Source organism: Pelobates fuscus, chromosome 5 (genome assembly GCF_036172605.1).
Source record: "Pelobates fuscus isolate aPelFus1 chromosome 5, aPelFus1.pri, whole genome shotgun sequence".
Classification (NCBI taxonomy): domain Eukaryota; kingdom Metazoa; phylum Chordata; class Amphibia; order Anura; family Pelobatidae; genus Pelobates; species Pelobates fuscus.
This window is the reverse complement of record NC_086321.1, coordinates 200166163-200742878: the sequence shown is the minus strand read 5'-3', so window position 1 is coordinate 200742878 and position 576716 is coordinate 200166163. Positions and strand designations below refer to the sequence as shown.

Here is a 576716-nt window from a genome sequence, read left to right as displayed (position 1 = left end):
CCACCAGAATGCCATCATTGCAGAGCTCAGCAGTGTGGCATTTTTTTTGTGTGTCTGCCTCTGACAACAACGATGCCATTTGCAACCTGTGCTAAAAGAAACTGAGTCGTGGGAAGTCCAACACCCACCAAGGTACAACTGCTTTGCGAAGGCACATGATCGTACATCACAAACAACTATGGGATCAACACATGAGTACAAGCAGCACACAAACTCAAAGCCGCCATCCTCCTCCTGGTCCAGCATCTTCAGCCACGTCAACCACTGCTGTCCTCCATGCCCCCTCTTAACCATCAGCCACTCCATCTCTCGCCTTGAGCAGTTCCTGCTCATCTGCCCACAAGGACATGTTTGAGCGTAAGAAGCCAATGTCACAAAGTCGCCCCCTTGCCCGGCATCTGACAGCTGGCTTGTCTGAACTCTTAGCCCGCCAGCTTTTACCATACAAGCTGGTGGAGTCTGAGGCGTTCCAAAAAATTGTTGCTATTGGGACACCGCAGTGGAAGGTACCCGGCCGAAATTTCTTTGCACAAATGCAATCCCCAACCTGTACTCGATTGTGCAAACGGAAGTAATGGCATGTCTGGCACACAGTGTTGGGGCAAGGGTCCATCTAACCACTGATACCTGATCTGTAAAGCATGGTCAGGGCAGGTATATCACCTACACTGCGCATTGGGTAAACCTGCTGACGGCTGCCAAGCATGGAATGCGTGGCTCTGCAGAGGAGTTGGTGACACCGCCACGACTTGCAGGCAGGCCTGCTGCCACCTCCTCTACTCCTCCTACTCCATCCTCTTTCATAACCTCCTCGGCTGAGTCCTCTTCTGCTGCTGCGTCTTGATCCAAATCAATGGCACCACCCCAGCTTCCCAAGTACTATTCCACATCCCATATACGGCAGTGTCACGCCGTCTTGGGGTTGACTTGCCTGAAAGCAGAGAGTCACACCGGACCAGCACTCCTGTCTGCCCTGAATGCACAGGTGGATCAGTGGCTGATTCTGCACCAACTGGAGATCGGCAAAGTGGTTTGTGACAACGGGAAAAAATTGTTGGCGGCATTGAATTTTGCCAAGTTGACACATGTGCCGTGCATGGCACATGTGTGTAATCTGATCATACAATGCTTTGTGCTTAAGTAAACAGGCTTACAGGACTTCCTGAAGCAGACCAGGAAGGTGTGTGGCCATTTCAGGCGTTCCTACGCGGCCATGGCACACTTTTCAGATATCCAGTGGCGAAACAAGATGCCAGTGAGGCGCTTGATTTGCAAAAGCCCGACACGGAATTCAACACTCCTAATGTTTGACCGCCTGCTCCAACAAGAAAAAGCCGTTAACGACTATTTGTATGACCGGGGTGCTAGGACAGCCTCTGCGGAGCTGGGAATTGTTTTGCCACATTACTGGACGCTCATGCGCAATGCCTGTAGGCTCATGCGTCCTTTTGAGGAGGCGGCAAACCTAGTTAGTCACACCGAAGGCACCATCAGCGACATCATACCATTTGTTTTCTTCCTGGAGCGTGCCCTGCGAAGAGTGCTGGATCAGGCCGTAGATGAGTGTGAAGAGGAAGAGGAAGAGTTGTGGTCACCATCACCACCAGAAACAGCCTTATCAGCATCGCTTGCCTGACCTGCGGCAACGCTGGAAGAGGATTGTGAGGAAGAGGAGGAATGTGGCTTTGAGGAGGATGAGGAGGACCAACCACAACAGGCATCCCAGGCTGCTCGTTGTCACCTATCTGGTACCCGTGGTGTTGTATGTGGCTGGGGGGAAGAACATACCTTCAGTGAGATCACTGAGGACGAGGAACGGGACATGAGTAGCTCGGCATCCAACCTTTTGCAAATGGGGTCATTCATGCTGTCGTGCCTGTTGAGGGACCCTCGTATAAAAAGGCTAAAGGGGAACGACCTTTACTGGGTGTCCACGCTACTAGACCCCGGGTATAAGCAGAAAGTGCCTGCAATGTTACCGAATTACCGCAAGTTGGAAAAGATGCAGCAGTTCCAAAATAAATTAAAAAGTATGTTTTACACAGTGTATAAGGGTGATGTCACAGCACAACGGGAATCTAACAGGGGAAGAGGTGAAAATAATCCTCCTCCTCCCACGAACACGCCGGCAAGGACAGGACGCTTTACAGACGTGTTGTTGATGGAGGACATGCGGAGCTTTCTAAGTCCTACGCATCGCCACAGCCCTACGGGGTCCACCCTCAGAGAACGACTCGACCGACAGGTAGCAGACTACCTCGCCTTAACTGCAGATATCGACACTCTGAGGAGCGATGAACCCCTTGACTACTGGGTGTGCAGGCTTGACCTGTGGCTTGAGCTATCCCAATTTGTGATAGAACTTCTGGCCTGCCCCGCTTCAAGTGTCCTGTCAGAAAGGACATTCAGTGCAGCAGGAGGTATTGTCAATGAGAAGAGTAGTCACCTAGGTCAAAAAAGTCTAGATTACCTCACCTTTATTCAGATGAATGAGGCATGGATCCTGAAGGGACTGACAGTGGGCTATACATTCGACTAAAAAAGGCCTGATGAGGGGGACGTAACAGGGATTAAACTGATAAGAATAGTACTACTTAACACACCACTCCTATCTGGTGGCACATTAGATTACATGCGCAGTACCCCAAATTTGAAGTAGGAGGACCAACCAAGCATCTTTTTCCATCTCCCGGTTCCTAAAATCGATGCCATATACACGTCCCCTGATAGGGGACGTAACAGGGATTAAACTGATAGGAATAGTACTACTTAACACACCTTATAATAATGCAGAGAGAGGCAATGGTGAGAGAGGAGTCTGAAGAAGAGGAGTCAGAGGAGGAAGGTGGCTTTGAGGAGGTGGAAGACCAAACACAGCAGGCATCCCAGGGGGCTTGTTGTCACCTTTCGAGGACCCTTGGTGTTGTACGTGGCTGGGTGGAGGAAGAGACATCAGTGAGGACAAGGAACGGGACATGGCTAGCTTGGTATCCAACCTTGTGCAAATGGGGAGTTTGCGGTTGTGCAAATGGACTGTTTGCGGTTGTTTGCGGTGCGTTAAACGGGGAGTTTGGTCTGTCACTGTGAAGCGGGCATAACCCTTACACTACCTGATCGATACAACATCATTCCTGATGTTTTAAAGCACCTTATTCCAAACAATATAGGAATGTTAGGTGATTTATGCCCTTTATGGATTCAAACCAGACTCTGCATCAACTATGTAATTTTCCATGGGAGTTTTGCCATGGATCCCCCTCCGGCATGCCACAGTCCAGGTGTTAGTCCCCTTGAAACAACTTTTCCATCACTATTGTGGCCAGAAAGAGTCCCTGTGGGTTTTAAAATTCGCCTGCCCATTGAAGTCTATGGCGGTTCGCCCGGTTTGCCCGTTCGAACATTTGCTGAAATTCGCGTTCGACGTTCGCGAACGGAAAATTTTCTGTTCGCGACATCTCTAGTGGAAACCTGTCATGGGGCAGGTGAGGGCATATCTTCTAAATGTTTAAAACTAGGCACTGGGGAACCATTACTGCCCAGTTGCTAAAAAAAAAAAAAAAGCCCATGAGGATGGGTCTGGTTAAATAAAGATCATCGAGTGGAGGATTTTAAAATAAATAATGGGGGGGTTAAAAGATGAATGTATAGCATCCTGTTGCCAGCCGTTGGAGGTTATTTAAAAAAAGAAAATGGGGGACTGTGACAATACATTCCTGATGTCTCTGATACTGAAGGCGCAACAGTTCATGCACACCATAGTCCACGGGTTTCTTTTATCTAACCTGCACCAATAAACTGCTCCTCTACATGCTATGACTCATCTTTGGTAGCACATGCACTGGCAATGCAGGATATATTGCACTGTTATCTGTAATAACCTTTCTAACCCTAGCATACTAACCTTGTATATATGCATACGAGCATATATATTTGGGAGGGAGGAGGGGGGGAAGGGAGGGGATCATGGGTGAGCTCCCACACTTTTTTCCCCAGGACTTGACCCCTGGGTAAAATCATATGAATGGAAAAAAGTTACCTCGGAGCTTTAAAGAGGATAGAAGGCATAAAGCCGTTCCTCTCAAAATCTCTCCAGAGGTATATCCACAGTGGTGATAGTAACTTGTGAGGCCCATAATTTGAGTATGATATGGGTAAAAAGCAATATGAATTAAATTATACTTGATAAAGTCTAGATGTAAAAGTAAATTTAAATTTTAAATTTTCTCAGTATTGACTGGTAGTTGTGGAACATAAGTTAGGGATCGGTGTCTAAGGGAACCACAACTAAATTAGCAGGAGGGATAGAAAGAAAACCACCTATTGTGTTATGGTCTGGTAGTAATCTTTAGTATCAAAGCGCATATAAAAGAAAAGAAACAACTTGCTGTTTCTAATATAATATTGTTTCTTTATTAAATTATACTTGATAAAGTCTATGGACTCGTTTCAACAAAACAATGTGCAAGTAGTTTAAAAAGGACAGAGGTTTGAAGCCTGTATAGATTCTTAAATGTACGTGAATAGTTCTAAATAAATTGTGTAGAGTAAATTGTATAAATGAAGTAATATTCACGTAACACCAATTTAGGAACTACAGGCAGAAAGGAAATAAATATATATAGTTGAAGACATAGTGGATGCGATTAGAATCTGGGGATATTACACACATATATATATATATATATATATATATATATATATATACATATACACAACGCTTCCAAAGTCTTGCATCTTATAGCATATAGATGTAAAAGTAAACGTATAGAATTTTCTCAGTATTGACTGTTAGTAGTGGACCATAAGTTAGGGGTCAGTGTCTAAATCAACCACAACTAAATTAGCAGGAGGGATAGAAAGAAAACCACCTATTGTGTTATGGTCTGGTAGTAATCTTTAGTATCAAAGCGTATATAAAAGAAAAGAAACAACTTGCTGTTTCTAATATATTTAAAGTCAGTTTGATAGCACTCCCTCGCATCAGAAGTATGCAGTGCCCCTAATAAGACATTAATATCCCAAATATACTAAGTCAACTGCATCTATATAGGTGTAAAAAACACAATCGAATGAAAGCATATGGGTAGGCAGAGCCAAATGAGACTCGGCGCTAACTAAATTGAATGGGCTTACTTAAGCTATAGGTGGAAGTTTTAGTTATTAAAACGAAGTGATGCTAGAAAATATAAATAGTTCCTAATCAGAGAACAGAATATCCGAAAATGCAGAAATAGTTGCAGATAGTATAGGTAGTATCAAATGAGCTGCCTAGAGAATTGTACAAAATTGAGTTGTAAAGTTCCCATGTAAATTCAAAGAGTACCCCTTGGAGCCCAATTGAACTAACTACTGCGAGATGAGCTTCCTAGAATTGTTCCAAAGTGGTATAAGGTAGATAAAGATTTCGAAGGCTACGTAGAACAACTGTCCTAGCTTTAAAAAACAGATAGCGTCTAAACTCGAAGCCCGTTTCAGGGCTCTATGGCGCCTGGTTGTATAACTCCAAAACTGACATGTAAAAAAAAAAAATTGTCCTAGGCTTTTACATTTCCTTCAATTCCCTTAAGTAATTGCTGTGTTCCCAGACTTCAAAAAACTCTGTATAAAATAAAGTGTGTGTTAATTTGTGTGTATGTGTGCGTGTTACCATATTTATAACAGGCATTATAAAGTGTATAATGAGACATAGGTTATATGATTTTAATAATAATAATAATAATAATAATAATAATAATAATAATAATAATCTCCTTTTTAGGCATATGAAATAAACCCATGATTGAAGTAATAGAAATATAAATTCTTTGTGCAATCAGAAGACATTGCAAAATGTTGAAAGATGACACTGTAGTTCATAATGTAAGAATTGTGGAAAGAAAATCAAATTATATTCTGAAGTACTGACACTTTAATAGTCATTCTTAGATCAATCAATCATTTCTAAGCCACTCACTTGTTTTCTTTGATCTTATAATTCCCTTTTATCTTTGTTTTTATGAATATGATTTTAAACTATTTGAAGTTTCCATTAATTGATTTCAGACAATCTTGAGGTGACATTTTTATTTTCTCTTTGACCTAATTATATATTTCATGCATTCCTAACTATTCAGCAGTTAACTTTTGAAAATACAAAGAAGAAGATTCCAAACAAAATAATTTTTTAAAACACATTTCAATTGTCCTAAATATGTTAACCAAGAGTTAGATTTTTAGCCCAGAGTCCTATAAGAGTAGTACTAGACAAGGTCCCAGACATTCAAGGTCAAGCAGAGCATGTTGAGCATGCTGAGGTTAAGAAGGAGAATAAACCATTATAGAATTTTTATATCAACCTAGAGGAATAGTGTGCTAAATTTTAAAATAAATAAATGAAGTATGAGAATCACATGAGCTGACACTGATAATTAGGAATGGAAAACATGCCTAATTTTGGACTAAAAATAACAATGTCATCCTTGGTTAAAAAAAAAAAAAAAAAAAAAAACAGTGGTCCATGAATTATATTTGACTGGATATAAAGTAGAGTAGCAGGTCACTACTTTGTAGATGTGTGAGCTAAGGGAAATGAAAATTCTGGTGAACACTGGAGTCAATACTATCATTCCCCTAGAATGGAAACATGAACAATGAGAAAAAATATTGTGATCTAAGAGTATGTGACCTTGTACTTTTACAGATTCAGATGAAAGTGAAATAGTCATAAATAGGGGGACGACAAAACACATAATGGCTAGGACAGGGGTAGACAACTTTCGACATTGTGGAGTAAATGTCCCATATTGCTTCTCTGGAAATGTAATCCACAACCAGGGCCAGAATTATATGTCAGGTGCATGTAGGCACAAAATTCTAAGGTGCCCCCTGCTCTCTAACCAAATAAATAAGGCAAATAAAGAATAACTAAAATGGATGTCGCAGGCCTTAAACATCTAAAAAAAACATATTCATGTTTGAAAACTGCATATGTATAAATGTATGTATGTACATATTTCTTCTCTGCTTGCAATACATTGTGCTTGAAATTTTGAGTACAGTGATAGTATGAAACTGTGTAAATGCATGCAGTGTTAGAAGTGGCAATGGTATGGGGGGTTAAGGTTAAAGAGTGGTTAATGTCAGAGTTATTTTAAATAGGGTGTTTAGTGTTACAAAGAATGATAGTAGTTGAAGTTGCAATACAAAGGCTGTTTGTTGAGTTTAGGACTAGAGTTGGGTTACATTTAATATTGGGGTACATGAGGTGTTAAACATAGGATAAAAGGTAAAGGGTATATTTTCATGTTTAGGCTTTGAGTGCTGGAATTTGAAGGGTTATTTGCAAAGTACTCATCCTCATGTGTTGCCTCTAGACCAGTCAGGAATGGTTATATGGGGTGCTGAGAGGCTGTTAGTTTCCTGAAATGAAGTAATCCCTACCTTTCTGCCACAGCACTGAGTTTTATACATCTATAACTCTTAATGCAGCTCTGCTATTAAATCTGACTAGACTAAAGACGACAGGGCCAAGGAACCCTAGTATGTATCTCTCCCTACAAACCTCTTTAAGGTCAAAAGCACATTATAGAAACAGGTACCCTCTAGTGGTCAGGTGCCTGTAAGCAGATGCCTACTTTGCCTAATAAGAAATCCATCTCTGTTCACAACATCTGTTGTGCCAAAGATTTCCTACCCCATACCTAGGGAATGCTATTCTTCCAAGAAGTAGAGTTCAAATAATATTTGATGAGGGTAGTTTTAGTTTTGAGGGAAACTGCATTGTCCTAAAGGGCTACCAAAATTGTACAAAAATTGGCAGCAAACCTCTAAAAACATAAATGAAACACCATACAGGATATGAGAACATAAAGTTCCTATTTGCCCAAGTAGAAGACAGGTCACCAGACGTAGGAACTCCAAACCCAGTAATAAACATAACGCCACTGCAATTGCTCAAAGTTCACAGGAGGTTTAATTGGCACAAAATAAAAAAATACAGGGGGAAAGATGTGTGTGTGTGTATGTTTATATATTTATAAATACTTATTACACTCATTGACATGCTAATCAATTTATAACTTTTTTGACATGCGTTTTTCTGCATTTTTCTTTTGTTATTCTGTCTCTCACTGTTAAAACACACCTACCATTAAAATTATAGACTGATCAGTTCGTTGTCAGTGGGCAAACGTTCAAAATCAGCATGGGATCAAATACTTTTCCCCCAAAGCCCTCCCCCCCCCCCTTCTCTGGGCTGAGACTTTATTAAGCACCGCTCCCTTTATTAAGCATTCACTTAGTGGGCCCTCTTTTACAGGCCTACCCGAACATCGGTTTTAGCACACCACAATTGACTTATACCACCACTAATATAACTCGGCTTACTTGTACTTATACACTACTTGTGTATGTATATATGTACATATGTACATATGTACATGTGTATTAGTGTGTGTGTCTGTGTATGCTGGATGAACATGCATATTCTGTAACTCTTGGATGGGAATTCATGCATTCTTAGTATACGTAATTATTTTGTTTTTACTCTCCCCTTCTAGCACCATCTTCTACACTGTTTGCTTGGTGAGGCCTAATAGAAAGCAATTGTTGTTGGGGGATTCTATCATAAGAGGTGTGGAGATGGACAATTGTGGTCTTGTGAGATGTCTTCCTGGAGCTACTGTTCACAGAGACAGGAGACGTATTTGTAATATTGTTAAGCGAGCAAACAAGGAAGGGGAATTGGATGTACTTGTCCATCTAGGGACAAATGACTTGGCTTGCAATGAGGTTTCAGAGGTAAAGGAAGTTTTTAGCAGTTTTGTCAAAGATATACGGCAGGTTGCTTCCACACTGTCATTCTCTGAAGTTCTGCCTGTGCATAACACTCAGAACGACAGGCGGATGAGTATTAGGGACTTTAATTTGTGGCTTGGTGAATGGTGTCAGGAGCAAGGATTTTGCTTTATTTCTCATGGTAGCTCTGTTTGGAATGGAAATAAACAGTACAAAAAAGATGCATCAAAAAAGATTTGCATCTTTCTCAAAATGGAACAAATGTTCTCAGTGAGCAGTTCAGAGGTTTTGCTAGGATGTATTTAAACTAGGAGGGGGGGGGGCAAAAGGGTGATAAAACATCAATCCAATTGCCCCCCAAAACAGAAGGTAGCAAGTGTGTTAATAAATGATAAGCTTAGAGTCATGTCTACAAATGCTTGCAGTTTAGGGAATAAGATCCATGAACTTGTGGCAATAATGGCAACTGATAATGTAGATTTAGTCGCTGTTACTGAGACATGGTATAATGAGAAAAATGACTGGGACATAGCAATACCAGGGTACTCTTTATATAGAAAAGACAGTGGAGGCAAGAAAGGGGGATGGGTGGCCCTGTATGTGAAGGATAGCATACAATCTAGACTAATAAAAGTTAGTGAGGCGAACATAGAGTCCGTTTGGGTTAAGTTGGAATTTGGTAATCACGCAGTAACTCGTGTCAGTGTGATTTATAGGCCCCCAGGACAAATAGAAGAGTTAGATAATCTACTAGTTGAAGAAATAGCTAAAATGACAATGAAGGGGGAAGTTATCATCATGGGTGACTTTAATCTTCCTGATGTGAATTGGAAAACAAAAATAACTGCTTGTGCCAGGAGCACACATATTCTAAACTCCCTACTGGGATTGTCTCTAAAACAACTCGTTGAGGAGCCAACTCGTAAGGAGGCCATACTAGATTTAGTGTTAACAAATAGAGATTTGGTATCAGATATCACTGTAGGGGAAAGTTTAGGATCCAGTGATCATCAGTCAGTGTGGTTTAATATAAGAACAGTGACTGAGTAAAACCACACAAAAACAAAAGTTTTAGACTTTAGTAAAACAGATTTTTCTAAAATTAGAATATGTGTAAAGGAGTCATTATCAGACTGGAGCAATTTAAATGAAGTCTAAGAGAAATGGGATTATTTCAAAGTTGCATTGCTAAAGGCAAAAGAAAATTGCATTCGGCTTGTCAGTAAAAGCAAAAAATTCAAGAAACCACTGTGGTACTCCACAGATGTGGCCAAAATAGTAAAAAAATAAATAAAAAATGTTAGCATTTAGTAATTATAAAAAAAACAGAGTGAGGAAGACAGAATGATCTAAAAGATTAGGCAGAAAGAGGCTAAGCAAGTTATAAGGGCTTCCAAATCACACACAGAAGAGAAAATAGCACAGTCAGTAAAAAGAAGGGGACAAAACATTTTTTAGATATCTAAATGATAAAAAGAAAGTAAAACAAGGATTAGTTAGATTAAAAACAAAAGGAAGGTATGTAGATGAGGATAAAGGTCTAGCTGACTGCCTCAATTAATATTTTTGTTCAGTATTTACAGATGAAAATGAAAGAAAGGGGCCTTAGTTAGGAAAAAGGACAAATGAGTCATTTGTTACATGTGAGTTTACAGAGGAAGAGGTTCTATTTCAACTGTCAAAAGTAAAGACAAATAAGTCAATGGGATCTGGTGTTAAAGGATAGGATTGTTGAACATCTAAAAACACATGCCAAACAACATAGGTTTACTTCAGCGAGATCATGCCAAACTAATCTTATTGATTTTTTTGATTGGGTAACTAAACTAATAGATCAGGGTGGTGCAGTAAACATTGCTTACCTTGATTTCAGTAAGGCTTTTAAAACTGTTGCACATTCTATGTGCAACAGTTTTAAAAGCCTTACTGAAATCAAGGTAAGCAATGTCTACTGCACCACCCTGATCTATTAGTTTAGTTACCCAATCAAAAAAATCAATAAGATTAGTTTGGCATGATCTCGCTGAAGTAAACCTATGTTGTTTGGCATGTGTTTTTAGATGTTATCAATAAACTGCAATCTTTAAGATTGGATTCCAATATTGTTGAATGGGTAAGGCAGTGGCTGAGTGACAGGCAACAGAGGGTTGTAGTCAATGGAGTATATTCGAAGCTTGGGCTTGTCCCCAGTGGGGTACCTCAGGGATCTGTACTTGGACCCATTCTCTTTAATGTTTTTATTAGTGATATTGCAGAAGGTCTTGATGGTAAGGTATATCTTTTTGCTGATGATACAAAGATATGTAACAGGGTTGATGTTCCAGGAGGGATAAGCCAAATGGCAAATGATTTAATTAAACTAGAAAAATGGTCAGAGTTGTGGATAAGTGCAAGATAATGCATCTTGGATGTAAAAACAAAAGGGCAGGGTACAGAATATTTGATAGAGTCCTAACCTCAACATCTGAGGAAAGGGATTTAGGGGTGATTTTTTTCTGATGACTTAAAGGTAGGCAGACAATGTAATAGAGCCGCAGGAAATGCTAGCAGAATGCTTGGTTGTATAGGGAGAGGTATTAGCAGTAGAAAGAGGGAAGTGTTCATGCCATTATACAGAACACTGGTGAGACCTCACTTGGAGTATTGTACGCAGTACTGCAGACCGTATCTCCAGAAGGATATTGATATTTTAGAGAGGGTTCAGAGAAGGGATACTAAACGGGTTCATGGATTGCAGGATAAAACTTAACAGGAAAGGTTAAAGGATCTTAACATGTATAGCTTGGAGTAAAGACGAGACAGGGGAGATATGACAGATACATTTAAATACATAAAGTGAATCACAGTAAAGGAGGAGACTATATTTAAAAGAAGAAAAACTACCACAACAAGAGAACATCGTCTTAAATTAGAGGAGCAGAGGTTTTAAAAATAATATCCAGAAGTATTACTTTACTGAGAGGGTAGTGGAGGCATGGAATAGCCTTCCAGCTGAAGTGGTAGAGGTTTACACCATAAAGGAGTTTAAGCATGCATGGGCTATCCTAACTATAAGATAAGGCCAGGGACTAATCAAAGTATTTTTTTAAAAATTGGGCAGACTAGATGGGCTGGTTCTTATCTGCCCTCACATTCTATGTTTATATGCTTGTTTGTTTGTTTTTCTTTGTCTTTCCCCCCCTAACTCTGTGATCTTCACACAAGATATGTATGACCCTTTGCGAGAATGGTGTCTATTTTCTTATCTGCACTCATGTCGCTTTAACTCCTGTATCACAACTCAACTTTGAATTCTATGTGTCGTCTTGCTCAGAAATGCTTTAGACGTGAGAAAGGGAGGTTCTTCTGAAAACTTGTCATTAAAATATTCTGTTAGTGGCTGAATGCTCAGGAAAGAAGAAAGATTTGGATGCACCTATCTACCTGTTAAGCACAATATGAAAACAACTAAATTTGTGGAAAAATACAAGCAGCCTTTCCAGAGGCCTTTAATTCTAACAGAAAAGATGTATTACCATCACAACAGATGCCTCTCAAACACCCATCTAGATTCACAGTTTATTAAAGGAAAATGGACTTTGAAAGAAGCAAAAGAGTCCTCAAACTTCAGAGAGCTGAAGGCAGTTATGAATGCTTTGGTAGCTTTCAGTCCTGTCATTGCAGACCAAACCATAAGGATTCAGTGCAACAATGCCACCACGGTTGCTTACTTGAACCATCAAGAAGGCACAAAAGTAAATTCTATGCAGGATCTGTGCTACCATATCATGTCTTGGGCACAGTCAAAAGTAACATCACTCTCAGCAACTCATATCAGAGGTACTCAGAATGTCATCGCAGATTACCTCAGTAGACAAAGTTGGTCTCAAGTGGATTAGTTTCAGCTTACCAGACATTGATCTTATGGCCAGAAGAAAAAACAGGAAAGTACCACGCTTTTCTTCTATCCAGGCACTGGATTTTCCAGACTTCCTAGATGGCTTTTCCCTCACCTGGAACTTCAACATGGGATATGTTTTCCCCCCGGTAGCCTTGATACCAAGGATAAGTCAAAAGAACAGATGGGAAAAATCAAGGGTTCTAGCCATTGTTCGCTTTTGGCCAAACCAAAGCAGTTTTTTTCTGAAATAGAGCATATGACAGTTTCAATCTGGGTTCTTCCAATTTCAAGCAACTTCATAGAGTATGTGGATGTTCCAGAAGAGACCCTGGAAATGTTCAAACTGATGGCATGGTTGTTGCAAGGATGATCCTCCGTGAGCAGGGACTGTCTGACAAATTGAGTGAGGTTATTTTGGCATCTGTCCGCTCATCACCGGCCAAAATGTATCTCAGGATTTGGATAAAGTTCCTGAACTGGTGTGTTCTGAAAGGCTTCTTTCCTGATAATCCCTTCATACCTGATATGCTGTCTTTCCTGCAGGAAGAGTTTCTAGCTGGTCTAGCTGTGTCAACACTTAAAGTCCAGATTTCAGCATTAAGTCACTTCCTTGCACGTGATGTAGCTTCCAACCTTCTTATCCACAGATATTTTAAGTCAGTCTTGCTGAAACGACCTTCTAAGCTTTCAACTCTTCTACATGGGATTTGAAATTGGTTCTTCAGGCTCTTTGTGAACCTCCATTTGAACCATTACAGGATGTCTCCTTGAAGATGCTTTCACTCAAGACAGTCTTCTTAGTTGCTATAACTTCCGCAAAGAGGATAGGAGAACTGCAGGCTCTTTCTTCAGCATCTAAGTTTACCATTTTCTACCAAGACAAAGTGATCTTGCATCCCTTCCTTTTTACATAAGTTATTTCAAGGATATCTATAGGCCAGCCCATGATTTTGCCTTCCTTTTGCCAGTCTCAATTGTCTGAGTTGGAAAGAAAGTGGCATCTTCTAGATGTTAAAAGATCTTTGGAAATCTATCTTCGGAGGTTACAGGACTTTATATTCTCGGATCACCTCTTTGTCACATTTCAAGGCTCTGGTAAAGGTAGAGAAGCCTCCAGACCTACAATCCCCAGGTGGCTAACAGAAGTTATGAAGCTAGCTTATGTAACACATGGTGTTGCCTTCAAATTTCCATTAAAGGCACACTCCATGAGGGTGTTGGTTACTTACTGGGCAGAAAGATCTGTAGCTTACCCTGAAGACATCTGTGCGGCTACTTGGTCATTCCCTACCTTCATAAAACATTATAGGCTGGACATATTCTCTTCCTCTGAAGCTGCTTTTGGGAGAAAGGTGATTCAGGCAGTAGCCTACTGAATTCCCAACCTATTTTGTTGCAGGGATCTTGCTATATCCCACTTGTTACAGTACTGCCACTATACGTGACGAAAAACAGTAATTTTACTTACCGTAAATTCATTTTACCTTAGTATAGTGGCAGTACTGCCTTGTCCCTCCTCTTTTTGTATGGATTAAATTATTTTGCAGTTTACGGTCTCCGTTTGGTTCTTTTTAATGACTGGGGAACCTTGGAGGTACAGGGGTTATAAGGGAAGCAGCAGGCAGGATCTCAATTGAATATTTAAATGTTGGGGGGAGTTTCTTGTCCACTGGAGAAGATACAACCCACTTGTTTAAGTACTGCCACTATACTAAGGAAAAGGGAATTTACGGGAAGTAAAATTATATATAATCAATTATATAGGATCAATTAAACTATTATTAAATAGAATATCAAGCAATCTAATTAATCTCAAAGTTTGTGTAAGTGACACTGCACCACAGGTAGGCACTGCAGTAATCTAACCTGTCTCAGGCACTAGGATCAATTACCAAGGCTATCTCTCTCCCACTTAGAGTTGCAGAATTAGTCTAAGGGGCACTGCCACTAGCTAGCCAAAAGGAGCTTTCTATATATCCCAAATAGTCTTGCGCAAATGTTCGCGAACCGGCGAACCGCGCGAACCGCCATTGACTTCAATGGGCAGGCGAATTTTAAAACCAACAGGGACTCTTTCTGGCCACAAAAGTGATGGAAAAGTTGTTTCAAGGGGACTAACACATGGACTGTGGCATGCCGGAGGGGGATCCATGGCAAAACTCCCATGGAAAATTACACAGTTGATGCAGAGTCTGCTTTTAATCCATAAAGGGTAGAAATCACCTAACATTGACACCTGTCCTCAAAGCCCCTGATACACACTGACACAGAGCAGAATAGAGACTGTTACCCCTACATAGGGTCACTTGGCAGATATGGCGGGGTCGTGGGAGGGGGAGGATGACTTTCACCTCTTCCCCTGTTAGATTCCCGTTGTGCTGTGACATCACCCTTATACGCTGTGTAAAGCATACTATTTAATTTGATCAGCATGGCCACTTGAGTTTTTATAGTTTTCACGCTGCTTGTAGTTTATATATGGTTCACAAAAATCAAACAAACGATAAAGTAAACATGTAAGGATTCAGAATATTCTTTCAAACCCTTACACATTGTGTGTACGTATTTTTTGTCTTAAGTTTGTGGCTTTAAAGAGGTTCACGTTGTTTCTATGATGTGCATAACATGTTCTTGTAAATGTTTGTTAATTTTTTCCTGGAATTGTAATTTTTGAATCTGAATAAAGATAGTCAAATCCCTGATACACACTGACACAGAGCAGAATAGGGACTGTTCCCCCTACATAGGGTCACTTGGCAGATATGGATTGACACGTATCCTAATGATCCCTGATACACACTGACACACAGCAGAATAGGGACTGTTCCCCCTACATAGGGTCACTTGGCAGATATGGATTGACACCTGTCCTCAAAGCCCCTGATACACACTGACACAGAGCAGAAGAGGGACTGTTCCTCCTACATAGGGTCACTTGGCAGATATGGATTGACACCTGTCCTCAAAACCCCTGATACACACTGACACAGAGCAGAATAGGGACTGTTCCCCCTACATAGGGTCACTTGGCAGATATGGATTGACACCTGTCCTCAAAGCCCCTGATACACACTGACACAGAGCAGAATAGAGACTGTTCCCTGTCCACAGAGACCATGATACACACTGACACAGAGCAGAATAGAGACTGTTCCCCGTCCACAGAGACCATGATACACACTGACACAGAGCAGAATAGAGACTGTTCCCCCTACATACGGTCACTTGGCAGGTATGGATTGACACCTGTCCTCAAAGCCCCTGATACACACTGACACAGAGCAGAATAGAGACTGTTCCCTGTCCACAGAGACCATGATACACACTGACACAGAGCAGAATAGAGACTGTTCCCCGTCCACAGAGACCATGATACACACTGACACAGAGCAGAATAGAGACTGCTCCCCCTACATAGGGTCACTTGGCAGATATGGATTGACACCTGTCCTCAAAGCCCCTGATACACACTGACACAGAGCAGAATAGAGACTGTTCCCTGTCCACAGAGACCATGATACACACTGACACATAGCAGAATAGAGACTGTTCCCTGTCCACAGAGACCATGATACACACTGACACAGAGCAGAATAGAGACTGTTCCCCGTCCACAGAGACCATGATACACACTGACACAGAGCAGAATAGAGACTGCTCCCCCTACATAGGGTCACTTGGCAGGTATGGATTGACACCTGTCCTCAAAGCCCCTGATACACACTGACACAGAGCAGAATAGAGACTGTTCCCTGTCCACAGAGACCATGATACACACTGACACAGAGCAGAATAGAGACTGTTCCCCGTCCACAGAGACCATGATACACACTGACACAGAGCAGAATAGAGACTGCTCCCCCTACATAGGGTCACTTGGCAGATATGGATTGACACCTGTCCTCAAAGCCCCTGATACACACTGACACAGAGCAGAATAGAGACTGTTCCCTGTCCACAGAGACCATGATACACACTGACACATAGCAGAATAGAGACTGTTCCCTGTCCACAGAGACCATGATACACACTGACACAGAGCAGAATAGAGACTGTTCCCCGTCCACAGAGACCATGATACACACTGACACAGAGCAGAATAGAGACTGTTCCCCCTACATAGGGTCACTTGGCAGGTATGGATTGACACCTGTCCTCAAAGCCCCTGCTACACACTGACACAGAGCAGAATAGAGACTGTTCCCTGTCCACAGAGACCATGATACACACTGACACAGAGCAGAATAGAGACTGTTCCCCGTCCACAGAGACCATGATACACTCTGACACAGAGCAGAATAGAGACTGTTCCCCCTACATATGGTCACTTGGCAGGTATGGATTGACACCTGTCCTCAAAGCCCCTGATACACACTGACACAGAGCAGAATAGAGACTGTTCCCTGTCCACAGAGACCATGATACACACTGACACAGAGCAGAATAGAGACTGTTCCCCCTACATAGTGTCACTTGGCAGATATGGATTGACACCTGTCCTCAAAACCCCTGATACACACTGACACAGAGCAGAATAGGGACTGTTCCTCCTACATAGGGTCACTTGGCAGATATGGATTGACACCTGTCCTCAAAACCCCTGATACACACTGACACAGAGCAGAATAGGGACTGTTCCCCCTACATAGGGTCACTTGGCAGATATGGATTGACACCTGTCCTCAAAGCCCCTGATACACACTGACACAGAGCAGAATAGAGACTGTTCCCTGTCCACAGAGACCATGATACACACTGACACAGAGCAGAATAGGGACTGTTCCCCCTACATAGGGTCACTTGGCAGGTATGGATTGACACCTGTCCTCAAAGCCCATGATACACACTGGGGGGAGCTACTGTCCTCCCCAACCCCTGCGCGGTGGGTGGTGGCCATAAATCACAATGGGGGGACCTACTGTCCTCCCCTCCTCGGCCCCCATCCATACGCGGTGGGTGGGGGGCATAAATCACAATGGGACGGACCTACTGATAGGAGTGGAGTATTGTTCATATCAGTTTAATACCTTCCGCGTCTCTTATCAGTGGACATGTATATGGCAGCCATTTTAGGAACCGCACACCTGGGACCCGAGCAAGGTCACCTCTTTCAACAGGCGACATGATTTGGCCCTGTAAAACTATCCTGGATATTCTCTACAATTTCTATGGATATGGCATTGATTTATGTAACAGGGAGATGGAAGAAGATGCTTGGTCGGTCCTCTTACTTGAAATTTGGGGCACTGCGCGGGCAAGCTAATGTGCCACCAGATAGGAGTGGTGAGTTAAGTATTGTTCATTTCAGTTTAATACCTTCCGCGTCTCCTATCAGTGGACGTGTATATGGCAGCGATTTTTAATTGTGGAATCACCTCCCCTTTTTAGGCCAGGGTGGGAAGATGCTTAGGCCACTGGTATATTGGTGCCATCTTGGAGGATTTCAGTCAATTGGTTGAAGCCGGGGGTGGGCTGAACTTCACTGGTGGTAAAGTGACCCATAGTAATTTTTTCCCTTTTTGAAAATGAGGGTGGTGAATTGTATGACTTAATTTACTTTTAAATATAGAGACGGCTACAGTTCTGCGTCTGTTTGTTCAGTGTTTTTTGAGTGGTGGTGCTAATGTAACTTGTGAGTTTGCATGTTTCCTCCATCTGCAGTTTTGCCTCATTGACTTGGGTCAGATTACCATACACACCAGGTTTCTAGAATCGAACAAGGTTTTTTTTTTTTTTTTTTGGTGGGATCTCCTTCTCTAAAACATGGTTAATCCTGAAATCCTTAGCTTTAATTAGCCATTTGTACCCTGCTTGTGATTTATTTTTTCACTAATTTTTACTAAAGGTATTACAACATTTTGTCAAATACATCTCTTCTGGAAGGATATCCTGCTGCAAAGCAATCTGACGTTATTATAACATTTAACAGGTTTTTAAATGCAAGCTATTGGGACACCGTTCAAGCTGCTCGTTAAAACTGCTCTGGTTCCTTGATGAGCCAGCTGCCCGCGAGTTAACATGTCCCGTGGAGAAGCACTCTGTCCTGTAAAGCCTCACCACAAAAAATTTAAATAAATAACAGCACTCGGAGTGGTGAGTTTAGTAAATGTTCATATCAGTTTAATACCTTCCGCGTCTCCTATCAGTGGACGTGTATATGGAGCCATTTTAGGAACTGCACACCTGGGACCCGAGCAAGGTCACCTCTTTCAACAGGCGACAAGATTTGGCCCTGTACAACTCTCCTGGATATTATGTACAATTTCTATGGATATGGCATTGATTTATGTAACAGGGAGATGGAAGAAGATGCTTGGTCGGTCCTCTTACTTGAAATTTGGGGCACTGCGCGGGCAAGCTAATGTGCCACCAGATAGGAGTGGTGAGTTTAGTATTGTTCATATCAGTTTAATACCTTCCGCGTCTCCTATCAGTGGACGTGTAAATGGCAGCGATTTTTAATTGTGGAAACCTCCCCTTTTTAGGCCAAGGTGGGAAGATGCTTAGACCACTGGTATATTGGTGCCATCTTGGAGGATTTTTTGGGGGGTTTGGTTTTTGAAGCCACAGTGCTGCACCAGTGGGCCTAAAAATTAGGCATGTACACATGCCTGAAAAATTGATGTTTGTTTCACAGGCAGAAAGTGCCCTAAAACATGGCGGCTTGAACCCTAGTTGGTGGCGGATAAGTCACACAAGTCAAACGTCATTCAGAGCTATATTAGGAAAAGGAAGATGGCTATAGAGCTAGAAAGGTCCAGCTCTGGAGCCAAGGCAAGGACTAAATGGGCAACAACTAAAGGGCTTAACCCAACGCAATAAGTATTAGAAAATAGAATAAATCCCAAGAATCGAGGTGTTCGGAGAGGAAAGCAAAATCCATCTACCAGAACACACTCGACTGAGGGTGTGCCCACAATAGGGTATTCACTCCCTTGGTGTGCAGAGTAATAGATGTACAGTGTAAGGAAAATAATACATCTTTAATAGAAATACGTTCAGAGACTAAAAAAAAATCATGGGGTATAGGAGTGGGGGTTGGTCCATATGGCTGTACTGACGATGGGAGGGGATACTGGACAGATCACTGTAGAGAGTACTGTACCACAACCCCTAGAGGCTATTTGCTCATACTAGCATACGGTAAAAGTGTATATTCTGGGGGGGATACCCCAGACCCCAGGGTGTCCTTCCCTGGAGTATATGGTAAACCGTGGGGATGCTGACTCCACTGGTGAGATAAATCGGGATCAAAGGCATACAGTGTGGGGGAAAAACAATGAAGTCATAATAGAATTGGAAAACTTCCCCCTGTATGTAAAGATACCCAAGTAGGTCGATTTAACTGAGTAGTAGTCAGCCCCAAATTACAAAGGTAGTGGATTGCTTATACAAAAATAATGTAGACAAAGTAGCTGGGACGTTCTGTTAGTGCTTATTGATAGAACGCTAAGGTCCCAGAGTCATGGGCGTAGGAACCGGGGGGGATGGGGGGGACGCATCCCCCCCAGAAAATCATGCGGGGGGGACAGGTAATGGGGAAATCCCCCCCAGCTCCGCCGGCCCCCCTTTTGCTGCAGCCGCCCGAGCGCTCTGCAGAGAGCCTCAGGCGGCTGCAGCTCTGCCTGGGCGCAGCCAGAGGAGAGGGGCTGACAGGAGGGAAGCGCTCAGCGCTCCCTCCTGTCTCTCCCTCAATGTAGCGTGGCCGAGCCCTGCATAGTCCGCCGGTACAGGGAGCATCTGTCTCCTGTACCCGGCCGGACTAAAAGGAAGTGAACACTGAGTGTGCACTTCCTGTTAGTCCGCCGGATACAGGAAACAAAAGCTCCCTGTACCCGCGGACAGTACACAGCTCGGCCACGCTACAACACAGGTAGGGGAGGGGGGAAGAAAGAAACAGTGTCATGCCTTAACTATGGTATCCTCTTACTTCCTGGTTCCACGGAGCCTAGCCACACCCCTTTATGACACGGTCTCCTTATTTAATCCGACCGCACCAGCTGATCGACGCTGGATTATTGAGCTACGTTCCGTACTCACGAACCGGCTACAACTTCGTTGTGAAAGCCTTCTGTTACCGGACCGGACTGGAAGACACTTCAAGTTCCCTTCACCTCTCCTCATCCACGACTAAAGCTGAACTCTCTTCACTTATGATAACCGCCTCTGAGGAGATCTCGGGAACCAGTGTTCTATGTGCCGGAAGCTAAGTAAAACCTCTGTGATAAGCGTTACATCTCAAAGCCGTTATTTCCTGTCACCAAAGTCCTTCTATAAAACAACCCAGTTACAGCTATCTTTAACTCATTCACTATACAAGTTAGCTGCATCTGTCTTGCTTCAGTTAAATGCTATGGAACAGCTATTGTAACTTCTTATCACCTAATTAGTTAATACTACTAAGAGACTCTTTCTGATTCAGTGTCTGCTAATTACTACCGTTTACTACTTAAAGCTACAGTGCCTGTAATTGTGGACTTCAGTTATCGTTTACTACTTAAAGCTACAGTGCCTGTAATTGTGGACTTCAGTTATCGTTTACTAATTAAAGCTACAATACCTGTAAATTGGACTTAACGTCACAATATCTTCTACTTTTTATAATAAATATTCAAACTATAAGAAATCTGCAGTTGTGTTCCTTCATAACAAATGTTTAAACGTGACAAACAGGGAGGGAGGGGGGAAGAAAGAAACAGGGAGGGAGGGGGGAAGAAAGAAACAGGGAGGGAGGGGGGAAGAAAGAAACAGGGAGGGAGGGGGGAAGAAAGAAACAGGGAGGGAGGGGGGATAAAGAAACAGGGAGGGAGGGGGGATAAAGAAACAGGGAGGGAGGGGGGATAAAGAAACAGGGAGGGAGGGGGGCATAAAGAAACAGGGAGGGAGGGGGATAAAGAAACAGGGATGGAGGGGGGGATAAAGAAACAGGGAGGGGGGATAAAGAAACAGGGAGGGAGGGGGATAAAGAAACAGGGAGGGAGGGGGGATAAAGAAACAGGGAGGGAGGGGGGATAAAGAAACAGGGGGGATAAAGAAACAGGGAGGGGGGATAAAGAAACAGGGGGGATAAAGAAACGGAGGGAGGGGGGGAAGAAACAGGGAGGGAGGGGCGGATGAAGAAACAGGGAGGGAGTAGGTGGGAGAAAGAAACAGGGAGGGAGTAGGGGGAGAAAGAAACAGGGAGGGAGTAGGGGGGAGAAAGAAACAGGGAGGGAGTAGGGGGAGAAAGAAACAGGGAGGGAGTAGGGGGAGAAAGAAACAGGGAGGGAGTAGGGGGGAGAAAGAAACAGGGAGGGAGTAGGGGGGAGAAAGAAACAGGGGGGAGACAGAAACAGGGAGGGGGAGAAAGAAACAGGGAGGGGGGAGAAAGAAACAGGGAGGGAGGGGGAGAAAGAAACAGGGAGGGAGGGGAGAAAGAAACAGGGAGGGGGAGAAAGAAACAGGGAGGGGGGCAGAAAGAAACAGGGAGGGAGGGGGGAGAAAGAAACAGGGAGGGAGGGGGAGAGAAACAGGGAGGGGGACAGGGAGGGGGGGGAGAAGGGGAGAAAGTGAGTGACAAGGGGGGGACGGAGGGAGAGAGGGGGAGAAAGAGTGACAAGGGAGGGGGAGAGAGAGTGACAAGGGAGGGGGAGAGAGAGTGACAAGGGAGGGGGAGAGAGAGTGACAAGGGAGGGGGAGAGAGAGTGACAAGGGAGGGGGAGAGAGAGTGACAAGGGAGGGGGAGAGAGAGTGACAAGGGAGGGGGAGAGAGAGTGACAAGGGAGGGGGAGAGAGAGTGACAAGGGAGGGGGAGAGAGAGTGACAAGGGAGGGGGAGAGAGAGTGACAAGGGAGGGGGAGAGAGAGAGTGACAAGGGAGGGGGAGAGAGAGTGACAAGGGAGGGGGAGATAGTGACAAGGGGGGAGAGAGAGTGACAAGGGAGGGGGAGAGAGTGACAAGGGAGGGGGAGAGAGAGTGACAAGGGAGGGGGAGAGAGTGACAAGGGAGGGGGGAGAGAGTGACAAGGGAGGGGGAGAGAGAGTGACAAGGGAGGGGGAGAGAGAGAGAGTGACAAGGGAGGGGGAGAAAGAGAGTGACGAGGGAGGGAGGGGAATGTCACGTCTAAACATTTGTTATGAAGGAACACAACTGCAGATTTCTTATAGTTTGAATATTTATTATAAAAAGTAAAAGGTATTGACTTTAATTCCAATTTACAGGTACTGTAGCTTTAAGTAATAAACGATAACTGAAGTCCACAATTAAAGGCACTGTAGCTTTAAGTAATAAAACGATAACTGAAGTCCACAATTATAGGCACTGTAGCTTTAAGTAGTAAACGATAGCAATTAGCAGACACTGAATCAGAAAGAGTCCTTTAGTAGTATTAATGAATTAGGTGATAAGAAGTTACAATAGCTGTTCCATAGACTTTAACTGAAGCAAGATAGATGCAGCTAACTGAGACAAAGTATGAGTTGAAGTTAGCTGTAACGGGTTTGTTTTATCGAAGGACTTTGGAGACAGGAAATAACAGCTTTGAGATGCAACGCTTATCATAGAGGTTTTACTCAGCTTCCGGCACATAGAACACTGGTTCCCGAGATCTCCTCAGAGGCGGTTTATCCTGAATGGTGAGAGTTCAGCTTTAGTCGTGGATGAGGAAAGGTGAAGGGAACTTGAAGTCTTCCAGTCCGGTCCGGTAACAGAGGGCTTTCACAACGATGTTGCAGCCGGTTCGTGAGTACGGAACGTAGTTCAATAATCCAGCGTCGATCAGCTGGTGCGGTCAGATTAAATAGGGAGACCGTGTCATAAAGAGGTGTGGCTAAGCTCTGTGGAACCAGGAAGTAAGAGGATACCATAATTAAGGCATGACAGGGAAGAAAGAGAGTCACGAGGGAGAGAGATTGACATCCATCACACACACACACAATCACACAATCACGCCACCCTTACACACACAGAAACACACAATTCATCCTTACACACACTCAATGCACCCCGTGCACACACACACAATCATGCAATCCTTACACACACAGAAACACACAATGCATTCCTTACACACACTCAATGCACCCCGTACACACACTCAATGCACCCCTTACAGACGCACACACTGCATCCCGTACATACACAGAATCACACCTTGCAGCCCTTACACATACAAACACAGATTCACAAAATGCATTCCTTACACACATATCAGGACATCCCCTACACACTCCACCCCCTGTGAACAAACTCATTGGTGGAATGTGAAGGTGGACCCTGGGACCCAGACCTTGAGCTGTGTAAAGGGCCCCCAAAAAATGGAGCTGATTCCCGTTCTCACAGAACATTGATTTTTGGGACCACAGTTACAAACAGCCTCCAGAGAGCCTGTTCTACACCAGACCAGTGGAGCCAGACTGCAGCTAGAGTCCATCATCATCCTCATCTGGTTGTAAGTAGGAAATCTAGCATATTATTCGTGGCACTAATCTCGAATTTACCTCACATTAAAGAAACACTATAGTCCCCAGAACCACTGCAGCTTAATGTAGTGGTTCTGGTGTCTATAGCCTGTCCCTGCAGACCTTTTAATGTAAACACGGCGGCACTCCAGCACTGGCGTTAGTTAACATGGCAGAAAATAATTGGAAAGGGTTAGGGGGGCTACTAATATGGATGGGAGGAGGGGGGAGGTAGAAAAATTATTGGAAGGGGTTAGGGGAGTACTAATATGAATGGAAGAGGTAGGGTGGGTTATAATATGCATGGAAGGGGTTAGGGGGTACTAATTTGCATGGAAGTGGTTAGGGGGTACTAATATGCATGGAAGGGGTAGGGGGTTAAAATGCGTGGAAGGGGTAGGTGGGGTTCTTTTGTGCATGGAAGGGGTATGGGTGGTTCTAATATTCATGGGAAGGGTAGGGGTGGTTCTAATCAGGAGGATCCCGGCGCTGTATACGGGTAAGTAAAACCCCTTCCTTGTAGTGACCCTTTAATGTTATTATTTAATCATTTATATAGCAACTGCAAATTCCGTAGCGCTGTACAATGGGATAAACAACTCCTAGTTTACGGAATAAGAATATAACCGGCGAGTAAAAATGCTATCCCCCCCAGATTTTTTTGGGTTCCTACGCCCATGCCCAGAGTAGTGCTATTAGGGAAAGATACAAAGTTACAATAGTATGAAGTTGCTAGTTTGTGAGCTTTCCCCAGAGACACAGGAGCTGCCCCTGTCTCTCAGATGCAGGGAATGTCTCCCATCCAGCCAGGACTCAGATGCCCACTTATTCCCAACCCCTTGTATTGTAAAAACAAAACAAAATACGAGCTCAGCCTAAGTCTAGGTATTGGTAGAAAAGTGGATGCCTAACTAGGCTGAAAAACTTCGCGAAATAAAAGTGGAAATCAAAAGTTCTATCCCAGCCTAAGTCTAGCTTCTAAGTAACAAAGTAGCAACCTGACTAAGCTAAGCGTCTTCTCATTCAGAGCTAAAATACAGCAGCGTGTGGACCATTTTTAGCCCAAGGCAGCTCATCTCATCAGGCCTTTTTTAATCGAATGTATCGCCCAGTGTCAGTCCCTTCGGGATCCATCCCTCATTCATCTTAATAAAGGTGAGGTAATCTAGACTTTTTTGACCTAGGCGACTTCTCTTCTCATTGACGATACCTCCTGCTGCACTGAAGGTCCTTTCTGACAGGACACTTGCAGCGGGGCAGGCCAGAAGTTCTATCGCAAATTGGGATAGCTCAGGCCACAGGTCAAGCCTGCACACCCAGTAGTCAAGGGGTTCATCGCTCCTCAGAGTGTCGATATCTGCAGTTAAGGCGAGGTAGTCTGCTACCTGTCGGTCGTGTCGCTCTCTGAGGGTGGATCCCGAAGGGCTGTGGCGATGCGTAGGACTTAAAAAGGTCCGCATGTCCTCCATCAACAACACGTCTTCAAAGCGTCCTGTCCTTGCCGGCGTGGTCGTGGGAGGAGGAGGATGACTTCCACCTCTCCCCCTGTTAGATTCCCGTTGTGCTGTGACATCACCCTTATACGCTGTGCAAAGCATACTTTTTTAATTTATTTTGCAAATGCTGCATCCTTTCCGACTTGTTTTAATTCGGTAACATTTCCGCCACTTTCTGCTTATACCGGGGGTCTAGTAGCGTGGACACCCAGTACAGGTCGTTCTCCTTCAGCCTTTTTATACGAGGGTCCCTCAACAGGCAGGACAGCATGAAAGACCCCATTTGCACAAGGTTGGATGCCGAGCTACTCATTTCCCGTTCCTCCTCCTCACTGATGTCATTGAAGGTATGTTCTTCCCCCAGCCACGTACAACACCACGGGTACCAGATAGGTGACAACGAGCACCCTGGGATGCCTGTTGTGTTTGGTCTTGCTCCTCCTCCTCCTCCTAAAAGCTACATTCCTCCTCTGACTCCTCTTCCTCAAAATCCTCTTCCAGCGTTGCCGCAGGTCCAGCAAGCGATGCTGATAAGGCTGTTTCTGGTGGTGATGGTGACCACAACTCTTCCTCTTCCTCTTCACGCTCATCTACAGCCTGATCCAGCACTCTTCGCAGGACACGCTCCAGGAAGAAAACAAATGGTATGATGTCGCTGATGGTGCCTTCGTTGCGACTGGCTAGGTTTGTCACCTCCTCAAAAGGACGCATGAGCCTACAGGCATTGCGCATGAGCGTCCAGTAATGTGGCAAAAAAATTCCCAGCTCCCCAGAGGCTGTCCTAGCACCCCGGTCATACAAGTATTCATTAACAGCTTTTTCTTGTTGGAGCAGGCGGTCGAACATTAGGAGTGTTGAATTCCAACGTGTAGGGCTTTTGCAAATCAAGCGCCTCACTGGCATCTTGTTTCGCCACTGGATATCGGCAAAGTGAGCCATGGCCGTGTAGGAACGCCTGAAATGGCCACACACCTTCCTGGCCTGCTTCAGGTCGTCCTGTAAGCCTGTGTACTTATGCACAAAGCGTTGTACGATCAGATTACACACATGTGCCATGCACGGCACATGTGTCAACTTGCCCAACTTCAATGCCGCTATCAAATTTTTTCCGTTGTCACACACCACTTTGCCGATATCCAGTTGCTGCGGAGTCAGCCACTTTTCCACCTGTGCGTTCAGGGCGGACAGGAGTGCCTGTCCGGTGTGACTCTCTGCTTTCAAGCAAGTCAAGCCCAAGACGGCGTGACACTGCCGTATCCGGGATGTGGAATAGTACCTGGGGAGCTGGGGGGTGCCGTTGATGTGGAGCAAGACGCAGCAGCACAAGAGGACTCAGCTGAGGAGGTTATGGAAGAGGATGGAGTACGAGGAGTAGAGGAGGTGGCAGCAGGACTGCCTGCAAGTCGTGGCGGTGTCACCAACTCCTCTGCAATGCCACGCATTCCTTGCTTGTCAGCCGTCAGCAGGTTTACCCAATGCGCAGTGTAGGTGATATACCTGCCCTGACCATGCTTTGCAGACCAGGTATCAGTGGTCAGATGGACCCTTGCCCCAGCACTGTGTGCCAGACATGCCATGACTTCCTTTTGCACAATCGAGTACAGGTTGGGGATTGCCTTTTGTGAAAAGAAATTCCGGCCGGGTACCTTCCATTGCGGTGTCCCAATAGCTACACATTTTTTTAACGCCTCAGACTCAACCAGATTGTATGGTAAAAGCTGGCGGGCTAATAGTTTGGACAAGCCAGCTGTCAGACGCTAGGCAAGGGGTTGACTTGGTGACATTGGCTTCTTACGCTCAAACATGTCCTTGACAGACACATGACTGTGGACAGATGAGCGGGAACTGCTCAAGGTGGGAGACGGAGTGGCGGATGGTTGAGAGGGGGCAAGGAGGACAGCAGTGGTTGACGTGGCTGAAGATGCTGGACCAGGAGGAGGATGGCGGCTTAGAGTAGGCGTGCTGCTTGTACTCATGTGTTGATCCCATAGGCGTTTGTGATGTGAGATCATGTGCCTACGCAAAGCAGATGTACCTAGGTGGGTGTTGGACCTCCCACGACAGTTCTGGAGAGCACACACTGTAGGCCTGACAGAGCCGCTTGAAGGACACTGACTGGCTGCTATTAGCTTACACTGGAAACCTTTTTTCTTTGTAAAAGCACGCTAAAGAGACACCAGATATGATTGGCAACTGTCAAAGTACGCTGGCACAGGTCTGCAGAGCACATGCTGAAGGAGGCCTGAAACCCAGACGCTTGCAGACAACTAACTGCTCTTCTATTACAGTGAAAAAAAAATATTTTTTTTTAATCTAAAGCTTAAGCTATTGTAAAAACAGATATGAGTGGTGGCACTGGGCAAGAGGGCACAGTATCCACTGTGAACCTTAACAGAAGCTGGCAGGCAGGCAACTGCTCTTCTATTACAGAGGGAAAAAAAATTTGATTTTAAAAGCACGCTATAGAGACACCAGATATGAGTGGCAACTGGCAAAGTACGCTGGCACAGGTCTGCAGAGCACACGCTGAAGGAGGCCTGACACCCAGACGCTTGCAGACAACTAACTGCTCTTCTATTACAGTGAAAAAAATATATATTTTTTTTTAATCTAAAGCTTAAGCTATTGTAAAAACAGATATGAGTGGTGGCACTGACTGTGCAAAAGGGCAAGGCATCCAGCCTGACACAGAAGCTGGCAGGCAGGCAACTGCTCTTCTATTACAGTGAAAAAAATATATTTATTTTAAATCTAAAGCTTAACCTATTGTAAAAACAGATATGAGTGGTGGCACTGGGCAAGTGGGCACAGTATCCAATGTGAACCTCACACAGAAGCTGGCAGGCAGGCACCTGCAATTACATTACACAGAAAAAAAAAAAAAAAAAGGAGCCTGATGTTCTAGCCCTAAAAAGGGCTTTTTGGGGTGCTGTCCTTACAGCAGAGATCAGATGAGTCCTTCAGGATTGTAGTGGACACTGAATACCCTAGCCTAGCTATCAATTTCCCTATCTAATCAGCAGCAGCTAAACTTTCCCTCCTCTCACTAAGCATGCAGCTTCAGAATGAATCGAAATTGGATGCTGGGAGGGAGGTTGGAGGGTGTGGAAGGGAGGGAGTGCTGCTGATTGGCTGGAATGTGTCTGCTGACCGAGAGGCACAGGGTCAAAGTTTGCCCAATGATGACGGATAGGGGGCGGATCGAACTGCGCATGTGTCCGCCCGCCGCGGCGAACGCGAACACGCTAAGTTCGCCGGGAACTGTTCGCCGGCGGACAGTTCGGTACATCACTAATCCCAAATATTGACTTTCCTTTTTTCGTGTAGTGGAATGCACCATGCGCTTCACTTGTCCGCCATTAGGTACTTCCTATTTCGGTCCATTTACCGTGGAACGTAAACATGCGTTCCACTACATGGAAAGTCAAATGGAAACTCTTATAAATAACAAGAGTATGTTCCACATAATGTAGGCACTACAGAGATGTAAAGAGTCAGATAAATAAACCAAATAGGCATGGATAAGTAAAAAGGAACATTAAGGAATACATCCATAGGACAAAAAGAAAAAATATATATTTATATAAATATAAATTCCCATGGATGGACATATGCAAAAACCAATAAAAAATAAAAAATAAACATATTGAATCCCAATTTAAAAAATAGTTATCTAAAGGACAGAAAATGAATATTCAGAAAAAATATTACTGAAAATATATATGCAAAATAGTATCACCATTAAAAAATGTCGTATATTAACCCCTTAAGGACGCTGGATGGAAATTTTCCGTCATTGCAGTACTCCGCTTAAGGTGATAGGACGGAAAATTTCCATCCAATACTAAATTAACCATAAATTGCTGCAGTCATGGGGGTTAATGTTCCTTTAGTGTGTCTCCATGTTAGAGGCACACTACAGCAAGCAGTTACACTGACCGGGAGTCAGAGCGATCACACCGTATTTCACTGTGATCTGATTTTTTTTTTTTTTTTAACTCTGAGGGTTAACTTTTATTTTTTTTTAATCCTCAGAGGTTAAATTTATTTTGTTAGTTACTTAAATATTTGTAAAATAAATGTTTTTCTTTAGCTAGGGTGGGTAGACGTTAGTGGGGAAATCGGGGGATTTACTGTTAGGCTAGTTAGGGGTTAACAGTAAAAAAACTTTTAACAAGTAAAAAAATAAAAATTAAAAAGTAAAAAACAAATTTTGAAAAGTTTAAACAAAGTTTTAAAATAGTAAAAAAGTTGTTAAAAATTAAAAAACTTTTTAAAAGTTAAAAAAACTTTTAAAAAGTAAAAAAAAGTTTAAAAAAGGGAAACAATGCATATTACCTCTACACTTAGTACTTGGTAATCCCTCTTTTGTTTGAAAGACCGATACATGTATGCAAACAATGCAATATTCCAGTATATGTCTCAATATTGACACTGAGTATGCTCTATACAGAACAGTATGACAGAGACAGGGTACTATCTATACAAATTTATTTAAGATAAACACTGTAATTAAAAGTAAATAAAAATCAAGTAAAAATCAAACTTGCACTCTCGGGAGCTTCCGAGTGTGTGGCATAGAGAATGGCAGTAGCCGTGCAAGAGGACGTTTTTATTTGTTTATTTTTCTATTGCAATTTATCTAGACAATACTAGCAAAAAAAGTTTTTTCCTTCAACAAATAATTAACAAAAAAAAGCTTTTTTTTTCAAGCTCTAAATAAGTGATTCACACTTGTTGTTTGTGACAGTGGCTATTGGCACAACAGTCACCTGTTACCATCAGACTTACTCTAGGATTAAACTGTTATTGAACCGGATATATCTATCTCCAAATCAAATTCTGTATAAGTGGTACTGTGCCAAGTGCATGGGCTAGACACAGTAGTAACCTATCCATTCTTACACACTTGTATTCATGACCCAGGCTATCTATGTCCCTCTCAAAGTCTGTGTCAGTGGCACTGACAGAGCCAGGGAAGGCACACCAGTAACCTAAGGAGTCTCACATTAGGATGATAAATGACCCAGGTTATTTATTTCCCACTTAAAGTTGGTGTGATATTAGCAGAAGCTATGCAGGCACGGCAGTACCCCAAGCCGAAGCAATCTCACAGTAGGATCAATGACACTCCCACTTCTCACAGATCAAGTGAGAAAGAGTAACTAATAGAAAAAGTATCTAACAGAAAGAAAAAGAGAAGGTATAGTAAAAAAAAAATGTTTTCTATATTATACAAATAAAAACAATATGTAGGGGCGGGGCCTGACCGCCATGCTGACCGGTCGCATGCTACTGAGGCTCCTGCTGAATCCACACTAAAATCAGCAGAAAACATGGACCCACCATAGGCAAACGTGAGCAGAGATCCATTAATGTGCACAGGAGATGGTGGACGCCACTGCAGACTCCGAGATCGGGAGTTTGGGGCCTTTGCGGTGCAAAACTTCGGAGCCTGCGGCCTACTTGGGTGAGACGCGGGGCAGACGGCCGCTGCTCTGCCGACAAGCCTGGCTATCCCGCCAAAACCCTGTGACACCTCTAACGGGCCCCGTTCTCCCCCCCTTGGACCAGGGGGGTCATCCCGGTCCCTACTGGTGGGAACTGACTCTCTGCAACACCCCCCGCGGGGAATGCACATCAGGGGCCCTGTCTGGCGGTCTCGAGGCCCACACCGAGTATGACTCTGCCAATCACCCACCACTAACAGGCAGCCCAGCGACAGAAAGCATTTCATACTCACCTGGGGATTAAGCGATAAATCCCTACTGTCTCACCTCTGCACCATTAACTTGGGCCTGGTCTCCACGACAGCCTTCCTGAGTCCTGAGCCCTAGAGGTCACCCCTCCAACCGCAGCCCAACGCCTGGACTGACCACCCTTACTGGAAAATCTGTTGCCGGCCTTTCATGTAACCGGAACTGAGGGCACAGATGGTTGGCTCATACAGAGCCCGGGGCTGGCAACGTGGCACACACCGGACCTACCCCAATAGCTGGACGCAACTACTGCCCCACACAGATTGGAGGCACAGGAACAACATTACTGGCAGACCTTGCACACCTGACAACTTGCCAACAAGGAGCGGAGAGACTTTCCCAAAGAAACCCAGGGGAGCCTTTCAGTTTGTTTTTGTTTTGTTTTTAGTTTGAAAGCTTATTATTATCTTTACCTCACCTTAAGCAAGACCGTATTAATGCTATGCGATAAGGGCTTGTTGCTGCCTGGTGAACCTTACCAGTTATGCTATGCACCATGTGGACATATAATGACTGCCTGATCATCAGATGCAATGCTATACATACCCCTGTCGTATTAGTTATGACATAGTACAGCTTGAACAGTGTAGCATTGTGGGGATATTTATGGGATAATAATAGTAAACAGTTGAGAATTGCCCACTATTTCAATTCTCAGATCCCAAAGATCGTTATCATGTAAGTGAAATGTATTCCATATAAATAAAATCACAATTTGTTATAAAAATAGATACAATTTATTGTGACAAATTAAATAATAATAATAATATGTAACATGCGTGACAAAAATCAATGAATATTCAGTATAACATGAGTATGCAATACAATATGCTAATGTAAAAACATCTCCCAATGGCTAACACAGTCTTAATTGTCAAGAAGATTTATGATGGGCTTCACAGAGAAACGACAGTGAAACTTACACACACAGAGCTTGCAGCATAAGATTATAAAACTTAGCTAGCAGTTAGAATAACCTTTTCAATGCTGGCTAGACCTCCTAGGTAATTAATACCTATTCTCATGTAATTTTAAATAAAATAACATTTAAAGCAGCTCATTAGTCAATTCCTGGAACCATCAAATAAAAGTAATCTACCATGTTCTATAAGCAGAATCTTAACTTGCCTAAACCGATATTTTATCTTATTTTAGAGCAAATCAATACACCTGGATAAATATCACGATATGCTAACATGTGATATGTCACATTAATACATATTTATTCTTTTCTACCTGCAGAATAGAATGCTTAATTACGTACTTCTTATTTAACTAAGATTTATCCAGTCATATATCATGCTATTAGAAAATTTAATTAATTTAGATTAATTAAATGAAGCCAGTATAATTACCAGTTAAAGAGATGTTCTCATCAGATGTTCTCAAGTATTCTCAGGAATTTGAATGTCATGGGTCTCTTTCTCTGTCTCCTGACTTAGCCTGCTTCCAACTGCTTCCTCTGCATTTGCTTTGCCTCCCCTCTCTTCCCTTTGTCTTAACTTTTAAAGGGAAAATGTCTCTGTTCGTAGACCGATAGAAAACTAGAGGTGTGGTTACCTTCCAGATAGCAATTTAAGTATTTGGTCTATAGAGGGCAGTCTCGTCCCACTAAACATACCTATCCAGGAAAGAGTTAACTTTTCCTGGTGGCTATTTTGACGTCATTTAGCTTATCTTTATGGTTGTCTATAACTTAAGTTTACTGTCAGTTCAAAGAGTTTTCTTTGGGCTTTCTTCAGACTATGTGTCTGGCAAATTCTGCTATAATTTCTAATATGGCAGTTATAACTAAGTATGACCCCTAAACTTACAATGGGACGTTATACAATATTGAAAGTGAAATTAAATTATTTAATCTTCTCTGTCACAAATTTCTGGGTTTAGAATTGATGATATTCTATTAGCATTTAGACAGTCTGTCCATCCCCCGTTCTCATCTCTTATCAACAGGTTTGTATATACTAAGCATTCCTTAGCTTCGGCAAAGTGGTTAGTTACAGAAAAGATAGAAATTTTGTGTCTCTTTGTTAGTTTGAAATCCAAAATGGAGTCTGTTCTGTTCTCAGTGACTCAGGCAATATACACTTTTAATTTGTATCATAGCACAAAATGTCTGCCGATATAAATATCCTGACAGCATCTTAACGTATTTATCAGGGTTACCATTGTTCCACTTATATTATTCTTTATTCGTTTAATGGTCTTTAACTGTCTGACGACTTAGCATTTTTGCAAAATCGTATACTGTCTTACAATTCATGGCAGTCATGCTCCCAGATAGCCTATCACCTACTTATTTTATGCTGTCTAACCTCACTGCCTGGCAAATCCTGTGGTACTTTTCCTTTCTGGTACTAATATCTTAGAAGCATGCATCATACTCATGGTCCCATATAACCGCATATACCTGAGCAACCGCCTAACTAGATAGCGACCCAACACCTACACGGAAGGGTGCTATAGCCCAGCATATGCAGGCAACATTGACACCTAGCATAGCGCAGGAGAAACATGTAGAACAGCATTTCTCTACTCAAGCATTATTATAACAGAACTTGAAATGTATACCTGTGGCTCCACCTACTGTATATTATGGTTATTTAAACCAGAAGTCAATGTACGATATGCATGTCCCTCTCTTAAGTATAGTTGAGTATAGTTAAACATACCTCTACCAATGTCGAGAAACTGAAGCGATGACACCCAACATTTATACTCATTTTAGGCTACTGAGCTAAACGTGTTTATACCTTAAAATTGCACTGAACTATCAAGTTTTAAGCTACCCATGAACCTAAGCCGTTGCAATTTTGTTATCTTTAACAACAAAAAAATGTGCCTGACATTCGACTGCCACGACATGTAATGCAAATGTTCATTGATGTACCTTGAAGACGCTGTTGTGGCTCACCAAGGCGTATTGTTATTTTTGTGCACACCAAAATAAAGAATATAAAAAAAAACAAAAAAAACAATATGTAAATAAAGATCAACATTTTGTGACCATCAATCATCTTTTTTCTCATCAATCATCGTTTTTTGTTGTTGCCATGGATGGAACTCCAAATCACAAATAAAACAAACAGGCTCATCTATTGTGTGAGTGGGTGAATCATATGTTTGGTTAAGCATCCATATGGCAGTTCTAAGTTACGGAATTCAGACAACCCAACAATGGGTCTAAATGTCGATAAATTCAAGTTCATTTTAAACTAAATACAAAAGTCTACTTTGTACAGCCATTATGTGCTGACAATAAATGAGATAACATATTTGAAAGAAAGCACTCCAGCACAATTGCAATATAAACCAGCTACACATATTTTTTTACTTTATATACAGTATAGATCAAGAAGATTTAATAAGATACTGTATTTTTCTGACCGTACTTAAATTCATAAAGCAGGCAGAGCATTCAGTTTATGCAACTCTCATGTCAATGATTGTGCGGGATCAGGGTTTGGTAACATCTGTTTTACCAACACTTCTTACATACTAGTTCTTAAGAAGATATATAACTTGCAACAGTTATTTTGTTCCTTTTAGATATGCCTTTACATTTTAATAAAGACAGAAGTAATGGTTATCAAGGAAAATAAAAATAATTTTAAACTAATTATTTTTTTGACATTTTAAATGTATTAGAAGGCAACAAATCTAAATTGCATTTTAATAAAGCTTCATTTTTGTATCTGACAAAATGAGTCTCTATTTATTACATTATTTGCATTTTCTTTTCCTATTAATATGTGAGAGAAACGATCGAATTGCCAATTTGAGTCTATTGAAACATCCTGCTTCATTGCAATTAAGTAGTATTTCAATTATTATTTTGATCATTTTTTTTTCTAATTTTCTCTTTTATATTTCTTGATGCCTTGAGTTTCCATAGAAATAAGATATAAATAAAGTGCAAAAAGATTAAAAAGATACATAAATACATACAATAGGTGAAGTTACAGGTAAAATACATTATGCATTTTCACTATTAGTAGATACAAGTCTACTTATCTTATTTATTTAAAATCTAGTTAGTTTGATGTTTTTCTGTATATAGCAAAGGCAGAATTGCATTCCCAACATTAAAGGCCAAAGAACATTTCAACCCAAATGCTGTCTGGAAGCACAGAATGAGGCACTTTAAATGTATCCGATCAGACATGTATAACTATTGCAAAGGTAATTAATTTTTTTTTTTTTAATTATGCATCTTGATTTAAAAAAAAAAAATACTTTTTAACTTGATTGACCAGCCATGTTGGTTAAGACACTACTGTTATTTGACAAGCTGATGTCCTATTTAACTTGTATGCTGCTGAAGTTTCCATACAATAATCACAGTAATTACAGCATCAGGTAAGTTAAGTTGAGAAGCAAATTTTTATATTTTATATTGTTGTGCAGTACAAATGTTAATCTCATAAGCTATAAACTCACCGACGATAACATTCATTAGGGGCTGCTTTAATTTTCCATCACTTTAGTCTTGTTATATTTCCATAAATTTAAAGGGACTCTCCAGTGCCAGGAAAACATCCGTTTTCCTAGCACTGCAGGTTCCTGCAGTGCCCCTCTCCCACCCACAATCACAGGTTGCTGAAGGGATTAAAACCCCTTCAGTGACTTAACTGAATCCAGCGCCAATGTCCCTCAGTGCTGGGTCAGGCTCAACCCACGATTCCCCCCTGCCAACGTCAGCTGGCGGGGGAGACCTAATGCGCATGTGTGGCAATGGCCGTGCGTGCGCATGAGACCTCCCCATAGGAAAGCATTATTCAATTCTTTCCTTCGGGGATTTCAGCAATGCTCGATGTCCAGCGTCGTTTAAAACACTTTTTGTGTTCTAAGAACATGAAGTCCCTCTAGTGGCTGTCTGATAGACAGCCACTAGAGGAGGACTTAACCCTGCGAGGTAATTATTGCAGTTTATAAAAACGGCAATAATTACACTTGCAGGGTTAAAGGTTATTGGGAGTTGGCACCCAGACCACTCCAATTGGCAGAAGTGGTCTGGGTGCCTGGAGTGTCCATTTAAACTCTCTATTTATGATTCTTTAGTTTGTAATTTTACCACATGACAGGAGGCTCTCTTTACTCGCTCCCCAGCAGCAAAGAAACAAATTGAAAAAAAAGAACAAATCACAAAAGAGTAGGATGTACATGAGGTATAATGATCTAATCACTTCCTCTTTCTTTGCTGCTCCATGAAGCAGGCAGGTTAGAGTATTACTCTTCTCCATTACTTTATGTTTCTATTGCCTTTTTTGAGGTTGTTTCTGTATTATATTTTTATATACTTTGCTGTATGTTCTTGCTGTGCTTCTGTACTATGTACATCTGTGTTTTTTCTATGTTACCGTATATACTCGAGTATAAGCCGAGTTTTTCAGCACATTTTTTGTGCTAAAAAACCCCAACTCGGCTTATACTCGAGTCAATAGTCTGTATTATGGCAATTTGCATTGCCATAATACAGACAGGGGCTGTAAGAGAGTTTACTTACCTCTCCTGCAGCTCCTGTCAGCTTCCTCCTCCTCCGCGCCGTCCGTTCAGCACCTCGGTCAGCTCCCAGTGTAAGTCTCTCGAGAGCCGCGGCTCTCGCGAGACTTACAGTGTGAGCTGACAGAGGGAGCTGCACGGACGGCGCGGAGGAGGAGAGAGCTGACAGGAGCTGCAGGAGAGGTAAGTAAACTCTCTTACAGCCCCCACAGCCCCCCACTGAACTACCAATGCTGGACCACCAGGGAAGGAGAGCCCCCCTCCCTGCCATGTATCAAGCAGGGAGGGGGACGAAAAAAAAAAAAATTAGTAATAATAAAAAAAAGAAATTAAATAATAATACAAAAATAATAAAAAATAAATTAAATAAATAAAAATAATAAATAATAATAAAAAAATATTAAAATAATAGTAAAAAACTAAATTGCCCATCCCCCACCAAGGCTCTGCAACACACACACACACACACACACACACACACCACTCATACACACACACACTGCATTCATACACACACACACTGCACTCATACGCTCACACACTGCACTCATACGCTCACACACTGCACTCATACGCTCACACACTGCACTCATACGCTCACACACTGCACTCATACGCTCACACACTGCACTCATACACACACGCTGCACTCATACACACACGCTGCACTCATACACACACGCTGCACTCATACACACACACACTGCATTCATTATACACACACTGTAAATAAATATTCAATTAATATATTTTTTTTAGGATCTAATTTTATTTAGAAATTTACCAGTAGCTGCTGCATTTCCCACCCTAGTCTTATACTCGAGTCAATAAGTTTTCCCAGTTTTTTGGGGTAAAATTAGGGGCCTCGGCTTATATTCGGGTCGGCTTATACTCGAGTATATACGGTATTAATTGTGTTTCTACCTTATTCTTGGTTTCTGCCCTCTCCCCTCCTTTCTCTCACTTCTCTGGAGCTTGAGGCGCTTTTAGGTCTTACTGGAGTTGTTAATGTTGAATTAGGCCATTTATATAAGCTGTTTAAAGGTATTTCACCCATAAACCTGGATTAACTATTAGAGCATGGATTAGTGCTCTCTGTCAGGACTGTGGCCTGCACTCAAGGGGTGAGCCTCCTACTGTATTTATACTGCATTGTGATACTGAATGCAGACATGCTGTTACCACCTCTGTTAACTGCTGGACAGGATTTCCAGGACATACTGCTTAAAGGAATATCTCCCATAACTTTAAATTAATTGTCTGAACACAGATTAGTGCTCTCTGTCAGAGCTGTGGCCAGGACTTAAGCGTTCATACCCTGTGCACCTGGAACTTTCCCACGCTGTGTAAAATGACACAGAGCACTCTGATTGGTTGGATTTTAAGCCAACCAATCAGTGCTGTGACAGGTAAATGTAGAGACTTATCTGTCAGTCTTTTCATTTACCTGTCAGAGAACTCTGGTTGGGGGGGTAACATTTTCATTTAGGGCTCCCACCCACCGCTCAGGTGTGGGGGCCAGGGGGAGGACAATAGGTCGCCCCCCACATTCTCATTTAAGGCCCCCACTTGCCACTCAGGGGTGGGGGCCAGGGGGAGAGGACAATAGGTCCCCTCCCTCATTCTAATTTAGGGCCCCCACCCGCCGTTAGTTTGTGGGGTTGGGGGAGGACAATAGGTTCTCCCCTATTTTATTTAGCTCCCCCACCTGCCGCTCAGGGGTGGGAGCCAGGGGGGAGGACAATGGGCCCCCCCCCCCTTATTTTTATTTAGGGCTATCACCCGCTGCTCATGGGTGGGGGCCAGGGGGAGGACAATAGGTCCCCCCCATTAATATTTAGGGCCCCCACCTGCTGCTCTGGGGTGGGAGCCAGGGGGATGCTAGGTATAGAATAGGATAAGAGTTTCATTAATTCAAATTAAATTCTGATCTGAACAAAATCCCGAATTGCGTCCTAACACGAATGGAGAAACTGTTCTCATTCTGTTAGGATGCAATTTGGTAGTTTCGCCGGCGTTCTGTCTAAATGACAGGGCGTTAGGGAAAAGTGAAAGGAGGCTTTGCAGCAACATGGAAGAAAGGTGAGAATTGTGGGAAAATTGCTCTGACCACTGGAAATGAAGCACAATTTGCTCCTCCACTGGTCATAGCTGGTCAGGCGTAGAAAACCTCCATAAGACTCTACTTTGTCTTATGTTTTAAAGAAAACTAGAGCAGACAGGAGGAAATGACAGAAATAAATTAAGAACAGATCCTGACTGTCAGGGCTCCGCGGGCAGCTGTGAGGGGAGGATGCAATCCTCTCGCAGCACTCACCCTCGGTCCGTCGTCGCCCGCGGTGTCCTCTCCCCTTACCTGTCAGCGAGCGGCGTCCTCTCCTCTTGACACGCCACTCACGTCCTCCTCTCCTCCTCCCAGCGGCAGCATGTATAACGCTGCACACTGGGAGCCGGCACTTATTTCTGAACGCCGGGGTCACTCACGTAACCCGGCATTAAAGCTACAGCGCAATAATCACAGTGAAGGGTATAGATATCCCCCACGTGTGATTGTTAATTCTGATTGGAAGTTATCCAATCAGAATTAAGCTCAGGGTTTAAATACTTACCTTTCCTGTCTCTTAGTGCCCGGTTGTGGTCTTTGATACCTGAATTGCTTTTTGCTCATGTGTCTCTCTGGTTACCGTATATTTGGCTTATTATTCCGATTCTCCTGCTTTCTCCATTCCTTTGACCTCGGCTTGTTTCTCGTTCTCCTGTTTTCTGGCTCCCGCTTCTTGGCTTGTCTCCTGACTATTCTTAGTGTGCTTAGCCCGGCCATTCTAAGGACCGGTACTGCACCCTTTACTATCTGTGACCTGTTAGCGTGCTAGGTTCCTCGAATCGTGACACTGACAGAGGGAGAGAAGAGGAATCAATTAAAGAAAGGTAAGTTCGACATGACAGTGCCACTTTAAAGGGGAATCTCTCTTAACCTTGCATTAACTGTTTGAGCACAGTCTAGTGCTCTCCATCAGGGCTGAGGCCAGCACTAAAGGGTTCATACCCTGTGCACCTGGGTAGAGCCCCCATGCTATATTTATACTACACTGTGCTGATGAGTGTTGCAGCCTCTGTTAACTGATGGACAAGATTTCCAGGTAATACTGCTTAAAGGAATATCTCCCATAACCTTGAAATAACTGAGCATAGATTTGTGCTCTCTGTCAGGGCCGTGGCCAGCATTTACAGGTTAATACCCTGTGCACCTGGGGTGAGGCCCCTACTATATGTGTGCTGCACTGTGCTGCAGATTGGAGGCATGCTGTTAACTGGGTGAGCCCCAGTCTATTTTATTTGGCCACTGTTAAGATTACAACCCTGCAGGGGTTTCTGTGAGCATTGCCTGCTACTATGGTAGTCTGTACAGATGTCCCGAATAGTTCGCTGGCGAATAGTTCCTGGCGAACATAGCTTGTTCGCGTTTGCCGTGGTGGGCGAACATATGCGATGTTCGGTCCGCCCCCTATTCATCATTGAGTAAACGTTGACCCTGTACCTCACAGTCAGCAGACACATTCCAGCCAATTAGCAGCAGACCCTCCCTCCCAGACCCTTCCACCTCCTGGACAGCATCCATTTTAGATTCATTCGGAAGCTGCATTCTTAGTGAGAGGAGGGACAGTGTAGCTGCTGCTGATTTAATAGGGAAATCGATGGCTAGGCTAGTGTATTCAGTGTCCACTACAGTCCTGAAGGACTCATCTGATCTCTGCTGTAAGGACAGCACCCCAAAAAGCCCTTTTTAGGGCTAGAACATCAGTCTGCTTTTTTTTTTCTGTGTAATCTAATTGCAGTTGCCGGCCTGCCAGCATGTGTGTCAGGATCACAGCGTATACTGTGCCCACTTGCCCAGTGCCACCACTCATATCTGGTGTCACAATAGCTTGCATTTAAAAAAAAAAAAAAAACTTTGACTGTAATATAATAGCAGTCAGTTTCCTTCACACGTGTGCGTTTCAGGGCCTGCCAGGGCACAGTGTCACACCATTGCAACTCATATCTGGTGTAACAGTAGTGTACATTTAAAAAAAAAACCTAGAAATTTGACTGTGAAATAATAGCAGTCAGTTTCCTTCACGCGTGTGCATTTCAGGGCCTGCCAGGGCACAGTGTCACACCAGTGCAACTCATATCTGGTGTAACAGTAGTGTACATTAAAAAAAACCTAGAAATTTGACTGTGAAATAATAGCAGTCAGTTTCCTTCACACGTGTGCGTTTCAGGGCCTGCCAGGGCACAGTGTCACACCAGTGCAACTCATATCTGGTGTAACAGTAGTGTACATTTAAAAATTAAATACAATTTTGACTGTAATAGATTGAATAGCAGTTAGTTGTCTGCAAGCATGTGTGTAAGGCCTACAGCGTCTACTCTGCCAACTTCTGCCAGTGCACAGTGCCACTCATATCTGTTGTCACAGTAGCTTGCACGCATAGTACCACTAATAAAAAAAATGACATGCAGAGGCAGGCCACCCCGCAGGGGCCGTCGTGGCTGTGGTGCTGTGATCCCCTTTGGCCCTAGAATAATGCCCAGTGTTCAGAGGCCACGTACCCTGAACTCGAAAAGTTCTGAGGACATAGTTGAATAGCTAACACAGGACACCCAATCTTCTACAGCTTCCACTCGGAACCTTGACGCACCATCCTCCTCCAGCTTAGCTTCGGGCACCTCTCAAGTTACCACTCGCCCGCCTGCCGCCACTACCAACACTAGCACCACAGCCGCTTCACTTGATCTGTCAGAGGAGTTATTTACACATAAGTTGGAAGAAATGAGTGTTGCGCAAGCATTATTGCCAGAGGATGTAGATAACAGGAATATGTCTCAGTCGGGAAGCATTACACACATGGACGTACGGTGTGATGATGATGATGTTGTACCCGCTGCTGCTTCCTTCGCTGAGTTGTCAGATACAAGTGAAGCGGTTGATGAAGACGATGCTTCCGTGGATGTCACGTGGGTGCCCGCTAGAAGAGAAGAAGAACGGGGTTAAAGTTCAGATGGGGAGACAGAGAGGAGGAGGAGACGAGTTGGAAGCAGGGGGAGGTCGTCGCAAGGAGCTAGTGGCACAGTCAGACAGCATGCATCGGCACCCGGGGTCAGCCAGACAGCACGCCAATCAACGCATGCTGTGTCCACCACCAGAATGCCGTCATTGCAGAGCTCAGCAGTGTGGCATTTTTTTGTGTGTGTCTGCCTCTGACAACAGCGATGCCATTTGCAACCTGTGCCAAAAGAAACTGAGTCGTGGGAAGTCCAACACCCACCTAGGTACAACTGCTCTGCGAAGGCACATGATCGCACATCACAAACACCTATTGGATCAACACATGAGTACAAGCAGCACACAAACTCAAAGCCGCCATCCTCCTCCTGGTCCAGCATCTTCAGCCACGTCAACCACTGCTGTACTCCTTGCCCCCTCTCAACCATCTGCCACTCCGTCTCTCGCCTTGAGCAGTTCCTGCTCATCTGCCCACAGTCAGATGTCTGTCAAGGACATGTTTGAGCATAAGAAGTCAATGTCACAAAGTCACCCCCTTGCCCGGCATCTGACAGCTGGCTTGTCTGAACTCTTAGCCCGCCAGCTTTTACCACACAAGCTGGTGGAGTCTGAGGCATTCAAAATTTGTAGCTATTGGGACACCGCAGTGGAAGGTACCCGGCCGATATTTCTGTGCACAAAAGGCAATCCCCAACCTGTACTCGATTCTGCAAAGGGAAGTAATTGCATGTCTGGCACACAGTGTTGGGACCACTGTTACCTGGTCTGCAAAGCATGGTCAGGGCAGGTATATCACCTACACTGCGCATTGGGTAAACATGCTGACAGCTGCCAAGCATGGAATGCGTGGCTCTGCAGAGGAGTTGGTGACACCGCCACGACTTGCAGGCAGGCCTGCTGCCACCTCCTCTACTCCTCCTACTCCATCCTCTTCCATAACCTCCTCGGCTGAGTCCTCTTCTGCTGCTGTGTCTTGCTCCACATCAACGGCACCCCCCCAGCTCCCCAGGTACTATTCCACATCCCAGATACGGCAGTGTCCTGCCGTCTTGGGGTTGACTTGCCTGAAAGCAGAGAGTCACACCGGACCAGCACTCCTGTCCGCCCTGAATGCACAGGTGGATCAGTGGCTGACTCCGCAGCAACTGGAGATCGGCAAAGTGGTTTGTGACATCGGAAGAAAGTTGTTGGCGGCATTGAATTTGGGCAAGTTGACACATGTGCCGTGCATGGCACATGTGTGTAATCTGATCGTACAACGCTTTGTGCATAAGTACCCAGGCTTACAGGACGTCCTGAAGCAGGCCAGGAAGGTGTGTGACCATTTCAGGCATTCCTACAGAGATACTGAGTGTAATACAGGGATACTGTGTGTAATATAGAGATACTGAGTATAATACAGGGATACAGTGTGTAATACAGGGATACAGTGTGTAATACAGAGATACTGAGTGTAATACAGGGAAACTGTGTGTAATATAGAGATACTGAGTGTAATACAGGGATACAGTGTGTAATACAGAGATACTGTGTGTAATACAGAGATACTGTGTGTAATACAGAGATACTGTGTGTAATACATGGATACTGTGTGTAATATAGAGATAATGTGTGTAATACAGAGATACTGAGTGTAATACAGGGATACTGTGTGTAATATAGGGATACTGAGTGTAATACAGGTATACATTGTGTAATACAGGGATACAGTGTGTAATACAGAGATACTGAGTGTAATACAGGGATGCTGTACGTAATATAGGGATACAGTGTGTAATATAGAGATACTGAGTGTAATACAGGGATACAGTGTGTAATACAGGGATACAGTGTGTAATACAGAGATACTGAGTGTAATACAGGAATACAGTGTGTAATATAGATATACTGAGTGTAATACAGGGATACAGTGTGTAATGTAGAGATACTGTGTGTAATACAGGGATACAGTGTGTAATGTAGAGATACTGTGTGTAATACAGAGATACTGAGTGTAATACAGGGATACTGTGTGTAATATAGAGATGCTGTGTGTAATACAGAGATGCTGAGTGTATTACAGGGATACTGAGTGTAATATATAGATACTGAGTGTAATACAGGGATACTGTGTGTAGTACAGAGATACAGAGTGTAATATAGAGATACTGTGTGTAATACAGAGATACATGGCACACTGCAGGTGTTAGTCCCCTTGAAACAACTTTTCCATTACTAGTGTGGCCAGAAAGAGTCCCTGTGGGTTTTAAAATTTGCCTGCCTATTGAAGTCTATGGCTGTTCTTCGGGTTCGCCCGCTTGCGAACATTTGCGGAAAATCGCGTTCGCTTTTCGCGAACCGAAAATTTTATATTCGCGACATCACTACTGGTTACCTTTCCTTTCAGATTTTTGTCATGTATTTTTCTTATTTTATATGATTGTATTATAAATTAAGTTCTGTAACCAGAGTTAGATAATGTTTGCTGCATAAGAAAACATGGATAGAAAGTAGAGAGAATATCAGGTTGCTAAATATTAGTTGGGGGTAACCCCTAAACGTATATCACTAATGAGAAAGGAAAAACATACAAGAATTCCAAAGAGTCCAAGGGATTGCACTCACAGGATGTCCCTTGGAAGAGCCGCTGTCATGATCTGCTCTGTTCTGATGTCTGGACTTGGCTTCTGGTATCCAGTACTCTGGTTTTCTACTCTATGTCTGGTTTTCTTTATCCTGGGATTACTGGGTTCATTCCTATAGTTCGTCCCTGGATTTCCCAGTCTCCAGGTTTCCTTTAAATGTTTGTTTTATGTTGCCACACCCGTTTGTTTTCCAACATTCCTTTCTGTTTCAGAGTCCTGCAGGCAGCTGCTCAAAGTAAGTAAAGGTAAGTGCTATGTATGTCTACTTAGGATGTTTTAGCATACATTAGGCAGTGTAGGACCTGCCAGATATGGGGTACATTGGCGTTGTTGGCAGGCTTATGCAATGTGTGATCATATAGTGTGACTAAATCCCCATGATTTTCATATGTAGTACTTAGTTATTTCTCCTCTTGTTTTGCCTTTGTAATCTTGTCTTGTTTTATTTTGTATACCCAGCCCATGTACATTCCTGTCCAGTCATGCCCATGTTATGTTCATGTTTTCCTCATGTCTTGTGTATATGTTCTGGGTTTAGCTAACTATCCTTCTCTGGTTCTGGGTTCTATTAGTTCTGTATTGTTTTCATGTTTGGTGCCTATCTCTAGTCTTGCCTTGTTTCTAGTACTGGATACAATCTTGCTGCAGAGCCTCCCTATTCAGCTCCTGGGAGGTCTGCTTAATTTCCAAGTTCCTAGTTCCTGTTATCCGCTTAAGCTGAATCAAGGTCTTGGTATGTGGCTGCACAAACGCTGGTGCTCAACACCAGGGGGTGTGTGGTTACCCTGCACCAGACCCTGCTAATCCACCTCCACGCGGAAGACTCCCACTTAACATCAGGCATATTGGGTCCCGGTCCATGCGCCGCCGCCTGGACACTGTGTCTGGGTTCCGGGCACCGGACTACCACCCTGACATATGGCCACAGTCACAATGGAGTTCGTGGAGTGGACTTTGCAGCTTTCCTGATCTGTTCTGTCTGTATCCTGTTCAGTCTGGATTATGCAGCATTCAAGGGTACCTGTATCTGCAGGTTTCATCTTGCCCTGCTTTTCTGGACTATGCAGCTTTCAAGGGTACCTGTATCTGCAGGTTTCATCTTGTTCTGCATTTGTTCCTGTTTTCCCGGCATGCAAGAGATTCTGTATCTGGACCAGTCTGCTGGAGATGGCTTCCTCATTCCTTTGGCAGAGTACACGCTGAAGGCCTGGCACCCAGACGCTTGCAGACAACTAACTGCTATTAGCTTACAGTGAAAAACCTTTTTTCTTTTTAAAGGCACGCTATAGAGACACCAGATATGAGTGGCAAAGTACCCTTGCTGAGGTTGGCAGAGCACACGCTAAAGGCCTGAAACCCGCTTTAAGGACACTGACTGCTATTAGCTTACACTGAAAAACGTTTTCTTTGTAAAGGCACGCTATAGAGACACCAGATATGAGTGGCAAAGTACACTTGCTGAGGTTGGCAGAGCACACGCTGAAGGCCTGACACCCAGACTCTTGCAGACAACTAACTGCTATTCAATCTTTTACAGTGAAAACATATTTTTTTTCTTTTTAAATGTCAAGCTTAAGCTATTGTGACACCAGATATGAGTGGTGGCACTGGGCAAGTGGGCACAGTATCCACTGTGAGCCTGACACAGAAGCTGGCAGGCAGGCAACTGCTATTCAATCTATTACAGTGGAAAAACGTTCTTTTTAAAAGCACGCTATTGTCACACCTGATATGAGTGGCAAAGTGGACTGGCTGAGTTTGGCAGAGTACACGCTGAAGGCCTGTCACCCGCTTGAAGGACACTGACCGCTATTAGCTTACAGTGAAAAACTTTTTTTCTTTTTAAAGGCACGCTATTGTCACACCAGATATGAGTGGCAAAGTGGACTGGCTGAGTTTGGCAGAGTACACGCTGAAGGCCTGTCACCCGCTTGAAGGACACTGACTGCTATTAGCTTACAGTGAAAAACTTTTTTTCTTTTTAAAGGAACGCTATTGTCACACCAGATATGAGTGGCAAAGTGGACTGGCTGAGTTTGGCAGAGTACACGCTGAAGGCCTGACACCCAGACGCTTGCAGACAACTAACTGCTAATCAATCTATTACAGTGAAATTTTTTTTTTCTTTTTAAATGTCAAGCTTAAGCTATTGTGACACCAGATATGAGTGGTGGTACTGGGCAAATGGGCACAGTAACCACTGAGCCTGACACAGAAGCTGGCAGACAACTAACTGCTCTTCAATCTATTACAGTGAAAAAAGTTTTTTTTCTTTTTAAATGTCAAGCTTAAGCTATTGTGACACCAGATATGAGTCGTGGCACTGGGCAAGTGGGCACAGTATCCACTGTGAGCCTGACACAGAAGCTGGCAGACAACTAACTGCTATTCAATCTATTACAGTGAAAACATTTTTTTTCTTTTTAAATGTCAAGCTTAAGCTATTGTGACACCAGATATGAGTGGTGGCACTGGGCAAATGGGCACAGTATCCACTGTGAGCTTGACACAGAAGCTGGCAGGCAGGCAACTGCAATTACATTACACAGCTTTTTGAGGTGCTATCCTTACAGCAGAGATCAGATGAGTCCTTCAGGACTGTAGTGGACACTGAATACCTAGCCTAGCTATCAATTTCCCTATCTAATGAGCAGCAGCTACACTTTCCCTCCTCTCTCTAAGAATGCAGCTTCAGAATGAATCTAAAATAGATGCTGGGAGGGAGGTGGGGGGGTCTGGAAGGGCGGGTCTGCTGCTAATTTGCTGGAATGTGTCTGCTGACCGTGAGGCACAGGGTCAAAGTTTGCTCAATGATGACGAATAGGGGGCGGATCGAACCGCGCATGCCCGAGGCGGCGAACGCGAACACGCTATGTTCGCCGGGAACTATTCGACGGCGAACAGTTCGGTACATCACTAACTATACATAAGAATTGTTTAATTGACAGTGTGGAAGGCTTATGTATTATCATTTTTCATGATGATATTAATTTAAAACTAAATGCAACATTGGCAAAATCCAATTTGCCCATTTCAACAAAAAGAATTTTGGATGAACCAGTTTTTTTTCACTGTGCATAAGTATATGACAAGTGCAAAGTACGACATACTAATATTATTTCAATAAACATATTGATCAAAACAATACAACAGTATTCAGCAAACACTAACAAGAAAGGAAAAACATACAAGAATTCCAAAAAGTTAAAGAAAAAATGTCTAACAGCATTCACTTTAAGGATCTTGTATATTGTCAGCAACCCTAATTAATCATTTCAGAAGAGAGAAAAAATATAACTTTTAATTGATAAAGTTATAATAACTGTAAGAGTAAAGTAATATCTAAAAACTGAGAGGTACAGAAACATGAGAAAGTGATAGCTTGCCCGTGCTGCCTATGTCTATTAGCAACACCAGTGGCACAGGGGTATAGGGGGTGTTAGCGTAGAAACAATAAAAAAGGGTATAGTATGAATTCTCAAAAGAGTATCCCCCAACTCCCATCACCCTTGCCCACACTGGCAGCACACTCTCCTTCCCCTCTATAATTAAACAGGAGCTACCAGACTAAGCATTGTAAAATAATGAAGCTGGGTGGCTAACACGGAGGAAATGTAATATAGTATAACGGCTGCAGCATAGTCCCCCATCAACCTCCTCCACCCCTTAGCTATTAGAAGTCCCGACTCGTGTTTCGCCAACTAGCGGCTGTCAGGGTGGTAGTCCGGTGCCTGGAACCCAGACACAGTGTCCAGGCGGCGGCGCATGGACCGGGACCCAATATGCCTGATGTTAAGTGGGAGTCTTCAGCGTGGAGGTTGATTAGCAGGGTCCGGTGCAGGGTAACCGCACGCCCCCTGGTGTTGAGCACCAGCGTTTGTGCAGCCCCATACCAAGACCCTGATTCAGCTTAAGCGGATAACAGGAACTAGGAACTTGGAAATTAAGCAGACCTCCCAGGAGCTGAATAGGGAGGCTCTGCAGCAAGATTGTATCCAGTACTAGAAACAAGGCAAGACTAGAGATAGGCACCAAACATGAAAACAAGACAGAACTAATAGAACCCAGAACCAGAGAAGGATAGTAAGCTAAACCCAGAACATATACACAAGACATGAGGAAAACATGAACATAACATGGGCATGACTGGACAGGACTGTACATGGGCTGGGTATACAAACTAAAACAAGACAAGATAACAAAGGCAAAACAAGAGGAGAAATAACTAAGTACTACATATGAAAATCATGGGGATTTAGTCACACTATATGATCATACATTGCATAAGCCTGCCAACAACGCCAATGTACCCCATATCTGGCAGGTCCTACACTGCCTAATGTATGCTAAAACATCCTAAGTAGACATATATAGCACTTACCTGCAAGAAAGGGCAGAAGTTTTGAGCAGCTGCCTGCAGGACTCTGAAACAGAAAGGAATGATGGAAAACAAACGGGTGTGGCAACATAAAAAAAACATTTAAAGGAAACCTGGAGACTGGGAAATCCAGGTACGAACTATAGGAATGAACCCAGTAATCCCAGCATAAAGAAAACCAGACATAGACTAGAAAACCAAAAAACCAAGGAAAACCAAACAAGAATTGAAACAAGAGTACTGGATACCAGAAGCCAAGTCCAGACATCAGAACAGAGCAGAGCAGATCATGACATAACCCCCCTCTTAAGGGGCAGACTCCGAACGCTCCAAACAGCTGCCAGGCAGAGACCAAGAACAAAAGTGGATCCTGCAACGAAGTCCTCTTGACTTCCACGAAGGCAAGGATCCCCCAACCGAAAGGCCTCCTGCAAGGAACCACCAGGAACGAATTGAGATCACCGCTAGAAAAGGAGCATGTCACCAACCAGGAACTAGGCATCACAAGAGAACACCCGAAGCGACCACCGTACAACTTAGCAGATCGACCCCCTCCAAAACAGAAAATCAGCCAGTCCACTTTGCCACTCATATCTGGTGTGACAATAGCGTGCCTTTAAAAAGAAAAAAAGTTTTTCACTGTAAGCTAATAGCGGTTAGTTGTCTGCAAGTGTCTGGGTGTCAGGCCTTCAGCGTGTACTCTGCCAACCTCAGCCAGTCCACTTTGCCACTCATATCTGGTGTGACAATAGCGTGCCTTTAAAAAGAAAAAAAAAATTCACTGTGAGCTACTAGCAGTCAGTGTCCTTCAAGCTTGTGTGTCAGGCCTTCAGCGTGTACTCTGCCAACCTCAGCCAGTCCACTTGGCCACTCATATCTGGTGTGACAATAGCATGCTTTTAAAAAGAAAAAACTTTTTCCACTGTAATAGATTGAATAGCAGTTGCCTGTCTGCCAGCTTCTGTGTCAGGCTCACAGTGGATACTGTGCCCACTTGCCTAGTGCCACCACTTATATCTGGTGTCACAATAGCTTAAGCTTGACATTTAAAAACAAAAAACTTTTTTCACTGTTATAGATTGAATAGCAGTATGTTGTCTGCAAGCGTCTGGGTGTCAGGCCTCCAGCGTGTACTCTGCCAACCTCAGCCAGTCCACTTTGCCACTCATATCTGGTGTGACAATAGCGTGCCTTTAAAAAGAAAAAAAGTTTTTCACTGTAAGCTAATGTAAGAAATTACAGTTTACCCTTCCACACAGGGTCCCTGTTCTTTGAGGAAGGTGCAACAAATAAAACACACGGATAAGTGTAATAAAATAAATGTATTAGGTGGAAAGATTAAATTCACTAGTAATACATCAAGTTTAATAAAAGGGTATCAAACATAGAAAAATCAACAACTGATAACATACAAATCCCGGTGTATCACAGAAGGATGGAATAATCACAACACTTGCAACAAATACAATATCTCAAATATATTCAAATAATCAATTAAAGCAACCACAATGCATATATTGATTAATAACTTGCATCAGAATAATAAACAGTTTAAGCTACAAAACAAGGATCACTCATATATATATATATATAGCAGTAAATGCATTAATATGTGCTCTATAGTATAATACACAGCACATACACAGTATATGCAATAACTCAACGTGCTCTATAATCTCATACTCAGCAAATATAGTGAGGTTAAACCAAACAACACACAATGATATAAAACAATACAGCACCACAACTATCACAGGAATCAACCAAGTATCACAGTCAAATATGGTTACCAACAGAGTGTAGATCTGTATATTGAAGTCTCCCCTGGACCTCTGCTTAGTAGTCACTCCTTGAAGTTCCTACTAGAACTGCCTTGTCTCTAGCCATTCTGGGCCTGCATTTATACAGCTTTTTCTCTTTGAAGTTGTTCCTTCCATTTACCCATATCTTCCCTCCATCTACCTAAATTATCTTGGGGGCATGTGATGGGTTTGGGAGGATCAAAAAGCTCCACAATAAATTCCTTATTTCTTGTTTGATGTAGGTGGTTCACCATAGACGTAAACAGCTATTTTAAATATAAGTATACAGTATATAAGTATATATAATAGCAGTTATTTGTCTTCAAGCGGGTGTCAGGCCTCCAGCGTGTACTCTGCCAACCTCTGCCACTGCACAGTGCCACGCTTATCTGGTGTCACAATAGATTGCATTTAAAAACCCAAAAACTTTTTTCACTGTTATACATTGAATAGCAGTTAGTTGTCTGCAAGCGTCAGAAAGTCACCCCCTTGCCCGGCCTCTGACACCTGGCTTGTCTGAACTATTAGCCCGCCAGCTTTTACCATACAAGCTGGTGGAGTCTGAGGCATTCAAAAAATTAGTAGCTTTTGGGACACCAGCACTCCTGTCCACCCTGAACGCACAGGTGGAAAAGTGGCTGACTCCGCACCAACTGGAAATCGGCAAAGGGGTTTGTGACAACGGAATAAATTTGTTGGTGGCATTGAATTTGGGCAAGTTGACACATGTGCCGTGCATGGCACCTGTGTGTAATCTGACCGTACAACGCTTTGTGCATAAGTACCCAGGCTTACAGGATGTCCTGAACCAGGCCAGGATCGGCTTGGGGATGTCCGTAGGAGTACTGACAGATCACTGTTCAAAGTCTGTTTGTCTGGATAACCCATCAGCATTGCCATTTTGCTTCCCAGGGCGATAGTGGATTGTAAAGTCAAAAGGCTGTAGCGCCAAACTCCAGCGCAACAGCCTGGCATTGTCTCCTGACACCCTGTTCAGCCACACCAGCGGGTTGTGATCTGTAAGGTAAACGGTTGTCCATACAAGTAAGGTTGCAGCTTTTTGAGGGCACACACCACTGCCAGGCACTCCTTTTCAATGGCAGTGTATCTAGTTCCCTGGGTAAAGGTTTCCGGCTTAGATAAGCCCCGGGTTGCTCGCCGCCATCTGCTCCGACTTGGCTCAGTACTGCTCCCAATCCAAACATAGAAGCGTCTGTATGGACGAGAAAGCGTTTAGTTGGATCAGGAGCATAAAGTACAGGTGATTTCATGAGCGCCGTCTTGAGCTGTTGGAAGGTCTGTTCACACTCTGGGGCCCATACTACTATCTTGGGGAGGTTTTTATGTGTTAGATCCGTGAGAGGTTTAGCTAGGGTGCTGTAATTAGCTACGAATTTCCTGTAGTACCCTGCGGTACCCAGGAATGCGAGGACCTGGGTTTTAGTGCGGGGGGTTGGCCACTTGGCGACTGCCTCTATTTTAGCGGGTTCTGGTTTCTGTAGCAGGCTCCCGACTCTGTGCCCTAAGTATTGAACTTCTGCCATTCCTATATGGCACTTACTGGGCTTTAGGGTCAGTCCGGCCTCCCTATTCCGGTCTAGTCCGTTTCCTAAGTGGGTCAGGTGTTCGACCCAGCAGCAGCTAAAAATGGTTATATCATCCAAGTAGGCGCAGGCATACTCCTGAAACCCATCCAGTAGCCGATCTACCATCCTCTGAAAGTTAGCCGGGGAATTCTTCATCCCGAATGGCATGACCTTAAACTGATACAGGCCAAACAGGGTGACAAATGCCGACTTGGGGATGGCGTCCTCGGCTAATGGAATTTGCCAGTACCCCTTGCACAGATCTATTGTGGTGAGGTACTGGCCTCTGGCCATTTTGTCTAGGATCTCGTCTATCCAGGGCATAGGGTAGGCGTCTGAGGTTGTTTATCGTTTAGCCTCCGGTAGTCCACACAGAAACGGGTCGTGCCGTCCCGTTTCGGTACTAGTACTACCGGGGAGGCCCAGGGGCTGTCAGAGTGTTCTATCACCCGAACTGCAGCATTTCCTCAATTTCTTTCAGCATATTTTCTTTAAATGCTTCGGGTATGCGATAGGCGGTTTGGCGAAGGGGGGTCTGGTCTAGGGTTTCAACTTTGTGAGTGGTTAACGAAGTATACCCAGGTAGGTTGGGAAACGTGGCCCCCTTGTCCTGGATTAGTCTTTGGACCTGCGTACGCTCCTGGGGGTCTAACCGTTCTCCTAACTGTACTTCTCCCACGTCTCCGCTCTGGCCCACTTGGTCTAGGAGATCTGGGAGTGGCAAATTATCATAATCTTCAGTGGCAGGTGCACAGATCGCAGTTACCTCTTCCGTGTGCTCGTGGTATGGCTTGAGCATGTTCACATGGAGCATGCACTTGCCTCCCGTGCCTGTGACCGGACTGATCACAAAGGTGGTATCACAAACCTGCTCTGCCACCTTGTATGGGCCCTGCTAGGAAGCCTGCAGCTTGTCCTTGTGGACGGGTCGCCAAATTAGCACCTTTTGCCCCACCTTAAAGCTGCGGTCCCTGGCTCCCTTATCGTACCATCTGTGCTTCCTGTGTTGGGCCGCCTGGAGGTTGTCGCGTACGTTCTGGGTCAGCATCTCCAGGCGGTCCCTAAACTCTAGCACATAGGGTATGATGGGGGTGCTGCTAACAGTCTTGTCTCCCTCCCAGTGTTCCCTAATTAAATCTAGGGGGCCACTCACTCTCCTCCCAAATAATAGTTTGAAAGGAGAGAACCCGTTGTATTCCTGAGGTACTTCCCTATAGGCAAACATCAAGTGGGGTAGGAACCTTTCCAAGTCTGAGTGTCTATGAACGTACGGATCATCTGTTTAAGTGTTCAATTTTACCGTTCACAGAGCCCATTGGACTGGGGGTGATAAGCGGAGTTCCGTATTTGCTGAACCCCACATATCTTCCAGAGTTGTTGTTACAAATCGCTATTTGTAACTGGCCCTTTAAATGGAAAATTGCCCTGCTTCTCTTGTGGAGAAGCCTATTTGCCAGCCTCCTTCCTCATGACTATGGCCCCTGGAAGATTGTGCCCCTGAAAACTTATTAACTTTGATTGGGTGTGTGTGGCCCTTTAAGAACTGTCTGGGGACATATTGTGACTTTGCTGAACAATACCCCTTTAAGACTATGTCCCCAGACCCGTAAAATAACTTGTCCCTGGCTTTCTCCCACTTGGTTCAGTATATAGGGCTTACTGAACCAAGTACCACACAGGCGGACCACCCAGAAGTTAAAGTATGCAGGCAATTTACCTCCCAGGCTGTGAGGTTACTGCAGGTTAATTGCACGTGGCGGCGGCCATCTTTGTTCAGTCGAACGCGGTCAGTGGTGTATGCCAAAGATTCTGTGGAACTGAAATCGGCTACACATTTTACCGAACACCGCTGACCCTTACCTTCTTCCATACTGAACTTGCAGCTCCAGAGACTAAGTCCCGTTCGAAATGGGACTTAGTCGTTTTTCCGCATGAAATTGACCGACCGCACAGCCCAAATCTATGGAATTGTTTTGGGCAGGAAATTGTGCTTGCGGTCGGTCATAAAGGGACCTCCGGCTAACTTTTGATCCACTGGAGGGATTTGGCTGATTTTTGGAAGTGTTTATGTTTGATGTATGCTGAGTTCAAATATGTAATTTTTTATGGAGATTGGATGTATAGTTTTAAAGCTACAGTGTATGTGTAAAAACTGTATTTTTACTGTATGCTATAATTATGTTATATGTTTATCTGATGGGAGGAGACGTGGGAGTGGTACCATGTATGTGATTGGTTAATTTCAACCTCCCCCTGGGAGTGTCCTGTGTGTACCTTTTTGTAATAAAAAGCAGGCTGGGTGTCCCAGTCCTCAGTTCTTCTTGACCCTTCAAAACGTAGCCTTGTCTCGTTATTGGAGGGAATTGCTGTATCACACTGGGGATTGCTATGCTCTACATATTCCCCTGAGCTTAATCACTTAGCTCTTTTAAGAGCTTGTTCCGGATACGCTCTCCTGGAGGAGAGGTCTTCCCCACACGGTCCTGGAGGACAGAAGCCGATCCAGGGTGGAAGGAAGACGGCGCAGCTCCAGTTAAGCTACGGCGGTTGTGGAGTCTGCGGTGGTTGTGGTGTCGTCTGCAGTGCTTGGAGTCCTCTGTAAGCGCTAGGAGCATCCATCAACGGAGGGTACTCGGTCGGAGTACACGGAGCTCCGTTACAGTTGTTGTGCGACTTCGGCGGTAAACTGGGTGCCCCTATCCAAAATAATTTCCTTGGGAAATCAACTGGGAAAATATTCGCATCAGGGCATCCGCTACCGTCTCTGCGTGCACATTAGTGAAACCTATTGCTTCTGGGTACCTGGTGGCATAGTCCACCACGGTCAGTACATATTTCTTGCTGGAGGGGCTGGGCTTGGATAGGGGTCCAATAATATCTACCGCTCCCCTACTGAACGATTCCTCAATTATGGGAAGAGAACGGAGCTGGGCTTTGTATCAGTCTCCCCTCTTCCCTACCCTCTGGCAGGTATCACAGGTCTGGCAGTATCGCCTGACGTCCTGTGAGATACCTAGCCAGAAGAAGTTCTGGGTCAGCCTGTGCTTAGTACGGCTGATCCTTAAGTGCCCAGACAGGGGAATGTCGTGGGCGATGCGTAATAACTCCAGTCTATATTTTCTCTGCACTATCAATTGCTTTATGGGTAAGGGAATGGATCCAGACACTATTTTTTCTACAGCAGCCCCTTGTCCCAGGTGTACCTTTCCCCTTCTAATCCTGCCTGGTCTTTATTAATACGATCTTTGTAGATCTGCAGGGAGGGATCTAGGGCCACTTCAGAACCGAATTCTAGGGGGGATATCCAGGGCGTGACATTGGGCATGGGGGGTACATTGCTTACCTGAGCCTCAGAGTGGTAAGGCGGAGCTGTGGTGCGGGCCTGCTGCCAGGTCAAAACCAGATACGCCTCTTGTACTGCGGTTTGAGGAGGTCATTGCCCAAAATAACGTCAGCGGGTAGCTCCTGCCTGCCACACCTCCCCGCTCCACAATTCAAATGTACGTTGTCAGTGGGTACTTTATAAATGGCTCCACCTGCCACCCGTACAGCAACACAGTCTCCAGTTAGGAGGACTGACCAAGCATCTTTTTCTATCTCACGGTTCCTAAAATCGCTGCCATATACACGTCCACTGATAGGGGACGCAACAGGGATTAAACCGATAAGAATAGTACTACTTAACACACCTTATAATAATTCAGAGAGAGGCAACGTAGAGAGAGGAGTCTGAAGAAGAGGAGTCAGAGGAGGAAGGTGGTTTTGAGGAGGTGGAAGACCAAACACAGCAGGCGTCCCAGGGGGCTTGTTGTCATCTTTCGGGGACCCTTGGTGTTGTATGTGGCTGGGTGGAGGAAGATACCTTCAATGACATCAGTGAGGACAAGGAACGGGACATGGCTAGCTTGGTATCCAACCTTGTGCAAATGGACTGTTTGCGGTTGTTTGCGGTGCGTTAAATGGGGAGTTTGGTCTGTCACTGTGAAGCGGGCGTAACCCTTACACTACCTGATCGATACAACATCATACAGTAGGTCCCCCCCTCATTATTTTTATGGCCCCCACCCACCGCTCTCGGGTGGGGGCAGGGGGGAGGTCAGTAGCTCCCCCCCATTGTGATTTATGCCCCCAACCCACCGCACAGGGGTGGGGGCCAGGGGGAGGACAGTAGGTCCCCCACCTTATCCTTATTTACTGAATATTCCCCTGTATAACAATGTTTGGCATTTAGTGAATATTCCCTATTCTGCTCTGTGTCAGTGTGTATCAGGGTCTCTGAGGACAGGTGTCAATCAATATCTGCCAAGTGACCCAATGTAGGGGGAACAGTCTATATTCTGCTCTGTGTCAGTGTGTTTCAGGGATCCTTAGGATAGGTGTAAATCCATATCTGCCAAGTGACCCTATGTAGGGGGAACAGTCTCTATTCTGCTCTGTGTCAGTGTGTATCCTGGTCTCTGAGGAAAGGTGTCAATCCATACCTGCCAAGTGACCCTATGTAGGGGGAACAGTCTCTATCCTGCTCTGTTTCAGTGTGTATCATGGTCTCTGAGGACAGGTGTCAATCCATATCTGCCAAGTGACCCTATGTAGGGGGAACAGTCTCTATTCTGCTCTGTGTCAGTGTATATCAGGGTCCCTGAGGATAGGTGTCAATCCATATCTGCCAAGTGACTCTATGTAGGGGGAACAGTCTCTATTCTGCTCTGTGTGAGGAGGAGGAACGGGAATTGAGTAGCTCGGCATCCAACCTTGTGCAAATGGGGTCTTTCATGCTGTCGTGCCTGTTGAGGGACGCTCGTATAAAAAGGCTGAAGGAGAACTACCTGTACTGGGTGTCCGCGCTACTAGACCCCCGGTATAAGCAGACAGTGGCGGAAATGTTACTGAATTACAAGTCGGAAAGGATGCAGCATTTGCATCCTTACAAGCACGTTGTCTTGGTGTTACTTTTGATTCTGACCTCACCTTTGGTCTGTTGTCAAACATGCCAATTCCACCTTAAAAACATTGCTAGCATCCGCCCCTTTCTTACACAAGATGCTACTACAGAGCTTGTCCATGCTCTAGTAATCTCCCAATAATGTTCCACTACAGTCTCTAATGAATGTTGCCGCCAGACTGATTTTCCTCTCTTATCAGTCCTCTCACACCTCACCCTTCTGTCAGTCCTTACATTGACTTCCTGTATACTATAGGAGTCAATTCAAAGTGCTAACCCATACCCATAAAGCACTTAACAATTCTAGCCCCTCTTATATCTCTTCACAAATCCAAAGGTATGCCCCTTCTCGGTCTCTCCGCTCTACCCGTGACCTTCTCCTGTCCGCTGCTCGCACCCGTGCGGCCAACTCATGCTTGCAGGACTTCTCGGGGGCAGCTCCCTTCCTATGGAATAGCCTGCCTACCACCATCAGACTCTCCCCTAGTCTTCAATCATTTAAGAAGTGTCTTAAAACCCATTGTTTTAGAAAAGCTTAGGGCCTCCCAGACTAATCTCTGCCTCACATAACTGTCTCTTGCTCTCTTCTTAAGGGAAGCACTCTTCTCTCTCCTCCAGCTCTGCTTCACTCCCACCTTATTTGATTGCTATTTCATGTTCTAATGTGTTTTATACCCCACCTCCTATAGACTGTAAGTTCATTTGAACAGGACCCCCTTCAACCTATCGTTCATGTAAGTTTTCTTGTAATTGTCCTATTTCTATTGTAAAGCGCTACAGAATCTGTTGGCACTATATAAATGGCGATAATAATAATGAAAATAATAATAATTGTTGCACATACTTAGATATTCAAATAGATGCTCCAGGACCCTAAAGAACTTTAGATAGTAGGGGCCTGGTGTGTCCCGTTAAGAGTGTTCTCTTATTTTCAGTTTACAAATAGTGCAGGTTTTAATAGAGATTGGCACTTTTATAATCAGACATCCAGTAATGTTATTTCCTGTTCAGTTCGCTTAATGGATCTAGACTCAATAGGCAAGCAATTGCGCAGAATACACGCTTTGCAAAGACTTCTCATTTGTGCTTCATTAGGATGCGTGCTCTAGGTTAGAAGGAGATGACTTGGGATCTACAACTTTTTCAAACTGTTTTTAAAGATATCCCTAATTGAAACATTTATTTTTAAAAAGTATGATTTAAATTTGGGTATATCTACTAAACCCTGATTTGTAGTGGCTAACAATTCTGTGCATATCTATTGCACAAATTATTATTCATTGGCTTAGAGCACTCAGTTGTTCTCAGCCAATGGATACTGATGGGATTGCCATCCGGGTTCTGTAGCACCCGATTGCACCCATGAAAGAGGCAAAAAGTTGTTGAAAGTTTCAGGAAGAAAGCACCAGGGTACTTCTTGCATAATTACCCATACATTGGGTTGTAGTAGTAATGATTCTTAGAGTAAAACCTTTAACCTACTCTCCATTCACTTAGGACAGTGCAAGATTAAATTGGACCCTATAATGAAGTACTTGTGAAATGCAGTTCAAATACAATTTAAGTGGATTGCATCATAAAGACAGCAGGTAGGGTTGAACATGTCCTGCCAAAGTGGAGCATGTGTGATCATTTATTTTAGCTGAACACGCATTATATTACCTTTGGAGCCCCTGTCATTTCATACTGGGAATACATTAGGTAAATGATTGCTATGATTGACAGGGCATAAAACCTCACTTTGGAAAGAGGAATTTCCAAAATAGAGTCATGTCCCACTGTGTTTTATAGGGAGCTATTAATGAGGTGCTCTAAATGAAAGCCTTATCATTTAATAAAATGTATCCCTGTGGATATTGTCATACTCCATATTTCAGAAGTGCAATGGAGAGCCTTCATCTACAGCGAACAGGTTAAAGTGTATTTCTGAACAATGATGCTGTTTTCAAGAAAATAAAACAGCTGGATGAATTTAATTACACCTGGTACCATAACTGCATTATTTTCTTCACTTTATGTTACTGATTGAGATGGCATTGTATTCAAAGCCCATGCAATCAGGGCCAGATTAACAGCCCAGTGGGCCTGGTGCTGACAATTATGATGGGCCTAATTGCAGAATCTTATCGACAAAAAACACTAAAACACTCCCAAGCGTCATGTATCTGATGGAGATGTGCTGGAGAGAAAGAAAACAGCAGCTATAAGAAAACACATACCCTATGCTAATCTTTCTCTAATTTATGTTTTCATCTTTCAAGTAAATCCATAACCCCTAACAGCAGTGTCCAGTCAAGCAGGAAGTCAATGGGCGGGGTAAAAGGGTGTGCCACTGACACAAATAACGTAATCTGCCAAAAGGGGTGAACATGCCCAAAAAGAGGACATGTCTGCCCAAAGAATTGGAAGGCCAGCCTGGCATAAATGCATGTCAGGCTGCCTGCCAATCATAGTAAGGGCATACTATGCAGACAGCACCCTGAGCTTGGCATAAATGCATCTAATGATGCGCTCACTCAGTCTCGCTAAGGACTGTCCCCTTGCACTTGCTGGTCCACTTGTCTCCTTATCTTCTTACTAAGAGTCAGAAGCTCCTGGTATATAGTCTGGGACAGAGAAAAGCTGTATGTAGTGAGTGTAGAAGAAAGGGAACATGACACAGTGTGAGAGACCAAAGTAAGCATTTCCTTAACTATATCCATTGTCTGTCACGATTCGGGGAACCCAACACGCTAACACACACACAGACACACACACAGAAAGTGTGCAGTACCGGACTTTAGAGTGGCCGGGCTAAGCACACACAGAATAGTCAGGAGACAAGCCGAGTAAGGGGAACCAGAAAACAGAATAACGAGAAACAAGCCGAGGTCAAAGGGTAGGAGAAAGTCACAAAGTCAGTATAACAAGCCAGAGAGTACGTAACCAGAAAGCACACGTTCAGTATCAATACATAAAGCAAAGACCACAACAGGGCACTGAGAGGCAGGAAAGGTAAGTATAAATATCCTAGCCTTAATTCTGATTGGATAACTTCCAATCAGAATTAACAAACACACGTGGGGGGTATCTATACCCTCCACTGTGATTTTTGTACTGTCGCTTTAACGGCGGGTCACGTGAGTGACCCCGGCGTACTGATGTGGGTGCCGGCTCCCAGCGTGCAGCGTTAGACATGCTGCCGCTGGGGGAAGGAGGAGGAGAGGACGCGAGCGGCGTGTCAAGAGGAGAGGACGCCGCTCGCCGAACGCTAAGAGGAGGGGGGACCGCGGGCAGCGATGGACCGAGGGTGAGTGCTGCGAGCGGATTGCAGCCTCCCCTCACCGCTGCCCGCGGAGCCCTGACATAACCCCCCCCTCGAGGACCGCCCGGAGGGCGGGAAGCCGAAGGCTTCAAAGGAAACCGCGCATGAAAGGAGCGGATCAAAGAGGGCGCGTCCAAGTCAGAGACAGAAACCCACGACCGCTCCTCCAGGCCGTAACCCTTCCAATCAACCAGATACTGCAACCGACCTAGAGAGAAACGAGAATCAAGGAGAGCAGCCACCTCATATACGTCACTAGAGACCGCGCGGAGGGCATCGGAATGCCTGAGAGACCCAGAGAACCGATTACAGAGCAAGGGCTTCAAAAGGGAGGTGTGAAAGGTGTTAGGTTAGGATTCACCCTACGCAACACCTTATAGAGACCAAGAAACTTGGGCGCAAACTTCATCGAGGGAACCCTAAGGTGGAGATTCCTAGAGGACAACCAAACCCTATCACCCGGAGCATAAGAAGGAGCCGCACACCTACGACGATCAGCAAATCTCTTTTGAGTAGCAGCAGCACGACAAAGAGCAGCATGGACCTGATCCCACATCTTCCGTAAGGAGGCGAGGTGCTCGTCCAAAGCGGGCATTCCCTTGTCGGAGAACACACCGGGAAGGACAACGGGTTGGAACCCATAAGCCACCATAAAAGGACTTACGCCAGTAGAAGAATGAGACAGTGTTCCTGGCAAACTCAGCCCAGGGAAGGAGACGGGACCAGTTGTCCTGGTGTGCATTCGTGAAACAGCGTAAATACAACTCCACAGACTGATTTGCTCGTTCGGCAGCTCCATTAGATTGCGGATGATAGGAGGAAGTAAACGATAAGGAGACCCCCATCTCAGCACAAAAGCCTCTCCAAAACCGAGAGACAAACTGAGGGCCCCTGTCAGATACGATATCTTGCGGTATACCATGCAAGCGGAACACTTCTTTGGCAAACACCTGAGCCAACTGAACCGCAGAAGGTAGCTTCTTAAGCGGAATGAAGTGCGCCATTTTGGAGAACCTATCCGTTACAGTCAAAATTACTGTCTGCCCATCAGATGAAGGAAGATCCACAATAAAGTCCATGGATAAGTGTGTCCACGGTTTCTTGGGTACAGATAGGGGCATAAGGAGTCCCAGGGGTTTAACATTAGGGGACTTACACTGTGTACAGACACGGCAAGCCTGCACATAATCTACCACGTCTTTTTTGAGTGAGGGCCACCAAAACTGTTGGAAAAGACCCTTGTAAGTCTTGGTAACCCCTGGATGACCAGCCGTTTTGGCGGTGTGAAATAAAGTTAACAACTTCTTTCTGTCCTTTACTTTCACGTACAGCTTACCAATAGGAGTCTCAGAGGGTGCTTGGGATTGGTATGACTTGATACCATCAAGAAAAAGAGACGAGATAACCAAACGGGTAGTAGCTATTATATTAGTTGTGGGTACAATGGGCTCAGGAGTGGAGGTAACAGAATCTACAGGTTCGTACTGGCGGGAGATAGCATCAGCCTTGACATTTCGATAACCAGGCCTGTATGTGATTATGTACTGAAAACGTGAGAGAAATAAAGACCATCTAGCCTGACGGGAGGATAACCTCTTAGCATCTGCGATATAGGATAGATTTTTATGATCGGTTATAACCAGAATCTTGTGTCTAGCTCCTTCTAACAAGTACCTCCATTCCTTAAATGCCATCACTATAGCCAATAATTCCCTGTTCCCGACGTCGTAATTCTTTTCAGACTCTGACAAGCGTTTAGAAAAGTAACCACAGGGAAGGAGGGGTTCGTCATAAGATTGTCTTTGTGACAACACTGCTCCTATACCTGATTCAGAGGCGTCTACTTCCAGTACAAAGGGAAGGGAAGGATCAGGATGGTGTAACACAGGGGCAGTGGCAAATGCCTTTTTTAGAGTCTCGAAGGCCACAATAGCATTAGGATTCCAAACCCTGGGGTGTAAACCCTTTTTTGTCAGTTTAGTGATAGGGGAAATAATGGATGAGAAGTTTTTAACGAACTTTCTATAATAATTGGCAAACCCTATAAATCGCTGTATTGCCTTAAGACCTTGGGGAAGGGGCCAGGACAATATGGCTTCCAATTTAGAAGGATCCATGCTGAATCCTTGTTCAGAAATAACATAACCCAGGAATTGTACAGAAGTTTGGTCGAATAAGCATTTTTCTAATTTACAATAAAGACCGTTCTGCAACAACCTCTTAAGCACCATCCTAACATGAGTTTGATGTGTCTTCAAATCTGGAGAATATACAAGTATGTCATCAAGGTAGACTACAGCACAGACATGCAGTAGATCTCTAAGGACATTGTTTATGAGATCCTGAAAAACGGCAGGAGCATTACACAATCCAAAAGGCATGACCAGATACTCGTAATGCCCACTACGCGTATTGAACGCCGTTTTCCATTCATCGTTCTCCTTGATACGAACAAGGTTATAAGCCCCCCTGAGGTCTAGTTTAGTAACATATCTAGAAAACCAAAGCAAGGTCTGCATACACGGAAGGGACAGAAACAGAAAGCGGCTTAGCCGTGGGCACGTTAAGTAAACAAACGGGACGTACTTGGGCCATACAGTCTTGTTGACAGGATTCCCCCCAGGAGAGTATGTCTAGACAACCCCAATCAAGTACTGGGTTGTGTTTCACTAACCAGGGAAAACCCAGAACAATGGAAGCAGTAGGGGAGTCAATTATTTGGAAGGTTAACCTTTCCTTGTGTAAAGCACCCACGGACATCACTATATCTTGGGTTTCATGGGTCACCAGAGGTCTCTCAAGTGGTCTACCATCTATGGCCTCAACGGCCAAGGGTGTGGCCTTTTGGATCAAAGTCAAGGCTGCGGTTCTGGCAAAGGTCTCATCCATAAGGTTGTCAGCCACACCTGAATCGATCAAGGCTTTAGTTGTTATGGTGGTTTTATTGACTAAAAGAGAGACCGTAATAAATGGTCTGGAGATGGACACATGAGGGGACAAAGTCATAACACCCGAGGCCGACCACTCTCTAGGCCTTAGGTGCTGGAGTTTCCCTGTAATTTAGGGCATGTATTACAGTGGTGCCCCCTCTTTCCACAATAAAGACATAACCCCTCCCTTCTATGATACGTTCTTTCAGCCTCAGTTAACCCCGTAGCACCCAATTGCATGGGTTCTGGGGATGGTTGCCTAGGAGCGGGTAACGCTAGTAATGCAGTACTGGGTAGAGCAGGTAACACCCGTGTATCCAGCCATCTTTGACTACGTCTCTCTCTAATGTGGTTATCAATAAGGATTACATAGTCTATAATATCATCTAGAAGGACAGGCAGTTCCCTGGATGCTATCTCATCCAGTATGTAAGCGGCCAAGCCTTCCTGAAAGGCTGTTACGAGGGCGTCGTTATTCCAAACCACTTCAGCTGCTAGAGTGCGGAATTCGATAGTATAATCCGCTACAGATCTGTTACCCTGTCGAACCCTAAGCAGAGCTTTGCCAGCAGAGGCAACCCTACCGGGTTGATCAAACGTGCGTTTGAATGCTGACAAAAAATCTGCAAAGGACATAGGAGACATATTTTCCCACATGGGGTTTGCCCATGCTAAAGCTCTCCCAGACAGGTGGTTTATCAAAAAGGCAATTTTGGATCTGTCGGTGGGATAGGAACGTGGATTCATCACCAAATGGATGTCAATTTGATTGAGGAAACCACGACACAATGCTGGGTCACCACTATAGTGCTGTGGCGGTGTCATATGGACTACATGAGCAGGAACGGGTACTGGAGTGGCAATGGGTTCGGGCACAGCAGCAACCGCCTCCTGGACGGCAGGCTGCAGGTGTGCAGTACGAGCCAGTATGGTCTGCAAAGCTTGAGCAAACTGATCCATACGGTGGTCCAAGCCTTCCATTCTAGCCTCCTGATTAACTAGGAGCTGTGGTATGTCAGCAGGTTCCATTATGGCCCTGTTGTAATGTCACGATTCGGGGAACCCAACACGCTAACACACACACAGACACACACACAGAAAGTGTGCAGTACCGGACCTTAGAGTGGCCGGGCTAAGCACACACAGAATAGTCAGGAGACAAGCCGAGTAAGGGGAACCAGAAAACAGAATAACGAGAAACAAGCCGAGGTCAAAGGGTAGGAGAAAGTCACAAAGTCAGTATAACAAGCCAGAGAGTACGTAACCAGAAAGCACACGTTCAGTATCAATACATAAAGCAAAGACCACAACAGAGCACTGAGAGGCAGGAAAGGTAAGTATAAATATCCTAGCCTTAATTCTGATTGGATAACTTCCAATCAGAATTAACAAACACACGTGGGGGGTATCTATACCCCCACTGTGATTTTTGTACTGTCGCTTTAACGCCGGGTCACGTGAGTGACCCCGGCGTACTGATATGGGTGCCGGCTCCCAGCATGCAGCGTTAGACATGCTGCCGCTGGGGGAAGGAGGAGGAGAGGACGCGAGCGGCGTGTCAAGAGGAGAGGACGCCGCTCGCCGAACGGTAAGAGGAGGGGGGACCGCGGGCAGCGATGGACCGAGGGTGAGTGCTGCGAGCGGATTGCAGCCTCCCCTCACTGCTGCCCGCGGAGCCCTGACATTGTCAGCCAGTCCACACAAGTTTTGTTCCCATACATCCCTCTTAAGTTTCCATACTTAAGCAAGAGTATGTGAAAAGCAGTTAGGGTTGCCACCTTTCTTGGAAAAACATACCAGTCTTACTAATTTGCATATTTAATTATATATGGGTATGTAACATAAGAGAAAATGCTGTAAAATCACCAAAAAACTACTTGGTTTGATTCTGCTGTATAGATGGATTGCTCCCAGTGCCCCCATGTCTCCCAGTGCCCCCATGTCTCCCAGTGACCTCATGACTCAATGTCCCCATGACTCAGTTTGATTACTCCAGGTCTCAGTGTTCCTATGTATCGGTGTCTCAGTGCCCCATGTCTCCCAGTGTCCCCTAGTCTCCCAGTGTCCCATAGTGTCGTGTCCCCAGGTCTCCCAGTGACCCTATGTATCACAGTGTCCCTATGTATCAGTGTCTCAATGCCCCATGTCTCCCTGTGTCCTCCAGTATCCCCATGTGTCTATGTCCCCATGTTTCCCAGGGTCCCCATGCCACTAGGACACTAGGAACATGGGGAGACCTGGGGACACGGGCAGACCTGGGGACACAGAGACACCAGGGACACTGGCTGGGATACATGGGGATACTGGGAAAATAGGGGACACTTGAAGACAAGGGAACACAGACACTAGAGACACTGACTGGGGGACATAGGGACATTGAGACATAGGGGCCCCTACAGCCCAGTGAGTAGAGATAGGCAAGGAGGGATATGCTGGAACTTCCACACGCAGGCCAGTGCTGGTATTGCATCGTAATCTGTTTATACTGAGGAAAAATACCAGCATTTGTATTGCCAGTATAACTGCAATATTGGCACCAGCCAATCAGCCTCAAATACTGGCTGTGCCAATAAAATAAAAGTCAGGTGGAATGCCTAAGAGTAGTGTGTTAAAAAAAAAAAAAAAAAGTTTTTTTTTTTTTTAAATCAATGGGCCTATTCCATGGGCTTGGGCCTGGGCCTGGGCCTGGGCCTGGGCCTGGAGCTGCAGCTCCATCAGCCCCTATGTTAATCCAACCCTGCATGCAATATTTGTTATATACTATATAGGGTTTTGTTTTTTTCAGCACTTCTTCCCTAAGTGACAAGCAATGAATTATTGGAATACAATTAAGAGGGACTACCATTATGTAAATTTAGCTGAAAATGTTCCTGAACGTTCTAAAAAGAAATGTTTAAGCATTATAGCATAAAATGGAAGCAACATTTGTTCTGCATTTATTATAATTGGATTTACCACGATTGAACACAGACAGAATCATTTGGTAGACTTTGATAAAATGCAGTTTAAAAACTCTTCATTGTGAATAAATAGAATACGGTGATTGAAGAAAAAACTTGATACAAACATAATCAACATATTTAACATAATGATCATGACTTGAAGTTATCAATATGCTGGCCCCCTAATGTTTTTATACGCATCCGTCTACTCACAGCAAAAAAAGAAAATCAATTAATTTTTGCAGTCTGTTTCCTTTTATTTGGCAAAGTGAAATGTAAGTCTAACTTTCTAGTTCTGAATTACTTTTGTTTCTTTGTTTACATGCGTAGGTCTCCAGGGGAGTCAGACAGTGGACCAACAGCTGGCAAAATGAACCTGCTAGATCATTAAAGCTGATGTAAGCTGATATACACTGATCAGGCACAAGACTAAAATCACTTTTTAATATCATGTTCCCCTTATGCTGCCAAAACAGTTCTGATGCATGAACGCACGGATTCTACAAGACTTCTGAATGTGTGCTGTGGTATAAGACACATTTGCAGCAGATCCTTTAAGTCCTGCAAGTTGGGTGGTGGGGTTCCCATGGATCAGATTTGTTGTCTCAGAAAATCCCACCAATGCCATATCGGCTTTAGATCTGGGAAATTTCAAGGCCACGGTGGCACCTGGAACTCTATGATGTTCCTCAAACCACTCCTGAATAATCTTTACAGTGTAGCAGGAAGCATTATCCTGCTGAAAGAGGCCACTGCGATCAGGGATCACCATTGCCATGAAGGGGTGTGCATGGTCTACAACAATCTCTAGGTAGGAGGTACATGTCAAAGTGACATCCACATGATTGCCAGGACACAAGGTTTCCCATAGATCATTGTCTAGAGCATACCTGCCTTTGCCTGTGAGAGTTGGAGTAGATCCTCTCCCGCATGGCTTTTGGGGGGTGCTGGGATCACTGTTCCTGAATGCACACCTCCAGCCGGAGTGATGTGACATCCTGAGCCCCTGCATCACTACAGGACATGTGAATGAGCTCTGCTTGTAAGGAACTGCTTTATTGCTGCCCACACCTATTCAGACCCATACATTTGGGAAGATAAGGCCCCATGCCACTTTTACAGGCAGGTGACTTCCCTGTCTTATTGAACATTCCCAATGAACAGGAAGGTTTTTATGCCACTTGGGCGTCCTTACACTTGCATCCACCCCACATCTCCCATGATGCCTGGCACTTTAGATTCAGTGACTGTCTGTAGGGATTGCAGAAAGGAAAGAATCTTATTAAGAACGGCATGTTTGTCGATGTTTGAGCAAGCTAAGCAGAGTTGTATGCAGCAAAGATTTTCATGCAGATCCACAGTTACAAGCTTCAGGGTGTCGGAATACATATAACAGGATGGGAGGGCTCATTGCTCCATTATATGAAAGGACCATATGTTGTCCTTTCATGCCTCTTATACTATCACAATTCTTTATCTGTAGGCATTTGTGTATTGTGTGGATACTTGTTAGTATTAATGCACATGTAGAATTAGTGTAAATTTATTTGTGCATTTGAATAAATAGACTTTGTGAGAGTGTATTGCATTATCACTCACCAGGATAAAATACTGTTAAGATTGGTTTCCTAAGCTGTGTATTTTTTTTTTGTTCAATAGCCTTCTTCTAAATAAATTGAGAGCTTCAATTGAAGTTGAAACATTAAACATGCATCCTTGTGCATTCTCGATTGTTTGTATCTCACACGTCCCTTGTTATTTTGGCTACTGACAGTCCTAATATTCCTAGGTTTTGAGGATATGCCCAGGCGCTGACCACTTGCTCACTATGCCTAGAGCATCGGAAGCTCTAGTGTGCCAATGAGACTTATGATAGTAAGAAAGGTAAGTAAAAACAAACCTTGCTTTGATGTGTTCTTCATATTGTAGAAATATGCTTTGACTTGCAATCAAGGTTTGTCCAATCTTTGCGGAGTTTGACTCAATTATTTGAAATATTTTTTAGATTTGCTCAAATACCTTGAAGAGTAATTAAATTTAACTACATTTAGTATAAAAGTCCTTGATAATGCTGAACAGGAAAATTACTGTCTAACCTATTAGTATGCACCCCTGTCATCTATAAAGTTCTATGTTTGAAGTGATTGTAAGGAATTTCTTAGTATTGACCTTGAATTTATATGTAAACACTATTTACTTTCCCTTGTAGGCAAAGTAAATGAGCTCACTTGGGAAAACTTGCCCTTACAACAAGATGCTTTCATGAACTTTGTTAATTATGTTGCCAATCTCTAGACTATTTCTAGATGTGTATCTTATTTGTGCATTCATATTTGGAATATATATTCTTTCTACTGTCCCCCCAGCCTACAACCACAAGCTGTGGGTGTGGTCCATTAACGTAATAATAACTAGAGGGCTGCTAGATCAATAGAGGTGATTTACTGCCCCATGGAGCCCCAAGCCACAGGCGGTGGCATTGATAGCAGGTGGTCTATAGTGATGTCGCGAACATAAAATTTTCGGTTCGCAAACAGCGAACGCGAATTTTGGCAAGTGTTCGCGAACCGGGCGAACCGCCGTAGACTGCAATAGGCAGGCAAATTTTAAAACCCACAAGTTGTTTCAAGGGGACTAACACCTGGACTGTGGCATGCAAACTCCGATCCGCGGCTGCATCTTGCAGCCGCTTAGTAGATAACTCCCTAATTCCCACGGTATTAGGGAGTTATCTACTAAAAGGCTGAAAGACCTAAATTGGTCTTTCAGCCACATTTACTAATACTAAGTAAAGATTACTTAGTATTAGTAAATTCTGCCCCTACTCTCTATACCGCGAGTAGGGGCATGTCTAGTAAGCAGTGAGCAGCCGGTGGCTGCTCACTGTAAAAAAAAACACAAAAAAAACACAACCTATTGGCTCCCACCCCTGTGCGACGGGTGGGGGCCATAAATTACAATGGGGGGAGGATCTACTGTCCACCCCCCGGCCCCCACCACTGGGCGGCGGGTGGGGGCCATAAAGATAATGAGGGGAGGGACATACAGTCCTCCCCCCCGGCCCCCACCCCTGGGCGGTGGGTGGGGGCCATAAAGATAATGAGGGGAGGGACATACTGTCCTCCCCCCCGGCCCCCACCACTGCGCGGTGGGTGGGGGCCATAAATCACAATGGGGGGACACATAATGTCCTCCCCCCTGGCCCCCACCCCTGAGCGGCGGGTGGGGGCACTAAATACTAAAAAGGGGGGGCGACCTAATGTCCCCCCCCCCAGCCCCCACCCCTGAGCAGCGGGTGGGGGCCCTAAATACTAAAAAGGGGGGGGACATAAGGTCCTCCCCCTGGCCCCCACCCCTGAGCGGCGGGTGGGGGCCCTAAAAAAAATGTGTCCCCCCCAGGTGACTAGGGGTCCCCAAACCCCTAGTCACCCCCTCTCCCCCCAAAAAAATTAACCCCCTACCTACCCCCTCACCCTAAAAATAATGAGGGGGGGACCTTAATTAAGTACCTGTAAAAAAAAAAAACTTACCATTCAATGTTTTCTTTCTTCAAATCTTCTTTTTTCAGCCCCAAAAAAGGCCAAATAAAAAAAAACATAATAACCGACGCAATAAAAAAATAAAAAAAAAACGAGCACAAAAAAATAATCCATGTTCACCCGGCGAGGGCTCCGCGCAGACTGAGCTCTGCAGGGCGGGGGAAGGCTTATAAGCCTTGCCCCGCCCTGCAATTAGGCTCAGAGCACTCTGATTGGTGGGTTTAAGCCATCCAATCAGAGTGCTCTGACAGGTAAATGAAGAGACTGACAGGTAAGTCTCTACATTTGCAAACAAAATATACACTAGGTATACAGTTGTGTAGGCGCTTCCAACTTTAAATAGACAATAAAAGCAAGTGTGAAAGAAAGGTGTAATCCCTTAACACCTAAAGACAAAGTGAAACAATTAGAATAATTCACACCCACTTAAAAAGATATACAAAGTAAAATGAGTATACCACCTATTGCAGATATAGGTATGGTGGTTACATCTGTAAAACAAATGGGACATATATAGTGCTTTCCATATAGGTAAAAACAAACAATTGTAATGTATGAGGATTGAACTCACAAAGATGGAGCCTCATAGGCTCTATGTACTTCGCTCTTGGGTGCCTATCCAGGCTTTCGGTAAATTCCAGTTGAAGAACCCAGACTCCACGGATTCAGGAGTAAATAAGGATTTATTAAATAATAAAATATTAATATTATGGGACAAAAATAGGCAGATATATGTACAGAATATAGCGTAGTATGGTACCGCAATTATGGCCAAAATTTAAAAGCAGCAGAACACCACAGCATATACACAATATAACAATACCGCCAAATAAAAGTCCCAATATAAAGTCCAGTAAAGTGCAAACGCATTTCAGCCCTTGATAGGGCCTTCCTCAGTGCTAAATTCCTGGAGAAACTTCAGGGCTTAAGTAGCCCCCTTGATAAGTCCAACTGCATCCAGCTGTACTTCGGAATTGCCGCCGACCATATCACTTCCGGTTTCGTCAAGACGCATGTGACTTCCGGTTGGATGCGGTCACGTGATGTTTTTGCATTCCACCATGCGTTCCATACTCGGGCATGGTGGAATTAGTTGCAGGAAATGTTCATATTGAAAGAGGGCATTTGCCCAAACAAATAATACAATAGCATAATAAAATAGATAAATAAATTAAGTAAGCTGTGAATTAATAAATCGAAATAAAAAATACAAGATATTTGTTAGTATAGGTACACACAAAACACAGAACATAATATATAAAATCAAGAAGAAAAAGAAGTGTAACCAAGGGGGATGCCCGAGTATGGAACGCATGGTGGAATGCAAAAACATCACGTGACCGCATCCAACCGGAAGTCACATGCGTCTTGCCGAAACCGGAAGTGATATGGTCGGCGGCAATTCCGAAGTACAGCTAGATGCAGTTGGACTTATCAAGGGGGCTACTTAAGCCCTGAAGTTTCTCCAGGAATTTAGCACTGAGGAAGGCCCTATCAAGGGCTGAAACGCGTTTACACTTTACTGGACTTTTTATTGGGACTTTTATTTGGCGGTATTGTTATATTGTGTATATGCTGTGGTGTTCTGCTGCTTTTAAATTTTGGCCATAATTGCGGTACCATACTACGCTATATTCTGTACATATATCTGCCTATTTTTGTCCCATAATATTAATATTTTATTATTTAATAAATCCTTATTTACTCCTGAATCCGTGGAGTCTGGGTTCTTCAACTGGAATTTACCGAAAGCCTGGATAGGCACCCAAGAGCGAAGTACATAGAGCCTATGAGGCTCCATCTTTGTGAGTTCAATCCTCATACATTACAATTGTTTGTTTTTACCTATATGGAAAGCACTATGTATGTCCCATTTGTTTTACAGATGTAACCACCATACCTATATCTGCAATAGGTGGTATACTCATTTTACTTTGTATATCTTTTTAAGTGGGTGTGAATTATTCTAATTGTTTCACTTTATCTTTAGGTGTTAAGGGATTACACCTTTCTTTCACACTTGCTTTTATTGTCTATTTAAAGTTGGAAGCGCCTACACAACTATATACCTAGTGTATATTTTGTTTGCAAATGTAGAGACTTACCTGTCAGTCTCTTCATTTACCTGTCAGAGCACTCTGATTGGATGGCTTAAACCCACCAATCAGAGTGCTCTGAGCCTAATTGCAGGGCGGGTCAAGGCTTTATAAGCCTTGCCCCGCCCTGCAGAGCTCAGTCTGCACGGAGCCCTCGCCGGGTGAACATGGATTATTTTTTTTGCGCTCGTTTTTTTTTTCATTGCGTCGGTTATTATGTTTTTTTTATTTGGCCTTTTTTGGGGCTGAAAAAAGAAGATTTAGAAGAAAGAAAACATCGAATGGTAAGTTTTTTTTTTTTTTTTACAGGTACTTAGTTAAAGGTCCCCCTCATTATTTTTAGGGTGAGGGGGGTAGGTAGGGGGTTATTTTTTTTTGGGGGGGAGGGGGTGACTAGGCGTTTGGGGACCCCTAGTCACCTGGGGGGACACACATTTTTTTTAGGGTCCCCACCCGCTGCTCAGGGGTGGGGGCCAGGGGGGAGGACCTTAGGTTCCCCCCTTTTTAGTATTTAGGGCCCCCACCCGCCGCTCAGGGGTGGGGGCCATGGGGAGGACATTAGTTCCCCCCTTCTTAGTATTTAGGGCCCCACCCACCACTCAGGGGTGGGGGCCGGGGGGACAGAAGTTCCCCCCTATTGTCTTTTTTAGGGCCCCCACCCACCGCTCAGGGGTGGGGGCCGGGGGAGGACAGTAGGTCCCCCCCATATCATTGAGTAAACTTTGACAACCCCCCTCTCCCCCACCCCCGAGCAGCGGGTGGGGGGTTGTCAAAGCTTACTCAATGATATGGAATAAGGGGCAGACCGAACATTGCATATGTTCGCCCGCCGTGGCGAACGCGAACAAGCGATGTTCGCCAGGAACTATTCGCCAGCGAACTGTTCGGGACATCTCTAGTGGTCTAATAATTCAGTAATAACCCTCTGGGTAAAAGCTTCCACCCATAGGCAGCAGGTGGCAGCTTTTAATTTAATTTAGAAATGGGGATGGACATGCCATTGTCCATGATCTAAAAGTGTGCAAAGGTAATCGCCCTGGTAGCAAGAGGTCCCCAAACCCCTATCCACCCCTAATAAAAAAATAATCAAGGGAAAGTCCAAGGTGTGAGCCCAGACCATGCCCACTCCCCCTGTAGCAGTAATTTTTAAGTCCCCCAAGGTCGAAAGCCACCATTGCGAGCCACCTACACAATGAAAGACCATTAACTTCTCAGCCAGACAGTATGTTTGGAGGTACTGTATGAATATGTCCAGACCCTACATTTCTAGAGATCTCCGTGTGTCCATCCTGCTACTGGTTTGGTATCAATACTGAAGAAACGTAATGAAAGTAAAGGAGGAAAACTTGCACAACCTTAAACAAAAACCTACTAAGCATAAAGTATAATTCCAAGAAACAGACAACATTCTAGATCAAGATGAAATTGGTAGCGCATCCTGCATTTTGCTGAGCATTCTTTGCATTACAATTGTGCTTCTCAGTATAGGTGGGACGTCATTATACTATACTTTCGGTGAGGAGGAGTGTTTAGTGTGTAAAGATTTTTCTGCAAACATGGACATCTATAAATCATCTATAAAATTGCTGAAAGTATTTTACATATTTAATATTAAATAGTTGTTTATATCTCCTTCAGTTCTTGTTGGTAATGGCTGGACCAGTACATTGTTTTTGTGTTTCTCCTTATTTATTTCAGATTTAATCATTTTTAAAGGGACATTGTATAACATGTGTGGTGTGTTAATATGGGAAACATTCTAGTTCCTTTAATTAGATATGTAGAATTGTTTGGATTGTTCAGCTTTTCCTTCAATTGGGTCTGTGTATAATTTGTTTAATAATTAATAATGGGCCCAATGGATATAAAAATCAGTCAAAATATATACTTACAATCCAGCATTTTCTTAATTCTTCTTTACCTCAGCCTCAAAAAAGGTCCCAAACCATCATTTGAGTCCAGACACAACTCTCAAAATAAAATTTAAAAAACTGGATCACAAAAGTGATGTAACTTATTGAGAAGTTAGTGTAGCTCAATGAAAAGTCTTTGTAAGGCAGGTGCTCTGGGCAGTTTACTATTTTGTGAGTTTAGTTCCACTGAGCTAAACTACCAGGAAGTAACAGGACTGATTGTCTTATTGGGAAGGTAGGAGGTGTAAGATAGTTAATTTATAAAGTGCCAATTTCTATTGAAATCTCACTCTCTTCCCACATAAAGCACTCCAGCAAGCTAAAGTGCTTTAGGCGTTTTTAGTGTTAATTTAACAACTTGTAGGGCAACATTTTTTAGACAATAAATGGCATTCTTATTCATATAATTTAAATACAGTAATATTGATGTTATTGCAAACAATGTATATACAATGCAATTTTCAAAAATATCACTAAAACAAGAGACAATGCAAGACAACTAACATTATATTCTTCTAATATGCACACTGAAACAAAAATATAGTTCATTGAAACATTTGGACTTTAATGCCTTTTGCTTTTATTCTTCGTCTTATTTGTCTCTGATGATGGGCTCACTTATTTCATATACATGGAATAGGTAACTTGGAATATGTAATCAGATGCTGTTCTTTGTTAAAAGAAATGTATTGTGAAAACAAATTAGGTTTATACCTGTATTGTGCTGTCATGCAATGAAGTAATAAAGTAAATATATGTACCAATTTTGTTTTGTCATGAAAGCTTCACTCACATAAAATACCTGCATGAAACACATTTTATCTCTATAATAGCAATTCCCCTGCCTCTACCACATGGAAAAACCACGCTTAGCTGCTGCTCGATATATTCACAAATCAATTGAGACTATTAGTAATCTTCTAACAGATTTCATTCTGAACAGTTAATTAGAGTATTATATTGCAAGCCTAACTATTGTTTTAAACTGCAATAAAATGATTCTAGGTAGCAAATGACTGAGGATGATGTAGCCATACATAGAATTGAATTTAACATAAGATTCTAAAAACTGACTTTTTGCATTGCTTATAATATAGATATAGCTCGACAGACATGTTTATCTAGTTCATTGTTTCATTGTTTCATAAAGTTTATTGGGTTTATCAATAACATGAAGTATGTACATTTTACAAGGAAATTATACATTTATGCCAAAATACCCAATCAAGAAAAAAATGCTCAACTCTATTTTCCAGCTCAACTATTGTGGCACAAAATTTGGAATTTTCTTAATTACAAATTTGTGTACTCACTAAACAATAGACTCTGAATGCCCCTTATAGAAATGCATTGACTCAATGCATTTCTATGTGGAGATGCTGATTGGTGCAGTGCAGCATTTATCTGTGCATGCGCAATAGCCTCCCAATGCTTTCCTACAGGAAAGCATTGGATTTGCTGAGATCATAAAGACTGATGATCTCAGCCGTGGACGCTGGGAGAGCCGCAGCAGCACCAGCATAGCGCTAAAGAAAAAATAAGTAAAATACCTTTTAACTCCATTTTGAGGGGGCCAGTAACCTGAACAGGTACTCCAGCACAATAGTGTTAAAAATACACGTTTGTATTCCTAAGCCTATAGTGTTTCTTTAACTAGTTTCTTTAAACCAAAATTGACAATCTGGAAATAATCTCTATTAACTGAATGTTTTGCTTTGGTTATTTTGCTCTACTTGAAAATTTACAACAGCTATCTATTTTGTGATAAAACTCAAAATAGTCAAGTATGTGGTTTAAAAGAGTAGTATTAAGGATTGTCTATATTGTCAATAGCTCGTTAGTTTATTATCAAGAAATACATATTCAAATGTTCATAATTTTTGTATTATACTCAGACATTAAGTTTTCTTTGTATTATATTGTGTGCATAATTCAGTATGTAAAGCTAATTTTTGTAAGCATTTGGTATGTAGACAGACTTATTTTAAACCCTTAAGGACTGAGCCAAATGTACACGTTGTGATCAAAACAAAACGTAAATAAACTTGGATTAGCGCTATATGTCTGTTCAGGTGTAATTCGCCTCTTTCATATTATGCATACTTATCATTTTATTCAGGGGAAACAGGGCTTTCATTTAACATCAAATATTTAGGTATGAAACATAATTGAATATGTTATTGAATGTTATTGAATAATTAATATTGAATAAAATATTAAAAAATGGGAGAAAATAAGAATTTTTTACAATTTTTTAGTTCTAAGTGACATTTTAACTGTGAATGTCATAATACTGTTTGCTTTTACTGCAATAATATGGAAAATTGTTTCATACTTACCGTAATTTTCTTTTCCTGATCATTATTCATGGCAGCATTTACTCATGGGTTAGCTCCTCCCCTCACAGCAGAAAGGACAGGAAATAGAACTCTGAAACTGGTATATACAGATCCTCCCCCTTCCCATCAGGCAGTCTTTGTAACTAGCTTCACAACTCTTATAGTATATGGGTGGGAACATAATGCTGATATGAATAATGATCAAGAAAAGAAAATTACAGTAAATATGAAACAATTTTCCATATGCCTGATCAATCATGGCAGCATTTACTCATGGGTAATACCCAAGCAGTATATATTGAGGGAGGGACAGAGTTCAAAAACAGCTAATTGCTATAAAACCATCATTTAGCTTTATAAACCTTAGAAGACTTTAAAAAAACAAACAAGTAATCAATAGGATATTGTCATAAAAATCAGCTCAGACAAGTTAAAGACTGCCTGATGGGAAGGGGGAGGATCCATTTATACCAGTTTCAGAGTTCTATTTCCTGTCCTTTCTGCTGTGAGGGGAGGAGATAACCCATGAGTAAATGCTGCCATGATTGATCAGGAAAATACACATATTTGTATTCAGCAATGTCTCACACGTAAAACAGTAAGCCCTATGTACAGGTTTTATGGTGTTTTGGGAAGTTACAGGTTCAAATATAGCATGTTACATTTTTCAGTTTTTTCACATTGAAATTCGCCAGATTGGTTATGTTGCCTTTGAGACCGTATGGTGACCGTATGTGTAAAATGCAAAAAACTAATTTGAAAGCCAATTTTGGCCAGTGTTTGTGACTAAGTGGCTACTAAAAAAGACTGGACATACCCAATTTGCAATATCTTGGGTTGTCTACTATTGCAAATGGTATGCCAGCATGAGGATAATTTTCATTCCTGGGCTACCGTACGGTCTCAAAGGCGACATAACCAACCTAGCGAATTTCAATGCGAAAAAAATTAAACGCAAGCCTTATATTTGACTCTGTAACTTTTGAAAACACCATAAAACCTGTACATGAGCAGTACTGATATACTCCGGAGCCTTCCTATGTACTTACCCGGTACCCGCCGGCGACCGGGTAAGTACATAGGAAGGCTTGGACATTCTTTGCCGCCCACCGGCATTTAGAGACGGATACCCAGGGGCGGCATAGAACGCCCACCGTCCTTAAGGGGTTAAGTATCTCAGTTGTATATTATTGTGGTGAGTACACAATTAAAATATAAACTGTAGTTGTGGATTTTTAAGCAATCTTCATTTTCGCATCATGTAATTCTCTTTTATAACATGAGAGTACCAAAGCACAAGCTTAGTCTATTCAGTAACAATTTGATGAGTTGATTAAAAACTTTAAAAAAGTAGACTAAATAGCAGCATTGATAAATATTTACAACACATGATTGTTGGCAATCATGCAATTTTTGGGGCTATATTTTGCTATTAGGCTATCATCTCCACAGCACTGGCGGAACTACCACGACAGTGCGACCAGGCCTGTCACTCGAGGGGGCCCAGATGCCCTGTCGACCCCTGCTATCCATGCTCTTGGGGCCACCCGATGGCAATGGATTTCCTGAGACCTGGTCAGCACTGTAGAGCTTAAAGAACTCAACCGGGCCCCCGTGATGATGTCACAGCTGGAAGGATGTATGGGTTGGGGGTCAGATGTATGGTGACGGCGACGTATGGGGTGGAGGCTAGACGTATGGGGGGGCCCAGGACAATTTTTGCACCGGGCCCTATGGTTTCTAGTTATGCCTCTGCACCACAGCTCACTGTCATAGGGCTTTTTGTATTCACTAAACTGAATTAAAACCTGGAAGGCAACATTTAGACAAAAATAGCTGACTTTAAAAACCCACCTCACCCACCTTTGTTGTTACAAATTACATATTTGAACCTTAACATTGCAATTTGGATATTATTTTGCTACAAATCAGAGGTTACTGAATAAACCCAAAAAGAAAGTTAACTTTGTTTAACAGTTCATGGAAAATTATATCAGAAGATTAATGTATTCAACATGATATCTCAAAGGTAATTTCTACTTGAAAATCTATATATGTATGAAACATAAAATTATTGTGGTGTAATTGTCCAATAAATAACATTGTCTTTTTCCATCATTTTTATATGAATTAAAGTAATTTTTAATCAACAGTTGCTCATACAAATATGAGTCAGTAAATATACAGAGATAGACAGTCTTAACCTAGAATTGATTTAATTTTAGAATGGTTTACAAACATGAAATAGAAAAAAAATATAGCTAAACTTCCATTTAGAACTTAAATCCACATTGATTAATTTCTTACAACCAAATACTTTAAATATGTTATCACAGTATGAATAATGTTTACATTGCTTGGTGGTGCTATTGGAGATGCCCTTAATAACAAATAACAATAACTATCTAAATGCATTTAGAAATGTTGCCATTTTAAGCTAGGAATATTTGTAAAAATGAAAAAGATGTATACTTTTCATTATTTATGCAATGGTTTCTATAGAAACAAACATTTCACAAATTATACAGTATATGCGAATAGGCAAACATTTATATTAATAATTGTTTTGAGTATATTTAATTCTCTCTACTGTAATATTAATATATATATATATATATATATATATATATATATATATATATATATATATATATATATATATATAAACAGTAGCAATGATTCTTACAGGCCATGTGGCTAGCATTTGAGTGGAATGGACGTGTAATGTAAACTTGGGCTCCTTTCTTCAACTCCAATATGATGCTCATTCAGCCATGATGTTGATGATATCAGGAGCAGGATACAATATCTCAGCACCAATAAAAAAAAAAGCACCATGATAAAGTTGACTAATTTATTTTTTTTGTCAAAAAAAGGATCCACCCTGAAGCCTGGCCTGAGAGCTGACTCACAAGAAGGTGCAAAAAAACATGTCTGGCAAATTAGCCATGTGTCACGGACTCTGGAACCAGACACGCTGACAGAACACAGACACAGGAAGTGCAGTCAGGATACAAGCCAAAGTTAGAGGGAACGAAAGAGACAGAATAATCGATAAGCCAAGTCGAGATCAGGGGTTAGAGAAAACAGGATAAACAGTAAGACAAGCCAAAATGCGTTAACCAGAAAATCAGACAAACGGACAGAGCATATGCGCTATAGGGCTTTTAAGATTTTAAAATACTACAACAGGGCAACAAGACATGGAAGAGGTAGGTTTAAATATGGTTAGGAGTCTTCTGATTGGCTAACTTTCGATTGGAATTCATTTTGACACGTGGAAGGTATTTGGGCTTTCCACTATGACATCATATTTGCACGCAGAGTCATGTGATTTACTCAGGCGCCTATTTACACATGCTGTACCCAAGCATGCAGCGTCCGACTTGCTGCCAGGAGGACTAGCCGCTGGCAGTGTGCGAGTGCCGGAAACCACCGCTAGTGGCAAGCGAGAGTGTGAAGAAGCTACAGGCGGTGTGTGCCCCTGTGAAGTGACTGCTCGCGGCGCAGGTAGGAGGGAGGCTGCCGTGAGCCGTGAGCTGCCGTGAGTTCAGTTAAAGATCTGTGTACCTCCTCAAATTAGGCTCTAGATTGTCCTATGTTGAAAATAAGTTGGGAGAATTCATGAAGGCACATAATACTTTAGCCAACAAGATTGAACTGCTGGACACAAAAAGAAGCTTGTGAAAATAAAATTATGGATCTCGTAGATCAATCCCAGAGATACAATCTCTGAGTATGGGATGTGACAAAATCAATCACTGTCTCTATGCTACCTGCTTTCTTAAATAGTTTCTTACTCTTGATATACTACAAGATATGTTGTTACCAGATGGAGTGCATTGAATAACGAGTAAACCCATCTGCCTTAAAACCCCAAAAAGTGGTCACTGCACTCAATTCCTCGCTAGTGGATACCCCAAAATCACTTGGCATCTTCAAAGGGACTGACTGGGGCTGTCGTAGAGGAAAATCAAAACTTAAAGTTTAATCTCCTGACGCAGTTCAATAAGACGTTTTTGCAAGTCATGTGCTCCAGGCAATTGCTGCCTCTTGAGTTCAACTTCACTGAGCTAATAAAACCAGGAAGTAACAAAACCTGTTATCTACTTGAAAGCCAAGGAGGTGTAACCAGATTCATTTATAAAAGCGTCAATTGCTATTGAAATTGACACTTTTTCCATATCCCTGCTAAACTCAGACGTAAAGATCCTAGCTAAAGTGTATGCAAACAGGCTGATGGCAATTCTACCGACTATCATACACTCTGACCAACTAGGCTTCGTGCAAGGTAGACAGGGAGCGGACAGCATGTGTAAAGCCCTTGCACTGCTACACACCATGCACAAACAGTCACCTAACAGTCTTTTGCTGTCCTTGGATGCAGAGAAAGCTTTTAAACGCCTGCACTGGCCATTCCTGCAGGCGGTCATGACTAAATTTGGCTTTCCCACCCATTTAATTTTGGTGGTTAGATCCCTGTGTAGCAACCCTGAAGCCTGAGATTTTACATCAGGATTCCAGTCGATCCCCTTTCCCATTACCAATGGCACTAGGCAGGGCTGCCCCCTTTCGCCCCCTCCTATACATCATGGCTTTAGAACCTTTAGCCGAGTCCATTCGCTCGACCAAGGAGATTACAGGTGTTCAAGTTGGAGAGGCGGAATAGAAACTGAACCTTTTCACGGATGACATCCTGCTAACCATAACCAACCCACATATGTCCCTACCGGCATTTCACTCCTTACTGCAGAAGTACAGCCGTTGTTCTTACTATAAGTTGAACCTTTCCAAAACACAGGCCATGGGGGTGAGGATGGAGGATGGCTACCTGTCCAACCTACACCGCCAATTCTCCTATGACTGGAGGTTAGACTACCTCACTTTCCTGGTAGTTAAACTCCCACATAACCAGCCCAAACTATAACACTTGAACTATATCAAACTCAGTAAGGAAATTACTAATATCCTTCAAAACTGGAGAAATAAATTTATCTCATGGTCAGGCTGAATAGATGGTGATATTGCCAAAGTTACAATATCTACGCTAATACTACAATTACCATCCGCTTACTTCCTTTCAATCCGAAAACAGATCAACCTATTCATCTGGCAGGGGAGAAGACCAAGGGAAGCCCTGTCCACACTGTACCACCCCACACGTATGGGAGGAATAAGCTACCGAACACTGTGCACCACTCCTATTCACAGACTTCCTGGTGGAAAGCTCATGTACCATGCCTTACATCACAAACTAGCACTGCTCTCACGATCTTTGAAAAGATCATCACAGCAGAGATGCCGGTGAAAAAAAACATCTCCCCATATACGCACCACTACTGCCCCGACGAAGAATCAAATCCTTAACTTGTGTATGCTCCTGGGAGAAATTTTCCCACGCTGTGTAAAATGACAATGAGCACTCTGAATGTTGAGCTTTAAATAAATTTCCCCACGCTGTGTAAAATGACACAGAGCACTGTGATTGGATGGATTTCAAACCAGCCAATCAGAGTGTTCTTAGCCTAATTTCAGGGCGTGGCAAGGCTCTGCAGAGCTCAGTCTGCGCGGAGCCCTCCATGGGTGAAGATGTTTTTTTTTTTTTTTGCGCTCGTTTTTTTTTTTTTTTTTAAATTGTGTCGGTTATTATGTTTTTTTTATTTGGCCTTTTTTGCGGCTGAAAAAAGAAGATTTAGAAGAAATAAAACATCGAATGGTATTTTTTTTTTTTTTTACAGGTACTTAATTAAGGTCCCCCCCTCATTATTTTTAGGGTGAGGGGGTAGGTGGGGGGATCATTTTTTTTGGGGGGGTGACTAGTGTCCCCCCCTTTGTATTTAGGGCCCCCACCCACTGCTCAGGGGTGGGGGCTGGGGGGGACAGTAGGTCCCCCCTTATTGTTAATTTTAGGGCCCCCACCCACCGCTCAGGGGTGGGGCCGAGGAGGGGACAGTAGTTCCCCCTTATTGTTAATTTTAGGGGCCCCACCCACCGCTCAGGGGTGGGGGCCGGGGGGGACAGTAGGTCCCCCGCTATTGTTAATTTTAGGGCCCCCACCCACCTCTCAGGGGTGTGGGGAAGGGGGGAACAGTAGGTCCCCCCCTTATTGTTAATTTTAGGGCCCCCACCCACCGCTCAGGGGTGGGGGCCTGGGGGGACAATAGGTCCCCCTTATTGTTAATTTTAGGGCCCCCACCCACCGCTCAGTGGTGGGGGCCAGGGGGGACAGTAGGTCCATCCTTATTGTTATTTTTAGTGCCCCCACCCACCGCTCAGGGGTGGAGGCCCGGGGGGACAGTAGGTCCCCCCTTATTGTTATTTTTAGGGCCCCCACCTACTGCACACGGGTGGGGGCCGGAGAGGGGGAGGACATTAGGTCCCCCCCTCATTATCTTTATGGCCCCCACCCGCCGCCCAGGGGTGGGGGCCGGGGGGGAGGACAGTAGGTCCCCCCCCTCATTACCATTATGGCCCCCACCCGCCGCCCAGGGTGGGGGCCGGAGAGGGGGAGGACAGTATGTCCCGCCTCATTAACTTTATGGCCCCCACCCGCCGACCAGGGTGGGGGCCGGAGAGGGGGAGGACAGTAGGTCCCCCCCTCATTTTCTTTATGGCCCCCACCCACCGCCCAGGGGTGGGGGCCGGGGGGGGAAGGAGAGTAGGTCTCCTCCCCCCTCTTTAACCACTATTGTGGCCAGAAAGAGTCCCTGTGGGTTTTAAAATGTGCCTGCCTATTGAAGTCTATGGCCGTTTATGTTCGCGACATCACTAGTTACCATGTTCAGTGAGTTCTGTCTGAGGATGAAGAAAACCACTCCCTAAACATTGTATGTGGTATATAAGTCCAATCAAATTCACCTAGTGGCTAACTGAGCCTGACAATTTTATTTCATCCATCTCTATGAGAAGCTTTGAGCTGAATATTTGCCTTGAATGCTTTTCTGTGAGAAGCTTTTGACTGCAGAATTGTTAGTGCTAATACAATATAGGGCAAAAAGGAGGTGTATCTTCATTATTTGCGTCTAATTTTGTAGCTAATGACAAGTATATTTTTAGGGCTTAGGGTATACTTTTTGCACATTTTTGCAAATATGTTTTTTGCAATGATACATTTAAAACAATATGATTCATAATATAAATGTGGAGAAACATATAAACATAGCAAATATTTGTATTGTCCCTAAGCTAAAAAGTGTACAAAGTGTGTTGTTTAATTCCATTTGGGCAATAAATGTTACAACATGAAACATATTTCATGCTTTATTTTTTACAAAACAAGAAATTCTTTACAAGTCAAACACTCATGGACTGTTGGTGTTGGTATATGTCTGAATCTCACATGGGAGATCAAATGCATGAGCCTAGGATGCTGCTGATTTCCTTGCTTGTGATAAACTTCATTAAAGTTATAGCCTTTTTAGGTATTCGAAAAGTCTCATATGGCAGGTTGTGGAGAATGAGAAAGTAGCACATTTTGGCAAAACAATTATATTTCCAGTAAACAAGCAAAACATAATTAAAATATTTTGCAAGTATGTAACAAACACAGGCCATATGTTCGCAAGAGTATATATCAACATTACAATGAGAACATGTTGCCAATATACATTTTACAAGACCTATACAGTGAAATAGAATAGCAACTATTTATTTCTAAAATAAAGGCAGAATGGCATATGTCACTTTCTTACTTGCATCAAAAATATCCAAATTCTGCACGTAGCAAGGTGCAAACTTGAAGAGATCACCACCGGCTAACCAGATGTATAAACAGGGCCGGATTAACATAGGGGCTGATGGAGCTGCAGCTCCAGGCCCAGGCCCATGGAATAGGCCCATTGGTTTTAAAAAAAAAAAAAAAAAAAAAAATTTTTTTTTTACATTTTTTTTTTTTTTTTTTTTACACACTACTCTTAGGGTTGCCAGGTATTTCTCATGTATTTCTTAGGGTTGCCAGGTATTTCTCAGAAGTATTTCTCAGGTATTTGAGGCTGCCTAGCCGGTGCCGGTATTGCAGTAATACCGGCAATACAAATGTCTGTCTCAGTATAAACATAGTTTATTCTGCAATACCAGCGCCGGCCAGTAGGGGTCGCTGTTTGTGTGGAGAGAGGCAGTGATAAGAAGTTACGGCATCTCCCTCCCTGCATCTCTCTACTCACTGATCCGCGGGGACCAGTTCTGCACAGAGAGTCCAGACAGCAGCTCCGAGACATGGGGACGCTGAGACATTGGGACACTGGGTAACATGGGGACCCTGAGCATGGACGTCCGCAGGAATTTTTCCGGGGGGGAGGGGGGACATAATTGTAATGACATCCATGCTTGGCCCCTTTTTGACAGTGTCATGAAAGGGAAGGAGCATAGTCATTTTCACATAAAGCCAGGGTGAATAGCGTTTTCACAACTATGGTGTCAGGAATATATGTTTGTATTCCTTACACTATAGTGTTCCTTTCATCAAATTACAGGAACATTCTGGTCACCATAACAACTTTATCTAAATGAAAATGATGTGATGCAAGGAGGCCCCTGGGTGCTCTTTCTTTGAAGGGGTTAAACCGCTCTCAAATGGTTTACCCCCAAAGGCTTCCTTCAGCTCCAGATCTCCAGGTCGCTCAGTGGTATTCAACTTCTGAAACAGAGTGTCAGGAAGTGCAGATTGACGTCAGGCATGGGTGCTGCAGATTGGCTAGAGTGGTCAGCTGACCCTCTAAGCCAATCGCTAGTTCCCGATTCATAAAAATGTTTTACGTTTTTATGAATGGGGAGCTACTGATTGGCTTAGAGTGCTAGCTGACCCATCTAGCCAATCAGCGGCACCCCTACCCAGCGGCCCTCTGTGTTTCCTGACACTCAGTAAATAAAAGTGAACACATTAACATTGATATTGTTTGTTTTTACCTGGGGAGATGAGAAGGTCCAAAGTTTCCCTGCCAGGCCCAGGTACCAACGCCTAATGATGTGGTGTCCAGAATGAAGTGCTCCAATCTCATTTTCTTCTCCTTCATTTGACACAGTCTTCTTTGCCTTCTGAGGCTCCTTCTGCTCCTTTACCTTTCTGCTACTTTCTGCTTATTTTGCGCCCTTCTGCTCTCTTTCTGATCCCTTTCTGCTCATTGATGGCCCTTCCTGCTTCTTGATGGCCCTTCCTGCTTCTTGATGGCCCTTCCTGCTTCTTGCATACCCTTCCTGCTTCTTACTGCCCTTCCTGCTTCTTTCTGCCCCTTCCAGCTTCTTGCAGCCCCTTGCTGATCCTTTCTGTTCCTTCTGATTCTTCCTGCCCCTTCCTGCTCCTTGCTGCTCCTTGCAGACCCTCCCTGCTCCCTCTTCCTACTCCTTGCTGCCTCTTCCTACTCCTTGCTGCCCCTTCCTACTCCTTGCTGCCCCTTCCTGCTCCTTGTTGCCCCTTCCTGCTCCTTGCTGCCCCTTCCTGCTCCTTGCTGCCCCTTCCTGCTCCTTGCTGTCCCTTCCTGCTCCTTGCTGTCCCTTCCTGCTCCTTGCTGCCCCTTGCTGCCCCTTCCTGCCCCTTCCTGCTCCTTGCTGCCCCTTCCTGCTCCTTGCTGCCCCTTCCCGCTCCTTGCTGCCCCTTCCTGCTCCTTGCTGCCTCTTCCTACTCCTTGCTGCCTCTTCCTACTCCTTGCTGACCCCTCTTGCTCCTTGCAGACCCTTCCTACTCCTTGCAGACCGTCCCTACCCCTTCCTGCTGCCCCTTCCTATTCCTTGCTGACCCCTCCTGCCTCTTGCAGACCCTTTCTGCTCCTTGCTGACCCCTCCTGCTCCTTGCTGCTCCTTCTACTTTACCCTCCTGTTCCTTGAAAACCTTTTGACCCCTTCCTGCTTCTTGCTGCCCCTTTCTATTCCTTGCTGGCCCCTCCTGCCCCTTGCAGAACCTTTCTGCTCCTTCTACTTTACCTTCCTCTATGCGGTCTCCCCCACCCCCCATCCCTCACTTACCTGCTCTGTAGGCTGCCTCTGTGCTGCTCCCCTGCGGTTTCAGTCATGAGAGAGAGGCAGGGATAAGCTGTAGCTTCCTGCCTTTCTCCATTCACAGCGCCACCTACTGGCCAGCGCTGGTATTGCACTGTATTCTCACACTAAAACAAAAAATAGCAGCACAAGCTGAAAAATCCGGGGGGGCCAAGTACCCCCTTTACCCCCCCATTCGGATGCCCATGACCCTGAGACACTAGGAACACAGTGGCCCCATGTCTCCCAGTGGCCCCTAGTCTGTGTCCCCATGTCTCCCAGCCACTGTCCCTAGTGTCTCAGTGTCCCCATGTCTCCCAGTGTCCCCATGTCTTTAAGTGTCCCCTAGTGTCCTAGTGACATCAGGACACATGGAGACATGAGGACACAGACTCTAAGGGACACTGGGAGACATGGGGATACAAACACTAGGGGACACTGGGCGACATGGGGACACTGAGAGGCATGGAGACACAGGGAGACATGAGGACACTGGGCGACTGAGACATAGGAGACATGGCAGTGTTCCCATGTCTCCCAGCCAGTGTCCCTAGTATCTCAGTATCGCCATGTGTCCCTGGTGTCTCTCAGTGTCTGTAGTGTGCCAGTGTCCCTAGTGTCTCAGTGTTCCCTAGACTCCCAAAGTCCCCTAGTCTCCCAATGTCTCTGTGTCCCCATGTCTCCTAGTGTCTCAGTGTCCCCTAGTATAAAAGAAAAAATCTCAGGCACTCAATGTGATAGATTTAGGCAGGTTTATTGGACACCGCAACGTTTCGACCTGTACCCAGGTCTTTATCAAGTCTCCAATGTCCCCTATGTATCAGTGTCCCCTATGTATCAGTGTCTCAGTGCCCCATGTCTCTCAGTGCCCATAGTGTCTCTGTGCCCGTAGTGTCTCTGTGCCCGTAGTGTCTCTGTGCCCGTAGTGTCTCTGTGCCCGTAGTGTCTCAGTGTCCCCTAGTATAAAAGAAAAAATCTCAGGCACTCACTGTGATAGCTTTAAGCAGGTTTATTGGACACCACAACATTTTGACCTGTACCCAGGTTTTTATCAAGTCTCCAGTGTCCCCTATATATCACAGTATTTCAGTGCCCCATGTCTCCCTGTGTCCCCTCGTGTCTGTCACCCAGTGTCCCCAAGAGTCTCAGATTTCCCAGGTCTCCCAGTGTTCCCTAGTATCTGTGTCCCCATGTCTCCCAGTGTCTCCATGTCTCTCAATGTCCCCTAGTGACATGGGGACACTGGGAGACATGAGGACACAAACACTAAGGGACTGGGAGACATAGGGACACAGACATTCCCCCTTTTTGTGTATGTTCGCCCTTTCGGCCGTTCTGGTTATGTGATTTGTGTCAGTAGCCCACCCTTTTACCGCATCCATAGACTTCCTGCTTTACTGGACACTGCTGTTGGGGGTATGGGTTTACTTGAAAGATGAAAGCATGAGATTAGCAAAGGGTATGTGTTTTCTCACAGTTGCATCCTATGAGTTTCCCTACAGCATCATCTCCATCAGATACATGACGCTTAGGAGGTAGGACTGTTTTAGTGTTTTTGGTCAATAAGATTTTGTAATTAGGCCCATCATAATTATCAGCACCAGGCCCACTGGGCTCTTAATCCGGCCCTGTGTATAAATATACCTCTTCCATGGCTCAAAGTAACAAGAGGGAGGGGGGTATATTTTATAAATAATTTAAATGTTAAACAAATATATGAACTTAGTTGCTCATCCACCCCTTTATGCACACAAACCACACCTTGAGTTACCACACTGTTTGACACCAACCCCTGCAAACTATTGTCAACATCAATTTCTAGCAAAAAAATAAAATAATAACCTGACATGATTGTATCTCCAAAGCATTAAAAAATAATCAATTTATCAGGGTCCTGGAACAACAATTATGCTCTGCTAAGCCAAAAGAGCATTAAACTGTAATCCATCGTAATGCCCACTAGTTTGCTATCAAAATACAAGAATGCATATTCAGTACTAGGTCAGAACAGTCAGAGTTGCTTGTCCTCTGATACTAAACTTACCTCCATTCTCCCATTTCGAATGATTGCAGCTCATTTTACCCATCTCCCTACAGATTTGAAGCGTCCTCATATTGCTGGGCTTTTCTGGTTTCGGGATGCTCTTGTGCCATGTTGAGGACATGTCCATCACTTATTGGAGGAGAAATAATGCAGACTCCCATACACATTAAAGCAATCATTCATTACATCTTAAACACTCAATGTGGAGACTGATCCTAGACTCATGGATTCAAATCTGCCTAGGCTATACACCTGATTTATTTAATAAAAGTTAATATACTGAATATTATTGCGCTTGCAATTAAATTATTTTATTTTGCTTGGTTTATATAAGGCAGACAGAAAATATTTATATAAGCTCATATTATGTATCATGCATTCATCATATGAGCATGTTGAAACATGAATGATTAACCCCTTCACTACAGGAATCACGTATACACCATTTCCAGCCCATACCATGGAATTTTGTATTTGTGATTTTAACAAATGCAAAAGAAAAGTTTGTTTATTGTAAATTAACGAGTACAGAGCCAGCACTACCATTATAGCACAAGCTCTACTGATCATCCTTCAGCTGCACAGGCTGGTGGGAACATTTATATATCTCTCTGCCTGACATTGTACTGCGCACAGTGAATATCTGCACTGCATCTCTGGTAGGTCTGGTATGTGCCAATACCTCCCTCCTGGCAGAGACACAGATACACAATACCAGACATAAACAAACACGGCTGAATACACATTGTTAGACACTCAATGTGATTGTGCTTCTATAATCTGTCAGTATGTATGTGGCAGTGTGTAACATTGGGTCTCTGTGCATGTATATATGTGTTTATTGTATATGTGTGTATGTTTATGTGTCAGAGTGTATGTAAGGGCCATTCCTGGTAATGTGGTAACATCGGAAATGATTCAGTTCAAATTATAATGTCAAAAGCTTTTCAAAATACTTTTGTATTCAATGCATCTCTATGAGAAGATGCTGACTAGCCAGTGAGGAATTTGGCTCTGCCTCCCGCCCCATATCCTTGACTGAGATCATCAAAATTGACAATCTCAGCCAATCCAATTTTTTTCCAGGTGAAAGCATTGGATTGTCTGGGATTGTCAATCCTGATGATCTCAGCCAAGAAAGCGGATCGGTGGTAAAGCAAGTGCTGGCAGACCCATGTGGCACTTGAAAAAAGTTAGTTTTTATCCTATTTAAGGGGGTAAGAGGGGCCGGGAACCTAAATAATGTTTTTAACACTATAGGGTCGTCAGAGATTCACGTTTGTATTCCTGACCCTAATGTGTTCCTTCATGAAAGAAAGCACTCATAGGCCTTAAAAAGAAATAAAAGAGCAGATTTATACTTCCTCCAAGCCCCTTTGTGTGTTTTTTTCCCTTTACCTGCCCCTGCATATATCTCTTCTCCCCAGCCATTTTTGTGTGTCTTTCTCCCCTAAGACTCTTTTGTGTGTTTCTTATCCCTTTTGTCTCTTTCACCCCTTCCTCAGCCACTCTGTGTGTCTGTTGTTCACCTTCCTCAGTCCCTCTGTGTCACGTGTCCTCTTTCCCAGCCCCTCTGTGTGTCTCTTTTTTCCCCCAGCCCTTCTCATTTTCCCCTCCAAGCCCCTTTGTGGGTCTCCCCCACCCATTTGTATGATCTTTCTGCCTCTAGCCCCTCTCTGTGTCTCTTCAGCCTTTTTGTTTGTTTTTTTCTCTCTCACAGACCATATTTGTGTTTCCTTCCCTCCAGCTCCTCCTTGTGCCTCATTTCCCCAGCCCTTGCAAGTGTGTTATTTAACTTCCAGTTCTCTTCTTGTGTCCCTCCCTGTGCCTTCTGACCTTTTTGTAGCATGTCCGTACTGCGGGTAGAGGAGGAAGGTGTTTGCTGCTCACTGAGAGCACTTCCTGTCAGACCAGATAGAGAATACAGAAGCTCATCTACTCGTGGTACACTCGGCAATGCTAAAAGAAGGGACCAGCATGAGGGAGTGCTTCCCCTTATGTCAGGGTGCACTAGGCAGCCATGCACCAGCCCAAAGGTATGCTGGCCCACCAGAAATGTTCTTGGTATGCTGGAGGGCTAGCCCAGCCCTGGTGTCCACCCATATGTGACATAATTGACCTGAAATTATATTATACAGCTCTCTTCACCATTGTGGTTTAGAACATGGCAAGTTATACTTTGTATTACTAATTTTGAGGCACCGATTTGTGATATAATTGATCTGAAATTATATATTTCCCTTCAGCCCTATATTTCACCCTATAACTTTCCTAAACCCCATAAAATCTATACAGTATTATGACAATCACAGTTAAACATAGAAACATAGAAACATAGAAACATAGAATGTGACGGCAGATAAGAACCATTCGGCCCATCTAGTCTGCCCAGTTTTCTAAATACTTTCATTAGTCCCTGGCATTATCTTATAGTTAGGATAGCCTTATGCCTATCCCACGCATGCTTAAACTCCTTTACTGTGTTAACCTCTACCACTTCAGCTGGAAGGCTATTCCATGCATGCACTACCCTCTCAGTAAAGTAATACTTCCTGATATTATTTTTAAACCTTTGTCCTTCTAATTTTAGACTATGTCCTCTGGTTGTGGTAGTTTTTCTTCTTTTAAATATAGTCTCCTCCTTTACTGTGTTGATTCCCTTTATGTATTTAAATGTTTCTATCATATCCCCCCTGTCTCGTCTTTCCTCCAAGCTATACATGTTAAGATCCTTTAACCTTTCCTGGTAAGTTTTATCCTGCAATCCATGAACAAGTTTAGTAGCCCTTCTTTGAACTCTCTCTAAGGTATCAATATCCTTCTGAAGATATGGTCTCCAGTACTGTGTACAGTACTCCAAGTGAGGTCTCACCAGTGTTCTGTACAATGGCATGAGCACTTCCCTCTTTCTACTGCTAATACCTCTCCCTATACAACCAAGCATTCTGCTAGCATTTCCTGCTGCTCTATTACATTGTCTGTCTACCTTTAAGTCCTCAGAAATAATCACCCCTAAATCCCTTTCCTCAGATGTTGAGGTTAGGACTCTATCAAATATTCTGTACTCTGCCCTTGGGTTTTTACGTCCAAGATGCATTATCTTGCACTTATCCACATTAAATGTCAGTAACCAAGTTATGCCATGCATAACTTTAAAAATATATATATTTTTTGAATTTATTCATAACAAATTATGTTTCATATATAAATATTTAATGAGCAGACATATAGCTCAAATTATTGGTTTTGATTTGATCAGAACTTGTACAATTGCCTTCGTCCTTAAGAGGTTAAGATAGAAAATGATCCCTTTTAAAATATAGTAAGTACATTTTTTGCCATGTGGTCTATTCTCCAAAACCACTGGAGAAGCAGTGACTATTTGACCAAAAAACACAAAAAAAAAAACACAATCCCATAAAACCTGGTCAAGTCATCGTTTTGGAGTTGTAAACTTGTGACAGGGTTGAGTTATTTACATCATTTATCAATAATTTTAATTAAAAAATAAATAAATAGTAAGGGTTTCAGTAAAAAAAATACCAATATCATGACAACTCATATTTATTGCTAGAAATATAATATGTTAATGTACCCATTTAAAGTTTAAAAGGCAATCAATGTCAGAAAAGTACCCACATCTACAGCAGAAAGATAAAGGCAGTGTCAAGCATGCAGAGATGATCCAGAAAGAAGGGCGTAGTTACTTAAAGAGAGAGGCAGAGATGGAAAAGGATTATTGAGAAGGAAAAGAAAAAAATTATTAGTGACCCAAGTGAAAGAGGGTAGAGTCAAAGGCATAAAAAGTGGAGAGCAGTATACAAAAGAAGAAAGGAGAAGAGACAAGAACTAAGAAACATAAACTATACAAGTTTTAACAAACAGCACTTTGGTTTTGGTCAGAACATCCTAATACCTCCACAATCAGCAAACAATCAGAAAAACCAGCAACCCATGAAAATGAGGAAATCCAGATATTCTTGGGCAGTGATGCATACTGAGATATCATGATGGCTTATACCCAAGCATCAATATTAGCATTGATGGCTTAAAATGGCATAATGTAAACTGAATGTAATGTGTCCCTTCATCCCTGTTGCAGTCTCCAACCTCGTCACAATGTTCTCAAAAATGCCACAATAATATTTTTGGAAAATAAAATAGGAAAGACAATCAAAAATGAAAGCATTTCTTTCTAAGTGTGTTGAATATTGGTTGCTCTATGTTATTACTCGTGTGTTGTATTTCTAAGCTTCTGCCACTAGTCTTATTCCGGTTGGAGGAGTGATTTTGTCAGTCAATCTCAAATGTACCGAAATACACCACGCTCACTAAAATAAGGTTATTGCACCATTCCTTCAAACTCTGGTGTCCAGGGAATCAGGATGCTAATGGAGGGGGAGTATAGGGGGCCAGTCCACCCAGAAAAGGGGAGGGGGTCCATCCAAATTACTGTCAGGTCAGCCTGGCATAAATGCACCAACCAGTTAGGCCAGTCTACTGAGAACAGATGCTGTAGGGAACACTGTTTTCCTGCTCTCTGATGGGTTCTAGTGCAATGAGCATATTGCAAGTGTGTCGGATAATGTACTCATGCATTGCTTTTTGGGGACAGTTTCAGGTGTTTCCAAAAGCAGGACACTAGGGATCTAAGCCAGGAAGGCAGGACATGACCAATAAATTGAGAAGTTATGATGGCTGAAATGCCTGTTACATGGTGTCAGAAGTAGAATACTTTTACATGAGTATCAGGTCAGTAATCAAGATGCAGATACCTCCTATGGACCTAGATGCTCGCAATATATCTGAGCAATGGACAAGGTGGAGGGCGCTCTTTGAGTTACTCTTTGCTGTTTGCTGATAAGAGGACAGATTAACAGATAATTAAAAAAAATCTCATTTGTACTGGAGAGAAAGGCAGAAACATTTGCAGATCATATTGTACCAGTGGATCAATATTATTTGCATTTTAAAAAGAATATCAATATTTTATTTGAGAAGTTTGAAGCATGCTTAAAAAACACAAGTAAACAGATGAAAATGTTCTATGAAAGAAACATATTTAAATGCTTGGGTCACTGAGCTGCTCTTAATAGCAGAAGACTGTGCTTTTGCATGATTGTGATGACATGATAAAATACATAACTCTAATGTGATCTACTTCTAGGGAGGTACAGGAAAAAAAAACATTTACAAGAAGACCTCACATTAACACTGCAATAACATTAGTGCAATCAAGTGTAATAAACTCATGTGCAATTACTTCATAGTGACACTAACACAGGATCCTTGCAAGTGGTGCAGATCTAAAGTGAAATTAACTGAGCACACAACAAATCAAAAGTGCAGAATGCTGCAGAACTGCACAGAATGTGTAATAAATGTGGCTCGTAACACACTAGGACTGCACATGTAAACAATGTTACAAATGCCGGAAACCTAATCATTTTACCAAAATGTGTAAAATAGCACAACCATATACAGCCAGGGGAAGCAAGGTGGAAATTAAACAGGCAGTGGCAGCAGTCAAAGTATGTCCCTCTATAAGTAATCAAAATAAATTCAGGACAAGGTGAAGTTAATGCTGAGATTCATTTCAGCACACAAAATTTAAAACTGATAACATAGAAACATAGAAACATAGAATGTATCGGCAGATAAGAACCATTCGGCCCATCTAGTCTGCCCAATTTTCTAAATACTTTCATTAGTCCCTGCCCTTATCTTATAGTTAGGATAGCCTTATGTCTATCCCACACATGCTTAAACTCCTTTACTGTGTTAACCTCTACCACTTCAGCTGGATGGCTATTCCATGCATCCACTACCCTCTCATGTCCTCTTGTTGTGGTAGTTTTTCTTCTTTTAAATATGGTCTCCTCCTTTACTGTGTTGATTCCCTTTATGTATTTAAAAGTTTCTATCATATCCCCCCTGTCTCGTCTTTCCTCCAAGCTATACATGTTAAGTTCCTTTAACCTTTCCTGAACCAGTTTAGTAGCCCTTCTCTGAACTCTCTCTAAGGTATCAATATCCTTCTGAAGATACGGTCTCCAGTACTGTGTACAGTACTCCAAGTGAGGTCTCACCAGTGTTCTGTACAATGGCATGAGCACTTCCCTCTTTCTACTGCTAATACCTCTCCCTATACAACCAAGCATTCTGCTAGCATTTCCTGATGCTCTATTACATTGTCTGCCTACCTTTAAGTCATCAGAAATAATCACCCCTTAATCCCTTTCCTCAGATGTTGTCAGACCTTCCGGCATCCGTACTCCGGGGACTTCCGGGTAGACGGAGCGCGGCCACTCCCCCTCCTCTGACGCGGTTACTCCCAGGATACAAAGGGAGACCGCGGCAACACCTCAGTGCTGGATCAATTTGAAAGCCTCCCGCGAAAACTTCAAACTAAGTGTATCTGTGTTTACCTCTACTGTGTATCGGACCCGGACTGTTATCGTTTACCTGCCTTCTCCTCTCCTCGACCACGGACTTGCCTTTGGATACTCTTTTGTCTGCAGCAACCTTAATCCTCTCTGAGAAACATCTCTCAGCAAACCGGATTACCACCCCTACAAAGCTAAGTAGAACTCTTCTGCCTAAACAGGAGTATTAATATCCTGCATCTCTGCTTAACTTCTTTTGCTTCAACCTAACTAATTGTTCTGCTGCCATTTAACAATTCTACATTGGAGTCTCATCTCTGTTCAGACTAATAATTGCCTCAACCTAATCTTCTCTGCAAATCCTGCTGCTGCTTAATTTTCTGACAAGGAATTAAAGAGACAGCTCAACTTGAATTTTACTTTATTTCAATTATAACAATTTAATAAACAAATTCAGTTATCTACAGTTGTGATCCATATTGTCAATAAGTGACCATTACAGATTGATCCAGCCTTCTTAATGGATCCAGTAGATCTCACTTCTGAAATCACAAGATTGAACCAAAGAGTGGATACGCTTACTCAAGGCATGCAAGACCTACAGGTCACCAATGAACGAATCCTTACTTATGTAAGGGACTTACAAACACACACTCCTCATACCGTTACACACTCGGCTAGTGATCCTGCTGTTTCCAACCCCGAAAAGTTTTCTGGAGACAGGTCCCAATACCGGGAATTTATCAATTCTTGCAAATTGTTGATTGCCTTGAAACCTAGATCTTATCCCACCGAAAGATCTAAGGTTTGTTCTGTTATTTCATTTTTAAGAGGCGAACCCATGGCCTGGGCTCATTCCTTCCTGGAGAATGATGACCCCATATTGGATTCCCTGGATGAATTCTTCGAAGCCATGTCTCTCCTTTACGAGGACCCTAATAAACAAGCAACTGCAGACTTAACCATTAGAACACTGCAGCAAAGAAACAGGCCTGTCGAAGATTACATTGCTGAATTCAAACGATGGGCACCAGAAACTCAGTGGAATGACATAACTCTACGTAACCAGTTCCGTATTGGGTTATCTGAAGCTGTCAAGGATGAGCTCTCCAGGACAGAACTACCTACTACACTGAATACTCTTATCCAATTGTCAATCAGCATTGACAGACGACTCAGGGAAAGAAAAGCTGAGAAGTCACTCACTAGCTCCCTATGGAAAAAACCCTTCACTTCTTCACGAGCACCAGAGAAACCTGTAACTCCCACAGAACCTATGGAAATAGGGGTTTTGAGAAGTCCTCTTACTCCAGAAGAGAGAACCAGAAGAAGACAAATGAACCTCTGCATGTACTGTGCTTCACAAGAACATGTGGTCCCAGAATGTCCTCTATTGAAACGTCCTAGAGGCGGTAAGCATGGTTCTACTACAAATGTAATGAGTGTACTTCCTCCTAAAACTACCTCTCATCTCTCCTCTGTTTCTCTCATATTACAGTGGGACAAAGAAAGGATTACCACTGATGCCATTATCGATTCCGGTGCTAATGGGGTTTTCCTGGACTCATCCTTCGTTACAAAAAATAAAATTCCTTGTGTTCAAAAACGTAATTCCGTCTCTGTCAGAGTTATTGATGGCTCCTTAATATCCTCTGGGCCCATTCGTTCTGAAACTATCCCTTTAAGAACTACTACCAATCATATCCATTCTGAATTTCTTGTTTTTGATGTTATAAATTCTCCTCTTTATCCAATTATATTAGGACTCGACTGGTTGCGGACTCACAACCCATATATCACATGGGCTCCTTTCTCTCTCACCTTTAACTCTGCATATTGTAAGGGAACATGTCTACAACACATCCCCATTCTACAAGTTACTGAAGAAACCCCCATACCTTCCATCTATTCTGAGTTCTCCAATGTATTCAGTAAAAAGGAAGCGGAGACACTTCCTCCTCATCGACCTTATGATTGTCCGATTGACCTTGTTCCTGGTGCTCCTATCCCTTTTGGACACATTTACCCTCTCTCTGAATCAGAGTTAAAAACCCTCAAAGAATACCTGGATGAGAACCTCCGTAAAGGGTTCATTAGACCTTCCTGTTCACCAGCCGCTTCCAGCATGTTTTTCGTAAGGAACAAGGATCAGACTATACGCCCAATCATCGACTACAGGTCATTAAATAAAATAACTATCAAGAATCGTTACCCTCTTCCCCTGATCAATGAGTTGATCGAAAGATTAAGAACAGCTACCATCTACACTAAACTTGACCTTCGTGGGGCATATAACCTTGTTAGAATCAAGGCCAATGATGAATGGAAAACGGCGTTCAGGACCCGATATGGCCTGTACGAATATCTTGTCATGCCCTTCGGGCTCTGTAACGCCCCTGCAACATTTCAGCATTTCATAAACGATATCTTCAGAGATCTCCTAGATGTTTGTGTCATCATCTACTTAGATGATATTCTCATCTACTCCAACAACCTTGAGGAACACAGAAAACATGTGAGATGGGTATTATCCAGATTAAGAACACACAAATTATATGCAAAACCAGAAAAATGTATTTTTGAAGTCAATGAAATCACTTTTTTGGGATACGTTATCTCCCCTCATTCCATAAGTATGGATACCTCAAAAATAGATTGTATTGTCAATTGGTCTACTCCTGCTAATATTAAGGACTTACAACGTTTTTTGGGATTTGCCAACTTCTACAGGAAGTTCATTAAAAATTACTCCAATGTAGCTCATCCTCTTAACCTGCTCAACAGCAGTAAACGTTCCTTTGCTTGGAACGAAGAGGCTCAAGCAGCCTTTGATGAATTAAAACGGAGATTTACAAGTGCTCCCATTCTCCAACTCCCTAATCCTGATTTTCTCTACGTCATGGAAACAGATGCTTCTGACGCCGCTATCGGGGCTGTCCTTTCTCAGCAACGATCCCCTCAAGATCCTCTCCATCCAGTGGCTTTTTTCTCACGATCTATGTCTCCTGCTGAACGAAATTATCCTATAGGAGAAAAAGAATTGTTAAGTATTAAAGCAGCATTCGAAAACTGGCGACACATACTTGAAGACTCACGCACTCCTGTGATTGTTTACACTGACCACAGGAACCTTGAATATCTTCATTCGAACAAAACTCTCTCTGCCAGACAAGTAAGATGGAATCTTTTCTTTGCCCGATTCAATTTTCAAATTATTTACAGACCTGGATCCAGAAACAAAAAGGCAGATGCTCTGTCCAGAATTCAACAAGATCTTCCTGTGACTGGAACTCCCCCACCTAAAATCATAGGTATCATTTCGTCATTAATAGATGATATTAAACATCTTAAAGAAGAAGATCTTGAGCTTCCCAAACAAAAGAAACTATCAAAAAAGGACGGTCTCTACTACTTCAAAAACAGGTTATACATTCCTCCCTTGTTTAGGAATAAAATTCTCACCTTAATACATGATTCCCCTCTGGCTGGTCATCCTGGTACAAGGAAAACACTGGAGCTGTCTAAAAGATATTACTGGTGGCCTCGCCAGGACAGAACCATAGAATCTTATGTCAAAACCTGTCCAACCTGTCTGAGATCAAAATCTGACCATCATCCACCATTCGGTCAACTATTGAGCCTACCGATCCCAGAAAGACCTTGGCAGTCCATTTCAATGGATTTCTTGGTGGAACTCCCTCCTTCGCAACATCATAACACCATTCTAGTAGTGGTAGACCGTTTCACCAAAATGTCTCATTTTATTCCTTTAAGGAAATTACCCTCTTCATCGGAGCTTGCAAAAATATTAATCGACAACATAGTGAAACTCCATGGACTTCCTGAGGAAATCATTTCAGACAGGGGAACACAGTTCACCTCCAAGTTCTGGAATGAGATGTGTTCCTCTCTCAGTATTCAACGTAAATTGTCTTCAGCCTATCATCCCCAAACCAACGGACAAACAGAGAGAGTTAACCAGTGTGTTGAACAATACTTGAGGTGTTATTGCTCTCACTTACAAGATGATTGGATCACATGGTTACCAATGGCAGAATTCTCATATAACAACTCTGTACACGCTAGCAGTAAAATGACTCCATTCTTTTCAAATTACGGATTCCATCCCTCTTCGATTCCTGATCAGGGACTCCCTTCTTCTAATCCATACGTCTCCAACCACAACGCTTTCATGTCTGCCCTCTTCCTCAAGTTGCGTGCTAACCTCAAAAATGCATCCTCTGCTCAAAAAAAGTTTTTCGATACTGGCAGACGACCTTCCCCTGCTTACAACGTTGGTGATCTCGTATGGCTCTCTTCAAAGAACATTGTCACAAACCGTCCCTCAAAGAAACTGAGTTCTCTCTTCCTTGGCCCTTTTCGTATATTGTCTCTTATCAACGAAAACGTGGTCAGATTGAAACTTCCACCTACCATGAAACTTCATCCTGTCTTCCATGTGTCTCTGCTTAAACCACACCGCTCCGACCCTTTTCTAAGGGATGCTCTTACCACTCCTGATCCCCTTCTGGTACAAGGTGAGGAAGAATACGAGGTCCAGAGGATCCTGGATTCGCGAATCCATCGTGGTTCCTTACAGTATCTTATCCGGTGGAAAGGCTACGGAGTTGACGAGGATTCCTGGGTGTCGTCCTCCGCGGTGCATGCTCGTCGACTCATCAACGCGTTCCATGCTCGCTACCCTTCCAGACCTCGTTGACAGCATCCGGTGGCTGCTTCTTATGGGGGGGGTTCTGTCAGACCTTCCGGCATCCGTACTCCGGGGACTTCCGGGTAGACGGAGCGCGGCCACTCCCCCTCCTCTGACGCGGTTACTCCCAGGATACAAAGGGAGACCGCGGCAACACCTCAGTGCTGGATCAATTTGAAAGCCTCCCGCGAAAACTTCAAACTAAGTGTATCTGTGTTTACCTCTACTGTGTATCGGACCCGGACTGTTATCGTTTACCTGCCTTCTCCTCTCCTCGACCACGGACTTGCCTTTGGATACTCTTTTGTCTGCAGCAACCTTAATCCTCTCTGAGAAACATCTCTCAGCAAACCGGATTACCACCCCTACAAAGCTAAGTAGAACTCTTCTGCCTAAACAGGAGTATTAATATCCTGCATCTCTGCTTAACTTCTTTTGCTTCAACCTAACTAATTGTTCTGCTGCCATTTAACAATTCTACATTGGAGTCTCATCTCTGTTCAGACTAATAATTGCCTCAACCTAATCTTCTCTGCAAATCCTGCTGCTGCTTAATTTTCTGACAAGGAATTAAAGAGACAGCTCAACTTGAATTTTACTTTATTTCAATTATAACAATTTAATAAACAAATTCAGTTATCTACAGTTGTGATCCATATTGTCAATAAGTGACCATTACAGATGTTGAGGTTAGGACTCTATCAAATATTCTGTACTCTGCCCTTGGGTTTTTACGTCCAAGATGCATTATCTTGCACTTATCCACATTAAATGTCAGTTGCCACATCTCTGACCATTTTTCTAGTTTACCTAAATCATTAGCCATTTGGCTTATCCCTCCTGGAACATCAACCCTGTTACACATCTTAGTATCATCAGCAAAAAGACACAACAGGGGACTTCTGAGGGAGTGGCCAACGTGAACAGACTCAAGTAAGGGAGCACACTGCAGAGACATCTCGGCAGCAGCAGACATTCCAGTCTCACCAAAGACAACACCACTACCCAACAGTGTCAGCAGACTAGCAAACCTTGGCAAAGTGTTTGAGCACCTGGAGATCCTCTGGCGAGCTGGAAGCCATCTTGCCCATTCAGAGTGGAAAAGAGGGAGGTCTATAGCTCCTTTTTTGAGCATTCTCAAATTTCCAGCCGACCACAGTAAAAAGTATTGAGGCTCACCATTGACCGAAATATCCTGATTAAGGTCGACAAAACCTCTCTTCCATGTAGATACTGACCTGCATAGACATTCAGCACTCAGGAACGAGCAAGCCTCCCCTCTAAGGTGGACATACTTCAAAACGCTTACAAGTAGTACTATATCCCAGTCACACATAACCAAAATAAAACATCTGTATATACCTGAGTTTATTTTGTTTTATTTTTCCATTTTGTCTCAGATACTTTTGTTCACAAAAGTCACAGTCATTAATTTTCATAACACCATGGAAGAGATGACTTTACCCCTCTACCCCTTCCTGGGATGCACCAAGCAAGACCAATAACTGTATATACTTTGTTTCCATTGTTTTTTGTTTTATCTATGGCAGAAAATAACAGTGGAGATAGTTCACAAACTACTTGTGAGTATAATGGAAAACTTCTAGTTTCAGCTTCACCAAGGCTGCAGGGAATGCTCTTAAGACTTGACACATTTATTGTAACTGTAGTGTATATACCTGGTAGGAGAATCCTTGAAGCTGACATGCTTTCAAGGAAGTGTAAACCTGGATAAGACTAACAAGAGTAAAAGGACTTGGAGGAGCATGTGCATTCTGTTTTGGCACAATTATCAACCACTGATAAAATGCCTTATAGAAATACAATCAGCAACAGAAAGGGACACAACTATATCCAACTTAATAATAAGGCAAGGTTGTAACAGTAGGTAGATGTTTGTTTTATTAGAAATTTTACAGGGTTGAGTATTACAGGTGTCTAAAATAAAAACAAAACAAAACAAAACAAAAACAGAAAATAATAAAATAACTTTATTGCCTGACGTGTTAAAAATTATTTGTTGAAAATTTGATATGCACCTAATGATGTGATGTAGTTAAAAACATATAAAATGTAATTTTATAGATTCTTTAGGTGATGCAACAATGATTAAGATATCGCCTGCATAAAGATTGATTTTAGCCTCTGCTTTTTTAATCTTAAGACCTTTTATATTGTTGCAATTCCTGATATTAGCTGCCTACGGCTCTATAGTTAGACTAAAGAGTAATGGTGATAGGGGGCATCCTTTCCTGGTTCCATTAGGTTGAACCAGGAAGAGCTTATATTAGGACCTATTGTTTTAGCTGAAGGATTGTCATAGATAGCCATTATAGCTTGTAAGAACCTCCCTGTGAAACCAAACTTTTACAGAACAGCTGCCAAAAAATCCTGCCTCTGTCAAAGGCCTTCTCTGCATCCAAAGAGTCAGGAGGGGAATCCTCTTTTCACTCACATACTCCAAAATATCTACAATCCTTCTAAAATTTGATGATGAAGTTCTTCCCGGGACAAAACCCACCTGATCTAAATTCGGATTAATTCTCCTATAATAGTTTTCAATCTAGCAGATAGCACTGACACATTTATTAAGGATATTGGATGGTAATTGGTGATCTCTGTTGGAGTCTAACCCTGCTTTAATATAGGAATAATATTTACTCTTGTCATATCTTCAGGAAATTCCCAGCCCTCTATTATCCCATTAAATACTCTAGTCAAAATATCTATGATCTAAGAAGCATATATCTTAAAGAAAGAATTGGGAAAACCGTCAGGGCCTGGAGACTTATATATATTTTAAATCTCTTCTCTGGTAATAGCTCTATTAAGCTGATCTTTTTAATGATTTTTAAGGACAGGAAGAGAGGTCTTAGAAAGATAATAATCATTGCTATTCTAGGTTTAGATTCTAAATTATAGAATTTAGAACAATAATTATTACTGGCCCAACCGATTTCAACAGGATTAATATATGTTTTAGAGTCAACTATTAGTTTATGAACTCTATTATCTGTTAGTTTTTTCTTTAGTTTTTTTGGTAAGAATTTTATCTGCTCTATTTCCTCTGTAATAATAATTTAGTTTAATTTTTTCCAAGATTAGCTGTTTTTCTTTCTGTAATTTTATCCCTAATTAAAGTTTTATTTTTTTCAAAGTGTCCTGCGATAGGTTTCATTTATACTCTTTAGATAGTTTATAATAGGTGTGATAGCTGTTGCCCAGCTTGCTTCTTTATTCAACTTTGAAGCTTTATATAATGACCAGGGGTCACAGTCTTAAAAGCACACCAATATATGCCTTGAGAAGTATGTGATATATTATTATCCAAGAATAAGTCTTCTATTTTATGTTCTATATGTTTAAGATTGTCCTTGTTTTCTAGTAGAGAGTCCCTAAGTCTCCAGGTTGTTCTATTAAAAGATGGAAAATGACTAATCAATTCCATTTCTAAGATGCTGTGATCAGACCAGGCATTATCAATATTTTCTATCCTTTTAACCTTTTCTACTAACATATGATTTCCCCCTATCATGTCTATTCTCGAAAGAGAGTGATAAACCCTGGAGAGCTGAGTAAATTCTTTATCATCAGGATGGAACACCCTCCATATATCAAACAGATTATTTATATACAGATTGTTTTTTTTTTTTTAATACAAATTTACTGTCAATGGCCCCTGCTCTATTTTTTTTATCCTGAGTTGAATTGTAATCCCCAGTTATTACAAGAATACCCTCCCTTATTTAATTTAGTTTTTCTAGGATTCTAATATTCCATCCCTAATTCTCAGGGACATCAATATTCCCATTAACCCACCTTTGACCTAAGCAGTCTCTAAACTACTTTTAATTACTTCCTCCCTCGGGCTATCATAGTGGGCTAATTCTCCCACCCATGTAGCTGGCAATACCCTCAACCTAATTTTCTCTTATGGATGTACAATATCTAATATCTGCAGCACTCCATTTCCTCTCTCTGATTACCACCTCTGTTCGTTTGCTCTCATCTACCCTCTCACCCAACAACCTCAGCCTAAACCCCCCTCAGCTCAGGAGGAACCTTAATTCTATTGACCTCCAGCAGCTGTCAGCTGATATTGACTCACAACTACTATCCATCCCTTCCCTCTCCTGTCCCTCACTGGCCATCTCCACATATAATACTTCCGTCACCTCTGGATTGAACGCTGCAGCCCCGCTCCAAACATGCAACTCAAGTTCATACAGTGCAGCTCTTGCCCTTGCCAAACATTCATACATTTCCTCTCTCATTAGTGCATGCTCCTGCAAACCCAGGTGTCTCTTTGACATCTTAACTCTCTTCTTTTTCCTGCTGTGTCCACCCCCCTAAACTAACCTTAAAGCCGATAGCTTTGCATGCTACTTGTCGACAAGATTGAACAGCTAAGGAAAGAATTCACCCCAACTAGCCATTCTCTTTCTCAACTACACATTGATCACACCTTTCCTACCCTTCATACTTTTGTCCTGGCTACTGAACAAGAGGTGGCTGCTCTTCTCCTTTCCTCTCACCCCACCACTTGCCTGCTTGATCCTGTCCCATCTCACCATATCATATCTCTCTCCCCCTGTCTTGTGCCTTCCTTAACAAACATCTTCAACTGCTCTCTCTATTGTGGTGTTGTCCCTGCTGACTTTAAACATGCCACTGTAGTACATATCCTGAAAAAAATATCTCTTAACCAGTCCTCCCCCTCTAACTATCGTCCCATATGCCTGCTGCCTTTTTCCTCAAAGTGGACCTCTCCCTTGCTGTCCTGCAACGTGTCACTGCTTGCCTTTCTTTCATCTCTGACTGGATGTCCTCCTGCTTTCTGAAACTCAATCTCTCTAAAACTGAGCTCCTTGTCTTTCCTCCTCCTAATACTGTTTAATCCTCTTTCGCTCTCCCTTCAAGTTAGTGGTATCCACATAAGTCCATCCTTGCAAGCGCGCTGTCTTGGCATCATACTTGATTCTGTCCTTACCTTTGAGCCACACATTCAGTATGTTGCCAAATCCTGTAGATTCCATCTTAAAAATATAGTCCGCATCCGCCCCTTTCTTACGCAAGATGCTACCAAGGAGCTTGTCCATGCTCTAGTAATTTCCTGCATGGATTATTGTAAGCCTCTCCTAATTTGTCTTCCCAAAAGCTGTATTGCCCTGCTACATTCTGTAATGAATGCTGCCGCTAGACTGATTTTCCTCTCTAGTCGGTCCTCTCACACCTCACACCTCTGTCAGTCCTTACATTGGCTTCCTGTATCCTATAGGAGTCAATACAAAGTGCTGACCCATACCTATGAAGCACTGAACATTTCCAGCCCCTGTTATATCTCTTCACAGATCGATCGGTATGCCCCTTCTCGGTCTCTCTGCTCTGCCCGTGACCTTCTTCTGTCCACTGCTCACACCCATACGGCCAACTCATTCTTGCAGGACTTCTTGCAGGCAGCTCCCTTTCTATGGAATAGCATGCCTACCACCATCAGATTCTCCTCTAATATTCAATCTTTTAAAAAGTGCCTTATAACCCATCTCTTTAGGAAAGCTGATGGCCTCCCAGAGTAACCTCTACCTCACATACCTGTCTTTTGCTCTCTCCTAAAGGGCAGCACTTTACTCTCTCCTCCAGCTCTGCTTCACTCACACCTTATTTGATTGCTATTTCCTGTCCTAATGTGTTTTATACCCCACCTCCTTTAGACTGTAAGCTCATTTGAGCAGGGTCCTGTTCAACATTTCGTTCCTGTAAGTTTTCTTGTAATTATCCTATTTATAGTTAAATCCCCCCCTCTCATAATATTGTAATGCGCTACAGAATCTTTTGGCGCTATATAAATGGCAATAATAATATTAAATAATAATAATTTAAATTCCACACTCCGCTGCTACACCTACAACATAAAATACATACAACGTTATCTATAGTTTTCACATTATTAGAGTAAGGGCCTGCTAGGACATCTTGCTCTGTTCTTGTTAACAAAGGATCTGGAAAAAATTATTTCCAGATTCTTACTTCAGATGATGTGTGTCATACAAAGTCTATATCTCATATAGCAGGGGTTCTCAACCCAGTCCTCAGGACCCCCTACCAGTCCAGGATTTGGGGATTACCTGGGTGTGTCTAAGGTGTATAGAAAAAGGGGAAAAAAACACCTTAGGCTCTAAGGTGTTTTTTTTTTCTTTTTCTAAACACCTTAGACACACCCAGGTAATCCCTAAACCCTGGACTGGTAGGGGGTCATTGAGGACAAGGTTGAGAACCCCTGTCATATAGAAACATAAAGAGGAGAACGGATCCGCATTGATCAGTTTAATTTTATTGCTTATAGAGCGTTAATGCCCATAGAATAAGCGTGGGGGCCTAGTGAGAAGGGGAGAGAGAGGAGAGAGGAAAGAAAGAAAAAAAATATATATATATATATATACATGCACATATAAATCAATCTAGCAAAACATTTCCATCTCATATACACATTCGATTTTCCTGTTTTATCTGATTATACAAAGATTTCAGACATTCCCCAGTTATTCCCTTTCTTTTTATAATTTCCTTACTAGTGAGATATTAATCATGTTATATATTTTTAGTGTCACTTTAATGTAATAGTGCTTACTATCTTTAATTAGAAGTAAACTTTACATATTTATAAACACAAAGATAAAGCACCGCACTTACAGCTGCAGTAGTTTAGTATCCAACAGCTCAAAATACATAGTAAAAACAAAGAGAAGGTTACCTGTGCTCTGGCCTAAATCCCTGTGTTTATTTAAACAAAATGGAGGCTCTTTAGTTTTATTCCAATGGTCATTTGAATATAAGCTCACCTGCCACGTCAAGGCAAGCCCCAAAAGGTGAGTCCTACTCTAGCCATTAGATTTGCTGATATCAGCCAAGAATCTCCAATGAAGGGTATTTTATAAACCCTATTACATTTAACCCTTTATAGGGCTTCTACACGTACAATAATAAATATAACAATATAATAATATAATATAATAATATAACAATAAACTTTTCTGGTATCAGACAAAGTGTAAACATCTCGAATGAGACATGAAGGGGTGTTTTATAAACCTCTACATACTTATTAACCCTAAATAGGACTATAAAACATACAAATCCCCTTGCCGGTATCAGCTGAAAGGCAAATTTATCTGTTGAGACAGGAAGGGGTGCTGCCCCTACATACTTATAAGCTCTTAATAAGACAAACATGGGGTGGCTGGCAGCAATGTAATATAGCTGTGTAACACAAACATCAAATACAAACACAACGATAAAGATATGTTTTTCTATATATTTATAATATATTCCAAAATAGTATACATATGAAAACAAATTACCGTATATACTCGAGTATAAGCCGAGTTTTTCAGCACATTTTTTGTGCTGAAAAACCCCAACTCGGCTTATAATCGAGTCAATAGTCTGTATTATGGCAATTTGCATTGCCATAATACAGACTGGGGCTGTGGGGGCTGCAGAGAGCGTTACTTACCTTTCCTGCAGCTCCTGTCAGCTCTCTCCTCCTCCGCGCCGTCCGGTCAGCTCTTCTGTCAGCTCCCACTGTAAGTCTCGCGAGAGCCGCGGCTCTCGCGAGACTTACAATGGGAGCTGACCGAGGTGCTGAACGGACGGCGCGGAGGAGGAGAGAGCTGACAGGAGCTGCAGGAAAGGTAAGTAACGCTCTCTGCAGCCCCCCTCTCCCCCCCACTGAACTACCAATGACACTGGACCACCAGGGAGTAAGAGCCCCCCTCCCTGGCCAGCTAGCAAGCAGGGAGGGGGGATGAAAAAATAAATAAAATAATAATAATTAAATAAAAAATAATAAGAAGAAATAATAATGAAAAAAAATAGTAAAATAATTTTAAAAAAATAATAATAAATAAAATAATAAAATTGCCCACCCTCCCACCACTGCAACACACACACACACACACACACACACACACTGCACTCATACACATATACACACACACTGCACTCATACACATACACACACACACTGCACACATACACATACACACACACACTGCACACATACACATACACACACACACACACTGCACACATACACACACTGCACTCATACACACACTGCACTCATACACACACTGCACTCACACTGCACTCACACACACTGCATTCATACACACACACACACTGCACTCATACACACACACTGCATTCATACACACTGCATTCATACACACACACACTGCACTCATACACACACACACTGCACTCATATACACACACACACACACACTGCACACATACACATACACACACACTGCACTCATACACACACTGCATTCATATACACACGCTGCACTCATACACACACTGCATTCATACACACACTGCATTCATACACACACACACTGCATTCATTATACACACACACTGCACTCATACACACACTGCACTCATACACACACTGCACTCATACACACACTGCATTCATATACACACTGCATTCATACACACACACACTGCATTCATTATACACACACTGTAAATAAATATTCAATTAATATATTTTTTTTAGGATCTAATTTTATTTAGAAATTTACCAGTAGCTGCTGCATTTCCCACCCTAGTCTTATACTCGAGTCAATACGTTTTCCCAGTTTTTTGGGGTAAAATTAGGGGCCTCGGCTTATATTCGGGTCGGCTTATACTCGAGTATATACGGTACATGTCCCTTCACCTTTCTCTCTCTTTATACTCAAAGAGTTAAATATATCCATAGTGATAACCATGTTTCATCTTGCCTTTATATTAAAAATCATTTACAGTGCATATCATACCATATCTGTGTCTAATACTTTTAGTAATTTATTATATCTCCTCTTATCCTTTTATTTCAACACTTTCATTGCATATGTGAAATTATTAGTTGTCAATATTATAGTGGAATGTAATCCTATTAGTGCTTGCTATGTTAATAGGGAATTCAATCTGTATATTTCCACCCTATTACCAAGTAAATCCTTACTCTAAAAAATCAAATGTGTGTTAACCTATATGAAAAAAAAACTAAAACAATAAATAAGTTTTCTTTTTCTTTTTCATTTCTCTTTTCCCTTTAAAAATTCATGTTGTCCTTCTTTATTCTCCTCTCGTGTTCTTTATAGACCTCCATGCAGATCTTTGTTAATTCAGGTTTCTTTGTTCTATCCATTTTCTGGCTTCTTGAGATGTCCTAAAAGAGTTAGTCTGTTATCCCAGAATGCTCTTAGGATGGCCGGTGCGCTCCAACATAATTTGATATTGTGTGTTTTAAGCAAATTAATTTCTGTTGAGAAGTTTCTTCTTTGCTATCTTGTTATATAAGAATAGTCCTGGAATACGTGAATACTTCTTAGAGTTGCTTCTAGATTATTTGGGTCTCTGACTTGATTTGAAGATTTGTTCCTTGATTAAAAAGACTATTACATCCCTAGGACTGCTTTAAGGAATACCCCTTGGTTTAGGTAGTCTGTGCCAGCGGTTCATTAGAATTGAATGAGATTTGATGTGGGCTCCCAACTTTCCAAATAATTCTTCCAAATATGTTTGTAATCGTTTGTCCTTTGCTTCTTCGGATATATTTCTAAACCATAAGTTCTATCTTCTTGCCCGATCTTCCATATCTCCTAGTTTTAATTCTATATCTAATAATTTTTGTTCAGACATTACTTGCAGCTTTTTGAGTGATTGATTACTCTCCTCAATTTCTAAAATGTTTTGTTCCAATTGGTTAAGACATGTAATGACATTTCCAATTTCTTGTTTGACGTCTATAGCACTAGACTTAAATTTCAACTTTCAGGATTTCCACCATTGACTACATACAGTCTTTAAAAAAAATGCTTGGGATACATATGTGTCTTCAGGGTCTTGACTGACCTCTATTATCTCTTGTCCAGCCTTTTCTGTGTTTGCTATTATGGACTTCTCCTTTGTGTGACTGGGAAAAAGAACCCAGGCAAGTTTTTGTCTAATTTATTTTCCTTTCCTTTTTGTTGCCTGACCTTTTTCCAATGCGGCCAGCCTCCTTCTTCAGGCATGCATGCGGACATATGCGTGTCATGTCATTACATCACCCATACCGTTAGTTCGTAATACTCACATTGCTTTTTAGCATCAATGACAGCATGCAGTCTTTTGTAATTGTTGCCTATTAGACTCCTAATTCTTGCAGGTTGTATAGATGCCCATTCATCCTGGCAAAATGCCACCAGGTCATGCAAAGTCTTTGGTCGTCTTACATGAACCGTGTGTTTGAGATCTCCCAGAGTGGCTCGATGATATTAAGGTCAGGAGACTGAGATAGCCACTCCAGAACCTTCACCTTTTTCTGCTGTAACCACTTCAGGGTCAACTTGGCCTTGTGCTTAGGGTCATTGTCATGCTGTAAAAATTCAAGAGCATCCCATGCGCAGTCTTTTTGCAGAAGAATGCAAATTGTCTGCCAGTATCTTCTGATAACGTTCTGCATTCAACTTGCCATACATTTTCACAAGATTCCCCATGCCTTTAGAGCTCACCCCCCAAAAAAAACATCAGTGAGCCACCACCGTGCTTCACAGTGGGGATGGTATTCTTTTCGCTATACACATTGCTGACCCCTCTCCAAACATAGCACTTATGGTTGTGACCATAAAGCTCTTTTTTAATCTCGTCACTCCAAATTACAGTGTGCCAGAAGCTGTAAGGCATGTAAAGGTGTTGACAGGCAAATCGCAGCCAAGCTTTTTTTGTGTCATTGGTGCAGTAAAAGCTTCTCTCTGGTAACTTTACCATGAAGCTCATTTTTTGTTCCAGTATAATCATATTGTGCTCCTTGAAACAACCCTACCATTTATTCAAGAGCAGGATTTATTTCCCCAGAGGTTACCTGTGGTTTTTCTTTGTATCCTGAACAATTCTTCTGGCAGTGGTGACTGAAATCTATCTTGGGCTACCTGACCGTGGCTTGGTATCAAGAAATCCGAATGTTTTACTTTTTAATAAGTGATTAAACAGTACTGACTGGATATCTTTTTATATCCTTTCCCTCTTTATAAAGTTCCATTACCATGTTATGCAGTTTTTTTGACTGTTTTTTTCTGCTCACCATGGCTCAGTATCTAGCCTGCTCAGTGCATCCATGTGAGAGCTTACAAACTCATTTACTATTTATACACAGGCACTAATTGTAATTTAAAATGCCACAGGTGTAGAAACGAAACCTTTAATTGCCATTTTAATCTGTGTATGTAACCTTGTGTGTCAGTAACAAGGCCAAACATTCAAAGGTACGTAAACGTTTGATCATGGCCATTTGGGTGATTTCTGTTGTCATTATGATTTAAAAAGGAGCCAAACAACTATGTGATTATAAATGGTTTCATATGATCACAATCCTTCAAAAAAATACATTTTTGCATGATCAGTCATATTTTAAAATAAATGCCAAAATTCACAACTTAGCTCCCTCCAGTCTACTGAAAATACCCTTACTATCGTGTCTAATTATTGAATCTAATCTAAAGTTAATTATTTTCTCTTAATTCTCCTCTAGCCTCCAGTCCATTAAGAAGTCACTGAAAATACACTTCTTCAGGATGGTTTACCATCTTGGGTGTCGCTTCTCTCATTACAATATTCCTCATCTGCTCCTATTTTAAATTTAAAATTTACTTTAAATTACCTTTGGATGATTACTTTAGTGAATAACTATGTGACTGTTGTTAACAAAGCCATACTCTCAAATACTCTTTTACAGAGTATTGTTTAATGCTTAACTTATATTGAGTATACATATGGGTATGCCTATATTTTGAGAACCACAAAAACTTTGTTATTGGTTTGTGGTATTTCTTCCTTTTTCTTCCAGCATCAGCCTCATTCATTTGTTCCACATTTACAGAGTCATTCAATATACCTACTTGTGTTTGTAATTAACAACACATTATTAATTTGACAATATTTTTATATTGCATGTATTCTTTGACTACTTTCCAGCAGTTAGCTATAGATCAAAATATTACTGACACAACATTGAAGAAAGTATGTTTTGTTCTCAGGGAAGTACTGCTATATATATATATATATATATATATATATATATATATATATATATATATATATATATATATATATAACGTGTTGAGAGTTACTTAGTAGATATAACTTTACTGGGTTATGCTGAATGAAGAACATTTTCATTTATCTACTTTACAGGCTTGTAATATTTTTATTACATTTAAGGAACATAACTTAAGTTACAACCTCCTTCAAGCTCTAAGCAACACAATCAGAGCAGCATGCGGTAATGGTTATGGTGTCAACAGTGTCTTTATTTCCCCATGTTGCATCTAATCAAACATTTTTAGAACACCTTAATTTCTTTCTTGGATCCACTGGGCGCCACTCCCCTCTTCCACTACAGACTGGCGGTGCAAAGCTTAGCTCATTGGCTAAGGGGGTTCATCTGAGAATCTAATGAGCTTGTGCTGCACTGAAAGGCTTGACTTAGGAGTACTAACAGAAGCCCTGAAACAGGAAGAGAGTAGCTTCATAACTACTACAGAACAATGTTTGACTTTTCTTCCTTATCTTTCACCTACCACAAAAAAAGAAAACGTCATTAAGTCTTTTATTTGCTCAGCAGATGTCCAAAGTGGTATTTTTACAGTGAATGGAGTTCTCTTCAGATTGTGGTTCTGCACCTTGATTGCTTTCCAGGCTAACTATAGTTATTTCATCATATTAATAGTTTACAAAACTTGTGAGCATTTACTAAAAGTTCACTCATGTTAACAACAAAAACATCTTTAAAATATATTTTATATAAAATAATGGATTTATTTTCAGCACCATGTCAATTTTAATAAAAGCTGCTAGAGATATGGAACAGCTTTTATGAGATTGGCAGTGGAATTTTAGTTAATTTAAAAATGGCTAATTGAATGGAATAAAAATCAGATGCATCATATTAATCTCCGGAACCTAGAATGCCAAAAAGGATTTACATATTTTATCATGTCATATTGTTTTAATGTCAATAATGGTCTACAATATTTATAAAGATTTTTATGTTATTGTTTCTAAGTCTCTAAAAGGTTTTCACAAATGATCTAATTACAGGTTTTAGAAAAGATACTTGATAAATCACATTATGAAGCAAGAATAAAGGATTTTAAATTGTTTAAATTTACATATAATCTGTAACTTGATAAATATTAATAAGTGAGTTTGTAGAATTTTTAAAAAGGCATCAGGGGTCATTACCATCATCAAAGTAATCCCTTTTCATTAGTTTCTTAAAAATAAATAAATTAGCAATAAAGTGTAAATAAAAATAACATTTATTGGAAAATTCAAACAGATCACTAAATGCAAACTCATTGCAGGGATTTCACAAGTCTGTATTAGAAAGGATTAAATGGTTATACAAGCAACATAACAAATTATGCTCCCCTGTCACTATGTCCCTGCATGCAGTAGTTTATATTTACAGTGGTTTGTAAGAGTTCATTGTAGCTGTAAGACAGATATTCTTTCTTTTACATGGCAGATAAGAATGTTCCTCATCTTCTTTTGTAGCAGCTTCAAGCATGGAAATGTGATCCATGAGACTTGTTCACAGAGAAAAAAATGTGAAACATTTTTGTTTTGGGCAATTCAGATTTTGTCCATGTGGAGTTTCGGTTTGACACATTTTGTCTATGCTATTGTTTCATGAAAAGGAATTCAGAGGAGGCAAAATAGCATGAATATTGACCAATTAGTGTACTGCAAAATATATACATAGTATACATAATATGTATATATAAGCACACAATATAAATAGTATGTATATATTTGAGGTACACTCATGTGGTGCATTTTTGTGCCATTTTGTTCACGCATCATATGAGAAGAAGTAGCCAGTAGAGGGAACAAAAGGAGAAGCAGTGAAAATTTATCTTTATTTATATATTACTTTTTCATTAAGTACATAATATATAAATAGCATTTGTTTACTGTTCTTCCTTTTTTCTCTATGTGAGTCGATCCTTGAATAAAATCATCAATCTTTTATTTTTTTCCTTCAATCTTTTTTTTTTTTTGTCTGGTTCATTTGTTTCATGATTCGTCCATCTAATTTTGGAGTTAAGGATTTAGGATGAAACGGCAAACTTTTGAAGAATTGAAATTCATTTGACACCGAATGCACAAGTCTATTGCCCACAGCCACATTTACAAAACTCTGGATGGGGCCATGAATCAACAGATGGCAATTTAATTTGGCTGAATTTAGCAATTTGGCTGCAATAATATTTTTATTAGGTAAACTCATCATCTCTGGGGGCTGAACTACATGTTCGAAAAGCAACATAGGGTTGAACAGAGGGTTTATGGCATAGAAAACAAAATGTAAATGTAATATGGACTGACAGTGAGAAATAAATATACCCAATGGGATGAAATAACAGTAGGGCTGCGTCACATACAAGGGAGCGACTTATTAAATGAAACCGAAAAGATATAACTGGTATGTGAGCGCTCCAATTAATTATGCAGATCTACATAACAATCAAGATGAAAATATCAATAAACTTAAAAATGACCAATCTCGCCGAGATCACCACAATGACCACCATAAACCACAATTGAATGTACTGGGTGAGTCTTATCTGAATCAGAATACTCTACACATATATATAAGAGTATAACAAAATATCATTTATTGTATAATAAACCAATCATAAAAAATGAAACAACATCTCAAAACGTCCAGTATCAGATGTAATCGTGATGAATAGTAAGGGGCCCCTTATTCATATTCTTGTCGACAAAGGACTGATGTAAAAAATCAGAGATGTGCACATTAGCATAAAAACTATATGTGAACTCAAAAAAGTTCAAGCAGTAGGCTCCAGTCCAGTCCGTGAAAAAATATATAAGTGGATAAACGGATAGTGCCCAGACGACCAAGCCGTCTTACGGAGAGGGAGCTCAAACACCAGCCAAACACCCTGGTCAAGACTAAGAGGGAAGCGATAGGGATGGCCCCAAAGGTGAAAAATCACATCCAGATATGGAAAACTATGGGGATATCACTTCAGCAACTTACCCTATCCGTCCGACCATCGGGTGAGAAACTGGGAGCACATAAACTCCAAACCGTGAGGGCTACAGGAAAAAGGCCGTTCTCGCCAGGTCGCTTGCCGAAAATCAATGGCGGGTCGTAAAGGACGAATCGGCTGGGAAGTTCAAATCCGTCGGCGGTGTGGTGAGGTAGCAGACAGCACGTCTACGCGTTTCGTCCTAGCTGGAGGACTTTTTCAAGACCAAAAAAGTCCTCCAGCTAGGACGAAACGCGTAGACGTGCTGTCTGCTACCTCACCACACCGCCGACGGATTTGAACTTCCCAGCCGATTCGTCCTTTACGACCCGCCATTGATTTTCGGCAAGCGACCTGGCGAGAACGGCCTTTTTCCTGTAGCCCTCACGGTTTGGAGTTTATGTGCTCCCAGTTTCTCACCCGATGGTCGGACGGATAGGGTAAGTTGCTGAAGTGATATCCCCATAGTTTTCCATATCTGGATGTGATTTTTCACCTTTGGGGCCATCCCTATCGCTTCCCTCTTAGTCTTGACCAGGGTGTTTGGCTGGTGTTTGAGCTCCCTCTCCGTAAGACGGCTTGGTCGTCTGGGCACTATCCGTTTATCCACTTATATATTTTTTCACGGACTGGACTGGAGCCTACTGCTTGAACTTTTTTGAGTTCACATATAGTTTTTATGCTAATGTGCACATCTCTGATTTTTTACATCAGTCCTTTGTCGACAAGAATATGAATAAGGGGCCCCTTACTATTCATCACGATTACATCTGATACTGGACGTTTTGAGATGTTGTTTCATTTTTTATGATTGGTTTATTATACAATAAATGATATTTTGTTATACTCTTATATATATGTGTAGAGTATTCTGATTCAGATAAGACTCACCCAGTACATTCAATTGTGGTTTATGGTGGTCATTGTGGTGATCTCGGCGAGATTGGTCATTTTTAAGTTTATTGATATTTTCATCTTGATTGTTATGTAGATCTGCATAATTAATTGGAGCGCTCACATACCAGTTATATCTTTATGGCATAACCACAGACCCCAGAGAGAATAATAATAATTTCCTGATTGGTTGAGCTTATTTATAAACTTTAAAGAAATATCTGCTGCTGCTTGCCTGTGGATTAGCAGGAGAAGGCGTTTTACAATTGAGTTTCTTTTTTGTTTCACATGCTTATTTGCAGCATCATAATAATGTATTTAAACTATGGGGGTCCCTTCTAACCTCATACATCCCTTTAAACAGAACTCATACTCTATGTAAGTCTTCTTCATGTGGAGAAATACTAAACATGTAAAATATTTGAAATACTAAACAAACTCACGCATGCGGCGCTTCATAATACTGCAAAATGTTGGCTTTAATTCCCATAAACCTCTACTTAGCAATATATGGTCTATGCTCAGCATTACCATTAAACATTTTAGAAATATCCTGAGTAGTTGACCTAATTTTTTTTTTGATGATAAACAGAGACTATTAGTGATTTGTTTGTTTTTCTAGTACTAATTTATTTAACTCAATTCATTTTTATGAATTTTCTCTAACATATTCAAAAGGGGAGGCTATTATAATACATTACAATTGTTTACACTTAATTGGCCAGTGATTCACACTTGCCTTGAGTCTTCATTGTGTTTCATTCCCATCTGCCTTATTTGTTTCCCAGAACATTTGTATCAGTTTCCATAAAGATTTTGTTCCGATATCTGCTTTGGTTTTTGAAAATATTTCAGCTGAATTAATCAGCCCATCCTCACAAATGACAGGAGATATAGTCTGAAGCAGAGGTGTAACTAGGTTACCTGGCACCCAGTGCAGATATGTATTTTGGCAATCCCTTAAACTGTAGAATAATTTTTTTTTAATTTTGCACAGCCCTACACCATTTTCATAGAAATTACACACATACAGACATTTAAATAGATGTACTTATTCATATAGATAATTATACTAACAAACGCTCACATTCATATACACACAAATATTCATACATACACACACATTCTGGCACACATCTAATTTTTTTTTTTTATATCCCTAGGATGCAGTGGTTTGCTGCTGGGTACAGTGTGTGCATTGTTTGCACAGCTCTCTGTAGTTCTGTACTAATTCCAGGGATTGTGTGGTATTACATCTCAGGTCCCAGTATCAGTACAGAACAGTAAGTAGTGTAGCAGTCTGCTAAATTCAATCCAAGTGCCACTTCTGCTCATAGGCTGGTGCCTTCTTTGGTGAGGGGAGAAGGGGAGCCCTGTGTACACCCTGTCACCAGGGAAGGACCACACCACATCCCTTATTTTCGAGTTTGAGATGTCTAAAGCAGCATCTTTATCTCAAGACATTGCCTAAAACTGTGGCAATTTTAATGATATGTATAAAATAAATATATGTCCAGTAGATCACCATCTACAATTGATGAATGTATTGTTTGTCTCTTAATAAACTCTGTCATCAGATGTATCTCCATTCCTGACATGACTTTGTTATTAAAACATTCCAGGAACCCATAGTATCATACAACAATACAAATTGTAGCTAGTAGACAACCATTGTCTACCAGATTTCAGGGACACTCTAAGGACCAGACTCACTACAGCTAAATGTAGTGGTTCTAGGGCAAAAATAGTGTTATTGCTGTGTAAACAGTGTAAACACTCCCTTTTTTGAAAAATGCTGTATTTTTTTTCCTAATGACAGCTCTAGTTGCTGTTGCTGAGACAACCACTAGATGAGCTTTCTGGTTCATTCCTGCAACTATTGCAAGTCCAACATTCAGAGTCTTGAACATGCTGAAAGCTCCCATAAAGATTAATTGAGTCAATAGAACTCTACTATAAGCAGATGCTGATTAGAGCAGAGATTGCCACAAAATCACACCATAATGCCAATAGCTCCCTATGGTAATGATGATCTCTGCCAGGGGTAAAGTGGTAGTTTTGGTGATGCTGGCATGTCAGGGGAAATAGATAAGATAAGTAAATATAATTTTTTTACCTCTAATCTACATTATAGTATTACACTTGAAAAGTTCTAAGTGGCAGTCAAATAATTGTTTTATGTTTGTGTTTTGTTATTATAGTTATAGTATTATTTGTATATATTACTTTTGAATATATTTTATTTTTGTGAAAAAAATATTATGATAATGGCTTGTTACATTGATGACTTTTACAACTATCAGTTTTCTGTAGAGATGTCCCGAATAATTCGCTGGTGAATAGTTCCTGGCGAACATAGCTTGTTCGCGTTCGCCACAGATGGCGAACATATGCGATGTTCGGTCCACCCCCTATTCTTCATCATTGAGTAAATTTTGACCCTGTACCTCACAGTCAGCAGACACATTCCAGCCAATCAGCAGCAGACCCTCCCTCCCAGATCCTCCCACCTCCTGGACAGCATCCATTTTAGATTCTTTCGGAAGCTGCATTCTTCTTTTTTTTTTTTTTTTTTTAGACAGAAGTGTATTATATTTGAGCATGCTAGGCTGAACGTACGTATATCATGGCTAGTTGCACTGAGGGTATGAGTATATAACAGTACATTGTTGTGAAAGATGACTGTAATGTTTAGGGTGTAGCTTGCACGCTATCAACTGTGTATTTATATAAGCAGCTCCACCACTAGTTATAAATCAAGTGTGAGTCGCCCATGAGATGAGACTAGTGAATAACATAATACATGAACGGTTAAAGTAAAGGCATGTAAGGAACTACGACAATAAACTCTTTAGGAGGTGAAATAATGACATGTTTAAACGCTTGCTACTTTACGATTAGTGAATGTGCAGAGAGCAGTTCATGTAATCAAAGGCATGGTGTGGAGGATCGGCTATAGTGGGACATGCTTGGCAGGCTGCTGTTTACTGCTTGTGCTCATCCGATCCCTTCTGGGTGCCAGGTGCAGACCCTGGGAGTCCCTGATACCTGGAGCAACAAAGGCAAGTCTCTGGCTGAGTGGCGGGTTCGCGGCTTGAGGTGGTGGAAGCTTGTTTTGTCGGGTGGTCATATCTGTCCCGGTGGTGCTTCACGTCCGGTGCGGGATTGTGGTGGCTTAAGGTGGAGGCGAGTGCTTGTCGTGGGGCAGGCTCTGCATTTCTGTTTATGCCTCCGGTCCCGTCTTCGACGCCTTTTGCGTTGGTGGATTTTAATGGGGACTGCTTCGCTTAGCTGTGGTGGAGCTTGTTGGGGCTGTGGTGGAGCTTGTTGGGGCTTCCTGCTTGTTATTTGCTTCCAAAATTGATTAAAGAGTCTGTCCAGCTTAGACAGAATATCCTGCCATGCTTTGCTGGTACCAGGAGGACACGCGGCTGCCGGGATATTGGGAGAGTCGCAGATGAGTATGTCAGCCTGGGCGGCTGTGCTCTGTGCGTCCATTAGCTCCAGACAGCCTCTCAGGGGTGGACCGGGATAACCCCCACCGGTCAGAGGGGGGGTAACGGAGCTCCTGCCGGGAAGTAGCTGCTCCTGGGCATCCCAGGATCGGGAGATCGGCCGCCTCTCCTGCCCGGTGAGCACCAGGCCTCACTTGCCACACGGAGGTAATTAAGACTCTGTCGAGTTGCTGACCGCTATTAAGCATGTCGGGTTGGTCAGGTAGGAGCAACATTGCTGGGTCATCCCCTTCTGGGGTGAAATTCGCTTGTTAATAGCTGCTTAAAGTGAGATATTGAGGGAGCTCACACGAAGTGCGTCTTTCCTCCATGACAGCTAGGCCCCGCCCCCCGGAAGCTGCATTCTTAGTGAGAGGAGGGACAGTGTAGCTGCTGCTGATTTAATTGGGAAATCGATAGCTAGGCCAGTGTATTCAGTGTCCACTACAGTCCTGAATGACTCATCTGATCTCTGCTGTAAGGACAGCACCCCAAAAAGCCTTTTTTAGGGCTAGAACATCAGTCTGCTTTTTTTTTTGTTGTAATCTAATTGCAGTTGCCTATCTGCCAGCGTGTGTGTCAGGCTCACAGCATATACTGTGCCCACTTGCCCAGTGCCACCACTCATATCTGGTGTCACAATAGCTTGCATTTAGAAAAATAAAAACTTTTTTGACTGTAATATAATAGCAGTCAGTTTCCTTTACACGTGTGCGTTTCAGGGCCTGCCAGGGCACAGTGTCACACCAGTGCAACTCATATCTGGTGTAACAGTAGTGTACATTAAAAAAAAACTAGAAATTTGACTGTGAAATAATAGCAGTCAGTTTCCTTCACACGTGTGCGTTTCAGGGCCTGCCAGGGCACAGTGTTACACCAGTGCAACTCATATCTGGTGTAACAGTAGTGTACATTTAAAAAAAAATACAGGGGGCTTGTTGTCACCTTTTGGGGACCCTTGGTGTTGCACGTGGCTGGGTGGAGGAAGAGACCTTCAATGACATCAGTGAGGACAAGGAACGGAACATGGCTAGCTTGGTATCCAACCTTGTGCAAATGGGGAGTTTGCGGTTGTGCAAATGGACTGTTTGCGGTTGTTTGCGGTGCGTTAAACGGGGAGTTTGATCTGTCACTGTGAAGTGGGCGTAACCCTTACACTACCTGATCAATATAACATCATACCTGGTGTTTTAAAGCTCGTTATTCCAAACAATTTAGGAATGTTAGGTGATTTATGCCCTTTATGGATTAAAACCACTCTGCATCAACTATGTAATTTTCCATGGGAGTTTTGCCATGGATCCCCCTCCGGCATGCCACAGTCCAGGTGTTAGTCCTCTTGAAACAACTTTTCCATCACTATTGTGGCCAGAAAGAGTCCCTGTGGGTTTTAAAATTTGCCTGCCTATTGAAGTCTATGGCGGTTCGCCCGGTTCGCCCGTTCGCGAACATTTGCGGAAGTTCGCGTTCACCGCGAACGGAAAATGTTATGTTCGTGACATCACTAGTTTTCTGATCTAATTTATGATGAATAATTTGCTGTCTCACATGTGAATTGGCAATATTATACTTTTGATATTTTATTCCCAAACTTTGCTATTCTCAAAGAAAATGTAAGTTTAAGAAAAAAGGTCATAAGGATACTTAAAACTCAAGAGTAAACCATTATAACTTACGCACTTTTACACAAAAGGGCAAACAGGATATATAAGGCATGTTTTAATTCATGAAAAATATCCAGGGTCTCTTTTATCAAGCTGGGATTTTCTTCTTTTCTAAATCAGCTACTCAGGCTTAATAAAATATCACTTGTTGACTTAAAAGTTCAGATCATCTATTTTTCATTCAATAGCACACAAATATGTTTTCATATTTACACATAAACCAACATATCAACTTTACCCAACTCTGTTAATGAATACTTTATGTTGTACAACAATTCAAATATGTATTTATATATTCAAATGAAAGACATTATATTGTAATTTATTTTATTTTATTTAAAAAAACAAAACACAAATTTAGATAAAAGACAGTGCAGGAGAGTTGTTCTAAGAGAAAATAAATAAACGTCTCTACAAGTAAACAAAAATAAGTCATGGTTGTGCTCTTTCTTATAATCCATGTAGCAGTCAGCTAAATAAATGTATTATAGCATGTGCACTAATTTTGATTATTTAAAACTTGCTAGTCATAGTCAATTTTCAACAATTTTCTAATATTCAAACTCAGTTGTTTCCAAGTATGACTGTTTCACTTTGTGCTTGATGATCAAATATACCTGTTTTTAATTGTCCATTGTGTACTTAACTGTCTTTATTTCAACACTATTGTATTGTTTTTTTGGTTACATTTTACCATAAATAATTTTATACATTCTAGGTCAAGAAAAAGAACACATAGAAGTTCCTACCATGACATGGAGCAATTTTAAAAACAAAATATGGTTAATTTTTAAGGCTGGTTAAAAGGCAAACAACTTGGTTTTTTTTCATCTATCATAATTCAGGGGTTCTACATTTGAAACATTAAAGTGTATTCGATATCAACACTTATAAATACATTTTTGTAAAAATAAATAAATCCAAATGGCATTTCTTGTCATGACATGATTCATTAGGTTACTGAAATATCACAATGTATAATACAACATTATATTTTCTTTTTAAACTGGATATCATTACATTCCAGATTTTACCTTAAACAAAACATTTCAAACCACACAGCGATAATTAACTGAATCTTCAGAACGGTCAGTCCATATATTTAAAGTGATAGTAAATATGGAATTCTGCAGGTTTAAAGAATCACGTCAGAACAATCTGAAACTACCAGCAATAAAAGTGTGCACATTACAGAGATTACTTTAATTGAAAAATGAATTTATGAAAACTAAGAAATGCATATATATACTAGAGGCCTCTTCTAGTAATCGCCGTGACTGTCCCTATGCATTGTAACTCATTTCCTGTTTGTTGTTTGCTTCAAGCACATTTACAATATTATGATTCTGTGGTTTGTCTAGTGCCCCTTGCTTAGCAAGAATATCTGTCTCATTGTTCATTTAAACAATGAGAATCTTTAGAAAAAGTATTCTTTTTGACTCTCGTCGATTGCATTTTGCATACTGATTTCCGTTTTCAGTGTTGTTGCTGTTCCTGTATTGTCCTCATTCTGTGACACTTTCACTTCAGTTTGTTTATATGTATTCTTCTGCAGATAAATTCTTACTGCTATGGCAGCCATGCATAACAGAATGAATGCCACAACTGATATTATACCTGAAGACATTTGAAAAGAAATAGGAATGTAATGCATTACTGTCTGCATTGTACAATATTTTTAAGTAACTACACAGAAAAGTCTTTTTTTATTGTTAGTACAATTGTTTATTGAAATCAGATTTTAAAATGCTTGTTTTTTGTTAAATTTTACATTATTGAAAACCAATTAGTGGGCTACAGAAAAACATTATGGTGTCAATGCAAAAAATTAAAATACAATGCCTTGGGTGTCCTTTTTAAATGTATTTTAAAAATATGTACTAATTAATATAATTTAAAAAGGAATAAACTCTGTTACCTCCAATAATTGCAGAATCACTTCTGATTGCACTTGCTATTAGGTGTCCTTCATCTTTTGGTCTTGAATGGTCTGCAATCAAGTAATTAAAATTGTTAAGACATGAATGTCTTTATGAAAACATATTTTCTTTCAGCCATGTAGGATTAAATTTATGAAAATTTTAGTCCAATTATAAACAACGAGAAATATTTACATAAATGCAAATCCAAAGTTAAAGTGGTTCTGACACTGTCTGCTCTGCTGTGTGTCCGGTGAGTTTTACTTATCTGAACCGACTTTCTTATTCACCTGTCGTCATGGACTTCTTGATGGTTCTCTTCAGCTCCTGGAGCTTCATCTGCCAGAAGCCCACGTCATTGTTGTATACTCATTCATGCATGAGAGTACAACACTGAGGTCTATGGAGAATCCTACGAGACTGCAGGAACCTTAAAAAATAGAGGCTTTTTTTCTCTACAGTTGTCACTGGTGACAACTGGGTGAAATGACATCGATAGCTCCAAGTTTTGTCAGTTATATTCAAACACAGTCAATATGAGTATTTCTATATGAAATACTCATTCTGAAGGGGGGAGGGTGACAGAGCCATTTTAGTTGCTTTTACTTTTAATTATTGATAATTGTAAAATAAATGTATTTATTAAATATTGGTTATTCAGTGATTAAAAAAAACACATTTATTTATTACAGAACACATTAGTGCAAGAATTACTCAGCATAGTGTTTTGTAACAGCTATTGGTTTATCAGAACTCAGCACCAGGCAACCAGGATTGTTCCTTAGGCCCATGTCCCTTCCAATGTACACGATAGTGGAGTCAAAAGCAGAAATTGCAGATTTACTTCATATCTTTCTTCTGTCAAACTCCAGTGAATTAAGAATTAGTCATATAACCATTCAACAGTTAGTTATACCCGTTTGAGCATAAACAAAAAAAAAAAATTATGAGAGGGGCCCTGCGTAGCCCAAAATGAAAGCTCACATCCCAGCGGTACTCACCATAAGTACCAAGCCTGCAGCAAGATCAATGTTGTACATAGTTCAGCCAACAAACAGGCTGTTATATCTCCTCACATCTTCCCATAACCCACTTTTCCACCCCCCTACTCCCACAAACTCACACTATTGCCAAATCAAGTGACAAACCCGGGTCACAATTGAGGCCCACCAAGACCAAAATGACACAAAGTCCAAATATTATCCAGGTGGCCTATAACAAGGATAATATATCGCTTCCGCTACCTAAATGCACTAAGCAACTCCGTCAATATTAGAAGACCAAAACTAAACGCCCCAATGTACACAAGGTTTAGACCCAAGACGCTCTTGGGCATACAAGGGGAGAATAAAAATTAGCACAAACTATTCAAATCCAATTATGAAACTCTATTCACTCAATGTTAGGGGTCTCAATACAACCCAAAAAAGAAACACACTACTCACAGGTGTGAAAAGAATACAGTGAGACACACTTTAAAAGAAACAAAGCACCCACTTTTGGTATGAAAGACTTCCCAGTACAATACCACTCCATGTATGGCTCTAAGGCAAGAGGAGTATATATTCCGATCCACCACTCAGTGACCTTTGAACTTCTGAAAGTGGTGACAGAAAGCCAAGGCAGCTAACAATGTTTCATATGTAACCTTAACAACGTAAGCTATATGGTAGTCAGTGCGTATGCTTCAAATGAGAACCAAAAGAAATAAAAAAAAAAAACTCCTTTCTAAAATTCCACATGTACAACAGGGAGAACTGATTCTGTGTGGAGACCTAAATCACGCACCTGATCCATCAGTTGATGCTACCACCCACCATAATGCACGAAGCTCTCCCACCCTTAGATCTAGAAGCCAGGGTCTAGCGACACTATTCCAAGAATTTGACATATACAACACATGGTGACTAATGTATTAAAACACTTGAGACTACTCTTTTGATTCCCATGTCCATAACACACACTCTAGAATAGACCTAATGCTGGTGCAAAGCTCCACGATTCCAAGGATCAAACACTGCACTATAGATAATATAATATGGTCAGACCACATTCCAGTAATACTCACGATATTAGATAATTACACATACAGAGGTAAAGGAACGTGGAGACTGAACAACTCACTGCTACAAGACAGAGCCAAAACAGCAAACAGTGAATGGGAGATAAAGAATTACTTCACGACTAATGAATCACAAGACATAAAACCAACTACATTGTGGCAATCACACAAACCAGTTATTAGAGGCCTACTCCTCAGCAAATCATTTAACACAAAAAAAACACACAGCTGAAACATATGACTCTACTGAAACAACTAAGAGAAAAGACACATAGTTACCACCTAAACCCCTTGGAAGGTGCGATGGAAGAAATAAAAACATTCACGAAGAACATAAATTAGATAAACTTAAGGAAAACAGCATATATGCTGGAAAGATTAAAATTAAGACAATATTCATAAGGAAACAAGGAGAGCAAAATGTTAGCATCCTTATTATGCAAGCAGCAAGCTAGATCCAAGAAACCACACATAATTACAGACGACAACATAAAATTACTAAAACCACAAGATATCGACAATGAGTTAGCTAAATACTACAGCAAGTTATATAAAACTTACATAAAGACCAAAACACATATAACCCAACCTCCCAAGACAAATGCATACCTGGACCCGATAGCACTACCCAGACTTGATGAAGAACAAAGAAACATTTTAAGCCAACCCGTAACTTAACAAGAAATAACAGAAGCCATCAAATAACTCCATGTAAATCAACAGGACCAGATGGATTCACAAACCATTACTACAAAACATTTTCACACATACTAGTGCCACACATGAAAAATACCTTTACCCAAATAATTAGCAAAGGAATAGCACCTGCCCAAATGCAACTGGCACATATTATTACTCTCCCAAAACCATGGAAAATACCAAATAGAGGCCAAAATGTACGTCCCATCTCCCTCCTTAATATAGATATGAAGCTTTTAGCAAAAATATACTCCAACAGAATAGCTCCACTATTACCTACACTCAAAGACCAGGTGGGGTTCATAAAAGGCAGGCAAGGGACCGACGGAACTCGTAAAGTTCTCAATCTAATGTACAGTTTTTGCAAACAAGGCACTGGTTGCGGAAAAAGTATTCAACCGCCTCAACTGGCAATTCCTGGAGGTGGTCCTCTGCAAATTTAATTTCCCCTCTGAATTCCTGACCCTCTTAAAAGACCTTTACAGTTCACCTACAGCGAAAGTTACCAACACTGGGTTTACATCAGACGCATTTCAAATCTCAAATGGGACACACCAGGGATGCCCACTATCCCCTCTCCTTTATATCTTGGTATTGGAGCCCCTTACAACATTCATTAAAAACCACCACAGCATAGAGGGAATCAAACTACAGGGAGAAGAACACAAACTTACACTATTCGCGGATGACATACTCCTATCACTAAGCACTCCAAAAAAATAGCTACCACACTTCCAATCCGTCTTAGCTGCATTCATCGAAATTTCATACTCTAAACTGAATGTAGCTAAGGTGCAAGCATTGGATATCGGCATTGATCAAACAACGCTTCGCTCCTTAAAATCATTATACCCTTCCTAGGGATTGCATAAATAAAAAAATATAGGTAATATATACCAAGCAAGCTATGGAAAAGCCCAAACAGAAATCCACTCTTACTGCACAAATGGAGAAAACTATGTATCCTGGTCGGGCCGCATTGCAGCTATAAAAATGATTATCCTCCTTAAGATACAGTACCTCTTTCGCGCTTTGCCCATATCCATCCCTAATGAATATTTTAGTACTTTACACAGAAAAGTTAAAAAAATTGTATGGATGGGGAAAAGATCCAGAATAGCACAACAAACATTACAACGCCCACTAGCAGAAGCTGGAATTAGCCTACCAAACTTTAAAGCATATTATTATGTTGCTATACTGAGCATGATCATACAGACACAAACAGCAAAACAAGAACCACAATGGAATACTATAGAAAAAACCTGGACCCAAAATACAGACATAAACTTACTGGTTTTGGTACCATAGCACCTAGGACCTCCAAACCACAATTGGCTAACCTTCACAACCCTCATGTTTAAAATACGGGATGCACATAAAAAGAATCTTACAGCCAACACATTATTGTCTATGGTTACACTCATAAAAACCCTTTCACTGATCAAAGATTTTAATTACAGAATATGGGAAAGGCACGGGTTCAAATTCCTACACCAAATACATAAAGATCACAAACTTCATAATTTGACCTCTTACAAAAAAGTCACACTTAACTTCGATAGCCAAATTATCATACCTACAAATGCACTCCTGGTTAACAAAGAACAACCAATGTATACATGAACAAACTGAGAATAACCAATTGACAGAAATAGAACAAGCGTATGTAGCTTCTAAACAACCAAGCTAATATCCAGGATGTATAAAGCTATGCTCCCGAAAAAACACTTAAGAAAATACTCGTTCATCCAAGCTTGGAAAAAAAAATGGAAAAATGCTCTCAGAAGAACAATGGCTAAATATACTTACGGCTCATCAGAAACTTTCCTTATGCACCTCCCACAGAGAAATAACAAAAAGCGTAATATACAGATGGTACTTTTCTCAAATAAGCCCAACTAACTCTAAGAACTGCTGGAGATGCCACAAAGAACCTGGGTCAATGATACACATATGGTGGCAATGCACCAAACGTAAAGCCTTTTGACTGAAAGTAGCTAGGATAATTAAGAAAAGCACCGGAACAGAACTGCCACACATCCCAGAATGCTATATTCTTTCACATTACCCACAAGAAACAGCCAAATCAGACACTTACTTGATATACCACATTATAATAGAAGCTCTACCATGCATCACAAGGAACTGGTCCTCATCAAACATACCCTCTATGACAGACTGCATACAAAACATTATGCAGTCTGACAAATACGAACAAAGCGTCAGGAGACAAACTGAAGCCCAATATAACAATAACCTAAACACCAAAATGTTTTTGGAAAAAGCATTTCCAACAAGAAGCAAAGAAATGGGACAATAAATATATATATATATTTTTTTTAAAAAAAAGGCCCACTCCTGCTTTAAACCAGTTTCTTTAGCTCAAACTCCAAGGTAACACTGAGCGTGCTCCCACTACCTGCAACAACAACCACGACTAAGGAATATTTCAATCACACCTTAGCCTAAACCTCAAGCGAAACAAGTTTACCAAACACATAACACCAGCACACACATCCTGCACAACTAAAACACTAGCACGCCTGACGAAAGCTACCACGAACACACACAGGACTGCATTGACGAATATAACCAGACATAGAGCAGCAGCACGCACCATGGGCCAAAAGCCACAAAGCACAAAATACACAATATATGAGAACCAAGGCATTCAAACATAATAAAACAACTCACATCAAAGATGATGGACACCAAAGGCCATATCAAAGACACTTCCAAAGGCGACACATACATTGTAATGCAGTACAAATACATAAGCCATGTCAGCCACAACAAACACATAGGATTCTGCCCCAATAAAGGGTTCATACAGGCGGGATCCCTTATGACAATTATTGGAGAAGATCAAGGTTGAATGTTAAAACGTATGCGATACATACTGTAATTGCTGTAAATGTGATGTCATCCACTGTGAGCAAAACTTGATGTACCCCTTTACCCCCCTTTCCTTTCTGTACCCCCCTTGATTACTCTTGATTGTCTCACATTATTCAAAATAAAAAATACAAATGATAAAAAAATGAATTAGTCATGTGTAATTACGTTTGTTTTATTTTAATGTTGTCTAAATTCTTTCAAACTCAGAAATATGAACAAGGATAGCAAATTAGCCAGTTAATTACCAAACAACTGAAAAAACTAAATTAATAAAATAGCTTTTCTTAATTTTGATTTTTCAGCATTTGAGTAGATACCGTATATACTCGAGTATAAGTCGACCCGAATATAAGACGAGACCCCTAATTTTACCCCAAAAAACTGGGAAAACTTATTGACTCGAGTATAAGACTAGGGTGGGAAATGCAGCAGCTACTGGTAAATTTCTAAATAAAATTATCCCCCCAAAATTATATTAATTGAATATTTATTTACAGTGTGTGTATATAATGAATGCAGTGTGTGTATGTGTATGAGTGCAGTGTGTGTGTGTATGAATGCAGTGTGCGTAGTGTGTGTATATAATGCAGTGTGTGTGTGTATGAATGCAGTGTGTGCAGTGTGTGTATGAATGCAGTGTGTGTGTATGAATGCAGTGTGTGCAGTGTGTGTATGAATGCAGTGTGTGTGTATGAATGCAGTGTGTGTGTGTGTATGAATGCAGTGTGGGTGTGTATGAATGTAGTGTGTGTATGATGCAGAGTGTGTTTGTGTGTCTGATGCAAAGCCTCGGTGGGGGGTGGGCATTTTTTTTTAAAATTATTATTATTATTATTATTAAAATATAATTGTTTTTATATATTATATTTTATTTCTATATTATTATTATTTTATAATTATTTTAAATAAGTCTCGCGGACGCACGGAGCGTTGCCATGGTAACCCGTGGCAACCCTCTGACCCCGCGGCTCTCGCGAGACCTGCAGAGGGAGCTGACCGGAGGAGAGAGAAGGGAGCTGCTGTGAAGGTAAGTTACAGCTTCCTGCCAGCCCCCAACAGGACCGCCGGGCTTGTAATGAGCCCGGCGGACCTGGTCTGTATTATGGCAATGTAAGTTGCCATAATACAGACCTTGACTCAAGTATAAGACGAGTGGGGGGTTTTGAGCACAAAAAATTTGCTGAAAAACTCAACTTATACTCGAGTATATATGGTAACTCTCTTATTTGATTTACATATGAACCACCAGGGAAAAATACTTTCCCTGCTTGGAAAGATGGATACATGCCTATGTGCATTATGCTGAGTTTGAAAAATGAATAAAGTTTGGATTAAATATTTACTTAATACTATATGTCAAAAAAGAATATTCAATACACAATTAGAAAAAGTCACATTTGTACCTGAAAATGAATGGGTTGTTTCACTTGCTGTTGAGTCTGATCCATTTAAAGAACCACAGTTGGATTCACTAATTTGTCCTTTAATTGTTACTTTGGTTAATTTGTTGTTGTACAAAACAGTTTTCAGGGGAAATATATGGTTTATATGCATTGTAGAAAGGCAGCCAACAAATCCATTCATGCCTGCCCGAGTGGTCTCTGGGTCTAATTCAATGTTTTCCACTGCGAAGTAAAAAAGACACGATTGTTAGAATAACTTTCTGAAAAATAATTTAGAACTTTAACCTGCTGTACATTTTAATATAATATGCACATGTTTTTTTTTGCTGCCAGATGGAGACATCTGCAGAAAAAGTTACTAAGCAAATATCTACAAAAAAAAGGAAATCCCTATATAGTAATTTATATAAATGTTACATGATAACCAAGCTCATTAATCAGTTTTAATGTAAAGTGAAGGTTTTAAAAATAGCATTTGCAAATTGTTAGAAAAATAGAAACAGGAATTTTGCTCCAGATGGTACGCGTTAGCGTTAGTAGGTGTAATTATGGTAAACATGTGCATAAAGGTTACTGAAATATATCAGCAAGTCTAACTATATTGTTTAATTTTATGTATTAACCCCTTAAGGACACATGACGGAGATATTCCGTCACGATTCCCTTTTATTCCAGAAGTTGTGCCCTTAAGGGGTTAAAAATACCTACATACTGATGTATACTGATGATGTACTAATACTGTTACTAATACAAATCAAAGAACTGTCAGTATGTTTTGGTATTTTCTGCATGGTAAATCAATTCTCCCTAGGAGATGAGGAGCCAAAGGCATTTCAAAACTGATTTTCTTATTTATTTTTTGCAACAACTTCTATTTTCTATTCTGGGGTCTGATTTTGGCAAGAACTTCATCAATATGGAAAGAAAATCTGAATCTGGTGCTCCTTGGGGTTTCAGGCAACAATGCTAGTAATATATCCATTTTTTTATTTATTTTAGTTTATTAACTCCTTCTCGACGCTAGGGCGTACTATTCCATCCTACAAAAAGGAGGACGTTTATGATGTTAGAGTGGTATAACATGCCCTAACGAATGGGCACTCCATGCAGCTTCTATCTTTACTTTCCTTGATGGATCCAATCAGGGGGACTGACTGACAACTGAGACAGTCCCTCTCCAGCAAATACCGCTATTCTGAGACATGTGAACGCAATGACACCACAATCACAGGACTTGTATCAATGGCTGGATTGCAAGATATATTTATATATATATATATATATATATATATATATATATATATATATATATATATATATACATATATAAATATATATATATATATATATACATATATAAATATATATATATATATATATACACACATAGTTTTACACAACTATGTGATTTTGTTAATTTTATAGTGAGAGACCTGCCTGACAACCCAAGCAGAAAGTCCAGAGAAACCCTAAAATTGTATTCACCTGGATCGCAGCGGAGTGCCGCCCGATCCTCCAAGAAGATGGGTCCGAGCTGGTGCGGCGTTCTAAGGTCTCATTCTTACTGATAAAGGGCACACTGACCACATTAAAGATGGCACCAGCGTACATGTGACATCACGATATTGATGTTCACACACGTTTTGGGGTCAAAGGCCATGTACTGACCAATCACAGCACTGAGAGGCATATTTAAACACTGTAATGCTTCTTCTCAGTGCACTGTCGTGGTTTTCACTTGTTGGATGTTAGAGAGCGCATTCTTGGTAATATTTTCAGTTTTTTTTTACGTTGGCTTTCGTTTTGACTTTCCCTACTTCTGGTATCCTGACCTTTTGCTAGTATATACGTATTGTCTCATTCTGTATCCCCAACCTCGACTTGTTATTTTGACCATTCTCTTTTACGTTACGTCTGGCCATTCTAAGGCAAGGTATATGTTGTTTGTGTTATCATAGTTTTTTGTGTTGGGTCATATAGTTGTTGTGACATTACGACATGCACATGGACTGTGCAGAATTGTGTCAACACATGTTGGCTTACGAGAGGAGACAGGAGGAAAATGATCAACCTTTTGAAGCTCGACCTTAGGAGTGCTTATAATTTGGTGAGGATAAAGGAGGGACATGAAATGGGCATTACAAGTATTTAGTCATGCCTTTTGGCTAATGTAATACCCCTGCCGTGTTTCAGGATCAGGATAAACAATGTGCTTAGATAATTAATTTATTCTTTTGTATTGGTGTATCTCGACGATAACTCATAAATTCTACTGATCTCTCTACTCACCATGGGCATGTAAAACAAGTTTTACAAACCCTACTAAAAAATTGGTTATACTGTAAACTTGAAAAGTGCCTGTTTGATCAGACAGAGGTTCAGTTCCTGGGTTACATGATTTCTGCTTCTGGTTTCCTAATGGACCCACGAAAACTTGAAGCAGTTCTGCACTGGCCCCTAGCCAATGGACTGAAAGCTATTCAGCATTTTTTAGGTTTTGCTTATTATTATCATAGGTTCATAAAGGGGTTCTCTACATTTGTAGCACCAATTACTAACCTAACACGTAAGGGTGTAAACTGTCACATATGGGCACAGGAAGCAAAATAAGCATTTGATACATTTAAGACCTTGTTTGCTTCTGCTTCCATACTAGTTAACCCTGATACCAGCACACTTTTTATACTAGAGGTAGATGCATCGGAAAGGTGCTGTTCTATCTCAGAGGGAAAGACAGGAAACCTGGTTGCACCCTTGTGGGTTTTTCTCCAGAAAGCGGTCACCAGTAGAGAGAAATGGTCATGATTCTGAGCAGGTCAGAGAGGAGACTTGTGCCGGGTTGACTTCAGGTACTTCATTGAAATTAGACATGGTTTGACAAGAATTAATAAGAGTAGAAGGAAAGAGGGAGAATGGAATAATAAATATAGAGAAATGGAGAAAATAGAACCTATAAACGGAGTTACAGGTAAGAATATTAAGGGATAACAGAAAACAAGAGTTAGTCAACAAGCCCCAGACAGGATTATAAAGTAACAGGGAAACCTATAAGAGAAATTATAGGTTAGAGTTAATAGAATAAACAGCAGTGAAGGTTTAGGCAATATGCCCTATCAGGTAACAGGTAATAGGGATATAATTAAATAAAACTAAACAGGAACATAAAGGAAAAAAGTCAAACAGGTTAAGGTAGCAATTGAGGTGATCAGTCTCTTTGGTTGGAAATCAGAACTGCAGTTTCAGGATAGTTTAGGATACTTGCAAATAATATGAAAGTCTGTAATATCCAGGTAGGTTTGAACAAAATCAATATGAAAACAAAGTCCAGTTTGGAAATAAAGCAGGTTCGTTTTGGAGATCAGGTTGGAATAAATCAGGATGGTTCAAGGTAAGTAAGGGTAGAGCAGGTTTTCTTAGCATGAGCCAGGAGCAGAAGACTTGTCAGGTTCAGAACACAACTTCTCTCAATGTAAAGGCAAGTTGGCTTTGTCGGGTGGGGCCTTGTATAGCAGATTTGGATTATCATGCTATGAAGGTGAGAGAGACTGAGGTTTTTCTAGTGGTTAGGGAGACCACTGGTGGTGAAAATGGTAATTGTAGGAAATAAAACAGAAGAAATGAAACATGATTTGAGTGGTCAGGATAGGATCCTGAGAGAAACTATGATAAAGGCAACAGAGAACTGTTAGCCATTATCCTGGCCTTAAAAGAATGGCAACATCTTTTGGAGGGTTCTAAAGATCCACTTGATCACTGATCACAAGAATCTGGCTTACATAGGTGAGCCAAGAGGTTATCTTCCAGACAAGCCAGATGGTCTCTGTTCTTGTCACATTTCAATTTTGTAATTACAGACCAGGCACAAGAAACGTCAAAGCTGAAACCCTATCTAGGCAATATGATGCCAAGGAAGAACAGGAGCAAAACATCATACTTCCTGAATGCATTATTGCCTCTACTGTTCTTATGGTGTCCTGGCTTCTCCTTAGTACCATTATGACAGCTCAGACACAGGCTCCCAGCAACAAACCTCAGGGTAAATTGTACATAACAGTTAAGGAGAGAAAGGAAATCTTAAAAACATAGCCCGCATCCGCCCCTTTCTTACGCAAGATGCTACCAAGGAGCCTGTCCATGCTCTAGTAATTTCCAGCATAGATTATTGTAACCCTCTCCTGATTGGTCTTCCCAAAAGCCGTACTGCACCACTACAGTCCATAATGAACGCTGCCGCCAGACTGATTTTCCTCTCTAGTCGGTTCTCTCACACCTCAACCCTCTTTCAGGCCTTACATTGGCTTCCTGTATGCTATAGGAGTCAATTCAAGATACTAATTCACACCTATAAAGCACTGAGCAATTCTAGCCCCTCTTATATCTCCTCACAGATGCATAGGTATGTCCCTTCTTGGTCTGTACGCTCTGCCCGTGACCACCTCCTGTCCGTTGTTCGCACCCATACGGCCAACTCACACTTGCAGGACTTCTTGCGGGCAGCTCCCTTCCTACGGAATAGCCTGCCTACCACCATCAGACTCTCCCCTAGTGCCTTAAAACCCATCTCTTTAGGAAAGCTTATGGCCTCCCAGAGTAACCTCTAACTTACATACCTGTCTCTTGTTCTCTACTAAAGGGCAGCCCTTTACTCTCTCCTCCAGCTCTGCCTCACTCCCACCTTATTTGATTGCAAATTCCTGTCGTATTGTGTTTTACACCCCTCCTCCTATAGAATGTAAGCTCGTTTGAGGGTCCTCTTCAACCTATTGTTCCTGTAAGTTTTTTGTAATTGTCCTATTTATAGTTAAATCCCCCTTCTCATAATAATGTAAAGCACTGCTGAATCGGCTGGCGCAATATAAATGGCAATAATAATAAAAATAGTAATTAAGGGTATTTCATGACAATGTAACTGCAGGACATCCCGTTATCAGCAAAACTATATCTGCTGTCACCAGAACGTTTTGGTGACCTTCTCTATAAAAGAGAGTATGTTACAGCATGCACAACCACTCCATTCTAGTATCTCCAACCACTTCCTATACCTCACGTACCTCTAGCTATATAATTTATTGTCAAACTTCCAGTCTCTAAAGGTTTTAACACCATACTAATGGTCATTGACCGGTTCTCTAAAATGGCGCATTTCATTCCACTCAAGAAGCTGCCTACCACCCAAGAGCTCGTACACATATTCAGGAGAAATTCAGGTTACATGGTATTCACTGAACATTGTGTCTGACAGTGGGTTCTCAATTTGTATCTAGGTATTGGAGGTCTTTCAGCAAACAATTGGGTATAGAGTTATCATTCTTCTCGTCCTATCATCCACAGACTAACAGTGCAGCTGAAAGAGCTAACCATTCCCTGGAACAATACTTACGTTGTTTCATTAATAGCACGTAAGAGAACTGGTCTGATTTGTTACCATGGGCCTAGTTTGCTAGGAACAATACCACTCATTATTCCTCAGATCTAAGTGCATTCTTTGTTACTAATGGTCAGCATCTTACTGCCTTGCTTACTGTCCTCCAATACCGCCATTCCTTCTTTAGATGTTAATTTGAATCTTATACGTTACACCTGGACTCATGATGCCTTAAATGTTGCTGCTGCTCGTTTTAAATGTTAGGCTGACACGCGCGTGGTGCCACACCTGTGTACTAGGTTGGTGACATCTTTGTATTTGTGAGAGATCCCTGAAGACAAATATGTATATTTTCTTGCTGTTAAAGTGAACAGTAATATAAAATTTAAAATGTCAGGCAGAACTTGTAAAGTAATACAATTTCTTTTTTAGCTTTTATTAATATCAATTTTGTGTCCATATACAAACATTTGTTGTGAAATGAACACCCTCTCTCTTGAACAAATCATATACAGTAAGTGTGGGTGCACTTAATATGAAATATGTAAATTATGGTTGAACAGACATATATCCAAATTCCATGTTTTGTACTTGTACAACTGCCTCTGTCCTTATTGGGGTTCATTGGAAGCTATATTTTGGTGTACATGCTTAGTTTTGTTTTGAAGAGGGATAAAGCTCTCCCTCTACATATAATTTTACCTGACTGTAGCAGAAGAACCCCATCTGGGAACGATCCTTTCACTAGAATCACATTCACATTCTTTCTGCTCTTTAGTCGGTGGTAGGATTGTGTAACAGTGGGCCCATATGTTTGTCACTAATTTAATACTTATAATTTTAATGCTGTATACCATGGTAACTAGTATACTACTACCAACTTATTTTTACCTAACTACACTCGTATGCACTTATACCTCTTTGTCTCACTGTCTGTCATTATATAATGTATAATTTGAATTGTCATATACAAATTAATGTGCTACATTACAAACTAAAGGGCATTTACAGTGCATGGAAACTATAAGTTACTTGTTTGTAGTCACACATAGGCTGGTTAATAGTATTATTAAATAACCTCTGCATTTTTTGTTATTTCATTTAATTGTGTATCAAATATATTGTTTGTATTTTTTTTTTATTGTGTCTTAGTATTATACGTGGTTGTAAAATTGACTTACTTGGCTTATTCACCTATGGAATCTGTCTGTCTTTCATTTTACCTATGATCTGTTAGAAAATGTTTCAAATACTTTATCTACAGATATCACCATTGAAGTCTATGCAATTTGTTGTATATAATTGTGTTGAAGGTGTTTTTTGTTTTTTAAAGATTGTGATAATTTGAAGATCTTATCCAAAAAATATTAAATACAGACTTATAGTTTAAACAGAGGATACATTCTGAAAATAGCATTGCAATAGGTACCTTTCAAAGGAAAAAAAGTAAGGTATAATGTAAATTTCTGAAGGAAACAATAATAAAATATTCATAGAAATATGTCCAAAACTGTATTTAGATTATAGATGGTAATTTTCTTACATGATTTTCTCCCAAAACATGATGATAAAAAAAAAATTCCTTAAAGGAGAAAAATGAGAGCTCATACCACTGAAGGACTAGTTTATAGACATCCGTCTATTTATGTATCACTACCACATACAATTAAGGTAATTACTATGCCCTCTTGGCAGGTGAATGGCTACGCAAAGTTTCATTTACAGCTTATGAGAAATATTTTTCTGTTGATGACTTCGATTTTCATTGTTTTTTTCTCAGCAACGATAATTCTGCTCACACATACACAAAATTGCATCCACATACAGCAATTTACCTGGCTTTTAATGTGCTTCTTCAGAAAGATGTTAGTGCTATTTCAATTTTAGTTAACAAGATTTGCTTATGATCTGTCGGCAGAATCCCACACTATGCTTATAAATCATCACTCTCTAGATGGAAATATCATGCTCAGAATGGCTGATTATAAAATCGAAAGATAAGTGTGAAATTAGTTTTATAAGAACCCACTTGTCCGTCTCCTAGAATGTGCTTATTTTAGATTATATTTGAACTTTGACAAAAGTGTGTTTATGATCTGATTGTCACTTATTTCATCAAATTTATAACTATATCTGGAGAAGACTATATGAAACTAGTTACCTGGTATTCTTCCAAGCACAAGAGACTGGATTGCAGTAAACTCTGTATTTGAAGTAAGAAGGAATTTAACAGTTGCATACTGGTCTACCTGTAAATAAATAATGAAATATAAGCATTACTTACAATCACAATTTAGAATACATACTTAATTCTTCCCATTTACTTAACACAAGTCGCCAATTTGAAGACAGTTGTAACAGTTAATTACTTCATGCTGCCAATTCGTGCAAGTTTATGCAGCCATTCCCCATAAAATGTTTATGTGATTTTAGCTATTGTAAATAAATTCCATTGCTGCTGCTGCCCAGACACCAAAGCTGGTGCCACTGTAATTAATTTATCCCCTGGCAGCAGCATGGACCTCGGGGGGAACCATAGCCAGACATTCTCTCAATGTCTGTGCACACAGCACCTCCAGCTGGGATCAGCATTCTGCAGATGCTTCCTACCAATCAGAGACCAGAAGCTTCCATACAGGCAAAGTTTGCCCATGCTTCAACACAACCCTGTCTCAAAGCTCTTAATACAGTTGCTTTGACCTCATGGTTTGGTTTTTGCTCTTATATGCATTTATGGCTTTGGACAGGTTTATGAATCATGAATCATGAATCATGTCAAACCAATTGAATTTGCCATATGTGAACTCTAATTAAAGTGTAGAAAAATCTAAAAGATGATGCAGAGATATGGCATGCATATGAGTCGAATTTGAAATGTCATAGCCAAGAGTCTGCATACTTATGTCAATGTAAAGTATCAAGTTGTTGTTTTCAATAATTGTAATACATTTTAAAAAATTTCAAAGAGCTGTTTTTTTGCTTTGACGTTATGTGGCATTCAGTGTAGATTGTGGTGAAAAGCAAATAGTTGAAACAATTATATTACAAGGTTGCAAGAAAAAAAGTTAAAAATAAAGGGATATTAAATCCTTCTGAATAACTGTATATCAGATCTAATGTTACATATTTACATAGTTACATAGTTACATAGTTACATAGCTGAAAAGAGACTTGCCTCCATCAAGTTCAGCCTTCCTCACATATGTTTTGGCTGTTGATCCAAAAGAAGGCAAAAAACCTAGTCAATGTAGTGCCACCAAATTTGTGTGTGCACTATAAATAGGGGATGGGTATAGATGAAGTTATCCTCCAATTTATCCACAAAAGTATAGGCATATGGTAGAGCCATACTTGAACCCATCACATTCCCTTTTATTTGTCTGAATAGGTGTATATATTATATCTTTAATTTTTTGTATGTACCCTTCTTTTATATAGTTACATATAGTTACATAGCTGAAAAGAGACTTGCGTCCATCAAGTTCAGCCTTCCTCACATATGTTTTTGCTGTTGATCCAAAAGAAGGCAAAAAACCTAATCTGAAGGGCTTCCAATTTTGCAACAAACTAGGAAAAAATTCCTTCTTGACCCCAAAATAGCAGACAGGTGTCTCCTTGGATCAAACAGTTATTACCCCACTAGTTAGAAATTATATCCCTGTATGTTATGTTTTTGCCAGTATTTATCCAATTGCAATTTAAACATCTGTATGTACTCTGATAAAACCACCTCTTTAGGCAGAGAATTCCATATCCTTATTGCTCTTACTGCAAAAAAACCTTTTCTTTGCCTTAGAAGATACCTACTTTTTTTCAGCATAAATGCGTGACCTCGTGTCCTATGTATAGCCCTGTTTATGAATATATTTCCAGGTAATGGTTTGTACTGGCCCTGAATATATTTGTATAATGTTATCATATCCCCTCTCAGGCACCGTTTTTCCAAACTAAACAGATTTAATTTTTTTTAACCTTTCTTCGTAACTAAAATGCTTCATTCTTTTTATAAATGTTGTAGTTCGTCTCTGCACTTTTTCTAGCGCCATGATATTCTTCTTTAGAACAGGTGCCAAAAATTGCACAGCAAAGGTGTGGTCTTACCAGTGATTTTTAAAGAGGCTAAATTATTTTTTCATCCTGAGTATTTATGCCCCTATTTATACAGGACAAAACCTTACTGGCTTTAGCAACTGCAGATTGACATTGCATATTGCTGCCTAATTTGTTGTCTATAGCAATTCCCAAATCATTCTCGTGTGTGGTTATCCCTAATTCAGTACCATTTAGGGTGTAAATTGCTTGTGCATTCTTGACCCTGAAGTGCATAACTTTGCATTTCTGTACATTAAATGTAATCTGCCATTTTAGTGCCCAGTCCCCCAATCTATCCAAATCCCTCTGCAGCAAAGCAATATACTGCTCACATTGTATTACTTTAAAGAGTTTTGTGTCATCTACAAACACTGAAACATGGCTTTCAACGCCTATTTTAAGATAATTTATAAATATGTTAAATAGAAGTGGTACCAAAACAGAACCCTGAGAGGCACCACTTTTGTCCAGCCTGAAAATTTACCATTAATAACAACTTGTTGTACACTATCCTTAAGCCAATGTTCTACCCAAGAACAAGAATATTCATCTAGACCAATTTCTTTTAGTTTGAAGACGAACCTATAGTGAGGAACCGTGTCAAATGCCTTGGAAAAATCCAAGTAGATCACATCCACTGCAACACCCTGATATATACTTCTATTTACTTCTTTGTAGAATGCAATTAGGTTAGTTTGACATTAGTTATGTCGCGAACATAAAATTTTCGGATCGCGAACGGCGAACGCGAACTTCCGCAAATGTTTGCGAACGGGCGAACCAGGCGAACCGCCACAGACTTCAATGGGCAGGCGAATTTTAAAACCCACAGGGACTCTTTCTGGCCACAAGAATGATGGAAAAGTTGTTTCAAGGGGACTAACACCTGGACTGTGGTATGCCGGAGGGGGATCCATGGCAAAACTCCCATGGAAAATTACATAGTTGATGCAGAGTCTGGTTTTAATCCATAAAGGGCATAAATCACCTAACATTCCTAAATTGTTTGGAATAACGTGCTTTAAAACATCAGGAATTATGTTGTATCGATCAGGTAATGTAAGGGTTACGCCCACAGTGACAGACCAAACTCCCCGTTTAACGCACCGCAAACAACCGCAAACAGTCCATTTGCACAACCGCTAACTCCCCATTTGCATAAATGTCCACCCCCTTATACTGAGCTAGCCATGTCCCGTTCCTTGTCCTCACTGATCTCATTGAAGGTCTCTCTCCCTCCACCCAGGAAGCGGGAGATGGAAAAAGATGCTTGGTCGGTCCTCCTACTTCAAATTTGGGGCACTGCGCGTGCAATCTAATGTGCCACCAGATAGGAGTAGTGTGTTAAGTAGTACTATTCTTATCAGTTTAATCCCTGTTATGTCATCAGGGGACGTGTATATAAGGCATCGATTTTAGGAAGCGGGAGATGGAAAAAGATGCTTGGTCGGTCCTCCTACTTCAAATTTGTTTGAATAGTTACTTCTAATATTTGTTTGAATGGTTTCCATTTATCCTCAGGAGTTTATGCCAGTTGATTTGTTGCAGAGCTGCCCTAATCTTATTGAAATTGGCATTTTTAAAAAAATATATATGTTTTAGTATACCCCACGTGCTTTTGCTTTTTTGAGTTTATTTAAAAAAATACGATTTTGTGATCACTATTTCCCAAATGCTCCCCTACTTGAATGTTGGTCAAAAGATCAACATTGTTTGTTATAACGAGATCCAGACAAGCATCCTTACTAGTTGGTGCTTGTGCTAGTTGTGACATGAAGGTGTCATTTAACACATTCAAAAACCTGATTCCCCTTGCTGAAGTACTAGTCATTCAATCCCAATTTATTAAAATCTCCAATAACTAATGTGTTACCCCTTTTTGCAGCTTTCCCAATTTGCTTTAACAGCTGTTCTTCCTCATTAATATTTACATTGGGTGGTTTATAACATATACAAACCGATAATTGATTTCCCTTTGTTTGCCCCATAAAGCTTCCACATTTTCCTCGTCACACTCCACATGCCTAAGATTTGACTTCAACTCATGGTTGGCATACAAACATACCCCACCACCCTTCTTGTTTTTCCTATCCTTCCTAAATAACGTGTACCCATTTATGTTAACTGCCCAGTCATGTTTGTCCTCCCACCATGTTTCCATTATGCCTATTATATCATATTGTTTAGTGTATGCTATTGCCTCTAGTTTCCTAATTTTATTATTTAGTATTAGTAAGCATACATTTAATATTATCATGAGTCATCAGAAAACCGTTCGCCGGCGAACATAGCGTGTTCGCAGTCGCGAACACGTGCGATGTTCGGTCCGCCCCCTATTCGTCATCATTAAGTAAACTTTGACCCTGTACCTCACAGTCAGCAGACACATTCCAGCCAATCAGCAGCAGACCCTCCCTGCCAGACCCTCCCATCTCCATCTCCATGACGTATAGGGGGCGGACCGAACATTGCGCGTGTTCGCGACCGCGAACACGCTATGTTTGCCGGCGAACGGTTCCCGGCGAACTGTTCAGGACATCACTAGCCATTTGTACTTTTTGTGAATTCTTATCAATATTACATACCACCTCTGTTTTGAGCTTTCCCCTCTCCCCATCTCCACCCCCTTATACTGAGCTAAAGCCCATCTCCTTTCTATCCTATCTCCATTTTCTAGATTGCTTTGACCCTCCCACCTACTACTAGTTTAAAATATCCTCCAACCTTCTAGCCATCCTATCATCCAGCACAGCAAACCCTCTTCCATTTAGGTGCAATCCATCATGACTATACAGGTTGTACCCAAGCGCAAAATCGTCCCAGTGCTCTAAAAACCCATAACCCTCTTTCCTGCACCAAGACTTCAGCTACATATTGACCTCTCTAATCTCCCGCTGCCTTTCTGCTGTAGCCCGCGGCACAGGTAATATTTCTGAAAATACTACATTGGAGGTCCTTTTCTTTAGCTTACTTCCTAGTTCCCTGAACTCATTCTTTAGGGCCTTCCATTTTCCTCTGACTTTGTCATTGGTACCAATATGGACCATGACAGCTGGGTCATCCCCAGCCCCTCCCAATAATCCCTCCACAATGTCGGCAACATGCCGGACACGAGCACCCAGGAGACAGCAAACTGTCCGGTTGAGACGATCATAGTGGCAGATTACCCTATCAACTCTCTTTATAATAGAGTCCCCTACCACCACAACCTGTCTAGCCTTCCTTACCCTCTTAACCCCACCCGTACTAGAGGGGCTGTTCCCACGGCTGTTAGAAGGAACAGCTCCCTGCAGTACAGCTACTCCTGAGCTGATCCTCCCAACATCTTCACTCAAACGGGCAAATATGTTAGGTGGCTCAAGATCAGGACTAGTTAAACCTTTCCTCTTCCTTCCCGCCCTTCTTCCTCGCCCCACTGTTACCCAGCTATGTGCCTGCTCACCAACTGTCTCATCTACTCCCACTCCACTGCCTGCACCCACTAACTCTGCTCAGTGAGCAGCAGACTCCTCTCAAGATTGTCAATCTCCCTCAGTGTTGCAATTTGCCTCTCCAGATCTCCAATCTGAGCTTCCAGAAAAGCCATTCGCTCATTCCTACCACAGAGGTATGGACCCTGGACAGATTAATCTAGGCATGCATACATGCAGCAGGATGTGCACTGAGTAAAACTTGCAAACTTGCTAGCACTCATCCCCAGTTACCAAAAAACACAAGTGAGCAAATCCATATTTACCCTCTTGGTTTATAGTTTCAACTCCTGTTGTTTCAACTCCTACTTAAAAGAGACTACTTTAAATAGCCTGCGTTCAAGAAAACTCCAGTGAGCAAGCTCTGTGAGTCAGTAGTGGGTTTATATTGGCAATGCAAATCCCACGCAGGTGACATCCCCCCTAATTAGCTCAGCAGCAGCACCCACAAAGAGGGGAATATAAACAGCAAGATAAATAAAAGAGGGAAAAAGTTTGAAATAAAAACAGTGAGGAGAAAAATATAAATAAAAAAGGACACAGTTTTAGATAAAAACCGCAAAGAAATAAAAAAACATAAAAAAATGGGAAAACGTTTAAATTAAAATAGCAAAGAGAAAAATATAAATATAAAAAAGGGACAAAGTTATGAATAAAATCAGCAAAGATTAAAAATATCTATAAAAAAGATGGAAAAAAGCTTTTAAAAAATAAATAAAAATCAAACCGGCTTTTTCACTTGATATGAACTAATACCAACCACAGTCCACCAGTTCTCCAAGAAACTCCCATTGTTTCAACTCCTACTTAAAAGAGACTACTTTAAATAGCCTACTTTCAAGCAAACTCCAGTGAGCAAGCTCTGTGAGTCAGCAGTGGGTTTATATTGGGAACACAGGTGACATTCCCCCTAATTGGCTCAGCAGCAGCACCCACAAGGAGAGGAATATAAACAGCAAGAGAAAAAATAAAAAGAGGAAAAAATGTTTTAAAAAAAAACAACAAGGAGAAAAATATAAATACAAAAAGGGACAAAGTTTTAAATAAAAACAAGAAGGAGAAAAATGTAAATAAAAAAGGGACAAAGTTTTAAATAAAAACAGCAAAGAGAAAAATATAAATAAAAAAGGGACAAAGTTATAAATAAAATCAGCAAAGATTAAAAATATTTATTAAAATGATGGAAAAAAGTTTAAAATAAATAAATAAATAAATAAAAATTAGACCTGCTTTTTAACTTATAAACTAATGCCAACCACAGTCCACCAGTTCTCCAAGAAACTCCTGTTGTTTCTAAATGTCATTATTGACTTTTCCTGATATATGGCCAAATAGCATGTCTGTCCTGCTTATTCACTTTTACAGTGTTATTTTTGGATGATGAATAAAAGGGTTTGTTTAAAACCAGCTTTAAAACTAAACTGCTACTGCATTGTTAAACAGCTGCTTTATGATCCTTTTTAAAAAAAATTACAAAATATTGTCTGAAACTATAGTTAAAACTAATTAGGATGGATTTGGGTAAAATGTGCTTCAATACAGGGAGTGCAGAATTATTAGGCAAGTTGTATTTTTGAGGATTAATTTTATTATTGAACAACAACCATGTTCTCAATGAACCCAAAAAACTCATTAATATCAAAGCTGAATATTTTTGGAAGTAGTTTTTAGTTTGTTTTTAGTTATAGCTATTTTAGGGGGATATCTGTGTGTGCAGGTGACTATTACTGTACATAATTATTAGGCAACTTAACAAAAAAACAAATATATACCCATTTCAATTATTTATTTTTACCAGTGAAACCAATATAACATCTCAACATTCACAAATATAAATTTCTGACATTCAAAAACATAACAAAAACAAATCAGTGACCAATATAGCCACCTTTCTTTGCAAGGACACTCAAAAGCCTGCCATCCATGGATTCTGTCAGTGTTTTGATCTGTTCACCATCAACATTGCGTGCAGCAGCAACCACAGCCTCCCAGACACTGTTCAGAGAGGTGTACTGTTTTCCCTCCTTGTAAATCTCACATTTGATGATGGACCACAGGTTCTCAATGGGGTTCAGATCAGGTTAACAAGGAGGCCATTAGATTTTCTTCTTTTATACCCTTTCTTGCCAGCCACGCTGTGGAGTACTTGGACGCGTGTGATGGAGCATTGTCCTGCATGAAAATCATGTTTTTCTTGAAGGATGCAGACTTCTTCCTGTACCACTGCTTGAAGAAGGTGTCTTCCAGAAACTGGCAGTAGGACTGGGAGTTGAGCTTGACTCCATCCTCAACCCAAAAAGGCCCCACAAGCTCATCTTTGATGATACCAGCCCAAACCAGTACTCCACCTCCACCTTGCTGGCGTCTGAGTCAGACTGGAGCTCTCTGCCCTTTACCAATCCATCCATCTGGCCCATCAAGACTCACTCTCATTTCATCAGTCCATAAAACCTTAGAAAAATCAGTCTTGAGATATTTCTTGGCCCAGTCTTGACGTTTCAGCTTGTGTGTCTTGTTCAGTGGTGGTCGTCTTTCAGCCTTTCTTACCTTGGCCATGTCTCTGAGTATTGCACACCTTCTGCTTTTGGGCACTCCAGTGATGTTGCAGCTCTGAAATATGGCCAAACTGGTGGCAAGTGGCATCTTGGCAGCTGCACGCTTGACTTTTCTCAGTTCATGGGCAGTTATTTTGCGCCTTGGTTTCTCTACACGCTTCTTGCGACCCTGTTGACTATTTTGAATGAAACGCTTGATTGTTCGATGATCACGCTTCAGAAGCTTTGCAATTTTAAGAGTGCTGCATCCCTCTGCAAGATATCTCACTATTTTTGACTTTTCTGAGCCTGTCAAGTCCTTCTTTTGACCCATTTTGCCAAAGGAAAGGAAGTTGCCTAATAATTATGCACACCTGATATAGGTTGTTGATATCATTAGACCACACCCCTTCTCATTACAGAGATGCACATCACCTAATATGCTTAATTGGTAGTAGGCTTTCGAGCCTATACAGCTTGGAGTAAGACAACATGCATAAAGAGGATGATGTGGTCAAAATACTCATTTGCCTAATAATTCTGCACTCCCTGTATGTGTCATATTAAACCTAATATGTAATGGAATTTCTCTCAAACGTGAATTGGAGAGATTAAAAGTGAAATGTAAAGTTGAAAAAAAAAATCTCCAACTTAATAATGTTTGGACTAACATTTGAAACTATCTTGTAAGAAATCCCCAACTACTTCTTTAGTAAAGAGATACTATAATTTGATTTTATGAATTTGTGAACCAGGTGATTTAAGAAAAATCATAAATATAATAGCACCAATGTATTACTAATGGCAGAAAAGAGTGATTTAAGACATAATAAATTTCAAGATTTGTTTTTGTTTGTTTGTTTTACTTTCTTGGGTCTATCCACTAATGATTGGTAGTGAAATGAGAGATAACTGCAAAATGTATTATGAAACAGATGACAGGGGAAAAGCCTCCACTTTATCTAACATATTTATCTCTAGCTATTTAGAACTACCTTTTGTATGTCAACACACAACTACAATTTTACCAAATTCAACTCCCAATTGTCCTGTTGATATACTAGATATCCATATATGTTCTGTGTATACTTGCAAAATTAGTAATATACTTACTTCTACAAAGAGAGCCTCTTGTTTCCTTAGAATCTTTATTCTGTGTAGATGGCCATCAGCTAAACTTTTTACATTGATGCTAAAGATATCAGGGTCAAGATGATGGTCCAGTTTGTACCTAATCTGAAGACTTCCTGAGGGAAGAGAACAAATACATTTTTCTAGTTTCAACTTTAAACACTCATGCATTGCAGTATTCATCATGTAAAATATAAAAACAGTTTTTGCAAGTCTAAAAATGTTAAATAAACAGGTCAAATAAATCATAAATTCAAATAAACTAATATACTTTAAGTGGACATTATAAGCATCCAGAGTTAAAGACAGAGGTATATTCCTAACACTATAGTATTCCTTTTAAACACTTGAGATATGCCGTTTACCAGATATATTTTATGTTTTTTAATTCAGTTTATCATAAATGATCACAGACTCGGGGCCCTGCTGATACCCTCCCAGGGGCGTATTAGCCGCGAGGCAAACAAGGCATTTGCCTTGGGCGGCATTTTCCAGGGGGCGGCAAAAAAAGCCGCCCCCAAATGCCCAAGGCAAATGTCTTGTTTGCCTCGCGGCTAATACGCCCCTGGGAGGGTATCAGCAGGGCCCCGAGTCTGTGATCATTTATGATAAACTGAATTAAAAAACATAAAATATATCTGGTAAACGGCATATCTCAAGTGTTTAAAAGGAATACTATAGCTAACAGACATGCCGGCGGGCTGCTGGGCGATCGGGCGGCGCTGCCTGGCGGGCGGGCGGCCGGCCGGCGAGGGAGCACTTCCCCTGAGCTGTCTGCTCAGCTCCCTCGCCAGCCGCAGAGTGAGGCTGGGAGCCGGAGCCGGAATATGACGTCATATTCCGGCTCCCAGCCTCACTCTGCGGCTGGCGAGGGAGCTGAGCAGACAGCTCAGGGGAAGTGCTCCCTCGCCGGCCGGCCGGCCGCCCGCCAGGCAGTGCCGCCCGATCGCCCAGCAGCCACTGGACCACCAGGGAGGAAGAGACCACCCCTCCCCAGCATTCCCAAAGGTAAGGAGGCTGGGGGGGTGTTAAATAAAAAAAAAATGTCTTAAAAATAAATAAAAAAAAATGTCTTAAAAATAAATTTAAAAAAAATGTGTTAATGTGGGTGGGCGAGTGTGTGTCTGTTAGTGTGTGTGTCTGTTAGTGTGTGCGTGTGTCAGTGTGTGTGTCTGTTAGTGTTTCTGTCTGTGTCTGTTAGTGTTTCTGTCTGTGTCTGTTAGTGTTTCTGTCTGTGTCTGTTAGTGTGTCTGTGTTTGTGTCTGTTAGTGTGTGTGTCTGTTAGTGTGTGTCCATGTCTGTTAGTGTGTGTCTGTTAGTGTGTGTGTCTGTTAGTGTGTGTGTCTGTTAGTGTGTGTCTGTGTCTGTTAGTGTGTGTCTGTTAGTGTGTGTGTGTGTGTTAGTGTGTGTTTGCCTGTGTGTGTGTGTATGTTAGTGAGTGTGTGTGTCTGCTAGTTTGTGTCTGTTAGTGTGTGTCTGTTAGTGAGTGTGTTTGTCTGTTACTGAGTGTGAGTGTGTCTGTTAGTGTGTGTGTGTTTCTGTTAGCGAGTGTGTATTTCTGTTAGCTAGTGTATGCGTATCTGTCAGTGAATGTGTGTGTGTGTGTATTTAGAATGCGGGGCGGGGGGAAAGGTTGGCTGGGGGTGGCGCGGGGGGAGGGGGGCCGCCTGAGTTTTGTCCTGCCTAGGGCAGCACAAAACCAGGATACACCACTGTACCCTCCCCAGAGATAGTATTGTGTGATTACAATACTTTCATACTGAAAATGGTTTGATGATGACTGCACAGAAATCCAACACTTTTTCCAAATCCATTCGCGGGACTGTATCTTTACACCAATTTATCAGCCAACCATGGCTAAAAGACATGCATTTTCTCAGGTCATTAAAGCACTGCATAATAGTCAAATTGTGTACAGTTGGGGCTTTCCAACAAAACTTCTGGTGTGAACGGAATGGAGCCACCAGAGTCAAAGATAATCCTGAAGAAGGATTATGGATTCTGCATACTTGGAGTGTCCAGACCCTCTAAGTATGCATCTCATCAACATTATCTGCCTCCAACCAAAATACTTCAAAAATGGCAAAAGGTGTATCTGCCAACATGAATGCATGGTATGCACTTTTCATTGTTCAGGTTTCTGCTTTGATGTGTGGCCAGCATACATAGAAACCTCTTTGGAGTAGGTATATCTTTACTAATGGCTGACCGCCCCTAAACTAGCTGTGATGCAAGACAAATTACAGCAGATTTCTTTATAAATCCTTTACATTATGCTGAGTTCCTGAAAAGCTCTCCAAGCTAAGAAACATACTATTTTACCCTTGCTAAAGCATTAGTTCACACTCTTCATTTCCTCTGTCCTCAATAGTATGTTTCAGTAAAACCCATTTTTGTGCACGCATTCCTCCATCCCTTAAGTCATCAAAATATCCTGTAAGATAGAGGAATATGAATAGGAACCAGTGCACTACCTGCTACTTCGTGATAGAGGACCATAACCTCCAAATAGTAATTTTAAATAGATTATTAATGGGTTCAACAGGTTAACCTGATCATGTAGGTTTATTGAAGACAAGAAAACAAAGCCTTTATTCTGTATATTGGGGTTGGGATTCAGGAATGTTCTGAATAGTATTGGACAAAGTTCTTCACTGTTTCTGAATAATGTGGGTGACATCTCTACTGATAGGGCTGAAGGTGGTGATGAACGGAATTTGTTGTTTGTCTTATTTGCAAGAGTCTTGAATTTTAAAACTATCAAGGTTCAAATTCTTGTACTTTTCCTCCTTGAAGAGGTTAGTGGGATAACCCTTCAACTCAAATCAGGTCTCATATTAGCTATATCTGTGTCTGACACTTTGCATTTGACTCACATAAACTGGCTATATGGAAGTGACCAAATGGTCCCTTCAGGAAAACGACTTGTAAAGTGTAATAAACTGTTACAATCTGTGGGCTTAGAGTAGATGTCTGTGTTCAAGCCATTATCGCCCCTATAGATCAGTAGATCCAAATGTTAATCTCTTTTTGTGCCAATTCATAGTAATAGTAATAGTATGTCACAAAGTACTAGAGTCATTGAAGAATTTAATCATGAGCTCAGCAGGGCACTCCCAGACCCTTAAAAATTGTATTCAATGTAGCGCCACCAAATTTGTGTGTGCACTACAAATAGGGAATGGGTATACATTAAGTTATCCTCCAATTTATCCACAAAAGTATAGGCATATGGTAGAGCCATACTTGAACCCATCACATCCCTTTTATTTGTCTGAATAGGTGTATATATTATATCTTTAATTTTTTGTATGTACCCTTCTTTTATATAGTTACATATAGTTACATAGCTGAAAAGAGACTTGCGTCCATCAAGTTCAGCCTTCCTCACATATGTTTTTGCTGTTGATCCAAAAGAAGGCAAAAAACCTAATCTGAAGGGCTTCCAATTTTGCAACAAACTAGGAAAAAATTCCTTCTTGACCCCAAAATGGCAGACAGATGTCTCCTTGGATCAAGCAGCTATTACCCCACTAATTAGAAATTATATCCCTGTATGTTATGTTTTTTTGCAAGAATATATCCAATTACAGTTTAAACATCTCTATAGACTGACAAAACCACCACAGAGAATTCCATATCCTTATTGCTCTTACTGTAAAAATAACTTTTCTTTGCCTTAGATGAAATCTCCTTTCTTCCAGCCTAAATGTGTGACCTTGTGTCCTATGTATAGCTCTGTTTATGAATAGATTTCAAGATAAAGGTTTGTACTGGCCCCAAATATATTTGTATAATGTTATCATATCCCCTCTCAGGCGCCGTTTTTCCAAACTAAACAGATTTACATTTTTTAACCTTTCTTCATAACTAAAATGCTCCATTCCTTTGATCAATTTTGTAGCTCGTCTCTGCACTTTTTCTAGTGCCATGATATCCTTCTTTAGAACAGGTGCCCAAAATTGCACAGCATATTCAAGGTGTGGTCTTACCAGCGATTAATAAAGAAGCAAAATTATATTTTCATCCGAAGAATTTATGCCCCTATTTATACATGACAAAACCTTACTGGCCTTAGCAACTGCAGATTTACATTGCATATTGGCATTATTGGCTTTTTTATATCTTATATAGGATGCCTCTGATTTTTGAGATTTAAATGCTTTAAATGCCATTTTCTTATTTTTAATCTCTTGTTTTAATTCTCTACTAAGCCACATTGGTTTTAACTTGTTTATTTTATATTTATTACCCAATGGTACATACTGAGAAATGTACCTTTCTAATATTTGTTTGAATAGATTCCATTTACCCTCATTGTTTTTATCACTAAGGAGTTTATGCCAGTCGATATCTTGTAGAGCTGCCCTAATCTTATTGAAATTGTCTTTTTTTCTAAATTATACGTTTTAGTATACCCCATGTGATTTTGCTTTTTTGAGTTTATTTAAAAAATTACCATATTGTGATCACTATTTCCCAAATGCTCCCCTACTTGAATGTTGGTTAAAATTGTTTGTTATAACGAGATGGTGTAACAGATGCCTAAAGTATACACTATGATTGTTTAGCATATTTGTTTTTGTTACTATGGTTACTACACACCTCGTCTGGGAGGGGTTTTTGATTTTGGCACCAAAACTGTTGGATGTACACACAACTTCTATGATGCTTATAGAGCTGTGTATGCTTGAACAAGAGAGCGCACCTTAATTTCCTTAGCCCAAGGGTGTCCACTTTCACCACTGATTTTCACTCTTACATTAGAGCTTTAGTACAGAAAATTAAAGCAAATCAATACCGTATATACTCGAGTATAAGCCGAGTTTTTCAGCACATTTTTTGTGCTAAAAAACCCCAACTCGGCTTATACTCGAGTCAATAGTCTGTATTATGGCAATTTGCATTGCCATAATACAGACTGGGGGAGAGGGGTGCTGGCAGAGCTGTACTTACCTTTCCTGCAGCTCCTGTCAGCTCTCTCCTCCTCTGCGCCGTCCGTTCAGCACCGCGGTCAGCTCCCAGTGTAAGTCTCGCGAGAGCCGCGGCTCTCGCGAGACTTACAGTGTGAGCTGACAGAGGGAGCTGACCGGACGGCGCGGAGGAGGAGAGAGCTGACAGGAGCTGCAGGAGAGGTAAGTACAGCTCTGCCAGCCCCCCTCTCCCCCCACTGAACTACCAATGCCACTGGACCACCAGGGAAGGAGCCCCCCTCCCTGCCATGTAGCAAGCAGGGAGGGGGGACAAAAAAATAATAATTAGTAATAATAAAAAAAATAATAAATAAATAATAATACAATAATAATAATAATTAAATTAAATGAATAAAAATAATAATAATAAATAATAAAAAAATTAAAATAATTAAAAAAAAAATTGCCCACCCCCCAGCGAGGCTCTGCAACACACACACACACACACACACACACTACACTCATACACACAGACTGCATTCATACATACACGCTGCATTTATACACACACGCTGCATTCATACACACACGCTGCACTCATACACACACGCTGCACTCATACACACACGCTGCACTCATACACACACTGCATTCATACACACACACTGCATTCATACACACACGCTGCATTCATACACACGCTGCACTCATACACACGCTGCACTCATACACACACTGCATTCATACACACACACTGCATTCATACACACACACTGCATTCATTATACACACACTGTAAATAAATATTCAATTAATATATTTTTTTTAGGATCTAATTTTATTTAGAAATTTACCAGTAGCTGCTGCATTTCTCACCCTAGTCTTATACTCGAGTCAATACGTTTTCCCAGTTTTTTTGGGTAAAATTAGGGGCCTCGGCTTATATTCGGGTCGGCTTATACTCGAGTATATACGGTACATTATTGGCTTTCATATTCATACTACTGAACACAAAATGCCCTGTTTGCAGATGAAGTCCTGTTAATGCCTAACTAACCTAATGATCTCACTGCCATTACTCTCCAAGATACTGAAACAGTATGGCAAAATCTCCTTTTCCAAAAACAATAATGGAGAAAACCAAACCCCCAATTGGTATCAGACAAAATCAGGAGTACTTGAGACAGCCACCGCAATCTTTCATCCACTTTAACTGCACTACACTTTTACAAATGCCTAAGATAATCTTAGGACTCCAAAACAAACCTTGAAATCTCCCAGCTGGGCGGGGTGAACTCAATGAAGATGCCTATACTCCCATTGATTTTGTATTTATTTGGTAAGCCACCTATATCAATTCCAAATATAGTTGTGAAGCAATTTAAATCAATACTATATTTATAGATCTTGAAAAATGCCTTCCCAGGTTTACTCAGAGTCCTCTGGCAGACATTGTGAATGGGGTGCAAATAAGTAATAAGCGCTCGCTTCTCAAGGGTGAGCAGCAGTTCACCAACAAGGTGTTCCCTCTACCTTGTGATCAATGGACAGATAAAATAGAAAGGTGAACAGCGCTAAAGATGGTAGGATCATCTACTTTTACTACAATATTTTATATTTACGTACTATACCATGTGGCGTATTTTACTCTTGTTTTTCATATAACGAATACTTACACCTATAAATTCACCAACGATCTTGAACCTCAAGAAATCCATAGACGCAGATTATTCCGTCCAGGCTCTTAACACCGAGCTGATATAGCTCCTCAAAGTGTGAGTGTGAATATAACACCTTTGTTCTTGTGGAATTATAGCGTTCATACATACTGTACCATTATTTGTATTTTTGTTTCTCTTTTTTTAAGTTACTCCGCTGGCCAGTATTTCTATTAAACGTATGTACATTTTCTGATCTTTAGCGCTGTTCACCTTTCTATTTTATTTTTTGTGAATGGGGTGACTGGGACCCCCGACGTTAGAAACTACTATATAGTGGCAACAATTGCTATGTTGATATCACTGTTATAAAAGTCTTTGCTTCTGTGGGTGCAAACTGAAAACACTTGCGTACATCACTTTAAGCTGCTAAAACATTTTTGGGCCCCACATAAATATATCTTTTAAAGCTCCCTCATCTTCCTTAATGCACTCTCTACAAACATGGCTGTTTGGATCTTGCCGACTCCTCCAGAATCTTTAAGTTTTCCACTTTGCTCTGTTTTACTCTCTTCAACTGCTCGCAACAGATTTAAATTTGACAAATAGTACTCCTGTGCCATTATTCAGGTGAGACAGCAGGTATCCATACCTGACATGAATATTTTCAATTGCCGTATGGGTCTTAAAAGCTTCCCTCTAAATAACTAAGAAAAAACATGCAAAACAAATTGTGTTCTAGATCCACTCATTGCTTTACCACGACCTGTGCTTGAAAATGTTTAATTTGCACAAGCTTACTTGTATAATAATAATGTAGAAAATTAGGTAATTTGAGACCTCCATATTTATTGGGTACATACATAAATGCTATTTTAATTAATTTTTTTTCTAAAGTTATCTATTTGTGTTTAGAGAGTTCTAAAGTACAGAACTGAAATAGAAATTGTAAAGATTTGAAATATATTGCGAAAATGTGGTAGTACATTGTCTTTATTGATGCCACCTTGCCTAACCAAGAATTATTGAGTCCATACCAGGATTTAAAATTTGGAAAGCGAGATGGAGCATGGAGGAATGGTTAAAATGAACTGGATATTTTGCTTGTAAGTGAAATAAAGCCTGTTTATTCAGGTCAAGTGGTAAAGCATTTGTTTTGTATAAATTAATTTATAGTGCAAAACCACTGTGCAGTCCTCAAGCAATGTAAGAACTGATGGTAAGGAGGTAGAGAAATTAGTGATCAATAATTTTAGATCGTCAGCATATGCTGCAATATATATATATATATATATATATATATATATATATCCCTGAGACTGTAACTGTAGCCTTGCAATAAAAGGATAGGGTATATAGCTTGTTGGAGTGGAGTGAAACAGGACACATCTGCCTAGTACTATTGTATGTCTCTTTAACCTTCCTTATGAGTAAAAGCTAACCTAGCTTTACCTCACTTACTAATAGTGATGTACCGAACTGTCCGCCGGCGAACAGTTCCCGGCGAAATTAGCGTGTTCGCGTTCGCTGCGGCGGGCGGACACATGCGCAGTTCGATCCGCCCCCTATTCGTCATCATTGGGCAAACTTTGACCCTGTGCCTCTCGGTCAGCAGGCACATTCCAGCCAATCAGCAGCACTCCCTCTCTTCCACACCCTCCAACCTCCCTCCCAGCATCCATTTTCGATTCATTCGGAAGATGCATGCTTAGTGAGAGGAGGGAAAGTTTAGCTGCTGCTGATTAGATAGGGAAATTGATAGCTAGGCTAGGGTATTCAGTGTCCACTACAATCCTGAAGGACTCATCTGATCTCTGCTGTAAGGACAGCACCCCAAAAAGCCATTTTTAGGGCTATAACATCAGGCTGCTTTTTTTTTTTTCCCTGTGTAATGTAATTGCAGGTGCCTGCCTGCCAGCTTCTGTGTGAGGTTCACATTGGATACTGTGCCTACTTGCCCAGTGCCACCACTCATATCTGTTTTAACAATAGGTTAAGCTTTACATTTAAAATAAATATATTTTTTTCACTGTAATAGAAGAGCAGTTGCCTGCCTGCCAGCTTCTGTGTGAGGTTCACATTGGATACTGTGCCCACTTGCCCAGTGCCACCACTCATATCTGTTTTAACAATTGGTTAAGCTTTAGATTTAAAATACATTTTTTTTTTTCACTGTAATAGAAGAGCAGTTGCCTGCCTGCCAGCTTCTGTGTCAGGTTGGATGCCTTGCCCATTTGCACAGTCAGTGCCACTACTCATATCTGTTTTAACAATTGGTTAAGCTTTAGATTTTAAATAAATAATTTGTTTTCACTGTAATAGAAGAGCAGTTGCCTGCCTGCCAGCTTCTGTGTGAGGTTCACATTGGATACTGTGCCCACTAGCCCAGTGCCACCACTCATATCTGTTTTAACAATTGGTTAAGCTTTAGATTTCAAATAAATAATTTTTTTTCACTGTAATAGAAGAGCAGTTGCCTGCCTGCCAGCTTCTGTGTCAGGTTGGATGCCTTGCCCATTTGCACAGTCAGTGCAACCACTCATATCTGTTTTAACAATAGCTTAAGCTTTAGATTTTAAAGAAATCATTTTTTTTCACTGTAATAGAAGAGCAGTTGCCTGCCTGCCAGCTTCTGTGTCAGGTTGGATGCCTTGCCCATTTGCACAGTCAGTGCCACCACTCATATCTGTTTTAACAATTGGTTAAGCTTTAGATTTTAAATAAATAATTTTTTTCACTGTAATAGAAGAGCAGTTGCCTGCCTGCCAGCTTCTGTGCGAGGTTCACATTGGATACTGTGCCCACTAGCCCAGTGCCACCACTCATATCTGTTTTAACAATTGGTTAAGCTTTAGATTTCAAATAAATAATTTTTTTTCACTGTAATAGAAGAGCAGTTGCCTGCCTGCCAGCTTCTGTGTCAGGTTGGATGCCTTGCCCATTTGCACAGTCAGTGCAACCACTCATATCTGTTTTAACAATAGCTTAAGCTTTAGATTTTAAAGAAATCATTTTTTTTCACTGTAATAGAAGATCAGTTAGTTGTCTGCAAGCATTGTTGTCTGCAAGCATTGTAAGTGAAATAAAGCCTGTTTATTCAGGTCAAGTGGTAAAGCATTTGTTTTGTATAAATTAATTTATAGTGCAAAACCACTGTGCAGTCCTCAAGCAATGTAAGAACTGATGGTAAGGAGGTAGAGAAATTAGTGATCAATAATTTTAGATCGTCAGCATATGCTGCAATTTACATTTAAAATAAATATTTTTTTTTCACTGGCCCTTCTTAAATGATTGAAGACTAGGGGAGAGTCTGATGGCAGTAGGCAAGTTATTCCATAGGAGAGGAGCCGCCCGTGAGAAGTCCTGCAAGCGTGAGTTGGCCGTACGGGTGCGAGCAGCGGTCAGGAGGTGGTCGCGGGCAGAGCGGAGGGTACGAGGAGGGGCATACCTCTGGATCAGTGAAGAGATATAAGAGGGGCTGGAATTGTTCAGTGCTTTAAATGTATGGGTTAGCACTTTGAATTGACTCCTATAGGATACAGGGAGCCAATGTAAGGACTGGCAGAGGGGCGAGGTGTGAGAGGACCGACAGGATAGGAAAATCAGTCTAGCTGCAGCATTCATTACAGACTGTAGCGGGGCAGTACGGCTTTTGGGGAGACCAATCAGGAGAGGGTTACAGTAATCCATGCGGGAAATTACTAGAGCATGGACAAGCTCCTTGGTAGAGGTTAAGGTTAACCTTTACATTTAAAATAAATATTTTTTTTTCACTGTAATAGAAGAGCAGTTAGTTGTCTGCAAGCGTCTGGGTGTCAGGCCTACTTCAGCGTGTGCTCTGCAGACCTGTGCCAGCGTGCTTTGACAGTTGGCACTCATATCTTGTGTCTCTATAGCGTGCTTTTACAACCAAAATTTTGTTTCCACTGTAATAGAAGAGCAGTTGCCTGCCTGCCAGCTTCTGTGTGAGGTTCACATTGGATACTGTGCCTACTTGCCCAGTGCCACCACTCATATCTGTTTTAACAATTGGTTAAGCTTTACATTTAAAATAAATATTTTTGTTTCACTGTAATAGAAGAGCAGTTAGTTGTCTGCAAGCGTCTGGGTGTCAGGCCTACTTCAGCGTGTGCTCTGCAGACCTGTGCCAGCGTGCTTTGACAGTTGCCACTCATATCTTGTGTCTCTATAGCGTGCTTTTACAACCAAAATTTTGTTTCCACTGTAATAGAAGAGCAGTTGCCTGCCTGCCAGCTTCTGTGTGAGGTTCACATTGGATACTGTGCCTACTTGCCCAGTGCCACCACTCATATCTGTTTTAACAATTGGTTAAGCTTTACATTTAAAATAAATATTTTTTTTCACTGTAATAGAAGAGCAGTTGCCTGCCTGCCAGCTTCTGTGTGAGGTTCACATTGGATACTGTGCCCACTTGCCCAGTGCCACCACTCATATCTGTTTTAACAATAGCTTAAGCTTTAGATTTTAAAGAAATAATTTTTTTTCACTGTAATAGAAAATCAGTTAGTTGTCTGCAAGCGTCTGGGTGTCAGGCCTACTTCAGCGTGTGCTCTGTAGACCTGTTCCAGCGTGCTTTGACAGTTGCCAATCATATTTGGTGTCTCTATAGCGTGCTTTTAAAACCAAAATTTGTTTTTCACTGTTATAGATTGAATAGCAGTTACTTGTCTTCAAGCGGGTGTCTCAGGCCTACAGTGTGTGCTCTGCAGAACTATTCCAGTGCACATTGCCAATCATATCTGGTGTCTCTATAGCGTGCTTTTAAAACCAAAATTTGTTTTTCACTGTTATAGATTGAATAGCAGTTACTTGTCTTCAAGCGGGTGTCTCAGGCCTACAGTGTGTGCTCTGCAGAACTGTTCCAGTGCACATTGCCAATCATATCTGGTGTCTCTATAGCGTGCTTTTAAAACCAAAATTTGTTTTTCACTGTTATAGATTGAATAGCAGTTACTTGTCTTCAAGCGGCTCTGTCAGTCCTTCCTTCAGCGTGTGCTCTGCAGAACTGTTCCAGTGCACATTGCCAATTTACGTTGCACTCATTAGAACCAAACACTGTTGGGTGATTTCACCAAGGACCACACGACGGAATAGGATCTGATTTTTAGGGTCCTTCAAATTGAAAAGGAGGATCCGGTATTTATTCTTATATCTGCTGTCAGTACACAGGAAAAGTTTAAATATTTCTTGTTCTACGTTCTCTGCAACTCCACGCACCGACTCATCCAATACGTGAAGATCTGGGGTTTCTCTGACTCTCCTCAGTAGTGTATCAAACAGAGTCTGCACTGTGGTAACACGGACATCTTCAGGACATAACTCAACTATTTGCAGATAGGCAGTCTGCAGCTTCTCTTTTTCACCTGTTCTCTTCTTTCTCTTATGCGTATTCTTGTCTATATGCAGGTGGTCTCTTGCCTTCCTTTTAACCAATTTGTTCATTCCATATGGTTTCAAAAGATCTCTGGCATAATTACTTTCAACGCAAATAACGTCATCATAGTTAGTCTCCTCATTATTCACCGGGAAGAGAGTGTTTGCACTGACTACCCACAGCATGCTCTTGCCATTGCCTACTACACCTTCGACAGGGTGCAAGTCCCAAGGAGAAGGATCATTCACTTTATTATCTGTCTTTATTTCACAAGTAGTGCCTGGAACATCCTCATGGGTCACAAGATGTAAATCTGGACTAATGTCAACCCCAGGGTCTGGAAAATCATAAATGTGAAATTTTTCGAATAATCCCAGTGGTCTGCCACATTCTTCCTCCTCTGATGGTATTAAAGTGTGCAGAGATTCACTATGGGGTGGTGTCAAGCATTTTGGAGAACAATTAAGCATCTCCATCCCAATACGTTTCAGATGTCCTATCAGCTCTTCCACCCTATGCGATACTATGGGCCGGCTACCCGTGACGTCATTACTCACGGCCCTATTTCACGCGGACACTCTGTGTCAGTGTGTATCATGGTCTCTGTGGACAGGGAACAGTCTCTATTCTGCTCTGTGTCAGTGTGTATCATGGTCTCTGTGGACAGGGAACAGTCTCTATTCTGCTCTGTGTCAGTGTGTATCAGGGGTTTTGAGGACAGGTGTCAATCCATATCTGCCAAGTGACCCTATGTAGGGGGAACAGTCCCTATTCTGCTCTGTGTCAGTGTGTATCAGGGGTTTTGAGGACAGGTGTCAATCCATATCTGCCAAGTGACCCTATGTAGGGGGAACAGTCCCTATTCTGCTCTGTGTCAGTGTGTATCATGGTCTCTGTGGACAGGGAACAGTCTCTATTCTGCTCTGTGTCAGTGTGTATCAGGGGTTTTGAGGACAGGTGTGTATCCATATCTGCCAAGTGACCCTATGTAGGGGGTACAGTCCCTATTCTGCTCTGTGTCAGTTTGTATCATGGTCTCTGTGGACGGTGAACAGTCTCTATTCTGCTCTGTGTCAGTGTGTATCATGGTCTCTGTGGACAGGGAACAGTCTCTATTCTGCTCTGTGTTAGTGTGTATCAGGGGTTTTGAGGACAGGTGTCAATCCATATCTGCCAAGTGACCCTATGTAGGGGGAACAGTACCTATTCTGCTCTGTGTCAGTGTGTATCATGGTCTCTGTGGACGGTGAACAGTCTCTATTCTGCTCTGTGTCAGTGTGTATCATGGTCTCTGTGGACGGTGAACAGTCTCTATTCTGCTCTGTGTCAGTGTGTATCATGGTCTCTGTGGACGGTGAACAGTCTCTATTCTGCTCTGTGTCAGTGTGTATCATGGTCTCTGTGGACAGGGAACAGTCTCTATTCTGCTCTGTGTCAGTGTGTATCAGGGGTTTTGAGGACAGGTGTCAATCCATATCTGCCAAGTGACCCTATGTAGGGGGAACAGTCCCTATTCTGCTCTGTGTCAGTGTGTATCATGGTCTCTGTGGACAGGGAACAGTCTCTATTCTGCTCTGTGTCAGTGTGTATCAGGGGTTTTGAGGACAGGTGTCAATCCATATCTGCCAAGTGACCCTATGTAGGGGGTACAGTCCCTATTCTGCTCTGTGTCAGTTTGTATCATGGTCTCTGTGGACGGTGAACAGTCTCTATTCTGCTCTGTGTCAGTGTGTATCATGGTCTCTGTGGACAGGGAACAGTCTCTATTCTGCTCTGTGTCAGTGTGTATCAGGGGTTTTGAGGACAGGTGTCAATCCATATCTGCCAAGTGACCCTATGTAGGGGGAACAGTCCCTATTCTGCTCTGTGTCAGTGTGTATCATGGTCTCTGTGGACGGTGAACAGTCTCTATTCTGCTCTGTGTCAGTGTGTATCATGGTCTCTGTGGACGGTGAACAGTCTCTATTCTGCTCTGTGTCAGTGTGTATCATGGTCTCTGTGGACGGTGAACAGTCTCTATTCTGCTCTGTGTCAGTGTGTATCATGGTCTCTGTGGACAGGGAACAGTCTCTATTCTGCTCTGTGTCAGTGTGTATCAGGGGTTTTGAGGACAGGTGTCAATCCATATCTGCCAAGTGACCCTATGTAGGGGGAACAGTCCCTATTCTGCTGTGTCAGTGTGTATCATGGTCTCTGTGGACAGGGAACAGTCTCTATTCTGCTCTGTGTCAGTGTGTATCAGGGGTTTTGAGGACAGGTGTCAATCCATATCTGCCAAGTGACCCTATGTAGGGGGAACAGTCCCTATTCTGCTCTGTGTCAGTGTGTATCATGGTCTCTGTGGACGGTGAACAGTCTCTATTCTGCTCTGTGTCAGTGTGTATCAGGGGTTTTGAGGACAGGTGTCAATCCATATCTGCCAAGTGACCCTATGTAGGGGGAATCCCTATTCTGCTCTGTGTCAGTGTGTATCAGGGGTTTTGAGGACAGGTGTCAATCCATATCTGCCAAGTGACCCTATGTAGGGGGAACAGTCTCTATTCTGCTCTGCGTCAGTGTGTATCAGGGCTGGGCTTTGAGGACAGGTGTCAATGTTAGGTGATTTCTGCCCTTTATGGATTAAAAGCAGACTCTGCATCAACTGTGCAATTTTCCATGGGAGTTTTGCCATGGATCCCCCTCTGGCATGCCACAGTCCAGGTGTTAGTCCCCTTGAAACAACTTTCCCATCACTATTGTGGCCAGAAAGAGTCCCTGTTGTTTTTAAAATTCGCCTGCCCATTGAAGTCAATGGCGGTTCGCGCGGTTCGCCGGTTCGCGAACATTTGCGGAAGTTCGCGTTCGCCGTTCGCGAACCGAAAATTCCGGGTTTGCGACAACACTACTTACTAATATTGTTACTGTGTTGAGTAGGAACACAGCATAGGATACTTATGTCCTTCTGCTCAGTCTGTCAGTTAAAATCCAAGTGGTGAATGCCATATGGAGTAATTTGTCAGAGTGTAAAAATATGACATCCAATCATATCCCTGCTTCCTCAAATCATTCTACATGCCAAAAATTCACTAACAGACTAGGTAAAGAAACCGATTCTCTGCTGCAGTCCAGCTAAGCCACACTATATTGTATGAGAGTGCGAGGAGATTGTGTTATGCAAATACTTAGTCACACAAGGTGGACCATCATGCCCTATTATGCTACTGCGTTTAGGTATGTAGTCATTAGATACAGAAATAACATTAGTTTCAGAGAAAACTGTAGCTTTCCCATTATGGCATTGACTGATTTTGATGATTCCTTTGATTTTTGACAAAGCAATTAAAGAAAGTATGTCAAACTGAAAGTTTTGACAATTGCAGCAAATGTTTAATTGCACCATAACTACCACATATTGATACAAATCTGTATTCCAAAGCTATCATGTCCCCATGCTTACTCTTCTTCAGGTTATCCCATGCACTAACTAATGTTTTACTTACCTTTTTCCAGTACTAACCCTGTCTCGGTGCTGCTTAATTCTCGGCCTCATACAATGTCATGTAGGAAGCCATTCTAATGTCCATTCCGATGCACATCATAGAGTCACACATGCATTCAAACCTCCCTATAGGAATGCATTAAATCAATGCTTTCCTACAGGACTTCCATGTTATGTTACCAAGTTTTACTAGGTCAGTAAACCCCAAATCCAAATCCAAATTCAAATTTAACAACAATATATATTCATAACACGTTCTAGGTGACCTAAATATGTAGAATAGTATTAGTAATTTGGTAAAGGTGTTCATGAAAGTCATTGCCATGGAAACCTGCAAAGATGGATATTTTAGAATATTAGGTCTTCAAAAAAAAAAAAAAAGATCAATTATAGAAAGCTCTTCTTTCTGACATCCACTAGAGGTGGACTTGTTTTTACAGTGAAGGGTTAAAAGGGCAGGGACACTGCACCCAGACCAATTCATTGGGAAACATAAAAGAAAAGAATAACCAACTAGGAAACCATTTAAACAGTCCTTCATATAAAAGTGAACAATGTGTAAAAAGTTGTTATTATGTTTGTTATTATATTTTCAAGCCATCCAATCACAGTGCTCTGTGTCATTTTACACAGCGTGGTAAAATGACAAATAGCACTCCGATTGGCTTAAACCCACCAATCAGAGTGTTCTTAGCCTAATTACAGGGCGGGGCAAGGCTTTATAAGCCTTCCCCCGCCCTGCGTAGCTCAGTCTGCGCGGAGCCCTCCATGGGTGAAGATGGATTACTTTTTTGCGCTCAGGGTTTTCTTTTTCATCTGGTTTTTTTTTTTGCGCTCGGGTTTTTTATTTTATTTTGAGTTCGTCGGGTATGATGGCTTTTTATTTGGCCTTTTTTGGGGCTGAAAAATGAAGATTTTAGAAAAAAGAAGACTTCAAATGGTAAGTTTTTGTTTTTTTTTACAGGTTAGTTATTTTATTCCCCCCTCACTATTTTTAGGGTGAGGGGGGTAGGTAGGGGATAGTTTGATTTGGGTGGGGTAGAGGGGGTGACTAGGGGCTTGGGACCCCTAGTCACCTTGATTGGGGGGATTTTCATTTAGGGGTGGGGGCCAGGGGGGAGGATGTCCATTCCGATGCACATCATAGAGTCACACATGCATTCAAACCTCCCTATAGGAATGCATTAAATCAATGCTTTCCTACAGGACTTCCATGTTATGTTACCAAGTTTTACTAGGTCAGCAAACCCCAAATCCAAATCCAAATTCAAATTTAACAACAATATATATTCATAACACGTTCTAGGTGACCTAAATATGTAGAATAGTATTAGTAATTTGGTAAAGGTGTTCATGAAAGTCATTGCCATGGAAACCTGCAAAGATGGATATTTTAGAATATTAGGTCTTCAAAAAAAAAAAAAAAGATCAATTATAGAAAGCTCTTCTTACTGACATCCACTAGAGGTGGACTTGTTTTTACAGTGAAGGGTTAAAAGGGCAGGGACACTGCACCCAGACCAATTCATTGGGAAACATAAAAGAAAAGAATAACCAACTAGGAAACCATTTAAACAGTCCTTCATATAAAAGTGAACAATGTGTAAAAAGTTGTTATTATGTTTGTTATTATATTTTCAAGCCATCCAATCACAGTGCTCTGTGTCATTTTACACAGCGTGGTAAAATGACAAATAGCACTCCGATTGGCTTAAACCCACCAATCAGAGTGTTCTTAGCCTAATTACAGGGCGGGGCAAGGCTTTATAAGCCTTCCCCCGCCCTGCGTAGCTCAGTCTGCGCGGAGCCCTCCATGGGTGAAGATGGATTACTTTTTTGCGCTCAGGGTTTTCTTTTTCATCGGGTTTTTTTTTTTTGCGCTCGGGTTTTTTATTTTATTTTGAGTTCGTCGGGTATGATGGCTTTTTATTTGGCCTTTTTTGGGGCTGAAAAATGAAGATTTTAGAAAAAAGAAGACTTCAAATGGTAAGTTTATTTTTTTTTTACAGGTTAGTTATTTTATTCCCCCCTCACTATTTTTAGGGTGAGGGGGGTAGGTAGGGGATAGTTTGATTTGGGTGGGGTAGAGGGGGTGACTAGGGGCTTGGGACCCCTAGTCACCTTGATTGGGGGGATTTTCATTTAGGGGTGGGGGCCAGGGGGGAGGATGGTAGGTCCCCCCCACCATTATTATCTAGGGCCCCCACCCACTGCTCAGGGGTGGGGGCCGGGGGGAGGACAGTAGGTCCCCCCTATCTTTATTTAGGGTCCCCACCCACCGCTCAGGGGTGGGGCCGGGGGGAGGACAGTAGGTCGCCCCCCTATCTTTATTTAGGGCCCCCACCCACCGCTCAGGGCTGGGGGCCATTGGGGGGAGGACAGTAGGTCCCTCCCTTCTCTTTATTTAGGGCCCCCACCCACCGCTCAGGGGTGGGGGCCAGGGGGGACAGTAGGTCCCCCCTTATTGTTTTTTTAGGGCCCCCACCCACCAATCAGGGGTGGGGGCCAGGGGGGAGGACGGTAGGTCCCCCCCACCATTATTATCTAGGGCCCCCACCCACTGCTCAGGGGTGGGGGCCAGGGGGGAGGACAGTAGGTCCCCCCTATCTTTATTTATGGCCCCCACCCACCGCTCAGGGGTGGGGGCCAGCGGGGAGGACAGTAGGTACTCCCCCCTATTTTTATTTAAGGCCCCCACCCACCGCTCAGGGGTGGGGGCCAGGGGGAGAGGACAGTAGGTCCCCCCCTTATTGTTATTTAGTAGGTCCCCCCCTTATTTTACGTGCTTTAAAGCACGTTATTCCAAACAATTTAGGAATGTTAGGTGATTTATGCCCTTTATGGATTAAAACCAGACTCTGCATCAACTATGTAATTTTCCATGGGAGTTTTGCCATGGATCCCCCTCCGGCATGCCACAGTCCAGGTGTTAGTCCCCTTGAAACAACTTTTCCATCACTATTGTGGCCAGAAAGAGTCCCTGTGGGTTTTAAAATTCGCCTGCCTATTGAAGTCTATGGCGGTTCGCCCGGTTCGCCTGTTCGCGAACATTTGCAGAAGTTCGCGTTCGCCGTTTGCGAACCGAAAATGTTATGTTCGCGACATCACTATTATTATTATTTTTATTTAATTATTTTTAAAGCTCCCTAAAAGTTCTACAGCTTTGTACAATAGTTCGACTTACAAATTTAATAAACTGCCATATGTATAACACTTAAAATGGTAAAGAGTGGAAAAATAGTAACTTGGCTTGGCTTTTCAAATGTGTGATTTCAAATGTCTCTAGTTTTCTCCTAATCAAACTTCACACTTCAAATGCCTTGAGAGGCCAGATGTGTTAATCTATACAGCTCTTCAATTTTAAGAGTGTGCTGACTTTGATTATATTGTATGAAGAGGTGAAGTAATTTGCTAAAGCCAAGATCTGCATCTAATACAAAAGAGCTGTAGCTTTACTAGAAAACTGATTTGGAAAGCTATGAATGTAGATGATCATTTTTAACATGATTATTTAAATTTTTTAACAAATGCTTTATCAAAAATAATAGTTGCATTCCAATAAATGCAAAGAGCAAATATGTCCTATTTATGAAACAAAATAAGTCTCTTGAGCGTTCAACAAAAAGTTAAATTAAAAAAATACAACATTATAGATATTAGATAACTCAACAAGTCACTGTGCAAGCTGGACATTGACTAGAAAACACAACTGATTTATTAGATGTATTATTATTAAACATGTTACTAATTTTGCAATAAACTGAAAAAGCAAATAGGAACATAATGAATATTAAATGAAAATCAGCATATGAACAGCATCACAAAACCAATACATATTGTATAGCTAACCCCTTTATAACAGATGACTTGTCAGGACTGTGATTATCTATAGAGACTCTAATCATGAAGAGGTTATTTAAAAAGCATGATGACAATAGTGGATTTTGATTGGACATTAATATAAATGGCTCTGCCATGATTTCCCCTTAGCATGATAACATTCTTTATAACATTTTAGCTATCATTGTTTTGTGTTTTCTGCTGACTGCCAAAAATCCCCCCAAAAATATTACTAAAGGAAAATTATACATTGTGCAATGTAACTTTAATGCAATACAAATTCTGGAAAACGCACAAATTAAACATATCCAGGATTCAATAAAGAATTAGACTATGCTAGCAGTTACATTCACTTTAACAGTGATGAAGGTAACAATGTGTTTATCATAGTCATTATTAAAACTGCAGTGTACTACTTACCATTTCTTGAAATAGTAATAGATATGTAATCCTTATTAAAAGAGGTTATGAAGAGCAATACGCTTGGTGCCTGGTTTGTCCGGAAAGTAAATGAAATATTTTCTCTAGCAGATGTATCTATGTAAGCAAAAGAAGCAGGTATGCTGGAATTTTTAGATACGGTATAATTGTCTTGAAAATGATAGGTAACCGAAGAACCAGCTCCAAAATATGCTGATATTTCTGAAAAAGGAAGAATCTAAATAAATATTTAATGCAATTTCAAATTCAAATGTAACAACAATATTTATTTATAACACATTCTTGGTGACCTAAATATGTAGAATAGTATTAGTAATTTGGTAAAGGTGTTCATGAAAGTAATTGCCATAGAAACCTGTAAAGATGGATATTTTAAAATTTTAGGTCTTAAAAAAAAAAAAAGATCAATTATAGTCTGAATGAAGTTATATCATATTGCTACTAAAGAAGAGGAGTGAAAAGAAAGATTAGATATGATGTATGAAAAGAATAAAGAGAGAAGGTGGCAGATAGTAGATGGTTAGGTACAGAAGTCAAGGAGGAGATGTAAGAAGGTCATATCCTCTTCAAATTCCAGCTCCCAGTGAGATGGAAAGTGTTGGATAAAGATGTGTACCAATGTGTCTATGACAGTGTGAATGAAGAGAAAGTCAGCTAATGGATCATGAGAAAAGTGAAATGTTTATGTGGGCCAGTCATGTTTTCTAATATTTACCTTATTAGAAATATTTATAGTGATGATAGTGATTTACATGATTATTCAAGCCCATTGTTTTAGCAAACACCTGCAATAGAAACTGATATATCCCAGAGCAGGTCATAATGACAATGCAAATGTAATGCATCTTGGACGTAAAAACCCAAGGGCAGAGTACAGAATATGTAATATAGTCCTAACCTCAACATCTGAGGAAAGGGATTTAGGGGTGATTATTTCTGATGCCTTAGGTAGGCAGACAATGTAATAGAGCAGCAGGAAATGCTAGCAGAATGCTTGGTTGTATAGGGAGAGGTATTAGCAGTAGAAAGAGGGAAGTGCTCATGCCATTGTACAGAACACTGGTGAGACCTCACTTGGAGTACTGTACACAGTACTGGAGACCGTATCTTAAGAAAGATATTGATACCTTAGAGAGAGTTCGGAGAAGGGCTACTAAACTGGTTCATGGATTGCAGGATAAAACTTACCAGGAAAGGTTAAAGGATCTTAACATGTATAGCTTGGAGGAAAGACGAGACAGAGGGGATATGATATAAATATTTAAATACATAAAGGGAATCAACACAGTAAAGGAGGAGACTATATTTAAAAGAAGAAATGTATTAAAGTATAGAATACAATCTGTGTTCTAGGTCAAGAAAGAATCTGGAAACAGTTTAGCTGTTTAGAGGTCAGGGCAGTCAGATTTCAGAGCCCATTAAAAAAAACAAATGACACACCACAAATCAAAATGGACTCTTGGGTAACAGAGACCATGACAGGGTACTGGGCAGTATAGTCCTGTATAGCCTTAGACAATATACTATTGAACTGTGTCAATAATTATGCCAAAATAAGACCAGCATGGCAGCAAAAAATGAACAAGAAGTATAGTGAGTCTCCTAGTTGTCACCAACAAGCCTGTTAACTCGAAAAAATGTGATAAACACAAAAGTCAAAAGAAATGGTGTAGTGTGCTACAATTACATGTGTGTGGATCACCAATGAGATAATATACATACACTGGATATCGTTCTCCCAAAACATACTGGAGTACTCCAGTTAGGAAATGATATTCCAGCTTTTAATCACTTAAAAACATAAAACAAAACATAGATACAATGATAAAAGATAAGGTGATTAATGCACTCACAAGTGGTCCGACACTAACAGTGGCCAGAAAGGCACATCAATAGGTCAACAGATCTACCACAAAGGGACTCCAAGATGTTCTGAGTCAAATCCTGAATGCACCAAGGTTCTGAATCCTAAGGGGTAATAAAGGAGTGAGTTCTGGATAAGGATGTCCCAAATAGAGTGACGAGAGAGTTATAGAGGCTCCGTATGCGTCCGACTGTTTTCGTCCTCAGGACTTTTTCAAGGAAGAGTTTTGATGTATTCCACACCATTCAGACTTATAAACCCCACCATTTTTTGTGCACCTGGGTATCCCAGGTGGGGTTAACCAGATCAGGTGTGCGTAAAAACAAATTCCCAACAAAAATATGGCCACTGAGCTCATATATGGAGACCAAAGTGGTAGCCATTAGGTTATGTCTTCTGGATATATAATCCAGTGACTAAACATTGTACTCTCCCCTTCACCACAAATAATACTGTTATTCAATTAGAAAGAACAGCTATAAAAGAAGTTGGTGGGAGATGGTGGGAGGTGGTATATTTGGAGCAATATTTGAAATAAGGCATTGTACCAAGAGGTCTACGTATCAATAAGATACCTGCATTTGGCCTAGACTCTAATGATTTTATGTCTAGATGGAATGGAATTTTGGAACAATGCTCCAAAGAATGAATGGTTCTATTAATAGAATTCCAACAAAATTAGATTAAAAAGTTTGAGGAAGAAACAGAAGCGTTGGAGAAAGAAATCAGTACCTACTTCACTACTGATGAGATAGACATTAAGAATGGTGAAATTAAACAAAAGATTGAACAATTGGAAAATACATTAATAGAAAAAAATAATAATTAGATCTCGGGAGGGGCACTTGTAGATTATTTAAATAAATAATCCACGCACAATAACCACTACAGCTCTGTGTATAGGTTATGGTGCCAGGACTGCTGGGACCCCCTCCCAGAGTAAGTAGTCAAACCGTTTAAGAACAGTTTGACAACTTACCTGGGGTCTGCTGGGATATGGGGGCAGTGTGTGTGCTGGGGCAGTGTGTGTTTGTGTGGGGAAGGGAAGTATGTTTATGGGGGCTGTGTGTGCATATGTGGGGGAAGTGCTTGTATGTGGGGGAAGTATATGTGTATGTGGGGGAAGTGTGTATGGGGCAGTGTATGTGTGTGTGGGGGGGGCAGTGTGTGTATGGGTGGGCAGTGTATGTGTGTGTGGGAGCACTTTGTGTATGGGTGGGCAGTGCATGTGTATGTGTGGGGAAGTGTATGTGTGTGTGGGCAGTGTGTGTATGGGTGGACAGTGTATGTGTAATATGGAGGATCCCAGGGATATAACAATCAAGCCAAAATATATCCTTAACAAAGAGCAAGCCACACAAAAAGATCCCGCAATTATTCCAACAGGAATAAACCCAAAACATAATTTACACCAGGCTCTCAATCCCAGAGAAATAAATATAACAGGAATTATACAGATGGAAGGAGTAGAAATTATCGATAGATTATGCAATAGACGTGATGTCTTCAAGGAGGCCAATAAAGGTGGTGCAGTGGTTATATTGGATTGTGGAGACTACATAACAGAGGCCATGAGACTCCTTGGAGACAACTGCATGTGTCGCTTGTTACCCAATAATCCCACTGTAGAATATACCACTAAACTTCTTCATTTATTAAATGATGGAAAGGATCAGGATATCCTAAGTCAAAATGAATAATTTTTTTTATTTAATCCTCACCCTAGACTGGACACATTTTAATATTTACCCACGGTCCATAAATCCTAATAAAACGACCTGACAGGCCTATTGTAAGTGGCATTGGTAGTGTAACATTTAATCTGTCCCAATATATCGCTTATTTCCTACTAAAATATGTATCTAAAACGAAATTGTATATTAAAGACACTGGACATATCCTCAGCATCATGAAGGACATACAATGGAAAAACAGTCACATTTGGGCTATGGACGGCCATTGACCACCAAAAAGGTCTACTAGCCATTAGGAAGGTATTAGAACAAGGTCAAAGTATGCACGAAAGACAGAGCAACTTTATTTTGGATTTTGGATTACATCAATTTTATTCTTACTAACAAATATTTTTTATATGAGAATAGGCTTTACCTTTAGATTTGTGGTATCACCATGGGCACCAGGTTTGCGCCCAGCTATGTCAATCTTTTTATGGCCACCTGGGAGAATGATCATATCTGGGCCGATCATAGCTGGATGTCAAACCTAATGCTCTAGAAACATTTTAGAGATGACATCATTATTATTTCTAAATGTTTAATGTATATAAATAATAATGATCAGGGTCTGAAATTTACCACGGATATCCAAATCAATAACATTAATTTTTTTGGACAATAATTTTTTTTTATTCAACAAGACAAAATTTGCTATAGGACCTTTTTTAAACCTACTGATAAGTTATATTGATTTTAAAAGTTGCCACCATCATCAGTGTTTAACAAATATTCCTAAAGGTCAGTTCATGCACATAAGTCGCAACTGTACCAGGGACGAGGACTTTGAATCCCAAACCGAATTTTTGGAAAGAGGATTCACCGACAGGCATTACCCCAAAGGCTTGTTGAACCAAATAGAGATAAAATAGATTTTAGTTTGTCTTTTTTTTTTGAGGATGAGGATGTAGTATTAGTAAGTATTAGTATTAGTAAGTATGAGTGGGTGGCATGTTTCTTATATCCTTCTTGGTCTTGTTATTGCCTGACCTGGAACCCCTGAGTGTGCGTGGGGATTGTGCATTTGCCTGGAATCTATTGCTCCTCTAATGTGTGCTCGTTGTTCCTTTCATTCTCATACCACTATGTTTATCGGTCCTAATACGTGGTTTGAATGTCTACATGTCTGGTTTAGAGAACGGTTCTTTGCTATTCTGTTTTGCCCAGTATTCTTTCCACATGAGGTTGGCCTTGGCGATGATTTTCTTTTCTCCGTATTGGCGCATGTGCATATTTTCATATTGCCAGTTAGTGTTTACTTGGTCGATGAGGTTGGAGATTTTAGGTGATGTCGCCTTCTTCCAGAGCCTGGCTAACACCATCGCAGCTGATATGAGTGTGTGGTACGTTGTCGCCCATTGTACTTTGTTCATTTGTTCTGGCGGTATAAACAAAATGCAGGAGTCTACGTTGGGTAATAAACCTGTCTGGGTGGCTTGTGCTATAATTTCTTGAACTGTCTTCCAGAAAGTTTGTAGTGCCGGGCATGACCACCAGATGTGGAGCATCGTTCCCACTTGTTTGTTGCATCTCCAACATATATTTGTGGATGTTTTCGGCCATATTCTGTGTATTTTATCCGGAACTAGATACCAACGGTATAGCAGCTTCCTTTGTAATTCCAGGTGGTTCGTACATGAAGTGACATCTTTGTGGGATACGTACGCTTTCATCCACTGATCTTCTTCTATAGGGAAGTTGAGTTCTCTTTGCCATGCTTGTTTGAAGTTCGTTTTGACTTTTGTCTTTCTTGAGATTAACCGGCCGTAGCACACTGAGATCACCTTCTTATGGGGTAACTTGTCTAGGCATATTTTCTCATAATGGGACAGCATATCCGATGGTACTGTCATACCATCTGTCGGTTTTGAGTTTGCCATGCATGATTTAAATTGTAGATAGGGGAACAGCTGACGGCTGGAGAGGTCGTATTTAGCCTGTAACTCGGGCAATGGTATCAGCGTCCCCTCTTCGTACATGTGCACTACATGCTTCACGCCCTGAGTTATCCATGAGTGTTTGTCGAAAGTAGGAATGATTCTCGCTATTGCATCCATGGGAGTGGACATCGGGAGCGGTTGATAATTGGTCATTGTTTGTTTAAGGAGGTCCCAAATTTCTACTAGGAGTTTTGTCGTGGGTAGGAGGTGATCCGTTTGTGGTCTCCACTTCAGTGGTGTCCAAAGAATGGTTTGCAACTCTATTGGTGCCGCCCAGTGGGACTCAATGTGGGACCATTGGGGAGTGTTGACCTTGGACATTGTTTGTGCTATAGTGTTAAGAATTGCCGCTTGGTAGTAGGCCTGAATGTCTGGGAAGCCTAACCCTCCCTCCTTGGTAGGTTTCTGCAGTGTTCTGGTAGCTACTCTTACTTTTTTGTTATGCCAAGCGAATTTCAAGAACATGTTCTGGGCTTCTGTAATGAAGCTTTTTGGTATTGGGATTTGTAGTGTGCGAAACAGATATTGTAGTTTAGGTAAGAGTGACATCTTTAAGCCGCTATTCGGCCTATCCAAGATATAAATTTCCCTTCCCAGTCTTGCAGGGTGGTTTTAATCGATGCTAGGATGTTTCTGTAATTGCTCTTGAACAAGTTAATTGGGTTTTTTGTGATTTTGAGGCCTAGAAAGGTCAGAAAGTCTGTTCGCCAATCCAACGGAAAGTTTTCTTGTAGTCTTCTCATTTGTTGTGTGGAAATATTTATTCCCATAGCTTGCGTTTTCTTGACATTTAGCTTATAGTATGAGTATGTCCCGTATTGTTCAATCTGTTTCATTAGATTTGGCATAGAGATGTGTGGTTCTGTTAGTGTGAGAAAGACATCATCTGCAAAAAGACTTAATTTGTACTCTTCAGTGCCCAGTTTGACGCCCTTAATCAAAATTTCGCTCCTTATTTTGCTTGCTAGGGGTTCCAGCGCTAGTACATACAGCAATGGTGATAATGGGCATCCTTGCCTGGTCCCATTCATTATTTCGAAGGCCTCCGAGTAGAAACCTGCGTTGAGAACTTGAGCTGTGGGATGATTATATAAGGCACGGATTGTTCCCAGAAATTGGTCAGGAAAACGAAATTTTTGAAGGACCTCTTGAAGAAACGGACAACTGAAGCGGTCAAAAGCCTTTTCTGCGTCCAATGAAATTAAGAGTCTTTCCTTTCCCATTCTTCGTATGCTGTGTACAAGGTTCAGTACCTTACGAGTGTTATCGGAGCCTTGCCTTCCTGCCACAAAGCCTACCTGATCATTATGTATCAATGCCGGCAGTATCTTGCTTAGCCTTTGTGCATGAAGTTTGGCGTACAATTTGGCGTCTGTATTTAACAGTGAGATTGGGCGAAAGTTAGGGCATTGTGTCGGAGGCTTGCCCGGCTTAGGGAGTGTAATGATATGTGCTTTTAGTAGTTCTTGGGGTAAGGCCCCTAGCTGTGTGGCTTGGTTGAATAGTTGTGCTAAATGTGGTGCTAGTAACTTGCGGAATGTGTGATAATACAGATTCGAAAAGCCATCCGGTCCAGGAGCTTTATTTTTAGGTAACATTTTAATTATGTTCTCTACTTCTTCTTTTGTGACAGGTGCCACAATGTCTGCTATTTGGGCTTCATTTAGGTATGGCAGTTGAATGTCCTCTAGGTATTTGCGAATTTCTTCCCTATTATGTTCTATGATGTCTTTTGTTTGGTTTAAGTTGTATAGATTTTGGTAATACTTGGCGAAGGTGTTGCTGATGTCCACCGGTGATATGATCTTCTTATTAGATTGGTCGATGATGTATTCGATTTTGTTCCTTGCCTCTCTTTGTTTGAGTTTAGACACCAAGAGTTTGCCGGCTTTATTCCCTTGGGTGTATTGTTGCATATTGAGTTTTTTTAGGTTAAAATTCACTCTTTGTAAGGTGTGCTCCTTGAGCTTGTCTTGTAGGCCTTTGATCGTTGTCAGTAGTGTGTCAGTTGGTTTTGTTTTATGTAGTAAGATTGCTTCCTGTAATTGTTTTTGCCAGCTTGACCACTGTGCTTGTGTGCTGTGTTTAAGCTGCACAGCTCTTCTTAGTAGTAGTCCCCTAACTACAGACTTATGTGCCTGCCAAATCGTGCTCATTGGCATCTGTGGAGATTGGTTGATGTCAAAGTAGTGTATGATTTCTGTTTCTAGGGACTCCACGAATGTTTTATCAGCTAGTAGTGATTCATTTAGTATCCATGGGCTTTTGTGTTTGTATTCGTACTGATCCTTGATCGATAGTGTCACTGCTGCGTGATCTGACCAGCTGATCACCTGTATATTACTGTCTGCCAGTTGGTCTAAATGTTGCCTATGGATGTGAAACCTATCTATTCTTGTATACGTCTTATGTGGGGCAGAGTAATACGTGTAATCTCTTTGGTTTGGATGTAGCACTCGCCATGTGTCATATAGTTGGTAATCATCCATCAGTTTCTTATATGCTGTACAAGTGGATTGAAGTTTTGCTTTCTGTTTAGAGCTCGGGCGTGTGGTGGTGTCCCAAGCGGGATCCATGATATGATTAAAGTCCCCGCATAGGATCAGCATGCCTCTTTGGATTTTGGTTGTTTTCGCCAATAGTTTGTGAAGGAAGTTTCGCTGATCGATATTCGGAGCGTATAGCGATACTATGGTGTATTCAACATTGTTTATCGTGCATATCAGTAAGATGTATCTTCCCATGGGATCTATGTGTGATTCATGGTGTGTGAATGCTACCGTATTTTTGATGAGAATCGACACTCCTTTAGATTTATGTCCCGTAACTGAGTGGTATTGGTGGGGGTAGAGATCTAATCTAAATGCGGGCGCTGTTTTGAAGTGAGTTTCTTGAAGACATGCAATATCAGCTTGCTCTTTTTTAAGGTCTCTGAGTAAGCAGTGTCTTTTGTATGGGGTATTCAGTCCTTTCACGTTTTGGGAGTATATTTTCATTGTGAGATGGACTCGCTTTCGCTCAGATTATCTTGCCTGCAACGTAAAGCACACAGTAGTGTGTTCGTTTCTTGTGAGTCTATCTGGTATTTCTTTTGGCTCAGTGTCGTAGGATGTAGTGCGCACGAGCTGTCTTTCCTGATTTATGTTAGTCTGCAATGTAATGTGCCTATCTGACTTCACTATATCGGGGTATGGGTATATGTTATAACTGGGCAGGGGTGAGGGTAGCGGGGTGTAACAAGATAGTAATCTCAACTATTAATGCCCAAACATGGGCTTGAGTGCCGGGCTACAGCACTATGTGGGAGCGTGATTGGGGGTTAGACTTACTGTGCGGTATGTACACTTGTCAGTGTCTAGCTGGGTTTGCACTAGGTTCCGTAGGCCTGGGCCTGGCTCAATAGAGCATGTGTTGGGGCCCTCATCTCTGGAGGGTTATTGTGATGCCCTCTAGGTTAATCGTTTGGCTCCTTTTTCCCTCCGCATGTGGTGCCCTGTCGTGCTCCTGGGTGCATGATTTCAAACCCGGTATGGGAATTATTGGATAATGCGGCGGTAAGCGCCTTCCCTGCTGTTTATTAGGGGTAGTATGCGCTCGCACCATAAACTCAACTTCGAACCTAGCTGATTGCCTATATATGATATGACATATTGGTATTAAACAGATAAACATTTTAACTCCGAACTTTGCAAAATCAGGTCTGCTAGATAGTTATATACACACAATATTGTATGGTTCCTTGACCCTGGGTCTCATCCTCAGGGTTTCTGTAACACAATATAGTGAATGCTATTTCTCGTACAAATAGTAACTTATGTAACAACAGTAATATGAGATTTGGCTATTAAATTATATGCAAACCATTAGCCGCTACTTCTGGATACAGGGAGTCTTTTAATTTTCGGGTTTTCTTCCATTCTGCGGATCTTCCAGTTGAGGCCTGCAATTCCTCTGGATGCTGTTGCACAGTGATGCCCCAGGATCTCAGAACACGTTTGCCGTCCTCCGGTGTCAATATGGTGGTCGAAGTTCCATTTCTGTGTACGGTTAGCCAAACTGGATGTCCCCAACGGTAAGGAAGTCTCTGTATTCGTAAGGCCTCCGTAATTCCCTTGAATGCTCTGCGCTTCTGGAGAGTGAGGGTTGATAAGTCTGAGAAGAGTTGAATGTTTCTGTATTTTTCTGGTAAGTCACCTTGCTTTCTTGCTGCTTGCATAATGATATCTTTTACATGGTTGTAGTGCATCTTGGCCAGCACGTCTCGTGGAGCTTCTGCCGGTAAAAACTTCGGTTTAGCCACTCTGTGCGCTCTATCAATGAGCATCATGTCGACGTGTATGTCCGGTGTAAGCGATTTAAACAAGCCTGTCAGAAATTCTTGCAGGTCTGGGTGTTTCACATCCTCAGGGATGTTCCTGAACCTGATGTTTTGGCGTCTCGATCTATCTTCTAGATCCATTACTTTCAGCTGCAGCTGTTCATGCTGATGCTCGAGACTTTGTACATGTTCCGCCATGTCGTTGTGGGCCTCCGCATACTCTCCCATTCGGTTCTCCATTCTAGCTGTGCGGTCGCTCAGATCTTGCATATCCTTCCTTATGTCTGCCAAAGTGCTGTTGATATTTGTTAGGATTCTGTCTGACACGGAGTCTAGGCATTTCTGTAGTATCCCTTGCGTGATCGGCAGGTTGTCAGTGGGATCCTGTTGCAGCGGCAGCGTGTCGTCTCCGTCACCATCTTGGTCACTTGTTCGTGTTGCGGCCTGCTTGTGAGGTTGCGGTCTCGTTCCAAAGAACGCTAGTTTGTCCCCTTTGTCCGGATTTTTGGGTTTGCTCTTTGTCTGTGACATCTTCTGGATCACTTGGTAGTGCTTCCCCTATATTGTCGCTGGTAAAAAAACGCGTTTGTCGGGTCTGTGGGTACGGAGCTCCGGCTACATGCGACTGTCTTCGTCGCGGGTTAGACCACGCCCCCTTAGTTTTTCTTTTAACACACAATTTAATAGCAAATCCAAATGAATAGAAAAAAATGTATGACAGTTTTATTGCAGGATGATGTTTTAAAGGGAATTTTACCTCCTAGACCTAAAGTCAATTACAATAAAGCCAGGAATTTAAATCTCATTTAGCACCCAGCCTTCTACCATCCATTGATAAACAAAACTCCACTTTCTTTCCTACACCCAATGGCTTTTTCAAATGTGGGCACTGCAAGATGTGTAAACATCTTCCCAGTTCAATTAGGGAATGTATTAGCTCTGCAACCAAACAGACCTACAAAATTAAGCACTTTATAAATTGTTCCGCTAAAAATGTGGTTTATTTATTACAATGCCCCTGTGGGGAGCAATATGTGGGACGTACAATCAGAACCCTTAGGAAACGCACCTTGGAACATCAACAGGCCATTACGAAGAAAGATGTAAAACACAGTGTACCTAGACACTGTGGAAACTGAGCTCTCTTTGATTTTAAACAATTGTTTTGTTTTGGGATTGACTTAAACATGATAATAGAAAGGGGGATATAGTGAAAAAAGGTGTGTCAACGTGAAACCCAATGGATATATAAACTTAAGACATTGAGAGAACCTGGTTTAAATGTTGATGTCAACAGCATGGCTTTCATGTGATTCTTAACCATTATTTATGTAAAAAACTAATATTTTTATACTAATTTTTCATATTCATTTTATTATTAATTGCATATATTTTTTTATATCATGTATTTTATATGCAGTGTCTTGATGTTTACATGGGGATATTAATCATATTTTTTTTTTTTTATTTCCCTTTTTTTTCCATACTTTCTTTGTAACATTTATATATTTTTTCATTTATTATTGCTGGGGTACTAATATTTTGTGCAATAATTTCAATTTATAACACATTCATTCATAATGTCTTAATGAGCTCATAATGAGTGGATCTCATTTTTACCTTTTGATTAACATTTGATTTGTTCATCTACATTGTAAACATTCATGCACACCAATCATTTACAGTAATGCACCATTTAACCACTGTTTATTTTGATGGTCTTTCAGGCTGTCAGTATGTTGTAACCTTCTGCCCGTTTTGGATTCAATATGATCGAGCAATTCAGCTATTTTTCTAAGTTTTCGCGCATGCATGATAATTTGTTTTGCACACGCGCGACTTCATAGTCGCTGCTGAACATGCGAGCAGCTATTCACTTTTCTCCATTTTTTTCTTGCATGCGCGGTGACATAGACGCCGCTGCATATGCGAGCAGCCATCATTTATTTTTTTTGTCCTTGAGTGGCGCCGTTGAAGATACCGGGAAACAAAATTTATGTTGATTAAAATGTTAATTGTTAATTTAATGCACATTTTGTTATTGTGTTCTTCCCCCACATGATGGCCAGTCCGGGAAGGGAGTACAATGTTTAGTCACTGGATTATATATCCAGAAGACATAACCTAAGGGCTACCAAATTGGTCTCCATATATGATCTTGACGGCCATGTTTTTGTTGGGAATTTGTTATTACAGACACCTGATCTGGTATAACCCACTTGGGAAACCCAGGTGCACAAAAATTGGTGGGGTTTATAAGTCTGAATGGTGTGGACTACATCTAAGCTGTTCCTTGAAAAAGTCCTGGATGAAATGATGAAAACGGTTGGACGCATACGGAGCCTCTATAACATACATACACTGGTTATTGTTCTCCCAAAATATACTGGTAGTACTCCAGTTCAGAAATGATATTCCAATACTCTCTTCACTCTATTTGGGCCATCCTTATCCAGAACTCACTCCTTTATCACCACTTGGGATCCAGAACCTTGGTGCATTCAGGAGCTGACTCAGGACATTTTGGAGTCCCTTTGTGGCAGGTCTTTTGACCTATTTATGTGCCTTTCTGGTCACTGTTAGTGGCAGACTATTTGTGAGTGCATTAATCACCTTATCTTTTAGCATTGTATCTAATAGTCTTACACTGTTTTGCTTTATGTTTATGTTTTTAAGTGATTAAAAGTTGGAATATCGTTTCCTAACTGGAGTACTACCAGTATATTTTGGGAGAACGATAACCAGTGTATGTATATTATCTCATTGGTGATCCTTGCACATGTAATTGTAGAACACCACACCATTTCTTTTGCCTTCAGCAAAAAACTAAGCAGGCCTTAGGGCATACAAATGGAAAGCAATCTTGATGCCGGAATTACACTCGGCGTCCATACACTTAGAGCCATCAGTGTGACCCATGACACTCATAAACAGACATCCATTTGATTTATATTTGTTTGCAGTAGGGAGATCCTTGGGGATCCTGCTTGTTTATGTGGGGATACATTGAGGTGTTTTTTGAATGTTTGTGTTGTTATTTAATTTCATTATATGTTATATAATGCCTATAATATGTTTTAGATCTGCATTTGATAACTGAATTTTGCTATTCCTATCTGCTGCCTTTAAAGGGTTAAGTTATTGTTAGTGAGTTAAATGTTGAATAGAGACTGTGTTGGGCTCTGAGAATGGAATCCAATTTTTTTAATGAGTTTGTAACTTGACTTTCCTTTTGAGGTTGATTCCTGAGTGCCCCATTTAGTGCACACAAGGACCATTGCTGCGTGAAAACACACAAACTGCATTGTAGTTTTGTACAGTGCATTCTGACACCCATCCCCTGGAATGCTTTCTGGGAGTTCAGCAGTTTAGCTCCACAGTAAAAAAAAAAAAAAATATATATATATATATATATATATATATATATATATATATATATATATATATATATATATATATATATATATATATATATATATATAGTAAGAACAAAACTCATCTGGGCTAGTGAGTAGCACTCTTAAATCTCAAATGAGGAGTATTGTCATTTTGTGAGAATCTTTGTTAAATAAGATATTTCTGCTTATTTACAGGATTCATGAAGAGAAATACAAATGCATAACCATCCTTCAATATAATTTCTGCATGAAAAACATGCATTACTAAACATTTTTAAATCAAAAGAGATGATAATTCTAATAACTCCTTGAATTCTATTCTAATTACAAAAAAATAAAAATGTAATAGGCAGTCGACCAAGGAATTTTGCATTACATATTTCCCTTTCATATAATTCCTTAATGAAACCTATGATGCATAGCATATTCATTTGGCAACTTATAAAAATGATCATATGCTGTGCTGGTCTAGCAGATTTTAACAAAATATAAAAGTAATGATTGGAATAATATTAATAATAGATCATTTATCATTTACTGTATCCTTGTCTTTATTGTTATAAAATCCAAATTACTGTATTGCAATATACCAACCTTTTTTACAAAATGGTCCAGTGTATGCTGAGAAGCTGCAATCACAAGAAAATCCACTGTGCTTTTCTATACATTTTCCTCCATTGTGACATAAGCTCCCATAACTACTGCAGTGTCCAGGACATCCTGGCTTGATATCTGGGGTCATCTTAGCTCTCTCTTCCAAATCAATTGGAACTCCATTGAGTTTTAAAGACCGGATACATCCTAAAAATCCCTTCTGTCGTGATGCAGTTCCACCTTTAGTTTAGAAAATATATAGATTTTAGAGCTTCTTACATACTACACAAAATTAAAACATTGATAGACATAGAAAATGTATAAGGTATAACAATACAGTGCCATGGAGGTTGCATTGTAGATTTTAATAAAGCAAGAAATTGTTTCCTTTTTCACTAAGCACACGTCTATGAATTGTTCAGTCTGACAGTCTTTTCTTTTACTTCATCTCCATTGTGTCTTTCATCCCGTCTCTAGAATATAAAGCCTCATCATATTCATCTCACAAAACATTTGGCATACCACAGCCATATTTGTTCAAATCTGATCAAATTAATTGATTCAGACAATTTTCAGTCTTTCCCTGCCAACATTCTTTTTTTCAATTTGTCAATTTTTATTATTTTCTTTCGTATTGCAAAGCATGGTACGATATTACAGAAAAGAAAAAGGGGAAAAGGAAAAAACAACAGGGCATTACAAAAGGCGGTTTTCCACAAATTATGGTATTCAGTACATCAAATAATTATATATCAAATAATACGACATCTTATGTCTTGTGACACTCTGTTCCTTATAGGCGAATATACACCAGGAATAAATTAGAAACCCCTAGGTTGTGCTCATTGTAGGCGACAATGTTATGCCTCTTCACTTCTTACACCTAAACAACTGGCCCCAAGGGGCAGGTACAGTAACCAAGTATAAGTCATTCAGTGTCAACCTCTTTTATGGCCTCTTGCATCTTAATGCACGGATTTGTGAAATGGAGCCTTCATTGTGGGTTATATAGAGTGGGACATGCAGGAAAGTGAGAAAAGCAGGAAAAGTGGAGAGACCATAGAGGTAAGAGAAAAGATAGGTCCATTAAGGTCCATTAAGGGGAGGAGAAGGACATAGGGTTGTCCCCAACTATATACATGTGGATGCTGGTCTTGTCTTGTGGAGTGCCCTTAATTTTGTCATTGTTGTGCGGTTGGGCAGTAATTAATTGATTCTCTGGTGGAGTTAGTGATTACTCAGGGTGAGTTAATAGTTACTTCAGAGGAGTTAATGGGTACTCTGGAGGAAAGCAGCTGACTTTCAGATTGAAGGTGATATGAAATGATGTGAACTGATCTCAAGCTCCCGAATGTGTGTGGGGTCTTAATGACCACCTGCAACCAACATTTTTTTTAAAAGAAACACTCCAAGCACTATAAGTAGCACAGTGTATTGTTTCAATGTATTGAATAAGGAGTTTTATTATACTCCATTTATATCTTAAAGGGATTCTCCAGTGCCCCATCCCAAGTTGCTGAAGGGGTGAAAACCCCTTCACAGTGACTTACCAGAGTCCAGTGCCGATGTCCCTTGGTGCTGGGTCAGGCTCTGCCTACTCTACTCCGCCGCTGATGTCAGCCCCTGGGCGAGACCTAATGTGCATGTGCGGCAATGGCCGCGCACACGCAGTAGACCTTCCCATAGGAAAGCATTATACAATGCTTTCCTATGGGGATTTCGGCGACGTTGGAGGTCCTCACATAGCGTGAGGACAGCCAGCGTCGTTTTAAAACACAGCATCGTTCTAAGAACACGGAAGTCCCTCTAGTGGCTGTCTAATAGACAGCCACTAGAGGAGGACTTAATTCTTCAATGTAAATATTGCCGTTTATAAAAACTGCAATAACCCCTTAAGGACCGGCCTGTTTTTGCGATGTTTGTACGTTAAGGACCAGAGCAGTTTTAACACTTTTGTGGTGTTTGTGTTTAGCTGTAATTTTCCGCTCTCTCATTTACGGTTCCCATACAAGTTATATATTGCTTTTTTCACGACGAGAAGGGCTTTCTTTACATACCATTATTTGTATTATGTCATATATTGTATTAAAAAATAAATAAAAAAATATGGTGAAAAATTTAAAAAAAAAACATGTTTTTGGACTTTTACTTGAAAAATCTTTTACTTATCTACAAAAGCTAATGAAAAAAAACTGCTAAATTGATTCAAAATGTTGTCCCGAGTTTAAAAACACCCAGTGTTTACATGCTTTATTGCTTTTTTTTGCAAGTTATAGGCCTATAAATACAAGTAGGAAATTGCTGTTTCAATATATATATATTTTAAATGTATCAATAGTGACATTGTAACACCGTTATCTGTCATAAATGCCCGAAACACACCTAACATGTACATATTTTTTTAAAGTAGACAACCCAGGGTATTCAAAATGGGGTATGTCCAGTCTTTTTTAGTAGCCACCTAGTCACAAACACTGGCCAAAGTTAGCATTTATATTTGTTTGTGTGTTAAAAATGCAAAAAACGCTAACTTTGGCCAGTGTTTGTGACTAGGTGGCTACTAAAAAAAGGCTGAACATACCCCATTTCTTTTGCAAATGGTATGCCATCATGGGGCTAATTCTCATTCCTTGGCTACCATACGCTCTCAAAGGCAACCTAACCAATCTGACAAATTTCAATAAAAAAAAAAAAAGTAAAATCAAGCCTTATATTTGACCCTGTAACTTTCACAAACACTATAAAACATCTACATGTGGGGTACTGTTATACTCAGGAGACTTCGCTGAACACAAATATGAGTGTATCAGAACAGTAAAATATATCACAGCAATAATATCCTCAGTGAAAGAGCTGTTTGTGTGTGAAAAATGAAAAAAACTTCACTTTCACTGACAATATCATCGCTGTGATATGTTTTACTGTTTTGAAACACTAATATTTGTGTTCAGCGAAGTCTCCCGAGTAAAACAGTACCCCCATGTACAGGATTTAGGGTGTCATAGACAGTTACAGGGTTAAACACAGTGCTAGCAAATTAAATTATCTGGACTTTCGGCCTGGGTTGGCAGGCAGATCCCTCGAATTGCAATCATTAAAATTACTTAATTAGGTAAAAATATTACATAAATATGCACGTATAATTTTAATATATATACATATTTATATATTTGACGTCTACGTGTATATTTATGAAATTATTTATGTAATTATGTATGTGGACATATGTATATTTCGTATTATTTTTATTTATTTATTTATACATAGATATATATATCATTACATTCTAAGTGTATTTTGATATAAATATATATATATATATATATATATATATATATATATCAATATCAAAATACTGTTAGAATAAAATTGCATATATATATATAATTTTTTTTAATTATTAAAACATATTTTAATTTTTTGTTATTTATTTTTATTAACATATTATTTGTATTTTATAATAATATATATATATACCATATATATAGTTATTATATATATTGTATATATTCGTGTGTAATTTAAATATAAGTGTATTTTTATATTAATATACGTATATATAAATATAAAAATACACTTAGTATGACATTATATATATGATATATATACATATATTATATATAGGTATATATAGATATAATACATGTATATATATCATATATATATATATATACATATTATATATTTTTTTACACTGATTGTTTTTTTTTTTACTTTATTTTATGATTTTACACTTGCAGGGAGACTGCCTGTCAGCACAGACAGTCCCCCTGCAGGCAGATACACAGACACCTATTGCGGTCATGTGATCGAGTGATCACATGGCCGTGGGGTCCTGATCTGCCGAGGGGGGACTGCCCGGGCAGACAGGCAGTCCCCCTGGACCGGGAGGAGAGTGGATCGCTGCCGTGGGACCGACGGCGATCAGGTAAGTTGCCCAAAACCGTTATGACGGTTCAGGACCGTCAGCGGTCCAAACGCACGTTTTACCGCTGACGGTCCTGAACCGTCAGCGGTCCTTAAAGGGTTAATTACACTTGCAGAGTTAAGGGCAGTGGAAGTTGGCACCCAGACCACTCCAATGGGCAGAAGTGGTCTGGGTGCCTTGAGTATCCCTTTAAGATTTTTTCTTTTGTCTTGTCAGCATAGTGTTTAACTTATAATGATAGAGCATTACGTAATTTGACCATTTTTTTGTATTTTTCACATTGTTTCCCCTCAATTCCATATAGAGCCGATTTTTTTTTTCAATTCTTTATTTTAGTATATATCTGACAATACTAGGAAATGCGAAACAAGAAAAATTGCATGTAACATGTCAGGTTGAGAGATTTGCTCTTTTTTTTTGTTGTGTTAAGCAATCAAAAGTGACATAGTCATGTCTCAATGCTACAAAACAGTTAGAGTGTAAGAATAGATGGCATAAGGTAGACATGGATGTTAAGTGTGAAAATACAAGCTAGAACTGGGATATAGAGCTATTTGGTTAAAAGACCATAATAGGAACGAGTGATAGTTATATCTCAGTGGGGTAGATGAATGGGGTAATTTCCACTACACATTTAAACTTAGGCTGAAACAGTATTGCTGGCATATTCTAAACAAAATAATATAATGAAGAATACAATCTGGTGCAGCATAGATCTAATAACAAAAAAAGAATGTCAGCTGCTGTGTCCACATGGTTAAAGGATTCAGCCTATGCCTTGGCTAGGAAGGACGGTTGCGATAGACCACAGCAACATCCTAGTATATAGTCTCCCAATCCTGACCATCTTGACCCGGGATCCAGAGAGGACACTGACATAATGACACTGGACCTATACACATATGATGAATAGGCCATTATCCCATGAGCATTCATCCCCCCCAGGTGTTTAGATAGTGTCCAGCCTGTGTCTAAGTTTCCAGCCCAGAGTATGAGGAGCTGGTCATTCTATCTCCCCGGGCAGGGTGCTCCAGAGCAGAAGCAGCCTGAAGTGCTCTTGAGGGGACAGCAAGCCAGAACTGCATGCAGATGGAGCCCCAAGAAAGGTCTCCCTCTAGCTCTCCAAAGGATCTTTCAGTAGGGGCTTTGGAGGTGTGCTGGTCGTTGCCATTTTAAGCCTCTTAGTACCCAGCACCTTTTCAGAATGTGGAAGCTCCCTGATTGATGGTAGGTATCAGGTGCTGTAGTGGTGGGGACCGGGATAACCCCCACCAGTCCAAAGGGCCCACTCACAAATTTCTAAGCAATTTGAAATGGCAGGACATTTTGTTTGCAGTGGCTAGATGGGAGAGAAATTTTCAGTGATAAACAAAAAAGTTTGTATTTTGGTATTTGCCTTTGCTGTAATTCTAATGTTCAATCTGTTATTTTGTACGTACTTTTAATCTATTCTAAAGGAGCAGTGACTTCAATGTATCACCAAAAGGCTATCTGAAATTCACCATTCATCCATTACAGTTTGGGTTAATCATATAGAGTCTAAAATGGGCAAGAGTAAATGTAGACTGTTGGAGAAGCCTTACTATATGGGCAGTGAAGCCCACTGGTATGTTCTTCCATGTGGGAGTAACTGGATTCCATTTAAATATAGCATGAGAGAGGTGTACCATTTACTTTACCTTTTCCCTGATGAAGGTGCTGTGAGGTACAGAAACATGTGTTGTTTTTGTTTGTTTTCAGCTGGTTGAGCACTTATCACTATGTGACACTGTGGTTTTCAAGGGGAGTTAGGATAGAGTATGTTTACAATCTAGCTAAAAATCAATTTATACTGGATAAGTAAGACTGATGTCCGTTGTACATATAGTAAGGTAGCCTAAGATAAAATTTAAAGGAAATAGCTAATACTTTTAATTGTAGAGGAGTAAGTTGGGACACTAATGTAGCTGATAATATGAGCGATAAGAGTGTATATGCAGTTTACTGCTAGCAGTGAGAATTTTGATAGCACTATAGCAGGCCTACGAAATGGTGCTCTCAACTTTTCTTACTTATTTAGCTTTAACTTCATTATCACACCATGTTCTAGCAGTTTAACTATTGTGGCAAGGTCAGAGAGGCTTTCTATGTTAGTAATTGATTGGAGCGCTCTCTATTCCCAGCATGATGGGGTTAATTGGGTAGAGTCACCCCTTGAATGTTATCAACCAGGTGAATGTAATTAACCAGCACTTGTTGTGCAGCAACTCTCAAAAACTACCAGAGAGGAGCAAAGCAGCGGTTCAAAGCCAATACGTGCAAATCAGTATCTGCAAAAGATGACGCCGCAAGATGATGTGGAAGCATATCTCATTGCTTTTGAGCAAACTGCTATCAGAGAGCAATAGCCTCATGCTCAATGGGCTGGCATAGTTGCACCTTTTCTGCTTGGTGATGCTCAAAAAGCTTACTTTGACCTAGAGGAAGGGGCAGCTGCAAGCTATGAGGTTCTTAAAGCAGAGATTCTTGCAAGGACTGGCGTGACTCCAGTGATCCGGCCCAAAGGTTCTACAATTGGAAATTCCAGGCAACAGAAGGCACCCAGGTCACACCTGCACAAATAATTGAGACATTAGTTTTGGATCGGTTCTTGCGAGGATTACCCCATGGTCTGCGACAGTGGGCAGGACAGGGTAGCCCTACCACTTATGATTCAATGGTGGCGCTGGTTGAAAGATATAGAGCAGTGAGAGAGTTAAAATCTACAGCACCACCTGCAGTACAACATAACCAAGGACTGATTCCAGGCTAAAAGACCTTGAACTATGGCACAATTCAAAAGCCTTTGATACAGACCAGGAGAACCCCAGTTCCCTGCTTTGAGTGTGGGGAACTAGGACACATAAAGGCTGTGTGTCCACTTTTGCAAGAACCTATGGAATGTGGGTATAATTCTGTAAATGAGGACTTTTGTGGACTGATCTGTTTGGTGGGGAAACATACTGAAACATGCATATATGATAAAACTGTTTTGTTAAATGGGAAGGCAACCATGGCTCTTGTGGATTCAGGTAGTGACATTACCCTAGTGACAAGCAGTTTGATTCAGCCCTCTCAATTGATCCCAGAAAAGAAGGTTAAGGTACTTTGTGTGCATGGCTGCACTGTATCATACCCTACTACCTCTATAAAAATAGGCTATCTTGGCCAAACATATCCAGTATTGGCAGCAGTTGTGCCTAAATTGCCACATGCTCTTATTCTCGGGCGCAATTTCCCAGGCTTTGAAAGCCTTATTCAGACCCAGTGTGAATCCAGAATCCAGTGTGAAGCCCTCTATGTATTTTTCCATTTACACACCCTGACTTGTTTCATGATCAATGTAAAAGGCGCAAGTCAAGGCATGAACGAAGGGAAGATAAGCATAGGGGAACTATGAATTTACAAATGGCTTTGATTAATGAAGCTAAGAGTAATGAAGGTGTGGTCTTACCTAGTCCAAGTACTAATTCCACACCTTCAACTTAAATATTGATTGAACCCCATGTCCAAACCCTACAACAGCTTAATATTGAGGACTTGGGCATTGGTTCAAGTCAATTTGGAAGGGAACAAGTTAATGACTTAACATTGCAAAATGCCTGTAACCAAGTTATGGAAATTAATGGTACTATGGTTGATGGGAAATCCAGAGAGATGTATCCCCGTTTCATTCTTAGAAATGACTTGCTTTATAGAATTATCAAAGATGAGGGGCTAGAGATTGAACAGCTTTTGGTACCCAGATCTTTCAGAAGGTGTTAGATCTGGCTCATCCTCACTTATTTGGGGGGCACCTAGGGGTTGAAAAAACTCAGGAAAGGATTCTATGGAGATTTTTCTGGCCTGGGGTATATGAAGAGGTCAAGAGGTACTGTGCCTCATGCCCAGACTGCCAACTAGCAGCCCCAAAACCTCACTTAAGAGCACCCCTAATCCCTTGCCTATAATTGAAACCCCTATTGAGCGAATTGGTATGGATTTGGTGGGACCATTGGAAAAGTCAGCTAAGGGTAATCAGTACATTCTGGTAGTATTGGATTATGCCACACGCTATCCAGAAGCTATTCCGCTTCGCAATACTGCTTCCAAAACCATAGCAAAGTAATTGCTCCAGGTATTTTCTCGGGTAGGGTTACCAAAAGAGATTTTAACTGACCAAGGTACCCCTTTTATGTCCCGACTAATGAAAGAGCTGTGAAAATTATTGCAAATAAAAGCCTTGAGGATATCGGTGTACCATCCTCAAACCGATGGCTTAGTAGAAAGATTCAATAGAACCCTAAAACACATGTTGCGCAAGGTTGTAGGTCGAGATGGGAAAAATTGGGACACTCTCTTACCATACTTGCTGTTTGCTATTCGGAAGGTTCCCCAATCTTCTGTAGGGTTTTCCCCTTTTGAGCTCCTTTATGGTAGACACCCAAGGGGTCTATTAGATATAGCAAAGGAAGAATGGGAAGAACAAACAGTACCTGGAAAGAATGTGATTCACTATGTAGATCAACTCAAAGAGCGCATTACACAAATTTCTCCAACAGTCAGGCAATACCTGGAAGAAGCTCAAAGGAGCCAACAGGTTATCTACAACTGTCAGGCAGTAGTAATGTCCTTCCAACCTGGGGACCGAGTGATGGTACTTTTCCCACAGCTGAGAGCAAACTCCTGTCTCATTGGCAAGGCCCGTACGAGGTTATTGAACAAGTAGGGCCAGTAAACTATAAAATTAGACAGCCTAATCATAGGAAAGTTGAACAAGTTTACCATATAAACTTATTAAAGCCCTGGAAGGATAGGGAAAGCTGTATGATTGCTGTAGACGAATCCCCAATTGTTGACGTTAGTATATGCGCTGATCTCACCCCTGAACAGCAGATGGAAGCCAAAGAAATGATATCCAGAAATGAAGATGTATGTTCTAGCATTCCTGGCAGAACTAGCGTAATCTGCCATGACATTATCACAGAACCAGGAATTACAGTAAAATTAAAGCCCTATAGAATTCCTGAGGCAACAAGGGGGCGGGGGGGGGGGGGGGGGGCGATACAAACGGAAGTAGCAAAAATGCTTGAACAAGGAGTTATTGAGGAGTCACATAGCCAGTGGTCTAGTCTCATAGTTTTAGTACCTAAACTAGATGGGTCAGTACGTTTTTGTAATGATTTTAGAAAACTTAATGAACACTCTAAATTTGATGCCTATCCTATGCCCCGAGTGGACGAGCTTATTGAGAAACTGGCACAGGCCAGGTTTCTAAGTGTTCTAGACCTAACAAAAGGATATTGGCAGATCCCGCTGACAAAATCAGCTAAAGAGAAGACTGTGTTTGTGACCCCTGAGGGTCTATACCAGTATACGGTCTTACCATTCGGGCTTCATGGAGCCCCAGCAACCTTTCAAAGGTTAATGAACAAACTGCTAAGACCTCACTCCAGGTATGCTGAAGCATACTTAGATTATGTAGTCATCTATAGCCAAGACTGGGTCTCCCATTTGGAAAAGGTAGAAGCAGTATTAAACAGCAGGAAAGCTGGTCTTACTGCTAATCCCTCCAAATGTTCCATTGGTTGTATGGAAGCCAAATATCTTGGCTATACTGTAGGGAGAGGACTGGTAAAGCCGCAAATGACTAAAGTTGAGGCAATTGAAAATTGGCCACGCCCTGTAAGAAAGAAACAGGTTAAAGCTTTCTTAGGGTTAGTTGGCTATTATAGACACTTCATTCCCCACTTTGCAACACAAGCTGCCCCTCTCACTGATTTGATTAAAGCAAAGGCGCCAGATACAGTAAAATGGAATGATAATGCAAAACTTCTTTTATAGATTTGCGTACAGCTCTATGCATGCACCGCGTTTTGGTAGCCCCAGATTTTAAAAAGCATTTCTTTTTGCAAATCGATGCTTCCGATGTAGGCCTGGGGGCGGTACTATCTCAGATGATTGGTGATGAAGAACACCCAGTGCTATTTCTAAGTCACAAGTTACTGCCAAGAGAGCAAAACTATGCGACAGTAGAAAAAGAGTGTCTAGCCATTAAATGGGCAACAGAAACATTGAAATATTATCTGTTGGGCAGATCTTTCACCCTTATCACGGACCATGCTCCACTATGGTGGATGCAGAACAAAAAAGACAAGAATGCTAAGGTCACCCGTTGATTCCTCTCTCTGCAACCATTTAAATTCTTTGTAAAGCACAGGGCTGGTCTACTGCATGCTAATGTGGATGCATTATCTAGAGTGCATGACTTTTCGGCTAAGGCCGCTTCACACACCAGTGTTAAGCTGGGGGGGAGGATATGTGGCAAGGTCAGAGAGGCTTTCTATGTTAGTAATAGATTGGAGCGCTCTCTATTCCCAGCATGATGGAGTCACCCCTTGAATGTTATCAACCAGGTGAATGTAATTAACCAGCACTAGGGTTTTAAAAGGTTAGCCTCTGAAGACATCAGGGAGTCTAAAAGCTGGGAGAGAGGAGGTAGTTAAGCCTGAGAAAAAGGTACTGTGTGAAACCTGCTTAAAGTGCTCTATTTCATTTTGTTTAAAACTGGGAACCAGATTAGCTGGCCAGTTGGATAGTTAGTAACACTGTTGTTTAGTAAGTCTCCAAGTTGGAGTAGGATTTATTTTCCTTTTGTTTTATTTTGTGGGAGAGCACAACCTTGTATAAATTGTGGAAAGTGACAATAAACTGCAGTACTATTTTATCCTGACTGCATTTGAAGTTTATTGTGAAGAGCCTGACCATCCTGCCACACTATATATCATTCAGGGATTTCCAATTCACTCTCTTAAGGATAACTCATTTTGTAACATTTTGTTTTTTGCAACTTTTTCCTGTAGGCAGAGGGCCGTAGGCTTTACCATTGTTTCAATGATATAATTACTGCTGCATTTTGGCTTCATCAAACAACCTCTCTAGCTGAAGGAGAAAGCTAGTATTTTTGATTTCAGAGAAGTCAGCTGGGACACTAATGTAGCTGATAATTAGAGATGTCCCGAACAGTTCGCCAGGAACTGTTCGCCGGCGAACATAGCTTGTTCGCGGTCGCCACGGTGGGCGAACATATGCGATGTTCGGTCCGCCCCCTATTCGTCATCATTGAGTAAACTTTGACCCTGTACCTCACAGTCAGCAGACACATTCCAGACAATCAGCAGCAGACCCTCCCTCCCAGACCCTCCCACCTCCATGACGTATAGGGGTGGACCGAACATCGCATTTGTTCACCCGCCGCGGCGACCGCGAACAAGCTATGTTCGCCGGCGAACAGTTCCCGGCGAACTGTTCGGGACATCTCTACTGATAATGTGAGCCTGTATGCAGTTTTCTGCTACTAGTGGGTGATACAGATTTAACAGACATTTGATAGCACTATAGCAGGTTTACTTAATGTCTTACTTATTTAGCTCTAATTTCAGTATTACACCATTTTCTAGCAGTTTATTTCTATTCCTTTTAGGAATTTTAGATCCCATCCCTCAAGGACTAGTCATTTTGTAACATTTTGTTATTTGCAAATTTTTCCTGTAGGCAGAGTGCTGCAGGCTGCTACAATTTTTTTTCAATTATATAATTACTGCCGCATTTTGGCTTCATCAAAAAACCTCTAGCTAGTTACTTTAATTTTAAATGGTACTGTCACTCCTCCCCCTTCGTGAAAAATGTGTATTTCATAAAAAAAAAAAAAAAAAAAAGAATCTTTATGAAATACTCATTTTGACAATGTTGGAATTTCACCGAAATTCCAACCCAGTCAAGAGATATACAGAGACAAAGAGACAAAGTACGGATTACTTTTTCTCTGTATTTTTCTTCTGCCTGACTTTGCTAGACTCAAGGCATCGATCTAAGCATCAATCCCAATAATAGTTACCAGTAAAACCAATAAAGGATTTCTAGCGCTAACTCCATACCGAGTAATTACCAGTGACTGCTGTAAGGAATTTGCTGTGTCTATGGAGAATCTTGCAGCCTTGCAGGTTCCCCATATACCTCAATGCAGAACTCTTGTGCATATGCAGTTGGAGCAGCATGAGAAAGTAATCTCATATTTACCTGACCACCAGTGGTGGTGCAAATTTTGCAACACTGAACACAAAACTCATGAGTGCTTGTATGAAGCAACATCTGAAAAGACCACGCCTGTATTACTGAGGGAAGAAGCAGAACAACAACATACTAGGGCAGGCAGCAGGTCCACTGGAGCTGTACGTGATTCTGTTCAGTTGTCACCACCGATCTATAAATATGATGGAGGTCGCTCAAACAAAAGCACACAGATTACAGTCAAGGGGTGTTTACTGTGATTACCCTGTTTTCTTCAGGGCACAATTTAGATAATGTAACATATAAAAGGAGCACACCAAATAAAAACATAATAATGTTTATAATCCAAAACAACAGTTTATCCTCCATATAATAGAAGCCAAACTACAATCACAAATAGTAGATCATATTATCAAAGTCTAATTCTCAGGTAAGCCCTATACCTAAAAGTATTCTAAAAGGTAGTGCTGGTAGGTGACTGGTTGTAATGTTTTCAAATGCCTTTCAGTGTAGTGGATTTATAATGCTTGGCTTAATCTTGCTGTGTGTCTACTCCTGCTACCTCTGCAGATGCATAGTGCCTTCAAATTACATTTTTTTTTCAAAAATGTCTAAAAGTATTCTGAAAGGTAGTGCTAATGGTGGACTGGTTATAGTGTATTAGTGTATTGAGTTAAATATTTCATTAAATAATGATAGAGAGTCTCTGCTGTTAAAAAAAAAAAAAAAAAAAAACACTTGATTTACAATAATAATGTAATTGTACATAGAAAAATAAAAAAATAATACTGGCAAAAAAATGTGTAAGAATACTGTGCAAACTCAGTTTATGCTGAATAATTCTCTTGAACACATTTGTTCTTATTTCTTTCATCACTGTTGCTCTTAAGTTGTTTGATAAACAACTGTTAAGTTGCTTAATAATTATTAAAATATAACAAGCATATGTAACAACCAGATGCACATTATGTTCGTGCAGCATTCATTTCATTCAGTTAATTAAATGTCACAGATTTGGCACTTCTAAGCTGCAAATTATTTGATTTGCCTTCTCAAGGATTTCCAGTTTACAACTAGCACTCAACCCAAGAAATTAAATTAATTTGAAAGAACACCAATTACTCCTATGTTCTTCCATGCAAACTATGTAACAACATCTGAGGAATAAAAATTGTGTTTATGTGTGATTAGTGTTCTATTTCTAAGGGTTTATATATATGATCTATCACAAAGATGTGCATATAATGTTCATTTATTGTCACTGTACTGAGCAAACCCTAATTTAGAAAAAAGTGCTTTAGGTTTCTTGAACTTTTGTAGATTGAGGTGTTGCTCTAATGATGCACACTTTATAAGAGCATAGTTTCCTTAATGAAATCAATTATTTAATAATAATAATTAAGTACTTAACAACTGAATAATATAAAAATGTAATTTGTCAAAACGGTGGGTGCATATGATTTGCTTGCATAAGCAATTGGCCACAATTTAGTAACTGGATATACTTTAATGCAAGTCGAGCTCCTGGTGCTATTTATCTTCCATCCAATCATCCAATATTTCATTTAGAAATGGCACCATGCTCTTAACATTTAATTCCTACACACACACACACACACACACACACATATAGTAAAGGTTCACACCTGCATATATAATCAACCGTATATATATTTACCTAACACTAACATATATATTACCAATAAACAGACACACCACATTTACATATCGGATATATGTAACATATCTAACACTCATTTCACATGCAGTAGCTCACACTAGCATTCACATATGTGACATATTTTAGCTCTGAATAATATTAACTACTTTCACAAGTTCTGAGATTGCACTAGAATATCCATCTCACAACCACTAAGCTCACATGCAGACACACTAGCACAAGCAGTAAAATATAGTACAAACACCTTTCATGTAGAGCGAATCATGGACAATGTACATCAACTTTACTGGCAATAAGGAAATTATATATTGCTATCCTTACAACTCTTTACCCAGCATAGCATCTAATATAACATATGAATGTGAAGAGCAGTCTCCCAAGCTCTGACAGCACTGTGCAACAGGAGATTTCAATGCAGCAATGCATAACTATGAATGTCAATATTCTTTAACAACATTAGACAAAAGAGGCTTCATATTTGGGCAACGATGAATGCTGCTCAGGATGCCCACTTGCAGCGGGAAAGTTAATAGAAACGGTTTCAGTTTTCAAATTCTGGGGTTATTAATCATTATTATGTCAAGGTATTACATTTAAATTCATTTCGATAAAAGCTTTGTAGGATCCATAGTTTTACTCAAGAGCAATTGCTCTTTTAGTACTAATCAACACTTCCGTTAATATTTGATGTGTTGAGACCCAGAGTCTATATTCTGCTTTACCATCTTCTCACTTTAGTTAACTGAATACACGTTTGGATAATAATAATGGTAATGGTATGGATTTGAGCTTTAAATAATTTGGGAGGTATGTAAAAAGTAAGTGAAATGCTTGCATGTGTGCAGACATGCTGTGCTTGCTCATTGCTTTATTTATAATATATACTGAAAAGTGATACAAAAAACAACACATGAAGGTGTGTTGGGCATGGGAGAAAGTGAAAGCTATAAAACAAATGGGTCAGTTATGGCAAATATGATTTACTAGTTTGGGTGTGTGAACAGCATTTTAGACAGCACTTCTGCTAAAAATAAATTTTTAGGATTGCTACATTTCAGCCATAAGGCAGTAAGCGCAGCCAAATTTTGTTAACCCCTTAACGCCGTTACGGCATTCTATGCCGTCCCGCATTAAATGGGCTTTAATGCCGTTGCAGCGGCATAGAATGCCGTAACGGCTTTTAGCCCCAGGAGCTCGGAGGTACTTACCTCCGCCGCGATCTTCTTTGGGATGACTGCCTGACAGCCCAGGCAGTCCTCCCATGGCAAATCAGGCCCCCGGGGCCATGTGATCGCTCTAAAAGAGCGATCACATGGCCCCCTATAGCTGGCTGTGGATCTGCCAGCAGGGGGACTGTCTGAAATGTCAGGCAGTCCCCTTGCTGGTGGGTAGTGTAAATTTTTTTTAATTAAAAGTATGTATGTGTATATTAGTTTTATATATATTTGTTTATATATATATATATATATATATATATATATATATATATATATATATTTGTGTTAGGTGCTTATGATAGTACAGTGTGAAATACCATAAATAAATGTAGGATAATAAAAAGAGTAAGTCGGTTGTGGTGTGCCGGAACCGACGATGAGGTAGGCCTGAGAAAGAAGAGGGCCTACCCAGGAAAAAGAAAGATAGAAAGAAATAAATGTTAACGGTAAGGAGCAAGGTAAGGGGAGTGCCTTAAGTAGGCTAGGAGTGGAAAACCAGCACCTCCCACAAATCCAGGCAAAATTGCCTTAATACTTGTGTTAGGTGCTTATGATAGTACAGTGTGAAATACCAGGTAGGCCTGAGAAAGAAGAGGGCAAAAATTAAGTAATCAAATTTATTACAAACAACCAATACAGATACATTTATCAACCAGACATGTTTTTGAAAGCATCCCTTAATTCTTATACTGGGTTCGGTATGTATCGTGAGTAAGCGGATGACTTCCAGCGCCCCGGTGTTTTTATAACATGAGCTGGGATGTTGACACTGGAGGTTGTGGACGCTGCTCCTATACGAAAGGAGTGCCCTGAGTAGTTGGCTGCGTTGAGGCCCAGTTGAGTGACCAAGGACCTGACGTAGGTCATGAAGGTTGTAGTGGTGAGTACTGAACCTTGTAGCTGTAGTAATGGTTGTGAGGGCAGTAAGTTATGATGCTGTATGTATGCATCAAGAACCCTGACAGGACACCATCTGTTGTGCATGAAATAGTACGGAATGTTTACGGGTATGTGCTGACTGGTTTTGGAGTGAGGTAAAGTCAGGATGTAATGATACATGTGTTTTGTTAAGTGGGAATAGAGGAGGATAGGAGTAGATTGGGTTGTGGTGGTTGTAGTGAACTCTCTAGGTCTTAGAAATCCATAGAAAGCTATGTATATTGCTGTTTTGATGATAGAATTTGTATTGGTGTCAAACGGATTTAAGTCAAGCAGGTTAGACAATGCTTTGAAGATATGGTTATCTATGGGTAGCGTTTGGGCTGTATGTGTGGGTTCTGATTTTTGAATGCCTCTGAGTATGGTCTTAATCTGGTGAGAGGCCATGAAACTATTGTTATTTGGGTGTAAGATTAGCATATGGTGTTGAATGCCAGTGAGATAGAGTTTGATGGTGTTATATGACATTTTAAGTTTAAGGTGGCAAAAATAAGCAAAACCCAAAAAGATGTCATAACAAATGGTTGCATGATGTTATGTTCCAGAAGGAATCTTTTGAATAGTGTAAAAGCCCTGTTGTATGTTTTGTGTGTATTTTTAGATAGTGCCAATTGGGACAATGTCCTGCTATGCTGCATGATTGTTTCTAGTCCAGTATGAGTTGTTGAAATGTTGGAGTGATGGTGGCTGTGGGCGCAGCTGATGGGAGTGCTTGATGAAAAGCCTGAAATTTAAAGCGAGACAAATTGTCAGCAGCTGTGTTACATATTCCTGGAACATGGAAACAACATAGGAAGAAATTATGACAAGCTGCCAACCAAGTGAGTTTCCTCAGAAATCTCATGATCGTAAGGGATTTGGAAAGACCTTTGTTGATGATGTGACAGGTTGTCTGAGTAACCACGCACTGGCATATTAGCCCATAAATGACCCCATGCTACGGCAGCCGCCATGATGGGATAGATCTCAAAAAGAGCTGAGGTAGTGGAAAAACCTTCCAAATCCTGAATTGCTGAAGGCCAGCTGCCCCAAAGCCATTTGTTCCCAAAAATTGCTGCAAAACCTGTGGTAGATGCCGCATCTGACCAAATGGTAGGAGATGAGTCAGTCAATTGAGGGAGGAACATACTTTTACCAGTCCAAGTGGTTAAAAATCTCTTCCACATGTTTAGATCTGCTCTAGCTTGGGTATCTAAGGACAACTTGTGCGTGTCATGTAGGAAAAGTGGAAAAAGATGCAATAGTCATGATATAAAGGAGCGGCCTTGAGGTATGATGTGCATAGCAAAATTTAGTGATCCCAGCAGGGACTGTAGCTCTTTGCGGTTGCATGTACCGAGCAGAAGGTAGCTGTTTATGTAAGTAAGAATATTCTCTATCTTGTCGTGTGGTAGGCTCGCTTGCATTGTGGCTGAGTCTAATTGGATACCCAGAAAAGTGATAATCGTGTCTGGCCCCTCCGTTTTCTTAGGGGAGATAGGTACACCTAGTTGCTCAAATAGCTTGATGGTAGCTTTGAGACTACTTGAAGGGGAAGTATTCTCCTCGACCAGTAGAAAATTGTTTAGGTAATGTAATACCGTAGGGCATCTGGCTATGTTCAATAGTAACCAGCACAATGCTTCGGCAAATGTGTCGAAAATAGCTGGGCTACTTTTAGACCCAAAAGTTAAACAGGAGAAAAAATAGTAGTTCCCGGACCATTTGATGCCATGCAGGTGCCACAGTGTGGGGTGGATTGGTAGTAACTTAAAGGCGTTAGTAATGTCGGTCTTACTAAGCCAGGCTCCAACCCCTGCTTGTATGATAGCGGTAATGGCGTGATCTATGGTGGTGTATTGCAGGGAGAATTCCTCAGAGGGTATGAGGGAGTTAAGACTGGGGTTGGCCGATGAGTGTGGTGCCAACAAATCAATGATGAGTCTCTGTTTAAGGGAAGATTTCCCTGTGACAATACCAATGGGGTTAGTGCGCCATTCTATGAATGGAGGAGTTTTGAAAGGCCCCAATACGAAACTCTCAGCCACTTCTTGGGCTCTGAGGGTGTCAACCGCTGTGGGGTTGTGTTGTGGGGATTGTAGATTAGGGCATTCCAGAGTCCCGACTGGTATGTGTAGGATACCTGTGTGGAAGCCTTCTGTTAAACCAGAGATAAGAAAGTCTACTAGGTGTCTAGACGGCTGCTGAGACATAAATGCAGTAAATACCGACATATAAATGGACGTTAGGTAAGGCTTGGAATACATTTTATTTGGACACATGGTTTTTGCATGTGCCCTAAAACATTTTGAACAGATATGCAATAATCTACATCCACTATAATTACAAGACCCGACACTGAAGTTAATACATATCTGGGACTTGCCCAGAAACTTGATTGGGCGTCCCAGTTTGTCTCTTGACAATTTCTCTGGAACACCAGAGGAACTAGCTCCTTGCATGGAGGCATGTTCGTCCGCCGTGTTGGGACAAAAATTTGTTGTATCGGCTGTAGAGGAGCAGTATGCACAAGCCGGTGTTATTAGACCTGCAAAGTGTCTGCAAAAAATGACAGTATCAATCCTTCCCTAGTTGGAACGTGTTCCGTACTGGGAGAAGGCTCCAGACACTTTTGCAGAAAAAGACCTATGGTAGTCATAAAAGGCTGAACCACCATATTTGTTGCCCAGGCCTACCGGCTTGTGCATGTACAGATCAAACTCCTCTCTTCTGTTGGGATAGACCGCACAGATGACATCCCTGTAAATACCAAAGGCTAGTACAAACTCAGGGATAGTCAGTTTTCTGTTTAGGCGGGCATCCCTAGATCTGACAACAGACACATCATCGTAAGCATAAGTCTTATTCTCCACAATATCCGGGGAGGCAATCAACAGGGAAGCCAGGTTGACGTCTTTACCTTCCAGGATATCTCTTTTTATGTGCTCAGGGATCATATGAGCAGGGCTAACTTCCTTGTCATCCAGGGTGATGGCTGGAGCAATTAATGGCAAGTCGGCTGGTGCTTGTGAAGCAGCCGTGGGTGGCCCTGCTAGCGTAAGGGCCGTAGTGACCGACTCAAGTTTCTCCAGCCTGGAGTTGACCTTGCTCATGGACGCCATGAGTGAAGACAACATGGAATGTATGTCTCCTGGGTTGGACTGGCCCTGTCCTTCCCCGGCATCCATGTTGTTTGCAGATGTACGTAGCAGTTTGAAAAGTTCTGCTTTCCTTGCTGTAGCGGGGTAAGGGATTTGTCGTCTCCTCAATTCCGTGGTTATACGAGGGATCATCCAGGATCTGATCGATGCTGGACTAGCTAGCTCTCCTCCTTGTGTGGGAGTGACAGCTCTAGCCGGGGTGATAGGCAGGGAGAAATCCTCTACACCTTCCTGAGACATACTACAAACAAAACAATTAATTAGTGTATGAAATCACCAAATTGTACTGGCAGGTTAGCTAGGCCGGATGGCGAAACATTATACTTGTTTGGTGACAGGTGAGGCCCTACTAATTGCCAAGCGGCTTGAGAGGCTCTATCTATGCGTTGGCACGAGGGGATTTGAGGCCACTCGTCGTAGTGGCAGGAGTTTTAGGCCTCTCAGTGACTGTAAGACAGAAAAACAGGGGAAGGGAGTGACAGGTGAGGCCCTCTCTATGCAACATGCGAGGCGGCTAGCTAACGTGTGGTCCGATGGGTGTTTGCCTCTGAAACGTTGAGGCGGGGTGTTGGCCTCGCGGGACCACTAACTGATGGTGACTGCCAAGACGGGGTAAATACCTATTGGGAAGCCTGTGACCCTATTGCCAGTACTCTAACCTAGGGGGAAGAAATGAAATGTATGGTAGAATACCATATGAGCAGGTGTACGTACCTGGTAGTATGACAAATCTCACAGGAAAAAACGTGTGGAGCAAATATATTAAAGCTTGACAGCCTGAAACGGGTAAAAGAGAGTAGTATGATGAGTGTGGATTGTTGGAAAGAAAACAGACTTGTAGCCTGTAACAGCAATGTTTTTAAGGTTTGCTGGCGTATGATTTGTAAAATGAAAATGTTGTGATATACCATGGGAATATAAATGTGTTACCCAGGAAAAGTGATGCCATGGCTTTAATAAGACATCTGAGGGAGGCCGTGGCCTATGTATAAACAACATATGTGTTGTATAATAAGGGTGTGTAAGTTACTATCCATTACGTATTTAAATTCCGAGCACAAATATATATATATATATATATATATAGTATATTACTGTGCAGAAAAGACGTATGATTGGTTGGATCAGTACGTGTGATTCAACCAGAGTATGCATGAAAAGGAAATTATAGCCATAGTTAACAACAAAGAAATGAGGCCTGTAACGTAGGCAGAGGCAATTTTTTAAATGAAATGGATAATTATGGAAAACTCCTGGAGGCGTGGGAGTCAAATGATCCATACAGAAATGTTAGCTGGTTTCATGCACCTTGATAGAATAAGTGATACCTTTAAATAGCAATAAAAATAGTCTGTCTATTAAAACAAGCAACTATTTAACTGAATGTATATACATGAAATGATGACATGTAACTCACGAAACAGATCTATGCGAAATACATAGCAGAATAACCGAACCCAATATGAAGGGAACCAGAAGCTAGCACAAATAGCTTAAACGTATGCATTTTTAATGCGAAAAGCAAGCGTGCTTAAATATAACATGAATAAAGTGCCAAACGGAAAACACAACCAAAATGATAATCGTTCAATGTAGCAAGGGAACAGTTTGTGCGAAATAATCGCTTCTCTTAATACGCCTGATTTGGCCGAACAATTGTACCCGTGAAACGGGTTGTGTAATTGCGACTGTGCAGAGAAAAACCGTAAAGCGAGGACCCGTGCTGTACCGTGCGCCATGGGAACCGATCCTGGCGTGACAGGTAGGTATAACTTACGGTTTAGGAGACCCTGGGACGTGATCTACGATGAAGACCCGGGTAAGAAGCTGGACGGACGGAAAAGGCCTGCAAGAGGATTCCTGGACACAGCTTGCCACGGAGAAACTCGTGGGTAAGAAAACCAAGATGGCATCTGAGAGAACCCGGAAGTGGATCCTCATGCAACACTGACCTCGAACGGTAAGGAGCAAGGTAAGGGGAGTGCCTTAAGTAGGCTAGGAGTGGAAAACCAGCACCTCCCACAAATCCAGGCAAAATTGCCTTAATACATATATATATTATATAATATATATATATATATATATATATATATATATATATATATATATATATATATACCGTATATACTCGAGTATAAGCCGAGTTTTTCAGCACATTTTTTGTGCTGAAAAACCCCAACTCGGCTTATATTTGAGTCAATAGTCTGTATTATGGCAATTTGCATTGCCATAATACAGACCGGGGCTGTGGGGGCTGCAGAGAGTGTTACTTACCTTTCCTGCAGCTCCTGTCAGCTCTCTCCTCCTCCGCGCCGTCCGTTCAGCACCTCGGTCAGCTCCCAGTGTAAGTCTCGCGAGAGCCGCGGCTCTCGCGAGATTTACACTGTGAGCTGACAGAAGAGCCGACCGGACGGCGCGGAGGAGGAGAGAGCTGACAGGAGCTGCAGGAAAGGTAAGTAAGATCTCTGCCAGCCCCCCTCTCCCCCCCACTGAACTGCCAATGCTGGACCACCAGGGAAGGAGAGCCCCCCTCCCTGCCATATATCAAGCAGGGAAGGGGGACGAAAAAAAAATAAAAAATTATAATAATAATAAAATAAATAAAATAATTAAATTAAATAAATAATAATAATAAGAAATAATAATAAAAAAATGAAAATAATTAAAAAAATAATAATAACATTGCCCACCCCCCACCAAAGCTCTGCAACACACACACACACACACACACACACACACACACACTGCACCCATACACACACACACTGCATTCATACACACACTGCATTCACACACACTGCATTAATACACACACTGCACTCATACACACACACACTGCATTCATATACACACTGCACTAATATACACACACTGCATTCATACACACACACACTGCACTCATACACACACACACTGCATTCATACACACACACACTGCATTCATATACACACTGCACTCATATACACACACTGCATTCATACACACACTGCAATCATACACACACACACTGCATTCATACACACACTGCATTCATACACACACTGCATTCATACACACACTGCACTCATACACACACTGCACTCATACATACACACACACACTGCACTCATACACACACTGCATTCATACACATACTGCATTCATACACACACTGCACTCATACACACACTGCACTCATACACACACATACACACACACTGCATTCATACACACACACTGCACTCATATACACTGCATTCATACACATACACACGCTGCACACATACACACGCTGCACTCATACGCACACGCTGCACTCATACGCACACGCTGCACTCATACGCACACACTGCACTCATACGCACACACTGCACTCATACGCACACACTGCATTCATTATACACACACTGTAAGTAAATATTCAATTAATATATATTTTTTAGGATCTAATTTTATTTAGAAATTTACCAGTAGCTGCTGCATTTCCCACCCTAGTCTTATACTCGAGTCAATAAGTTTTCCCAGTTTTGGGGGGTAAAATTAGGGGCCTCGGCTTATATTCGGGTCGGCTTATACTCGAGTATATACGGTATATTATGTTTATATATATATATATATATATATATATATACACATATAATTACAATAATAAATCAATAAAATATTTTAAAAAATCAATAAATTATACATACATATGAAATCTCATTCTAACTGCATTTTGTTATTAATATATATATATATTATATATATATATATATATATATATATATATATGTAATTCTATATATTTATCTATATATAAATATTTGCAGTTATTTGTATTTTATATATAGATATATATAGAATGTCATTCTAAGTGTATTTTGTTACCTATATATATATATATATATATATATATATATATATATGTAACAAAATACACTTAGAATGACATTCTATATATATCTATATATAAAATACAAATAACTGCAAATATTTATCTATATATAAATATTTGCAGTTATTTGTATTTTATATATAGATATATATAGAATGTCATTCTAAGTGTATTTTGTTACCTATATATATATATATATATATATATATAGGTAACAAAATACACTTAGAATGACATTCTATATATATCTATATATAAAATACAAATAACTGCAAATATTTATATATAGATAAATATATAGAATTACATAAATATATATATATATATATATATATATATATATATATATATATATATATAATATATATATATTAATAACAAAATGCAGTTAGAATGAGATTTCATATGTATGTATAATTTATTGATTTGTTTAAATATTTTATTGATTTATTATTGTAATTATATGTGTATATATATATATATATATATATATAAACATAATATACCGTATATACTCGAGTATAAGCCGACCCGAATATAAGCCGAGGCCCCTAATTTTACCCCCAAAAACTGGGAATATATATATATATATATATATATATAGGTAACAAAATACACTTAGAATGACATTCTATATATATCTATATATAAAATACAAATAACTGCAAATATGTATATATAGAATTACATAAATAACTACATAAGTATACACATTGAATTTACATATTTATATATATGTATATATATTAGAATTCTCCAAGTATATTTAAGTAATCTTTTAACATAATTATGTGATTTAATTAATTAAAATTTGATTGATGTGCCTGACAACCCAGGCAGAAAGTGCAGAGAATTTAATTTGCACGCACTATATTTAACCCTGTATCTTTCCAAGACACCATAAAACCTGCACATCGGGGATACTGTTTTACTCTGGAGACTTTGCTGAACACAAATATCAGTGTTTCAAAATGGTAACTTGTATTACAACGATGATATATTTAGTAAAAGTGAAGTTTTTTGCATTTTTCACACATGAACGGCACTTTTACTGACGATATTATTGGTGTAATATGTTTTACTGTTTTGAAACACTTATGTTTGTGTTCAGTGAAGTCTCCCAAGTATAACAGTACCCCCTATGTACAGGTTTTATGGTGTTTTGGAAAATTAGACTGGCCAAATATTTGTTTTTGGCTTTTTCACACAAAAACAAATATGAACGCTAACTTTGGCCAGTGTTTGTGACTAAGTGGGTACTAAAAAAGACTGGACATACCCCACTTGCAACTTTGGGTTGTCTACTTTTGCAAATTGTATGCCATCATGGGGATAATTCTCATTCCTGGGCTTCCACACGGTCTCAAAGGTAACATTACTAATCTGGCAAATTTCAATTTAAAAAAAAAACTGAAAAATGGAATGAGCTATATTTGACCCTGTAACTTTCCAAAACACCATAAAATGGGGGGTACTGTTGTACTCGTGAGACTTTGCTGAAACAAATCTGTGTTTTTTTGCAGTTAAAGTTAACAGTATAACAGTATAAAGCTACAGATTTTATTTAAAATCTTAATTTCTCACAGTTTTTTAAAATGTATTCATAATAAATTATGTTTCAATTATGAATAGTTCATGAGAAATTAGAGCCCAGTTTCTCCTGAACAAAATGATATATAATAAGTGTGGGTGCACTTAATATGAAAGAGGCGAATTACGGTTGAACAGACATGTAGCGCAAATTCAATTTTTTGTTTACATTTTGTTTTGATCAGAACGTGTACTATTGACTCTGTCCTGAAGGGGTTAACGAAAAAGTATTTGGGAAAATGAAAACATAAAAAGGCAAACAAAAAGGGTGTGGAAAAGGGGCCAATTAGTGTATTGCAAAATATATATAAACATAGAATGTGACGGCAGAAAAGAACCATTTGGCCCATCTAGTCTGCCCAATTTTCTAAAAGCTTTCATTAGTCCCTAGCCTTATCTTTTATCTAGGACAGTGATGGCTAACCTTGACACCATAAATAGTTTCTGGACTACATTTCCCATGATGCTAAGCTAGCTTTTAGACACTATGGTGTCAAGGTTAGTCATCACTGATCTAGGATATATCTAAGATAGCCCTATACCTATTCCACAGATGCTTAAACTCCACTGTGTTGACCTCTACCACTTCAGCTGGAAAGCTATTCCATGCATCCACTACCCTCTCAGTAAAGTAATACTTCCTGATATTCTTTTTAAACCTTTGCCCCTCTAATGTCCTCTTTTTTTGTTAGTTGTTCTTCTTTTAAATATATTCTCCTCCTTTACTGTGTTGATTCTCTTTTTGTATTTAAGGACCAAACTTCTGGAATAAAAGGGAATCATGACATGTCACACATGTCATGTGTCCTTAAGGGGTTAAAGGAACACTATAGTCACCTAAATTACGTTAGCTAAATAAAGCAGTTTTAGTGTATAGATCATTCCCCTGCAATTTCACTGCTCAATTCACTGTCATTTAGGAGTTAAATCACTTTGTTTCTGTTTATGCAGCCCTAGCCACATCTCCCTTGGCTATGATTGACAGAGCCTGCATGAAAAAAAAAGCTGGTTTCACTTTCAAACAGATGTAATTTACCTTAAATAATTGTATCTCAATCTCTAAATTGAACTTTAATCACATACAGGAGGCTCTTGCAGGGTCTGGCAAGCAATTAACATGGCAGGGGATAAGAAAATCTTAGTTAAACAGAAAAAAATACCTTAAATAATTGCATAAACAGAAACAAAGTTGCCCTATTTTAAGTGTTGCCCTATTACAGGAAGTGTTTATGGAAGGCTGTGCAAGTCCCATGCAGGGAGGTGTGACTAGGGTTCATAAACAAAGGGATTCATCTCCTAAATGGTAGAGGATTGAGCAGTGAGGCTGCAGGGGCATGTTCTATACACCAAAACTGCTTCATTAAGCTAAAGTTGTTCAGGTGACTATAGTGTCCCTTTAAATGTTATCATATCGCCCATCTCATCTTTTCTCCATGCTATACATGTTGAGATCCTTTAATCTTTCCTGGAAAGTTTTACCCTGAAATTCATAAGCCAGCTTAGTAGCCATTCTCTGAACTCTTTCCAAAGTATCAATATCCTTCTGGAGATACGGTCTTCAGTACTGCGTACAACACTCCAGGCGAGGTCTCACCAGTGCTCTGTACAATGGTGTGAGCACTTCTTTCCTTCTACTGCTAATACCTCTCCCTATACAACCAAGTATTCTACTAGCATTTCCTGTTGCTCTGTTGCTATGTCTATCTAACTTTAAGTAATCTGAAATAATTACCCCTAAATCCCTTTCCTCAGATGTTGAGGTTAGGACTTTATCAAATATAATTTTCAAATGTTTTTTAGTCTATTAGCTAAAAGATTGTAATACATCTTTGTGCCATTATTAATTAATGATATGGGATGAAAATTTGAGTAAACATTAGGTGTACTACTAGGTTTACCAGGTTTAGGAAACATGAATATTTGAGCGCACAAAGACTCACCCAGCATTCCACCAGTATTCCAATAATGATTGAATAGGTGAGTTAAATGAGGGATTAGAATGCCAAAGAAAGACTTATAGTATGTCATTGTGAAACCGTCAAGCCCTGGGGCTTTGCCTTGTGGGATCATATTAATCACATCTGTAATTTATTTTTAAGTGATGGGAGAATTTAGAATATCCAATTTATCAGTAGGTATCTGATTTAAAGAGACCCTGTCCAGAAAAGAGCTTACTATATCATGTATCAAATATTCTATACCCTGCCTTTGTGATTCGCACAAGATGCAATATATTACACTTATCCACATTAAATGTCAGTTGTTGCAGCTCTGACCAGTTTTCTAGTTTTATCATTAATACTAGTATTGAAGGGAATAGGTACAAGTACAGATCACTGAGATTCCCTAATGGTAACAAGAGCTTGTTTCATATATGCACCATTGACTACAACCCTCTGTTGTCTGTCCCTTAGCTACTGCCTAACCCATTGAGCAATATTAGAATCTAAACTCAAAGGTGGCAGTTTGATACGCCTACTATGTGCGACAGTGTCAAAAGTCTTAATGAAATCTATGTAAGCAATGTGTACTGCACAACTCTATACTCTATTTATTATTTTAGTTACCCAATCAAAAAAAATCAAGAAGGTTAGTAAGCATGATCTCCCTGAAGTAAACCCATGTTGTCTCTGATCTTGAAATCCATGAGATTTTAGATGTCCAACAATCCTACCATTTAATATAGTCTCCAGCACTTTTCCCCACTACTGAAAAAAGGCTTTCTGGCCTATAGTTGCCTGACTTGTCCCTACTACCTAATTTTCAATCTTCTGGGACTACTCCTGTTAACAATGATTGGGTAAATAAATCTGTTAATGGTTTTATTAGCACACCACCACAGTTCTTTTAATACGCCTTTTCATTCATGTATAGTGTGTCTAAAGGGGTGTCATGTTTGTATAGGACATTATTAAATGTGTGTTAGAGGCGTTATGGATATGTGTGATATGTATGCTATGTGCTGGCTGTGTGTGATATGTGGGTGTATTGGCTGTGTGTGATATATGTATGCATATATTTCAATGGTTGTGTGTGATATTTGTGCTGGGTTTATTGGATGTGTATGATGTGTATTTAATTCAGATACAAATATGAATGTAGGCTCATGTGTGAATGCAGGTGTGCATTTTTGCAGAGTCACATGCACACAGTACCACAGTCAGATGCACACAGTTATTCACATTCACACAGTCCCAGGCACATAGTCAACATCAGCTACATGTATATAGCCAAACACACAGTTAGAGGCAGTCAGTGACACACACATACAGGTACAGATGGACAGTGACACACACAGACTCACACAATTAGGAACAGTCACATACGCACAGTTACACAGTTTTTCTCTCTCCCACACACACACACAAGTTACAGACAGGCTCACATACAGTTACAGACAGTTTCACAAACACACACACAGTTATAGACAGTCTCTCTCACACTAAACAGTTACAGACATTCTCTCTCTCTCTCGCACACACACAGTTACAGACACCCAGCCACCCATTCACAGCTACAGACAGTTACACACACAAACACACACACACACACACATACACTTACCTGTGTTCATTATGTGTTGGAGTGGGAGCAAGGGTACTCAGGTGTTCAGGTTTCTGGAGAGCAGGGACTCCTTCCTGCATCTTTAACAATGTTCACAAGTTCTGGCTATATATAGCTCCTCCCCTGCTACTCATGAAGCTCCACCCCCTGCCTCATCTGATACACCTAGGTGAAGGATAATTATAAGAGAGCTATGTGCACTACATGCTCACCTATCACCCAGGGAGTGTGTGAGCTGTGCGGCCTCATGGCACCCACAGCTCACATAGCCCTAAGGCCAGCTCTGGGCCCCATCAACGTATTTGTCTTTTCTTTAGACAGCTGAAATAGAACCTCTTCCTCTGTAAACTCATATTTTAAAAAGGCTATTTTTTTCCTAAATGAGATCCTTTTCATTCATTTTCATCTTGAAATACTGAACAAAAATATTCATTGAGGCAGTCAGCTAGACATTTATCCTCTTCTACATACATTCCTTCTTTTGTTTTTAGTCAAAGTAATCCTTGTTTTACTTTCCTTTTTCATTTATGTATCTAAAAAATATATTTTATCCCCCTTTTTATTGACTGGGCTATTTTCTCTTGTGCGTGCTTTGGAAGCTCTTATAACTTGCTTTGTATCTTTCTGCCAAATCTTATGGATCCATCTATCTGTCAGGGTACCTGTGGTCTCTACCTCCAAAAGAGGTAGAGACTTAGCTGTTCCACCATCCAGACGGTCTGATGACTCCCTTCCCCGCGGTCTATCCGGTCATGCAAGGCCGGCCGCGAGGGAGTGACTGCCTTTTACACCATCTAGGCAGGAAGTCATCATCAGGACACTCCCCCGGATCGACCTGTCAGTCAATTGCTGCAGGACCAATCAGGACGTCTCGGAGGTGTGGTTACTGCTCTGAACAGGGTATTTAACAGAGCTTCTTTCATTAGCTCATTGCCCTGTCGTGGTTCTAGCTTGTTCTAGTCACTCAGTGCTTGTGTATTCTATTATCCCTTTTGGTTTTGACCCGGCTTGTTTACCTTACTCTGCTTATCTCTGTTACCCTTGATTCGGCTTGTCTCTCGCTTACCTGTCTTCTGTTACCCTCGACCTCGGCTTGTCTTTGACCATTCTATACTATACTACTTACGTTAGTCCGGCCATTCTAAGGTCCGGTATACGTATCTGGCTACTGTTTGTACTCTGCGTGTTGGATCCCTGTCCCGATCCTGACATTACGACAGGGCCAATGGATCCTGCAAGTACAAACAGTCAGCTGGCTTCTCCTGATCCTAGGTTTGAAGCCATGGATCACAGAATGGATCAGATGGCGCTTGCGCTACAGGCTCTATTATCTCATGCCAATAACCCACCAGAGGAGATACGTAATACCCCTGTTTCTCCTGTCAGTTTATGTCTAGAGGTAGCCACAGTGGGTGCTTCTTCTCGCATTACCCCCCCAGTACGCTATGGTGGGGCTCCTGAGAAGTGTCGTGGTTTTTTAAACCAAATTAGTATCCACTTTGAATTGCAACCCCGCTCTTATCCTACAGATAGGGCAAAGGTAGGATTTATTATCACCCTACTTATTGAGAAAGCTCTGAGATGGGCCAACCCACTATGGGAGAACGATAACCCATTAGTGTATAACTATAACGCATTTGTAGCTGCTTTTAGAAGAACATTTGATCCTCCAGGTAGAAAGGTTAATGCAGCCAGATTACTGTTGCGCCTGAGACAGGAGAACCGAACACTGGTGGATTATGCACTAGAGTTCAGGTCTCTGGCATCAGAAGTCAAGTGGAATGAGCAGGCGTATATGGATGTATTTTTGAATGGCCTATCTGAAGTAATCCTTGATGAGGTTGCTACCAGAGAACTCCCTGAGAATTTAGAAGATTTAATTTTGTTCATCTCTCGTATAGATGAACGTTTAAGAGAGAGACAGAACACTCGAGAGAGGAACCGGAGACCTTCTTTTAGGTTAGCCCCCGCTTTTCCAAGTCCTGACTCCACGGTATCTTTGCTTCCTGAACCTATGCAGATAGGTTATACCCGCCTATCTGAGGAGGAAAGACAGTACAGGAGAAGAGAGGGTTTGTGTATGTATTGTGGAGCCAAGGGTCATTTACTCTCGAACTGTCCTAACCGTCCGGGAAACGCTTGCACCTAAGTCTCTCTAGAGGACAAGCCTTGGGTGTTTCTATTTTGTCCTCTACTCCTGATTATAAAGATCACAGGCTTCTGCTACCAGTTTCCTTAACTTGGGAGAAGGAAGTAGTAAGGGCTATGGCATTGATAGATTCCGGTGCTGCTGAGAATTTTATCGACCAAGCCTTTGCTATTAAGAACAATTTCCCATCCCAGCTAAGGGAGACACCCTTGGCCGTTGAGGCCATAGATGGTAGACCACTACTAGACCCTGTTATCTTTCGTGAAACCATACCCATTAGTTTAAATGTTGGTATCCTACATGTGGAGAATTTATCTCTTTTGCTCATTTCATCCCCTTCCGTTCCCATAGTTCTGGGGTACCCATGGTTGAAGAAACATAACCCTATTATCGATTGGGAGTTAGGGGAGATACTCTCGTGGGGCCAGGGTTGCCAGGATAGGTGTTTATGCAAGGTTTCTCCATTAGCTAATGTTAACATACCTGAGACTCCTATTCAGTCCACAGAAAGACAGATACCAGACCTTTACCTAGACTTAAAGGCAGTATTTGACAAGAAGAATGCCGATTCTTTGCCGCCACACAGGCCATTTGATTGTAAAATTAAGCTTCTACCTGGGACTATGCCTCCGAGGGGCCATGTATATCCTTTGTCTGTTCAGGAAAACTTGGTTCTAGAGGAGTATATTCGGGAGAATTTAGAAAAGGGATTCATTAGGAGGTCTTCTTCCCCGGCCGGGGCTGGGTTCTTTTTCGTTAAGAAAAAGGATGGCACGCTGAGACCTTGTATCGATTACCGAGGCTTGAATAAAATAACTGTCAGAAATGCCTATCCTATTCCACTTATTACCGAGTTATTTGATCATCTTAAGGGCTCCAAAATCTTCACCAAGTTAGATCTCAGAGGGGCATATAATTTGGTGAGAGTCCAGCAGGGACACGAGTGGATGACGGCGTTCAATACTCGGTACGGTCACTATGAATACACAGTTATGCCGTTTGGACTTTGCAATGCTCCTGCAGTATTTCAGGATCTGATTAATGAGGTACTTAGGGAGTTTCAACATGATTGTGTCATTGTCTACCTAGACGACATACTGATACACTCTAGGGAGATTGAAACTCACCATAGACAGGTCAGAGCGGTATTACAGAAACTTCTGCAACATGGTCTATACTGTAAATTGGAAAAATGCAGCTTTGATCAGTCTCAGATAGATTTTCTTGGTTACGTGATTTCTGGGGAAGGTTTTAAGATGGACCCTGACAAACTCCAGTCTATTTTAGATTGGCCATTAACTAAGGGACTCAAGGCTATTCAGAGGTTTATTGGTTTCTCCAATTATTATAGGCGCTTCATTAAGGGTTACTCGTCTATTATTGCGCCCATTACCAATATGACCAAACAGGGGGCAGAAACTAAGACGTGGTCTCCTGAAGCTCTCGCTGCTTTCAAGAGGCTCAAAGAACTTTTTGCTTCTGCTCCAATATTAGTCCATCCTGATACGACTTTGCTGTTTCTACTCGAGGTCGATGCCTCTGAGACAGGAGTAGGTGCGGTTCTGTCACAAAGATTAGCGGTAGATAAACCATTACACCCGTGTGGTTTTTTTTCCAGGAAACTTTCTGGGGCTGAGAGCAGATATGACATCGGAGACAGGGAACTGTTAGCAGTCATTAAAGCCTTAAAGGAGTGGAGACATTTGTTGGAGGGGACCCTACACCCTATTACGATTTTGACAGACCACAAAAACTTGTCATATATTGGGGAGGCTAAGCGCTTATCCTCTAGACAAGCTCGTTGGTCCTTATTCCTGACTCACTTCAATTATGTACTGACTTACAGACCTGGTTCTAAAAACTCTAAAGCCGATGCATTATCTCGCCAATATGAACCTTCTACTGTACCTGAACCAGTTCTTTCTTCTATAGTTCCGAAGTGCAATATCATTGCTAATACGAATCTCAGGATTCATTCTCCATTACTGGCCGAGATCATTAAGTTGCAACATCTCGCACCTAAACAGACCCCTGCGGGTCGTCATTTCGTTCCTCCTGCTTTTCAACTGGAACTTTTACAGTGTTTACATAATAGCAAGATGGCGGGACATCCTGGTATTCGCAAAACTTACGCCTTGATCTCTAAGGACTTCTGGTGGTCTACTTTACGGAGGGATGTTGAGGAGTTCATCGCTGCATGTGAAGTTTGTACTAAAACCAAACAACCCCATACGCTTCCATGTGGACTCCTGCAACCCTTGGAGGTTCCAGAGAAACCATGGTCCTGTTTGGCCATGGACTTTATTGTCGATCTACCTATCTCTAAAAGACAGACTGTTATCCTCACCGTGGTTGACAGGTTTACTAGGATGGCACACTTCATTCCCCTGCCTAAACTTCCGTCTTCTCCCGAATTGGCAGAGATATTCGCCAAGGAGATTTTTCGCCTACATGGGATACCCTCTCAAATTGTATCGGACAGAGGCTCCCAATTTGTTTCCCGCTTTTGGAGGTCCTTCTGCTCTCAACTTGGTATTAAATTAAACTTTTCTTCTGCCTATCATCCTCAGTCTAACGGAGCTGCTGAACGTACCAACCAGAAAATTGAACAATATTTACGATGCTTTGTTTCTGAACACCAGGATGATTGGGTCGGTTTGATTCCTTGGGCGGAGTTTGCACACAACAATCTCGTTTGCGATTCTACTCATTCAAGCCCCTTCTTCATGAATTATGGTTTTCATCCGTCTATTCTTCCTTCGGATTCTCCTTCCCAGGGGGTGCCGTCGGTTGATGTTCATGTTGCCAATTTGAGGAAGTTGTGGGATCAAACTCGACAAATCCTTGTGCACAACTCTATGTTGGTCAAGAAACACGCTGATAAACGTAGAAGGGCGGCTCCGGTCTTTGTTCCAGGTGATAGGGTATGGCTGAGCACGAGGAACATCTGTTTAAAAGTGCCCTCCATGAAGTTCGCTCCTCGTTATATTGGACCCTACAGGGTGCTGACCCGTATCAATCCGGTTGCGTATCGTTTAGCTCTTCCTAATACCTTACGCATTCCGAACTCGTTTCACGTTTCATTGCTGAAACCACTCATATGTAACAGATTTTCCTCCACAATAGCCCCTCCTCGCTCCGTTCAGGTGGAGGGTCAGGAGGAGTATGAGGTCAACTCTATTATTGATTCTCGAATCTCCCGGGGGAGAGTACAATATCTGGTTGATTGGAAGGGATATGGTCCTGAGGAGAGGAGTTGGGTACCTCAGGAGGATGTTCATGCTCCCCGTCTCCGCAGGGCGTATCACTCTCGCTTCCCATCTCGTCCCGGTTCATTCCGCCCGGTGGGCGTATCTGAGAGGGGGGGTACTGTCAGGGTACCTGTGGTCTCTACCTCCAAAAGAGGTAGAGACTTAGCTGTTCCACCATCCAGACGGTCTGATGACTCCCTTCCCCGCGGTCTATCCGGTCATGCAAGGCCGGCCGCGAGGGAGTGACTGCCTTTTACACCATCTAGGCAGGAAGTCATCATCAGGACACTCCCCCGGATCGACCTGTCAGTCAATTGCTGCAGGACCAATCAGGACGTCTCAGAGGTGTGGTTACTGCTCTGAACAGGGTATTTAACAGAGCTTCTTTCATTAGCTCATTGCCCTGTCGTGGTTCTAGCTTGTTCTAGTCACTCAGTGCTTGTGTATTCTATTATCCCTTTTGGTTTTGACCCGGCTTGTTTACCTTACTCTGCTTATCTCTGTTACCCTTGATTCGGCTTGTCTCTCGCTTACCTGTCTTCTGTTACCCTCGACCTCGGCTTGTCTTTGACCATTCTATACTATACTACTTACGTTAGTCCGGCCATTCTAAGGTCCGGTATACGTATCTGGCTACTGTTTGTACTCTGCGTGTTGGATCCCTGTCCCGATCCTGACACTATCTTCCTTGCTCAGGTTTTTTTTAAATGACCACTATAGGCACCCAGACCATGTCAGCTTAATGAAGTGGTCTGGGTGCCAGGTCCACCTACGATTAACCCTTTCTGCTGTAAACATAGCAGTTTCAGAGAAACTGCTATGTTTACTTTAGGGTTAATCCAGCCTCTAGTGGCTGTTTCATTGATGATCTTGATGATCTTGAAAAAGCCCGGTAGAGCGGGCGAAATGCATTGAACTGTTATCGGCATTCAGGATACAGAGGTCTGACGACTACAGCCTGTTTCACATAGACCATACACCAAGATCTCCAGTGTACTTGTTATACTCTACCACATCAGCGCTGAGGTCGGGCGGGAGTTTTGTACTACAGAGAACAGTGGATGGTAAACGGCTGCTAAGCCTCTGATTCTGCTTAATGTGTTTGTGATATCTTGGAAACAATTATCACCACTTACTCATGTAAGGGTCTCTATTTTGGGGAAGGGAATTTTCTTTTATACTAATAAATGCAGTTTTACACTATGAAAAGCTTTTTTGTATCCTTTTAAGGTACAAGCTACATTGAACCACAGTGTATCTACGGATATTACAATTTTGCTGCAGCACAGGATTAACCCTCTAAAGACTCCCATTCAGAACGTTTGGACTCTTAAGCAAGTTTTCAAATATATTTTATGTGCATAATCTAACTTGTTGTGATGCATAGAGGTGATATATATACCACTAAAGCACAGGGATAAGTTAGAGATTTTTCACATCCTAACTGATCGCCCACTGCAAGGCTATCATATATAGCGCTGACACTTTTTTATTAATTGTATTTAGATAAAGACTTTTAAGGAACTTTATTTTGTGTATAGCCACTTAACTTGATTTTCATTTATTATTATCATAAGGTATTTCATTTTACTATTACTTTTTTTACGCTCTCCTGTGCGAATTAATCAGAGCTAGCTTTAGCCTAGTGAAAGAACACTAAATACACTTTAACCCTTTCAATAGATTGTTTTTTTTTTTGTTTCTCCCTTTTTTCACTTTATTGTTCTGTTCTCACTTATTCTGAAACCAACATTTTGTGTCTGTTCTCTAGCCAGTCATATGTTTTCCCCATTAATCACCTCTTGTTTTTGGCACCACATTTGGAATTCTAAAATATGAATCAAAGCAACTCTACTTGTTCATTTGGTTTGTGATTTGGCTGTATTTTGACTTGAAATTTGGGAATTCAAACATTCACCCGTTCCGTCCAAATTGCATTTCAAGAAAAATAAAAATAGGCTAGTGCTGTTCATGCAGGTTTTGTGTGGTTTTCTAAATATAAAAAGCCTATTTTCTGGTAAAAATAGAAAATATTCCATTCACCATAAAAAAGATAAGCAACCTATGATATGTCATGTCTTCACAAAGAACTGTAATATTATGAGACAAAATCCCTGTATTGCTTTCTGCCATTGCATGGTATATTTTACTTGAAAGCTATTTTTATCGTTTTTAATATGGTATTTTAAAACCATTATGTTTTTTCCTTCTACAATACCTCATACCTTTTATTTTCTAAAATAAATGGTACTTGACTGTTGCAAGCTGAAGAAAATTACAACTTATATGTTTTAGTTCTGCAAACTGGGGTAATAGTAACATTTATCGACACCTATGGCTGAATTTATGGCTAAGATAATAATATCTCATTGTATTATAATAAGCATTGCAGTTTTACTACTATCCCTATTTTTCTATTAGATTCTATTAGGCCATGATCATAAATTATACTGAGTTATCTTGTAATGATAGCTTGATAATATTGATCACTTTTTATTAAGTATAGTGCCTGAACAAAAATAACTTAAAGATCAGTTTGGTATGATGTTGTAATGATAACCTTTTGCACTTATTGCTTTGTGAATTACTGATCATCTACAGTAACCAAAAGCAAAACAATACAAATGTTCTGTACTTGACTAATATTTTAAAACTAAAACATCTTAACACCATAATAAACAAATATTATGAAAACATTTATCATTTTTAATATGATAATTTCTTGTTTTGAAATATTTCATATAAGCCCAAAAAGTATTTTCATGTTGTTATAAGACATGACCCATTTTGATCTTTCAAAAAAACAAAAACTTGTCATTTGTCCTTACTATTTAAAGCGATACTACACTCCTTATAATCGCTACAGCTTTTTGGAAATATTTATAGTACTGGGAATCTGAACCTGAATACTTGCATTTTCTAATTTTCCTTGCTAAACTTGTTAACGTGCAGTTCTCAAGCTGCATCTTCTTTCCCACTTTTATTATGTAGGGTATTTAGGTTCTTCAATAAGATGCCAAAGTCAAGTACTTTGTCTCCCAGCTATACTTTGAGTGTTGTATGTTGCAGGGAAGAAAAACTATGCTGTGTGCATGTGCACTGAGTATATGGCTCCTGCAAGTGAAAGAGACTGACTTGAAAAATATGAGCTTAAATGACTTAATGGGGAAGTTATTGCTAATAAATGCTAGGAATTGTGGTGCTTGGAGTACCGTATATACTCGAGTATAAGCCGAGTTTTTCAGCACATTTTTTGTGCTGAAAAACCCCAACTCGGCTTATACTCGAGTCAGAGTCTGTATTATGGCAATTTGCATTGCCATAATACAGACAGGGGGGAGAGGGGGGCTGGCAGAGCTGTACTTACCTTTCCTGCAGCTCCTGTCAGCTCTCTCCTCCTCCGCGCCGTCCGTTCAGCAACTCGGTCAGCTCCCAGTGTAAGTCTCGCGAGAGCCGCGGCTCTCGCGAGACTTACACTGGGAGCTGACAGAGGGAGCTGCACAGACCTTGCGTAGGAGGAGAGAGCTGACAGGAGCTGCAGGAAAGGTAAGTACAGCTCTGCCAGCCCCCCTCTCCCCCCCACTGAACTGCCAATGCCACTGGACCACCAGGGAAGGAGAGCCCCCCTCCCTGCCATGTATCAAGCAGGGAGGGGGGACGATTTTTTTTTTTAAATATAATAAAAAAAAATTATAATAATAATAATTAAATAATAAATAATACAAAAAAAAATAATATAAAAAAAAATAAAAAAAATAATAATTAAATAATAAATAATAATATAAAAAAATATATAAAAAAAATAAAAAAATAATAATTAATAATATATGAAATGCCCACCCCCACCAACACATACACAAACACACACTGCATCACACACACTCACACTTCATTCATATACACACACTGCACTCACACACACTGCATCACACACACTCACACTTCATTCATATACACACACTGCACTCACACACTCACACTTCATTCATATACACACACTGCACTCACACACTCACACTGCACTCACACACACACTGCACTCACACACTCACACTGCACTCACACACACACTGCACTCACACACACACTGCACTCACACACACTGCACTCATACACACACTGCACTCACACACACTGCACTCACACACACTGCACTCACACACACTGCACTCACACACACTGCACTCATACACACTGCACTCACACACTCACACTTCATTCATACACACACTGCACTCACACACACTGCACTCACACACACTGCACTCACACACACTGCACTCATACACACTGCACTCATACACACTGCACTCATACACACACACACTGCATTCATTATATACACACACACTGGAAATAAATATTCAATTAATATATACGCACACACACTGCACTCATACACACACACTGCACTCATACACGCACTGCACTCATACACGCACTGCACTCATACACGCACTGCACTCATACGCACACACTGCATTCATTATATACACACACTGTAAATAAATATTCAATTAATATAATTTTTTTAGGATCTAATTTTATTTAGAAATGTACCAGTAGCTGCTGCATTTCCCACCCTAGTCTTATACTCAAGTCAATAAGTTTTCCCAGTTTTTGGGGGTAAAATTAGGGGCCTCGGCTTATATTCGGGTCGGCTTATACTCGAGTATATACGGTATATTGTAAATGTCAGGCAGTTCATTTTAGGTCCAGCAATGTATATTTCATTCCATCTCATTCTCCTGTTTTACCTATAAGATGCACACAGTGGAATAAGACATGTTCTATGTGAAACAGTTTTTTGTTGTATGCATTTTAGATTAAATGTTAACACTGTAAGGTTAGAAAAGAAGACAGAATATGAACACATTGGATTTTACAACATATCAGGCTATAGTCAGCATTGAAATTTTATTTCCATACTACATTATTAGTTGTTAGCAATATTACATTATAATTAGGATGAGTACATTATATTTAAATGCATTTGGAGGAATCTGGATTAAAAACCATACATTCTCTAATGACTAATTCTAACACCAATTTTGCCCCAGGATCCATATAATCGATTTACTTTACAATCTTTTACTGGAATTGCCTAAAGAGTAGGGTGTAATCCTATATTCTTTTCCACTATTAAAACATAAACATTTCCAAGAATTCAACTTAATCTTTAATGGCAATACTGGTTTCCTTATATTCATATTTAATCCACACTTTTATAATAACCTGATTGGATATTGGCATCGGGATTCCCTATCTTGCAGTCAGAGAATACAGAGAATACTACCATTAACTCCTTAAGGACCAAACTTCTGGAATAAAAGGGAATCATGACATGTCACACATGTCATGTGTCCTTAAGGGGTTAAAGGACCACTATAGGCACCCACACCACTTCAGCTCAATGAAATGGTCTGGGTGCCTGGGTGCCACGTCCCCCTAGTTTTAACCCTGCAGCTGAAAACATAGCAGTTTCTGAGAAACTGCTATGTTTACATTGCAGGGTTAATCCAGCCTCTAGTGGCTGTCTCCCTGACAGCCACAAGAGACCGCTTCCGCAATTTACACTGAGTAAATCACACTTATCTGACGCGGGACGAACTCACGGAGTCAAGAGTCAAATAAGATCCCTATAGGAAAGCATTAAGTAATGCTTTCCTATGGGTGGGTTTGCATGTGCGCGCACCTCTGGCCGTGCATGCACATTCGGCTCCACTCGGGAGCTGGCGTTGGTGCGTGAATAGAGATCACCAGCGCCGAGGGAGCCCGGCGCTGGATTAAGGTAAGTGGCTGAAGGGGCTTAAACAGGTTTGCTTTCCTGGCACTAAAGGATCCCTTTAACACAGTTATGGGACAAGTTTCCTTCTTTTAAAATACAAATTTTTGCAATAGAAGATACATTTCTGCAGTTCTGCCACACCTATAGGACAATGACTGAGTTAACCCAGATCCAGTGCTAAACTGTTTTGTGCCCAAGGCAAGACCGGCTCTTTGCACCCCCAAACAAAAAACTGCCAACTTTATGTGTCTCTTTCTCCCTCAAGCACCTTTGTTTGTCTCTTTTCCCCCTTCCCCAGCCTCTTTGTGGCTGTTCTCCCCAGCACCTTTGTGGCTCTCTATCTCCCCCAAACCCATCTGGGAGTCTCTTCCCCACAGTACCTTTATGTGTCTCTTTGTCCCCCCATCCCTCTGTATGTTTTTTTGCCCCTCACAGCCCTTCTGTGAGCCTCTTCACCCCCCCAGCCACATTGTGTGCCTGTTTGCCCCTTCCATCCATTTGTGGCCCCTTTTTCCTACCTTCATGTAGCATGGGTGCGGTAGAGGATGTTCTTTTTCCTGTACCTGGTCTGACACAAAGCTGCTTGTTTCTCTCAGTGCACAGCTTCCGATGAAACCTGGTAAAGGATACAGACGATTCGCTACTGTAGTCCGATTGGCCTACATGCTACATTCAGTGACCAGTAGGAGGAGGAGCAGTGTGTAGTGCACTCTCCTGTATAATAACATTCCTGGACAATTCTCTCTCATGTTTACAAATTGACAACATCACTCCTCTCCCTTTCCACAGATGACATTCTCACTGTGACAAATAAACTACTTTTCTGGTACCAAAAGATGCATATGTTGCTAGCATAATATGCCTGTCTAGTGCATGAAGCAGAACACCCACCCAATTTCATGGAATCCTTGAATTGCCTGAAATACAGAGAACGGGAAGCCAATCTATGTCATTGTTTCTGTGGTTTTTTTTCAGATAAGAACGTTTTGGTCGGAGCTAGAAAATTACCTTAAGACTATATTACATTTTGCTGTGCCACTGTACTCAGTACTGTCCATATCTGGTATTTTCCCATTGCTTTGAGAAACTTTTTAAATAGGGGATGCCTATGGGATACTATTGGCATCAAAACAACTTTAACTTAAGGAAGCAATTTTGGTGCATAGATCACGCACTTGCAGTCTCACTGCTCAATTCTCTGGCATTTAGGAGTTAAATATTTTTTTTTGTTTCTGTACATGTTGCCCTATGTAGAGCTGCTCTGACTAACACAGCCTGCATGAAAACAAAAGTTTAATTTTCAAACTTGATTTACTTGTAGCTCTGTAAATCAAACTGTAATCACACACAAGAGGCTTCTGAAGGCTTTAGCAGGTCATGAATAGAGCAGGGGATAAGATTTTAAATTAAATCTTTGGTGCAATAAAGGACACAAACATTAGATCTCTCTTTACAGAAAGTGTTTAGGAAGGCTGTGTAAGTCACATGCAGGGAAGTGTGACTGACTGCATAAACAATATGATTTAACCTCTAAATGGCAGAGAACTGAGCTGCCTGGGGCATGATCTATACACCATAAACACTTAATAAAGCCAACGTTGTTTTGGTGCCTATAGTATCCCTTTAAGATCAAATGGTACTGGCAGCTGCCAGAAACAAAAACATTCTCTATACCTTGATTTCATCTGACAAACCATACCTGACCCTATACCAAACCGGATTAGCCTACATGTTTACTTTGGACTGGGTAGAGGCCTCCTAATTCAAGGAACATAAAGTTTCAAAATTCAACTTTGGGGGCCCTACATATAGCCCTTAAAACACACAGTAAAGCTCTTCTTCAACAAACATTTCAGCTTACTAATCTTTAAGATCTCCAGTTTGGACAATCTCCAGTTTCCTTTGGGTAATGGGGAGGGATGGAGAAACTTTGTTAGCACTTTGTTTTTGTTTTGCTTTTGTTTTTGGGATGGGGCTACCCTAATTTTTCATACAGAACCATACTCTTGCATTATGCTAGTTTGCTAGGTCATGCTGGTTTGTTTGATTATTTTCATTTTTTTTTTTTACATGATCAAAAAAGGTAGTAAAATAAACTGCATTATGGCAACTCAAATATCATGTACAACAAATAGTGTGGGTTATACAGCTAGAAATACAAAATAAAACAAACAGTAGTGTAATACAGTTTAAACATTATGACAGTGCATTCTTATGCAAAATCATATTGTTTAAACTGTATTACACTATTGTTTGTTTTATTATTTAATTTCTAGCTATATAACTCACACTATTGGTTGAACATACATTTAAATGACTACTGGGAGGTGTCCTGTGGAAGCTATCTTAACCCCTTAACGCCGTAACAGCATAAGCCCCCAGGAGGTCCGGCGTACTCACTTCCGCCGCGATCCTCTTCTGGAGGGCTGCCTCACAGCCCAGGCAGCCCTCCCACGGCAAATTAGGCCCCCGGGGGCCATGTGATCACTCTCAAAGAGCGATCACATGGCCCCCTATAGCAGGCTGTGGATCTGCCAGCAGGGGGACTCTCTGAAATGTCAGACAGTCCCCCTGCTTTTGGATAATATATATATACATATTATATATATGTAACGTCATACAAAGTGTATTTTAATACTAATATAAGTATATATATTAGTATTAAAATACACTTAGAATGATGTTACATATATATAATATGTATATCTATTATATATAATAGATATACATATATTATATATATATATATATATATATATATATATATATATATATATATATATTGGTAACAAAATACACTTAGAATGACATTCTATATATATATATATATATATATATATCTATATATAGAACGCCAAATGATAGCTGCTCACCGGTCTTGTATAAAATTCAAAAGTTTTATTTAATCATATTAAAAATCTGTGACCAACGTTTCAGTCCCCGCTCGGGACTTTCCTCAGGGTCAGACAATAAATGATAGGACAACCGTTGTCCTATCATTTATTGTCTGACCCTGAGGAAAGTCCCGAGCGGGGACTGAAACGTTGGTCACAGATTTTTAATATGATTAAATAAAACTTTTGAATTTTATACAAGACCGGTGAGCAGCTATCATTTGGCGTTCTATGTATCTTTGGAGTCCAGGCTTTGGCACCCGGCATATAAGGAACATTAAAGCGTGAGTGCATGGGATTTTTTTTCTATTTTTTCTATCTATATATAGATATATATATATATATATATCTATATATAAAATACAAATAACCGCAACTATATATATATATATATATATATATATATATAAATACATATAATTACATAAAAGATTACATTAGTATACACGTAGAATTTAAATACATATATATGTATATATATTAAAAATCTACATGTATATTTAAGTAATCTTTTAACATAATTATGTGATTTGATTAATTCAAATTTGATTGACATGCCTGACAACACAGGGAGAAAGTGCAGAGAATTTAATTCACAAGCACTATATTTGACCCTGTAACTCTCCAAGACACCATAAAACCTGTACATAGGGGGTAGTGTTTTACTTGGGAGACTTTGCTGAACTCAAATATTAGTGTTTCAAACTGGTAAATTGTATTACAATGATGATATTTTAAGTAAAAGTGCATTTTTTTGCATTTTTTTTTACAAACGAACTGCACTTTTAAGGACTATATTATTGTTGTAATATCTTTTTACTGTTTTAAAACACTAATATTTGTGTTTAGTGAAGTTTCCCGAGAATAACAGTACCCCCCATGTACAGGTTTTATAAGGTTTTTGAAAGTTAGAGAGTCACATATAAGGCTTGCATTTCATTTTTTTGACATTGAAATTTGCCAGGTTGGTTATGTTGCCTTTGAGAGCATATGGTAGCCCAGGAATGAGAATTACCCCCATAATGGCATACCATTTGCAAAAGTAGACAACCCTAGGTATTGCAATTGGGGTATGTTCAGTCTTTCTTAGAAGCCACTTAGTCACAAACACTGGCCAAATATTAGTTTTTTGCTTTTTTTACACAAAAACAAATATGAATGCTAACTTTGGCCAGTGTTTGTGACTAAGGGGCTACTAAAAAAGACTAAACATACCCCACTTTCAATACCTTTGGTTGTCTACTTTTTCAAATGGTATGTCATTATGGGGGTAATTCTCATTCCTGGGCTACCACACCATCTCAAAGGTAACATTACTAATCTGGCAAATTTCAATTTGAAAATGAAACATTCTATATTTGACCCTGTAACTTTCCAAAACACCATAAAACCTGTTAATGGGGAGTACTGTTGTACTCGTGAGACAGCGCTGATTACAAATATGTGCATTTTTGTGCAGTAAAACCTAACAGTATTATGACATTCACAGCTAAAATGTCAGATGGAAATATAAATGTAAAAAAATATTATTTTCTCACATTTTTTTAAATTGTATTCATAATAAATTATGTTCCATATATGATAGTTAATGATAAATTAAAGCCCTGTTTCTCCTGAACAAAATTATATATAATAAGTGTGGGTGCATATAATATGAAAGAGGGGAACTAAGGGTGAACAGACATATAGCGCAAATTCCAGTTTTTGTTCATGTTTTGTTTTGATCAGAACGTGCACTATTGACTCCGTCCTGAATAGGTTAACACCCACACACCAGAATCATCATTTAAGTATAAATAAGGGTGGTGGGTGTGATACTATTTCTATATCTATATGCAACACAAATATTGTGACTAATATGGTACTGTAGCATATATATTATATTAAAATCTATTATAAAATCTTACATGTAAAAACTGTTGCTAATAACACATTTTAAAACTATGACTGAACTCACACTTGTTAACCATACTGGGTAATAAGAAACATGTTTGTCTCTTCAGTAAATAACACATTATGTTGACTTGAGAACTGATTTGAAATGTTCAGGAAAAAATGCAGATTTAGAAAACAAATCTTAAAAGTAGCTGAGATATAGATTGCTTCCCCTGCTCAGCTACATAAGCTACATATTGCAAATTGTTTTTCACATAATCACAACTCATTGTTTTGTGAACAGATCCCTTGACCTCTCTTTTAATTAATGGTTTTGAATTATTTAATTTATGTGAAGCACTTTAAATACGTGAGAAATGTGATGGGGATATCACCGTTTGCATCAGTTACAATTAAGATAAAATACATCATGTGTATTTCATATATTTTTTTGTTATATGTGTAGAACTTAGAATTCAGAAGTCTAATCCAGTTTATTTAATTGTATGGTGGGAAAAGTGAGCTGTGAGCTCTCATTGAATTAATTAACAGATCATGGGGATTATTTACGAAGCACAGAATGTGAATAGAAACTTAGAAATTGTATAACTTTGTCTGTCTTTTAGTGCATATTGTTCTACAGTCTCTATTACAGCACTGACAAAGTTAACTTTGTCCCAGTTGGTGCAATGTGTTGCTAAATGCATATTTTTGGCAATGGTAATTGCAATTTGGTAACTGCTATCAGTCGCAGTAGACATTAGTTGCAGCAAACCACAAAACAAACAAATATTGAAAAGGTTGTAAATATGCTGGCAATTTGTGGTCTATAATAATTACTGTCTGTTATTAATTGTAACAGCTTATGGAAGATATATTTAGCAACAAGATTTAAAATGTGCCTGACTTTGGCTGGATTTTATCAATCAGTCTTAAGCTGGTGTTTTGCAGATAGCCAGTTTTCTACATTTGCAGTGAAAAAATTTTTTTTGTTTTTTTTTTTCCTTACACAAAACCAGCTGGAACATATCCTATAATTTATAAATTCAGCATTTTCATTAACATGAATGTTATTGAGTAACCATCCTAAAGATTCTTCTGCAAGAAGGTTATTAAACATGACCTTAAAGAAAATCAGTATTATATTTGTCCCAGTTGACATCATAAGGGTTAGATCCCTGTGTGTTTGAGTATGACAATGTATTTAGCAACCATTCTGCATTATTTAACTTAAGGTATACTTTCTGGGTGTTTTTATTCTTCTCATAAGATGCACTTTGCCTCACAGTATGGTTTTTTGATTTGTACTTATGTTTCACTTACTCTGTAAAATTGTCAGCATAACACATGTATTTCCATTTCTGGGTCTATGACTGTAAACATTTTCCCATTTTTTTTTTTTTTTTTTTTCTTTGTAAATCCAGAATAAAGCATGTTTGAAGCACGTCAAACTAGATAATATTTATATTTTAAAATTATCAAAATCAATGTTTATATCTATGAAATATGATACAAAATATTTTATGTATGTCAGAATTTTTATCCTATTTTCTCCTATTTAGACTACAAAAGCATTTTTTTCTAAGAGAGCTGAATTATTAATTCATATTCTCACTGGATCACTCAATGAAAGTTCATTTACGTCTAATGGAGTCAGGGCTAGAAAAGAAAATGACCATGAAATTGCAAAATGTACTGATCTTATGCTTCCCATTCTTCTGTCAGCAGTGATTTACAACTCTGTCTTCTATGAGGACTCATGTCTTAAAATGAAAGGAGAAGTATATAAGTGCTAGTTTATTGTGAATTTGATAAATCTTTTTTTTCCTTAAAGAAACACTGTAGCATTAGGTATACAAACCATCAAGTATTCATATTGCTATCTTCCCCCCTACTTATGTAGTTTTATTGTCAAAATGTACAGAATTTCAGCTATTTGTAATAAACAAATCAGGCAAAAGCAATTGAAATAGCTCAAAAGAGTGAATCTGTCAACTGGTTTCCCTAAATTCAACTAAAAATGCAACTGATAATGACTTCTCCAGTCTCAAAATCATTCAACCCCATGAATAGAATCCCTCACAACAGCACATATATGCAAAACAGGTGTTCTCAAGCACACCTGATGCATCTAATCAAGGGTTTCATTAGTTGCACCAGGTGTGCTTGCGCTGGCAAAGGGTTTGTTGAGTGTCACGTTTGACTGCATGTTAGAAATATGGCCAAAATACAGTTAAAGGTACAGTGCACACACACAAACAAACAAAAATACTGTTTTACATTTAACTAAGGCTACTTAAAATCACCTATCTTAGTAAATAAATCTGGGGATTCAGTTCCACCATAAGGTCATATTCTGTCAATCCCACCACTACATCATAGTGCCCCAATATTAGTGGGTCCTACACTGCATGCTAACTGGCAATACTTACTTGAAGTTTAAACTGCTTCAACAGACTCCTCAATTTAAGCTTTCCTGTGGTCACCTCCAAAGGAGCACCAATAGTGGATGGGTGGGGTGCTCAGCTCAATAGGAATCTGGTCTGGATTACAAATCTACACAGAAAAAATGGGAATTGGGGACCCACCAGAACATGCATTTCTAAGCAGTGGTGCTGCCGTAAAGACCAAAACATTTCCAATTTATAGTTAAAGGTACAGTACACACACAAACAATTCCACATTACAGGACCCTATTTATTCTTGTACTGAAGAGAGCCCCAGATGGATTTTTTTCCCCAAGTAAGTGGGTTAATCTCATAAGAGCAGACATTAGGCTGATAGAGTAGGATCTGCCAAAGATTGGGTACATTGATGTTGTGGCAGACTTATGCAATGTATGATAATATACTGTAATTAAACCTCCATTATTTTTGCCTAGATTTTAATAAAACGAATACAATCTGTGAAGCTTTGATCTTGTGTATTGTATAAATTGGCCCTAGCAGCACCCCATTTATACATGTTTAGGTGAGTACGACCCTCTGGTTTCCTATATAATATGAACCCTAGGTTTGGCCAGTATATGTGACTAAGTAGAAAACAAGTAGCAAAAAAGTGGAAACCACCTTCACATAAAATTGAAATACAACCTGAGGAATATATCCAAAATTGGAATATTCTATATAAGAATATAATAAAATCTGAAATGATAAAAAGTGTATATCATAGCGTAACACAATAAAAGTATATTAATAAGATATGGAGTAAGTAATGCACTCACAAACAGAAGTGTAAAGCAGGCCTCTCACCCCCTTGGGGTATATGTAGTATTGGACTTGATAGTTGATCCAAATATAAAGGTGTCTTCAGAGAAATGGGAAAAAAGAGCCATACATGGTGAAGTATGTATAAAAATATCACAAAGGAATTTAATGGTTACACTTACAAACATTCAGTAGTGGTAAGCATGTCTCCACTCTCAGTGGAACTGGAAGGCAGAGTAGAAATACCGGACACAGATCCAATAGGAGCAGCAGAGTACAGGAACAATAAATGATTATAAAACAAATAAAAGCCAGAAACAGTCCGAAAAGTTCAATATCCAACGCGTTTCGTCCGTGGTAAGTGAAGGACTTCTTCAGGGATATATGTCGATTCGAGTGCGAAAGAGCTTTTATATCCAATTCAATCTTCCTCAATGTCGTTCACCGGCGGCGTGCGTTCCACACTGGAACGCAAAAGCATACTTCCTGTGACGTCCATCCGTCTGAATTGCGCATGCGTGATCGTAAAGAGAGTTCTATGTGCTTATGGAGAACCAGCACTTTTAGGCGCATGCGTGACGATCTAAGTCATAGAGAAAAATACACACCCGGCGAAATGTCGCCATAGAGTTGGTTAAAACAGACAGACAACGGCAAAAATCCGCCGTGAAAATAGTCTAATATGGGACTATAAAAAAAAATTGATACGGAATAAAATGCATGAAATTCAACAAGCAAAAGGACATAATTGTAACAAACATGTTGAATATGAATATCAACACCCTGCATGAATGTCACAATGCCAATCACTATATCTATATACATATCCAAATGTTATACTTCCAAAACAACATAGTACAATGTACAAAATAAACTAGTCAGTATAGATGACAACCATATTTCCGAATCACTCTATATAATATACACATAATAATCTCGAGGCAACATAGTGCAATAAACATAGTAAACCAGCCAATGCTGGTAATGGCCATAGTCTCAGAGTGTATTGATATTAACATAATAAACCTGTTAATGTGGATAATAGATACAAGGTTATAATCAAAAACCAGATGTCAGTACATAAGAAAACAGTGCAAAAATACATAAAATGAGAGAAAAAGGGGAACATATTCAATGATAGATGAATAATGTCTGTTGAGAGTGTAAATCCAAAACGCTTCCTGACGAATTAATTCTTGAAGTTTATCTCCTCCTCTACATCCTAATGTGATGTGTGATGTGATGTGTTCTATACCAAACGCTTGCAATTGTTCCCACTGGAAAAGGGGAAAAGGGGACAAGTACTGCAATGTTTAGACACGCTGTGGTCCAATTTACTTTTTTTGATGTTATTAAAATGCTCCAGAAGTCTAATATGGAGTTTTCTGGTGGTGCGGCCTACATATTGGGCTCCACAGCCACATTGAAGTAAATAAATGACAAAAGTGGTGGAACATTGAATATGTTTTTTAATTACATAAGTTTTCTTAGTTTGAGTACTCGTAAAACTGGTTATTTTCCTTTTTTGATATTTGCATGTGGAACAATGACCACAACAATAAAAGCCCTTTAAAGGTTGAAGAAAAGAACTACTGGAAGTGGATGCAGGGTGTATAGGGAGACGGCTAGGGGCCAATTTATTTTTAAGATTAGATGCTCGTTTATAGATAATCTTGGGTCTGTTTGGAATGATCTCTCTAAGTACACTGTCTCTCTGTAAAATATACCAGTACTTGTTTAGAATTTTTTGAATCTTTTTGGCATGTGGATTGTACTGGGTTATAAAAGCAAATTGAAAATCGTTCTTATGAACTTCTGAACCATTATCAAATCGCTTTTTATTTTTATTTTTATTTTTCAAAAATTGTGTTCTGTCAGTATCCAATATATTTTGTATATCGGAATTAATTTGATCTTGATCATAACCTTTTTCTAAATATCGTACCTTGATTATCTAAGCCTGTTGTAAAAAGGTTGTATCGTCTGAGCAATTTCGTCTGAGACGAATTAATTGGCTTCTTGGTATGTTTGAAAGCCAAGGGAGATGGTGAGCACTAGACAGATCTATAGCAGTATTGCAATCTGTTGGTTTAAAAAATGTTTTAGTTTTGAGTTGATTTTTTTCTATGTAGATGGAAAGATCCAAGAAATCCAATGAAATTGGACTAATATTGTAAGTAAATTTAAGGTTATAATTATTGGAGTTAAATACTTCTAAACTTTCGACAGAACCTTCCCATACTAGTAACACGTCATCTATGTAGCGTCGCCATAGGACCAAACTGCCCCCAGAATGAGCTCCCAGCCGAATATGACGCTGTTCCCAATGGGAAACATACATATTGGCAAAACTGGGGGCAAATTTGGTACCCATGGCGACGCCACTCTTCTGCAAAAAATATTGACCACTAAACCAAAAAATTTTTTTGGTTAGTACAAATGTAATACATTGCATTAAGAACTCAATTTGAGTCAATGGGATAAATTGATGATGTTCAAGTGTGTCCTGAATAGCTGAGGTGCCCCTATCATGCGGAATTTTTGAATAAAGTGCAGTGATATCAGCCGTCGCCAAAATATATGTGGATTCCCATGGCATATTGTTAATATCTTGTAAAATATGTCTAGTATCCCCAATATACGAATCACTCAATGAGACATATGGCTGGAGAAAAAAATCAATATACTCGGATAGATTGCATGACAAAGAGGAAATACCACTCACTATAGGGCGGCCGGGAGGTTTTTGAAGGTCTTTATGAAGGTAATCAAGATGATTACCAAAAAGGGAATCAAAGAAATTGGTCTAAATTTAATCCCCAGTCTAATCGACAAGATAATTTTAACAAAAAGAAACAACAATTTAGAGTCCGCAATCCATCAGGTCCAAATTCTAATTATAGAACAGGACAAACATTTTCCAATTCAAATTTTTTCAATCGTAAACATTATGCTGCTTCCAATTCGAATTCTAACTCCAATTTTGGAGAACATTCTAATTCTAATTTATATTCAAATTCTAATTCATATTCTAACTCTAATTCATATTCTAATTCAAATTCATATTCAAAATCTGTCTCAAAGAAACATAGTCCCCCTTGTTCTTCCAGTAACTCCTTTTCTAAGAATGACAATCAGGAGATTTTATTTAGACAGGGGGCGAGACCAAAGGTCAGATCGAAATTATATACTTCCAACCCACAACAGATTTCAAACATAAAGATCTCCAATAAAAAAAGACCTCACTCAGAGGTAGAGGAGGATCAGAGTACATCAGCACATCTTCCATACAGACAGAATTAAATAAAATCGAAGGTATTTTTAATTTGTCACAAGTTAACTTTACATCAGATGAATTATCATTACTTAAGAAGGGATTGAAGTTTGCCCCTACATCAAACTTGAATTCCTTTAACTTATACCTTGATAATCAGAAATTTCTTAAAAAATTAACCATTAAAAGTTTTTTTCATAATAAGGATATTGACAATACACAGACGATTTTACCAACACAGTCAGACACACAAGAAGAACAAACAGATCATGCAGAGTCTAGATAAAAGATTATACACACTTCTTTCAAGCCAAAGTCACATTTTTACCCCTGGTCCGCCAAAAGTAAATATTTAGACATCTTTAATGAATTAGTTCAAGCGGATCTAGACAAACTTAATGATCACAAATATCATCCTAATTTAAATAAAAAAGAAAGATCAGCCTTAAAGACTTTTATTGAAAATCCCAATATAGTAATCAAAGAGGCGGATAAAGGGGGTAGCACAGTAATCATGGATAGATCGTATTACATGGAGGAGGCTTACAATATCCTCTATGATCAAAATACATATGATACTCTACCATGTAATCCCACTTCCATGTACTTGCAGGCTCTGAAGGAACTTCTCGATCTGGGCTTAGAAAAAGGGGTTTTAAATAAGAAGGAGTATGATTTTGTTTTTAACCCCAAATGTAAAACTGCTACCTTTTATTTTATGACCAAGATTCATAAAGACCTTCAAAACCCTCCCGGCCGCCCTATAGTGAGTGGTATTTCCTCTTTGTCATGCAATCTATCCGAGTATATTGATTTTTTTCTATAGCCTTATGTCTCATTGAGTGATTCGTATATTGGGGATACTAGACATATTTTACAAGATATTAACAATATGCCATGGAAATCCACATATATTTTGGCGACGGCTGATATCACTGCACTTTATTCAAATATTCCGCATGATAGGGGCACCTCAGCTATTCAGGACACACTTGAACATCATCAATTTCTCCCATTGACTCAAATTGAATTCTTAATGCAATGTATTACATTTGTACTAACCAAAAATTTTTTTGGGTTTAGTGGTCAATATTTTTTGCAGAAGTGTGGCGTCGCCATGGGTACCAAATTTGCCCCCAGTTTTGCCAATATGTATGTTTCCCATTGGGAACAGCGTCATATTCGGCTGGGAGCTCATTCTGGGGGCAGTTTGGTCCTATGGCGACGCTACATAGATGACGTGTTACTAGTATGGGAAGGTTCTGTCGAAAGTTTAGAAGTATTTAACTCCAATAATTATAACCTAAAATTTACTTACAATATTAGTCCAATTTCATTGGATTTCTTGGATCTTTCCATCTATATAGAAAAAAATCAACTCAAAACTAAAACATTTTTTAAACCAACAGATTGCAATACTGCTATAGATCTGTCTAGTGCTCACCATCTCCCTTGGCTTTCAAACATACCAAGAAGCCAATTAATTCGTCTCAGACGAAATTGCTCAGACGATACAACCTTTTTACAACAGGCTCAGATAATCAAGGTACGATATTTAGAAAAAGGTTATGATCAAGATCAAATTAATTCCGATATACAAAATATATTGGATACTGACAGAACACAATTTTTGGAAAATAAAAATAAAAATAAAAAGCGAATTGATAATGGTTCAGAAGTTCATAAGAACGATTTTCAATTTGCTTTTATAACCCAGTACAATCCACATGCCAAAAAGATTCAAAACATTCTAAACAAGTACTGGTATATTTTACAGAGAGACAGTGTACTTAGAGAGATCATTCCAAACAGACCCAAGATTATCTATAAACGAGCATCTAATCTTAAAAATAAATTGGCCCCTAGCCTTCTCCCTATACACCCTGCATCCACTTCCAGTAGTTCTTTTCTTCAACCTTTAAAGGGCTTTTATTGTTGTGGTCATTGTTCCACATGCAAATATCAAAAAAGGAAAATAACCAGTTTTACGAGTACTCAAACTAAGAAAACTTATGTAATTAAAAAACATATTCAATGTTCCACCACTTTTGTCATTTATTTACTTCAATGTGGTTGTGGAGCCCAATATGTAGGCCGCACCACCAGAAAACTCCATATTAGACTTCTGGAGCATTTTAATAACATCAAAAAAAGTAAATTGGACCACAGCGTGTCTAAACATTGCAGTACTTGTCCCCTTTTCCAGTGGGAACAATTGCAAGCGTTTGGTATAGAACACATCACATTAGGATGTAGAGGAGGAGATAAACTTCAAGAATTAATTCGTCAGGAAGCGTTTTGGATTTACACTCTCAAAACATTACATTATGGCCTGAACGCTGAAATAGACTTGTCAGGTCTGATTTAATTAGATACAGACATTATTCATCTATCATTGAATATGTTCCCCTTTTTCTCTCATTTTATGTATTTTGCACTGTTTTCTTATGTACTGACATCTGGTTTTTGATTATAACCTTGTATCTATTATCCACATTAACAGGTTTATTATGTTAATATCAATACACTCTGAGACTATGGCCATTACCAGCATTGGCTGGTTTACTATGTTTATTGCACTATGTTGCCTCGAGATTATTATGTGTATATTATATAGAGTGATTCTGAAAATATGGTTGTCATCTATACTGACTAGTTTATTTTGTACATTGTACTATGTTGTTTTGGAAGTATAACATTTGGATATGTATATAGATATAGTGATTGGCATTGTGACATTCATGCAGGGTGTTGATATTCATATTCAACATGTTTGTTACAGTTATGTCCTTTTGCTTGTTGAATTTCATGCATTTTATTCCGTATCAATTTTATTTTATAGTCCCATATTAGACTATTTTCACGGCGGATTTTCGCCGTTGTCTGTCTGTTTTAACCTATCTCTATGGCGACATTTCGCCGGGTGTGTATTTTTCTCTATGACTTAGATCTTCACGCATGCGCCTAAAAGTGCTGGTTCTCCATAAGCACATAGAACTCTCTTTACGATCACGCATGCGCAATTCAGACGGATGGACGTCACAGGAAGTATGCTTTTGCGTTCCAGTGTGGAACGCACGCCGCCGGTGAACGACATTGAGGAAGATTGAATTGGATATAAAAGCTCTTTCCCACTCGAATCGACATATATCCCTGAAGAAGTCCTTCACTTACCACGGACGAAACGCGTTGGATATTGAACTTTTCGGACTGTTTCTGGCTTTTATTTGTTTTATAATCATTTATTGTTCCTGTACTCTGCTGCTCCTATTGGATCTGTGTCCGGTATTTCTACTCTGCCTTCCAGTTCCACTGAGAGTTGAGACATGCTTACCACTACTGAATGTTTGTAAGTGTAACCATTAAATTCCTTTGTGATATTTTTATACATACTTCACCATGTATGGCTCTTTTTTCCCATTTCTCTGAAGACACCTTTATATTTGGATCAACTATCAAGTCCAATACTACATATACCCCAAGGGGGTGAGAGGCCTGCTTTACACTTCTGTTTGTGAGTGCATTACTTACTCCATATCTTATTAATATACTTTTATTGTGTTACGCTATGATATACACTTTTTATCATTTCAGATTTTATTATATTCTTATATAGAATATTCCAATTTTGGATATATTCCTCAGGTTGTATTTCAATTTTATGTGAAGGTGGTTTCCACTTTTTTGCTACTTGTTTTCTACTTTTGGTGATAGTGAGGTTCACCTGGAACCATTTTCTATTTAGCAGATCTATTGCTTGTGGTTAGTGGGTATACTACTGTTTTTTCTCTATGTGACTAAGTAGCTGTTAAAAAAGACTGGACATATTCCATTCTAAATTCCCTGGGTTGTCTACTTTTTCAAATAGTATGTCATGATGAGGGTGATTCTCATTCCTGGGCTGCCATGCAGTCTCAAAAAAAAAAAAAAAAAAAACTATTTGGAAAATGCCATTGTGCAGAAATAGAAATAGGCAAGTCTTATATTTGACCCTGTAAGTTTCTAAAACCCCATAAAAATGTACATTGTGGGTACTTTTGTACTCATGAGAAATCGCTAAATACAAATATGTGTATTTTATTTCAGTAAAAGCTAACAGTATTATGAAATTCACAATTAAAATGCCATCAAGAACTAAGAAAATATTTTTTTTTAAATTTCTCACACTTCTTATGTTTTTATACATATAAAATTATGTTTCATATATCAATATTTGATGTGAAATGTAAGCCTTGTTTCTTCTGAACAAAATTATATATAATAAGTGTGGGTGCACCTAATATGAAAGAGGCAGATTACGGTTGAACAAACATAGTAAAATTCTAGGGTTTGTTTAGATTTTGTTTTGATCAGAATGTGTATAATTGCCTCCATCCTTAATGGGCTTAGCGCAATGATGTATTTAAATTATATTATATTTTGGGTACAACTCTTTCTTGTCCATCAAAGAATCAAGTCTAATGAGAACCCATTATACAGCGCTACAGAATTTGCTGGCACTATATAAATAATAAAATAATAATAATAGCATAGCCCAATATCATATGTTTACCAAAATGCTAATGGGATTTTATTTTACTACTATGTGCTAATTATTAAATACACTTTACAAAACAATATTGCACTATTTGTATGTGTTTTTTGGAAGTCCACAGTGAGAAACACCAATTTCTCAAAATGATTTGGTTTTATTTTGTCTAACTATACTAAGCCTGGATAGAGCTCTGTAATGTGAGAGTTGGGTACATTTTGCACGCTAATACTGTACCTTACTGTAAATGAATCACTAAAACACTTTATTATCTTGTTTATTTGTGCTTTATAGCTATATTTTGCATCTGCTATTATAAAAATATTATTGTCCAATCTAGTGTGTAACACTTTTGTCCTTTTTTTTGTACTCGGTGTTTTTGTATAATTTGGATGGATTTTAGAAACACACAAATCATTTCTACAAAACTGACATTTGTTTTTCTAAAGAAGCTATGTTTAATTGCCTTATGTTTTATATATAGGTTTGTTATATCATTACACAAACAACTGTGCCTTCCATATATATTTAACAATTGAATAAGATTAAAAGGTCAGTTAATTTATAGATGATTACTTTCCAGCATTTATTAAGTGAAATATTATGCAAGGCATATATTGGTTGTTTGTGTAATGATATAAAAACAATGATAGATAGACAGACAGACAGACAGACAGATTGATAGATAATGTATGTAAGTATTTATTTATTTAAATCTGCATTGCAAGGGTATGAGACACTTAGTTTAACTAGAGGGGTACAATTAATTTTCAAGGTAATTCATGGAAATGGTTGTCTTCTAATGACAATTATTCCAATAAATCAATTTCTTCTTCTTGATAAATAGAGGAAGCCAATATCCAAAAAGAGACATTCAAGGTCAGTTAAACCTCCATGATAAATTGATTCTATTATCTCTTGGTTAATAATCACTTGGAATTCAGAATTACTTTTTAAATTGATGGTGCATACTAAAAAATGTGTTCTACACAGTATTTCTCAATAAGTTCCCTGTTTGTCTAATTGTAATCCCTCTAATCAGTAGAAATAAGACTTAAAATATTTTGAACACACCATTTGGTTTTCAACTGAAAACAGATACATGTATCACAATTTTAGTTTTTTTGCAAATTGTAAGTTATATTCAATAAAACACCTAAGATATTTATGTGTGTAAATAAATATATATGTTGTTTTCTACACTTTTGACTGATCTTTGCCTACATGAAAAATTAACAAAGTAAGAATTTAATGTCACAGCTACAGATAAATACTAAAACATTTTTTTCATGTGTTATATTTGTAGATGTTTAAGAATTTATTTTACGATCTAGTGACATTACACAAAGTAAAACAAAAAAGGAAAATAATAAATGTATTTTAAATTGTTTGAAATAATACATTCTAGAAAATCTACTACACTGTATTTAAAATGTGCTTGTCATGAAACATATTTACATGGAAACAAAATCCCTTTGTACAGATCCATAAAAAAAAAAAAATATGGTCCATCTACTAACCTGTCTATTAATTCTTGATATGTAGCACTATGCCACCAATTTAAACCTCTATGTTGAGAATTAAGTGTGAAAGCATTGCAAGAGAAACCTCCTACCAGTGCCATATTGTAGTCGCTTGCTGTGATCACTCCTCTATTAAGTGTGTCTCACATATTCCGTAGGGGGTGCCTGCTTTTAATGTGCCTTTTGGAGCAAAAGTAGGTTGGTTGGAAGTTATAAAGTTGTGCGCAAAAGTTTACATACCCTGGCAGAAATTGTGAAATTTTGGCATTGTTTTTTAAAATTTTATTGAAGGATAGTGATCATATGAATCCATTTATTATCACACAATTGTTTGGCTCTTTTTTAAATCATAATGAAAACAGAAATCACCCAAATGGCCCTGATCAAAAGTTTGCATACCCTTGGATGTTTGGCCTTGTTACAGACCACACAAGGTGACACACACAGGTTAAAATGGCAATTAAAGGTTAATTTCCCACACCTGGGACTTTTTAAATTGAAATTTGTGTCTGTTTATAAATCGTCAACGAGTTTGTTAGCTCTAATGTGGATGCACTGAGCAGGCCAGATACTGAGCCACGGGGAGCAGAAAAGAACTGTCAAAAGAACTGCGTAACAAGGTAATTGAACTTTATAAAGATGGAAAAGGATATAAAAAGATAGGCAGTCCCCCTAGTGCCTGAAATAAAAAATAAAAGTAAAAAACTACACACACTAACAGTATATTATGCATGTATTATACATGTATAATATATTATAAATTAATCAAATCATCTGATTAGCATATTATACATATATGATACATGTATAATTTAATAAGTGTATTTTTCTATTAATTTATATATTAATACCAAAATACACTTGGAATTAAATTATATATATATTTATAATATATATATATAATTATATTATATATAATATATGTAATATCATAAGTGCATCTTGACCAAAATACACTTGGAATTAAATTATATATATATATATATATATATATAATTTAATTCCAAGTGTATTTTGGTCAAGATGCACTTATGATATTACATATATTTTTTACAATTTTTATTGTATGTATATCATTTATTAATATATGTATAATATATAAGTTCATTAAATCATCTGATTAATATTTACATATTTACATATATATAAATATAAATATATATATATATATATATATATATATATATGTAAATGTGTAAATATTAATCAGATGATTTAATGAACTTATATATTATACATATATTAATAAATGATATACATACAATAAAAATTTTAAAAAATATATGTAATATCATAAGTGCATCTTGATACTATATATATATATATATATATATATATACACTTAGAATTACATTTTATATAATAATTAATATATACATTTATGTGTGTGTGTGTGTATGTATGTATGTATATAAATATATTACAAATAACGATGCTCAGCACTACTCCCTTCAGAAAATATAATAGATATAGTGCCTAGGTGCAATCCCGCATAATATATACAAAAACAAAGTTTACGGAGCACTCCAGGTCTCAAAAACATTTTATTTATTGTGTTTTAATCCAATTAGCTGTACATATGATCCAATCAACTCGACGATAAAGACCCGAATGGGTCAAAAACGTCGATTTGATAAAATGCACAGCTAATTCGATTAAAACACAATAAATACAATTTTTTCACATTTTGAGACCTGGAGTGCTCCTGAAACATCGTTTTTTGTATATATATCTACTATTTTTCCATAATTAAGTAATTTAAGTAACTAAAAGTCAAGGGACCCTACTGACAACCCAGGCAGAAAGTCCAGCGAATGTAATTTACAAGCCCTATATTTAACCCTATAACTTTCCAAAACATCATAAAACCTGTACATATGGGGTACTGTTATACTCATAACACTTCGTTAAACACAAATATGAGTGTTTTAAAAAACTAAAACTTGTAGTGATGATGATATCATCTGTAAAAGCGCTGTTTTTGTGTGAAAAATAAAAAAAAAACACAAATATGAATGTTACCTTTGGCCACGGTTTGTGACTAAAAGGCTACTACAAAAGACCAGACCTACCCCATTCTGAATACCCTGGGTTGTCTACTTTTATGATGGGGTGATTCTCATTCCTGGGCTGCCATATAGTCTCAAAGGCAACATATGCCACCTAACCAATCTGCCAAACAGAAATGGGAAAACCCTATATTTGACCCTGTAACTTTCCAAAACCCCATAAATCCTGTACATGCGGGGTGCTGTTTTACTCATGAGACTTTGTTGCACACAAATATGATTATTTTAGAGCAGTAAAATATATAATCATGATGAGATCATCAATGATAGTGCTGTTTTTCTGTGAAAAATGCGAAGAACTAAAATGAACTCTAACTTTGGCCACGGTTTGTGAATACGTGGCTACTAAAAAAGACTATTACAAACCGAAAACACGTGGAGAGACAAAAAATATATCAAATAGCTAGGTGCAAACCATACAAACACTCCCAAATGTTTTGCATATCCAAATATCTATGCAATATAGAATGCACCCCATAACAACTATGAATATTCAAAAGCATAAATTCATTGTATACAAAATATACTACAATCAAACAAATATAAAAAATAAATGACAGAAGCAAGGGCAAATACAATATTACAATAATACAATATCAAAAAGATTCTAACCAGCCTCAGGACAGAAACACGAGTCTCCACACCCCCACCCTTGATAAAGGTAGCCGGTTGGTGCCGAAACGTTTCTCAAGGGTGTGTTTAAAGTATTTCCCTTATATTTTTTGTCACTTCAAATTTGATGTGGTACTCCATTTGATTCCTGTGCTTTTTGTTTATTGTAATCTGTTTTGGTTTAATAAAACATTAATGTATATGTCTTTGGAGTAGTCTAGTGTGCAATCACTTTTTTATTATATGAGTATTTGTTGGGCATTTAAGGGAGTACTTTGGAGTATTGGCACCTAGTTATTGTTTACATTGTCTCTCCATACAGCTATGTTATAGTATTGTTTTATGATTGTGTCATTCTGTTATAACCTACAGTTGAATATGAATCCCATAAGAAATACAAGAAATTGGTTTTGCCTAGACATGTGCATTCGTTTTTGTATGAATACTATTTCGTCCGAAGATTCTGTCCCCCCTGGTCCCCACCCATGAGTGGCGTGTGGGAACCCTAAATAAATAATGGAGGGGACCTAATTTCCCCCCCCCCAGGTCCCCACCTAATGGACAAAAACTAATTATTTTCTAACACATTTTATTCGAAAACGAATGATTTGCGGATGAAATTCGGGATTGACGAATTACATTTTTATTTAGTACAAAATCATTCATACGAAACGAAGATTTCTCTGGTGTACATGTTTATTTTTTCCTGCTCATTCATGTTTTCTTTAAAAATAGTACATATATTATCAATTCTCCAAGGCTATGTAAACTTTTGCGCTCACATATAAGTACCAAGAGCCTTGATCAGTGTCCTCTGTAGTCCAGTCACAAACCCCTTTTCCCTTAACCCTAAATTTAACCACACCCAAAACCTTTAGACGCCCTCACTTGATCCGAAATGTTACCAATCAAAGCCTAAACCTGAAAGAAATACCTTAAAGAGGGCAAACCAGCTTGCTGAATTCCATTGTTCATTTTACACAAAAAGTAGATTTCAGTAGAAATTTGCACTTTTATAAATCAATTTTGTTATACCTACTGGCGTCAATAACACTAAAAATCCTGTTATTTCCTGGTTGTTTAGTTTGGAGCTAAACTCGAAATGTAGACATGTGCTCAGAACACCTGCCTTACAAAGACTTTTAATTGAGCAGCATTGGGAGGTCTGTAATTGGACAGTCTTCCTTGAGCTGGGGAAGAAGGGGATGGCTTGCAAAAACTGCAGACTACAGGTTTGCAACTTTTGCAAGCTGTGTTTAGTTATACACACAATAAACTGTACAAAGCCCAAAGTTTAAAAGGACTCTCCAGTGCCAAGAAAACAATCAGTTTTCCTGGCACTGCATGTCCCCTCTCCCTCCCACCTCCCATCCCCAGTTGCTGAAGGGGTGAAAACCCCTTCAGTCACTTACCAAAGGCAGCGATGATGTCCCTCGTCACTGCTTCTTGGTCCGCCGCCACTCCTCCCCTTCCTTACGTCAGCCGGCGGGGGAGACTGATCACGCCCGAGGGCTGGGGAGACCTAATGCGCATGTAGACCTCTCCGTAGGAAAGCATTGAAAATGCTTTTCAATGCTTTCCTATAGGGATTTTAGCGACGCTGGAGGTCCTCACACAAAAACCTGTGCTATGGACCAGGAAGTGCCCTCTAGTGGCTGTCTAGTAGACAGACACTAGAAGAGGAGTTAACCCTGCGAGGTAATTATTGCAGTTTATGAAAACTGCAATAATTACAGTTGCAGGGTTAAGGGTAGTGGGAGTTTGCACCCAGACCACTCCAATGGGCACAAGTGGTCTGGGTGCCTGGAGTGTCCCTTTAAATATAGTGCAGCGTTCCACAATCACAAATGTGAAGCATTTCAAAATTACCACTTTGGAGAGAAAAGGGACCTCACAGGTAGCTGTATTTAGTTATGCACCCAATTTAAAAAATGCATTTTTAAATGCATGCATGTTTTCTTTGGGGCATGTCTAATAAACAGTGATTTATTTTTATTTGTATTTTATTCAGGCAGTGGAATTCTTCTTTAATGCTCAGTTTAACTTCTATTAAACAGTCAACACCCCATGTACTCCAATACCAAATTCACAAATTCACAAAATAATAAGAATAATCCTAAACTCACCCGTTAACACATTTAAAGGGACACACATTTAAAAGGGACAAGGGTCACACAGACTATTTCAGGTCATTGAAGTGGTCTGGGTGCAGTGTCCCTGTCCCACATAGTCCTGCAAGGTAAAACATTGAGGTTTTAGAGAAATTACCAGACAGCCGCTACAGGTGCTTATTGCTTGCTAGGCAACCTTACGTCACCTAACTGAGTAAGGATGTCCTCACACTCTGCATGAGGACATCCAACATCAGTAGAATCCCCATATGAAAGCATTTAAGCAAAATAATATTTATATATGCAAGTCAGATTACTAGTCAACAGAAAAACACACGTAGCAGAGAAAAAAACGTTATAATTGGAAGTCATTAAACGTCTATTCCTAACACATCTTGCAGGCTGACTTTCCTGTGTAACACTCCATGTTCAGCACATGATTTTCAATTATACATATCTTTAAAGAGTCTTTTCAGCCATCTCAAATTTGTTCTGTGGTGTCCTGCTTCTGGGTGCACCTTGGCAAATGTGCATCATTGGACTCATTTGCATTGCAAAAAACCTGCACATATAAATGTTATATCGAAGACCCCACAATGTAACGTGAGACACCTGTTCTCACCCTCATTGATTGGATATTATTAGAGGCCTTGCAAATGCAGCCCCTCTATCTCAGGTGTAGGACGTGAAAAAAATACTAATATGCTGTGTGGGGGCCCAATAAATAGGTCTAAGACTTCCCACCACTGTTTGTTCATTTGAATGAAAGTTGTTGATGAAGTGAGTAAGGAATCTTTGAAAACTGCTTCCTCCACCCTCTAGCTAAGAAGTTTTCAAATTATTGCACTAATTGTTTACACATTTTGCTGTCTGTTGTCCATATAAAAATAACATGTCAAACAGGCTGCAATGTGTGTAGCAAATTAGTGCTATTATCCACATAAGATCCACTCAATGGAGCAGTGATTCATATTTTTCGAATTCTCTATGGTTGCCTACAAAGCAGTATTAAAGCATTTCATAAATTTCTAAATTTGTCAACCTTGACATAAAATTGTAATAAAACAAGCAAAATAAATCCTAAATGTTATTATGGTCAGACAATATGAACCAAAAGTTTTGCAGCGATACTTACCATTAACATTTTTATATTACTATTTCTATATTTTCTATTTCAATTTAAAAAATAAAATTAGTCATCTAAAATTGCCATAGCAAATTAGAAGATCATTGTTTAATGCTTCAGTTGTTCCATATACCTTTATATAGAAGACTTACCTATATAAAGTTGGCTATTAAGCTGCAAACGAATGTGCCCATCAGAAGGTGAGCTATATGTTTTTTGTGGTAGCTGATCGACCTGTAGAGAAGATTCTTTCACATTTCTCTCAGCTCTTACATAGTGCCACTGATTGTCATTTAAATGAGTCAGAGACTGTGCTATGACCTCAACTGGCCCATTTCCCACATCAAATGAAAATATCACTTCTGTTGGAGCTGTAAAATAGATGTAAATAGAATAGTCACTTTTTCTCTAAAACGTTAATATATTTTCCATTTGGCAGTAGTAAAATATAAAAAAAAAATCTTACTTTCAGTCAGACTATTGAGCTATATCAATAATAACATACTGTTCTGGCAGCCGATTATAGTGATTATTAATGTCAAAAGGGGAAATTACAGCACACACTAAAATAACCTAACATAATACTCCAGCAACATATAATTAGCATTCCAAAGTTTTAATAAATCAATGTAAATATTATGGAGGTAATGTAAGGTCTAACACTTCACTACAGATATGTGATATCACTGTAAAACTCTTGTGACAAGCTGCTTTTGAAAACGCTACATTAAAATATGTGTTCTAAATATATAGTTTTCACTTACAGACTGTACATTCTGAATTTGATCTTTGCTTAGTTGCAGTTCTTCCAGGGGTCAATCCCTGGGGAAAAAGTGTGGGAACTCACCCAAGATCCACCTCCCCCCCAAAAGAAATTATATGCTCGTATGCATATATATAGTTGGGTAAAGGGGTAACAGTGTGTGGGTGCTGAAAGTGATTTGGGACTGTGATATTGTATGGAGGGGGTGTCAGTGTGTGTATGGGGATGATACAGTGTGTGTGGGGGTGACAGGGTGTGTGTATGGGGGAGTGACAGTGTGTGTGTGTGTGGAGAGGTGACTGTGACTGGGTTTGTGGGGGGGCTGTGATGGTGTGTGGGGAAACAGGGTGGGGATGGCTGTGACAAGGTGTGGGTAGGGGGCTATGAGAAGGTTGATGGGCTGTGAGGTGGGTAGGGGGTCTTTGAGGTGGGTAAGGGAGTTGTGAGTGGGTGGGGGGACTGAGTGAGAAGTGGTACTGTGAGTAGGTGGGGGTTCTGTAAAGTTGGTAGGGTGGCTGTAAGGTGGGTATGGGGGCTGTGAGGTAGGAAGGGGGGCTGTGAGGTAGGTAGGGGGCTGTGAGTGGGTAGGGGGACTCTAAGTGAGTTGTAAGGTGGGTAGGGGGACTGTGATTGGGTAGGGGGACTGTGAGAGGTGGGTAGAGGTTCTGTAAGGTGGGTAGGGGGCTGTATGGTTGGAAGGGGGACTGTGAGTGGGTAGGGGGGCTCACTATCTTCAACCGGCCGCCTGCCCCGAGGCTAACAAGACAAAAGACTTGTTTGCCTCATGAGCACACAAGTCCTGCAGGACAACTAACGGAAACCACGTTCCTGCTCTGGAAAAAGTGCAGGAACACTGTTCCCATGCTTTCCTGCAGGACTCTAGTCCTGGTTGTATTTAGTATTATGTTTACAAGAAATGGCTCGTATCAACAAGGTCAGTCACTAAATACGTAATATGTTGAAGTGTATGGAAAACCAGATTATACTAGTCTAGCATAGTGAAACTGTAACAAATACAGCTGAGACTTTGTCCAAACGTAATTGTGCCCTAGAAAAATGTATACTGTCGACTCATTACAGCTCTACTCCTTTTAGCTAAGTGTAAGTGCTATATAATCCATTATGTGGACATTTTACTGCTAAATCTAGGTAGGTTCATTGCTCAAACAAGTGAAATTGTTACTTTCCAGGATCCATGGCCTTCATAGCAGCTTTGAACCATTAGCTCAAGCTAAGTACTCTCTGTCAATGAGCACAACTGGGTTTAGCCCAGAAGCAGAACCTCTGGTAGCAAAGAAGACAGCAGCAGTCAGGCAATGGACCCCAGGTAAGTTGTCAAACCATTCTTAAACTATTTGACTACTTATTCTGGGAGAGCACCAGGGCACTTCTGGCACCATAATGACTTCAGCAGGCTGTAATTAATATGGTGCTTGTTATGCTCCTTTAATTTAGGTTTACTTATCTGCTCTATTTAACAAATATGTTTTTTTGTAAGATGTGAAAAATAAAACTAAAAGAACGAAGCAACGCTTCTTTAACCTGCAACTGGACCTCCTGTCCATCATTATTATAAGCTTGGCCATTGGCACCTGGCAGTCAGCATACAGAAAATAGACAACAATAAGCATTGTTTGCCCTGGCTGTGCTTGGACTGAATTGGATATATATAAACTGGTAAATCTTTAATATAAAATTAAAAATAAAACTGAAAATCACATGAAAAAAGTTATACACAAGTTAAAGGTATTTTTCCAAGTGTTGAAGTTCCCAATTTAATTTTCTAATTTACATTCATAATTTTTAATATGCTGTATTGTTACAAGAGATCTTTTCATTTTTTCGTAGGTAAAAAGATTTATTATATTTAGCTATCAATTGTGCATTTTATTATTATTATTATTATTATTATTATTGAAAAACGCTACAAGTTTTGGCTCATTGTTTTTAGTGATTAAAGTTACATGTTTTCCTTCTGAGAATGGTTGGCATGATATTATTTTGGCAATACAAAACTCTTGCATCAACAATTGCTTTAGAAAATTATTTAACTATTGAATAATAAAATAGAAAGGTAAGTGTAATACATTTAAAAAAGGATAGTATGTCGATACTTACATTGCAATTCAATTCGGATAAAATCTTTAATCCCAAGATTTTCCAGAAATAATCCAGAAGGTGACGTAGTCTTGAAATAAAAGGACAAATCTACACTAAATTCACCTTGAAGTGTTGGGAAGTGAAGATATGATGATACGGTGGTAAACGAAGCCGAATTCCAAAAACTTCCTAGGCAAGAGAAAAGAAAAATACACTTACTGAAGTACTACAGTTTTATAATATTCTACTGAAGTATTTTCCTTCAAACAACACTGATTAAAATTATTCCATTATCAGTTTATTTAAACCTACTAAACTTGACTTTTATTGTAACATCTAACGAGATAAAAACTCCAACTGCACACATTATCAATGGCTGGTACTGTACAGTCCATCAAAAGCAAAGTTGTCTTCATATAATTCCTGTAGTAAGAAAAATATACTGTAAAGGTCATGATTGTTATCGCAAAAAAAATAATAAAAAAATTAATAGCAAGTCATCTAAGAAATCATTGCATCATTTATACACAGATATCACTGGTCATATGTCACATAATGAGAAATAAATTGTAAGATTGCAGTGTAATCCTAAAATAGGATAGTAGTTGGTACTGTATAAGTCATGCCATTTAAAATTATAAATAACATTTCAGACCCTAATTAACATTATAATGTGGCTCTGTCACATGACACCTCCTTTACCTAAATCACTGTAAAATAATATTATGATTTACTATTCAAATATTTTTTAAAATCAAATCCAACTATATTATACTTCACTGTAACTATCAATGAAAGGTCTGGCAACTTTTCATTGTGGAGGTGGTTATTTTGGTATTGCATCATATATTCAACATTTTCAGGAACAGTCACTGTTAAAATGGATTGCAGAAATGACCTGCTTGTCATCAGCCATAAGATGTCTGCTAGACAGTTTAGCTGATCAGTGCCAAGTTTTTAAGTTGTTGGTATATGGCAGTTTTTTCTAGCTACATCAAAATATTTATTTAATTTGAGGACTATTTTACTGCAAGAAAATGGTAGACCCAGTGACATTAATACATTAATGTAAGAATACAGTCATTCCATCATACAGTTCATTTTTGTTAATGAAGCATTAGTGTAGATGCTATGTCCATATCTATTTATACACATAGAAGACTGACACATTGTTCCTCTCTCTCCCTTCACTATGGTAGGTGGTAGTAATAGTATTTAGCATTTCTTCAAATATGGCAGCTAATACATCTAGCACACAATATATGTAAGTGTGGGGAGGGTGTATTGAGATAATGCCTAAAAAAATAAATTAAAGACTACTTCCCCAATATTTCCCCATAAATGGTGAAACGGTGGTTTCAGGCTAATGAATCTTTCATTTTTCACAGCTCTCTTTTTTATCTAAACAATTTTGAATTTCGCTTCCCCTATGACAGGAGAAGGTTCAACCCTCTTGTCACTAATTATGGGGATATCCCAAAAAACATACAGTATCAACATGTGCCAATTCTTCTGTCAAAATGTCTTTACCGATCAAAAAAAAAAACCTCGTACTTGGCCTCTCTCATGCTGTTATATAAAGTGCTATTTGTAATAATTAATTTTAAAGTTGCATTAAAAAACTTAGCCAATGTTGTCCAATAACTATCACCTTCTGCCCTTTTAAATATACCCCTTATCAAGTTGACACAAGTTATTTAAAGTCAGGCCACTGCAATTCTCTAGTCATTCACTAATAGTAGTTAGAAAGTAAAAAAAAAATAATAATAATAAAAATAGCTTGAGCTAATAATGACAAAATGTACAATAGTCCTTTGAGACACATTACACATTAAATGTACTTTAGGCTAATGACCTTTACAGTAAACCTGTCTATTAAACTTACAGTAAACCTGTCTATTAAACTATTCTTAATGTTTTTGAACATGGAATATTACAAGTAATAAAGCATGTATGTGTTATTTAGTAAAGCAAACATAAAAAAATAAATAAATAATTTTTAGTTGCATCTTTTGATTTACCCTTGCTATTAGAAGATACTGTATTACTGTTCTCTTTAGTCAGAAACACCACTTGTCCAATCAAAGCCTTAAGGCAATTTAAATGTCTGAAACTGGCGCAGAGCATGTTTGGGAGATACTCCAAATGCACATATAAGACATGAAGATGGCTACTTGTAGTAAGCAAAGGTCACTACCAACTATGTATGTATGCGTGCCCCTCACTGAAGTCTTTAGTTCATCTGACTTGCATCCAATTACTAAAAACCATCAACAATGCATCTCATAGACAAGAATTAAAACCACTTTATGTTGAACCTCGGTTTCATAGGAAGTAAAACCAGAAATTCTCCCAGTGGTCGTCTTGATAGCCAGGGGATACTAGTAAGGGAATTTATAAATGTGCAGATATCTATTGAAATCAGCATTTTTATCAAATAAGCCATGGAGGACATCAAGTTATGGACTTAAGCAAGCTGAAGTCCTTTTGGAGAATGGAGTGTCCCTGTAATGCTTCCTCATTTACCACCATTTACAAAATGTTATCTTGTTGATTACTTTAATAGTTAATTTTTTTTTTTTTGCATAGTCATTGCTTTCTTTATAATAAAGTTTGTTTTTCCCTGAAAACAGTAAAAATATTTGGATGTAAATGAGTTATATACTTCTATGTTTATATAAATACGATATATCAGAATATATGAAAATTACATGTAGGTCTAAATGATGTAAGAACTTTCAAATAGGAACTGGTGCAAATACATTGAAATCAAACTTTTATAACTAGTTAACCTTCATTGTTTTCACGTCATAGAGTTTACTCAAAATGTGTAACATTTTTAAAGGAACACATATATAGCCTAGTATGTGTAAAGGATCACTATAGGATCAGGAACACAAACATGTATCCCTGAGCCTATAGTGTTAAAGCCACCATCTAGGCCTCCTGGCCACCTCTCGCCTCCCTAAATATAGTAAAATCTTACTTCTATTCAAGGCTGAAGCTGCTGCCTCTGCCTGTAAACTGCCTCAGTCTACTGACATCATCAGAAGTGGTTGTCTGAACCAATCACAATGCGTACCAAAAGGATTGACTGAGACTGTAGGAGGCAGATCAGGGGCAGAGCCAACCCAAGTCAAATACAGCCCTGGCCAATCAGCATCTCCTCATAGAGATTAATTGAATCAATGCATCTCTATGAGGAAAGTTCAGTGTCTGCATGCAGAGGGTGGAGACACTGAATGGCAGTGCTGCTTGCTCTGCAGGACTGCCCAAAGAAGCAGTTTAAGCAGCCATCTGAGGAGTGGCCAGTGGAGTTATCACTAGGCTGTAATGTAAACACTGCATTTTTTCTGAAAATACAGTGTTTACAGCAAAAAGCCTGAAGGGAATGATTCTACTCACCAGAACAAATGCAATAAGCTGTAGTTGTTCTGGTGACTATAGTGTCCCTTTAATGGAACATTTTATGAGAGTATCCTTTAATAACTGGTATATTTTTAAATAATCAGTGAGATATATACATAAAATATAACAAACAGTAGCACAAAACAGGATGCTCACAGATGTCAGCTCCAAAAGGATAGGGCATTTTTCTACCAGAAAGAACGTTTATCAAGACACAATACAAACGGAGCAACTCTATTATATAGGAAAACAAACTGATAGATAGATAGATAGATAGATAGATAGATAGATAGATTTTAGCATTTCAATAGCCTTTGCCTGATAAAGATGTCCTCTTTGAAGGATTCTTCACTTTTCGTATAGTGTTAGATAACGTTTGATCTTATTATACATAAAAGTGACTCATATTCTGCTAATTACTTCTTTGTCCTATATTAAGCTGTTCAAGAACTGCTGCTGCACTGTGCATTTAAATTATAAGCACAGTGGAGTTTATTCACTAAACAGTGAGCCGTGGTGACTGATATTGAAAAAATATGTAAATTTAGCTTAGTTAAAAGCGCTTATTTATTTTTAAATTCTTCTAAAGTAAAGAGACTCACATTCAAAACTATAGCCCCTTAAACCCATCCTTAGGAACACCAATGGATCACAATGTATTAATAATACATAACAAAGCAACATGTAAAAAATACCATGTCATTAAAATGATATGTTATTTTATTATGTATTATATGTATTATATTACTTTTTATGTATTACTTACTGTCTCCCGAGCATAGTAAAGGGCCAAGCTTATAAGCAGCTTCTGAATGCTGTCTGTCAGTGTCTGTTATCACAATTTGCATAACTGGTAGGTGATCTTTATTAGAAAGGAATCCTGTGTCATTTGTCCTAAAAGATAAAAAACAAAAAAACATATATAGATATATTTAAATGATCAGTGCTAATAGATTACAAGGAAATAATGCCCCATAAGTCCATATAAACACTGCAAAAGTAGGTGATGGTGGAGAGTTTGTTTCTAATTGACAAATAAGAGCTGCAAATGGCAGTTTGCCTTATAATAGGTCATAAATAATATTTACCATTCATTTCTGTCAGCATCACAATTACAAAAAAGTTCAGCTTCAATGCAATTTCCTTCTAGTCCACATGAACATTTCTTGATATCTGATGAAGCACCACTCCAGTAAGATTGTGTTTCATTTGTTCGTCCAACCCACCAACTAAATGGAATATGACCTAAAATATTAAAAAGTGATAATAAAATATACTGAATCATTTGGACTAGAAAGCCTGTGAATAAAACGGTAAAATAGCTAAGCAGTTACAAAATGTAGTAAGAAAATGTTAACTGAGTCATTGTTACATTTTATAAAATTAATTTATAGCAAGAAAAACAAAATAGCATATATGCAACATACATTCGAAAATCTTCACAACTATTCCAATTTCATTTATTTCTTATGTAGTATCCTCATACATGGATGTGGTGCAGTTGTGCAATCTCCAAAATGGCTATTCACAAAATCTAGCATATTCTTAACAACATACATTGCCCTGTTAGTATGAGTTAATTATTGCTAAAAGAAGGTGGACCTATGATATACATAAGTATAGCAAGTCAACTATTCACAAAGATCTGGCATAGACCCAATGAAAAAAAACTTGTTTGAAGAACAATGCACTGGCAAATTGACAAATAGTTTAAAATAATTTAAAAAAATAAAGACTTTCCCAAGAACTTCACAAAACACTTTTTTATCCTATGGGCTGTAGGATTAAGCGTACAATATTATGTCAGAATCCATAATACCACCTATTACATTTTTATTTTCAAGAGAAAAATGCAAACATTGCAGTGTAAGTTTTACAAATAGTATGTGCATCACAGTATACAGATCCTTGTGGCAAGGTATGTTCAAAATTACACATTTCTATAGAGTGTGACTAAGGTTACATTACAATAAGATATGAAACACAAAACAAATATGACAGGTAAAATATGGTGCATCAGGTTAGATGAGTTTTCGATATATAAGCTAAGGGCTGATCCTAGGGTCACAGACACCTTTGGCTCCCCAGGTATGAGCTAAAGTGGGCTCAGAAGATGTAGTGGGGAGATTAGTTGCATTAGTGGGTGGTTACATCTGACAGTCATCCTCATTACCTTGCCATCTTTAGAAACGTTCAGTAATAGTAGTAAAACATTGACTGAATACTGCTGCTGAGTGTCTGATTTAAATGAGTGCACTCCTCGTCGGATATAGTCTGAAACCACAACATGAAGGACTAGGAGACAGGCAGTATTATTCACTAAACGAAGTTTTTGTGAAAGAAAATCTAAACTGCTCAATCTTGGCAAATTTTGGTCTAAATTATGCAGTTCAGATTTTTATTTTCTAAAACTAAACATTTAGTGAATTACCCTTTGACAAATGTGCAATTCTTTTTATACACGTGTGTAATTTCCAAGTGTATTATGCATATGTGTGCGTCTAGTAATGTATGTGTATTATATGGATGTTTATATATATATTATAAGCATAATAATTTTTAAAAATCTGCTTGATTTTGTGAGTTAATACACATTCATTAATATATATTGTGTATATGTATAAAAGCATAATACTCTCACAAATAGCATAAATAAAGCAAAACTATATTTATTTATTTTTAAATCCAACCTGTCATTTTAAAGAAAAACAGAGATAGACACACTGGTACACATGCACTGGCACATGGTCATTGGTGCCCACACATACACACACTCAAAGACACTGCTGCACAAACACACTCATGCTGTATCCCATACAAACACTGGCACACAATCACAAATGCATACAAAAGCAGCAAATGTATTGGAGAATATGGCTGTAGATCAATAAATGAGATAAGGAAACACAAAGAAACATATATAGTGCAACACTGTATTACATGTATTAATTGCGCAAGCACAAATTGCGCTTACAGGATAATGTAGAATAAATCGAAGAAAGGTGCCCCCCCGATGTTTGTGGGGGGCTAATCCAGAACACTTCTTCCTGTAGCAGTGACACTGCGAGTATGTAAAACCAGAAACACACGATCAGGAACACACTCTCGGATAACCATTGTAGGGAAACCACGACAGGGCAATGAACTTAAGGAATAATTGAGTTTAAATAACCCTCTTGCAGATCCGATTGGCCGTACCTAGCTTTTGACCCCAAAACGTGCGTGCGTGTCTTTTGCGTGACATCACCCAAACGTCGACATCGTCTTTACCATGGACGGACGTGAGGTTATATAATAGCATCGGTCTGCATTGGCCGGCGTCCACCGCAAATGACAGGCATCATGGCAGAGGACCAGCACTCCTCTTAATCTTAGGATGGTAATTATCTCTGTGCTTGTCACATGGAGACGAAGGATACGTGATAGTTGGCAGACCCCTCAGGTTGGTGATGTTTGGGATTGTGGACAGTGCCTCTTTAACCCCTACTAGCATACTGTCTGGTGGCAGTTTTCCAATGATCTTTGATAATCCTGTCCGGTGGTCAAGGACTGCTAGCTTTTATATGATCATCTTTCTTGTATCCAAAGTTATGCCATCTTGAGGCAGAGATTCAGATTAGCAACCATCTGTAAGTATATTTGTCGGTATGGTAATTTCTTCCCTAGCTGTTTTGATGTTAGTGTAGATGAAGGTCTTCATAGTTCCCACATACATTTCATGTAGCCCTTCTCATTAGGTCTGCTGTTGGAGTAGCAGTCAAGTAGGTATATGTTCTCATTTTGTGTCCATAAATGGTTTGTTCTAGTAGACCACTTGTCATCAGATTGTCCTGGTTCCCTATCATCTTGTGTGGATTTTGTTAATCCATGCAAAATCTGAGTCGACATGACTCTCTTCATTCATGTTACCTCATACTATTGGTGGGAAGATACACATCGTTACATGTCTAGCCCAGAGACTTACTGGTGAGATGAACTGACAAGGATTTGAACATTACCAATCTAACCAGTCAATATATATACACTGATCAGCCAGAACATTAAAACCACTGACAGGTGAAGTGAATAACAAAGTGCCTTAAAACCCATCTCTTTAGGAAAGCTTATGGCCTCCAAGACTAACCCTTACCTCACATACCTGTCTCTTGCCCTCTCCTAAAGGGCAGCCCACCTTATTTGATTGTAAATTCCTGTCCTAATGTGTTTTACACCCCACATCCTATAGAATGTAAGCTCGTTTGAGCAGGGTCCTCTTCAACCTATTGTTCCTGTAAGTTTATTTGTAATTGTCCTATTTATAGTTAAATCCCCCTCTCATAATATTGTAAAGCGCTACGGAATCTGTTGGCGCTATATAAATGGCAATAATAAATAAATAAATAAATACCAAGGGGTGGTATATATTAGGCAGCAAGAAAAGGTTTTGTTACAGTAAGAGCAATAAGGATATGGAATTCTCTGCCTGAAGAGGTGGTTTTGTCAGAGTCTATACAGATGTTTAAATTGCAATTGGATAAATACTTGCAAAAACATAACATACAGGGATAAAATTTCTAATTAGTGGGTTAATAGCTGCTTGGTCCAAGGAGACATCTGAATGCTATTTTGGGGTCAAGAAGGAATTATTTCCTAGTTTGTAGCAAAATTGGAAGCACTTCAGACTATATTTTTTTGCCTTCTTTTGGATCAACAGCAAAAACATATGTGAGCAAAGCTGAACTTGATGGACGCAAGTCTCTTTTCAGCTATGTAACTATGTAAGTCAACAGTCAGTTCTTGAATTTCATGCAGGAAAAATAGGCAAGTGAAACGATCTGAGTATGGGCCAAATATTGATGGCTAGATGACTGGGTCAGAGCATGTGATATATAGCTTTATTTTGCCAAGGCATTCAATAAAGTTCCACACAATAGGTTAGTGTTGAACCTAAACCAAATTGGTCTAGAGTAAAAAATGCTAGTTCTTGGATAGAACATTGGCTTAAAGACAGAGTACAGAGAGTTGTCATCAATGGTAAATTTTCAAGCTGGACAAAAGTAGTCAGTGATGTCCCTAAGGGTTCTGCTCTGGTACCGCTTCTATTCAAAATATTTATAAATGATCTTGAAATAGGCATTGAAATTCAGGTTTCAGTGTTTGCATATGACACAATGCTCTGTAAAGTAATACCATGTGAGTAGGATATTGCTCACTGCAGATGGATTTAAACAGATTGGAGGACTGGGCACTCAAAAGGCAGATGCAAATCAATGCAGAAAAATGCAAAGTTATCTACTTTGGGGTAAAAAATGCACAAGCAACTTACACCCTAAGTGCTAGTGAATTAGAGATAACAACACATGAGAAGGATTTGGGAACTGTTACAGACAACAAATTATGCAACAATGTGCAATGTCAATCAGCAGTTGCTAAGGCCAGTAAACTATTGTCATGTATAAAAAAAGGGAATTAATTCTTGGGAGGAAAATATAATTTTGTCTCTTTATAAATAAATGTTAAGACCACACCTTGAATATGCTGAGCAATTTTTAGCAACTGTTCTCTAGAATGTGACACTAGAAAAAGTGCAGAGGCAAGCTACATGTAAATATTTAGAGGTAATATGACCACATTATGCAAATATATTAGGGGCCCAATTGTCTGGTAAACTATTCACAAACAGGACTATCCATAGGACACAAGGTTATGCATTTAGAATTGAAGGAATTTGATTTAGTCTAAGGCAAAGGAAAGGATGTGGAATTCTCTGCCTGAAGATATGTTTTTATTGTAGTCTGTACAGATGTTTAAACATCAACTGGATGAATACTTGCAAAATCATAATATGCAGGGATATCATTTTTAATCTGATCTGACTGCCATTCTTGGGTCACAAATACATTTTTTCCAAGTTTGTTGTAAAATTGGGAACCACTTCAAACTGGGTTTTAAAGCTTATTTGCTTAGACACCTACTAACAGCTGCAAATTTAATTATACCATGCTTTTGGAAGAAAGCAGATACTCCTTAAATTAGGGATTGAATCTCAAGGGCAGAATCAACCAGGATTATGGAGAAAATGCACTTTCCTTATCTCACAAATATATGTACATGAAAACCTGATCTCTGTGGTTCATGTTTGTCCAAACAAAAAGGTAAACCCTTGAGTCCACTGTTTGCCATTAGTTAATAAGTGATACCACTCTTAGCATAGTGTGTGTACATTATATTCTTATTTTATGTATTGTAAGCATCTTTTGGGATCGGCATAGCAATGAAGCCATTGATTTTATACATTGTGTTAATTTATTCTTTTCTTTTCTTTTTCTTTTGTTTTGGTACACTACTTCACTATGACTTTGATTGCCTTACATAATATGCAGGTGTGCGTGTGCAACAGCATTCTCCTCCCTATTAATTACTTTGCTCTACGGGACAAATTTTCAGTTAACATTACTGTCTAATCAGCACATTACATACAATACGGTAAGATGAGTTGCTGTGCTCATGGTATTTTGAGGAAAGCTTCCTGCCTTTTGCACTCTATTACCTAATGTATATTGTACCTTGTTTATTTTAACAATAAGAACAAAATAATATATACAGAGGCCAATATAAAAAAAAATAACATTTGAAAAAAAAACACCAATATTGTATTGACTATTTTATTTTTACACCGGATTTTAGTAAACATGCAGATTATCAATACATAATGTGTGGTAAATTATATGAAAAAAAAAAAATGATTCAGAATATAACTTACTTTGCTTGTGTAGAATCCGGGATTTTTTACAGTGGTAAGCAAGTTCTTGCGTGCAGTGTTCTGCGTTGTTAACTGTTGCCTGAAGTTGGTCGATATCAGCAGTGTACTTAAAATTCACTGTATGTGGGTTCTCCCTATTAGAGCTCTTGACCCTATTCAGTTCAGTATTGTTGTGATTTATGATTGTTATTGCAGTGTCTACATAAACCAAGATAACATAAAGGTTACATTTTCCATAGTAACATTAATACATAGATATTTTTGATTATTATATAGATCAACATGACTTGATAATTGATTTTAAACCACAAGTTGCATTCGTTTTTTGTTTAGCCCGCTAGCCTAACCCACTAGCTATTACCCTCCATTTATCAGACCAGAAGGTAGAAAAAGGGTTAGAAGTGAAGTAGGTGAACTTGGAATATATTATTAACATCTCAGTTCTTACAAAGTTAATGCTGGGATCTCATCTATTATATTGTAATTGTAACTCACCACTTCCACGTGTTTTTTTTTTTTTTTTTTTTTTTTACCTATGTGTCAGGGGAACTCAGCAAGATTCCTCAGCAATGTAATTTTAGAAGTTGTGGATACAAAAGGGACAGGAGATAGCAGAGCACATGACTCTCTTAACAAGTGTAAATTGTATTTGTCATCGGAATTATAGTTGTTCTGTGTCATACAAAGAATGTTATTGAATTTATAACATTAATAGCTAATATAAGCAATAGATTAATATGTGATAAATTATAAAATATTTATTTTGCTACATGAAATACTCAGTTCAAACTTTATTTTCTTTTATGTTTTTAGTCTATTCAGAGAAAAAAAAATATTTTTAGAGATGAGACACAGATTAACAAATATATTAATTATTCCAATTATGAAACATTGAGTAGTATAGTTAGAAGACTTACATGAACCAAAACAATTACATTTAAATAACTTATAAACATTTAATATATCAGTCATCTTAAAAGTTAAACAAATATGTAAAACCACAATTCCATATATGTTGGCACTCTGTTGTCACCGATGGTGCTTGTATCTTCTTTAAAAGAAATACATGGCATCTGAAATAATAGTAGACCCAAGCCAAGACAGACTATAACTACTATCTGGATCTATGTATAAGGACTATGGGCTCTGTACATTGGTGTATGCTCATTAGGCTTTTTTGTTTATGCTAATTTACTTCTATGTCGTCTTTCGTGTATATAATTGTGTATGAATTTGGTGTTTTGCTACAGCAAGGTATATGATTCATATCCTCCGATACGTTATACACCATTATATAAATTATGTTTTGAATATACAACAATTAATTAAATATTCATTCATCTTAAGCATTGATTTTTTGAGTGCAGTATCATTTTGTAATTTTTGCTAACCAAATATGTAACCTGATAAAATCTAATTCTGAGGAGTACACTACATTTGACAATGTAAGAAAGCCATATTCAACAGACCATGGCCTTTGATTCATTGCCACCTATTGCTTAAAGCTTGGATATGTACATTGACATAATTTGCATATTTGCATTTCCATCATAAACATCCAACAGGTCTTCAGGACATGGGTGGGTAAGAAATGTTGAAAAACATAAATACAACACCGCACTCTGAAATTATTGCAAAAAAATGTGCAATCGAAAAGTTTTATGGGCTTTTACTATATCAAGAGTTATCTTATTTACTTGATTATATATTGCTCGATATATAATGTATAGGGAGAGATATTAGCAGTAGAACGAGGGAAGTGGGTGAGACCTCACTTGGAGTATTGTATGACCATATCTCCAGGAGGATATTGATACTTTGGAAAGAGTACAGAGAAGGGCTACTAAACTGGTTCATGGATTGCAGGATAAAACGTACAAGAAAAGGTTAAAGGATCTTAACATGTATAGCATGGAGGAAAGACGAGACAGGGGGGATATGATTGAAACATTTAATACATAAAGGGAATCAAAACAGTAAAGGAGGAGACTATATTTAAAAGAAAAAAAACTACCACCACAACAAGAGGACAAAGTCTTAAATTAGAGGGGCAAACATTTAAAAATAATATCAGGAACTATTACTTTACTGAGAAGGTAGTGGATACATGGAATAGCCTTACAGCTGAAGTGGTAGAGGTTAACACAGTGAAGGAGTTGAGCATGCCTGGGATAGGCATTAGGCTATCCTAGCTATAAGATAAGCTAGGGACTAATGAAAGTAAATAAAATATGACAAAGTTGGAATTCCAATTACCCCTAAATACCTGTTATTTGTGATTGTATGTGTATTTCTACACTCTGGGCTACTATACAAATAGGGGTAAGTGGAATTCCAACTTTGTTATATTTTATTTACTTCTGTATTGGGTTCCACCCCCATAGTGCCCTGTAGTGCATAATTTTTATAAAATATTTTTTTTTAATAAACATATTTTGCACCTATACTTGGAGTTTCATCTGCTTGAATCACCTGGATCGCTAGCCAGTATTTGGCACCCTTGAGCCTGATTTACAGAGCCTGGTACTGCTCTAGATAATGTGAGTGGGAGTCATATATTTTGCACCTATACTTGGAGTTTCATCTGCCTGAATCACCTGGATCGCTAGCCAGTATTTGGGACCCTTGAGCCTGATTTACAGAGCCTGGTACTGCTCTAGATAATGTGAGTGGGAGTCATATATTCATTGATTATTTATCAGTTATTATACAGTTCGCACTATGCTGTTATTTATTCTTTTCTTGTTTTAGTCTATATCCCAATCAATCTCTACTCTGTTTGTATTACAATCTAGTTTTATATTGGTAATATTATCCATTTGTGTTGTGATCACATTGGGGAGGTGTATATACTGTCTCTTAAAATTGTACTACTAATATCTGGTGCATAAGGGAAGCACTAGGGTACCGGTTACACCACTTGTATATTTTCACTATATACAAAACTGTCATAATTTCAGTGAAGCGCCTACTCACAATTTTTTCTTTCTTAAAGAAAACAAAATGCATCATTTAAAGTCAAGAGTAAATACGATCCATTACCCAATCAGGCATCAATTAAAACCTTCTTAAAGAAGATGAAGAGTGAGAAGAATAATATCATAAAGAATCATAAGATGAAACATTCAAATACAACTAAGAATGAATGTAACTTAATAAAGAACTTGTATAATATCCCTTCGCTCGTGATGCGACCAGCCTTAAAACCTCTTGCAAAAGCTGCAGATCTCATCTGCTGCCTTTATAAGCCCCCCTTCAAATCTCACCCAGACCTTCTGTGGCTGTACAATCACAAACTTCCCAACGCAAATCAATGAGAAGTCTTTACAAGGCAGGTGCTCTGGGCAATTGCTGCCTCTTGAGCTCAGCTCCACAGAGCTAACCAAAGCAGAAAGGAAGAGGACCAGTTGTCAGATCAAGTTCCTGGTGGTGTAAACAGGTTAATTTATAAGAATAAAAATCAGAAAAAAGGAGGCTGCACCATGGGAGAGTAATTTACAATAAAGCCTTTCAGAAATATAGAAAATACAAAAAACATTAAAAAGATATACACGTTTTAAAATCAAAAAACCACAGTCCAAAGTTTTTGAGTGGATTATAGTCTTTCAAATAAAGAAAAATTTATAATACCGCTGCATGGTGGGTCAGAATACAACTGGAGTTCCAAAGTATGCAATATGCTCTTGTAGGACAAAACCAAATGACAATCCTGTATCTTGATTGTCACTGGGGTACACTGTGTTCCAGTTATTATTTTTAGAGCCCCCAGCTGCTGCCGGTGGGTGGGGTCTATAGGCACCCATTTTTTTAATGCCCTACTCACGGGGCATGGGTGGGTGCATGGGAGGAACACTATGTCCCCTGATGACACCCAGATAGTATCTTGTGAATTCCAAGAATGCTTTAGCTTTTGTCTCTTTTTTCTTATTAATTATTGATTGTATTAATTCAACAGTCTTTATGGATTTTTATTTGGCCTTTTCTGGGACTTAAAACAAATATTTTAGGAAAAATTAATTATCTAATGGTAAGTATAATTTTTTTTTCATTTTCAGGAATTTAGTTTATTGTGCTCCCCCCTCACTATTGTTAGTGTGAGGGGGGTAGGAAGCCTTTTATTTTATTAAGTGGGGAGAGACTAGAAGCTTGGGGACCCCTTGTCACTTCCGGGGGGGATTATTTTATCAACTAGCCCCCAACTATCACCAATAGGTAGGGCAGTGGGAGTCACTTAGGGCTACCATCCACCGCTAATGGGGGGCAGAAGAGGCAGAAGAGGAAGACAATAAGTCCCCATTCTTGTCACTTAGGGCACTCACCTGCCACTAATAAGTGAGGGCCAGGGGGGAGACAATAGGTGTCCCCCCTTTGTCACTTGGGGCCCACACCCATCACTAATGTCACCCACTGCTAATAGGTGGGGGCAGTCGGGGGACACTAGGTCCCTAGTTTATTTTAATAGCCTATACTCATGGGGAATGGGTAGGGGTAGAAGTCCCCCATTAATTATTTAAATTTGATCCCCACTATGGAGGCATATTATTAGATTTGGGGGTGTCTCACTGTTTAGTAGACATGTCCATACCCATGGCATAGCAAGTAGGGGCATTAGGGAAGTTTTAATCTTCCTTATACTAATATGGGGGCCATATTGACCCCCATTGAGTGAGAAAAGGGTATGGGGGGATTAGGTTTTTACATATTACAAGGAGGGAGCTGCAAGCTGGTAGTTCCCTCCTTGTAAGTAACTAAAAAAAAAAACATAAAAAGGCCGAATTTAAATTCGGTCTTTGTTCGTTCTTTGAAATTCCTATTGAATTGTCTGTCTTACATTTCACAGTGCTATCTAATGTGAGAAGATAGCCAAGATCAGAACATGAAATTTTAAGGTATATAGAGGTGAATTGTAGGACCTATGGGCATTTGGGGTTGACTAGGAGGACAATCAATTGTAGTGAAGTCGGGAGGGGTTAAAAAAAAAACGGATGAGGCCATGTCAGTGCCGCTTTGAAATTTCATTGTCTATTACCCTATTTAAATTTTAGATGGAAGTACATTTTTCATTGGCTTGCATTTTGAGAAAACCATGTACACCAACCAGGTTCAACTGGAAATATGTATGTTTTATAACAAAAAAAGGTATAAAAAGAAGGACTTGACAGGTAATTTCTAAAGTACCTCGGTTGATCTAGATCTAGAAGTGTAAAATATATAAATGTAACTTTTCAAACTCTTATAAGAACACTGACACTTAATGCTTTTTAGAGAGCAATATATTTCTTCCATATGTTGATAAACTAGTATAAATGTCAGAAACAAGGCATCTGTTGAATTGGGATTAAGGGGATATACAAGGTTTTTTTTTTTAAAATAGAACAGACAAACATATGTTTCATTCTGTCAGGTTAAATATTTAAATGCAGTCAGGATCAGCAAAATTTTCTTATCTTGTTGAACGTTGACTAACTTATGAAAATACCAGCAGATGTTCATTAATACTCATGGGTAAAATACAATCTATTATGTGTTTTAAATTTGGAAGTCAGGCTGAAAACTGTAATGCAATATGCTCTCCTTAGACTTCAGGGTCTATTATATTAATGTGAATTTGTTTTTCTGTACAAATGTGTAGCTTATAGTCAACAGGATTGGCCCTGTTCTTTAAGGATTCTTTACAAATATGAAATTGCAGATAAGAGTGAAGCAACAGAGCATATACTTATTAATCATAGATCTACTTTGGCACAGCTTTTCCACTTGAACACTTCTACTTATTTTTATGTTTAGAGAAAATGTATATTACATTTGATGTCAACGTAACATCAGCAGCAAAAAGGGACATTATTGCTAATGTTAGTAAGTGTTGAGATGACTGCATCTTTAAGACCAGCAGGACACGGCCCCTGTAGTGTCTAGGTCTGTGTGTGTGACAGTGTGCGTGACAGTTGTGAAACTATTTATTAGTAGTTAGTGAGAAATCAGCTAGTGAAGCAGATATGTGCTTGAGAATGAATAATAGGTTGACTAAAGTCCCATGTTCCCTCTCATTGACACCTTGCCTGTGTTTGCACAACACAGGAATAAACTGGACATATGAATTGACCTATTTGAATTATATTGTACAGCAAATAGCATAGGAGGTAAAAAACAACTAACCATTTCCTAACATCTACTGGTCCAGTGGCTTAGAGCACATTAAGGGACACCTCTCACCAAACAAACCTAATGGAGAACCCCTGGATGACTTAATATTTTTGTTATTTGGCCAATAACAGCCTAAACACTAGAGACAGCTGAACAGTTTACATTTTAAACACACAAAGAACTGCAGAATGAGAATAACACAACTTATGTTTTCACTTTAAAAGAACACAATAGCATTAGGAATACAAATGTGTATTCCTACTGCTATAGTGTCCTAGTCACCAACTAGTGGACCACCTTCCTACAAAGGTCAAAAAGGTAGTTTACTTACCTTTTATCCCATGCTGCCCTCTCTGTGGCTGTCCACATCTCCTTGGCTGGGATCATCAATCAATCAATCAAAATTTAACCCCTTAAGGATGGTGGGCGTTCTATGCCGTCCTTGGGGACCAGTCTCTAAACGCCAGCGGGCGGCATAGAATGCCCAATCCGTCCTATCTACTTACCCGTTCGCTGGCAATCTCACGCCGGCGATCGCGGTGTGGGGACTTACCAGGGAGCCCAGGGAGTCCCCCTCGTACCTCTTTGGCCCCCCAGGGCCATGGATCGCGAGGTCCTTGCAAGGACCTCGCGATCACATGGACGGCATAGCCGTCCATTGCAATGCCAGCAGGGGGAGTGCCAGTAATGACAGGTACTCCTAGTGCTGCCTGAAAATAGTAAAAAAATGTTTTTAAAGATACAGTTTAAAATAAAATATATATAATATATATATATATATTAATATCAAAATACACGTACAATGATATAATAAGTATAAATAATTAAAAAAAATATTAAAAAATAATTTAAAAAGTCAACGTTTCAGCTCCCACATGGAGCTTTCATCAGGACAAAACATGTTTTGTCCTGATGAAAGCTCCATGTGGGAGCTGAAACGTTGACTTTTTAAATGGATTGAATAAAAGTAAAATTTTATTTGAAAATCTCTATAAAGTCCTTGAAGTGCGGTCATTTCTGCTATGTCTACATGATCCTTGCCAGACCAGCACCGGGAACCACAGGATTACACCAGGCGTGTAAGCCCTCGGTTTATATATATATATATATATATATATATATATATATATATATAAAAACAAGGGACTGGCTGCACTCACCTAAACATGCTTAAATGGGGTGCTGCTGGGGGCCAATAAGTACAGTAAAAATAGAAATCCAGCGCACTCACTTATAAACTAAACAGCTACTTTGATGCTGACCGATTTGACTAGTTTATTAAAAACACCTAATCTTGGCAAAAAATAATGGGGGTTTAGTTACACTATATGATCATACATTGCATAAGCCTGACACAAACGTCAATGCACCCCATCTTTGGCAGGTCCTACTCTCACTGCCAACTGTCTACTAAATGAGCTACTCACTTGGGGAAATCCTTCCATCTCGAGTTCTCTGCAGTACAAGGCTTAAATAGGGTCCTGAGATGAGACACCTGTGACAGGGGTCGGTGCAAAACCAAGGAGCTGGCTTGACTCCTAAATATATATGGGAAAACAAGGGGCTGGCTGCACTCACCTAAACACGCTTAAATGGGGTGCCTTGATTTCTATTTTTACTCTATTTTTACTATCTATATATATATATATATATATATATATATATAGTAAATATATATATATGTGTGTGTAAATTCATTCTAACTGTTTTTTAAAATTAATATATATATTGATATCAAAATACATGTAGAACAAAATAATATATATCTCTATTGATATCAAAATACATGTAGAACAAAATAATATATATCTCTATATACCTAAGTATATACGTATATATCACTGTATGTATACCTATATATAAATAAAAATAATAAAAAAAAATATATATATATATATATATATATATACACACGTGTATATATATAATAATTCTAATTATATATTTATGCAATAATTTTACATAATTAGGTCATTTTATTAATTACAATATGCGGGACCTGCCTGACAACACAGGCCAAAAGTCCAGGGAATTTAATTTGCTAGCACTATATTTAACCCTGTAACTTTCCAAGACACCATAAAACCTGTACATGGGGGGTACTGTTTTACTCGATAGACTTCGCTGAACACAAATATTAGTGTTTCAAAACAGTTAAATGTATTACAATGATGATATCGTCAGTGAAAGTGACATTTCTTGCATTTTTCACACACAAATGGCACTAACACTCACGATATAATTGTTGTGGTACGTTTTACTAATATTTGTGTTCAGCGAAGTCTCCCGAGTATAACAGTACCCCTCATGTACAGGTTTTATGGTGTTTTAAAAGTTACAGAGTCAAATACAAGGCTTGCGTTTCAGTTTTTTCACATTGAAAGGTTGGTTATGTTGCCTTTGAGACCGTATGGTAGCCCAGGAATGAGAATTACCACCATGATGGCATACCATTTGCAATAGTAGACAACCCAAGGTATTGCAAATGGGGTATTCCAGTTTTTTTTAGTAGCCACTTAGTCTTAAACAATGGCCAAACTTGTCGTTCAAATTATTTTTTTGCATTTTTCACACACAAACAAATATTAACGCTAACTTTGGCCAGTGTTTGTGACCAAGTGGCTACTAAAAATGACTGGTATGCCATCATTGGGGTAATTCTCATTCCTGGGCTACCATATAGTCTCAATTGCAACGTAACCAATCTGGCGAATTTGAATGTGAAAAAACTGAAAAATGTAACATGCTATATTTGACCCTGTAACTTTCCAAAACATCATAAAACCTGTACATAGGGGGTACTGTTTTACACATGAGACATCACTGAATACAAATATGTGTATTTTATTACAGTAAAAGCAAACAGTATTATAACATTAACAGTTAGAATGTCACGTAGAACTAAAAAATGTTTTAACATTCTTATTTTCTCCCATTTTTAAATATTTTATTCATATTAAATTATGTTTCATATCTAAATATTTGATGTTAAATGAAAGCCCTGTTTCCCCTGAATAAAATTATATATAATAAGTGTGGGTACGCATAATAGGAAAGAGGCGACTTACGCCTGAACAGACATATAGCGCAAATTCAAGTTTTTGTTTACGTTTTGTTTTGATCACAACGTGTACATTTGTCCTTAAGGGGTTAAGGAATATAGACTGAAAGTAAACATACTGAAGAATTTGTTTTTACATGATAGTTCATAGTACTGTGCACATTATAGAGGACAAGACAGGCCACCATATGTCTAAGGAAAAGGTGAAACTCCTGTCAGTATATCTCCGTTACATTCTTATTTGTTTGCTCAATTATTATCATAGATTCCTAAAACAATTTGGCTCATATACTATAAAAACAGTAAGCCTGGACTGAGTTGTGTGGTATGACATTCCAACAATAACACCAACTTCTTCTGGAATCAAGGCTCCTTGTCCACTATGATCATAAAACTTTGGTACAAGATAACAATGCTTCACCATTATGTCTGATGGTTGTGAATGTCCTGTTTCTTTTGCATCTAGATGTCTCTGGATGAGAAACATAATGCTCAGGTTGATCGAGAAGCTCTCTCAATATTTTGGACTGTAAAAAAATTCCACATTTATTTTTCCAGGCAGACATTTTACTCTGATCATAGATCAAAAACCAATAATGTCAATTTTATACCATCAGGAGGGTATCTCTAACACAACAGTGGCTCAACTTTAGTATTATGTACTTCAGATTGCAGCTTACAACTACTCAATTAAATATAGATGCCATAGTGATCATACTAATGTGGATATGTTTTCAAGATTGCCAATGGTACATCACATGACATCCCAAATAATTGAAACTCACCCTTAGCCTTTGAATTTAACTTTCCAAAATGATTGCTAATTATACATGCTCTGATTCTAGGTTACATGAGATTAAGTTGTTTAACATGGCACATCAGAATGTAGTAAAAATTAGCAATTCACTATAAATTTATATACAGTGGAGAGCTAAAAATAAGTGCAGATTGGTGATTTACACAGTGATATCACTTATAAAAACATTTAACCATGTTATTCTTGATTCTTTATAAAATATGTTTTGTGTATATTCTTAAAAATTTTTAGAACCCCAATAAATAAAAGGAAACATTTGGTTTATAATAGTTCAAGAAATAATCCAGGAATACATTCTAATCAGGTTATTTAATCATACACCTAATAAGGATAAATCATATCTACAATATATGGGGACAAAAGGAGACATAAATCATATGCTCAAGTAGTAAGGAACAATCCAGATATTAATAGGAGGAGTTCCCAGTATCAAGATAGAGAAGAACATTTCCAGGGCAGAACCAGAGCACCAAAAGAAAAGTCCATTACCAATTACTTCCGACAAGGGGTGAGACGTAGGAACACCACAACTGCTTCTCTCTTTATACAGAAAAGAATAAGACTTGTGGATGAGATGGAAATTCACAAAGACAATTTGTTTTAATTAAAATAGAATCAGATAAAGGTACATTTAATATATATGGGATGCCACTATCTGAGGATGAAATTAATTTATTGGAAAAAGGCATGAAATTTGCCCTCAATAAAACAATAAATGATTTTGCTCTCTATATAGATCTAAAAATACATATTAGATCTATAACTATAAAAAGGTTGTTTTTTTTTTGCATCTCTCTTCACCCAAATTAAGTGAAATAGAAAACAATAAACCGACAAATAAATGCTTTAAGCCAAAATCCACTTTTTTTATCAGATTAGGGGCCCTTATTTGGACATTTTTGAATTTATGGTGGAGGAATTTAAATCTCTCTAGGAATCTAATAATAAAAACAAATATACGTATAATCCCACCAAAAAGGAGGACATTTGTTTAAAGAATCTATTGAAAAGAGATTATATAACTATCAAGGAGGTGGACAAAGGGTAGGGAAATGTTATGTCAGCAGAATATTATTTACAGGAATCCTTGAATATCTTGGAAGATAAAATAAAACCTATAAAACACTTAAAAATTATCCCACAAAAATGTTTAATTCTGAGTTAAAGATTCTGTTTAAAGTAACACAGATGGATTACATAATTTTAAAGTGAAACAACAATTCCTATTTTTTATTTTTAACCGAAGACACAAAAGTCTCTACTTAATCCCCCAGGTTGTCCGATTATTAGCTGTGTCGATTTAATATATCAGTATTTGTTGATTCTTATCTACAAAAATATGCACAGGAAGTGCCACAAAGTAATTTAAAAAATTAGAATTTTTAGTGGGACTCCGATTATGGCTGGGCCACACTCAATGTTACATCGTAACATATGGTAATCAGCCATGGTTTGGGTTTGGAGGCCATCGATCATTTTGTGAGCAAACATATCCCAGAGAGTTTGTTTCATTTTCTGTTATGTTAATTTTAGAGCACAATTATTATTTTTTAACCCATTAGGACACAACTTCTGGAATAAAAGGGAATCATGATGGAATATTTATGTCATGTGTCCTTAAGGGGTTAATGGGGATTTTTTATTTGAAAACCACAAGTACCACCATGGGCACCAGGTATGCCCCCAGTTATGCAAACACCTACATGAGGAAATGTGAAGATTTGTTTGTATGGTCTGGTCATGACTAAAGGGAGAACCAGGTGCTCTGAAGGAAATACATCTATGATGTGATTATAATTTGCAAAGAGTCTTTTTCTTGGTTTCAGGATTGTGTTAATTAGTTAATTTGTTTTCTTGATTTAACTTTATTTTGTTAGAATGGCCAGAAAAGGACCAAATGCTTTTTAAACCAACTGATAGCAATGGGTACTTCCATCAAAGAGGCTGTCACCATAAATCATGGCTAAAGGGGCAATTCACACGTGTTAGTCGTAATTGTTCACATCTTCAAGATTTTAAATCTTAATTAACACACATTAAGAACAAACTTATGGAGAGGGGATACAAGAAAAATGTATTGGAAAAAGAGGTCAGACTAATGACACAAGTGGACAGGAATGATCTTTTAATGGATAAACCGAATACTAAAAAATCTGAGGATGTGTTTAGATATGCATTTACAACAGAATATAAAATAGATCACTGGAAAATAAAAAAATGGTATACCCAGCATTATTTAATTTGAAAGACCCCAACCAAATCACTGATTTTCAACTAGACACCAAATGCATCTGGTCGATTTGTGGAAATTTGGTCAGGCTGATCAAATTCATAACAGAATTAGCTATACTTGATATTGACATTCCAGTCATAATTCAGCCATTTTACCAGGATGTGTCCATCCAGAAAAAAGCCAGTGTTTAGTGAACTGCCCTGTTAATATTTTTAATGGGAAAGTTCCAAACAGTTATATAAAATCATACTATTTGCTCAGCATGTTTTGTAAAAAAAATGTCTTTAATATTTAAGTCCAAAGTAGTATATTAACACTCTCTCTCTCTCTCTCTCTCTCTATATATATATATATATATATATATATATATATATATACACATACAGACACATGCATTATAAGAATTCTACAATAGTTAAAAAGTAAAGAATATACTTATTGTTTAGTAAAAATCTTGTTTTGTTGTACAAAAGAAAGTAGAAACCTCAAAGAAAAATCTCACCTGTCATATTACAGAATATAGAAAAAGGAGCTAATGGTCCACTTCCATCCGAATCAATGAGAAACAATCCAGAGGTATTGCCCTTGTGCTTATAGGCTTCACATGATTGCTCATGGATAGCTGCAAATAAATCAATAAAATAATATGGTCAACTCAAGTAACTTTTTTCATGAACAGCTCCTTAACTTTTTCTTAATTTTACTCATGAAACAGCTGACAATATTACAAATATTACAAAGTACATCCTTAATAATAACTTAACTGCTACACCCATGAGAAGCATTTGTATGTAAAAGTATGCACACAATATCTAAACCTCACTCCTGCTTAGTTTTATCAGAATCATTGATCTTAGAAAATAATAACTTTTGTTAATTTTATCCTCCCTTCAAAGCAGTGTGTCATTAGAGGTTGATACATATGAGAAGATCCTGACAGCAGTACATGCTCCTTATAAAAATATAGATGACCTATAGCCTTTTAATCAGTCACCTTTTAAAGAGATATCCATTGGTTGGATGCAGAGATATTCAGTTGTGTTTACATTCAGTTGTGTTTACATTAAGCATACACAAGCATCACACCTACTAAAACAATATTTAATATATACGATATATGCATATAATATAATACAATATATACAATATAAAATAAAATAAGAGCCAGCTTTGCTCTTTCAAAGCTAGTATTACATTGCTTAGTAATAATAATAATTGTCTTCAACCATTTGCATTTGTCTACCTCCTTTTCTGTCTCAACTTGCACCTTTCCTCTCCCATTCTAAGTCTTGTAACTTCACCCTGTGTCAGTCGTATATTCTTTCCATATCCCCTGATACAACAATATTATGAAAAGCACCATTTGTCCAGGTTACAGCAATATTACCTCCTCACTCTTCTAGCCACATTCATCTACAATCTATTTCCTTCATCATCCCCAAACGCGTTTACTTCCCCTTCCACACTCCAATATCTTTCTAACACCACCCACTTCAGACACATTCCCTCTTTCAACACTAGTACTTACACATCTCTGCTAAAAACAGAAGCCACATTGGGGAAGGCTATAAAAGAAATCTATTGCATAAATGGTTCCCAAGAGCACAGTGGCCCCCCATAATTCTTAAATGAAATATGTTTAGAGCAACCAGGACTCTTTCTAGCCAAACTGAGCAAGCGTGCCGTGACCAAGAACCCAATGGTAAATCGAGGTGTGTTCCAGAGATCATGTGTTGAGATGGGATAAACATGCAGCAAGACTACCATCACTACAACACTTCACTGATCTGGCCTTTATGGAACACTGGCCTCTCATCACTGCAAGACACATGCAGGCATACCTGGAATTTGAAAAAAAAAAAAACTCCCAGGTTGTAAGAAAAAAAATTCTCAAGTCTGATGAAACAAAGATTGAACTGTTTGGACTCAATTTAAAGTGTCCTATCTGGAGAACACCAGACCCTCATCACCTGTGCAATACGAGCACAACAGTGAAGCATTGTAGTGGTAGCATCATGCTTTGGGGTTATTTTTAATCACATCACAGTAGGGACTAAGAGACTTTCCACGGTTGAAAGAAAGCTGAACGCAGAAAGTGCTCAGGGCATTAGAGTCACCTTCTAACATGACCATGACCTTAACCACACAGTCAAAACAATGCAAGAGTGGCTTAGGGACAGCTCTGTAAATGTTCTTGAGTGGCCAGCCTGAGTCTAGACTTAAATCCTACTGAACATCTCTGGAGAGACCTGAAAATGGCTGTCAATTAATGGTTCCCATCCAAACTGACAAACCTTGAGAGAATATTTAGAGATGAATGGCATAAACTACAAAGCTTGCAGCATCAGACCCAAAAAGACTTGAGGGTGTAATCTAAACACTCAAGTTGGTACCAAGGGACAATCTAGATTAGACTCCAAAGTATGTATAAACGTATGAAAAAAGCAAAAAAAATACAACCGAGACTGCACATGTACAATAACTGAAGTATGAAACAAAGTAAATTAAATAGGCAAAATTAAAGGAGGGAAAGCATGAGTATATGTTTTGAATCTGAAAATGTTATTAATACTACGGAGCGGTATTTACTATAAATATAAATATATACTTACGATAATGACAAGTAGCTCCCATGTATCCTGTACTTGAACAGTTGCAGTAAAAATCATTCCAAGTTTGTGAACATACTCCTCCGTGTTCGCAGTAGTTTGGAAAACATCTGAAAAATGTATATTGTTTGAAAGTGACAAATATTTTATTATTAATGATCAAATATAACGTAATTGATTATGTTTGCTTTAATGCATGTTCATTTTGTTCAAGAATGTACATAAACAAAATATTGGCAGCTAATACATGAATTATTGAACATAATGGTCTCAATCTTAAAATCAAGTGTCTTGTCATATATTATAAGGTTTCTCCAAATGTAGCACATCATTGCCAAAACTGTACCTATTTTGCCTTAATAACCCCTCCACATGTTTCCATTTGTTTTCAAAAGAGCTTTGTTATAATATTCTTAAGTAATCTTAAAATGACAGCAATGTGTGTGGTCAAGAAAATGATGGCAAAAGCAAGAGACTCTCTACGGGATACCAGCAATTTTGTGTGATTTCACAAAGATATATCAACAAAATGACTGTTTTTCTCAGTTCGGTTAGCAAAACCTTGCCAGCTTTAGTCCCTGAGATGCCATAGGGAGAGTTCACTTTTAAATAACCAAGGAGGGAATAATGCAAGCATCCAAAACGCTTACAGGCTGTTTTGAAGGCATCCTGCTTTTTGCCAACCTCTCCTGTACTTCTTTGGCCAAATGGAGAGGTTTTGGGCCTATCACTATAGCACTGCGAGCCGAGCAGATCCCATAAAAGTATGGGTTCCAAACCCGTCTCAGAGGAAGATTGTAGACAAGGTGGTGCAAACTCTTAAAGAGAGATGTAAGTGACTGCCAGAGTGGAACATTCATCCCAACTGAAGATTTTCCTTAACGTGAATGCTCATCTTCACTTGCCCGTATTATAACGTATTATAAATAATTGGCAATGTAAGTGTCATTCCTGCTTCGGACCTGAGATAATTTTTTTCCAGAGTAATTTTCCCAGTGCAAAGTTGTGGTAATACTTAACTGCTGTTTTATATTGTTTAATATTTTGGTATTAATAGGTTTACGTTTGATTATACTTATAACTAGAAGGATGTGCAGGTCCATTTTGGTATCCATATCGAGCCGTTATTGGCATTAATTACTTCCTGATCACTACATATTTTTGTTTACATGGATAATCCTACTTACATGCAGAATGTTTACAAAGAACACAAAGCAAACAAACAAAAATCTAAACAAAATGAAAAAAAAAAACAATAGAAAAATGGCTATAATGACCAGCAAAGCCGTAACAGGGCCTTTTCTAGTCTAAATTTCCTCTCAGTTACAGGATACACCATCTGGTATAGTGACACAAGCCATTAATACCATAGATGTATAGTAACCCATAATAATAATCAAGTTCTTCTACCTCAGAAGAGTATCCCTGGAGGTGGAGTACACCTTCCATTTGATGGTGCATAATTTGTAGTCCTGGATAGACTGTTTCCTCAGTTCTGGTACCTCTATGCATAGAAGCAAATCTACACAGAACAGTCTTATTTCATGGTCAGATCATGTCTCAATATTACTCCAGTTTTATGAACAGTTCCCCTCTATGATTAAATAGACATACTTTCAACAAGGAAACAAGGCTAGAGCAATTTTAGCTTCTAATCAGAAGAAAAGAGCATTAGCATCTAAAATCTACATTTCCCTCAAAGCCAGAAATGTTTAAATCCAGAGCTCATAGTTAACAAATTTGCACAATAATATGGCTATTTGTACTGCCTTGGGCAAGGAATCTGATTCACAGTTTCCTTCTCTGAGACATATTGCAGAGTTTCCTGATATGTTTTAACTATCATCTCCTCAGCCCTCAGCAATACCAGAATTATTCAAACCTATAACTCAGGTTAAACCTATGCAACTTATTTAGTCCCTTCCTAGTGCAAAAGTGCCGGGGCAGCATGGATTCCCAGCAATTTATTATATAACCTTTGAAAAAAAATTAGTCCCCCACCCCCAAGGCTCAGATAATTCCAGGCACCTACTCAACATAATTAGTCACCTGAATACAACCCATGTCAAAGGCTATTTGTGAGCGTTAAATGCGGAAAAGGCCTTGGATAGGCTTAATTGGGAGTATATGTGGACGGTGTTGGAGAGTTTTGGATTTCCTCCAGTATTCATTAAAACTATCAAAGCACTTTACAACAACTGTTAGTGTGTTCAATTGAGTATTTATTTCTCTGTCTTTCCCATTATCCAACAGGAAGCGACAAGGATGCCCTCTATCTCACCTTTTGTTTATTCTCTGCTCATAACACCAGGCCCAATACATTGGATATTGGATAGCATTCAGATATTCAAGGTAGTCACACCAACAACCAAGTACATATGTTGTCACTTTTTGCAGATGATATCATATTGACCCTCACAGAGCCCTCTTTAACCCGGCGAAATCTGCTGTCAGTGTACTACCAAGATTGACGTCTTCCTTTAAATTTGTTAACTCTTCAAATCACTACACATGAAGGCTTTACCATTTGAGTGTAGGACAGAGTTTGTTGTTTATCTGGGAGTGTGAATCACTAAGCCTATACCTATCATGTTTAAGCAGAACCATTTATTCTTGCTTAGTGCCGTTTATAAGGAAACATGTGAAGCTGTCTTTGGTGAGGCATATTAATACTATTTTACGTGCTCCAAATGCTTCAAATGTTGGTTCCCAAAACGTATTGAACCTCAGTCAATTTCTTTTTTGCATATTTTGCCTTTATATGGAATTAAAAAAGGACTACACTGGCCTTTTGCATTGGCTGATAGCCTTGGGTGGTATGGTGGTTTAACAGAGTCCTACTAGAGATGTCCCGAATAGTTCGCTGGTGAATAGTTCCTGGCGAACATAGCTTGTTCGCGTTCGCCACGGATGGCGAACATATGCGATGTTCGGTCCGCCCCCTATTTGTCATCATTGAGTAAACTTTGACCCTGAACCTCACAGTCAGCAGACACATTCCAGCCAATCAGCAGCAGACCCTCCCTCCCAGACCCTCCCCCCTCCTGGACAGCATCAATTTTAGATTCATTCGAAAGCTGCATTCTTTTTTTTTTTTTAGACAGAAGTGTGTTATATTTGAGCATGCTAGGCTGAACGTGCGTATATCATGGCTAGTTGCACTGAGGGTATGAGTATATAGCAGTACATTGTTGTGAAAGATAGCTGTCATGTTTAGGGTGTAGCTTGCACGTTATCAACTGTGTATTTATATCAGCAGCTCCACCACTAGTTATAAATAAAGTGTGAGTCGCCGCATGAGATGAGACTAGTGAATAACATAATACATGAACGGTTAAGGTAAAGGCATGTAAGGAACTATGACAGTAAACTCTTTAGGAGGTGAAATAATGACATGTTTAAACGCTTGCTACTTTACGATTAGTTAATGTGCAGAGAGCAGTTCATGTGATCAAAGGCATGGTGTGGAGGATCGGCTATATTGAGACAAGCTTGGCAGGCTGCTGTTTACTGCTTGTGCTCATCCGATCCTTTCTGGGCGCCAGGTGCAGACCCTGGGAGTCCCTGATACCTGGAACAACAAAGGCAAGTCTCTGGCTGAGTGCCTGGGTTCGCGGCTTGAGGTGGTGGAAGCTTGTTTTGTCAAGTGGTCGGATCTATCCCGGTGGTGCTTCACGTCCGGTGCAGCATTGTGGTGGCTTAAGGTGAGTGCTTGACGTGGGGCAGGCTCTGCATTTCTGTTTGTGCCTCCGGTCCCGTCTTCGATGCCTTTTGCATTGGTGGATTTTAATTGGGACTGCTTCGCTTAGCTGTGGTGGAGCTTGTTGGGGCTGTGGTGGAGCTTGTTGGGGCTTCCTGCTTGTTATTTGCTTCCAAAATTGATTAAAGAGTCTGTCCAGCTTAGACCCAATATCATGCCATGCTTTGCTGGTACCAGGAGGACACGCGGCTGCCACCATATTGGGAGAGTCGCAGCTGAGTATGTCAGCCTGGGCGGCTGTGCTCTGTGCGTCCATTAGCTCCAGACAGCCTCTCAGGGGTGGACTGGGATAACCCCCACCGGCCCGATGGGGGGGGTGTAACGGAGCTCCTGCCAGAAAGTAGCTGGTCCTGGGCATCCCAGGATCAGGAGATCGGCCGCCTCTCCCGCCCGGTGAGCACCAGGCCACACTTGCCACGCGGAGGTAAGTAAGACTCTGTCGAGTTGCTGACCGCTATTAAGCATGTCGGGTCGGTCAGGTAGGAACAACATTGCTGGGTCATCCCCTTCTGGGGTGAAATTCGCTTGTTGATAGCTGCTTAAAGTGAGATATTGAGGGAGCTCACACGAAGTGCGTCTTTCCTCCATGACAGCTAGGCTCCGCCCCCCGGAAGCTGCATTCTTAGTGAGAGGAGGGACAGTGTAGCTGCTGCTGATTTAATAGGGAAATTGATAGCTAGGCTAGTGTATTCAGTGGACACTACAGTCCTGAAGGACTCATCTGATCTCTGCTGTAAGGACAGCACCCCAAAAAGCCCTTTTTAGGGCTAGAACTTCAGCCTGCTTTTTTTCCCCCTGTGTAATCTAATTGCAGTTGCCTGCCTGCCAGCATGTGTGTCAGGCTCACTGCGTATACTGTGCCCACTTGCCCAGTGCCACCACTCATATCTGGTGTCACAATAGCTTGCATTAAAAAAAAAAAACTTTTTTAACTGTAATATAATAGCAGTCTGTTTCCTTCACACGTGTGCGTTTCAGGGCCTGCCAGGGCACAGTGTCACACCAGTGCAACTCATATCTGGTGTAACAATAGTGTACATTGAAAAAAAAAAAAACTAGAAATTTGACTGTGAAATAATAGCAGTCAGTTTCCTTCACACGTGTGCGTTTCAGGGCCTGCCAGGGCACAGTGTCACACCAGTGCAACTCATATCTGGTGTAACAGTAGTGTACATTTAAAAAAGAAAAAACTTTTTTTGACTGTCATAGATTTAATAGCAGTTAGTTGTCTGAAAGCGTGTGTGTCAGGCCTATAGCATCTACTCTGCCAACTTCTGCCAGTGCACAGTGCCACTCATATCTGTTGTCACAGTAGCTTGCACGTATAGTACCACTAATCGAAAAAAAAATGACAGGCAGAGGCAGGCCACCCCGCAGGGGCCGTCGTGGTCGTGGTGCTGTGATTCCCTTTGGCCCTAGAATAATGCCCAGTGTTAAGAGGCCACGTACCCTGAACTCGAAAAGTTCTGAGGACATAGTTGACTGGCTAACACAGGACACCCAATCTTCTACAGCTTCCGCTCGGAACCTCGTCGCAGCATCCTCCTCCAGCTTAGCTTCGGGCACCTCTCAAGTTACCACTCGCCCGCCTGCCGCCACCACCAACACTAGCACCACAGCCACTTCACTTGGTATGTCAGAGGAGTTATTTACACATCAGTTGGAAGAAATGAGTGATGCTCAACCATTATTGCCAGACGATGTAGATAACAGGGATATGTCTCAGTCAGGCAGCATTACACACATGGACGTACGGTGTGATGATGATGATGTTGTACCCGCTGCTGCTTCCTTTGCTGAGTTGTCAGATACAAGTGAAGCGGTTGATGATGACGATGCGTCCGTGGATGTCACGTGGGTGACCGCTAGAAGAGAAGAAGAACAGGGGGAAAGTTCAGATGGGGAGACAGAGAGGAGGAGGAGACGAGTTGGAAGCAGGGGGAGGTCGTCACAAGGAGCTAGTGGCACAGTCAGACAGCATGCATCGGCACCCGGGGTCAGCCAGACAGCACGCCAATCAACGCATGCTGTTGCCACCACCAGAATGCCGTCATTGCAGAGCTCAGCAGTGTGGCATTTTTTTGGTGTGTCTGCCTCTGACAACAGTTTGCGGTTGTTTGCGGTGCGTTAAACGGGGAGTTTGGTCTGTCACAGTTAAGCGGGCGTAACCCTTACACTACCTGATCGATACAACATCATACCTGATGTTTTAAAGCACGTTATTCCAAACAATTTAGGAATGTTAGGTGATTTATGCCCTTTATGGATTAAAACCAGACTCTGCATCAACTATGTAATTTTCCATGGGAGTTTTGCCATGGATCCCCCTCCAGCATGCCACAGTCCAGTCGTTAGTCCCCTTGAAACAACTTTTCCATCACTATTGTGGCCAGAAAGAGTCCCTGCGGGTTTTAAAATTCGCCTGCCCATTGAAGTCTATGGCGGTTCGCCCGGTTCGCCCGTTCGCGAACATTTGCGGAAACTCGCGTTCGTCGTTCGCGAACGGAAAATTTTATGTTCGCGACATCTCTAAGTCCTACTCAGAATTTCCTTTTATATCCTAATGGGAGATGGAAAGTGGAGTGGTGTTGCCGTTAAGTTGAGAGTGTCACTTACTTAAAACATTAAAGGGCATTACTAAGTTCTTTATACAGTTATAAATTAATTTATCAGTGGTATCTCATTCCAGCCAGATTTAGAAGGATTTATAAAGTGGTTTCTAACTAATACTGGTGCTGCAATGCTCATGGTGTAACAATGCTCCATGTTTAGGGAAGCTGCTTTGGGATACGTCCATTATGGCTCTATGCTGCCCAGCTAATCATTCTTTTGGGAGTTCACGTACCCCATACTCCAGAGGCCCATTCGTGGTTTGACTTTACACCTCAAATGTCACACTACAACTTTGGCTGCAAGTGCTCTTATATGAACTACAGTGGAAGTGTTCTGCTTGCCCTACAGAGGCACAGTTACTAGACACATTGAAAATTAATTATGCCTATGAAATGGCATCTGCTCATACCCCAGAGCAGAGTTCTAAACTTTCCCTTATCTAGGAACCTTGGTGTCAGGTGATTTCACAAGCCCCCTTCCTTAGAGATTATTTTTTCTCTACTGGGTATGGGTTAATTATGTTCTCAAAAGCACCCTATGTTAACAGTGTATTGTGCAGTTTATTTTCTAGTTAATATTTATTTTACTTTATGTTTATGATTTTCCTGTTTAATTTGCACACTGTGCTATAGTGCCAGTCTGCCTTTACCCTCTGCATGGAATACTTCATTACTGATGTATTATGTCTTGCAGTTCACTTGACTGGTCTCTTGTATACTGTTATATATGCCAATAAATTTCATTTATTAAAAAACTATATATATGAGCCACATTATTAACATTTTGTATAAACCAAGATATTAAATTGTGCTAGCCGTATCAAAAACATAATTTTTAGTTCCTCATGGAAAGAAAACATGCATTTATAATTTTTGCATTTCCTTTAGTTTGGAGTGGGTGGTTGTTGAAACATCATGCACTAACATGTGTTTTGAGAAAATGTGCACAAAGACATATATTCTACTGTTAAATCTGATTTACTGATCCTTTTCTATACAATTAAGAAGAGATTTCAAGGACAATCTCTTTTTCCTAAGGGCTGTTGTAAGTTTAAACTGATTTCTATAAGTTGAAAAGTTGTTTTAGGGATCTAATAAAAGTCAAGAAAGATTTAGTGTAAACATAGGATGAAGAGAAAAAGCAATTTTCAGCTCACTTTAAGGTCATACAAATATTATTGATGTGTTATGTTAGAATAAAAAGGTACAGAAAAGAGCAAAAGTACAAAAAATAAAGTTTAGTAGGAAGCAACAACAAAGAAACAGTATACTTTACTGTATTGAAGACTGAAATTGGGTCAAATGTTGAAGCTTAGATGTTAATCATCTTATTTGTCTACAATATTAGGAATTGTTTTATTTTATTTTGCATCTTGTTACACCAGTGGAATTCAAATATGACCCATAATCACTAATACAAATGATGCTGACTGAATGAATTATTGTGCCCATACTGTGTCACCACTTCTGTCTCTTGTTTTATTAGTTAATAATAATATTGGAAAAGTAACATACTTATAATTCAATCTTGGCAAATGAGTATTTAAAGAAATCTTAGACATATTACCAACATATGAACCCTAGTAGAAGACAAAAAGAATTGTAAATTACAGCTTTTATTATCTATCAGGAAATGTGTGTATAAATATATTTTTTTCATAGTAGTTTAAACAATATATGAAAAGAATGCAAGCAAAGTGAAAATAATTTTATATATAATAATTTTCATTAACCAAGTACCCCTCGAACTTCCACATAAATAGTCAACTGTAATAAAATACTTAGTAGAATGTATATATTTCCGGAGTATATTCACTAATGTGGTTTGTCAGAAGTCCAAAGTGAATTCAAATCAATGTAACATTTTAGGGAAGAATAACCAAACTAAATACATAACTGAAAGTAAACCAAAAATAAAAAATGCATGATGTCTGGAGGACAATGCACCCCCATGAGACGGATTACATCTTCTACTTTGAAATTCGTCAGTCATATTCTAGGATTGACACTTTTTTTTACCCTTCCTTAATTTCTTTGAATTTGCAAAACATCTAGAGTCAGTAATATTACCTGGTCTGAACACGCTCCAGTCTATTTAAAACTTGATTTAAAGAAGGAGGTTTTAAACTTTTTGACTAAAAATGATGAGAATTTGGTCTCTAAATGAACAATTTGATGTGCACTTTTAGAGGTTATGCCATGGTTCTGATCAGGTCAGACAGGAGACTTATGCCAGGGTGGACTTGAGGTTCTTTATTTAAGTGTTTTGACATGGTTAGACAAGAAAAACAATATGAGTAGCAGGATTTAAACTGAAGAGGAAGTAATAAAGATAAATGGAGAAGGTAGAACCTATAAAAGGAGTTACAGGTAAGTATATTGTGAGTTGAAAAATAAAGAGAGTTTAGGCAATAAGCCCCAGAACAGATTTAAGAAAACAAGGAAACGTATAAGTGAGATTATAGGTGCAACAAGATAAGGAAAACCTATAAATGAAATAATAGGTAACAGGTAATCAAAATACAATTAGAGAGAACTAAACCGAAATATAAAGGAAATATAAAGGTTAGAAATTGAGGTGATCTGCCTTTTTGGTTTGATGTCAGAACTGCAGTTTCAAGTTCTTTTAGGATCCTTGCATTTAATAGGAAAGTCTGTAATATACAGGTAGGTTGTAACAAAATCAATAAGAAATCAAAGTCCAGTATAGAAATAAAGCAGGTTCGTATTGGAGATCAGGTTCGAATAATAGTCTTCAGAGTACAGAAGGTTTTCTTAGTGTGAGCCAGGAGCAGAAATCTTCTCAGGAACAGAACACAAACTTCTATCAATGTAGAGGCAGTTTGTGAACATAGGGTGTGACCTCTTATAGCGGATTTTTATCATTATGCTATGCTAGTGAGAATAACTTGGCTAGACTAGTGGCTAAGGAGGCCACTAGTGGTTGTTAACAGGAATTGCAGTAAAATAAAACAGAAGAAAATAAACATTATTTGAGTCGTCAGGATAGGATCCTGAGAGGTTACTTGATTAGTAAATCAGCATACTTAAATAAAACGAAACAGAATCCTACTAGTACCCTCTCAGAATTAATCACGAAAATCCAGTTAGAAATGAAGACAAATTATTGGAAAAACCTATGCATACTTTCCCGTTACTCAGACAAAAATGGTACCACAGCAATGGTCAAGTTTGTAACCTGATGACCAAAAGATTAAAACATTATCAACAGAGACATAGAATTGACAATATTGTCTATAAAAATAAGTCTCATCTCTCTCCAGTTATGATAGGTAAAGCATTTGGGGACTACTATGCCTCATTTTACAATCTGACTCTAAAAAGGACCACCAGAACATGATTGACTTCATGAGCTCTTTAGGTTTACCCACTATTTCAGGTGAAAAACTAGATGTTTTGAATTCTCCTTTTACATTGATAGAAGTCAGAGATGCTATAAAGGGTCTGAAAAATGGAAACGTTCAAGGCCCTGATGGGTACACAACAATATTTTACCAAACCTTAGATCAGATTATCTTCCCATTGCTTAGGGATTTGTTCAATGAGATAGACTCTAATAAAAAGTCCCGGGCAGAAATGATGCATGCATTAGTAACACACATCTTGAAACCTGGGAAAGATCCCAAAACTGTAACCAACTACATATCACGATTACTGTGTGACCAAACATGCAAAACTATATTAACACAAACAACGTATACTGAGTCTTAGAATGGCCGGATTTAGCATAAAAGAGAATGGTCAAATAACAAACCAAGGTTGGGGATACAGAATGAAACAATACAAATAAACTAGCCAAGGGTCAGGATACCAGAAGTAGGGAAAGTCATAAACATAAGCCAAAGTCAAAAAACAAAAAAATTGCCAAGAATGAGCTCTCTAACAACCAACAACTGGAAACCACAACAGGGCACTGAGAAAAGGCATTAAAGGGTTTAAATATTCATCTCAGTGCTGTGCTTGGTTAGGACATGGCCTCTGACCCCAAAACATGCTTGTGCGTCGACATTGTGACATTACACGCACGCCGGCACCATCTTTAATGTGGGCAGCGGCCTGTGGCCCTTATAACCAGCCGGGACCCGTCTTCTTGAAGGATTGGGCGGCAAGCTGCCGCGATCCAAATACTTTTTTATTTCCCTTTTTGGCGCGGCCGCCATGCTGATTGGGGTCTTAATAGTGTCAGTAGTATCTGGCTGACCGCATTGATCAGGCGCGGTCACGCCGATACCATCACCCTGCGCCGTGACACTACAGACCGATCTCGCTAATCAATCTAGATACAAAAATATTTTCAAAAATCCTGGCCAATAGAATTAAAATAGTTATAGCAGAATTAGTCCATATAGATCAGGCTGGATATATAATAGATCATTCAGTGGAAGATAATGTTTTAAAGATTTTTTATTTAATCTCCAGCTGTTTTTGTTGCCTTGGATGCAGAGTTAACTGACGTTTTTCATATCACACCTTAGAAGCTTTTGGTCTAACTGGATTTTTTAGAGATTGTTCAATGGCTTTAAACACTTCCCTTAAAGCTACAGTAACAAGGCCATTATTAAAATCAAAGCTATTTGATATTAAAAACAGCACCAGACAGGGGTGCCCATTAGCCCAACTTTTTTACACATTGTCTGTAGAACCCTTAGCTGCCTTGATAAGGTCTAATGAAGCAATTCAAGGGATAAAATGTGCAACTCAAGAATTCAAAATTACACTATATGCTGATGACGTAATATTAACTTTAACGTCACCTGAAACATTAATACCTGCTGTACTATTATCCATTCAGAAATTTGCTGAATATTCTAATTATAAATTAAATTAGTCCAAATGCCAGGCTATTCCATTTGACCTATCAGAAACTCAACTAAATAATTTAAAAGGTATTACACACTTTGACTGGTCGATTAATTACCTGGGAATCAAGATTCTATTTGTTTTAAAACAAACCAGAGATTTGAAATACTCTGACCTAATACCTGATCTGGAAAAAAATGTTTTAAATGGAAGGGATTGGAGCCTACATGGTATGAACGAATCAATATAATAAAATCATATGTAATACCAAAAATCCTATATCTTTTTAGGCTTACTCTCCTGAGAGCTTCAAATTCTGTTTTAAGTGATATTACCAGATTGTTACAAAATCACTGCAGACAAGTTATATGTTGTTCATTTCCTATGCTTTGCTTCGGTACTATAATTTTGTACTCAACTCACGAACTGGTTACCGGTTACCCATTCGTTATACAAACAACGGACCACCCGGTACCTGGCGTGTGCCGCCACTTAACCACGGTCACCTTTCTAATAGCCGAATGGCCGACCACCCTACAAGTGGAGTGTGTCTCTAATTGATCGTCCAGAGAGTTGCGGTCTGCGGTTAACCGCAACCTAATTGATGGCCCCAGGGCATTCACGTTTGTGCCCTATCTCCCGATACGGGAATTGCCGAAAGGTTCACGAACAGGGACCACCGACAGCCTGGCGTGTGGCCTCAATTAGAACGTTGGGTTTTGCGGTTAACCACAGGTTAAGTACCCCTTCCCGGCGGTCTACGTTAATCTCCCGAACAGCTGAGACATCCAGTAACAGAGCGGGGATTCGTGCAACCCTCTAGCCGTTACTCGTTCCACGAGTTTGCGGTCGAGGTTCCGTGGCCTATTGACTCATTTAAAAACATGGCCACTATCTCAAGCCCAGGACCAAATACACGAACGGACTTTATAATGAGGAAACTGAGCGTACAATTTGCGGGTTCTGGGCGCTCTTCGGTGAACTATTTTGTCCAGACCGGGGCCACAAAATGAATGGTAGAATGCACGAATTATGTATAAAACTGTTAAAGTTATGTATTTTTAACCTGTTTGTTATGTGGCAAGAAAATGTGGTATTTTGGGCGCTTGGAGATAATTGCATTGTCACAACCGTTGGATTCATTATCTCCAAGCTGGGTGGTGACAAATTCAAAGATACAATGCATTCTTATTGGTTGACCACTTGTATTGTCCCTGCAGCCCATCAGGTCCAGAGGGGGCTGTCCCTGGACCTGAGATTTTGCATAAATACCGATACCTGTGTGCCATTAAAGCGAGTTCTTGCTTGACCTTTAAATCGCAGCCTCGACTTGTTTTGTGGGGAAAAGGGTATCCTAGCTGTACTATACCTAGTGGGATTGCTCTACATTTACAGGATTCGTATGGACTAACTACCGAAGCAGCTCTTCTCTCTCTCTGCATTTAATACATTCTGTTAATTAGTTGCAAGTGCCTCTAAAGATAATTCACAGATGGTATATGGTCCCTACAAGAATGCATAAAATCAATGTATCCAATTCATAAACATGTTGGAGATGTAAAAAACACCAGGGTGGGGGGCATGTCCGGCAAGGGATGAGAACGGACGTGTGAGCGCTCAGCTCCGATCCCTGGAGAACTTAATCGGCACCCAAGCACATCAATCCGGCAAGATGGGCAACAAAAGACGGGACTCTACCCCAGCCAAAGAGTTCAAGCATTCCTTGGGGTTGTGATTTCAGCCCCTCAGCAAATATTTTGGCGAAAAAGCCGAAGAACAACTGGAGGCCTCGAGATCCAATATGGCATCGCAAGCACCCTTCCTAATGGCCTTGCAAGCCAGCTGCTCCCTGTCAGAAGCTTCTATGATTTCTGAAGCAGACATACGGGAGATACTGCATAAACTGCCATCCAGGGATGACATTGCTCACATGCTGACAGACTTGGACAAGTCTATCCAGGCAAAGATCTCCGAACTGGGGACATGGAAGACCTAGATAATAGGGGAAGACGGAAGACCTAGATAATTACGGGTCTCCTGGAATCTAATACTGGCACCGAAAATCTACTCAGGTTCTGACAGGCCTATTGAACTCTATCCTGAACACACCCAAAATGCACAGTTATTAAGCTAAACAGGGTGCACAGAGCCGTCAGACCCAAGGGAAGTTCACAAGAAACGCCACGTGATATAATTTGCTGGATTCATGACATCACACTAGAAGAAGCCATCATGAGACAAACTAGAATAACACCTGCTATTCGTTATATGGAACATCCTATACAGCTGTTCCAGGTTCTGTCAAGGATAACCATATAGGGCCGGAGAGCCCTGGTGCCCATCACTAATCAACTGAGGGATAAGCAGTTTAAATGCTTCCCACTGGGGCTGCCACTGGAAATGGGACTACAGCCATGATTTGTACAGCAGAGGATGTGCCCACCTTAATGCAGGCACTAGGATTACAAGACACACAGATCTTGGATTGGTATGAAGAGATGTGGGCTTTCGAAAACCACCACAACAATGTGCCGACGGGATACAACAGGCCCTAGGAAACACAAGACACCTCCCGGGCAGAACTCTCCACCAGTGGCGGGACATTCCTCTAGGCTCACAGATCGAAACTGACTCTGCTAAGAAGCTAAATGACAAAGTTCACCTCACTGCTGAATTCGCAAGACGACGGATGTAATGTATATAATTTACTAGGTTTCTGTACTATTTACTCTCACTCATGTGTATCTTAGACCTTGTTTAGTCATGGCACAGGGAATTAATTATATCTACCCATCCCGGCCTACTAACCCCGGTCGCAGGCAAAATTCTATTACCATAGCCCTAACCTCTCATGCATACCCATTGAAGACTCATTGCGTCTGCATTAAGATATATATATAGAGAGAAACACACCACTGTTCTAGTTTACTTTTTGTATTTTAAATTTGAGGAGCGGTAGGAAAAAAAAAACACTGTTACAAAACCTGACCAAGGACCTGGCGAGGTGGATTAAAACCCACTTCTCCCGTTTAGGTAGAATAAACATAATCAAAATGAATGTCCTCCCGAGATTGTTGCATTTATTCCAAACACTACCTGTCAGAGTGCAGCCCTCCTTTTTTACGAGCTTGCAGAAACTATTCTCAAACTCATTTGGTTCTGAAAGCGTCCTAGAATATCCTTTCAAACATTAACCAAACCGACAATGGGGGGCCTTAGCCTACCGGACCCGTCCAAATATTAACTAGCAACCCAATTTACCAGGATACTTGACTGGTGTCGACCCCTATGAGTACACAACCTTGAACAAGAAGAAGTATAACTTCCACTATCCTCCTTACACTGCCAGACAGTATCCCTGTCCCGCACAAGCCCACAGTACCACCTAATCATTAGTCCCCTGCTGAGATTATGGAGCTCACACACCTTAAAATATAATTTGATGGGGAAAGAACGCTTATGACTCTGGTCTCACACAACCTGTCTAGCAGCCACAGCGGACACATTACAGAACTTTAGAGTTTAGGCACTCTCCGGGTGCTGACAACCTATAGACATTGAAACCTTTCTATACTACTAGAGCATGCAAGCATACACAAGGACCCCACAGACTGGCCACTGTGCTGGACATCACTAATCAATAACTCAACCCATAGGGGGACGAAACCTTGAATCCCACGGTCGATAAACGAGCCCTCACACAGTCACTATAGCCAACTTCATCTTTTTAGTTAGGTTCTCACTAGTTTACTACCTTTATCTCTTTTCTTTTTTATATTGCCATTTTGTTTGAGGTGCTTCCAATTCACCTGCATTTACTCAAGATACCACATGATAGAAAACAAAAAATGGCGCTCACACTGACTAACAACATGGTGAGAATACAGACACATCAGTACGCTCCTTTGTATGAGGAATTGCTGAACCCATCACTATACTAAAGCTTGACTATAGGTTGTGGACAGCAGCTACAGGCATATAATCTTGAATAAACATGTTAAACTACAACCTGATGGTGCAATTATGATGTGATGCGATATGTAACAAATCACAATGTATGATACCGGACAATGTTGTTCTCTGTCTGGATCTCCGCACCCACCTTGTACCACGTACCATAAGCAAACTGAGTGTCTGTTTGTATACTGTGCGATCATTTACTACAATGTACAAGTATCTTTGTATTTTCTGAAAAAAACAAATAAAAGCAAAACAAACAAAAAAAACACCAGGGTAATATGCTTCATATATGGTGGGAATGTGAAGGTCTTGAAAAGATAAAACTTAACTTTCACTCTTTAATTTGGAATGTCTTTGCTATTAAAATATTCTTACTCCACAGTTTTTCCTATTCCATATGGATATGCCGAGACTGACCAAATCTAAAATCCTCCTTCTCAGTTTGATATGGAAAAATATTTTTAATGGATAGATATGAAGTGGTTTGGCAACCCTGGAGTAAATATATAAATAAACCAGAGATCTCGATTATGATATAACTGACTAAAATAATACATAGAGTCTCAGAATAAAGAATGGACCCAACAAGAGTTTATCTAATGGACACCTCCATTGTGCATAACAACCTTTTGACTCAGTGACAATGTGAACTTGATCCTATGATCAGAATCCTAAATGTATGTCTATGTTAAAGGAACACTCACCTAAATTACTTTAGCTAAATAAAGCAGTTTTAGTGTATAGATCATTCCCTGGCAATTTCACTGCTCAATTCACTGTCATTTAGGAGTTAAATCACTTTGTTTCTGTTTATGCAGCCCTAGCCACACCTCCCCTGGCTATGATTGACAGAGCCTGCATGAAAACAAAAAACTGGTTTCACTTTCAAACAGATGTAATTTACCTTAAATAATTGTATCTCAATCTCTAAATTGAACTTTAATCACATACAGGAGGCTCTTGCAGGGTCTAGCAAGCTATTAACATAGCAGTGGATAAGACAATCTTAATTAAGCAGAACTTGCAATAAAGAAAGCCTACATAGGGCTGTCTTTACAGGAAGTGTTGATGGAAGGCTGTGCAAGTCACATGCAGGGAGGTGTGACTAGGGTTCATAAACAAAGGGATTTAACTCCTAAATGGCAGAGGATTGAGCAATGAGGCTGCAGGGGCATGTTCTATACACCAAAACTGCTTCATTAAGCTAAAGTTGTTCAGGTGACTATAGTGTCCCTTTAATGAATAATTATAAAGATTTAAAACTTTAAAATTGGTAAACCACCAAAGAGAGAGCATGATCACAAATACACTGTAAACTGTGGGATTTGAAAAAACTTATTAGTATACCTTGATCACTGGAATATATTGATTTTCTCTTTTTTGACCCAGAGACGAATAAAAAAATATTTAAAACCTAAAAATATAAAAAGGCCATTTAACGCATTTAAATCAGTCAAATCACAGGAATCCTATATACAATATAAGGAAGGCAATAATGCATGTAAAAAGGAAATTAGAGTGACTAAAAAGCGAGAAAATGATAGCCAAAGAGAGCAAACCCAATGCCAGCCCAAGAACATCAAATAAAAAAAAAACCATAAAACTGTAAGTATAGGTACACTGAAAACAGAGATGTGTGTTAGTTAATGAAAACCAGGAAAGGGCAGAAATTTTAAATAACTATTTTTCCTCAGTATATCATAAGGAGGATGGTATGACAAGAGATATGCAAATTATTGGTGCAAAAAACATGCAGACAAATTGTAAAGGGTTATTAAGGGATAATATTCAAGAATTTATTGGGAGTTATATTGTTATTAGCAATAAACAGCATGGTTTTATGAAACATAGGTGATGTCAAACTAACCTAATTGCATTCTCTGAAAAATTAAGTGAAAGGAAAGGGTTCCTTACAGTAATAATAACAATTTCTTGAGTTTAGAAAAACGGCACCTCAGAGGGGATATAATAGGATTATACAAAATATGCAGGGTCAATACAAACCATTTTATGTCAATCTATTCGTAAACAGGACTATACATAGGACACAATGCCAGAAATGTACACTAAAATAAAGGAGATTTAGTCTAAGGCAAAGGAAAGGGATTTTACAGTAAGCATATGGAATTCACAAGATAATCCATCCACCTCACAGGTGTGGCATATCAAGATGCTGATTAGACAGGTGTGGCACAGGTGTGCCTTAGGCTGGTCACAATAAAATATACTTACAAAATAATGATCCAATAATGAAAAAATATGATGATAAAAATATATCACCTGCATCTACCACAGGGTAGAAGTGCTCAACACTTCTCTCACTCTTTCTTATTCTTATTCATACAGGGGGCATATGGCACTATTTTATTTCGGGGTTTTCCTTATTCAGTACAATATTTATTTTGTCCTCCATATTCTGGTTGGTACATATATATGTAGAAATAGATTCTCTGCACGTATGCACATTACGATTACACATAGTACTGAGCTATCACCCGTTGGTTGTATACATGTTTCCTAGCAACCGACCACACACAGAACGGCATTACACACCTTTACGTCACAGGGCGTCATGTGTCCCGCATGAACACTTCCGAGTTTGAGTTCACACAGGAGCTTCACTTAGATTGGTAAGTCACTTTACCTCATACTGAATATGTAGCGGAATGCTACCGTATGCTTATACCGGCTGCGGGCTGTCCGTATCCCATTTTCCCCCTCCTCATTGTCCCCTATGTTTGGGATTTGCAATAACTGTGCGAGACATACTCCCCTTGCTTTGAAACCTAAGCTTTTTCCCTATTTTGCCTGGCCGTTTGTCTAAATCCATTCCCTTAAGTGGTTCCCACGGTTTTGTTCGACAACCGAACAAACTACCGAATGGTAGACCACCCAGATATGGAGTGTGCCGCTCATTAACACCATTCACACTTCCATAAACCGCAACCACACAAACATTCTAAGCGGTGGGCTGGGTGGTTGCCGTTTGTATAGGCGAACATGTGGCGCCAGCCATCTTGAGACACAAACAAAGACAGTGTTTGGTCGTCGAGTGCGTGGAACAAAAATTTTGACATGCGCAAACACTGCTGGGACTTCCACCTCCAGCGAGGGTCAACTAGAGCACGAACGAAGCACTGTTCGATAGAAATAATATACCGAACCAGATACATTCACTAACTCTGTGCACGAACGGCTCAGTTCGACTATTTGAACGTTACTTCGACTGTTGAAATAGACACTTCCTGGGAATTCTTGAACCCCTGCTCTGATCTGGGTGATTTTTGGATATGTTGTTCACCCAGATCAGACAGTGACATTTATGCATTATGCATTTATGCATTTAAACATATATGTTATGTTTTGGGGAACTTATGAAACTTTGTAAAAATATGTGGTTTACCTGCCTGGAGATAATTGAGTCACTACACTATCAACCTCAATTATCTCCCAGGCAGAGGGGAGGGATTGTGTATACTGTATGGGAGTGTCTCAATGTACAACACTGTTTCATTGGCTTGTTAACTTTGTGTCCCTGTGCCCAACAAGGTCCATCTGGGTGTCACCCTTGTTGGGAAACTTGCATAAAAGGCCAGTGTGCCTCCATTAAAATCAGTTATTCCCCCAGAGCTGAGTGTCGTCCAGTTGCTGGGGAGGTGTTGGGAGAATCTTAGATTACTTTGCTGTGTTTTGGCTGTCCCTTTGGAGTAACATACTTGTTCCTGATTACATCTTGGAGTAACCAGCGGAGGAGAGTCTCTGCTAGGGCTAGCGCTCCGCTACAGTATATATTGTTTGTATGGTTGTATCATTTGTTGATCTTAAGAAAGACCCGTTTTGGGGTCAAAATGTCGATCGGGACAGTGTCTTAATTTTTTTTGCCAAGATGAAATAAAAATACATTTTATTTTACAAAAATCCTGTGAGTGCACCCACTTCATTTTTGGATTATCTACTTAACGCGGTTAGCATCAGGGTATGAAATTAATTCTGTACATGGGAAAGGTGAGTGCCAAGCCTCAAGATATATATAAAACATACAAGATACAGCGCACTCACTAATTCACTAAACATCCATTGCAAGGCTCACCAAATGTAATAGTTTTATTAAAAAACACCTCATCTAAGAAAAATTATGGGGGTTTAGTTACCGTATATGATCATACATTACAAAAGTCTGCCACAATGTCAGTGTACCCCATTCTTGGCATGTTCTACTCTAGCAACCTAATTGCTGCTCAGGTACAGTTAGGTCTGGAAATATTTGGACACCTACACAATTTTCATAATTTTGGCTCTGTATTCCACCACAATGGATTTGAAATGAAACAACTGAGATGCAATTGAAGTGCAGACTTTCAGCTTTGTGATGCTTTGCCAGGCTTTTACCACAGCTGTCTCCAGTTATTGTTTTTTCGTGGGCTGTCTGCCTTGGGTTTTGTCTTATGCAAGTTAAATACATGCTCAATCGGGTTGAAATCAGGTAATTGACTCAGCCATTGCAGAATATTACACTTTTTTGCCTTAAAAAACTGGGTTGCTTTCACAATATGTTTTGGGTCATTGGCCATCTGTAAAGTTAGGCACCGTCCAATCACTGAATTTGGCTGAATCTGAGCAAACAATATACACTTGCACTTCAGAATCCATTCAGATGCTTCTGTCTTCTTTCACATCATCAATAAACATTAGTGATCCAGTACCATTGAAAGCCATGCCTGTCCATGCCATCACATCGCCTCCCCCAAGTTTTACAGATCATGAGCCATTCCAAGTCTTCACCATACTTTTTTCTTCATATCATTCTGGTACAGGTTGATCTTAGTTTCACCTGTCCAAATGTTTTTGTTCCAGAACTGGGCTGGCTATTTAGATGTTTTTCTTGTGTTGTGAACTGTATTTGTTCTTGTGAAGTATTCTCTTTATGGTGTATAATGATGTATAATAATATGCCTACCTGGACAGTGTTTTTCACTTGGCTGTATGTTGTAAAGGGGTTTTTCGTTACCATGGAAAGGATCCTGTTGCTTTCTGTGCATGCCCAGACCTTGTTTTTCTCAGAATATATCAAACAGATAATTTGGCTCAATGTTCCTGCTATCTCTCCGCTGTTTTTTTTTTCAGCCTATGGATGGCTTGTTTCACTTTCATTGAGCTCCTTTGACCGTATGTTGTAGGTTCACCACAAAAGCTCCCAAATGTGAATGGCACACTTGGAATCAATTCCAGACCTTTTATATGTTTAATTGATGAAGAAATAATGAAGGCATATCCCACACCTGTCCATGAAATAGCTGTTGAGTTAATTGTCCAGTTACCTTTGGCCCACTGATTCCAGCAGATTGCAGATAAGGCATCTGAAATTGCAGTCCAGAGGAGTGCAGATTTAGGAACACCTAAGATACTATGCAGATTCCTCTTACTCCTAGGATTCGTGTAAAGGATGTAGAGGATGCGAAAGAGGTATACACAAAAATACTTCCCGGAAAGGTAAGAAAGGTGCTTAATTTCCTCAAAGGGGTTGAGAAAATGTAAAGGCTAGGCAGCAAAGTAGAAAATGAAAGCATAAGAAATATACACTTTTTATAAATTAAGAAAAACATGACTTTATGTTAATTACTTTTATAACTAGGTTAAGTTTATGTGAAAACCTTGTTTTTATGACAGTCTTGACGAGTTTCGACATGAAGTTGGGCATTGAAAAAAATGCTCTATTGAGAGACAATTGTCAGCAATAGATATTCAAACTGTATAACAGCTGCAAAGGATAGTACGATTTGACAATATTTCAATGATAAAACTTCACCGTCAACATGCAGTAAAATGCAGTAAAAATTTAGCTACAAGACATTATGGACCCTAAAAAGGTTCAGAGACTAAAAAACACAATTCACTGAATGGAGAGATAATGTCAAGCCTTGAGATGTGGTATATTTGGTTTGGAAACAAGCTGTCTTGATAAAATATAATTAAAATTTCCTTCCAGGAACCTTGTCATACATATATTAAACAAGGAATAACTGTAAAAATATATTTCATGTTCTGATAGGAGGCAACTTGAAAGGTTTATTTACTTAGCCATCAAAAACAGACATGTAAAGTTATAATAATTAAATGTAATTTCTACATTTCTTCACAGTTGCAAACTGATTTTGAAGCTGTGGAGCTCTAGTGAGGTTGGCTTCTCATTAGAGATTTTATGCAAAGACAGGTTGGATGTGTAGCAGATCCTTGACCTTCACAGACACATTTATCTACACATTGAACCAGTAGACCAAGGTTCACATAATTCTTTAAAAAAACAGGTAGCCACCTTTTGAAATTGTTGATTGTCTAGCAACATCTGATGGTCAGAGTTTCAGTGGCCTGTTTAAGACTAACGATGGCTTTAGGACATTGTAATGCCAAAAGTAAGGTTGGTTAATGCTGGCTGTAAGGTAACAACTAAGTAGCTAAGACAGATATAAAACATAGAAACTGAATTTTTGGTATATAGCGGTCTGGCCAATGGCATAGTCAGGATCAATTTTGAACTTCAACAGAGTCAGTCTCAGCAAAATAGGTCCTGATGTTAAATGTAGTCAGAAACATAACATAATATAAACAGATGCTCAGGAAACAACAGTACAGGGGCAGAGCAGAAAAAGGAAGCAAATGGACTGCAAACAATATTTGTGCCAAATATGTAAGTGCTTTACAATTTGAAAGAATTGGCAATATTATGCATTTCTTTTATTTCTTAACTTATCTTATGCTGGAGACAGTGAGAAAATATGTGTGGTGGCAGGGTCGGCCAAAGACAAAGAGCTTCCTGGGTCCAAGAATTAAATTCTGCATCTTCATCAAAACAACGACCATCAAAACACGCCAACATCCATTATGTTATGCAGTGTGTATAGGGAAAACAGTGTCTGTATTTGTGTAGTGAATGCATTGTGTATGTGTATGTATTGTGTGTAATGGATGCAGTATGTGTGTGTGTAGTGAATGTAGTGGATGTATTGTGTGGATGTGGTGTGTGGATGCAGTGTGTGGAGTGAATGTTGGGTGTGGCAAAATGCCGGCCCTGTCCAGGTGCTTCTAATGGATAGGCTGGCCCTGTGTGGTGGTAGTTGCATCAGTATTCAATCAATATAGACCATTGCAGTTATTGAAGAAATATGCTAGATTTTCTGTCAGAAGACTAGACAAGCATGCCTGGAACCTGGCATAAGGAAACCTGATTTTTAGGGTAGATTATTGCTGTGCAATGCCTTCTTCAAATTGTTGGACTCCTTCTGTTATTGGATGTATGCTTAGTTCATTGAGTTACTCAAAGTGATGAAAATATTGATTAGATATGACTAATAGAAAAATAGAGATCATGATTGTATGACACGGATCAATTAGTTCACTGTGTTCCCCTTTCTCATAGTTATCCAAAATGGTGATTCTTATTTATTCTTCAGAAACTTTTATGAATAATAGGGTCATTTATTATTTTTTCCTAAAATATCAGTCACCATTAACATAAAAATGTTCTTACAGGAAACAAGTCTTAGTATTGTGATAAATGTTACCTTTCAGTGTGTCCTTTTTAATACACTGTGTCAATTATCTTGTTTATTTACTAGCATATCAACCATACATGACAGCCATTTCAATCTCAAATGGTCAAGAAACGTTTGGTCAAGAAGACTTTTTGTGAATATTATTTTATGCAAAGTAGTTTAAAGATAAACTTATATAGGTTAAGTAGCAGCTTGGAAAAAGGTATAAATATTTGATGCTGGGAGAGGAACTTAAGCCAGCCTATCAGAATTAAAGGCTAGAGATGAAAAATGCCACATTAACTAAGCTAAGTAAGTTGACAAAAACAGTCGGAGAGAGAGATGCAAGGAACTGAAGTACTTGCGGTAGGGTATTTGAGTACTGACTGAGAGAACTGCTAACTAAGGGCTGGTTCCAGCAGCAGGTAGCTACATCAGATATACATAAGTGAATGCTGCAGTTATATTTGTGTGTCAGGTAGTTAGTTATGTGTTTGTATTGTTAATAATGCATTTGAATAGTTGTTGTACCTCATAAGGAACCTTATTGCTATGAAGTCTAATCTTCTGTTGCTGTTCTATTAAATTCTGTTAATTTAACTAAAGCTGATTCTTTATTGAATGAACTCTTAAAATATGATATAATACCATTAAATATATAACCATGCATACTTATTGTTTTAAATATATAAGCCAGGCAATATGCCATTGTCTAGATAAGTGCCATCGTTTAACATGTAAATAATCCAAATGTATTATTGTTATTTATTATTACCGTATATACTCGAATATAAGCCGAGGCCCCTAATTTTACCCCAAAAAACTGGGAAAACTTATTGACTCGAGTATAAGACTAGGGTGGGAAATGCAGCAGCTACTGGTAAATTTTTAAATAAAATTATATCCCCCAAAAATTATATTAATTGAATATTTATTTGCAGTGTGTGTGTGTATGAATGCAGTGTGTGTGTATGAATGCAGTGTGTGTATGAGTGCAGTGTGTGTGTGAATGCAGTGTGTGTGTGTGTATGAGTGCAGTGTGTGTATATGAGTGCAGTGTGTATGAATGCAGTGTGTGTGTATGTGTGCAGTGTGTGCAGTGTGTGTATGAGTATGTGTGCAGTGTGTGTATGAATGCTGTGTGTGTGTGTGTGTGTGTGTGTGTGTGTGTGTGTGTGTTGCAGAGCCTTGGTGGGGGGTGGGGAATTTTTTTTTTATTTTTTTTATTATTTTAATATTTTTGTATTATTATTTTTTATTATTTTATTTTATTTAATTATTATTTTTTAATTATTTTGATATTTTTTTCATTATTATTTTGTATTATTTTATTTTATTTGTACTATTATTATTTTTTTAATTATTAATATTTTATTATTTATATTTATTTTTTTTCATCCCCCCTCCCTGCTTGCTAGCTAGCCAGGGAGGGGGGCTCTCACTCCCTGGTGGTCCAGTAGCATTGGAAGTTCAGTGGGGGGAGAAGTGGGGCTGGCAGGGAGCACTTACCTCTCCTGCAGCTCCTGTCAGCTCCCTTGTCCTCCGCGCCGGTCCGTGCAGCTGCCTCTGTCAGCTCACACTGTAAGTCTCGCGAGAGCCGCACTATGACCCCGCGGCTCTCGCGAGATTTACACTGGGAGCTGACCGAGGTGCTGAACGGACCGCCGTGGAGGAGAAGAGAGCTGACAGGAGCTGCAGGAGAGGTAAGTAAGATCTCTGCAGCCCCCACAGCCCCATTGTCTGTATTATGGCAATGTAAATTGCCATAATACAGACTATTGACTCGAGTATAAGCCGAGTTGGGGTTTTTCAGCACAAAAAATGTGCTGAAAAACTCGGCTTATACTCGAGTATATACGGTATATATTTATTCATACCGTATTAATATAGATAAGTGCAAAATACATAGTACCGTATATACTCGAGTATAAGCCGACCCGAATATAAGCCGACCCGAATATAAGCCGAGGCCCCTAATTTTACCCCCAAAAACTGGGAAAACTTATTGACTCGAGTATAAGACTAGGGTGGGAAATGCAGCAGCTACTGGTAAATTTCTAAATAAAATTAGATCCTAAAAAAATTATATTAATTTTCATTTTTATTTACAGTGTGTGTATATAATGAATGCAGTGTGTGTGTATGAATGCAGTGTGTGCGTATGAGAATGCAGTGTGTGCGTATGAGAATGCAGTGTGTGCGTATGAGTGCAGTGTGTATGGGTGCAGTGTGTATGAGTGCAGTGTGTATGGGTGCAGTGTGTGTGTATGAGTGCAGTGTGTGTGTATGAGTGCCGAGTGTGTGTATGAGTGCAGAGTGTGTGTATGAGTGCAGAGTGTGTGTATGAGTGCAGAGTGTGTGTATGAGTGCAGTGTGTGTGTATGAGTGCAATGTGTGTATGAGTGCAGTGTGTGTGTGTGAATGCAGTGTGTATATGAGTGCAGTGTGTGTGTGTGAATGCAGTGTGTGTATATGAATGCAGTGTGTATATGAATGCAGTGTGAGTGCAGTGTGTGTGTGTGTGTGAATGCAGTGTGTATATGAGTGCAGTGTGTGTGTGTGTGTGTGTGAATGCAGTGTGTGTATATGAATGCAGTGTGTATATGAATGCAGTGTGAGTGCAGTGTGTGTGTGTGTGTGTGTGAATGCAGTGTGTGTATGAGTGCAGGGTGTGTGTATGAGTGCAGTGTGTGCAGTGTATGTATTTTTTTTTTAATTCTTTATTTTTGTAGTGCACAAAATAAAATCCTGCATCGTCACAATAACGATTGCAGGAACATGCAAAAGTCACAACGAAACAGGTTACATCAGAAGTTTCATCTTAAGAGTGATTTCTTTGTTTCATTTTGCTGTACCTGCACATTTTTTGTTAAGGTTAAAGTACAAAATGTAATTGCACACGTTTTTAACATTAGCTAAGGTATAAGTGATACGTGCATTTTCAGTGTGCATAGGTAGACGGTTGAAGCGGCAACTGTGAAACATTCAGACATGTGCGGTTATGGTACGAATAACTTCAACATATTACATGCCTCCAGAACAACATACGGTTAACAGAGCTAGTTCAATTTCGCTAGTGTAGTTGTAGTGTCGTGAAAGCTTTTGCAAGGTTCGCTACTCTTATATATGCCCCATCTCAGGAAGCAACACGTCCAAAAATAAAACACGTAACAATTAACAATACTGGGGCCGTCCTATGCCATAAGGTGACGTCACCATACCTTTCAAATGCTAATGCAAACAGTTCCGTTGTAGTTGAGGAGATTTGCGTGGGTTAATCTATACACAATCATGCTTAGTGTGTGCGTATTGCGCGGTCTCCTGATCTTGAGCACTGTTGTGGGTCGAGTATTGTGGGTCTTTCGCGTTCTAGTGTGTATAGTATGCGTTGGGGGGATGTGATTGATGGGGTTCGGTGGGTCGTCGCTAGAAGACTACGTGGCCCCTACCCCGTGGGAGCTTTGCCCCTAAGTTGTGGCTCGTGGTCCTCCGTCAGGGGGCGCAGTGTGTGCTGATAAAGCTGGGGGGGAGGGAGGGCAGGGAAGGTCCTTGTACCCTATAGTCAGTGCCTCTTACCGTGATCCAGCCCCTGCATGGTGGTTGCTGTGCGGTGAGCAGTCTGGTGGCCATATGGTGGGCGCACGGCATGCACTGAGATGTGCAGTGTTTGGTGTAAAATAGAGATTAACAAAGAAAAAGGAACAATAAAAAAATAATAAACAAAAACACAACAAAAGCAGCAAGGACATTCTCGTTGTGAGCTACAGTAGGGAGTCCAGTACTAAGTCCAGCGAGCCTTTAGCCCGCACCAGGCAGTAGGTGTGCCCTGCTGGAGGCCTAGCGCTGTGGATTTCTTGCGGATGGTCCTGTGTTGGTCGCTGCGCCTGCGTCCCCTGTGGGCTTTCTGGGTACGAATGGTGCCGTGCCAGCTGGGTTCCAGGTGTGGGGCTGGGCCGCTACTTGCGGTCTCTCAGTCTGGAGTGTGTCCTTTGGGAAGCCCAACTTCACCAGGGTCGCCTCTACCTCTCCAATATCGTGGACCGGATAGGAAGCACTGTCCTTTGTGACCAGCAGTGTGTGAGACGTTTTCCATCGGTAGGTGATACCCTGTTTCCGTAAGAAAGTAGTGAAGGGCTGCAGTGTTTTCCTCCAAGCTAGGGTACCCCCTGAGAGGTCCGCATAAAAGGTGAGCTGAGAGGTCTCGAAGTGGTATGGTGTTTGTCCTCTGAGGGAGCCCATCACCGCGGCCTTGTCCTGGCCGGTCTGGAAGTGGACAATCAGGTCCCTTGGGGCCGTGGCCAGTGCCCGGGATGGCTTGGGAATTCGGAATGAGCCATCAATTGCCACCGATTTGGCTTGTCTGGGGGTCAGGAGTGCACTCAGGAGCCGTCTGAGGAAGTGTGGTAGCTCAGCGTCCGGCACACTCTCCGACACCCCTCTAATTTTAATGTTGTTGCGGCGTCTGGAGTCCTCCATAGCTGCACATCTTTGTTCCAGTGTATTGTGTTGCCTTTGGAGCATGTGCAGCTCCTGTTGCATCTGGGTGAGTTGCGTAGTGGCGGCGCGTGCGTTCTCCTCGAGCTTGCCCATGCGGCCTGTGAGGCCTAGTAGGTCTTTTCTGAGCCCGGCCACATCTGCCTGAATATCTCGCCGCAGGCCCGCCAGGAGCTCTTGCATATCCGCCTTAGTGACCGGTGCAGTCGGTTGGATTCCAGTGGGCGTAGGCGGCGATGTCTGTGCCCTTGGTGCAGGTATGTGGAAGTCCTCCGACCCCATGGTCTGGTCATCGGAGAAGTCGGAGCTCTCTCCCATGTAGTGTGATAGCTGGGATTGTGAGGCTTGTGAGGCGCCATGTGCTTGCCGCCATAGGTCTCCTATGGTTGCTCCAGCTCTCGGCTTATCAGCTTTTTGTTTTTTGCTTTTACGGCCCATTGCTGTCTGTGCCGTTTGTGGGTCCAGTGGTGCCAGCAAAATTTGGGGTATTTGCTTGATTTTTGCGTTTTTGGGTGCCTACGGTCAGAGCTCGAGGGATATGCGACCGTTCAGTTCAAGCGCTAGCTCCGCCCCCCGGGAATCTGTGCAGTGTATGTATGAGTGCAGTGTGTGTGTGTGAATGCAGTGTGTATATGAGTGCAGTGTGTGTGTGTGAATGCAGTGTGTATATGAGCGCAGTGTGTGTGAGTGCAGTGTGTGTGTGTGTGTGATGCAGAGCCTTGCTGGGGGGTGGGCATTTTAATATATTTTTTATTATTATTATTTTAATTTTTTTTGTTATATAATTTTTCTTTATTACTATTTTTATTATTGTATTATTATTATTTTAATTTGTTTTGTTATATAATTTTTTTATTACTATTTTTATTATTGTATTATTATTATTTTAATTTTTTTGTTATATTATTAATTAATTTATTTGTATTACTATGATAAAAACATTTTTGTCCCCCCTCCCTGCTTGCTAGCTCCTTCCCTGGTGGTCCAGTTGGATTGGTAGTTCAGGAGGGGGGGGGGGGGGAAGGGGGCTGTCAGAAAGTTTACTTACCTCTCCTGCAGCTCCTGTCAGCTCCCGTCCTCCGAGGTCCGTTCAGCACCTCGGTCAGCTCCCAGTGTAAGTCTCGCGAGAGCCGCCCCCCTCTCCCCCAGTCTGTATTATGGCAATGCAAATTGCCATAATACAGACTATTGACTCGAGTATAAGCCAAGTTCCGGTTTTTCAGCACAAAAAATGTGCTGAAAAACTCGGCTTATACTCGAGTATATACGGTATACATTCTAGTCATTTCCTATCCCATATATTGTGTCCCTCAGAGTTATATAGACATATAGATAGATAGATAGATAGATAGATAGATAGATAGATAGATAGATAGATAGATAGATAGATAGATAGATAGATAGATAGATAGATAGATGGATGGATGGATGGATGGATGGATGGATGGATGGATGGATGGATGGATGGATGGATGGATGGATGGATGGATAGATAGATAGATAGATAGATAGATAGATAGATAGATAGATAGATAGATAGATAGATAGATAGATAGATAGATAGAAAGAACAACATATTTAATACAAGTATATGCACCAAATTCAGTATATTAAAACCAATGCTTAAATATCATGATGTGGGGAAAACTGAGATTATAAATCAGCCACGTTAACAGTCTGTTTCTTACCTGTCAATGATTCCACATACATCGATGTGAAGGTCACTGAAATTTCCCAATGTTCCTTGCTGTACTGAAATGAGGTCTATCACCTTTGTACCAATGGAAATTAATTTCATGCATCCTAGAAAACTCCTGACAGGATTTATACATCCATAATGGGTGCTGTTTTCTGGGCAACCTGAAAAAACAAGATATGAAATGATAACATGTCTCTATAAAGGGAAGTGTATTAGTTGTGACTTATTCATGAAATCTCCTTCTGTCATCCTATAAAAAAATTAGGGTAAAATATTTACTTTCTTAAACCATTTGGGGCATTTCTCCTCATGATCTAAATTATTATAGAAGACATTTTCACCAAGATTATAAGCATAGAACTCTATGCAATGAATCTGCATGGTGTTGTATGTATGTTTTACTTATTAATTCAATATTATTAAATAGTAATAAAATATACTAACAATTGTTATTAAACTTATAATTTAATTTAGCATAAAAGTCTAAAAACATGGGGCAGAGCAAACCACCGACCTGTATGGACGCGTTTTAACATAGCTCCAAGCTTCAGAGGACACAATCCACAACAATCGGGAATAAAAAATAGAAAAGGGGTCACCCCAAACGAGCAGCCTGGTCCCTGTAGGCATCCAGCAAGACCCCCGCCCGCAAATCCGTTGCGCTAACTAAATATTTTCGAGACCACACGGACATGCAACCATCCATGGTAGGCCTCAATATGAGCCGGAATCACCAGGCATCGCATCGCACCATCCAGCCAGGGGGACTCTGAACAATCTCTATCACGAACAAATCAGGACATTAAGGACCTATTAAAACATCTACCTTCAAAATAGGACCTAGCCAAGATGCTAGGAAAAACAGAAGTCTTGTTTCAGGCTAAATTGGAAGCCATTGGCACGGATCTATGCCACATGGGAGACAGAGTATACACATTACAGGACGAAGGAGACAATGTCTATACTCAAATCCAACATATACAGGACACACTGGAGGCACACACAACTCACCTCAGGGACATGCAGAAATCTCTCGATGATCTGGACAACAGAGGACGCCAAAATAATCTTAGGATTAAAGGGCTCCCATAGAGTGATCAGGAAAATCTCTCAGGTACGCTACAAAACCGGTTCAACCTAATTCTAGAGAGACCCTCTGACACACCAATACTGATGGACAGGGTGCACAGAGCCCTCAGACCTAGAGGGGCCCTGACTGACAAGCCGAAGGATGTGGTCTGTCGCCTCTATTATTACACATGCAAACCTCTCAACCTCTCCTATATCACGGGTCTTCTATCTCCATATACCCAGACCTATCCTGGCTCACACTGCAAGCCATCCATTCTGTGAAAGATGTTCCTGCATTTCTACAAGCCATGGATCTACCAACAGCCCAAATCCCAGACTGGTTCGGACCAATTCTCACCCCACTGTCATTCCAACTCCTGAAAAGACAACGCTGGCAATAGGTTCCAACGAAGAGGAGAAACGACCCTGGTGAACCAGCATCAACCTCTTCCTCACCGATGGGTAAAGCGGCGACCCATTGAACATTTCCACTACTATCGCAGATCACATACTATGCTCATAAGATGCAGAAGGATTGATACAGCAGATTATTGCAATGGACCATTCATACTCACTCATTCTCAGTTACATGGACATGGACACCATAACCTCTTACTGCACTTGGTCATCATTCCAGCAAAGAAGTTTGTATGAGTGCTACCCAAGCTATGAGAGAAAATAAACTCAGTCTGGTATATTTACACTGTTGAATCCTGTTTCTATTCTCTCCTTTTCCTCTCCTACGTCCCTCCCTCTCTAGTTCCCCTTTCTTCCCCCTGTCAGCAATGACCACCTTCTCTCGCAAACTATATAAAAAAAATATATGCTGTTGTATAATTATGTTATAATCTTGATGAGGGAAAGGGGGGGACCCCACCACACAACCCTGTCTCCCATTACACCTGCAACATATTAGACCCTAGAGATCTTATACAAGGGACTAGGGATAAAGCAGAATGTAATATTTACGCCTGATAGCTCGGGAAATGATAGCTCCACAGATGCTAGAACAATATCAGCTGAATTAAACTTCACAAACTTATAAATTCAACCCTTCAGCCAGGAGCGGGTCATATTTTCTCATTTCCCCCTCTCACATTCCCACTATCACCCAACAAAGGTTGTTACAGTGATATATGCTGAACATGCACATATATTCTCGTCCCACTGCCAAATTGCGCATCAGCTGCCAACTCTCTAAACCAGTAGAAATACGGAATGACACGAGACAGGGGTGCCTTCTCTCCCCATTCATGTGTTATTCATTATAATCCTAGAAATCTTCTTGCAGGGCATTAGGGACCACCCACACATTCGAGGAGTGATCAGCAACCAAAGGGAATAGAAGGTATGCGCCTTTGCGGATGACTTGCTCTTTATGATTTCTGATCCTATCCCCACAATGGCTCCTTTGGTCGAAGAACTAACCTTATATCACCATATCTCCAGTTTCAGAGTGAACTACTCTAAAAGCAAAATACTACAATTACATACAACTGAACATATAACAGCCACCCTAAAAACCACATACTCCTTCACGTGGGCTGATTTGTCTGTCAAATATTTAGGGTTCAATTGTCAAAAGATTTCTCCAAACTTAATGAACTAAATTTTACTCGGCTGGTTCACAACCTGTCAAAAGACTTAGCATCATGAACAAAACCCCACTTCTACTGGATTAGTAGAATTAACATATTAAAGAGTAATACTTTACCCCAAATTTTATATATGTTACAGGTTCTCCCAATTGCATTACCCAAATTCGTCTTCTCCACTATTAGACGAACCATCTCGAAATTTATCTGGGGAGGTAAACACCCACAGCTAGCGTTCCACACTAACTCAACACAAATCATGGGGAAACTAGGTCTTCCAGACAAAGAATTATATCACAAGGATATATGATTGGATGAATCCGGCCCCACATGAACAGTAGGTCAACTTGGAAAATTATATTTTTTACATACCGATATATATCGTGCCATGGCAGGGTAATAGACGTAAACACTTGCGCCATCAAAACTAAACCCACCCAACGATCTAACCTGCCCTCAAACCACATTAGAAACTCACCTAATATCTCTCCACATCCATCTCCGCTCTATACCATAATGCATAATCCCCTCTTCCCACCAGGTCTCCAATCCACTATGTTTACACCACCTAAAGACTCTCAACACCTCGCATTAAGCTCATTCTTAGAAGATAAGTCCCTAAAATTATTGCCTACCATAATAAACAAAGCACAACAATCGCCATTGGAGTTTTTCTTTGATGCCAAACTTTGTTACTTCATACAGTCTGACACACTATTACTGACAGGGGATCGTCCCTACTGTGACTTTGAAATGAAGTGCCACACCCGTAGTGTGAAACTAAACACCTTTCACCATTTTATAAAGTACTTCAACTTGAGCATAAAGACGTGTACCCACGTACACAACATCATGGGCTACTGACCTCCAACTCACCATATTCAAGCACATACACATGACTACTATTAGTTGTAACATTGTAGAAGCAAATTGTAAGAGAATTTCCCGATGGCACTATTCGCCAGATAAATTACATAGTCTATTCACGACCATCTCTGACTTATGCTGGAGGTGCCTCTAAGGGCCCACACATATATGGTGGTCATGCCCTGTAATTAGAACTATTGGAGGTGCATAACGATCCTGATACAAAGTATCACAGACATATATAAAGCCAATAAAACTACGACAATGATATTGTACATTCTACTCCACTTCCCAAAACAAAGCGCATTCTCATAAATCACTTACTCACAGCAGCTAATCTGCTCATACCAATGGAGTGGAAACAAACCACAGCCACAATGATAAGAGAGTGGATTCAGAAAATGGAGAATATAAGGGTGATGGAGGAGCTCTACTACTCATTTACCGATAAATACGCCCTATATAATAAAATATGGGAACCATGTTTGAAATTCATACGGCAACAGCCTTAGAGGTAGATATTTATATCTATTGGGGAAGTCCGGGTTGCATGTACTTTCTGTCCCACAATTTTGTGTAATTTTACAACCACGCTGAGAAGGAGAAATATAGGACAGTGAGAAACAACACAGGAGATATGCTTACCGACTAACTGTTCAAGACGGCAATATGTACTTTCTTACAACAGTCGGCAAATGCATGAGATGTACATCTTATGACTATCCCGGAACACCTTTTACTCATACGCTATCAGACCTACTCTCAACAAACCCCCAACCCCAGGCAGCACCTGTCTCTCTCTTGGACCACATTTTCTAAGTTTGTTAATTTTACAATGTTTATGATGATCAACTTTAGTTAAGTCATCCACTAAAGTCACATATCAATGGCTTATATGAACCATCCTACAATACAAATATCTGGCTGGGAAGGGGGTGGTCCCAATACCTTTTCACATATTTGGAACCAATATACTGGATTGACTGCACAACCAACATATATCTTATAGTTCTAAGGAAATGATCCCTGATCCTTACCTCCCCTTTGACAGACCAATCACACGGAACATCCTTATATGATGAGCTGTCCGATGAGCTATTCAGTGAGCTATCTGATAAGCTACTATAACTCCAGCTAAAATACATCAGGTGGGTGTACAAACCTCCACCCAGCGTTAATAGAGAATTATTACAGAATTTGTAAAATAATACAGTCCAAACCCGGTATGTAAGAGGAGATAAACATTGTAACTCGTGGTTTTCTTATGTACTACTCACAAAGCCATTTTGTATATATGTGTCTACTTATGTATAAGTCTACTAATGTCTGTGCACAAAATTTGGCAACCTCTGAAGAAATGTTTCAAACAATTGTATCCAAGCGATGTTTTCACAATGTTATGAACAAATTTTGATGACCAATAAAAATTTACAAATAAAAAAAAGGCTAAAAAATGTGAAAAATGTGAAATGTTAGAAAACTAGAAATAATATCATAATTTTTTTAAAAAAAAAAATAATATTAAATAAATGTTTTTAAGAAGATATTCTGCACTGTAATTTTGTATATCCTATGGAGAACCATTAGTGTATTGCAAAATAGATTATTTTAGACAATTTTCTACCTGCTAATTTATTCTATAATAGAAAAGTATACAAACCGTTTTGTACGTATTATTAGTAAAAACATAAATTGTTGGTTTACGTGTTTGAAGTAATTATAATAACTACACCTCAAAGAAAACAAAGTGCACAAAGTATGATAACGAGTCTGGGAATTGTGATAAAATGGTGCACACAGCCCTTTAAGTAGTTGCAGCAGCAAATCGTACATTACTTTTAAAATAGCATCAGAATAATTACACTGTGATAAATGGTGTGCATACTTCTTTAAGTAATTGCTGCAAGAAATTGCACTTTCTTTTCAAAGTAGTAGCAGAGTTACTTTTTTTTTTCCAATTTGATTTTTTATTAGTTCCAAAAAGAGTAGAAACAAGCAGTACATCATAATTGATTTACATATTTTTTCATCATAAAAAAAAAGAAAAGCAAAGAAAGGAGAAAAGGAAATCCCTTTCCTTCAACTCATTACATTACATTAGCACCTTTATAACATTCATTAACATTGTAAGGATTTCTATTCATATTATATAGAAAAATTTTCATGTTGCCTTATTAATGCTTCAATTTAATAAATACCTTCCTTTCTAGTTTATCTTATTCTCAGCTAGCTTACAATTGTGGTTTACTCCTTTATTAATCCGTTGCAGTATTAATTTATAATATCCTTAACATAAACAAAACTAAACAAAACCTAACCAAACAAACACAAATGTAATAATAATAATAATAATAATAATAAAAATTATAATAAAAATTCACCCCACCGAACCCTGGTTGTTCACCACATTACCAATTTACATACTCTTTTTAATTACTCTTTGTAGAGCATACTTCAGTCGCTTTATATCCAGCTGTACCATTCTTTTTTATACTAGTCAAGGCATCCATTGACTTCACTGGCCATCTTTTCATATGAGCTTATCTTATTCAGCTTAGCATATACTACCTCATCTGAGGGAATAACTTTCTGCTTCCAATTGCTTGCTAAAGCTATTTTTGCTACCGTAAGGATATTTAAAATTACCTTTCTATGGGTATGAATATTAATCCCTGGAATAATATGAAGTACGAATTTCTCCGCCTGCAGTGGAATCAAAAGCTTTGTCTTATCATAAATCATATTCTGAATTCGTTTCCAAAACTCTCTTAAATATGGACACCCCCAAAAAATTTGCAGCATGGAACCTGCTTTTTTCTCATACCTCCAACATAACCCTAATGAATCAGCATACATACGTGCTAATCTTTGCGGTACCAAGTACCACCTCATTGTCACCTTACAATACGCCTCCCATAGCGATAAACTATGTGAGGCTTGCTTGGTACCGAGCATAGCTAAATACCAATCTTTCCTAGAGAATTGCTGCCCAATTTCATTCTCCCATTTAATCATATATTTTAATTTACCTGGTGCAGCACTTTCGGTCAGTGCATTATAACACCAAGAAAAGGGTTGAATAGATTTATGTGACAAAATAAATTCTGGTGTGGGTAAGGTATTTACCTCATTATCTGGATTATCCAATGTATGTGCCTTTATTATATTCTTAATCCTTTAGTATACAAACAAGTCTTTAGCTTCAAAATTTAATTATTTTTGAAGATCAGGAAATAGCTTTACTTGTGGCCCAATCATTAGATTGCCTATTTGTCTTACCCCCTTCTCTTGCCACCTTCTCATCTGAAGGTCCAAAGAGAGGGCCGCTAATGCCGTTCGTTATTGGTGCAGCTTTGAACATCAAATTTAAATTTATTACATATGGACACCATTTTTTCCATAAACTTAGTAAGAGTTTTGTACTTTGTAACATAGGTTTTAAAGGAGACTGGGGAACCGAGGATGTCCATAAATAGTATGTTATATTATTTGCATCTAAACATGAATTTTCAAATGTTAGCCAAATTGGGTATTGAGAGGTTTTCCTCACTCTGAGTAATCTAATCCATTCTGCTAAAAAGATGCCCTATAATATATTTTAATATCTGGCATTCCCAGACCATTCGTGCCACTCTAGGGGGTTACCTCTTCCAAATATGAGCATTTATGGTACCCTGAATTTGCTTAAGTAATTTGTTAGAGAGTGCAATAGGTAATGTTCTAAAAAGATATAGTATCTGAGGTAATATCATCATTTTAATGAGATTTATGCGTCCCAGCCATGAAATCTCCAAACCCTCCCATTTTGCCATTGTATTTTTAATTTGTTGAAGCATTGGATAATGATTTACTTTAGTTAATGTTTTAGCTGCTTTAGTGAGTTTAACTCCCAAATATTTTATAAATGAGGTACGCCAATCAAAATTATAGTGTAACTTAAATTTATCTATTAGGGTTTGTTGTAATTTAATAGGTAGCGCCTGTGTTTTAGTTACATTATTTTTATAGTACGATACCTGCCCATGTTCTCTTAGCAGTTTGATCAGTACTGGTAAGGAAGACTCTGGATCTTTAATAAAGAGCAGAATATCATCTGCAAACAGCGCTATTTTTTAATACCCCCTGGTGTAATCAGCCCTTTAATACTAGTATCATGTTTAATAATTCTTACTACAGGTTCCATACATATAATAAAAATAAGAGGGGAAAGGGGACACCCTTGACGAGAACCATTACCTATTCTTATTTTATCAGAAAAGAAGCCAGTGTTAAGCACTCTTGCAGACGGATTTTAATATAATGCTAATATACTTGCTAGAAAAGTTGATGGGAAGCCCATTTTAGTAAGTGTGAGTGACATGTACCCCAATGCAAGCGATCAAATGCTTTCTCAGCGTCTAATGCTAAAATTAATCCTTGTTGTGATGAAGTGTTTGCCCATTCCACCAAGTTCACAAAATGTCTGGTATTATCCCCTATCTGTCTCCCAGGTATAAACCCTCCTTGTTCCTCCGAGATAAGATCCGGGAGGAGGTGTTTAATCCGTGAAGCTATTAATTTAGCATAGAGCTTAATATCCGTATTAAGTAGGGATATCGGTCTTACATTTTCACTCTGTGTAAAAGATTTATTAGGTTTAGGTAGAGCCACAATGTTTGCTTCCAACATTTCTTGGGGAATGGCACCAGTATCTTTTATATAGTTAAAAAGTTTCGTAAGAGTTGGGGTCAGTTGTTTTCCTAATTTTATAAAATAATAATTTGAAAACCCATCAGGCCCGGGAGCCTTATGTTTAGAAAGAGAATTTATTGCTGTTACTACCTCTTCTTCCTCAAATGATTTTTCTAGGAAGGTACATTGAAGTTGTGTTAACCTAGGTAAAGGGGCCCTCTCTAAAAAATTCTGTATCTCCTCCTTTCGATGGCTGATATGTATTAGTATCTTTCTCTAATTGATAGAGCACTGAATAATAATTTGCCAATTCATTTTAGTAGCAGAGTTACAATGGAACAAAAATAGAAAAAAAATATACAACTAGGCAACAAGTTTAAAAGTGGCAAAGATTACTTTTTTTAATTGAAACTACCCGCCTGGCCAGGCACTATGAATAAATGCATAAAATATGCTCCATTATTTTTTTAGATTGTTATCAATAATGAGACATTCTAAATCTATGTAAAGCAAAATTATATTTTTCAAAAAAGTAGAAATATTGCTTCAAAATGACATATTTACAACACAAGTGATAAACTTCACACTTCCAGAGCTTGTTAAACAGCTTTATTGAAACAACAGAGTAAATTTTAACCCATTGTGTGTCTTTGTCAAGATGTAGAATAATTGTTTTAGTATGCCTGAGTTTATAATGCTATGTACCATAAGTAGGACTTGAGGAAGACCCAGGCGGAGGAGAAACATATTGTAGATAATACATGTATTTCAACAGTTTATCTTACAGAATGTCTAGAATAAATGAAATAAAGTAATACAACTTTCTCATTGAGAGTGTCTGTTGATCTTTATTTGTAAAGTATCTAAATTTTAAACAAGTAATCCTTGTTTCACCATTAACTTTTACCCCATTCCATCTAAGATTAAACATGTTAATAAATTAATCATTTTTAGATTTTAGATTGACAATAAGAGGGCAAAAAGATGCTACCATAGAACATTTTTATAAATGATTAATAATTCTCTAGGTGATATCTTAAAGTAACACTTGAAACATAACCACTATTAATATGCTTGGAAGTAAAGGCTATATGTAAAAAAGAAAAAGAAAAAAATCAACAAATAAAAACACACATTATGTGCCATTACATTATGTATTTAAGGCGCAATAGGTGAATGCTTATTTTGAATCAGCATTTGGAGAAAGAATATAGCAAATTTAATATAGAGGAAATTAATAATCATATTAGCTCTCACCATGCTATTAATTGTTTATAATAATGTGCACAGGTTATATTTCATAATGAATCAGTCATTTATTGACTGAAAGGAGACCCTGATAGGATCAGTAATTATAAAAAAAAAAAATTATAATTGTGATAATTGCTTGATAAAATGATTAGCACATTACCTTTACCTGCCTAATATTATTTTATTGATAATATTAGTCAGTCCACTGCTATATGTGGCATATCATCTCTTCTCATTTTTAGACTCCATGTCTCTCACTCAGCGTTGTGTTTGTCTCAATCAACCACCTGGTGCACTTCAACTCCTTTTATGTCTTTCGACCCTTCTTCATCTCTGATTCAGCAAATTACATTCAGCTATCTTTCCCGTTGTACAAATATATTTTATCCTTCACCAGCCAAGGCAACATACCATGGCATTTAGCCCATAAAGGCCACTTACCTTCCATTTTTGGGAAGAATTTAAGTAGAGGAATATTCTCTCCAGCAAAGCTGTATTCTGTCAATGAACATAACTATAAGGAGAACTTGGCATCACAATCTTTTTAACTCCCACAGAGCGAACAAGTTTGAATTACATATTTAATCATGCAGTCTAACAATCAAGAGGAGGAAAGGCGTGATCAATGTGAATCAGTACTGAACCTTTACTGTTATATAATGTATTTTTTTTTTGTTTCTCTATAGCACAATAGCTCAGTGCAACTGCACAACTGAACACTTATATGAAGCTACTATGCTACATGGATATATTTATAGACCGCACAATGAAAACAGACATAAATTGTTGGGCTAAGCCGTGGTGTTTTATTTAAAACTTAAGGGGGCATAACAATTATACACTTTAAAACAATTAACCATATATCATATAACTTAAAACACAGTGTACTTTCTTAATTAAACATCACCAAATTACCAGTGGGTCCTAAATGACCTGACCGCCATTCATACCATTCACCACCAAGTCAATGCTCAAAACTTAACCCTAAGGATGACATTTTGCCCTACATTGCTTAAATGAACACTGCAACAAGTAACAATCAAAATGGGGCGGGGGAAAGGGTACATCTTTTTAATGCAATGAATTGACAACTTGTATACCACTGACATATTGACATGGATCTTAAAGGGACACTATAGTCACTAGAACAACTGCAGCTTATTATAGTTGTTCTGGTGAGTATATCCTGTCCCTGCAACATTTTTGCTATAAACACTGCTGTAAACAATGGCCACTTCTCAGATCCGCATGGAGACGCTGAACTTTCGACATAGATATGCATTGATTCAATGCATCTCTATAAGGAGATGCTGATTGCCAAGCCAGTGTTTGGCCCACCCTGCTCCCTTGACAATCTCAGCCAATCCAATGTGTATCCTATGGGAAAGCATTGGATTGGCTGAGATCATCAATTCTGATGATGTTGGCCAACAAGGCAAGGGGCATAAGAAGCCACCTAAATGGTGTTTTTAACACTATAGGGTCACGAACACACATTTGGTTTCCTGATCCTATAGTGTTCTTTAACCCCTCAGCTACAGTGACAGACACAGTGGAATAATGATTATTCTGAAGCAGTTAATCCCAGACTAAATCATAACCACAATCTGAAATAATTGGAGCAAAGTACAATTTTGTTTATTAATCCTTGCGTCAGGCACTGATCAAGTCGATTTCTTGTTCAAAAAACATACAAACCATGCAAACTGGGGGGCGGGGCCGGGCCGCCGAGCCGACTGGAAGCAGATCAACATGGCTCCGGGCCTACGGCCCTAATATCGGCACAAAATCCGCGCATATATTGCCCTGGAGTCAAATATCCAGATGGGATGACATGGAGAATCACCTCAGCTCCAATCTGGTACCAGACAAAGGCCAACAACATGTCGTCAGCAACGGAGCTGAGGCACCCGGCCTACCTGCCTGCACAAACCGGGACATCAACAGCAAATGACCCAGACTCAGAAGCCGGCAACTTACCCGGGTGGGAACGCATGCACGCAACATTAGCCTCAGAAGAGGGCCCCGAGGATGTGAGAAATGGCCCCGCCCCCCCCCCCCGGCCGGTGGGGGTGATCCCGGCCACATGGGGACGGCGCACACCAAGACGGAAGACCCCGACTTGGGCCTACACCGATCCCCTACACTGGCAATGGCTGCCAAAATGAGACCCGCCCGACAACAGGACCAAGGAGAGACAGACCAGTAGGCTGAGAGACACTTCGACACATACCTCTAATCCCGGGGTGGACTGGCCCACGGGCGGACATCTTGGACTGCTCACGAGCCGATATCATGGCTGCCTGACCTCAGGGTGAGGTGGGCACCCAGAGGAGATTGTCCCCACTGCTGCGAGCCCGGCGGGTGTGGGCGGCATGTGCCTCCGGCTGACCGGTGGCTGAGGGGCCGTGTGCCCACCATCCTGAAGAAGTGGCCGGTGCTGGGTGAGACATACAGGGCAGCCCATGTTCCCGCGGGGGTATCGAAGGATCAGGGGAGGTGCAGGGGACACAGGGCCGGCGGACTCTTGTGGGGGGCCCGCAGGAGCACATGTTGTCCCTGAGTGCCCACTGAGACATGGTGCTTACGGGGGCGGCCTGGACGGAACGGGGGCACCGACCCGGGGCCAGACACCCTAGGAGACCCTGCAACACGGAGTGCCCCTCGGCCAATGTGGAAAAACTCCATGCCACACAAATCAAGTGAGCCTCGACACCACTTATGGAACAACACGAAAAGGGCCGAACCTGACACTATCCTCATTCAGCCAGCCAGGATACACAGACCTGCAAGGCCACTCGGCCTCTAGTTCTGGACATGATGCTACACACCCTACAGTAAAAGCTGACCCTATGCTTACTCGAGGAGTACCATGACCTCTCCTCTTTAATGTGGGAGCCTCTGTGCTATATATAATTTGTTTGCTTACATGTTCCTTTACTGGCACTACATCATTAGCTACAGCTTACACAAGATTGTTCATTATAGTAACCTGCCTTTATTTCCATCCCATCATTTTTCATTTATTCTTTAAAAGTATATCTCTATATGTCCTAATGAGCATTCTATATAAGACTGCATGTTATTACTGAGAGTACCAGGACAGACTGAGCAACAATGATTTTTAACGTTATAATGTTATGGCAGGACCTGCTTGCTAACCACTGCTTGGGCTGTCTGGGCATAAAGCATAATAGATGTTCACAGGCATTACTAATCAGACAGGGAGACAAATGTATTTGACAAGTTAATTTATACTTGTAGCATACTCCACGCGAGAAGATGCTCTTTTATGTAGATTGCATGATGGCAAAATGCCTAAAGATTGAGCCTGTGAAAATTCTTAGTACGGAACCAACCTATACGATTGCCTCCGCTGACTCAGCGACTGGCTCCTATACCCAGATTACCTAAGGTCACGCTCCTGCAGTAAGAGGGCATATACCACATCAGTTCAAGTTGCATACCTAGTGGCAAAATGTGCGAGACGCACCTTAATGAAAGCACCCATTAACAAACCACACTAGTAACATTGACCGAGAGGGTGGCTGAATACACGTTACCAATTGACACTACTATATTGGCACGTACCTGACAACAATGCCTTAACAATGTAGTACCAAGCAGGCTTAACGCCTTTTGTAGGTCTGGCTTAGCAAGGCATATGAATACCCAATATTTGTCATTGCTTGTCTATTTGTCATTGCTTGTTCATACACTTAATACTGCGCTAGATATAGGTAATAGCACTAGCACAATCTTGGCGATATCTGCTATAATGCTTGTAAGTATATTCCTGCAAAGTTCGATTACGCCTATATGTTTTGATCCAATACGCCCCTGCGCAAGCGATATTCTGCATTTCCTCCTATATGCTGTCAATTAAGCCTCTGCGTAGGCGACTATTCATCTTACTGAATGTTACTGCTTAAGCCCCTGCGTGGGCAACCACTTGCTTTCTTTTGAACCAGTTCGCAACCTGCACTCATACTGCGAAACAATAAAAATATTTAAAACAAAAAAAGATTTAACTCAAATGCTATGATGTCAAATTATGCTGAAAAAGAAGTAAAAAGAAGCAACAAATGATCTTAATAAATCCTGAAATATATTACTCTTCTACCCATGTCGTAATATACTGTGTATTGTAATGTCTGGATTAGACAGTTGATCCTACACCCGTATGCTTGTATGATGTTTGTTTATGTTTTTTATGTTAGAGTCCTATGTTAGTTTATTATACAACTGCTTGGAACCAATCTTTACGACAAGGAGTATATCTTAGGCCTATATTTATATAGAATAAGGCTGAAGGATACTTATTAGAATTTCAGGCTGCAAACTTTATTTGATATTGTGGTTTATAATATACTAGATTGTGAACTGATGATGGAACTCCGAGTATTGTATACCTATTAAATGTTTGTCGAATTTGAAAAATGACAATAAAAACTAATTGAAAAAAAAAAAACCATGCAAACTACAATAGTGCCAGCTGCATCAATAAATGCAAAGTGTCACTGTCCTGAAATGCATTGTGAACAAAGAAAACCCATTATATGTGATGGGAAAATGAATTGTTTTACCTATGAAATGCTTAGTGGATATTCCCCTAGACATACAGCGCTATATAAATAAATATACATTAATCTATGGATGTATTGCATAATGAGACGTGGATTTAATAACATATATTTTCCTGTATCTACAAATATCTGGACAGGCCGTCTTTGATGATTCTGTTGGTGGAAGAGGGCAAGGGAATAGAGGTGAAGAAATAATTAAAGTCCCACAGGTGTAATTAGTACACTTGGATATACCTTGCCTAACATTCTCACCTGCAGGGCCAGAAGAAGGGATTTGCTATAGATACAAGTAAATAAAGGGTTAAAAGCCTTTGCCTTAGTTAAGTCTCTCCACGTCTGCATGGGTTAAAAGTAAAAGTATTTTTCTCTCCTAGCTCCTGTCTGCAATCGGTTCCAGTTGCCTCCCTTTTCTTTCCCATGAAAGAACATATTTTCGGAGAAGACGTGCTATACATGCGCAGTAGACTAACAGCAATACGTAATGTTCTATGAATAATTATAATTTTTTGCAGTTGTAAAGTTGTATACACCCCTAAGAAAACTGTGTTTCATATATTCGATGTACACCCATGAAAAATATACACTTTCTTGAACTTTATACAAACTGGCGTGCATTGATTGTTCACTGCAGTGAACATATACAGAGACAAGGAACGTAGAATGTGTTAGTGCATAAATCCATGGCAGCGTAAGGGTTTCAGACACTGAATAATTTTGCAGCCTAACAATATGTTTGATAGGAGTGTGCCAAATCGACAGATCCTTTTCATTTCTGCTAATACTCTAACAAAATGAAAATGGTACTTCTTTATTTTACAGGTCAGACCATCCAAATTCCAAATTCTTCTGATTGACATTATGAGTCCTGCCAATGCCAATAACACCAATTTAAACTATTCGACTGCTGCTTTACCAAAATTCATTATTCTCTGTTAACTTTTGCCACCTGGAAGCAACACAATCAATAGTGATAACAAAAAACTGGAAACATGTAAAGAGACTAACTGGGTTTCTATTTTTTTTTTTTACCAAACTAAGCTGATAAACTACGGGACAACTACGGGACAGCTAGAACAATCTACACCTAAATAGTATCAGTACTAAAATCACGGAGAAACATACCATTGAATACAAATTCGTTTTAAACTTAACCATACAAGAATGAAAAACAGGAATTAGAACAACCATAGGGAGAAATTTGTAAAATAATTCAAATAAAAAATGAAAATTAATTAAAATCTCCTGGGTAAACCAGCAACAGTCTAAAAACTGACTCAATGTCCACCTGTGCCATCCGTTTACCAGGACCAAAATTACAAACCCATCTAAGTGCATCATCGAAAGAAGCACAGGAGCAGGCACTGAACAACCATCATAATAAAAGTCATAATTTAATTATGCACCAGACGTGAACATTATCAATCATGAATTAGCCAGGAAGACCCAGGCTTTTTCTCAGAGTTAAACTGAAGAGAAAACAGACAAAAATTAACAAAAGGATAATTAACAAAAATATATTTTTACCCATATCTAAAGCCCTTTCCAACTTCTGTCCAACCACCTCAACATCCTGCGAAACAGAAGCATCTACAACAGAAACAATGTAGATCCTAAAGTATTCAGCAAAAACAATACTTTCTTAGCTCTCTTCTTGAATTGGTACATTCAGTTTTTTACAATCAGTCAAATACATGTTAACAGTAATAAACATTGGTATATCTTGAGTATAACAAACATAGTCTTTTTACCTGATAGATAATACAGACTATTGTGCAATGTATTAACCTGTGCATGTTCTCTAACCATTTTATATCACAAGTCCTCAGACTACAACAGAGACTGTAGCATGTCCCCAAAGTCTTGCCTTTTACCTCCATTTGGGAGTGAAGGTTGATGGCGAATGGGAGAAATGAATAAGGGTGAGGGAAGAAAGAATGGGGGGGAGGGGAGGGTGGAAGGGAAATAAGTAATCATCCTACCGACCCATGGGTGAAGGTACACGGCATCTCCCATCCTATAATCCATGGAGAGATTTGAGGCTACTACATTCTGCTATTGAATGTAGTCATCTGCAACAAGAACTCTAGTACAACAACCCTGTGCCCTGTCATGGTTCTTGTTACCTGAGAGTGCATTTCCTAATTTTTGACCAAGCTCAGTTTGACTATTATGTTTTACTGTGTTCATTGACTTTGTCTTACCTTACCAGTCAAACAACTGTAATCCTTGATGTCAGTTTGTCTATGACTCTGTTATACCTGCATGGATATGTGTTTATGCACTTCTGTGAATTACTTTAAGGGGACTATAGTTTAAGGAATACAAATCTGTATCTGTATTCCTTACTCTATAGCTTCCTCTGGCCAAACCCTTCAACCATCCTACCCAAGCTTCCCTCCCCCTCCCCCCAGCATTAAACAAGTTAAAAAAACATATTCTGTACTCACCCAATTTTAGTGCTGATCACCCTCAGTGCTGGCTGGCACTCCACCTCTTGCGACATCACCTGGCGGGGGGGCTAATGTGCATGTGCGGCAAGCACTGCAAGCGCATTAGGCCCTCCCCATAGGAAAGCATTGCTTCAGTGCTTTCCTATGGGTATTTAACTGATTTAACTGATGCTAAATGAGCGTGAGAATGTCCAGCATCAGTAAGGCAACCAAAAGTCACCTAGAAAGCAGGTGCCTCTAGTGCCTGTATGACTGACAGCCACTAAAATCAATCATAGTCCTGCAATGTAATTATTGCAGTTTCTCTAAAACTGCAATTATTTACATTGCAGGACTAAGTGGGACAGGGACATTGGACCCAGACCACTTCAATGAGTGGAAGTGATCTGGGTGCCTACAGTGTCCCTTTAAGGACTGGCAATATGTGCTATCCTATATTTTCCTTATTGGGAAATTATCCCTTGATGAGCTTTAGTTTTTATGAAGGTAGGAATGTACCTTTAATATTTCAGAACTTATCTATACAATCTGTAAATCATTCAACTCTAAACGTCTGTGAACAATGAACAAGCATTTAAAAAATTAAAAGTATGTAAATTTAATTGTTTTTCTGCATCCTTGAGCACTAATCTATTCATTAAATTGTTGTTTTGTCCAACGTGTATGCATCAACTATTTAATTTTTATTTTAAGCTATGCTAATGTTTTCAAAAACAAAATGCTTGAAGGTAAAGCTATTACCGTGCTTCTCCCAGAAGATATTTTCATGTTTTTTTTTACCATCACAATAAAACTACATTTTTGTAATTGTATAAAGTATTGCAGTGCTTTGTTTTACCTCACATTTATATGCTTTATTTAATGCATTCCTTCTTGATCCTGGCAACTGATTCATATTCAGTTAATAATTCCCTTATATGACTGGGATATAAAACAGCAACATTCACTATTTGTATTTGCTTTCTTAATTATTTGAAATGATAGAACTCTGAATAGATAACTTACTTGAAATTTGAGTGTTACTATTTTTATTACTGCACATTTATTTTACATATAAGTTTGAATAGCAATTATCCCTACACAACCAGTCTGTTTTCACTTTGTTTGTTGACTAATCCCAACAAGACCTGCTCCAGTAGTTTAGGTTAATATATTCCTTGCTTTCTTGCAAGAACTATCCTCTGACTTCAAATCCCATATAGCACAGCTAACAATCAATCACATTATTAGACTTATTTTACACGACTTCCCAGACCATATGCTAAATTACAGAGCCGTAAGGCTGGTCTTCAGTTATTTCTATGAGTGTCCTAAATGGTAATCTCACTGCCTTAGAATCAGGAAACTCAGGTTACGTCATTGGGCAAGACAATTATATATTTATGCCTACCTCAAATCCTCATACATTGTAAGCTTGTTTGAGCAGGGCCTTCTTTGCCTCTAATATATTCCCTTTCCATACATGTAAAGTGCTGTGGAATATGTTGGTGCTATATAAATAATAATATACTGATAATTACATTCTTATATGATCCAACTACCATGCATTTCATAGCCAGTGAGGGGTTAAGTCAAAATCACATTGTTTGCCAAAACCAGAAAAAAAATCCCACCAGTTAAGAAAAACATGCATTCAGTACATCATGTCAGAAACACATTTTGCATTAGAAAGGAATATCTTCCCATCTTTAAATATCTAATCTATTTTTTTCTTTCAAGTTTTCATTCCCTCAAGTATATATTTTTTCAAATTAAAGGACCACTATAGGCACCCAGACCACTTCAGCTTAATTAAGTGGTATGGGTGCCAGGTCCAGCTAGGTTTAACCATTTTTGCTGTAAACATGGCAGTTTCATTGTCTCATTGACAGCCGCTAGAGGCACTTCCGCGCTTCTCACTGTGATTTTCACAGTGAGAAGACGCCAGCGTCCATAGGAAAGCATTGGGAATGCTTTCCTATGGACTGGCTGAATGCGCGCGCGGCTCTTTCCGTGCATGTGCATTCAGCCAGGGACGTCAGAAGAGGGAGGAGAGTACCAGCGCCGAGGGAGACGCGCTGTAAAAAAGGTAAGGGATTAACCCCTTCCTCCCCCTTCAGCGCCACGGGAGTGGGACGAGGGTGGGGGCACTCTCAGGGCACTATAGTGCCAGGAAAACAAGTTTTTGGCCTGGCACTATAGTGGTCCTTTAATTATTTATTTATAACATATTTTATCAGGAAGAATACATTGCGATTTCTTTCATTTTTTAGTATGTCCTGGGCAATGCAGTGCATACCTTCGTTGTAATATAAATGCCAACATAGTGTTTGCCAGAAACAAATGTTTTTAGATATGTTTAGATGTAATTTTGTGATCATGTTGTGTTAATCAGATTAGATTACACATAATTTTCGATAGGTCCCTCTGCAAAATGTACCTTTTTTGTATTTGGTCTGTTGTGTTAAATGTTTTTTTTTTCTTGCTGACTTACATAATATACAAACTCATGCTGATGGTGAATATATTATATAATCATCCTTTTGTCCTGATTTTGTATAATGACATTTATGTGCATTACCGTCTACAAAATGAGCTGTGTATTTGACAGGTTATGCCCTTGTAGGTTTATTTTTGTATAACAATTTGCAAATTGTGCTAATATATTAAAATATCATATTGATGAAATATTGTGTCATCGTTCCTTTTATACTGGAAACCTTTATTATTTGGCAATTAATTTCTTCTCTTGTGGTTATTTTAGAAATATTCTGTCTATATGATCAAAAGTATTGCTCTACTTCAGATAATTTGTTTGCTATATTTATCAATATAGTATCTTTTACTCTAGCAAACTAGAAATACCTTGCCTCTTTCCCCTAAGTACTCCTTGTACTGACCTTGCATACACTGTATTAAATAAAATAATTATATTATCTTATTCTCTGGTAGGAAAATCTATTTTCAGATCTAAACAAACACAATTTGTCTAACCTTTGCTCACCACTTTCCCATCTCGGTATTATGTTTTTCCTCTATGGACTCTCTGGCTCTTTATAATGTTGTTTATTTAATTTGAACGGGTGCCAATATTAAAAGTAAGAGCTAAAACCTTATTCAAAGACAAGGGATCTATTCACTAAACAACAAGTTGTGTCAGTTCCTTATAGAAATTTGGTTTGTAACTTATAGATACACATTTCAGGAAACATTTTAAACGTTATACATCTTGGCAAATCTAGAAGCATAAGTTGATTCACATAAAAATAAATATTAGATTGAATCCATTAAGTGTAATGGCTTGGTGTTCTTCATTTTTACAGGATTATCAGTATTCTTACACTGATACATTAATGTCTTGCTTCTTTCTACAGTGTAAAATATTTTTTTCCAAGCAAATCCACTTTTTTTCAACTTAGAATTTAAAACTGCTTTTTTTTTTGGTGTGTGTACACATTCATTTATTCCAAGCCTAGTGTAATTTTATAACCACAATTATTTCTTTTTGTAATTTTTGTTGCCTGGTGACAAAATAGTCTTTGTAAATCAGAACCTATATTATTCATTTTTATATTTTAACAAAACAGAGAGTATGAGAACTCTGAGAACGGGCAAAAGCTTAGAGAAACACAGTAGCTTGCCCTTCGGTTTGCCCCTGCTCAGGTCTTAAAAATGTTTTTGCTTACTGATACTTATAAAATCTAATTTTAGTGGTTTTTTTTTTCTTCTTCTTCTTCTTGTTTTATGTTTAAGATCAATGTTGCATTCAAATACAAATGGTTCTGTAGCTTGGGTGAAGACGATGATTCAGGTCATGTCCCTATACCTACAACAATGTTTTTAGCACAACTGCCATGGCACTTTCTCATATATGATTGTTCACCTGTTCACCTATATTGGTCAAGTTGATCTTGTCAAGTATCTTTGCATGTGTTATCTATTCTATAGATTACAATTTTTAGGTCTGGAGTGATATCGTATTGCTTTGGAGACCTGCGAGTCTTGTAACGCTTAAGCACATTTTTCATATCTCTAAAATCTAGTCTATCTTTTGGAAAAAACAAACCACAATAAAAAATCTTATTTACAAAAATAAAATTCAAGGGCATAATCACCCAAAAAAAGAAGAGAAAAAAAAACAAGTTTTTACTCAGTTGTGCCATTAAAAAGAGAATTTATATAATTTGCATATCAGGCTGATCCCACCACTAAGGGCAGTCCATAACTTAAATGCTGGGTATTTCTCGCTACACGAGAGATACAGCAACCTCGGATGTTTTAGCCTTCTTTGGGCCTCGTCAGTGAGGTGTAGCTGAAACCCTTCTAGGCTATATCTATCTCTCTAAAATTTACTTTGCCAGCAAAGCAAAGTGTCAATTTAAAGATAATTAAGAGAATACCACTCTTAAGAGTTCTTAATATGTATTTTTTTTAATTATATTTTTATTTACCGTATTTTCCGGCGTATAAGACGACTTTTTAACCCAGGAAAATCTTTTCAGAAGTCGGGGGTCGTCTTATACACTGGGTGTCGTCTTATAGGGCTGGTCTAGGCAGCCGCCTAGGGTGCCATATAGGAGCCGGCCCTTCTAATACTGCAGCCGCCTAAGCGCTCTATAGAGGCTGCAGTACTGCCTCTCTCCTCTCCTCCCCTGTAGCGTGGCCGAGCTCCTCTCTGGTCCATGGTGCCCGGCCATACTGACTTCCAGTCAGTCCGGCCGGGTATAGGAAACAAAGCTCCTGTACTGCAGACCGGAGAGGAGCTCGGCCACGCTACAGGGGAGGTGAGGAGAACAAACGGGGGGATTTCAAGATTTCAAGATCAGAGACAACATGGTTTTACTTCAGGGAGATCATGCCAAACTAATCTTATTGATTTTTTTGATTGGGTAACTAAAATTATAGATCAGGGTGGTGCAGTAGACATTGCTTATCTAGATTTCAGTAAGGCTATTGACACTGTTGCACATAGAAGGCTTATCAATAAACTGCAATCTTTAAGTTTGGATTCCAATATTGTTGAATGGGTAAGGCAGTGGCTGAGTGACAGGCAACAGAGGGTTGTAGTCAATGAAGTATATTCAAAGCTTGGGCTCGCTACCAGTGGGGTACCTCAGGGATCTGTACTTGGACCCATTCTCTTTAATATTTGTATTAGTGATATTGCAGAAGCTCTTGATGGTAAGGTATGTCTTTATGCTGAGGATACTAAGATATGTAACAGGGTTGATGTTCCAGGAGGGATAAGCCAAATGGCTAATGATTTAGGTAAACTAGAAAAATGGTCAGAGTTGTGGCAACTGACATTTAATGTGAATAAGTGCAAGATAATGCATCTTGGACGTAAAAACCCAAGGGCAGAGTACAGAATATTTGATAGAGTCCTAACCTCAACATCTGAGGAAAGGGATTTAGGCGTGATTATTTCTGATGACTTAAAGGTAGGCAGACAATGTTATAGAGCAGCAGGAAATGCTAGCAGAATATCAGGAAGTATTACTTTACTGAGAAGGTAGTGGATGCATGGAATAGCATTCCAGCTGAAGTGGTAGAGGTTAACACAGTAAAGGAGTTTAAGCATGCTTGGGATAGGCATAAGGCTATCCTAACTATAAGATAAGGCCAGGGACTAATGAAAGTATTTAGAAAATTGGGCAGACTAAATGGGCCGAATGGTTCTTATCTGCCGTCACATTCTATGTTTCTATGTTTCTATGTTTCTAATAAGGAGAATACAGAGAAGGGGGATAAGGAGAATACAGAGAAGGGGGATAAGGAGAATACAGAGAGGGGGATAAGGAGAATACAGAGAGGGGGATAAGGAGAATACAGGGGGGGATAAGGAGAATACAGGAGGGGGGATAAGGAGAATACACAGGGAGGGGGGAGTAAAGAGAACACGGGGGGAGTAAAGAGAACACAGGGAGGGGGTGAGTAAGGAGGACAGAGGTGTTTTTTAATTTATTTGGTGTGCGTTGGAAGAGGGGTAGTCTTATATGGCGAGTATATCCCAAACTCTATATTTTAACTGGGAAAGGTGGGGGTCGTCTTATACACCGGAAAATATGGTATTTTTCTATTATTTCTATTGAGTTACGTAAAAGCAGATTATGTACTATTAATACTGAAAACTAAATCAGTACCTAAAGACATCAGAAGTATTGCAAAAACAGTCTTCAAACAATTCACAATACCTGTACCAGCTGCACAACTGGTGCTAGAAAGAATTATGCATGGCATACATGTCAGTGGCTTGTACCATGTTTACAGAAGCTATTTCATATCCAGAATGAAACCCAAGCAACTATCAATAAAAATCTGACTTCAATTTGAAAGCACTATTACTTGTTTAAAGTTTGGAGAAATGTTGGAGACACATCTCCATTACTGAGTTGTGATATTTGAGATGTGACATTTGGATATTGATTAATAATGACTTGGCTGCGAAATTCACATTTTTACAAATTGACTCATACTATCTAGTGGATTATAGTTAAAAAAAAAAATCCAATTATCCATAAGTATACTATGTTTCCTATTCTAAAAGATCTACTTTGATGGGAAGGAACCACAAACAATAGACAAACAATACTATAGGAATACAAAGATAAGCACACTTGTATAAACACATACATTCACACACATACAGTGGGGGAAAAAAAGTATTTGATCCCCTGCTGATTTTGAATGTTTGAACACTGACAAAGAAATGATCGGCCTATAATTTTAATGATAGGTGAATTTTAATATATGTATATACACGCAAACATACATGCATGCTCCTACACACGGAGATATACACACATGGGAACGGAATGCCATGCTTTTCCTGCAATACTTCAGCCGTCATGATTCTAATGAGAGGACCTGGGCAGGATGGTGTTCCAACAACATACATTAAGCTGTCTGGTGGACAGAGGACAAATGGGCAAAAAGTAATAATACATTTCTGGCCAAAATGTTTCTATACCTACTAGATTTTTTCTTTTATTGTGAATAACCATAAAAGCATAATGATCTGACAGGTATTTGTTGGAAAGGTAAAGGTAATTACTCAGACTCACTAATAGAGATTGGACTTCCCTATTTACCATTTTGGTTTATATTATTTCTGTTGACAAAGGGAGGAGCTAACTATTGTTAATATTTTGATAGTTCTTGACCAGGAAAATAAAAATATGGCAACAAATTAAAACTGTTTTCCTTATTATCATCAACACAACCTTAATTATGTACATTGTATCGAAGTGATTAAAAGAAAACTGTAGTCACTAAAACCACTTAATCTCTGGAAACTTCTCATCTCTGTCAGTTCCTTTAGTCCATTGGCAATATACCTTCAGTATTAAACCATTTTCAAGCAGTTTAACACTAGATAAGGTCACTGGCCACCCACAGCTCAGCCTCTACTGGAGGGGTGGCTAAGACAAAGATAGTGCACTTGCTTGTAGTCATTCACATTCACACTGGCAATGGGTGCACTGGCAGGTTAAAAGCCGTCAGCTGAAACTTTCAACCAATCACAGCCACACATTCCTGCTCAGGCTAACACTTCCTTATTAGACTGGACAGCAGAGAGGGGAAGGGTTGTTGGGGTTTCTCACTTAGCATTAAAACACAAAACTGATTAACACTAAATTGAAGGACAGCACCAGAGAGATGAATTCTTCGGATCAAATTATAATGTTATATCTTTATAAATCAATGGTAAGACCACACCTTGAATATGCTATGCAATTTGGGGCACCTGTTCTAAATAAGGATATTTTGGCACTAGAAAAAGTGCAGGGGTGGCACAAGAATAAAAGGAATGTAACATTTTAGTTATCAAGAAATGTTTACAAATTTAAATCTCTTTAGTTTAGAAAAAATGCACCTCAGAGAGGTTATAATAGGCTTAAAATATATTCGGGGTCAATACAAACCATTGTCTGGAAATCTGTTCATAAACAGGTCTATGCTAGGAGACAAAGTCACACATTTATACTGGAAGAAAGGAGAATTAGTGTAAGCCACACGGAAGGAGTTTCTACAGCAAAAAACAGTAAGAATGTGGAATTCTCTGCCTGAAGAGGATGTTTTTATCAGAGTTTGCACAGCTGCTTAAAGAGCAACTGGATTAATATTCAAGGATATCATTTTTAATTTGTTGTGTAATAGCGTATTTATCTAAGGTGAGATCTGACAGCCATTCTGAAGTCAAAAATTATTTTTTTCCTTGTTTTCTGCAAAATTGGAATCACTTTAAACTGTGTGTTTGTTTGTTTTTTCCTTCTTTTGGATCAACCACAAAAACAGATATGAGAAAGGCTGAACTTGATGTTTATTTCCAGCTATGTAACTAGGTAACTATTTGTCTATAACCAGTTCAATACAATTACGCAGATACAGTGCCCACAGGGTCCCTGTAAATACCTAATTATTTATATTACTTCCAGTCAGAATGAGAATTCCAAACCTAAACCAATCTATCAAAACTAATATCAGGAGAGTGAAGTTGAGAAATGGTGGCTAAAGTCTTACTGATTAACAAGGATCAATGCATTAGTTGTCAGGTTTATCATTGGTATATTTGTTGAGTGAAAAATAGCATCACTTGCCTCCAAAATAGTACATCTCAGGAAATGATACTTGAAATGGTAGGCTTGTTTGAAGCAATGAAGCTGCATCACTGTTTATAGTTATAACAGCACGATTTCTTTTTGCCATGAAAGACACCAAATGCCATTGTCCATTATTTAATTCAATACCTAAAAACAAGAAAACAAAGTCAAGAAAAATGCAGCATCTAAAATTATTCTTACAATATGTTTAATTTCTATTCCATTCTGTGAATGTTCATTACCAAGGTAAACTGATTCATGGATGGCTCCAGAATCCGATTATTTTTTACAAAATAATTCACAGCTATGTATCTTGTATATTAAATGTTTATTCATTGTTTTTTTTTTTTTTTATTGAGGTTTAGTTGTACAGCAGTTACTGTGCCAGCTATCGCCTGTGCTAAATTATTCCAAATGCTGTGTAAGGATCACAAACATGGAAAATACATGTTAACACAGGTAACCACTGAATTACCTTTACAGACCTTTGTTGACAATCACTTTCAGCCTACAGCCACAGTTACTAGCTGGGTTACCCTGCTGTTTTTTTATTTTGCCCTTCTTCCTCATTTCTGACATGCTAGATGAGGTGAGAAGGTGAGAATTAAAGATGGCTGCCTCAGCTGTGGCATGGGAAAATGACTCCAATAAATCTCAGGCAGCTCAATGATATACTGTGCCAAAATTAAGTTGGTCCCTTTGTAAATCCTAGTTACAACTCGTTTAGAAAGAATGTACTTGTGGTCAACAGTAGTTGTAATTTGCTGGTATTATATAATTAAATAAAATTGGGAATACGTTTATCAACATTGAAGGAATAAAAACATACAACTGATTATCAATCCAAAATGGCTACAAGAAACTCCTATGATTTTGTCTTGTCAGTTGTGTTTTGCATAGGATTTGCACACAGGCATCAGGTATAAGGTTTAATCTCACTGTAAATCATTTTTTGAAACCAAGTGAAGGGGTAATTAACATGGAAAAGAAAACAAAGCATCAAAGAAAGATATATCTAGCAGCAATAGGTGTAAGCAGGAAAACTGTTGCTCAATAGAGATGTCCCGAATAGTTCGCCAGCGAATAGTTTGGTCCACCCCCTATTCATCATCATTGAGTAAACTTTGACCCTGTACCTCACAGTCAGCAGACACATTCCAGGCAATCAGCAGCAGACCCTCCCTCCCAAACCCTCACAACTCCTGGACAGCATCCATTTTAGATTAATTCGAAAGCTGCATTCTTTTTTTTTTTTAGACAGAAGTGTGTTATATTTGAGCATGCTAGGCTGAACGTGCGTATATCATGGCTAGTTGCACTGAGGGTATGAGAATATAGCAGTACATTGTTGTGAAAGATGGCTGTCATGTTTAGGGTGTACTTTGCACGTTATCAACTGTGTAATTATATCAGCAGCTCCACCACTAGTTATAAATCAAGTGTGAGTCGCCACATGAGATGAGACTAGTGAATAACATAATACATAAACGGTTAAGGTAAAGCCATGTAGTTAAGGAACTACAACAATAAACTCTTTAGGAGGTGAAATAATTACATGTTTAAATGCTTGCTACTTTATGATTAGTTAATGTGCAGAGAGCAGTTCATGTGATCAAAGGCATGGTGTGGAGGATCGGCTATAGTGGGACATGCGTGGCAGGCTGCTGTTTACTGCTTGTGCTCATCCGATCCCTTCTGGGCGCCAGGTGCAGACCCTGGGAGTCCCTGATACCTGGAACAACAAAGGCAAGTCTCTGGCTGAGTGCCGGGTTCGCGGCTTGAGGTGGTGAAGGTTGTTTTGTCGGGTGGTCGGATCTGTCCCGATGGTGCTTCACGTCCGGTGCCGGATTTTGGTGGCTTAAGGTGGAGGCGAGTGCTTGACGTGGGGCAGGCTCTGCATTTCTGTTTGTGCCTCCGGTCCCGTCTTCAACGCCTTTTGTATGGTGGATTTTAATGGGGACTGCTTCGCTTAGCTGTGGTGGAGCTTGTTGTGGCTGTGGTGGAGCTTGTTGGGGCTTCCTGCTTGTTATTTGCTTCCAAAATTGATTAAAGAGTCTGTCCAGCTTAGACTCAATATCCTGCCATGCTTTGCTGGTACCAGGAGGACATGCGGCTGCCGCCATATTGGGAGAGTCGCAGATGAGCGGCTGTGCTCTGTGCGTCCATTAGCTCCAGACAGCCTCTCAGGGGTGGACTGGGATAACCCCCACCGGTCCGAGGGGGGGTAACGGAGCTCCTGCCGGGAAGAAGTTGCTCCTGGGCATCCCAGGATCGGGAGATCGGCCACCTCTCCCGCCCGGTGAGCAGCAGGCCACACTTGCCACACGGAGGTAAGTAAGACTGTAGAGTTGCTGACCGCTATTAAGCATGTCGGGTCTGTCAGGTAGGAGCAACATTGCTGGGTCATCCCCTTCTGGGGTGAAATTCGCTTGTTGATAGCTGCTTATAGTGAGATATTGAGGGAGCTCACACGAAGTGCGTCTTTCCTCCATGACAGCTAGGCCCCAGGAAGCTGCATTCTTAGTGAGAGGAGGGACAGTGTAGCTGCTGCTGATTTAATAGGGAAATCGATAGCAGGCTAGTGTATTCAGTGTCCACTACAGTCCTGAAGGACTCACCTGATCTCTGCTGTAAGGACAGCACCCCAAAAAGCCCTTCTTAGGGCTAGAACGTCAGTCTGCTTTTTTTTTTTCTGTGTAATCTAATTGCAGTTGCCTGCCTGCCAGCAAGTGTGTCAGGCTCACAACGTATACTGTGCCCATTTGCCCAGTGCCACCACTCGATCTGGTGTCACAATAGCTTGCATTTAAAAAAAAAAAAAAACTTTTTTGACTGTAATATAATAGCAGTCAGTTTCCTTCACACGTGTGCATTTCAGGGCCTGCCAGGGCACAGTGTCACACCAGTGCAACTCATATCTGGTGTAACAGTAGTGTACATTAAAAAAGAAAAACAATTTTGACTGTAATAGATTGAATAGCAGTTTGTTGTCTGCAAGTGTGTGTGTCAGGCCTACAGCGTCTACTCTGCCAACTTCTGCCAGTACACAGTGCCACTCATATCTGTTGTCACAGTAGCTTGCACGCATAGTACCACTAATCAAAAAAAAAATGACAGGCAGAGGCAGGCCACCCCGCAGGGGCCGTTGTGGTCGTGGTGCTGTGATTCCCTTTGTCCCTAGAATAATGCCCAGTGTTCAGAGGCCACGTACCCTGAACTCGAAAAGTTCTGAGGACATAGTTGACTGGCTAACACAGGACACCCAATCTTCTACAGCTTCCACTCGGAACCTTGACGCACCATCCTCCTCCAGCTTAGCTTCGGGCACCTCTCAAGTTACCACTCTCCCGCCTGCCGCCACCACCAACACTAGCACCACAGCCGCTTCACTTGATCTGTCAGAGGAGTTATTTACACATCAGTTGGAAGAAATGAGTCATGCGCAACCATTATTGCCAGAGGATGTAGATAACTGGGATATGTCTCAGTCAGGCAGCATTACACACATGGAAGTACGGTGTGATGATGATGATGTTGTACCCACTGCTGCTTCCTTTGCTGAGTTGCATAGGTCAAAAAAGTCTAGATTACCTCACCTTCATTAAGATGAATGAGGGATGGATCCCGAAGGGACTGATAGTTGGCGATACATTCGACTAAAAAAGGCCTGATGAGGGGGACTTAACAGGGATTAAACTGATAAGAATAGTACTACTTAACACACCACTCCTATCTGGTGGCACATTAAATTGCACGCGCAGTGCCCCAAATTTGAAGTAGGAGGACCGACCAAGCATCTTTTTCCATCTCCCGGTTCCTAAAATCTATGCCATATACACGTCCCCTGATAGGGGACTTATCAGGGATTAAACTGATAAGAATAGTACTACTTAACACACCACTCCTATCTGGTGGCACATTAGATTACATGCGCAGTGCCCCAAATTTGAAGAAGGAGCACCAACCAAGCATCTTTTTCCATCTCCCGGTTCCTAAAATCTATGCCATATACAGGTCCTCTGATAGGGGACTTATCAGGGATTAAACTGATAAGAATAGTACTACTTAACACACCACTCCTATCTGGTGGCACATTAGATTACATGCGCAGTGCCCCAAATTTGAAGAAGGAGGACCAACCAAGCATCTTTTTCCATCTCCCGGTTCCTAAAATCGATGCCATATACACGTTCTCTGATAGGGGACGTAACAGGGATTAAACTGATAAGAATAGTACTACTTAACACACCACTCCTATCTGGTGGCACATTAGATTACACGTACAGTGCCCCAAATTTGAAGTAGGAGGACCAACCAAGCATCTTTTTTCATCTCCCAGTTCCTATAATCGATGCCATATACACGTCCCCTGATAGGGGACGTAACAGGGATTAATCTGATAGGAATAGTTCTACTTAACAAACCTTATAATAATGCAGAGAGAGGCAACGCAGATAGAGGAGTCTGAAGAAGAGGAGTCAGAGGAGGAAGGTGGCTTTGAGGAGGTGGAAGACCAAACACAGCAGGCGTCCCAGGGGGCATGTTGTCACCTTTCGGGGAACCTTGGTGTTGTACGTGGCTGGGTGGAGGAAGAGACCTTCAATGACATCAGTGAGGACAAGGAACGGGACATGGCTAGCTTGGTATCCAACCTTGTGCAAATGGGATGTTTGCGGTTGTGCAAATGGACTGTTTGCGGTTGTTTGCGGTGCGTTAAATGGGGAGTTTGGTCTGTCACTGTGAAGCGGGCGTAACCCTTACACTACTTGATCGATACAACATCATACCTGATGTTTTAAAGCACGTTATTCCAAACAATTTAGGAATTTTAGGTGATGCATGCCCTTTATGGATTAAAACCAGACTCTGCATCAACTATGTAATTTTCCATGGGAGTTTTGCCATGGATCCCCCTCCAGCATGCCACAGTCCAGGTGTTAGTCCCCTTGAAACAACTTTTCCATCAGTATTGTGGCCAGAAAGAGTCCCTGTGGGTTTTAAAATTCGCCTGCCTATTGAAGTCTATGGCGGTTGGCCCAGTTCGCCCGTTCGCGAACATCTGCGTCTTTGCCTTTTGCGAACGGAAAATGTTATGTTCGCGACATCTCTATTGCTCAATGTAATAAATGTCTGAGCCTGAATGATAAAAGCAAATATAATGAAATTCAGTTCATTAGAACCCTTGAAATATAAAGCAATAAGCCACCTTACCTCACCATCTGAGTGCCACAGCTTAGCTTAGACTAAATGTGGGGTTCCATTACTTCCCTCATATTTATACTTGTTTTAAAAATCAATTCTGTTCACTGCTATACATCAGGGCTTTTAAATACATCTTTCAAAAACTATATAAGGATATTGATCCACAAGTGCCTATGTGTTGAGTTTTCTTAAGAAATATAGAATGAATGGGAACAATTAAGTGTTGTGCAAGCAGAAAAATGATCCATCCATGACTCCAATACAATTAAAATTAGCTTTTAAAATATAATTCTGGCACTTGTAATGTTTACGTTAGATTTATTTAACTAAAAAATAAGATAAATAAATACAAAATAATAGCACATACCTGAAGCAATATCAGAATATGTTTTTCCATGTTTTAAAAGGCTAATTTTAAGTTTCCCATCTGCAATGTACAATAAAAAATTATATGACAATGTGCCAAGTTTAGTGGAAAATAGAAACCCTTCTCTGTCCCAGGTACGGAACTGGAAACTGACAGTCACCTCATCTTGTTGTGATATGGCTGGTAGAATTAAATAACTATTCATATTTACGAATGTAACCGGCACAACTTGTGGCTCCGAACAAATATAAGATTCATTTCCCTGAGAAAATAAACAAACAAACAAACATTAAAATACAACACCATTCGCATACTGACTTGTGAATCAGATTACAGTGAATGTATTAACTTATTTATATCTACATAGCTCTTTGACATCACTGAAACTTATTTTCAATTTTAAAGCAGAAAAGGGTGATTTCTCCTACAGCAGAGAAAATGATTCTTTACAGAATACAGAAACTGTAAAAATTTAAAAGGTCTCAATGATTTTCATAGAAAACCAAAATACTCAATGACATATTTAATATGCTTTGAAACAGCTTGTTGGTTCAAGGAGAAATTTGTTTTCTATTACATCAAGAAGAGTTTTTATATTTTTATTTTTGTGACATAATATGCCGTCTCTACAAATAATTTTTTTAATTTTCTTTTGGATCAACAGTATATACAAATGTGTAAAAGTCTGAACTTGGTGGATGTTTTTTTTTTTTTTTGAATTCTTTATTTTTATTGTGCTTGTTGTGTACAGGCGGCCTGCATTGCCACGACAGCGGATGCAAGAGTTCCATTATACATAATATAACATTCACATGGCAAATACTTTTCATGCACATTTTGGTATTATCACTAGCAGAATTTAGTTAAGCTGCGTGCTAATTAGCAGTGCAATAAAACAGGTTATCTTAAACAGGGCTTAAGATGCAAGGCGTTTTTAGGAGCATGCATGACAACAGTATATAGCAAACCTGCCTAGTCTCTCATAATTAACCCTGTGGAAAACATTAGATCTGAATCTTAAAGAACTATAGGGAACAGTGGCTAATCAACTCCGCTAAACTATGCCGACTACCCGTCTTCGGAAGGTCATCGGTAGATTCTTATGTTGTCACGGGGCAGTAATCGCTATGAGCCTCTTGGGATCAGCGAGTGTAGGACATTAACATTTGTGGCTAAAACACAAGAGGCGAGACACCCCTTTTAACATGTAACTTAGTGCTGAGATCGATGATCGGGGGACTTGGTAGATGTTTTTAAACCTTAATCACTATTTAACTGTGTGAAAAAAATCACAATGTATGTGTCAAGTAAATCTAGGTTATACCATTTACAATATATCTGAAATGCACATATTAGAGCACCAATAATTTGTAATAATTCAGTCGTGGTTTATTCTTTTAACATATTAATTTAGTGTACTGATTGTTTTTGAAGAATGTTTCACATTTTTAGGGTTTCCATTTACTACAAAACCTAAGAGCCCTTAATAGAAAGTTTTAAAACCTTCTTTCAGATATTAAAATATACAAACTAACTTACCACAAATTCAATCTGAGGTTTATGCCTTTTGGCCAAATCAATAATGTTCACACCATTATAATACAGGTTTTCAAAACATCCATGGAAGTTTTTTTGCTGACGAGATGCTGTTTTTCCTTGTAATGGGATCCCTCCAAAGCTAAGCTTAGAAAAAAATAAAAAATCAATAAAGGCATTAAGGTATTTTTTAGCATATGCCATATTACAATGAATTATTTTATTGTGCATGCAATTATTAGTATTACACACGTATTCAATGATTTTGTACCAGTTACATGTTTAACCTCTAAACACTTGAAGATTTTTTATATTTTTGTATATATATATATATATAGTTTTGAAAAATAGTTTTAAACTCCAACTTACTGGTGTCGTTGCCCGGTGCTTATCAGCAAAAATGTAAAGGTAGCTGCACTGATATTAATACCATCAGGGTCCTTACAAATACCCAGGCAATGTTTTTGACCATTGTTATTTATATATTTTTGGCACCCAACTGAGAAAATTAAAATTTTTGCTTTTATATTGTTATGTTTGACTGAAAAGCAATCTATACACAAAATTGTGTGATATGTTAATATGTTAGTTACGCATCCCTTGCTTCATATAAATGTTCTGTTAATATATTTTTAATAAAAAAGTGCTCGGTAGTGAAAGGGTTAAGCAAAAAGTAATAATTTCAGTTTTGTTCACAATTAGATGTATGCACAGATAGCTGCCTACATCATGCTGTGAAAAAAAGGTTGCTCGATTCAATAAACGTTTGAATTCTAAAATCTTCTTATTACTAATGACTAAAGAAATTAAGGAAAACTTGTGTCATTGAAATAGATAACCTGAACATCTATATTTTTAAATGTAGTTCATTAAAAAGTTGAGAATGAGTAAATACAAGAAGATCTCCTTAATTCATTGTTTGCACTTTAACAACTTCATCTTATCAAGCTGCTACGGTGTCTGCAGTCCTGCAACTCCCGTCTTACCACCTCAAAACTCTTTATTTGGTATAAGACAAAGGAATCCTACTTCCCAACTTTCGTGCCATAACATACTGTGACCACATGCGCTCTGTGGAGAGCATTGTATTGGACCATTTCCTGGAGCAAGTCTCAAGGATGACATCACTCGAGGATAAGGTCACGGCAGTGCCAAGGGAGACTCGGCAATGAAGAAAAGGTAAGTAATTTATTTTGTTGTAATTTAGTTCATTTTTTTTTTATGTCTGGGGGACAGGACCTTTCTTTAGTTTTCCTTTAAAAACATGTAAATTAGCCCAAGGCAGTCTAGGGAATTTACAATGTCTTTAAATATTATTAAATTATTTTTTATCTTAGTGGCATTTTATACACGGTGAACATTTTTTGCAGTTTGAATATTCAGTTTCATGTGTCTTTTCAACAATTGTTTATACACAATATTTCATGTTTAATTCTCTAAATGTGAATAGCTGCAGATGCAACTTTTTGGGGGTGTTTTTGGTATAGTAGAACGGGCCTTTCATTAAGGATCAATGCTTAGTAACTACAATGACTTTGAACACATGCCACCCCAGAGACATCTTGGGAACTCTCTCTCTCTCTCTCTATATATATATATATATATATATTTAATTTTTTATTATATATAAAAAAGGTTGATAGCTTGGCACTCTCCTTACCAGGACTCTGTATTCATCTGCCTGGGTGCAATCCAAGTGTGTCCAAAATATATACTGTAGAAATCCAGGATGCACACACAGGTTTTTCAAAAAATATACTGTGATTTATTTAGAGTGAATAGGCATACAGCAAATAATCAATGTTTCGACCCTGCCGGGTCTTTTTCAAGATTTTGTATATATGTATATATGTGCACTTTTAAAATAATATACACTAAAATGAATACACTAAAAGAGAAAGAGGGAAATTTCAGTTGAACCACAAATGAACACATGACCCATACATTATCAAACTAGGATAGTTTCCACACAGTGGACCTCTAAGCCAGTTGCTAGCAATTGTGCATCTAAAATTGCTAGGTATGGATTTTAGCGGTGCAGATCCATATTCCGTATTTGCAGGGGTGAGGCTTGGTGACAAAAAAAGCTTTAGTCAAAAGGGGAATCTTATGGCCGCTTCCACCCTATATGTGTTTACTATTCAATGCTCTGCCTCAAGTAAGTTAAATTATCACACGTACATACATTTTAATTACATAACTGAGAGGACCAGTAGAGGGGGTTATTGGAAAATCTGTAACTAGAGGTGTTATTTTGCTCTCAATATTATCAATTGCATTACTGAGAGAGAAATACAATATCAAAATCCAGATTTTCAATAGACCTGATCTTAACAATGAAACAGCAGCAAACACAGGCCAAGGACTTTTCAGTACTCCTCTTGGGACTCCAGCCCAGGTCAAGCCACATTCCTGCATGTTTACCATATTTATTGTTTTGAACCTTGTAATCTTTGCATATTGATTGCAAGATCATTGGATTAATGGCAACAACAAAAATGAAGTTTGGTATAATTACCAGAATAAATCAGTAAATGCATTTTGGATTGTGATCACTTTGATTATGAACACACAATACTGGGCAAAAATTCAGAAACCATTTTCAAAAGAAAAAAAAACGTTTGTGTTGTTATCGAGGTTTTAATTAACAAGATCAGTTGTGATGATTTAATAGTTATTGTAACATACTAAGCAAATGGAATTTAAAAATGTGTTTAACAGAAGGAAATATAACAAAATAGACATAAAATGATAAGTATGGAGCAAAATTTAGTAGTATATATCAAACAAATGTGAGATGCTAAATACACAATTATTTACACATAACAAATGAGCAGAAATGACTATATATCTGTTTTAAGAATTCAAGTTGGTGACAAGGTATTGTATGATAATCAAGTTTCTAACACCATAATCTAAGAATAGACTTGCCAACCTCATGACATCGAGCATCTCAGGTTTTTTTTTTTAAATTTATCGATGCCAGTAGAATTAGTGTTTAAAACAGATTTGTGCTTAGTTTTTCTTACTTCTATAGCTATAAGTTGTATTTAGACTATACATTGTATATTGTTATATTATACTTTAATGTTATGTTATTATTTTTGTGTCATAGTAGAAATGTTATGTAGACTGGTATTGAACATCTGTATATTTATTAAATGTATCATTGGTTATAATATTTGTTAGTTCCCCTGTATATAATTGTAACGCACAGTTTTTGCTAACAAGCTATCAAGGTTTCCTGTTTGTTCTTTCTTTTCAGGAGTTTAGCAGACTAACTTATAGGAAAGCCAAAGATCATGGGTATTGTTTATTATTGTATCATCCACAATATTACAGCTGAAACTCTTGCTGAGTGGATTGAGCTAGGTTCCCCATCATAACATTATAAACTCCAGTACCCTGGATTCAGAAGAGAAAAGTGATAAGCAAAGGACCAGGAATTTACATGAATTTCATGCAGAGGTTTAAAATAATAATATGAACAAATAAGCATAGAGTTTAACATATCCATCTTTTGATGTGCGTATTTGAACGTTGGCTGTGATTTATTTTCTTAATACTGCAAACAAGTCAGATTTCTGTTTTATTTGGGGAGATGGGAGATATCAGATGCTCTATGGCTCTGGCTAGCCTTGTGGGCTAGAAAAATAGTTTAAACACATTATCTAATCACCATCACAACTACAATGTGGAACCCTACCACAGGATATATTCAAACCATTTTCAAATGCTTTGACATGCCCATAAGGAAAGTTCCCTATCTTGCATTTGATAAACTGATCAGCCACAACATTAAAACCACTGACTGGTGAAGTGAATAACATTAATTATATCATTACAATGGCACCTTTTAAGGGGTGGTATATATTAGGCAGCAAATGAATCACCAGTTCTTGCATTTCATGTGTTGAAAGAAGGAAAAATGGGCAAACAAATTTAAGTGACTTTGTTAAGGGCCAAACACTGATGGCTGGATGACTGGGTCAGTCTATTTCCAAAACAGCAAGTCTTCCTGTATGCAGTGGTTAGTACCTACCAAAAGTGGTGCAAGGAAAGACAATTAATGAACCGGCGTCAGGGTCATGGACACCCAGGGCTCATTGACGCATGTGAGGAGCAAAGACTAGCCCTTCTAGCCTGGTCACACAGAGAAGCTCTACTGCGGCTCATATTGCTGAAAAGCTTAAAGGGATACTGTAGTGCCAGGAATACAGAGCTGGGCTGGGTGCCTACGGTGTCCCTTTAATGCTGACCGTGATAGAAAGGTGTCAGAACACACAGTGCATCACAGTTTGTTGTGTATTGGGCTGTGTAGCTACAGACTGGTCTGAGTGCCTTTAATTACCCCTGTCCACTGCTGAAAGCAGCTTTAATGAGGGTGTGAGCATCAGAACAGGACCCTGGATCAATGGAATAAGGTTGCCTGGTCTGAATAATCACATTTTCCTTTAGATCAGGTGGATGGCCTGGTGTGTGTGCATCATTTACCTGGGGAAGAGATGGCAGCAGCATGCACAATGGGAAGAAGGCAGGTTGAAAGAGGCTGTGTTTTGTTCTGGGATACTGCATCCTACCACACTGCATAAAATGTTTCAGGAATGGTTTGAGGAACATTACAAAAAGTTCAAGGTGCTGACTTGGCCTCCAAATTTCCCAGCTCTAAATCTGATTGAGTATCTGTAGGATGTGCTAAAAAAAACCATCTGATTCATGGAGGCCCCACCCTTTGATGGTAGTAGTACAAGGATATGAAAGTGAATACGGTACTGGGTGTCGATGGAACAAGTGTTTAAAAACTATAATTGATTTATGAGTAGATATACTGTATTTGTGTAATTTTGTGTGTGTGATCTATATATAGTAAAACTGAATGACATCTTACTTGGTCTACTTTAACATGACTTTTATTAAACCAGATAATATTCTTGCCATTTGAAAACCTTACCTTAGGGTACACTTCTTTTCTTTAAACATTGCATGTTGCCATTGTAGCTTGACAGCCGCTAGAGGCAATTTAATTCTGCACAGAATTGATGTTGTGGCAGAACAGCAGAGTTTACAGATGCAGGGTTAAAATGTGTTAGGATGGTAATGGCACCCAGACCAATTCATTGTGATGAAGTGTTCTGGGTGCATAAATTGTTCCTTTAAATCATGCTTAATATACACAAAATTGTGACTCCAAAAGAAATCTGACAAATTAATTATATTTCAAATAATACATTTACGTTATATGAAATACTTTATTTTCTTCCTAGAACATTTTTTATATACTTGTTAAATCATTTAATTGGACATGCCTTTCCAGGTTTGCTTGCAAAGGGATAGAAATTCTTAATAATTTTACAGTTATCATTATGGGAAAATGCTTTTATATGTAACAGATGTTGGTGGCAATTAGTTTTTTTATATAAGTCATGCTTGTCTGCGTTCTATGTTGTTGTGTTAGATTAGTTAGGTCTAAGGGACTAATGGGAAAATTACAGGAATAAAAAGCTGCTAATTAACAATTTAAAAACCAAAATATTAAATACCCCAATGTGAATTTTAACTGCAGACCAAAGTAAAAAAAAACAAAAAAACACAGCAGGCCTTTTAACTATGTTATTTAAAGTCAAATGATGAATCTTAGTTCATATTGTTTACATATTACATTTCCTAAAATAATTTGATCCATTCAAAAGGTTCACCTATTTCATTTATTTACTGTATTTCTCTCAGAAAAATATTTGAATGTATTAATAAAATAGGCTTTCTTTTGCCACAAAATGTAAACTTTTTTAATCGTATGCATGTGCTTCAGAATCCCCTTAAATTCTTTACATAATATTCTTTGTTCATTTTAAATTAATTTAATTCTATTGTAATGCATTTTGCACATTCCATCAAAAGCACAAATTATATACTTATTGTTTCCCTCTGAAAAAAAATGGAAGAATAATTTATATGAACAATAAACACACATTCTGGCAAATTTACAAATACCAATGGGATGTCTACACCAGACTCAGTTTGAAACTTGTTCCATGCAATTTTTTAATGAGGATTATTTAATGCCTGAGGGCTACACAGTCTACGACCAAAGGATTAAATACTTTTTTGTTTTCTGTGATTAAATCAATATGTCATCATTATTTAATTATTGAATATAAAATACACACCTCATAATCAATGTCCAGATAATATATCTCTCCCTTCATGAAGAAATGATGCACATGTCTGTCAACAGTAAAATTGACCTCTCTGCCGAAGCGCTCTATGACAGCTGAATGCCATTGCTGATCATCTAACAAGCTTCCCAGGGAGACGTTAACATGTGGATAAGAGGGATGAAATTCTACATTTCCTTAAATGAGAACAGATGAACCATTAAATCAATAAAGCAGTAACAATCAAACATTAGCATACTTCAGTTATTTAATGAGCTCTAATGTTTGCAGTGGATTTGACATTGCATTTCCATAAAAGGGAAGTCTACGCTTATCAACCTAGCAAAAGGCTAAAATGTAAGTCAGTAACCGATTTTCCAGTGGAAGCCTTATCTTGGAATCAGTATTGACAATATGGTTGCATGCTGGCACATATGTAAAAGTAGAAGAAAATGTTCTACTAGTTTTGCATCACCTTTTTGGTCTATAAACCTCACTTTAGTTATCATGCTATTTACTGAAGGGAGTATACAGTACTTGGGGAGCACATCCTACTGATTTTGGGGATACACATAGCATAGTATTTAATCATCAAAGCATGAATTGTCAGAAATTTACCAGGGAGGGGAAGATTTAGCCCAAAACAGCTGAGACTAAAATATATGGCTAACCTAGAGCTAGTCATTCTTGAAGCCTATGAGGCAAATTTAAAGATGTTTTTTCCTGATATACCAACTAAGTTAATATTAAAATGAGCAATGTGACAATTAATTTTGAGATTTGGTGCAGGCGTTTTCTGAATGCATTTTTTAACTATTAAATTACCTGGGAGCAGGAGTTCTACCAAGCAGGTATTTTTTTTCTTATTATGGAAACTTCTGTGACATGACGACAACAGATGCTGATTTTGACTAATGGCAACGGCCTTTAAAGTATAGTATTGCATGTCCGTGTGTAATGCCACTTTCTTCTTAGTTTTTTTCTAAAATGTTATGGTTATTATTTAATAACCATACAAAACTCCATGTAAGTTTTGTTCTGTAGACACATATGTTTAAAAAAGACTCAAGGTCATTCAATTCAACCATTTGTTTGTTTCTTCCTGCATGTTCAATAATATCACATTGTGTATTAAACAAGTTATAAGGATAACACTTACATATTCAATATTTGTGACTCAGCTCCATCAACTTATATCTACACTCATATATTACACAACATTTATGTATGTACATATATTCATTAATTTGGGAAATCTTAGCAGAGCTGGGAAACTAGCAAAGTTACATACATTTTCCAGTTTAGCAATTTTGACCTAAATTCCCTTGTCAGTGTTCCATAATTTCTGGTTTGGTGAATAAACACACTTTTTACAAGATATAACTATTATCAATAATAAGTATTACCTAGATGAATTATCAAGGAGAGTGTTCCTTTTATGAGTTCCAGTGTTATATGGTCTCCATTTTGTCCTTCCCCATGTAGAAGGACTCCGTCACTTTGCATTGTTTTAAATTTAAGTGAAATTACGTCTTTCATGGTACTCATTGATTTTTGCTGAAAACGATACAATATGGAGCTTTGACCATCAAGGTAAACTGTGTCTGATCCTTTAGAAAAATAAAAACAATTTATCAAGGTTAACATTGTCATGGACATAATTAAACATCAGTTACAGTTATATTATGTGGCTAAAAAAAGGATGCTGGCTTTGTGAAGCATATATTTTTCACATCCATATAATCTCACACACTCATACATTTTTCTATCCTATAAAAAATCACTTCACGTTTTATAACAACCTATGTTTCTTGCATTAGTCAATAGACAAAGGTTGTCCATCAGTATGTGCCTCTCCACTGTTGTATACATGCATCACTTTTCAAGCATTAAAGAAACTGTAGGACAACCCCCTCACTCACAGATGTCGTAGGAGAAGTTTATGCTTCTTCTGCCCCATCTTAGTCCCCAGCCATTAGTCCTCAGCCATCTATATAAATGCACATCGTATGAGCTCTCACTTCTTCCAACAGGCCCTTCAGAACTTTCTGTCATATCTATAGCACCAATCACAAACTAGATGTGGCTGATAAAAGTTTGAGCATGACTTCTATTCTCCTTTTATGGAGAGTGCAACAACTGTCAGGATTTATGACATATGTTCGGCACCCACTGAAAACAATGGAGTGGATAGGATTGTCAAGCAGGTGTCAGTTACTTCCATGATCTATAGAGTTCACTCCAGAAAGCTTAAAAAAATCAAAAACACAGGAAATTTGCAGCAATCATGGGAGCTTCAACAGAAGAGTCTTTTTTTCTTCCAATATATATATATAAATATATACAAAAAACAAAAATCCTTGCACTCAAGCCAAATAGTAAATTAAAGCCAAAAATGGCTATTACTTGCCGGGTGCCAGTCTTCAGGGAAATGTAGTATATATAATGAACTGGAACTGCACTCACGGTCTTCCAATGTAATAAATTCTTTATTGCATCAAAATCAAAAATCAACGTTTTGGTCCACACATTATATTTTTGTTAGCCACCAAGGATGCCCGGCTGTCTAAGTGTATACAGCGGGTTGCCTGGGAGATGGCATCAACATCACTAAGGTAACAGTGTTTCACCACGTCATCACGTGGGCGTTAGACGTCGACATGGGGGCGTGGCGTAAGCGCACATGCGCAGACACACGGGGAAGACGCCAGACTGAATGACACACACCTGGGGTAAGTTATTGTTTTATGTTATTGGGGGGGTATATATGGGGGTTTGGTATGTATTGCAATTGTCACTTTATCCTGAGGAAGGTCCCTGTGCGGACCAAAACGTTGATTTTTGATTTTGATGCAATAAAGAATTTATTACATTGGAAGACCGTGAGTGCAGTTCCAGTTCATTATATATATATAAATATATATATATATATATATATATATATATATATATACGTTTTACTTTTTTTTATCCATATATCTGGATGACATTTCCTTTTAAGATTATGAACTGCGTTATACCACTAAAATGTTTTAAAATGACTTAATAATAAAGCAAATATTGAATAATGAAATAATATAATTAATAATGTAAATTTTCCATAGTTTACTACGAATAATGTGTGAAAAATTTCCTCATGCACATGCAAATATAAAAGTACAATCTTTAAACTGACTAACAGAAATGTTTTACTTTATAAATGAATTGTTGCAACACATTGAAACTGAGAACTGAAAAATATTTTTTGAGAATGACAATTCCTGGAAAATCATAAGGAGACAAAGAATATAGGCATATTTATTTACTAAAGCATGAATTGTCAGAAATCAGGGATTTGCAAAATTAATTGTACTAATTCAGCTCTTTTTTTGTTTCATACTTAGAAACATAGAAACATAGAATGTGATGGCAGATAAAAACCATTGGGCCCTTCTAGTCTGCCCAATTTTCTAAATACTTTCATTAGTCCCTGGCCTTATCTTATAGTTAGGATAGCCTTATGCCTATCCCATGCATGCTCAAACTCCTTTACTGTGTTAACCTCTACCATTTCAGCTGGAAGGCTATTCCACATATTCACTACCCTCTCAGTAAAGTAATACTTTCTGATATTATTTTTAAACCTTTGTCCCTCTAATTTAAGACTATGTCCTCTTGTTGTGGTAGTTTTTCTTCTTTTAAATATAGTGTCCTCCTTTACTGTGTTGATTTTCTTTATATATTCAAATGTTTCTATCAAATCCCTCCTGTCTAGTCTTTCCTCAAAGCTATACATGTTAAGTTCCTTTAACCTTTCCTTGTAAGTTTTATCCTGCAAACCATGAAGCAGTTTAGTAGCCCTTCTCTGAACTCTCTCTAAAGTATCAATATCCTTGTGGAGATACGGTCTCCAGTACTACATACAATACTCCTAGTGAGGTCTCACCACTGTTCTGTACAATGGCATGAGCACTTCCCTCTTCCTACTACTAATACCTCTCCCTATACAACCAAGCATTCTGCTAGTATTTCCTGCTGCTCTATTACATTGTCTGCCTACCTTTAAGTCATCAGAAATAATCACCCCTAAATCCCTTTCCTTGGATGTTGAAGTTAGGACTCTATCAAATATTCTGTACTCTGCCCTTGGGTTTTTATGTCCAAGATGTATTATCTTGCACATATCCACATTAAATGTCAGTTGCCACAACTCTGACCATTTTTCTAGTTTACCTAAATCATTTGCCATTTGGCTTATCCCTCCTGGAACATCAACCCTGTAACATATCTTAGTATCATCAGCAAAAAGACACACCTTACCATCAAGACCTTCTGCAATATCACTAATAAAAATATTAAAGAGAATGGGTCCAAGTACAGATCCCTGAGGTACCCCACTGGTGACAAGCCCATGCTTCGAATATACTCCATTGACTACAACTATCTGTTGCCTGTCACTACACCACTGCCTTACCCATTCTACAATATTGGAATCCAAACTGGATAGACATAAACTTCAATGTTGAATGTTTCGATATGATAGCTTAAATATTTTTATCTTATACTTGTAAAAAAAAAAACAATGGTAGATGCATTGTACGTGTTTTTATCCGAAACTACCAAGAAGACAGTTTTGCTGTTTCTTGGGAAATGCTACAATTTTTGAGTGTTAGCATGACTCCTGTATAATTAGCAATAGAAAACAACAATCACTTAGGTCTCAAGTGGTTTGGATTTCAATGGGACTCTTAGGTAGCGAGAGTAAAATAATCAGATCAGCTGCCTGAGTAAGTTATACTTCTACCAATTAAAATGTTTTTAATGAGACATTAAATATAAAATAGTGAAATTAATTTCTGCTGCAAACACAGAGATTGGAGAGGGCATTACCATGTTAAAATAATGTATTTTGTTATGTTGTGCATAATATTCTTGATAGATAGTGATGTACCGAACTGTCCGCCGGCGAACAGTTCCCGGCAAACTTAGCGTGTTTGCGTTCGCCGCGGCGGGCGGACACATGCGCAGTTCGATCCGCCCCCTATTCGTCATCATTGGGCAAACTTTTTTTTTTCCTGTGTAATGTAATTGCAGGTGCCTGCCTGCCAGCTTCTGTGTGAGGTTCACATTGGATACTGTGCCTATTTGCCCAGTGCCACCACTCATATCTGTTTTAACAATAGGTTAAGCTTTACATTTAAAATAAATATTTTTTTTTCACTGTAATAGAAGAGCAGTTGCCTGCCTGCCAGCTTCTGTGTCAGGTTGGATGCCTTGCCCATTTGCACAGTCAGTGCCACCACTCATATCTGTTTAAACAATAGGTTAAGCTTTACATTTAAAATAAAATATATTTTTTTCACTGTAATAGAAGAGCAGTTGCCTGCCTGCCAGCTTCTGTGTCAGGTTGGATGCCTTGCCCATTTGCACAGTCAGTGCCACCACTCATATCTGTTTTAACAATAGGTTAAGCTTTACATTTAAAAGAAATAATTTTTTTTCACTGTAATAGAAGAGCAGTTGCCTGCCTGCCAGCTTCTGTGTCAGGTTGGATGCCTTGCCAATTTGCACAGTCAGTGCCACCACTCATATCTGTTTTAACAATAGGTTAAGCTTTACATTTAAAATAAATATTTTTTTTTTCACTGTAATAGAAGAGCAGTTGCCTGCCTGCCTGCCAGCTTCTGTGTCAGGTTGGATGCCTTGCCCATTTGCACAGTCAGTGCCACCACTCATATCTGTTTTAACAATAGGTTAAGCTTTACATTTAAAATAAATAATTTTTTTTCACTGTAATAGAAGAGCAGTTAGTTGTCTGCAAGCGTCTGGGTGTCAGGCCTACTTCAGCGTGTGCTCTGCAGACCTGTGCCAGCGTGCTTTGACAGTTGCCAATCATATCTGGTGTCTCTTTAGAAAAAAGGTTTCTAGTGTAAGCTAATAGCAGCCAGTCAGTGTCCTTCAAGCGGCTCTGTCAGTCCTTCCTTCAGCGTGTGCTCTGCAGAACTGTTCCAGTGCACATTGCCAATCATATCTGGTGTCTCAATAGCGTGCTTTTAAAACCAAAATTTATTTTTCACTGTTATAGATTGAATAGCAGTTACTTGTCTTCAAGCGGGTGTGTCAGGCCTACAGTGTGTACTATGCAGAACTGTTCAAGTGCACATTGCCAATCATATCTGGTGTCTCTATAGCGTGCTTTTACAAAGAAAAAAGGTTTCTAGTGTAAGCTAATAGCAGCCAGTCAGTGTCCTTCAAGCGGCTCTGTCAGTCCTTCCTTCATCGTGTGCTCTGCAGACCTGTGCCAGCGTGCTTTGACAGTTGCCAATCATATCTGGTGTCTCTATAGCATGCTTTTACAAAGAAAAAAGGTTTCTAGTGTAAGCTAATAGCAGCCAGTCAGTGTCCTTCAAGCGGCTCTGTCAGTCCTTCCTTCAGCGTGTGCTCTGCAGACCTGTGCCAGCGTGCTTTGACAGTTGCCAATCATATCTGGTGTCTCTATAGCGTGCTTTTACAAAGAAAAAAGGTTTCTAGTGTAAGTTAATAGCAGCCAGTCAGTGTCCTTCAAGCGGCTCTGTCAGTCCTTCCTTCAGCGTGTGCTCTGCAGACCTGTGCCAGCGTGCTTTGACAGTTGCCAATCATATCTGGTGTCTCTATAGCGTGCTTTTACAAAGAAAAAAGGTTTCTAGTGTAAGCTAACAGCAGCCAGTCAGTGTCCTTCAAGCGGCTCTGTCAGTCCTTCCTTCAGCGTGTGCTCTCCAGAACTGTTCCAGTGCACATTGCCAATCATATCTGGTGTCTCTATAGCGTGCTTTTAAAACCAAATTTTTTTTTTCACTTTTATAGATTGAATAGCAGTTACTTGTCTTCAAGCGGGTTTGTCAGGCCTACAGTGTGTGCTCTGCAGAACTGTTCAAGTGTACATTGCCAATCATATCTGGTGTCTCTATAGCGTGCTTTTACAAAGAAAAAAGGTTTCTAGTGTAAGCTAATAGCAGCCAGTCAGTGTCCTTCAAGTGGCTCTGTCAGTCCTTCCTTCAGTGTGTGCTCTCCAGAACTGTTCCAGTGCACATTGCCAATCATATCTGGTGTCTCTATAGCGTGCTTTTAAAACCAAATTTTTTTTCACTGTTATAGATTGAATAGCAGTTACTTGTCTTCAAGCGGGTGTGTCAGGCCTACAGTGTGTGCTCTGCAGAACTGATCAAGTGCACATTGCCAATCATATCTGGTGTCTTGATAGCGTGCTTTTACAAAGAAAAAAGGTTTCTAGTGTAAGCTAATAGCAGCCAGTCAGTGTCCTTCAAGCGGCTCTGTCAGTCCTTCCTTCAGCGTGTGCTCTGCAGACCTGTGCCAGCGTGCTTTGACAGTTGCCAATCATATCTGGTGTCTCTAGAGCATGCTTTTAAAACCAAATTTTCTTTTTCACTGTTATAGATTGAATAGCAGTTACTTGTCTTCAAGCGGGTGTGTCAGGCCTACAGTGTGTGCTCTGCAGAACTGTTCAAGTGCACATTGCCAATCATATCTGGTGTCTCTATAGCGTGCTTTTACAAAGAACATTTGTTTTTCACTGTTATAGATTGAATAGCAGTTACTTGTCTTCAAGCGGGTGTGTCAGGCCGACAGTGTGTGCTCTGCAGAACTGTTACAGTTCACATTGCCAATCATATCTGGTCTCACAGTAGCTTGCACGCATAGTACCACTAATCCCAAAAAAAATGACAGGCAGAGGCAGGCCACCCCGCAGGGGCCGTCGTGGTCGTGGTGCTGTGATTCCCTTTTGCCCTAGAATAATGCCCAGTTTTCAGAAGCCACGTACCCTGAACTTGAAAAGTTCTGAGGACATAGTTGACTGGCTAACACAGGACACCCAATCTTGTACAGCCTCCGCTCGGAACCTTGACGCACCATCCTCCTCCAGCTTAGCTTCAGGCACCTCTCAAGATAGCACTCACCCGCCTGCCGCCACCACCAAAACTAGCACCACAGCCGCTTTACTTGGTATGTCAGAGGAGTTATTCACACACCCGTTTGAAGAAATGAGTGATGCGCAACCATTATTGCTAGAGGATGTAGATAACAGGGATATGTCTCAGGCAGGCAGCATTAAACACATGGAGGTACGGTGTGATGATGATGATGTTGTACCCGCTGCTGCTTCCTTTTCTGAGTTGTCAGATACAAGCGAAGCGGTTGATGATGACGATGCGTCCATGGATGTCACGTGGGTGCCCGCTCGGCAAGAAGAAGAACAGGGCGAAAGTTCAGATGGGGAGACAGAGAGGAGGAGGAGACGAGTTGGAAGCAAGGGGGGGTCGTCGCAAGGAGCTAGTGGCACAGTCAGACAGCATGCATTGGCACCCGGGGTCAGCCCGACAGCACGCCAATCAACGCATGCTGTGTCCACCACCAGAATGCCGTCATTGCAGAGCTCAGCAGTGTGGCATTTTTTTTGTGTGTCTGCCTCGGACAACAGCGATGCCATTTGCAACCTGTGCCAAAGGAAACTGAGTCGTGGGAGGTCCAACACCCACCTAGGTACAACTGCTTTGCGTAGGCACATGATCTCACATCACAAACGCCTATGGGATCAACACATGAGTACAAGCAGCACGCCTACTCTAAGTCGCCATCCTCCTCCTGGTCTAGCATCTTCAGCCACGTCAACCACTGCTGTCCTTCTTGCCCCCTCTCAACCATTCGCCACTCCGTCTCCCGCCTTAAGCAGTTCCCGCTCATCTGCCCACAGTCATGTGTCTGTCAAGGACATGTTTGAGCGTAAGATGCCAATGTCACCAAGTCACCCCCTTGCCCAGCGTCTGACAGCTGGCTTGTCCGAACTATTAGCCCGCCAGCATTTACCATACAATCTGGTTGAGTCTGAGGCGTTCAAAAAATTTGTAGCTATTGGGACACCGCAGTGGAAGGTACCCGGCCGGAATTTCTTTTCACAAAAGGCAATCCCCAACTTGTACTCGATTGTGCAAAAGGAAGTCATGGCATGTCTGGCACACAGTGTTGGGGCAAGGGTCCATCTGACCACTGATACCTGGTCTGCAAAGCATGGTCAGGGCAGGTATATCACCTATACTGCGCATTGGGTAAACCTGCTGACGGCTGACAAGCAAGGAATGCGTGGCATTGCAGAGGAGTTGGTGACACCGCCACGAATTGCAGGCAGTCCTGCTGCCACCTCCTCTACTCCTCCTACTCCATCCTCTTCCATAACCTCCTCAGCTGAGTCCTCTTCTGCTGCTGCGTCTTGCTCCACATCAACGGCACCCCCCCAGCTCCCCAGGTACTATTCCACATCCCGGATACGGCAGTGTCACGCCGTCTTGGGTTTGACTTGCTTGAAAGCAGAGAGTCACACCGGACAAGCACTCCTGTCCGCCCTGAACGCACAGGTGGAAAAGTGGCTGACTCCGCAGCAACTGGATATCGGCAAAGTGGTGTGTGACAACGGAAAAAATTTGATAGCGGCATTGAAGTTGGGCATGGCACATGTGTGTAATCTGATCGTACAACGCTTTGTGCATAAGTACACAGGCTTACAGGACGTCCTGAAGCAGGCCAGGAAGGTGTGTGACCATTTCAGGCGTTCCTACACGGCCATGGCTTACTTTGCCGATATCCAGCGGCGAAACAACATGCCAGTGAGGCGCTTGATTTGCGACAGCCCTACACGTTGGAATTCAACACTCCTAATGTTCGACCGCCTGCTCCAACAAGAAAAAGCTGTTAATGAATATTTGTATGACCGGGGTGCTAGGACAGCCTCTGGGGAGCTGGGAATTTTTTTGCCACGTTACTGGATGCTCATGCGCAATGCCTGTAGGCTCATGCGTCCTTTTGAGGAGGTGACAAACCTAGTCAGTCGCAACGAAGGCACCATCAGCGACATCATACCATTTGTTTTCTTCCTGGAGCGTGCCCTGCGAAGAGTGCTGGATCAGGCTGTAGATGAGCGTGAAGAGGAAGAGGAAGAGTTGTGGTCACCATCACCACCAGAAACAGCCTTATCAGCATCGCTTGCTGGACCTGCGGCAACGCTGGAAGAGGATTGTGAGGAAGAGGAGTCAGAGGAGGATTGTAGCTGTGAGGAGGAGGAGGAGGAGCAAGACCAAACACAACAGGCATCCCAGGGTGCTCGTTGTCACCTATCTGGTACCCGTGGTGTTGTACGTGGCTGGGGGGAAGAACATACCTTCAATGACATCAATGAGGAGGAGGAACGGGAAATGAGTAGCTCGGCATCCAACCTTGTGCAAATGGGGTCTTTCATGCTGTCCTGCCTGTTGAGGGACCCTCGTATAAAAAGGCTGAAGGAGAACGACCTGTACTGGGTGTCCACGCTACTAGACCCCCGGTATAAGCAGAAAGTGGCGGAAATGTTATCGAATTACAACAAGTCGGAAAGGATGCAGCATTTGCAAAATAAATTAAAAAGTATGCTTTACACAGCGTATAAGGGTGATGTCACAGCACAACGGGAATCTAACAGGGGGAGAGGTGGAAGTCATCCTCCTCCTCCTCCTCCCACGACCACGCCGGCAAGAACAGGACGCTTTAAAGACGTGTTGTTGATGGAGGACATGCGGACCTTTTTAAGTCCTATGCATCGCCACAGCCCTTCGGGATCCACCCTCAGAGAGCGACTCGACCGACAGGTAGCAGACTACCTCGCCTTAACTGCAGATATCGACACTCTGAGGAGCGATGAACCCCTTGACTACTGGGTGTGCAGGCTTGACCTGTGGCCTGAGCTATCCCAATTTGCGATAGAACTTCTGGCCTGCCCCGCTTCAAGTGTCCTGTCAGAAAGGACCTTCAGTGCAGCAGGAGGTATTGTCACTGAGAAGAGAAGTCGCCTAGGTCAAAAAAGTCTAGATTACCTCACCTTTATTAAGATGAATGAGGGATGGATCCCGAAGGGACTGACACTGGGCGATACATTCGATTAAAAAAGGCCTGATGAGATGAGCTGCCTTGAGCTAAAAATGGTCCACACGCTGCTGTATTTTAGCTCTGAATGACGTTTGACTTGCGTGACTTATCCGCCACCAACTAGGGTTCAAGCCGCCATGTTTTAGGGCACTTTCTGCCTGTGACACAAACATCAATTTTTCTGGCCTCTGCTACAGCAGCGGCTGCAACAATACCAAATTTTTCAGGCACGTGTACATGCCTAATTTTTAGGCCCACTGGTGCAGCACTGTGGCTTCAAAAACCAAACCAAAAAAAAATCCTCCAAGATGGCCTAAAAAGGGGAGGTGATTCAACAATTAAAAATCTCTGCCATTTACACGTCCACTGATAGGAGACGCGGAAGGTATTAAACTGATATGAACAATACTAAACTCACCACTCCTATCTGGTGGCACATTAGCTTGCCCGCGCAGTGCCCCAAATTTCAAGTAAGAGGACCGACCAAGCATCTTCTTCCATCTCCCTGTTACATAAATCAATGCCATATCCATAGAAATTGTACATAATATCCAGGAGAGTTTTACAGGGCCATATCTTGTCGCCTGTTGAAAGAGGTGACCTTGCTCGGGTCCCAGGTGTGCGGTTCCTAAAATGGCTGCCATATACACGTCCACTGATAGGAGACGCGGAAGGTATTAAACTGATATGAACATTTACTAAACTCACCACTCCGAGTGCTGTTATTTATTTAATTTTTTTGTGGTGAGGCTTTACAGGACAGAGTGCTTCTCCACGGGACATGTTAACTCACGGGCAGCTGGCTCATCAAGGAACCAGAGCAGCTTGAACGAGGTGACCTTGCTCGGGTCCCAGGTGTGCGGTTCCTAAAATGGCTGCCATATACACTCCCACTGATAGGAGACGCGGAAGGTATTAAACTGATATGAACAATACTCCACTCCTATCAGTAGGTCCGTCCCATTGTGATTTATGCCCCCCACCCACCGCGCAGGGATGGGGGCCGGGAGGGAGGAAAGTAGGCCCCCCCATTGTGATTTATGGCCCCCACCCACCGCGCAGGGGTGGGGGCCGAGGGGGGGAGGACAGTAGGTCCCCCCATTGTGATTAATGGCCCCCACCCACCGCGCAGGGGTTGGGGAGGACAGTAGCTCCCCCCAGTGTGTATCATGGGCTTTGAGGACAGATGTCAATCCATACCTGCCAAGTGACCCTATGTAGGGGTAACAGTCCCTATTCTGCTCTGTGTCAGTGTGTATCATGGTCTCTGTGGACAGGGAACAGTCTCTATTCTGCTCTGTGTCAGTGTGTATCATGGTCTCTGTGGACGGGGAACAGTCTCTATTCTGCTCTGTGTCAGTGTGTATCATGGACTCTGTGGACGGGGAACAGTCTCTATTCTGCTCTGTGTCAGTGTGTATCATGGTCTCTGTGGACGGGGAACAGTCTCTATTCTGCTCTGTGTCAGTGTGTATCATGGTCTCTGTGGACGGGGAACAGTCTCTATTCTGCTCTGTGTCAGTGTGTATCATGGACTCTGTGGACGGGGAACAGTCTCTATTCTGCTCTGTGTGAGTGTGTATCATGGTCTCTGTGGACGGGGAACAGTCTCTATTCTGCTCTTTGTCAGTGTGTATAATGGTCTCTGTGGACGGGGAACAGTCTCTATTCTGCTCTGTGTCAGTGTGTATCATGGTCTCTGTGGACGGGGAACAGTCTCTATTCTGCTCTTTGTCAGTGTGTATCATGGTCTCTGTGGACGGGGAACAGTCTCTAATCTGCTTTGTGTCAGTGTGTATCATGGTCTCTGTGGACGGGGAACAGTCTCTATTCTGCTCTGTGTCAGTGTGTATCATGGTCTCTGTGGACGGGGAACAGTCTCTATTCTGCTCTGTGTCAGTGTGTATCATGGTCTCTGTGGACGGTGAACAGTCTCTATTCTGCTCTGTGTCAGTGTGTATCATGGTCTCTGTGGACAGGGAACAGTCTCTATTCTGCTCTGTGTCAGTGTGTATCAGGGGTTTTGAGGACAGGTGTCAATCCATATCTGCCAAGTGACCCTATGTAGGGGGAACAGTCCCTATTCTGCTCTGTGTCAGTGTGTATCAGGGGTTTTGAGGACAGGTGTCAATCCATATCTGCCAAGTGACCCTATGTAGGGGGAACAGTCCCTATTCTGCTCTGTGTCAGTGTGTATCAGGGGTTTTGAGGACAGGTGTCAATCCATATCTGCCAAGTGACCCTATGTAGGAGGAACAGTCCCTATTCTGCTCTGTGTCAGTGTGTATCAGGGGTTTTGAGGACAGGTGTCAATCCATATCTGCCAAGTGACCCTATGTAGGGGGAACAGTCCCTATTCTGCTCTGTGTCAATGTGTATCAGGGGTTTTGAGGACAGGTGTCAATCCATGTCTGCCAAGTGACCCTATGTAGGGGGAACAGTCTCTATTCTGCTCTGTGTCAGTGTGTATCAGGGATCATTAGGATAGGTGTCAATCCATATCTGCCAAGTGACCCTATGTAGGGGGAACAGTCCCTATTCTGCTCTGTGTCAGTGTGTATCAGGGATTTGACTATCTTTATTCAGATTGAAAAATTACAATTCCAGGAAAAATTTAACAAACATTTACAAGAACATGTTATGCACATCATAGAAACAACGTAAACCTCTTTAAAGCCACAAACTTAAGACAAAAAAAAGCGTACACACAATGTGTATGGGTTTGAAAGAATATTCTGAATCCTTACACGTTTACTTTATCGTTTGTTTGATTTTTGTGAACCATATATAAACTACAAGCAGCGTGAAAACTATAAAAACTCAAGTGGCCATGCTGATCAAATTAAATAGTATCCTTTACACAGCGTATAAGGGTGATGTCACAGCACAACGGGAATGTAACAGGGGAAGAGGTGAAAGTCATCCTCCCCCTCCCACGACCCCGCCATATCTGCCAAGTGACCCTATGTAGGGGTAACAGTCTCTATTCTGCTCTGTGTCAGTGTGTATCATGGTCTCTGAGGACGGGGAACAGTCTCTATTCTGCTCTGTGTCAGTGTGTATCAGGGCAGGACTTTGAGGACAGGTGTCAATGTTAGGTGATTTCTGCCCTTTATGGATTAAAAGCAGACTCTGCATCAACTGTGCAATTTTCCATGGGAGTTTTGCCATGGATCCCCCTCCGGCATGCCACAGTCCAGGTGTTAGTCCCCTTGAAACAACTTTTCCATCACTTTTGTAGCCAGAAAGAGTCCCTGTTGGTTTTAAAATTCGCCTGCCCATTGAAGTCAATGGCGGTTCGCGCGGTTCGCCGGTTCGCGAACATTTGCGGAAGTTCGCGTTCGCCGTTCGCGAACCGAAAATTTCGGGTTCGCGACAACACTATTGATAGACAATTGAGAGTATCTTCTACTGATTAGGGGTATATATGTTAACAGAAAACTACTTACTGAAAACTACAATGTGGACATACTGGACTGGATTCTCTTAGCAGAGTAACTGTTTAGCCTGCTTGCTAAATAACAATTCCTCCATATAAGTCAAGTGTATATCTGCTATTCAGAAAGCAGACTAAACTTGTACTCTGTTGAGAGAATCCAGCTCAATATATTTATATTCAGTTATTCAGTTTTTTTCAATAAAATATTGCATGTTAAATGTCAAATATACTTTGGGCTATATACCATATGTGATCACTGCAAAAGTTATCTTCTTATCATTTTTTTACGACCAAAGCATTATTGTATGCAAAGTATGGAAAGAATCACAAAAGCAAGCTTAACATTTTTTTTTTCCCTGAACTAGAATTGTGTAGAATTAGCTAAAAAAAAAGTGTCAAATGGAAGCAAAACTAGCCAAGTTATATTGTAATCGGTGAATGAAGCAGAAACCAAACTTGTCTATTAGACAACTGTGGTTACACTATAGCTAAAACCAAAGTCACAATATAACTGGTGCAAGTGAAGTACAAGAGAAAACTTTAAACACATAGGCTCCAATTTAATATTGTTAGGTAAGCTTGGCAAATGATTTAATGTTTTGGGATAAACATTTAAAATTATTTCACATTAGGAAAAATATTAGAATTTTGTAATATTTTGATATTTTTGATATATTGATATATTTTTATATATTATATATTTTTAATACTTTAATATGTTAAAAAAAATATTTTCAAGGTTTATTTAAACATATTAAACCACTTTTAAACAAAAACTTACCCGACAATATTACATTTTGGCTGTAATGTGGCAGGGATTGATAGTAACAATTATGAAAATTATAATTTGGTGGGTTTCTACACTTTCTTAAATAACACATGCCTAGCAAAGTTTTGAGACTAGAGTAATAAAACTCAAATAAATATATGTATGGTATTGTAGCCGTACTGCACAGCTACAGTCCATAATGAGCGCTGCCGCCAGACTGATTTTCCTCTCTAGTTGGTTCTCTCACACCTCACCCCTCTGTCAGGCCTTACATTGGCTTCCTGTATGCTATGGGAGTCAATTCAAGGTACTAATTCACACCTATAAAACACTGAACAACTCTAGCCCCTCTTATATCTCCTCACAGATCCATAGGTATGTCCCTTCTCGGTCTCTCCGCTCTGCCCGTGACCACCTCCTGTCCGTTGTTCACACCCATATGGCCAACTCACACTTGCAGGACTTCTCACGGGCTGCTCCCTTCCTATGGAATAGCCTGCCTACCACCATCAGACTCTCCCCTAGTCTTGCATCTTTTAAAGAGTGCCTTAAAACCCATCTCTTTAGGAAAGCTTATGGCCTCCCAGACTAACCTCTACCTCACATACCTGTCTCTTGTGCTCTCCTAAAGGGCAGCACTCTACTCTCTCCTCCAGCTCTGCCTCACTCCCACCTTATTTGATAGCAAATTCCTGTCCTATTGTGTTTTAGACCCCACCTCCTATAGAATGTAAACTCGTTTGAGCAGGGTCCTCTCCAACATATCGTTCCTGTAAGTTTTTTGTAATTGTCCTATTTATAGTTAAATCGCCCCTCTCATAATATTGTAAAGCGCTACGGAATCTGTTGGTGCTATATAAATGGCAATAATAATAATAAAATAATAATAATAATTGTTGCAATCAGGGGATGTAGCATATCCCATATTCTAGTTCCATATTTTATGTTCCTATAATAGAACAAATCATGTGTAAAAAATCAATCATTGCAATGTTATTTGTGAGTAAAAGTTTTAAAGAAAATATCCCCAGAAAAAGGGGCACAGTTTAGTTGCAAAATACCTATATGAAGAAAAGGTTAAAATACCCTATACAAATATTCTGGTATAGCTAAGCAGGGAATGTTTGCTTTTACAGTGCTAAATTGAAAATGAGTTTTGAAAAACAGCCTCTGGATTAGGCAAAAATTAATTTTAAGTTTTTTTTTAAGAATCCAAGGTTACAAACTGAAGTAAGTCCAGACCCTATTTGGCAAAACCTTGCAAATCTGTGGATGGGAATCCATTATGTACTTGGACACTGCTAAATAAATACAATGTAGTTCTGCTGTTGCATGTTTCTTACTTAACCCCTTAAGGACCGCTGACGGTTCAGGACCGTCAGCGGTAAAACGTGCGTTTGGACCGCTGACGGTCCTGAACCGTCATAACGGTTTTGGGCTACTTACCTGATCGCCGTCGGTCCCACGGCGGCGATCAGCTCTCCTCCCGGTCCAGGGGGACTGCCTGTCTGCCCGGGCAGCCCCCCCTCGGCAGATCAGGACCCCACGGCCATGTGATCACTCGATCACATGACCGCAATAGGGGTCTTTGTATCTGCCTGCAGGGGGACTGTCTGTGCTGACAGGCAGTCTCCCTGCAAGTGAAAAATCACAAATAAAGTTTTAAAATAAAGTAATAAGTGTGAAAAAAATAATATGTGTATATATATATATGCTATATATACATGTATTATATCTATATATACCTATATATAATATATGTATATATATCATATATATATAATGTCACACTAAGTGTATTTTTATATTTATATATACGTATATAATTATAAAAATACACTTATATTTAAATTACACACGAATATATACAATATATATAATAACTATATATATGGTATATATATATTATTATAAAATACAAATAATATGTTAATAAAAATAAATAACAAAAAATAAAAATAATTTTTAATAATTAAAAAAAAATTATATATATTCAGTTTTATTCTAACAGTATTTTGATATTGATATATATATATTTATATCAAAATACACTTAGAATGTAATGATATATATATCTATGTATAAATAAATAAATAAAAATAATACGAAATATACATATGTCCACATACATAATTACATAAATAATTTCATAAATATACACGTAGACGTCAAATATATAAATATGTATATATATTAAAATTCTACGTGCATATTTATGTAATATTTTTACCTAATTAAGTAATTTTAATGATTGCAATTTGAGGGACCTGCCTGCCAACCCAGGCCAAAAGTCCAGATAATTTAATTTGCTAGCACTGTGTTTAACCCTGTAACTTTCTATGACACCCTAAATCCTGTACATGGGGGTACTGTTTTACTCGGGAGACTTCGCTGAACACAAATATTAGTGTTTCAAAACAGTAAAACATATCACAGCAATGATATTGTCAGTGAAAGTGAAGTTTTTTGCATTTTTCACACACAAACAGCTCTTTCACTGAGGATATTATTGCTGTGATATATTTTACTGTTCTGATACACTAATATTTGTGTTCAGCGAAGTCTCCTGAGTATAACAGTACCCCACATGTAGAGGTTTTATAGTGTTTGTGAACGTTACAGGGTCAAATATAAGGCTTGATTTTACTTTTTTTTTTTTATTGAAATTTGTCAGATTGGTTAGGTTGCCTTTGAGAGCGTATGGTAGCCAAGGAATGAGAATTAGCCCCATGATGGCATACCATTTGCAAAAGAAGACAACCCAAGGTATTGCAAATGGGGTATGTTCAGCTTTTTTTAGTAGCCACTTAGTCACAAACACCGGCCAAAGTTAGCGTTTTTTGCATTTTTAACACACAAACAAATATAAATGCTAACTTTGGCCAGTGTTTGTGACTAGGTGGCTACTAAAAAAGACTGGACATACCCCATTTTGAATACCCTGGGTTGTCTACTTTAAAAAATATGTACATGTTAGGTGTGTTTCGGGGATTTATGACAGATAACGGTGTAACAATGTCACTATTGATACATTTAAAATATATATATATTGAAACAGCAATTTCCTACTTGTATTTATAGGCCTATAACTTGCAAAAAAAAGCAATAAAGCATGTAAACACTGGGTGTTTTTAAACTCGGGACAAAATTTTGAATCTATTTAGCAGTTTTTTTCATTAGCTTTTGTAGATAAGTAAAAGATTTTTCAAGTAAAAGTCCAAAAACATGTTTTTTTGTTTTTTTTTCACCATATTTTATTATTTTTTTTAAATACAATATATGACATAATATAAATACTGGTATGTAAAGAAAGCCCTTCTTGTCGTGAAAAAAACAATATATAACTTGTATGGGAACCGTAAATGAGAGAGCGGAAAATTACAGCTAAACACAAACACCACAAAAGTGTTAAAACTGCTCTGGTCCTTAACGTACAAACATCGCAAAAACAGGCCGGTCCTGAAGGGGTTAAAATAAAAAAAAAATGAATACACAGAATGCATTGCTGCTTTGATTTTTAACAATATGTCTACAAATATAGGAGAATGTTGCACTACATTTTTTTTAAATTTGAATCTTACAACACCAAGACATTGCTTTAATTATTGCTAATATTTTGTCACTAATATAGAGATATGTGTGGATATTTTTTGTTGCTATTTCTGTCAAGCGTTATAAATCTATTATAAAGCAAAGCATTAACTTACTATATGCACATCCATATATTTCAATTCGCATTCCAATTCTACCATGGCTATTCCAGTCCAAAGGAACAAAGCGCAGGAATCGTGCTTTAATGGGGTTTTGAAGCATATGTTGCACAACACTGTCAGCATTTGTATTTCCTGTGAAAGCCTGAGAAGATATCAACATAAACATCCATAAATGTAAATAAGAAAAAATATATGTTTTGTTTATTAACAATTGCATTACAGAATGTAAAAAATACATTGAGCATAGACATATAAAACCTCTTGAAGGCTGTAACAATTTATACAGTAACATATTGAAACATATAATTTGCATTCTTATCATTATACTTTTTGAATGACCATTACATGTCAAAATAATTTTTAAGCGATCCATAATTGTTTGATAAGTGTATCACTCATAAGACACTGGTTAAAATATATTATTGAAGGTAAGGGATAAGAGGTATTCCTTCACGTGTGTTTAGAGATGCTATTTTGTTTCACTTTTGACACTATTAAAGCACTAAACCATACTCACTCTTTTTAGTTTTTTTTTTTTTAATTTTGAATAGTTGACAGTACTCAATTAACAGATTTAGGGAGGAATATAGCAGATTTAGGGACATATCCTTGAATGGTTGGCCTTGTTACAGACACACAAGGTGAAACACATGTTAAAATGGCAATTAAAGGTTACATTTCTACATCTGAAGCTTTTTAAATTGCAATTCTGTGTCTGTGAATAAATAGTTTATGAGTTTGTTAGCTCTGATGCACTGGATGCACTGAGCAGGCTAGATACTGAGCCATGGGGACCAGAAAAGAACTGTCAAAAGACCTGCGTAACAAGGTATGGGAACTTTATACAGATGGAAAAGTATATAAAAAGATATCCAAAGCCTTGATAATGCCAGTCAGTACTGTTCAATCACTTATTAAGAAAAGGTCATTTCAGGGATCTCTTGATACCAAGCCAAGGTAAGGTAGACCAAGAAAGATCATGGTAACAATTGCCAGAAGAATTGTTTGGGATACGAAAAAACCCACAGCTAACCTCAGCAGAAATACAGGCTGCTCTGGAAAAAGATGGTCATTTAACTCCTAAATGGTATAAAATTGAGCAGTGAGACTGCAGGGGCAAGATCTATAAATCAAAATTGCTTCATTAAGATGAAGTTGGTTTGGTGACTGTAGTGTCCCTTTAAGTTAAACATTCAAGTGTATGTGATCACAATCCTTCAAAAGAGTCATTGTCCCTTTAATACATTAAAGGAATCCTTGGACAATTAAATTCAAAAGCTAAAAGAGCTTAAACAACTACATAATGTTTGTATTTGCACATGGGTAACACCACAAACATCTCCCCTGACTTCCTGACAAGTGCAAGCAAAGTTAACTAACCTTAACTAACAATCCTTTGTTAATCATTTAAAACCAATTAAAAGAGAAATAGGCACTGCAAAATCAATAACACAACAAATACTCCCTGCACAAAAACTTAAAATGTCTGTCCATTTTATCAAAGACAAGCAAATTGGCTGTGATAAAACTTACAGATTTTCAAGTTTACCATATTTTAATGTTAAACTATTTTTCATACCCTAGATGACTAGAATTGTGCTTATCAATGCAAGTCAGTTCTAATAGCAACTGACTTGCCATTAATGCTTTAACTTTTTAAAGCAACTGGATGTTTGGACCACAATAAATTCTAGGTAGAAGAAAATATTAATTGCATAGCTCAGCATAATAAAATCAAAGTTCTCATGTTCTCATGCTGTATGATGTCCACAATTATATAACAAACAACACGTTGTTACTGTGAGATTGCTAAATCTCACAGGTACTCAGAATCAAACCCTTTCCTTGATTAATTTAGGTTGACATGCTTTATTCACACTTAAAAGCAAGTCAATTCAAACTCTTTCACATGTTTCAATTCAAAGAAAGCTTTTTCGTAGACCATGTAACAAATTTTATATAAGGATTCAAATGTTAGCAAGGCAACTTTTATTTATTAAATGCTTATACCTATTTGTAATACTAAAATATGAATCATTGAGCTTCAATAGGGAAATTTGTATTCACTATATATCAATATGTTTAAAAAATACTGTTGAGAAGCCAAATTAACATAGAAACATAGAATGTGACGGCAGATAAGAACCATTCGGCCGATCTAGTCTGCCCAATTTTCTAAATACTTTCATTAGTCTCTGGCCTTATCTTATAGTTAGGATAGCCTTATGCCTATCCCACGCATGCTTAAAATCCCTCACTGTGTTAACCTCTACCACTTCAGCTGGAAGGTTATTCCATGCATCCACTACCCTCTCAATAAAGTAATACTTCCTGATATTATTTTTAAACCTTTGCCCCTCTAATTTAAGACTATGTTATCTTGATGTGGTAGTTTTACTTCTTTTAAATATAGTCTCCTCCTTTACTGTGTTGATTCCCTTTATGTATTTAAATGTTTCTATCATATCCCCCCTGTCTTGTCTTTCCTCCAAGCTATACATGTTAAGATCCTTTAACCTTTCCTGGTAAGTTTTATCCTGCAATCCATGAACCAGTTTAGTAGCCCTTCTCTGAACTCTCTCTAATGTATCAATATCCTTCTGAAGATACGGGCTCCAGTACTGCGTACAATACTCCAAGTGAGGTCTCACCAGTGTTCTGTACAATGGCATGAGCACTTCCCTCTTTCTACTGCTAATAGCTCTCCCTATACAACCAAGCATTCTGCTAGCATTTCCTGCTGCTCTGTTACATTGTCTGCCTACCTTTAAGTCCTCAGAAATAATCACCCCTAAATCCCTTTCCTCAGATGTTGAGGTTAGGACTCTATCAAATATTCTGTACTCTGCCCTTGGGTTTTTACCAGGGCTGTGGAGTCGGAGTCGGAGTCGAGGAGTAGGAGGAAATTTTGGGTACCTTGAGACGGAGTCGGAGTCAGTGCATTGTTTGCCGACTCCGACTCCTACTCATACTAAATTTAGATTGGAATAAAAAAAAAAGCACGTTTAAATGTCCCAATTCAGAAAAAGTTATAATTAATGACTTCTCTACTGTAAGAATAAAGACCAATGCATGGAGTGCCTCACGTAACCGCAAAACGAACACGTTAAGTGACCGTGAAGAAGCATGCTTTTCATGTGCTTCACTATATGGCATGCAACGCACAATTAGGAGTGGTAATACTTATACTTTCCATAGTTTTTTGTTCTGCTGTTACAGGGAACGCAGCGCCCATGGGTAACCTAGCCTCTCACTGATAAGGGATTAAGTAAATATGTTTTTTGCAGGACAACTCGCTGGGGAAGCACTTATTTAATGGTGAAGCGTTTGCTTGAACTTAAAGACTTCAGAGAAGAAATGGACAATGAAAATCTTGTTTTAACTGAAAGCCAGTGGACACAAACACAAGAGCTGGAGACCCTTCTTTCTCACCCCTTCACTGTCACCAAGAGTTTGCAATGTGACAATCTAACCCCGGGTAAATTCCTCTTGGAATGGAAGAGCCTGTTATATCGCCTGAACAAAAATGGGGGGTTATTAGCTGAGGGCATTGCATCTTCAATGATGAAAAGACAGAGTCTTTTGCTGGAAAATGAAATCTTGTTAGCGGCTATTTATGTCGACCCAATGAGACGACTTTTGTTGAACAGTGAACAGACTGCTATTGGGAAAAAGGCCCTCTATGATGTAGCAGTTCGCATGAACGGATTACGACCTGAAATACCTCCACTGGAAGTTCTTTTAAGCAATGGTGGTAAATCAGGATCATCTTCTTCAAACGAAGAATTCGATTTTGATTCCTTCTTAGACAAAATGGAAGGTTCTAAAAGAAAGCGAAGTCGCATAAGCGTTACAGAACCAGTAAATGTCCAAATAAAAAAAAACCAACAGGAGTTTTATGAAGCACTAAAAGGAGTTGAAAAGTATGATCGCTCATCAAAACTCCTTGTTTATCCAGAGATCGTTAGTGATGTAGCCAGAATAGCTACTGCAATGCCACCCACCCAAGTCAGTGTCGAAAGATTATTTTCAGCCCTAAAAATAATAAAGTCTGACTTAAGAGCCTCTATGAAAGAGGATCTGACAGAGGCAATTCTCTTCCTTCGAACTCTACATTGAATTGATTTGCATTTGCTAAGCCTATAACTACATTTCAAGATTAATATAAACCATTTCTAGGTTTTAAAGATTTTGTTTTTGGTACATATAGATAAGCTTTGTTTTTGTTCTAAAACAACCAAATAACGTAGTTTGTATTTTTGAACAGGTAAAGTTCCTGTTCCTGATGTTTATGCCTGCTGCTACTATCCAGCCAATTGATTGATTAATAAAAACATTTTTATAAAATTTGTTGTTTTCATTGTGTTTGTCTTTTGCTTAAACTGTTCAATACAGTAGCCTGTTAGCTTCCCAACCAGTAGTCCTGTGGTAATGATATGTATGTTGCCTTTCATTTCTTCAAGGAATGTATAAAATACATTTGCATATTAATACAGAGGAGTCGGAGTCGGAAAGTCGGAGTCGGAGTCGGAAGTACAAAAAGCTGAGGAGTCGGAGTCGGGACATATATCTACCGACTCCACATCACTGTTTTTTAAGTCCAAGATGCATTATCTTGCACTTATCCACATTAAATGTCAGTTGCCACAATTCTGACCATTTTTCTAGTTTACCTAACTCATTAGCCATTTGGCTTATCCCTCCTGGAACATCAACCCTGTTACATATCTTAGTATCATCAGCAAAAAGACATACCTTACCATCAAGACCTTCTGCAATATCACTAATAAAAATATTAAAGAGAATGGGTCCAAGTACAGATCCCTGAGGTACCCCACTGGTGACAAGCAATGCTTCGAATATCCTCCATTGACGACAACCCTCTGTTGCCTGTCACTCAGCCACTGCCTCACCCGTTCAACAATATTGGAATCAAAACTTAAAGATTGCAGTTTATTGATAAGTAGTGATGTCCCGAACGGTTCGCTGGCGAATAGTTCCCGGCGAACATAGCGTGTTCGCGTTTGCCACGGATGGCGAACATATACGATGTTTGGTCCGCCCCCTATTCGTCATCATTGAGTAAACTTTGACCCTGTACCTCACAGTCAGCAGACACATTCCAGCAAATTAGCAGCAGACCCTCCCTCCCAGACCCTCCCACCTCATAGACAGCATAAAATTTAGATTAATTCTGAAGCTGCATTCATTATTTTTTTTTATTATTTGTTTTTGTTTTTTGTGTTTATTATACATTATCCTCCATAGCCAGTAACCTGTGTTTATTATACATTATCCCCCATAACCAGTAACCTGTGTTTATTATACATTATCCCCCCGTAGCCAGTAACCTGTGTTTATTATACATTATCCCCTTATAGCCAGTAACCTGTGTTTATTATACATTATCCTCCCATAGCCAGTAACCTGTGTTTATTATACATTATCCCCCCATAGCCAGTATCCTGTGTTTATTATACATTATCCCCCCGTAGCCAGTAACCTGTGTTTATTATACATGATCCCCCTCATAGCCAGTAACCTGTGCTTATTATACATTAACTCCCCCATAGCAAGTAACCTGTGTTTATTATACATTATCCTCTCATAGCCAGTAACCTGTGTTTTTTATACAGTATCCTCCCATAGCCAGTAACCTGTGTTTATTATACATTATCTCCCCCATAGCCAGTAACCTGTGTTTATTATACATTATCCCCCCACAACCAGTAACCTGTGTTTATTATACATTATCCCCCCATAGCCAGTAACCTGTGTTTATTATACATTATCCTCCCCATAGCCAGTAACCTGTGTTTATTATACATGATCCCCCTCATAGCCAGCAACCTGTGTTTATTATGCATTATCCTCCCATAGCCAGTAACCTGTGTTTATTATACATTATCCCCCCATAGCCAGTAACCTGTGTCTATTATACATTATCCCTCCCATAGCCAGTAACCTGTGTTTATTATACATTATCCTCCCATAGCCAGTAACCTGTGCTTATTATACATTAACTCCCCCATAGCCAGTAACCTGTGTTTATTATACATTATCCTCCCATAGCCAGTAACCTGTGTTTGTTATACATTATCCCCTTATAGCCAGTAACCTGTGTTTATTATACATTATCCTCCCATAGCCAGTAACCTGTGTTTATTATACATTATCCCCCCATAGCCAGTAACCTGTGTTTATTATACATTATCCCCCCGTAGCCAGTAACCTGTGTTTATTATACATTATCCTCCCATAGCCAGTAACCTGTGCTTATTATACATTAACTCCCCCATAGCCAGTAACCTGTGTTTATTATACATTATCCTCCCATAGCCAGTAACCTGTGTTTGTTATACAGTATCCTCCCATAGCCAGTAACCTGTGTTTATTATACATTATCTCCCCCATAGCCAGTAACCTGTGTTTATTATACATTATCCCCCCACAACCAGTAACCTGTGTTTATTATACATTATCCCCCCATAGCCAGTAACCTGTGTTTATTATACATTATCCTCCCCATAGCCAGTAACCTGTGTTTATTATACATTATCCCCCCATAGCCAGTAACCTGTGTTTATTATACATTATCCTCCCATAGCCAGTAACCTGTGTTTATTATACATTATCCCTCCATAGCCAGTAACCTGTGTTTATTATACATTATCCCCCCATAGCCAGTAACCTGTGTTTATTATACATTATCCCTCCCATAGCCAGTAACCTGTGTTTATTATACATTATCCTCCCATAGCCAGTAACCTGTGCTTATTATACATTATCCCCCCATAGCCAGTAACCTGTGTTTATTATACATTATCCCCCCATAGCCAGTAACCTGTGCTTAGTATACATTATCCTCCCATAGCCAGTAACCTGTGTTTATTATACATTATCCCTCCCATAGCCAGTAACCTGTGTTTATTATACATTATCCCCCCCCATAGCCAGTAACCTGTGTTTATTATACATTATCCCCCATAGCCAGTAACCTGTAAACCGGGTTCATGCAAAGAGGGTGAAAAGGTATTAAAGAAAAACACACTTATTGCATCAAATTAACAAAGCCAAACTTGCCTGTACATACAGGGCCACCCCTCCCCCTTTCCTGCCTTCCCTGTCTTTTATATTTAAAGAGTACCCTGGTATTGCTATGTCCCAGTCATTTTTCTCATTATACCATGTCTCAGTAACAGCGACTAAATCTACACTATCAGTTGCCATTGTTGCCACAAGTTCGTGGGTCTTATTCCCTAAACTGCAAGCATTTGTAGACATGACTCTAAGCTTATCAATTTTAACCCACTTGCTACAGGCACCTTCTGTCCTTGTTTTGGGGGACAATTGGATTGATGTTTTATCACCCTTTTGCCCCCCCCTCCTAGTTTAAATATATCGTAGCAAAACCTCTGAACTGCTCACTGAGAACATTTTTTCCCTTTTGAGAAAGATGCAAACCATCTTTTTTGTACAGTTTATTTCCATTCCAAACAGAGCTACCATGAAAAATAAAGAAATAAAGCCAAATCCTTGCTCCCGACACCATTCACCAAGCCACAAGTTAAAGTCCCTAATACGCATCCGCCTGTCGTTCTGAGTGTTATGCACAGGCAGATGCGTATTGTCATTCAGATCCCATGGATATTTGAACAAAGGTGATGTGATTAATATGGCATGCGTCATTTATAGATTTAATAGATTTTAACCAAACTGCACATAGTAGAACATTAGATTAACATTATTTCTATAGTTGCAAATAGCAAAGAATTTTTGTTTATATAGTGTGATCTAATTTAATGGATATGCTTGATCTCAAGCTATGAGTAAATTAACACAATTTAATGTTGTTCCTGTTGTTATTTTACATTTCCAACTGTGGTGCTGTAATAGCCTGTATAACTATTTTAGGAATTAAAGTGATTTTCCTATATTGTTTTGCACTCTTTTGTGCCAATTGTTTCAGAATTTGCATGAGTTTAAATGTACTAAATAGAGTGAAGGTCAATAAAAATAATGGCTGCAAATAAATATGTTTGGCATAAATGTGCCCCAAACGGGCTAGATCTTGCTTACATCCAGGGCTCTTAATGGCTCACAATTTTGCATTTTAAGACAATGCATTCTTCTGAAAGGACCAGGTTTTAGATTTCATAGAGTCTTTGTCTAGCTATTTAAATGATAAACTGAGGGGCAGTGGTTGATGCTGATTTAATGGGAACATTGCCATCCTCCAAAGGTTTTATTTACTAAACTGTCAGAGATATTCTCTAGACAGTAAATTTGTTGAGAACTGCAAGGGAAATGCAAATTTTATACCGAAGTATCCAAGCTAGGAAATAAAAGATTTCTCACCTTTGGTCTAAAACACACGTGATTTTCTTGCCAAAATCAGCATTAATGAATAACCAGTTTGCACAATTGATTTCCAGTAGTTGCATTTCTGTGGTCAAATCAGTTATTTTAAACTAAATTATTGGGGTTTAGACACTAGACAGGTGGAGAAGGTTTACCTTGACAATTAAAAGGTAGGCAAGCCACATTGGAAAAAAAGGCATTACCGCATTAGAGGACAATCATTTTCTTTAAATTTTACATTATCCTATTTGTAGTTATAATTATATAGACAGTAATGATCTCTGCAACTACAGGCTGGTCAAGCCAAACAACATTTGACAAGCAATTAGCATTTAACTGGTAAAGTTTCAATCTACCGAGGCTGATAACCAATACATTTCCAAATAGTCCCCCAATGGGCATACTGAAACTGAAATCTGATCATTCTCAGACACAAATCTTGACTGATAATGTTTGAAATTCAACAGAAATTCAACCAACTGAACTTTGCAAAATGTGTTGAACTTATTGGGAAATTCCTACAGTCTCTGTGCCACTGAGTTCCTACTAAGATTGCACTAAATAGGGCTAATTCCATTTAAAATATGCCAAAGGGTTTACAAAACATGCTTTTAAATATTTATAATATAAACGTGTAGCTATCGTTTTGAAGAAACACAATCATGAAAAAAACATTAAATTAAATTATGCTAAATATGCCACTAATGTTCTTACAGCAAGACCCTAAACAGCATTTACTTAAAATGAATGTTTGTTACTGCAGTGTTAAACATTATATTCTTGTGTTTCATATTTCATTATATCAATAAAAAGATAAAAGGAAAAAGGTGATTTAATTGTGAATATAGGAAATATATTACATATGACAAGGCATATTTACATTTATCTCACCTATGGGAACCCAGGAATGCAGTCTATTGTGCAATTACAATGTTTAAGTGATTGAACTGAAAAACCTTTGCTGCATTTTCTTATATTTATTTCTTCATTTACTTATTTTTTATTTAGAGGAAGGCAAGGCAATTGCACAGTCTAACCCAGGGGACCCTTCTCAACAGCTTTCTTTTACAAACCTTAAAATGAAAATGCCTTTTTACATCATTTACTGTAAAAACTAACTGACATTGCTATTGCAACAATATAGTTTTAGTACAATGCCAATATTATATTAAAATAAATTCCATTATATGTCAAATGTTTATAATTATCATACAGAGTACTTAGCACATCTTGAATGTTGGATGGATGTATGGAAGGAATTTATAATGGAATATAATAGCCCAAAAAGTTTTTTTTTTTTTTTAAAGCACAGTTTAAATCGTTGAGATTTATTTGATAGTTACATAGTTACATAGGCTGAAAATAGACATGTTTCCATTAAGTTCAGCCTTCCTCACATGTTTTTGCTGTTGATCCAAAAGAAGGCAAAAAAAAAGTTTGAAGCACTTTCATTTCTGCAACAAACTAGGAAAATGGCAATCAGATTTATCCTTGGTTCAGAAAGCTATTGCCCTACAGCTGACATTTTTTTATCATTGAATATTATGTTTTTTGCAAGTATGCATCTAGCTGCTGTTTAAACATCTTTACAGACTCTGATAAAAAAACATTTATTTCGTCTTCCAGTCTAAATGCATGACCTCATGTCCTATGTATAGTCCTCTTTGTCAATAGATTTCCAGACAATGGTTTGTATTGGCCATATATATATATATATATATATATATATATATATATATATATATATATGTGGCGAAATAACATTGCCACTGGGTTTTGGAGGGGCCTGTTTGCAAGCCTTTTGCCCTGTGACTATGGCCCCTGGGGTGTATTGCCATTTAAAAAGTCTGTTTGGGCTTATTGGATTTTAAAACACTTTTTTCTGCCCCTTTAAATCCATGGGAACACATTTGCCTCTTCCCCTCCCCCTTTTTCCTGTCCTATTGTTCTCCAGCAGGGCGTTGTCCCAGGGACACTGCCAAACCAGTTGAAACTGCGCTCAGATCCAAGCTATCTGGGAATATGTTGGACATATATGTTAAATATTGTATTATAAGAGTTATGTATTTTCATGTGGTTTTTGTAACAGTTTTGACTTAGAGATATTCCCTGTACCTGGAGATAATTAAGTTACCACACCCACTTAAGCCAATTATCTCCAGGATAGAGGAGATGATAGACCGGCTGCCCAGCCTAAATCTGTGGAACTGTTTTGGGCAGGAAAGCCATGCTTGCAGTCGGTCAAATGTTTCTTCCATGAAATTCGTGAACCCCTGATCTGATCTGGGTGATTTGTTTGGATATGTTGTTCACCCAGATAAGGGCTATCCAGGGATGTAGGTGGGGATATGTGGTGTTTTGGGGTGTTTTCTGTATTTTGGGGGAAAATGTGTGTTTTCTGCCTGTGAGTAATTAAGTTAACCCATTGTGTTTGTTAATTGTATCACAGGCAGAGGGGAGGGTTTGTGTACATTGTCTGGGAATGTCTAAACTGTACAAGTCTTTCCTGATTGGTTTTGTAACTTTGTATCCTGTGTACCACAAAGTCCACGTGAGTAGTAACCTTGTTGGAAAACCTGTATATAAGAGACAATAAACCCTCAGACTGCTGAGTTCCTGGTATACTCTCAACATAGAGCCTCATCTCATGTGTGGGGGAAAAGGCTGCATCTACACTGAGGATTGCTATACGCTGTATACTCCCCTGGCTATAATCAATAAGCTCTTTTAAGAGCTTGTTCCTGCTTCGCTCTCTGAAGGAAGAGAGGTTCACCCACTGGAGCCTTGTCGTAGGTCCAGGGTGGGTAGGAGACGGCGAGACCTCAACCAAGCTGCGGTGGTTTGTGGGGTCTGCAGTGCTTATGGTGTCAAGTGGAGTGCTTGGAGCCCTCGGGAAGCACTAGGAGCATCCATCAACGGAGGTACCCAGTCGGGGTGCCAGGTGATCAGTTACAATATATATATATATATATATATATATATATATATATATATTTATATATATATATATATATATATATGTATAATGTTAGCATATCCCCTCTGAGACACAGTCAGTCTAAACTAAAGAGGTTTAGAATTGTTAACCTTTCTTCATAGCTACAATGTTGTATTCCTTTTACTAATTTTGTAGAACTCCTCTGCAATTTTTCTAGTGCCATATTATCCTTCTTTAGAACAGGAACCAAAAATTGCACAGCATATTCAAGATGTGGTCTTATCAGTGATTTATAAAGAGGCAAAATTATATTCTCGTCCCGAGAATTAATCTCCTTTTCAATACTGATCATTTTCCTTTATTTTGCTCTTGCTTAAACCTATTGAGATTAAGTAGTTGGACTGAGGCAAGAATGTCTAGAAGAACATCAGCCTACTTCAAAACTCAAGATTTGAGGATTCTGGTTAGGAGGATTAAGTTTAGGATTTCAAAAATTTGGACTCAAAGGTTGGGACAAGTACAGTTTGGGGAATTACGGTTATAGAGTTTAAGGTTAAGACACTGAGATTCAAAGGAATTGAGGGTTTTCAGATTAGAGGTTTTAGGCTTTGGAAAATTAGGATTAGAAGAATTCAGATTATTAGAATTAGGGTTAGGGTGAATTTGAAATCTAAGATCTAAATAACCAAACTGGAAAATTCTCCAAGTCAGCTATGTTTTCAGTTTGGCTTTAAATTTTAATTTTACATTTAATTTACTTTGCATTCTCACTTTAGTGAATATCTTTGACAGCATTAGACAGACAATGATTTCCTAGATTGTTTTCTCCTCATAGGATTTAGAGCTTCCCTCCCTGCTTTGATGGTAGCACTGCCAAGTGACATCATGATACAATGCTGACAGGAATAAATCTTCACCTTATTGTCCCCCATGTCTGCAAAAAGTACACCTTTGTAGATCATACTGCATTGCTGCAGAGTATAGAAAGAAAGATTGAAAATCTGTTGTCAATCCATCTGCAGAGATGCTGTAAGTCAACATGGTGAAAATAAATATGCTTTGTCTAAACAGTGGAAGGCAAAGCTATAGGAATTGAGAAGGTATGTGCAGTGATATGGGCTAGATATTATATTGCATTAGTTTCCAAAACAAATTAAAGTTATATCATGTTAACAGGGAAGGGTTTAAACAATAATTATTATTCTATTTGTGGTCATGAGCCATGGTCGTACTTGACCCAATTTCTAAGGCAAAGGTTTCTGAAGTGAGCTGGAACCGTTGGCCGTGTTAGGCCTGTAAATGAAGGAGGCCTACCTAAAGAATAAAACAATAGAGTTAAAGAATGAGGAGGGTGGGGTTTTGACTCAAGGCATGAGCTTTTTAAGGGCCGGCTAACCCCTCCCACAACTACAGGACTTACAATTTTTTTTATTCATTTTTTTCTCAGCAAGAGAATTAGAATATATTAACCCCTTAAGAGGGAGGCAATTTTACAAGTTCTAATCAAAACAAAACCTGGAATTTGCGCTATAAGTCTGTACAACCGTAATTCACCTCTTTCATATTAAGTGCACCTGCACTTATCATATATCATTTTGTTCAGGACAAACGGGGCTTTTATTTCACATCACATATGCATTTATGAAACATAAGTTATTATGAATAAAATGGAATGCAAAATGTTATTTTTCAAGTTCTGCATGACATTTTTACTGTGCATGTTATAATACTGTTAGCTTTTAGTGCAATAAAATACACATATATGTGTTCATCGATGTCTCACAAGTACAACAGTACCCCCCATATACAGGTTGTATGGGGTTTTAATTAAAGGGTTAAATATAGGGCTCTACCCCTTTACAGTTTATACACATTAAAATTTGCAAGATTGGTTTGCTGGGCCTATGGCAGCCCAGGAATGAAATTTAGTTCCATCATAGCATACCATTTGAAAAAGTAGACAACCCAGGGGAATTCAAAATGGGGCATGTCCAGTTTTTTTAGTAGCCACTTAGACACAAACGCTGGCCAACGATGGCTTTCATTTATGTTTTCCTTGCATATTTCACAAATAGACTGCCCTTTCACCGATGATATAAACAGAATAAGTTTTATTGCTCTAAAACACTCATATTTGTGTTCAGTAGTGTCTCACAAGTAAAACAGTACCCCCCATGTCCAGGTTGCGTGGTGCTTTGGAAAGTTGCAGGATCAAATATAAGACTTGTCCATTTGCATTTTTGCACATTGAAATTTGCCAGATTGGTTATATTGCCTTTGAGACAGTATAGTAGCCCAGGAATTAGAATTACCCCCATCATTGCATTCATTAGATAACCCAGGGTATTTAAAATTAGGGATTGTCCAGTCTTTTTTAGTAGCCACTACCAAGTAAATCCTGCGGGTGTTACTTTTATCCAATGTAATGGTACACATTTTTTCTATCTCAAAGAGATCAGGGCCGTCTTTAACGCGGGGCAAACGGGGCAGCTGCCCCGGGCCCGGTAACTCCTGGGGGGCCCAAAGCAGCTGCACCGGGGCCCATACTCTATGGGGGCTCACCGGGTGGCCAATACACTTAGGGCCACCCTGTGAGCACTTTTCAGCAGGGGCCCGGTCGGATGTTGTGGCCCTTTAACAGCACGACCGGGCCTCCTGCTTTACGGCAGCCTGGGAGGAAGTGACGTCCACAAGTCACTTCCTTCCTCAGAGATGATGAGCCACGCGGGAGGGAAGCTGAGCCAGGAGGCAGCGAAGAGGGGGACTGAGCAAAGAGAGCCAGTCCCCAACTTCCAACCACCCTAGGCAGCACACTGAACCCCAGGGAAGGTAGGAAACTGGAGGGGGGCTTTACAGTTTGCCCATGTGTATGTCAGTATGTGTGTGTTTATGTCTGTCAGTAGGTCTGTGTGTGTGTGTGTGTCAGTCTGCCTGTGTGTCAGTCTGTCTGTCACTAGGTCTAAGTTTGTGTCTGTCAGTAGGTCTGTGTGTGTGTGTGTGTGTCAGTCTGTATGTGTGTGTCAGTCTGTGTGTGTGTGTGTGTGTTTGTCTATCTGTCACTAGGTCTGTGTTTGTGTCTGTCACTAGCTCTGTGTGTGTGTGTGTGTGTGTGTGTGTCTGTCACTAGGTCTGTGTTTGTGTCTGTCACTAGCTCTGTGTGTGTGTGTGTGTGTCTGTCACTAGGTCCGTGTTTGTGTCTGTCACTAGCTCTGTGTGTGTGTGTGTGTGTCTGTCACTAGGTCTGTGTTTGTGTCTGTCAATAGGTATGTCTGTGTGCCTGTCAGTAGATCTGTGTGTGTGTCTGTCAGTAGGTCTGTCTGTGTGTGTCGGTGTCCATATGTAAGTATGTATGTGTCAGTTTGTCTGTCTATATGTGTCTGTATATCTGTGTGTCTGTATGTGTATCAGTGCATATCTGTATGCTGTCTTTGTGTGTTTCGGTGTATCTGTGTGTGTCTGTGAAATGGCTTGTGTGCCAGTGTGTGTATCTCTGTGTCTGTATGTGTTTCAGTGTGTATGTGTGTGTGTATATGTGCATACATCTCAGCATTCACACACAAACACTACATATAAATACACCCCTGCATTCAAACTCCAACACTACGTACAAACACACGTCTGTGTTACACACCAAAATTATATGTAAACACACCCCTGCATTCAAAAACCAACACTACACATAAATACATGCATGCAAGTACGCCAACACCACATACAAACATATTCCATACATAAAACCTGTTTACATTCAAACACATAAAAACAGCTTAGTGCTAAAAACAAACCTTCAAGCACGGGTAAATGGTAGAGCCCCAGCTGTCTTGCACCTCTCTACTTTAGGTCTGCCACTGCGTTGGGGTGGAGGACGTGATTGCACACCTGGGGAGAGGGTACCAGGGGGTCCAAGCAAATGCTTTGCCCAGGGTCCAATCAATATTAAAGACGGCCCTGAAAGAGATGAAGGGCTGAGTCAACCCTGCTGGGAATTTAACCTGCAACCCAATGGTTGAACAGATTCTTCTGCAGAAGCATTAGCCCACTGAGCTATCTCACCACAAATAGGTGTGCCAGTGATAATATTAGAAGGCTTAACAGAGGCCTAGGAATAAGTGAATCCAGAGGCTATAATAAAAGGCCCAAGAGAGGTATAAGAATTAATCAATACAGCTGCTATAATAAAAGGCCTAACAGAGGCATAGGAAAAAGTAAATCCAGTGTCTATAAAAAAAAAAAGACACCAAAGCCTAGGAATAAGTGAATCCAATGGCTATATTAAAAAGCCCAACAGAGGCCTAGAAATAAGTAAATCCAGTGGCTATATTAAAAGACACAGAGGCCTAGGAAAAAAAGTAGAAGCCTAGGAATAAGCTTGATTGAAATAAAAATTAGCAGGTTTCTGTTGAAAAAAACAATTGTTTTAATATGCAAGAAAACAGATTAGAGATAGAGAGGAGCAAATTAAAAACTGTTGATAATGATGCATAAATATATGTTCAATAGAACAGTGTCATATTAATAAGAATACACAACCAAAAATGCACTTACAGTCTTACAATTTAGAGAGTAACTGGTTTGTTGATAAACTGTGTTTGGAGCTAATATGCCTGTAAAATATTTTAGGTATTTGAATAGAAAGATATGTAAATGTTGCCAACTTAAAAATGTGACTCTAAATAAAATGAGAAGTTTTCTTAATGAGTTTTTTTCAATACACAAAAAATAATGGCATTTGCGCAGTAAAGGCTTCTTTCTGGCAACTTAACCATGTTCAAGTATCATTATATTGTGCTACTTGAAACAACCACACAGTCTTTTTCCAGAGCATCCTGTATTTCTCCTGAGGTTACCCTTGGGTAATTCTTCTGGCAGTTGTGGCTGTAATCCTTCTTGGTCTACCTGACCTTGGCTTGGTATCGATCCCAAATTTTCCAATTCTTAATAAGTGATTGAACAGTACTGACTGACATTTTCAATGCTTTGGATATCTTTTTATATCCTTTTCCATCTTTATAAAGTTCCATTAACTTGTTATGCAGGTATTTTGGCAGTTCTTTTTTGCTCCCTATGACTCAGTATCTAGCCTGCTCAGTGCATCCACATGAGAGCTAACAAACCCATTAACTATTATACACAGACAGTAATTGCAATTTAAAAAGCTACAGGTGTGGGAAAATTAACCTTTAATTGCTATTTTAACCTTTGTGTGTCACCTTGTGTGCCTATAACAATATCAAACATTCAAGTAAACGTTTGAAAATGGCCATTTGGTTGATTTCTGTTATTTTTATAATTCAAAAAGGTGCCAAACTATGTGATAATAAATGGCTTCATATGATCACTATCTTTAATAAAATAAAAAAAAAATTGCATGATCGATCATATTTTCAAAATCAATGCCAAAATTTCACAATTTCTGCCAGGGTATGCAAACTTTTGAGCACAACTGTAATTATATCATAAACGTATTTTGATAATTTGCTGGATGGGGGACTGCCTGGTCTGTCAGAAAGTCCTCCAGAAGCAAATCACCATAGAGGTAAGTAATTAATGCGCTCCTAGGCTGAAAGCCGTTATGGCATTCCATGCTGCCGCAACAGCTTTAACCCCTTAAGGACACATGACTTTTATTCCAGAAGCTTGGTCCTTAAGGGGTTAAAGCCCATTAATATGGGGACGGCATAGAATGCCGTAACTGCAGGAAAGGGTTAATAATGGACCATTTGGAGTTTTAAAGCAGTGATCAATAATAGGAAATTTAAGTCTGATCTTCAACTAAATAATTTGAAATGTACAGATGTGAAACAAAAAGGAGAATTAAGAATTTTATAACATGTCAGGAGGCTTCGTATTTGCTTAAGTCTCTCTTTACTAGAACTCCACAGCAGCACAGAAAACAACCAATCAGAAAAAAGTTAGGTACTATAAAACTCCCCTCCCCATGCATCATTTCCTCTTTCTTTGCTGCTCCGCATCAGTACAGGTCAGAGTACCACTGCCTCCTGCTAATATTAGTTGGGGGCTTTGGGATTGATTCATTTATTTATGTTCAGTATTTATATTTTATCTGTGGGGGAATTTTCTGTAGTTTATGCCTTGATGGTTTCTGTGTTTATGCATTTGGTTTAGGGGTCTTTGGGACTTTTCTGCCCTTACTATCCCCTTATTTTTCTTTCCCCCTCTGCCCATCTGTCAGAGTAGCTACATCTGCTCCCATTAGAATTTCCCTGCATGTCTTTCTATAGAGCCTTTCACCCTCTAACACTCTCTCTATTTTGCCTAACTTCCCCCTATTACCCAGATACTGTCTTCTGCTTTCTATGCCCTTCTATGTCGGGCGGGTTGTGTGCCGCTCGGGTGTTTGCTGGAGGCTGACAATCAGCTTGCTGCCTCCGAACCCCGAGCCCCAGGACCGCGGACCCCCCTCTGGCGGTCCCGTGCTTTTCCTGCCGGTCCCTGGGGTACTCGTGATCAAGCACGAGTACCCGACGGCCGGATCTCCTTCCACACGTGGCGGCCGGCTCCGGCTCCAGCTCCAGACCGCGTGCGTCCGACCGGGTGGAGGAGGGGGCGCCCTGATCGCGGCTCCTCCACCGGCTGTACATACCTCTAGGGAGATCTGCTTACAGGAGTCTTGCTTCGTTGGAAGTCAGGCTCCTATCTGCCTGACTTCATGTTACTACATTGTTCTAATGGGCGTTGGTATTTTATTACCATACAAGCTTACTTTAGGCACTAACATTACATGTTGGTAACTAATATCGATGCTATACCCTCATAGTTTGCTGTCATAAGTTTAAAGCAACATTTTTCATTTTTCTTATGGAGTGCTCGCTTTCCTTTATTTTTAAGCAAGCAGTAACATATGCCACCATTGTTACATTATCTCATACTGTCAACAGGTTGTGACAGTTTTTCATGTGACCATATCAGGCTGTTATATGTATTTTCCTTGGCCCGCTTCAAATTTTTTCCCCAAACCGGTCACCATAGCAACCATTCTAGAGCATAATACTGAAGAATCTAGGTTGGGATGCGGTTTGGGTACTATTTAGTCTGTATTACATTGGATTTTCTACAGCATGGATACCACAATGACCAGTGCCTGCAGGGCAATTGTGCTAAGAGCACGGATATAGTAATCCTGGCCGTCCCCCATTTTCACTCTACCATGAAGGTTTAGTATTTCAGGAGGTTGTACACACAATTACCCCCAAGATTATATATATATATATATATATATATATAAATGGGACTCTACCCACGCAGATTTTTCCCCTGCTGCTGGCAGACCACAACTCCTGCGAGTGGGCGGCTGTGTCCGTGCCCCATTGATTGGCCTGCTATGTCTGTGCCCACTGAAATGGCCTGCAATGTCTGTGCCCACTGAAGTGGCCTGCTATGTCTGTGCCCACTGATATGGCCTGCTATGTCTGTGCCCACTGAAATGGCCTGATTTGTCTGTGCCCATAAGAATGGCCTGCTATGTCTGTGCCCATAAGATTGGCCTGCTGTGTCTGTGCCCATAAGATTGGCCTGCTGTGTCTGTGCCCATAAGATTGGCCTGCTGTGTCTGTGCCCATAAGATTGGCCTGCTGTGTCTGTGCCCATAAGATTGGCCTGCTGTGTCTGAGCCCATAAGATTGGCCTGCTATGTCTGTGCCCATAATAATGGCCTGCTATGCCCGTGCCCATAAGAACGGCCTGGGCCCATTAAAACGGCCTGCTATGTCTGTGCCCCATTGATTGGCTTGCTATGTCTATGCCTATTTGATTGGCCAAATATTCTGTGTCCATTCGTTTGGCCTGCTGGGCCTGTGCCCTTCTGGAGGTATACCACTGAGGAAAACCCAGTGCCCACCAGTCACATGGAGAAAGGCAGGTGCCCAGGCAAGCACCATTGCCATACTATCCAAGAGGACTCCAGTATACAGCCATCTGAGTACGGTGGGAAGGGTGAAGGCCCTAAACCTCATGCCTGGAGGGCAAGGTTTCTTATGTAGACCCCGGGCACACATCCACGATTTACACCAGACCAGCGACGGCACATCTCTAAGGAGAACTTCTCACAGGCAAGGACCGGTACTCAGACACCTACAGGAGGACGCGGTGTTTCCCTGTCTTTAGCATCTAACCCTCTATCTGCCTCACGGTGTCCATATAGATATCGGTGGTTGTTCCTGCGTAAGGTTAGCTCCTGGCCCTGTTCAGTGGGGCTTACTTGCCTTGTTCTTCCGGCCTGCTATTTGCCTTCTGTCCGAGATAGAATTTACGTATTTACTCTTATCTACGTTTATTATTGTTTTTGTTTTCGTGCCTTCCTTTTAATTTCACTCGGGTCGTCGAGAGGCCTGACTTGACCTCCTCCGATCTCCCGAGTGCTCGTGGATTGCGGAGAACCTCTCCAGCTTTCCTCAGGCTATCAACGGTCATCCTGGACCCCGCGCGCGCGCACGGGATCCGGGCGGTCAGTTGGTAGTTTTTCATCTTTGTTCCGAAGGTTGCATTTTCGCACCATTCCTTTCTGTTGTTAAGGATGGACACGGCCCTAGGTTGTATTCTGTACCATCGGTCTGGTTTACTGCCAGTTAATTCTTTCTCAGGTGAGCGATTCAGAGAGGAGTCTCGTGGTCGGGGAGAGACCCACCTAAGGACCTCAGTCTTATGCTGATATTGGAAGTTGGTGTACCCCTGCAGTTGGTCTCCCTGAATCTCTAAGGGACTTTAGTTTGGATCACAGGAGGGTGCAGCCCTCCATCACCTCGATCCAAGAATATCTTATTTTCAGAAACAGAGAGCGTACCCCTCTCATATACAGGACCGGACACTGATTTGCTATTAGAGGACGCAGCCCTCCCTCAACCTCAGCCAGATACTGAGCTGGATACAGAGGACATGTTAGGAATGACACATTCTCAGAGAGAAACGGTCACAGATGTAGACTCTCTACTGTTTGGTTATTAACGGGTGCGGTCCGCTCAGACTATCAGCCGGACGCTGTCACGGAATTCGATCACATTATTAGAGAGTGCGGCTCTCTCATACACTCGACACTCTACGGTGCCGTCCATTTGTTCATCACACAGGCTTGTACCTGTGCAAGACGTTGATGACTGCATAGAGGGGCGTCCCTCCTGCATCCAATTAGATCTGAAGACCGCGCTACTGATCTCGTTATAGAGGACTGCCTGGTCATGCATGATATACATATTTAGACTGGATCCCCTATTTTATCTCCTGTAATGGATCTACTGGATCCGGACCACTGTACCACGCGCAAGAAATACTCACAGGGGTATAACGGGGGGAGTCTCCCACTTATTTACGCACACTCCTGGAGATGGTACGGCTAACGGATGAGCCTCAGGTATTCCGAGAATGCAGATTTTGGTATATTCTGCACCATAAAAAAGAAAATTGCACTGCCTTGCTAGGTTAAACAAGACTAGGGAAGGCCTACTACCCGGTCTGAAGGTAAACCGTATGCATGGATCGCATGGTAAGACCGGACACCCCGGTTGTCTTGAATTCCCCGGTCATTACGATCTTGGGATAAGATGACAGGAATGCCCCATCTCCTCAGAGCACGTACCTGGTGCACAGGGTTTGGAGATGGTGGGCCCTCCATCTATACTCTATAGATCCCTCACGGGAGCCGTGTTGTTTTGGATTCGCACTATCCCACCTTTTCATCTACTGTCAAGGAGACTTACGAGACTCTAGGGAGGTACCTGGTGTGCCTCGACTCCCACATCAATGTCGAGTCACATCCTGCCGCTTGAGTAGAGCTCAGGATGGTTGCAGACTCAGATAGGGCTGCCGACTTTCTCTAACAGGACACCACATGTTCGGACGGCTGAAGCTAGACCCTTCCTTTTTTTGCTATATCTGCTCTCTGGAGTCACCTGTCATGAACTAAGGTACTTTACGCCTTGCCTGCGCATTGGAGAACGCGATGTTGTATGCGGGACTCCAAGATAAGAAGGGAGGTATCCCTCTATAGGGAGACTTTGGCTTCAATTATCAAACTCACATTCCTGGGTCCCTTGACCTAGGGTCTACTCTGGGAGTTACGTGCCTGGACAGTCAGGGGTACAGGGACCTAAGGGTCTCACTATATTTTACCCTATCTTGTAGGTGGCGTGTATACCAGGAACCCCTACACAAATTTTGACAGGTCGGGCATGGAACAGGATCGTACTATGGGTAATCGGATTATCTCACTCACTCACTACAGCTTCGTGGTTTACAGGTCCCAATCACCATTGGATCCGTACATCTTTCATTCCTAGCCGAGGACATATCTGGATGGAAATCTCCACTCCGCTTTACGCTTCCCATCCCTTTTGAATATTTCTGGAATTCACTACTCCCTGAATAGTCGACCACCATTTCTCCACACAAGTTCAGTTCGGAACCCTGACTAGACGCCTTTTTGGAGTCTTTTCTCTATCTCGAATGAGACATCTCACCGGGTAGACCAGGAGGGAACGAAAGATCCTACTCGATTCTATTGCGATATTGGTGGTGGACTTGGTGGTGGTAGACGCATTCCTTGAGATTGGAGATCTATCTGCAAGGCCACATCACAGGATGATCCTGGCACGAACGGAGGAACCTCCTTGCAGATCAAGAGTTGAGACATGGTGGCAGTTTTTTCTCGCGTCCCTAAGTCCGCAAATGACCTTCGATTTTTACTGCTAGAGGAAAATGGCTGATAGGTCAGCTTGCCAGCTCGTGGACCGACTGATAGGAAACAGGTCGCAACGCCACGTACAATGGATCTTTCAGCGGATGGTGTTTTTTACCGTGTTTGAGATGCTTCGTCGGCTGGCATCTTCTTTGATCAGTCTACTGTCGTTTATCGCAGTTGGAAAGTCCAATTAGGATTACTCTGATATCTCCTGGAATAGGTACCAGCGACACAATCAGCGTTGGATTGGTGGACTGAGCGTTGAAACAGCAAATACGAAGCCTCCTGTCATGTTATAAAATTGTAGATTATGCTAGCTTTAGTGTACCTATAATCTTAATTTTATTAATGACAGGAGGCGAGTATTTCCCACCCATTCTTATCCCTCCCTTGTTTAATTTCATAGTTTAGATTATCAGGTACGTATGCAACTCTGCTTGTTGTCTCTGCTACCTGTCAATTGTTTCTATTTCTGTTTTTCATAAGTAGGGCTGGGATATCTGCACATTTAGGTAATTTTGGTTGCTACATTGGGTACCTGCATGTTTGTTCAGAGTACATTTAATTGGATAATCAACCTGTTCGATTCTGTTTTTCTCTCGTTTCAGTTTACAGTCCATCAACACTATCTGATGTGGCAGTTCTTCTCGGAGGATGGACTTCATTGTATCTAGGACTTCGTTTCTCCCCATTATGTTTTTCTGCCTTTTGTTCTGTTTTGTCGCAGCTTGAAAGAGGAAATGATGCATGGGGAGGGGAGTTTTATAGTACCTAACTTTTTTCTGATTGGTTGTTTTCTGTGCTGCTGTGGAGTTCTAGTAAAGAGAGACTTAAGCAAATACTCGCCTCCTGTCATTAATAAAATTAAGATTATAGGTACACTAAAGCTAGCATAATCTACAATTTATGCCTGTTGAACACATCAATTTAGCTTTCCCTTGTTCTCATGATTATTGGGTATTGAAAAAAAACTTATTAAGAAACCTAATTTTATTTAGAGTCACATTTTTAAGTTGGCAACATTTACATTTCTTTCTGTTCAAATACCTGGAAGATTTTACAGGCATATTAAGTCCAAGCACAGTTTATCAACAAATCATTTACTCTCTAAATTGTAAGACTGTATGTGCATTTTTGGTTGTGTATTCTTATTAATATGCCTCTGTTCTATTGAACATATCTTTATGCATCATTATCAACAGTTTTTAATTTGCTCCTCTCTATCTCTAATCTGTTTTCTTGCATATTAAAACAATTGTAATTTTAACAGAAACAACAGACAAGTAAGGAGATAAGGAGACACATTATTTCAAAATTCTACAAGCCTAGAATATTAATTTCCATATGATCAAATAGCCACTAAACTTCCAAAACTAACCTTAGCTTCAAGAAGAGACTCATATTTACTTTTTAAAAAGTCAACTTCATTTATCTGATCATTAGGAGATGCATGTTGAAAAAGATCAACTGAGATTCTATTCATTTAGCAGTCAAAGACAGTAATGATTAATAAGTAATTTAAAACAGACTTGCAGATATAGCTGAAAAGGAATCATAGACAGTCAAATAGAAACAAACGAGACCATCCAAGTAAATAAATCTAGACAAAGTTTACAGTCTCCAAACACCAATGAATTACTTCCTTGGGATGGGGTGATAGTGTCCTTTAATAACTATGATGCATTTCAAAAAACATTTGGCTTCCTTAGCTAATCTATTCACACTGCTCTCTTGTAATGCCCAATGGCTGCTCAAAGACCAAAGCATGCTCAAAGTGCTCCCATTCTAAAGACCCAATAATAGATATAGAGATAAATAGTGTATATATATATATTGATAAAAATCAATGTTATATATATATATATATATATATATATATATATATATATGAATCCTCATATAAAAAATAATGAACACATCAATCTCTATATCAAAAGCATACAGTTCTAAAGTATGTACTTCATGAAGTATGTATCAACTTTATCTCCTTTCTTCCTACAACAATAATATGATTACTGGGGGGCTGAGCCAGCACTGGAGCTGAAAGACATACCATCAAATAGCTTGAGGCCTTCTAATATGGAGATGAATCGGGTGTGGGAGACTACTCAAACCACACTACTTGATACGTGCCACAATGGGGAAATGCTCAAAGAAGTTGCAAACTTCACAGGCGGGCTGTTCCTGAGATATAGGAAATTATATACCCAGTAAAAATTGCATTAGGCTTGTCAGTAAAAGCAAAAAATTCAAGAAACCACTGTGGTACTCCGCAGATGTGGCCAAAATAGTAAAAAACAAAAAGTTAGCATTTAGTAATTATAAAAAAAACCAGAGTGAGGAAGACAGAATGACCTATAAGATTAGGCAGAAAGAGGCTAAGCAATTTATAAGAGCTTCCAAATCACACACAGAAGAGAAAATAGCACAGTCAGTAAAAAAGGGGGACACAACTTTTTTTAGATACATAAATGAGAAAAGAAAAGTAAAACAAGGATTAGTTAGATTAAAAACAAAAGAAGGAAGGTATGTAGATGAGGATAAAGGTCTAGCTGACTGCCTCAATGAATATTTTTGTTCGGTATTTACAGCTGAAAATGAAGGAAAGGGACCTCTGTTAAAAAAAAGGATAAATGAGTCATTTATTACACGTGAGTTTACAGAGGAAGAGGTTCTATTTCAACTGTCAAAAGTAAAGACAAATAAGTCAATGGGACCTGATGGAATACACTCAAAGCTATTAAAAGAGCTTAGTGGTGTACTAGCAAAACCATTAACAGATTTATTTAACCAATCATTGTTAACAGGAGTAGTCCCAGAAGATTGGAAATTAGCGAATGTTGTGCCCATTCACAAGAAAGGTAATAGGGAGGAGTCGGGCAACTATAGGCCAGTAAGCCTTACTTCAGTAGTGGGGAAAGTGATGGAAACCATGTTAAAGGATAGGATTGTTAAACATCTAAAAACACATGGATTTCAAGATCAGAGACAACATGGGTTTACTTCAGGGAGATCATGCCAAACTAATCTTATTGATTTTTTTGATTGGGTAACTAAAATTATAGATCAGGGTGGTGCAGTAGACATTGCTTACCTAGATTTCAGTAAGGCTTTTGACACTGTTGCACATAGAAGGCTTATCAATAAACTGCAATCTTTGAGTTTGGATTCCAATATTGTTGAATGGGTAAGGCAGTGGCTGAGTGACAGGCAACAGAGGGTTGTAGTCAATGGAGTATATTCGAAGCTTGGGCTTGTCACCAGTGGAGTACCTCAGGGATCTGTACTTGGACCCATTCTCTTTAATATTTTTATTAGTGATATTGCAGAAGGTCTTGATGGTAAGGTGTGTCTTTTTGCGGATGATACTAAGATATGTAACAGGGTTGATGTTCCAGGAGGGATAAGCCAAATGGCAAATGATTTAGGTAAACTAGAAAAATGGTCAGAGTTGTGGCAACTGACATTTAATGTGGATAAGTGCAAGATAATGCATCTTGGACGTAAAAACCCAAGGGCAGAGTACAGAATATTTGATAGAGTCCTAACCTCAACATCTGAGGAAAGGGATTTAGGGGTGATTATTTCTGAGGACTTAAAGGTAGGCAGACAATGTAATAGAGCAGCAGGAAATGCTAGCAGAATGCTTGGTTGTATAGGGAGAGGTATTAGCAGTAGAAAGAGGGAAGTGCTCATGCCATTGTACAGAACACTGGTGAGACCTCACTTGGAGTACTGTACACAGTACTGGAGACCATATCTTCAGAAGGATATTGATACCTTAGAGAGAGTTCAAAGAAGGGCTACTAAACTGGTTCATGGATTGCAGGATAAAACTTACCAGGAAAGGTTAAAGGATCTTAACATGTATAGCTTGGTGGAAAGACGAGACAGGGGGGATATGATAGAAACATTTAAATACATAAAGGGAATCAACACAGTAAAAGAGGAGACTATATTTAAAAGAAGAAAAACTACCACAACCAGAGGACATAGTCTAAAATTAGAAGGACAAAGGTTTAAAAATAATATCAGGAAGTATTACTTTACTGAGAGGGTAGTGGATGCATGGAATAGCCTTCCAGCTGAAGTGGTAGAGGTTAACACAGTAAAGGAGTTTAAGCATGCGTGGGATAGGCATAAGGCTATCCTAACTATAAGATAATGCCAGGGACTAATGAAAGTATTTAGAAAACTGGGCAGACTAGATGGGCCGAATGGTTCTTATCTGCCGTCACATTCTATGTTTCTATGTTTCTATGTTTCAGTAGTCTGCAGAGACCCATGCCTAAGATGACAGCTGCACCGGTGGAGGATTCTTCCTCCTTGGAGAAATGGAAGATGGATGCTCCTGTTTATGCCTGATTGGTATACCTGGAGCAAAGCACAAGGGGTCCACTGACGTGATTGCCCAACTGTCGCACATGGGCAATAAGCTGGCAATCATGAAAGCATCCAGAGCCACTCCCTTCTATACCCATGAGGGTCACACATTATCCTTTTATCAGAACTTATCCAGGGCCATCCTGGAATGTAAGGTCTCGTTGGGGTATGTTACCCAGTTGCTGCAAGAAAATAGATTGCATATCGTTGGGATAATCCTAGGTCCCTGATAATGTAGCACAACTGAGTAATACTAAAGATAGCTCAGGCTGTGGAGGCAGCAGCATTCCTACAGGAGCAGGGGCTCTCCCCACTATCCCCCACAACCAGCAGCATGCAAAACAGAGGAGCTGGGAGTATAGCTGACGATTGGCACTCAGGCCCTGTATGCGGGGTCTTCCACATAACAGCTATAGTAGGGCACCAAAGGCTATGGGCGGTGGCGTAGCTGAGCTCTCGCTCACAACATTTTGTTATGGTGATACAGCTGACTGTCCACAGCTCAGAGATCCCAGCTCAGAGACTTTGAAAAAATAATAAAACATTACGTTCATTTCCTCTCCACCCAAATGTATCTGCAATATCAGCTTTGTGTACATATTGCATTTAACATTGCATTTTAGTTTTGACTTACAGTCTGCACATGCTTTTAATTGATGCAAACCAGTTCGCTCTTTATTTAGCCTAGAATCTGTACCTAAGACCCAGATTAATTTCTTGCTTCTTCACATGAGCTTCCTGTTGGGCCATTTCACCTATCTACACAGTTATACATTCTGCTTTCTCTTTTGGTACTCCAAATTGGTTGTTGCATTTCTATTGCACCAAATGTGCATTAAGCTATAGTGTATACATATACAATTCGCTATTTGTATGGTCCTCAGTGTCGGTTTTGATACTGAAATGATGGCATACAACTGACAATGTTGATCCATGTTAGCTAAAATATATGCATATATTGCTCTTTTTATGAATACTTATAATTGTTATTGTACCTGCATACCAAAAATAACGATTAGAAAAAAAAAGATATGAATATACCCTCTCCTGTGTTTCTCAGTAGGTAGGTGGTAATCACATTATTACCTTGGGAATAGAGGAGATAATGTGGCTACATACACTATATACTTTAGAACATTATAGTCTTCATATAGTTTTCAGTAGGTTACACATCTGCAACAGATATTGCATGCTTCAAACAAGGATTTATAATATTAATCTACCTACCCAAAATAATCTTTGGTCACTGCATTAAAAGAGTATATCTATGTGGCCATGTAGACAGTAGAGAGGAAAGAGCATTTAGAAAATAGGAGACAGAGAAGAGAAGCCTGTTGTATCCATTAATTATGAAGTAACATCATGCTCATAAATAATATTCTAAGTAATATTTACAACGGTTTGCCATATATTTTTAATGTAACTTTGTAAGTATACCTAGATCTAATGTTTGTTTTGTTGTGAATTTGGCTATTGATCTAATATTAAATATTGCATTGTTTGAACTCAGCAATCTATTACAATAACTATAATTCATTTAATGTTCGCTATCTGTTTGTATTGTAAGAAATAAATACCTAGCTACACCATGTATGGTATAAGAGGGGGTTAGAATTAATTTTAGTATGTGGTAGAAATCTTAAGAGGCACAATGATATTCTGTTTGTCATTTCTAACTAATCCTGCTAAGTGATGGGAGTTATTTTTTCTGTGGTCACATAGATATCTTTGTATCTATAACTGAGGGATACCCCATATTGTGTAACTATATATAAGCCAGACTATGCTGGAGTACAATATACAGTTGTAATCAAAATTATTCAACCCTTATTAAAAATCAGATTTATTGTCAAAATGTACAGACTTCTAGCTGTTTGCAATGAACAAACCAAACAAAAGCAATTGAAATCGCTTAACACAAGGAATTCTTCAAGTGGTTTCCCCAAATCAAACTGAAAATGCAACTTATAATGACTTCTGTAGACTTCTCTAGTCTCAACATTATTCAATTTTAATAAGATGACCAAAAAAAATGATTCTCCACTTAGGGCTCAATTGCTTGGGTCCTACAAAAAGATAACCCCTGTATTACACTGGTTACAGTTAAATTAGCACCTAGTCACAAAGTCATTTTAAAGAAAGGGATTTTACGAGCTACCCATCAACTTCTTGATTTAATATTTTCTATTTCTTTCCTTTAGTCAAAATAAATTTGCCAATAAAGAATGTATAACCTGACAATATTAATAAAAAAAAAAATGTCTTGGAAAAACCTCAAACCTTCTAGTTAGGAAATAATGAATTCTGCTTGTAGCCCTATACTAAATATTTACACAGAAAATTATTTATACATTTTCTCCTTAACAGAACAATATGAGATAGAAAAGTTAAATACACTATGTTCACACCCAAGAGTCACATGAAAAAACTAACACGCAATATCATTAGTAATTATACAGTAATGTATTATTAAAAGGACAACTCCAATAAATGTATGTAGTCCTCAGTCTCCAAAGTGATTACTTCTTGAGCATAAAACTGTAAGAGTTAAATGTAATTCTCCATAAATATGACAATATCCTTGATCCAAACATTGATTTTAAGATGTGTCAAAAGTAAATCAGTAACATATTTTCAGAACCCCAGATCAGAATTCAGATAACTGCTTCCTTAACAATAATTCTCTACATAAGAGCCAACTTAGAATTCTTGTCAAATACTGGACTGCAGATCATATTTTAACCTTGCTGACATGGATAAAGAAGCATGTGAAAACTAGAAGCATCAGGAATATCATTCCCTGTTATACAAACTTAACATAAAAACTTTGAATCAAATTGATGCCAGAGGCTTCACTTAAAACCATTACAGGTAGGATCAGGAAGGAACACCTACAGCAATTTAAAATATTTCAATGTCTTAATTGAAGACAAATGACATGCAAAGAGACAGTGATCAAACAAAAATGATGAGTGAAATAGGGATGCAACTGCAGGCCAGTCGTGTTTAACCTCTTCTAGATTTGACTACAGGAAAGCATTAGAAGAGTGTCTCTGGAAAGAGTTTAAGCAGTAAGTATTGCAGTTAGCAAATTGCCTATGTTAAAATAAGTGTAGTACTCATGGACATTGGGGTACTGTGACATATGGGTGGGTTTAAAGGAATACAAAGCTATTCCTTGTGCAGACCCACTGCCTGTTCGTGGGTTTTCCCTCTCTTTTTATAAGTGTTCCCCCTGTATGTTCACTTATTGTGCCCGCTCCCTGTTCGGGAGTGTTTCCACAAAAGGAATTAATTCACCTCCCGAACAGGGACCACCCCAACCCTACATTTAGAATGTTAGGTTAGAATGTTCCCACCGTGCAACCTAAGTGTCAAAAGCGCAAAACCGCAAGGGAAACAATTAATGAGTGCTTCCCATAGACGAACGCCAACGGGGGAGCATTTGTGGATTGTTTCCCGCCTTGTTCGTTTCCCAGGGAGGACCTCTTAGGTGATCCATTAGAATGTGCACACCAATTAATGAGAACATTTGCACTCGCAACATAAGTGTGAAACTGCAAGGGAAGTCATTAATGAGTGCTTCCCTGGGTGGCCGCCATTTGTATAGATGAACGCCAGCCAGGTGGAGCATTCATACCCCGAAAGGAGACGCTTCCCTTGTCTGGGTTTCACAGGACCTTGCAAATGGAGATTAGTCAATCGAGGGACCGAGGCGTGGGTCCCTGAGATTGCTGTGGGAACAAAGGGAGTGGAGTCCCTTCCCACACTGGGACACCAGGGAGGGGGAGGATCATGGGATGTGTCCTTGTATGGTTGCGTGGCAAATTGCTTGTACAGGGTTATGCATAAAAGCTGTGTGTGGACAATAAAATTGTGTTGTACCTACAGGACTGTGTGTCGACCAGTTACTGGGGGGGATGAAATTGGATCTCCTTATGCCCTAACTGGTTCCCAGATGGCTGAAGGAAGGGAATTAGCGGAGGTAACCAGTCGGGTTACCCTAGGTCCGCTACATTCCTCCCCACTTCCATTGTGCTCTCTGTGGCAAGTAATGGGTTAAATGGGTTAAATAACCCTTTAATCACTCACCTTATTCCAGCACTGATGTCTCTTGGTGCTGGATTCATCTCAGGCTCCTCCGATGTCAGCACAGAGATCAGTGCAACCATACTATTTCAATGAGAATAACTGTTTCATGTATAATGTCAACACAATATATGGTTATGGTGTAGCTTAATCCCCATATTTGTTTGCTAGTGTAAGTGATTGTAAGTAGCCTTGTGAAATTGAAAACTGTATTTTTTAATGTGTGTGCTCTTTTCCTAAATGTTTTTTTGTTTAGTTTTTTTCACACTTTCTTTATTAAAAGAAAATATATTCTGAGTAGAAATTACATTAACAAAGCATCTGTGCATATTACACAATTTTACATTTTCTGGAAGACAACTCCTTTCAATTTTATAACACTTAATAAATAATAAATAAAAAAAAATGTAAAAAAGGGTGGGAGCAGATAACTGAATCTAAATGGTATATAGAGAAGGTATAGTAGGCAGGAAGAACTAGGGAGTATCTTATTGTCTATAGAAACAATCTCTATTCCTTAATCTCTATTTTGTATATACTTAGGTCATTGCTGATCAATCCATATTCTGTGTGCGCCCACAATTCCATTTTATTCCAGGTACATTTGAAATCATTAATTTGAGGAAAGCCTCTGGATGTAGTTTAAGATGTAAGAATTGCTGTTAGCGCGTTTATCTCCCATTTTAAAAATAGTGTGATACCCATTGACATTGTGGTACTTTGACATAGTGGTGGGCTTAACACAACATGACCATATGGTGGAACTGAGTTTGTTTGCTAAGACAGATTAATTTACGTAGCCTTGTGAAATGTAAAACTATATTTTTTTCATGTGTGTGCTGTTGCTTAGTCTGTGATATGGTATCAATGCACATTTTATTTCAGAAATTATACATAGTATTATTATGCCCTTATGAAGCTGGTTCTAATATTTGTTGCATAGTGAAGGGATTATACAAAGCACTTATTTTTTTAATACATGTAGCCTGTGACAGTTTTAAATTATTGAGTATGAGACAGTCACTTCCAAATCTTAGGTGATTGAATTGGTAAATCAAATTTATTTTTGTTTAGTTTAGTGATGCCGGGCTGGAATGACGTCATATTGCGGCACCTGGCATCACTACAGAGGGTGCGTGCGAGGGAGCAGTGATGAGCAGGAAGAACAGACTGCCCTCCCTCACTACCACCAGCAACCTCTTTTCCCGGCAGGGTAAATTTTAGCAGAGTAGGTACCTGCAATGTGGGGAGAGCAGGTGCATACTCTGCCTTAACATGTCAAACTCGCGGCTTGCTGGGCCGCAAAGATATTCATTGTGGGTTGCATGGGGCGCGAGTTTGACATGCTTGCCTTACAGGGTTTATTCTACTTGACAGCCACTAGAGGTGTTTCCAGTGCGTTAGGTGACTTTTGGTTTCCTAACTGATGTTAGACATCCTGACACTATGCATGAGAACACCCAGCGTCAGCTAAAACCCCATGGAAAAACATGTTTATTTATTTATTTATTGCTGCAACCAGCACTTTTGTTGCTAATTGGCAGTTCCTTCCTTGCCAGCTTGAGAGCTAATTAGCATCAAGAGGTTCTTATGGTTAGTTCAAGGTAGCATATGCTTTTCTATTTGAAATTGTTTCCTACACTCAAATATTAATGTGTAGCAAAACTATGGACAACTTCAAGCAGGTTATCCTTTTTTTTTCAGCTACTAAAATGTTAGAAACATTATCTCAAGCATCTGTGAAAAAAACGAAGCTGAATATGCTAACATTTAATTTACATATAGATTAAAAACAATTTAGCCTTTTAAAAAAATATGTGGAATATGTATTTATTCACAACTAAATGCATTAACTTGCCAGGAAATGTTGCAACACTGTTATATTAAATTGAACAAGTGACCTAAGAATTATTGTTTGGAACTTTTTCTATTTCCATTAAGAATCCCTAACAGCGATTTAAATAGAGTAATTTTTCAAGTAAAAATGTGAAAAGCTTTTGAAAGCAAGAATGAAAACATTCGGATTTTCCAGCATATAATATTTTATTATTTTAACAGTCACATGGTTCTGCTTGAAAATACATAATTTCCACTCAAGTTAACACTTTGCAGGATTAATAATATTGGTACAAAATTTGCAATGCAGTGTAGTTTCTTTCTTTTTCATGTATATTTGTTAATTTTAATGGCCCTTCAATGGTGACTCAAAGGATGTTTTTAACTTATCGGGAGTGAGAAATTTGTACAACATTCAGAATTTCAATGGGGAAGTACAGACCATACCTGATATGATTAGTGGTTGAGTATATTTTGCTCAGGTTTGTGTAAGTAGTATTCATTTTCACTATTATTTTATTATTCATTTTATTATCTGCCTACCTATTGCACTATTGGGTCTCTCTTTTTAACTAACTAACTAACTAACTAACTAACTAACTAACTAACTAACAACTAACTAACAACTGATGCTGAGACCTCTAACCCTGAAAGACTACATCCTATATCCTTACCATCCACGCACAGCACAAATGAGCTCTAAATAACTCTTTAAAGTGTGAGTGTTCTCTCAGTATTTCTTATTTGTTGCATAATTTTATGACATATTGCACTATCATTTGTTTCTTCTTTTTTGCTGTTAAGATACACTCTTTACAATAATCTTCATCATTATATGTATGTATTTGTATGTTCATTCATTGATATATCCCACTTTTTAAAAGCAATCACTTTTTCTTTTAAAGGCACAGTTCATCTATATTTATTTTTGTTGGCATTCTAATATTAATAAACAGTTGCGGGAATCCTTGTATTGTAAATTGCTGCCCATCTTTTATTTATAACATTTTGTGCACCTAATATATCTTTTTTTTTTCTTTTTCTGTTTGTGCCAGTCATTTCTTCCATCAATTTTATGGAAATAAAGCCTAGCAGCTTTGGGATTTTTTTCTCCTAATGAACAGATTAGCACCTAGCAATTTATGCTGAACTGAATCTATTTGTATAGAGCTATCTTATCCCCTCTGAGACACCTTTTTATCTAAAGAAGAAGAAAAGCCTTTCTACATAAGTAATGTTTTCTATCACACTTATGAATCCCTCTGCATGTTTTCTATGGGGTGTCATTGAATCACAAAAATCAGATATTTTTTTATGGTTTTTGTTGAGCTTTTGCAATACATCAAGAAATCGTGCATATAACACAAATGCCTTGATTTAATATTGTTAAATAAGCTTTCCAAATGATTATATATTTTGGAGAAACTTTTAAATTGATTTAATATTAATCTAAATATGTAAAAAAATCACTTTTTAATATTAAGATTTATATATATATATATATTGATATATATTCTTCTATTATTTTGGTAATTTAAAAGTTTATCACAAAATATCAAATAATTTGGAAAGCTTACCCAACATTTTTGATTTGAGGCCTAAGTCTGTTTTTTTTTTAATATATAATCATCATATACATTAAAACATAGACATGTTTACATTAAACATATAAGTAATATAGTACATTTACATAGAATAACAGAATACCCAATAACAATGTGGGTGTAGAAGGGTTGTGGTTATCCATAGAGACTATTATAGGAGGTGCCCTAATAGGTGAAGATAGGTAGACATCTCAATGGAAAATATAGTGTTTTGCCATTGCTGCTGATGACTTCAATAAGTCCATCATATGTGTATCATGGACGAGTTGTGTTTTCAATGAGCATGATGTGTTAGGTCACATACAAGTTAATTTATGGGTTGTCACTAGGTTGTAAAACTGCATAATATATTTCTGCTGGTTTATCAATGTGAGAGGCACTTCAGAACCCCATGTACTTGTTAAAGAGTCTTTAACTATTTGTGTAAGGTATATTGTCATAATATTTTTTGTCTCGTTGAACCCTATATGGTAGCTTTGTGAAGACTGCATGCTAAGTGATGGTAGCATAGATGATGAGGATTTTTAGCAGTTGTACATCAGTTTTCAAATAGAGAAGGCAGGATTTACTTTTAGTGGGGCTAATACAGTATATCAATACCATGTTTAACTTGCAAAGTGAGATGCTTGACAAAGTCACACAGTCAAAACATTGCTGCTTTGCCAATAATGGGATATCATTTCTCACTTTAAAGGACCACTCTAGTGCCAGGAAAGCATACTCGTTTTCCTGGCACTAGAGTGCCCTGAGGGTGCCCCCACCCTCAGGGACCCCCTCCCGCCCGGCTCTGGAAAGGGGAAAGGGGTAAAAACTTACCTTTTTCCAGCGCTGGGCGGAGAGATCTCCTCCTGCTCTCCTCCTCTTCTCCTCCCCGTCGGCTGAATGCGCACGCGCGGCAAGAGCTGCGCGCGCATTCAGCCGGTCACATAGGAAAGCATTCACAATGCTTTCCTATGGACGCTGGCGTGCTCTCACTGTGAAAATCACAGTGAGAAGCACGCAAGCGCCTCTAGCGGCTGTCAATGAGACAGCCACTAGAGGACATAGGGGGAAGGCTTAACCCATTCATAAACATAGCAGTTTCTCTGAAACTGCTATGTTTATGAAAAAATGGGTTAACCCTAGAAGGACCTGGCACCCAGACCACTTCATTAAGCTGAAGTGGTCTGGGTGCCTAGAGTGGTCCTTTAAAGAGTGCTTGATATTCTTACTTTATATTTGGATATATTCCCTGTGGGCGGAAATTGAGTCCTTGATTCATAGAAGACTCTGCCTACTTGCATTGCTTGTAGTCTGCCCATTCAGACTGAACTCATAGTCCATTATAGAATATTTGCTGCGTTTAACTCTATATCACATCTACTTGTGAACTACAATCAATAATGAAACGTAGTCCAGTAAACATGATGGGAAGAAAGAGGTTTCTAACATAACAATTAAATTCAAATATGAGATGGTACATTCTGTGGATGGTGTCAGTTCTCCAGCCATGAATTCAGATATTGAGAGAGAGTACCTTGCTACAAGATATTTTGGTGGTAGGCATGGCGTATTTAATGGATGTATCACCTCCATGAGGATAATCAACAGTGTCTGATGTACCTCTGGTGGATCCCAGATTATTCTCATGGCACTAGTATTGCTGACAGTCAGCATGGTTGTAAATTCCCACTAACATGCTACATTTTAGTACATTTGGTACTTCCCAAAAATTAATGTGTGGAGGATGAAAACTGCTAGCCAAAAGCAACTTGTTGTGATCAGTAGACTTTTCAACATCCAAAAACTGGATTGAATTATCATTCCAGGTGAAAGAAATTTAACTATTTTGGTTGATTGATCTATCCACCATAGTTTCTAGACATTAAGATAAATCATTCCTAATCAAAAAATGTAATAGATGAAAGTAAAATAGTGGTGGGGCGGGGCCTAATAGCCAACCAAGCAGGTCGCATGTTGCTGGAGCTCCTCAGGGAAAAGCTCTTACTGAGCCTAACTTGGAAATTATTGTTCTATATTCTGGTCCAAACCTGGCCTCAAACCCTGAGGAATAATCTGCCAATATTCAGGCTTATCCTTACACAAGACTGTGACCTGAAGCTGTACTTGAGGATGGGGAAGCGGCCTTGATCTGGAGCTTGTGGAATCTGAGCCCTGTTCCCCCCACCCCTTTTAGACCAGTGGAGTTATCCTGATCCCCACTGGCATTCTAGAATGACTACCTAGCCAAGCACTGCTGCTTCCCTGCAACTAGGTGACATGACGTGGCATGAGGTGACACGTTTGTCTGTCAGTGTGTGTGTCTGTCAGTGAGTGTCTGTCTGTGTGTGTTTGTGTCTGTCAGTGAATGAGTGTATGTATATCGGTGAGTGTGTGTGTGTGTGCCTGTCAGTGAGTGAGTGTATGTATGTCTGTGAGTGTCTGTGTGTGTGTGTGTGTCTGTCAGTGAGTGAGTGTATGTCAGTGAGTGTCTGTGTGTGTGTGTGTGTGTGTGTGTGTGTCTGTCAGTGAGTGAGTGTATGTCTGTCAGTGAGTGTGTGTTTGTGTGTCTGTCAGTAAGTGAGTGTAAGTCTGTCAGTGAGTGAGTGTATGTCTGTCAGTAAGTGTCTGTGTGTGTGTGTGTGTGTGTGTGTATGTGTGTCTGTTAGTGAGTGAGTGTATGTCTGTCAGTAAGTGCCTGTGTGTGTGTGTGTGTGTATGTGTGTTTGTCAGTGAGTGAGTGTATTTTTGTCAGTAAGTGCCTGCGTGTGTGTGTGTCAATGAGTGAGTGTATGTCTATCATTGAGTTTCTGTGTGTGTGTGTGTCAGTGAGTGAGTGTGTGTTGTCAGTGAGTGTGTGTGTCAGCATGTGTGTTAGTGAGTGTGTGTGTCTGCCAGTGTGTGTCTGTCAGTGAGTGAGTGACATAGGGGGCAGCAAAATGGATCTTTGCCTGTGACAGCAGAAATCCTTGCACTGGCCCCGCCCAGTGGTATCTGCTTATTTGGCACTAGCTACATGAGCGTGTTTACTTTTATTTTATTATTTCCTAACATGTCCTGTGCATGGAGGAGTTTCCTCCTCTACTTAGCCTAACATTTCTGTAACATGCATACACTCTCTTTCAGACCACAAGATATTGAGAAAACTAGGCTTACTCAGCATGTTTTAGCAACTACTGTTTTATTGAAAACATTTTTATTTTTAATTTATTTGTCTGGCCTACTATGCATGTTATTATTTGGTTTGTTCCACTGTAGTGGCATGGTAAACTGGCTTTGTTCACCTCAGTTATTTGCAATTAAGCAGAATTCTCAAATTTGAAGTAATTGCCAGTAAATGCCAATTTCAACCATTCTATCAAAAATTATATAGGATGCCCCTGACAGTGACCCAAGGTGGATAAAATTTCTCTTACATAATGTATAACTTGATAATGCGGTATCACTGTATAAAGGTTTTTTACATTGAGGGTTGCAAAAGCACCTAAATCCATGTTCTGTCATTTCTTTAGGAAATCCTGAAATTCTTGTTAAAAGTGAATAGTAACAATCTTTTGCGTGGAAGTCAATTAATTTTGTAATGGGTTCACGTAGCCCATCCCATTCAGATCGGTCTATAGACTGGGTTGTGTGTATCTTTATGTGTTTTGGGAATTATTGTTTTGTAAATTTACAATGCATACAAAAGTTGGCTCATTCATTGGAAGGGTTGCGGTAGTAAAGGCACCTTCTTGCACATGTGGTGGGAATGCCCAGAAATCAACAAATATTGGAAGCGCATACAGACACTATTGACCAACTTACTGGTGAGATAGATTTAGACCCCTGGTTGGTCCTGTTGTCCAGACCCATAGACGGCCTCCCTAGGAAAGAACAACAACTCTTTAATAAAATCACACTGGTGGCCAGAAGGGCACTAGCTCAGGCGTGGCTGAAGCCCACGATACCCACAGATAACGACATGATAGTAAAGATCAAAGATACATATTTGATGGACAAACTCACAGCCCAAATTAGAAACACAGAAAAATCATTCCATAAAATTTGGCAACCATGGGAAGACTATGCTAATGAATAAACCCCCACAAACTAGACAGAGACAGAGGCTCCTGAAGGGGCCTAGATCCGCCGTGCGCCCCGACGAATAGCGCACCCCCCCTCCCACCCTGCCACCTGGCTCCGTCCCCCCTCCCCCACTCCCTCCCACCTCCTCCCCTCCAAACAGAGGGAGCGAGGTTAATGACAGTGAAAACTTCTCATAAAACTCATTAGAGCCACAAGCAAGCCAAAAAGAGGGATCCATATAGATGGCAGACGAAAAGGTAGTACTACACCAAAAAGCTGGTATTGAGAATTATAAGAGAAGCACTACAACCACCCCAAGACCACGACCCGGCACCAGGGTCTAGGTGTGATAATCCCCAGGGCTAGAAGAAAGAACCCAACCAAAACGATTTCCTGGATAAGGTGGCATATAGGACGGGAAGACACTAGACGCAACTGTCAGGAACAGACCTACACGACTTTAATGACCACTAAGGCATGACTCCAACTCACATGCAGCATCGGACACAGAACGCAACCAACAGCACAATTTAACAAACTGCTTTACGCAGGAACACTGACCGATGTGATAAATGTGAGTCTGTTTGGAAGCGTCTTGATTTGCATTTTGTAGTTTTATAGTTTTATATTGTATTGTTTTGTTCTTTTAATTTTATGCGTGGGCATAACATGCCCTCCAAAGTAAAAAAAAAAAAAAAAAGCAACACTGAGCGGCAAACCACTAATGTCATATATTCTGTAAAACCAATTATCTATTGTAACATACAATGTAAAACTTATTGGTAACCGGCCCCTGCGTGAGCCAATGTATATCGCAATGCCGCACTCCGTGTCGACACAAAAATAAAGATTTTTTTTTTTTAAAAAGTTGGCTCATTCAGCCAATTATTTATTACTTGTAAATTCATTAAATTGGTACCCTTATGTGGGATTACCATATCTCAGCTTACAAAAATAGGGAGCTGCTGTGTTTAATAGGTAGCTCTCTAATTTGGTACCTTTAAATATTGCAATTGTACCTAAGGGTATCAATTTCATTTAAGGTACTATAGGTACTAACCAGCTGAAAGATCAGAATTAAGAATAACCCTTATAAAGTAGTGCTTATATAGTAGTGATCCTTTCAGACCACATAGGATACTTGGAGCCAAGAGTGTTTGGACAAGAGCAGCCTTTGTAGGGTGACTTGGAGGATAGCAGAATTCAGTGACAACAGGTAAAATTGAATGTTTGAGATTACCATAATTTGAAACGTGGAGTCCAACTTACTGGAAGATATAACAAAGAAATTATTGCAAAGGCAAATTATTGCAAAGGGAATTTGTCTAAATACAAGAAACAATGCCGAGGGGATATCTGTAAGAGAAAAAAAGAGGCAAATGCAGGGCTGGACTTAGCCACCAGGACACTGGGAAATTTCCCGGTGGACTGGGGAGAATGAGACACATGTAGGGCCTGCAAGAGGGAAATTAGAAACTTGGAGGGACTGGGGGAAAGAGATACGTGGAGGGGCTGTGCTGGGGTGGGAAATAAGACACATGGATGGACTGGGGGAGGGATATTAGACACATGGAGGGGCTGTGCGTGGAATGAGACACACGGAGTGGCTAGGAGGAAGGAGACACATGGAAAGGCTGGGCATGTGAATAAGACACATGGATGGGCCGGGGAAGAATGAGACACATGGAGGGGCTGGGAGGAATGAGACACTTGGAGGAGCTGTGGAGAATTGGACACATGGAGGGGCTGGGGAAATGTGACACATTGAGGAGCTGGGGGATGAGACAGATTGAGGAGCTAGAGAGCATGAGACACATGGATGTGATGTGGTAATGAGACACATGGAGGGGTTAAGGGAAGGAATGAGATGCATGGAGTGGCTGAGGGGGTAAAAAGGCACATGGAGAGGCTGGGGGGGAATGAGACACACAAGGGGGATGGAGGGTAGAAAGAGATACACTGAGGTATGGGGGGGAGATACACACAAAACAGCTGGGAAAAGGGAACAAGAAACACACAGAGGGGATAAAGGAATGTGAATAAGAGACACACAAGGGCTGAGGAAGAGGAGAATGAGACACAAAGAGGGTCTATGGGGAAATTCAAAGATGGCAATAGAAATAGACACACACGTAAGCATAATCAGGACACTGAAACTGAGGACAGAAGCCAATGAGGTAGAAACTAGGTAAGATGATATAAACATAGAAACATAGAATGTGACGGTAGATAAGAACCGTTTAGCCCATCTACTCCGCCCCATTTTCTAAATACTTTCATTATTCCCTGGCTTTATGCCTATCCCATGCTTGCTTAAATGCCTTTACTGTGTTAACCTCTACCACTTCAGCTGGAAGGCTATTCCATGCATCCACTACCCTCTCTGTAAAGTAATACTTCATGAAATTATTTTTGAACTTTTGCCCCTCTAATTTAAGACTATGTCCTCTTGTTGTGTAGTTTTTTATTTTAAATATAGTCTCCTCCTTTACTGTGTTGATTCCCTTAATGTATTTAAATGTTTCTATCATATGCCCCTTGTCTCATCTTTCCTCCAAGCTATACATGTTAAGATCAACATAGATCAAAAAACCTTTTCCACTAGTGTAAACAATTATCTTTGTGTGAAAAAAGGCGCTTATAATCAAAAAGCAAAATTTTGTTAGCAGCCATAGCACTTTGTGGGTACTCCTATTAGTCCCCAAAATTCAAACAGTGTTGTTCACTGTTTTTAAACATGTTAAGATCCTTTAACGTTTCCCAGTAAGTTTTATCATGCAATCCATGAATCAGTTTAGTAGCCCTTCTCTGAACTCTTCCCAAAGTATGATCTGAAAGTATAGTCATTATACCAGAAGCCAACAAGGTATTTAGGTTACTGCCCAGCTAATTCAGATACATTAAAGGAGAAACAAACAGACAGACAAACAGACAGATATTATTAAAGATAACTACTAGCCTTTTTTACAGTTGTAACAAGAGTTAATGTATAATCTATGTTAAATATTTTCATCATACCAGAATGTAATTTGCTTTCCAAAAATAATTTAAAAAGTACCAGACAGGTATAAGTAATATGATGACCTCTGTGGATTTATTTTTTTTAAACTTTCATTCTCACTGACACATTCAGAAGGTTGTAGCCATTTCCAATTATCATCAGAAACAGCTCATTACAGAGCAAAGTGTGAGGCAGATATGTCAGGAACTGTGTGTTTTATGCTTATGAGGAAATCCTTTGCGCAGTTCAGATATTCCTTTTTATGGTGGGTTAAAACAAATATATTTTGTGAAATTACTGAATCATGGAAAATAGGAAAAGTGGCACTATAGAGCAAGAAGAATGATAGCTAGCTGAGAAACAAAATGAGGTAAGGAGAAAATAAGTGGTCACCACAACATGCAATGCATGCTGATTTTAATCTGTTATATTAATTTATTCAATCAGAACATACTTTCTAAAAAACGTCTATTTGTGGTTTCTGCTAGATGGGCATTCTATGATAATATGCCACTAAATGATCTGTGGGAGGAATTGTTTACTGCTGTTTTGTAAGACTGGAATTGATAATTACTTTAATTGAAATGATCACTATGACATCTCAGTTTGTCAATTTACTGTTGGCTTGTTTGGCTTTTTTGATTACAATACAACTGCAAAATATGTAGAAAAAAAAAAATCTAAATTAATTAAATACTTATACATGTAAAAGTAAATTGAGTGTAAACTGTGATGGAATCTAGACAATTAGACAATGTATATACATGTATATAACTATGCATGTATATTGACAAAATTAGACAAAATGGTAAAGTACATGTACTTTATATTTCTATGCATATCTATAATTATACATCTACCAAACCCTTCACCATGCACCACTGCATTTATTTACTTCTTAGCTTATGAAATAGCAAATTTGTATAATGCAAAAAATGTAAATACTGAGAGTGTTTTAGGGTGCTTTAATATAATGTCAAGCCAGCTGATTATAATTTCAAAGTCAATTAAAGGAGTACTACTGATCTAGGTAATAATACCATCTACAGAAAATCAGAAACACATCTATGTTAACAGGGAATTTGTCTGAGTACAAGTAACAATGCCAAGGGAGATCTGTGATAGAACACAGGAGATGAGAGCAGGGATGGCATACCTTCAGCTAATAATAAATGGAATGGAACATTTTAGTTATGAAGAAAGGTTAACAAACGCAAACCTATTAAAGTTTAGAAAATGGTGCCTCAGAGGGGATAGGATAGCATTATATAAATATATCCCGGGTCAATGCAAACCATTGTCTGGAAACCTATTCACAAACAGGACTATACATAGGACACAAGGTCATGAGTTTAAACTGGAAGAAATGAGATTTAGTCTAAGGCAAAGGAAAGTTTGTTTTTTTACACTAAAAACAATAAAGATGTGGACTTCTTGCCTGAAGAAGTGGTTTTATCAGAGTCTTTAAAGATGTTTAAACGGCAACTAGATGCATACTTGCAAAAACATAATATTTAAAGATATAATTTTAAAATTGTAGGGTAATAGCTTCTTGATTCAAGGATAAATCTGAGTGCCATTCTGGGGTCAAGAAGGATTTTTTTTCCTACTTTGTTGACAAATTGAAAGTGCTTTAAACAGTTTTTTTTGTTGTTTTGTTTTGCCTTCTTTTGAATTAACAGCAAAAATAAAACACATGAGAATCTTTGAACTTGTTGAACCCATGTCTCTTTCATCCTATGTAACTATGTAAATCAAAATTTTAAAAATATCTTTATTATGACTATTATTACTATGTGTAATATCTAATAAGCTGATTAAAAACCATATTTTTTATTTATATAGATATTTGTTTCTATAGTTACTGTGATGTTTTATAACAATTGTTGCGCATAAACATATATTTGATTATTCACTAAAGGGAGAATTAGTGGTAGTTCACTGTTAATCCAAAGAGATGTTCATATTTAAGGCCAAAATACTGAACTGGAAGCATAGCTGACTTGGAGAATATTTCCATTTTGGCTATATTGGCCATAATTCGAAAAGCCACTTTGAGTTTGCTTTAATTTCTCCGCAATTTTCACTTTAGTTACTAATCATGTAAATAAGTTTCATTCTCAAACATGTGTGGACAGAATTGGACAGTGTACAAAATGAAGGAAAGACTTTCTCATTAAACATCAAAATCAAAACTTCACTCTAACTAATAAAATACAAAATCTAACATCATATATCCTTGTATTTGACAATCTCCTAATTCTTGTGCTGAAAATATATGCTCTCGTTGTACTGTCTTCAGAATTGCCAAATCCGTACAGCATTTTATGTGCCCCAAATGCTCTCTGAAAACTATTTGAAGAAACAAAAGTCTAAACAAGTCTTATTAGTCAATCAACAATTAAACCCACCAACTCTGGTTATTAATAACTTTTTCCAGTTCTGTCAGTGAATTCAGTATTATGTTCATATGATGCTGTCCTCTTCTCAAATATTCCTTTTCAATTCCATTAAATTGTAAATGATCAGAACTCTTATTATTCTGAAAATAAATATATTAAAAACACTATCCCTTTGTTCAGTATTCAACAAGTATCTGCTTCCACTTATGATATTAGTTATAATACCTGATTCATGGTAAAAAAATAATGTATTCAAAACATTTAAAAAAATATATATTTATGAGTTGAGAAATTGACTTTAAATATCTGGGATAAAGAAGAAATATATATTTTTTTATAAACTGGTATGCTGAATTCTGATAACTGAGCCTGCTTGATATCTTTTCAAAAAACCACTAAGAATTAATCAGAAACTTGTCATTTTCTGTCACGGACATTTTTGGAATAGCTTTTCTATGTTATTGCTTAAAATTCAAGTAGCAACTTTCAGTGTGCCATTCAAACTAAGATTTCTAAAGTACACAGTTTTCTTGAACAAAGTATAGTAATATATTTTCTTTGTTTTGCTATGCCTGTGATAAAATATTTGGCTATTAGAGTACATAATATTTATGAGGATATTTATCTCAGACTTCTTAGTAGGTTTAAAAATAAAATATATTGATATGCCTTTCTAATGTAGAAAAATTAAATTATAGTATTTATCAGCAACACATAGAAATTGAAAAATTATGAAATATGATGTTTCAATTTTAATGTAATAACATGTGCTTAACACAGCACTTTTATGCAAAATATGCCTGACATATAAACCCTTTACTCAATGCAATATATACAAATATATAAAATACTTTCTAAGTAGTTGATGAAGTCTTTGCCTCTCTACTGGCTAGCTGTCTCCACCAGGTCACTTTAATGTGAATATAGGAGAAAGGAATGGTGTGAGCATGTAAATAGTTGAAAAAAATCCATTGTTTACATTAATAATGTATGCTTAAAATACAATGCATGATGTGTGAGTTAAAACTGTCTTCACAAAACTAGAAAAATTATCAACTTTTCACTGTAATAAATTAAAAGTTTCCATTTGCACACAAAATTGTTAAAATAAGTCTCATAGCCTTTTTTTATAAAGAGGAAATAAAAGTTAAGAAAAATGTGCATATGGATAATGTTTAAGATCAAAATACCCTACTTTATATAGAAATGCATTTAATTTATACAAAGCAGCAATTTTCAGTTTCCTAGAGTTATCTCACTCTTTGCCAAACAACGTTGAGTTGATTAGCTACTTAGGCTTATTAACGCCATCCTTACATAATTTGCCAAAATTTTTTTCTATTAATAGCAGTTTAGCTTTAATCTGTAACTTAAAGGGCCCTTTGCAAATAAAATACAAATGCCAACATCAGTTTCACTCTTCGAATCATATGCCTATTCTGATTATCCATTGTCTATGTTTGTCAATATCTCCTATATGGTTTTGTCAGTAAATTATAGTTTCCTCTGTTCCACATCAACCTTAGCCAGGGCTAGTAAGGGCTACAATATGGTCTGGTGCTGAAAATGATGATAGGCTTAATAACAGAATCTTAGCAACAGAAAACTGTTAAGCAGTCCTACTTCCCAAGTGTCATGTATTTGGTGCATTTGGGTGCCAGGGAAACTCACAGGATGCATTTATAAGAATACACATCCTATGCCAGGGGTAGGCCACCTTCAGCACTCTAGGTGGTGTGGACTATATCTCCCATAATGCTCTTATGGCCTTAATGCTGGCAAAGCATTAAGGAATACAGGGTCTACAACATCTGGAGTGCCAAAGATTGCCTATCCCTGTCCTATGTTAATCTCTCAGTTTTATCTCTCAACCAAGTTCATACCCTCAAAATTGGTATCCTGTGAAGTGGGATTTTGGTGGGTGGGGTAAAAGGACATATGCAAGTGATGCACCTTCCAGAAGGGCAGACCCAACTCGAAAGGGCAGGTGTTAATGAGGAATTGGAAGATCAGTCTGGCGTTAATGCATGCCTGGCTGGCTGACAATCATGCAGGCCAGCCAACTAAGAGTAGACTATGCAAACAGCGCTGTTTCAACAGCCTGAGCTTCCTGCGAACTCAACTAATGATGTGTTTGAAAAAAACGGGTGGGTGTACCAGCGCTAATGTGGATAACCAGAATATTATGTACCAAATGGCTAAAAAATAACACGAGAAGCTGCTAAATCACCAAAGTCTTATCTTAAAAACTAAGGAATAAAATACGGAGTGATGGTGAAGCGCTATATTAAACTCAAGATGTGGAAACAGGAGATAATTCTAAAGGAGTGTAAATGTACCTGAATATAAACGTTTCTTGGAACCTTAACCTTGTTATAATTTCCTTAAAAATATAAACATAAAAAACATATCATAGCGTAAAACTGTAAAATACACAATGTAGTATGTATAAGAGAATATTCCCACTCACACTCTGAAGAGCTAAAAGGTTTTAGCTCAATTCTTGCGCCTGCAGGGTCCGTAAAGGCGACCCTCTCCCTTCTTGGGGAACCTTTATCCTTCTTATTTCCGATCTAGGATACAGAGCATATATAGTGCAGTACCTTTGAAGTTCTTTAAAATAAGTAAAATAATAGATGTGGTACTCACAAACCCAGAGCCTTCAGAATAGGCTCAATGGAACAGCATATGTGGTTAAGGACCACAAACCTTCTTTCTTGTAGCAGGAAGAATTGCCCAATAGTATTTTGGTAAAAAATATTTATTATACTATTACTTTAAAACATAATCTAATACAAGTAAATACTATATAGGCAAAAATAAAAGAGTCCAATAATTGTAGTCTCCAGGACGCGTTTCGCCTAATAGGCTTCCTCAGCTGGATCAAAAAGTCTTTATGAAGATCCTTGGACTGGTTCCTGCTTTATATACCTTTCTCTTTGTTCAAATAATTGTTTTGTGGGCTCTTTAATTTCGCGGGCTATCGTCATGGCAACGTCGACGCCCTGCGTGTCAAGCCTCTTTTTCGTTTCGCTTCCGTGTTTGTCACTTCCGGTGTGACGTGTTTCCGGTGTTTTCATGCGTTCCACCGTGCGGTTCATACGTAGGTGTTTCCGGATCGGCATGGTTATAGAGAGAGAGAGGATGAGAATATATTCCGAAAAAGTTCACTAATATGTTCTTTCCTTTTAACTTTATATCAGTATGGTACACATTAGTCTTTGTTTCCATATTTTATAATTCGTTCTATTTAACAATGGTACACATTATAATACTTTAGATTTTATTAATGTTCTTCTCACTAAGTATATATATATAATTTTATTCCACTTTGAATAAAGATTGTAAGCTCTCATTCTGAAAGTCTTTCTATACGTTTTACAAATCTTAAAAGTATCCATTTATATATTTCTACATCTTGATATTGAAAGACTACATGAGAATAAACCACTTGAAGTGTATTTTATGTACCCACAATAGTACCAAGTTAGACATAAATCATTCATAAGCACCTGAGGTATTAATAGATCATGCAGATCAAACTACTAGGGTGATTGGGGTACAGTATATCGAATAAAACATCACTAAAATTGCTTAGATTAAAACAAACCACTTAAGGTGCTTAGCATGAATTTAAAATACAAAATATTAAAAAGTGAAACCGTGATGGCCATAGTGACATATATAAGAATGAAATACTTCCCCTAAAATGCTTCATAAAAATCAGAGTCGTCAGCATAATAATATAAAACCATAATATAAAACCATATAGGTCTAAAAAATGTCTCTCAGGTTACGTTGATATTGTAAAGAATATGTAGATACTATATTAGGTGTATAAACGTTATTTAAAAAAGTGTATACAAAAGTGTATAAAAAATTGTATAAAAAAATATATATATGAGTGAGAATTGAAAATGAGAATAGGGAAGAGGGGACAGGAAGGTGGGGATCTATCTGAGGAAATGGCACATCTCAAAATCTGCGTTCAACCCGTTTGGAATTAGGGTATTAAGTTTAAAAATCCACTCCATTTCTTGCTTGCTCATTTTTTTATCAAAATTGCCTCCCCTCCAGTCCTTATCTACTTTTTTTATGCCTAGGAATATCGTGTTTTTAAACTCACAATTGTGGAAAGATTTATAATGTAATGAGACACTATGGTTCTCAAATCCTTTTGTAATATTCCGGCCATGTTCCTCTATTCTGATGTGTAAGGCTCTAGTGGTTTTTCCCACATAGATTAGGCCACAGGGGCATATTAGTGCATAAATCAAGTTTTTCGAGTGGCAGGTTAAAAAGTCTTTAATAGGATACTCTGTACCATCTTTCTTCACAAACGTTTTTATATGTCTTTTTTTGTTTGTGGTTCTTTTGCAGGCCAGGCATTGGCCACATCCAAAGAAACCTTTATCAGAATTTAAAAATGAGTTCTCTGTTTTTTTCTTTCTTATGAAACTTGATGTCAGGGTTGTGCGCAAATTTTGTACCCCTCTATGTATGAACCTGGGCTTCTCTGGAAGAATTGTTTTAACACTCGGGTCCTGAAGTAGGATTGGCCAAAATTTAGAAATAATCTTTCTTACTTTAAAATTATCCGTACTAAAATTACATATGAAGGGTATTTCTTTCATTTTGTTTTCTTTTTTCTCTTTATATACTAAAAGATTGTTTCTTTCCACTCCCTTCACTTCCTCTCTCGCTTTTTCTAATTTTTGTTCTTTATATCCCTTTTCTAAAAAATCGAGTTTTATCTTGTCTGATTGGGCTTTAAAAACATTCAAATCCGTACAGTTCCGCCGAATTCTTAAAAATTGGCCTTTCGGAGCGTTTTCCAGCCATGGTGAAAAGTGGCAACTTTCTCTTTCTATATAACTATTTGCTTCTACGGTTTTAAAATGATTTTTGGTTTTGATGGTGTTGTCCTCTATATATATTAAAAGGTCTAAAAATACCACTTCTGATTTACTCCAATTGCTCGTAAGTTTAATTCCCCATGAGTTAAAATTCAAGAAATTTAAAAATTCTATCAGGTCTTTTTCTTCTCCCTTCCAAATGAAGAGAATGTCATCAATATAGCGGCCATAGGTGACCAAGTTCTCCCTCCAGCTATGTGGGCCATAAATGAACGTGTCTTCCCAATGGGCCATAAACAAATTAGCATAGCTGGGGGCAAACTTGGTCCCCATGGCCGTTCCATTAATTTGTAAATAAAATTCTTTGCCATACCAGAAAAAATTGTTGTTTAAAATTAGTTCAATCCCTTCTAAAATAAATTCCATTTTTTCCTCGGTTAGATCTGAAAAATTGTTTAAACGGTGTTTTACTGCATTACATCCATATTTATGCGGAATATTACTATAAAGTGCTGCTACATCGCTTGTCACTAAAAAGTAATTTTCATTCCAAATACATTCATTTAAAAGATTTAAAACCGTGATCGTATCCTTTATATAAGAAGTGGTATTTTTTACTAGTGGTTGGAGGTGTAGATCCACGTAATGGGACAGTCTACTGGATATGGAGTCTATCCCTGCCACTATAGGTCTGCCTGGGGGATTGTTGACATCTTTGTGGACTTTGGGTAAGAAATAAAAAAACGGAGTTTTTGGGTACTTAATATTCAGAAAGCTAAATTCTTTTTCGTTTAATATGTTCGACGGTTTCACTTTTTAATATTTTGTATTTTAAATTCATGCTAAGCACCTTAAGTGGTTTGTTTTAATCTAAGCAATTTTAGTGATGTTTTATTCGATATACTGTACCCCAATCACCCTAGTAGTTTGATCTGCATGATCTATTAATACCTCAGGTGCTTATGAATGATTTATGTCTAACTTGGTACTATTGTGAGTACATAAAATACACTTCAAGTGGTTTATTCTCATGTAGTCTTTCAATATCAAGATGTAGAAATATATAAATGGATACTTTTAAGATTTGTAAAACGTATAGAAAGACTTTCAGAATGAGAGCTTACAATCTTTATTCAAAGTGGAATAAAATTATATATATATACTTAGTGAGAAGAACATTAATAAAATCTAAAGTATTATAATGTGTACCATTGTTAAATAGAACGAATTATAAAATATGGAAACAAAGACTAATGTGTACCATACTGATATAAAGTTAAAAGGAAAGAACATATTAGTGAACTTTTTCGGAATATATTCTCATCCTCTCTCTCTCTATAACCATGCCGATCCGGAAACACCTACGTATGAACCGCACGGTGGAACGCATGAAAACACCGGAAACACGTCACACCGGAAGTGACAAACACGGAAGCGAAACGAAAAAGAGGTTTGACACGCAGGGCGTCGACGTTGCCATGACGATAGCCCGCGAAATTAAAGAGCCCACAAAACAATTATTTGAACAAAGAGAAAGGTATATAAAGCAGGAACCAGTCCAAGGATCTTCATAAAGACTTTTTGATCCAGCTGAGGAAGCCTATTAGGCGAAACGCGTCCTGGAGACTACAATTATTGGACTCTTTTATTTTTGCCTATATAGTATTTACTTGTATTAGATTATGTTTTAAAGTAATAGTATAATAAATATTTTTTACCAAAATACTATTGGGCAATTCTTCCTGCTACAAGAAAGAAGGTTTGTGGTCCTTAACCACATATGCTGTTCCATTGAGCCTATTCTGAAGGCTCTGGGTTTGTGAGTACCACATCTATTATTTTACTTATTTTAAAGAACTTCAAAGGTACTGCACTATATATGCTCTGTATCCTAGATCGGAAATAAGAAGGATAAAGGTTCCCCAAGAAGGGAGAGGGTCGCCTTTACGGACCCTGCAGGCGCAAGAATTGAGCTAAAACCTTTTAGCTCTTCAGAGTGTGAGTGGGAATATTCTCTTATACATACTACATTGTGTATTTTACAGTTTTACGCTATGATATGTTTTTTATGTTTATATTTTTAAGGAAATTATAACAAGGTTAAGGTTCCAAGAAACGTTTATATTCAGGTACATTTACACTCCTTTAGAATTATCTCCTGTTTCCACATCTTGAGTTTAATATAGCGCTTCACCATCACTCCGTATTTTATTCCTTAGTTTTTAAGATAAGACTTTGGTGATTTAGCAGCTTCTCGTGTTATTTTTTAGCCATTTGGTACATAATATTCTGGTTATCCACATTAGCGCTGGTACACCCACCCGTTTTTTTGACTTCTACTTTCTGGTATTTGTTCTTATCTTTATACCTTTGTACCTAGCAGCTGTTAAACAATATGTCACTATTTGACAAGAGAAAAAACACATATATAGAAATGGAAACAGAGTTTGAGAACCAATAAATAGGAGAAGAAGTGGACAAAATAATACTAGTGAGCAACTAGAGAAATTATTACAGAGAGAACTAAAAATCAAGTGGGAAATAGCCACCTTTGAGAAATATTTAAAAGAAGGAATCACTCCAAGAGGCCTAAGATATTTTAAAACCCCCACATTTGATAAAGAAGTAACACATTTTATGGATGAATGGAATGTAATGTTAAAATTTTTTACCATTACTACTATGCATCTTATTATCAAAAGAAGGAAAGAAAACCTTAAAGAACTAGATCTAGAAATCAATAAATGTCAGAATGAGATCTTAAATTCTCTTAATCAAGAAGAGTTTGACATCACAACACGTGATATCAAAGAAAACTTAGATAAAATAGAAAGAGACGTGATAGAGATTAAAAAAAGCAAATATCTCAGAGACACCAGAGATTATAAGCTTAAACAAGTGAGATCATTTTCTAAATATAACTTTCAAGAAACACATTTAGAAAAGAGAGAGGATATGCAAAAAACTATGAGTTATAAAAGAAACCCTGATTCAGAATTCCCAAGAGAAAATTACTCTAATAAACAAGGGGTAAATAAACCGTACCATTCGTATCACCCGACACATATAAATCACTATGAACAACGCCCACATAGAAATTGGAATTATAAACCTAAACCTATATATCCACAATATAGAGATAGAGATCAAGAAAACAAAAAATATTTTGAAAGAGATAGATATGAAAGAAGACCGAGATATGAGAGAGAGAGGCAGGAAAGAAAAACAGACTATAAAAATGTAGAAAGAGAAAAAACACCATATAGCCGATTTACAGAATACAGGAAAGAAGAACCCCTGGCTACTAGAAACCGCTTCCAAGTCCTGGACGAATTCGAAGACCAGGATTTTTGGAGAAGCAAGGGCAAAGACAGGCACAAAAGAGAGGATTTAATAGACATTTTGACACCATACAAAAGAAGAAGAAATTCGAGCATAGAGGCACTAGAGGAGGAAAATATGTCCAAAAAAGGAAAAAGGGAAAAATCACAGAGGAACCAATAGAAATGAAATGCATCTATAACTTAAGTCAAAAAACATTAACAGAATACCACAAAAAGGTATTAACTAAGGGATTAAAATTTGCCCCAAACAAACCGTTAAACCAATTTGAATTTTATATTGACCTAAATAAATTCAAAAGAAATCTATGCTTAAAAAAGTATTTTGCAAAAAACCCTATAGCACTCCAACTAAATGATGAGGACAAATCAAGACATACAATGCTAAAAGAAAAATCTCAATTTTACCCAAAACAGATGATCTCAGACAAAATGGTGACCTTTGAAACTATGGTCATGACTGAGATCAAAAAACTGGATAAAAAAGAGAATTTCAGTCACAACCTGACCATACAGGAAAGAAAAGCCTTAAAAGATTTAAAAACAGATTCAAACCTAGTTATTAAACCAGCAGACAAGGGAGGGGGAACAGTCCTTATGTCTAAAGAATGCTATGAGAAGGAAGCAGATAGAATATTGGCAGATACCACTACATATAAAAAGTTAAACTACAATCCAGGAAAGGAGATGAACTTTAAGTTTCAGAAATTTTTAAATAAGGGTCTAGAGTCGAACATATTAAACGAAAAAGAATTTAGCTTTCTGAATATTAAGTACCCAAAAACTCCGTTTTTTTATTTCTTACCCAAAGTCCACAAAGATGTCAACAATCCCCCAGGCAGACCTATAGTGGCAGGGATAGACTCCATATCCAGTAGACTGTCCCATTACGTGGATCTACACCTCCAACCACTAGTAAAAAATACCACTTCTTATATAAAGGATACGATCACGGTTTTAAATCTTTTAAATGAATGTATTTGGAATGAAAATTACTTTTTAGTGACAAGCGATGTAGCAGCACTTTATAGTAATATTCCGCATAAATATGGATGTAATGCAGTAAAACACCGTTTAAACAATTTTTCAGATCTAACCGAGGAAAAAATGGAATTTATTTTAGAAGGGATTGAACTAATTTTAAACAACAATTTTTTCTGGTATGGCGAAGAATTTTATTTACAAATTAATGGAACGGCCATGGGGACCAAGTTTGCCCCCAGCTATGCTAATTTGTTTATGGCCCATTGGGAAGACACGTTCATTTATGGCCCACATAGCTGGAGGGAGAACTTGGTCACCTATGGCCGCTATATTGATGACATTCTCTTCATTTGGAAGGGAGAAGAAAAAGACCTGATAGAATTTTTAAATTTCTTGAATTTTAACTCATGGGGAATTAAACTTACGAGCAATTGGAGTAAATCAGAAGTGGTATTTTTAGACCTTTTAATATATATAGAGGACAACACCATCAAAACCAAAAATCATTTTAAAACCGTAGAAGCAAATAGTTATATAGAAAGAGAAAGTTGCCACTTTTCACCATGGCTGGAAAACGCTCCGAAAGGCCAATTTTTAAGAATTCGGCGGAACTGTACGGATTTGAATGTTTTTAAAGCCCAATCAGACAAGATAAAACTCGATTTTTTAGAAAAGGGATATAAAGAACAAAAATTAGAAAAAGCGAGAGAGGAAGTGAAGGGAGTGGAAAGAAACAATCTTTTAGTATATAAAGAGAAAAAAGAAAACAAAATGAAAGAAATACCCTTCATATGTAATTTTAGTACGGATAATTTTAAAGTAAGAAAGATTATTTCTAAATTTTGGCCAATCCTACTTCAGGACCCGAGTGTTAAAACAATTCTTCCAGAGAAGCCCAGGTTCATACATAGAGGGGTACAAAATTTGCGCACAACCCTGACATCAAGTTTCATAAGAAAGAAAAAAACAGAGAACTCATTTTTAAATTCTGATAAAGGTTTCTTTGGATGTGGCCAATGCCTGGCCTGCAAAAGAACCACAAACAAAAAAAGACATATAAAAACGTTTGTGAAGAAAGATGGTACAGAGTATCCTATTAAAGACTTTTTAACCTGCCACTCGAAAAACTTGATTTATGCACTAATATGCCCCTGTGGCCTAATCTATGTGGGAAAAACCACTAGAGCCTTACACATCAGAATAGAGGAACATGGCCGGAATATTACAAAAGGATTTGAGAACCATAGTGTCTCATTACATTATAAATCTTTCCACAATTGTGAGTTTAAAAACACGATATTCCTAGGCATAAAAAAAGTAGATAAGGACTGGAGGGGAGGCAATTTTGATAAAAAAATGAGCAAGCAAGAAATGGAGTGGATTTTTAAACTTAATACCCTAATTCCAAACGGGTTGAACGCAGATTTTGAGATGTGCCATTTCCTCAGATAGATCCCCACCTTCCTGTCCCCTCTTCCCTATTCTCATTTTCAATTCTCACTCATATATATATTTTTTTATACAATTTTTTATACACTTTTGTATACACTTTTTTAAATAACGTTTATACACCTAATATAGTATCTACATATTCTTTACAATATCAACGTAAGCTGAGAGACATTTTTTAGACCTATATGGTTTTATATTATGGTTTTATATTATTATGCTGACGACTCTGATTTTTATGAAGCATTTTAGGGGAAGTATTTCATTCTTATATATGTCACTATGGCCATCACGGTTTCACTTTTTAATATTTTGTATTTTAAATTCATGCTAAGCACCTTAAGTGGATTGTTTTAATCTAAGCAATTTTAGTGATGTTTTATTCGATATACTGTACCCCAATCACCCTAGTAGTTTGATCTGCATGATCTATTAATACCTCAGGTGCTTATGAATGATTTATGTCTAACTTGGTACTATTGTGAGTACGTAAAATACACTTCAAGTGGTTTATTCTCATGTAGTCTTTCAATATCAAGATGTAGAAATATATAAATGGATACTTTTAAGATTTGTAAAACGTATAGAAAGACTTTCAGAATGAGAGCTTACAATCTTTATTCAAAGTGGAATAAAATTATATATATATACTTAGTGAGAAGAACATTAATAAAATCTAAAGTATTATAATGTGTACCATTGTTAAATAGAACGAATTATAAAATATGGAAACAAAGACTAATGTGTACCATACTGATATAAAGTTAAAAGGAAAGAACATATTAGTGAACTTTTTCGGAATATATTCTCATCCTCTCTCTCTCTATAACCATGCCGATCCGGAAACACCTACGTATGAACCGCATGGTGGAACGCATGAAAACACCGGAAACACGTCACACCGGAAGTGACAAACACGGAAGCGAAACGAAAAAGAGGCTTGACACGCAGGGCGTCGACGTTGCCATGACGATAGCCCGCGAAATTAAAGAGCCCACAAAACAATTATTTGAACAAAGAGAAAGGTATATAAAGCAGGAACCAGTCCAAGGATCTTCATAAAGACTTTTTGATCCAGCTGAGGAAGCCTATTAGGCGAAACGCGTCCTGGAGACTACAATTATTGGACTCTTTTATTTTTGCCTATATAGTATTTACTTGTATTAGATTATGTTTTAAAGTAATAGTATAATAAATATTTTTTACCAAAATACTATTGGGCAATTCTTCCTGCTACAAGAAAGAAGGTTTGTGGTCCTTAACCACATATGCTGTTCCATTGAGCCTATTCTGAAGGCTCTGGGTTTGTGAGTACCACATCTATTATTTTACTTATTTTAAAGAACTTCAAAGGTACTGCACTATATATGCTCTGTATCCTAGATCGGAAATAAGAAGGATAAAGGTTCCCCAAGAAGGGAGAGGGTCGCCTTTACGGACCCTGCAGGCGCAAGAATTGAGCTAAAACCTTTTAGCTCTTCAGAGTGTGAGTGGGAATATTCTCTTATACATACTACATTGTGTATTTTACAGTTTTACGCTATGATATGTTTTTTATGTTTATATTTTTAAGGAAATTATAACAAGGTTAAGGTTCCAAGAAACGTTTATATTCAGGTACATTTACACTCCTTTAGAATTATCTCCTGTTTCCACATCTTGAGTTTAATATAGCGCTTCACCATCACTCCGTATTTTATTCCATAATGATGTGTTTGCTCTACTCTTTCTGAAGGCAGTTCACATATTATTCTGCATATTCTGTTTTTATAGGATTGAATAACTCTGATACTCTAGCTTCTTTGTAAATTGCTAACCCTTTGGGTGATAAAGCTTTATATTCTTTGAATAGACATTTATCTTCCTAATGTGTGGATTGTGTTCTCTATTAATTAATTCTAGCATATTACAAATTAAGGCTCCAAAAGTGTATAGTAAACAAACCTAAACAAAGCATATATTGTATATCGAAAATGGCATTTGGGTGCATGGGATTACAGCATTGGGGCGAGTGGACTTGGTTATAAGGACTTAATACATTTTTACTTTTGTATTTAGGTACAATTAATCCCATTCATTTTGTGAGCGTGAAAATTAATTTCTTATAACCCTGTGTATTGTTTTTGTTTAGATATTGCTTTTGTTTTTGTCTCTTAAACTGCTATCAAAAAAGCTGGATGTTTCCTTTAATCCCTTAAGGATGGAGGCAATGGTCTAAGTTCTGAATAAAAGCAAAACCTACAATTTGTCTGTTCAACCATAATTTAATTTTACTGCACCCATACGTATATATAATTTTGTTCAGGAGAAATAGTGCTTTCATTTCACATCAAATATTTATGTATGAAACTATTTTATATGAATAAAATCTAAAAAATTGTGAGAAATGAAGAAATGTTGGCATTTTCTACATGGTATTTGATCTGTGAATGTCATAATACTGTTAACTTTTACTGCAATAAAGCACACATATTTGTATGCTGTGATGTCATATAAGTACAATCATGCTCCCCTTGTACAGGCGTCATTGTGTTTTGGAAAGCTACAGGGTCAAATAAAAAGCTTGCCTATTTCAATTTTTACACATTGAAATTTGCCAGATTGATTTGCTGGACCTATGTTGCCTTTAAGACTATATGACAGGCCAGGAATGAAAATTACACCCATTGTAGCATACCACTTGCATAATTAGATAGCCAAGGGTATTCTACATGGAGTATTCCTATTCCTTTTTAGTAGCCACTTAGGATAAACCCTGACCAATTTAGTGTTCATATTTTGTTTGCATTTTTTCTGCACAAAAGCTGCACTTTCACTGATTATATAATCATAAGTATACGTTTCATTGCTCTAAAACACTCATATTTGCATATATAGGGCTTGGAAATTAAAATATACACACATGATTTAATTCTAAATAAGTATTAATACATATAATTATATACATTAATATCAAAATACACATATAATTAAATGTGTGTGTATATATATATATATATATATATATATATATATATATATATATATATATACAATTGCAAGAAAAAATATGGGAACCTTTTGGAATGAATGAATTGGAATGGATTTCTGCGCAAATTGGTCATAAAATGTGATCCGATCATCATCTAAGTCACAACAATAGACAATCACAGTCTGCTTAAACTAATAACACACAAAGAATGAAATGTTGCCATGTTTTTATTGAACACACCATGTAAACATTCACAGTGCAGGTGGAAAAAGTATGTGAACCCTTGGATTTAATAACTGGTTGAACCTCCTTTGGCAGCAATAACTTCAACCAAACGTTTCCTGTAGTTGCAAATCAGACGTGCACATTGAGCAGTCTGCGCTGTGCTCTTGCAGTCTTTATAGGACGGCCACTCCTAGGGAGAGTATCAGCAGTGCTGAACTTTCTCCATTTATAGACAATTTGTCTTACCGTGCACGGATGAACAGCAAGGCTTTTGGAGATACTTTTATAACCCTTTCCAGCTTTATGCAAGTCAACAATTCTTAATCGTAGGTCTTCTGAGAGCTCTTTTGTGCGAGGCATCGTTCACATCAGGCAATGCTTCTTGTGAAAAGCAAACCCAGAACTGGTGTGTGTTTTTTATAGGGCAGCTGTAACCAACACTCCAATCTCATCTCATTGATTGGACTCCAGTTGGCTGACATCTCACTCCAATTAGCTCTTGGAGATGTCATTAGTCTAGGGGTTCACATACTTTTTCCACCTGCACTGTGAATGTTTACATGGTGTGTTCAATAAAAACATTGCAACATTTCATTCTTTGTGTGTTATTAGTTTAAGCAGACTGTGATTGGATCACATTTTATGACCAATTTGTGCAGAAATCCATATCATTCCAAAGGGTTCACATACTTTTTCTTGCAACTGTATATATATATATATAAAATGTAATATTCATTTTTTTATTATGAGTATATATTTATATATTATTTATATTATTACATTATTTTTATTAAAGTTAATATTAAAGGAGTGGCCTGATAACCTAGGCAAATCTGGCAATCAAGCCAATTTGAGTCATAAAAGGGTTGTTAGGCAGATCCCTCTATCAGGTGCAGCGGGTAAATATTTGGGCTGGAGGGAGGGCCAGATCGGTAGGGTGTGCACTACGGCCCTAATGGCGTTAGATCCCTCCTTTTGTTGCAAGGCATAGCACACCCTAGCATTAGAAAAGGATTAAGAGTTGAAACAAACCCAAATAGTTGTGATTGGTATGTTTCAATTTCTAAACTGTTACTTTGAGATTTTCTAAATAATATGAATAGAGATTTGCTGTTGTTACTCTGAAAAAAATTATTTATTACCTATTTATTATGTGGTATTTTGACACATTTTAGGCTTACTTAAGAAAAGGTAGTGTCAGTCTGTAAATATACACCTTCTGATTTAAAATGTAGAATTGTTCATGTAATAGTTTTTAATGTAACAAAATATATATTCAAATGCATTTTTGTATTAATTGTATTTTTTTTATTAATTGTAATTTTTATTTTTTGTAACTAACTTGTTTGGGAACAGAATTTTTTTTTTACATGTTAGTTAATGTCTTAGCAACTCATTGTTTCACAAATGCACCATTCTTTTTAAATAATTCAATTTATTTTCTTACTGTAGATGCCTTTGAATGAATTTCAATTTACATTATATGTCTATTGCATACCCACTTTCATCAAAATTCAATATTATGGGAATACAATTTTCTCAATTTAGTTTGAGCTAAACATTTGTCAGGGTTCAATGCAGGTCTAACTGTTATTTGTAAGAAATAGTTTCTAAATGTTCTTGGGTATTGATGCATGCATGCATTTTTTCATTATTGTTGTTGTGGGTTTGTTTTTTTGTGTGAATTTTTACTTGGAAATAGGAATATGCTTTTGTGAATTGTGCAGTGTATTCTGGACCTTTCCTACATTTCTAGCCCTATATTAACTTGGAGTGAAATATTTAAGATTTGAGTTAGTTAATAAAGATGTTAAAATTATAAATTAAAAATTCTAAGATGTGTATCTTTCAAATTTCTTACCTCTCCAAGCGGAGAACGAGCATGAACTTAAAGCTACATTGCACTATATAGACCAAACTATTACAGTTATAGTCTGTTTACAAATGTTGTATATGCAGTGTTTACTTTATTTACTATGTGAAACACATACTATATATATATATTTATATATATATATATATATATATAAATAAAAAATGTAAACGTTTCAGCTTGATTTCCTCAAGTTTTCATCAGGACCTTGAGGGAATCAAGCTGAAACATTTACATTTTTTATTTAAGGTAATAAAAGTTCATTCTTAATTTAAGTCCCTGGAGTGCTATACTTTTGTATTTATTTTTGTATTTTTGGCTGGACAAGCACCGGGCATTATAGTTGTTTTGGTGGAGTGCAAGATTTTTCTATTTTTCTATATATATAAATGAAAACACACACACAGATATATATATATATATATATATATATATATATATATATATATATATATATATATATATATATATATATATATATATATATATATATATATATATAGATAGATAGATATATATATATATAGATAGATATAGATAGATATATATATATATCTGTGTGTGTTTCCATTTTTCCATCACTGTTTTCGTATAACAGGACCTCACCCATATGACAGTTTATAACTTCAATATCCCCATTAGGTTGATTTGCCAGAGTCCAATGCTGTTTTAATTCATTTATACTAATGGTTTTGCCAAAATGCTGTTTACTAACTTCCGTAATTGCATATCAGTGTTGAAACCACAATGCTATCAGATATTCACTTGAGGGCATTGCAGTTTTACTATGCTTAAAACATGTATTTTGGGTATAAATACTACACCTATGGAAACTAAATATATGGATCATGTGCTAGACCCTACCTGGATAATTATCCCATTCCCCTCTTCACATGTATTAGAGAAAGATGGAAGAACATAAACAAGGCCAACCTTGATAATACTAATAGTGAGGTATAAGAGAAGAAGATGGCTTAAAAGGTACACACTAATAGGAAACGGAAAGATTAGTTCTCTATTTGTTCATTTGTTTTTCATTTTAATTAAATAGATTTTCATAGGGGATTTTGTGCCAGAATATGGAATCCGGTGCAGAAATCTAGTAATTAATGAAGAAGTGCCCTCTCAAGTTATTTTCCTTTAACAGAAAAATGTCCTTTAAAAGCAATTGATATGTTTAGCATGTGTTCATATCATCCCTAACTGCTACATGTTATAAGGTAATGTCATGAACAATGCTTTTTGCAAAATCAGTCATCTGAGTGTCAATGGTGTCATCCATGCTATTGCTTCACCATAATTGCATGTTCCACCTCTGTAGCCAATTCTAGATTTACTAGGTTTCATCTGAGAATCATAAAAGGATACAAAATACAGTTTAAGGAACCGCACACAAAAAAAAAGAACTAACAGTTTTACATTGTCCAAGACTACCTAAAATCACATATCTTTGCAATCAAACATGGGGATATAGTTACACCATATGGTAATATTGTGTTAAGCCCACCACTACATCACAGTACCCCTACACTCATTTTACCACAGGAGATTTACATGCTAACTTACAATACTTACAGCATTAACTGCTATCAAAGAGTCCTCAATTTATGCTTTCCTGTGGCCACCTCCAAAAGGGAACCCATAGTAGGTGGGTGTGGTGATCAGCCCAGTAGTAATTTGACCATATGGTGTAACTGAATTCCCATGTTTGTTTGCAAAGGTGGGTGATTTTAAGTAGGCATGTAAAATTTAAAACTGCATTTGTTTTAGTTTTTTCTGTGTGTGCGCTGTTCCTTTAACTGTATTTTCTATAGATTTGCGTCTTTACAACAACAAAACTTTTTAGAAATATATGATATATATATATATATAGATGAACCTAGCTGAACGGTGTATACAATTCTTTTTCTTTAAGTCTTTAAGTTTTAACTTTAAGTCTACAGGATCAATGCAATTTTTCTACATTTTTATGCATTTGATCATATTGTTTCTGTGATGACAAATTACAAAATCTTTCAAAAAGCGAGATGCAATGCAAAAAGTCACACTATTTTACACAGAAAACTATTGTTAATAATCTTAATGCACTGCAAAAATCATAGTAAGGTTTAATAAAATATAATAAACCATGCATGAATGGTTGCAAAAAAATTAACTTGGATGTTCCATGCAATGTCAATGTGTACTTTTGCTTTACTGTTATCTTGGAAGTTGGCCAAACTGAAATTGCTCAGAAGCTGCGCAATGCTCAATGCTTAATTTCAGTAGTAATCCATATGTCCTTGCAATTGTTCCTTTTTAAAATTAATTCTAAAATTATAGCCCAGTTTGTCAATCGTGCATTGTTTCTACTTATTTAACTGATTCAAATTGCAATTTTGATTTCTTATAATAGATATGTTAATCATACAAAGAATTGCATTACTCATTATTTGGTCTCTCGTTTAAGTTTCATAGTTAATTAAAAATAACTATTGGATTTGAGACATGGTTGAATGAACAAGAGATAGGATGTGTGCTGACAGAGTTTTAGTTTCATTGGTCCACATTGCTCCGTATTGCCAAGTCTATATTCATTATTTCTGCTTTAGACTATAAGATCCAGATGGAATAAAAACAAAGAAGAACCATCAGATTACATATGATAGTTTTCTTGATATAAGACATTTGTTTGGCCTCCATTTAATTCATGAATCTCATGTGGTTCCACCTGTCATTCCTATTTTCAGGATCGAATTAGGTAAGGTATAGCTATCTTGGTGCTTAATGGTTATACTCTGTGGCTGGGTAAGCTAGAAAAAGACGTGGAATCCATTTCTGGGTGAATTCCGCACCAGTATCTTGGTAGAAAAAAAATACATTTTGGGGAAAGTGTTGTTCAGTCAAAAACTAAATAAAATAAAAAATAAAAAGGCACTTTTTCAAACAGTGTGACACTGTTATTTATATCTGGGGCTTACACTGCTAGCCTATGCCACTGAAAAATAACTAATATACCAATTTATAGTTGTTATTCTTTCTTATTCATTTTGTTAATTGTTTGTAGAGAGAATATCCTTTGTTTGGGAGTGTGTTGTTCAGTAAAAAAAAAAGAAGAAAAAGTGTACTCCCACATTGATACTAGATGAGTGTTCTACATTCCCTGAGGAAGTGAGCGTAAGGCTCACTAAACACGTAGGAGCGATTAAACACCGCCCACTTTACCCTCGTGTAATATTGGACCAACGGGCACCCATACTGTATATTTATTCATATCTTTATTTGTGCATATTCTGAGTTATTTTTCTATCTCTTATATGCTTTATATTATGTATATTTTGTCTGTTTAAATTATAGAAAAAAATTGTTTGTTTATATACATAGTATACAGCTAGCGCAAGCTCTATAATTATATTAAATTAGTGCAATCTTCAAAATCCCCAAATAGTACCACTATTGGTACTACGAGGGGTTCTTTTTCCAAATAGTTATCAACTGTATATTGGCAAGGTAATATCACACTAGAATCAAGGCTAGGCAAAATTTTTACCTTAAAAGAAGGGTTTTATTTCCTCCAAACAAGTTAAAAGAAAATACTTTTAACAACTGTACAATGGTAAAATATTCTCCCACTAGGAAGACTGATAATATGCCTGTCAAGTGCCAGTGTCACACCTATTTTTGCTGAATAAAGTTGCTAGTTTACACAATACATCATTATTCATATCCCTTATTTATTTAAATAAGAAAAAAACAAACCCACCTTCATCACTGTTGCAGCCTAACCACAAGAAGAAATTTAAGAGTTTCTATAGTGTTAAGAATACAAATCTGTATTCCTAAAACTATAGAGCCCTCTTGTCCCCTCCCTCAGCCCCCTTCCTCCCCCACAGCAGATAAATTGTTAAAAACCCTTTAGTCACTTACCCAATTCCTTCGGCGATGTCCCTTGGCGCTGGTGCGATTGTGTGCCTCCTACTACGTCATCTGAGAGTGCTAACTTACAATAAAAAGAGCTATAACCAGCTCTGAGTAAAACAGCATACAGTGGTATTTAAACTCCCCACATGTAGGATATCCTTCTGGTGATGTATGGAGTGCAGGATTTATGAAAGACAAAAGCACAAAAGAGGGCCCATAGTGTTCTCAGTGGATAAAATAGTGCAAAAGGTAAAATGAAACAATGGTTTTCCATCATTCCTTTTGTATCAGTGTCCTGCAGGCAGCTGCTCATGACTTCTGCCCTTTCTTGCAGATCCAGTACTACAAAGAAATCCTTAGGTGGGGATTATTCCACTTATGCCTGGTTCATAGAGCAGTGTGGCTGCTCTATATATTGTAAGTACGTTTCATTTTACCTTTTAGCACTATTTTATCCACTGAGAACACTATGGGCCCTCTTTTGTGCTTTTGTCTTTCATAAATCCTGCACTCCATACATCACCAGAAGGATATCCTACATGTGGGGAGTTTAAATACCACTGTATGCTGTTTTACTCAGAGCTGGTTATAGCTCTTTTTATTGTAAGTTAGCACTCTCAGGACTTCAGTGTGTGTCTGTAGCTGCAGGTGTCATACGTTATTGTACCATTGGTCCGCTTTTTTCCTTTATGTTTTTTATATGCTGACACGCATTTGAGTCGTTGTACAAAGTATTGAAGAATCGTCTATTGTCCAGCTATATCCTACATGTGGGGAGTTTCAAATACCACTATATGCTGTTTTACCTAGAGCTGGGCATAGCTCTACCGATTGTGAGTTGGCATTTTTCTCTTCTGTGTTGTCCGTGACACCATCCTTAACGGCTGTGCACTATAGGTCTTTTTTTTGTCTAATTTTGTTTTTCATATCAACCACTGAGGACCTCATCAAGAACCCAAAGAAGACCTACCCAAGACCCCCTTGTGTATTTTATATTACCTCCAATTCCACCTAGCGCACCCTGTATTTTTGGTGTTTCCTAATGCCACTAACTGACTGGAAGAGACAGACTCCCAGTCTACATAATTCCAGGGATATGTCCACAAACACACTCTTGAACATTTAGATTGATTTCATGCCAGGGGCTAACAATATCATCAATTTGATTGTTAAGATGATCAGTGTAGGGGAGATTTCCTCTTCCATAATAGAAAGGGAGCTCTTTAAGCAGCTGATGCAGAACGTTGCTCCACAATGTGTGCTTCCCTCACAATTAATTTTAGCAGGAACATAGTCTAATCATTGTACCATTCCTGCATGCTACTATTTAAGGAGCAGCAGGTTAAGGCTTTAGGTCAGTCATGCAATTTACCACACATTTATGGAGTGCTCCTAATGGCCAGTATTCCTTCCTCTTCTTGACAGTACAGAAGACACTCATGAAGCATGGGTTTGATGGTTACAGTGGGAGACGTCCAGCCATAGCAGCATATCATCCATGGAGTGGATCGGTAGAGCAGCAAGGCTATCGATCTCTGCTGCTACATGCTTGAAGTGATGGATGAAAAGCACACTTTTGCAAAGATATTGCAGGCAATCAGATGAATGGTGTCAAAATGGTTGGGAGATTAGGCAGGTACTAATCCACACTTTGGGTTCATGGTCACTGATGCAGCTGCTAATGAGGTTGAGGCTCTGAACAGGGTTCTAAACATATTCTACATCTTGTAGTGAAGGAAGCAGTTCAGGAAACCAACACAACGGTAGCAGCCGCATGTGAGTGCTGCAATAGGATTGCCAGCATTTTCACTGTAGTGCAAAGGATAGCCATATCGTACAGCAGGAGCAAGTGAAAAGTGGGCTTGCCACACAAAGTCTATTGCAGGATGTTAACACATGATGGAACTCTACTTCAACATGGTGGAAAGAAGGCCACCACAATGACATTAAATCACAGCTGGGACATGAGTTTTGGACAATAATTGGGCAGCTACACACATTGCTTATTTCATTTAGTGACAAGACAGAAACTATGAACCACAGTAATGCCAGTTTGGCGACCACACTTCACACCTTGTTGCAGCAGTAGTTAGGAAGCTCAAAGAGCTACTCAGCTTATTTAACTCTAGGCAAATACATTGTGACAATATACTTGCTTCCCTATGTGATCCTAGGATTAAAAGGAAAGTGAGACTCTGATCCAAGTCTGACATTTGGGAGTTACACAAAAAAAACCTGTAAAAAACCCAAAGTAAAATACAGTGCAGGGCGACACAATCACAAAGGTGAAGCAGATAATAGTTACCGCTTTGAAGAAGAGAATGCAACCTCTTCAAAGCGGTAACTATTATCTGCTTCACGTTTGTGCTTGTGGGGCAGTGCACTGTATTTTACTTTGGGTTTTATACAGTTTTCTTTGTGTGTATTGTTAGAATAGATATCCGGGAGTGTTCAAAATATTAGTGGCTTGTCTACAAGATTCTGCACTTTAATTATCCCACTTACCTGCTATTTGATTTGTCTACAGACTTATTATCATGGTCTGCGATTTGCAGCTAAAGAAAGGCATGCTGGTTGAGGAAGATGTACCCATTGAACCTACCATGTTGTAATTGTCTATAACTCTCGTCAGCGGGCAATAACTGCAAGGCAGCAGAGTGGAATAGCTTTGGTTTGGTTTGGGCTGAAGTTCTTGGTAGTTTAGTGGGAGCAAGTGAAGCAGCAAGCGGCTGAAAGGAGAGTAGTGCCTTTAAAAATGTCAGAGCTTACCTGTCTGAACCTCATTTTCCTCCTACTGGGACCCTCTGAGCTACTGTGATGAGAATACTAGTGCATTTCTAACTGAGTGCTCAGCAGCTATTGTCATGTCCACTGACCACTGTCAAAAGTAAGTGAGTGTTTACTCTTATAGAAAACATTCTGAATCCACAGGACTCACAACAGTCGCTTCAAATGATGGAGCAAATAGCCTTCCTGAAGTTCAATCTCCCCACATTAGGTTACTCTGCTCTTCACTTTGATATTTTTTCAAATGGTGGTTTTGCCAAGCCTAGCTGGGTTTTGAGGTGTAAATAAACCTATTGCCTCCAGTTGGGAGAAGCACTATTTTAACACTATGGTACAGACTGGATGTGTGAGTCATAGTAGAAGGGGTGTGTGGGTGGTCTATTACCTATTCATCTTTTATTTCATTTTTGGATAAAGCCCTTATTTTCAACCTGAAATTACTCCTGCTTCCTGTTTTTCATTAATACACACTATAAAAGTTAAAAGATTACAATCAATTATTATAAATCAAAGTTCTCTCACTCCCAATTTTTTTAAATTCAGATGTGTAATAATCTAATTTTGGCAATTTATAATTGATATTGTAAAACAAATCCTAATATTGTACAGTCATTAGGCAAGGCAATAGGCAGTATTGTAGCCATTTTGCATGTCCTGCGTAGTACCATTTTTCCTGCTTTTTTTGTTCCCATTTTTTTCCCAGTACTGAATTTCAGCCTAGCTGAAGAGTGGCATGATCTAAATTCTTCTGTCCAATTCTTTTTTTATTTTCCTGCAAAAGTGGGTGTGCAGAATGAAACTTTTTTTTTGCCCTGCACAAGCTTATTAAACATGAAAAATAATCACAAGTATTAGGTATTAATTCACAACAAGATCTAAAAAATAATTCAGAAACAAACTCTTAAATAAACTCTTGGAGATAATTGATTAAAGTATTCCACAGGGCTACAGATGGCATTTTAATTGTATATTTTGTAGAATCTGTGATTTACAGTAAAACGCATATTGGGTAACAAATATGAAGAGTCTAAAGTTATGTCATCTATTAGCATCCGGAAAGTCATAAACAACAAAACAATGTAAAATAAAAGCTAGTTAAAACATCTGCCCATTAATTGCCTTGAGAAATGAATCCACTTTATGTACTTATTAAGTTGTTACAGTGTTTATAATTTCTGAAAATGCTAAATAATACATTTAATTGTTTCTTTCTTTAATTGTATTTCCTTGGGGGGAGGGAGGGAGAATTACAAACATATTTATTTTTATGTTACTTTATAAAGTTAGTGTTTACATGCAATGTTTACAGCAGGACAGGTCTATGAGATGATAAGGGAACAATTAGGAATGAAAGATGGATGATAATATTCAATTTGAGACAAGGTGTCTTTTTCAAAAGTATAACTATTGAGGAAGGGGTAGCTGCAGTGAACACAGTTCTGCATTAGACCCCAACAGATGAAATGATATGATAAACTGTAACATACTGTGATTGGTTTTATTTTATAATCCATATATTTCCTAATATATTTTAATTATCCATTAATCTTATATGGATTAAGCTATGGCACTACAGGATGAAACCAAACTCTGGCACCTTTATTCACAGCTACTACTGAAAGACAAGGAAGCTGAGCAAGATGAAACAGAAATATCAGACATTCCTCTACAGTTGGTAAGAGAAATACTGTATAGTCAGCAATGTCAATCCGAAAATCTTGCTTGACACTTTTTAGGTAGTTGTTTTTTTGTGCCAATAGCTTTCTACAGTCTTACTATTTCTTTTTTAATTCTTTGATTTCTAGAAATCCACATAATTCTTGGGATACCCAACATTTTCACACATACAGTTTTGCTAGGCCTGTATGTAATTGTTTTATTCACCTATATGCATTCCTCTTTTTCCCCTCTGATTTCTGACTGACCTCTGACCCTCCCTTCTTTTATTGATGTGTGTTTTTATTTGAATAACCATCCATTCATCTCTGTGCCTCGATGCACATCCCCCTACCTCAGCTTTATTGCAAGTCTATCTGACCCACACTTTATTCAACAGCCTAATTTCCAAACTTCCAAGCCCAATACTGCTGTAAGAAAGTCTTATACCCACCCTCCTGTCCCCTCACCACCCCTTCCCACACTCATTATTACATTTATAGATTGTCTGTCACACCCAAATTTTAGATACGTAAAAACAACAGGTGTACACACCTCTTATCAGTACACTCCTGCACTTTCTTAAACCATAAAACTTAATATTTATCATACCTTCACCTGCTCTTGATAATCCAATTATTTCCAATTTACTTTTTCACAGTTTACCAATGATTTGTTTTCTTCTCCTCTTTATTTCCTCCTTCTCCCTCAGTATAAAAATCTCTCTTTACACCCACTTCACTCACCCCCCCATCCCCGATCAATATTTACATCTGCTACACTCCCCCCTTCTCTCATCTCATTCCTTGCACTAATTTTTCTACTCTTTCACTCTTACCCACAATCGATCTCATCCTAGACCCCATGCATACAAAACCCATTCACACCTCCTGTCACTTTCTCTCCTCCTTCTTCTAGCAGAATGTGATGTCTCTCCCAATCCAGGGCCCTTCACCTTCTCTACACACACTAAGAAAACCACAAACCTCATCACAATACCCTGCCCTTTACCCTCACTTACCAACATTCAGTGTGCACTCTGGAACGCCTGCTCCATCTGCAGTAATTTAAAATTAACAGCCATACATGACTTTTTGATCTCAAACTCACTCACACTACTTGCACTTACAGAGACCTGGTTGTCTCCCTCTGATAGCACCACTCCTGCCTCTTTATGTTTTAATGGACTACAATTCTCTCACACTGCCAGACTCAACTGGGGGTTGGTGTAGGCATCCTTCTTTCCCCTCAATGTACCTTTCAACCAATCATAACACCCCCTGCCCTATCCTTTTCTTCTTTTGAAGTTCACACTGTCTGCCTATTTAAACCCACTCCTTTAAGAATTGATATCATCTACTGCCCTCCCCCCCCCCTGGTTACCCTAGACTATTCATTGGGCACTTTTCTTCCTGGCTTCCCCATTTCCTCTCATCTAGCACTCCTTCCCTTATACTGCACTGATGCCCCTCGTCTGCTCCCTGTAACCTCCTCCTTTGGCCTTATGCAACGGTCCAATTTAGCAACCCATACAGCGGGAAACACTCTTAATCTCTCCAATATTCCTCTTTTCTTTTCCTCTATCTAACCACCATCTGCTGACTTTTGACATCGGCATACCTAAGACCCAATTGACACATCAATCTCACAGAAACCTCCAATGTCTTGACCTAGAGCATTTCTCCACTAATCTCCAAATTCTACTTTTACCTATCTTAAACCTCACCTGTCCTAGCTCTGCAACCTCCTTCTACAATTCCACCCTCTCCTCTCAACTAAGCATCATGGCACCTCCTACATTTAAATGCAGCAAGCACCCCCATCAACAACCTTGGCACATCAAGATTAATTGATACCTCCAAAAATGCTCCAGAACTGCTTAACGCTGTTGGGGAAAGTCTCACTGTGCGTCTGACTTTCTCCACTATAAATACAGCTTGGATCTTTCCTCTGCAAAAGTAAATTACTTCAATACCCTCATAACCAAACTCTCCTGTGAACCCAAACGACTATTTCACACCTTTAACTTTCTTCTTTGCCCTATTGTTCCTCCTCCACCTACTAACTTGAACACCTCAGACTTTGCAACTCACTGCACTGATAAGAACTCTACAATCGGGGAAGAGATCTCTCATCTTTCTTCTTCCCCTTACAATACTTCCCCTAACCTCACTCCCTCTGCTGCTCCAGTCTTGCCGCCCACCATCTGCTCCCTAGATCCAATTCTCTCGCATCTTATCCGTACTCTGTCTTCTTCTCTTTCTCTACCTCTCACTAAAATTTTCAATCTCTCTCTCTCCTCTGGCATATTTCCATCGCCCTTCAGACATGCAACTATAGCCAAATTCTAAAGAAACCCAACCATTACCCTAACTCCCCATCTAGCTACCGTCCTATATCGCTACTGCCTTTTGCATCCAAGATCCTTGAAAGAATTGTGTATGCGAGCTTGACAGACTTCCTCGAGTCAAACTATCTGCTAGACGCGCTTCAGTCTGGTTTCCGTGCTCAGCACTCTGTGGAAATGGCAGTGACCAAAGTATCCAATGATCTACTCACTGCAAAATCTCATGGTCACTACTCTATCCTAATTCTCTTTGACGGCAAACAAAAATAAACTGAGCTGTCCAGTGACCAAAATGTATGATAAAAAATTACTTTTAATAGATTCAAAATTTAAGAAGAGCTGGACAAATACCTGGCTCTGAACAAATACATAAATAAAACACCACATAAACCCAATCAGAGAAGAAAGGGAGAACAAAGAGGGTACAAAAAGAAAAAATCTAAATAGAAGTACAGATAATATTGTCCCTACTATACTGATAAATAGAAACAGAACGAATAGTATCTGATTCCCAAAGTACAGGAAAACTCTATACTGCTAAACTGACAGATGAAACAAAGTCACTATATGACTGTAACATTTGGTCATCTAAGCAGAGTATCAAATTTGTCAAAGGGAAAGAGAAAAGATATCTGTTCTAGAAAATCTATTTGATGGAGTATCAAGCAGAGATAACAATAATGCCAAGGTAAATGCTGAGTCTGACTATAACCAGTACAAAAACTGCCCTGAATATCTAAACAGTGACTGGGGGTTGCAGCATAGTAAGTTAACAGACCTCAACAAATAACCTGGAGAAAATGATAAACTAAATAAAATGATATCCCAGGGTAGTACAAATACTTAGGTAAAGACAGCAAAGAAAAAGCCCTGTCAGAGTAGTTTGCTAATCTGTCCTGGACTAGCTAGTAATAGTGTAGCTGTAATAAATATACGATAAGGCTAGGTTAGTGGAGGGAATGTCCGCTGTTTCCCTAACCGTGGCTGAGCTAGACATCACTGCCAAAGCCTAAATCTAAAATAGTTTAGTTACAAGTTGCTAGGCTAAAAAGCCCTAAGGTATTCGTCACAGAAATACTTAGCTCTCTAATCTACAACGTCTAACTGATAGAGAGGACTGATCTGTCGCTAATTTGCCGAATAATAGATCTCAAGGCTTCCTAAAACTAGAGGAATATAAACAGATTCTGTGAGAAAGATGATGGACTGTATACCACCGAGAGCATTGAGTTTAATTTCTTCCCCAGCAACTAAGTGTGTCATCAGGAGACCAGGACACCGTACCACCTACTTCCCAACCAGCCCCAGAGATGGCAGACCTTATCAACTGGTCCTGGGAAGACCCCAAGTTGGCAGTAGGAGATGAGACCGAGGTCTCTCCACCGGCATTACAAGGATGCTGGGCAGCCGGCCCAGATCTCCAACCCCAGATGGAAATATTAGGAGTGGGAACAGCAACAGAATGCAGTCCAGGGAGAGAAGTGTTCCGTCTTTCCTACCCAGTGGCAGAGTATATTATTGGGAGAGAAGACGGTCGGTCTCTCTACCCAGCAGCAGTGTGTGTTACAGAGAGGGGAGACAACCGGTCTCACCCCTCAGCAGCAGTGTGTAATACAGAGAACTGAGTGTGTCATCCTTCCTCCCCAGTGGCAGAGTGTGTTATTGGGAGAGGAGATGATCGGTCTCTCTCCCCAGCGGCAGACAGAGTTACAGGGAGTGGAGAGTATCGTCCTCCATCCCCAGTGGCAGAGTGAGTTACAGAGTGGAGACAACCGGTCTCACTCCCCAGCGGCAGAGTGTGTTATTGGGAGAGGAGACGGTCAGTCCCTCTCCCAGCGGCAGACAGAGTTACAGGGAGAGGAGAGTATGATCCTCCATCCCCAGTGGCAGCGTATATTATTGGGGGAGGAGATGGTCAGTCTCTCTCCCCAGTGGCAGTGTGTGTTACAGGGAGTGGAGATAACAGGTCTAACTTCCCAGCAGCAGTGTATCCTACAGGGAGAGGAGTGTGATGTCCTTTCTCCCCAGTGGCCGAGTGTGTTACAGGGAGTGGAGACAACCGGTCTCACTCCCCAGTGTCAGTGTATATACCAGGGAGAGAAGTGTGTCGGCCTTCCTCCCCAGCAGCAGAGTATATTATTGGGAGAGGAGATGGTCGGTCACTCTCCCCAGTGGCAGTGTGTGTTACAGGAAGTGGAGACAGTCGGTCTCCCTCCCCAGCAGATGGGGCTGTCGTCCAGGGACCAGCCCATTAGCATGGATGGTGCAGATGGGACCGAGGTCTCTGCAATAACCCGACAGGGATGCTGGGCAGCCTACCCAGATCCCCAACTGCCCATTCCAAACCATGGTCCCGGTGCAGGAGAGGGAACTAAGGCCTCTACTGACCCCCTTCCAGCTGAAGAGCTGGCATCTAGGCAGAGCGCAGCTGTCCTCTGCCCTACCTCCAACCAACCCAGCTGAACCGGGCGACGGGACAGAGCACTGCTGGCCTCTGCCTTCCAGGCACGGATAAGAGAAACTGCACCCTCCATCCCCAGCGAGTACTTGGTCCAATTAGGGGTTGATTCCCCACAGGACACTGGAAGTACAAATGGGCACTTGTGGCAGGAGGCAGTCTGGATAACCCTCTCCTGATTGGTCTTCCCAAAAGCCATACTGCACCCCTACAGTCCATAATGAACGCTGCTGCTAGACTGATTTTCCTCTCTAGTCGTTTCTCTCACACCTCACCCCTCTGCCAGTCCTTACATTGGCCTTCCTGTATGCTATAGGAGTCAATTCAAGGTACTAACTCACATCTATAAAGCACTGAACAACTCTAGCCCCTCTTATATCTCCTCACAGATCCATAGGTATGTCCCTTCTTGGTCTCTCCGCTCTGCCCGTGACCACCTCCTGTCCGTTGTCCGCACCCATATGGCCAACTCGCGCTTGCAGGACTTCTCGCGGGCGGCTCCCTTCCTATGGAATAGCCTGCCTACCGCCATCAGACTCTCCCCTAGTCTTGCATCTTTTAAGAAGTGCCTTAAAACCACTCTCTTTAGGAAAGCTTATGGCCTCCAAGACTAACCCCTACCTCACATACCTGTCTCTTGCCCTCTCCTAAAGGGCAGCCCACCTTATTTGATTGCAAATTCCTGTCCTAATGTGTTTTATACCCCACCTCCTATAGAATGTAAGCTCGATTGAGCAGGGTCCTCTTCAACCTATTGTTCCTGTAAGTTTATTTGTAATTGTCCTATTTATAGTTAAATCCCCTCTCATAATATTGTAAAGCGCTACGGAATCTGTTGGCACTATACAAATGGCAATAATAATAATAATAATAATAATAATAATAATAATAATAATAACAATAATAATAATAATAATACACATTTTGGGAGACTATCATAGACACAGACCGATTGGAGGTGTGGGGTCTGTATAGTCTCCCCGGAAGGCGGAAGATATGTTACAAACTCCCCTCTCCAAGTGAGTTTGCCACAAGCTCCTGGAGGAGACTGCTTGCCAGCCTCCTGCCTACAGACTATGGGCCCTGCAGGAAATCCTGTAAAAGACTACGAAACTTGACCGACTGATTTCATGGAACTGTTTTGGCCATAGGACCATGTGCACGGTCGGTCAAAATTATGACTCCCCTGAACTGATCTGGGTGATTTTTGGATATGTTGGTCACCCATATCAGGGCTATCAGGGGATGTGTAACATTTGTGGGGATATCATATGGTTTGGGGTACTTTTGGGACTTGTTAGAAATGTATGTTTTTCTGTGCTTGGAGATAATTGGATTAGAAGTAGTACAGTTAGTGATCAAATTATATCCCAAACAGAGGGGAGGAATTGTGTGTCATGTGTGGGAGTGCCTTACATTGTAAATGTTTTATTATTGATTTGTAAGTTTATGTCCCTTTCCCCAACAAGGTCCATGTGGGCGTACCCCTTGCATGGGGATTGTCATATAAGGCCAAGTGTGGCTCCATTAAAATCTTATTCAGCTTACACTCCAAAACTGTGTGTCATCCTGTTATTGGAGGGAAAGAATATTTACTCCTGTGTCTGCTGTTCCAGCTTGCAGGGGATTCAATGGGGAAAGTCCTTGTAAGGACTAGAGCTCCCAGGACTGAGTGTTGTCCAGTGCCTGGGGGTGTCTAGAGCTAATTCCCCATTCGGCTCCAGGAAGGAGCAGTTCCAGGGCCCCACTGTAAATCTGGGCAGAAGTGCTGAAGTTTGTCCCCTGTTCCAGCTAGGAAGCGGTCCTTTGGCGGAGGTACCCAGTTGTGGTACAGGGAGCTCCATTACAGTCAGTAGAGGCTGTAGTTCCCTCTCCTGCACCTGGACCATGGCTGGGCATGGGCAGCTGTGAATCTGCGTAGGCTGCCCAACATCTCTGTAAGGCTGGTGCAGAGACCCCTGTCCCATCTGCACCATCAGGGTTAGGGTGCCTGTCTCTGGATGACAGTCCCAGCTGTTGGTGAGTGGGACCGACCGTCTCCACTCCTTGTAACAAACACTGCCCCTGGGGAGAGAGACCGACCATCTCCTCTCCCAATAATACACTCTTCCGCTGGGGAGGAAAGGCAACACCATTCTCTCCCTGGAATACACACTGCCACTGCGGAGTGAGACCGGTTGTCTCCACTCCCTGTAACACACTCTGCCACTGGGGAGAGAGACCGACTGTCTCTTCTCCCACTAAAACACAGTGTCACTGGGGAGGAAGGATGACACACTTCTCTCCCTTTGAAGCACACTGCCGCTGGGGACTTGAGACCGATTGTCTCCACTCCCTGTAACACCCTTGGCTGCTGGAGTTGGAGGACGATACTCTCCCTGGGTTGCACACTGTTGCTGGGGAGAGAGACCGACCGTCTCCACTCCCTGTAACTCTATCTGCTGCTGGGGAGAGAGACCGGACATCTCCTCTCCCAATGATACACTCTGCCACTGGGGAGTGAGACCGATTGTCTCCACTCCCAATAATATACTCTGCTGCTGGGGAATAAGGGCGACATGCTCCACTCCCTGTAGAATACACTGCGGCTGCAGAGGAAGGACGGAACACTTCTCTCCCTGGGACACACACTGCCACTGGGGAATAAGTCCAGGGGTCTCTGTTCCCTGGACCTCACACTGCCGCTGGGGAGTGAGTACGACCGTCTCCACTCCCAATAACTCTGTCTGCCGCTGGGGAGAGAGACTGACTGTCTGCCGCTGGGGAGAGAGACTGACTGTCCCCCACTCCAAACATCTCCATCTGCGGTTGGAGATCTGGGCCAGCTTCCCAGCATCCCTGTGGCCAGTGGAGAGACCTCGGGCCCGTCTCCACCTGCCAACTGGGGGTCTTTCCAGGACCAGTCGATAAGGTCTTCTTTCTCTGGGGCTGGTTGGGAAGTAGGTGGTACAGTGCCTGGGTCTCCTGATGACAGGGTTAGTTGCTGGGGAGGAGGGACAAAACTCAACGCTCCCAGTGGTACACAGTCCATAAGCCCCATCATGTCAGAGACAGGCGGATTTACCTGTTGGAATAGGCAAACATAATCCTGTTCTAGTTCCCACTCCCGGTTGGCAAGAAAAGATAGTTCTGGCTGAATGGCAGCGATCTCAGTAAGGTCCAAGTTGTCTGCCCGCTCAGCTTGGATGGACTAGAAGCAAGCAATGTCGGTTTCTCCAAACCAGAGACTGGTTTTAATTGTATCCCACAACAAACCAGGGCCATCGTAGTCTCCCCGCTCAATACATTTGTACTCAATCAGCCACAGGTAGAGGTGGTAAGCATGCCACCACAGGGCCCGGTAGGAATCATCAAGCCACACCTCCGTCTCAATTAGCATCTCCAGTTTGCTTACCCATTGCTCTGAGGGCTAGTTTCCCAGGAACGGCATCCGCAGCTCTAGCTGTTCTGCTTGGCGCTGGTTGGTGGTCTGGATTTCCTCACTCCAGTAGGGTCTAATTTCATCGAGGTCCTCCTTCCAGAGATCTGTTCGAAGAGCCACCTTCCACTCTGTCTCTCTATCCTCTGCTGGAGTCTGGCGTCGTAGCCCGATACTGCCCGGCAGTACTTGCCTTCCATACTGCAGTAGTGTTGGTTTTCCCAAGGCTAGGAAGCCATTCCACTGCTGCCAACAATTGTAGCGGAGCTCCCTGTACCCCTGGCTGGGTATCTCCGCTTCCTAGCTGGAACAGGGGACAAACCGCAGCACGGCTCCTCCAGGAGCTTGTGGCAGACTCACTTGGAGAGGGGAGTTTGTCACAGCTTCCAATATAATTTCTATGCAAATCTACCTGTCCTCTCCCGATCACTCCCTGCCCCTCTTGACTAGTGTCTCTGAACTGCCTCTCTGCTATTTCTAACTGGATGGCTGACCGCTTCCTTAAACTCAACTTGACCAAACTGAAATTCTGGTCTTTCCTCCCTCAAGTGTTGCTACTCCTGTGTCTGTCTCCCTCCAAGTCCATGGTGCTACCATCAGCTCCACCATGCAGGCTCGCTGCCTGGGTGTTCTCTTTGACTCTGACCTCTCCTTCATGCCTCATGTTTAGTATATCACCAAATCAAAAACATTGCGGGCATCCGACCCTACTTACATGGTCCCAACTTGCAACGTTACAGTCCATAATAAATGCGACGGTGAGGCTCCTCTTCCTGTCCGCCCGCACCTTCCACGCTTCACCCTTCTGTCAGTCCCTACATTGGCTTCTTTTAAGATATAGGGCTCAATTTAAAAGTTATTTCTTTCAATTCTCTAATGTTGCTCCCACCTATCTATCCTCCCTAATACACAAGTATGTCCCATCTAGGCCCTTACGCTCTGCTGAAGACTTCCGTCTATCTTCTGTTCGAACACCCACCTCTGATGCTCACCTTCAAGACTTCTCGAGGGCTGCACCGTTCCTGTGGAACTCACTTCCCTCCTCCGTTAGATGCTCACCCACTCTCCACTAAAAAAATCATTAAAAAAACACTTCTCCATAAAAGAGTATTAATTAAACTGTTAATAGCTCCCGACTGATTCCTCTCTTGCAACTGTCATTAGTCTAATACTATCCTTACCTTTTGTGTCACTTTACCCCACTCCCTCTGGCATGTAAGCTCATTGAGCAGGGCCCTCAACCCCTCTGTTCCTGTGTGTCCAACTTGTCTGGTTATAACTACATGTCTGCTCATCCACCCACTGTAAAGCGCTGCGGAATTTGTTGGCGCTATATAAATAATAACATAATGATAATAATCACATACTCCCAATAAGACAAACACAATGGTCACAAGAGCAACTACAACTTAATGTAATTGTTCTGGTGTCTATAGCATGGAGATGCTGAACACTCCCTAAAGAGATGCATTGATTCAGATTGGTGCAGCATTTTTGGCACAATCCAACCAAATCTGGGACATTTGGGGATTTGCAACAGTATTAACAGTAGAAAGGGATTTAGGACAAGTATAGTGCTTGGTTCTGCCACATAAGAAACCACTATAATTTGGACTAAAGTTAGTGAATTATTATAGTGCTTACAGCCATATCCATGGCATTTTTATGTCTGTTATTCTTTCTTAACAAATGGTATATAGATATGAGTTCTCATAAACAATAGTAGTGCTGTTTAGGGGATGCAGAGGCTTACAAAGCAGTCCATTTTATTAACCCCTTAAGGACACATGACATGTCTGACACGTCATAATTCCCTTTTATTCCAGAAGTTTGGTCCTTAAGGGGTTAATATATGGCATTTCATCTAGGGAAGGAGAAGCAACCACATCTCAGAAAACAAGCAAGTAAGGTATAAAGCACAGCAGATTCTTTAAAGTGCTAATAAAAAAGAGTCAGCTATGCATAAATGGTTATAATAAAATTAGACTTGGCTGTTCCACGCAATGTCAATGTGTACTTTTGCTTTACTAATATCATGGAAGTTGGCCAAACTGAAATGGCTCATAATTTGAGCAGTGCACAATGTTTAATTTCAGGAGTAATCCATATGTCCTTGTGATTTTTCCATTTTTTTCTATTCAGTCTTAAAAGATTGTTTAAAACCCAATGTCTCTCATCGTGGTTTTCATTCAAGTAACTAAGGCTGAAAGGCAAATTGTAATTTTAATAGATAATAAGAGATATATTTTTCTTACAAAGAAGTATGTGACTAATTCATCAACATACCACTTCACTATAATAACCCTTGAGCAATAGCTTTATTTTTATAAAGTGCTAGACCTAACTTAAAACAGAGTTTCCTCATAGTTTGAAACTGAATAGCATAGCTTTTCCTTTTCCTCCACCCTTTTCCTGTGTATGAGTAACTCTCTCCTAATTGGTCTCTTTGGTACCCTTGCTGCCTCACTGCAGTCCATAATGAATGTTGCTGCCAAGCTTATTTTGCTCTCTTGTCGCTCTTCTCACACTTCAACCCTTTACCAATCATTACATTTGCTCCCTGAACCCTTTAGGATTCAATTCAAGATACTAACAATCATCTACAAACATTTTTGTAATTCTATCCCACATAACTCATATATTTCTTCATTATTTCATATGTACACTCCTTCTCAGTCTCTCCACTCTGCCTGTTACCTTTTCTTGCCTCATCTTTGCAGTATTCGCAAACTCTCAAGATTTATTTAAGGGCAGCTCTGTTGTTATGGAAGAGCCTGCCTTACCACAGTAAACTTTTCCCTCACATTTAATCCTTTAAAAGTTCATTTTAAACAATCTCTTCAGGCAAAATTATGATCTCTGTGGGAAAATGCAGTTCATTAATTCATTAAATCTTCTCTCCTCATATGGGTCTTGATTTAATATCTTTTCATCAGCTTTTAAATTATGTTATATTTTGTTTGTTTTTTAATATTTCTTGATATATTGAAATATTTATATATGATATAGTTTTAGATATTATATTGTAGGCATTTTTTATAATCTAGTGGGTAGGAGTGAGCACACACAGAGTGGGAGAGGGGGAGCTACTTGCTCTGCTTATTACGTCTGTCCAGCCTGCTCTGCGCGCAAACATCAGATTTAAAATATGCACAGAATTGAAATTAAACATTCAGAAACAGTGTTCTGGGCATCCTACGTCATATGTGCTGGGGTTGAAACTGGCCCCAAGCGCACAATTACAAATATCTCTGAACCTGCAGTGTTTCATGCAGAAATACTGCATATCAAGGTTCCTACTATCATGACCACTTCAAAGGATTCCACTCTTCTCAAAATTTAGTTTGAAGCCTGAGATTTAATTCTTGAAAGATAACTAGCCAGGAAATAGACAGTTAACAGAGAGAACAGAAAGTAATTAGCAAAGGTTGAGACCTTATATTCAGTACTATTAATGGAGATGCTGTGAAGTTTGTTATTGGTTTTTATAGCCTGGAGAAAATGTTCTAAACAGGTGATGTAAAAGAGGGCAACCTTGTCAGGTACCATTACAGATTGAAAAGAATGGGTTATAATGGCCTTTGATTAACAATTTAGCTGAGGGGGTGAATATAATAAATATATCCAGTTATTCCATTAAGACCCAAAGACATAATTTTTAAAAGCAGGCTTAAAAGTCCACCCTACCAAACATTTTTTTTATATTGCAAAAAAACATGTGAGTGACAAGTACAAATAAAATGAATATAGAATATAGAATATATGAATATGAATATAGAGTGAATATAGAAGTTTAGTGGTGCTCTCTTTAGCTTCTCCATTGGGAATGACAGCAGATTGATTAGAGTGGACTAGTCCCAGGAGGGGAGGCTGGAGACTGTGCCAGTATTTTTGCAAACATTTTAAAATCCAAATTAATTAGGAAGTGCTGCAGGCTAAGGGGTCTATAGCAAGTTTGGCTGTAAGTGTAATAGAAGCTTCTGCCTGGGAAGGTGGAAAGAACAGAGTAGAGGAGAGGATATCAAATGCCTTAAAGAACTGGGGCTCCCACTCATCAGTGAAAAACGTATAATATTTGGCAGTGTACTCTTCCAGGTCCAGTCTCTTCCTTAATGTGGTAGCTTTAATAGCTGTTATAAGTTCTTCCTGAGTTAGTGGGGGATTTTTTCCCCCCCAATGTTTCTGCTCAAATATATACTCTTAATCTCATATGAGCTGGTGAGCTATAAATATTATATAATGCTTAGTAAAATTTCTCAAAATTTTGAGCTATGTCATAATGCCATCATCTGCAATAATGTTATAGACAAAGGTATATTGATACACCTTCAATGCCTTAGCTAGAAACATACCACCTATTTATTTCAAAAAGTGTAATAAGAAAAATGGTCAGAGTTGTGGCAACTGACATTTAATGTGGATAAGTGCAAGATAATGCATCTTGGACGTAAAAACCCAAGGGCAAAGTACAGAATATTTGATAGAGTCCTAACCTCAACATCTGAGGAAAGGGATTTAGGGGTGATTATTTCTGATGACTTAAAGGTAGGCAGACAATGTAATAGAGCAGCAGGAAATGCTAGCAGAATGCTTGGTTGTATAGGGAGAGGTATTAGCAGTAGAAAGAGGGAAGTGCTCATGCCATTGTACAGAACACTGGTGAGACCTCACTTGGAGTACTGTACACAGTACTGGAGACCCTATCTTCAGAAGGATATTGATACCTTAGAGAGAGTTCAAAGAAGGGCTACTAAACTGGTTCATGGATTGCAGGATAAAACTTACCAGGAAAGGTTAAAGGATCTTAACATGTATAGCTTGGAGGAAAGACGAGACAGGGGGGATATGATAGAAACATTTAAATACATAAAGGGAATCAACACAGTAAAGGAGGAGACTATATTTAAAAGAAGAAAAACTACCACAACAAGAGGACATAGTCTTAAATTAGAGGGACAAAGGTTTAAAAATAATATCAGGAAGTATTACTTTACTGAGAGGGTAGTGGATGCATGGAATAGCCTTCCAGCTGAAGTGGTAGAGGTTAACACAGTAAAGGAGTTTAAGCATGCGTGGGATAGGCATAAGGCTATCCTAACTATAAGATAAGGCCAGGGACTAATGAAAGTATTTAGAAAACTGGGCAGACTAGATGGGCCGAATGGTTCTTATCTGCCGTCACATTCTATGTTTCTATGTTTCTATAAGTATCTTTAGTAAGAATGGAAATTTTGCTTTAGAAAGCAAAATCTCTTTCAGCACAGATTGTGCTGCTGTAAATAGTTTATAGTGGTCTAATGTGTAAAAGTGCTGCATATAAGAAGTCAGTTTAGAAGTGCTTTGTCTCTGTTGTTTCTTAACTCAGGAGCCTCATAACACAACTTTATGACATCATATGTGGTAATTGGGCAGAAATCTAGTGTGACATTAAACTTAAAATATCTCTTAAAGTGACAGGAATAGATGTGGACTTAGGAATAGATGTGGTTGTGAAGAATTTGCCTTTCATCTGGGTTGTCTGCCAGCGATGCCAGAGTGATTGGGGTGGTTGAGAGGAAGCTTTGTATATTCTATCAAAGCAGAGTGTAGACAAATGTTCTTCCTTTGCCTCTGGAAATCCCTGAATCCGCAGATTGCTTTTGTCAATATGTTCCAAATATTAGCTGTGTCTTGGTTAGCATCAGATGTTAAAGGAACACTATACTGTCAGGAATACAAACATTTATTTTTGATATGGCATTTTACATGACTAGTCCTAGTCCAATCACTCTGAAAAGGTGATTTTACTCACGTTTCCTCACACGCCATGCCTGTGCACTGTACAACACTGGACTAGGATGCTCCTCTATGGAGTGACTGCCACTAGGGGTGTTACTAGGCACAAATGTAAACACTGCCTTTTCTGTTATACAATCAGACACATCAACAATATAAAGCCCCTACAAAAGAGGGACATTAGTAAAGAAAAGATAAAAGTTTGCAGATAAATTTTCTCCCTAAATAGGGACCACCCCTCCTAAACAGGGTTATTTGTGAAGTATTGTGTAGATACGTAGAAAATGAACACAGTAGACTCAATAATACCGTTATTAAATATGTATTTTGTAAACTATCATTGTGTTTTTTCATAGAGTTTTCCCTTTTGCTCATTTTTGTCTAATTTACTGTAACACACAACATATCAATTAAATAAAATCTAGAACAGTAATCTAGACAACCTTTAAATGGAAAACACAAAAAAAGCATTACAGAATCCAAATACATATTCTTCAAAATGGAGGTTTAACCCAGTGGGATAATCAGAGCTGCCATTCGTATTGATTTCAGCGGGAATTTTAGGTGCTACCGTCCTGATTGTCAATTTGTATGTCCCACCGTCCTGATTGTTCACAGAAAATGTAGCATGAGGGCATTATTAGATGTGCTCATGCATACTCAGTGCACTAAACCTTCAGAGAATATTAAAATAGCTCTATCTGCATGGTTCTCCATTGGTGGGTGAGCCTGCTTGATTGAGAGGCAGGTTAGAGGGCATTGATGCCAGAGTGACCTGCCACATTTTTGAGCAGGTCAACCCCCTTTCTGTCATGTACACCCCTTTGGGTAAGACCAGTGATGCTAGTCATGTTACTGGCCCACTTCCTTTTACCCAGCCCACAAGTGTCTTGTGAATATGTTGCGAGGTATAGATTATGATAAACCCGAAAAATATTAAGCTTGGTGGCATCGTTATGTATGAATAATACACAAATTATCTTAAAATAAATATCTCACAAAACATGTACTAAATACATCAAAGACACTAGTCTATTTTATTTGGAAGCATGTAAGACATCCAATATTGTACAGTGGGTAACTTGTGTAGAACTGCCTTAATTGATTGCCAGGATAAAAGTATCTTAACATGGCAGTCATGGGCTGATTATACTACCTGTCTAGCTAATGAAAGGGAACCGAATGTCAAGATCTTAGTCTGGGCTCTAATACTTCTACGATAACCTTTCTTACACAAATCCCTTCTTCCGCTTATCTCTCTTCCCCCAGATTCTAGATCCTCTGTCTTCCTTCCTTTTTTTTTTTTTTTTTTTTACATCTCTCTGGACCATTCTTTTTCATTAAGTTCTAAAGTACCTTAGTTCAATTTTACTCTTTATATTATCTTCATTCAATCTATACAAATTAACAGTTAATGCTAATGACAATATGTATCATGACTCTTGGTAATGTGTTATCTTGATTTATCTAGTACATAATAATTACCATTTTTTTATAAAATATTGTTAACAATTTCCCTGTAATGTCTCAATTTTTTGTATTTTCATAATATAAAAAAATACATAATAATTGTAAAAAACACAAAACATAACTTTGGTTGACTATTTTTTAAAAATTGCATATAAAAATAAATTATTGGGGGGTGGAGCTAGCTAGAAAACAGAGCGGTTGCACTTCTCTGAGCTATGTGTCTCAACGAGAGATAACAGACCATTAAAGGTGGAAATGAGACCCAAGACTGAGTGTCCACCTCGCCATTTGCATGAAAGATTACTACTGGTAAAAAAACAATCAAAAATAAAAAATAAATAGAAATCAGACAGAGGCCCTACAAGTCAGGATATCGGAGAGCTGCTTTGGAATACACATGGGACAAAATGTTGCTCGTGAATGACTTCTCCTCTTACTCCTCTGAGGATTTCAGCACCGACCCTCGAGTGGGGGAATATCTGGCCTACCACCAGAACCTGCCATGGCACCAACGAAAACCATAGAATCAGTAACAGCGGATCTGCTCCAAAACATGCTGGCGGAGTTCCACAAGAATATTGTGGCCGACATGGCCTATTACAAAGGTGCCATTGGGACCCCTGCCTCCAAAATCACTAGGCTTGAGGTCTCTCCCAGCACTCAAGACTCCAGGCTTATGGTCGTGGAACAAGAAATAGTTGACTTACAGTGCGAACAAACTGTCACCATGGGTATAATTGATGCCATGGAAGACTAACACAGACAATGCAATCTGAAGGTCAGAGGCATGCCCAACTCAGTGGGGATGGCTGACGCGCCCCTATTCATCAGATGCCTTTGTGCCACCCTGATGCCACTTAAACAAGTCATGATACTCGACGGCATGATTCAGTTACCGAAACCAGCAAGGGCACTTTTGACCGCAACTACAGACCTCATCCTATGTTTTCAGTAAATCCAAGACAAGGCATCGCTCCTCACTTTATTCTGGGGGAAAACCCCACTACTCTTTGAAGGCTCAACACTGTCCATTTTCCCAGATCTATCCAAGAGCACCATTAACTTGCAAAAAGCCATGCAACCTTTCCTGCAACACCTTCGAAATAAAGAAATATCTTAGAGATGGGGAACCATATGGGTGCTTCTCTTCTCTCACAGAGGGACTGCCCATAGAGTACATATCTCTTTTGGAGCTAGAATCCCTGAAACCACCTTTAGACTCTTGACAACATTGACCTCACATGGCATAAGCATGTCACAGCTGAACCCAGCCAATGTGCCAAAGTCTAGTCCCTGACACTCAGAGCGATCACAACTGACCAGAGCACTGACACTAGTGACTTAACCAAAAGGTGAAATACTGCTTTTCCCTCCTGAGGGATTGACTTTCCACCAATACCTAACATTATGTTCCACCAATACCTAACATTATGTTCCACCACTGTCTGAGACACCTTATTTTCTGTTTATTTCTTAATTTTAATTGTATTTCTCTTACACTTACCATTAAATTGTTTATATTATGATAGCTCCCTCACCATAAGCTTTAGTCTGGGTTATGTGCTCTGTTCTCGCAAGTTACCTATCATAGCAGATTCACTGAGTGCACTTATTTGTCTGGGCACTTGCCATCCCTACGATACAGGAGTTTTGTCGTAACTCCCTTAACCCCCCCCCCCCCACCCCACCAGCTGTCAACTCTAACTAATTTGCCATGTAGTTCCCTGAGTCTGGGGTGCTTTCTTAGTGGCTTTGATACCACCTCAAAGCAATGCATGCTTCCCTTCTCCTTGCTACCACTGAGGTCACACATGGCACCTTTTGTGTTGGGCTCTACTATTGTTTCATAAAAAAAAAATCTTCATGCTGCCTGCAGTCTCTTATATAATTATGTACTCTGTCTGTGGAGTTTAAGCTCCTATGTTTATTTGATGATCTTTGTTTGCTCTGTCTTATTTGTTTTTACATGCAACATGACAAAAATAGAGAATTAAAAAATATATATTGTATAATATATTGTACAATTAAGATAATGGTATCACCCTTAATAGTATTCACCCTTGTAGTAATTCAATGTTAATACCTCTTTTGCAAGTTAATGCCCAGTGGCAGAGGCGTAACTAGAAACCACAGGGCCCCGGTGCGAAAAGTGCCTTGCCCTCCCCATGCATCTCCCTGTCATGCCTTAACTATGGTATCCTCTTACTTCCTGGTTCCACGGAGCTTAGCCACACCCCTTTATGAGACGGTCTCCTTATTTAATCCGACCGCACCAGCTGATCGACGCTGGATTATTGAACTACGTTCCGTACTCACGAACCGGCTACAACATCGTTGTGAAAGCCCTCTGTTACCCGACCGGACTGGAAGACTTCAAGTTCCCTTCACCTCTCCTCATCCACGACTAAAGCTGAACTCTCTCCATTCAGGATAACCGCCTCTGAGGAGATCTCGGGAACCAGTGTTCTATGTGCCGGAAGCTAAGTAAAACCTCTGTGATAAGCGTTGCATCTCAAAGCTGTTATTTCCTGTCTCCAAAGTCCTTCGATAAAACAAACCAATTACAGCTAACTTCAACTCATACTTTATATCAGTTAGCTGCATCTGTCTTGCTTCAGTTAAAGCCTATGGAACAGCTATTGTAACTTCTTATCACCTAATTCATTAACACTACTAAGAGACTCTTTCTGATTCAGTGTCTGCTAATTACTACCGTTTACTACTTAAAGCTACAGTGCCTGTAATTGTGGACTTCAGTTATCGTTTACTACTTAAAGCTACAGTGCCTGTAATTGTGGACTTCAGTTATCGTTTACTAATTAAAGCTACAGTGCCTGTAATTGTGGACTTCAGTTATCGTTTACTACTTAAAGCTACAGTGCCTGTAATTGTGGACTTCAGTTATCGTTTACTAATTAAAGCTACAGTGCCTGTAATTGTGGACTTCAGTTATCGTTTACTACTTAAAGCTACAGTGCCTGTAATTGTGGACTTCAGTTATCGTTTACTAATTAAAGCTACAGTACCTGTAAATTGGATTTAAAGTCAATACCTTTTACTTTTTATAATAAATATTCAAACTATAAGAAATCTGCAGTTGTGTTCCTTCATAACAAATGTTTAGACGTGACAGAATAATCCAGCTCTTGTAATGGATCCAGCAGATTTCGATTCTACGATAACTACGCTGAATCAAAGAGTTGATACACTAGCCCAAGGTGTGCAAGACCTGCAAGTTACTAACGAAAGAATTCTCACTTATGTCAGAGATTTACAAACTCATACTCCTCATACTATTCTGCACTCGGCTAGCGATCCTGCTGTATGTAACCCTGAAAAGTTCTCTGGAGATCGTTCTAAATACAGGGAGTTCCTTAACTCTTGCAAATTATTAATTGCTTTGAAACCTAGATCTTATCCTACAGAAAGAACTAAGGTTTGTTCGGTTATTTCCTTTCTAAGAGGTGAACCTATGTCATGGGCCCATTCCTTTCTGGAAAACGATGACCCCATCTTAGACTCACTGGATGAATTTTTTGAAGCCATGTCTCTTCTCTATGAAGATCCTAACAAACAAGCAACAGCTGATTTAACAATCAGAACTCTACAGCAAAGACATAGACCCGTTGAAGATTACATTGCTGAATTTAAAAGATGGGCAGTAGAAACGACATCACATTGCGCAACCAATTTCGAATTGGTTTATCTGAAGCTGTAAAAGATGAACTATCTAGAACAGAACTCCCTACTACTTTGAACGCTCTACTTCACTTATCAATCAGCATTGACAGAAGATTAAGAGAAAGAAAGGCCGAAAAAGCCCTCTTACATTCTAAAGACCGCAAACCTTTCACTCCCTCAAAAGCTCCTGAAAAGACTTCCTTACCAAGCGAACCTATGGAAATAGGGGTAATAAGAAGTCCTCTCACTCCTGAAGAGAAGAACCGAAGACGTCAATTAAACCTATGCATGTATTGTGCTTCTCAAGATCATTTGGTTCCTGATTGTCCCTTATTGAAATGGACAAAGGCCGGTAGGCAAGCCTATACCTCTGCGATCTTCAGTGCACTCCCTTCTACACCAACCACTCAGTTCACTCCTATATCTCTCATACTACAGTGGGATAAGGTGAGAATTATGACTGAAGCTATCATCGATTCTGGTGCAAATGGAGTATTCATCGATTCAACCTTTGTAACAAAGAATAAAATTCCTTGTGTTCGAAAAAACACTTCTGTTCCTATTAAAGTGATTGACGGCTCCCTTATCTCCTCGGGACCGATTCTTCATGAAACCATCCCTCTAAAGGTAACCACCAATCATATTCATACTGAATTTCTAGTATTTGATGTTATTCCATCACCTCTCTATTCCGTTATAATAGGGATCAACTGGTTAAGGAACCACAACCCTCAAATTTCTTGGTCTCCCTTCTCTCTCACCTTTAACTCCCATTATTGTAAAGAAACATGTTTACAACAAATTCCCATTCTTCAGATCTCCAAAGAACCAACTATACCTTCTTGTTATTCAGACTTTTCAGACGTATTCAGTAAAAAAGAAGCTGAAACGCTCCCACCTCATCGTTCCTACGATTGTCCTATAGACCTCATACCTGGTGCCCCAGTACCTTTTGGGCACATCTACCCTCTCTCTGAGGCTGAATTGCAAATTCTCAAAGAATATCTGGATGAAAAGCTACGGAAAGGGTTCATTAGACCCTCTAGTTCACCTGCAGCCTCAAGTATGTTTTTTGTGAGAAACAAAGACCAGACTATACGTCCTATCATTGATTACAGAGCTTTAAACAAAATAACAGTTAAAAATCGTTATCCTCTTCCCCTCATCAATGAACTTGTTGAACGATTAAAAACTGCTACCATCTACACTAAGCTTGACCTTCGCGGGGCATATAACCTCATCAGGATAAAAGCTAATGATGAATGGAAAACTGCTTTCCGAACAAGATATGGCCTCTTCGAATATCTGGTGATGCCTTTTGGCCTCTGCAACGCCCCTGCAACTTTTCAACATTTCATAAATGATATCTTTAGAGACCTATTGGACGTCTGTGTTATCATTTATTTAGATGATATTCTCATATACTCCAACACTCCTGATGAACATAGAAAACATGTCAGATGGGTGTTATCCAGACTCAGAACTCACAAACTATTCGCTAAACCCGAAAAATGTATTTTTCACGTCAAAGAAATAACCTTCTTAGGTTATGTTATTTCCCCTCATTCAATAAGTATGGATAATTCAAAAGTCGATTGTATCATCAACTGGCCTGTTCCCTCTACAGTAAAAGAATTACAGCGATTTCTAGGGTTCGCCAACTTCTACAGAAAATTTATTAAAAACTACTCTGAGATAGCTCACCCACTCAATCAACTTAACAGTAAAAAACATCCCTTCAATTGGAACAAGAAGGCTCAAACTGCCTTCAATGAATTAAAGAGAAAGTTTACAACAGCTCCTGTTCTTCAACTTCCAAATCCTTCATATCTTTATGTCCTTGAAACGGATGCTTCGGAAATTGCAATTGGAGCTGTCCTTTCTCAACATAAAACTCCTCAGGAACCTCTTCATCCTGTCGCCTTCTTCTCACGATCATTATCTCCTGCCGAAAAGAATTATCCTATAGGGGAAAAAGAATTATTAAGTATCAAAGTGGCTTTAGAAACCTGGAGACACCTTCTTGAAGGTGCTCAGAACTCTTTAATCGTATATACTGACCATAAAAATCTCGAATATCTTCACTCCAATAAAACACTGTCTGCCCGACAAGTAAGATGGAATCTCTTTTTTTCTCGGTTCAACTTCCAAATCGTCTTTAGACCTGGGTCTAGAAACAAAAAGGCAGATGCCCTTTCCAGGATCTACAAAGACACTATATTTGAACCTCCTCCACCTACAGTCATTGGAATTTTATCTTCCCTTATTGACGACATTAAAGATCTCAGTGAAGATGCTCTTGAACTTCCTAAATCAATTAAATTATCCAAGAAAAACGGTCTCTACTATTTCAAAGACCGGATTTACGTACCTCCCTCTTTCAGAATTAAAGTACTCAAATGTATTCATGATTCTCCTCTGGCAGGTCATCCAGGTATAAAAAAGACCCTTGAATTGTCTAAAAGATACTATTGGTGGCCTCGTCAAGACCAAACTATTGAATCTTATGTCAAATCTTGTTCTATATGCCAAAGATCCAAACATGTCCATCATCAACCATTCGGTCAATTATTGAATTTACCGATTCCTGAACGACCTTGGCAATCCATTTCTATGGACTTCTTGGTGGAACTACCTCCTTCTCATCATCATACCACCATTTTAGTGGTAGTAGACCGCTTCACGAAAATGTCTCATTTTATTCCTTTAAAGAAGTTACCCTCATCCTCTGAACTTTCAAAAATATTGCTTGACAACATAGTTAAACTTCATGGACTGCCAGACGAAATCATTTCAGACCGAGGAACTCAATTTACCTCCAAATTCTGGAATGCATCATGTGCTACTCTTCATATCCAACGTAAACTATCATCTGCATATCATCCTCAAACAGATGGACAAACTGAAAGAGTCAACCAATGCTTAGAGCAATATCTACGATGTTATTGCTCTCACTTACAAGACGATTGGATAACATGGTTACCCATGGCAGAATTCGCATACAATAACTCTTTTCATACCAGCAGCAAAATGACTCCATTTCTATCCAATTATGGATTTCATCCCTCCTCATTTCCTGCTCAGACAGTTTCTTCATCTAACCTCTCCGATTCGAATCAAATCTCTCATATGTCCTCTTTATTCAAGAAATTGCATGAAAATCTAGAATTGGCCTCCTCCAATCAAAAGAAGTTTTTCAACACAAAAAGACAACCGTCACCCTCTTATGAAATCGGTGATCTTGTCTGGCTTTCCTCAAGGAACATCTCTACAAACCGTGCATCAAAGAAATTAAGTTCCCTTTTTCTTGGTCCTTTTCCAATAATATCGGTTATCAACCGTAATGTTGTTAAATTGAAACTTCCACCTACTTTGAAGCTACATCCTGTTTTTTTTATGTGTCCTTGCTAAAGCCTCATCATCCTGACCCTTTCCAAAGAAATGTCACTACTTCTCCTGATCCCATATTGGTCCAGGGTGAAGAAGAATACGAAATTAAAAGTATACTGGATTCAAGCATCCATCGTGGCTCTTTACAATACCTCATCAGATGGAAAGGATATGGAATTGATGAAGATACATGGGAAAACTCCTCTGTCGTTCATGCTGACAAATTGATTTCCAAATTTCACAAGCGTTACCCTTCTAAACCAAGTCAATAGCACCCAGAGGTTGCTCATTAAGGAGAGGGTACTGTCATGCCTTAACTATGGTATCCTCTTACTTCCTGGTTCCACGGAGCTTAGCCACACCCCTTTATGAGACGGTCTCCTTATTTAATCCGACCGCACCAGCTGATCGACGCTGGATTATTGAACTACGTTCCGTACTCACGAACCGGCTACAACATCGTTGTGAAAGCCCTCTGTTACCGGACCGGACTGGAAGACTTCAAGTTCCCTTCACCTCTCCTCATCCACGACTAAAGCTGAACTCTCTCCATTCAGGATAACCGCCTCTGAGGAGATCTCGGGAACCAGTGTTCTATGTGCCGGAAGCTAAGTAAAACCTCTGTGATAAGCGTTGCATCTCAAAGCTGTTATTTCCTGTCTCCAAAGTCCTTCGATAAAACAAACCAATTACAGCTAACTTCAACTCATACTTTATATCAGTTAGCTGCATCTGTCTTGCTTCAGTTAAAGCCTATGGAACAGCTATTGTAACTTCTTATCACCTAATTCATTAACACTACTAAGAGACTCTTTCTGATTCAGTGTCTGCTAATTACTACAGTTTACTACTTAAAGCTACAGTGCCTGTAATTTTGGACTTCAGTTATCGTTTACTACTTAAAGCTACAGTGCCTGTAATTGTGGACTTCAGTTATCGTTTACTACTTAAAGCTACAGTGCCTGTAATTGTGGACTTCAGTTATCGTTTACTAATTAAAGCTACAGTGCCTGTAATTGTGGACTTCAGTTATCGTTTACTACTTAACCCCTTAAGGACACATGACATGTGTGACATGTCATGATTCCCTTTTATTACAGAAGTTTGGTCCTTAAGGGGTTAAAGCTACAGTGCCTGTAATTGTGGACTTCAGTTATCGTTTACTAATTAAAGCTACAGTGCCTGTAATTGTGGACTTCAGTTATCGTTTACTACTTAAAGCTACAGTGCCTGTAATTGTGGACTTCAGTTATCGTTTACTAATTAAAGCTACAGTACCTGTAAATTGGATTTAAAGTCAATACCTTTTACTTTTTATAATAAATATTCAAACTATAAGAAATCTGCAGTTGTGTTCCTTCATAACAAATGTTTAGACGTGACACTCCCCCTCCATTTGTATAACACATACAGATACATATACTAACACACATGCTAACACACAGACACACAGAATGACACACATTCAGATACACAGAGTGAAACTTCTACAGATACAAACAGTGACAGACATACAGATACACTGACACACATGTGGATACACAGACACACATACAGACTGACACACATATAGACACACATGCAGATGCACATAAACAGAATGGCACTCATACAGATATAAACAGTGACACACGTACAGATACATAGGGGCACACACTGACACACTTGCAGATACGCATGCAGACAAACAGATACACAGACACACGTGCAGAAAAACAGATACACATACAGACACATATATGCATAGAGACATACAGATACACATACAGACACATATGCAAACAGATACACATACAGACACATACAGACAGATACACATATAGACACGCATGCAGATACACAGACACACTTAATGACAAACATTCAAATACACATACAAACAAACAGATACCCATGCAGACAAACAGATACTTATACACACAGACACACAGACACACACATACATACAGACATACAGACACACACACACACAGACAAAGAAACACACATACAGACACACAGACACATAGACATACAGACATACAGACAGACAGACATACAGACATACATACACACAGACATACAGACATACAGACACACACAGACACACATACAGACACACACACACACACACACATACATACAGACACACACACACACACACACACACACAGACAGAAACACACACAGACATACATACATACAGACACACACCCAGATATACTAACACAGGCATTCTCTATCACACATAGACACACACAAACTGTTTAAATATTTAGTGATTTCCCCAGGGTCCAGTGGCTGTCTCTTGTTGATGGGAGTTAGAGCTCCCACTCTGACTCCCTACTCTCCTCCTGCGTGGCATTCTGTTGGCTGGGAGGAAGTGACGGCTTCCTTCCAGCTCTGATATCATCACTGGGGCTGAGTCGCGCTCTTATAGCGCCGCAGCGCTGACCGGTCCCCAGGAAATACATTGCCATGCTCTTGGGGCCACCCGATTAGCTCCTTTAATGCAGCCGCAGCGGTTTTACCGCACAGTCGCAGCTGCACCAAAATGCTGGCTGGCAACCCGGTCGCCGGGGTCTGCATGGCGGCCGGGCCCTCGTGATTGATGGGCCCGATCACAGATGCGACCCATGCGAACTCGGTAGTTCCGCCAGTGCCCAATGACAATTTCATTAAATGTGACGGTGTGTTAAAATCTACATATTTCTGTTCATAAAACCTACCCTTTAAATAAATATTGATATACTGAATCACAGGCATGTTATATTATATTTGCATACTAAAAGTTTTGCTTTAGCAATTTCCTTCAGTACAAGATTGAGATCTAAATTTAGTTTGGTTAAATAAAGTTAGGTTTAAGGAGAGAAATAAAGTAGGAATAATAATTGTTAAGTGTCATAATTTACTAATATGGTATATATTCATTTGGTTTTGTAGATTTTATCAACATATTTTGTGTTAATGAGGGTCAATTTCTACCTATGCATTGCCTGCTCATTTTCACCCTCTGCTCTCTGTTAACCTTAAATGCCTAATTTTTACTCAGTATTGTCTTCACATCTCTAGTTTTTCTAATGCCTTTATGCCTCTCCCATATTCAAAATTACTGTATTAAACATTATTATTATAATTATTATTATTATTATATATTGTGTCTACATGTTATCTCCTGTTATCAAGAAGACATCATAAAATCTTATTTTTTTTGTTCTTTTATTTGTATCTATTGGCTTTTTTGTCAAGAATGAACTTGCCGATTAAAGAAATATGTCAAGGTATCATCTTATTATCATCTTATGATAATCATTTACATTTTGTTGATTAAAATTGATCAAATAACAATGTTGCGCTTGATGATAAAATTTATATTTTGTTTTAGAAATGACAGTAAGTAGGATTTGGTTAAAAACCAAAATATACAATCGTGCTGCTATCACCTATGTGTGTCACTCCACCACACATACAATATTGCAATACAAACAAAAAAATAGTGAGCGCACACAATAAAACGTAAATTATTACAACATGTAAAGCAAACAATATTCCTGTAATATAAATAAAGACTGGAAAAAAATCGGGTAGTAAAGTTAAAACAGAAATAATATAGAGTGGATGATTGTCTCACTCACATGGTTCTGAGCCACTTAAATAATCTGGCTCAGACTAAAGACCTTGAATGGCCTGGTATAGGTGATCTCTGGATAAATAGTTGCAGCTTTCTTGTTATTTTCCTTTTAAATAGAATCCAGGCAGTGTGCAGATAAATAGATTTATTAAACAAATGGCAAAATAAAATCCAAAAGCTAAAAGTCCACCAAATACCATAAGAACACTTGACACGTTTCAGCTGTTGCCCTTTTCAAAAGTGTTTGTTCATTCCGGGCTTCTTCATCTTTAAATACATCCAATATTGGCGCGTTTTTCATCCCGGTATCAGGCATTTCGTAATTGCATTCTTGCGTCCTATTCACTGATGACGTCAGGACAGCATTAATAGACTTGCGTCCTGATGAAACACAGATCCGGAAATGTTCTATTTATTTATTTGGCGCTCATGCCCACTTCACACATATTGGGCATTATATAAACAAAGTCCCGAACATAAAAAAACACCCTTATTTCATATATATCCACACAAAAAAAAGACTCAAAAATTCATAATAACAAATAATGGGTATAAATAAAAATAAGTTCATCTAAGAGAGTCAATGTATATAAACAATAAAAATGGATATAAATAAGAAGGAATAAAGCAGGAAAAATTGGAAAACTATCAGAGAAGGGGATCTGCTGTTCTGGGGTATAGGATGATAGGAACAATTTTATATCTTTTATAGCAATCATTATAAAAACATATACAAAACAATACTAAAAAAGAAGAAAAAGAAAAAAATTATATCATATATAAGAACTAATTTCAAGATCAGCATTTAAACCTTTTGGTGTTAGAGTTTCCATGTTAAAAATACACCTCATTTACATTTTACTAAGTAGGTTATTTTTATCACCACCTCCAGTAGACCTAAACACTTTCTATTCCTAAAAAATCAAGGCCACTGGGATCTCCATTATGAAATTCCATAAAATGTTTGGATACACTATGATTGTAATATTTTCTTTTTATGTTATAAATGTGTTCTCTAATTCTAGTTTTTCATGGATGTAATATAGGTAACATCCAAGGTGTTACATGTACTAAATGTATTGATCGCATAATCCTTCTCAGTAACGGATTAGGTGAATTTACAACTTTTTTTGTTTTTATTTATTCTTATTTTACAACCCCTACATTCTCCATAATAATACAAGCCTTTCTGCTCTTTTAAAAAGTTACTTGTATTCTCTTTCTTTTCCTTATTCATAAAACTATTTGTTAACATTTGCCTAAAATTTCTTGCTCCTCTAAATATGAATCTAGGTCTTTCCTCTACAAAAGAACAAATGTCTTCATCTGTTTTAAGAATATGCCAATTCTTATTAATGATTTTACATAGAATATAATTATTAGAATTAAAGTTAAAAATAAGGGGTAGTTTTTCTTTAATTCCCTCTACTTCATTCTGACAGTTATAGTCTTTTTTTTTTCTACTTGTTCACAAGCTCTATCTAAAGAGGTCTTATTATATACTTTATCTAAAAATTGTTTTTTTTTTTTTTTTAAACCTCAGCTTAATTTTTAAATTCTTGTTTGTCAGTACAATTCCGTCTGAGTCTTAAAAATTGTCTTTTTGGTATATTTGCTAACCAAGGCTTAAAATGACAATTGGTAAAATCAACAAAACTATTGACATCAACAGATTTAAATAAGGTTATTCTCGATATATATAGATAAGTCTAAAAATGTATATGAGAAGAACTTATTTCATATGGTCTAGATGAATATTCTTGTTCTTGGGTAGAACATTGGCTTAAGGATAGAGTACAGAGTTGTATTTAATGGTACATTTTCAGGCTGGACTAAAGTGGTAAGTGGTGTCCCTCAGGGTTCTGTTTTGGGACCACTTCTATTTAATATATTTATAAATGATCTTGAAACAGGCATTGAATGCCATGTATCAGTGTTTGCAGATGACACAAAACTTTGTAAAGTAGTAAAATGTGAGTAGGATATTGCTTTGCTGCAGAGGGATTTGGATAGATTTGGGGCCTGGGCACTAAAATGGCAGATGAAATTTAATGTAGAGAAATGCAAAGTTATGCACTTCGGGGTTAAGAATGCACAAGCAACTTACACACTAAATGGTAGTGAATTAGGGATAACCACACACGAGAAGGATTTGGGAATTGTTATAGACAACAAATTAGGCAGCAATATGCAATGTCAATATGCAGTTGCTAAGGCCAGTAAGGTTTTGTCATGTATAAATAGGGGCATAAATTCTCGGGATGAAAATATAATTTTGCCTCTTTATAAATCGCTGGTAAACCACACCTTGAATATGCTGTGCAATTTTGGGCGCCTGTTCTAAAGAAAGATATCATGGCACTAGAAAAAGTCCAGAGACGAGCTACAAAATTGATAAAAGGAATGGAGCATTTTAGTTATGAAGAAAGGTTAAAAAGAATTAAATCTGTTTAGTTTGTAAAAACGGCGCCTGAGAAGGGGATATGATAACTTTATACAAATATATTTGGGGCCAGTACAAACCTTTATCTGGAAATCTATTCATAAACAGGGCTTTACATAGGATACGAGGTCACACATTTAGGCGGGAAGAAAGGAGATTTCATCTAAGGCAAAGAAAAGGTTTTTTTTACAGTAAGAGAAATAAGGATATGGAATTCTCGGCCTGAAGAGGTGGTTTTGTCAGAGTCACTACAGATGTTTAAACTGCAATTGGATAAATACTTACAAAAACATAACATACAGGGATATCATTTCTAATTAGTGGGTTAATAGCTGCCTGATCCAAGGAGACATCTGACTGCTATTTTGGGGTCAAGAAGGAATTTTTTCCTAGTTTGTGGTAAAATTGGAAGCGCTTCAGACTAGGTTTTTTGCCTTCTTTTGGATCAACATCAACAACATATGTGAGGAAGGCTGAACTTGATGGACACAAGTCTCTTTTCAGCTATGTAACTATGTAACTATTTAACTATGTAACTATGTAACTATGTTAGCTCAATATTCCACACATCATTCAAAGAGTCAATGAACATCTGCAAAGATTTTTCACAACCTCTCCGAACGATAAAAATGTTGTCTATGTAGTGCTTGTAGAGGACCAGATTTCTCCCAATGTCCTGCCTGGAAAATATCAACAGTTCTTCACAGTAAGACATAAATAAATTTGCATAACTCTGGAGCAAATCTGGTTACCATTGTCATGAGCGCACTCTACTTCAAGAGTGTGCCTGAAGTAGTTGTAGTGGTGAAGGGGTTAAAGTTCACTATTTGTCTGCACTAGACCGGAAATAATGATAAAATCCCTCTTAACACCACCCACACTTAACCATAATAATATAAATATTACTATTTTAACGCTGCCACCACCATGACATTTTATAAATGGGATGCCTTGGTCCCCCAGGTAACTGAAAAAAATGCCAAATTCAACTTAATATAATATTTAAGCAATTGCAGAACACTAATTAGTCTCCTCAGGTAACGTGATTCTTAACCAGACAAAGGCATAACTTAATACAGGAATATTTATCATGAGCAAAAAATAGTCACGGTGCATACAAAAATATTGATGACAATCAAATTATTTACACCAATAACAGATAAAAAACAAAAAGGATAAAATAACAGAAGTCCTAATTACTTACTCAGGTTTTCAAAGTAAAACTTCTGCCCAGGGGGTCTCTGGCAAGGAAGATGGTGACTCATTCAAAATCAGATTTTGGCCTCAAGCAAATACAATACACATATCAGTATCATTAGCTATAAATCCTGTGGATTACAAAGCCTGGCCTAAAGGTGGAAATAAGGCGTACCTATAGAGAAAATAAGTGACCACCCCCTGGTATTCCAGACCAACATCAATCCAAATTGAAGCATTTGGTTCTATCTTGTCTTATGTACTTGCCATAGAATTAATAATTTGTGTGAATTTGTTACCATTTTGCCATTCCATAGATATGTCATACTTCTTACTTGTAAAAAGAAAGAATAAGAGCCAAAGGTTCAATTTCAGGCAATTTATTGTAACCAGAAGGTGCAAAACAAAGTTTCGACCAGTGTGGTCTTTATCAAGCTTGAAGTATTACATTTGGGATTTGGTGCTGAACCCGGATCTGGTTGCACCCTGGTTCTAAGGTTGGAAGATGGAGTACAGTTACTGTGTTACATTGACACTTCTTACTTGTGACTCAATTTAGTGGACATGACAACCCCAACCAACGGTGAAAGTTACGCAACTCATGTTTAGGCTTAATTAGAAGATTGTGCTTGTCCCATTCTAAATATAATAAAATTAAGGCTTAATTAATAATATGCGGGTAAGTATTATTGTTTCTTTTGGATATAATACTGGAACACAAGGCTAATGGCCATTAACGTATCAAAGGACCCCCTATCTAAGAGGGAATCTAGACATATGGCAAATTAGAGAGTTAGTTTATATTTAAACCAGACTTCCAGGCCACTTATGTGTGACTTCTCACACCTTACACATTAGCTCTGTTGGGGTCCCAGCTTCAAAGAGGAATTTAGGTTGTAAACCTTCTGACCTCCCATACAATCAAATTAACCCATTTTGGAATTGACAATACCACTTCTACCAAGCAGCCAGTTCATCTATGCACTACACACATTACAATAAATGACAATATTCCATAAATTAGGCACCCTTGCCGTGACACCCATGGCAGATTTAAGTAATTTAGAACCATATGAGTGAGACCAATTATCCACTGTATATTATTTCTGTTTTCAATATTTTTTTTAATCTACTTTATATTTTAGTCAGGCGCTGATTCCTTACTTGATTTGTTCCAATACAAAAAACAATCTTGATAAATGTTTCAATCTATGATTCCCTTTATGCATGTTTAAAAAAAAGTGTAAATTATATATCTGTCCAGCCTTAGAACAGTCTGATAAACAATAGGGCAACTGGATTTGGGGCAAACATATTTAAGAATGCCATAGAATATTGGGTCAGAGTAATACAAGAAAAAAACTATTTTCTCTGTTAAACTGTGAACTATCATAAACTGAACAGTGTGCACATTATTGCCAGCCATTTTTTGTCTGTTTTATTATTTTACTTTCTGATTTTATTTGTACATGTACTATATGTTTAAGATCTAAAAAAATATTTATCAATAAAGTCATTAATACATTTTTAAAACTTGTCTGCAGTATTTCTCCTCAATTTACCCCCTATCCATAAAATTGAATTTCTTGTTGCTAATCTTCTTACAATAAGTCAACAAAGAGAAGCCGCTTATTTATAGTATATGATGCAAGGGTTAATAATATACCTTTTTCGGCTGTCCTAGACCTAAGCAAATGAACAATAACAGCTTTTCTCTGATTCACACAAACCTATACACCTTTCATTTTAATCACCACCAGGACAATTTATTATTTACCAGGGAGACCTCAGTAGCTTTAGCTAAGAGATTTAAAACCCAAATAACATTTTGATCAAATCTATACATACATTTGTTACACTATTAATAACAGCACATATAGTTACTTCAGTATTACACTTTTATTATTTGTTATGACCATAAATATGACCAGTGTTCTTTATATAAAATATTAACAAACACAGTTAGGCATTTCAAAGCAGACTGAAATTAAACAAGATAACTAAACAGAAAACTAAATACCAATGTCGTATCTGTTCTCTACAAGGTTGCCAAAAGAAGTAGTGAAAATCAAATTAGATTGCCTCCCTATATATAATAAAGTCTTTCTATGGTAATTCAGTTCTAAAGTCCCCTTTCAATTATGCATTTATGAATGCACACTTGCATCTTTTAGGACAGCAATAATCCCCTGGTATATAATTGTAAAGATTATAAAAATATTTCAGCTTTTTACAGGTGAGTCCATTGGTTATCACATTATGTTCCAGGAGATCTCTGTGTTGCATCAAACATTTTGATATCAAACAAAATGCATATCTAGTCATTCAAGCATAGCATTTATGGTATACTAGATATCAGATATTGCTGCAAGTGTCCTCTGACTGAACTGGGAAGGAGTCTGGTAGGCAGCATAGAGTCATCACTTTTAAAAGACAAACAGGTTTAGAGCCCTGAACATTCAAAAATATATTATTTCCAAATAGTGCCAGGCACAGAGTGTCATAAAGATACAATTTGCTTTAAATGAAGGCAAGACAGTTTATCCAAATATCTTACAAGAAATACATCTGTGAAGGATGCAATCATGATATTTGGAATCAAACTTACCAAAGTGCTTTCCTCTTGATGATATTGCTTCCAATATCTTCCAGTGTCACTATATATAAGTAAGTAGCTTTTTACCCAGTCTGAACTTCCATATTTGCCTTGAGTAGCAATTGCACTGATTTCATGTCGTTCTCCTAAATCTATTTGGAGCCACTGGTATTTGTTTGAGATAAGAGGGGACCATCCACCAGCTCCTACATAAATAAAAAGAAAATAATAATATCACTTAATTAACAGTTTTAGAAACCAGTATATTATGGTATTGTTATACATTACATTAGTTTAATGTTTTATGCAACCATTTAGCTGCATAAATTGTTACCAGTAAGTCACCTTTTCCAGAGCAGCTCTACCCATGCCACACCCCAACTCCCATCCCTAAACTTAAAGTGTCCCTCTTTGTAAATTTGAAATGTTGAAGTATGCTTTATAACCCCCATCACTACACTACTATATCTCTTTTCATTGCTACTCTTTACCTACCCCTTCTCTTTCCCTACTTTTATGAAAGTCTGCACCTCTTCCTACTCTTCTTGTCCCTTTTTTCCCTCAGTGTCAAAATCACTCCACTTACCACATCCACATCACAATATCCATAGGTTCCCCTTCTCTGCTACCCTTCCCACTTATCTCATTCCATGCCCTGCACTCACTTATGTTCTCTCACTTCTAGGCCTAGCTGCTTTCAGCCTCAATCCCATATCTACAAAACTCACTCTTAGCTCCTATCACTTACTTGCCTCCTGCTTCTAGCAGCTGGTGATATTGCTGCCAACGTAGGACTCTTCACCTTCAGCGCTCAAACTAAACCATTTAGAAATCACATTAACCTCTTCCTAGTATCATGACATTTTTCTTCATCTACCGCTGTTCATTTGGCACTCTGGAAGGCCCATTCTGTCTGCAGCACACTAAAATCTACAGCTATATATGACCTCTTCATTTAAAATTCTCTCACCCTATTGGCGCTCACTGAGATTTGGCTGTCCCCATGACTGTAAAGGAGGAGGCACAGGCATTCTTCTCTCCCCCAATATACTTTTCAACCAATATTCCTAGCACCCTCTTGCTGACCTATTTTTTTCCTCATTTAAAGCTCACGCTATTTGCCAATTTAAACCCTTTAAGAATTGCCATCATTATTGCACCTCTGGTAATCTAAGCCCATTCCATAAACACTGATCCTTCATCCTGACCTACCTATTTCCTCTCTTGTAGCACTCCTTCTCTCAAATTACAGCAATGACTATTGGCATGACAGAATTTAATGCAACAAGTTCAAACTAACACTAGGCAATACTTAAATCTATGAAGTCAGCCTATATCAGTTTGTATTTTCATTGGTACTAGAACACTTATGATGTTTAATCTGATTTTCTACACTTTAATTTACATATAAATATTAAATAAGCAAACAAAACTAATAGAAACTAATAGACATAGAAGGTTATTACGTACGTGTATATATATAAAAAATAAAATATATCTATATATCTATATATATATTTATATACACACATATATATATATATAATAAGCAAACAAAATTAATAGAGATAGAAGGTTATTACGTGCGTGTATATATATATATATATATATATATATATATATATATCTATATATATATAGATATATATACATATATATATATATATCTATATATATATAGATATATATAGATATATATAAATTTGTGTTCGGGGCAAAATCGATAATGGTGATGCATGATTGAGCTGTGGTGTAACCTGTTATAGGAAAAGTATTGCCTAGTGAGGTATTCTGGTACCAACGATGCGGTAGGCCTATAATTAAAAGTGGGCAAAAAGAAAAGAATACAATGCAGTTGTATACTCATTTAGACAATAAACATAATACAATGTATACAACATTATGAGGACATTTTGACAAAAGTCTTCCTCATTTCCTGTACAGATTGAGGTATATACAGTGAATAAGCCGACGATTTCCATCGACCCAGTGATTTAATATCATGTACTGGTATGTCTTGAATGTCCATAATATTTAATAGGATTCAAGTGTATTCTCACTAGTAATAATCGTACATATAACATAAATGTTGATTTAGTCAGGATAGAGCCATGTAAAGATAGTAGTGGTTGTAATGGTAGTGTGGGAAGTGATAGAAGGTATAAATCCAAAACTTTAACAGGGCACCATTTATTGTGAGTGGGGTAGTATAGAATATGAACGTGTTGGCCCAGTTGGCTAGTTTTTGTGACCCGATGCTTGACCAGATAAGATATTTTAAGGCAATCTTGTAAATTGTTCCTGTTGTTGGTAGAGAAACCCATAGAACGTCAGGTAAATAGCAGTTTTGATAACTATGTTAGTGTTGGGTTCAAAAGGGGCTGAGTCTAATGAGTCAGACATAAAAGGAATTTCCAGGCACTCAGAGTGTTTAAGCCGCAGGCAGATTTTAATGGATCAAAAAGAGCAGCAACGTTTTGACCTTCTAGGAGGTCTTTTTCAAGCTAACACCACAAGCCAAATAACAGTGCATCAAATAATACCAATAATAATTTACTTAAGTGAAGATCATTAACATAAATCAATAACACAAAAAAATACAGATCATGCAAAATATCTATAGAATTATTATGTATAATAATTTATAACTTACCCCTATGTGCCAAGGAGGGGAGAGACCATAGTTAAACATAAAAGTATAAAAAAAAAAAAAAAATAATAGAAAGTCTACAGTGAATAACGCCTGTCAGGGCGCTAAAGAATAATTTCCGGTTAGATGAAACACACAAGGGGTTCTGAAACACAAAAAGGAATGCCCCTTGTACGGATCCATGTAGGAGCCAAATCAAAAAGCAGTTTGTATGTCCAAACATACGAACGGCAACAAGGGGACGCACAGACATGCGCACAAATGGACTATATAATCCAAACTAAGAGCCTGCTCATATGTAAAACACATGAACAGCACCCCATGGATATGGATGTGCGTACATGCGCACAAACGAGAGATGAATCAAAAAAGCCAAATGGCACTGAATGAAATGGTGGCAATAGATCTTCTAGTCCTGGTATCGAACTTTCTTGGTAGCTTCGTTTCATAGCAGAATATGAAAAGGTGAGCATCCATAAGCCCATTCATAAATGTGTCGATTTTTCTTGAAACTCTTTTATGAATTCTGACAACTGGATGTTAAACCCTAAAGTACTTCAACACACTTAGAATACAAGGCCATAATAATACTATTAAACCAATGGTTCCTATCCCAGACTTCAAGGGACACCCTATTGTGTTCCATTGGAGATACTGACAATACTTGGTTTGTTGGAGGTCATTGTCCTAAATAATACATTGTACTAAATAATACAGTTTTTATGGGATTTTCCCTAGCATGCCTTGAGGTTCAAGTTGAAGCTCTTCTCTATCAATCTGTCAGCATAAACTATGGCTCACAATGCAGTGTCTAAGTTAGTAAATAAAGTGTTTATAAAAGTAATCGGAATTTTTTTTTAATAACGGGCCTCAGAGTGGCTGAATAGAATAGTCTGAGACAAGCCAAGTTCAGGGTTACAGAATGAGATGAATATGATAAGAGAAGCCAAAGAACAAGGATAATAGAAAGAAAAATATATAAAAAAACAAGCAAGGTCAGAAATAGGCAATGAAAAAAAGATAAACACACTATTGGATACCAGTAAATGGAAACCATGACAGGGTGTAGACAAAAAGCAGAAATTAGTTTAAATAGCCTAGGAGGTCAGTGGTTGGTCAATTTCGCTCAAGTGACGCCAAAACACGTGTGCATCTTCAACGCAGTGACACAAGCATGTTTGCATTACTAACTAAATCAGGGGAGGTGGAGCTATTAAGAGGCAAGTGAACACCAGTACAGGTAAGGCAGGATTGAAGGTGGATTAAAGCTGCATTCGCAGCATTGTGAGAGGCCGTCTGGAGATGCGTCTGGCGTGACAGCGCTGATCGGGCGCTGCCACTTGACCTCGCCTTTCCGGCGCTGTGACAAAACTAGCACCAGGGTGTATGTAATGCAGCATATTTTAATGCAGTGTAAAAAAGTGGTAAGTTGATCTGCTGTCTTCAATAGTGCTCCCAACGTTGTTATAGCCTAACACTATATAAAATGATCTACCACCAAGGTATATGCTGCAAAAAGAAGAATATCACAGCTTTATATGTTGAAACAAATTAAGTCACTTATTTGATCTTTAAACAATATATGTCCTGAGAAAAATTTACCTAAGCTAAATTTCACTTATTTCACTACTGGCAGTATTTGGTTTGTTACGGAATATGGTTTTACATTTATTTTTTTCTTCCATTTAAATAGTCAGGATCTTATCACTTAGCAATGTATTATTTTGTTGAAAAAATAATAGGCTTATTTGTGTGTCTGTAATGAAATAACCCCTCTCCGTGACCCACATTAATTCTAGTATGCAGCATTTGTGATTACTATTCTAGATTTTAGATTAGCTATTTACTCTGCCAGTAACTCAAATGGCCATGCCTCGGGCCTTCTTGACAGTTCAGACCCCAGAGGACACTTTTCCTCAACCATAATCGTTATTTCAATACATTATAGCATTAGGTTTCATTGCAAGTGATGAACCTAGATCACAAAGTGCCAAATAGCTGGCAAAAACTGAACATTTTTACGCCTAATTTCCAGTTTAGAAAGATGTTTTTCTTCATGCAACTAGAACAATTTCTAGTGCAGAATGACTTAGCAGGCAACTACCATACCTGTTAGAATATTAATAAATTGCAAAATAGAATGCTAAGACTTTATACCCATGGCACTATATATTAATGTTAATGTAAACAGTTAACAATGTTAACTATAAAATAAAATACAACATGGAGTGTTATTCCCTATTCTAATCCATGTATGTAACCTATTAGTCAGAATAGTATGTGCACAAAATATGCCAGGATTCAATTTACTGTTAATATGATTTGGTCATCTGGTTATGTTCTGCAGATAATTAGATTTATTTGGTATTACTCCAAATGAGTTTTGAACTGAAAGCAAATATGCTGCACTTTTACATGCAGCAGACCACAGAAAGTATGCAGGTAATATGTTTATTACAAACTCTGAAACCTTGGTTTGGCATCAAACTAAATTTTAATTTGTACTGACTTTGGCTACAGTAGTACTTTCTCTCATAGTAATTATAAGTGCCTTAGCAGCATAGGTATGGCATTCAGATGCATGAGCAAGCATTGTAAAGTGATATCATCATGGTGGGAATGTTCATGAGTGTCATTCTCTAGAGTCTAGACAATTTGTTGAGGATGATTTTTTTGGGTTCAGTCTCGGAGAAGAAAAATATGGATCCAGATTCTCTACAGGGGCATGAGCAAATGTGTAAAGACATTAGATAAAGTGTTGAAAAAAAACTAAAGTATTAATTTCCCATGTAAACTCATAACACAAATAATATGTAAAATCAGTTTTTCTTTGACTTCAGTCATTATAAGTATTGTCCTGTTTTCTAGTTTGTTTGTTTTTTCTTTTCAGATGAATTTTGGTAACTAAATATGTTTGGAAAAGCTATTTGGACAGCCAGAACAGCAGGAAACATGCTGCCTATGACTGTGCTGATATGCAAAAAATGGCATATCAGCGCAGTGGCATGGCCTAAAGGTTACACAATATCAGACAGTTTTGCTAATTGCTATAAGTACTTAGCAGCAGCAGCAGTTATTTAAAAGGAGATAAAAAAAAAAAAAATGAAAGGTATAATGGGTAAGTGGGACATTGCCCACTTACCCTTTCCTTTCATTATTTTTCTATCCCCTGTTTTTAAATGAAATTACTCTTACTGCTGCTGCTCCTCCTTTTTTAAACTGCTTTTCATTGTAGTGTTTGTTTATTTTTTTTTAAATTAGTGCATAATCTAATTGGCATGTCAATCACAAAGAAGTGCAATTCACATGTGCTAAGCATGACTAATAACTAATGACAGTGTAGTTGAAAAGTAAACTCTCTCATTCCTGATTTAAAGATGGAATAAAAAAAATGTGCATCTTAACGGGACATCCCCAGTATATTTTATTAAAAGCAAAAATTCTTACAAGCATGTTTTGTCAAAATTCATTCACCTCAACAAATCTACCGTATATACTCGAGTATAAGCCGAGTTTTTCAGCACATTTTTTGTGCTGAAAAACCCCAACTCGGCTTATACTCGAGTCAATTGTCTGTATTATGGCAATTTGCATTGCCATAATACAGACAGGGGCTGTGGGGGCTGCAGAGAGATGTTACTTACCTTTCCTGCAGCTCCTGTCAGCTCTCTCCTCCTCCGCCGGTCCGTTCAGCTCTTCTGTCAGCTCACAGTGTAAATCTCGCGAGAGCCATTTACACTGGGAGCTGACCGAGGTGCTGAACGGACCGGCGGAGGAGGAGAGAGCTGACAGGAGCTGCAGGAAAGGTAAGTAACATCTCTCTGCAGCCCCCACAGCCCCCTCCTACACAGTGCCCATCCACTGGACCACCAGGGAAGGAGGGGACGAAAGCAGGGAGGGGGGACGAAAAAATTTATATATGTTAATAAAAAAATAAAAATAATAAAATAAAAAATAATAATAAAATTAAATATAATAATAAAATAAAAAATAATAATAAAAAAAATGTAATGAAACAAAAAAATATTAAAATAATAATTAAAAAATAAAAAATGCCCACCCCCCACCAAGGCTCTGCATCACACTCTGCATTACACACACACATACACATACACTGCATTCTCATACACACACACACTGCATTCTCATACACACACACACTGCATTCTCATACACACACACACTGCATTCTCATACACACACACACTGCATTCTCATACACACACACACTGCATTCTCATACACACACACACACTGCATTCTCATACACACACACACTGCATTCTCATACACACACCCACTGCATTCTCATACACACACACTCTGCATTCTCATACACACACACTGTAAATAAATATTCAATTAATATAATTTTTTAAGGATCTAATTTTATTTAGAAATTTACCAGCAGCTGCTGCATTTCCCACCCTAGTCTTATACTCGAGTCAATAAGTTTTCCCAGTTTTTTGGGGTAAAATTAGGGGCCTCGGCTTATATTCGGGTCGGCTTATACTCGAGTATATACGGTATGTATCTATAACAATATTGTGTTGAGTCAAAACAACAATAACATGATTGTGCTAATAAGAGTATGTGAACATCAAATTAATTACATTTATGTATTAATATCAACCACAATCAATTATGTATTTACAACATGAATGTTATCACACGGCATCATCCATAAAATACGCCCCTGCTTTCACAAACACAATGATACTTTGTTCAAATACATCTTGCCTATGCATACGCTTAAAAAAAAAAATGAAATATTTTGTTCCTCGCATAACACACAAATATAAAACTGCACTTCAGAAAACCCTGACACTAATATACAATCTAAAACCTTCTCTACTCATAAAACCATTTCTGCATTTGAACACTGAGAAAACATTTTCACATTCAAACAGAGTGGCATTAACAGCAAATTAATGTATACATTTACACTGACCCTATATGCACAGATATGTACAGTATGCATCTACAATGGCAATAGATACACAAATAAGCAACAACACTTACAAAATGTTATAATTTTAGAACAAATCTCCTGTTGTAGTGAATTTCTAGTTCTCGTGCAGTTATTCTTTGTATTATTGTAACTGAGCGAATAGTTTTGATATGTATTTGCTACGCATATCAAGAGACTGTTGAACACCTGGTACATTTTTTTTTAGATTGTCAAAATTGCTTTTTTTTTTATATATTATTTTTATTTTGGTACAGATGCTCAGCATGAAACACATGATATTTTGTTTATGCTTTGATGGAAGCAGGTACCTTCACTGCTTGGAAATGTCTGGCTTAGTCATGTGATATAATGTTTTTTTTTTCTGAAGATTTCCTAAGTTGCCTGTAGGACTTCAAGCAGGGATAATGATGACTCCATAAAAAAAAAAAAAGAGTATTATAGACCATACTAGAACATTCATTTCTTGACTACAGGCGATACTATTCATCTTTAATTCCTGTACAGTAGCTTTAGGCTTGCTTACCACATTATTTTAGTATTACTTTAAAGGTAATATATAATAAAAATCAACGACACATTTACATTTAAATATGTTTTATATGGTGTAATCTAGTATACCATTTTGCATTGCTGCTAATTTACGTAAACATCAATGCTATTACCTGCTGTGTTCCCAAAATCAGTGCATCTTTGTTTCTCAGGATGTAGTTCCATTTTATGTCAGAAGTATATTTTGTATTTTTGTAGCATTGCTTTAAGCAATTTCCATTATGAATAAAGCTTATTAATATGGCACCAGAACCAAACCAGCATTACAGTATAAAAAACAGATTATATTTAATTCAATTCATTTTTTAGTGGGACAGCCTGAGATAGAGCAATACAATCATAAATGTGCCGCCTATACATTTTTACTTCTGGAAAAGTTTATTTCAGTTTAAATATACAATAAAACTATTCATAGGTGTACTTATTTGCCAGTTTGCTTGCTTTTTGCTTTATTTTTTGAAGGGTAAGTCTAGCAATAGCCTAAACCTCCCAAAACTAATGCTAATGTATTCTAGGGTAAAATTTGAACTAGTATTAGAAAAGAGAAACACATGAAATATGCTGCATACACCAAACATTAATATTAATGTGTAATCACAAATACAAAATGCTGCACATCCGGGAAGACGTTTATTAGTCATTTCATATTTTAATCACCTATAGGTTATTCATTCAACTTAGAATGAAGGAAAATTACATCAGAATTGTAAATTTGAAGCTAAAATAGCCACGCCATGACCAGAGCTGAGTTGGATAATGTTTCCAGAATATTTATTTTAGCTTCAATTTTATTATTCAGGTTTTCTTTATTAAATTGAGAGTTTAATGAATAACACTGACTTTGACTGGAATACTGAGGCTATTTGTTTGGAGAAAAAACATTCTGTTCTTGCAAAATGATCACCACATGCACACAGAGCTTAAACTCAAGACAAACAAAAACTCTCAAAGTTCTAGAACTGTCCGCTCACGTACTCTACCAGTTAAAACCTGCAATATATACAGGGAGTGCAGAATTATTAGGCAAATTAGTATTTTGACCACATCATCCTCTTTATGCATGTTGTCTTACTCCAAGCTGTATAGGCTCGAAAGCCTACTACCAATTAAGCATATTAGGTGATGTGCATCTCTGTAATGAGAAGGGGTGTGGTCTAATGACATCAACACCCTATATCAGGTGTGCATAATTATTAGGCAACTTCCTTTCTTTTGGCAAAATGGGTCAAAAGAAGGACTTGACAGGCTCAGAAAAGTCAAAAATAGTGAGATCTTGCAGAGGGATGCAGCACTCTTAAAATTGCAAAGCTTCTGAAGCGCGATCATCGAACAATCAAGCGTTTCATTCAAAATAGTCAACAGGGTCGCAAGAAGCGTGTGGAGAAACCAAGGCGCAAAATAACTGCCCATGAACTGAGAAAAGTCAAGCGTGCAGCTGCCAAGATGCCACTTGCCACCAGTTTGGCCATATTTCAGAGCTGCAACATCACTGGAGTGCCCAAAAGCACAAGGTGTGCAATACTCAGAGACATGGCCAAGGTAAGAAAGGCTGAAAGACGACCACCACTGAACAAGACACACAAGCTGAAACGTCAAGACTGGGCCAAGAAATATCTCAAGACTGATTTTTCTAAGGTTTTATGGACTGATGAAATGAGAGTGAGTCTTGATGGGCCAGATGGATGGATTGGTAAAGGGCAGAGAGCTCCAGTCCGACTCAGACGCCAGCAAGGTGGAGGTGGAGTACTGGTTTGGGCTGGTATCATCAAAGATGAGCTTGTGGGGCCTTTTCGGGTTGAGGATGGAGTCAAGCTCAACTCCCAGTCCTACTGCCAGTTTCTGGAAGACACCTTCTTCAAGCAGTGGTACAGGAAGAAGTCTGCATCCTTCAAGAAAAACATGATTTTCATGCAGGACAATGCTCCATCACACGCGTCCAAGTACTCCACAGCGTGGCTGGCAAGAAAGGGTATAAAAGAAGAAAATCTAATGACATGGCCTCCTTGTTAACCTGATCTGAACCCCATTGAGAACCTGTGGTCCATCATCAAATGTGAGATTTACAAGGAGAGAAAACAGTACACCTCTCTGAACAGTGTCTGGGAGGCTGTGGTTGCTTCTGCACGCAATGTTGATGGTGAACAGATCAAAACACTGACAGAATCCATGGATGGCAGGCTTTTGAGTGTCCTTGCAAAGAAAGGTGGCTATATTGGTCACTGATTTGTTTTTGTTTTGTTTTTGAATGTCAGAAATGTATATTTGTGAATGTTGAGATGTTATATTGGTTTCACTGGTAAAAATAAATAATTGAAATGGGTATATATTTGTTTTTTGTTAAGTTGCCTAATAATTATGCACAGTAATAGTCACCTGCACACACAGATATCCCCCTAAAATAGCTATAACTAAAAACAAACTAAAAACTACTTCCAAAAATATTCAGCTTTGATATTAATGAGTTTTTTGGGTTCATTGAGAACATGGTTGTTGTTCAATAATAAAATTAATCCTCAAAAATACAACTTGCCTAATAATTCTGCACTCCCTGTATGTATCTTGACACATAAAGACACATACTCAGAATTGTACACTTACAGAAATGAGCATATAAAATACACACATGTTCACATATATAAACACAAAGAAACACATAAACACAAGCTCCTAACATATGCAGACATATAGAAAGGCTACATAGACACAGGCATATATAGACACATACACAGACAAACTACAATGACATAGGCACAATCACAAAAATACACAGAGATGCACACACAGGCAAGACTGGCACAGGAACACACAAACAGACACAAACACAGATAGGCATAAATCAGCAGCTGCAAACTTCTACAGCTTCTACAGCAGTTACAGAGTGAGGGACAGGAGGAAAACAGTCAGCAGTGTGCTTCCATCCATCGAATCCATTTCTACCATGCTACTCTTCCTCCTGGTCTCTTTGTTAAGCCCCAACTGTGGGTGGAAGATGCACGATAAAAAAAGATGGGGCAGCATGTTTCTATGATAACTCCTCTGCTCAAACAGGCCTCAACAAGTAGACTGAGAGGGAGAGCAGCATGGGAGAAATAGTCTTAAGGGTCCACTTCCAACCATGAGGTAAAAGATCCAGAGCTACAGAGACCCACAGTTTGGGCTACAGCTCAGCCAAGTCCCCCATAGCAATGCTCAACCAATACACCAACTAAAACGGATGCCCTTTGAAATCTAGTAATAACTAATAATTTTAAGTACATTTTCAAACACTGAAATAAAAGAGCAACATAGAAACTGTAACCATAACATCAGATTAATTTCCACAAGTTAAGGATATTTTTACAACATTGATTGGTATAATTTTTTTTGCAGTAAAAAATACAGATTATTATCATTATTATTATTAGCATTTATATAGCTCGAACATATCTGGCAGTGCTCTACAATTATAAAATGGGTTTAATTGACAACAAGTAATTTACATATGTTATTTTACATAGAAAGTGGTGAAGAAGGCCCTGCTCAAAGAAGTTTATAATATATTAGGAAGGGTTAAAGGCACACAAGATAAATAACAGCTTGTCAAAGGGGGTAAGGATTGGCAAATAAGAAGCCTGTGCTGAAAGAAGCTAGTAAAAGTGACGTGTGGCAAGTTTAGATTTTATCCATGACTTTCAATGTCATGTGGAAAAAAATTCAAGCTTTCTGCTCCACAAGGGATGTGCAAGAGAGAGTTTTTTTTGTTGTTTTTTAAATTTATTTTGAAGCTTGTCAAATAAATGCTTGTCAAATAATGAACATGTTACATTTGTAAATATGCAGTATATTACAGAAGATATCATGAGGCATAGTGACATATACGCAATAAAAGATAATAAGCATTAACAATTATATGGAGGGCGGGGCCTGACAGCCAAGATGGCCGGACGTGTTCCCTAAGAGCTCCTGCACCAGCGGATAAACAAAAGCGAATACTGCCAAAAATATCCACGATAGCGGCACACAAAGCCCCACAAACGAAGCAGGATTGCACGGGGAGCATACAGATACCAGTCATGTACCACGGCAAACAATGGGCACACGGACCGGCCACGCGGCCTACATGTGAGCGGAGACTGAAGCCTGAGGGAGGCGGCCGATCCCCTGGCGCGATTCCCGACAAACAAGCGTGGACTACAGCCCTGCTACCCCCCCCCCCCTCTGGACCGGCGGGGGATATCCCGGTCCTCGCTGGGGACGGTTACCCCCACAAAGCAGTCTGACCAAACAAATAAAATTGCACTTCACAGTGATAATGGAAACGCTATCAAGATGGCGGCACAGGCGCACCCGACGCCACAAGGCACTCTCCTCCAGCCACCCAGGCACACCCAGGAGTTTTTTGCCCGGCTGTACCACAACCTATGGACGAAGCTCCACAACAAGGGCCAGTTCTTCTACCTAGCCATAAAAGCAGCAGCGGCATGGATTCGGCCGATTACACAGCGGCGCCTGTGCAGCAATGCAACACGGGCCTCCGGGCCGACCTCCAGCCAAAAACAGAGCCGGGAAACTAAGTGTCGGGAAAGGAAGAAAAACCCTGAAACTCAGTCTCGCACGCACCACAGCGGGACAACCAAGCTCACTCACCACACAGCAGCAATGGGAACCGTCCATCAGCGCAAGGCATCCCCACAGATGGCGATCCGGGCGCTCCAGACTCAAGCCAGTGACGGACACCTGCGGAAAGCCGCTCTGAAACGAAGGGAGGACGGGGCCCTGCAGCGGCAGCTATCCCACCGTTGTCCTCGGGGCAAATGCCTAGCCCACATCGCAGAACGACCGGAACCGGTCGAGCAGAGACTAAACGCAGTAATCGGCTGAGTGCTGATAAGGGGCCGTCAAGCTGCATCTACCTGAGCACGGGATACAGAGCTTAGCGGCTGCTAGCTCCATATTACGAGACTCTCGTAAGCCAGCCAAACGAAGCATTTAAAATAGCTGTTTTACCTATATGTTTATATGTCTTGTAGTTTAGCATGGTCACAGTTTAGGATGTTTGCTATTTTTTTAGAGTTTGAGCATGCTGAACGTGTAATCGTAACATAGCACTTGCAGACTGACTTAAAACGGAATCATTTCAACTGTACTGACAATAGCTCTACTCACTGACACCCTAACAGGCATTACTCATACAGATGCAACCTATTTGTGATAAATGCCCTTCTGCCTCCAAGCACCGCTTAACTGACTCCTTCTCACATGCACATTCCAAGAATAAATATAGTAATCCCTCGGGTGTAGAGAATGGCAGAGATTTAACCATATTTAAGAGATAGTTAGCTAATGTACCCTATCGGAGTTAACATTGCATGCTGCCAATTGCATCCCTTTATAATGTCTGCCAGACCTGTGCACTAGAGCAGATCACTCAGAACAGGCAAACGCTGCTCACTTAATTTAACCTGACGACACATTTTTAGGAGTTACCAAACATACGTGACCTACTGTTTTCACCATGATAATCCTTGCTATAAGTAGCTTAACAATGTACCTAATAGAGTTAACACAACCAACATGACCAGCCGAGTAGCATGTTATTGTACCTTTTATCCTGCGATTACATACGTTACAATACTCGTATATCTACTACCGCTGACGTAACTTGATGCCACACTAATATCTAAGCATGTAACCTTCTAGTATTTGTAATCTCGTTCAATTTGTTGAATCTCGTTGTCAATTAAGCTCATAACAAAAAATTGTGTGCAGATACCCTGCAGACCACAAACTTGTCCCTTTTTATATGAAACGTACGCTTGTGAGAGCTTTTGTGGCTGTGCAAGCAATGTTGTAACACTTTATGCACACCAAAAATAAAGAATTAAAAAAAAAAAAAAAATTATATGTAGGATAATACAACTGAGGGGAGTGAGCGACCTGATTGACTATTATATTTGTTAGAATTGAAATACATTTTAGATGAAGCATTCTCATTATCCTTAATCTCTAAAGATGAGCATAATTTTATGTTTATAAAAAGCCCCATGGCTGCTACATTCTACTCACTCCCAAAAGTACATAAACAACAGCCTGTACTTACGGGTAGACCAATTGTTTCAGGTAGATCAAATCTGACTCAGAACATAAGTGTCTATGTAGATCAGATCTTAAGGAAAACAGTCAAGGCACTCCCTTCATATCTTAGAGACACAAAACACACATTGAAAATTCTGGATGGGATACATTTCCCTGAAAATGCAATTCTATGTAATACATAGAGAGCCTATATAGCTCAATACCACATCATGTAGGTCTCCAACATATGAAAGCCTTTCTAGACATATGCCCGACAGCATCCCCTAGACATAACCAATTTGTACAGGAATTAATGTACTTCATCCTCACTCATAATTTCTTTATCTTCCAAGGGGAGTACTTCCACCAGGTGAGAGGGAATGCTATGGGGACGGCCTGTGCCCCCTCATATGCCAACCTCCACCTGGGTTGGTGGGAAAAAGTCACAGTTTTTGGGTCTAACCTTGTGAGATATACCAGACACATCCAACTATGGAAAAGATATATTGATGATATCTTGATAGTTCGGACAGATACTGTAGAGCTTTTCAAAGAGTTTGTGGAGGTACTTAACCGTAACCACATAAACCTCAGATTGACATTTGAAATAGGTGTGAAGAAGTTGAATTACCTTGATATTACTATCATGATCACTGAGGAGGGATGTATTTCAAATACTCTATTTAGAAAATCCACAACAACCAATAACTTTCTTAATTGAGAAAGCATCATCTACCAGCTCTTAAGAAAGGTATACCAGTGGGACAGTACTTGCGTCTTTGACACAACTGCTCCACACTTGAGGATTTTAAAATAAAAGCAAAGGTTCTCATGGCACAATTTAGGAGCACTGGTGCTAATATGTGCACTGGTATTAGACAGGAAAGAACTCCTTATGGAAAAGACATCCAACAAACCCGAAACAGAGACCATCAGATGTATAGGGAATTTCGATGCTGGTTGGCTTCCTATTATGAAGATCTTAGGGAGGTACTGGCCTCTACTACATCAGGACCCACATATACACCAAGTAATAACTCCTCATGCCTCAGTAACAGCCAGGAGAGGTAGAAATATCAAGGAAATTCTGGTCCCAAGCCTTCTTAAAACTACACGTATTTGATTCACTTGGCTCAAATCCCCTGTAGTAGGCACTTACTAATGCGGTAGATGCAAAGCCTGCAGGTTTATTCTACGACCATCTAAAACATTTACAGACTCAGGAAATAATCAAGAATTCTACTAAACATTTCTTTAACTGGCAATCCAAGGTCCTAGTATACCTGCTAACCTGCTCCTGTAAAAAATTGTACGTGGGCAAGACATCCCTGAAATTTAAGTTTAGAATCCGGGAACATGTGAATTCAATAAACCCAAGGAGACTGATAGATACCCCTATCTTGAAGCACCTTAAATTACATCATGGGGGATCATCAGAAGGGATTAGGTTCTTGGGTATTGAAAAAGTTTTACTCGGACCCAGAGGTGGTGACCTGGATAAGAAACAAAGGGAAAGTTTCTGGATATACAAACCATTTGGACTTAACGAGGGCTTCTCTTATACATCCTTCATCTCTGAATAATATACCCTATATTATTACTCTTCGCGGCCGATTCTGTTGTACATATTGTATATAGTGATGTACCGAACTGTCCGCCGGCGAACAGTTCCCGGCGAACTTAGCGTGTTCGCGTTCGCCGTGGCGGGCGGACACATGCGCAGTTCGATCCGCCCCCTATTCGTCATCATTGGGCAAGCTTTGACCCTGTGCCTCTCGGTCAGCAGACACATTCCAGCTAATCAGCAGCACTCCCTCCCTTCCACACCCTCCAACCTCCCTCCCAGCATCCATTTTCGATTCATTCTGAAGCTGCATGCTTAGTGAGAGGAGGGAAAGTTTAGCTGCTGCTGATTAGATAGGGAAATTGATAGCTAGGCTAGGGTATTCAGTGTCCACTACAATCCTGAAGGACTCATCTGATCTCTGCTGTAAGGACAGCACCCCAAAAAGCCATTTTTAGGGCTATAATATCAGGCTGCTTTTTTTTTTTCCTGTGTAATGTAATTGCAGGTGCCTGCCTGCCAGCTTCTGTGTGAGGTTCACATTGGATACTGTGCCTACTTGCCCAGTGCCACCACTCATATCTGTTTTAACAATAGGTTAAGCTTTAGATTTAAAAGAAATATTTTTTTTTCACTGTAATAGAAGAGCAGTTGCCTGCCTGCCAGCTTCTGTGTCAGGTTGGATGCCTTGCCCATTTGCACAGTCAGTGCCACCACTCATATCTGTTTTAACAATAGGTTAAGCTTTAGATTTAAAATAAATAATTTGTTTTCACTGTAATAGAAGAGCAGTTGCCTGCCTGCCAGCTTCTGTGTCAGGTTGGATGCCTTGCCCATTTGCACAGTCAGTGCCACCACTCATATCTGTTTTAACAATAGGTTAAGCTTTAGATTTAAAAGAAATATTTTTTTTTCACTGTAATAGAAGAGCAGTTGCCTGCCTGCCAGCTTCTGTGTCAGGTTGGATGCCTTGCCCATTTGCACAGTCAGTGCCACCACTCATATCTGTTTTTACAATAGGTTAAGCTTTAGATTTAAAAGAAATAAATTTTTTCACTGTAATAGAAGAGCAGTTGCCTGCCTGCCAGCTTCTGTGTCAGGTTGGATGCCTTTCTCATTTGCACAGTCAGTGCCACCACTCATATCTGTTTTAACAATAGGTTAAGCTTTAGATTTAAAAGAAATAATTTTTTTTCACTGTAATAGAAGAGCAGTTGCCTGCCTGCCAGCTTCTGTGTCAGGTTGGATGCCTTGCCCATTTGCACAGTCAGTGCCACCACTCATATCTGTTTTAACAATAGGTTAAGCTTTAGATTTAAAAGAAATAATTTGTTTTCACTGTAATAGAAGAGCAGTTGCCTGCCTGCCAGCTTCTGTGTCAGGTTGGATGCCTTGCCCATTTGCACAGTCAGTGCCACCACTCATATCTGTTTTTACAATAGGTTAAGCTTTAGATTTAAAAGAAATAATTTTTTTTCACTGTAATAGAAGAGCAGTTAGTTGTCTGCAAGCGTCTGGGTGTCAGGCCTACTTCAGCGTGTGCTCTGCAGACCTGTGCCAGCGTGCTTTTACAAAGAAAAAAGGTTTCTAGTGTAAGCTAATAGCAGCCAGTCAGTGTCCTTCAAGCGGCTCTGTCAGGCCTTCCTTCAGCGTGTGCCCTGCACAACCCTGCCAGCGTACTTTGACAGTTGCCACTCATATCTGGTGTCTCTATAGCGTGCTTTTACAAAGAAAAAAGGTTTCCAGTGTAAGCTAACGGCAGCCAGTCAGTGTCCTTCAAGCGGCTCTGTCAGGCCTTCCTTCAGCGTGTGCCCTGCACAACACTGCCAGCGTGCTTTGACAGTTGCCAATCATATCTGGTGTCTCTTTAGCGTGTTTTTACAAAGAAAAAAGGTTTCCAGTGTAAGCTAATAGCAGCCAGTCAGTGTCCTTCAAGCGGCTCTGTCAGGCCTTCCTTCAGCGTGTGCCCTGCACAACCCTGCTAGCGTACTTTGACAGTTGCCACTCATATCTGGTGTCTCTATAGCGTGCTTTTACAACCAAAATTTAGTTTCCACTGTAATAGAAGAGCAGTTGCCTGCTTGCCAGCTTCTGTGTGAGGTTCACAGTGGATACTGTGCCGTCTTGCCCAGTGCCACCACTCATATCTGTTTTTACAATAGCTTAAGCTTTAGATTTAAAAGAAATAATTGTTTTCACTGTAATAGAAGAGCAGTTAGTTGTCTGCAAGCGTCTGGGTGTCAGGCCTACTTCAGCGTGTGCTCTGCAGACCTGTGCCAGCGTGCTTTGACAGTTGCCAATCATATTTGGTGTCTCTTTAGCGTGCTTTTACAAAGAAAAAAGGTTTCTAGTGTAAGCTAATAGCAGCCAGTCAGTGTCCTTCAAGCGGCTCTGTCAGTCCTTCCTTCAGCGTGTGCTCTCCAGAACTGTTCCAGTGCACATTGCCAATCATATCTGGTGTCTCTATAGCGTGCTTTTAAAAACAAATTTTTTTTTTCACTGTTATAGATTGAATAGCAGTTACTTGTCTTCAAGCGGGTGTGTCAGGCCTACAGTGTGTGCTCTGCAGAACTGTTTAAGTGCACATTGCCAATCATATCTGGTGTCTCTATAGCGTGCTTTTACAAAGAAAAAAGGTTTCTAGTGTAAGCTAATAGCAGCCAGTCAGTGTCCTTCAAGCGGCTCTGTCAGTCCTTCCTTCAGCGTGTGCTCTCCAGAACTGTTCCAGTGCACATTGCCAATCATATCTGGTGTCTCTATAGCGTGCTTTTAAAAACAAAATTTTTTTTTCACTGTTATAGATTGAATAGCAGTTACTTGTCTTCAAGCGGGTGTGTCAGGCCTACAGTGTGTGCTCTGCAGAACTGTTCAAGTGCACATTGCCAATCATATCTGGTCTCACAGTAGCTTGCACGCATAGTACCACTAATCCCCCAAAAAATGACAGGCAGAGGCAGGCCACCCCGCAGGGGCCGTCATGGTCGTGGTGCTGTGATTCCCTTTTGCCCTGGAATAATGCCCAGTTTCCAGAAGCCACGTACCCTGAACTTGAAAAGTTCTGAGGACATAGTTGCTAACACAGGACACCCAATCTTGTACAGCCTCCGCTCGGAACCTTGACACACCATCCTCCTCCAGCTTAGCTTCAGGCACCTCTCAAGATACCACTCACCTGCCTGCCGCCACCACCAAAACTAGCACCACAGCCGCTTTACTTGGTATGTCAGAGGAGTTATTCACACACCCGTTTGAAGAAATGAGTGATGCACAACCATTATTGCTAGAGGATGTAGATAACAGGGATATGTCTCAGGCAGGCAGCATTAAACACATGGAGGTACGGTGTGATGATGATGATGTTGTACCCGCTGCTGCTTCCTTTTCTGAGTTGTTAGATACAAGCGATACGGTTGATGATGACGATGGGTGCCCGCTCGGCAAAAAGAAGAACAGGGCGAAAGTTCAGATGGGGAGACAGAGAGGAGGAGGAGACGAGTTGGAAGCAGGGGGGGGTCGTCGCAAGAGCTAGTGGCACAGTCAGACAGCATGCATTGGCACCCGGGGTCAGCCCGACAGCACGCCAATCAACGCATGCTGTGTCCACCACCAGAATGCCGTCATTGCAGAGCTCAGCAGTGTGGCATTTTTTGTGTGTGTCTGCCTCGGACAACAGCGATGCCATTTGCAACCTGTGCCAAAGGAAACTGAGTCGTGGGAGGTCCAACACCCACCTAGGTACAACTGCTTTGCGTAGGCACATGATCTCACATCACAAATGTCTATGGGATCAACACATGAGTACAAGCAGCACGCCTACTCTAAGCCGCCATCCTCCTCCTGGTCTAGCATCTTCAGCCACGTCAACCACTGCTGTCCTTCTTGCCCCCTCTCAACCATCCGCCACTCCGTCTCCCGCCTTGAGCAGTTCCCGCTCATCTGCCCACAGTCATGTGTCTGTCAAGGACATGTTTGAGCATAAGAAGCCAATGTCACCAAGTCACCCCCTTGCCCAGCGTCTGACAGCTGGCTTGTCCGAACTATTAGCCCGCCAGCTTTTACCATACAATCTGGTTGAGTCTGATGCGTTCAAAAAATTTGTAGCTATTGGGACACCGCAGTGGAAGGTACCCGGACGGAATTTCTTTTCACAAAAGGCAATCCCCAACTTGTACTCGATTGTGCAAAAGGAAGTCATGGCATGTCTGGCACACAGTGTTGGGGCAAGGGTCCATCTGACCACTGATACCTGGTCTGCAAAGCATGGTCAGGGCAGGTATATCACCTACACTGCGCATTGGGTAAACCTGCTGACGGCTGACAAGCAAGGAATGCATGGCATTGCAGAGGAGTTGGTGACACCGCCACGAATTGCAGGCAGTCCTGCTGCCACCTCCTCTACTCCTCCCACTCCATCCTCTTCCATAACCTCCTCGGCTGAGTCCTATTGTGCTGCTGCATCTTGCTCCACATCAACGGCACCCCCTGTTCCCCAGGTACTATTCCACATCCCGGATACGGCAGTGTCACGCCGTTTTGGGTTTGACTTGCTTGAAAGCAGAGAGTCACACCGGACAAGCACTCCTGTCCGCCCTGAACGCACAGGTGGAAAAGTGGCTGACTCCGCAGCAACTGGATATCGGCAAAGTGGTGTGTGACAACGGAAAAAATTTGATAGCGGCATTGAAGTTGGGCAAGTTGACACATGTGCCGTGCATGGCACATGTGTGTAATCAGATCGTACAACGCTTTGTGCATAAGTACACAGGCTTACAGGACGTCCTGAAGCAGGCCAGGAAGGTGTGTGGCCATTTCAGGCGTTCCTACACGGCCATGGCTCACTTTGCCGATATCCAGCGGCGAAACAACATGCCAGTGAGGCGCTTGATTTGCGACAGCCCTACACGTTGGAATTCAACACTCCTAATGTTCGACCTCCTGCTCCAACAAGAAAAAGCTGTTAATGAATATTTGTATGACCGGGGTGCTAGGACAGCCTCTGGGGAGCTGGGAATTTTTTTGCCACGTTACTAGACGCTCATGCGCAATGCCTGTAGGCTCGTGCGTCCTTTTGAGGAGGTGACAAACCTAGTCAGTCGCAACGAAGGCACCATCAGCGACATCATGCCATTTGTTTTCTTCCTGGAGCGTGCCCTGCGAAGAGTGCTGGATCAGGCTGTAGATGAGCGTGAAGAGGAAGAGGAAGAGTTGTGGTCACCATCACCACCAGAAACAGCCTTATCAGCATCGCTTGCTGGACCTGCGGCAACGCTGGAAGAGGATTGTGAGGAAGAGGAGTCAGAGGAGGATTGTAGCTTTGAGGAGGAGGAGGAGGAGCAAGACCAAACACAACAGGCATCCCAGGGTGCTCGTTGTCACCTATCTGGTACCCGTGGTGTTGTACGTGGCTGGGGGGAAGAACATACCTTCAATGACATCAGTGAGGAGGAGGAACGGGAAATGAGTAGCTCGGCATTTAACCTTGTGCAAATGGGGTCTTTCATGCTGTCCTGCCTGTTGAGGGACCCTCGTATTAAAAGGCTGAAGGAGAACGACCTGTACTGGGTGTCCACGCTACTAGACCCCCGGTATAAGCAGAAAGTGGCGGAAATGTTACCGAATTACAACAAGTCGGAAAGGATGCAGCATTTGCAAAATAAATTAAAAAGTATGCTTTACACAGCGTATAAGGGTGATGTCACAGCACAACGGGAATCTAACAGGGGGAGAGGTGGAAGTCATCCTCCTCCTCCTCCTCCCACGACCACGCCGGCAAGGACAGGGCGCTTTAAAGACGTGTTGTTGATGGAGGACATGCGGACGTTTTTATGTCCTATGCATCGCCACAGCCCTTCGGGATCCACCCTCAGAGAGCGACTCGACCGACAGGTAGCAGACTACCTCGCCTTAACTGCAGATATCGACACTCTGAGGAGCGATGAACCCCTTGACAACTGGGTGTGCAGGCTTGACCTGTGGCCTGAGCTATCCCAATTTGCGATAGAACTTCTGGCCTGCCCCGCTTCAAGTGTCCTGTCAGAAAGGACCTTCAGTGCAGCAGGAGGTATTGTCACTGAGAAGAGAAGTCGCCTAGGTCAAAAAAGTCTAGATTACCTCACCTTTATTAAGATGAATGAGGGATGGATCCCGAAGGGACTGACACTGGGCGATACATTCGATTAAAAAAGGCCTGATGAGATGAGCTGCCTTGGGCTAAAAATGGTCCACACGCTGCTGTATTTTAGCTCTGAATGACGTTTGACTTGCGTGACTTATCCGCCACCAACTAGGGTTCAAGCCGCCATGTTTTAGGGCACTTTCTGCCTGTGAAACAAACATCAATTTTTCTGGCCGCTGCTACAGCAGCGGCTGCAACAATGCCACATTTTTCAGGCATGTGTACATTTTTCAGGCATGTGTACAATTTTTAGGCCCACTGGTGCAGCACTGTGGCTTCAAAAACCAAACCAAAAAAAATCCTCCAAGATGGCACCAATATACCAGTGGTCTAAGCATCTTCCCACCTTGGCCTAAAAAGGGGAGGTGATTCAACAATTAAAAATCTCTGCCATTTACACGTCCACTGATAGGAGACGCGGAAGGTATTAAACTGATATGAACAATACTAAACTCACCACTCCTATCTGGTGGCACATTAGCTTGCCCGCGCAGTGCCCCAAATTTCAAGTAAGAGGACCGACCAAGCATCTTCTTCCATCTTCCTGTTACATAAATCAATGCCATATCCATAGAAATTGTAGAGAATATCCAGGATAGTTTTACAGGGCCAAATCATGTCGCCTGTTGAAAGAGGTGACCTTGCTCGGGTCCCAGGTGTGCGGTTCCTAAAATGGCTGCCATATACATGTCCTCTGATAGGAGACGCGGAAGGTATTAAACTGATATGAACAATACTAAACTCACCACTCCTATCTGGTGGCACATTAGCTTGCCCGCGCAGTGCCCCAAATTTCAAGTAAGAGGACCGACCAAGCATCTTCTTCCAGCTCCCTGTTACATAAATCAATGCCATATCCATAGAAATTGTAGAGAATATCCAGGATAGTTTTACAGGGCCAAATCATGTCGCCTGTTGAAAGAGGTGACCTTGCTCGGGCCCAAAGTGTGCGGTTCCTAAAATGGCTGCCATATACACGTCCACTGATAGGAGACGCGGAAGGTATTAAACTGATATGAACATTTACTAAACTCACCACTCCGAGTGCTGTTATTTATTGAATTTTTTTGTGGTGAGGCTTTACAGGACAGAGTGCTCCTCCACGGGACATGTTAACTCACGGGCAGCTGGCTCATCAAGGAACCAGAGCAGCTTGAACGAGGTGACCTTGCTCGGGTCCCAGGTGTGCGGTTCCTAAAATGGCTGCCATATACACGTCCACTGATAGGAGATGCGGAAGGTATTAAACTGATATGAACAATACTCCACTCCTATCAGTAGGTCCGTCCCATTGTGATTTATGCCCCCTCCCACCGCGCAGGGATGGGGGCCGAGGGGGAGGAAAGTAGGCCCCCCCATTGTGATTTATGGCCCCCACCCACCGCGCAGGGGTTGGGGAGGACAGTAGCTCCCCCCAGTGTGTATCATGGGCTTTGAGGACAGGTGTCAATCCATACCTGCCAAGTGACCCTATGTAGGGGTAACAGTCCCTATTCTGCTCTGTGTCAGTGTGTATCATGGTCTCTGTGGACGGGGAACAGTCTCTATTCTGCTCTGTGTCAGTGTGTATCATGGTCTCTGTGGACGGGGAACAATCTCTATTCTGCTCTGTGTCAGTGTGTATCATGGACTCTGTGGACAGGGAACAGTCTCTATTCTGCTCTGTGTCAGTGTGTATCATGGGCTCTGTGGACGGGGAACAGTCTCTATTCTGCTCTGTGTCAGTGTGTATCATGGACTCTGTGGACAGGGAACAGTCTCTATTCTGCTCTGTGTCAGTGTGTATCAGGGGCTTTGAGGACAGGTGTCAATCCATACCTGCCAAGTGACCCTATGTAGGGGGAACAGTCCCTATTCTGCTCTGTGTCAGTGTGTATCATGGTCTCTGTGGACGGGGAACAGTCTCTATTCTGCTCTGTGTCAGTGTGTATCATGGTCTCTGTGGACAGGGAACAGTCTCTATTCTGCTCTGTGTCAGTGTGTATCAGGGATCATTAGGATAGGTGTCAATCCATATCTGCCAAGTGACCCTATGTAGGGGGAACAGTCCCTATTCTGCTCTGTGTCAGTGTGTATCAGGGATTTGACTATCTTTATTCAGATTCAAAAATTACAATTCCAGGAAAAATTTAACAAACATTTACAAGAACATGTTATGCACATCATAGAAACAACGTGAACCTCTTTAAAGCCACAAACTTAAGACAAAAAGTATGTACACACAATGTGTAAGGGTTTGAAAGAATATTCTGAATCCTTACATGTTTACTTTATCGTTTGTTTGATTTTTGTGAACCATATATAAACTACAAGCAGCGTGAAAACTATAAAAACTCAAGTGGCCATGCTGATCAAATTAAATAGTATGCTTTACACAGCGTATAAGGGTGATGTCACAGCACAACGGGAATCTAACAGGGGAAGAGGTGAAAGTCATCCTCCCCCTCCCACGACCCCGCCATATCTGCCAAGTGACCCTATGTAGGGGTAACAGTCTCTATTCTGCTCTGTGTCAGTGTGTATCATGGTCTCTGAGGACGGGGAACAGTCTCTATTCTGCTCTGTGTCAGTGTGTATCAGGGGCTTTGAGGACAGGTGTCAATGTTAGGTGATTTCTGACCTTTATGTGTGAGGACCTCCAGCGTCGCTCAAATCCCCATAGGAAAGCATTGAAATTCATTTTCAATGCTTTCCTATGGGGAGACGTAATGCGCATGCGCGGCATTGCCGCGCATGCGCATTAGGTCTCCTGGGCCTGTGGGCGGGATCAGTCTCGCCCACCAGCCGACGGAAGCACAGGGAGGAGCGGCGCAGAGAAGGAGGCAGCGACGAGGGACATCGCTGCTGCCTCAGGTAAGTGACTGAAGGGGTGAAACCGGGTATTGGTGGGTGGGAGGGAGAGGGACCGTCCAGTGCCAGGAAAACGGATTGTTTTCCTGGCACTGGAGTTTCCCTTTACGAACCACAACACCAACACTATGAATGAAAATGCAACAGAGATTGCCAGTAAGGTAGGTAAAGTAAGTGCAATGAGCCCAGGACACAAAATACTCTATTAATATCTGTTACTAAACTAACCAAAGGAAACTGAACAGTGTAATAAATGACTCAGTTGACCATACATGAAAAGTATCCCCAGATATGCAATGGTCGGTATAAAGTATAATAATGATATAGGCTACTAAAGAGGTGACCAGAATAATTGAACAACAAGACCACTGTGAAGTATATGTCAAAAGGTGAGGGTACAGTTCACATATAATTAAGTTGAGGATAACCAGCCACAAGTTTGGAGCAAGTAGGGATAGTGACAGAAAGGCATAATATAAAACATAACAGTGCAGACATGTGGAGGAACTGAAAATGAACAGTTTACATCAAAAGCTGGTACCGGATACATGATTGTTACAAATCTAGGCATGACATCTGTCCACTAGAAGGACCTGAACTATGTATGAAAAAGAACACAAAAAAGAAACTTAACAGAACCTCCTGGAAGACCAATTATCTCCGAGATCGGATCCTCAACCTCCAACCTGTCCCAACCCTTTGTAAAATGCACTAGATCATACTTGAGAGATAGTAGTGACCTTTTAGAATTGGTAGAAGGTATAACATGGAAAGAGGATTACTGGTTAGTAACGTGTGACGTCACATCGTTATATACTGTAATAAAACATGAACTAGGACTGCAGGCAAAGACACATACACTGTATACAGATCCTGATATACAAATGGAACAGGCTAAATTTTTAAAAGAATGTGTAAATTATATTCTTACACACAATTTCTTTTGGCATAATCAGGAGGTCTACCTTCAAATCACAGGCAAATTACAGGTACACCTATGGGGACTATGTTCGCCCCCTAGTTATGCAAACATCTTTATGTCCTATTGGAAAAATTCCTTTATATGGAAGGGACATCCATGGGTTGCGAACCTAGTCCTCTATAGAAGATATATAGATGACTGTTTTTTTTGTTTGGAAGGAAGAGGAGGAAGAACTATCTAGTTTTCTCAAGTACATGAATAATAATTGTTTTAATTTATTCCTCATCTCACAATACAGTCAAACCATTATTGAGTTTTTATATGTGGACGTACAAATTTTAAAATCCAAAACCTTTTTTAAGAGCGTTGATGTTAATAGTTTCATTCTAAGATAATGTTGCCACTATCCTCCATGGCTTACTAATGTACCATATGGACAATTTCAAAGAATGAAAGGACCACTATTGTGCCAGGAAAACATACTTGTTTTCCTGGCACTATAGTGCCCTGAGGGTGCCCCCACCCTCAGGGTCCCCCTCCTGCCGGGCTCTGGAGAGGAGCCGTGCGCCCATTCAGCCAGTTCATAGGAAAGCATTGTAAATGATTTCCTATGGATGCTGGCATCTTCTCACTGTGATTTTCACAGTGAGAAGCATGCAAGTGCCTCTAGCGGCTGTCAATGAGACAGCCACTAGAGGCTCTAGAGGCTGGATTAACCCTCAGTGTAAACATAGCAGTTTCTTTGAAACTGCTATGTTTATAAAAAAAAAAAAGGGTTAACCCTAGCTGGACCAGGCACCCAGACCACTTCATTAAGCTGAAGTGGTCTGGGTGACTATAGTGGTCCTTTAAGAAGAACTGTACAGAGCAACATATATGTGAACAACAATTAGAGAAAGTAAGGCAACAATTTGTGGAGAAAGGGTATGAGTTAAATCTTTTAGAGAACTCGAACAAGAAAGTGAGTGTGCTTGACAGGAGAACACTTCTCAGTTCAATTAAGAAGAATAAAATAATTACCACTGACTCTTATAATTGTCCTATTATTTTTAATTATAGTAGTCAGTCCCATTTCTTGAAAAACAGTGTTCATAAACATTGGCACTTTTTAAAACAAGATCCTCTTTTAACTACATTTTTACAAGAGAAGCCCAAAATAGTGTTCAGAGGGGCTTCAACTATAAAAAACAGATTAGTACATAACTATCAACAAAATAAACCAGAGACACATATTTTAAATTCAGAAAAGGTTTTTTTCAAATGTGGCAATTGTAGCATCTGCAAAGTAACACGTCCTCCATATGGTAAAATCACAAGTTTTCAATCCTCTGTTACTAAACAATCTTTTGAAATACAGGGATGTATTACCTGTCATTCTAAAGAAACCATTTATCTTTTAAGTTGTCTATGTGGACTACAATATGTGGGGCAAACAAAAAGAATGCTTAAAGTTAGACTGAATGAACACGTTTATAACATCAAAAGGAAATTTGAAAAACACTCCCTATCTAAGCACTATTTAGAGCACCATGCAAGTAATCCAATATGTCTACAATATTGTGGGATTGAGAGAATCAATATTCCATGAAATATTTCAAAAAGCAGACATATCAGGAGATGGCATGGGTTTTTAAATTGAAAACGTAGGCACCTTTTGGTTTAAATGCAGAGCTGGAACTGTCTGGCATTTTGTGAACCCGGTCAATGATTCTGTTTATTGACGCTGGTTGCATACACAGAGGACAATATATGCTTAAATGATTGAGTCCTTTTAGAATATGGAGAGATATTTCTCAATAATTAGCGAGGTTTTTAGCTTAATTAGTAATTTTTTATTGATACATTAATTCCTCTTTTTGTGCTATATATATATACTTTTTTAGTGATATGAAGTTATTTTATTGTATAATAATGCAATTATATACGATTATATCCTATTGGATCCAGAGAAGATTTTTCCATTGAGACTTAAACCAGCATAGCACTTTATGGATGCACACATGGACTAATCAATGTCAAATACAGATTTTCTCATAGTAATAGATGAAGTTTCATGCAGAACTTCGTACAGTAAGACTAGAATAGTTTACATATATATATATATATGTTCCCTTCACTTGAATCTTTGATGGGTTCTCAGTCAAGTCATCTGATGTGACATGTATGTGCATTATAATTGTTGTTGTGAATGTTTTGTATATTGTCTATCTATTCCTGTGACATAATCTGAAATCTCCATTTTAATTTTACCATAAAAAAAAAGGGGAGGAAACATAGAAACATAGAATGTGACGGCAGATAAGAACCATTCGGCCCATCTAGTCTGCCCGATTTTCTAAATACTTTCATTAGGACTTTTCATGGAAAAATAAGTGTAACTAACTGTATTTTAGTTAAGGTATTTTGACCACTTTCTTTGTTGTGAATTAGCCATTTTATCTTTTTTTTTTTTTACCATTTCTATTATTTTACTACCTGGCATCTGAGTTTTACTTGTTCCAGAGAGATACTACTCCAAAGCATCCTTGGTGGGGATTATACCACTTATGCCCTATCATTGAGCAGTGTGTTTGCCCAATTAAATGTGAGTAACCATTTGGTATTTTTATACACTCTCCTGGTTTTATCACAGTGAGCACTATTGTTGTTTTTTTATGTTAAATATGGTCCTCATCTGACAAGATATTTACTTCTAACATTCCCTCACATAACCCATAAGTAGGAATTATACCACTGTACCCTGTTTATACCAGAGCTTGTTTTAGCTCTCAAAAACATGATTTGGACCATATAGACTTTATTATTGGCTGCTATCTATCTAGGTTTTATTGCACTATTAGATTTTCTCTTCTCTTTTATAGGGATCTCACAAACCCCTTGATCCCACTACTCCATGGACGTCTCTACCTCAGACAGAACTGTGATTGTTCTCTCATCCCAGGGTTTTACTGGACTCTTTTTGGACTGTTCTATATATATGTATATATATATATATTATATCATTGTATATTTCTATATTATTACTTGCTTATAGTTAATTGTACATATTATCTTTGTGGCGCCACCTTTTTCTACTTCCTTGTCTGGAGGTTAGACAGTTTGTGTTGATGACCTTTGAACTGGAAGTAGATGGCTCTGTACTGAACCATAGAGTCTCAGCCCAGAGGAAGAGGCGACCTGTGTATTTATAGCACTATCCCCTCCCACAAGTACAGGCCCGGCCCTCGGCTCAGCATTTCCATATATTCATATATATATAATTACATAAATAATTTCATAAATATACACGTAGACTTCAAATATATAAATATGTATATATATTTAAATTCTATGTGCTTATTTATGTAATATTTTTACATAATTAAGTAATTTTATTGATTGCAATTTGAGGGACCTGCCTGACAACCCAGGCCGAAAGTCCAGAGAATTGAATTTGCTAGCACTTTATTTAACCCTGTAACTTTACATGACACCCTAAAACCTGTGCATGGGGGTTACTGTTTTACTCTGGAGACTATGCTGAACACAAATATTAGTGTTTCAAAACAGTAAAACATATCACAGCGATATTATCAGTGAAAGTGAATTTTATTTTGCATTTTTCACACACAAACTGCACTTTTACTGATGATATCATTGTTGTGATACATTTTACTGTTTTGAAACACTAATATTTGTGTGCAGCCAAGTCTCCCGAGTATAACAGTATCCCCCATGTACAGATTTTATAGTGTTTTTGAAAGTTACAGGCTAAAATATAAGGCTTGATTTTCCATTTTTTTCACATTGAAATTTGTCAGATTGGTTATGTTGCCTTTGAGAGTGTATGGTAGTCCACAAATGAGAATTAACTCCATGATGGCATGCCATTTGCAAAAGAAGACAACCCAAGGTATTGCAATGGGGTATGTCCAGTCTTTTTTAGTAGCCACTTAGTCACAAACACTGGCCAAAGTTAGTGTTCATAATAGTTTTTTGCATTTTTAACACCCAAACAATATATAGTGGCCAGTGTTTGTAACTAAGTGGCATTTAAAAAGACTGGACATACAACATATTGAATACCCTGGGTTGTCTACTTTACAAAAATATGTACATGTGAGGTGTGATTCAGAGATTTATGACAGATAACAGTGTTACAATGTCACTATTGATACATTTTAAAAATATATATTTTGAATCAGCAATGTCTTACTTGTATTTATAGCCCTATAACTTGCAAAGAAAGCTAAGAACATGTTAACATTTGGTATTTCTACACTCAGAACAAAATTTAGAAACTATTTAGCACAGGTGTTTCTTGGCGGTTGTAGATGCGTAACAAATTTTTGGGTGCAAAATTAGAAAGAGTGTATTTTTTAAAAAATGTCATAATATTTTATAATTTTTTTAGAGTAAATTATATGATACAATGAAAATAATGGTATCTCTAGAAAGGACATTTAATGGTGATAAAAACTGTATATAATATGTGTGGGAACAGTAAATGACTAAGAGGAAAATTACAGCTAAACACAAAAACACAGAAGAAATGTAAAAACAGCCCTGGTCCTTAACGGTGAGAAAATTTTAAAATGGTCTAGTCACTAAGGGGTTAATAGAAATGCTAAAGTTGGGCCAAAGGGATCTTGGGTGTTTCTCAAGAAAAAATTATATGCAAAAGAACCTTGGGAATAATTATAGACAACAAAAAATATACGATGTCAGTCAGCATATGCAAAGCTCATCAAAATGTTTTCATGCAAAAAATTGGGTATCCTTTCATATAAAATGGAGTATTCATTATGTTATTGTATTATTCCATGAAACACTTTAGATTATCAATTGGATTAGATTAAATTAAACATTTTAAAGTATTTTAACATAATCAGCTCTAGATCTTGAAATCTAGAAATCAAATATATATCAGAATATCATTATTTGCACAAAGTATCAAACACTTATAGATTTGAATTAGATGTGATGAAACTCAAGCTTTGTTTAGATTAGACCAAATATTTTTTTTATGAAATCACTCTGCTCTATTCAACTGACCAAAGGTTATTTTCAATAAAATCAGATATGTATTCCTAAAGCTACAGTTTTACTTTAAGACAAGGTTTGTGCCATTCTTCAGGAATAATTAAATATTTTAAATATATATATATATATATATATATATATATATATATATATATATATATATATATATATATACATATACAAGGCAATCTTAGCAGTTTTTCATGTAAAGATCATGCCCCTGCAATCAAATTGCTCAATGCACTGCTGTTTAGGAGTTAAATCACTGTTTATGTAGCCCTAGCCACACCTCCTCAGCTATGTCTTGCAACAGCCTAAGACATGAAAAAAATGAAATCTCTTTAGTTTGGATAACAGTGCCTCAGAGGGTATATGATAACATTATACAAATATATTCAGGGCCAGTACAAAACATTGTCTGAAAATATTCATATACTGAGTTATACATAAGACACAAGGTCACACATTTAGGATGGAAGAAAGGAGATTTAGTCTAAGGCAAAGAAAAGTTTTTTTTATATGAAGACAATTAAGGATGTGGCATTCTCTGCCTGAAGAGTTGGTTTTATCTTACAGATGTTTAACCCCTTAAGGACACATGACATGTGTGACATGTCATGATTCCCTTTTATTCCAGAAGTTTGGTCCTTAAGGGGTTAAACAGCAATTCTACATTTGACAAAATTATAAACAACACACTTTTGTTTTTGCCCCCATTTGTCATGAGCTGAACTAAAAGATCTAAGACTTTTTCTATGTACACAAAAGGACTATTACTCTCAAATATTGTTCACAAATCTGTCTAAATCTGTGTTAGTGAGCACTTCTCCTTTGCCGAGATAATCCATCCACCTCACAGGTGTGGCATATCAAGATGCTGATTATACAGCATGATTATTGCAAAGGTGTGCCTTAGGCTGGCCACGATAAAAGGCTACTCTAAAATGTGCAGTTTTACTGTATTGTGGGAGTTCGGGGGGGTTCCTAAAACCAGTCAATATCTGGAGTGACCACCATTTGCCTCACACAGTGCAAAACATTTCCTTTGCATAGAGTTGATCAGGTTGTTGATTGTGGCCTGTGTAATGTTGGTCCACTCCTCTTCAATGGCTGGGTGAAGTTGCTGGATATTGGCAGGACCTGGAACATGCTGTAATATACGCCGATCCAGAGCATCCCAAACATGCTCAATGGGTGACATGTCTGGTGAGTATGCTGGCCATGCAAGCACTGGGATGTTTTCAGCTTCCAAGAATTGTTTACAGCTCCTTGCAACATGGGGCCGTGCATTATCATGCTGCAACATGAGGTGATAGTCGTGGATGAATGGCACAACAATGGGCCTCAGGATCTTGTCACAGTATCTCTGTGCATTCAAAATGCCATCAATAAAATGCACCTGTGTTCATTGTCAAAACATATGCCTGCCCATACCATAACTCCACCGCCACCATGGGCCACTCAATCCACAACATTGACATAAGCAAATCACTCACCCACACAACGCCATACACGCTGTCTGCCATCTGCCCTGTACAGTGAAAACTGGAATCCATCCATGAAGAAAACACCTCTCCAAAGTGCCAGATGCCATCGAATGGGAGCATTTGCCCACTCAAGTCGGTAACGACGACGAACTGCAGTCAGGTCGAGACCCCAATGAGGACGACGAGCATGCAGATGAGCTTCCCTGAGAAGGTTTCTGACAGTTTGTGCAGAAATTCTTTGGTTATGCAAACCAATTGTTGCAGCAGCTGTCTGGTCTCAGACGATCTTGGAGCCTAAGGCACACCTTTGCAATAATCATACTGTCTAATCAGCATCTTGATATGCCACACCTGTGAGGTGGATGGATTATCTCAGCAAAGGAGAAGTGCTCACTAACACAGATTTAGACAGATTTGTGAACAATATTTGAGAGAAATAGTCTTTTTGTGTACATAGAAAAAGTCTTAGATCTTTGAGTTCAGCTCATGAAAAATGGGGGCAAAAACAAAAGTATTGTGTTTATAATTTTGTTCTGTGTATAACTACTTGAAAAAACAAAATATACAGGGATATAATTTCTAATTAGAGGGGTAATAGCTTCTTGATCTAAGGAGTTGTCTGTCATTTTGGGGTCAGGAAGGAATTTTTTCCTAATTTGTTGCAAAATTGAAAGCGCTTCAGGCTGTTTTTTTTTTTGCCTTTTTTTGCATCAACGGGAAAAACATTTGTTAGAAAGGTTTAACTTGGTGGACTCAAGTCTCTTTTCAGCTATGTAACTATGTATCTATGTAATTATAAATTAAACACACAGCAATAAAGGAAGCCAAAAATAAAACAACTTTTTTTTACTCAGGAAGTTTGTAGGGAGGCTGTGTGAGTCACAGTGATTTATCTTCTAAACGGCTGAGAATTGAACAGTTAGACTAGAGGGGGATTGATATATACACCAAAATCACTTCAGCAAGCTAAAGTTGCTTTAGTGTCCATTTAACATTTCCAGTTCAGGTATACATAGTACAATCCAGCTGACATGCAGTAAATAGAGGGTCCTTTTCTCCTTCTATCTGTGACATATGGCTTGATTAATTGTTTGGATGTGTCACATAACTTCAGTGAGGGCAGAGCTTAACATTTTGTGGTTCCTATGCTTATACATTTCAGGACCTTGGACATCTGCTCACACAGTAAAGAAAGTAACTCCAGCTGCAGAATGAGTCTCTGGGCTTCACACATAATGCAGAATGATTTCTTTCTTTGTATCTATGTTTTTCAATCTCTGTATATTTCAAGAACATCTTAGTTGCATCTTTATAAAATAATAAAGTGGGTCAAAATGCCAAGATTAACCTGCTGTTAAAATTATGCTTAACTCATCTTTGCATAAAAGATACAACACTTTGCTAAATCACATTTACTTGGATCATCTTATAAATGCCCTGCTTGAAGGACATGTTGGCAATAAATGCAGTTGACAAATGTACTCCCTGACCTGCCATTTAAATGTCAGACAATAAGCGACATGTATGTTGATATGGTAAAGGCAAGCATCACTTGCCAAGATAATCTTGTTTTGTACATTCTAGAAATTCTAAACTGAACACATAATAAACAAAATTTAAAGTGCATTTTAATCTGGACACCATAAACATGTTATAAAAAGGTGCTAAATATGTCTTGAACTTTATTTGTAAAGGATTTTTTTAATGTTTTATATTGTTTATCACTATGTGATACATTATAATCAAAAGTAGATTTAAATTTCTGTTCAGTCATGGATAAAACCTGAAATTGTCCCTCTAAAATAATAGATGCACGTAATATGTAATTATCATTAATTATATGTAAATTGAAGTATGCTTTTCGGAATCATAGCAACATTTGGAAAATCTGCCTGCCAACACTCAATTATATAATGAATTGTCTTCTTAAATATTAAGCCTTGCCATAAAATAAATGTTTTATAATGCACACCCAGTGATGCACTGAAAATATATTTACAAAAAAAAAAACATAATTAATTCTAAAATATATGCATATCCACATTCCTTAATTTAATTGGTAAATCTAGGGAGTTTATTTAAATGATGAACTTAACCTTTTTATATTCAATCTGTACCATAGCTATTTCTAGTGAGACGGTGGACGAGTCATGTTAGTGATTTAGCACTTAATGTTAAATAGTGTACTTGTTAGATTAACACAAAATATATATATATATATATATATATATATATATTTTTTTTTTTTTTTAAAAACATGCTGTTCCCATTGCTTAAGCTTATACTTTAATGCATTCTGTATATGACATCCGCTCTACCAGGTTTTTCCATTATGTTCTACTTTTCTTACAATTGTATATGGTAAAAAAAAAAAAAAAAAGAAGCTGCTTTTACAGATTGATTCACATATAATGAAACAGCTACATCCCTGTCATATTCCGATTTGCACCCACAAACAAGAATGCCTGGTAACTACAAGAGCTATAATTGATTTCGAAACAAGTTTACCGTACTTCCCGAAGTGGTCTGGATCATTTTCAGTATATCACAAACAGTTTTGCCACTGTTCAGAGGTGCAGAATATGTTACGATTTTATAAATGACAGAAGGCAAAAGTAAATTCAATGCTATTTTAGTCCTTCACACCCACACACGTTTTATTTTAAAAATATTAGAATGACATCATTTGAAAAATGAGATGAATAGCCAACTGTGAGGATAAAACAGGAACTTTGTGTAGATTGTTCAGAGATATATATTTTTTTAAATTATAATTTAAAACTGTGGTTATTTTTGACCGCATCCTTGATAACATGGGTATCTGGACCTTTCTTCTCCTATTAGATGATCATTTTTTTTCTAGTTATTTGGTGAAGCCTACAGGAAAGGAATTCAAGCAATACATCCAGCTTTATAAATTTGTGTGTGTTTTTTTAGTGTTTCCCGAGAGCGTTGCTTTGTCTATGGCTGTACCACTAAACCATTCATGTTAGTTCTAGCAACTGATGTTACATGTGAGAGGGCAAACCAAACTCACTAAAGAGCCTTTTCTCCAATTAAGAAGGTAGCCATACCCAGCTGGATAGGATTTTTGCTGTATCTTGATATCTGGAACTCTCTGGCTAATGAAAGGTGCATAATGTATTTTTTTCAAATTTTTAAATCTTTTTTCCATTTTATTTTCCTCCATTAAATTTCTGTGAGAGTCAAAAAACATTATAAAGCATAATCTGAAATACATGAAAATATAGGAAATGTTTTGATTAATGACTTTACTTCTCTTTGGGCATCCATACATTTTTAATTTATTATAAATATATTTGCCTTTACAGAATGCCCTCATGTTATAAATAGATATAGCTAAAAGGTTTATATATTCTTTGCATTAAGATTGTTGCACCCCCACTTTAAAAATAAATAAAAATACAACTTTAAAAATAAATTAAAAAAAAGAAAATAAACTCACTTTTAATCCAAGTCCGTTCAGGTTTGACATAGCGGCTGCTCACCTCCTGTGAGATCATCATAATTGATGATCTTAGCCAACACAATGCTTTTCATAAAGAAATACTGGCACAAGACTGGGAATCACTGAGTTCCACCAATCAGATGCTTCTCATAAGGAATGTCTTCTGTGAGGGACAACTTTAGGTGGCTGTGTGACTGACATTCTGCTGACATTGCCTTGTTTCACAAACTTCAGTGCTTACATTTGTCAGAGCGCAAGGACAGTGTCTTTCCACCAAAACCATTATATCAAGCTATATTGGTTGTGGTGATTAGAGTTTCTCTTTAAGACGCCAAAACAACGATTTTGCTGTACAATTAGTGGAGGACGTACAATATACACAGACAAATACAAAAGGTAGAGAGGGCCCTTCCCATAAGCTAATATCTAGCCATTGAAGCTCTTTTATACAAAATACTTAACTAGATTGCCAGTGAGCTTACAATCTGAAGGATACAGTGGGGATTTGAGACAAGAGATAGCAGGGGAAATTTGGAAGTGATGGCTAAAAGACGTTCACAGAGAATTGCAGCTATTGGTAAAATGTAAAGGGAATGAAGAGGTACTTGAGTGAGAATCTCAAACAGCTGGGGGAGCATGCTATAAATTTAGGGGGAACCTGGGTGGGCGGTTAGTGCTGAGGAAAAATGCAGAGCTTCTGTATTGTTGGTTGTGGGAGTATAAGGTGAGGCCTGAAGAACAGAGATGGAGATGGAACAGTTATATGAAGGTATTTACAGCCAGGAGAAGCATAGGAAAAAGGGGTGGGGGGGGGTTGAGGGGGAGTGGGTAGAGTAGCCATGTGTTGCATACAATTAAAAAATTAGCAACCAAATTCTATCACCCAAAATATTAATAACTGTGCACCTTAAATATTGGTCAGAAACATTAAATGACAATAATACAAAATGCATGCACAGAAAATTACAGTGGCAAACTACAGGTATAATTGGAAACAATTCTATAGTAACACATGGTAATATGGTAGCAATGCAAGAATTAATGAGGTGAAGTATCTTCCAAGCTTCAGTCAGTACCTGGGAGTTTGTGCAGGATGTTAAATGCAGAGCTCCTGTATTGTTGTCTCTGTGAGTGTAAGATGAGGCCTGGGAGTTGTGGGAGTTTGTGCAGGATGCTAAATGCAGAGCTCCTGTATTGTTGGTTCTGGAAGTGTAAGGTGATGCCTGGGAGTTGTGGGAGTTTGTGCAGGATGTTAAATGCAGAGCTCCTGTATTGTTGTCTCTGTGAGTGTAAGATGAGGCCTGGGAGTTGTGGGAGTTTGTGCAGGATGTTAAATGCAGAGCTCCTGTATTGTTGTCTCTGTGAGTGTAAGATGAGGCCTGGGAGTTGTGGGAGTTTGTGCAGGATGCTAAATGCAGAGCTCCTGTATTGTTGGTTCTGGAAGTGTAAGGTGATGCCTGGGAGTTGTGGGAGTTTGTGCAGGATGTTAAATGCAGAGCTCCTGTATTGTTGTCTCTGTGAGTGTAAGATGAGGCCTGGGAGTTGTGGGAGTTTGTGCAGGATGTTAAATGCAGAGCTCCTGTATTGTTGGTTCTGGGAGTGTAAGGTGATGCCTGGGAGTTGTGGGAGTTCGTGCAGGATGCTAAATGCAGAGCTCCTGTATTGTTGGTTCTGGAAGTGTAAGGTGATGCATGGGAGTTGTGGGAGTTTGTGCAGGATGTTAAATGCAGAGCTCCTGTATTGTTGGTTCTGTGAGTGTAAGATGAGGCCTGGGAGTTGTGGGAGTTTGTGCAGGATGTTAAATGCAGAGCTCCTGTATTGTTGGCTCTGGGAGTGTAAGGTGAGGCCTGGGAGTTGTGGGAGTTCGTGCAGGATGCTAAATGCAGAGCTCCTGTATTGTTGGTTCTGGAAGTGTAAGGTGATGCCTGGGAGTTGTGGGAGTTCGTGCAGGATGCTAAATGCAGAGCTCCTGTATTGTTGGTTCTGGAAGTGTAAGGTGATGCCTGGAAGTTGTGGGAGTTTGTGCAGGATGTTAAATGCAGAGCTCCTGTATTGTTGGTTCTGTGAGTGTAAGATGAGGCCTGGGAGTTGTGGGAGTTTGTGCAGGATGTTAAATGCAGAGCTCCTGTATTGTTGGCTCTGGGAGTGTAAGGTGAGGCCTGGGAGTTGTGGGAGTTCATGCCGGATGTTAAATGCAGAGCTCCTGTATCGTTGGTTCTGGGAGTGTAGGGTGAGGCTACACTCTATAATTCAATTATGTTCATTTTGTTTCAGTATCCATAAATAACATTGCAAACCGTCATAAACTTAAATCAGTATAAAGTGACTTACCATCTCGTCTGTTCAGCTTTGCAAATCCTGCATTATGACTGCTGGATTGCTCTGATGAACTGCTAAAAGATGTTGGAGGCAATGATGACGCCAAGTGACCCTCGCAATCATCTGTACATAAAGAAAAACAATATTTTACATTAGCATTAACAAGAGTATCTGGAAATAAATAAGAAATACTGAAAATGTGTGCTTTGAAATGATATCATGCTTTAGCTTCATGTTTGGAATGTAATAAGGGCATTCTATAATTTCAGATACTCATATGCCTTAAACAAATATACACGGTATTAGGAATAAAAGCTGAAATAAAAGCCATTTCACCACCAATTAACATTTTGCAGAATGTACAAACTGCTTTCATAGCTAGTTGTTTTGTGATGTGTGGTTCAGAGTAAGGTGTCCATCTATTAACAATATATAAAATATACTGTCTTTTATTAGACTGGAGAAAACGTATTGTGTTTGTATAGGCATCATAGAGACTTTTTAAGCTGTATGCTATGGTTTTGAACAGTGCTGTATTTTCTGTTGAAGCAATGTTTTATTCTTTAATCGCACATATTTCTTTCCTGTTCTTCCATTGATTTATTCCTAGTGATGGAATTTGTGTATGACATTTATCAAAGTGTTTTACATCTCTTAACCTTTGATACAATAAGGACAATTGTCAGTTGATTAATTTGTAAGACAAGCTAAAAGTGCTGTTTACAGAAATAGAAAGAATAAGATTAATTACAGTTGTGTCATAATAATGAGATAATGTTAAGAAATGTTGGTTAAAAAAAACTCAGCATTTACTGTTTAGAGACACTTAAAACAAATGTTAATAGTGTCAAATAGAACCTTCTTTTTAAAATTATTTATCTATTTCTGGACATAAAATACTTTTATATATAGATGGTGCATGTAAATCTCTGAAACACACAGCATAGTGATATACAGGCACTTATAGAATCGTGACTTAATAGCTGCTAAACACTCAACTGGGCACTCCACAAATCCAACGCATAGATAAGAAACACAGAAGAAACAAAACTCAGTGTTTAGGTGATAAACCCAGCACCTAAAACAACCAAGTGGAAGTGCAGCGCTATGAAACTGAATTAAATACTTACCCCTCAACAAATACAAGGGGGTTAAATGTTATATATGTAACAGAAAAAGAAGAGAAAACACTAATAGTGTAACTGTTTTAAAGTAGAATGGTATAGTAGATGTTGAATCCAAACTCACATTTTATAGAGCATTTTCAGATATAGGCTCTAAACATCACACTTGTGTGCACTTCCAGCCAGACCTTTAGACTCTCTGATTTTTTCCAGATTTTGGTGTCCACAACCGAGAAGAAATTAATAGTAACAGAATCTGGGTGTAGTATTTTACATACACATAAATAATGAAAACTGCAATTCTTCAGGCAAAATTGCTCACGTTTTCAGAGCCGGTAAGCTGGCTTTGAGTGTGTAAGTTTTGTATCAACTTTTGGGATGATATTATTTTTGCACCCTAGTCACACCTCCCTGCATGTGACTTGCACAGCCTTCCTAAACACTTCCTGTAAAGAGTCAGTTAATATTTATACTTACTTCATTGCAAATTCCATTTAATTTAACATGTATTATCCCCTGCACTGTTAATAGCTTGCTAGACCCCACAGAAGTACTATGTGTAAGATTAAAGTTCACTTTAAAGAGCAGGTAATACATTTTTTTTAAGTAAATTACAACTAATTAAGAGTGAAGCCATTTTGGGATGATACAAAAATAGTATTTTTGCATGCTTGACATAGCGCACATCCCAAAAAAACTTTTTTTGTTTTTTTTTTGCATTTCTCATATAGTTATGAACTAGTGTTTTTTTTAAATTTACTATTTTTTTTGTATACTTATTTCGGTTTCTCTGAAAGTAAATTATGTAAGGTCGGATTTCTTAGAATAGGCCAAAACCTTTGTATTATTTGTCTAATCTGCTGATGATTTTGGTTATAGTGGCATGTAAAAGTTATCTCCTCTTTTGTTTCTTCTTTTTTAGAATTATACTTCAAAAGAGATGTGCTATTTACATCCTCCACTTCATATATAGTTCTTTTAAGAGCTTGGGGACTACAACCCGTCTCCACAAATTGATTCCTCATTCTCTCAGCCTGGTCTCGGAATAAGTCCAGGTTTGTACAATTGCGGCTCCTTCGTAACATTTGTGACCTTGGCACATTCCAAAACCAGGGCGATAAATGACAACTATCCAAATGGATATAGTTGTCCACATCAACAGCCTTAAAATATGTTTTTGTTTATATCTTGTTATCTTTGATATAAACTGTAACATCCAGGAAATTTACTTCTTGCTTGCTATAATCCGTGGTTAAATTAATGCCCCACTCGTTAGAATTGAGGAAAATAAAAAAAAAAATCATTCAGTTGTCCCTCAGATCCCTTCAAACGAAAAAAGTATTGTCTATATACCGCCCATATGAGACAAGGTTTGCACTCCAGCTGGTGTTAAAAAAAAAAAGGATCTTTTCAATAAAGCCATAAATAAACTTGCATAGCTGGGTTCAAACCTGGTCCCCATGGCATTGCCACATGTTTGAAGGTAGAAATCCTCTTGGAACCAGAAATAATTATTTTGGATGATTAATTCTATTCCTTCTATGATGGTCTATTTGAACTTGTGGATATGTACCACACTCTTGTAGAAATGTTTTTGTGGATAGGCAACCTTGTTCATGCCTAATTATCATATACAGTGAGCTAAAAAATAAGAAACAAAAGAGGTGTGTGACGGACCGCCTGGTACTTGCGAGTACCATCAGCACTGCACCGGAATAGCATAACCACTTTAAAGCCCACAAACCACTGCAGTTTGATTGGGGTCTCGATGTCCTCCACCCACCTTGGACCCAACACCAGGATCCAGCTTCCAGTGGGTAGGCCTCTCTTAGTCCTGAGAGCATAGCAGAAACAGCTCTTACAAGAGCTTAGTGATTATACTCAGGGGAGTATAGTGATTATAGCAATCCCCAGAGTGTAGTTCTCCAATCCCCTAAACATGAGCCAAAACTTCATGAAGGTGCAAGATAATGTGATAGTTTAACCCCTTAACCCCTTAAGGATCAAACTTCTGGAATAAAAGGGAATCATGACATGTCACACATGTCATGTGTCCTTAAGGGGTTAAGGACACATGACGGAAATATTTTGTCATGATTCCCTTTTATTCCAGAAGTTGTGTCCTTAAGGGGTTAATGGTACAGGTTGAATTTTTATACAACTTGTCAGGCCAGAGGAACACCCACTGGACCTGATGGGGCACAGGACACAAATTGTAAAGACCAATAGAATCAATGTAACAATGCCTGACACTCCCACATACAGCACACAATCCCTCCCCTCTGCCTGTGATACAATTAAGGTAGATAATGTATTAACATAGTTATCCCCAAGCATAAAAAAACACATATTTTACAAAGTCTCAAACCCCCAAAATACAACATATCCCCATTCACTGGTAGCCCCTGACACATCCTTTGAGAGCCCTGGTCTGGGTCAACAACATATCTAAAAATCACCCAGATCAGAGCAGGGGTTCAAAAGTTTCATAGAAGTCCTGGTCCCGGTCTATTTCCAATTATTAAAGTGCACTTCAAATAGTCGAACGGGACTGTTCATGCACAGAGTCTGTGCTGAAGATCAGGAACACAGAATCAGACACAACGATGAAGGAAAGCCAAAAGTCAAGGATACTAGAATTTGGGGAAGTCAAAATGAAGCCAAAGTCAAATACCAGAAAATCAAGATCAGGAACACACACTCGGTTTACCATCAAGATGAAACCACGACAGGGCAATGAGCAAGAGGAGAATTGGGTTTAAATACCCCTCCTGTGCATCCGATTGGCTGTAACTGACCTTTGACCCCAAAAGCAATTACCAGGTTTCCATGTGCATGATAGCTGCTCAGCACAAACCCTCCTGTGGATTTGATTGGCCATGACCGGCCTTTGACCCCAAAAGTAATTACCAGGTTTCCATGTACATGATTGCTGCTCAGCACAACTTTTCCTGTCAGGACAGTAATGTTGATCGGCAAAACTTTTCCTGTCAGGAAAGTAACTGCCATCAATCACATTTTATGTGCGGATGAATAAATGACAGCCACAAATGTCCTGTCAAGAATAGGAAGGCATGCTGGCCACTAGGTACACTCCACAAGTGAGTTGTGAAGTGTACTGACTGGCCACCAGCCTTTGCCAGGTGCTCCTTCAGGGCTCAACGTTCCTGCTTAAAGAAGTACACGATGGAATGACATATTGCAGTGCAACAGCCTTCATAAGATGCTAGAAGGGCTCCCCTTCTACCAAGTTAAAAGGAGCACCTCCAACGGCTATCAGCTCACCGATGAGCTGAGTAATTTTCCTGGACTGCTGCCTGGACATCCTTGAGTGAAACCCACCAAAACTTTCTAAGGTGGACTGTGCAACATGAATTAGATAACTGGCGGCACTATGCCCTGCAGCAGTAGTTTGATGACCCCCCTTCCCCTTGTCCTGCCTAGTAGTGGTGGCACTGCTACTTTTCCTAGTACTGCTAGGTGGAGGAGGCACACAACTTTCTTGCCTTAGCAAGATGGCCTTGTGATGTGTACGAAGATGTTCGTTCATCCCAGAGTTAGTAAGATGACCCAACATCTTCCCACGGCCAACTTCCCTGCCACACAGTTTACATTTTGCCAGACGGCCATCTCCAATTGTTGCAAAAAAAAGTTATGGGTGGGGAAGACTAAAATTTCACAATCAACTGGAGAGGCAATTGGCACTGCTGTTGTTGGGGAGGGGTAGATGTCAGTGGGAAAGATTGAGTTGGTGGTGGTGGACTGTCTTCAACAGAGAGATCCTCAGGCTCATCATCATAGTCTAGTTTCTCGTTTCCAAGACTAGAACCTTGTTCCATATCTCTGCTACTGAGAAACAGAGATTTGTCACCAGCAGCTGAAATTGGGGCAAACTGATCAATTCCCTATTCTCTCTGGCTACTGGGAACTACAGGAATATCCTCTTGTATTATGTAATCAATTATTGTAGGTGGTGGCAGTAGCAGGACTAGTAGTGGTGGTGGCACGAGTAGCATATTTTTCCTCCTCTAACTCTAATATCTCCCTCTTAGGCTGCCTAAATGGATGAGCAGCGGTAACAGGCTGTGTTGAAACTGCCCAGCTATTGTAAAACATAGCAGCAGAGCTGGCAGTAGTGGAAGTAGAGGTTCTACTGTTATCACTAGCAATGCTAGTGGTTGTGAGGGGAGTAAACAGCCATCTGCGAGATTTGGATGGTGGCTGCTTTGTGGACCCAGGGGACCTCTCAACCATGCTACTGGAAGGCAACTGCTGCTGCTTTTTGGTGCCAAATAGCTCAACATTGGGACCTGCAGTTTCTCTCTCTGCCCTCTTCTGTTTTATGGGTGCGCTAACTGGGCTTGAACTCTTTCTAGTGCTACTGCTAGCTTTGGTTACAGGAATTGGAAGCACTAGCAGCTCCTGCTGCTTTGTTTTCCTCCTCTTCAGGTGAATTGAAGAGGAATCAAGTGTACCGCTACCTGTGCTCTGCCTCTTAACACTAGTACTGGTGGAGGAGCTAGTAGTGGTACTACCAGCAGCAACATGATGGCTACCAGTTTCCTCAGTCACTTTGCTTGAGGGGAGAATGTGAGGACTCAGAGGATGGGCACGATCCATTATGGTTTCTTTTGTGTTATGAAATTGTTATTTAAATTAAATCACAGAAAAATAAAAAAACACAGAATGAATCACTGTAGCAAAGTCACAGTGCAGCAGAGAGACACCCTGACAATCGATCAGGCTACCTGCAATAGCTAAAAAAAATACAAAATTAATCACTGCAGTAAAGTTACTGTGCAGCAGAGAGACGCCTTGGCAGTCAGGCTGGCTTGCATAGCCAAACACTTTCTCATCCCCTCTTAAAAAAAAAAAAAAAAGAAAAACAGAATGCAGATTGCAGAAGAAAAAAAAAGGCAAATCTCACTCTCTCTCTCTCCCCTTTATCTCTCTCTCTCTCCATGGAACACACACCTAAAAGCAATGTGGCTCCCCAAGTCTGCAACAAGTAAAGTAAATAGAATGTTGTTTACCTCTCTCAGACTCTTTGTGCTATCACAACTAGTCTTCCGTCTGGTCACATGAATGCAAGCCAACAGCCTGACAGTCTGATTTATTGCTATCCCACCTCAATGACTTAACTTGCTGTCCTCTAATATCAATCACAAAAATGTGCTCATTTCATTGGACAGCAGGGCCAGAGTGTCCTATAGACTAAGTAGGCGGCCACCTAGGGTGCCAGCTTACGGGGTGTGCCAGCAGTGGCTTTACTGCTTGTCTGGCCACCCGCTATCAAGTGGGATTGATTATATATAGCAGGCCACGGTGGCCAGCGACTGTGTTACTGGGCACTAGGGAACACTTACTTGTAGACTAGTGCCCAGTTGAATGTCAGCCTAGGATTCACCACAGCCTGCTAAGTCAGGACCCCTCTCATCGTCAAGCACCGTAGGGACAAGGGGGTGGGAGAATAACAGGAAATGGGGCTTGGGAAAAGGTGCAGTAAAGAAGACAGGAATGAAGAGCAAAGTGCAATAAAGGTAAGAGAGAATGCAAAGTGTGTTTCATAGAATGTGTGTTATGTTTCAGTATGTTTGTGTATGTATGGGACTGTGTGTGTATGTATGGGACTGTGTGTATGTGTATGTATGGGTCTGTGTGTGTGTGTGTGTGTGTATAGGTGTGAATGGGTCTCTGTGTCTCTGCATGTGTTGTTGTGTGTGTATGGGTCAGTGTGTATCTGCATGGGTCAGTGTCTGTGTATCGGTCAGTGTGTGTATCTTTGTGAGTCAGTGTGTGTGTATATATATTGGTCTGTGTATGGGTCAGCATGTGTCTGCATGGGTCAGTGTGTGTGTATGTATGTGTCTGTTTGTGTGTATGGGTCTCTGTGTGTATAGGTCAGTGTGTGTTTGCATGTGTCAGCGTGTGTCTGCATGGATCAGTATGTGTGTCTTTATGAGTCAGTGTGTGTGTGCATGTGTCAGTGCGTGTGTGGAGGGGGGTCAGTGTGAGCGTATGTGTGTGGGTCAGTGTGCATGTCTGTATAGGTCAGCATGTATGTGTATGGGTCAGTGTATGTAAGTCTGCATGAGTGGGTGGAACAAATAGGGCAGCCAAAAATGTGAAAAGTGAAATTGAATTTGGCAAGCAAGCATTACATTGCACAAAAGGCATCAGCTTATTGGTCAAGATTCCTGTCATCATTCACATCCTTTTCCCTCCCTCTTTCTTGTTTTGACACTTTTACGGAATTCCGAAGCACTTCGGAAATTTGACACTTCAAAACGTCGGCACTTCAGAACTTCGGCACTTCAGAACTTCGGCACTTCAGTTCCATACTTCTGTACTCCTGAACGTCTGCTCTTCGGACTTTCCTAAGCATCTGAATGTCCGAAATGCCAAAATTCGGCCAAATTTACATTCGGAACGAAACGAATTGCACATGTCTAATATATATATATATATATATATATATATATATATATATATATAAAAGCATGGCATATATTATATCTATCTGTCTCTTGATATATTGATATATATATATATATATATATATATATATATATTTTTATGTTGTATATATATATATATATATATATATATATATATATATATATATCCAAAGCTCCTGCACTCCAACTTTCCAAAATAATTACCTGGTGCTCTGGTCACATAAAGTATAAATACTGAAAGAAATACTGGCACTCCAGGTGTATATAAACAACATACAAAATACACAATTCAGCGCACTCGCTTATTCACTATACAATGATTTTCAATCTCACAGACTGTAACAATTCAATTTAAAAACACCTCACCTATGCAAAAAACAATGGGGGTTTAGTTACATTATATGGTCATTCATTGCATAAGTCTGCCACAACGTCAATGTACCCCATTCTTAGCAGGTCCGACTCTAGCAGCCTAATGTCTAGGTGAGGTGTTTTTAAATAAACCTGTTACAGTCTGTGAGATTTGAAATCATTGTTTAGTGAACAAGCAAGGCGCCGGATTGTCTATTTTGTATGTTGTATATATTGGCCCCAGCAGCACCCTATAATATATGCATGTTCAGGTGAGTGCAGCCCTCTTGGTTTCATATATAAATAATCATACAAGATCCAGTGCACTCATTCATTCACTAAATGTAAATTTCAAAGCTTACAGAATGTAACAGGATTTTTTTTTAAATCACCTAACCAAGGCAAAAAAATGGGAGTTTAATTACAGTATATGATCATACATTGCATAAGCCTGCTTCGACACAAATGGCAAATCCTATCCAAGCAACCTATTGCTTGCTCTTATGAGCTTAATCCTCTTACTTGGGAAATCCTTCCTCGTGGGATTCTCTGTAGTGGTTAAATAGGGCCCTGGAACTAATATATACATACACAAAGGATGCAGTGTCACTCACTCTCAAATTAATGTAAATTTGCCATGCAGAGGTGCTCCAAGATAGGTAATATATAATTTACTATAATGATAAAGCAATGGCATTCACATTTCTAAGATTGGTTAGCTGTATGCTGCTATTATCCCTATTGTATAACAGATATGTTCAGGCTATAAAGTGCAATGTGAATGCATAGTTATAGTTTTACACATTTATATTTCATTTATATTTTTTTATTGGTGCTGTGGGATTTCAGTTTCAATGAATGTGATTTGATGTATTTCTGGCATTTTAGATGATGCATCCCATACTCTGAATGGTGGAGATTAGGCCCCGGTGATGAAGCTGAACTCCTGGTTTTCATTATATCAAAGAGGAGTGAGTTTTAATGATTTAGTATTAGGTAGTTTAATTTAGGGATGGGTCTTATCTACTATAACAGAATCCAAGATAGGGTCTTTTAATGTAGTCTTGATAACGTGCAGAAAAAACACATACCGGTAGTTTGCTAAGGTTCTGCTAAGATATTAGCCGATTACACTTTATGTCATTATGATGTTTTTATCGATGGATGGAAAGTAAAGGAATTTTAATTGTTAAAAAAACATGCAGTGGTGAAATTGTATTCGCAATTACTGATCTTCAAGGTTGGAGGGTTCTACTTTGATTATTGCAGAATGCCATAATGGCAAATATTATTGCTTCTATATTTGCAAAGTGAGCTTCAAGAATGGATGTATTTTGACCTGATATACAGCATTAATCTCAGATTTATTTGCTATATATAGACTGAATATTGCATTACATCCATGTCTCAAATTGTATCTTTGTATATTATGATAATTTGTGATACATTTGTTCAGTGCAATTTTATCTCATTGTAATGTCATCTTGCGTGTTTCTGGTGATGTTCCAGCATTACTTTCATACATTCTATCTTGTTTACTCTCTCCTGAGAGATTTCTTTGAAGTACATCCTACACCTTAACATAGTTGTCACTGCTTAAAGTTTATATAGTGACATCTGTCATTCCAGATACAGCTTGCTACTTAGATCTGTGTATCAAGTGAACTTAACAGATGCTGAGTACCTCTCTGGGTGTTGTAAGTCACTCTGATTACATTGCATTATGATCAAAGGTTGTAGTTTTCACTTCAGTTTTATTTAGATGAAACATGATAGCCAGTAATTCAAATTTTCCTTAACTGAACATTTTGCATATACATTAACCTAGAATAACCTAAAAAGTGTGTAATATTTAGGTTAAAATGCCAAAGTGAATTTATTGGTCCAGTGTTTTATATTCAGGGCTCGTAGAACCTTTATAATGATGCAGTAAGCTGGAAAATGGAAAAATCCAAGTACTGCGAGCTACATGATAAACAATAATGATAATTATAACACTGAGCCCCTAATATTTTCCCACAAAGGCAAACAAAGCACTCACTATGCCTCGTAACAATAGCAATACACTTGGGTTAAGTTATATTCTAATAAATAAGGTTGGAGCAATCACATATATTTAGATGAAAACCTACTTGTACAAGTTAAGTGGCCATTAAATTTTTCTAATGTATATTTATAGAAAACCCACCCAATGAAAGATTCACTGAAAATGTATACATATTGTAGGTACAATAAATGTGTGTAACCATGAAGCACTGTTAAATGGAAACTGTATACAACGTACATAACTACGTCATCTCAGTATGGAGGTTATGCTGTAAAGAGTCTCTATTCCCTAGTTTTGTAAAATTGGGAGCAATACAATGAAAAGTCTTTGCAGTCATAGATTTAAGTTTATGGCTGCCCTTGGCTATTCATGACTATGCCACCCCCCCCCCCCACACACACACACACACACCCTTATACTTTTCTTTTGCATGCACAACTAACATTCATCTCCTAATCATTCATATATACATAGGAATATACAGTTCATAAAAACACAATTCATACAATACACAGAGACAAACACAATCACATACATGCACATATATTCACACAGTCACATATATAATAGTTATAATTTTACACATGGTAACATACATCTATAGATATACACACAGTGACATAAATACACAATCACTTACATACTTAAATACACACACACACATGTATTTATTGAATACAGCTCTCTATCTCACCATGTGCAGCATATCTACATCCTTGCAGATGGCACTATATATTCACCCAAACATCACTACCACCATTTAACTGAGATAGGGATTCCAGGGAGAAGACAATTTTCTTTCTTTCTACTGATGATAGTAAATAGGCAAACAGTCTCAATGCAACACACATGGGGATACCGATATCAAAAACACAACTACAATGGCATCTGCATGTACAGTCATAAGTATGTACATTGTGTGTCCCCTGAACATAATATGTGATATTGGGATATAGGGGCCTTTGATTATATATTTATCTATATATTTATGGATTCGGCACTGCTCAACTGTTATTATCTTCCAATGCTTCCTACACATAAAGAGCTAAATCACATTGCTGCGAAAGTTATAACTCTATCTCAAGCAGCCTCATTAGTTAGCCCAGAATAAGAGATTTCAGGGCACTCTAATGTTAGTTTTGTACATATTTGGTGTCTGTCATCAACATACATAGCAAGCTGGTGACAGATTATCTATGGTAGCACAGACCCCTCAGTTTGTCCTCCATTATATCCTTTCCTCTGCAGTGAGGGGGAGTGACATCGCAGTGTTTTTTTTTTTTGTTTTTTGTTTTTTATTAAATAAGACCTTATCTTTCTCTGAAAATAAGGTCTTATTTCGAGGGGAAACGTGTGCTAGAAAGCAGGTCTATGTTCGGGTGAGCTTACTTGCGAATGGAATTCCACAAATCTATGTTCGGGGAAAATTACCCAAACATAGATTAGCAAACAACTAGGGCTTTTTTTTCGGGGTTATATTAGGAGCATCCCCCAAACATAAGCTTATTTTTGGGGGATGTCTTATTTTCGGGGAAACAAAGAGTAGAGTAAAGGTTACTCTAACAAACAGATAGAAAAAAAGAGAGTGGGTGAGTGTAGTTGGACTAGCCAACTCCCACACACTCCAAATGGGTTACTGGAGGTATATACGGGGCTTAACCCCAGATAATGTCAAGAAAAGAAAAAATATGAAAACTGAATATGGAGGACACTCATAAGCAATGAGTGTAGACCAAATTTGCCTTCAAATATATATACCTCAAAATTATGAAAGTCACATATAGAGGGAAGGGGGAGGAAAAAATTGGGGTAAACCTTTATTGAAAAAACAATTATAGTTAAGGTTAAAACATGGCCGTAAAGAAATGGCTACAAAATTCCAATACACACTAGGACCTAAAAGGTAGGCAACAGGAGTATCTTAGAACAGATTGTGAATGAGGAGCCGAAAGCTCTAAGGTGTAGATTCTTGAAAATATTCAAAGTGGAAGGGATAGCCCCAGGGGGCAGGAGAGAGAAAAAAGAGGCAAACAATGTCAATAAAGACACTAAGAACCCCTAAAATCGAGGTATTAACACAGAAGGTGTGTGAATAACACTATATGCATGGGGGTGTGTGAGCTTATCCTGGGGAGTACAAGGGCTATAGTTTCTGCCAAGGGCAAATGTGTGGACAGTGGGGTACACAGGAGCGAGGGAAACGCACCAACAAGAGGAGACACAGGCTTATTACTACACAGCGTAGCTAGTGTCCACACCTCCCCCACATGACACAGTGCACATAAGACACACAAAACACAGAAACGTCTCAAAACTTGCCCTAGGTTAGCTGTCTAACTCACATCAGTGAGTGTCAGAACTACCTGCTACTTCGAGGCAGCCTCAAGTTGTCCCTAGCTCCCCAGACAATATAACATGCAAAAAAGTATCAAACTCTCTCTCACCCCTTAGTAAATAAACCTCATAACAAAAAATTCCCAAAATACAGAGTGTTGGCCCATCCAGATAGGCAGCTTAGAAGTGTAAATAAAGTAAAATAAAATATGCACTCAAACTTAAACTTAAAGAATTAGCGTCGGCTAGAATCATTCCCAGTTAAGAGTGCAGAGGCTAGGAGTGAGCATCGGCTCAAATTTAAACGCTCAACGCGCGTTTCGGCGTATCTGCACGCCTTTGTCAAGAGCTGAGGAGTCAGGGGGCTAGGTGCCGGTTTTAAAAGGGCACAGAAATGCTCCCATTGGCTGGAGACCGCCAATCACATTGTTATGGGGTTTATTTACTAAGGGGTGAGAGAGAGTTTGATACTTTTTTGCATGTTATATTGTCTGGGGAGCTAGGGACAACTTGAGGCTGCCTCGAAGTAGCAGGTAGTTCTGACACTCACTGATGTGAGTTAGACAGCTAACCTAGGGCAAGTTTTGAGACGTTTCTGTGTTTTGTGTGTCTTATGTGCACTGTGTCATGTGGGGGAGGTGTGGACACTAGCTACGCTGTGTAGTAATAAGCCTGTGTCTCCTCTTGTTGGTGCGTTTCCCTCGCTCCTGTGTACCCCACTGTCCACACATTTGCCCTTGGCAGAAACTATAGCCCTTGTACTCCCCAGGATAAGCTCACACACCCCCATGCATATAGTGTTATTCACACACCTTCTGTGTTAATACCTCGATTTTAGGGGTTCTTAGTGTCTTTATTGACATTGTTTGCCTCTTTTTTCTCTCTCCTGCCCCCTGGGGCTATCCCTTCCACTTTGAATATTTTCAAGAATCTACACCTTAGAGCTTTCGGCTCCTCATTCACAATCTGTTCTAAGATACTCCTGTTGCCTACCTTTTAGGTCCTAGTGTGTATTGGAATTTTGTAGCCATTTCTTTACGGCCATGTTTTAACCTTAACTATAATTGTTTTTTCAATAAAGGTTTACCCCAATTTTTTCCTCCCCCTTCCCTCTATATGTGACTTTCATAATTTTGAGGTATATATATTTGAAGGCAAATTTGGTCTACACTCATTGCTTATGAGTGTCCTCCATATTCAGTTTTCATATTTTTTCTACTCTAACAAACAGTTGTATTTATTTTACACAAACACATAAGGTGGAGCAAAAAAATACTTCCATCTCTTCTTACTACAACCAGCAATGCTGAAACAAAGATAGAGGGATACACAAGTGCAGATTATCCTTATTAACACATACACATACACAGACATGGCTTTCTATAAAGTACATTCAGACTGTATTTATTTATTGAAGTAACCCTTTAAGAGAACATGCAAAATAAAATAAATTAACAGCCAGTAATTTCATTGTCGAATGTTTTATTTTGGAAGACTGTATGACCCCATACCCAGCCTGACAAAGGAATTAAAGTGTCTTACTGTCACTGGTGGTGGCTTTAATAAAAGCAATCAGACATTGACTTCACTTCAAGTGGTCGGAATAAGACTTTTTTTTCTAAAGTGTTTTAGTCATATACTTGTTTAGTCTACTTGATATTCTTTCTTTTCTAAAAAAAATCATGTGACTTGTGAAATAATGGACTGTCATTTTAGAAAATGGTTCTGTACATTCATGGACTAAAATTCATCTTAGTAAATTTGCTAACTTTTTTTTAAAGTTTCATTATCAAAAAAATGTAAACATTAAAAATATAAATATAATATATAACAATAACCCCATAGTGCCAGGAAAACCCATCTTGGTTTTGTTACTTTTATTTAAAAAACATATATATATATATATATATATATATATATATATATATATATATATATATATGTTTTTAAATAAAAGTAACAAAACCAAGTAACAAAAATGTGTATCTTGTAATACTATATAGATATATATATATATATATATATATATCTATATAGTATTACAAGATACACATTTTATCTGTTTTTAACATCTACATCACTGGACTAATATGGCTACAATCTCTACTTGAATATATATATATATATATATATATATATATATATATATATATATATATATATATATATTTCATTTTTATGAGCTCTGGACGCTTTCCTTGACGCTTCTGCCTGCTGTTGAATTAACAATTTTTTTGTATATTTTTACATTTTTTTGTAATATATTTTTTTGGATTTTTTTGCAATATTTTTTTAGATAGCACTTTGCTACATAGTCACAATGGGGCAGTACTAATTTAAGTACTATAATTAATGAGCAGTAGTCTAGTGTTCAGACTATTTGGTATGTTCTATAATGAGAAAACAATTAATAACTCAATAGTGTACAATGATTGAATAATAATTTTTGTTGCCCGACCAATATGACTAGGTTATTATTAAGAAGAATGCCTTTTTTACAGAAATTAACTTCTAACAATGCATGATACAATGTTATTTACATTAATCACCGCACTAGTCACTTTGTTTGACACATTTATTGCACTTTATTTGCAAACACCATAAGCACTTCATGCACACTATTCTATATGCATTGTCACTTTAAAATATTGCACTAGCCACCTTAAACACTGTGGCAATACACCTTTATCTAAAGCACCACTTCTTGGTGCTTTCAATATTTCAATATGCCAAACACTATTGTTGTATTAGTTATTTACATTCTTTTTACATCTTCTTCACTATAAAAGTCTTGCACTGTATTCTGCGATACTTGGGTGTCCCTTTTACACGTAAGCACTGTTTCCTGTATACATGTTGCTATAGGAACGTGCCGTCCGCCATCACGTGCGCACGTGATGACATCACACAGGGGGCGGAGTCACCTCACGCATGCGCCCGGCATTCAGTTGAACGCCGATGTTAACACAGTTCACCTGGGGTAAGTTAGACCACCGCATTGTTTACACTTATGTTTTTAATTATGTATGTATATATTCAAGAGCTGTTTGTGTCAATATTCATGTCTTGATCCTGAGGAAAGTCCACAAGATGGACTGAAACGTCGATCTATTTTTAAATGAACGAATAAAGCATTGAAGATTTTATCTCCTAACCGTGAGTGCAGCTACACTTGTTGCTTTCTCTCTCTCTCTCTCTCTCTCTCTCTCTCTCTCTCTCTATATATATATATATATATATATATATATATTTAAAAAAGTAACAAAACCAAGATGGGGTTAGGAATTGCATTATCAAGCATAATAAACCTGGTCTCAGATACAAACATACTTAAAAAGTTCACATGAAATATGCTAAAAAATTCTAGTTGTGCTCAGAATATGCAACTTGAATATTAAAAACAGGGTTTTTATTTTGACATGATAAACTCTTGTGTTTAGTTTAAAATTTCCATTTAATTAACTTTCCAAAATCTCAAGCACTGCAGTATAACGTTAACATAGATCCAACAGACTGAGACATTATTTATTAATTTGCAGCTCCTGCAGCATATTTATATTTCAGTGACTTTATTCAGAAGGGATTTGGGCTTCTTAAAAATTAAAGGATGCAAGAACTGTCACAGGAAGGCAAAAAAGGCAACATAATGTGCTCTGCTTTGAGCGTTCAGAAAATTGATGTACTTTACTATTATAATCCCTTTGAGTTCCACATGGGTGAGCAGAACATTATTTTTGGAATATGTTATACTGTAAACACTTAGAGATCATATCCAAGATTGTCAGTAACATTGATCAGCAAGTCACTAATCACTAAAATACCTTTTATTAATGTTATAGTGACGACCAGAAGTGTTCATGCTATAATATTCAGTGGTTAGCAACTAGTAATTAGTAATAAATCTTTCAGACCTTTTCATGCTATCTGAGAGATTAAGCCTGCCTCATCTGGGTGTAAAGATAAAGTGACAAATTTATAATCTATCTTAATATTATTTTAACCAAGGTATTAATAAATATGGACATATTATTTTCAATCAATACCTATGGGTTTACACTGAGAATAACTTTCTCAGATGATCACAGGTGCACATTCATAAAGGGAACCTTTTATAGTTTTAACTGATTCAGTTTTTAGATATTTTTGAGCTGTTGTTGGTAATTGTATTACTTAAAGGACCACTATAGGCACCCAAACCACGTCAGCTCAATGAAGTGGTCTGGGTGCCAGGTCCCCCTAACTCTGCAGCTGAAAACATAGTAGTTTCAGAGAAACTGATATGTTTACATTGAGGGTTAATCCAGCCTCTAGTGGCTGTCTCCCCGACAGCCAATAGAGGCACTTCCGCAATTCCCAGTGTGAAAATCACACTGAGATGACGCTGGAAGTCCTAGGAAAGCATTGAGTAGTGCTTTCCTATGGGCAGTTTGAATGTGCATGCGGCTTTGGCCACGCATGCGCATTCGGAGCTGACGTCGGCAGGGGGAGGAGAGGTCATTAGTAGTGATGTCGCGAACATAAAATTTAACTTCCGCAAATGTTCGTGAACGGGCGAACCGGGCGAACCGCCATAGACTTCAATAGGCAGGCGAATTTTAAAACCCACAGGGACTCTTTCTGGCCACAATAGTGATGGAAAAGTTGTTTCAAGGGGACTAACACCTGGACTGTGAGGGGGATCCATGGCAAAGAGGGATCCATGCCGGAGGGGGATCCATGGCAAAACTCCCATGGAAAATTACATAGTTGATGCAGAGTCTGGTTTTAATCCATAAGGGCATAAATCACCTAACATTCCTAAATTGTTTGGAATAACGTGCTTTAAAACATCAGGAATGATGTTGTATTGATCAGGTAGTGTAAGGGTTACGCCAGCTTCACAGTGACAGACCAAACTCCCCGTTTAACGCACTGCAAACAACCGCAAACAGTCCATTTGCACAACCGCAAACTCCCCATTTGCACAAGGTTGGATACCCAGCTAGCCATGTCCCGTTCCTTGTCCTCACTGATGTCATTGAAGGTCTCTTCCTCCACCCAGCCACGTACAACACCAAGGGTCCCTGAAAGGTGACAACAAGCCCCCTGTATTTTTTTTTAAATGTACACTACTGTTACACCAGATATGAGTTGCACTGGTGTGACACTGTGCCCTGGCAGGCCCTGAAACGCACACGTGTGAAGGAAACTGACTGCTATTATATTACAGTCAAAAAATGTTTTTTTTTTTTTTAAAATGCAAGCTATTGTGACACCAGATATGAGTGGTGGCACTGGGCAAGTGGGCACAGTATACGCTGTGAGCCTGACACACACGCTGGCAGGTAGGCAACTGCAATTAGATTACACAGGGAAAAAAAACAGCAGACTGATGTTCTAGCCCTAAAAAGGGCTTTTTGGGGTGCAGTCCTTACAGCAGAGATCAGATGAGTCCTTCAGGACTGTAGTGGACACTGAATACACTAGCTTAGCTATCGATTTCCCTATTAAATCAGCAGCAGCTACACTGTCCCTCCTCTCACTAAGAATGCAGCTTCCGGGGGGCGGGGCCTAGCTGTCATGGAGGAAAGACGCACTTCGTGTGAGCTCCCTCAATATCTCACTTTAAGCAGTTATCAACAAGCGAATTTCACCCCAGAAGGGGATGATCCAGCAATGTTGCTCCTACCTGACCGACCCGACATGCTTAATAGCGGTCAGCAACTCGACAGAGTCTTACTTACCTCCGCGTGGCAAGTGTGACCTGGTGCTCACCGGGCGGGAGAGGCGGCCGATCTTCCGATCCTGGGATGCCCAGGAGTAGCTACTTCCCGGCAGGAGCTCCGTTACCCCCTCCCCCCCTTGGACCAGTGGGGGTTATCCCGGTCCACCCCTGAGAGGCTGTCTGGAGCTAATGGAAGCACAGAGCACAGCCGCCCAGGCTGACATACTCATCTGCGACTCTCCCAATATGGTGGCAGCCGCGTGTCCTCCTGGTACCAGCAAAGCATGGCAGGATATTGAGTCTAAGCTGGACAGACTCTTTAATCAATTTTGGAAGCAAATAACAAGCAGGAAGCCCCAACAAGCTCCACCACAGCCCAAGCAAGCTCCACCACAGCTATGCGAAACACTCCCCATTAAAATCCACCAACGCAAAAGGCGTAGAAGACGGGACCGGAGGCACAAACAGAAATGCAGAGCCTGCCCCACGTCAAGCACTTTCCTCCACCTTAAGCCACCACAATCCCGCACCGGACGTGAAGCACCACCGGGACAGATCCGACCACCCGATAAAACAAGCTTCCACTACCTCAAGCCGCGAACCTGGCACTCAGCCAGAGACTTGCCTTTGTTGTTCCAGGTATCAGGGACTCCCAGGGTCTGCACCTGGCGCCCAGAAGGGATCGGATGAGCACAAGCAGTAAACAGCAGCCTGCCAAGCATGTCCCACTATAGCCGATCCTCCACACCATGCCTTTGATCACATGAACTGCTCTCTGCACATTAACTAATTGTAAAGTAGCAAGCGTTTAAACATGTCATTATTTCACCTCCTAAAGAGTTTATTGTCGTAGTTCCTTACATGCCGTTACCTTAACCGTTCATGTATTATGTTATTCACTAGTCTCATCTAATGGGGCGACTCACAAATGATTTATAACTAGTGGTGGAGCTGCTGATATAAATACACAGTTGATAACGTGCAAGCTACACCCTAAACATGACAGCCATCTTTCACAACAATGTACTGCTATATACTCATACCCTCAGTGCAACTAGCCATGATATACGCACACTTCTGTCTAAAAAAAAAAAAAAAAAATGCAGCTTCAGAATTAATCTAAATTGTATGCTGTCTAGGAGGTGGGAGGGTCTGGGAGGGAGGGTCTGCTGCTGATTGGCTGGAATGTGTCTGCTGACTGTGAGGTACAGGGTCAAAGTTTACTCAACGATGACGAATAGGGGGCGGACCGAACATCGCATATATTCGCCATCCGTGGCGAACGCGAACAAACTATGTTCGCCAGGAACTATTCGCCAACGAACCGTTCGGGACATCACTAGTCATTAGTGACGAGGGAGCCCGGCACTGGATTAAGGTAAGTAGCTGATGGGGTTTTACCTCCTTCAGCCCAGCAGGAGGGGGGCCCTGAGGGAAGGGGGGACCTATTAACTCTATAGTGCCAGGAAAACAAGAGCTTAGAGTGGCCATTAACAGAGCTCAGAGTGGCCATGCTTTACGCTTAAAGAGAAAATAGTCAGGGCACCCAAGCTACACAACTGAGAAATGAACAAGCCAGATCAAGATACCAAAAATCAGAGAAGTCACAAACAAGGCTGAAGTCAAAACAAAAATGCACAAACACTATAAAGTGTCATTTAGGTTATGAGAACCATAAGAGGGCATTAAACTAGTAGATGTAGGGGATTTAACCTTAAACCTAAAATGAGATTAATCTATAACAATTCTGTGTCTCCATAAGTTCATAAACATGAGTTTGACACATAAATGGGCATTGGCAAAGTTTGTAGCATCTAGCTTATGTGTAACTGAAATAAAGGTTGAAAGGACACCAGTTTTAACATTGTATTACAGTGGTGTATTGAGAGGACAGTCTTGTTGCCTCACGTAAGCTCCCAATTGATTTTTTTTTAAATTTCCTTCTCAACCTACCATACATTTATTGCTCTAGTGTACTAGTAGGAATTTTATTTTTTCATGGAAATCCTGCTTTTCTTACTCTTGCTGAGTTCTTACTAAATACACACCCAGATTTGTTTTTGCCTTTTCTTTTTTGTTTGTACAATTCTCATGGTCAAGCACTGACATTTCTCCAAGGTCAATCTTGAATTGCTACAAAGATTCTTCACAACTATTTAAGGAGAAATATTTATTGGATGAGTCTATTTATATGTGCCATAGAGAAATGGTTGTACTGCAAGTAGTACAAGGCATTAATACTCTGTTAATAAACATCTTTATTGTTTATTTTATTGTGCTTTATTTTTCTTATAATAAAGATCTCTTTGTTTTTTACTATCTAATTAAAAGTTTGCACAGAAAAGTTTGAATCAAATACATCAAAGTCATGTTCTGCTGATGGCTGCTCAATTTCCCAATTCATATTTATCAGAGAAAGCTTTTTTATTACGTTGGTGATTGGGACCATAATTATCAACACATTTTAACAATATATAGTTTTGGAGAGACCTCCATAGATGTCTGGTTGTTTCTTTTTGTGTATTATTGCTAGGGTGTCATACTCTATTCTGTATTAATGCTAGGGTGCCATACTCAAACTCTAGATATCATAAATATCTAGAATCACATGATAAGTAAGAAGCCTGTTTGCCAGAGGGCAGGTCAGTGTTACCAATGGTCTAGATTGTCCTTGCAGCTGGCATTTTCATGTTGGCAGCAAAGGAACAATATTTAACATCCAACTAATGGGAAAAGGAGCATACAATGTATAATGTTACTTTAAGGGGTATTAATATTACTCCAACCATTTTGAGAGGATGGAACCCCCCCCCCACTGATATCTGCCCCCTCCTCTTCACTCCCGCCGACGTTCATTCAGTTGGACCATTTTACTGGCTTAGGCGATAGAGGGAGTGTTGAGAGAGGTTTTTTTTTATGAATAAAAAAATAAAACAAATAATACAATTATATATAGGTCTGGACAGCCCTTGTGTGTGTGTGTGTGTGTATATATATATATATATATATATATATATATATATATATATATATATATATATATATATATATTGTGATAGAGTGTTGGGGAGTGTATATATGGCACCCAGACTTTTGCGCAGCCACTATCCTGAAATGTGGGTAAGCACATGCAGCCCCAGGAAGAGTTAAGTTTAAATGCAATTTTTTTTCTATGTTGTCATTTGGGTCCCTGGGGTGGAGTATAGGGTGGAGCAGGGTGGGCCGATTCTCCACCCCACTGTCAGAGTGGCTGTGCATGAGTCCAGCCCAGGTTTTCTGAGGAGTTCTGGCTCACTGAGTTGTCTTAACTCAACTCAGTCAAGATGGGAGCGCTGCAGATTTCTGTAGAGCCCTACTTCATTATAGCGCACCCTCCCCACCCCGTCACCCCATAGGTCACCAATCAGGATGCTTATCCCCCACCCCACTAGCCCTTTGGGGATGTTGCCAAAGCCTACCCCATGTCAGGTTCACCCAATAAGCTAATTACCCTTCTCACTACTAAGGCTCCTGCATCCTACGTTCAACCTGCTTCAGTATGCTCATATACTCATATTTACGCAGAGGTAATGCCTGTTTAACATAACTCATGATACAACTCCCTCGCCAGGCGTATTTATCTTCCTGCCACTAGGTTACAAAAACTACCTGACTACCTGTTCAAGCCTCATAGCTATGTCCAAAGCCCGTTTGAGGTCCCTAGTCCTCCGTTAGCTTGTTTTATAAAAAAAAAAAATGAGTGCATTATCTCAACTATGTACAAATTGCATCTCTTTTTATTGGCTTAGGGAGGCATCTAAGTGATGTACACAATATATAGAAACAAATAGTAGAAAAATAAACGTATATTAAACTGAACATTCTGAAGTTTGCAACTCCTTGATAGTAGGAAACTCCGGGACTGCCGGTGGTTGTGGGCACCGTGATCAGTCCTCATCAAGGTGGTGGTGCTCGCAGGCCTCTTGTCCGTGGGACAAAGGGGGAAATATTTGCCAGATCCCAAGTTGCCCCAGGTTGCTGTTCAAGCTGGTTAGTGTCAGTCCCAGGGTGCTCAGGAAGTCCGGTGCTTTAGCCATCGAGGAGAGAGCATGGTAAGTCCCAGAGTGGTTTACCACCAAAGATCCATTGGCTCCCCATCTGTAGACCATGCCTGCGGCTATTAGTTGGGTAGTGACTGGGTCATAGGATTTTAACCGCAACAGGGTTGCTCTTGTGAGGTCTTAAAAGAATGTGAGGTTAGACTCTTCCAACCGAAGAGGCATTTTGCCTTTCAAAGCAGTCAATATTTGTATCTTGTCCTGTACCGTAGTGCAGTGCAGGATGACATCTCAGGTCAGGTTTGGCTTAAGGGGCGCATTGCTAGGGACACGATATACTCCATCTGTGGTTAGTTTTCTGGTTCCAGCATGTGGTAGTATGGTGGCCACAAGGTGCCAAATATAATGCAGCAGTTCCTCTGCTGGTATTGTGGAGAGGATACCTCGTATTTTGATATGAGTTCGGCGCAGGCAATCCTCAATGGTTGTTATTTTAAACAATAGGGCATTTTGGTGAGCTTGGTATTGTTGGACAGAGTCTTGTAGTGTAGCGATATTAGTTTGTACGTCACCCAGTTTCTCCTCCAGTTGGTAACAGCTTGCACTTCGGTCTTGAGGATGGAAGAAACAGCCGCTAATAGCTTGTGTATATCGGCTAACAAGACCTTTAAGTCGTGTCTGGTGGTAGGTGCCGAGTCGTCTGTGCGCTCAGAGGTGGTGGGCTTCGTGGCCTGTGAAGGTGTTGGCCCTGTTGTCCCTGCATTCAGTGCCTTTGGGACATGATCTGCCACAGGCGGGTCATCCGCGGGAGTCGGCCTATGCTGTTTAGGCCTCTGGAGAATTGCTCTGATTCCTCTGCTTCTCGCCTTATTGGGCATGTAATCTTGCAGGTCCGGCAGTGCGGGAGATGTATTGGTCTCCACTCTGCCCACAGAGGTGCCACCCAGGAGTGCCTCGGGTCGGGGAATGCCGGTGTGAGGTATTTGCGTCACTGTTTTGGATACTTTTGGTTGTGAAAAAGGCATCGATAGGTGCAGCTTGCATTGTAGGTTCAGGCTAGGAGTGTAAAAATGCTGGATTGCCTTCAGAATTATTGATATTTATTGGGTTGTAAGATTTCTTGAGGAGCTGCTAGAAATTACGTCTGATCAGGCTAGATGACAGGCTACGCCCCCCTGTAAGCAGTTATTTTATTCTCACAGATAGTCTACTAGTCTCACAGATAGAATAAAATAACTTCTTACAAATCCAGGAGTGCCGGCATTTTTAAAATTTCCTGTATAGACTATCTGTGAGAATAAAATAACTGCTTAGAAATCCAGGAGTGCTGGCAATTTTTTATTTCCTGTATACATGTGTGGCTTGACACCCGGTATCATTTGGCTGGAGGTAGGAGTGCAAAAGCTTGGATTGTTATATATATATAAATATTATTTTTTATAAAGTTGAAGTGTATTTTTTATAAAGTTCCTTTAATGGGGCAACTTATTTGACCAATTGACGTGTAAATGCTACCCATTTTGATATTTGGTCATATAAATGTATACGTCTGCTTAGTAGAAACTGATATATATGATGGATTGTTCAAATAGGCACATTTAACTTTAATTTGAATACAAGCTGCATTAATAATGCTGGTGGAGGGAAGTTTCAACCTTGCAAAGAAAATAATTGAGATAGCTAAACAAAATCCCCCCTCGCCCACCCCCCAAAAAAAATAAAAAATGAAAAGAACTTCCATATTAATTGTAATAGAAGATTAATTGCAAATAGTCACACATAGAAAGTGAGTACTACATGTAAAAACAATAGATTTGTGAAATGGCTTTGTGTATACATATATAACAGAATGAATGTATCAAGAATACATAGAATCAATATATAAAAAACTGAGTTGTAATTCAGGAATGACTTGCCTAAGTACTATCCCATAGGAAATTAAACTGGACAAGATTTATAGCAGTAGAATTTTCTAAGCATAGATCAGGTGAACGTTATCTCAGACGCAGGTCAATGTGGTCATTGATGAATATGTAAGCATCATTTACCAATCTTTTAAAATTAATTATTGTTTAAAAACCTAAATGTTGAAGGTTAAGTAATAGCAGTATTGTAATTCTATTTATTTAGGAATTTTGATCACACTCTTAAACAGAGTGCTTTACATAAATTGACATTCGTACAATAATTGATAATTGTGTCGTGATACAATAATTAGGTATAGGACATTGAGGCTACTAAGTTATAATTAAAATTAAAAAATGCCACAGTAAATGAATTACCTTACAAAGATCAGCAAAGGTTATATGTAGCATATCATAGAACCATACAAGTACATTGGAATCAGAGAGATGATCATAGAGGTGGGGATATTGGTAAGGAATGAGTTAACGTAGGGGTATAAAGGGGTATCTAGGAATGCTAAGTGAGGTTAAACCAATGAGAGGAGAAGAGTTCTCACAGGGTGGCAGTGTAGAGATAGAAGAGGCACAAACTGAGCCTTGGGGTAAATTATTTAAAAGAGGGATTGTTGAAGGAAACTGTGAAGTAACCAGAAAATTCAGAAGAGAACTGAGAAATGTGAGAGGACAGTACCAGTGATACCAATGCTTTTTCTAGGGAGAGAGGATGATAGTATGATCAGCAGGGGTGTATTTTGGATTTGTGCTGCCCCAGGCATGACGAAACTTGGGCACCCCATCAATCTAAACGTGCCCCACCCCTTCCTGTCAAGGCCACACCTCTTTCTGTTTAAGGCCAACACACACTTTGACTGACAGACACACACTGACACCACCACTCAGTTACAGGCACACACTCTGAGATAACAAACACTGGCATAAACACACACTCACTGATTTGACACACACATCCTCACTGATCTGACACACTGACAGGCACACACAATCACTCAGAAACACATATACAGACAAACACATTCACTGACAGACACATGCTGACACACATTCACTGACAGACACATACACTAACAGACAAACTCACAGACACACACTGACAGACACACTCACTCACCAGACATACACCGACAGACACACATGTACACTGACAGACATACACCCATCACTAACAGACATGCACTCATAGATATATACTAACTTTGTGTCTGCCAGTGTATGTCTGTTAATGTGTGTCTGCCAGTGTATGTCTGTTATTTAGTGTGTGTCTGTCAATGAAAGTGTGTGTGTCTGTCACTGAAGATTGGGAGAGCTAGAGTGGATCCTTTCCCTGGGGTCCAGTGGGGCTGACTGTTGCTGCCTCCTGGGCTCTCTCCTGGGCTGTCTCCTGTGCTGCCTGGTGGCTGCTGGGCTTCTGTGCTGCAGGGTGGATGGGCGGCCAGTCAATGCAGGTGGCAAGAAATCTGTATTTTGCCTGTTTAACTCTCTTGCTCATCGCTTTGTGATGCTAGGAGCTTGAGTTATGTCATATACCGGCTCTGGCATCACAGCTGGGTGCATGAGGGAGCTGAGTGGGAAGAGCTCAGAGGATGACTCTCCCTCACTGCCTTCCTGCAATATTAGCAGCTGCCTGCCTCTGGAGGACCATGAGGTGACCAGCAATCCAGCTTTTGGGTCACTCATTAAAGAGGCTAACAAGGCATGTGCCAGGGCACTTAAGGGGACCCCCTGAAAGTGCAGCCCATGGCAAATTGCTTGTTAGCCTTGTGGAATATACAGCACTGATGATCAACTGTATCTAAAGAAGCAGAGGGATGAAAGAGATTGATGATGGATTTGAGTTTGAAATGCTGTGAATGCACAAGAAAGTTTTGGATAGACAGCAGTGCAATTTTTATTGATTAGCCAGACTGAAAGCGAGATTGAGTAGTCAGAAGATGGGTGAATATATATATATGCTCCACAAATGTAGAAAAATATGGAAAAATAGATATATTATGGAAAATCAGGATACAAGTCAGAAGAGAAAGAACTTGAAAACAGAGGATAAATAGAGAAGAATAACAGGAGGGAATGTAGGAGAACTATCACCAGGGGAGGTGGACCAGGCAGGATTTAGACTTTGAGATCAGAAATTAGAAATTCAGATGATTAACCAATTGGGCAAGCATCTTGTTTTTTTGCTCTCCCTTAGTTAAAAGGGTAATCCAGACGTGTACCCCTTGCTCACGGTGCTTAGAGGGGTATTAGCTATATCTCACTGACAATGCCTAACAATGCTGAAATGATCATCTGGGATTGTTGTATCTCTCGAGCAAAGAGAGCAGGCCTGTATTTTGGTTCTGGACCGCCCCTTTGGGTGGGATAAGTCTGATATGAAAAAGACACAAGATGAATTAAAACCAGCTTGAGATCTGAGTGGGGGCCCAGCGAAAAGCAGGCTATTTGAACTTTTGTCCATTCTCAGTAATCTTTTGCACCTTGTTTTTTGCACTCCCTAGGTTAAAAGGGTAATCCCGACATAGATCCCTTGCTCATGGTGCCTAGAGGGGTATCAGCTATACCTCATGCCTAACAAGGCTGAAATGATCGTCTAGGACTTTTGGATGGGATCAATTTGATATGCAAATGGCCCTGGTTATTTTTGTAATGGCACAAATTAAGCTAAAAACAGCTTGGGATTTGACAGGTTTTGTAATAAAAAAAAAAGTTTTTTCTTCAGCCTGTTAATATTCAATCTTTTATCCTTTTTTCCCTCCATACTGTTCATTAAACCTTCAAGTTAGAAGAAAGACATAGGTAATAAATTAACACGCAGATGTCAAAGACAGTAAGCAGTAATATAATAAGGGTTGCATACTAGTAAGGGGGAATGAAGACAGGAGAAGTAGAGGGAAGAAAAGAATAATGTTTGTTATCTAGAGGATTTTGTTTTAGCCATTTCCATGGATATACTAGTCTTGGAAAGGCTGTTTTATCGGGAGAAATGTCTGCCCAGAGTCCTACCAGTGTTCTACATACTGATAACATTACTTTAGCTGTATTTTTTTTTCTGCTCATGTATGGTTGTCTTGGTGTTTTGAAGGTTTCCATAGAAATAGTTTCTGTTAGACTCTGAAGACAAGGAATGAGACAGAATGACAGAAAGTAAAGCTTGAAATACCTTCACCAGCAATGCAAGCACCACACAATATCTAGCGCATTGCCATTTTTTGTACCTCTTAAATAAACTATAAAGGGTATGGCACCAACAAAATAATATATTATATGCTTGCTTTTTATAGAGATTGTTATTCCCACATAGTGATTACTCACTTTCTCATAGGAGTCTTTATGTGCCTGGAGTCTACGACGGAGTTAATAAATGGATTTATCCTGTATTTACAAATTGGATCACGTTCTACAATTAAGCCTTCAATTTGTTAATGTGCGATGGCAGCAGTCAGTTCCTGCTTGAATGATTGGGCATATGTTTTTAAAATTCTTTGGCTATGCTCGTTTATATCTCGTTTATAGCTCGTTTATATCCCACAAAAAGACACAAAAGTTGTGCTTAGAGACCAGAAGGTCACTCCTATGAGCGCTAGGTTCACACATTTTAATGTCTCAATCAAACTGCAGCAAGACATGTTCTTACAGGGGAGCACTTTTTCCTTTGATATTGGTGAAATCTAATTTCAGTAAGTCTCTGTGGATGATCTTGTCTTTTGTACAGGCGTATTAAAGAATTGGTCACCAGAGATATTTGCATTGGCGATGTGTGTGTGTGCATATATTTTGTTTTAATTTTTGTAGATCTCTAATGATGTCTTTGGGTTGAGAGGAGGCAGGTAAATATGCATCTGTTTGTGGCCATAGGATAGCAGCATATAAATTAAGAAATAAATACATATATATAAATTAAGAAATAAATATATATATATATATATATATATGTATTTTTTTTATTATTATTTATATGCTGCTATCCTATGGCCACAAACAGATGCATATTTACCTGCCTCCTCTCAACCCAAAGACATCATTAGAGATCTACAAAAATTAAAACAAAAGGTAATTGATTTGGAATTGCATGCTATTTATCTGTCGGATTATTTCAGTATGAAAAAGATACCAAGGGGATATAGAATCAAGAATGTGCCGACTATTGGCAGGAACAACCCTTAGGTATGTCGGAAATGGATTGGGATTCTAAATAAGTGCTCATTAGACTTAATGTTGGTGGTTATTGAGGAGGTTGGCCGGGAATTTAAAATTACTAAGTATAAAATCCCAGAATATGAATTGAAACATGCAAATACTATAGCCACCCCTAATTGTGACTCGCTGATACAGAAATTATCAGAAGATTTAAAGAAATATAAAATGGACTTGGTCAGATTCAAACGTAAAATTATACAAAGTTAATAATGATTATTCAGAACACAGAGTTCATAAGTGGCTATCAGGAGAAACTAATCGTCCATATCAGAGAACATATCGTCAGCGCATTAGAAAACCAATTGGATCCACTGTAGATCTAACATCAGGAGAGTCAGCCTCTGATACTGACAATGCCCAAACCCAAAGCGATACAACTAAATCTACTCCCAGAAGCAATGATAATGTTACTTTTTTAGAACCAGGCCTGGGATTGACCAGGGAGCCTGTGGGAACTCGAATAAAAGAAGGCATTGGGGGAGAACATCCTGTAACCATGGTGCCATTCGTAGAGGCCAAAATGGGAAGAAATACAGGAACTCGAGGTCGACCACCCAGGAGGTATTAGACAATCCTATAATAAATCTTTCACACAGAAATCTGATTGACACTGAAATTAGACTTTTATCAAAAGTACTGACATTTGTTCCAACTTCAGGAGCCAATAATTTTGAATGGGAAATAGACCAATTTAAATTTAATTGCAAATTGAAATTAATTTAATTTTTTAAAGGGCAACCAACTCCAGACAAGAAACATAAAGTAAGTAAATTCTGCAGCACCTATGATCCTCCTTCATATAATGCATCTCTTAAAGTGTTCACACAGAATATTAAAAATGATTCTAAGAAGCTTTTTTCTTCTAAATTCAGCAACAGTTGTAAAGCATCTAATATTTCTAGAAACGAACGGAATGCATTGAATACCTTGGCACGTGATACATCTATAGTGATCCGCCCAGCTGACAATGGCGGATCTATTGTAATTTTACAGTATGAAGAATATAGATCGGAGATTTTGAAACAGTTCTCTGATGAGAAAGTTTACAGATGTACTACAAAGGATCCATCATATGAATTTAGCAATATTATTCAATCTACACTTAAGAGGGGGGTGGAAGCGGGCTATTTATCTCAAGAAGAGTATGAATTTTTGTTTGAAACACACCCGAGATGCCGGATACTATATACAATCCCCAAGGTACACAAGGACCCTCTACACCTGCCTGGCAGGCCCATAGTATCTGCTTTAGGGGGTATATTAGAGCCCATTGGTCAGTGGCTAGACATCAAATTAAAAATTCCAGTGATGCAGCTATCAACATGTGTTAAAGACACAGCCACCGTCATTAATGAGTTACAACAAATTACACTCCCGGGTGGTCGGAGTTCTGTTGACTACAATTGATGTCTCCAGCCTATATACTATTATACCACACTCTGAGGGCATGCAAGCTATGAGGGAAGTGTTACAGAAATATGGCTCTATCAACCATCCACCTATTGAATATATTATGGAGCTTTTACATTCATGTCTAACTTTGAACTATTTGAATCTAATTACTACATCCAACTAATGGGCACATCCATGGGAGCACCCATGTATACCAACGCATTCATGCACTCCTTTGAAGAAGTAAATATCCTCAAGAAATTTGGCAAGCACATCATTAAATACCCTCGTTTCATCAACGATATTTTAATAATCTGAATGGGGATGACCAATCATTTATTAACATGATGTCTGCATTGAATGCGTTAAACTCCCCAGTGAAACTCACCTCTCAATGGAGTACAACACAGATTGATTTCCTGAATCTTCGAATTTATATTGAAGGAAATAGATTGGGCTATACCCTATACTCTAAGGACATTGACAGGAATTCTATTCTTAATGCCTCCAGCTTCCACCCGAGAAGACTCAAAGAATCTCTGCCTATCTCCCAGTTTCTCAGGGTGTTGCATAATAACTCTGATTCAACTAAAGCATCAAAGCAAGTACAACAGATGTACCAAAAATTCCAGGAAAGAGGTTACACTCACTCAATTTTAACTACAGCTTTATAGCAGGCATATAGGTTGATCGAAGAACCTATGGATCGGACGGAGATAGGAGATCGTCTAATTTTCACACAGGCATTACACACTGAATCGCACAAGATTGCTTCAATTATTCGTGATAATTGGAAAACACTTGCAAAAGACACATCTACCAACAGACCCCAATAATGAGCTACAGAAGGGGCAAAAGCCATAGAAATTATTTGGTCCATACAGATCACTTTGCTAAAATCAATGAGACATTTGGACCCGCAAATTCTGGTTGTTTCAGATGTCTCAAAGGTACAGCTTGTAATTTCATGTCACCTGGTAAAGAGTTCTTTCACTCAAGATCTGGCAAGAAGTTTAAAATAAGATATAGAATTACTTGTACTACTACATTTGTGGTTTATCAGATTGTGTGCCCTTGTGGATTGGTGTATGTGGGAAAAACATCTAATGATCTCCGGGAAAGACTGAGAGGACATCAGTCAGCCATACGGGTGGCACTACAAAATGAATGTGCGAGTACCCCAGTAGCTCGGCACTTTCTTGAGATGGGGAATGCACTACCTTCGCTTAGATTCATGGGGATAGACCATGTTCCTGAACCTTCCAGGGGTGGCAATCGTGACATGCGACTCCTACAGAGAGAGGCTTTTTGGATTTATACATTGGACACAATGTCTCCCCAAGGATTAAATGAGAAGAATTCACTTTATTGTTTCCTGCCAAGAAGATAACTTATTGATATGTTATCCAGAGCATAGATTGTGTCCAATACAATATGTGACATTTAGTAGATGTACCCTATTTATTATCTGTATATAGTAATTGAACAATGTTGCAGAGACATGTATCCTCTTGTGTGTAATAGCCTGCCCCCTATGGGAGAGGCTATATTACTTATCTCTTTACTACAAGTTAATTGCCTACATGCATCTTTTTGACATTCCATTGTGCATGTCTAGCATTCATTGTTATAAGTAATCGTAGATACTTAACTGACACGTTATTGCATAACATTGATGCAATATTCTAATAAGTTTCTAGTGTCAGTGTCATATTCTGTGTTGCTGCATTATAGTTTCCCCTGTTTTTGAGCAATATCCCCGATGCTGTAACACGTTTAGGACCCAGAGTGTAGGTGTTTATAGACTTAATGTGATTGTGATTTTGTACACTAGAGCATGTCTTATGCATTCTGCACCTATCACTCTGAGCCCCCAGGGATAACTGATTGATATGTTATCCAGAGTATAGATTTTGTCCTACACAATATGTAACACTTAGTAGATATACCCTTATTGTAATTATTATTATTATTATTATTATATTTATAGAGCGTCGTCAAATTCTGCAGCGCTTTACAATGCGTGGACGAACAGACATGTAGTTGTAACGAGACAAGTTGGACACACAGGAACAGAGGGGTTGAGGGCCCTGCTTAATGAGCTTACATGCTAGAGGGAGTGGGGTAAAATTACACAAGAAGGTAAGGATAGTATTAGACTAGTGACAGTTACAGAAGAGGAATCAGTTGGGAGCTATTAACAGTTTAATTGATACGTTTTTATGAATATTTGGATAATACTGTAGAGACATGTATCCTTTTATGTGTAATAGCCTGCCCTCTATGGGATAAGTTACATTATTTACCATCTTAATACAAGTTAATTTTCTACACTCATCTTTTCGACATTGTATTGTGCATGCCTAGCATTAATTTTTATAATTAATTGTGGATTTTTATCTTACACGCTATTGCATAACAGTGATGCATATTTCTAGCAATTTTCTAGTGCTAGTGTCATATTCTGTGTTGTTATATTATAGTTTACCCTGGTTTGGAGTTATATCCCTGATGCTGGTACACGTTTAGGACCCGGAGTGTGGGTGTTAATAGACTTTCTGTGATTGAGATACTAGAGCATGAGTCATGCATTCTGCACCTATCTCTGAGCCCTCACGTGTACTCTATATGGGGTTAATAACATTGTTTTTTCGTTGTAAATATATGTATAGATATATTTTTTCTTTTTTGATTTGCTTTGAGTAGTTCCCTTTATATCACATATTTAATGAATGATTCACTTTAGCAACAGCTATTGCTGTTTGCAATTCATGATTACACATGTGATACACATTCCATATGATTCATTGAACCTCGCTTTCAACCTTTCACCCTCCAATCAACTCTTCACAATGTATATTTAAATGTAATGAGTCACACTACCAAATTGTCTTGAGAAAAATCCCTGGAGGACTGAAACGTTGACACCATTTACTGGAGATTTGATGTTTTGAATAAACAGCACGATTTGAAATAATTCCGAGTCTTGTGAGTGCACTTCAAACAAGGATTTATATATATATATATATATATATATATATATATATATATATATATATATATATAATGTTATCATATCCCTTGTAGTGTATTAGTGTATCTTTTTCTTGTCTAAACATTTGAAGCTTTACTTTCTTCAAAAATAAAATATTGCATTTATTATTTCTTTTAAATTGCACTGTTTATTAACAATAAAGGTCCTGCCATTGCATTATAAAGACAAAAATATATATTTTCAATATGTGAGTTAAAACAATTAAAAATAACAGTAGCTTACTGGTTTTTACAACAATGGTATTATTTGATCACAATTTAAAATAATGGTAAATTATTAACTCATTATCTTATGCAAGGCATAAGTGTAGTTTTACTAAAGAAATGTAACATATTTTTGCCACACAAAGAAAACTGTCTGATGATGGGTGAAATTACTAAATATATATATAATACAGTTAGAACAAAATTACACATACCGTATATACTCGAGTATAAGACGAGTTGAAAAACCCCAACTCGACTTATACTTGAGTCAATGTCTGTATTATGGCAACTTACACTGCCATAATACAGACAAGAGGCTGTTGGGGGCTACAGAGAGCGTTTACTTACCTCTCCTGCAGCTCCTGTCAGCTCCCTCCTCCTCCGTGCCGGTCCGGTCAGCTCCCCTGTCAGCTCCCTCTGCAAGTCCCAGTGTAACTCTCGCGAAAGCCGCGGGGTCAGAGCGTTGCCAGGGGAGCTGACCGGACCGGCGCGGAGGAGGAGGAAGCTGACAGGAGCTGCAGGAGAGGTAAGTAAGAGCTTCCTGCCAGCCCCCTCCTACACAGTGCCCATCCACTGGACCACCAGGGAGTGAGAGCCCCCCTCCCTGCCATGTATCAAGCAGGGAGGGGGGGGGCTAAAAAATATATAAATAATAATAAAATAAAATAAAAATATTTAAAAAATAATAATAAAATAGAAAATAATTCTATAACAAAAAAATTATTAAAATAATAATTAAAAAAATAATAATAAAAATGCCCACCCCCCAGCAAGGCTCTGCAACACATCCACAAACACACACTGCATCACACACACACACTGCATCACACACACACACACACACTGCACTCATACACACACACTGCATTCATAAACACACACTGCATTCATACACACACTGCATTCATACACACACACACTGCACTCATACATACACACTGCATTCATACACACACACTGCACTCATACATACACACTGCATTCATACACACACTGCATTCATACACACACACTGCATTCATTATATACACACACTGTAAATAAATATTCAATTAATATAATTTTTTTAGGATCTAATTTTATTTAGAAATTTACCAGTAGCTGCTGCATTTCCCACCCTAGTCTTATACTTGAGTCAATAAGTTTTCCCAGTTTTTTAGGGTAAAATTAGGGACCTCGGCTTATATTCGGGTCGGCTTATACTTGAGTATATACGGTATATATATTTTTAAATTATTTATTTTTTATTATTTTTTATTTTTATTTACATATTTATTTATTTTATATTATATATAAATATATATATATATAATTATATATATATATTTAATCAATATCATTCTACGTGTATTTTAACATTTAATCAATATCATTCTACGTGTATTTTAACATTTAATGTGTGTATATATATGCATATATATATATATATATATATATATATATATATATATTTACATATATATATTAATATTAAAATACACTTAGACAGTGTATGTGTATGTATGTGTGTATATATATATATACTATACATTTTACAGGCAGCAGAGGGAGTACCTGTCATTCCAGGCACTACCCCTGCTGGCACTGCTATGGAAGGCTATGCCGTCCTTGTGATCGCCAGGTCCTCGCAAGGACCTCGCGACCACGTGGCCCAGGAGGGCCAGAACGGGAGCAGGGGCACTTCCTGTGATGCCAGGTGAGACCCCCACCGCGATCCCCAGCGAGCGGTTAAGTAAATAAGTTAATTAAATAGGACGGCGGGCATGTGCTATGCCGCCTGCCGGCGTTTAGAGCTGGGTCCCCAAGGACGGCATAGCATGCCCGCTGTCCTTAAGAGGTTAAGAGCCTGAGTGGTCAGTTATTATTCACATTCACTATATGTTGGTCTGCTTGTTTGTTGTTTGTTTTTGTTTTTTGTATTTACAGATGTGCACGCAGAAAGCAGCCACTGAGCCCGTATAATATATTGGCCATCAAGCAGCGCCACATTGTTTTGTGACCGAATGATTGCCCATAATTCACTGGGAAAAATTTGTAGAAATGTGTAATTGGCTCTGGGGGCTTTTGACCACTTCTACATCGGCCAGTGTGCCTCTGCATGTAAGAAAATGATATACTATTAAACAAAATTATACATGCAGTATAGTATATTATTTTGATAATATATATTTATCATATATCACAACTGGAAAATGTGAGTGGGATTATTTCAGTGCAGTTTTACATAGCCCTTGTGTTATTCTACGTTATCGTCCTTTTCTGCATTTTTCCCAAATCATCTAGTCCATAGTTTTTATTTTATTTTCTATAATTTAATATTAATGAATGTAATCAGAAATAAAACTGAACCACACAGTTAATACTACAGCCAGTTAATTACTAAATTAATAACATATACATTTTCTTTATCATTGACAGCAAGCACAGGTAAAAAAAAAACAAAAAAACTACAGCAAATATAAGTTAATGAAGCAAAACAGTGCCTGTAATTGCCTGCATCGTATTACATTAATTAACAATATATGCTAATGTAGATTTTTTTCCCCCCGTTTTGTGATAAACACACCTTTACTAATATTTAAAAATGTTTATAAGTGAAGAAGGAATTTTTTTCTTTATCCTAGAGTTTCATCAGCTTAGGCACATCAATTTGAAATATTATGTATTCTACATAATAAAAGAAAATAGTCGGTGTAAGAAGCATAAAGTAGATTACATGTTCAGAAAATGTTGAAAATTGGAAAGCAAATGCAAGTGATGTTTATAGAGTCTCTAAATTTTAGATGGTAAAACAGTTACTAGAAGTCACATCAAATGTGCTAGCTAGGTAAATTGAATATATTTAGATGCAAGACAGATACCAATAATGTACAGTGTGCCAGAAGATCTTCCATGGATATTCTACAGTGGGAAAAATAAGAATATGCCTGTAACTGCACCCCAGGTACAATAGAGTTAAAGTCTCCAAAGATATTCCCTTCCCGAATACAGGATCAGCTACCGAACACTCCAAACAGCCGAACAGGAAAATGCACAAATAAATCCCCCCCAAGTACGAGACGAGGCTCTGTATTAAGGGTCAAGCAGGAATCTGTTTAATCTGGGCTACTTGCCCGGCTTTTATGCAGGTTTCCCACCAGGTGGACACTCCCCTACGGGACCTGGTGGAAAACTGTGACAATTTCTTACAGTAACCAATCACAGCAATACAGGTATAAACACTCCCACCTGAACAAAATAGGACCCCCTCTCTATCCTGGAGATAATTGGGAAGTAACTCAATTATCTCCGAGGATAGAGCATAACCTCTATTTTATACAGGCTAATAAAAATAAATAAAAATCTATAATTCACAAACTACCGAATGAAAACCCCACATTCAACGTATCCCCAGATAGCCTGGATCTGAGTGCATAATATTAGCGAATGGCGCTCAGACCACATACATACAGTTCAATTGCCATGGAGCCAAAGTCTTTCACATAGTTTATTTGTTATACGAATGGGCTCCATGGGATAGCTATCTGGGGTGGCTCTGTTCGTATAGAAATGTACTGAAAAGTACGGTGTTCGTATGAAAGGGAAACAGATAAAGGGAGGTCGGCGGCTTCAGCGGTATTTGCATGAAAATAGTGTCCGTTTTTAGTTCCATGGAATCGCCGACGAACACCGCTGGGTATGTCCAAGATGGCCAGCCGCATCGTGTTCGTTCATACGAACGACGACCACCCAGCCGACCATTCGATAATGGGAAGTGTCTGTGGTTAACCACAGCGTTCTAATGAGGCCAAGAGGTTAACAAGCAGCACACTTCCCTACTGGGTGGCTGGCTGTTCGCCAGTTCTTTCGGCAAAAAGGGGAATAAAGCATAGAAACCGTATGGACAGGGCAATACACGAACAAACAGATGAACCAGCATAAAATAAAAGTAATTAAAAGACAGAGAGGTCTGTCACAATGCCATAGATGGATGGATGGATGCATGGACAATCATGTACACAGACAGGTATACAGACATAGACAGACACACTGATGGTTTTATTCACTAAAGGAAAGCAAAATTATCAAGGTTATTCACTAAATTTACATTTAAGGTAAGAATTGAAAGTGAAAATTTAAATTTAAGGCCAGAGTAGCTGAATGGAAGGCATAGATGAAATAGATTTTTTTCAGTTCACTTTAAAGTGCACTAAAAGTTTATATATAGCTATATTAAATCAACAGGCATACATGACCTCTTCATCTCTAATTCCCTCACACTTCTTGCACTCACTGAGACATGGCTTTCCCCCTCTGAACCGTTACTCCAGCTTCTTTATGTTTCGGTGGACTACAATTCTCTCACACTGTCAGACTCAACTGTAAAGGCGGCGGTGTAGGCATCCTTCTCTGCCCTTAATGTACTTTTCAAGCTATCCTACCTACCCCTGCATTATCCTTTACTTTCTTTGAAGTTCACACTGTCTGCATATTTAAGCCCACTCCTTTAAGAATTACCATAATCTATCACACACCCCCCCCCCCCCCCCCACTCCATCCCGGTCATCCTAGGCTATTTGTTGAACACTTTTTTTACTGGCTACCCCACTTTCTCTCCTATAGTACTCCTTCCCTCATACTTGGGGACCTTATCATCCCAATCAACAACCTCAACTGCCCTGATGCCTCCTGTCTGCTCTGTCTGTCTCTGTAACCTTCGCATTCGGCCTCACACAGTGGTCTACTTCAGCAACTCAACCAGCAAGAAATACTCTTGACCTCATCTTCACCAATCTCTTTACCACCCCCAATCTCTCCATTGTTCCATTTCCTTTATCTGACCACTATCTCCAAACTTTTGACTTTAGCATACCCCATATCCAAATTTCACCACCCTCAACTCTCCAATCTCGCAGAAACCTCCACTGCCTTGATCTCCAGCATTTCTCCACCAAACTCCAAACTCTCCTTTTACCCATCTCAAATCTCACTTGCTCTAACTCTGCAACCTCACTCTCCTCTCAACTAGACATCGTGGCACCTCCTACATTTAAACACAGCAAGCGTTCCCAATTTCATTCCTGGCACACCAAGCTGACCCGATATCTTCAAAAATGTATCTCCAAGAACTGCTGAACACTGTTGGAGAAAGTCTCACTCTGAAACCGACTTCCTCCACTATAAATTTATGCTGCGCTCCTACACTCTGGCTCTTTCCTCTGCAAAAGTAAATTACTTCAATACCCTCATAACCACACTCTCCCATGAACCCAAACGACTATTTCACACTTTTAATGCTCCCCCTCCTCCTACCAACCTGTCCGCCTAAAACATTGCAACTCACTTCACTGAGAAGATTTCTACAATCAGGGAAGAGATCTCTAACCTCTCTCCCTCCCGTTCCAATATATCACCCAACCTCACTGCCTCCGCTGTTCTATGCTCATTCACACCTACTACAGAATAGGTTTCTGCTCTGCTCTGGTCTTCCCACCTCACCACCTGTTCACTCGATCCTATTCCCTCATATCTCATCCGCACTCTGTCTCCCTCTCTTTCTCTTCCTCTCACTAAAATTTTCAATCTCTCCCTTTCCTCCGGCACATTTCCTTCACCCTTCAAGCATGCAACCATGATGCTGTTTCTGAAAAATCCCAACCTTCACCCCCAACTCCCCATCTAACTACCTCCCTATTTTGCTACTCCCATTTGCCTCCAAGAACCTTGAGAGAGTTGTGTATGTGAGCTTGACAGACTTCCTCGAATCCAACTCTCTGCTTGACCCGCTTCAGTCTGAATTCCACACTTGTCACTCTGTTAAAAGAGCTGTGACCAAAGTATCCAACAATTTAATCACTGCTAAATCTCGCGGCCATTACTCTATCCTAATTCTCCTTGATCTTTATGCTGCTCATCATCAACAGCTTCTTCTCATTCTCTGTAATCTTGGTCTATAGGATACTCCTCTCTACTGGTGCTCCTCCTACCTCTCCCAGCACTGTTTCAGTGTTTCTTTCTCTGGCTTTGCCTCTTCTCCCCAACCCCTCTCTGTTGGCGTTCCCCAAGGTTCTCTCCTTGGTCCACCACTGTTCTCTATCTATACTGCCTCCCTTGGTAAACTCATCGGCTCCTTTGGTTTCCATTATCATTTATATGCAGATGACACACAAATCTACCTGTCCTCTCCTGATCTCTCTCCACCCATCGAGACTCGTGTCTCTGACTGCCTCTCCACGATTTCCAACTGGATGGCTGCTCACTTCCTTAAACTCAACCTGTCAACCTCAACGGCACCACCATCACCTCTACTTCGCAGGCTTGCTGCCTATGTGTTCTCTTTGACTTCGACATCTCCTTCACTCCTCATGTCCAGTCGATCACCAAATCCTGCTGCTTCCATCTCCATAACATAGGTGCTGGTCCATGCCATTGTTCTTTCTCGCCTTGACTACTGCAATCTCCTTCTCAGTGGTCTTACGTGTTCCCAGATTGCACCGCTGCAATCTATAATGAATGCGGCGGCAAAGCTTATTTTCCTGTCTGCCCGCACCCCCACGTCTCCCCCTCTCTCAGTCCCTACATTGGCTTCCAGTTAGACATAGGGCTCAATTTAAGATTCTGGTGCTTGCTTACAAGTCCCCACATAATGCTGTTCCAACCTACCTATTCTACTTAATACACAAATATGTCCCGTCGAGGCCTCTGCGCTCTGCTGAAGACCTACGCCTATCCTCTGTCTGTACTCCCACATCTGATGCTTGCCTCCAAGACCTCTCCAGGGCTGCACCTTTTCTGTAGAACTCCCTTCCCTTCTCCGTTAGACTTTCACCCAGTCTCCACTCCTTCAAAAAATATTTGAAAACACACTTCTTCAGGAAAGCATATCATTTAAACTGTTAGCGGGTTTTCATTCCCGGTCCCCCCCCATGACTCCTCTCCTGCAACTGTCAAAAATAATAAATAATAAGTTCTCAGTGATCACTTCTCTAGCAATCTATTACATTAACCCTGCATATACCCTTTGTGTCACTATACCTCACTCCCTCCTGCATGTAAGCTCATTGAGCAGAGCCTTCAACCCCTCTGTTCCTGTGCGTCAATTTGTCTGGTTACAGTTATGTGTCTGTACAGCGCTACGGAATTTGCTGGTGTTATATAAATAATAAAATAATAATTATATATATATATATATATATATATATATATATATATTTAAAGGGACAATATTGTCACCACAACAACTACAGCTTAATGTAGTTGTTCTGGTGAATATAATCATTGCCTTCAGATGTTTTCATGCACACACTAAAGACAATGTTTATATTGTATATCCTGTGGGCCGTAGGCAGCCCTGCCATTCAGCGTCTCCATGCTCTGCATGGGGACGCCGAATTTTACTCATAGAGATGCATTAATTCAATGCATCTCTATGAAGAAGTGCTGATTGGCCAAAACAGCGTTTGGTCTGGCCCCCAGACCACCTCCTTGATGATTTTAGCCAATACAATGCTATTCCTATGGGAAAGCATTGGATTGGCTAAATATTGGCAATTCTGAATATGTCATCAAGGAGGTGGATCGGAGACGGGGCCAGCACCAGCGGACCCGCACGGAGCTGGAAATAAGGTGTGTTTTAATTCCCTTTAAGTGGGCTGACGGAGGGCAAGTGGGTTTAACACTATAGAGTATATTTTTTTGACAAAATCCTTTTCCATGCTTATGGTGCATACAATGTTTTTTAGCAGTGGTTCTAAGTCAAATCCACTTTGGTGACTTTATCAGACACGTGTATGTTCTTTCTTATTGTTTACAGGTTGTGTTTGTTTTTTGTTTTTTAAATCTGGACTCGAACATATCACTAATTAAAGGAACACTATAGGGTCAGGAACACAAACATGTATTCACAAACATGTGTATGTTCTTTCTTATTGTTGACAGGTTGTGTTTGTTTTTTGCTTTTTAAATCTGGACTGGAACATATCACTAATTAAGGGAACACTATAGGGTCAGGAACACAAACATGTATGCGTTCCTGACCCTATAATGTTCCTTTAATTAGTGATATGTTCCAGTCCAGATTTAAAAAACAAAAAACAAACACAACCTGTCAACAATAAGAAAGAACATACACATGTTTGTGAATACATGTTTGTGTTCCTGACCCTATAGTGTTCCTTTAACCCCTTAAGGACCGAGGATGGTTCAGGACCGTCATCGGCATTTGTGCATTGCCGACCGGTGACGGTCCTGAACCGTCCTAACGGTCTTAGTTACTTACCCGATCGCCGTCGTTCCCCCAGCGGCGATCAGCGGTGCTCCCGGTGTGGGGAGACTGTCTGCAGCCCAGGCAGTCTCCCCATGGCGGATTTGGACCCCTGGGGCCATGTGATCGCTCAACAGAGCGATCACATGGTCACAATAGGTGTCCATGTGTCTGCCTGCAGGGGGACTGTCTGTGCGGGACTGTCTGTGCTGCTAGTGTAAAATCAAAGAAAAAATAAAGTTAATGTTAATAAAAAAAAATAATAATTATATATGTGTATATATATATATAATATATAGACATATATTATACCTAGATAATATATGTCTATATATCATATATATAATGTCATGCTAAGTGTATTTTTATATTAATATGTACATATATTAATATAAAAATACACTTATAATTAAATTACACACGTATATATATCATATATATAATAACTATATATATAGTATATATATATATATATATATATATATATATATATATTATTTTAAAATACAAATAATAAGTAATTTAAATTAAATTAAAAAATTTAAAAATAATAAAAATGTAAAAAAAATATATATCTATATGAAATGTTATTCTAACTGTATTTTGATATTAATATATATATATATTTATATCAAAATACACTTAGAATGAAATTGTATATATATCTATGTATATATAAATAAATAAAAAGAATACAAAATATATATATGTCCATATACAAAATTACATAAATAATTATATAAATATACATGTAGACTTCAAATATATAAATATGCATATATATTTAAATTCTACGTGTGTATTTATGTAATATTTTTACATAATTAAGTAATTTTATTGATTGCAATTTGAGGGACCTGCCTGCAAACCCAGGTCGAAAGTCCAGAGAATTGAATTTGCTAGCACTGTATTTTACCCTGTAATGTTCTACGACACCCTAAAACCTGTTCATGGGGGGAACTGTTTTACTCGGGAGACTTTGCTGAATACAAATATTAGTGATTCAAAACAGTAAAACATATCACAGCGATGATATTGTCAGTGAAAGTGACTTTTGTTTGCATTTTTCACACACAAACAGCACTTTTACTGATGATATAATTGTTGTGATACATTTTCCAGTTTTGAAACACTAATATTTGTGTTCAGCAAAGTCTCCTGAGTATAACAGTACCCCCCATGTACAGGTTTTATAGCGTTTTTGAAAGTTACAGGGTCAAATATATGGGTCAAATATTTTTACATTGAAAATGGCCAGGTTGTTTACGTTGCCTTTGAGAGCATATGGTAGCCCAGGAATGAGAATTACCCCCATGATGGCATACCATTTGCAAAAGAAGACAACCCAAGGTATTGCAAATGGGGTATGTCCAGTCTTTTTTAGTAACCACTTAGTCACAAACACTGGCCAAAATTAGCGTTCAATTTAGTTTTTTACTTTTTTCACACACAAACAAATATGAACGCTAACTTTGGCCAGTGTTTGCGACTAAGTGGCTACTAAAAAAGTCTGGACATACCCCATATTGAATACCCTGGGTTGTCTACTTTAAAAAAAATATGTACATGTGGGGTGTTATTCAGAGATTTATGACAGATAATAATGTTACAATGTCACTATTGATACATTTTAAAAATGTATGTTTTGAAACCGCAATATCCTACTTGTACTTATAGCCCTATAACATGCAAAAAAATAGCAAAAAGCATGTAAACACTGGGTATTTTTAAACTCAGGACAACATTTTGAATCTATTTAGCAGTTTTTTTTTTATTTGCTTTTGTAGATGAGTAAAATATTTTTCACATTAAAGGCAAAAAACATGTATTTCTTTCAATGTTTCATCATATTTTTTCGTTTTTTTTAAATTAAATTACATGAGATTATATAAATAATGGTATGTAAAGAAAGCCCCTTTTGTCCTAAAAAAACCCAATATATAATGTGTATGGGAACAGTAAATGGCGGAGCGTAAAATTACAGCTAAACACAAACACCACAAAAGTGTAAAAAGATGCCTGGTCGCAAATGTACAACATCACAAAAACAGTCCGGTCCTTAAGGGGTTAATTAGTGATATAAACAAGAAAAAAAGTGGTAAACCGCGCCCAAACAGTACAAGTAATAATAAAAATGTATACATACAAAATATCCTATGGAATGTATGGAACCTTCAATAAAAAATACAAAATAATAATAGTGCAGTATATCAGGCAAGTAAAAGTAGTTAAAACTTATAAAAGACTAACTCACACTTTGCAGAGCTACTCAGAGCTCTGCCGTATAGCGCCTAGACGGTACAATCCCCGTCTCGGGATGTCAAGTGATGGTGCAGTGCGAGGTCCAATCCTCCACAGTAGTATATGGAAAAAAATAGAGATAGGATCCAATAGTATAGGATGTATTGCAAACAGTGTTGATAAAAAAGGAAAAGTATCCTACTTACAGATTTTAGAGCAAATATCTTGCTCTAGTATGTACAGCATACGGTGGTATAATCCCCACCAACGGATATATATCAGGATTCAGGAAAATCAGGAACAGCAAATAAAATAGTAAAAACTATAGCTTTATTTGAATATAAAATATGTCTAAAATAGAACAAATATATATAAAATCAACTACTTAACGCGTTTCGCCCAGTCTAGGGCTTCTTCAGAAGTATCAAGTCCAAGTTTGGGTAAAATCCGCTTATACAGGTGTTCCTGATTGATGAAATTTAGTCCTGATGTGGTTTTGCTTCCTACTTCCGGGTCGCGCACGTCGCCCGGAAGTGACGTCATCGTATCATTCCGTGGCATGCTGGGACATGTAGTCTCCCGCCGTTTGTGTTGTATACAACACAGGAAGTGATGTTGGTATGGCTCCTAGTGCCTTATGGGGCATGTAGTTCGTAATGTCCTCTTTCCCATAGGTATAATTTCGTCACCCGGAAGTGACGTATCGCACAGTAGCATGGGATTTGTAGTTCGGCAAAATGCCGATATAGAATACGAAGTATACGGAAGGGAAAGAATAATAAATAAATAAATGAGCATAATAATGTCTCAAAAACACCTTGGCTTATATTAAAAAGATAAACAAAAATAATTATGAATATAAAACATGGGCATATATGCACATACATAAAGGGTGGACATAATTATAGTAAAAGAGACAGCAGGGGCATATATCAACAAGAGGGGCCATTATGTTTTACATAAAGTAAAAATATGAACAAATAGTATAGGTATATATAAAAATATATACAAATATAAAAATGGTGGACATGCATAAAGTGAACCATGCATAAAAAATCTTAAAGTGGTACTTAAGAGGTGGTGTAAAAATTTTTTTTTTTTTTTTTTTTTTAAATAATTTTTTATTTCTAAAATAAAATAAAATAAAAATGCAGAGATAATATAAATGATAATACAATATACGTACTATAAAAAGTTAAAAAGGTCGAACTCTGCATTTAAACCTTTTGGGTGGAGTGTGTCTAAAAAATAGACCCACTCCATTTCTTTCTTGCCCAATTTATTAATTATATCACCACCTCTCCAGTCTTTAGACAATTTTGAAATACCCATAAATTTTAGGTGACGTGGATCATTGCCGTGTAGCTCAAAGTGTGAGGATACCAAGTGGGTTTTTAGCCCTTTTTCTATGTTGCGGCAATGCTCTCCAATTCTGATTTTTAATGGTCTTATGGTTCTACCTATATATTGTAGTCCGCAAGGACACTCTAATAGGTATATGACGTTTTTACTCATGCATGTAATTGTGTCCTTGATATTGTAACTTTTATCTGTGTTATTTGATTTAAAATTATAGATACATCGGTCAGTTTTACTAGTTTTTCTGCATGCTACACAACAGTTACATCTAAAAAATCCATTTTTGTGTTTCATAAAATTATTTATTGCTTCAGACTTTTTCTGTTTTGTGTAATTCTGTGTGAGATGCATTCTCAGGTTTGGGGCTCCTCTAAATATAATTTTTGGACGATCTGGGATAATTTTTCCTAATATGGGGTCTTCCTTCAAGAGGTGCCAATTATTCCGGATTAGTTTTTTTATTTGTTTATTCTTATTATTATAGTCAAGGACAATGGGCAATATGAAATCCGTCCCATTATTTTTAATGTTTTTTAGACCATTGTTTTGGGTTAGGAGATCTTTTCTATCTAGACTTGTAATATTTTCCAGAGTTTTTTCAATTTTCTCTTCATCATAGCCTTTTTCAATAAATTTATTCCTCATCATATTCGCCTGGGTTTTATAAGTTTCAACATCTGAGCAATTTCTTTTTAATCTAAGGAATTGGCTTTTAGGAATACTATCAAGCCAACTCCTATAGTGGCAACTGTCCCTTCCAATAATATTATTAACATGAACCGGTTTAAAATGAGTTTTTGTGTTAATTTTCGTATCATGGATAAAAATATCCAAATCCAGAAAAGTTACATTTGTCTTACTAAAATCCGCTTTTAAAACTATACCATCATCATTTGTGTTTAAAAAGTCTAAAAATAGTTTGGCCGTAGAGATAGGGCCTTTCCGAATAAAAAGGAGATCGTCAATATAACGAAAATAGGCGACCAGGTTCTCCACCCAGCCATGCCCGTTCCATACCATTCTCTCTTCCCATTCCGTCATGAAGAGATTGGCATAGCTGGGCGCGAACCTGGTCCCCATTGCTGTACCATTCTTTTGTAAGTAAAACGAATCTTTAAACCAAAAATAGTTGTTATTTAGAATTAAAAAGATACCTTCAATTATAAAATTTATCTGTTCTTCTTTCATCTTGTTGTGTCTCTCTAAAATGGATTTTACAGCTTTACAGCCTCTTTCATGTTCAATTATAGTATATAGGGACTGCACATCACAAGTTATGAGTATATAGTCCTCTTCCCACTTTATTGTCTCTAATTTGTTAAGTAAATCCATAGTATCCTTAAGATAGGATCGGGACAGTTTAACATAGGGCTGTAACATAATGTCTATATACTCCGACATATTTGATAAGATAGAGTCTATACCGGAGACAATGGGTCTCCCTGGGGTTTTTTTTAGGTCTTTGTGGATCTTCGGTAAAAAATATATGACCGGTATTTTTGGAAATTTTTTATTTAGGTAATTATACTCGTCAATGCTTAGTATATCTTCCTCCTTGCCTTTATTTAGAAACGTTTCTAACATATTTTTAATATCTGAGGTAGGATCTCTTGTGAGTTTGGCGTATGTTTTTGTGTCGTTTAATTGTCTAAAAGCCTCCTCTTCATACATTTCTGAAGATAAAATTACTAGCCCCCCCCCCCCCTTATCCGCTGGTTTTATGACAATAGCATCGTCATTTTGTAGATCTTTAAGGCTTTCTCTTTCCTTCTTTGATAAATTATTTTTGTCTCCTATATGTTTATCGCTTAGATTCCTTATACCTTTAGACACCTTTTTTTCAAATATATCTATTGCACTTGACTTAAAGTTTGACGGGTAGAATTTACTTTTATTTTTCAGAGAGCTTTTGACATATTTATCTTCTCTCATGTTAGTCGTATCTGTAGCTTGATTATTAGTCGTATTGTTTTTACTTATATAAAACCTTTTTATTGTAGCATTTCTTACAAACTTATTTATATCAATATATGCTAAAAAAGGATTAAAAGTTTTTGTAGGGGCATATTTAAGACCTTTATTTAAGACTTTCAACTGTATATTCGTTAGAGGTTTGCCTGATAGATTAAAAATCCCTTTATTCTCATCCTCATTTAGATTTTTCTTTAATTCTTTTTTAACCGCTATTTTTAGAATCTCTCTGTTCTTCCTTTTTTGTTTTCGTCTACCTGATCTTCTTCCTCTAAACTTCTTTTGCGGCCTCTGATTGGACTGATATGGTCGGACTGTCTTTCTCGGTTTGATGGAATCTCTAAAAAAGATGTTTCATCAAATTGTTCAGAGAAAGAGAGGGCGTGGTATCTGTTGTGTTGAAGTATGCTGTACATACTAGAGCAAGATATTTGCTCTAAAATCTGTAAGTAGGATACTTTTCCTTTTTTATCAACACTGTTTGCAATACATGCTATACTATTGGATCCTATCTCTATTTTTTTCCATATACTACTGTGGAGGATTGGACCTCGCACTGCACCATCACTTGACATCCCGAGACGGGGATTGTACCGTCTAGGCGCTATATGGCAGAGCTCTGAGTAGCTCTGCAAAGTGTGAGTTAGTCTTTTATAAGTTTTAACTACTTTTACTTGCCTGATATACTGCACTATTATTATTTTGTATTTTTTATTGAAGGTTCCATACATTCCTTGTTATAGGATATTTTGTATGTATACATTTTTATTATTACTTGTACTGTTTGGGCGCGGTTTACCACTTTTTTTCTTGTTTGTTTCACTATTCTGAGTAGGCGTTGGGAATTCCTGCTCGGTTCACTGCTGCCCACCTTTAGTTTATTTAGTGAGCGCCTATTCCTCTTGTTTTTTACTAATTAGTGATATATTCCAGTCCAGATTTAAAAAACAAAAAACAAACACAACCTGTAAACAATAAGAAAGAACATGCACGTGTCTGATAAAGTCACCAAAGTGGATTCGACTTAGAACCACTGCTAAAAAACATTGTATGCACCATAAGCATGGAAAAGGTTTTTGTAAAAAAAAAAAAATGATCATTTTTCTAACACTGCTGGAATTTTTTGAATTTTCAATTGTGCATTCCCATACAAATCAAATGAAGCTTGTATCATAGTAGCAGTAACAGTACAGCTTAGCTCAGCACTCATTGCCTTTCTTTGTTTTCCAAATTTGGAAACATTTTTGCTGGTAATACAGAAGTAACACATCTGCATTTTCTCTGAGGCAATTGAGTGAACAGGCTTTGGAAACACCTGATTTTGTGAAACATGAAAATGATTTGATAAAAAGTACAGAAAGTGTATTCATATACTTTTTGCACTATAACTTCTACAAAAAGCTGTGGTGGTTACGGTACTTAGAGGGTCCTTTTAAGTATTATGCTGGTAACTGAATATCATGCTTTCAAGATTTCACTAGCCCTTAAGGCACTTGATGTGATTATTTGCCAGTATCATACACATTATGTTCTTAACACATAATATTTTAGCTAGCACTGGTATATTAGTATTTTTAAAGTGTGACCTTTTTAATGTTCACACATTTATTATTTGAAGCTAAGGACAGCTGGACAGTAAATATCATGCAGATAGTTTAAAGTAAAAACCACAAAAAAAAGCAACAAAAAAACCCAGAAAAGGCTAAAATAAGTTTTAAATAACGATATAAATTATACAGTACATACATAATATGTCACATCTAGTAAAATATTTGAAAATGTTTTACTATAAACTTCTTTATAAATCAGATGTTAGAAATGTTGCATATACAACCATATTCAACAACTCTCCCCCAGCCAACTTATTTTTTTACCATCTCTTGTGGACTGCATTTCCCATGGTGCTCAAACAGCCTCATGGGTGGAAATGGAAAATTAAATTTGTAACATGAAATATTAATAAAAATTTACTTTTCAAATATGATGTGCAAAACACATGTACTATTTATACCATTATATTCAGAAATGTAGCTTTCCTTTAACAACCTTTAAAAAAAAATTAAATATCCATAGTGCAAAAGTATATAAACTGTAAAAAGTTGTAAACCAACCCTTATCCCTTTTCCCTTGTGAATAGAGCTATATGACACTCACACAACGGCACCCTGGGAATATATATTTCTAATTACAGCACCACACGGAAAAGCAAAGTAGCAAACAAAACCAAACATCCATTAAAACTGCTTAATTTGTATATATACTTTTAAAGTATTAATAAAAGAAATTGAGAGACAACTCAGTTCTGGCAAGAATATGATTTTGTCACATGACAATGATGCCTCAGTCTCCTTCAAAGTAGGCACCTAGGGACCTCACACAGTTCTCCTTGCATCTCTTCCACCGTTAAAAAAACACTTCAAAATCCTTTGTTGGAATCGCCATCAGCTGCCTCGTCATATTTATCTGAATATCATTTATTGTCTGAAATATTTTCCCTTTCAAATATGATTTTAGTTTTGGGAAAAGTCAGATGCCACAGAGCACCAAATCTTTCAACAGATTCTCGACCATCTTTGAAGCTTTTGTGCCACACTTTTATTTGTGCTGCACTCATTGCATCATCCCCGAATGACATATTACAGTTTGCTCCATATTGGCCATGCAGACCATGGTTTCCACTTCTGCTGAGCCTCTGCAAGTAACTTTCCTTTGAGGGTGTTATTAGTGTGATGTAACATAGAGACAGGGTTTTTGGTTTTGATGGGACCGTTCCAACATCTCTGAAAATTCAGATGGGCAGTGGGAGTCCTGTCTATATTCTGGTTCAAAAACATATATACATGTCTCCTGATAATACTCACTATCTGGAAATACAGGAACCTAAAGCATGATGGCAGTCCATATCATAATGTAATCTATTATGAGTTATTGTGTAGTATGGATCCCATATGAGGTCCAATGGTGTAGGGCCAGCTCTCAAGGTGTTCTGGGGAGCTAAAGGTGCAAATACGTTGGTATGCATAAATTTACTCATAAAGCCTTCCTATATTTTCAGTGATAAATTGGTAGTTGGGAATAAGGAAGAAAGCTTGTAAAAAAAATTTTTAGGTGACCATATCCACTCCAGGAGCGGCTCATCAACTGATTGCTGTCTTTCCATTTCCACCCTTTTTAGATAGACTGGAGGACTGGGCACTCAAATGGCAGATGAAATTTAATGTTGAAAAATGCAAAGTTATGCACTTCGGCGTAAAGAATACACAAGCAACGTATACCCTTAATGGAAGCGAATTAGGGATAACAACACACGAAAAGGACTTGGGAATTGTTATAGACAACAAACTATGCAACAATGTGCAATGTCAATCAGCAGTGGCCAAGGCCAGTAGGGTATTGTCATGCATGAAAAAGGGCATTCATTCTCGGGACGAGAATATCATTTTGCCTCTTTATAAATCACTGGTAAGACCACCCATTGAATATGCTGTGCAATTTTGGGCACCTGTTCTAAAGAAGGATATTATGGCACTAGAAAAAGTGCAGAGGCGGGCCACAAAATTAATAAAAGGAATGGAACATATCAGCTATGAAGAAAGGTTAACAAATTTAAACCTATTTAGTTTAGAAAAACGTCGCCTGAGAGGAGATATGATAACATTATACAAATATATTCAAGACCAATACAAACCATTGTGTGGAAATCTATTCACAAACCGGACTTTACATAGGACACGAGGTCATGTGTTTAGACTAGAAGAAAGAAGATTTTGTCTAAGGCAAAGGAAAGGTTTTTTTTACTTTAAGAACAATCAGGATGTGGAATTCTCTGCCTGAAGAAGTGGTTTTATCAGAGTCCATACAGATGTTCAAACAGCTACTAGATGCATACTTGCAAAAACAGAATATTCAAGGATATAATCTTTCAATGTAGGGTAATAACTGCTTGATCCAAAGATAAATCTGACTGCCATTCTGGGGTCAAGAAGGAATTTTTTTCCTAGCTTGTTGCAAAATTGGAAGTGCTTCAAACTGGGTTTTTTTGCCTTCTTTTGGATCAACAGCAAAAAACATATGTGAGGAAGACTGAACTTGATGGACGCAAGCCTCTTTTCAGCTATGTAACTATGTAACTATGTATGACTGAAAGAACAATATATCAAAGATTGGCCTTGGATAATAGCATGTCAGTGAATTTCATAAATAATGAGACAGATAATATAATTTTAGAACAACTTAACACAAACAATGAACACAGGAATATATTTTAATACACACAGTGTAAATTGTGTGCCTGCCTAGGCAAGTTTATTCAGTTCTATAACAACGTGATTGAAATTCTAATCACAAACCACCAAAATAATACTTAGCCACTTAATCAGATATAAGACAAAAACAATTACATTTATTCTATATTCTTATGATTTTATCCAATGAATTTACAAGCTGGATTATTCCTATAATCAGATGGACTATTGGCCCTCAAGGTCCAAGTTTTGCAGCTTTTCATAAGGTTTCTATTACCTTTCTTAAGAACAAGCTGTAAACCTAAACCTAGTCTATACATGTCCTCCCACGAGGTATATAATCTCTTCTGCAATTGACTCATATATTAAATGTGCACAATGACAGAGAAAGCATCCACATTGCATCCTAACACATACATATTTGGGCCATAGGGAGATACATATATATTGTAAATCAAATATAATTTGAAAATAAGCAAGTGTTACATTTTAAGTGGCAAACTTGATTTTTTTTTCCATCTTATTTTAGAAATCCCATTTCTCTTTCACTTAGGGAGAACAGATGCTAGGTACCATCTCTCAATAATATTTAAAGCATTCATATGGTACAAAAATAAATAATCAATTTTAAGTTAGCATATTGGGAAAACTTGATTGACCACATATTTCTTTCTGTTATTCATTCAGGGGAGATTGAGTTCACAACATCTGGAGTGCCGAAGGTTGTCTGCTCCTGCACCTATTAGATTATTTAAAATAAATGCATGGTATACCTCAAGATCCTCAAGGGGCTGGCTGCACTCACCTAAACATGCTTAAATGGGGTGCTGCTGGGGGCCAATAAGTACAGTAAAAATAGAAATCCAGTGCACTCCCTTATCTACTAAACAGCTACTTTGATGCTGACAGATTTCACTGGTTTTATTAAAAACACCTAATCTAGGATAAAAATAATGGGGGTTTAGTTACATTATATGATCATACATTGCATAAGCCTGCCACAAACGTCAATGTACCCCATCTTTGGCAGGTCCTACTCTCACTACCAACTGTCTATTAAATGAGCTACTCACTTGGGAAAATCCTTCCATCTCGAGTTCTCTGCAGTACAAGGCTAAATAGGGTCCTGAGATGAGACACCTGTGACAGGGGGTGGTGCATAACCAAGGAGCTGGCTAGACTCCCAAATATATATGGAAACACAAGGGGCTGGCTGCACTCACCTAAACATGCTTAAATGGGGTTCTGCTGGGGGCCAATAAGTACAGTAAAAATAGAAATCCAGTGCACTCCCTTATCTACTAAACAGCTACTTTGATGCTGACAGATTTCACTGGTTTTATTAAATCACCTAATCTAGGCAAAAAATAATGGGGGTTTAGTTACATTATATGATCATACATTGCATAAGCCTGACACAAACGTCAATGTACCCCATCTTTGGCAGGTCCTACTCTCACTTCCAATTGTCTACTAAATGAGCTACTCACTTGGGGAAATCCTTCCATCTCGAGTTCTCTGCAGTACAAGGCTAAATAGGGTCCTGAGATGAGACACCCGTGACATTTAAGCATGTTTAGGTGAGTGCAGCCAGCCCCTTGTGTTTCCATATATATTTGGGAGTCTAGCCAGCTCCTTGGTTATGCACTGCCCCCTGTCACAGGTGTCTCATCTCAGGACCCTATTTAGCCTTGTACTGCAGAGAACTTGAGATGGAAGGATTTCCCCAAGTGAGTAGCTCATTTAGTAGACAATTGGAAGTGAGAGTAGGACCTGCCAAAGATGGGGTACATTGACGTTTGTGGCAGGCTTATGCAATGTATGATCATATAGTGTAACTAAACCCCCATTATTTTTTGCCTATATTAGGTGTTTTTAATAAAACCAGTGAAATCTGACAGCATCAAAGTAGCTGTTTAGTAGATAAGGGAGTGCGCTGGATACCTCAAGATCCTGAAATTATTTTGCTGAATTCGATAGTAACTCTTATGTGTTTGGAAATATAATTTACTTAACAGAAAATGATGGATGACATTTTTAAAGAACCTGTAACATATATATATAGTTGCTTGCTCACTTTGAGAATTATTTTGGCCTGATATGCAAATTGTCCAAAGTCAAAATTGAAAATTCCAAGCCACCATATGCCAAAATCTCAGAGAATCAACTCGCACAAGCCCAAACATACTCATTTTCATTTGTGGACATAAAGTATTATTCATGGCAACAGAAGAAAGGATATGGCATGAAGAAGAGACCGTTTTTGTTAGGGGCAAATAAACCACTAGCTTTGGCATGATGGACACGAGGTCTGCCAAGTCATGTCCACTTAAAAGGTGAAAAAAGATGATTCAGAAATAGATTACAACCCCTATATGTTTTAGTTTTTTTTGTACAGATCAAGTGACACTGACTAATAGAGGGGAAAAACAGGAGCAGTAAACCAATCTATACTTTCAAACAGTATTTTATAGCCACTTTGTTGCTACTGAGGAAGACAGATCAGAAGTGACACTGTGTGTTTTACCTTTGATTTCCCTGTGTGGGTGTGGAAGATAACCTTGGTCACTAGCTATTAGCTACTGCCAGGGGTCCTTTAAACAACTTTAAGAGGTAGAAAGAAGTTCGACATTTTGTCATTGATTCAGGTGTGAGATTAGATTGCCAGTACAATTGCTAAAATGTATGTTTATTTATGTATTTTTTTATCTGTTTGTAGAAATAAGTGTGTTGTTGTTCAGTAAAAGCAAAACATTTTTTTTTTTTTAAATAAACTCTTTGAGTGGTAGAGATAACCTGCTTTATTCATCCTATAGTGTGTAACGTTCACTAGTGAACCCTAACACGCAGACAGGACAAAGTAGCGAGAATTGCAATACCGATTATTAGAATGGTCGGGTTATGCAAAAGAGAACAGTCAAAACATGAGCCGAGGTTAAGGGAAACCGAGAGATAGAATAACAAGAGACAAAACCAAATATCAGTAACCAGGAAATAACAAGTGCAACACTCAATGGTAAACCAAAGACCACAACAGGGCACTAAGGCAAGGAGAGGTTAGCTTATATACACACAGGGTGTGTCTGATTGGATAACCACCAATTATTGTTAACCACAACACGTGGGAGGAGTTTCTTCCCTCCCTTGTGGTCTATAAGGTCATCACTATGTGCCGGGTCACATTACCAGGTGCAGCACACATATACAGAAGCTGCTCTGGACCGTGCAGTGTCAGACACACTGCCAGTCTGGAGACAGGGACCAGATGACATCACTCGCTGTGATGAGGTAAGCAAGGTCGCCGTGAGTGGCGCGGGGGCAGGGGACCTAACAGTGTGACAGTTATTTATAGTTAATGCAGTGCCACTGCCACTGTAGAAAGAAAATCCTTTTTAAATTAGTTTTTTCCATGATAGATGGGGAGCCCTTTAAACAGCTGTTACAGATCCTTACACCACAAAATGGCAATATGTGCTTCCCTTATGATACACTTACAGCAGAAGGATAGTGGTATCACTGTACTCTGTCTGAATGCTATTATTAAAGGTTGTAGGTCAGTGGGTGCAGTTCACCACAGATTTATAGAGTGCTCTTAGTGGCAGTGGCGGCGCTTCCTATAAGTGACTTAGGCAGTCACCAAGGGCGCCCCTTAGGAAGCACCAGCCCTCCTTATGCAGCTGCCTTTTCGCTCTATAGACAGCCTCAGGCAGCTGCAGCACTGCCCCGGCCGATACGTCCATGAGGGCGCACTTCTTAATGTTAGCTTCACACAAGAAAGCCAGACACCAGTGACCAGATAAGACTTAGTAATTCATTTTACTTTCTACATTTTACAAGATTCCCATTGTAAGTGAAAGTTGAAATTAAGTTTAAACTTTCAATTTTAGAAATTACAGCAGGAATTGTCAACACACTGTCTGGAAAAAGCCCAAAGAAACTCTTTAAACTGACAAGTAACCTTAAGTTATGGCAGCCATATAGATAAGCCAAATGACGTCACAACTCGTCATCAGGAAAAGTTAACTGTTTCCTGGATAGGAAAGTTTAGTTAGGCGATACTGCCCTCTATGGACCAAATACCTAAATTGCTATATGCAGGGTAAACACACCTTCAATTTCCTATTGGCTTATCAAGTAATGAAGAACAGAAAGTCTGGCCCTTTAAAAATGAAGATCACAGGCTAAGAGTGAAGTAAGCAAATGAGTAAGCAAGGGGAGGAGAAAGACAAGAAGAAGCAAGTAAGTCAGAGCGAGAAAGAGACCCATAAGAAACATTCCTTGACACTTAGCTACCTGAGAACATCTGATGAGAACATCTATTTAACTGGTAAATATGCTGGGTTCATTTAATTAATATAAATTAATTTAAAAAAAATTCTAATAGCATGATATATAACTGGATAAATCACGGTCAGATTTCGATATTTAGAAATCTTAGATAACTAAGAAATATATAGTTATAACCATTCCATTCTGCAGATGGAATTAGAATAATTATGTATTGATGTGACATATCACATGTTAGCATATCGTGGTATTTATCCAGGTGTATTGATTTGCTCTAATATAATATAAGATATCTTTTTAGGCAAGTTAAAATTCAGCTTATAGAATTTGGTAGATTTCTCTTATTGGATGGTTCCAGGAAAGGACTAATGAGCTGGTTTAAATGTTATGTTATTTAAAATTACATGAGAATAGATCTTATATGTCCAGAAGGATCTAACCAGCATTGAAAGGGTTACTCAGTTATTCAGTTAACTGCTAGCTAAAGTTGTATGGCCTTTCGCTGCATTCTGAGGAATTCTGCACTCTGTGAAAGAAAGTTTTTCCTTCTCTGTGAAGTACTATCATAAATCTTGTCTTGACAATTGACTGTGTTAACCATTGGAATGTGTATTGCCATTGTATTGCATACCATGTTATACTAAATATTCATTGATTATTATCACGCATGTTACATATTATTATTTAAATTGTCACAATAAATTTTATCTATTTTTATAACAAATTGTGATTTTATTTGTATGGAATACATTTCACTTACATGATAACGATCTTTGGAATCTAGAGAATTGAAATAGTGGGCAATTCTCGACTGTTTACTATTATTATCCCATAAATATCCCCACAATACCTTACACATACAAACACAGATTAACACAATGCATCCCTTAAACACAACCATAAACACACAATACATCCCTTACAAACAAACACACACTGCTTTCTATCCCTTACCCAAAAACACACTGCATCCACTACACACACACTGCATCACCTACACAAACTGGTATCCCTATACACTACATTCCATAAGCACACACTTTAGATCCTCTATACTAACACATAACACATCCCCCTACACACTCCACTCCCTGTGAGTGAACTCATGGGTGGAACATGTAGGTGGACTTATTGGTGGGCCTTATGGGCATACTCACCGTCAGGCCGTGGGGGCCCAGACCTTGAGCTGTGCAAGGGGACCAAAAAAATGTAGCTGCTTCACGTTCCCCAAGAACATTGACTTTTGTGGCCACAGTTACAAACAGCCACCAGAGAGCCTGTTCTACCCCAGACAACTGGAGCCAGACTGCAGCCAGAGCCCATCATCATCCTCATCTGGTTGTAAGTAGGCAATTTGATATATTCATGGCACTAATCTCTAATTTACCCCACATTAAAGGGACACTATAGTCCCCAGAACCACTGCAACTTAATGTAGTGGTTCTGGTGTCTATAGCCTGTCTCTGTTTTTTTTAATGTTAACACACACTGTGTGCAGTACTGGTGTTAGTTCATTTGGCAGATCATATGGGTGGGGCATTGTGATGTCACATGGGGGGTTGCTAATTTTTTTCTTTTGCTTAGGGTGGCAAAAATCCTTGCACTGGCCCTGCTTAGTGGTCAGCATTTATTCCTCTCCTTAAAGGCACACAGGTGAGAGCTTATAGTGTCTGGACATGGTGAAGGCAGTGGAGGAGGTAACACCTTGTGTCAAGCTGGGAGTAGATCCATATGGCAACAGGGCCTCAGCAAACATATTGTAGGCTATTAGATGTATGGTGTAAAATTGGTTGGAATAGCAGGCAGGCACCAATCTGCACGTTGGGTACATGATCACCGATGCGGCTTCTAACATGGTTCCTGTCATGACTTACCTTTGCTCCTTCGCTGCATCTCTGAGCTGCAACTGTCCGAACACACACATGCGCGAATACCAGGGGCAGACTGCAACCTTCAAACTCTGATCGCATAACATCTCCTAGGCAACGAAAGACGATTGGGAGATGTTGTGGCAAAACCAACCTCGCCACTGGGCATTGGAGAAGCCTGTTTGCCCGCCTCCTGCCTGCTAACTATGGCCCTTGGGAGATTTGGCCCTTTAAATACAGTATTATGGGCATTTTGTATTTTATTATGCTGCTGCTGGCCCTTTAAGAACCATCTGGGGACATACTGTGGAGTTACTGGGGGCCACCATTTCATGTATCAGAGGCACATGGTGAGAACAATGGATGAAACACATGGTGAGAACAATGGATTGCGGCCATTTTAACTCACAGACACTGTTGTGACTTTTCTACACGGTGCCATCTCGCCGGTATTTGGTGCACAAAGACATCGTGCAGTAGTTTTAAACTATACAACAGGGGACACATTATACAGTAATTATTTTTTATATAATCTGTATATGTTCTGCGGAATCTGCATTAAAGGAACACTATAGTCACCTAAATTACTTTGGCTTGATAAAGCAATTTTAGTTTATAGATCATTCCCCTGCAATTTCACTGCTCAATTCACTGTCATTTAGGAGTTAAATCACTTTGTTTCTGTTTATGCAGCCCTAGCCACACCTCCTCTGGCTATGATTGACAGAGCCTGCATGAAAAAAAAAACTGGTTTCACTTTCAAACAGATGTAATTTACCTTAAATAATTCTATCTCAATCTCTAAATTGAACTTTAATCACATACAGGAGGCTCTTGCAGGGTCTAGCAAGCTATTAACATAGCAGGGGATAAGAAAATCTTAATTAAACAGAACTTGCAATAAAGAAAGCCCAAATAGGGCTCTCTTTACAGGAAGTGTTTATGGAAGGCTGTGCAAGTCACATGCAGGGAGGTGTGACTAGGGTTCATAAACAAAGGGATTTAACTGCTAAATGGCAGAGGATTGAGCAGTGAGGCTGCAGGGGCATGTTCTATACACCAAAACTGCTTCATTAAGCTAAAGTTGTTCAGGTGACTATAGTGACCCTTTAAACTGTATCTTCCAAACTGCTGAACGGATCTGGGTGAATTTTGGATATGTGGTTCACCCAGACCCCCCGGTTCTGAGGATATATACGGGGGGGATTTATATGGGGTTATTGCATGTTTTGGGGTCCCTGTGATATGTTTTATAAAACTGTATTTCTCTGTCTGTGATAATTATATTACCAATTGTTTCCAGTAATCATATCACAGGCAGAGGGGAGGATTTTGTGTGGGAGTGTCTGTGTGTATTGTACGTATTGATTGGTTGTTCTGTAAAACCCTGTGGGCAGTACTATGTTTGTTGATTGGGAATAAAAGAGGCTGTATGTGCCAGTACAGTCAGTTCTGCTTGACCTCAAAACGAAGTGTCGTCTCGTTATTGGGGGAATTGGATTGTATGCTGATTGCCAGGAGTGTAAGCTGATTGTATGCTTTTCCTGTTCATCTGTTTACAGCATTCATATGCTTGAGAGCATTCGTATGCTTCTCCGGTTCAGTGGTTGTGGTGTCTGCTGCAGTGCTTGGAGTCCTCAGGAAGCGTTAGGAGCATCCTTCAATGGAGGTACCGAGTCGGGGTGCCCGTCGATCCGTTACAGATGTCCACACTAATTCCATGCTGCAGGACAGCCACAGCATAAAATGAATTGATTGGAATCAATTTAAAAACATAATTACCTGCCATGGAAGCCCAGATGATGAACAACCTCATACACCAATAGAGTGTTATGGAGGCTTGTCAAAGTTGTCTATTTAAGCAGCTAGCCTTCATTGCTCAGTTGTTTTGTGCTACATACTGCTGTTACCTGTGTTACATGTTTCCTGATTACAATTAATCATTATAAATGTTCTCTCACTTCATTTTTAGTTTTTTTTTTTTTTATCCAGATATAAATTAACTTAATTTTGGCAGCTTAGAATTGGCATTGCATAAATGCCTGATATTGCATAGTCACTAGGCCAGGCAACATTTTAGCTGTTTTTTGCATGTTGACACAGTCATAGTCACCATTTTTTATGCTTTTTGACTTCTCATATTTGCTTCCTGATTTTTTTACTGTACAGAAATTCAGCCAACCTGCCGCGTGAAGTAAACCCTGCCATCATGAAAAAGAAAAATCAGCTGAAGTGTTATGGACGAACTTAATGTTTTCTCCCTGCACAAGTCTAGTTGTTTATGTGAGTTTGTGTGAGTCCATTAATTTTACATATTCGGTAGAATAATATATTAATTTTATGAAAAAAAATTAAAATAACATTTCAAATAAAACCAAAAGCTATTAAGCATTTTGGATGAGAAGCTTTGCTCAACTCTCATAAAGTACTTGGTGGTGGACTATATGGTTGCTACAAATACTTGAACAATGTAAACTGGCCAATGAGCCATGCAGATGGTCAATTTAAAGCTGGATATTATTTCAGATTTAAATACTATGCACTGTGAAAATATTAATACAAAATGATGGCTGCAAAAAAAAAAAAAAAAGTCCCCATATTTTATTTAAAATTGACCACTGGCCTTAATACCTATGGGCACAAGTATGTACAAAAAGCTGATAACCTGTTGTGATAGATAGATAGATAGATAGATAGATAGATAGATAGATAGATAGATAGATAGATAGATCGATAGATAGATCGATAGATAGATAGATAGATAGATAGATAAAAAATCACACATAACATAATGTAAGCTACTAAGTGAAATAATAAGACAGACACACACAATATCACTTAAGAGTCTTACATATATTTCATTGCATAAAACCAAACAACTGTTACACGAATAGTGTCAGAACAAATATGACCTATACATGAGAAGATATATGCTTTTGACAATTGATGTGTAAAACAGGGACAGTTTTGTCAATATGGAAAAATAACCCGTCCTTCTAATGTGCCTGCGAGACACAAGATGTCATGTGAGAAAAATACAAAGTGTGTTCTAAATGCACAATACATCACAAATTTGAATATGAAGCTCACCAGCTACTAACTAATGATTTTTTGTCATCATGTACAATAAATATAAAAAAAAAATCTCCTGTGTATAACTGATGTTAACCAATGTAATACTAATATTAATTAGGAACATACAAAATATATAAGAATGTGTATATCTATTTTACTCACAGAGATCTACAGATAGGGATATAGTAAATAAATATGCTAAATCCATATTGTCGCATGCATGTAACATACAATGTAAATTTGCAAGTTCTTGCACAATTATTCAAAAACATCTCATAGCCAACTTGATAGCTTTGGCAAAATCACAGTATCAGAAATACTCTTCAACTCATTCAGGTCTACAAAACACAAACAGTCAATTTACCATATCTCAATGTATCATCAACAGACATATATACTATCAGAAATATATTCAAGGAAGGCGATATATGGCATAAACAGATTGACAATCTTGCAAAAAAATATTTGAACATAAATAATGGGTAGAAAACATTATTAGATAACCCGTCATTAATGGCATTGCAATGCAGATTCATTAAAATCCTTGCATTCTTATTTTCATACCATTAAAAAACAAAACTACAAAATATGATATGTATTTATCACTATGGATGGTTCATAAAACATTACATATACATATATATTCAATTGTTCCAAAATTGTGGACCAATTCGGAAAAGAAAATGCCAAAAAGGTATAAGCTATAGTTTGAATGCATTCCCTTCATTGCCTCATTGATTTTAACACATTACTTGCTAAATTGTCTGCAGTTACTATTGCAATCCATCACGTATACTTTGTTAGCTTTGATAAGTCTGCTGAATGAGAAGGGCTAGTCTGATACTGTTTTATTATTCAGATTACATATGTAAAATGTAACATGTGATATTTTATTGGGCAAGCATTACATATTTTAGAAAATAGAAGATTTTTTTTCTCCTTAGGAAACATAAGATGTTTTTTATTTAGAAACATTAAATTACAAATCTATTCTCAAAAGATTGTCATTTTTTAAATTGCCTATTCACTATTTCATGGTTATGAGGTTACTTATATGTAAATTGATTACAATTGTTCAGTTCAACTAAAGTTTGGTTCAGTTTACAAAATAACTACTATTTACCTGTTCAAAGCAGATATTTCTTGTTGGGTGTTCTTGATGTCTCAACCAAAACAATCAAGTATAATAAATATAACATGACATTATAGTACAACTAAAAAATATGACATTATATATTATGATATTATAAGACAACTAAAAATATGTATATGAAAAGTACAAAATTTAAATAGGAATACTTGCATTTTGAGATCATAGAATCTCAGACAAATATCATATTAAACAAATATACGTAATATACCTTATTATGCGCAATTGCATGTAAAAGTTTTAGTGATATTAATTCCACTCATACTGCCCCAAATCAGTTATATTGTCTTTAGTATATCCCTAACATAGATAATCTTTCCAAAACCAAAAAATTATAGACCATCCAATGCAATATGTATCATAAGTCTTTTTCCAATTCATACCAATTGTCAAAACTAAAGCATCAACAGTAGAAATGTAGGAAAAAGGACCATGTGCTTTAAAATAATAACAAAGTGTATTCTGAGAAAAAGTTATATACTATTTTGCATATATTATAATGTTTCTCTGATGACTGCAGCCATATGTACCTTCTTTCTTCTCTACCACAATGGAGGTCAAAAGCTCCTCCACCTGTTGCATGTTGCATTATACATTATTTCCATTTTTAACTAACCCTAACAATGACAGTGTGGAAATTAGTCAGTCAGATCCCCCTCATTGAATGTTCTGTGGACTCTGAATGTGGTTTTCTAATTCCATCACCATGAATATTTGTTGGAGATTGGGAACTATATTTCGCAGGGATCAAAAAGGTCACAGTTCTTTTTATATATTTAGTTTATTTTCAAGATCTACTGCCAACTCAATGCATTTTTTTACATTTTCCTTAGAGCACTCATGATGCCTATTGACTTTACTTTGATAATAAACTGACTGTCAGCAAGCGTTATTTAAAAAGTCAGTCAGCTGAAAGAGGGCTTTAAAAGGTTTAAATATATAATGAGAAATAACTTTTAGGTAAATGAACATGTGCATTAAGTCAATGTAAACATCTTATAAAATATATATATATATTTTCACTTTTTATTCATTTCGTGATTTGTGTTGATAAACAATAGTTATTTTCTGAAATTATAAGGCAGCTTTATTAGCTAGACTAATTAATGTACTCTTATATTCTTCCTATAGAAAACATATATATATATATATATATATATATATATATATATATATATATATATAAAATTTCAGATATCTGTAAAAGGTTTAAATTTCTTCACGGCAAGAGGACTATTCATTTATAAGTTACTTTGCTCATAAATGTTAAAAAGTCAGACAGCTACTAGAGGTGCTTCCGAGGTTCTAACGAACTTGGAGTCCCTTCGACAATGCTGTGTTTACTCAAGCTTTGTATGAAGACATCCAGCATCCGTAACAAACCCATACGAAAGCATTGAGGCAATGGTTTCCTATGGGGAGGGCCAAATGCACTTACGGCGTCGGACGCACATGTGCATTGGATCCCCCCAATCAGATGACGGAGTCAGAGGTGGAGCACGGAGGAACATTGGTGCCAGTATCAAGTAAGTTACTAAAGAGGTGTTTTTTAACCCTTTATGTGCCAGAGTGAGGTGCCGCGAGGAAGGGGGGGAGGAACAAGAGAGCACTGTAGTGCTAGGAATACAGACTTACATTCCTTACACTATAGAATCGCTTTAGAAGTGTATACTACTTTTTAATGGTTTAACCACAAACCCCAAAGTCCTGTTCATGGCACCTGTTTTATCTGTTTTTTTTCTCATCCTACCAGCCCCATCATCAGTGCAGAAGCTTTTCCATTGAGCGTCAATGATGGGCTGAGAACATCAGCTGACATTCTCAGCATATCACTGACCTCTCATTCAGAGAAAACCTTTAGACAATTCTATACCTTATTTTTTACACTCTGGTGGTATTACAAGAAGAAAATTATATATAATATTGCCATATAAACTGTGTGACAAAATGTGCCCTATATCTATATCTATATTTCATAACTATGGTACTATTCATTCTATTTATTTATTATTTACAGAAAACATGAGAGAAACTATTAGAAATAATCTGGCTGTTTTTCCTGTAAAGAAATGCTCTGCCCTAGTAGCAATGAGCACAGTATATGAGAGTATATGTGTGTATGCCACTAATGGGTGTATTTGGAAATGTATTAGTTGCACACGTGTTATGCATCAGGCACTCAAAGGTTAAACTGTTAGTCAGAAACAATACTTATTGGCAACTGAAAATACTAGGTATCAATAAATTACTGTTTTTGTTCTTTGTCTTCTGTTCAATGTATTGGCTGATGATAAACCCAGACATAATGTCATACTGAGGTTCATCAAGAAAAATAGGTTTTATTTAACAACTTCAAAGTCAGTATTGATTTCTAATGCATTAGTTAGTGAGTAGAACTGTATTGGCATCTACATTTCTAGGAAATGCTTAGCTGATTTAAAATTGGTTTTCTCAAACGCTAATTGATGTTTGGAATGGGGTTGAAAACAGTTCTGCTGTGCATATAAAAAAGCATGCTAAATTGTCAAAAACACACATTTCTGCAAAACTGTAGACTTGCTTGACGAGAAATAAATGCTTTGGGTCATATTCACTAAGTAGTGAGTTGCAGTGACTAAGAGACAAAGTAAAGAATGCAGGCCAAATAGCAGAGTCAGGGTAAAATCGACAGCTTTGCTGAGCTTGAGGCATTATTCATCGCTGCTAGTTTAATGCCGATTTTATTTTATCCAGTAGCAAAAAATCCCTGTTTAGTCAACATGCCACACTGCTTGTTATTCCTCTTATGCTGAATTTGCATTAGTGACAGACCCACCGGTGTTCTAGAACCATAAGATTGTTTGTATTTGTTAAAAAAAATGATATCTATTTTGCCTTTTTTGTTCTTTATCTTACACGTTGTAAAAATCTTTGTTTCTTCTTCTGTGTGTTTTTCCGGTTGATTGGAATAATTATTTTATGTATATTTTCTACACATGTGAATCCTTTTATAGTCAGCTTTATTTATGGTGGATCTGATTTTCTCCATTGAAATATATAATAGTTAAAAAAAAAAAAAAAATACAAATCAATTATTTGTGTAGAGATCTATTCCTTTTGCTGCTGCTTATCAGATCACTGTAGCATTACATACATAGAAATATGGATCAAGTGCAAACAACACTTGTATTTTGTTTCATATCTGATTTTAGAGGGATGTTAGGATACCTGTTAAACAGAGCAAGGTATCCAATAAGAACATTTTTGAAAGCACTAAGAATGCAAACCTAACTAGAAAATGCATTGCTCCTTTCCTTTTGTAAAACAGATTGTATTATTTTTTCTGATAGTTGTGAATGGTACCTTCAGCAGAATCAAGAGCAAGAATGTACAGTGTGGAAAGGACTGAACTTCACGAACATAATATATATATATATATTTCAGCTCTCCTCAGCCTTTTTTCTATCACGTCCTATGAACTTTGTTTTATATCCAGGTAACTCTAATATCACCCTTAGTACCTTGGATGAAATGCCATTATGTTCTTAAATATCTGATGCTTAAGGAGCATGACAAACACCTACAGCACTTTAACTTACTGGGGCTTTAGGTGTGAAGAGTGTGTTCGCTCTTTCTGTTTTACAAAAAGTGCAGATTCCAGTATAAATTTTTTAAAAAATTACAAAAGCTTCTAAAAAGTTTCTAAAACACACTAAAAATATTTCTAAGATAACGTTTAGAGACAATATGATTTTTTTTGTTTTCATTTTCTTTAATCTTTTTTATTTTGTAGAAGAACAGTTTTGTATTTCTGACAATAAACTTACAGAAAATATAGAAAACATTTAACAGACCCGGAGCCTATTGCATTTGATTCTGTATATTTATTGATTGTATTGGCATATGAAGCAGATGGGCCTATATATATATATATATATATATATATATATATATATATATATATATATATATATATATATATAGCACACTATGACACAGGGTAACCATCACTAAAAACACATGGTATATACTTTGTTGAACAAATAATAAAAATGTGTTTTACAATAATATTGGAAGTAAATAAACAATCTTCAGCTGCCTTCCTTTCTTACCTATTTTGATCTTAATTTGCAAGTTGCTTGTTGACATACCACAACTAACTGTTTAGTTGACAGGCCCTAGAGTTCTTAGCTTTCAACCCCTTAAGGACACATGACATGTGTGACATGTCATGATTCCCTTTTATTCCAGATGTTTGGTCCTTAAGGGGTTAAACACTGGACTGTCCAATAACTGTTTGTGTGATTCACATACATCTCTATGAAGTGGCCCTACTTAATTCCCCTGTACATTAAGTGCTACATTACTTTTCCCTGAACATGTTTCCCTTTGAATGTGTTGTGTACTTGAATAGTGCGCACTTTGTTGCTTTTTAATGTTTTATTTTTAGTCTTGCTGAAACGTTTATGCTTCCTAAAATGTTAGAGTGACCTCTAGTGTTTTTTGACTATCATACATGTTCAGATATTGTTTTGCCTTACTACATCAGTTTATCCCATATTACCTTGGAATTTTGACAAATGATGTGACTATATTCGATTGTAGCTAGACATTGTCTTGTGATTTATGTAGTATACATTGAACCACTTTTCAATTGATCAATGGAAATGCAAAGCCTGAAATAAAATACACTAAGGTGCCTCCCTCAAGGCTAAAACATAACATTATACAAAACAGTCTGTTGGCAATGCTCATTACTTGATCTACCACTGCAAGTTACAGTTAACAAGAAGTGGGATGTCCAATAAGTGTGCAAAGCATTGGCCACCCATGTGGTGCTTAAAGGGCTAATTAAAAATTCGTGATTTTTTTTGTCTATATTAAATAAAATTGGGAGACATGGCTATGTTATCACTAATATTTCCAGTGTGCCTTTTATGGTAGAATTTGCATATTAGTATTAATACTGGCAATACAGTGCAGTAAAGTGTCAAATATTTTCTGAAATGTTCAAATCATTTTATAAACTGAGTATGATTATCATTACCACTGCACCCTCGGTGTTTATAACACTTTCCTGGATTAAACACCATCCAGACAAATGCATAAATTAATAAATACAAAGTGCATGCTTGTGAGCATCCAATCAAACAATGCAAATCCAATGATTCTCTTGAGCCCCATACGGGTGACACAAATTCCGATCTCATTCCACACCCCACACATGACAATTCTAAAGATTGGATGCTGTTCACGAAGAGCACAAAGCATGCCTGGGAGCAGATTTAGAATGGATGCTCTCTTTATTAAGAGAAAATATGCTCTCTTTATTAAATCCTGTAAAAACATGCCATGGTTGTTTTGGTGCATGGCTTGCCATGAATAAAAGTATTAGGTTAGCGGTCTTATCATCAATGAAATGTCCCCCTTGGTCTCATTTGGTCCTTTGAAAACTAATCTGATATTCATCATCAGCAGCATTCTTGTCTGAGCCAGTTTCATTAGACTGCACTGTTAGAGACCAGACTGCAAATTATAACAGCTAAAAGCGAAACTAATGTTGAATGCACCAAAGTAAAGCAGAACAAATATGACACATGGTTGGTAATACCGGTAAGCACAGTGATTTGTCACTGACAGTGTTTAAACCACACAATCACCTCATATGATAATACTGGATAGACTAAAGTAACTTTATTCTAAAGGTTGTGTTTTATTATCCTATAATAATTCTATGTATAGGTATATGATGGATAGAGTACGACTTTTACATGATACAGATAAGTGACGAGTACTCACCAATAAACCCCTGTCCTGCTTTAAGCACTTTGTGGTTACATTTACCTATCACTATAGCATCCATTCTTAAAGTAAATCAGATCTCAAAGCTGTAATTTATTTGGAAAATAGTTGCATACTTACATTTGCTCCCTGTCACTGCTGTGATCATATTATTGGATACCATCAAAATCACTAGTGTGCAGAAGATTGCTGGGACAAAATCCATTCTTCAATCCAGAGAAGCTCAACAAAGTCACAGATTATCACAGTGCAGCTGCTCAGCACTTGGCTTTATATTTGTTGCAGGCTCCTCTCAGTGCTTTCCAATTGAGAGGCAAGTCAGAAACACGCACCCTGCATCTTGCAAGAAGCACACACGCCTCTAAGTACACTGCTGGTCCTGAGAGTAGCAGATTTCTTGTGCTAGTAAGAATATTTCCAAACGCACACAGTCACTCAGGGCTAAACTGTCAGGCTGCTGCCCTGATCTGCTTGGTTACTGAAGCTTCAAGCACACAGTGTGTCCTGCATACCCCGTGTGGTGACAGGTGGGAAATGTGAGTCTACGATGAAATGCAGACAATAACGTGGAGTTTTTTATTTATTTATTTATTTGCACATGTGCATGGGGACAGAGCATTTTGCAGATGTCTATTCCGTTACCACCCCTCTACTGATCACATTAGCACATTTTATGAGCACCCAAATAGGCAGGCATAGAGAGTAGTGCAGTTTGATCACTTTTAAAGTCTTGGTGTATCAGCATCTCAGCTACAATTAATCTATCAAAACCTTTCACTTTTCTCAAATATATATATATGACACATTTACACACAACAAGCAGTGCAGCACTTTTAAAACACTGGCATTGTGGAGGAATATTTTGACTATGTTGTCAAGTTGGAAAATGATGGCTGTGTAAAAAGTACTATGAATTAAGAAATATGATACTGGGAAGAAAACTGAGTTCCATTAAAAATGAATATGCAGTTAAAGTGCAGTATAAATATTGTAGGTAAAAGTGATGGTCTTATATTCACATATACAAAAACATGGGGACTTGAGTGACTGCAGTTTGGGATAAGTATTGAATTGATTCTCCAGTAACATCAGAAAAGAGTTTAGTGGGCTTCATAATTTTTAATGATAGATCCTAACAATGTGCATACTAAACACAGCATTTTCGTCATTCCCAGCAGCTAACAGCTAATTAAGCAATGTGGCATTATACTGAACCAGTATAATATGCAATGGAGTTAACCTTTTGAGTCCCAACTATGCTGTGCAATGCTTACCATCACATATCTCAGTAGCTAATTGATTTGTTAGTGCTTGAAGGGTTAGGCAGACAACATGAAGATCAATCATGTCTGGAAGTGAAAACCAGACTGTATTTAAATTGTTTATGCTCAATAAAGAGTTGAGCAAATCCTTGATTTGCTAGCCTAGCAATCAATAATTAAATACACTGTTAAGGTTCATACAGACATGTATGGATGCCTTGGGCAAAATCATTGAACATATTGTATTTATAAGTATTTTGAATTATTAGGCCACTGCATATATTATTATTTTTATTTAAATAAAATTCTATACATATATACTTAAAATGAAAATACAGATTTTTCACTACTAAAGTATACAGTATGGTGTAAAAATATATTATTCTAAAAGTATATTCAAGGCATTCACATTGCTACTTTGAAGCAATCGACTCACTTTCTACGATGATGTGGATGAGACCAATATTTTTCCAGGATCAGTAAAAATAACTCCTGTTGGCTTTATTATAGATTTTCCTTTGAAGAATAGTTATTAGATGTAAGACAATTGCGTTCAATCTCATCTTTCCTGTACACACGTTGATTCATATTTACAGTAAATAGGTGGGGACATTGTAATTGATTCGCTTGGAAGCAAAGTTGACACTGTTTTTAGCACATTTGCACATTTAGACTGCCATCTTGTGGCAGTAAAGAATACCATAATATAACATGTCTCTCGATACTGCACGAGAAATATATGTGGAAATCATATTTTAGCATTATATTTATTACCATTTGTCATTTTTTTTTCTTTTAACAAATTCAGCTACTGAGACTGTTGGAAGCGGCATATAAGTATATATTCACAAATGTCTGTTTTAAACACGTGTAATCAAATAAGAATTGAACAGGATGCTACACTTTAAATCATTCAGATTTTTGTCTTAAAAAATATTAGTATTTAAAACATGGCTGGGATTGTGTTTTTTTTTAAAAAATGTATGGTAAAAAGGAAATTTGTGTAAAGTGATTTTGTTTTTCAACAATTCATAAACATTATCTAGAAATTATATGGTATCCCTTTCCCTCCAATATTTCCATTAGAATTAGAAATATAAGCAAGCAGACATAAATTAAAGGAGCACTATAGGGTCAGAAACACAAACTTGTATTCCTGACACTATAGGGTTAAAACCACCATGTGCCACCCTGGTCCCCTCATGCCTCCCTATATATAGTAAAATCTTACTTGTATTCAAGTCTGCAGCTGCTTACTTTGTCCCTGTTTCCTTTAGACCTGCCCACTGCCTGCTGACATCAGCAGAAGTGGTAGCCTGATCCAATCACAATGCTTCCCCATAGGATTGGCTGAGACTGACAAAGAGGCAGATCAGGGGTAGAGCCAGCACAATTCAAACACAGCCCTGGCCAATTAGCATCTCCTCATAGAGATTCATTGAATCAATGAATCTCTATGAGGAAAGTTCAGTGTCTGCATGCATAGGGAGGAGACACCTAATGTTTGGATGCATTTTAGGCAGCCATGACCCAGGTAGGATCTCTAACAGCCATCTGAAAAGAGGCCAGTGAAGTTATCACTAGGCTGTAATGTAAACACTGCAATTTCTCTGAAAAGACAGTGTTTACAGCAAAAAGCCTGAAGGTAATGATTCTACTCACCAGAACAAATTCAATAAGCTGTAGTTGTTCTGGTGACTATAGTGTCCCTTTAACCCCTTAAGGACCAACCTTCTGGAATAAAAGGGAATCATGACATGCCACACATTTCATGTGTCCTTAAGGGGTTAAACTGAATACCCAAAACAAACAGTGATCCACTTGGAGTTTAGAAGACAGGAATACTATTTTTGTCACATACAGTAAGTATGACAAAAAAAAATATCAGATATCCTGATTATAGATACTAGTAGTGATTTACCGAACTGTTCTCTGGCGAATAGTTCCCGGCGAACATAGTTCGAACATAGTTCGATCCGCCCCCTATTCGTCATCATTGAGCAAGCTTTGACCCTGTGCCTCACGGTCAGCAGACACATTCCAGCAAATTAGCAGCAGACCCTCCCTTCCACACCCTCCCACCTTCCTCCCAGCATCCATTTTAGATTCATTCTGAAGCTGCATGCTTAGTGAGAGGAGGGAAAGTGTAGCTGCTGCTGATTAGATAGGGAAATTGATAGCTAGGCTAGAGTATTCAGTGTCCACTACAGTCCTGAAGGACTCATCTGATCTCTGCTGTAAGAACAGCACCCCAAAAAACCCTTTTTAGGGCTAGAACATCAGTCTGCTTTTTTTTTCTGTGTAATGTAATTGCATTTGTCTGCCTGCCAGCTTCTGTGTCAGGCTCACAGTGCATACTGTGCCCATTTGCCCAGTGTCACCACTCACTCACTGGTGTCACAATAGCTTAAGCTTGACATTTAAAAAAAAAAAAAAAAAAAATTCACTGTAATAAATTGAATAGCAGTTAGTTGTCTGCCAGCTTCTGTGTCAGGCTCAGTGGATACTGTGCCCATTTGCCCAGTGCCACCACTCATATCTGGTTTTACAATAGCTTATGCTTGACATTTAAAAAGAACATATTTTTTTTCACTGTAATAGATTGAATAGCAGTTAGTTGCCTGCCAACTTCTGTGTCAGGCTCACAGTGGATACTGTGCCCATTTGCCCAGTCAGTGCCACCACTCATATCTGGTGTCTCTATAGCGTGCTTTTACAAAGAAAAAAAGTTTTCCAGTTAAAGCTAATAGCAGTCAGTGTCCTTAAAGCGGGTGTCTCAGGCCTTCAGCGTGTGCCCTGCAGACCCCTGGCAGTGTACTTTGACAGTTGCTATTCATATCTGGTGTCTCTATAGCGTGCTTTTACAAAGAAAAAAAGATTTCCAGTGTAAGCTAATAGCAGTCAGTGTCCTTAAAGCGGGTGTGTCAGGCCTTCAGCGTGTGCCCTGCAGACCCCTGCCAGTTGTCACAACACTCCTTAGTTAATATGCCCTCGTGCAGTACTCGCACTCACCACTGTTTCTGTTTGGCACTGTTTCTCATTTCTTTTCGTTAAGCACTACACCTGGCCCTTGTTTAGCACCTATATATTCTGGTTTCTCCCCTCACTCCCTGTCAGATCATTATCCTTCATCCTGTATCCTGTACCTGCTGTTTCCTGGTTCCCGTGATTCTGACTCCTTGCTCCTGTGTCTTGTATCCCGTGTATCCTGTGTATCCTGATCCTGTGTTCCGATGTCCTTATGGTCCTGTGTTCTTATCTCTGCCTGGTCCTGTGTCCTGTGCCTCCTGTTCCAGTGTTCGCCTGCAGTGTTCCTGCCTAGACTCCATTTCCAGTGATTCTGACCTTGCTGCCTTATTTTTGTGTGACCTGCTTCGGGCTTTGCTCCTTGGTGTTTATTTAGTGCTTGATGGCTTAGGATCTGTGCCCCACTCATATTCTGTGGTGGCTGCACTATCCAAACTAATTCCTTTACTTTTGCCTAAGGACTATCACGTGTACTCTGCCTGCTCTAATGTATTTATATTGATTTCTTGTATATATTTGTGGCATTGTACATGTTTTGTGTATATATATATATCCTTTGGTTTTCTTTAATACATTTTCTTTATTACTCCATTCATCGTGTCCTTGCATTATTTCTCTGCTAAGTTGGTTCCCACATTTAAAGGGACAGTGCTGTCGCAGGGCAGCACCCCTTCATGTCCTTACACCAGTGTACTTTGACAGTTGCCACTCATATCTGGTGTTTCTATAGCGTGCTTTTACAAAGAAAAAAAGATTTCCAGTGTAAGCTAATAGCAGTCAGTGTCCTTAAAGCGGGTGTGTCAGGCCTTCAACGTGTGCCCTGCAGACCCCTGGCATTGCACATTGCCACTCATATCTGGTGTCACAATAGCGTGCATTTTAAATCAAAAACCGTTTTTCACTTTTATAGATTGAATAGCAGTTAGTTGTCTTCAAGCGGGTGTGTCAGGCCTACAGCGTGTGCTCTGCAGACCTCTGCCAGTGCACATTGCCACTCATATCAGGTGTCACAATAGCGTGCATTTAAAACCAAAAACCGTTTTTCACTGTTATAGATTGAATAGCAGTTAGTTGTCTTCAAGCGGGTGTGTCAGGCCTACAGCGTGTACTCTGCAGACCTCTGCCATTGCACATTGCCACTCATATCTGGTCTCACAGTAGCTTGCACGCATAGTACCCTAATCGAAAAAAAAATGACAGGCAGAGGCAGGCCACCCCGCAGGGGCCATCGTGGTCGTGGTGCTGTGATTCCCTTTGGCCCTAGAATAATGCCCAGTTTTCAGAGGCCACGTACCCTGAACTTGAAAAGTTCTGAGGACATAGTTGACTGGCTAACACAGGACACCCAATCTTCTACAGCTTCCGCTCGGAACCTTGACGCACCATCCTCCTCCAGCTTAGCTTCAGGCACCTCTCAAGATACCACTCACCCGCCTGCCGCCACCACCAAAACTAGCACCACAGCCGCTTTACTTGGTATGTCAGAGGAGTTATTCACACATCTGTTTGAAGAAATGAGTTATGCGCAACCATTATTGCCAGAGGATGTCGATAACAGGGATATGTCTCAGGCAGGCAGCATTACAGAACATGGACGTACGGTGTGATGATGATGATGTTGCTGCTGCTTCCTTTGCTGAGTTGTCAGATACAAGTGAAGCGGTTGATGATGACGATGCGTCCATGGATGTCACGTGGGTGCCCGCTCGGCAAGAAGAAGAACAGGGGGAAAGTTCAGATGGGGAGACAGAGAGGAGGAGGAGGAGACGAGTTGGAAGCCGGGGGAGGTCGTCACAAGGAGCTAGTGGCACAGTCAGACAGCATGCATCGGCACCCGGGGTCAGCCCGACAGCACGCCAATCAACGCATGCTGTGTCCACCACCAGAATGCCGTCATTGCAGAGCTCAGCAGTGTGGAATTTTTTTTGTGTGTCTGCCTCTGACAACAGCGATGCCATTTGTAACCTGTGCCAAAAGAAACTGAGTCGTGGGAAGTCCAACACCCACCTAGGTACAACTGCTTTGCGTAGGCACATGATCTCACATCACAAACGCCTATGGGATCAACACATGAGTACAAGCATCACGCAAACTCTAAGCCGCCATCCTCCTCCTGGTCCAGCATCTTCAGCCACGTCAACCACTGCTGTCCTCCTTGCCCCCTCTCAACCATCCGCCACTCTGTCTCCCGCCTTGAGCAGTTCTCGCTCATCTGCCCACAGTCATGTGCCTGTCAAGGACATGTTTGAGCGTAAGAAGCCAATGTCAGAAAGTCACCCCCTTGCCCAGCGTCTGACAGCTGGCTTGGCCGAACTATTATCCCACCAGCTTTTACCATACAAGCTGGTGGAGTCTGAGGCGTTCAAAAAATTTGTAGCTATTGGGACACCGCAGTGGAAGGTACACGGACGAAATTTCTTTTCACAAAAGGCAATCCCCAACCTGTACTCAATTGTGCAAAAGGAAGTAATGGCATGTCTGGCACACAGTGTCGGGGCAAGGGTCCATCTGACCACTGATACCTGGTCTGCAAAGCATGGTCAGGGCAGGTATATCACCTACACTGCACATTGGGTAAACCTGCTGACTGCTGCCAAGCATGGAATGCGTGGCTCTGCAGAGGAGTTGGTGACACCGCCACGACTTTCAGGCAGGCCTGCTGCCACCTCCATTACTCCTCCTACTCCATCCTCTTCCATAACCTCCTCGGCTGAGTCCTCTTCTGCTGCTGCGTCTTGCTCCACATCAACGGCACCCCCCCAGCTCCCCAGGTACTATTCCACATCCCGGATACGGCAGTGTCACGCCGTCTTGGGTTTGACTTGCTTGAAAGCAGAGAGTCACACCGGACAAGCACTCCTGTCCGCCCTGAACGCACAGGTGGAAAAGTGGCTGACTCCACAGCAACTGGAGATCGGCAAAGTGGTTTGTGACAAAGGAAAAAATTTGTTAGCGGCATTGAAGTTGGGCAAGTTGACACATGTGCCGTGCATGGCACATGTGTGTAATCTGATCGTACAACGCTTTGTGCATAAGTACACAGGCTTACAGGATGTCCTGAAGCAGGCCAGGAAGGTGTGTGGCCATTTCAGGCGTTCCTACATGGCCATGGCTCACTTTGCCGATATCCAGTGGTGAAACAACATGCCAGTGAGGCGCTTGATTTGCAACAGCCCGACACATTGAAATTCCTAATGTTCGACCGCCTGTTCCAACAAGAAAAAGCTGTTAATGAATATTTGTATGACCGGGGTGCTAGGACAGCCTCTGGGGAGCTGGGATTTTTTTTGCCACGTTACTGGACGCTCATGCGCAATGCCTGTAGGCTCATGCGTTCTTTTGAGGAGGTGACAAACCTAGTCAGTCGCACCGAAGGCACCATCAGCGACATCATACCATTTGTTTTCTTCCTGGAGCGTGCCCTGCGAAGAGTGCTGGATCAGGCCGTAGATGAGCGTGAAGAGGAAGAGGAAGAGTTGTGGTCACCATCACCACCAGAAACAGCCTTATCAGCATCGCTTGCTGGACCTGCGGCAATGCTGGAAGAGGATTGTGAGGAAGAGGAGTCAGAGGAGGAATGCCTCTTTGAGGAGGAGGAGGAAGACCAACCACAACAGGCATCCCAGGGTGCTCATTGTCACCTATCTGGCACCCGTGGTGTTGTACGTGGCTGGGGGGAAGAACATACCTTCATTGACATCACTGAGGAGGAGGAACGAGAAATGAGTAGCTCGGCATCCAACCTTGTGCAAATGGGGTCTTTCATGCTGTTGTGCCTGTTGAGGGACCCTCGTATAAAAAGGCTGAAGGAGAACGACCTGTACTGGGTGTCCACGCTACTAGACCCCCGGTATAAGCAGACAGTGGCGGAAATGTTACTGAATTACAAGGATGCAGCATTTGCAAAATAAATTAAAAAGTATGCTTTACACAGTGATGTAAGAGTGATGTCACAGCACAACGGGAATCTAACAGGGGAAGAGGTGAAAGTCATCCTCCTCCTCCCACGACCACGCCATATCTGCCAAGTGACCCTATGTAGGGGTAACAGTCTCTATTCTGCTCTGTGTCAGTGTGTATCATGGTCTCTGAGGACGGGGAACAGTCTCTATTCTGCTCTGTGTCAGTGTTTATCTGTGCTTTGAGGACAGGTGTCAATTCATACCTGCCAAGTGACCCTATGTAGGGGTAACAGTCTCTTTTCTGCTCTGTGTCAGTGTATATCATGGTCTCTGAGGACGGGGAACAGTCTCTATTCTGCTCTGTGTCAGTGTGTATCAGGGGCTTTGAGGACAGGTGTCAATCCATACCTGCCAAGTGACCCTATGTAAGGGGAACAGTCCCTATTCTGCTCTGTGTCAGTGTATCAGGGTCTCTGAGGACAGGTGTCAATCCATATGTCAAGGTGTCAATCCATATGTCAAGGTGTCAAAATGTAATATGTCAGGTGTCAATCCATATCCATTGCGATTTAGGAATGTTAGGTGATTTCTGCCCTTTATGGATTAAAACCAGACTCTGCATCAACTGTGTAATTTTCCATGGGAGTTTTGCCATGGATCCCCCTCCGGCATGCCACAGTCAAGGTGTTAGTCCCCTTGAAACAACCTTTCCATCACTTTTGTGGCCAGAAACAGTCCCTGTGGGTTTTAAAATTCGCCTGCCCATTGAAGTCAATGGTGGTTCGCCCGGTTCGCCGGTTCGCGAACGTTTGCGGAAGTTCCCATTCGCCGTTCGCGAACCGAAAATTTCATGTTCGCGACATCACTAGATACTAGTAATGAAATCAATTACATTTATAGCCATTCAGTTTTAAAGAAATGTCCCCAGAATGCAAGCATACTGTCTGTGCATGGACAATAAACTCACATGCAGTAATAAAGTTACAGTAAGCTACTGTACTAGATTATTGTGTGAAAAGAAAGTTCTGCCATTTCAAAATCTCTTGAAATCAAAGTGAATTTCAATCATGAGGCCATAGTAGCCACACTGAAAACATAGTTGGCTTAGATCATTTTCTCAGTTTAACTATTTGGACCATAACTTTGAAATCCATTTTGAATTCTCACTTACACAGTTTTGAAATTGAGGAAACTGCTGTTATATACTGATAGCTGAGACATAGTTGCATATAATATCCTGATAGCTGAGACATAGTTGCATAAAGACATTGTTGCACTCAATTCCAAAACTGTGTATTTATGGACCTTTACTGGATGCTATTTATACCAAGACATTATTTTTGAAGTGGGATTTGATATAGTATTCCATGTTGTTTGCCATTAATTGATAAGTAGCTCAGCTATATATTTTCGACAAGTTCACTGTTTAGGTAGCCAGCCAGTTTTTTTCTTAGGGGCAGCAATTTTCCTGGACGCTTCTGATCCAGTTTCTGTTGTATTGTATGCATTTTTTTTTAATATCATTTGTACTTTCTGTATTCTATACCATTGTGTTTAGGCTGTGTTGATTTACCAGCTGACTGCTCCCCCTTATTGGGGGGTAACAATTTTTTGAAAAAATGTTTTAGCCATATACATAGTCTCTTCAGCTTTCTCACAGGTGATCTCCTAGTATGTTTAGGACTTTATATCCTTACAATTTACCATACATTTTGCAAGCCATTATGGGGGCTTATATATACTAGTTGAGTTCAGTTGTGCGTTCATTATTCAACAAGGTTTAACCCTGCATTAAGCCTTTGTTCATTACCAATTTTCCACTCTACCAGGCCAGTTCTGTCTGTCCACACCTATCTTATCAATAAAAAAGTAGGCCCATTCAAGCATTGTTGCTACATTTTAAAAGAAAAAAAAAGTTGTTAATACTATAACAACATTTATTTTAAACCAAAAAAATTTGATTCATTTTTTTCAAGATTCTCAAAGAATGGGTGAAATACTTTTGGTGGTAGTCATATATTGATAAATTACATTTTTGTATGCTGTAACCTACGTGGCCTCATTTTCAAAAAACCTGATATTGATGAATAATATAGGAAGTGGAGGCAATTTTGCCTGAAGAGAAAACCCTCCAATGGATTACTGTTTAGTGAATCATTCTCGCTATTTCACAGTATCATGCCAATCTCTATACGCAACAGTAAACCAAATGCTAAAACTGTTACTTAAGCCTACATACATGGAGAACCAATCAATATTGAAACTGCGTGTTCAATCAAAATGCGACAGTGTGGAAAGATTTTACCTTCAGGGTAAATATAAGGTACCAGTCAAATGTAGAGAAACCATTCAATCACTATGGTTTATAATCAAATAATGCAATTTCATGAAAATAATGTATTTAGTAGTGTTGATTTCAGTATTATTTCTCCATGACTGCAATGCATTTAAAGATAGATGTGATGTTTTAAAATTTAGTAAGTAAAATAACATTTCTAAAGTGTTCATTGCTAAAGTCAGCACAATGAAGTATTTATTTAAAAAAACTAAATATGAAACGTTTACTCTACGAATCAATATAATCGGTTAAGGTGATGTCTTAGTCCAACATTTCGAATATTTTCATTTAAAATTAGTGTCATATTAAAATGTTTAAGGCTCCATTGTGTGGATATTACAGAGGTCCTTGAAACAATTAATGTTAATAACAATTGACTATTTTAGATTGCATTGATTAATTGCCAGCAAACATTTATTTACCAGGTTCTTTCATTAATGATTTATGTACATTGATTTTACAGTACACGTATAATGATCATACTCAGAATCATGGAAAATAATCTTCCATTTCAATTAATAATATATACATAGCAAAAGTAAAGTAGAAGTGCTGTTTTGCAAGTATTTCCTTTTCATTATGTATGTGTAAATTCAACCTTTCTACTAAGGTTTTGCACAAAGGTTAAAAGACAACCTAATTTAGTACATAACATTTATGGAATATCTAGGGTCCAGAATGGTTTATTCAACTTTAGAGAACATGATTTTACTACTGTTGTACAAATGTACACTTTAATTACCTAACACAAAGAGAGAATAATTGACACAGAATTGCAAAATAATTTTAATTCAGAATTAAATATGTTCGATATGTGGTATGGCAAAGAAATTACACATGCAAAAAATAAAAAGTTCTTGATAAAAAGTAAGGTGAAAGGCAAGCGCATAAATGGTAAGGGTATATCACAACAGCAGCAATAGGTAGAATGTAACATATTCAATAGCCCTTCAGATCAGCTCTGAACTCAATAGATATAATCTCCCCACTCAAATTGGTGTTGTGTAGGTGGTCCCAGCTTGGTAAATCTCCAAAATTCAAGTTCAGGAACCAATGGGTAGGTAAATATAATACTTACACAAAAATAAGGTATAAGAGTTATACCAAACAAGTGGAGCGCTCTAAATAGTAGAGGGATTTACAAGGACTTCCAAACATTTAAAAAGAAGAAGGATTCCTGAGGCTACCATACATCTACTGAGGAAGCTCATAGAGTGAAACGCGTTTAGCTGATTATTCCGGACTTTTTATTGGACTAAATTTTTTACTTGCTAGTACGTATTTGTTTTAACTATATTGTTAATAAATATACTCTATTATTTTATACTTTAGTCCTAAGTCCTTTCTAGCCGTCAGGAACTCCATTGGGGAAAGTGCTATTCCCCCCCCTAAGGTAGCACACTGTTTATCAACCTCAGAGCCGGGATTTCAGGGCTCTGGAGAAGGTGAGCGCAACTATTTAAATCTTTAATATCACTATAGCATTGCTATTCTACACAGCTGCTTTTCTGCTTTCTTTTTCGGTGTATATTCATGGAAAGATACAGCCTGGGATAAAGGGGTGTTTTGCTGCCCTAAGAGCAAAAAGGATCCTTTTACGGAGCCAATACTACATAGGCTCCTGTCCATGTGAGTGGTTTCAGTCATTTTTTAATTATCAACTGCTTATTTTGGGAAACCGTCTACACTATATCTCTTGTTTTGTTTTTTTGTTCCTTTGTATATATGCATTCAAGCCTTTCAAGACTGTTATTACATCAAAGGGGTGAGTAATCCCCTCTAGTATTTAGAGCGCTCCACTTGTTTGGTATAACTCTTATACCTTATTTTTGTGTATTTGTTTTTTATTGTGGGTAAGAGGTAGTCCACTTTTAGTGTTGAGCAGCTTTTACATTTCGGGCACTGTAAAGGAACACTCTCTATCTCTTTTTTAGAGGTAGTTTTTTATATTGTTTAAAATATAATACTTCATTACATAAATAAAAACACAACAAACTAGGGGATAAAATAGGGAGCACAACGCATTTCGATCGCTGGCGGTCTTCCTCAGGTCCATGTCTCCACTGAGTTCAAAACATTCTATTATATACCAAATTTAATGGTGCAAATCAAGCCAGGTGGTGTAATTGAGATACCCAAATAAGGTGTTTCAGGGGAATAACATCATAAAAGGTGATAGTTCTTACACAATCCCACCACCCCAAATGAAAAGAAATCCAACCACAATACAAACATTCTTGCCCAATTTCCTCCATCACACGTCCATATCCGTAATCTGGAAGCTGGGCTGTCTGTCTCATTTATTCCTCAGTCTCCATATTCCTTATGGGCAAGGTTAAGGGCAAAATTGCAGAAGGAACAGTTCTAGATATAACAGCTCAGCAAGAGGAAAAATGAAACAAGGATGAGAAGATACAATAAGAGTAATGATAACAAATATGTATTATTTAAAAAATTAGTAAATAATCCATATTAAAAATGCAATGTTTAAATGAATATTAATAACATACTTGTAAAATTAATAAATGATCCATATTAAAAGTGCAATATTCAACATTGGTGGTACAACAGTACATATACAGTACATATAATTGAACAAAAGAGACATAAGGAGAAAAAAGGATTTAATAGATATAAAATATAGATTTTATCTATAAAAATAGAGAGTACAAGAATCAATACTTAGTTTACTGATATATTGGATGCAGCAACGAGAGAAAGATACACATTTCTATCAACACCTACAATTGTCAAAAACTGTTCTTATTTTTTGTAACTTATAGTTTATTTAATGATTTTCTATAAACAAACAGTACATTTTTAGAGGATACAGAAAAGAGCAGACTTGTGCACATCAGAAAAAAATATCTCAGCTAAAACACTTTCATTCAAAAGCTGTTTAAGGCAGATAGAGTACCTGCCACTGCAGGTGCTAGGCAAAAAGGAGAAAGATCTATTTTACTTCTTGCCTGAGCACTCCTACTGTACCATCAATGTTATAGGGTTCCAGCAGTGCCACCGCAACAATATAGAGTTTCAGCAGCAGCAGCCCATTTTTTTGGGATGACAGAATTATGTGTATGTGGTGGTTAGAGGAGGGCTGGCAGCCTTAGGCCGGGGGAGCAAATCCAGTCAAGTGGCCCATTGCACCAAGAGGCGAGTAAAAACACCTTTCCCATGTGATTGAAAGGGGTGGCAGTCACCGAAACAGACATACTCACTGACAGGCACACAAACACTTGCTGATTTGACACACACTAACAAACACACAATCACTGACAGGCACACACACACAAACACACAGTTACAGGCATACTGACTCACACAGACAGACATACTGACACACACGCACACACACAGGCATACTGGCTGACTTACACACACAGGCATACTGGCTGACTTACACACACAGACAAACTGTCACACACACACAGACATACTGGCACACACAGACAGACATACTGGCACACACAGACAAACTCACACACACAAACATACTGACACACACAGACAGACATACTGACACACACACATACTGACACACACACAGAGACATACTGACACACACACACACACACACACACTTTGTACTTTTAAAGTCAGTAGACAGGGGCTGAGTAAGGGGACAGGGCTGTAGTAGGGGGCTAGGGGCTGTAGTGGGGGCTTTCAGCTGTAATTGGGGGATTAGGAAATGTAGTGGGGGATAGGGACTGAAGTAGGTTGATGGCTACAATTTGGGAAAGGGGCTGTGGTGTTGGTAATATGGGGTGAAATTGGGGTAGACAAGCTGTAATGGGGATGTTATGGGGCTGTGGCGGGGGGGGGGGCATGGGGCTGAGTAAGGGGGACAGGAGCTGAGAGTGGGGACAGGAGCTCAGGGGGGGAAGGAGCTGAGAGGGGGACAGGAGCTGAGAGGTGGGGACAGAAGCTGAGAGGTGGGGACAGGAACTGAGAGGGTGGGCGGAAGCTGGGGGGGGGGCTGAGTAAGGGGGACAGGGGCTGAGGAGGGGAGAGGGGCTGAGGAGGGGAAAAAATACAAAAATAAAGTGTAATTCCTCCCTCCCTGAGTCTTACCTTAGGCCAGGGAGGGGTGGGCAGGAGCCAGGAGTCAGCAGCCAGCAGCAGCCAGCAGTCAGTGGAGTCGGACAGCCTTTGGGAGAAAGTAGGGCAATGTGCTAACCATACATGCACCATATGTGAGTGTGTTTTAATTTATCTTTTACTTTAATAAAGTTTTTACAGAGAGCACTATGTCTCTGGTATTCTTATTTTAGATATACCCCACCGTGGAATCCTAACACTCATATCATTATCTGGAATATACGAACATCTCAAAACATAAAGACCTGTCAAGCTGTATTAGTGCTTATCGTACATATTGGACTACAGCCTAATACTATAACAATTAAGCTTTTTTAGGAAGTCCCCAGACTTCTTGCCATAGTAGGGGTAACTTCGCTATAATTTTATAACGCTGATAAATTGTTCTAACACAGAGACAGTAATTAATTGACTCTCTTACAAACTACCTCAGAGTGGAGATCTTTGGAGATTTTAATATTGTGGCAAACTACTGCCAATCCTTTTTTCTTACTATTCAGTGATTTTTATGATTTGTTAAATCTCTATTGCACTTTGAACATACAGACATTTAGTGGATTTTCCCATTTTTTTCTTTCTAAACTGTCAGTATTCTATTACACCATCTATCTCCTATTCCTGGTTCCTTCAATAGCAGAGTTCTTTGATATTTTTTCCAGAAGTCATATGGTTGATGATGGACAAATCCTTCTTTTCCCATGATTGGATTCCTTTAAAACCTGTTAAACAAAGGGCACTTCAAAGGCAAGAATGGTTACCTATATTTTTTTCTTTTGGTATCACTTAGCAATACATTAGCTCAAACATGTAAACAAGAAATAAATAAAGGGCACATACAGGGAGTGCAGAATTATTAGGCAAGTTGTATTTTTGAGGATTAATTTTATTATTGAACAACAACCATGTTCTCAATGAACCCAAAAAACTAATTAATATCAAAGCTGAAAATTTTTGGAAGTAGTTTTTAGTTTGTTTTTAGTTTGAGCTATTTTAGGGGGATATCTGTGTGTGCAGGTGACTATTACTGTGCATAATTATTAGGCAACTTAACAAAAAACAAATATATACCCATTTCAATTATTTATTTTTACCAGTGAAACCAATATAACATCTCAACATTCACAAATATACATTTCTGACATTCAAAAACAAAACAAAAACAAATCAGTGACCAATATAGCCACCTTTCTTTGCAAGGACACTCAA

General features: G+C 39.3%; 1 protein-coding gene across 1 annotated transcript; it reads right to left on the bottom strand.

Annotated features, from left to right (window-relative positions):
* Positions 1–120914: 120914 nt before the first annotated feature.
* CNTNAP4 (contactin associated protein family member 4) lies at positions 120915–561397 on the bottom strand. The gene is made up of 24 exons (XM_063454951.1): positions 561001–561397; positions 493851–493961; positions 455818–456011; positions 356025–356172; positions 338590–338793; positions 337196–337380; positions 331032–331175; positions 329493–329754; positions 323921–324070; positions 298840–299011; positions 269979–270085; positions 267869–267988; positions 255112–255309; positions 249458–249614; positions 249136–249263; positions 244980–245150; positions 242251–242469; positions 179707–179946; positions 165839–166060; positions 146117–146250; positions 137069–137156; positions 129543–129764; positions 122477–122548; positions 120915–122175 (listed from the first exon to the last, which is right to left on the bottom strand). The coding sequence occupies exons 1-24, from the start codon at positions 561083–561085 to the stop codon at positions 121976–121978; spliced, it is 3933 nt and encodes a 1310-aa protein (XP_063311021.1). The 5' UTR covers positions 561086–561397; the 3' UTR covers positions 120915–121975.
* Positions 561398–576716: the final 15319 nt, after the last annotated feature.

What these genes read in the sequence shown, in the direction of transcription:
- CNTNAP4 (XM_063454951.1), bottom strand. Translation starts at nt 561,085, where the DNA reads ATGGATTTTGTCCCAGCAATCTTCTGCACACTAGTGATTTTGATGGTA. An exon ending in GTATGTGGAATCATTGACAG is followed by an intron (nt 270,086 to 298,839) that starts GTAAGAAACAGA and finishes TACATTTTTCAG; the next exon opens with ATGTTTTCCAAACTACTGCG. An exon ending in CCGGATTCTACACAAGCAAA is followed by an intron (nt 249,615 to 255,111) that starts GTAAGTTATATT and finishes TTAATATTTTAG; the next exon opens with GTCATATTCCATTTAGTTGG.